Source organism: Sceloporus occidentalis, unplaced genomic scaffold, assembly GCF_023333645.1.
Source record: "Sceloporus occidentalis isolate IW3139 unplaced genomic scaffold, rSceOcc1.0.p SCAF_4, whole genome shotgun sequence".
Taxonomy (NCBI): Eukaryota; Metazoa; Chordata; class Lepidosauria; order Squamata; family Phrynosomatidae; genus Sceloporus; species Sceloporus occidentalis.
Genome location: NW_028316984.1, coordinates 38561084 through 39013638, shown reverse-complemented (window position 1 = coordinate 39013638; position 452555 = coordinate 38561084). Strand labels below are relative to the sequence as shown.

General features: G+C 40.7%; 3 protein-coding genes and 2 pseudogenes across 12 annotated transcripts; all 5 read left to right on the top strand.

Annotated features, from left to right (window-relative positions):
- Positions 1 to 1922: 1922 nt before the first annotated feature.
- Positions 1923 to 396993, top strand: MYO3B (myosin IIIB). 7 transcript variants are annotated; one of them, XM_089519777.1, is made up of 38 exons: positions 1941 to 1987; positions 12293 to 12360; positions 12617 to 12659; positions 59359 to 59542; positions 60631 to 60765; positions 68680 to 68784; positions 69076 to 69175; positions 76161 to 76237; positions 88578 to 88723; positions 113959 to 114024; positions 143340 to 143495; positions 167799 to 167895; positions 171979 to 172095; positions 173166 to 173270; positions 185166 to 185249; positions 186485 to 186687; positions 189429 to 189527; positions 193182 to 193296; positions 195482 to 195608; positions 195747 to 195957; positions 197284 to 197431; positions 198159 to 198312; positions 203396 to 203484; positions 204222 to 204351; positions 240083 to 240162; positions 249952 to 249972; positions 251609 to 251686; positions 252270 to 252475; positions 271206 to 271317; positions 276443 to 276605; positions 278469 to 278549; positions 304220 to 304334; positions 321280 to 321343; positions 322431 to 322566; positions 375253 to 375359; positions 375766 to 375812; positions 378780 to 378940; positions 396442 to 396993. In XM_089519777.1, exons 2-37 carry the CDS (start codon positions 12354 to 12356, stop codon positions 378904 to 378906), a joined length of 4035 nt encoding a protein of 1344 aa, XP_089375903.1. In that variant the 5' UTR covers positions 1941 to 1987; positions 12293 to 12353; the 3' UTR covers positions 378907 to 378940; positions 396442 to 396993. The 7 variants fall into 7 exon arrangements, with proteins under 7 accessions (XP_089375901.1, XP_089375902.1, XP_089375905.1 ...); XM_089519775.1 differs by lacking the exon at positions 12617 to 12659 and having other exon boundaries at positions 1923 to 2041; XM_089519776.1 differs by lacking the exons at positions 12617 to 12659; positions 396442 to 396993 and adding an exon at positions 387680 to 387747 and having other exon boundaries at positions 1923 to 2041.
- Positions 198701 to 200490, top strand: LOC149313775 (uncharacterized; annotated as a pseudogene).
- Positions 396994 to 404442: 7449 nt separating the features above from the next.
- SP5 (Sp5 transcription factor) lies at positions 404443 to 407996 on the top strand. Its single transcript, XM_089523030.1, has 2 exons — positions 404443 to 404496; positions 406872 to 407996. The coding sequence occupies exons 1-2, from the start codon at positions 404443 to 404445 to the stop codon at positions 407994 to 407996; spliced, it is 1179 nt and encodes a 392-aa protein (XP_089379156.1).
- Positions 407997 to 416606: 8610 nt separating this feature from the next.
- On the top strand, positions 416607 to 451219 carry ERICH2 (glutamate rich 2). 4 transcript variants are annotated; one of them, XM_089523289.1, is made up of 14 exons: positions 416607 to 416625; positions 420377 to 420425; positions 424424 to 424457; positions 427162 to 427198; positions 430999 to 431032; positions 431297 to 431345; positions 432941 to 432977; positions 436353 to 436430; positions 437915 to 437997; positions 440039 to 440131; positions 444497 to 444690; positions 447037 to 447094; positions 449406 to 449477; positions 450783 to 451219. In XM_089523289.1, the coding sequence occupies exons 2-14, from the start codon at positions 420384 to 420386 to the stop codon at positions 450917 to 450919; spliced, it is 948 nt and encodes a 315-aa protein (XP_089379415.1). In that variant the 5' UTR covers positions 416607 to 416625; positions 420377 to 420383; the 3' UTR covers positions 450920 to 451219. The 4 variants fall into 4 exon arrangements, with proteins under 4 accessions (XP_089379415.1, XP_089379414.1, XP_089379413.1 ...); XM_089523288.1 differs by lacking the exon at positions 416607 to 416625 and adding an exon at positions 418416 to 418469; XM_089523287.1 differs by lacking the exon at positions 416607 to 416625 and adding an exon at positions 420180 to 420256 and having other exon boundaries at positions 420376 to 420425.
- On the top strand, positions 441082 to 441574 carry LOC149313772 (transition zone microprotein 1 pseudogene; annotated as a pseudogene).
- Positions 451220 to 452555: the final 1336 nt, after the last annotated feature.

Sequence of the window (452555 nt, the reverse complement as noted above, 5' to 3'; positions counted from 1 at the left end):
TGTCTGGCCATTTAAGAGTCTGCCTAAGATGAGTGCTGGAAGCAGTTTGTCTGTTTCCAGGCCAGTATTCCTGTCCCTGATGCCTGTTTCCAGCTCCTGCACGTCATACCTTTGACTTCCTGGCTTCTTTGACCCTTGGACGGTGTTGACCTTGATTCTTGTTGCCTCCTTCGCCTGGGACTGCTTGATGAACGCCTTTCTCCTAAAGGACTACCACAGGTTAAGATGCTTTCTAGCTGCTGGTAATTTACTGCCTCTGCCTGCACAATCAGTTGATGGTTCCCTCCCAGCCAGCCTGTGTAGGTGTTTCGTGAATCAGGATGATGAAGGTTTGAATCCTCGCTCAACCACTAGGTGACTTTGGGCAAGTCACACTCTCTTATTAGTCCCAGCGGAAGGCATAGGCAAACCCCCTCTGAACAAATCTTGTCAAGAAAACTCCATAATAGGGTCACCATAAGTCAGAAACGACTTGAAGGCACATAACAATAAAAACACCCTTGGAGAAATGTTTCTGGGTGCAACAATGGATTGTTGTACTTGTGAGAATAATAAGGACTTTTTGTCTTTAGTTCTTTCCTTGAAGTATGGGTCCCACTCCTAGCTGTTCTGGCATATATTTTTGAGATGGGGACAGAGTGAGAAAGAGAACAGACCATTACTGTGAAATCTATTTAGTTTCACAGCAGAAGGATGTCCAAACAAAACTTGGAAGTAATTTGAAGTGGTGGGGAGACTGAAACTCGAAGAATACCAAAGACTATACATTAAAGTCCAAAAGTATTTGGCTGTTCTGGTTGAATGATAGTACCTATTAAGTAAAAGAACTTTCAAAGAAGACTTCAGGATAAAATATGACGGGATGAGTATCCAACTAGGAACCAATAAGAAGGGATGTGTTTCCATTATGAGGGGATGTGTATCCAATTGGTCTACTATAGTCTGTGACTGTGCTTCCCTACCCCCAAAGGCCCTGTCTTCTCCCTGCCTCAAGAACTCTTATGGATGCAAGAATCCCCTCTATTAGCTGCCTGAACAATCCTACAGGGCATCGAGGGGTGATAATGTCAAAATCTTAAATGTATGATAAAATCAGAGAGTCAACATGCATAGTGATTTGAGTGTTGGGGCTATGACTCTGGAGACCAGGGGTCAATCCTGCACTTGGTCATGAAATCCACTGGGTGATTTGGGCAAGTCACATTCAGGGGAAGGCAATGGCAAACCTCCTATGAACAAATCTTGCCAAGAAAAGCCCAGGTTAGGGGTGAGTTAGGGTTGCCATAAGTTCAAAATGACTTGAAGGCACAAAGCAACAATAAATGATAAAATCAATGCTTGGCAACTGTAGAATGACCAATCCCATATCTGCACATATCTCAGTGTCCTTGAAACACACTAATTTTTTCCACACTATTGGAGGAAATTACAGAATCTGGCTTGAAGGAGTGAGCAAATTATTTGTGGCCTAGCGCAAGCAAGCCCTGAAATGTCAGGAAAAGACGGAATGCTAATGACAGTGAAGCTGTGTTTGCTTAATTTGGTTAAAAGACAGCCCCCTTCGACACTGTTTGTCATTAGTGACATCAGAATTGGCCTCCAGTAACACAGTGAATGATTCATTTCTACCTACCTTCTAAAGGCATTTTCTCTGGTTCAGCACCTTTCACATACCTAATTACTCATCAGCTATAATCATGGACTGTGAGAGGCACTATTTGGATGGCTGACCTTCTTTGTTAACAATGTTAATATCTTTTCAGAAGACACTCTGTGGCTGCCTGAGTAAATGACGTGTTTTGTTTTTTTGTTTTTTTGAACTTTTTCCAAATGTAGATGGTAGAAGAAAAGCTCATTAGACAAATAATGATGACCATTCCCACCAAGTGGAATGCTTAGCTTTTAAGGAGGTTCTACAAAGACTTTCCTGCACTCCAGCACAGGGAACCAAAGCTATAATAGAAAATGGGATCAAAAAAGATGGAAGGTAGGAGTCACACTCAGAAAGACCATAGACAATGACTCTCCCAACCTGAGAATGGTAAGTGGTAGTTTTAAAAAGATGGCTTAAGGAAAGAAAACAGAAGACCTGAACCTGTTAAATACTGTCTTGTACTCTGGAGGCCTGTTCTCATCTAGGAAGACTGCTGGTCATCAGAAAGTAATTGATCCTTATTGATAAGTATGACTAAAATATGTTCAGCAGGAAAAGAACATTTAAACCAAAAATTATGAAAAGAAAAAAAAGAACAAGAAAGGAGTGAGAAGCATAGTGTAACTGTGTTAGCTTGCGTTCACAGTGATCAAGTATCTGCTTTTTAAATGAATATTTTCTTTATTCTTTTGATTATATTTATTTATTTATTTGATTATTATTTTTTTCACTTCCAAAAGACCTTTCCTGTCTTCATGATACATTTGAAGGATAAAGAGGAGCACAATTTGCACAGATCTCTTTGGACGTTTGAGAGAAAGCAGTTAATGATAAAGGAACAACTCTTCCATTTGCACATGTAGTATTTTTACTTTAAAAATTACTTTATTTCAAGACTTTGCACACCCTCACTGTACAATTCAAATTTAGGAACCATAATCTAGTTACTTCTGATTAATCACCATTGCAGTACCTAATGTATAACTAACTATGCAATAGTTACACCAGTAAGCGAGGGGCAATACAATTATTTTTAGAGCATAATCGTAGCCTTTAGTTACTTTTATAGTTACTCTCACTAAATGTTGGGGAGGAATATCACATAGTTCAGATATTGGTTTGTGTTATGCCTGACTCTGCTGTCTTGTGGATGCTGAGATGATAAGAAGGTGGGCTGACAGAAAGCATGTTTTATACCAGTAGCCTATGGCATGCAGATCAGGGATGCTGATGTCAACTGGGGCTGGTGGGACAGAAAGTAGAGTCAACAGAAGCAGAGCCTAACAGTCACTAGTGGTGAAGACAACTACTTGTAATTTGCTACCCAGTCTCCTCTCTTGTGAGTTATGCTGACCAACAGTGCTAGCTGAGAAGGGTTTTGTGATTTAGATAGTCAGTGTTCTATCTGATTAAATAGTAGGACCATATCTGGGTGTTTTAAAGTGGCTAAAGGTAGCTACTTTGAGAATAAAAAAATGTTCATTTTTCTAAATTGCAGCTCTAACAGCAATAAACAAGTTGGGGAGGGGTCAGAACTATAACTATACCCAATTACTTTTTCAAAAGTAACTCTCCAAGTTCTTCTAGGTATATTTAAAATAGTCTATGTTCCTTCCTCTCTTTGCAATACAACTCATTATGTGAGTCTCCTTGACTTTGGAGTTATGTAGCCCCACTGCTCAGCATCCAAATTCAGTACCAAAATGCTGCAGCATGAATACATTATGCAAAGTAAAACATCAAAACGTTTTTGGCTCATGTTGCATCACTCTTCTGCTTTGCATGGGGAAGCAGTCGGTAAGACAATCTGGATTATTTAAAACAATAGGTGAACATACAACCTCCCAGAACAGCCATTCGGTCTTTCCCTGAAAGGGAAAAAGAATAAAAATGGTCAATTTCTCCCCCAAGAACCATTCTGGAAGGCTGGGAATTGGCCATTTAAAAATTATTTTACACATACACAATCTAACTCCCTCAGAGTTGCCCACCCTTTTCCTCAGCTATGCTCAGAATCTATGAATCTACCAAGTTGTTTATTATCATCATTTCTAACACACCTATAATTTACTATGTAATTACCAGTACAAATGGAGAAAGTACACAATGGCAGCCGGTCTTTCAGTTGGTAAAATTTAATGTGTAAATTTAATGTGAATATTCATGAAAGTACAAGTGGCTGACATTGTCTCAGAGCATGGACATGATAAATAAGTAGTTTCCTGTAATTTTCTCCTCCTCCCAACAACTACATTACATTAGAATTGTAATTTAACAAGTGATAACTTTTGAAAGGCAAGTGTAACTTTTAAAATTACTTATTTATGTACAGGGTGTGGCTTCACAAAATGGTGGAGGGGAAAGGAGCATTATTTGGCACATGCTATATATTAGCCTGATGTCTTGTTCTTTGCTGTGGTGTTGAGGCAGCAGTGAGGTGGACAAAAGGAACTTTTAACACTCAAGTGCATTTCTTAAAGTAAGAAAAAAACAACCCAACTATTCAGGTTAATTTTAGAAATGTTTTATTTTTCAAAATAGCAAATGAATTATTTTCAAAATGGCAAATGAATTTCATTCATGTCCCTTCAAGCTACCTGTCGACTTATAGCAACCTCATGAATTCTTTAGGTTTTCCTTGGGCAAGGAATACTCAGAGGTGGTTTTGCTAGTTACTTCCTCTGAAATATAGCCTGTAAGCATTCCTTGGTGGTCTCCAATCCAAGTACTAAGTAGGGCTGACTTTGCTTAGCTTCCAAGATCAGCCAAGGATTGGTGCCTTTCATACGTAACTATTTTGAGGGCCCTGGAACTATAACTGCAACAAATACAGCAACTACAAAATAACTTCCCAAGCATCACATTTTCTTCAGAAAGCTACTCAGCTGCTCCCATCTTTTCTCTATTTCCACTACCTTTTCCTAATTTGGAAACACTTGAGTAGACAGAAATGAGCACTTCACATGGCAATTAAACTTGCAGCTTCCTATCACACTTCTTACCAACGTAAAGCCTAAATATAGCTAATGAGCAAATCTATTGCTTGATATTGGTAGATATCCTATAAAAGAATATAAAATAATCTCTCTGAATAGAACAGTATAATAGTTGGCATCAACAGCTTCTTGAAGTGAGGTAGGCAGATGGTTGTATACATGTATAGAGAAGGCTGTCTTTAATAAAAAGTTTGTTCCTTTTGCGAATGTATAACCTCTCTCTCTCTCTCTCAAACTCTCTCTCTCTCTCTCTCTCAAACACACACACACACACACACACACACACACAAGCTATCTTGTGCCAGATCACAGATGTAAAATTCCCAGAGATTTTGAAACCATGGGGATCCCACCTTCCATTTTCTTTGGGAAATATGGAAATAGTGAGGGAAATCAGGAGGGGGGAGGAAAGACAATGGGATATTAACATTGTTCACAAATTGAACATCACAGTATTACTGTAGGAACATAAAATATATATGTAATCTGTCACAATTACACAATTTTGTTTCACATAATATTAGCATGTGTTATACAGTGGACCCTTGGTATCTGCTGGGGTTTGGTTCCAGGACCCCCTGTGGAAACCAAGGCCCGTTATAAATGCACACCCTAGGACAGACTCAGTCCGTGCTAGGGTTAGAAAGGGGTGTCTCTTCCAGACGCCCCTAACCCTAGCACGGACTGAGTCCGTAACAAATGGCGGTGGCCGTTCCACACGGCCGCCGTCATCTTGACGTAACGGGCGCTCTGCGTCCGTACGTCGCACCCCGGAAATGACGCCGTGAGTGCACGACTAGCACCTTGCAGTGTCTCTTCCGGGGAGCAAGAAGGAGTGTGATTTTCGCGCTCCTTCTTGGCAGCGTCTGGGAACTGTGCCGTTTGACTGCTGTGGTTCCCGGACGCTGCAACCGGCGGCGCCGCAAGATGGCCCCTTCTGGGCCGTCTGTAACGCGCCCAAAACTGCAAAATTGAGGTTTCCTTTACAAAATTTAGTTGAATCCGTGGACACAGAGGAACAACTGTATATTAAAAAGTACAGTTTAGACAGAAAACTACTACAAACTAAACGTTTAAAAATGTTTAATTTTTGTTCCAAATGGAGCTACAAAGCCCTGAACTATAATGATCCATTTTTATTTTGCCTCTTCATTGGGAGCAGACAAAAACAATAAGAAGTAATGATCAACATGAATAAAAAGGAGAAGATTATTTTATCTCCTCGGTTTTCCATAGTGTACAGCAGACATAAAGCATTAATTCCCATACAAAGGGGAGCTGCCATCATCAAATACATGAAATATATAAATACTTGTCTTAAATGTTTTATTCATTATTTTAAGAGAAAATATTCCACAATCCTTGTTTTTAATTCTTTATCAATTGTCATTGCTCCCAATACTTCTGAGAAAAAAGAATTTGGGACAAAAAGTCCCCCCCCCCTGCCATTTCTTCCAGTGCCTTCACATTTCTAAACCAGGTCAGACCATTGGACCACGTATCCAACCAGCTCAATATTTTCTCTACAGTGATTATCATTAGAAATCCAGGATTTCAGGCAGAAGTCTTCCCCACTTTTTTCTGAAAACACTACAGGCTGCACATTTTGCTAGCAAAGTATTTATTGTACTCCATAACCCCTTTAAATTTCCTCATCTTCACAGAAATAGGAATAGAAATAATGTGTCATGATTGTTATTGCTTATCTCTGCATAAGACATTGCTTTTACTATTTCGTGTGCAGTAAGTTTTTTTTCTTTATTTCTTTTTCTTTTTTCCAAAGGGGACCATTCAGAAATGTTTCCTCCAGCTAGAAGTGGTGCAATCTGTTCTGTTACCACAGGATTTCATTTTGTGCGCACAGCTATGTTACAACGTTGGGCCCATTTTTCATGGCTCTGAGATTGCTTGGGGGTTCAAACAATGAGCATAAAGAGGAGGTGGAACTAATAGGGGTTCCCAGGCCTATGTTTAACACCAATTATTAGACCACTGCTAGTGGCAGCTATAGTTACCAACAATGAGTTAATTTAACAGCAACACAACTTTGTAAGGCCACTGTTTGAAATCAGATGAAGGCAGTTTTCCCCAAAGCCCTTTCTTTTCAATTAACAGCTTGCTTTGATGTTGATACATCATGGAAGGTCATGCTGACCTTCCTTATGGTGACAGCATTCAAGCAAAAACTGAAAACTGAGTCACTCGGCTCCTGCTAGCCTGGCACTACTTTAGGATAAGCCTATGATAATTTTACTGACAAGCTTTCCTTTTTAAAGATTTCAGTGTCTGATGGTGTTAATCTGAACTTGCTCCTGTGGTGAAGAAGAACAGTTGCTTACTGTTCTTCGGTTCTGCAGTTTCAGAGGAAGGCTGATCACAGTCAATATCAAGATGCTGATGATAGCTTGAGCAGCTTTCTGTTGACGGGGTGATGAAGGGAGGGGAGTACAAAGAGCACCATTTTGTGAAGAACTGTATAGAATCATTTACAAACACACAGCTCATTTCAGATTAATTAACCCACAATAAATACCACCCATTGAGTCTGTTCTAAGAATATAAGATGCTGGATCAGACCAAAGGCATAAAGATGATTTATTTTTATGTCCTGCTGGTGGACTTCCAAAAGACAACTGTTTGGGAAGTACATATAGGCAGGCCTTTGGTCTGATTCCACAGAGCTGGTTTTATTTGGTTTCACCTTTTTGTTCCACTCAGAGATGAGTAATAAAAAGCACCCTCCAAGAAATGTTTCCCAGCACCTGGTATACAGGGGCAGAGATTGCCTCTGATCTTGGGAGATACACACACTGAGAGATGCACACTACAACCATTGTGCTTAATAGGCATGTTTTCTGTGACTAATCTCCTCATCAGAGTGGCAACAATGTGATCTGTAAATGACAGAGCAAACAGGCAAAATTGTGTGGCTACATTTCTTTTCCCATGTCTTGTCTTGTGGCCTATTTTACTGCATTCAGGTGAATTTTAAAAAATCTTTCTTTCACTGCTTCTGCAAAACTACTAAACATCAAAATTCTTAGGTAACTGGTATGAAACGCATTGGGCGACGTTGAGCAAGTCACACTCTCTCAACCTCAAGGGAAGGCAACGTCAAACCTCCTCTGAAGAAACCTTGCTAAGAAAACCTCATGATAGGGTCTCCATAAGTCGGAAATGAAATAAGCCTTAGGGTTGCCATAAGTTGGAAATGATTTGAAGGCACACCACCACCACCACCACAATTTATTAACAGCATGTAAGAGACTATCAGATTCCAAATAACAGTTTAAAATTTACTACTAAGTATAATCACGTGTGATATATAAGGAGACAGGTTTGACAGGGAAAATTCATCAATGACTAATGCTACTATTAAAGACTTGGGAGTGCCAAAACATCTGATAGTCCTGATGAGGAATCTGTACTCAGGACAAGAGGCTACTATTAGAATAGAATACCGAGAATGTGAATGATTCCCAACTGGCAAAGGGGTAAGACAAGGCATAAATCTTATCACCCTACCTATTCAACTTAAATGCAGAACATATTATAAGAAAAGCAGGATTGGACATAGAAGAAGGAGGAATGGAAATAGGAGGAAGGAATATCAACGATCTACAATACTCGGATGGCACCATAATACTAGCAGACAACCTGAAAGACCTGGAACAATTACTAAGAAAGACCAAGAAAGAAAGTGCAAAGGCAGGCTTACTGTTGAACATAAAGAAAACAAAAGAAATGACCATGGATAATTTACACAAATTCAACCTAGACAATGAGGGGAAAAACAGTAAAAGAATTTTTGTACCTGGGATCAAACTTTGATAGCAACAGGGATTGCAGCCAGGAAATTGGAAGAAGATTAAGAATGGAGAGGGTGGCTATGAAAGAACTAGAAAAGATTCTTACATGCAAAGATATACAATTGAGCATAAATGTTAGAATAATGTAAGCCATTGTATTCATTGTTACCATATATAGATGTGAGAGCTGAAGTTAAGAAAGAAGATAGGAAGAAAATCAATTCATTTGAGATATGGAGCTGGAGAAGAGTGCTGAGGATTCCATGGACAACCAAAAAGACAAATGGGTCCTAGAGCAGATCAAGCCAGAAATCACCCGGGAAGCCAAGATGACAAAACTGGGACTGTCATACTTCAGACACATCATGAGAAGGCACGACTCATTGGAAAAAACAATAATGCTAGGAAACGTAGAGGGAAGTAGAAGGCTACACATTCTCCATCCCTGATCTAGAGCCTCTAAATCAGCATCCCATTGCATAACCTACAGAGCTCTATGCAGTAGGGGCATGTTGTTGTGCCTGCCATTTGGGCAACCAGAAATGATGACACATCACTTTGGCTAGCAGAAAGTATCGTGAAGCAGCATGTAAGAGCCCTGTAAAAAAGTTGTTGATCATTTGAATATGTTTCTCAGCCAAAAATGACATTTTGGGGCCTAAAATAATTGGTGTGTGTGGGGTTGGTAAGGTTCCTAAGGGCTGCTTGTGATTTATGGGATGGACCATTCCCATCCCTGACTTGGGCTGCATTTGCACTGCAGAAATAATCCAGTTTGACCCCACTTTAACTGCCATGGCTCAGTGCTATGGAATCCTAGGTTTTGTAGTTTGTCATGGCACTAGAGCTCTCTGACAGAGAAGATGAAATATCTCACAAAACTCCAGGTCCCAGAATTCCATAGCACTGAGCATTAAAGTGGTCTCAAACTGGATTATTTCTGAAGTGTGGTTACAGCCATTGATGTTCTGAATAATGTCTTAATTACTACACATCATTGATTCTAGAATATCATTCTAAAACTCAGGACAGAGCCACACAGAGCTACTCTACTCAAAGCCATCCAACTAATATTAATATTTTATGGGTGAAGAATACTGAGCCTGAGAGATGAGCAATTACCCCAGGGCTAGCCATGGCAGATTTTCAAAGGTTACAGTGCTAACAGTATGCATATATTTTAGGTATTTATAAACCACGCTTCAAAACACTTTTGCTGGGCAGCTAATCTTTGTTTGCTAATGTTAAAACATTGGAAGCCAGAAACCCTTCAAGATTTTCTGCAAAATACCTCTGTGATTTACCTGTAAACTTCAATCTACTTTGCATCCATCACTGTCCACTCATGAGAAATGTATAAATAGTAGGGATTTTCACAAATGAGGCTTAAATTGTCTTTGAATGTCTCTCTCCCTGTTTGGAACACCTGATAATTCTTAATGTGGAGAAGAAAGTAGCTAAGAGGCATCTGGTTAATGTAGGTTATATGCTTGCATTAAAAAGATTTCAGGAAGAACTGTTTTGAAAAACAGTTTGTCTGAAAACTGCTTGTGTTAAAATGCCCACTGATGCAGAGGAAAGGGTTGGAGTAACATATGGCGCTTCAGAAATTCCCATAATCCCTCACCATTTGCAATGTTGGTTGGAGCTGATGGGACCTGCAGCTGCAGTTCAACAACCTATGAAGGGCTGTCCATTTTTCTTTTGATCCTCTTTTGATATGGTTCAGCACTCTTCTGCTCCATGCCCACTGCTTACAGTTGCCATTTTTGTTATTTTTCCTACCTTCGCTTTTAATCTAATTTGTCCACACATCCATAGAGTTAAATTTGCTAAGGTAATGCACTTGATTTTAGTTCTGTGTCTATGTGCAAAATCATCACTTCAAATGTGACATCATTAACAATATCACAAAATTACTGCAGTCGATAGGATTAAACGATAGTGTGGACAAATTGTGGGGAGGAAAAAGAAAATATATGTTTTTGTATTAAAGGCAGCACTGAATCACAGGTTTTTTACCTTGCACTTTAAAAAAAGGCAATTTTTGAACAAAAAGGAACACCACAAAGTTACTTTCAGCTCATTCAGTTCTGGATAGTGGAAGCCACTGGAGTAATAATCTACAGCACATTTAGATGCTCCTGGCAGCAGAGATGAAATAGAAACACTTTCTAAATAGTAGAAAAGGGCAGGTTTGATCTGACAGCATGGCACTTTCACAACCCCATATCAATAAATCAGGAAGCAAAATGGTTTGGCTTCAGTAACACAAGATGTAATTCTGGAAGGACATTAGCTACTAATCAATGTAAAGAAGAGTGACGAGTGAAATAGAATCTTTTTTTTTTAAAAAAGAGAGAGTATAAAACTGAAACTGTCAAAATGATCTAGGTTATAAAAATAATCAAGTTTCTAATTGGCAAGCATGCAATATCACTCTCTCTCTCTGTGTGTGCATGACAGAGAGAGAGAAAGAGAGGCTGAATCTTCAGAAATAATGCAATTTGACACTGCTTTAATTGCCATAGCTCAGTGCTATGGAATCCTGAGATTTGTAGTTTGTTATGACAACAGAGCACTCTGACAGAGAAGGCTAAATTTCACAAAACTACAAATCCCAGAATTCCGTAGCAATGAGCCATGGCAGTTAAAACGGTGTCCAACTGTATTACTTCTGCAGTGCAGATGCAGCTAGAGAGAGGACTGATGTTGTAATTTGAAGGTATATAGTTGGCCCTCCTTATCCACACATTTTTTATCCATGGATTCAAGCATCTACGGCTTGAAAATATTCCAAAAAAGTAAAAATTCCAAAAAGCAAACCTTCATTTTGCCTTTTGATATAAAAGACACCATTTTGCTGTGCCATTATATTTAATGACACTTGAGCATCCACAGATTTTGTTATCCACGGGGAATCCTGGAACCAAACCCCAGCAGATAACAAGGTCACACTGTAATTTTAAATTTGCTAGTTTTTTATGTCACAACTATTAGTATTACACTCAGTGGTATATGGGAATTAGAATTTACAAGTAGCATCAATGAAAAAAAAAACACCATTACTAAGGATTCTGTACAGTGTGAACTGGGAGGAGGCCAATGGAGGGGGGGGGGTGACACCATGAGTTACCGCACCAGGTGACACCAACCCTAGGGATGCCACTGCTCCAAGGGAGCCATTTCTCTCCAAGCCAATGTCCTCCCAGCCTTGTCTGTTGAGGACATGGGAAATAGCCTTCTCAGTGGCTGTTAATTCCCTCTGGGAGTACTTCAATTTGCCCTCTCTCTGCTTCAGCCTTCAGTCTTAACTGAAAGATATGCAAATAGTTGTGCTATTTTCTAGTATGCAATATGCATTTCAAGAGTTTTTAAGTTAATATCTTAAAAGTAGTGTTTTAATTGGATATGTCATTTTAAATTTTTATGCTCTATGTTGTTTAGTTGTTCTATTTTAATTCATACTGTAAACCACTCTGAGCCCCATTTAGGAGAAAACTAAGATATAAATAAAATAAAATAAAAATGCTACAAGATTCAATCTGTACATCTACCTCTTCTCACTCACATCCCAATATTATTTTCCTCATGCAGTTGGGTCATTTAATGCTGTAAGCCTCTACACAGTTCCTTGGGAGAATGTCCCTTTGCATGGGATCAATCTGTGAACCATGTAATCATGATCGCGGGAAGTCTTTCTGAAGCTCCTGCACAATGGAACTGGAATTTCTTCTTCTTTTTAGTTTTATGTTTCTCCCATTCTTAACTGCACCACACACTCAAGTTCCTCCTCAGGTTCTTGTTAATTATTAAATCTTTATCTGTTCTAGGTTTGTTGCTTGGATGAGACAGTAGTTCTTCGCTTAGTGCAGCATTTGGCCAACATGAACTATGGCAGGTAGGAAGCATTATTTCCTAAAATTATCCATATATTTTCCCCTGCTAGGCTCTGCCTTAGATATGAATGGAAGTGTAATGTATCTGGGGTGGGGTAGGGTGCACTGCATCCATCAACAGCTGTTGGGCTGGACAGACGGTTGGAGCAATGCCAGAATGTCTCAGATGTCTTGACTTGAAGGCATTCACGTTCTTGGTTTTTCATCATTTCTCTCTCTCTCTCTCTCTCTCTTTCTCTCTTTTCTTGATTATTGCAGCCCTAGTTAAGAATGCTGCAAGTCCTGAAGCAAATCCGACTGGGTAAGACAGAATTGTGTGTGTGTTTTTAAAATTGTCTGACATTTGGAAAGGATGGAAGCTACAGAGGGTTTGGCCTTTCCAAAAAGTGCTATTCCGTCCTGACGTCTTGATTCAGGGACACAATGTGATGAGAGTAGGGATGTCCTTCAGGCACCAAATCTTAATGGCAACCCAAATGAATGATTAGGAGTTGGGGGAGTCTGCAAACTAGAATTTGCAAAGAGAGTCACCTTTCATTATTAAAACATTGCTATCCTATCCACACTTAATTGGTAATAGTGAAAACTAAAAGGGAGGATTATAATGCCCAGTAAAGTGAAAGGCAGTAGGAAAAGAGGAAACTCCACATTACAGGTGGATTGATTCAATCAAGGAAGCCACAGCTCTGAGTTTGCAGGATCTGAACAACACTGTAGGTGACAGGGTGTTTTAGAGGTTTCTCATTTAGAGGTTTCTTCATTCACTGAAGTCAGCATAAATAAGCTGGGCTGAAAGAATGGAAGCAATCCTATTTTGAGTGGAGACTACACAGGTTATAGAATTCACATCTTACATGGGATATGAATCTAATACATTGGATTCTCTGTCTTGTCTGTTTTATTTAAGATAGTAGTGTGGCAACATTTCTTAGCATTAATTCCAAGATCTGTCTCTTTCTGTTCTCACTGGTGAAAGGCTTGAATTTGTGTGACAGAATTTGAGATTCAAAGAGGTAGAATCACCATTCATTTTTCTAGCATTCCTTAGAGGCAGATCCTGAAATGATCAGTTCTCTCCTCCTCATGGTTCGAAGTTTCTGTAGAGTAATGGCAAATCAGTGATAAAGCTGCTCCTCCAACCTGAGCAAAATGCCCTTAGTTACAAGATGTATCATTTTCGAAACATTTGCGTTGATCTCATTTCTAGGTAATACTCCTGCTCTTCAGCTTTATTATTGCAGTTATGTGACAAACTGATTTCCTTCATAGGCTCTCTTAGGAAATGCTCAGATGGATTTTTAAAAATATATATCAACTGATATTTAGTAAGGATGGGAAATTCAGAAGTTAATGAGACTATAAGAGCTAAGCCACCTTAATGCAGGCAGGATTGCAGGTTCAGGTTTTCTGTAAGAACTTTGCGAATATAATATTTTTAGCTATATTTGTGGGTTTTTTTGGTTACATTTTCTGGATTTCTTGTTTCATTTTAATGGCTCTTCCAAGAACTAGTTTTATAGTTCTTCCAAAATGGCTATTCCAAGAACACAATTTCACATTCCTGCTTCATTTTAGATCTCTGGCTTGCTAATGGAATTGTACTGGTATTATCCTGGCAAAACTTAGAGACCCTCATCAAGCTAATTCAAAGTGAAAGAAATGCTTTTGCTCTTCTTAATTGGCTTTGTGAAGACTTCACATGGCCAAAGTGGTTCAGTACACAGTGGTGCCATGCAACTCTTTTTCCTTTCATGATGAATGGCCAAATACTTTTGCATCTGTTTGTAGCTGTTCTCTTTGAAAAATAATTAAAGGGTATGGGATATATTTCACGGACTGCATAGGTGTTTGTGGAAATGGCCTCTCCCTTTTTATCTCATCTGTACTTTCATGTTCTGGGTTCCTATTACCATCTGTGTCCAAACACTCATAGACAGAAGAAATCTGATTTGCTTTCTTCTTGAGCACATTGTACAGTGCACACTGTAAAATGTGTTGTTCTTGCTCAGTTGGCCACCAGTTCTGCACATGCCCCTGGCATTAAACACAATGGGCACTATGCCTGAGGACCAAGCAATCAGCACTTTGGTTTTTGTTTTGATCAGGGAACATTCTGTAAAGAACACAGCACTAACATTCTGCTTACAACAGGATTACTTCCAGTGCTTTAAAATCTGTGTGCCTGAGGTTGTGGTGGGTGGGTGGGTAAAGGCTCATTAACAGAAGAAGGCTAAATCAGTATCTACTGGAAGACATTAACTCAGCCAAACAACATGACAGTTGGGGCTGTTGCGCTAAAGTGAACTTCATTCTTGCAAAGCAAAATGTAGGTGAGATTAGCACATTTTTATATGGCTAGGCAAAGTTGTTCATCTGTGTAAAAGATCTAAGTTCCTGTCCAGGAGGAGATGCCTATGTCCTTGACAAAGTACCCTGTCTGAGATAAAGGCAGGTAGCAACTATGTGCTGTGGTTCACACAATGTTCTTCCATTTCACAACCAGTGGATGTTTATGCCAAAGGAAATTCTTAAAAACAAATTCCTTTTTTGTGAAGAGACTGTGGAATTCTCTGGTGGTTTTTTTTTTAAACTCCTGCCCTTCCTGGCATGACTTCCCAGGGCTGACCCCTCACATTTTGCTGTCTGAAGCATAGAACAAAAATGCTCAATTCTGTTTGAGGAAGCCAAATAAACGGACAGCTGAAACTTAATTCAACCCTGGCAGTAAGATAAGACTCAGAGCCTTATTGCACAAGAAAACAAAATGGAAATGGAGCTGGAGAGTAGCACCTTTCTCCATGGCTTACTGTGTGGCATTATACTGTTTCAGTTCTCTTCCTCTTGGAGATGGTTGTAAAATCATGTTTTTGTTGAATGGGTTTTTCCAGGTAGAAAAAAGATGCGCTTTTACAACCATCTCCTGTGGGAAGAAATCTGAAGCACTACAATATGATGTGATAAGGCTCTCAGCACTTTGGTCCTCTTGATTTTTTAGAATTCAGCTCCCAGAATCCCTAACCAGTAGTTATGCTGGCTGGGGTCCTGGGAATTGAAATCCAAAACACTGGAGGACCAAAACTAAAGAACTGTTGATCTAGAATAAAACTTAAAATGCTGTACTTGCTAGCAAATGAGGCCATTTCTACAAGGGTAAAGGATGTGCTGCTGTGAAATGAAAGGAGATGCAAATGATAACAGCCCCCTAAATACAAATAAGTTTTTTTTAAAAAAGGAAGAGACTGTGTCATTCCAAGAGATAACCACCACACACTGCATAATAACAAGAAAAATAATGTAGTATCAAGCAAAATGGTATTGTTGGCTAGAGACATTATAAATAAATAAATAAATAAATAAATAAACTTTATTTGTATACATCAGGGCGGTTCACAGCAGACATCCATACAATTATTAAAACAACATATTAAAACCATCAATACAGTAAAAATAGTCTGTGCCAAATCACAGATGACTCACCAATGGCTAACAGGGGAACTAACAAAGGGACTTAACAGGGACTTAACAGAGGGGGGAAGGGCTCACAAGGCAGAGGCTTAGGGATAAGCCTGCCTAAAGAGAAGCGTCTTTAGCTCCTTCTTGAATTGGGCCAGGGAGGTTGCTGAACGGAGCTCGGTAGGCAGCGCGTTCCAGAGGATGGGGGCCGAGGTCGAAAAGGCCCTTCTGGTGGTGTTGTTCAATCTAGCCTCTGGAACTTTTAGTAGCTGCTTATCCTCCTCTAGAGGGGCTGCACTATATAATCCAAGGAAGTATATTTTAGGAGATAATTGCAGCCTGTATGCAACCTGGGCTTCTCTGGGTTTGTCCCACATCTTTTCAAGAATGGGAAAATCCTGTTCTTGAAAAGCTGCAAGAGAAGCCCGGGTTGCGTGCGGGCTGGATACTGCCTGGTGATGGGTGAATGCAATAAGATCCACCTTAAGAAAGTTACATCCCAGGTCTATCCTGGCAGCGAAGTTAATGTGATAATCTTCTAAATACCCTCAGTTATTTAGCAGGACTTCCTGGGAAGCACCACTCAGGTTTTATGATGCTTATTTGGTGTTTCCAAAATTGTAGCCCAATCAACTGCTTAGGTTGCTTCTGCAGTCAGGTTTGTGAGATAAGGTTTGTGAGTTAGACTGTGGACACAGGCCTTCCCTAAGTGATAACCGCCCAGAACCGATTGCACCCGTCCTTCTTACTATATCCACTCATCATTCGCAGATTGTAGAATAACATTGTAGTATTGATATATATTTTAATCATGTTTTATTATGTCAATTTTATAGTTTGGGAGGGAGGGTTGGGTCATGGTTTTATGGGTTTTATTGTTTTTATATTGTGTACTGCATAAATTTTGTTGTTACCCACCTCAATCCCCAAATGGAAGAGGCGAGATGATGATGATGATGATGACGACGACGACGACGACGACGATGATGATGATGATAATAATAATAATAATGTGTGTGAATATTGGGTTCTGTGGGCTTAGCACCAGGAGTTGACAATATTGGCACAAATCCTATTGGTAACTGCTACTAAACACTTTAAATCAATTGTTGACAAGCTAGTCATCACTTATGTAAGTCCCATTAATTCAGTGAGTTTATTCTATTTGGGACTACCAATACAGTTCCAGTCTTGCTGTCTGTCTATCTGCAGTTTTTAAAGAGTTATACAAGAGTTCAGTAGGGCTAACCACACACATTTCATTTTTTGTTGTCCCTATTGTCTCTTACAGCATGTTCAAAAGCAAAGTGGACAGCTTCAAAGAGTCCACAGAACACCCCACACCCACTGTGGGCCATTTCACCTTTTTTGAACAAAAGCAGAATTCATTCAGGTCAGCAATTCATTTCTGGTGTCAACCATCCCTTATTGTTCCTTTTTTATTTTTATTTTTTCAGAAACAAAAAGAAGGCAATTTTGGGCTCTTCACCTTGGTTTTTTAGAGGAGAAGCACTCTTCCAGGAGTGCAGTCCTTGTTTTAACAACTGAGGTGTGTGTGTTTTGTAGGGCTCACAAAAAAGGGTGGGGCTATGCAGTGGTGTCATTAGAGTTGGTGTCACCCAGTGCGGAGGTGGGCAACTGCCATGCCCTCCCCATGATGCCTGGCCAAACAGGCCCCTCAAGGCATGGGACTCTGAAAGCACTGCTGTTCCCCAGCTGCTAGTGCCAATGATGGCGGCAGTGGTGCAGCCTTTGGAGGGCCCATTTAGGGTCCTGTGTGGCTGCTGGGCAAGCAGGAAAATGCCCTTTCTCACTTGCCCAGTAGCTGTGCTAGTCCCTCAGTGTTGTAGCCAAAATCTATGGCAGGATACAGACCGCCGCTTTGCGGCAGTCTCCCGCCGGTGCCATTTGCTCTGCGCAGGAGCTGCAGCAGCCAAACCGCGCGGCTCCCGCGTGGAGCAAAAAAGAAGCTCCATTTCGGAGCTTCTTTTTGCGGCGCCTTTATGACGTCGCAAGGCGCCGCTGGCGCATTCGCGACGTCATAGGCACCGCGACACGTCTGGACGCTATGCGTCCAGTACGTAAACATGGCGGCCCCCATGTGGAAGGGGCGCCGCCATGTTGTACGTATTCTATACGTACTAGGGTTAGGAGGGTGCGGAAGCACCGCCCCTTCCTAACCCTAGTACGTATAGAATACGTACTATATGGCGGTTTGTATCACGCCTATGTAGGGGAATTTTACTTAGCTCAAATTGAGAGGGGGTTGGCTACAAGGACCCTACAAAACCATTTCCCATCTGTATACCAAGGGGCCGATGGATCCAAGAAATGATGCAGAGGTGAAAATTTCCAATTAAAGTATTACACAGCAAGTCACTAACACACACACATTCATACAAGGCTCAGGAAATAAGGGAGGAGGTTTCAATAGATGGAGGCAGAACTAATGGAGATACTTATACAAACCAAGACTTGCATCAGGAACCAATTGGTTGAGGTGGCATGGGTCATTGAGTCTTGGTTATTGAGTGAAGGACCAGGCCAGAACTAATTCAGAGAGCATAGTGACAAAGTGTCCCCATGAACTCCAAACTAGCACACTGAGGGGAGATTTACACGGTTTTTTTAAGGGCTAAAATTAGCCACAGGGAAAAGGTGTTAGATTGTTTGAGATAAGGTAATCTGGTCTGGCAATATTCAAGGGAAATGGGAAGGGAGTTATGTCTTTAGCCATCTCATCAGGTGAGACATCTAGGCAATCATCACCCATTCTTCTGATTATGGAGGTGATGATGATCCCATTTACAACTCCCAAACTGCCTTCCTGCCTTGGGATGGGATTTTTCCAGGTGGCCTTGGTGTGACCTGCCTGTCATTGCCAGGTGGTGCTGGGGTCATCTACAGGGTACATCTGGGGTCATGTAGAATCACACACACACACACACACACACACACACACACACACACACCCCAAAATTCAGAAAAATGCACTTTGGCTAACATGCTCAGAGGGCAATGTCACCCAGTGGGGTGGTACACACTGTTAGCCAAAGTGCATTTTTGTTTTGGGATTTTCCAAATGTAAAAAGGAGTAACTTTTGTCTACTTTCTGCCCACTTTCCTTTCGGGTCAACACAAATTTAATATGACTTAGTGTGAAAATCAACAGGTTTTTTGCAGTTTTTTTTTAGTTTAAACCCCTGTTTTTGCATGGGATTTCCTACGCGTGATAAACTCCATAGGTGAACGCCAAAACCCATTTCTGCTAAGAAAACCCCCAGATGTTCTGGAAGCAGTAGTGTCACCTCCCCTTAAGTGTCATTTGGTGCAACCTGTACTCACTGCACCCCTCTTGTAATGCCCTTGAATCTTTTTAATATGGGACAAGGGGCAGAAACCCCAAATTGCCTCCAGGCATTGTGAAAAACCCTGATTCAGGTTTTGGGGTCCGTATAATGTAAGCAGCTTGCATGGTGTACTGGTTTCAGTGTTGGACTATGACTCTGGAGACCAGGGTTTAAATCCCTGCTGAGCCATGGAAGCCCACTGGGTGACCTTGGGCAAGTCACTCTCTCAGCCTCAGAGGATGGCAATGGCAAACCCCCTCTTTAGCAAACTGTCAAGAAAATCCCTTGGGTCATCCTACCTTTGGGTCACCATAAGTCAGAAACTACTAGAAGACACACAACAACAACAACAACAACAATGTAAAGAGTAGTTAATGAATCCTGAAATGCTAGCACTGGGGAAGATCCACTTTAGAAAGAAATAAAATAAAGATGCAGCAGCCACCTCCAAGCAGTCTTGGAAGAAATGGATTTTCTAGATCCATTTCAAATTGGATTTACAACAGGATAAGGAGTTGAGACTGCCATGGTCGCCTTAGTCAACGATCTCCATCTGGGCACTGACAGGGGAATTGTGACCCTGCTGGTGCTCTTGGACCTTTCAGTGGTCTTTGATACTATTGACCATGGTATCCTTCTGGAACGCCTGGGAGAATTGGGAATTGGAGGCACTGCCTTACAGTGGTTCCGTTCCTATCTCTCAGGCAGATTCCAGACAGTTTCTCTTCTAAAAGAGAGCTCAGATCTGGTGTCCCTCAGGGTGCCATCTGTCTCCCATGCTTTTCAACATTTACATGAAGCTGCTGGGCAAGATCATCTGGAGACATGGGGCAGAGTGTTATCAGTACGCTGATGACACCCAGATATGTTTCTCTATGTTTTCAACTGCTGCAGTGACTAAAGAAGGCATCTCTCCTCTGAATGACTGTCTTAGGGCAGTAATGGACTGGATGAGGAAAAATCGACTCAAGCTGAATGCAGATAAGACGGATGTACTTGCTATAGGGACCCCTAACCCGGGAATGGAGATACGCCCACCAGTGCTGGACGGGATCACACTTCCCTTGAAAGACTGTATTTGCAGCTTGGGGGTACTCCTTGACTCATCTCTTCAGTTGACAGCTTAGATAGATGCGACGGTCAGGAGTGCCTGTTATCAGCTTCCTGGTATCGGGTGACCTAGAGACAGTAGTACATGCACTGGTAACCTCTCGGCTCAACTCCTGCAATGCGTTCTACATGGGGCTACCCTTGTGCCAAGTTTGGAAACTTCAACTGGTACAGAACATGGCAGCCAGGTTAGTTGTGGGCACATCTATAGCCAACCACGTTACACCTGTTCTAAAATCTCTCCACTGGCTGCCTATTTGTTTCTGGGCAAGGTGCAAGGTGTTGGTTATAACCTTTAAAGCCCTACATGCAGGAGCTCCTTCTTCCACATAATCCATCCCGCACACTTAGGTTTCTTGGGAAGAACCTGCTGCAACCCAAGAAGACCAGACTGTCCACGGTGACCCAGAGCACCTTTTCATCTGCCGCTCCTAGATTCTGTAATGATCTGCCGGATGAGATCCGTCACATTACCATCCTAGAAGCCTTTAAAAAGGCCATTAAGACAAATCTCTTCCAGCAGGCCTTTCCAGATTAGTCTTTTTCAGTTAGCCTCCCCTCATTGATATAATTCACCCTGTTTTCCCCACTAGAAGAAGACATTTCTCTCACCCAAATCTACCTGTAATTTTAGCAAATTCCTAATTGGAATGTTCTTTTAATTTATTCTATTGTTCAATTCCCTTTTATGGTTTTGCTTAATGATTTTATGGTTGGGGGGAAGGTTGGGATATGGGGTTGTTCTTTTTAATTGTAATATTATTCTTGATGTTTTATTGTTATAATTGTTGTAATCTGCCTTGATTCCCCTGGGAAAAGGCGGAATATAAATAAATAAATAAATAAATAAATAAATAAATAAATAAGCCTGTTTTAGTTGTTATTGCACTTAACAAATCTTCCCATCTACAACCAATCTAAAGAGATAAATGGTTATTGATGAATTATGCTCTATTCTTAAGCAAGGTAAGTCTTTTCCATTTGAGCTTTGCAATATTTTCTTTAGCAGTAATAACACGTGAAGTTTGCACCTTTGTACAATCTGAGAAGTGGTGTAAAAAGAACTGTTAGATACGTTCTCTGTTTCCTTTTCCTTCAAATAGACAAAGCTTAATGTAAACTGTCACTTGATACATTACACACTGGGCACTCTTGTACTAATGGCTTTGTTATGAGACCAGACTAGAGGACAATCACAAAAGATTTGTTACGTGATTTAAACAAAATCTATGTGATCCTTGCATTTCTTTTAATAAGCTCCTTTGGTTGGTTATTTTTATTACAGTTATATCATTTAGATTTTAAAAAATCTGTACAACTCTGGGCATTTCTGAGATGGCAGCTATTGTAAAAGCTAATCTCTATTGTTTATGGATAGGAAAATAGCTGCATTATTGTTTACAGGCAAAAAAGTTTCACATTGCGAGACAAAATGATGTGAATGACACCTGCAAGTTTTTAAAATGATTGTTATCAGCACAAGTTCCCCCTCATAATGTTGTTGTTGTTATATTTATTCATATCCAGCCCTTCTCCCAAGACTGGGATTCAGGATAGCTTACAATATTAAAAAACAGTACAATTAAAAGCATACAAAAATAATATATTAAAACAGAATTAAATTACTACAATAATAAAACAAATTACATGTTAAAATAGACTCGTTTTATTACGAGTAAACCTTCAAAGCCAGCTGAAAACCATTGACCCTTGTCCATTTGGATTTCCTGCTTACTAAAAGTCTATTTTAAATTGGTTCTGATATAGCTACACCAATGGGGTAACTGCCCTCCATTTCATAGATCAAAACTGGGTCACGTGTGACCAAGCAACATCAGTGTGTGGTCAAGATGTCAAAAGTTATAAATGAGGGAGAACAGATAAGCTAGGAGAGGTTGTAGTAGTTTGTTTTAGCCTGAGCCTACTAGGAAGGCAAGATTTAATCCTCTCGTCTCCCCGTGCAGATTTAGCTGGTGCAAACTACTTTCCCACTTTGAACTCAGGCTGTATCTACACTGCAGAGTTAATGAAGTTTAGCATCGCTTTAATTGCCACCGCTCAGTGATATGGAATTTTAGAGATATTTAGCCTTCTCTGTCTGAGAGCTCTGGTACAACACAGTGGCATCACTAGGGTTTGCATCACCTGGTGTGGTAACTCATGATGTCATGCCCCTTATACAACATGCTACAGAATCCTTAGTAATGTTTTTTGTACTAATGTTACTTGTAAATTGTAATTCCCCTATTTCACTGAACGTAATGGTAATAGTTGTGATGTAAACAACTAGCAAAATTAAAATTATACTTTCAAATTACAGCATTATATGCACAATCTAAATGCATTTATATATACATAGTGAAGATTTGGCAAAATGTGATGTTTTAAAAGAAAATTTAAAAAGAATTAAAAATTAATTAAAATATTTTAATTTTTTTTTTTTACAATTTTGAAATATGAAATTTTAATTTTAAAAAAATCCTGGGGGTTCTCATTTATGCTTCCACTGAGCTTAGTCCTACTCCAACCATCTCTTAAAGCATTTTAAAGGGAAGCAAGTGAATCCTACAGCCTGTTTCTGCCAAAACACAGATATTTGAGGAGCAGTGGTGTCACCCCCCCTTAGGGTGTCACCTGGTGTGGGCCGCACCCCCTGAACCCCCCAGTGACACCACTGCTGCCACAACAAACTGCAAATCTCAGGTTTCCATAGGATGGCCCCATGACAATTAAAGCAGTGTCAAACTGCATTGATACTACAGTGTGGCAGCAGCCTCTGTCATCTTCTCAGAAACGTATACAAGGACAACTGGAAGAGGGACTCATACTTCCATGAGGACACTAAAGACAAAGTCCTCAGTATCTTCACAAATACTACAACCAAGTTTAGCATCCAGCAACATTTCTCCAAGGGAGTTTTTGTTGTTGTGTATCTTCAAGGATTCCATAGGATGAAGTCATGACAGTTAAAGTGGTGTCAAACTGCATTAAGGTCTACAGTGTGGCAGCAGCCTCAGTTTGCAATAACTGAAGTAAGCTGAGGACAAAGGGGAAATGTAGGAGGAGGAAAGAGAAAAAGTAGAATGATGGAGGATTAATTGGGACTGACAAATTGGGACAGTTGGAAGGTATGAGATCGCTAAGGATGCTGTTCTATAGAGGTGCATAATATGGGGCTACATTAGTGGCACCAAATGAATAGGAATCTTTATGAGATCCAAATAATTAACATTCAGGTTGCTACCAGCCTTGCCAGGATTTTCATTTCCTGGCATTACGTTGTTTGATGGTACAATACATAACATTCCAACAAATATGGTTGAATGCGGGTTCATTTTGTTAAAAAAAGAAATTATGTTCAGGGAGGATGTTGAAATATAAATGCAACTGCATTCCAAATAAACTAAGAAAAGAAAATGCTGAACTCCTTGAAAAGGAAGACAGAGATACAGCCCTGGAAGGAACGATGCTGCTGACAGTTTTGACTGCAAGCAAGAAGAGTGAAAGAACTGCCTGTATCTATTGACTTAGCTCCAGTGAGATTAGGAATCTCTTGGAAACAAGGGCTGGCAATCAGCACCGTGCTGTAAAAACAGCAGGGACATCACAAATGAAATTTATGAAAGCCAGGATCTTGGCAGGAGAGACTTCCAGCTGCTTTTGCAGCTGGAAAAATGAACCAGCAATCAGTGCCATATAATGGAGCGTTGGTGAATACTTGCTTTAAAAATAGTAATAAAAGAGGAGGAGTAAGAATTCTCTGTTGCTGTTCTGTTAGCCTGAAACATAGCACAGTATGAGTGGAAGTGAAGGTTGAAAAACTGATGCTCTGCTTTCCCTGCCGTTTCTTTTCAGAACTTAGTTGCTTATGACAAGTCCTAACCAATGAGAGCCAAACTTAACTCATTTGTGCCCCTTGATATTGGCTTTCCACTCTTCTCACTGCTATCTCCCATTACGCTCCATGGCAAGATTCTCACTGAGTTTAACGGATCTGGACTGTAGAATTGCACCCATTGATTGGCTGCTTAATGTCCCAGTCACTTCAAGGGGTTTTTTTGCTAGCAAAACACTACTATAGGGAATACTACTAAATTTCTTCCCCATCTCTACTAATTCTCCCAAAATTGTCTTGCTGATTAAAGCCACTTCTTTCTTTAGTCAGGATTCTTTATTATGAAAACAGAATACAATTATGTAATTTGGGAACATTAGCTTAATGGTCTTAACAGGAAACCCTTTTAGATGACATGTCCTATTCTTTCAGCAAGTACATTTCTTTTCTCGCTATCTACTACCATTTCAAGTTTTTCAGCTAAATCGGTGTTCCATTTAATCAAGGAAACCATGACCCTGACTTTGCAAGACCTCACTGTTGATGAGTGGGGCTCTTGCAGGTCTCTTATTTATAGGGTCATCATATGTCAAATCCCACCTGATCATACTAACAACAACTGCAGGGATAAAATGGAGTTTGCTTCTGCTGCCCTGACACTGGCTATGTTAATTGGGGAGGAAACCAGATTTGTTTGAGAAAAGGATTATTGTAAATAAGTGAGAACTGGACAGTGAAGAAACCCAACAGAAAGAAAATTAACTCATTGGAGACATGGTGCTGGAGAAGAGTGCTGAGGGGACCATGGACAGCCAAAAAGACAAATAAATGGGTCCTTGAACAGATTAACCCTGAACTCTCCCTGGATGTCAAGTTGATGAAACTAAAGCTATTGTACTTTGGCCACATCTTGAGAAAGCACAACTAGCTTTCCAACTGCCTGTCTGAAGAAGAAAAGCCCTCCCTTCAGCCACCATCTTGGGGGGAGAGAGGCAGGCAAGCTCCAACTGCCTGCCTGAAGAAGAAAAGCCCTCCCTTCAGCCACCATCTTGGGGGGAGAGAGGCAGGCTAGCTCCAACTGCCTGCCTGAAGAAGAAAAGCCCTCCCTTCAGCCACCATCTTGGGGGGAGAGAGGCAGGCAAGCTCCAACTGCCTGCCTGAAGAAGAAAAGCCCTCCCTTCAGCCACCATCTTGAGGGGGAGAGAGGCCTGTTATGTTTGTTTGTTTGTTTGTTTTTACTTTGTATTGTACTTCCTGTTGTACACCGCTTTGATCTACTTTGGAAAAGCGGTATATAAATAAACATTATTATTATTATTATTATTATTATTATTAGCTAGAAAAGGCAATATTGCTACGGAAGGTGGAAAGCAGTAGAAGGAGAGGAAGACCACATGCCAGAGAGGCCACAGGTCTGAATCTATAGGATCTAAGAGTAGCAGTGGAGGAAACTGGATCTTGGAGATGTTTCATCCACAGGGTTGCCATGAGTTGGGGCTGACCTGAGGGCAGTGAACAACAACATGTAATAAAATAGGTGCCTGCAAAAATGAATATGCCAGGCTTATGCAAAATGACCTGCTTTCAGCCTACTTTCAACCTATGATAGTTTGTATATGAAAATGTTTAATGTTTTATTTCAAAAATCAGTATTTCTAGTCTGTCACGCTCACCATGAGATAAAGCTTTCCAACCCTCAAATAGGAAAAATTCCTTACAACAAGAGACACCTAGCAACCCTAGCCTCAGCAGAACTTTAGGCTCAACTCCCCAAAGACCTTAACAAACCACATAGTACTATAAGCCTCTGGAAACAGACATATTTAAACAGGTCTATCACTCTGCAAAGGGTCTTAATATGCTAAAGGCACCAGATCTTGTCTTATCTTGGAAACTAAGCAGGGTCAGCTCTGGTTAGTACTTGAATGGGAGGCTGCCAACAAATACCAGGTTCTGTGCGTTCTATTTCAGAGGAAGGAACGGGCAAAACCACCTCTGAGTATTTCATGCTGAAAATCCTGTGAAATTCATGGGTCACCATAAATCAACAGGTGACTTGAAGTCAAATACATATGCACACACCTCCATGCAAGTGTGTATAATAGGGCAAGGTTGCTCAGATATTATACTATAGGCATATCTCTAGAAAAGCAATATGAAACTATGAATAGATTGATACAACAATATTCTCAGAATTTCTTCAGAAAAAACAGCTTTGATACGTATTAGAATTTCAGGAAATGCCTTACGTAATTGGCTTCAGTGAGTGAAATACATTTAACCTTGGTTAATATAAATTATGATTTACTGGAATATTTGTATTCCTGAGCACATTTCCTTAAATGGGTGCCCACATATTTGATAGTTTTGGATAATTTTGGCTAATACTTGTTCACCATAATTTAGCAATTACCTGAAGGCACACAAGAACAATCTGGAACTAGAAACAGTTGTAGTTCTATGAGCAGAATTTCAACATCTTCATAAAATTACATTTCCCAAAAGTCTTTGTAAAAACCTGTGATAAACATTTCAACGTTCTAACCGTATTAGTCTGGAAATTAGTACACAAAGGAATCTTGCAGCAACTTTGAGACTAGCTGAAAGAGAATAATTGGTAGCTTTTATAGACTTGAGCCTACTTACTCAGATGCATGTGGTGGAGTGGAAAGCCCAGGGACAGACTTATACAGCAATATTTGTGTCAGAAAAGTTCATGGGAACACCCTGTGGGTGTGCAGATGAGGTGACAAGTTCAGTTTTAATTGTGATTGTTGGGGAACAAGGCAGATGGGAGGATATTACCTAAAGTCAAGGTTAGTGGATAATCAAACAAATGACTATTGGGATGTAGTGTGGGCTCTAAAAAGATGATGTGATGAGCTGGTCAAGAGAGCCTCCATGAGGCTGGTGTGTTTGTGTTAGCTAATGTTATAATGTGTGTAGTATGCCAGGAAACCATTGCCTCTGTTCAACCCTCTGTTGTTGTACTGTAGTTTGTAGATATATTCGAGTTCTGTTGTTTCTCTTTGTAGTCTTTTTTATTCAAGGGCTACTGTCCTGAGATACGAGATGGAAATACCCTGGAAGATTGAAGTATTCTGCAACAGGTTTTTGTGTGTTCTCAGTTATAAAGTGTGATTTACATCCATTTTTCCTCTTGCACAGGGACCAGCCTATTTGCCCAATGTAGAATGTTGAATGGCATTGCTGATATAATATGGCATAAATCACATTGGAGGACGAACAAATGAAAGTCCCTAATATTGTGAATAATGTCATTAGATCCTGTGATGACACTTCTTGAATAGATAAGTGGGCAGAATTGGCATCTAGGTTGTGGCAGGTTGTGTTTTAGTCCAGATTATTTTCCTACTCTCTCGTGAGTGCTTCTGCAGAGTTACCTGTTCACTGCAAAAACGTTCAGCAAACCATGTTATTCCTGATGACAAATCAGTATGAATATTTTATCAGTCAGGCCCATATATTGTTACACTTCAGGCTTAGAACGATGAGCTTCTTATGAGCTGCCACTAAATATCGCTGTTGTTTTGTAATGTGAATGATTGTGGTTCCCAACACATGAACTGGAGAGGAGTTCCCTCATGGCTGCAAAATATTTCTTTAACGTAAATTTGAGCAAGTACAACTGAAAGGTAGGCTGGTGGGTTTCTTAATTTGGAATTCTAGTGAAATGACCCTTAACTCATCTTTTTAACTCATGTAAAAGATAGCATTCAGCATGTAAAATCGGAACTTGAAAAAGTAACTTTCCCAAACTGTAACTCCTCAAATTTCCCAGCATGGTAATGGGTGGCAGTAGGATGGGGAGGGACCAATTCCAAGGATTATAGTCCAGCAAAGATTGTAGTACTTTTTCCAGGTGTTGTGAAAAACTATTAGAAATGCTATCCAAAAGCAGTTAACAGCTGGACAGATCTCTCTATATGAGCAATAGTAAAATGGCTGCTGGGAAGAGTGGAGCATGTGTACATGCATACTTATGTGCTGTGGAAGGAGGGATGTTTTGCATGTTGTGACAATACAGTGTGTAACTGCATAACCATTAAGGGCTGGGGTGGTTTTGTGTTTTTGCCTTTTGTCACAATGCAGTATCATCTTCTGCATTGCTGCATTTCTAGAGTGAATGATAACTGCTCATCTACATAAGCAAATGTAAATGAATTTATTCTGGGACAGTCTTGTGACCACACCTAGTGACTCTACAACCACTGGGCATCGAGTCTGCTTCTATGTGCAAACTTAGGATGCCGCCGCCGCCCTTTTCCATCTGGGCTGGGCGGCCCAGAGGACTTTGTCTGCCGCCGCCGCAGCGTTTTTCCGGGGGGCGGGGCCGGTGGGAGCGGCTCCTACTAAAGCTGGCCCGCCGGCTCCCCCTGAAGAGGACGCCGCCACCTCCCTTTTCCATCTGGGCTGGGCGGCCCAGAGGACTTTGTCTGCCGCCGCTGTGGCGTTTTTCGGGGGCGGGGCCGGTGGGAGCGGCCCCTACTAAAGCCGGCCCGCCGGCTCCCCTGAAGAGGACGCCGCCGCGTTTTTCCGGAGGATGGACCCCCTGTTGAGCTTTTTGTCCACGCCTCTATACCATCAGGGCGGAGAGCCAAGGACTGTCGCCTGGTCCCGCCATCGTGGACTCTCCAGAGGGAGGGAGACAGAGGAGTGGGATGTAGTTAGTTTCTTTTGTTAGGGGTCGGTTGGGACATGGGTTGTAATGTATTTATTGTAATTTTAGATTGTCTTATTACTAGTTTGAATAAGGATGGATTTATAGTTGTATAATAGTACATGGGTTTTTAAGCTGTTGTATCCTGTATTGTGATGTATTTTATTTTGTTGTAAACCGCCGTGATCATTGGAACGGCGGTATATAAATAAAATTTCATTTCATTTTCATTTCATTTTCTGTCTTGAGTTCAATTTCTTGGCTGCTCTGGAGTGGGGCAGGTATTGGCTCATCGTCAAATAATGGATCCCATGGTTTGCAGCCTTCACTGATAGCAACGGATGTTCAGAGGACTGGCTTTGGTTGTGGTAGCATGTTGGCCTTCCAAATGTATAGCAGCAGAAAAAGATGAGCAAAAGGTTACCACCATTGCAATGAAAGATCAGGACGTGGGATGGGCCCACATACCATTTTGAGGAATGTGGGATGACAAGGAATGACTGTAGTTGGCAGGTTACTGCTATGCAATAGACATTTGTAATAATGTGCCTTTAACATCCACATTTATCTCAGAAAATGTCCTGAGTCAAGCTATTGTATATTTTTACTGCTAGGTTTACCTTTTCATCTGTGCAAAATTTTCTAGCTCCTGAAGCCTTCTTCCAGCTCATTTGCTCCTTTTTCTTACTAATCCTTTTACACCCCAAGTAGTGTAATGCATTCTGTTGTCACCTACATAATTGTTTGCGATGATATGGCTTTTTTTCTGAAGGAGGGACTAGTTTTTCTATAACACTGGGCATCCCTTTTAACTCTGCTCCACAGCTCTCATATACAAAACTATGGTCTTACAAAACTATCAAGTATCCTGCAATTGAAATTCGCCAATTTGAAAACTGTGAGAAGGCTGGATGCCCCAAGGAAACAGAAGAGTCATAAATGGAGGATACGTTCCTGTCAGCTGTATAGGTTGAGGATCAGTGCTGTAGTGGAGCCAGGATTTTCTGGGTTGAAATGTTGGCTCCAGCACACAGAAATCACTTTTTACTGCTCTTCAATGATAGCAAAATTCATCTATGGTCAATAAGGGAGGTAAACATACATACACACCCATTTAAATTTGTTACTGGCAGAGGTATAGATAAAAACTCCACTCAAGATATTTTGCTGCCTGACATAGATTAGGAAATGCCTCCCCTGCTCAACATCCACTGAAGTTTGGGTTGTGTGCCTTCAAGTCATTTTCAATGCATGGCAACCCCAAGACAGGGATTTCTTGGCAAGATTTGTTTGGGGGGTGGGTTGTCCTTGCTTTCCTCTGAGGCTGAGAGGGTGTAACTTGCTCAAGGTCATCCAGTGGGTTTACATGGCTCAGCAGGCATTTGAACACTAGTCTCCAGAGCTATAGGGTGCATCTGCACTGTTTGTAGATAATGCAGTTTAGCACTTTTTAAATAATGCAGTTTAACATCACTTTAAGTGCTGTAGCTCCATCCTCTGGACTCCTGGGATTTGTAGTTTTACAAGGTGCCAAAGAGCACTGGTTCCTCACAAAACTACAGATCCTAGGACTCTCTAGGAGGGAGCCATGGCAGTTAAAGCAATGCCAAAATGCATTATTTCTACTCATAGTCCAGTGCTTAAGCCACAACACCACGCTATCTCTGAAGTCAAGGTACACCTTAATTAAAGCCAGCCAAATTATTTTGGCTCCTGTGGAAGATAGCAACACAAGCCGCCATCTCTACCTGTCATTAAAAAAACACAACAAAACAGTGATAACAAAATAAATATCTAACATTTTGCTGCCCTTTCATGACACCTAAAATTTGCTACCAGAGGTGATTGCCTAATGGGCTATGACCGGACAAACATTGATATTTTGCCATCTGTGTGGTATTCAGGAAGTATAAAATTATTGTCATTTCAGTTCTTTCGTTTTATTTCTTTGTAATGAACATTTATTCAAGGTAAAACATCTAACTGTCCTGTCTGTGTCATATGGCTGATAGCAGGACTGTGTTCCAATTATTCTGAGCTTTTTCCCATTATATGTAAGAAAAGCAGACATTAGTATAAGCTATTAAAGTCTCTGAGGGAGCTTATCATTTTTAGAATCTGTTCACTTATCATTAGTGAATTAAATGGCTCTCTAAATATTTTAGAATATATCAAATGTCACAATAGCACAGAATATGAATAATTCATTGTAGAAAATTACCTTTCTGGTGTTTGATACAGCAGGAACAAAAAAATACAAAAGAAAAGTACTAAAATCATTCACTTAAGGCTGATCTATGAAGAAACACTACCAGTCAGAATATTAAATTTCTCTAATCTTGTAGGTGTGCAAGATGGTGATGCAATATTGCGAAGCTGTGAGCCTCCAAATTTTATTATGCCGAAAGACTGCAGAACAGAAACCCTTGATATTCAACCACTTTTGCATATATATTGCATCATCCATCTGAAGTAAATATTTAAAAATATATATATCAGAAGGTTTGCTTAGGGGAGGCAATTAAAACTATATACTGTATATTGTGAATTCTTTATTTTTTAATTGTTACTTTCTCTCATCTAGGAAGAATTGTGTTTATAGATGCCTTGTTTTTTTTTAAAAAAACGTCAGGCCAAATGTTTTATTTTGTATGAACTAGAATAAAACAACTGTATTGCATCCTGATGCTATACTATAACAGACTGTCCCAAAGAAGAGTTGACAGCTGGAAACATGCTGATTATCATAATTATATAATTGGCACTTTACATTTACCATACAAAGTGGATCCCACACTCTTGCTGTAGGTAGATTCCTTCTGCAGAAAAAGCACCCTTTCTTTTCACTCCCTTAACCACTGCTCCCAAACCACACACAATTTCAAGGTGTGGTCAAGATGGCAAAAATTACCAGTGAATAATAAATATTATTAATAACAAATAATAATAAATGCTTTATTTATATTTCCCGCCTCTCCCTGCGGATCAAGGCGGGATTACATCTGATAAACTAAATAAAAAATACAAATACAAAGGATTTGTATAAATTTGTATAAATAAAGGAGAGGCTGCAGCACAGAACCATAGAGCTTGAAGGGGCCCCACAGGCCATTGTGTTCAACTCCCTGCTTAATGCAGAAAATCCATCTAGAGCATCCCCAGCAGGCAGTGAATTGTCTAGTCTCTTTTTAAAGATGTTCAGAGAAAGAGATCCCACTGCCTCTCTAGGTAATTGGTTCCACTGTCAAACTGCTCTTATTGCCAAGAAGTTCCTTCTAATGTTCAATCAAAATCTGCCCTCCTGTAATTTAAAACCACTAAACCTGGTCCTGCAGAGAACAATCCATCTTGTTTTTGACAGTCCCTTAGAACTACATCTACAGCATTCCCACCATCTACTAAACTTGTGGCCTGAACAAAAAAAGATACAAAATTATTTTGGCAGGTTTTGTTTTTAACAGACTCATGTTGGTTCCTACCACATTGTCAACAAGATACTTGCCAACAGACTGCTTTATAATCTGTTCCAATATTTCCCCAGTATTGAGGTCAGACTGACTGGTCTATAATTTCCTGGGTCATATTTTTTGACCTTTTTGAAGAGAAGGGCAATGCTTGCTCTTCTCCAGTATTTTGGCAGCTCACCTCTTCTGCCACAATGTTGCTTAGTTTTACCCAGATGCTTTCAGCTGGCTCACTCTGTTCTCATGGATTTCTGAACAAGTGGGTTTGTCTTTGCCATGCAATGCAACTCCTCCTTTTCTACCATATTTATTATTTCTGAATATTCTTCAGTTGTTATATTTTAAACATGGGAGTTCTCTCATCAGGTCTCTGTTACACCTCTAAAGTCATGTTTACTTTCCTGCACTAGGGTTTCAAGCTCTTTTTTTTTTTTTTGTTTGTTTCACAAATTCTGTGAATTGGTGCATAGACATCTGAAGCCTTGTTTGTTCCCACCTATTAATTTACTGGCAGTATTACCGTGGGGTCACATTTTCTTCCTCAGCTTCTCCACTAGAATTTCCATCATTGTATTTAGAGCTTGTTTTTGGGTTGATGTCTGAGTGAGCATCTCCAACCCAATAAGGATTCAATTTAAAGTCCTGTTGATTGGACTTGCTACTGCCAAAGACAGTCATGAGGTGCAACCCATCTGTAACCAGTAGTCCTTGTCTAAGAAATAAAGACCATGGTCTCAAGCCAAATCTCTCCTGTCTACACCATATCTATCCCCATGTAGTCCCCTCTGCCCTTCACTAGGAAAATTGGCATGAATAACATGTGTGTCTTAAAACCCTTCAGCTTCTTGCCCAATGTTACTCACAGAGGTGGGAACTTGATAAACCCTACTAGCAATGACAGTATATCTTTAAAATGTTGGGGGAAAGATTTTGGGCAAAAAATGTAAGAGAAGGATAACTTTTACTAAGGATCTTTTAAGCCAGTTTTTACAGAGACAAATTACAAAGAACTTCAGTTTAATATAACTAGGAGGTTGTTTTTTTAAAAATTCAGAAGTGTGCTAAAATGCACAAACACACACACACCAGAGCATAACCATGCTCACAATATTCATTGAAGACCTCTAGAGAGAGATGTGGAAAATTTGGACAGAGGCAATTAAGGGGTTAATGGAAGAATAATGACCACTTAGCAGAGAGAGATATCTGTGGAAAACACAGCCTATTCAAACAAGGAGGCATCCACAAAGAAAGATGTTGAAGAAAAAAGTTAAAAAGGAAAAAACGCCTTCACCTAGCAACCAAAGACATACTGTAAGAAATTAATCTTGGAAGTAGTAAATATTCCAGAAAATATTGCATAGAGACTCAAAAGGCTAGCTGCAGATCAGTCTTGAAGGAAAACGAGGACAAAGAGAAAAGATGGGAATTTCAGTTCCCTCGGCTTGTGGTAGAGAGAGAAAGTGCCCAGAAAGTGAACTTAGGAAAAAGAAATAATGAAGTCTCAGCAGCAGAAGAAGGAATATTGTGAAGAGAAGCGAAAAAGCTAAAAGATGCTGGATACTCAGCCATAGCTGAGGGCACACTTCAAAGAGAAAGTGAACCATGGTATTTCAGATTAGAGAAGCATTTATACCCCAGAATCAAAGCATATGTTTGTGGACTCACAAAGGGTTTAAAAACATCTTTGATGTTATCCTAGGACCTGGGAATGGATGACCTAACAGTTATTTGCATCTAGGTGTTAAAGGTAAATGTTTTCCCTTGACGTGAATGCCTAGTCATAACCGACTGTAGTGGGCAGTGCTTATCTCAGTTACTAAGCCAAACGCCCGGCACTGCCTGAAGTTGACTCTGGTGGTCATATGGTCAGCATGACTGGACAGAAGGCTGTTTACCTTCCCATCGAAGCGCTACCTATTTATCTACTTGCATTTGCATGCTTTTGAATTGCAAGGTTGGCAACTTGGGCCTTGAACTGCCAATCTTCTGACCATCAGAACTATCATCTTAACCACTAAGCCACTGCATATCTTGCACCTAGCTGTTAGTCACTGATAAAACCTGAAACATCCCTTTTTATTTGAGGTTAGGAAGAGGGAGTATGGGAAAGAATTTCCCATTGGGGTACAATTGACTCTTTCTGTCATTTTTGACAGATTTCTTCTTATTTCTGTCTTTTTCCCATTGTAAATGCAAAATAAGCTGGTAGAGCGATCTTATGCCTTACCCCGACTGTTTCTCCTTGTGTTCTTAATGGTCAAGTGACCCCAACAGTTCTGTCTTTTAGCTTTCTTGGATCCCATGAGCTCCAAAAACACCTGTCAAGTCATCCTGACTTTCATTAATGTTCCTCATAGTTTTGATTATGTATCAGGAAGGTATGCACTGAAACGTAATGCCAAAACTTCATAGCCTGAGGTGATCTGCTGAAAGCTATGATTGGCAATGTCACTGGTGCCTATATGAATAAGGAGAAAATGGTACTGATCTAAGGTCTTGACGAGCCTTGGAAAGTTGTCAAATCACATCTTGGACACCTGCCAGGAAGACAGCACCCTTCCCGATTCATCTTGTCAGGCTGGCACACAGGTGCTTCTATACTCTTGAGCAACAAGCCCCCAACCACCAGCACCTTTCCTTTCTGCTTTTTATGGTTGGCAGATACATTAAATCCTTCCTTGGCATGCAAAGTTTCTTGTTGCTGGTTTCCTGTTTCAGTATTTTCACTGCTGATGTCCTAATGAAGATGCAGGAAGTGATTGCTTAGTTGGAGGAGTTTTGAATCCCTTCTATATGGGCCCCATTCTCACTAGCCCATTTGCACTGGATAGAACTGGGTAGATCCGGTTGCCCCCATACCAAATCAGCCCAGTTACCTTGATCAGGGCAATTTGCCCCTCTGAAGTTCACATTTGCAGTACCGCTTTAAAATGGAGGCTCCTTTGTTGTTAAGCAAATTCACTTCCGCTTTCATCAAAGGTGACATATCCTACAGCCATTGGCCAACCGAATGGGTGCTTTCCCCCCTCCTTTTAAAAAAAAACTGGCAGCAGTGTGCGCATATTCTGTCAACTTGTCAAATTTAAAAACCTCCAAGTGTGTTGTGTGTATTTGGGTCATTACAGATTATGGCAACCCTAAAACGACCCCATCCTGGGGTTTTCTTCCCTTCTCTTCCAGCCCAAAGCATTCGCATAATCTGTCATAATAATAATAATAATAATAAATGTCACTTTCAGGGGAGGCCACCTGAATGCCATCTCTGCATCTGCTTTCCCTCTGATTGCCACCCCAGAATGCCATCTCTCCTTACATACACACATGTAGCTCAAGCATTCACACATTGTATCAATTTGCCAAATTGAAAAGGAAACATTTGTAACATTTGCATTGTAGCATTCGCATATTCTGTCACACACACAAAAAAATAATTTTAAAAAAGCCACTTGCAAAGTGACTTGCCATGTCGGCAGCAAGCAAATGAAAGGGAAATGTAGCACAAGCAGGCACATTCTATCAATAGGTAAACTAGTCCCTCCCTCCTTCCCTTTAAATGTCTCTAGCCCATCTGGATCAGAGACAGGCTTTAGAAAATGAGGTCTCTCTAGTCTTGGGGGAAAAGAGCTTGCTTTTGTTATCCAAAGTTGCAGTTTTGTGGTCTGTGGTCTGTGCAAAGAGCAGAGCTGTTTTCTTCTTCTTTCCCCCCTTTTAAACAAAGCTATAAGTATATCAGCACATAGGGCAAAGGCTCAGCAATTATTGCAGGGTTTCTGGAAAAACGTAAGCTCTTTTTTTCTTGGCTTCTTGAGACATGAACTGCTTGTTCCCAGATGGAAAGGAGATGAGAGAAAACAAGACAGTGGATAGACAGGTGCATTGGCAGATAATCATAGAGGAAGGGTAGCTGTTTACCCTGGGTTTTATATTTCTTGTATGTAATTTCAAATAATAAACAAAGTTGTCCAGGAAGAATAATTCCACATTCCCTTCTCTTATGGTCTTTTGAATCTCTTACTCAAACATATTAACTCCTAATTTAAATAGGTATTAAAAGTAAATATGAGCAGTGGTGTCACTACGATGGGTGTGGGGTGTAAGGCCTCCACCAGATGACACCTCAGAAGAGGAGTGGCACCTGGTCAGGCCACCTTCCTGCTGTGGGGTGAGAAGGGCTGAGCGGTCTCCTGACCTCACTGCATGCCTGTTGTATGCCACTTTGATTGCTTGGCAAAAGCAGGATAATTTTTATTATTATTTATTGTTAGTAGTAGTATGTGTGTTCTTACACAAAGTAAAACACTCTCCACAGATGTTGCCGCAAAGAACAATTTGGTTTCTTGGATCATTGGCTGCAGATCAATGAAGGGGGACTTCTGGCAAGGGTTGGATTACACCTCACACCAGTTGGCAGAAATGTTTTTACCAATAGCCTTAAAAATTTGATCAGGTGGGCATTAAATTAAGTTATGTGGGGGAGGGAGACAGTATCTTGAAAGGCAGGAGTACATCATAGGCTGGAGATAATAGTCAAAGTGTTATAGAGGGATCAGGGCAAATAGTGCAATGACCCAACAGTGGGAGGGAAAAAAACTATACACCAGCAGCTAGTCGGGGACGACTCATGGTCTTAGATGTCTCTCCACTACTGCACAAAGCATGGGAAATAAACAAGATGAACTTGAACTCCTAGCATAACAAAGCAAGTATGATATAATAGGCATCACTGAAACCTCATGAGTGGAATGCATGAATAGAGGGGTACAGTGCGACCGTGGCATATGCGGGCGTGCCATATGTGGATTTCAGCTTATGCTGAAAGCCATGTGCCAGAAGAGAAAAAGGCGTACATGCCCGTGGTGTGTGTGCTGTGCTGTGGGCATGAAACCCATTGTTTTAAATGGGGCTCCACCATACACAATATTTCCCTTACATGGGGGGTGGGGTCCGGAACGGATCTCTCGTGTAAGAGAAGGGCACACTATATAACCTTTTAAAGAGAAATAGGCCAGACAGGAAAGGAAGAGGAATAACATTATATGTCAGGGATGTTTACACCTGTGAAGAGATCCAGGACTTAAATCCTGGAAATCAGGTGGAGAACATCTGGATAAAAATTAAAGGGAAGGAAACTACAAGGATGCTATAGTGGGAGTCTATTACAGATCCCCAAGTCAGACTGAGGAACTGGATGATGCCTTTCTAGAATAGATGACCACACATTTGCAAAGGAAAGAAGTAGTAGTGATGAGTGACTTCAACTATCCTGATATTTGCTGGAAGTCCATCTCACCAGAACCCCAAGGTCTAGCAAATTCCTCACTTGTCTTGAAGACAATTTCATTGTCCTAAAGGTGGAAGAGTGTGGGTGGGGCATTGCCTCCCTGGGACATGTTGCTCGGCCACGTGCTGCAAGTAAGGTTTTGATTTCCCTAATTACCACGCGGGACGCGAGAAGATGCTTGAAACTTTACTAGAGTCAACAAATGAACCCAACAGAAAATACAACTTGTACCTGGGTTATGTCACCATGGGACTCTTCGCCCCAGCTGCTCAGGCTTAAATTCCTGGGTCTGTGTTGAGCTCGGTGTTCTCACTCCTGGTCTCCGGGCCACCACTGCTGGCCTTCTTCTCTCCAGGTTCCCAGTCCGCCTTCTCCCTCAGGGTGGGCCCTGGCCTCTGCTCCCAGCGTTCCCCCTTTGGGTCCCACTACTCGCCCTCTAAGGGTTCAGGGGTCCACCGCCTCCACTCCCCTTCATGGCGGTACCTGAAGTCACCTTCACGATGGGCATCCGGCAGCGTCACGGTGGTATGAGGGCCTACCCATAACAAGCCATGTCTTCCCTCCAAGGTCACTGGGCGTCTTACCCAACCAGGGCTCCTCAGCACTCCTGCTCTCCCTCTCGTGACCGCCTCTGCCCGTCCAGCTCTTCCGCGTTCTCTTCCACCCCGAAACACCTGTCCCTCTCTCCTTAAGTACTCTCCAGGGCCACTCCACCTCACTTCCCTCCCCTGAGTCCTTCTGCCCCTCTTTTCCTAAGTCCGCTCTCTCAACTCTTACCTCCACCTACCCCACCTCACTACAAAGAGACAACAAGGGAATCAGTTATTTTAGATCTCAACCCAACCAACAGGGCTGACCTGGTTAATGTGGTGCAAGTGGTGGGAGTGATCATGTTATCCTGGAGTTTTTTATACAGTGGAAAGGAAAAGCCAGGCACAGTCAGACATGCATTCTAGACTTTAGGAGAGCTGACTTCAATAAACTTAGGGAAACACTGGGGGTGACCCCGTGGTCAGGATTATTAAAGGAGGAGGGAGTTCATGATGGATGGGAGTTTCTCAAAGGGAGATACTGAAGGCATAATCGCAAACTGTTCAAACATGGAGGAAAAATGGGAGATGTCTCAAGAAACTGGGTTGGATGACTAAAGAAATTTAAACTGAACTAGGTTTTAAAAAGGGGATGTATAAGAAATGGAAAAAAGGGGGGAAATCAAACAAATAGCTAGCATATGTAGGGGTAATGTCAGGAAAGCTAAAGCGTAGAATGAGCTCAGGCTAGCCAGAGATGTTAAGAACAATAAAAAGGCCTTTTTGGGGGTAAAAAACCCTTCCCCCAGAAGGCTGAAGTCCTGCTCCCAGCACCGGGGACAGGCACTTGGCCCCTAAAAGGTTCACCAGCACTGCTCAATTTCCTCTGAAAAAATAAGACCAAAAGCTAATTGTGACAGAAATAGGTTCAGAATCCTGAATGCAACAAGGAAGAGATCTCTGCCCAGGTGAGAGACGTGTGGTCGGCGGAGGTGGCCCGCCATTACCTTCGTGGACAGGGTGGACATGGGCGTGAGTGGGACTACCCCGCTGAAAGCTTCTTTGCTGGATGTGTCCACCCGCTGGCCCTAGAGGAAGGAGAAGGGCCTTTTCAGGCAAGACCTGTGATAGGCCCTGGGCCTAGATTGTTGTGGGACATTAGGGGAAGGTGCTGGCCCATGGACCGAGGACCTAGCGTGCAAAAGGGTACAGAGTCTAGCCTCGATGAGGACGAAGGCATACCCAAGCACTAAAGTAGTACTTAAGTTGTAAGGGTGGTGAAGTAACCAGCCCCATCTGTTTACCTGGTTGTGCATGGTTGAGAGTTGGAATAAAAAGAAGTTAATCAGCACTTCAGCATCTGGCTATCTTTCTGCTATGGACCTCCCAAAACCCCAAACTCCAACTGGAGTGGCTATGGGCCCGGCGACATGATGCTTAGGAGTTTACATCAAAGATTTTCACCATATATGTGTTTACTGTGTTTAATCCTTTTTTAAAACGGGGGGGGGGGGGGGTAGATATAGTATTGTACAGACTGTATGTAGTGTATATTGACTGTCTTTTAATCATGTAAGCTACTTTGATTGCTCCGTAACTTAAATACATTAATTCATTACTTCTTTTCTTTTTTATAATGTAATATTTTATGCTTATTTCTTTGTTTGCTTGTTTGTTTAATTGTTACTGACACAATTACACACACACACACACACACACACACAATTCAATAGAAGAGAATTTTTGTTGTCTGTGTTTCTTTTCTGGCCATTATTATTATTTCTTTCATGTAATAATTATTACTGAAAAAATTTGTTGGGAGATATTAAAAAATGATGTGCACATCAGATGTCAAATATGCTATGTATCCCACTGAGGAAGACAAATATTGCACCTACATTGTTACAGACAACTACAGATCCTTCTGTTTCTATCAGTCCAGTGATTTTTCACTCCTTCCTCCTTATATCTACATGGGATAAAACTGTGTGGGCCTCAATATGCAGTTTACTTTTGCTTTGTGTCTACAAGGAAGGCCATGATTCCATTCCCTCACCCTGCTCATTTAATTGAAAGCAAGCTACTTGTGCACTTTGAACTCACTTTGCAGCAATTGACATAAGCTCTAGACAAAGTACAAGGATGTGAGAGAAACTGGAACATTTTAAAGGCAGCTGAAAAAGTGGGGTGGCAGAAGATTAATTGGGACTATCCCTGCCAAGGGTATGTGACCTGACTGGTTTCTGTCATGTGTATTAATTCGTACAATCCATTCAAAATGTGTTTAAAGATGTAACCACCATGGCCACCTGCGATTGGGGGGGGGGGGGATGCAGCCTATGGAACATGTGTCTCCCCAGGTTGTGCAGGGGAAGGCTGCGCAGGTGCAGGGGAGCAGTATAGGAGTGGGTCCTACATGTGATCATGTAGGCAATTAGGGCAACCCCTCAACTCCCAGCCATTCCCCACTTGCGCCTTATGGTATGCTGCAATTGGCACCAGATCTCGTGGAATGGTTGTGATTGCTTGCTTACTTTATAGTTAGAATTTTATCCTGCCTTTCCTGCATTCAACTGAAAAAGGCATATGTTGTTCTCCTCCTCCATACTTCCTCACTTCGGACTTTATCGCACACACATTCTGGGGACCGAAGGAGGACGCTCGTGTGCGCGCGCGTGTGCTGCAGAAAACAGAGTTTATCGCACATGAATACGTCCTCCAAGAGGCCCCGTTCTGTCCCCCGGTGCGCACCTGTTCGCGTCCAGTCCTGACGGGCGTGATTTTTGCCTGACGGATTACTTTCCGTCAGCAAAAAATCACGTCCGTTAGGACTGGACGCGAACGGGTGCGCGCCGGGGGATGGAACAGGGCCTCTTGGAGGACGTATTCGTTTGCGATAAACTCTGTTTTCTGCAGCACACGCGCGCGCACGAGCGTCCTCCTTCAGTCCCCTGAACGTTTAAAATTGTGTGTGCGATAAGGTCCTTCCTCAGCCTCACATCAATTCTATGAGGTAGGTATGAGTCACTGTGCGAGAGTGACTGTCCTGTGGTTACTCAGTGAGTTCCATGGATCAGTGGGGAACTTGAACCTGGATCTTGCAAGTTCTAGTCCAGCATTCTAACCAATAAGCCACAGTGTCTTTAATTCTTCCCCCAAGCAACCAGTTATATTAAGAGAAGACTTTTGTTAGACTTCTCCAGCTCTCTTTGGACAGATCCTGGATCCCTGTGGGCAGTGAATCTAGCAACCCTCTCCAGAGGTTCATACTCTTTGACAGTAGTGCCCCAGATCTGGTGAGGAACCTTTCATTTCTCTTTCAAGCCACCCTGTTTGCCTAGTCAGCAGGACTGCTAATCCTCCCACCAACCCTTCCAAGGATTTCCTGTTTTCCTTCTTCTCCTCTGCCTCTCCTATAGATCCAAGACTCCTAATTCCTTTGGATGGCAAATCTTTTACCTGCTTTCCAGTCCTTCCTTTGCAGCTTTATACCATCAACTTCTTTATCCTTCCTTTATGACTATGCTGCAACAAAAATACTGCCCTAGGCAGCCATGAGTACCACTTAGTGCAGGGATGGGGAACATGTCACCCTCAAGCTGCTATTAAATTGCCACTTCCACCAGCCCTCACCATTGGCTGTGCTGCTAGGGCTAATGGGAACTGAAGTCAAAGGACACCTGGAAGGCTGTTCTCTACTGCTGGCTTAGTGCAAAGGGTAATTCTGATGCTCATGCCTGTCTGTTTTCCAGCTGATGAGCCACCCATTGCCCATTCAATACTGATTTAATTTAATTTTCCAATTCATTGCTGATGTAAGTAATTATTGGATGCTACTCTTCTCCTGCCATTTTATTTCAGACTCTCCCATGAGGGAAACCTGAAGCCCTTTCCTTCTGGGGTTGCCTTTGGTCTTTCTCTCTTCTGCATTAAACTTCAGTTCCAAAACAATCCAACTCCAATAACCCTGAAAATTATAATGCATTTATAATGTATGAATCTTAACGAGAAGTTCCTTTTGATAAGTCACTCACTAGCAAAAGCTGCCAAAGCAACTTTAAAATTAATCGATTCTATCTCGCATGCCTATTATTATTGTTGAAGCCTCTTAGAGAAGAGAAATTATGTAAATTGGTGTCATGCTAGGCTACTGCATGCATGCTGGGAATGCATAACAATGAGCCTGGTGAGGAAATATTTCATCCTGAGCAAGAATAATCATTGGCGTATAGGTGTATCACCCAGTCTATATTAACAGTTCATTTTAAACTTTTTTTTATGACCCAAGACTAATGACACTTTTTAAAAAAGGAGAGAGAGAGAGAGAGAGAGAGAGAGAGAGAGAGAGAGAGAGAGAAGAACTAGTTGAAAAGGAAAACCAATAAATCTGTCACTTAAACATTTTAAAAGGCAACCAATTGCCCTTCAAAGTGAAATGTGTGTTGGGAAGCCATTGTCAAATGCATTTTGAAATAAATGCAACACTCCTCCGTCAGTTAATAGCTAAGTGGCTTTCATTCTGTAGGCCAATACATGTAAAAGACTCGATAAATAGATCAGACTCAGGACCAATTAGTGTCACATTAATCTGTAGCAATAATGAAGCGCAGCTGCCGGAGGTTGCGCCAGTTTATCTGTCTCCTCCATGGCAAGGATCTTAAGTGTGCAGCACATGCTGTACCGTGTGGCACAGGACACGCTGGGAAGTGCTATGAAGAATCTGCTGTTCCTTGCGTCTCTGACCGTCAGTGAAGTCATGCTCCAGGGAAGAAACCCACCACCTTTGTCCTGAAGAAGTCTGATGTTCTCTTTGCGGGACAAAAGCCCACCATAATGTAAGCTGGCTTTTAAAAAAAATTAGGTCACTCCTGTTAAGTCTGCAATTACGTTCTTTCTGCATTGTCTCTTGTCTGTTTGGATACCTTTTCCCCATCTCTGCACACATCCTCTTGAACACCTCCACGTAGAAAGTGGCAAGAGACTGATATTCCCTGCCCAGGTCACTGTTCTGCTGTCGTCTGAGGTCCTCACATTGAACGCTCAATCGGCATGTGTTTCGTCCTTGCTGTTAAATTGCTGTCAAAAGAGGTGTAGCAATAGCCTTCTTGGCTATTGATTTTCACATACAGGGAGCGTTGCTCATACTCATTTGATTTGCCACCTGCAGTTTGTAACTGATCAGGCTCAGGAGATTATAAACTTCATTTCAACACCAAGCTCTAGGACACAGTTAAGGTCTACTGGCTAATGTCAACAATTATTTCCCTCCCCCACCCACATGTTTCTGTTCATTATTTAACTTAACAGACCTTTTAGTTTTGCTGCACAAAGAGCAGTATTGCTCAAGTGATACATCCTTTGTGGGCTTTTACAAGGGTTTGAGGCTGACTTCATGAAAATCTCATCTGCTTAATAAAATGGTTAGACAAGCAACTGTTATTTCCTACCCTTTATAATGGGTAATGGATTGCTCCCAGTATTGACCCCTGTCTTAGATACAAGGGTGAAGACAAATGATTGCATTGTTTGGTTTCAATATATTTCCCGCACTGCTTGTTCATAATGGCAGACAGTTGATTTCTCAGAATAATTTTGTGCTTTGGCCATTTGGCAGCTCATTTGTGATCTATGTTTGTCTGTGTCTGCTCAGCACATGGAATTGCTGATACTTCTAAATGTTCCTGGACTTTCAGGTTTTTTTACCACTGAGGCTGTTCCCACAACCTTTTTTCTTCATGAATTGATTTACTCCACAATAAACAATTTATGTGCCAGTTGACTACCATTTTGATCAATAGAAAATAATTACATTTTCCTCCCCGGCCTTATTTTTCACTGAGAGAAACAGTTGCTTAAATTAATGGCATAAATATGTAGAAGTAAAAATTTTTTTCCAATAAACTTAAAGGTAAAGACCACGACTATTTCACATTTGTTACTATTGCTTTTCTGTTAGTGATGAGAATGATTTACTGTATTTTCTGGAGTATAAGACTACTTTTTAACCCAGGAAAATCTTCTCAAAAGTCGGGGGTCATCTTATACGCCGGGTGTTGTCTTATAGGGCAGGTGCTGAAACTTCTGAGCCGCCGCATATGGTGGGAGGCAGCTCAAAAATGGCCGCGGCCACATTCCCACCATATGCGACGATCGTATGAAAGCAGCTACCACTCTGATAGTCTTGGAGACAGGGAGGGCTGGGCAGGCAGGGAGAGCTGACCAATCCAAGCAGGCTTTGTATACAACAAGGTTTCCTGCTAAGTACCTGCATGTCATAAGCATTTGAATTAAAATTACCATATTGAAATTAAATCTGATGGTTTTTTTTTATTTGGTGTGCGTTGGAAGAGGGGTAGTCTTATATGGTGAGTACATCCCAAACTCTATATTTTAACTGGAAAAGTTGGGGGTCGTCTTATACGCCGGAAAATACGGTACTTTGTGCATCCCTTTGCTCCATTTTGACAAATCTCCTAATTGTTTTGTTTTAAGTAGCTGAAAACATCATGCTGTATTTGTGTATTTGTGCCCTGATCCCACCAAGGAAGCCAGCAGACAGAAACAGGATTTTATGCAGGGGCCCTCATGCTGGATCAGAGGCCCATCCATACTACAGAATAATAATAATAATAATAATAATAATAATAATAATAATAATAATTTATATCCCACCTCTTCCTTATGGATTGAGGCAGGTTACAACAGCACAAGTACAATACTACAATACATCAATAGTACATCAATAAAACACATAATGCATACAAACCAACACTACACAATTCCCTATCCCCTTACCTTAAAACAAAAACAATAGCATTATAAAATACAGATTAAAATTAATTAAAAATAGACATAAATGAAGTGAGACATCTTGGGGCAAACTGGGGCTATCCATATCAGTGTAGCAGGGGGCCAGTCTGGAAAGACCTTTTCCCCCTCTTTAACTGCCAAGGCTCCATCCTACAGAATCCTGGGATTTATTGTTTGGTCAGAGATCCCACAGGATTTCTCTGGTTGAGAATTCTAAATACCCCTTCCTAAACTGCAACTCCCAGGTTTTCATAGGATCAGACCATGGAAGTTAAGGTGGAATAATAGCACTATAATTCTATAGTGTTGAATAGACCCAAGGTTTGATGGGGACACTCACCTGAAAAGCACATCTGAATACCTATGTGATTGTGAAGTCGAAGGCTTTCATGGCGGGCATCCATGAGGCCGGCCATCAGCACAAAACAATACACATGCAAATCACTCCTGCATTCCGAGGCTCACACAGTCTATATACACCCAACTTTTTCCAGGTGAAGCATTCTCTGAAGATGCCAGCCACAGATGCTGGTGAAACGTCAGGAAGAAAATTTTCTAGAACATGGCCACATAGCCTGAAAAACCCACAAAAAACCACCTATGTGATTCCTATATGAAATGGAGGGTATAGATGGGAATGTATGATATGATATCAGGGTTCAGAGTGGATGTGAATGCACAGTTACACCTCACAGCCTAGAATGCTAGTTATGTAGAAGTTTTGGTGAGGATTTCATTTTTTAGAAAATAAGAACTTTGCAAACTTTATAAAGCCCTTCATAGAGAAAACTAGAGAGACACAGAGAGAAATTTAGATTTATTTTTGTATGTATTTATTAAAAATCTTGAATATGGGAAAGGTGAAACTAACAGATTTGCCTATTCAAGCCTGGGGTTTTGAGTGTACTGTATAGCATTTAATATTTATTGAGCCTAATTGTGATGCTCAGTTGTACTTATTTGAACTGAATGCTTTCAGTTTTTTTATAATAACTTGTCAAAATGTACAAAGTCTTGATTAATTTGATGAAAAGAACTTGCCATTAAAAAAATGAATGTGTGTGAGAGAAATTGACAGATTTGTCTATCCACAGTTACATACAATGCAAAGGTGCTCATACCTAAGAACTTTATCACACCTGTTTTCCCCCCGTTATGGGCACAGGAAGGGGATGCTGAAAAAGAAAACAGATTTTATCGCGCACCAAAGCATCCCCCAAAAGGCCCCATTCTGGCGCCCAGCACCAGGCTGTCCCCGTTCAGTGCTGAGGAGCGCCATTTTTGTCTGGAAATAAGAAGCAAATGTGGAAGATTTTCTTTCCTAATTATTTTTTTACACATTGAGGCTTTCTAGCCCAAATTTCACAAATGTGAGGAAGGAAAACTGAACTGACCAGTGGGGTCATTTTGACTCAGCCTGAGCATGGTGCTAAGCAGAGGTAGCCAAATCTGACCTCTTGGGTTCAGGTCTGACCCTTAGGGATTCCCTATATGGCCACACCTCCTTCCCCATAATGCCACTGTTTGTTGGTTTCCCAGATTTTTATGGGGTTTTCCTCCATCCTGGATGGTTGAAATGCCTCTCCTAAGGCTTAGTTACTGGTAGTCAGAGCTTTGAGTGAAAATATTCAGGTGTTTGTCGTCGTTGTTGTTGTTCTTTTCTGCCTTTTGCTCTACCTATCACTTGAGAATTTAATCCCTGGGAATTTACCTGATATTAAATTTGGCCTTTGCATTGAAAAAGATTCCTTAATTTGGCATACATTAATACAGAAAGAAGGAAGGGGAAGACAATGAGGGAAAGATGAGGAAATGAAATATTTTTAACCTTCCTTGCTATGGGGAAAATACAGACAAAAATCTCCAATAAACCCTTTCTGGTGATCATCTGTGCATAGCTACATCATATTTGCTGAGTTCCATTGCACCTTTTATTTACCAGTATTGACATTCTCTTTGTTTTCTCTCCCCTGCCTCCCTAGTCAAGTCAGAGTAGCAGAAACAGCATTTTTGTTAATCGATTCTCCTTCTTTCCTTCTTTTATTTTTGAGGCTTAGATCCTCAATCAGATTCTTTTTGTTTTGCCATTGAATGGATGATAATGGCCTGTTACAGACTGCCAAAATAAAGCTGCTTCTGGTCTCTTTGGAGGTATGCTATTTAAATGATGCTAAGAGTCCAGAGGTTGCGCCAAAGCCACACTCCATTCCTAAGCACTGGAGTTCAGCTTTGGTGCAGCTTCCGGATTCTTAGGATGCATGCATCATTTAAACAGCATACCTCCAAAGAGACCCGAAGCAGCTTTATTTTGGCAGTCTGTAACAGGCCAATGAGAATTAAAACAGTGATGGCTAGGTTTATATTATTCTGTAAAACACCATTTGTACTGAAATAATACTAATAGCAATGCAATCTTCCAAGGACTGGTATTAATCCTTTTCTGGCCTCATATTACTATCTCTGATAGGGAGAATAGGTCAGCCTTATGCTGTTTATGCATCCATCTATCTCAATCTCTTATCTTAATGACACTTGGATGCTGATTTATATTACTAGATGTCTGCTGCTGATATCATATCAACAGGAAAAACATCATATCTGTACTTATTGTTTCTGATTTGGTCAGAAATTTAAGTCACTCCCACACATTCTTTTCTAAAGCAATCTTCTATGAATTGTTAAATTAAAAATTGAATGTGTAAGGTGCTTCTAAACAAAGCTGCTGTGCATTTGTCTATGGCTGGAATTCAATTAGGGACACATACACATGTAGGTCACATGATACATGTGGGGCCAAAAAGTCACCACTGTACAATTGACTTATTCTTCTCATAGCAGTGGAAGTAGAGTTGCATAGACAGCATGTCCATCTGTGCCTTTTCTTTGTAAGGCCCCATTCTCACTGGCGCATTTGCCCTGGGTAGATCCGGGTTGGATTTGCTAAGCCAGTATTGAATCTCTCTGGAAAGGTAAAAGGACCCCCAGAGCCCTCATTCCTTCTTTCCTTTTGCCAGGGCTCTTCAGAGGGATTTGGGGGCCAGACCCCTTGACTGACCGATCAGCCAAGGGCGAAGGGGGCCCTCGAGCAACCGTGAGACTATTCATCAGGAGCATTCACATAATCTGTCATAATTTTTTTAAAACAGCCACTTGCAAAGTGACTGGTGCCAGAGGGGAGGCATGTTTTGCCAACTGCCCACCCTCTGACCTATAACCCTCCCCCTGAACTTGACCCGATCGTGATCGGGGACACGTTCACATTTGCCGGCATCCTGCAAGAAGCGGGTTTTCCAAAAATAAACAGGGAAAACCCCACTTTTGGAAAACTCGCTCTGAGGGGGATTTGCCCCAGATCAGGTGTGCAAAACCCTGATCTGGGTGTGTTAAAACTGGAGCCAGTAGGAACTACCCACTTTTAATCTGGTTTGAGAATCGGGTAAAAGGTAGTGTGAATGACCCCTAAGTTGTGCACTATGTTTGTGACTATGCATCCTATACTTCGCATTGTACATTGCACCATGGCACTCATTTATGATATGTGTTATGCAATGTTCTTGTTCTGCATCAAGGTTGTGTGGTGCTGCTGTGGTGTATGTCTGCATGCAGTTAATAACACTTCTAAAAGGACTGAAGCCTTATTCATGGAATTTTGCAGGGCATTCCAACACCTGATGCTATTTTTCACTAATACTGCTCTCAGGTTTCCATCCTTTATCATACTAGGGAAAAAACTGTTCACAGGGAAAAGATGGAATACATACTTTATGACTATGAAACAGTAGTGCTAGGAGTTGTCCCAACTGGAAGCATCCATAGATCTTTTTTCCTTGCCTTTCTGGTCTGCCCTGTTATGTTCTCTATGTGTAGATTCAGAGAAATGTGCAGAAATACAGGCTTGTGTTTGCTTGCTGCCTGTGTGTAAATGCTTAGATCCACCCAAACATTCTTCCTTTAACTATGCTGAAGCACTGAAAAACTGCAATCAGTTATTCCACCAAAGCAGCTCATTTGCTCAGTTCCATGTGGTAGTGAAATAAGATGTGCCAGAGCTAATCATGCACATGCAGGCGCTCTTAACACCATGTGGAGTTGTGCATATGGAACAATTAAAAATATGTCTTTTCTGCCTCACTGCACCAGTGTGTCTGTTGAAAATGCTGTGTTTTTTTTCCACCAGCCCATTTTAGAATCCCACCAGAAAATGCTTAGCATTTTATTTCTGGACTCACTGATAATGCATCAATTTGGAGATCAGATTTGAACTAATCTGTGGGAGTGGGAGGGGTAGACCTGTCTAGAAGTCCTACTTTACTTAGGACTGGATTGGATAATGAATCTCTGCTGGAAGGCAGCTAGTGAGGATGAAAACTGTAAAACATATTTACAGTTTCAGAGGATGTGTGCTGGAAGTAATACAATCAGCCAGGAGGAGCGAATGTGGATCTATTATCTTTGCTCAGTGGGCTGACATATCCTGTCCTCTTCTATGTCACACAAACAATGAGAACTTGTGACACAAGATGTAAAGAACCTTGAATCCTCCCTTTGGAAACTGTTGCCATTTCTGGAACATTGATGTAATTATGCTCGTCATTGTTTTATTGACACAGTTGTTTACTACTTATTCTGTGATGCCTAAACCTGTTTTACTTTGTAGTAAGCTCTCTGTGCTTCAGTGGCAGTTATTTTTAGTGGATTGTTCAGAATTCCTCCTCCCTAGCAACTTTCTTCAAGCAGGCACACTCTTGATGAGTTGTAGTCCAAAAATCATGAACAAATATACTGGCTGGGGAGGATAGAGATTATAGTCAATACTCTTGGAGGGCTTTGGGTTGGGAAGGCTTTTATAGGGATTGATTTTACATAATTGTCTACCTCTTACCTTTTCTCCAGAATATAATCTTTTGATTATATCATTTGCTCCAATATTCATTGATGCACCTCACTGAATATCCATGTTGTTTTAATGTTGTTGTTAACTGCTGGCAAGTCACCTTGAACTTATGGTGACCCTATGAATGAAAGACTCCAAGTCATCCTGTCTTTAACCATCCTGCTCAGGTCTTGCAGACACAGGACTGTGCCTTCCTTGATTGAGTATATTCAGCTCAAATGTTGTCTTCCTCTTTTCATACTGCCTTCTACCTTGTCAAGCATTATTGTCTTTTCTAGTGAGTCATGTCTTCTCATGATATAATGGGACAGTTGCAGTTTAGTCATCTTGGCTTTTGGGGAGAGTTCAAGCTTGGTTTGCTCTAGGACCGTTTACTGTTGCTGTTGTTTTTTAGCAGTCCACGGTATCTGTAGAACTCTTCTCCAGCACTACATTTCAAATTACAGTGCACCCTTGGCTTATGCGGGGATCTGTTCTGCCCCCCCCCCCCCGAGTAAGGCAAATACCACGTATGCTCAAGCCCAATTCACTTGAATGGGGCTCGTGCACACGGCGGCGCAGCGGCGGTGTGGTGGTTCGGCAGCACGTGACGCCCCTTGAGCCCCACGTGCTCCTGTGGGGCTCTACACAGGTTTGAGCATATGCTCAAACCCGTGTATAGCGTGCCTGCATATGACATGGGTGCACTGTACAGTGGACCCTTGCCTTACACGGGGGATCCGTGCTGGACCCCCCGGCGTAAGGCGAATTCTGTCTATGCTTGAGCCCCTTTCATTTGAATGGGGCTCGTATGTGTGGTGGCACAGTGGTGTGTGCGCGCCATGGGTGCGTGCCCCATTCATCTGAATGAGACGTGCCGCCCCGCACTCCCTGTGTGCTCCCCGTGGCTTAAGCGTGTAAGCTAAAAGCTGCGTATAGCATGCCTGTGTATAACATGGGTGTACTGTAGTAAATTTTTTTCCTATCAGCTTTCTTCACTATCCAGCTTTCACAACCATACATACAAAATGGAAATATGATGGCATGGGCAATCCTAAGTTTAGCTTTTAATGATATACTTTTACACTTGTCTAGTTCCTTCATAGCTCTCCTTCTAGGACCTAGTCTTCTGATTTCTTGACTGCAATCTCCATTCTGATTAATGACGTAGCCAAGGTATGGAAAAAAATCTTCAGTGACATCATCATCCGATTTAAAATTATGTAAATCACCTGTGGTAATTATTGTTGTTTTCTTAATATAAACCCACCTTTGGGCTTTCTTCCTTTACTTGCTTCAGCCTTTTGCTCGTTAATGCTAGCTCTCTGATGTCATCTGCATATCTTAATTTGTTGATGTTCCTTCCTATAGTTTTCACGCTTCCTTCCTCCAAGTCTAATCATGCTTTACATAGGATATCTTCAGCACAGATGACCAGCCCTGGTGGCGCAGTGGTTAAACGCCTGTACTGCAGCCACTCACTCACAAATCATAAGGTTGTGAGTTCAATACTAGCAAAAGGGCTGAAGCTCAACTCAGGCTTGCATCTTTCCCAGGTCATTTAAATGAGTACCCATTTTGTTGGGGGCAATTAGCTTACACTTTGTAAACTGCTTAGGGAGTGCTTAAGTGCACTGATAAGCAGTATAGAAATGTACTTGCTATTGCTATTGCTATGTTAAACAGACAGGGTAATAAAATGCAGCCTTGCTTGCCCCTGGAAACCATTCCATTTCTCCATGTTTTGTCTCAGCAGTGGCCTCTTGTCCCGAGTAAGGTTAGACACCAGAGCATTAAAATCTTGTGGCAAACCATTTCTTTAAGAGTGATCCATAGTTTCTTTAAGAGTGATCCATTAATGAGACTGATTGATTCTCTCCCCCTCTTTCTGTCTTCACAATATGTTCAGTATGGGATTTTGGAGGTAGCTTCTGTTTACTGTATCAGTGGTGTCTCTGTCCAGGGTGTGTGTGGGCTTCTGGGGGCAGGGCCAAAAGGGCACCCCCATCTCACTCCCACATTGCTGTACTCATGAATAGGCGGTGTGAGGTGTGTGTGTGTGCTTTCTTCAGGGAGAAAGATCCTGCATGCACCCTTCCCAGGTGCTCCATCTTGGGGGTTTTCCCGGGGGAAGACGCCTGGTACTCAGGAGGAGTATGTGTGCATCCTTCCTGGCTGCGCTATCCCAGGCTTTTTCCCTGGAGAGGAAGCCCAGGACAGAGTAGCTGGGAAGGGTGCTTGTGTGCTCCTACTCTTCCTCTGCCCCAGGCATCCTGGAACAGCCAGGAAGGGAGAGGAGGGTCCAACCGAGTCTTAGCCCTCTTCTTGGTGTTACCCAGTGCTGACCACACCCCCCCCCCCAAACCCACCTGTGACCACTGGTTGTATGCTTGGATTCAGTATTACAGCAAGATTGGTTAAAATAGAATCACATTTCTCCCACCTCAAGCTTTTTTGCATTGTTTACTGCAGACACACTGCTGCAGCTTGACACAGAAGGCCTGTCTTTCTCCAGCCCTCCTTTGTTATCTTCCCACTGCTGATGGTGCTAAAAAATGCTTAGCTAGGCAGAATTGAGGAAAGGGGGTTGAGCAGGCGTAAAAAGAAACTTCCCTATCAGAGACTTTATGAATTGAGGTATGCCTGTATCTTTAATTAAAAAAGACTTTGCATTATACCAAAAAAATAAAAAGTAGCATTGCTCCTGCCTGTTATGCTACTTTTGAAATGTATCTTTGTTCTACCTCATTAACTAATGAAAGAAACTTGTTGCAAGTAACTGCATTACTTACAATGAGTTTATTTTATTAGCTAATAGAGGCTAGTCAGAATAATTGCTTTACTTGCAAGCTATTATTTTATTTCCAAGGTCTGTTCTCAAGTGCATTTCCCCTCCCATTGCTGCCAGAGGGAGAATCCCGATTATGTTAGATGGCTCCTTTCTCTAGGTTGTTTTGCTCTTATTGGGGAGTAAGTTATTACTTGTTACTGGGTCAAGATATCACAACAAACAGGACACAGGCCAAAGTTCTGTGGTTTGCTTTACTGCTGCTGGGAGCAATAGTGAAGCAGGAACCTGGACACGGTTTGCCCTTGATAAATTGGTGTTCCTGTAGTTCACTACCTTATTACATGCTCTCCAGTTGTCCTGGTTTGGCCTGTCTGTATGAATACCCTTCCTTACTATCTGAACTGAGAACAACAAGCACTACAAAATGCAGGCCTATGACTAACATCATCAGTTTTTCTTTCTTTCTGATTTTTAACAACTTTGTCTGATGAACAAGCCAGTGGAGCTTCGAAAGCTTGCAACATGTATATTGTGTATTTTGGTTGGTCCCATAAAGATACAGTCGGCCCTTCTTATACACGGATTTTTTATACACGGATTCAAGCATACACGGTTTGAAAATGTTCAAATAAAGTATAAATTTCAAATATCAAACCTTGATTTTCCATTTTTTTTTATAAGGGACACCATTTTGCTATGTCATTATATTTAATGGGATTTGAGCATACACGGATTTTGTTATTCATGGAGGATCTTGGAACCAAACCCCACAGTATAACAAGGGTCCAATGTATCACTATTTTGTGGATTTTGGATGTTATTGTACTTTGCTTATGATCAGCACAGCTACCCCTGGATACTTTTTTTTTTGTGGGCTTTTCGGGCTGTTCTAGAAGAGTTTATTCCTGACGTTTTGCCAGCATCTGTGGCTGGCATCTTCAGAGAAAATCCAATCAACAACTCCCATTCAAGAATAGCTTCTGTCAGTGGAACAAGGAAGGTGATTAATCTCCTCAAAATTTGTTTTGGAAGGTTGGATGGATGTCTGGAGCAAATGTGTGTGTGTGTGGGAATCCACAGAGAAGAAAGGACTAAGCAGCCCACACCACACAAGCAGAAATCTGCTGACGCCATATTGCTTTTTGCCCATTGAGATGTTCTTCATCACAACCTCAAGCAATGCTACAGGGGCCTGTAGGTTAGTTAGTGTCTCCACTTAGTGAAGTAGATCTAGATTTGCTACTGGCAAATCTAGGTCACTCAATGATGGATGTTTCAGGGGAACCCTGCTTTCAGTTTGCTGTATCTTTAACAGAAATATGGCTTCTGTAGAATGCTATTATCAAGATAATGCATTTGATTCCGGGAATATTGCCAGTTACACTCTTCATCAGGATGATGTCATTGAAGTTGGCACTATCTTACTTGCTTTATCTTTACTGTTCATTTTATGTATGATCCTCTACTGTCACTTTAGTATCTAGGATTATTAAGAATGTGAGATTCTCTTGAAGTTTCCTCTTTCTCTTAGCACAAAGGCAGGATATAAATAAAATAAATTAATGTTTTAAATTTTATTTTGTCAAGCATTTCTCTTTAATGGAAGAACAAAAATATTTTATAGAAATTTGTTATAGTATCCCCATATCTGGAAACTATGGTCTAAGCCAGGGGTAGAAAGCATGTGGCATTCCAGATATTGCCAGACTGCAGCCCCCAGCATCCCTAATCAACAGAACCAATGGTGAAGAATGCTAAAAGCTGGATTCCAACAACAGCAGGAGGCCCATGTAATTCACACCCCTGGACTGAATTCAATTGATTGATTGATTGATATATATATATATATATATATATATATATATATATATATATCTCACTGTTCTTAACTTGCTGCTCTTGGATGAGGTGGAGCATCTCTAGGAATTTTGATACACCTTTTTTTTAAAAAAAAATTAAATGTAACATGCTGCTAATCTTTATGTCCTTGTGATGCTAAATTATGGTTATTGTAGGGGTGCACAAAGGGTGCTCCAGAGCATTTTTGTTGTTCCCACTTCCCTTCAGGGATTGTTTTTTAAAAGAATTCTGAGTCACTTCCTATTGTAAAAAAAAGGGATGGTTTTTACCTAAAATGGCCTAGAGACCCCCAAATATAGCAAAAATACTCTCTATGCCCACAGAGGCAAACATTTTTGAGGTTTTTTTAAAGGGGTCTGTGCAGCCTCCTGAGATCTCCAGGAGAGCTAATGCTAAGCACCTCCAGCCTCTGACATTTGCCTACCCTCGACTCAAGGAAACTGATACTTCAAATTTTGTAGAATTTATACAGGGATTCATTCCTAAAGAAGGGAAGAAAATAATGAAAATTTACACTTCAAAAAAGGAACAACATATTTATCATCGGTTGCCCCACATGGTGAAGGCACAATGAAAAATGATGTTTTGCTGAATCCACAGAGTGTTGTGGATCACTTTTTGAGCATTCTAGCTGCTGTGATGACAGCCAGCAACTCATTCTAATATGTCTGGACTGAAACAGTTCAAGTTCTCTTCTTCTTGTTTGTTTGACCTTTCATGATAACATCTCTAAGGTAGCAAATAGGAACTGAAATAGTTAAACCTTTATGATTCAAGGTGCATACATGATTATAAAAGGCAAAAAACAAAGACGGAAGAGTCTCCAAAAAGAACCCCCAAAGAAAAGGATCCAAAAGAAAGAAGGAGATGCATGCCTCAAACAAAATAAACACACAAATTTAAATGTAAAAAGGGTGTAATAACATCATATATAAAGTACATGTAAGCACCAGAGAATACAGTACAGAGAATACAATACAACTCTGTGACTGGCTTTTTATACAGTAATTGGTAGCTCCCACACATCAACAGACTTGTCTACAAGATTAAAATACTTCTCATTCCAGTTGCATAGAATGTGAAGGGGCCATAGGCAATTCACAGGAGTTTGGGCTTTTTGCAGGACCCCTCCCCCCAAAACTCCTTAAACTCCACAGAAAAACATTACACAGTTTTTCCTGAAGTATCTGCAGGAATTATTATCGCATATATGGCTGTCTGGCTGCTTCACATGGATTTGAAGGGCTGCACATTTTCAGTGGCATAGTAGTGAATAGATTCAAATTTGCACAGGACAGAGAAGACAATTAACTGTCAATGCAAATGTGTAAAAGTAAGCAGCAATTCCCATAATACACTTACATGTAGACTAGCGCTAGTGCATTGAATTGAAAGTGCATTGAAAGCATCAGTACGTGATGCAATGTTCTCTAGGTTATAAATTTATCTTACATCCAGTCATGTTTGTCTTTTATTATTTTTCCAAATATTATTACATCTTACATGATTTAGAATTATTGGAGACCAGTATGTTTTTGCCTGTTGGTCACTGGAAAGTTGCTTGGAAATTGAAATTGCTCCTTCTTATTGACAAAGATTTCTTGAAATGACTTCATAATCCTGGGAGTAGTTTTCTCATATGGATATTAGTACTCTTGTGGTATACAGACTATTTGGGGATTGCAATTTTGTCTATACATCTAACCAGTTTGTGAATTAGAACTGATTGTGATATCTGTGGGGTTTCAACTTGATCATAGAGCCATTATATCTGGAAAGTTTGAGACTACATTCTTAATTTGAAGCTTTATTTATAACATTGTGTTATAAACAGAACTATGTTCCTATATGTTCTTATATGTATATAGCCTTACATTATGCATAGATTGTGTATAGATCGTTATAATTCAGTGTTCTGTAGTAATTATATGCATTTTTTATTTTAAGGAATCATAGAGTTGGAAGAGACCACAAGGGCCTGCCATGCAGGAACACACTATCAAAGCACTCCTGACAGATGGCCAGTCAGCCTCTGTTTAAAAACCTCCGAAGAAAGAGAATCCACCATACTCAGAAGCAATATATTCCACTGTCAAACAGCTCTTACCATCAGGAAGTCTTTCCTAATATTTAGGAGGAAACTTTTTCTGTAGCCTGATTCCATTGCTTCATGTTCTAGTTTCTGGAGCAGCAGAAATAGGCTTGCTACTTCTTCATTATGACATCCTTTCAATTATTTAAACACAGCTATCATGTCACCCCTTAACCTTCTCTTCTCCAGGCTAAACATACCCAGCTCTCTAAGATGCTCATCATAGGGCATGTTTTCTAGACCTTTCATCATTTTGATCACCCTCCTCTGGACACACTCTGGACTCCACTTTGTCCACATCCTTCTTGAATTGTGGGTGCCCAGACCTGGACACAGTATTCCAGGTGAGGTCTGACCAAAGCAGAATAGGGTGGTACTATTACCTCCCTTTGTCCACAGTATACTCCTATTAATTCAGCCTAGAATTGCATTGGCTGCATCACATTGCTGACTCATGTTCAACCTGTTGTCCACTAAGACTCCTAGATCCTTTACTGATGTACTGCCATTAAGCAAGGTGTCCCCCCATCCTGTGCATTTCATTTTTATTGCCCAAGTGTAGTATCCTATATTTCTCCCTGTTAAAATTCATTTTGTTAGTTCTGGCCCAGCTTTTTCATCTGTTAACATCATTTTGGATTCTGATCCAGTCCTCTGGAATATTTTCAACCCCTTTTAATTTAGTGTCATCTGCAAATTTGATAAACATGGTCTCTATTTCTCTTCAAGTCATTGGAGATTATCACACGGGGGACAGGACGTCATTGTCCCGTCTTTCCTGTGTTATTGCGGAAAGGACTTTCAGATGACATTGTGCTTATCCAGACATTGTCTCATCTGAAAAGCGCAGGTGACAGTGATTGCACGAAATACTTTCCTATGACATCGCACTGATCCTGTCATTGTCCTGCCATCATTGAAGTGGCATTGCCCGGCATTTTGCATAATTGGAGTTCGTGTTAATGCAATGCCACTTCAATGATAGGATAATGACAGGATCAGTGCCATGTTATGAAAGACTTTTGCGCGATTGCTGTCATGGATGCGATAAAGATGGGGGAGCAATCCCGTCCCTATCTTGTCTCTGTGTGATAATCTTTGATAAATGTGTTGAATAGCACTGGGCCCAGAACACAACCCCACTAGCCACTTCTCTCCAGGATGAGGGGGAACCATTTCTGAAGGCCTTTTGGGTTCAGTCAGTCAGCCAATTACATCTAAGAGTCTCATTGTCTAGCCTACATTTTACAAGCTTTTTTTTTTTTTTTTTTGCATTATGGGGGAGCTTGTCAAAGGTTGTACTGAAATCAAGATACGTTATTGATGGTATTACATATTTGTTGCATTTAAACGTTTTGTTAATTTTGTTTGTGTGTTTCCTTCTTTTTAGAGGTTCTTTTCTTTGGGGTGTATACACAGTTATGTCAGTGTCATACCACTATAATTGTCATGGCTCCATCCTAAACTTTTGGAGATAGGTGAGGTACTTAGAATGTACCTTGAAAAGAGAGTGTTTCATAATTTTATCAGTTTAGTAATTGAGGCAGGCACTCACAATACCTTGGGGAATGTAGTTTGAGGAGGGAGGATGGGCTAGAGGTCTGTAGCAGAGAATTTCAAGTACTTCATCAAACCAAACATCCTAGGATTCATTATGACGGAACCAAGGCAAATAGTATGAAACTATAAAACAGTTCTGCCTTAACAGGATATACTTATAACATTAGAAGAAAGTTGTATAAAAACACTATGTAGAAAGAAACCAACTTGTAGTTGAAGGAGATACCTAGGATGCTGTAGCATGGCTTAGTTCTCTTTTGATCCTGGGGAAGTAAAAAAGACATTAAAACAAGTAAAGTTATTCCTATGAAGCTGGGCAACTGAGAAAGAAACACAAATTAATCTGGAGGAATCTGACCACATGTTCTTCAAATGATCTTGCAAGCACTTAGTTAATGTTTGGCCAAATCATTAGAGTAGGAAGGGAAAGAAAGGAGATGGCAAAGAATAAGTTTGGAATATTTAGAAATGCAAATATTGGTGTCTATAAATGTCTGACCATGTTCTTTGCTAAAAGGCATACTCTATTAGGGAGAAGTTGTGTTCATCAAGAGAATCTCCAAATTAGCATCTTCTACAGGCACCCAAAGCTGCATTAATAGAAAAATACATGAATCAGTCCATTCCTGTCTTCCTGTAACAGGCAAAAGGCAGGTGTTGGAGCTGGATTTGGTATCAAATGATTATATTTTTACTCTTTGAGTGTTTTCCATTTCTGTGAGCAATGAAAAATCCATTATCAATGCTACAGGGTTCAGTTTTCTTTGAGAGAGAGAGAGCTATGCATGCATGCACATGACATTTATCTAGTATCTCCTTCCTTTACAAATGTACAAGCAGTGCTATTGAAAATAAGCAAGCTCCTACATACAGGTAGTAAAACCCCTGATCCTGCAACAGATTGGTCAAGAATCTGTGTTAACAGTTGGGATTTAAAGTGGTCAACTCCACCCCCAGGTGTTGGTGTTCATATTTAATTGAATGTTATTCATTTTTCACATTTAGGTAGGAAGTTGCTTGCATAAAGTACAGTAATGGAGAAAGGTTTGTTGGAAGTGAAAATGGCTTTAGAAGGAACTTTATTAAAAATTTAGAAGATTTCCACATGCCTGTGCTGTAGGATTTAGAAATGGAATCTGGATTGAACCTCCTTGGAGATGTCATCATGCATTAGTTTCCTGAGTCGCAAAAACCTGTTAAATTAACAGTTTATTTTCTGACAACTTTCAGTAAAGCCACTAAGATATCTTGATGGGATGAGATGGTTATGACTTGCCAAATAAACGTATTTCTTACCTTTCCCTTAGGAAGCCACTCTATGGATTGTTTCAGTATAATCAGAATATGATTGGACTGGAGTCTTTACCTGATCCCTCAGACACTTGGGAAATAATTGAGACTATTGGAAAAGGAACATATGGTAAAGTCTATAAAGTGACTAATAAAAAGGATGGGAGTCTAGCAGCAGTGAAGATTTTAGACCCTATCAATGTAAGTAAAGACAATGTTTTAAAAAGCTGCTTGTGCATTGCATGCACGAATGTGTATGAAGTTGATATTCAGGAATTAGACAACATGAAAGAGTTTTTGAGTGAACATTCAGGGATTGTATATCTGAATAAGGGAAAGAATAGTAGCAGTTTCAGTACTGTATTTGGCCCCAAGCTGCAATGGAACATTTATTCACATTGAGAAAAAACCTTTACAAATGCATCTGTTTCAAGGTTTGTGAAACTATTAACCAATTAATACAGGTATCTTTCTATGATCATAAGGTAAATATAAATATCAATTATTGTTGTTTTGCACTGTATGCAAGTAAATGCACCCAACTAAACATGTGAATATTTGAAAATGTGTGTAAGTGGAAGTATGAATTAAAAATGTGTGTATTAGTGAAATGTGTGCCAAAATAATGTATTGCAAATGAACACAGAACAAGGCCACAATTTAAATTTTGAGGAATTTCTGAGAAAGAAAAGCAAACAAAACCAAGAGTTTTGTATGTCTTTTAGCCCCAAATGAATGCCAATATACAGTCTTCGAACCACATAATTATAAGGCAGAGCTGTAGCCATAGACAACGTTCCTGTATCTTGTGCAAAGAGGCAAGATCTAGCTTGCTAGCTGAGATTTGGCAATTTGTTCAGTACAGAGAACTAAATGAAACATTATTTGCTTTTACAAATTGAAATGCATCTCTGTGATCAGAAGGGGCAAGAAGTTACTCAACAATAGCTAGCATCTGCAGGACTCCCCGTACTGCAATAAAAGTCCATGCATTTCACATCATCTGTCTATAATAAAAGGCCACAGGCTATCCCAGATCATGGAAATATGCTCTGTCATGCTCTGCCAGCTCACACAATCCTGCACAGTGTTTGACTTCAGTGAGATTTAAGTTGCCTCCCTGCAACCAAGATGACACTTGCTATGTTGTATATTTATTTTCTCTCTGAGTGAATCAGACTCTTTGATCTGAAAGCTTCAATACATCTTTCCCCACAGAAACTTGCAGTGATAAGGCTGTGATATTTATAAAAAAAAAAACCCCTGATATCAGTGTGTCTCCATTTTAGGACGTGGATGAGGAAATTGAAGCGGAATACAATATCTTACAATTTCTTCCTAACCATCCCAATGTTGTTAAATTTTATGGAATGTTTTACAAAGCAGATCAATATGTGGGTGGACAGCTCTGGCTTGTGCTTGAGGTAAGATACTTTGGATCACTAATTTTTCATTAATGGTGCCAACATTTGTGGGAGGGGACAGTGTATGTGTATGAGAGATCCAACAAATGTCCATTCTTATCACATGGATATTGGGTACAGGAAAGCAGGTATGTTATCAGAGACACCTGCTGCCCTGTAAATGCATGGCCCCCTGTCATGTATACATTGCATCAAGGGGACTTTAGTTAGAAGTAAATGTTTCTAGATCGAGTTGGTCTGTTAATCTGCCTATCTCTCCATCTGCCTGTTTCTGGATCCAGATAGTCTTCCTCCCTCTCTCTCTGGAGATTACCACATTAGTAATAAACCCTATTTACCTCTTCCAAGTTACATTCAAATTTGGGATGCAGCCAGGTATAATTGCATGGATTTTGCCACCATTTCTGCCTCCTGACTCCATCCAGGCAAAAATCCGGCTAAAATCAGTCCTCAGCTGGCCGATTTGCAAAGCTGCGAAGCTCCCAAAAGTGAAAAGCGGCTGGTTGAGGGCAGATTTTAACCAGATTTTAGCCTGGATGCAGTCAGGAGGTGACAATGTTGGCAAAATCCATGCAGTAATACCCTACTGCATCCCAAATTCAAATGTAGCTCAGAAGAGGTAAATCGGGTTTATTAGTAATGCGATAATGTCATAGAATCATAGAGTTGGAAGAGACCACAAGGGCCATCCAGTCCAACCCCATGCCATGCAGGAAATCACAATCAAAGCATCCCCGACAGTCAGCCTCTGTATAAAGACCCATCTCCCTCTCCAGTTGATCTCTCAGTCTTTCTCTGGATCCACTTGCTCTCTTGATCACCCTGTCTCTGGATCCAAGTTTTAAAATTATAACATTTCAACTAGCCCTAAACATATACAGAAAGATTTTCTATAGATAGCTTCCATATTGGTTGTAACATTCATCTGAAATGGTACTGTGTTGCATTTCACACAGAAAATTAAAAAATAAATTACCACTCCAAATTGTCAGTGCTCAGAATCTGGAAACAGTATTATTTCTGTGTATGTGTACTGTAAGGATTTACTGAATGAGAATCTAAAGAAAGACAGTAGGCTGTTTATGCTACACAATTACAGATGGCCTGCTGCATGCACAGATTTTGCATCCACAGGTTCAACCAACAACAGTTTGCATATATTCTCCCTCCCTCCCTCCCTCCCTCCCTCCCTCCCTCCCTCACACACACACACTCCAAAAAGCAAACCTTGATTTTGCTGTTTTATATACAGGATGCCATTTTACTATGCCACTGTATATAAGGTAATGGGGAGAAGGAGAGCAAATCTCAGTGGGCACTTAGTGGTAGGGAAAGGATTTTTAAAAGCCTTTTTTCTGGACCATTCCTCTGTTCCTAACTTTCCACTCAAAGCTCCTGTTTGACCTGTGAATAAATTCCTTTGTGGGGTAGATAGCAGCATTGGGGATTCAAATTAGCAGCAGGCAGGAGAGAGATTGCTGTGTGTGTGTGTTAAACTGTCTTTGAGTCAGCCTCGATTCATGGTGACCTTGTGGATGAGAGAGCTCCAAAAAACCCTGTCCTCTTTTGCTCTGTTTTGGTCCTGTAAATTTGGGCCCATAATCTTCCTGATTGAGTCTGTCCATCTGGCATGCAATCTTCCTTTCTTTGTGCTGCCTTCTACCTTTCCTACAGGTAAATATCTGGATGATTTGCAGATCTCTGCGCATTTTTATCCTAATTGTTTAAAAATAGCAACAACCTTCCCATACTAAGTGACACTGCTGGAATTACAACAGATTGAAATATTGGGGTTGTTATGTGCAAAGGATTGTGAATTCCATTCAGTTTTGTTCAGTTCCGTTCACTTCTCACAGATTTTGGGCTCAGAATAGCCAAATTATCAATTTACACTCGCCTTCCACATTTGCTGAGGTTAGGGGCACAGGACCCCTGTGAATGTGGAAAAAACGCAAATAACAAAAACACTATGTTTTTACCTGAGAGAACACCTCTCTAGGAATCTCTAGGTCCTCCAGTGCAACTCTGTGGTCAACATCTGCCAGACACTGACTATAGAATTGCGCTGGAGGAGCTACAAATGCTGAGTGGAGTGTTCTCTCTAAGAATCTCTAGGTCCTTCACTGCACCCTTTGGTTAAAGTTGACCATAGAGTTGCGCTGGAGGACCTAGATAGTCCTAGACAGAACATATTAATAAAATCTGTGAATAATCAAATCCTCAAAAGTCAAAGTCGCAAATGTGGAGGGACGAGTGTAGTTTTTAGTTCTTACAGATTTTGAGTTTTAGGCTCAGAACAACTAAATTATCAATTCACTTTTCAACTTTTCAACCAGGCTTCAGTTAGTGGTCTATAGAATTTTAGGAGGGAGGAAAAAATAAGAAACTAGACCCTGCAAACCTGAAGTCTACCCGCTTCTTTTAATTTAGAGCAGGAAAACATGGTAGAAGGGGAAGTATTAAATAAACATCCCAGCCTCTGGCAGCACTTCCTTGGTTGCCCTGGGGCTGCTTTGACCTTTTTAAAAAACCCTAACAACCAACCAAGTCTGCTCCTGTGTCCCCTGCATCACACCTGCTTTGACCTTGAGGAATACTCCTTTGTGGATTGCAGTCATCTAGCCAGAGGAAAAAAAGGGTAAAATGTTAGCATTATTAACCTATCTGAAATATCCTGTACTTCAGCATTTGCATAGCAGTTTTGTCCGCATGCAGCAGTTGCTATTTATAACTCTTAAATTCAATGAAAGAAATTCTATACAAAGGGCTCAAATGCTTTCATGACTGTTTCTTTGATGAAATCATATATTCTTTGTGATGTGGCTAACTTCTGGAATAATTAAAAGTTATTTTTTAAAAAGTGCTCATTTCCCTTCAGCATATATCTTCAGGCTTATTAATTATGAATGATATATTTCTCCTATTGATATATTTCTCACTTATAATCATAATGAATACTTGGGTCACCTACGACTGAGTTCCTGTTACCTAAACCTAGAATGGGCAACTTGTGGCCTGACAGATGGCGCTGGATTACAACTCCTATCTTTCCTCACTATTGTTCATATTAGATAGGAAATGCAGTCCAACATTATTTGGTGGGCTACCTGTTGCCACCTTAGTGTGTGTGTGTGTGTGCGTGGGCATGTGCCTTCTGTTTACCTATGGTGGCACCATGAATTCCACAGAGTTTTCTTTGGCAAGTAACACTCAGCGGTGGTTTTGTCAGTTCATTTCTCTGAAATGTAGCCAACAGTCCCAGATGTTCATTGACAGTCTCCCATTCAGGTACTAACTAGGGCTGACCTTGCTTAGTTTCCAAGATCAGGCAGGATTTGGTTTTTATTGTTAACCACCCTTGGGTCAATCTTAACTCATGGCGACCCTGTGGGAGTGACAATTCCAAGACTCCCTCTCCTCCACTGCTCTGCTTAATTCCTGTAAGTTCATACCTGTGGCCTCTTTAATAGAATCCATCCATCTAGCATGTGGCCTTCCTCTCTTTCTACTATTCTCCACCTTTCCTAGCATTATTGTTTTTTTCCCCATTGAGCCATGCCTTCTCATGATGTGACCAAAGTATGACAGTCTCAGTTTTGTCATCTTGGTTTACAGGGAGATTTCCTGCTTGATCTGTTCTAGGACCTATTTACTTGTCTTTTTGGTTGTTCACAGAATCCTCAGCACTTTTCTCCAGGTCCACATCTTGAATGAATTGATTTTCTTCCTATTTTCTCTCTTAACTGTCCAGCTCTCACATCCACACATGGTAACAGGCGATATAATGGTTTGTATGAGACTAATTTTTGTGCTCAGTTATACATTTTTGCTCTTTAGGATCGTTTCTAGTTCTTTCATAACTGCCCTCCCCATTCTTAGTCTTTTTCTGATTTCTTGACTGCAGTCCTTGTTCTGATCAATATTTGATCCCAGGTATGAGAACGCTTTTATTATTTTTATTTCCTAATTGTCTAGGATGATTTGTTTTTATGTTCAGCAGTAAGCATGCCTTTGCCCTTTCTTCCTTGACCTTCTTTAGTAATTGCTCTAGGTCTGTGATGCTTTGTGCTAGTAGTATGGTATCCTTAGGATATTCAGGAAGGCAAAATGAATTCCTGGAGCCTATTTTGATTATTAAGACATACCCCATAGTGGACATAACTGGAAACTGGAACACATCTGTTAAAGAACTGGATACTTATATGCTGTTGACTACCTGCAGCATCATTTGCCAACAATAAAATTTATCTCATAGTAAGTGAGGTGTATCTGTTTTTGATATCAGTCTTGTGGCGTCCTGAAATTGTAGCCAGTTCTTGCTCAGAGCAGAAGGTAGTGGGTAGAACAGGGAATTGTGCACTTTTATAAATGTTATTGTTCTCTTAGCATGCTGATAGCCTCCTCTAATTTCTGAGTATTCCCATTTTGCTTCCAGCTCTGTCAGTAGTCAGCATGACCCAAGTGTGCTATTAGATGGAGGAGTGCTGATGCCTCATCTTAAATGTGTCATTGTGGATCTAGTAGTGAACCATACTGTCAGAGGAGCTTTACAGAGCAGTACTGTTCAGTCTGAAACTAGGGGTTGTTATATCCCAAATGGTCCACTGATAAATATAATAAAGGATGAAAGAGAAATAGAAGGGCTATGGCACAATACCCGCCAGACATACAAGGGTGATGCACTAAAAATGCAGGTGAAAACTCATTTAGAAAGTTTTTGATTTTAATTGTTTTTTTCTTCCTTCATTTTAACTTCGGGAAAGTTGTTAGTGGGGAAAATGCAAGAAGCTGTGTTTTTCTAGATTAGAATATTTCTTCTCAGTTGTTGGCAGAATGAGCCATAAAACCTGAATACAGAGAGCTAGGTCTTCAGTCATTTTTATATATCTTGTTAGCAGAAGCACTGATAGAGCAAAGGTTTGAAAGAATTCCGATCTTTGCTGCCATTTATCATGTTCATTGGCCTGGTTCTCTCCCACCTCCACTTTCTTGCCCCAATGCCTGGATTTTCCCTCACATAAATCCAATTTTGGGAAAGCCAGACATTGCTGTTGCATGCCTTCAATTCTTTTCCAACTTATGATGACCCTAAGGCAAGCCTGTCATGGGGTTTTCTCGGGCTGAGAGTGTCTGACTTGCCCAAGGTCATCCAGTGGGTTTCCATGGCTAAGTGAAGATTTGATCCCTGTTCTCTAGAGTTTCCAGCATCAAAGTCCAATGCTCAAACCACTACACCATAGGCACACAAGAATTTAAAAACTTTGTATTTGTGCTATTAGATACAGATGTTTTAAAAAATAATTAAAAATAATAAAACTTTTCTGTTAAAAAACAGTTTTGTCTAGTTGAATTGTCTACTAAAATTCAGTGACAGAATTTGTTGGTTCAATTCCTTATTCCTCCTCTGGACCTCTGTCTGACACCTCAGTAAGTTGCTGCAAAGTTACAATATTGTAATGGTTTAGATGTAGAAATAGGAGATTATCGCACTGTGTTCTGAGAACGTTCCTATCATCACGTGATGAGAACGTTCCTGGAACAGATATTACTGCATTAGTAAACTAGAACGTGATCAGAACTGCATTTTACCGCACAGCGATTCCTGAAACCGTTCCGAGAACATATTCCACCAAGGCCGCCTCCGTCTCCTGATTGGCTGAAAGAATGACAGGCAGGGAGGCAGTGAAGCAGGCAGGCGAGCGACTGCAGTGAGGGAAGGGGTGTGTGTGAGAGAGAGAGGGGGGAAAGGAGGAGGGAGGGAAGGGAGGGAAGAAGGAGGGATCGGGAGGAAGGCAGGGAGAAAGAGAAATGGGGAGAGATGAGCCTTGCAAGTTACATCCCAAACCTCCTTTGCAAGGCTGGGAAGAAGGAGGAGCTCCATGCAGGTCTCTTCAAGCCGAAGAAAAGCAAGTTGCCAGGGAGGGGACTGGGCCAAGGGCAGAGCCCCGGCAGCCATAGCAGCTCTTTAAACCGGTTAGAAAAGAAGAGTCCTCTGCTGTCATCCCAATTCCCCATTTTGGCTGCTTGTCAGCCTTTTGCCTCCTGTGTGTGTGCGCATGTAATGTGTGCCTTCATAGAATCATAGAATCATAGAGTTGGAAGAGACCACAAGGGCCATCCAGTCCAACCCCATTCTGCCATGCAGGAAATCACAATCAAAGCATCCCCAACAGATGGCCATCCAGCCTCTGCTTAAAGACCTCCAAGGAAGGAGACTCCACTACACTCTGAGGAAAGAGTGTGTTCCACTGTCGAACAGCCCTTACTCTCAGGAAGTTCCTCCTAATATTGAAGTGGGATCTCTTTTCCTGGAGCTTGCATCCATTGCTCCGGGTCCTAGTCTCTGGAGCAGCAGAAAACAAGCTTGCTCCCTCATCAATGTGACATCCCTTCAAATATTTAAACAGGGCTATCATATCACCTCTTAATCTTCTCTTCTCCAGGCTAAACATCCCCAGCTCCCTAAGTCGTTTCTTGTAGGGCATGGTTTCCAGACCTTTCACCATTTTAGTCGCCCTCCTTTGGACATGCTCCTTTTTGAATTGTGGTGCCCAGAACTGGACACAATATTCCAGGTGGGGCCTGTGAGCTTCCCTCCCCGCTTTAATTCTTGTCTGGCTCTTTGCTATGGAATTCTGGGAGTTGTTTGCTTGCTTTTGTGTGTTGCTCCAAACAGAGGAGCTTTTGTGGGTTCCTTCCTGGAGGGAAGGAGGAGAAGGTCCTGGGCATCCCTGCCATCCTTGCCTCCTGCAGGCTGCCAGCACAGGAGCCCCGCTGGACATAACACTAGAGGCCCCCGCAGAAGCAGCCAGACCCTCTCCCTCTTGCTCTCTGCTCTGGCCCCCCCCGTTTCCCTCTCTCTTTCTCTCTCTTTCCCTTCTTTCCTCTTCTCTCACTTGTCCCAACTTTCCTCCCTTCCCTCCCTCCTTCTTTCCCCCCTCACACACACACACCTTCCCTCACTGCAGTCGCTCGCCTGCCTGCCTCCCTCCCTGCCTGTCATTCTTTCAGCCAATCAGGAGACGGAGGAATGAGAGAACGGATTTGAGAACAGATAAGAATATCGCACACACCTCTGTTGGAACGTTCTCATCACGTTTCAGCTCTCTGGGAACACATTCATATCTGTACCCTCCTGGAACACATTTGGAACACATTTAAACGTTCTGAGAACCCGATTGGAACACATACGTGCGGTATACTCAAATGCGTTCCGTTCTCATCACGTGATGAGAACGGTCTCAGAACGCAGTGCGATAATCTCCATAGTCTGATCTGATAGAAGGCACCTTTTTGTGTTCCTGACAGACACTGGAAACATTACTTTTCTGTCTACAGTTCCCAGAATGCCTTAGTCAGTATACGATAGCACTTAGTCAGTACACGATAGTATACTTAGTTTACGATAACAACGTGTGTGTGTGTGTGTGTGTCCTGGAGTGATTGGACATGACCTAGGAAAGATGTGGGCAGAATGTGGCCTTCAAATCTCTTTTGTGCCCACCACTTCTGCGAATGAAAAAAGACAGAACTCCACTCTAAAGAAAATAAGTGATGCGTGCAAACATCTTATTTTTAGCCAAATTATTGCCCTAGAAGGCCCCTAAGCTGTAGAAATGCAAGTTATTCTTACTCTCTTTCATGAAAAGAAATACTGTGTGCCGCATGCAGAGAGGAAAGCTTATATCTGTGTGACCTTTCTCCTTGCACAGATGAGCATGGAAAGCCTCTGAAGTTCACAACCTTCCAGATTGTTCTTGTTGGATATGGTTAAAGCTGAATTCTTCTGAATGTGCTTACTGTCCAGGTAGAACTGATAGATCCCTGCAGACGTTTGCAAACTGAACGATTTTGTTGAATAAAAGACTTTTTCCTTTTTTTTGCTTTATTCTTACTCTCCCACCCCTTTCACAGCTGTGTAATGGAGGATCTGTCACAGACCTTGTCAAAGGCCTACTGAAGTGTGGCCAACGGTTGGATGAAGCTATAATCTCATACATCTTATATGGTGCTCTCCTGGTAAGGATGTTCATTAAGCTTCTAATGACAGCAGAGGGTGCAATTCACTCACTGGATACATTTTCCGTTTATAAGCGATGGTGTTGCTGGCAGTAAAAGAGACAGGCTGTTATAGCAATGTGATGTCTGTCTGTGTGTGTGTTGCTCTGAAGATGCAATACAGTGGGCAGATGTTTCTGTAGTGTAAGTGCAGATTGTCTTGATTATTATCTCTAACATTAGGAGAATTATATTTAAATATGGAATTAAGCATCCTTATTACTCTCATCTCTTCTTATTGTTGACACTCAGGGTTTGCAACATTTGCACAACAATCGAATCATCCATCGAGATGTCAAAGGGAACAACATTCTCCTGACAACAGAAGGAGGAGTGAAGCTTGTTGACTTTGGTAATAATAGTTTGCTTCCTTCCTTCCTTCCTTCCTTCCTTCCTTCCTTCCTTCCTTCCTTCCTTCTTGTGCTCTTTAGCCCATGGTTTTTATTTTTGATAGCACGAAGAAGCAGAGACTTTTTGGTATCTGAGGACCAAGCTATCTAACATTTTTTATATTCCCCATGAGTGCAGGGCTGCTTTTTTTTTTTTTTTTAAAGGAATTACCTGTACAGAGGATTCAATCTAGAATGAGAACCTAGCATAGAGCCTTTAATGATTATTTGCCTCATTCAGGAGTCCTGATCTGAACTGAACCCACTGTTCCTATAATTTGTGAATTGTGTTAATTTTGTTCATATTTATTATGGAGGGCAAAAGGTTCAAGCTCACAATGCTAATCAGATGAGGGGCCAAGAAATAGCAATTTTGAAAAACAACTTTGCACTCAAGAACAGCGCTGTATGATTAAAGTTGTGATTAAAGCTGTATGATTAAAATGAAGGGTAATTTTGCCGTCAGAGCTAAAACTTTACATTACCTGTACTGCCAATGGGATCTTTTAAATTATTGCTCACAGTCAGGTTGGGGAGCCCCCCCTCCCTATTTTTGCAGGGGGAGGAGAATGATTGGGTAGGAAAACAATCACCCTACTCACATTATGTGGAAATAACTCCCTTTGTTGTCCTCCCTCTCCATCTTTAATTAATTTACCAAACATAGACACTAATGAGATAATCGCATGCCAAATTGCCACCAGGATAGACACGCATTGTAACCATCACTGATGGATCTTATCACACTGCCTCATAGCCAAGTAGTAGGCAGCCCATATCCAGCCTGGGCTTCTTCTGTAGTTTTGCAAGAACAGGATTTTCCCATTCTTGAAAAGCTGCAGGAGAAGCCCAGGTTGGATATGGGCTGCTTACTGCCTGGCTACAGGGCAGTGCAATAAGATCCATCGGTGACAGTTACAACACGTGTCTATCCCGGCAGGGAAATTGGTATGTGGAAATCTCCTTAGCATTACACCTACTTTACCTTTACTTTTTTCTTTAGGTGAAAATAGGAGTATGAGGGTTGGAATAATGCACAAAAGTGAACATGTAACTGAAGAAATAGTTTGGAGTCCAGGCAGGGAAAGTGTAATCCTGCTGATCCAGGGGAACGCAAGCCCAGCAGCTGTGGCTATGCATCCATGTCTTTTTGAATTAATAGGCAGTAATAAAGACCAGCCTTGGGAAGTGAGGGATAATTAAATCCAGCTTTGGCCTTCCCGTTCTGAATAGCTGATGGAAGGTAGAGCTTCCTCTTCACCCTATAACAAAAGTTTTACATTGTGATAATAACTAGCAGGTGGGGCAATACCTGCACACCTTTCATGGTGTAGCTATTTAACAGCTTTTTTTGTGGAGAGCTCACTGGGGAATCAAACTCACTCCTAGGAGTGATGAGTTTGATTCCCTGCATGGCCTTCCACAAAACAAGCTGATATAATTATGGGGGTTTTCCAACCCTGCTGAAGGCCAAAGCTGGCCTCATGACACTCCAGTGGCATGCTGCCAGAGTGTCATGAAGTTGCCCATGTGTAAATGTCCAGAGCGGCTTCTGGGAGGCTTCTGGACATGGGGCACCAAAATGTCATGCCCCAAAGCCACCCAAATGGTGGCATAAAAGGACCATCTGTTTGTCACCTATCTAAGTTATTTTTATAGTTACAGGAGTTGGGGAGAAGTACAAGATTTGGTTTGTGCTTGGTGCAAGATTTGGTTTGTGCTTGATTTGGGCTTTGAGGTGATGACAAGGCAGACTAGGAGGAGAGTGTGTTTTGCCTTGTATGTGCTGTCAAAAAATAACCACAGAACACCAACATGGGAGAAAGGCCACAACTTTATTAAACCATTGGTAGGGTTGGCACAAAGCATAAGGTCGGGATCTGTGCAATCAAACAACCCGTTGTTGTTTGATTATCCAAAGCCGGGTCCCTACCCGGTGCTTGGGATGACCTAGGGGCTAAGGAACACCGCTTGAGCGCAAACCATGCCTTGCGTTCCCCAATTCACAAAGCCCCTAGTCACCGGGAGGCGCACCTGCGTTCTGGTCCCCGCAATGGCCAAACGCCTTCGCTCATCACCCCCAGGTACCTTGTGACTCCCAAACCAGAACTCCATAGCCCTGGTACCACCAACGTTCAGATCCTGGCCTATGCTGCTGAACAGTTGTGACAAAAAACCACCTGAAACAGCGGTGGGCGGGCGGGAGAAGCTCAAGGCTACCTCCCTTCCAATGCTTCGCTCCATCCCTGTTCGGAGCCAAGCGCCGACTGAGGCGGAGAGGCCTCCGAACAGCAATTTATACTGTTCGGCCCCTCCCCTCTGTGTGAAATTGTGGGGCCCCGCCCCCAAGGCCGAGCCCACCAATGGGCAGCCTTGGAGGACCGGAAGCCCCGCACCAGCGAGTCCGGCTCCTAGAGTGTCCTGGACCAGAAGGGCCGCCCCTTCCGGCCCTTTAACCAATCGGGAGCTGGACAAGCCCCAGAGCACTCTGGGGCTTGTAGTTTTTTGCTGCTTGACAGCGGCAAAGCAGTCTGCCCCTGCATTGGGGCGACTGCTTTTTATACCAAGAGGCTAGGCATTAAAAAAAAGTAGCTATTTTAGGCGGGATACACACCTCCATTTTGTAGTGTGGTGGTGGCGGCAGTAGGGTTGGGAAGCGCACACCTTTCACACACTCCCTAACTTTAGTAAATACTGGGAGCGAAAAGTGGTGGCACCCTGTCTACATGGGCGCTGCCATTTTGACGTGATGGATGCCAAGCATCCGCACGTCCCAGTGTACTTGTGATTTGTCAACATGTCCCGGTGCACTTGTGACGCCATAAGTGTGCCATTGGTGCATTGTGGCGTCACAAGCACACTACAAGAATTAAAACAAAACAAAACAAACAAGCTTCATTTATATACCGCTTTATACCACCTAAGCAGTGTCTAAGCAGTTTACAACTGTAAGCTAATTTGCCCCCAACAATCTGGGTACTCATTTTAGCGACCTCAGAAGGATGCAAGCCTGAGTCAAGCTTGAGCCCTTTTGCTGGTCTTGAACTTGCAACCTTGTGGTTTTGGGTGAGTGGCTGCCGTACAGGCATTTAACCACTGCGCCACCAGGGCTCCTGGCTTTTTGCAGGTTCTTTTTGTTTCGCGACGGAGCCGTGTGGTTTGGCAGCTGCGGCTCCCTCGCGGTGCAAACCAGGGTGGCTGGAGACCGCCCTTTTTGGGTGGTCTGTATCCCACCTTAGTTACTTTCCAAAAAGTCAGACGGAATAACTGTTAAGCATTTTCAAATAATTGCAACTAAAAAAGTAATTAACCATTTGAGGAGAGGAATCTTGGAATGATGTGGCCAAAGTATGACAACCTCAATTTGATCATTTTGGCTTCCAGGGAGAGTTCAGGCTCGATCTGTTCAAGGACTCATTTGTTTGTTATTTGACAGTCAACAGTATCCTTAGCATTCTTCTCTAGCATCACATATCAAATGAGTCGATTCTCTTTTTAGCTGCTTTCTTCATTGTCCAGCTCTCATATCTGTACATGGTGATGTAGAATACAATGGCTTGGATGATTATAACTTTAGTGCTCTTTACTCTTTAAGTTCTAAAGAATAATTCCTTGTCCTAATTATTTCATAGCCACCCTTCCCATTCCTAATCATCTTATTTCTTGACTGCAGTCTCTGTTCTGATCAGTGTTTGATCCAAGGTAAGGGAGATTTTCCTCATTGTCTAGGCTGAATTTATGTAGCTCCTCCATGGTCATTATTTTTGTTTTCTTTATATTCAGCAGCAAGCCTGTCTTAGTACTTTTTTCTTTGACCTTCCTAATTAATTGTTCCAAGTCTATTCTGCTTTCTGCTAGTAGTATGACATCATCCTATGTTCACTCCTCCTCCAGAATCTAAACTTACTCTTCATATGATATTTTCTGTGTTCAAGTTGAATACGTAGGGTGTTAAAATGTAGTCTTGCTTGACCCCCTTGCCTATTGGGACAAAGAGAATTAGTATAATAATCAATGCAGAGAAAAAAAGATGACAACATAAAGGGTAGCATAAGAGACCTCTTTCACAAGATCTGAGAATTCAAAGGCAAATTGAAACCAAGAGTGGAGATGCTATATGGCTAGAAAGAGAATATGTTACATGATCAAGAAGTGGTAAAAAGATAATGGAAACAAGAACTGTATGCAAGAGATGCAAGGATAACAGATTCATTCAAAGAAGAACCATTTGAAGATGAAACAATAATTTTAGAAAGTGAAGTGGAAACTGCATTCTAAGCACTTTGGAGAAATATTTATTTATTTATTTATTTATGTTATTTATACCCCAACCTTCAGCCCAATTACCAGGAACAAATGGCATACTAGTAAAGTGGCTTCAAGCTACAGAGCTGTCAAGAAATATGAAAAATAAAACAATGGCCTACAGATTGCAAATGTTCAAGATACATTGGAATGTGGGATTAATCTTCCATGCAAACAAAGTGATGCTCAGAATTTTAAAACAAAGATTTTCATATACGAAACTAGAAATACCAGATAACCAAGTTGGATTTGGAAAAGTTAGAGGCACTGGGGTGCATATTACAAACATACAGCACATAAATTTCCCCGCCCTTTCTCCCAAAAATACATTAATATATTTTCCCCCCAAATACATTAAATGTAACAATCCATTACTTTTTTCTTTTCTCCCTACATCCACGCATTCCAGCAATTGGATCAGGAATCGCTGCTTCCTGCTCCTCCATGTATGCATCCTTAGTATGAGAGCATCTGTTCACAGAAATAATGCTGGGGATGCTTTTTGTATTGTAGTGAAGGTCGATTGGTTGCCTTTCTAATCTAGATTTTAAATATTATTTTTCACATATGAAAATAATGCATCCTTCTTTTTCAAATGGCTGTGAATAGCCTCCAGCACATTTATTCCCTCTCAGCAGAAGGCAAAGTGGTCCTCTGGGCCCAAAAACTAACAGATCCATTTAATTTGCAATTATAGCTGTTAGATATGAATGTGACTGAAATGAGAAGCCTCCATATAAGGATAAATAGAAGATAGAAATGGTGTGCTTTGCAGCAGGCATTATTTCTGAATTCATGCATTGGTTTCTTAATGAGGTCAAGTAATAATAATTTAAAGAAACATACATACCATAACATTTTGTCTGAGAATAAAACACAAAGAACGTAAAAATCCTATTTAGATTTACTTACAGGTCATCTTTGCTGAGGGTTGATCGGGAAGAGTTTACCGAACAAAATCAGAAGAATGAACAGCATCACCATAATCCATGAAATAAGCACTTTCAGTCATTGTGTCTTATTCAAAATAATTCTCTGAGTGAGCAACTCACCCCTCAAAATATAAAAAACCCTGCTTTGTATAAAAACAAATTTAACAGTGCATTACTGCTAATTCCCTGGTAGTTTAATACTAGTTTTATTTATTTTATTTTATTTTTTAAAAAGAAAATGGGTGTTATGGAGGGGGGGGGGGCTCTGTGATTACTTGTGTGATGGGTATGAGAACAGATGCCACTTTATCACCTGGAAGAGAGAAAACCTCCTTATTGATGAGTAGCTGAAACATTCAGTTTGAAGCACCAGTTGGACAAACACTTAGCCTAAAGCAATAGCTTCTTTAGCAACCTCTGGCATCAAACAGAAGGGGCTAGAAATCACTTTTCATCTGATGCTGTCTTCCTGGGACAATAATTAGCACCAGCTACTAGACTCAGAGCTGCAGAGATAATCCCATCAATGCCAAAAGAAAAGGACATGTCAGAGGGAGGAGGTTAGAGAACAATATTGGTTGAGTAGGATCTTCTTATAGTTTACACATAACTACCGTGTTGTGCTTTCCCAGTGGAACATAAAATCCAAAATCAAGGAAGGACAGGAAGCTATTTGAGTGCACAATTAGCTATGCTTCATTTAGATAAGAAGTAGATAGATAGGGACAGATCATGAAGGGTCGGTGTTCTGTTTATTTGTGTAGCTGACATTTCTGTCTTTTCATTTCTTGTTTTCAAAATATTCCACAGCACAAATTTGCCAAGAGTTTGCCAAAATGAAATCTGTTTACATTTCAAGCCAATTTTAAAACAGGAGCAAAATGCAGCAACCAGTTTACAACATCCACAACACTCTTGATTCAATTCATCAGATAATGATGGGGGAGGCGGTGTGTCAGATTTCAGTGTGGGTTTGTGTTTGCAGGGAGGACAGAAGTCACTTGAAGGTACAAAGGCTTGCCCTGGAATATAATTGACATTAGACTGCAAAACAACTACAACAGAATAAAAAACAATACCAAACTATGATATTTAATGATCATTTACTGTGGTTATATTTCATTTTTGTAGCTCCCTTTAGACTGCAAATGCACTGCTGAAATAAAACCCCTCTAAATGCCATGGTTCAATACTATGGGATTCTGGGATTTGTAGTTTTATGAAATATTTAGCCTTTGTCAGAGAGCTCTGGTGCCACAACAAACTACAAATCCCAGATTTCCATAGCATTGAGCCATAGCAGTTAAAGTGTTGACAAACTAGTTTATTTCTGCAATGCAGATGCAGCCTTAGAACCCTTGAATTGTTTGAAACAATGCTTGCAAAGGCTGCAGTCCTTTATTCCCTTAGGAGGAAGGTCCATTGACGGGGGCTTAGGGGCTGCATTGATCAGCAGATTGATGAAAATCAAGTGTGCTGCTCTGTGCAAACATGGTGGAGATACTGTCACATTGCCAAGTGCAGAATAAAGATCCAAATGCAAAGCTTTCACACATAGAATGGTAAATGGAACTATTTTGTCGTTCACCTCAGGCAACAAAATATCATGGGCCAGGTCCATTTACTAGCATGGAATATCTTGTAGGGACTTACTGAAAAGGAATATAAGAATGATGTTGGGTCAGTGTTTTGAACATATTTATTATTACAGGTGTTTCTGCGCAGCTCACCAGTACCAGGCTGAGGAGAAATACTTCAGTGGGAACTCCATTTTGGATGGCACCTGAGGTGAGCTATATAATTTGGCTCCTATGGTTTGTTCTTAGTTCTGTTAAAATCTATTTTTAAGACTTTAACGCTTCAAAAATGTGTTCCCTGAATTCTCTAACCACCAGTAAAAGATACTAGAGAGCTAATTTTAGAGCTTACTTGAAGTAACTGATGTTATGTGGCAAACATCAGAAGGGAAAATAACCCCCCATCCTTGGAAAATAGTCCAAAACACACTGCAGTTTGAGTGTATCCAAATAGTCAAGTTTGAGACTGCTTTAACTGTCCTGGTTCAATGCTAGGGAATTCTGGAAACTGTAGTTTTATGAGACACTTAGCCTTATCTGTCAGAGTGCTCTGGTGCCACAAAAGATACCAAGGGCCCACTGTATTACTGATGCACTTACTTACATTAAACAAAAAATGTAATTTTTATTTGAGGAATTTGTGGAATGCTAGAAGTTCCCATATGTAATTTGGCCCTCAGAATTATCTTCAGGCCACAGTTCTTTTAATAGTAGTGTCCATCTATTGTGGTAGATTCAAGATGACAGCTTTTGGTCATTCTAGGTATGACCTCTCATAATCTAGAGTTGTGGGTTGGGATCATGGGGGAAGGAATAGCTGGCTGCAACATCTTAGCTTGTATCTAGCTTGAGAAAATTCAAGTTTGCCCAGGACCTACTTTATATATCTCCTGCCACTTTGATACAAAGGATCTTCAGAAGAGAAATCCCTTCCTGAGAATTTAGATAATCAATCCACCAGAGAACATACTACTGAGTCAGATGGGCCAATGATCTTATTCAGTGTTCATTTGTAGACAGGCAACAGCTGCAAGCATTGGATGGCAGTGGCACTTTGTAAACTTGCATTTATGTACCACAGTTAGTGGCAAACCATGCAGGAGGCTTCCAGACAAGACTTTTATTGTGCAGTCACCTGCTTCATTCACAGGCTGTTATCAAGGATGGGTACCTGCATGATGTCTGCATCCTAAATTGATGCCTATGGGAATTGTTTTTCTACTAGTTTTCTTTATTAACCAAGAAATGGTGGGGCAGTGGTGATGGTGATGGATCCAGCATTCCTGTAGAAGACATTCCTGTTTAAAAGAAACACCATTTGCTGTTAATGACAGGAAGATGTCTATTATATGTTTGGCATACTGTTTAAATCAGGTCTCAAAAGTCAGAAGCACGATGCCTCACCTCTGTCTATTCCTTGGCATACATTTTTCCCTTCTTGCTTTTCAGCAAAGACAGAATAGGAATGCCATTCAGCATAAAGCTCCTCTATTGAACAGTGGGTAAACATATCTGGCATACAAAGGATTCACCTTTCATGCCTGGGACATCATAATGACCTCAGTACAGTACTATGAACTATATTTTGACCATTTTTTCTATATCTCCTCCAAGATATGATCTTGATTTCCCAGAATTTCCTGATACAAATACCTCAGGAAGAAATTCAAAGAAACCCAATAGTGTCTTTGTCAGTGAGGCTTAGCCCCAGGCTGTAAAAAAAAAAAGGTCTCAGGTGCATGTAATGTGCACAATGGGAAATGCTGACTCAGAGGAAGCTGATGAAAGCATGGAGCTGTGCCATAACAGTCCAAAACTGCACTGTAGACATGAGACAGGAAGCTGATGAAACACAAGCAGGGGCTTGGATCAGAATCCTAGCAAGTGTTTGTGTATATGAGGAGGAATGCTCCAGTACACTATGATGAGTTTTGTGGATGTCGGTTGGTGGTGGAACATTATGTCAGATGGTGTAAATATTGTTGTATCGTGCTTGTAAATATTTCTGCTGCTACTAAGATTAAAAGCCTCTTTGAAAGAACCTCAGTTGTGATACTTCCAGACTCAGCAGTGGCATTTGTTTTTTTGGGTGGCTATCTTCTGTGTTTTCCCCAGCACTAATAGTCTTGTCAAAAGCCTGGTGTTTTTCCTTCTGTATCCTGTTTGAAACAGAGTTATATACTCCTTAAAAATGCATTTTGAAGCGTGTGAGAAACAATAAATGAAATAACAGAAAGTATCGAAAATCTTGAGGAAATCATTGTGTTTTTCATTAACATGAATAGAAAAATAATACATTTTCAGGATTTTAAAAAATGTTCCAAGAAACAATGTATAATTTTCAGTGATGTCCCTGAAGTGTTCAGTTGAATAAAGCCTTTCAGCTAGAAGCTCTGATTTCTGCTAGAAAAGCACTGCCTCTTAACTAACTGCAACAGATTTCTTTTGATTGATCTATCAAAATGATAACTCATAATGCCCAACTTGCATTTAAAATTGGCTCGACTACAGAATTGGCCAGGGACCTTTAATTACAATGCCTTTAAATAACTCTTAATGAAAAAAATTAGCTCCCAGCATAAGTGATAGAGTTCTGTGTAACTGAAAATGGTAACTTCAGTTTTCATGTTGTTTTGGAAATAATTGGAAATAAGCATTGTCTAATGCACACACTAATCCAAAAAGGACCCTGTCTCTGTCCCTTTCTTCCCTTCAGTATTTTCTGTTCACCACTCACTGGCCCACACCATCAGGCTCAAGGTCAGATCCCAGTTAATAGCTGGAGGTTTCTTTACTTTCTATTGAGCTTTACTTTCCCCTTTCTTTGATCTAGATGGACATCCCATCCTGTACTTGAGCTCTTTGTTTAAATAAAGAGGAGAGTTTGTGCCTACTAAATTCTAGGAGAATGGTACAATTTAGAGAGAAGGCAAGATGTACAGAGCTATTTAATTTTTGATGCCTCGCAGGCATTTGAAACTAATCATGCATAGACAGATTTGTTTCAATGGGGTAATAGAAAACAAAATCTAACCAAGAGATTTGTGCAGTCTCCAGAAAAACAGAATTTACAGAGAATGTGCTTTTTCTAATGCATAAGAACTGATAATATAATTTTTCTGTTCATTATGAACTCGTTCTTACTGTAACTATAATTTTGTAAATTATTCTCCAGTTTGATTATATTTATGCTGTGCTCTGGCAGAAGTGTTATGGAGGGATGCTCCAGACAAAGAAATAAATGACTATTGAGAACGGGGGTCACATCCAGGAATGGCTTTTCCATGGATGGCAAAGCAACATTCACATGAAGTACCTCTGCCTATTAATTCTCCCTATTTCCACACCACATTTCATCCCATTCAGTACCCCCTCCCACTCCCCAAAGGGCTGGCAAGGCTGATGTGAGGAGGAGCAGATGTCAGATTCTTTTCCTACTATCCCACTTGCACTTGCCTCTGCCTGGATTCAGTTACATATACATTTAGGTGCACACAACACACTGAGTTAGTGAATACATCAAAGGGAGGGAGAGATCAGAGGATCCTGCCACCATATCTGTCTGAACAGAATGGTAGCCTCTTTGGCAGGAACCCTAATTCTATGGCAGGAGATTATGTGCATGTAGTATGAATGCATAGATGTCAGGAATGTGGAGAATGGGCATAATTCTAGCTCTCTATTTCCATGAGTCCACTTGCACTGTGGAAAGGATTTATATTTTCAGTTTACATGGATGTGAGGAGGGAAAGAAAGAGGCTTTGGGTTTTTTTTGCCCATGTCTTGCTTTGTGTGAGATTGGATCAGTGAGTGCTGCCTCTTCAGCCTTTACTTTCATTTCAAATTATGCCCCCTATTATAATGTTGCTGCTGGTCTGTTGGGGAATCATATGTTGTTGTTGTTGTTGTTGTTATTTGCCTTCAAGTCACTTCTAACTTATGCCAATCATAAGGCGACCCTATCATGTTTTTTTTTTGGGGGGGGGGGGCGAGATTTGTTCAAAAGAGATTTGCCATTGCCTTCCCCTGAGGCTGAGAGCTTGTGACTTGCCCAAGGTTACCCAGTGAGTTTCATGACTGGGCTGGGAACTGAACTCTAATCTCCGGAGTCCAACACTCAAACCACTATGCCATGCTGGCTCCGTGGAATCATATATCTGCTATGTATTGATAGCAATTCAGTATACTTAGATATGGGTCCTTGTATAGCCAAGAGAGGAATATGCACAAAGTGCTTAGTAGATCTGGAGGACCCAAATATTTGCAGAAGAAATAGGAAACCACTTAAAGAAAGCCTTAAAGAAAGAAAAAAACCTAAATAGCTCAAGCAAAGACTGAGCACATTCGTTGGCTACAGAACATTGACTCACTGTTTGGAGGAGATGGAACTATAGGTTATCATGGAAACACAGGCCCCTACAGAGTCAGAGCTTAAAAAACACTTTGAAGCCCACAGCTGCTTAGAGACATGTGGCTAGGAACAATACTAGCATACACCTTCATTATAATATCCATGAAGGACACTGTGTCCTATAATATCCTTAATTATGTTGATGTGTTCAGTATATTTTATAGCAAATTTTAGAAGCATAATAATTTTGCAAAGGTCAGGAAAGTTACAACAAAGAAGTTGGTTGGAACATCCCATAGCATGCTTCCCCCTTGCTTATACAGGATTTAACATTTGTATAGCATATTTCAGTGTTCAAAGCAGGTCACTACCATTTCCTCAGTACTGCAGATAGGAATCTAAAGCTGAGATTGTACCCATTTGCTGATTGGTTTGTTGTGCTGACTGTGGATGGTAGATGTTACAGCACAACATCTGGAGAGCCACATGTTCTCTACGATGAGCACCATGATATAAAATATCATAGTGGCTTTTGTGCTAATGTCCACATGGATGCAAGATGTTTGGAAAGGGGAACAGGACCACAGTGCTGTCCACCTGTGAATACACACACTATCAGCCACACTCCCTCAGCATATGTGGGTCTGCTAGAGAGTGTATATGTGTATTGTGGGTATCATGTTGCAGATGTTAAGTTGAACGCCTATATGTAAGAGATGCAGGCTCCCTTCTTCACAATAGAGATGTGGAGTGTACACATGTAGTGTACATGCAGAGAATGTCTAAAGAATGCTGTTGTTCAATCCTGATCTACATAACGTACAATTTGAAGTGAGTCTCACAAGTCACTTCATTAGGGATCCATTGATTAACCATAAATAAAGCAGTCAGACCTTTCTGTGATGGGATTGACTGAAGATCATCAAACAATCCTCATAGATAGTATTTTTGCTACATTATAACCATGGTGATGTCTGTTCTTTAATTTTTCAGAAGGGAAGAAAACAAAAGGCAGTTGATTTTTGGTAGGCATAGCAAAATTGATAGTGATATCTCTCCTTCAGAGTCACTAAAGAAGGAATTCATTTACATGATTTCAGTGAAGTAATATTATAGGAAACAGATGTTTTAGAGAAGTTGATAAAGAACTTAAATAAACTAGAAATGGCTTAATGTCTCTCATAGTGATCCTGCCTTTGCCCCATTTTACTGTCTGTTAACAATAAAAGAAAACATATGATGGGTACACAAGGAGGTCTTTGTATCTAAGATGTATGTATTAAAACATCACCCTAGCAGGATGCTTGAGGATCATAGGGCAAATGGTTGCCAATTGTCTCCAATCATTTCTTTCAGTGGGATGAACACAAAATAGCAAAATGTTTTTCTTTGTTTCAGTTTTCACCTCTTTTTAAATCTTATTTACTAGGCTTTTGATGGGGACCACACACTGCAAGAAACCTAGATGCTAAGTCTGTCCTCATATCTACTTTGGCAACACCATTAAAGGATCTAATGATGTCAGCCACTTCATGAAGGCTTCATTCTGTGGCTCATTTTATAATGTGATATTGCCATCTTTTGTCAGTAACAACTTTTTTCATTCTGCATAGAGCAGCCAGACCGGTATTACAAACTGGACATCAGAAATAGCAATTTTCATGGATTTGACAGCTCTGGTGGGCAGAAGAGGAATTAATAAATACTTTTTGAGATGTAAATAGATATTTAGAAACCTGTGAGGGAATGTACCAGTTTTGCAGGTTGACCTCAAATTAGCTGTTGTGAAGCAAAGGAATTTAAAAGGAAGATTAGAGAAGGAGACTGAAGGTTTCCAATTCAATGGGAAGTTCCAGTCTATCACCAAAGGTTTGAATCAAACAATGGATTACAGAATGAAGATTGCAGTTAAGAAATTAGAAGGTTTGAATTGGAAAGAGCTGCTATGAAAGAACTGGACAAGATCCTAAAATGTAAAGATGTAAGTTTGAATACTAAAGAAATGATTAACAATTATCATCCACTTAGTCTGACATCAATACCAGGAAAAATTCTAGAGCAGATCATTAAACAGAGAGTTTGTGAACATCTAGAAAGCAATGCCATAATCACAAAAAGTCAACATGGGTTTCAGAGAAAGAGGTCATGCCAGACAAATCTAATCTCTTTTTTTGATAAAATTACTAGCTTATTAGATGAAGGGAATGCTGTGGATATAGTATATCTTGATTTCAGTAAGGCTTTTGACAAAGTTCCCCATGACATTCTTGCAAACAAGCTAGCAAAATGTGGGCTAGACAAGGTAACTGTTATACGGATTTGTAATTGGTTGACTGGCCGAACCCAAAGGGTGCTCAACAATGGCTCCTTTTCATCCTAGGGAGAAGTGACCAGTGGGGTCCCACAGGGCTCTATCCTGGGCCCAGTGTTATTCAACATCTTTATCAATGACTTGGATGACAGAATTGGGAGCATACTTATCAAATTTGCAGATGACACCAAATTAGAAGGAGTAGCTAATACCCCAGAGGACAGGATCAAGATTCAAAATGATCTGAATAGACTAGAAAGCTGGGCCAAAGCTAACAAAATGAATTTCAACACAGAAAAATGTAAGGTACCGTACCGCACTTAGGGCGGAAAAATGAAATGCATAGATATAGGATGGGGGACACCTGACTGAACAAGACTACATGTGAAAGGGATCTGGGAGTCCAAGTAGATCATAAGTTGAACATGAATCAACAGTGCAATGCAGCAGCTAACAAGGCCAATGTGATTTTAGGCTGCATCAATAGAAGTATAATGTCTCCATCAAGAGAAGTAATAGTGCCACTCTATTCTGCTCTGGTCAGGGCCCACCTGGAATATTGTGTCCAGTTCTGGGCACCACAATTTAAAAAGATGTTGAGAAACTGGAGTGTGTCCAAAGGAGGGCGACTAAAATGGTGAAGGGTCTGGAAACCATGCCCTATGAGGAACGACTTAGGGAGCTGGGTATGTTTAGCCTGGAGAAGAGAAGGTTAAGGGGTGATAGGATAGCCCCGTTTAAATACCTGAAGGGATGTCATATTGAGGAGGGATCGAGCTTGTTTTCTGCTGCTCCAGAGACTAGGACCCGGAGCAATGGATGCAAGCTACAGAAAAAGAGATTCCACTTCAATATTAGGAAGAATTTCCTGACAGTAAGGGCTGTTTGACAGTGGAACAAACTCCCTCAGAGTATAGTGGAATCTCCTTCCTTGGCAGTTTTTAAACAGAGGCTGGATGGCCATCTGTTGAGGATGCTTTGATTTAGATTTCCTGCATGTCAGGGGGTTGGACTGGATGGCCCTTGTGGTTTCTTCCAACTCTGTGATTCTATAGTCCAAGCCATTGTACAGTGTGCCCACATTATACGCAGACGCACTATATGCCGCTTTCAGGGAGCCGCACGGGAACGCTCAGGGCAGCACGTCCCATTCAGATGAATGGGGCGTGCGCCCAAGGCACACGTGCACCACTGTGCCGCTGCCACATGCATGAGCCCCATTACTTTCAATGGGGCTCGAGCATACACATTTTTTTTATGTAGGGGGGTCCGGAACGGATCCCCCACATTAAAAAAAGGGCACACTGTATTCCCCATCACCATGTATGGATGCGAGAATTGGAAAGTGAAGAAAGCCGAGAGAAAGAAAATAAACTTTGAGATGTGGTGCAATTGAAACAATTTCTCTGGCATCAAATACCATCATCTTATTATTTTTTTCTCATATTATATGATGATAACTCTTTCAAGTCTAGTGTCCACATTTTCTCCCAATGTTCCATCTCAATGTTATAACCCAAATTCTGGGCCCAGTTTTTCACTTGTTTCATTCATATCCAGAGTGAATTTGCTGGCTGAAAACACGTACATTGCTGGCTTATTCAAGTGTTAAATATTACATTTAATGTCTACATCTGGAGAAGGAAGAGTAGAAGCAGTTAAAAAAAACACCACTGAAGGTCAGTATAAAATTATTTCAAATGAGTAAGTCAGACCCTTCTGCATGCCACCCTGTTCCCCGAGACCTAGAAATCTGAAGATAACTCTATTGGATGGTTGTTGTAGAATCTGTGCAGGTTTTCTGAAAAGTTGGATGCTACATTTTATTTGCAGAACTTGGCTAGTTTGTTTTGCCCTCTTTGGAGCACAGGTAATGGTAGAGAACCATATTCAGCGTTCTGTGTGGGCATGCACTGATTCATTTTTGGCATAATGTTGGCATACTTCATAATAAACTGCTTAGCTATTGCAAGGGTTGGTTTCATCCCCAGGGGGGTTCACCCCTTTTACACTCCAGCTTGGTAGATCAGCAGCACTAATTGTACAGTGCAAGTCTCCTGCTACCCTTGTGCCACAGTTGTAATCATTCCATGTTATACATTGTGTGCCTGGAGCTATGCTTTTTATGCATGTACTGTGCATTTGGAGACCAAAGCAGGGCAAAGAGTTGTTTTATGATTCATTACTGTGTGAGATCTTTAACAGGGTGCTTGTGCAATCATGTGGATTCTCTCCACTTAGAACTAGCCTTATTGCAATTTGAATCGTGCCCTCTGTACTTGTGTCCCTTTGTGGTGCTTACTTCTTCTTGATTTTATGTCAATTTATATGTTAACTTCTAATTTGTGCTCACATTCAGTTATCAGTCTGTGCAAACCATACAGTTACTGGAGCAGGTAAAGGATGAAATAGAAGTGCAAGCACACATATAGATTATATGTAGGTTAATACAGATTTTGGAAAAGTTTTGTCTTTGGAGTATGGCTCTCAGATCCTCCCCCCTCAATATGCTGGCCAACTTGCCTGAGGGAATTGGGAGATATAGCGCAAAATGTTTCCAAGCTCTTCTATTCTGGAGTTCCCATTTCACTGAAAGAAGCACCTCAAAGTGAAATTTTGGATTCTGTATCCAAACTGGTAGGCTTGCCATGTTTTGTGGATGTGGAATATATTTTTAAGTCTAATGTCTTATAAATTCATTTGAAAGAAGAATGAAATCCCATCCCATTAAAATTTTCCACTCAGTTTACCCCAGATAATCCTAACATAGGCACTCAACTAATCATGAAATATTTCCTCGCATATGTAATAACTCTTTCAGCAAAATACTGAAGACAGAGTGGGGTTCAGGCTAGGAAATTGTGCCATTTCATGGAGTGAAATGTTTGTTTGGGCCTTAAGTCTGAATGCACATGGTACATACTTCTGACTGATCCAGCCTTATTCCTGTTGCAATCAGCACTATTTTCAAACTCTGGGAATTTAAGATTGCTGTGATCTCTTTTCTCGGTGTGTTTTTAAGTCCCACGTGAATTTACATCTGTCTTAGAGGTAACATTTTTGGTATTGTTGTTGTGTGCCTTCCACACAGCGCTTTCCTCTGACTTCTTCAAATTTCTCCACCTTTCATCAGTTTGATTTCCAGTCTTTTTACAGGAATCACTGGATCACCACTCTTGGAGCAACTGACTACATAACATGTTAGAAGATGTGTGGCCATGTTGTCTCTTTTTTTGCAATGTTGCCATGGCATCATGGCAGCATTACCTCCCCTCCATTTTATGTTTTTACTTATGTACAATCCAGCTTTCTTCGGTCATTTCCTGATGGTAATCTCTCTAACTTTCCTGATGCAGTTCTCTAAATACAATAAGAAGTTTACTAAGAGGTGTGGAAAGCAAACAAGCTGTCAGATGTTGTTTTTCAACATATCTGGGGGGAAAGCCCCCAAATATGGTGTATTAGTGGTTAAGACACCAGTTCTAATGATCGGAAGATCAGAAGGTTGGCAGTTTGAGGCCCGAGTGTTGCATGATGCGGTGAGCTTCCATCACTAGTCCCAGCTTCTGCCAACCTAGCAGTTCGAAAGCACCTGAGCAGTTCTCAGACAATGCTGGCTCTGAGATCAGCACCATCGCCTACAGTTGGTTACGACTATAATAATAAAGTTTATTTTTATTTCCCTCCTCTCCCAAGGATCAAGGCAGGATTACATCAATAAAAATGATACAATAATACAATATATGATCAATAAAACACTAATACTGAATTAACTGACATTCCTATTAGTTCTCTAACAACTCATCAATTCATCAATAACCAGCAATCATAGTCAGGAGTGGAGCAATTGTCATAACCTTTTATATGGAGTCTGGTAGATAAGCCCGCCGGAAGAGATCCGTTTTGAGTTCCTTCTTCAAGTTCTCTAAGTTAGTGATAAGACGGATCTCTCCTGGAAGGCTATTCCATAATTTTGGAACCGCAGCAGTAAACGCCCTATGGGAAGTTGTCATTAACCTAGTGTTATGATGTTCCAATAAATACTTCCCAGATGTTCTGAGAGTGTGGGGCGGATTGTGTAGGGAGAGGGGTTCCCACAAGTAACTCAGGCCTGAGTCATGTAGGGCTTTAAAGGTAATAACCAACACCTTATACTGTGCCTGGAAGCTAATTGAGAGCCAGTGAAGAGGTTTTAACACAGGTGCTATATGGTCAAACCTAGATTTACTGGTGACCAATCTGGCTGCCCCATTTGAACCAACTGAAGTTTCTGAACTTGGTATGAGGATAGCCCCAAACAGAGCGCATCACAGAAATCTAAATGAGAGATTACAGTGCATGTACCACTGCTTCAAGGTCCTTTTGGTCCAGGTAGGGATGCAGTTGGCGTATCAACCAAAGCTGATACCAGGCACTCCTGGCCGTTGCATCTATTTGAGATGACAAGTGCAAAGACGCATCCAGGAGTACTTCCAAACTGCGAACCTCATCCTTTGGGGAAGTGTGACCCCGTCCAGGACTGGTTGACAAAACTCCATCTCTGGACTTGGGGTATCTATCACAAGTACCTCCATTTTCTCTGGATTCAACCTGAGTTTGTTTTCCCTCATCCAGCCCATTACCGACCCAAGGCAGGCATTGAGAGGAGAGATGCCATCCCTAGACACTGCAACAGTCGGAGACATAGAGAAATAGATTTGGGTGTCATCAGCATACTGATGACACCGTGCTCCTTGTTTCCGGATGATCTGACCCAGCGGCTTCATGTAAATGTTAAACAGCATGGGGGACAGAATGACGCCCTGAGGGACACCAGATGTCAACTCTCTTTTAGAAGAGCAGCTGTCCCTCAGTATTCATGTCGAGGGACTACCTTTACCTTTTTTTTTTTAACCTCTAGAGGGTATGGGGGCATTTTCACTATTTGGGGATTCCAAAAAAGGCCAGCCCTGGGCCTAAATTGTCCAGGGGGCAGAAAATGTCGTGGAAATGAACCACACACCCTGCTAGTGAAGACTTTGGGGCATTTCATGGCATTTTTCTTTAAAAAACATTTTTTTAAAAAAAATCAAAAATTTCCTTACACACCACCTAGAGTGCATTAGCCCAATTTTCAAAAAGACCTCTGAGGGTTCTGGGGGCCACAAAAAGAGCTTTGAGGGCCACATGTAGCCTGTGAAGTTTTCACATAGCCTTTCGTAGACTTGGTCTTATTTTTCAGATGCATGGAGAAAGGCAAATGACCCAGGAAATATCTACTCTATGCATCTGAGGAAGTAGACCAATTCTACAAAAGCTTATGCTACAAGTTCTTTCACACAGTTAGTCTCAAAGGGGCTGCAAGATCCCTTTGCATACTGATATTCCAGATGAACATGACTATGAAGATTTTCACATGGCATCGTTATATCGTTTCTTTATCGTCCCAAAAGTAGTGGAATTGTCTTAACAGATAGACGATTCCAAAAGATTTTCACATGAGGCTGTTAGTGTTCTTAAATCGTTGATATATCAGAATTCAGCAATAAATGATTACAAAACGATTTCAAAACAGTTACATTCACACACTGGTCACAGCAATGATTTAAGAATGATTTAGCAATGATTTAAGAACACTAACAGCCTCATGTGAAAATCTTTTGGAATCGTCTATCTGTTAAGATGATTCCACTACACTTTGGGACAATAAAGGAACGATATAACGATGCTGTGTGAAAATCTTCTATGTCTCTGAATCAGAAGGGCAGTAGAAGTGCTTGAGCTGAATTAGATAACAAAGAAAGCATGCTTTTGTATGGTCTACTTGGACAAGGGGGAAATTACTAACTTGTGTCAGTAATGTATATTAACTTGTGTTAATGTAGCATCTTCCATGTTTTTATCTGATAGGTCATTGCTTGTGAACAGCAGTATGACTACTCCTATGATGCCCGTTGCGATGTGTGGTCTCTTGGGATCACAGCTATTGAATTGGGTGATGGTGATCCACCTCTGTTTGACATGCATCCTGTGAAGACACTTTTTAAGATCCCAAGGTATGGCACTAGGTGGCTCTCTTGGCTTGCTAGTTCACAAAGGGAGCAGCGTGTCAATAGTGAAAATACATATTTGGTGCATCATTGCACTGTATGTTACCCTAATTGGGAAATGTGTGCAAAGAGATGTTCTTATTAAGAAAAGTCTCATTTACCCTGATTTACATATTTACAGTGAAATATTCTGTGTTACAAGGGCTCAGCATTTCAATAGGCACCCTTAATACATTGAATTTGCAGAGTATATGGGAAAGATGACTTGTTTCCCAAGAACTAAAGATCTTTATTATTTTTTTTAAAAAAATACGTTTTAAAGATATTTTTTCATTGAAGATAATGTTTGGGTTGTTGTGCAACAAATATAATTTTGAAACTGTTAAGTTTCTCTCCTCTAATACTATTTACGCTTCCACACCCAAGGTTTGTTTTTTTTTAGTTTTGGTGTTGTCTCCTAGCTGAAGGAGCCAGGTTTCCACAGGCCACTGTGAAATGTGAATTAATTACGGAGCAGTTGTGACAAAAGGGGTGTGTGTGTTGTGTGTGTGTGTGTGTGTGTGTGTGTGTAGGACTTCTCACAAGGGGTTGTCCTGGGTTGATTGCCAGTTGGGGTATGTCTGCTTTTCTTGATATTCCATTTTGCGAAAGGATAGCCACTGGCTATTAGCAATTTGAAAGCATAGATAATGAAAATATTTGACCTTTTGTTATCTGTACAATCACACAATTATCATGGGGCTTTTGACAACTTCCCCTGATTGCTATTTGCATTTCTGATTAGGTCTATTTATATGCAGATGAGGCTCTCCAACATTGTGCATCATATTATCTCTACTACGCAACCCAGACTAGAACCACCATTGCTCTTTCTAAAAATTATTCAAACTTAAGCAGCAATTCATCTCTATTTTCCCCCCTTGCACAGGTGTAGAACAGGCTGCAGCAATTAAGGCAGTGAGGGAGGCTTAACATTTTCAGACAAATGCCCATAAATTTTACTAGGCTGAGGCTGTAAACAGCTTTCATGAATAACAGTCATGATGGAGTCCTCTAAAATATCAGCAGGTGATGCGGAGACCTATGGAACAGGACGCAGTGATGTTTATCTTGCTGTGTATGATTTATCTCTTTCTAAACAGAATGTGGCTTGTAAGTCTGCATGATGAACGAATTATGGGGGATCTTTTTATAGGGGACAAATAGCAAATTTAATAAATAAGTCTCTTAATAGCCTGTCTCTTTTATGCCATTGCAACTTCACTACTAGTGCAGAGTACAAAAGGTTTGGTGTTATTATGTTAGCATTTGTGGACATCATGGGGGACTGCATGGAATATTTGTTTTTCATTTAGAAAGATGTGATAACTCCAGAATCTGGCATCAGACATGTTGATGGAGCATTATGTGCTACAGCATTATATTTCCATGTTCCTCTTTGGAGAGACTTACTGCTGAAATGGAAGAGAACTGAATGGAAACATTAATTTTCCAGTGTTTTAAAAAGGTGTCTTCAAGGTCAGGGGTATGTAGTAGCCTTACAATGCCCAAATGATTCTGTCTTCCGTCTCTCAACACCATACTCATACTGGTGCTATAGGAAAAGAAAGCAATAGGTAGAGAAACCAAAAAGTAACAACAATAATGTTAAAAAACCAGTACATTCATTCACTGCTGCCTAAGCATGAGGCAGTGGTAGCTGTAGGTATTGGCAGTTGCTTAGCAACATCCAGGTGCCTTCTTTATTTTTCACCAATGTAATAGTTTATACATAACTCAGACGTCTAAATAAAATAGAAAATGTACACTGAGCAGAAATGCTCCTTGCTTAGTCAGTATATTGGGAAATAAAGAAATGAGTCAGAAGAAACCATTTTTCTGTAGGTTTCTGTGTATCAGAGGATGTGTGACATTAATCATGTGTCCATGAATGCTGGATTTTTCACATGATTAACCAACATGTAGGGGGCAGTCTGGATTTGGACCCTGTAGTAGAGTCGTGTGAAAGGAGGGGTTTTTCACCCTTTGTACCCACTTTGGTCCCAATCCAGGTTGGCCCACCTGTTGCACATCTGCTGCTTGCATAGGGAGAGAGTTTCAAGGGAAGTTTCATTGCAAAATACTGTATATTAATTATAGCAACAGAGTAGAACAGAACAGCATTTAATCGGGAAATAGATGAAGACAGCTGAGTTCAGAAACAGGACAGGCAATGTTATGAAGTATTGATTTGCTGTACCTGACTCATTTTTGCAAAGCAATTTTCTTTCTCTTCCTATTATTTTGACTTCATTAATTCTGCATGGCCATTTTTGCTGACTGGATTGGTCTGCCTCCTAATTGAGGGGTTGTAAATGCCACTCACAAGACACAGCATGTGGCACCCTCATTTTTAGTAACCTGAAATGATTTCACCCCTATTACACTACAATCAAAGCTACTGATGAATTATATTTTTGCATTTCTAGCAGCTTTTGCAGGGTACATAACTTCCCCAGCTAGAAACAGAGGTAAAGCTGGGCATGAATGTCTATGCATGGTGTCCCCAGATAGAATTTGGTGAAGCACAGGAATATAATATGGTATATAATGGTAAGAGAACAAGAAGATCCCTTAGAACCTTGTGGCAGATACATCATAGGCATGTGCATGTGTGTATACACAGATGCACACACTTCACATGAGACTCGGAGGAAAAAAAATCACCCATCAACCATAACAGAATCTGACATGGTTGCTAAAGTAGTGTTTTGTGGTAACTGTTTCCCCCTTAATCCACATTCAGTAATACCTTTATGAAGTCAACCAAAAAGGCACAAAAATGTGTGTAAGCTTTTGAAATCTTCAGATCTCTTCATCAGAAAATATGTTACCAAAAGCAGGCAAGGGACAAACTTGTTCTTCAAGCTGCATAGTCTGAGTGTTGTCTTGAGACTGTCTTGAGAGGGAAGGATTTGCAAACTCTTTCATGTTAAGTGACCTTAGCTCCATAGCTTACATCTGGGCTATGTTGCAATTCTTGTCATATTCTAATGACCCCAGTTAATAAGGCTAGCAATGAAGAGAAAACCTTTGACTACAAATCTTATTCCATATTCATGGCTCCATCTGGATTTCAGGAACAACACCCAATTTATTGTGATAGGGATGATGAGCCTGTATGAGCCTCAGATTTGCACAGATTTGCCATTCCAATACCTTTCTGAGGAAAGGAGCAGTGGTTTTGAAATGGAATGGCTTGAAATGACTAGTGATAAGAACATTAACCTATCAGTCAGGGACGTAGCTAGGATTTTAGGAAGGGGGGGGGGTTCCAGACTAAGTGCCACCATTATAATGGGGCTTGGGTGCAGTGGCGCAGCAGCACACACCATTCATTTTTCTAATGGAAGGGGGGGTCCGGACCCCAAGATCCCCCCCCCCGGCTATATCCCTGTTTCAATTAATTTGCAACAGCTAATTTTAGCATTCTGTCCAAACCACTCATTTTCAATTTGCAACAGAATGATGCAAAACATTTCACTCTCCCATGTGTTTGTGTGCCTGTGTGTGTGTGTACATTGCATTACAAAGAGGTAATGCTGTAATAAATAGCATTATTGCTTGCATAATGCCTGGAATGGCAAGAAACATCATGGACAGCAGCACTACTGGTAATAGCTTCCTTTGGAAGATAGAGTGAACAGGAACTGGACACTTCAGCTGTCTTTGAAATTGTTGATTTCTTAACAAATATACTGTTGATGTACTCAAAATTCAGATGACATGCTTGGAAATGAGAATTTGGATTGTTTACCTTGTGGTGGCTTGATGTAATGAAATGCAATAATGGCACATGCAGACATTGTTTTTGGTGGTGGAGGGAGAAAGCTTGTTAAGGAAGAACTTAGAGAAGTTGTTTGGTGTGTCATTGCTGTTGTGTGCTTTCAAATCATTTTTGCTTTAAGGCAAAAACTATCACAGGGCTTTCTTGGCAAGATTTGATCAGAAGAAATTTGCCATTGCCTTCCTCTAAGGCTGAAAGAGTGTAACTTGCTCAAGATTACCCACTGGGTTTCCTTAGATGAGCAGGGATTTGAATCCAGGTCTTCTAGATCCTTGTCAAACATTCAAATCACCACACCATGCTGACTAGTAGCTCTCTAAATAGAAGCATGGCTAAATCCTTCCTACTTATATGAAATACACCCCCACTGATTTCAGCTTTAACTATCTTATATGTACAAAATTACATATAGGAAAGGGTACAGACTTTAATGTGTCTTTTAAGCATTGACTACTGAAATGCCTATCCATTCAGCTTTTGCTCCAGCCTGGTGATTACCAGATGCTCCTGGACTCCATAGCCTGACAGCCTGGCTCATGACCAGTGGTCAGGGATGTTGGGAGTTGTGCCCCAAAATGTCATCAGGAGGATGACAGATATGGCAGTGATGCCAAACTTTAGGCACAGGTCATGAGATCAGTGTCCAAGTCCTGGCAATGATAAAGTTGCTTGATTTGAAATATTAGTGACATTCAGCACTGCTTATTTATAACATATACTTTTTAGCTTATTTTCTCTAGATAACAATAATGATGTTATTTACTTGAGCCATCAACCATTTTCTCCAAGAAACACACACACACACACACACACACACACACACACACACACACACACACAGGGCTGAAAAGATGTTTGTCTTCATGGAATAATCATTTTTAGTAGATAAACACTGCTTGAAGAATTTATGGACCCAATTTTACTTTTAAAATGGTTTGTTCTAATGACAAGCCAGTATTGGATAATCTTTTGCTTCATGTTTATATGCCCAAGCGTACACACACAGATGGATGAGGTTAAAAATATATTCCAAATTACCAACTTTGCCAGACCCGATCACCTTCTATTCATAATTTAGACCCTTCTGTTGAAGATTTGAAAATATATTCTAGACAGATGACATGTTAACAGAATCATTTCATGGTTCAGTGTCTTCTCAGTATGATTTATCTTTATCTCTAGGCACTGGAGGTCCCTATTTGGGAGATTTATGAGCTAAGTCCCAAATCTATTTTGATGAAACAGAATGTGTGTGTTTATTGAAAAGTAAAATCTTAACATTTGGTTTAAGATGATGCTTCCTTTTCATGATCCATTTTGGAAGTCAGCCTGATTCATGCAACTTCTTGTTTCTGATTCATATAATTAAAAAGACTGTGTTGTTGTTGTTAAGTACGGACTCAATACAAGAAGCACTGTAGGTTTCAGCCTAAATTTAACATGGAGACCAAAATGAAATTGAATCAGTGTAGGAACAAATGGAATGAAAGTAACCACTGAGAATTCCTCTTTGCGCAGCCAAGCTCAGAACCCTGCATGTTTTCCCCATTTGCTGCTAAATAAGCTTTAAGCGCATCAGGGCAGCCCATTGGCTTCTTTCACTACAAATTGCCTGGGATAATGTGCAGTAGACCTAGGAAGAGCAAGACTGGCTCTGTGGGATCACAAAGCTCCCAGTTTCATGATGATTCTCTGGTATGATGATATTTGTGTCCTTTCTTGAACTGCCTGCATCTCCACCACTAATTCATTGTAAGAAGTTATGTTTAAGCCTCATGGAAGGAACAGGAGTCCTATTGTGCTGAGTGAAAGAAAAGGATTTGAGGCTTGGAGGAAAGAAGACTCATTCCCCCATTTTCCCCATGAGGTGACAATATAACTCTGTTTCAAGTACAGTATGTTAACTGGAGAAATGAATCTACTTGTAGTTAACATATACACAGCAGTGTGTTTAAGAGCAGTGCTCCTGACAGTGGTGACCTGTGGACTGGTTTTGTGGCCCATTGACTTCTAATATGTAAAAAATTTCCAGGAAAGAAAGATACATTTGTAACCAATGGGCACAAATATGGTACCAATGTCTGGTATATTGTTGGGGGGAATTTGCCTGTCCTTCACACCAGAGAGCCTAAGAAGCACTGTTTTCACAGTTAATTCTTCCTCATTTTAAACCCTGCAAATACTTGTGTAAAAAGAGTGAAATAGATTTGCCCCAATTTATATAATATTGTTTGGGAAGTATGTGTAGAAGCCACCCTGTTTTGCACCCATAGATGCTCAAACAAACAAATATATTATTTTAAATGCAAGTTCTGATCTGAGAAGGAAGGGAACTGCCTTATGACCATGTCTCATTATTTACCATCATGTTTTCCTTCTGTAGTTAATTGATAGGTACATTTGCACTCAAGTCTTAGAAATGGGCCTAGAATGTCCCATCCTATTCCTGCAAATTCAAAAATCCCTCCTTTTAGTCTGAGACTAATTTTGAACCTGTGTCATGCTGTCACTGGGAGCTGGGAAAAGTCCAGTCCTGCTTATCACCTTTCTTCCTCTCATCTATCGCCCACCTGGCATCCTGTCCCCCGCCCCCCAGCTTCTCTTATCGCTGCTCCAGAAGCAGGAGATCAGAGGGAGGGAGGGGAAAGATTTTCCTCCTTCCCTCCCACAATATCTGCAGTGACTAGGGCAATGAATGCTGAGAAATTATATAATCAACAATTGCTTCCCCTTTCATGACACCCCAGATCTGTTGCCTGGAGCATCCAGCTCATTCTGCCAAATAGTAAGGCCAGTTCATTTTTCTCTTGGTGCAGCCATACTGTATAAATAATTCAGTTTGACACCACTTTAATTATCAAAGCTACATCCTATGGAATCCTAGGATTTGTCATTTTGCAAGGTCTTTAGCCTTCTCTGCTGGTGCCTCACGCAACTACAAATCCCAGGATTATGTAGGATGGAGCCATGGCAGTTAGTGGGTTCAAACTACATTATTTCTATAGTATAGAAGCACCACCTGTTGGTATCCTTTTCTCTAGCACTTACACTAGGCATAAGTGACAATCCACGTGGTCTCCAGATGGGAAGCTGAAGCAATGGAATCCATTAAAAGGGTCTCACATTCAACTCCTGTCATCTCCATTTCAATACTTTCCTCTAGTACAACTGGAGGAAAAAAGGAGACAAAGAGCTTCTACCAGATCAAAGTGATTGTACTAGGCTAGGTGGACACTGGCCTGTCTGGGCACATGTCACTTTTGTATGTCCATTGTAACAATCTTGCAAAATGTCTAGAATTAATCTTTTCCTGGATTTTCTTTTTGTCCCCCCCACCCCCATAAACACAAAATGCATCATAGAATCATAGAATCATAGGGCTGGAAGAGAGTACAAGGGCCATCCAATCCAACCCCCTGCCATGCAGGAAACTATTTCTGTAACATCGGTCAGTACTTTTAAAAACAGTTTAGTAAATGTTAATTTTAATATTTTAAAAAAGCTCTATGGTGTGGTAGGGTACAGTACGATATGATGTGGTGTGGTTAAAAACTCCCCCCCCAAGAAACTTTGCAAACTTTTGCAAGATGATGATGATGATGATAATAATAATAATAATGAAACTTTCCTTAAATAGACATGCAAAAGATCTCTTGTTTCTTTTCAGATTTGTTGTGAGTGCTGCTTCCTAAAGCATTTAAGAAGCAATTTCACTTCTTTATTTCCCTTTAAATAAATCCATCAGTGCCTGTGCAGAAAGCATATCTGTGGGTAGGAAGAACAAGAGATCTTACTGCTCATGGAGTCACATCATTTACCATTTTGAATTGAAACTGAGTTGCCTGCTGGTATTGTTCTGGGAATCCATATGCAGCCCTTTTGCTGAATTATATACTCACATGCTATTTCAGACAGACAGCCCCTACATAAATTACAAGTATTCAGAAGCTGTTCTATAAATAAGTACAAGCTGCTGTGATACAGTAACTGCAATTTTATTTTGCTTTAGTGAAACTTTCCGTGCTGACAAGGTCAGGCCCTTGCAACATGAGTGCAGAAAGTGGTGAAGGACATCCAACACCCTGGAGTGGTAAAGGAACAGCCACTAGTTGAGGAGATTAGTGCACCATCTTTTAATTCCAGGCTAGGCACGGGAAGTAAATGCACAGGGTTGGATTCTATCGCACAGCTCTGTCCCTGGACAGTACTCATCCCATTCTTTAAAAGGTCCAGGAGAAGCCCAAGTCGGGTACGGGATGAGTACTGCCTGGGGATGGAGCTGTGCAAAAGAATCCATCCTTATGTATTTTCATCTCATTCCTAGTGTGGAAATAAAAGATGGTGTGCTAATCTTCTGAGCTGCATGCCTTCAGCTAGCCTGGCTATTCATCTTCTGTACTGTGAGATTCACAAGACTTGCCGGGGGAGATCATCCAGAGACATGGGTCCTCTCAGTATGCTGATGACAGCAAAAAGTATTTCTCTGTTGATATCATGTGCCTTCAATTCATTTCTGACTTGTAGCAATCCTAAGGCAAACAATCTATTACAAGGTTTTCTTGGTGCGTTTCTTCAGAGAGGGTTTGCCATTGCCATTGCCATTGCCATCTTCTGAGGCTGAGACAGTGTGACTTGCCCAAGTCACCCAGTGACTTTACATGGTTGAGCCAGGATTTGAACCTTGGTCCCGAGAGTTATGGAATGGTGCTCAAACCATTATGTCACACTGCCTCTTATAGTTCTCTGTGCCTTCAGTAATAACATCAGCTAAGGATAATATGTTTCTTCTGAATGCATGCTGGAGAAGGTAATGGGATGGATGAGGGGGGGAAAACTGAAATTGAGTCTAGCCCAGACAGAGGTTGTTACTGTCAAGTATCCTAACCTGGGTTTGAAAGTGTGTCAGCCAGTCCTGGATGGGGTTACACTACCCCTGAAAGATTGTATTTGCATCTTCAGAGTACTTCTGGATCCCTTACCCCAAATGACAACTCAGATAAACGTGATGGCTAGGATTGCTTATTATCAGCTTCATCTGTTACACCAGCTGTGCCCCTACCTAGAGTTGGAAGAACTAAACATTTTGGTAACCTCAAGACTGGGTTTTCGCAATGAGTCGTACGTTGGGCCATCACTGTACTAAGTTCAAAACTTAATTTAATTCAAAATATAGCAGCCAAATTGATTACTAGTACATCTTGGAGTGATCATATCATGCCAATACAGTCAGCCTTCCTTACCCACAGATTTTCTATCTGCGGATTCAAGCATCCACAGCTTGAAAATATTCCAAAAAAGTATAAATTCCAACCAACTTGATTTTGCCATTTTAGATAAGGGACACTATTTTACTATGCCTTTGTATTTAATGGGACTTGAGTATTCATAGATTTTGTTATCCACGGGGGTCCTGGAACCAAACCTCAGCAGATAACAAGGGCCCACTATATTAAATTCACTTTACTGGATGCATATTTAGATCTTCCAACTCTAGGAAGGGGCACAGATGGCGTAAGAGCTGAAGCTGATAAAAAGCACCCGCGGCTGTCACATCTATCTGAGGTGCTAGTTTGTTTTCAAGCAAGGTACAAAGTGTTGGTTATTACCTTTAAAGTCTTACATGGTTTGGGTTTAGGTGAAGGTTACCTTTGGGATCACCTCCTCCCATATAGTCCATCCTGTACAGTCAAGTCATCTGCGGGGTGTTTACTCCAGTTAGTCAGGACTTGGGTTGCAACTGTCAGCCAGAAGACTTTCTCCAGCTGCCCTAAACTATGGAACAACCTATCAGAAGAGATTTGACAGCTGAATATGCTGTCTGAATTTAAAACAGCACTAAAGGATAGTCTCTTCTGGCAGGCCTATCCAGATACTGTTAAATTATAAATTTTAAAGTATGGACTGGTATGTATTCATGGTCATTCAAACTGATGTTATGTGTTTTTAACTAGTGTATCTGTTGTATTTTGTATTTTAATCTGTTCTTCCCAGCCATGACCCATAGATATAGGTGGGATAATAATGATGATGATAATAATAATAATAATAATAATAATAATAATAATAATAAGTTATTTGGCATCACTGTATGTGCTGGCAGCTGTCCAGTTATTTTTTTTTATCTACCTCAGAATCTCCCAGCCAATCACTGTTTTAACATCCTCAGTCAATAGCACAATGGCTTAAGACTCAAGTGGTGAAAAAAGGGCTGGTAATGGCATTAAAGAGATGTAATTCCTCTTGACTAGGATGCTAGTTCACTTAGCTGAACCCTATAAATTATAATACAACAACAGAACAAGATAAATGGAAGACAATCATTGTGATAAAAACACCAATTCTTTGTCAGCACCGAATTCCCAACCTGAATGTCATTTGAAAAAATAATGCCCTCGTTTTTCAGAAGATTGCCCAGGGCAGTAGGGCTCTGTCTGAATGCAGGTTTTCCAAAACTGAGCATTTTTTTTAAAAAAAATGTGTGCATAATTTTACATTAGTATTTATTTCTTTATTTATTTGATTAATGTATACCCCTTTTTTGGCAAAAAAGGCAGTCTAGGCAGTCAACAAAAATATTAAAATAAATGTTAAAAGCAAAATTTTAATTATGGCATAAATGCAAAACCAGAAAGATAAAAACAAAATGACAGCATAAACAGACAGCACTCCAGTAGTTTCATTCTCAGACCAGCTTACATTTCCATGGCTGCCTGAATAAAAAAATGTCTTTGTCCACTGTCAGAAGGTCAGTAGATAGGACAGTGAACTGATCATCTCTGTCCTATGGTTCATGCTTCAGGGAAGTATTGGTCATTTTATAAATGCATACCCTCCAACATTTCACAGATGAAAATTGAGCTCTTTGGGGCTAAGTAACATCAGAATGTAGTCAAGATGGCAGAAAGTTTAATGAGGCGAAGTTGCAGCTGTATGGTTTTGCCTGAGCCTATGGGAAGGGCAAGATTTCACCTCCCCCTCTTCTCCCCTCTGCAGAGTCAACTAAGTGGAAAGCATTTTTGCATTTTGAACACAGTATGCAGCTATTGAACTAAGCTAGTTTGCAGCCATTGAAATAAGCTGAGGACAAAGGAGAAAAGTGGGAGGAGAAGATAGCAGGACATTTTAAAAGCAACTGAAAAAGTAGGACAAAAAATGAATAATCAGGACTGTCCCTGCCGAATCCAGATAGTTGGAGAGTATGTAAATAGTTCCTGTTTTTGGAGACATTTGCCATAACTATGCTTTCCCCTTTTAAACATTTAAAAAAGTCTTTACATTTACTTTGAAATCAGCAGCAAGAGCTTCCTTTGATTATTACGTGACTTATATTTTTGAAATATATAAAACTGCAACTGGTTTATGAGCACCAATTCTGCTTATGAGCATTGAGTTAGTGGTTATAGGACTCTCTCGCTCTCTCTCTGGTGTAATAGGTAGATTACAAATGAGTTAGCCTGGGAATCAGATTGCTCTGTACAATTTAGAAGCCCCGTTTTCAATTTATAAATTCACATCATTATCAAAGCTGGTTGAAGGGCTATGGATGCCTTATTAGTGAAGGTCTAGATTGATCATCTGCTCTTTGAAACAATTTACCTGGAGTAAAGGCGAAAAGCCTTCCAATATAGAACAGAAATACAACATCACAATTAATTGAGGTACTTTGTAGCCTTGGAAACAATGTGAGAGCTGTGAAGTGAGCAACAATTATGTGTAATTTTTAGCTTCATTTTTATCACCACGGTAACCAGAGCCCGTTTTCCACTCGGAATGTTTCAGAGTGTCTTGGGTAGAGAGACACCTAAAGCTAAAGAGGCTGGTAAAACATTTCCATTTTAGCCTGGCCTGTTGGTTGACTGCTTACGATGACTTGGCAGCTGAAGTGTGTGAACCGATTCCCTGAAAAGCACTGGAAAGAAAAATGACAGTTTTCTATGTGACATTTGATCCATGATGATTCATTAAAACTGGCAAGTCATCACTTGATTTTCCAGTTATGAACAAGCTTGTGTAAACTGGTTCATTTCTAAAAAAAACAACCCAGATGTTTTTTTTTTTAAGTCTTGTGTCACTGTAAAAACAGATTTATTATGGCAAAACCTGAACATAGTTAAAACTGAACCAGTCACTTCAGCACCACCACAAATTTTGCATTTCTATAGTTATTCATTTAGGCCCGTTACAGACCGCCCAAGAGGGGCAGTCTTGGGCCGCTGACGGTTGCAGCGCAGAGGAGTCACAGCAGCCAAACCGCGCAACTCCTCTGCGCTGCAAAAAAGGAGCGTGAAAATGGTGCTCCTTCCGGCAACCCGGAAGAGACGCCGCAAGTGCCAACATGCGCACTCGCGGCGTCTCTTCCAGGGTGCAACATCAGGACGCTGTGCGTCCGCGACATCAAAATGGTGGCGCCCATCTGTATAGGGCGCCACCATTTTGACGCACTTATTACGCACAAGGGGCAAGGCGCATCAGAAAGCACCGCCCCTCGTGCGTAATCACAGCGTGGCGATGACACCTCTTGGGCCCGTCTGTAACACGCCATCGTTTGATTATAAAGGCCTTTCCTGAGCACCAGTTCACTTTGTATATCTGAGGAAGTAGACCATGTCCATGAAAGCTTGTGCTACAACTTTGTTGGCATAGTTAGTCTGAAAGGTGCTATGATCCATTATAAGATGAATGTGTTAGTTTTTAAGATTCTTTTTGTGATTGCAGTAGACTAACACATTTACCCCCAGAAACATCTGAATAGAGTTCCTGAAGACAATTTTGAGTACCCAGATGGCTGTATAAATAAATGAAAACTTCTGGTTTAGTTCCAATGATCCAGTTGATACGTTAATTTCTGAGGTACCAAAATACACATGTGATCACATGGTTACAACTCACAAGAGTCCTCACAAGAGAGGAAATTACAGGTTCCACCAGGCAGAGAGTTCCTAGCATAGTTGGTCTTATCAATTGGACTACCATTTAGTTCTAGGAATGCCATGCAAATGGGATCTCTTCTCTCTTACTCCTTCACTTTTTTTGCTTATGGAAAAACACAAGAGAAATGGGAGTTAAAACTGAAAGACAACAACGCCTAGCCACCACTATCTAAGTAAAAGTCTGTGTGTCTCGCCACACAGGTCAAAAGGCCTGTGCCCCAGATGTTTCTGCGGGAAATTTACATGAAGCCACTGGGAGAGATCATCCAGAGGCATGGGGTGGAGTGTTATCAGTACGCTGATGACACCCAGATATATTTCTCCATGTCTTGGTCTTCAGCTGTGACTTCAGATGGCGTCTCGCCTCTCAATTACTGTCTTAAGGCAGTAATGGATTGGATGAGGGAAAACAAATTGAAGCTGAATCCAGACAAAACGGAGGTACTTATGGTATCGGCTCCAAACCCAGACATCGGGATACAACCTCCAGTCCTAGAAGGGGTCACACTCTCCTCAAAGGACTGTGTTCGCAGTCTGAGGGTGCTCCTAGATTCGTTGCTTCACATGACAAATCAGGTGAATGTGACGGTCAGGAGTGCCTGTTATCAGCTCCGGCTGATACGCCAGCTGCACCCTTTCCTGGAAGTCAGGGACCTTGAGACCGTAGTACATGCGCTGGTAACCTCACGTCTTGATTTTTGTAATGCACTCTACATGGGGCTACCCTCGTGCTTGGTCCGGAAACTTCAATTAGTTCAGAACATGGCAGCCAGATTGGTCTCTGGTACATCCAGAAGAGACCATATAACACTGATCTTAAGATCACTCCACTGGCTGCCCATCAGTTTCCGGGCCCAGTACAAGGTGTTGGTTATTAAAACTAGGCTGTCAACGACCTTCCAGAGGACCTTCTCAGCTGTTGCTCCCAGATTGTGGAATGGCCTGCCAGATGAGATCCATCATATTACCACCCTAAACAGCTTTAAAAAAGCAATAAAGATGGATTTCTTCTGGCAGGCCTTTCCTGAATAGTTCTCTGGCCATCAGAAGGAAAATCTAACTGCTGACCTCTGACTTCACCACAGTTATTGTATTGTTTTTTAAGTATGTTTTATGTTTTTAATTCCACACTGTTTAATTGTATTTTTTTTTGGGGGGGTTGAGGGTTTGGACTGTATATTTTAACTTTGTAAGCTGCCCCGATTGCTTTTTGTAGAGAGGCGGAATATAAATAAATTTTATTATTATTTATTTTGCCCCCCACCCCCCCCAACCTTGCATCATCCTGTCAGGAAAATGCAGGTCATTAGTCCCAGGCCAGGACCGGGCAAACCAGATGCAGATCTGGCCTGATCCCAGTCCAAAGTGACACTAACCTGGTCTAAAAAGACTGGTTGTTTGCTGTGGAGTTTCTAGGAAACTCCATGAGGACAGTCATCAGACCTGATAAGCCCATGTGTCCTGTACTTGCCTCCACTGTTGCATCTGCTGAGAAGACCTTGTCATGGCCTGTGATGTCAGATGGGGGCATCTGGCCACATGGGCATAGTCAGGTACCCCATTTCCACCCTTATAGGCCATGATGACAGTCTTTTCAGCAGATGCAATGGTGGAGGCAGGTAGGAGGTGCATGTCATTAGAGGGTCTGTGACCATGGCCCAGTAGCGTGTGTGCATGTAAACACCCATCCGTCACCATGCAGGCCTGGGGACTGATCTGGATCAGGACATGGGGCTTGGCCTGTGTTATCCTGCCTCCCTGCTTAGGGCCTATGCTTGAGGCAGGTAACTGCAGAATTGCTTCTTCCAACCAATGACATCCTCCTAGCGTATATATATCTCACATGTTGTCTGATACTTGACAATTTCTCTACCTGGTTTTGATAGAATGTTATGCATGCAAATGCCATCTTTGTAGGCAATTCATCATACTTGAAGAAAACAATGTCTGTCATTTCATTGTATCATAAAATTGTAGTAGTTTAATGTCTTAACTGCAAAACTATGTTGTCTAAGCAACTGTGTATTCTTTGCAGGGTCAGAAAAACACTTGGTCCATTTGTCATTCGTCATTATTTGCCAGTCTTGTATTTTGCATGCATGTCCATAGTATAAAAATGAAACATATTAATTTGTAATAAAGATGTAATTTGATGACAAGTGAGAAATCATTCATGTCACTTCCTTGCTGCTATGCTCTATGGAGGTTTTTTTTTTTAAAGATAGTTGTTCTTTGGAAAAAGTGGAATAACTTATGAGAAATCACAAAGTTAAATAGGTTAAATATGTATAGTGTTGCCTGACCACTAGAAATCCAGACTGGACTTATTTTTCTTCAGGTATTTGTCAAATGTGTTTCTTCTCTACCTACCCCCATCCACTCATTGAGAGGTAGTTAGGCACTAAAATTAAAAAGTGGTATAAAAATGACAGAAATAGATGGCAGCCTTTCAGTTTCTGCAAAACACACATACAACCTTGTAGCTGCCCAACCCTCCAGAATTCAGTGGTCTGTGGGTTGCAAAGAAAAATGCCAAAAGTAATCTAGCTGGTTTTTAAACAACATTATTTTTAAGTCTTATACCAGCTACTTTCATATGGTGGTTGAAACAGAACTACTTATAGTGAAATCCTGTGCATATTTATTTAGAGATAAGCCAGCATAGTGTAATGATTTGAGTGTTGGACTATGTAGATCAGGTTTCAAATCCCCTAACAGCCATGGGTGACCTGGGACTAGTTACACTCTCTCAGCCCATGATAGGTTTGCCTTAAGGCTTTACAGTTCATATTTTCTTGGGATGTTAAGTCCCACTGTATCCAATGTGGCTTACTCTATAGTAACCATTATACAGAGGAGTTTTGTAGCACCTTTGAGACTAACTGAAAGAAAGAATTGATAACATGAGATTTGGTTGACTTGAGGCTATTTTCTCAGATGCTTCTAAACATCTAAACGTACATATGAAAGTAGCCTCAAGTCTATAAAAGCTCATGCTACCAACTTCTTTCATTCAGTTAGTCTCCAAGGTTCTACAAGATCCCTTTGCATACTGATTTTCTAGACTAATACAGCTATATCTTTGAACTCTGTAGTAACCATGTTTAAGATTAACCTCAGTTGATTTAATATTTAGATATTTCTATGATTTATATCCTGCATTTCTCCCAACATTGGCCCAGCATTTTAAAATTATGTCAGTATGATTTTACTTTCATAACTAATGCAGGATCTTGAATACAACATGTACCTTACCATGGATTTTAAAGAGTCTTAGAGCCTGTAAACTAAATCCTATTTCAAGTGACTGAGTTTGGCTGTGTACAAAAATAAAAGTGTAATCTGTATAGCCTACCATAATGCTGCTAGCTTCTAATTTATTTTTTTAAAGGAAGTCATGCAGTGATTTATAAACTGTTTCTTGAAAACTCAGAGTGCTTCCTGCATAATTTTGCAACTGGATTATCTTTTGGAATGGTTTCTTGCTCATCAGAATGGCACCTGCCAAAAATTACTCAGTGTTGGAGACTTGCCAACAATTGCTGATTAAACATTTGTTTTTTAAAAATCTGTTTGTTATTTGTCCTTTCTCATTCTCTCTCACTCTCTCAGCTATTGTTTTGGAAAGATTTCGTTCTGCTTGTTTGTGACAGTTTTGCAAAAATTTAAGTTTTTCAAACTCATTGGCAAAGGTGACAGTAGGAAGAGGAACAATGCAAGCTGGGAGGGAAGTATTTGCCATTTATTTTAGGAAAGGCAAAAGAAAAGCCAGCATAATGGCCATGTGTTGTAATGTAATGAATGTATGATGTCTGACATGTAATATAGTGTAATGTGATTTGATGTATCTCAGCACCCAGACATTCAAGATTTTCACACCAGCACTTACTGTGGGGTAAGTGCTGGTAAAATGCTGGTAAAACATCAGAGAAGCTTGTGTGTGTGAAAACCTAACGCGTTTCTGAAATGTCAGGGAATCATCCCCTCACCTGTAGTGTCCTTGAATCATTTGTGGAGTAGCAATTTCCTATGAACTGAAACTTTGTGTTCATAGGAAATTGCTGCTCTGTAAACTATTCAAGGATACTAGAGGCGAGGAAATGATTTCCTGACGTTTCAAAAGCGCGTCAGGTTTCCACACATGTGCACTGCCTTAACATTTTGCCAGTGTTTAACCAGCGCTTACCCCACGGTAAGCGCTGGTGTGAAAATCTTTGTCATGTCTGTTTCTCCCTAAGGGGAATATATATGTTTGTATATCTATAAGTGCATATAATAAATAGCCTAATGAGTACCAAAAGTGTGCTCATTTCCCATGTAAATATCTTGAGATTACCATACTTAAGAATGCTTAAGTGGAATGTTAATGTTAACTGGCCTGTCTGGTTCAACCACCATCATGAATTGAGCACTCTTGTGGCCAGAAAATGATAATGGAACTCCAGACAAAATTCAAATTAGCTGACAAGCGGTGAGGACCCTCACTCCCCCAGGGGATTTTGGAATTTTTAATGCATTTCTCTTTTAATTGGATGATGATGATGATGATGATGATGATTAGTCTTAGGGGTAGGGAATCACACCTGTTTCAAGAAGAGCCAATGTGGTGTCCTTTTATTTCTGTACCTGAGAAATATCTGCCATCCTGATCCTATGTACATAACATGCAAGCATAGTTAGATTTTTGTTTACCTCTGGGCATTGCTTATAGATACCATATATATGTATCACCCAAAACTGCCTCTTGATCACCAGTCATCAAGATTTAAAATGATGTATAGGCACGAGCACTTAGATGAGCAAATTTAGATCATTATTTTTATTTACAGTAAACAGAGGTAAATTCTGAGGTACAGGTGGGTTCTTGTCTTGATGGTCCCCATACCCCCAAGAGGAATATGTAGATCTGTGCTGACAAACCATTTGTAGCAGTTTTCATCAACATCAAGAGCATGTCTCTTGCAAAGCTAATAGATCTTCTTTCATTAGCTGACCTTTCAAGAACAAGCCACTCCAGTAGATTTTGGGATGCAACAGGCATAGTTAACAACATTCTCCTTCCAGCTCCTGTGAGGATACCAGCTAAACTCCATAGGACCAGAGAAGTCTGAGAAGTTTGGCATATGATGACATCACCCTTGCTAATCAAAACATCCTGCAGCTTGAACCCTTCAAGCCCTGACTTTCTCTGAGAACATAGGGAATGAAAAATTACATTTAAGAATATGCATTACTTAATGCAAGCAATTAAGTAAGAATTGTATAAGAAATGAAAGGATGACAGATTCATTCAAGGCAGAACATTTGAAGATGAGCCTATAATTGGGATGCGGTGACTCAGCAGTTGAGATGCTGACTCTGACGATTGCAAGATTGAGAGGTTTGCTTTAAGAAACAAACAGGCATGAGAAGTTCAAACAGGATGAAATCTAGTAATTGTTGACATATGGGTTATCTCAGGTCATTTCATCCCTGATCCCTTTAAGCAAATTCACAGTAGGCTTCTACCTGGCCCTTCTGCTCCTAGTGGCAGGTGTTCACATTTAGCTGGTAATTTCTTCACACTGGAAACAAGGTGGCTGCCTCTGATAATGCATCTGTTCATTTGGAGGCCCAGTATGTTTATTTTTCCCTCTTAAGAAAAAAATATTGCTTAACTGATTAAAGAAATATCAAAGTATATTTTTATTTATCAAATATATTTCTCAAGATGGTTCCATCTAACCCTCACAACCAGATAAGTATTCAAACTCAATGCAGTGACTTCCCTCCTCCCTTCCACTGTTGCCCACTGTAAATCTATTAACTGTGATCTGTAATTAGGCCCACAGCTTAACGTAAAGGACAAATGGTGTCCGCTGAACCATAGCACTGGCCTTGGTGGTGAAAAAAGGTCCCATTTGGTTTCACCAGCTGTGACTTTGGAGGCACACTCAATGACAGAGAACACATAAAGCTCAATAGATTAAAAGCTTTCCAGCTCAGTACATACCCAAGGGGTGTAACAAGGCTTCCAAACTACCAAAATATAAGATACATTTCTTTGGTCAGAAGAGTTATATTGTTCTCCTTTCTGTTGCTTTGTTATTACTCATTGGAAATAAAGATATAGGGAACTTAGAGGGAAATTTTCTAGAGGCCTTCCTTCTCACGATCTGTATATTTCACTTTATTTCTCTAGGCACACAGATGTGCCTCCCTAAGCAGCAGTGTCTAGTGATTCAGTGGTTCTAAAGCTAATGCCATGGCTCTACTCACACTTCCAGTGGTGGCTCTCTTGCCATAGGTTTGTAGCATCCTTTTCTTCCCACAAAATGAGTAGCATTTGTACCCTACCACTACATCTTTTTTGCTAGTCAATAACAACAACAGTAATAGTAATACAGTAGTTATAAAAAACTGTCTCCTGTTCCTGGCGAGTTAAACCTTTTCATATTACCCTTTCAAATGAAAAAATCAAGTACTATGTTTCAAGTGCAGTGCAGATATGTGTAAAAATTTATGGTAGACTGTATGGCATAAAAGTGGTTAGTCTCCACTCAGTATCTTAATGTTCTATTCATGGCCATATTAAAGAACACGGGATCTTCTACTGAGCCAGGAAACGTCTATACAGTCTTCTTTTCTGCATGTGAGGAAGACAGGATATAATCAAGCAAGTAAACCTACATACAATATATGGGGCTTCTGAGATCAGGGATAGTGGGATTTCTCCCCACCTTCCTCATATGTGCCCCTGATCAGCAGAGATATAAGAGCAGAGGTAACAGAGAACAAGGGAAATATACATCAGATGGGGAGCAGATCCTGGGCAGTCCCCCACTGTTGTTTACATTTTCTACCTGCTGGTCTTAGGAAATAATCTAGCCCTGGAGTATGGTTTGTTCACAAAAACATCACCCCAGAAACCTGAAGTCACCACCCCCATTATATTGATGCTGGAGAGACTAGCTGTATTTGAAGTTTCTCCACACCTAGGAAGAGGTCCACTGGCCATATGTCATAGGACAAGGAAACAGCTACTGTATTCTAAGCACTAAGGAAGAAGAATGAGAAAAACATTCTGCCCTTGAAGGATTGGATAATTTCCTTGAAGGACTGTCACCATTTTGTGCTGATGTCAGACACCATAGCATTTTCAGAACAATCCATCCATCCATGGTGCCATATGTTTGTAAATAACCTGAAATTCTTCCCCTTCTAAGAGATCTATGAAAGACAGCACATATCAAATTTTTAAAAGACTACAATAGCTCTGTTCGGGCCTACTCTTTCTTCAGGTGATAAAAGAAAAGAAGGGGTATCCTGACATATGGCCCTCATGTGGCCAGCGGTCCACAGTTTCCCCACGTATCACAATATTCAGAGGCCTGGATGTAAGTCAGTATACAACTAAGCCGTGTCAGAGACAATTGCCTCTTTGTGCCAGATCAGAAGAGAACAATTTAATGTAATATTTTCATACAGGATCACAAGCATTTCCTGTGTATTTCCTGCATTTGTCCAAGATTCGATGTCTTGAAAAAAACCTTGCCCTGCTCTTGAAAGCTGGTTGACTGAAATGGTTATACAGCTGCTTGTCGTATTTATACTGGCTCTAAGATATAGATGGAGCTGTTGCTCCAAGGTGGCTTAAGGCTCCTCCTATCTTTTGACGACTTGCTTTCTGACAATTCACTCTTTTGACACTTGCAAATTACAGACAAGTTCCATTAATTTGACAAGTGATCTGCTTTTTCATCAGTTCTTCTTGCTGATGAGGTTCACTTGGGACAGCTTGTTGATACATACATGCATGCATGGTCCAGGGCTTGCCTATGGAAAGAGAGTACCCCTTCCTTGAGGTAACCTGGAGACCATGAAACCTACTGGCTGACCTTGAGCAAGTCACACTCTCTCAGTCTCAGGGGAAGGCAATGGCAAAGCTCCTCCAAAAATATCTTCCCAAGAAAACCTCATGATAGGCCTAAGGAGCTTCATAAGTTGGAAATGACTTGAAGGCTTACAACAACAATAGATGAGCATAAAGGATGCTGATGGAGCCAGTCACTAATAGTGTTGCTAGAAGGGCATGGCACCAATAGGCTGTCAATATTATAATAATTGTCATTGTTACCATTTTTAAATTCTGCTCATCAGCAAAAAAAACAACACCCTTCTATACTGGCTTTCAAAGATCAATAACAAGAAAGGTCCTGCCCTCAGGCTTACGATTTAAAAGATAGGACATGAAAAGGAAAGGTGAAGGAAAAGGAGAAACACAAATTTAGATACTAGTTATTAATTCCAAAGAAATATAGTTATATTGCATTATATTTAGTATTACAAGTGGTCTCGGGGCCTTGGGCTTATCCAGCCTGTCAGCCATCCAGACATCTTAGTCCTATTTGAATACTGCATTTACAGTAGAAACTATTTGTTTCAGGACAGTTTGAGTGTATATTTCCTTTCATTTTGGTTTCATGAGAACTGAAGTTATTAGTGAAGCACCATCAAACACACACACAAACTTTTGTACTGAAAATGAGGCATCAGCGATGTGACTGAGATGGTTGTGTGGCAATTTGTAAGGTGGTTTTGGACTGATGCTCCACACTCATTCCTGGCAGAGAAGTCTCTGGGCATAATCATAATTGTTGGAGGATACCTTTCGAGTTATCTTTGCAGGATCCACAGGGGTCTATTCTATTTTCTCCTTGCTCTTCTGTGAGTCTATGGAGCTGCTCAGTGAGAGCGTGATATCTGACCAAGCAGAAGTTTGTTGTTATTGTGTGCCTTCAAGTTGTTTCTGACTTATGGTGATCCAAGGGGTTTCCTTAGCAAGATTTGTTCAGAGGAGGTTTGCCATTGCCTTCCTGAGGCTCTCAGCATATGGCTTGCCCGCACTCACACAGTTGGTTTCATAGCTGAGTGGGGAATCAAACCCTGATCTCCAGAGTTGCAGTCCAACACTCAAACTACTATACCACACTGGCTCTCAGAAAGCTAGACATAAACTATCTAGTAGTAGAGATATGTGAATCTGTCAAGCCTGCACTCATCAAAGGTCTTCCTTCCTGCTCTCCAACGCTCTGATTTGGGTTTGCCTTGAATTTGTGAGCCCCTTTTCTCCCTTACAGAAATGTGCGCATATTTCTATAGCATTTTTCAAAATGGAGACATGTTTGTGTGGACTTTTTTTTTTAAAGATGTAAGCATTTTCCCCTGGACTAAAGTGTGTTTGTGCATGTTTTCTAAATTCACCTTCACATATGTGATTTGTATTCAGTGCAGCTGGCTCCCTGGTGCAGGTGGTGCTAAGAAGCTGCTTAATGGAACATGGGACTGAGCATTAATGTCAGTGAATATAACCTATCACATTACTTCCTAATAGTAAATGTGATAAATGATGCATATCCAGTGAGTATTTTGGATTTTTCTTTCTCATTTTATGCTAGTGTTATACCAAAAGAGAAAAGTAATAACACATTCAGTTCAGATAACATGACAAACGGTAACTGAATGAGATAGCTGAAATGCTTTTGAATAGATACAGATGAATGAAAATGGGCCATTTATTACAGAACCATAATATCTTTACTATGAGTTTTGATTTATTTTGTGTGTGTGTGTGTGTGTGTGTGAAAGAGAGAGAGAGTGTGCACACACAGAGATGTGTATGTCCACACACACACACACACACACACACACACAAAGAGAAATGAAAATCAAACTTCTCTTTGCTCCTTGATATTTCTCTAAATTATGCTATATTTATGGCTCTTATCCCCCTAAAGCTGTTTTAAGAGAGTATCTATATTTGTTATATATTGATATGAATTAAATGTGAGTTATATGCAAGCACAGAAGCTCTGATGGTGTCTTTGTTATGCAGTGCAGCTGTGTTACTTACTTTCTACCATGGCTGTCATCAGCTGTTTCCTCCTCTGTGTGGAATAAGGTCATAGCATTGCATATCCAAAATTTTCCTTTCTCTGGAAGAAGGCATCTTTCTTTTCTTTTCTTTTTGATCCTAGTTGTTGGATGCAGCCCTACACCTTGTTTACATGTTCTCTGATTGAGCTAACAGGACAAAAACAATGGCCATACAAAGTTGTGGAAGAACTCAAATGCCTCAAGGTCTGAGCAGACAGACAGGAAAAACTTGGCTGATGATACTGTTTTTTATGAAAGCAGGTGGATGGCCAGATCTGAAGGCGGGCTGAACACCCATGGGTTGTGTGTACCATGTGGTGTCAAGCCGTGCCACCCAGTTATTTTTTTTTCTGCCTCTCCACCGTGAATGTACACCATTCCATGATCACACTGCCTGTGACTTCCAATTTGCTTCCCCCCTTCTGCCCAGCTCCTATTTCATTGGACACCAGTGTGACCAGCCACAATGCCCATGCAATACACCATCTTTACAGTGCATTGGTGCATCACTGTGCCCAGTGACACATTGGCAAAACACAATCATGTAGCCCACCCCCCTACATGCCATTCCATCTCCCTTCACCCTATGCCCTCTGTTGGACTATCTGGTTTCTGTACATTGTGTCATTACATCAATTGCATTATTGATGACCTGCTCTATTTGTCATACTTTCATGTTTTTGCTTTCCTGCAGTCCTGTACTGGTGCTGTACTATTTATATGCATGTGTGATGATGCACATTTTCCACTTTAATGCAGAGCATCTTTTGTTCTGTTTTTTAACCCCAGAGTTTGGTTTCTTCTTGTATGTCAACTGCACAGCTTGGTTTTAAGTCCATTTGAAACTGCGTTATTTTGCCAGTGTGCACAACCCCTTTGTTTTCTGTATTATTTTTTAACTTGTGAGTCCTGGCAAAGTAGGCTTGCCAAGTTGGCAATATCCGAGTCCCTGAAATTCTAGGGTGAAACCCAGAAACCAGGGGGTGGGTTCCTGTGATGTCACTGGACAGGTCCTAATGATGTCACAGGGGCAGGGCAAGCAAAGGTGAACAGGTAGGCTAGATATGCTTCTAGAGCAGCTGATTGTGGAAATGGACAGGAGAGTAATGGAGGTAAATTGGACCAGATAATAGGACAGCCAAGAGCCAAAGAAAATAAAGGCACAAAGCATTTTTCAGCAGGTGACAAAATGCACACAGCAGAGCAACCAATGGGTCCACCACTGTGGAGCAAAGTGAAGATGCTCTTGATTTCTTTCTTTAAAAAAAATATTTATTTAAATATTATAATACAAATATCCATGCTTATTGAAATCAACAAAACAAAATGTGTCTTCTCTTCAGAAACTTTCAAATTGTTTAACATACTACATAAGATAGAACCTCTTGGTTAAATTATCCTCTACTACATACCTTTTAATATTTTCTTCAGTACAGAGTTTAATTTATATAATGTTCTGTATAAAAAATAAAAATATTTTCCCGCATTCTCCTTCATTATACTGTAAAGTAAATTAAATAAATATTTTTTTACATTTATTTCTCTCCTTGATTGTGTTTGTCTTCTATAAGAAATATTGTGTGTGTGTGTACAGTATATTTATATATTGTTTTTGTATTTCTTATGGGTTATTAATATAATAATAATCATCATAATACTCCTCTAATAATTTTGGAGAAGTGTTTTATTTATACCCCAATTTTCTTTTAAGGGGTGGAGCAGACGGCAATGATCAGGCCGGCACCACTGTAACTGCACAGCCTGCTCCCAAAGCAGGCTGCTGCTGCAGGTCCCATACCGTGCTGGCCAGGAGTCAGTTTAAAGTAACCAACTCCTTTTTGTGGAGGCATGAGACTCGTTTTTGTGGCACAGGAGCAGCTTCCAGCCACTTTGGAGGCACATGTCATCTAAATGTCACATTCCAAAGCCGCTTGAAGCTGCTTCTTTTGAGTTCTGGGCCTAAGATGCTCTTCATTTCATAGATACTTTTCCCACAGCTCCTCTGAGTGGTATTGGAGCTCTCCTTATGCCAGGCTGCCTTCAAACATTCAGCACTGGCAAGGGTTACATACAGCTCAATGCAACTGTAGGAAGAGTGGCAGTAAAATCAAGACTGGATCAGCTGTTTCCAGTCCCCAGGACAGAGCTGGAGAAGGAGCCCCATTCGTGCTTCATCTCTTATCCTCTGTAGACTTATTTACAGCATACATGACACGCGGGTAGTTTTTCCAGTATTTACATTTTACAGTGACAGCACTATTATTCCACACTATCTGCTATGGCAAAATCTCATGGAATTCTGCAATTTGCAGTTTAGGGAGTAGTATTAGAAGTCTTTGCCAGAGAGCTCCTTGAGTGCTACTTTCCCTGAGCTGAGAGTCATCTCCCTGCTTGGAGAGTAGGAGAAATGCAGAAATTTCCTGACACTTTAGCTGTCAGCCCTATACAGGATGGAGTAATCCATTAGTAATCTCTTTCTTTTAAAACATCTGGGAGAAGTTACCTTTGGACAGTTGAACAATTGGTTTGATTCAGTCTAGTTATTCTTACAAAATGTTTGCATTTTTCAGGAATCCCCCTCCAACATTGTTCCAACCGGGAAGCTGGTCCAGAGGATTCAATCACTTCATTTCCCAGTGAGTAGTGCGTCTTTCTGCTTTTATATGCTTACTCTGCAAAGTGCTCAGGATGATTTGTGAAAAACCTTGGAAGTAACATTTTTCCTTGCAAAGCAAGAATTGTTTTTTAGATTTCATTTACATTATAAAATATCCTTTCACAGATTGCCATCTTTCATAGTTTTGACAACTAAGCAAAAATTTGGTTTCTTCAAGCCATTTCATGTGTGTCATGATCTACATTTGAAATAAGTTTTCTGTCTATTGATGGGTACAGATCTCAACTCTCTTGTAATTATAATTTTACTTATTTGTTTATTTGTTAAATTCATTTTCTAGTTTTCCATCAAATGGAATTAGTATTCCTGAATCTGCCTTGCTCTGCCTCTGAACTGGAAACAAGATCTTTAGGAGAGAGACAGTAAATGAGAGTTATTGCTGCATCTCCCAACCTAGTATAGTATCACCCACACTTCCAACATCTTTGCTGCACATACATGAATATTACTGTATTGTGGGCTCAGGTGTGGTTCATATTTCAGACCATACTTTATGCTGAAGAGAAACAGCTGCAGAGGGGCTGGGTGTACGTGTCAATTTTTGGGCATATGTTCACATGTGATCTTTGGAACAGCGGTATAGAAATAAAATGTTATTATTATTATTATTATTATTATTATTATATTATTATTATTATTTTGGTAATGGAACCTGGGAAGTCATTTCTATTTCCCATGTTCTAATATCTGTCTTTTTTCTGGCAAATGAAAGAGGAAGGGTTGGGAGTGTTTTGTTTTTTTAATTAACAAAATAATGACATTTACATATACATAAATTTATCTTATATCTACAAATATATTCTTTTCAATTAAATTTCTTAACAACAACAACAAAACATCCTCCTCAACCATCTCACCTATATACTTCTCAGTATAATAATTCCTTCTCTTAATTTCTCTTGATCATCTCTTTCCTTTACCATATTTTCTATATGCCACATCTTTATCATGCATTTCCCTCGGGGCTGGGAGTGTTTTAAAACAATTTGGGAAGCATTTGGAGGTCTTTTTAAGGCATGTGGGGGAGGGGAGGGGCACTTTGGGAGGGTACAATTGGCTTGTAGGCCACACTTTTCCTCATGTGCGTGTTTGGCAATATGTGGCATAATATTTGGCTGGCTGAAGCAAAGAACAAGATACAGCCTCCTTTGGGCCACGATAAATCATTAGAGTGGTGATGAATCTTACTTCAACGCTGCTAAGAGGATAGGACCTCTGGAGCTTGATGTTTTACTTTGAAAGACTAATTAGTAACAGCTGAAGCCCCACGGCTGGCCAAAATAAGTACTGTAGTTGCTGTTATTGCAGTTTTAAAAAATAACTCTTTGCCTTCCTCTTTCTCAAAGTTTTTAGATTGTTACTTGGGGAGAAATTATAAAACAATTTTCTTTCAGAAGCAGGACACATAACACTAACCAAGACTTTGGCCATGTGATACCTTGGGTCCTTGGTATCCACTGGAGTTTGGTTCCAGGACACCCTGTGTATACCAAAATTTATGGATGCTGAGATCCCATTATATACAATAGCATAGTAAAATGGTGACCTTTTAAAAATGGCAAAATCAAAGTTTGGGTTTTGGTAGGGTGTGTGTGTGTGTGTGTGAATATTTCCAAGTTGTGGATGGTGGAATCCATGGGTGCAGAATCTGTGGATATGGAGGACCAACTGTGCTCTTCTTCCATAATTTAGCAAAAGTTATTGTTGCATCATAAAAGGAGTAATGCATTAATGTTAAGTTACAATAGCAATGCAATGTAGTTAGACTCCCCCTCCATAAAATTGCAACCAACTAGTCAGATATCTAGTGATTGATAGTTGAATGCTAGGTATTTGCATTGATGATCAATGGCCTTCACTTTCCTGCAGAAATTTGCGTCTGTTTGCATCTATAAATATAATAAATATAATAATAATATTTAAAGTGTATAGTTTTTAAGTGTTTTAATCATTTTCAATTGTATTCTATTTTAAAACAAATGATCTGTTATATAATTATAGTAATTTAATTCCTTTTTAAGTGTCATTTTTGTATGTTTTTAAAAGTATTATGTTTTTAGACTGTAAGCTAATTTGAATTACGATTAGGATGGTGGTGAAAATAAATATCATCATCATCATCATCATCATCATCATCATCATCATCAATCATCATCAATTCATCCTCCATACAAAAGCATGCAAAGGACACAGACGAACACACATGTGATAATGCATGTATAGATTTCAGTGGATAGTCTGGTAAAAAATGCAAAGCCTTTTTCAGAGGAGTTTAAGAGGTTTTTCAGAAGCCCCCTTGTAATAAGCTTGAACTCTAGTGAATCACATGCGGCCAGATCACATTCTATTCCACTGGAATGTGGAGTATTTTAAACATGTAGCTTAGTGCATAGTGCATAGTCAAGAGTTAGTGACAGTAAGCTCACTACCAGTGACGTTTATACAGGAAAGCCACAAAAGATTTGGAAAATTCTTGTGAGCAAGAAACGTGCAATATTCTGAGGTAAAGCAAGCAATATAGGTTGATTCGGGCAGTTCAAATAAATAAATAAATAAATAAATAAATAAATAAATAAATAAATGATTTTTAAATTTCTATCCCGCTTTTTACCAGGCAATCAAAGCGGCGTACAACATGTTAAAATGCATCCATATATACATAATATCCCCCCTTAAAACAAGATTAAACAGTATAAGATTAAAACTACATATTAAAATCTGCCTAATCCAAATAATAATCATCATGGACAGAGTTCAATAGATGGGAAATCTTATTCGTGGCCGAGTATTTTATTCCGGGAAGGCCTGCCGGAAGCGATTCGTCTTAATGGCTTTTTAAAGCTCTCTAGATTGGTAATTTGACAGATCTCGTCCGGCAGGCCATTCCATAACTTGGGAGCGGCTGCAGAAAATGTCCTCTGGGAGGTCACCATCAACCTGGTCTTTAAGGGCTGTAGTAAATTCCTCCCAGAGGACCTGAGTGTACAGGGTGGATTGTATGGAAGCAGACAATCCCTTAGATAGGTTGGGCCTAAGCCATTTAGGGCTTTAAAGGTGATAACCAACACCTTGTACTGTGCCTGGAATCTAATAGGCAGCCAGTGGAGTGACTTCAATATTGGTGTTATATGGTCACTCCTTGCTGTTACTGTGACCAACCTGTACTACAGTTTTGAGGTCACCCCGTTCCAGAAAAGGGCGCAGCTGGCGTATCAGCTGAAGCTGATAACAGGTGCTCTTGACCGTCGCATTCACCTGATTCCTCATCTGAAGCGGTGGGTGAAGAAGCACCCCCAGACTGTGAACACAGTCCTTCGAGGAGAGCCCCTCTAGGACTGGAGGTTGTAGCCCGATACCTCTGTTTTGTCTGGATTCAACTTGAGCTTGTTTTCCCTCATCCAATCCATTACTGCCTGAAGACACTGGTTGAGGAGAGAGATGCCATCTGTCGCTGTCACTGATGACCGGGACATGGAGAAATATATTTGGGTGTCATCAGCATACTGATAACACTCAGCCCCATATCCTTGGATGATTTCTCCCAGCGGCTTCATATAGATGTTAAATAGCATCAGGGACAGGATGGCGCCTTGAGGGACACCACAATTAAGCTCTGTTTTTGAAGAGCAACTGTCCCCGAGCATCACCCTCTGGACCCTGCAACGGAACCAGTGCAAAGCAGTGCCTCCAATTCCTAGCTCTCTCAGATGTTCCAAGAAGATGTCATGGTCTATTGTGTCAAATGCCGCTGAGAGGTCTAATAGCACAAACAGGGTCACACTCCCTCTGTCAATGGCTAGATGAAGGTCATCAGTTAAAGTGACCATGGCAGTCTCCACCCCATACCCGGTCCTGAAGCCAGTTTGAAATGGATCAAGAAAATCGGCTTAATTCAAGACCACTTGGAGCTGAAGAGCAACTGCCTTCTTGATCACCTTGCTCAAAAATGGCAGATGAGAAAAAGGCCTATGATTTTTCATGTCCAGGGTTTTTTTTTCAAGAGCGGTCTAATGATTGCTTCTTTCAAGGAGGATGGTATATGGCCCTCCCCAAGGGAAGCATTGATGATACGTCTAAGAAGTGCCATCAATACCTCACCCCCCTGGACAGCCAGCCATGATGGGCAGGGATCAAGAGGGCATATTCTTTAGAGGCCCAGTCTAGCACTATATGTGGAGGTGGTGATCTGGCCTTGTCTTTGCCAACCACAATGAGGATGGTTCATCCACATGGAATTTACAGATGTAGGTGTCCTACATACAAGCCAAACCCACTTTCTAATGAATTTACTGTGTGGTTTTGGTCTATGAATATAGTAATCTTTGTATATTGATCTCATTTGAACGGACTGTCCCATGTGTAGTACGATGGTGCCTGATACTGTGCTGGATCATATATCCTGAATGATTGCTCAAACCAGCCCTGTATATAAGAAAATAGCAAGAATTGTAACCCCCCCCCCAAAAAAAAAAAAAAAAAGCATATACATCAGTTTTCTACCAACACACATTATGATGAAAATTATAATCTTTTTAAAATGGAGTGTGCATCAGTTCTATGCTGGGGAAATCCAAACTCTTGTCAGCAACTGAAAACTCTTTTTTGGAGTCTGAGAAAAGCAGACTTCAAAAAAATAGACTCCAAAAACAGTAGTTCGAAGAACTATTGTGATTTGGGATGCAGGTATAGAATCATAGAATCATAGAGTTGGAAGAGACCGCAAGGGCCATCCAGTCCCACCCCCTGCCATGCAGGAAATCTAAATCAAAGCATCCCCAACAGATGGCCTTAATTTAAAAAGCCACCTAAATTTATTTAATAACAACCTTTTGGGGTTAACAATGTCCACCTCAAAGAGCTAGGAAATAGCCACTACAGGCTTTTTAAATTTAGGTGGCTGCTTTTTCTTCTTTTTCCATCTTTGCCTCTACAATACAAGAAGCAGTTTTCAAAATGTATGACAGGCACTGAACCATTGTTTATCGAGGGGTTGATTTCCACTTTGAAAGTTTAAAACAAAACAAAACAAAAAAATCAGGGGTTAATAAAAGCATCAGGCTGTATTGCATTGAACTGTTTGGCCATTAGTGATAATTGGCTCATTTATATGCATTAGTTATGCATTTGTCAGTGCCTGACTTGTGACAGCTTCGCTTTGATAAATTAAAGCCAATGATTGTAACACATCCATTCTGTCTTTTATCCACATGTTAGGACCTTGCCTGATGTTTCTGTCACCCTTGTGATGAGTAGTTGACTTTTCAATAATTCCCATTATCTGCCTCCTCCTGATGTGAATGTCATTTGCATAACAAGCATATCTGTGGTCCAGACCTCTGTTGTTACATAGGAAGGCATGTGCATCTTTCAGAAGAAACAATCATCCTCCCCCCCACCCCCACCCCAGACAGCATTACCAAACCTTTTGGTAATGATTCAGAGCAAGTGCTTTCCTCCAAATGCCTGTTTCCCTTCCCTTCTGCGGAAACACCTACCCTTGCTTTAAAATGTTGGCATATAGTATATAGGTTTGATTCAATAGATTCTATTTATGTATAGTTATAGAATACAGTTCTAGTCAGCAGCTATTTTTAATGGTTTGGTTTAGGAAAAGATGCCTTAACTTGCCTAATAGCATAGGCAAGGCTTTGGCTTCATTTGCTATATTAGAGGCCAAATCTAGAGTCTATAATCCATGTCCACAAGCTGCTAGCTTTCCTAGCCTAGGAGATCTGAAAAGGACCTTTTAGGAGAGCAGTGGGGAGGAAAAAATGTAACTACAATATATATTTATTAAAATATTATTTGGTGTATTTGATTAGAGCTCTGGGAGACCAGGGTTTGAATCCCCCGTCAGCCATGGAAACTCACTGGGTGGCCTTCAGCAAGTGACTATCTTAGTCTCCTCGGATTATTATTATTATTATTATTATTACATTTTATTTATAAAGTGCTGTAAATTTGCACATCTTGCCAGAAGACCTGTGGTAATGTCACCTAAGGGTTGCCATAGGTTGACAACTACTCAAACACATACAACAACAAATCCCAATTCTATGGTGAGCTCTCTGGGCTGCATACAATTAAAACATTATAAATAATTTACAGCAATCCTAGGAGGAAAAAACCCAAAATAATTTAAATGGAATAAAATCATATTAGAAAACCATCATATTAAAACAGCAGAAAAGGCTCGAATAGTTGAAATTATGTTTTTGTACACTTTAGAAAAGTAATTAAATTAGGCCCCAAAAACTTTAATAGTAGCCATGTTTTGACTTGCCATCTAAGAGAGTAATCTTGGTGCCAACTGGAGGGCATTACATAAATGGGGTTCAACAGCAGAAAAGGCCTTCTCCCATGTCCCTGTATTATCCCCACTAGAGGGACATGGAACAGGAAATGGAGTGGGACCCACCAGCAGATCTCAGTTCTTGGCTATACAGCATCCGCTTATAGCACGGGCACACTGTATATATGTGTGTGTGTGTGTGTGTGTGTGTGTGTGTATGGAGATGCGCTCTTTCAGAGCATCATTTTTTTAAATCATAAGACTGTTAAAGGCTCAAAAGCAGTGGATCTGCTACCTATAGTGATACATTTACTTTCAGTAGTACCAAGATCAATCCAAGATATTTTGGTGTCTGAGGCAGATCAGCAAATTGCCCCCCCCCCCCCCCCCCATCCCCAAGTCAAAGTGCCTAGTATCCAAGGCTGGTTGTGTGAATTGGGAAATCTCTCAGGTATCTCTCTCAGCAAGTGTAGAAACAAATAGCTACATCTTTAAACAATAACAACTGGTTATTCTTTGTGACAACTAAAATTTGCTGAGATTTTGATTTGGTTGCTCCACTCTTTCTAGACAGAGTACAATAACTTAGTTACTGTGATATCTTAAACAATTTTTTTTTAAAAAAATGTATAGTAACAAAGCATTTAAAGAATATTAGCATATTAGTTATTTTTAGGATATTTTTATTCAGGTTTCCAATCTATGTGAGTGTTGCTACAGTATTAATTTCAGATTATAGCAGGTTTTTGTTCATTTAATTTCAAATCTTGAAATGAAGATTAAGTTGCTAGAATTTGAGTTCTATCCCACATTCTTCATTGTCTAGGAAAAGAAGAAAACTCCCAAGCTAGCCTCTCTCAAGCCTCGCAGAATGGAGTCATTCAGTTAGCTGACAAGTGCTTTGAAGTTCAAAACTCTTTTAAAAGTTTGCTCACTTTGAAGTACTGAACTGATAAAAGGCTTTGCTAACTGAAACTGGACATTTCTTGATCAAATGTCACCACAAAGAAGCTGGCTGAGGGGGTGCATTTTAGCTTTTAACTATCCAACCTCTCCAAAGAATATTTCTTACACACTGAGACAAAGCCTTCATCATCATAGTTATGCTAGATTACATAGGCAGACTGAAAAAAGGGAGGGTTTTTCTTCCAACTACACAATCTTTTAAATGAATTTAGAGGGAAATTTAGAGGTACCACTACTAATAGACAACCATATAGTGTTTTCCAGAACACACCACCTGCTTCACCAGCGCACCTCCTGTGATGCCATCTCTTCTCACAATGAAATGATGATTGGCTGAAAGTGACTGATGTATCTGAAGCCATTTAGTGTGGAATATGAACTGGAGTCTTCCCAGTAGATTGCGGCCCGAACAGAAAGACCAAATGAAGCAGCTTTGGGGCGCTTTGGAGGTGTGGTGTTTAAACTGCACATGGCCTAAGAGGCTGAAAGCTCCAGTCCTTAGAACTGGAGTGTGCCTTTGGCACAGCTTCTGGCCTCTTAGGACACATGCACTGTTTAAACAGTTTAAACTCCAAAGTGGCCCGAAACTGCTTCCTTTGGCCTGTCTGTTTGGGCCCTTAGTTCATAAATGTAATAAAAATGTTGTTGATGATTCATGTGTAGAACTGGGATCTTTTCTGAGTGTAGTCCCTTTCTTGTTGTGAGTACAGCATTTCCCAGGACTTGATACTCTGTACTTTTGTGATACATTTTATAAATAATGCAGTTTGACACCATGCTATATTGTTTGTCACAATGACCACACTCTGATGTTGCTTAGCCACATAAGTCCTGGTTTTTGTCTCTGAACTGTTGGACGATATGGGAACCTGTGATTGTTTCTAATATTTTTATCTTGTTCTTCCTTCATTCTTTGACTATGTAGAGCATATGCATATACCTGGGAACTGTTTCTCTCATCACAAACCTGCTTATACTGTGAAGCCATCATTCAACCCCTTAGAGCACCTTGAAGGGTTGTGACAAAGGGGAAGGCCTCTTCATTTGTCCTCAGGCCTGGCTTATGAAATATTTTCTCCAGTGAGATGGTATGGCCAGGGTGAGATGTTTCTCTACCCACAGGCATTTTAATGTGACCTGATTGGCTAATTTTATAATAAATTAACTGATTATCTCTATAATTTGGTCTCAAAAAAAGAGATTGCTTTGTGCGTGTGAGTGTGGTATTATCTGTAAGACATGCAGAGGCATCCCAGATTCCTCCTCCTCCTCCTTCTGGTAGTTGTAAAAATAACAGTAATTTCCATACCCTGTAACCATATTGGTGTTCTGGGTGCCACATGAGTTGTTAGAGGAACATCCCCAATGGTATGGTTCTCAAATAAGCATTAGAACCCATATTATCAGTTATAACAATAAAGCAAATGCCTACAACCTTGAGATGATAATTCATATGCACTCTAATAATTTAAACTGTTACAAATTAAGAAAGCAGCAGAATGAATTTAGAAAATGTGCCAATTTCACTGTTAACATTCTTTGCCTTGCCATGTTTTCTGGAGGTGCAAATGAGTTAATATATTAGGGGAGAAGAAGGATACAATAATCTATATTTACATTACTTCACCAAACACTAATTTTAATTAACTGAACAATGATATCTCCAGGGACAGACACATATTTTAAATTTATTTAACTAGTCATTAGCCATCATGCATTCATGAATTAATTAGACTGTTCCAGCGTGGAGAAAAATAAAGGAATTAAAGTGTACAAAAATACCTGTAAGTAGGTTCAAATGAACTCAGTAGGACTTTTTTCCAGATAGATGAACACACAGTTGCACTGTCAGGTCAGAGTAAATTCCAAATACAAATGTCAAGATTTAGGCATACATTTATCACAGCAATGCTGCATGAATTATGACAATTTTAAAAAATGTTATTAGAAATTAGACTTTCTCAGAGTGTTAGCTCTTGTCTGAGAAAAAATATCAAAGCTAAAACTATTGGGAATCAGCTTTCTTTCAGTGCAGTAACGAAAAAACATGCCTCAATCTGACATTGGTTGCCTGAGCTGAAACTGGTTCAAAAAATAAACAAAACAAAAAATAAACAAGGCAGGCAGGCAGTTTCAGATTACAAATTTAGAAAAAAATGGTTAGTGGATTTTACATTTACATATGCATGTGGAAAGCTTACATCCTAACTACTAATAAAAGTCTAGATTAGAAAAGAGCTTCAGTTTTTGACTCACCATCTTGTTGATGGAGAAGTAAAGATGGGGAAGAGAATGAAAAAGAGAGTATTGGAGAAGAGAGGGACTGAGGGGTTATTCACATTGTGAACATAATTTGGGATGAATCTCTATTGCCACACGCATTCAAATGCATCCAATAATTGGAAGGGGCTGCCAAAAAACTCACTTAATCCAGGATAATCAACATCAAGTTTTACCTCATGTTTTTAGAAAAGATCCACATTGTTGGTAGGGTGTATAATCAATGCAAATAGACCTGAATAGACCTGGGACAAAACACTGCATACCAAAAAGGGGGTTCCTGAATGCATTCACATTGTTGGCTCCATTTTTATTTGAATGCTTGTATCTGTGAACAACCAAATTTGCAGAGATGCGGATTGATGCAGTTCCATAGTGTGAATAACAAACCTGGAATGCGTGAGTGAGATGATTTACATGGTTGCACTAAAAATACTGACGTGTGAATGACCCCTGAAAAGAGGGGAGTCTTTATATGACCCTAGGAGGTTTTCCAGGTCACATGGTTTAGTTTACTCAGATACTCAAAAGGTATTTATGACCATGTATTTCAAAAGACAAGAAGAACAAATGGGGAGGGGAAAAAAAGAAAAGGATTTCCTACACAGGAAATTCTGCCCTATCTAAACCCCCGTTACTCTACCAATTGAGAGAGTGAGAGAGAATGCTGAAATTTTCCAACAATTGTTACCTGCTCTTCGTGTATCCTTCCTTGAGTTCTGGTTTTGATGAAAAGGCAGTGATGAGGATGACTTGTAGGAGATGCCACATGCAGCCTGTAGTCCATGTGTTGTTCACCCCTGTTGTATATCATTATAGCTTCTGATAGTAGAAAGGGTGTGATTGTGCATAGAACCAGATAGTTCTCCAGGTTAATTCCCAAGTTTAGGAAATGAGATTTCTCATTTAAAGACACTTGCTAGGATATAATCCCAAAGAATATTGTGGGGTTTACTTTGAGATGAAATGCACAGAATTGCATGGTAATCTCAGAAGTCTTTGACACAAGGGCTTCCCTGTGAATGGTTTGTTGCTTGAGCATTACTGTTTCTTCCCAGGATAAATCCTCTCTCATTACAATGTGTCTGAAAATTTTTGCTGTGATCTGAAGACCATGCTGGGAAAATGCTTTTTTAATCCCAGTTTAAATCCTGGCTCCCCCCCCCCCCCCCCCCGGTGTGATAAAGTCCTGGGACTAGAAAAAAAAATTAGGACCATATAAGATAAATGTTTAAATCTAAGCACTCATCCAAATGCTGTCTGAATTTGACCACACTCCCAATTATACTTTTACAGCAGGTTCCCTATAAATAAGTAGGTTCCCGTTCAATAATCAGGGCATATTTGCTTGAAGGTATTTTTCAGGACTTGGCTATTAATATCTCTGCAACACACAACAAGCGAATCAGACTTTTGAGGCACATAAATATCAAGACATACAAATGATTAAGGAAATGTGAGAAAGTATCCAATGAGAATGAATCTCTGAAAGGTCTAAGAAAGAGAAAATACATAAAATATTATGAAGATTATTCTCCCAGGTGTGCATAACTAACTAAGAATTTATTGTAAACTTTATGCTTAAATTAATATGAGCCCAATTTAAAGCTGTGGTTATATGTGTGTGTATGTGTGTCTATGTGGAAGAAAGAAGGGTTTTTTAAGCCCCAATTTTTTTCCTGCGGGAAAATTTGTTGCAACTGACTTAGGTGGCATTCCCATAGTCAACTGTTTCTTTTTCTGTAGAGTTGATCAGAAATCTATTAAATTTGATTTCAGAAAGAGAGAAGGCAGAGACATAAATGCGTCCTATATACCAGGAGGTATATTATGCTCATGATAATTGAATACTGTGTAATGCATTAGAACCTATTGTGTAGAATGTGGGCATAACCAGAAAAAACGGAATTAAAAGGTATTGTTTAGCATGACATGCTGGTTTTGGACACATAAACTGTGTGTCATAGAGGGTGATTTTGCTGACGGGTTGCTGAAGATGATGTGGCTTTATAGACTGTGCTGCCTGGATACGTAATGAGGCCATGTGTCTGGTGGATTTATAATGGCGGGGGGGGGGGGGCAGATGTGGAAAAGGCCACTGTTTTCCTTCATCTTGTTTTCAAAACAGAACAAAACCCAGCAGTGTTGCATACCAGCTTGGAACAGGTGGGCAGATGCGAAGAGGCAAGCACATCACGGGATCATTATCACCCATTGAAGTCACAATATGCTCACACCTGTCTGCAGCATGTGATGTGACTGACTAGCATGAATCAGAGCTTTATCTGACAGAGGCTGGACTGAGCAATCTCAAGCAGATGCTTGCGTATGAAGTGGAAAGGGAGGCAGAAGGGCGAATTAACTATGTCAAGGAAGCTTTTCAAAGAGCTTGTTTTCCAGTGCTTGGTGTTGCAAATGTCACTCTTTCCTCCTCTCCCTGTGAACACTGAACTTGTGAAAGAGCTGGCTAAAATGAAAACATTTCTTAGGCTATGGTGCATGTTACATTGTCATACATTTAGATCTCTTTTCTCTGTCTCCTAACGAAATGGTCTAAACATCTCTAATGAAGTTATATGTCAGAGAAGGATACAAATTTTCTGTCCTTTCATTCTAGTGAGCAATGGTATCCTACCAGAGCCTTCATTGGCAATTAGTGCCTCTACCATTCCTATTTAAAAGCTGTTTCAGATGTGAGGATTTGGGAAAGAGCTTAGTAACCCTGGAAATGGGCATTCATGATTAGTTTCTCTATGTAAAAGAGAGAGAAAAAAACCCATCCAATCCTCCTCCTATCAATCGTCAGCACCAGGATTTCCCTCAAAGGAGCACCTAGTGACTCAGCTTCCTTGCCTGGAGAATCTTTGGTGGGCCTACTGAAGGGTTTAATGGAGGGGAAAATTAACATCTGTGTTGCAGCTGATCTGGTGAAATGCACCTGCCCCCCTGTGGATTGGATCTGTGCTGCTATAGCCTCTTGTTTAGACTACTGTAAAGGGTTGTATGTGGCCCTGCCTCTGAAATACATTTTAATTTTTTCTCTTTTAAATTGAAATCTAAACCAAACAGTATTGGATAACATGAAATACCATATTTAAAAGTGTGTTGTTATTTGTTGTTATATGCCTTCAAGTCATTTCTGACTTATGGTGACCCTAAGGTGGTCTTATCATGGGGGTTTTGTGGCAAGATTTGTTCAATTGAGGTTTGCCATTGCCTTCCCCTCAGGTTAAGAGCATGTGACTTGTCCATGATCACTGTTCAGTGGCTGAGCAGGGCATTGAACTCTGGTCTCCAGGGTCATAGTCCAACATTCAAATCAGTATGCCATGCTGGATCTCTCATATTTACAAATATTAAGCAATTATTTTAGGGTCTGGAAAATGTGGCAGCTCAGGCAAAAGTAGACTGTTACAGGCTCTCTTAGCTTGTTTGTTCTATTGCCATCTTGATGTTGCTTTTGCCAAGTCTATGTTGCTTGGTCACATATGTCCTGGTTTTAATCTGTGAAGTGTTGGAGTATATGTAAATGAAATCTACCCCTTCACATTTGAAGTAACTGCACTGGCTCTCAAAGCATTTCTTGATCTGATATAATGTGGTCCCACAAACTCAGGAAATTGTCCATCCATCACCTGAAGCTTCACCTTCTCATGCATGAATTTGCCAAGGTATAGCTGGTCCTCTGGATTGGTGTGCTAGCCATCTGCAGATGAAAGCATTTGTGGTTGGCCCTGCCCCATTATCATCAATGGTAGTGTGTGCACATGGTTATGCCAATACAGCTGAATGCAACTTGGCATCTGTTGACAATAGTTAGGGATGCCATATCCCGGCAGCCCCCGGGACAAACCCGCTTTTGGGGGGCTCCTGCCTGCCCAGGCCCGGTTCCCCCCCAATTGGGGCCTTTGTCCCGGGCCCAGCCTCCATTACCACGGCTGCTAATGTGGCTGGCCGGCCACCCACCTCCTCCTCCCCCATGGCTGCACCGTGCCGCCCTCCACCTCCACCGCTCCTCCTCCATCTCCCCCCCAGTGCAGCTGGGCCACGGCCGGCAGCAGCGCGCACTCACCCCTTTTGCACGCTCGCACGCGGGGCTTAAGGGGCAGCGCTCGCCTCCTAAGCCTTCTGGCCAATGGCAGACGAGCAGGGGCTGGCCTAGTTTCCAGCCCCAGTCTGCTATTGACCAGTGTCAGGAGCCTTGGAGTAGGAGGTGGAGGCAAAGGAGGAGGAAGAGGAGGAGGAGGAGGCAAAGGAGGAGGAGGTGGCGGCAGCAAAGGAGTAAGAGGAGGAGGAGGCAAAGGAGGAGAAAGAGGAGGCAAAGGAGGAGGAGGAGGCGGCGGCGGCGGTGGTGGCAAAGGAGTAAGAGGAGGAGGAGGAGGCAAAGGAGGAGGATAGGCCTCTGGGCCAGGGGGAGGGAAAGGGTTTTTTTTTTTTTAATTTTTAAAAATATACAACCCAGCCTTGGTTTTTTATTTTATTTTATTTTTGTTATTATATAATGAAGTATCCTCCATTTTGACCATGTCTAACAAACATGCATTTATATTAACATTTTCTAAAAAATCATTATTTTTTGGCGTGTCCTCCATTTTAAAAAAAAGTGTCCTACATTTGTAAATCTTGTCCTACATTTGTCCCGGTTTGGAGCTCCTGACTTATGGCAACCCTAACAATAGTGAGATGTGAGGTCTCACAATTTTTAGTATCTATGAGAGGGTCCAGAACCAAACTCTTACCAATACAGCTGGCCAATTGTATTAAGATAATCTGAGACCCTGTGTTTTAGCCTTGGAATAATTTATATAGTGAGCATCGATATGAAATAACTGATACATTGTATTGGTTTCAGTGTTGCACCTGGAACAAGAGGATCACAGTGCAAATCCCCTTGATCATGAAATTTACCTAGGACTCTTGACTAGTTTTTATCCTTTAGCACAGCCTACGTACAGGGTGGTTAATGGAATAAATGGAGAGGTGAAAACTGTCAGGAAAAAGCCACATGGGATATATAGTCACAAGAAATATAATATGTATATGAATGTATTTGAAAGTAACATGACACAGCAAAAGTTATTGAATTGTCACACAGGTGTTGTAAGTAATGTAATTAGAAGGTCCTGAAAGCCAAGGACATATGAGGCAATGACAAAGTGAAAAGGTGCAAATTGATATCACCTGAGAGTCATTGAGTAGACAGTAATGTATGATGCAATGTGAGGTCTAGATTGAGCCAAGTATGGTATGTCAATCATAATGTATGTACACGCCCAGGAGGTGGCAACTGTATAATGAATAGAGAGACAAATGTCTATATAAACAATAATGTATGGCAATACTTTTTGTGGGTATTGAGGAGTATAGTAGTGTGAGTATTGAGGAGTATAGTAGTGAGAGTTTTGTGAGTAGTGAATTGTTTTGTGCATAGTGTATATAGTAGAATAAAAGTAGATCTTTTCAAGAAGACTACTGTGTTGACTGGTGTCTTGAGAGCTGAACAAGAACCAGCAGACTCCAGAGAAGATTGGAAGACATCTTCAGCCAATTCTCAGAGCTACTGGTCAAACTGGTTGTTCTTCCGCTGACCAAGGGGGTGAGAGTGAAAGCCAGGAGAAGAGCTGCAACTCCCATCATTCCTAACAAGGGTTACGGGCCCAGAGCCAGTTACTGGAACACCCAGCATCCACAGAAACTGAACTTTCCTGGAAGAGAAAGAAAGTTTTGTGGACGACCGATCAGAGCAAGCTGTGTACGCTGCACTGGTAAGCTCGTGAGTGAAGTGTTTTGTGTTTTGGAAAAGCCCGAGACGAGGCAGCTGTGCAAACTCAGGAAGGACTTTGCCAAATTGAGTCACTGCACAAGATAAGATGGAAGTGTTGAAGTTTAGCAAGTTAAACTCCCACAATTACTCCACCTGGAAAGTTTATGCACAGTCACTACTGATTAAAGAAGGTTTATGGGCCACAGTCGAGACGGGGCTAACAGCCGATGCAAGTGCAGCCGCCAAAGAAAGAGATAGCAAGGCAAAAGCATGCTTGTATTTGATGCTCGAGGAGGACATGATAAACGATGTGAGAGATAAGGGCTCCGCAAAAGAAGTTTGGGAGACTCTTGAAAGGCTACATACTCCAACTACAGCTTTTGCCAAAATGCTTTGGTCTAAAAGAATCTATAGACAAAAGATGACTAAGGGACAGTGTGTGATTGAACATTTAAAAAAAATGCAAAACCTGTTTGTGGAGGCAGAATTAAGAGGTGTCCAAATAAACAAAGAACAGCAATGTTACATCCTAATAGAGTCTTTAGACAGTTCATGGGACTCCATCACTAACAGTCTTCAGAATCTGCCTGAGGCTGAACTAAGCAGAGACTTAATAGTAGCAAGAATTTTGGAGGAAAATCAGAGAAGATTGTCTGAAAAAGAAGACTCACAGAAATCGGCACCAAGACTGCACCAGGCTCCTGAGTTAAGAGAACACCAAGCAGCAGCTCCCGTGAGAGAAAAACGACGTTGTTACCACTGTGGAAAGGCAGGACATTTGCAAAGAAACTGTCAACAATTGGCTGCTGACCAGTACAGACAGAGAGATAACAGACCGCAGACGCGGAACTTTCAGCAACAGAGACAGAACAAGCCGACATTTTTCAGGGGCAGTTACAACAAGAAGGAACGTGCAACAATGATAAAAGAGAAACATAGAAAAGATTCTAAATGGTTAATAGATTCTGGTGCAACTAATAATATGTGTAATGACATTGAGTTGATTGAAAATAGGAAATCTGCCAATATTAATGCAGTAATTCTAGCTAATGGCAATGAAGTAAGTTCAGTAAAAGAAATGGGATCTGTTTACATTCCGGGGTTAAAACAAGAATTTAATAATGTGCTACATGTGAGAGAGTTGGAAAACAATTTATTATCAGTCAGTAGATTAACAGACCAGGACTACACTGTAATTTTTGAAAAGAATTTTTGCAAGATAAAGTTAAATGGTGAGCTTTGCGGAATAGGGCTAAAGAAAGATAAGCTTTATTTCCTAGAGGAAAATGTTGATCATTACAAAGTAGAGAATGTAAACAATGTTGATAATGTTCCGTTACACAAGGATTGTATACATGAGTTACATAGAAAATTTGGTCATGCAAGCTTTAAATGCTTAAAGAACCTAATCAGTATGTGCCCTGATCTGAGAGTGGCAGACTGTAAAAATCATTTGGATTGTACCATTTGTAGTCAAGTGAAAATTAAGTCATATCCTGTAGCAAAAAAGACAAAAAGAATTGCACGAAGACCTTTTGAATTTGTACATGCTGACGTTGCCCACGCAAACTGTTTATCTATAGGAGGATGCAAGTATTATTTGGTAATTGTGGACAGATACACTAGATTTACATTTGTCAGAATACTGAAAAATAAGTCAGACGCTGGGCAAAGCTTAAAATCTTGGATAAGAATGGTTGAAAGAAAATTTGATTTCAGAGTAGACACAATTATAACTGATAAAGGCGGGGAATTTTTATCTAATGAATTGTTTTATTGGTTTCAAAAGGTTGGCATAACACACCACACAACAAATCCTGCATGTCCTAGTGAGGATGGGCTTGCAGAGAGAAAGATTCAAGAAATCAAAAAGTTAACTGCTTGTATGATGGCTGACGCGGGTGTAAGTGATAATTTTTGGGGTGAAGCTGTTTTGACAGCTGTACACATAACCAATAGACTCTATCATTCAGTAATAGATGATATTCCTTATAGAGTTCTATATGGTAGAATTCCTAATTTTAAATACCTAAGAATCTTTGGTCAATATGCATATGTGTACACACCTGCATGCTTTAGAAACAAAGGTGAACCCAAGAGTAGAAGAATGATGTTTTTGGGGTATTCTGGAAACAGTTACAAATTCTATTTAGGAGGAAAAGAAGTGAGACATTCGAGATCTGCCAATTTTGAAAGATATGCTGGTTGGGAAAAACTCCATGCAAATAAGGAAGTGTTTGTGAAGTTAGGCAACTCAAGTGAGGCAGAGACTCAGACCCAAAGCCAAGCATCTCCAGGAAATGGAGGGGTTATAGTAAAACCAGAAGAACCATCCACGAGTAGCAGTGATAGCTCCTCAGATAGTGAAATGTCCAGACCAAAAACCACACGCATGACAGAGGACAAGAGATTCAGTAAGAAAGCCACAACTTCCAGTGTAGACAGAGATGAGGAAGAGAGAGGCAGAACAACAGAGTTAGTACCTAGACGTAGTCAAAGAACTAGAAAATCTCCTGACAGATTTGTGGTGACCAATGCAAAAGCTTGTTTGGTTTTTGAAGAACCAGAAAGTTTTGCTGAAATAGAAAATTTTCCTAAAGAGGAACAGGAGAAGTGGTGTGAAGCAATGGAGTGTGAATTTGATTGCTTAGAAAGGAAAGATGTTTTTGAAATAGTAGGAAGACCCAAGGATAAAAAAAGTCATTGGTTGCAAGTGGGTTTATAAAAGGAAAGACATGCCTGATGGTAGTGTGAAATATAAGGCAAGGTTGGTAGCAAAAGGCTTTTCACAGGAACAGTTTGAAAATTATGACAAAACTTTTTCTCCAACCGCAAAAGCAGAGAGTTTAAGAATGGTATTAGCAGTTGCAGGAAAGAGAGATCTGATTGTAGAGCATTTTGATTTTGAGACGGCTTATTTAAATGCCAATTTAGAAGAAGAAATTTTCATGGAGCAACTTCAAGGTTTTGAAGTAGGTGGTAGTCAGAATGTATACAGGTTGAAGAAAGCATTGTACGGTCTCAAGCAAAGTGCAAGAGCTTGGAATATATGCATCAATGATGAATTGGAGAAGTTAGGTTACAAGAGAAGTGTTGCAGATGCTTGTGTATACACAAAAGGAGATGTAATTTTGTTGATCTATGTGGATGATTTGTGCGTTGCAGCCAAATCAAAGAAAGAAATTGAGTTGGTGAAAAATGAATTGTCAAAGAAATTTGTGTTGAAAGATTTAGGTATGTTGAAGTCTTACTTAGGGATAAATGTAGAATGGACTGAAGAAGGGCATTGTTTGCTGAGTCAAAGCAAGAAAATTGAAAGGTTAATTGAGAAATGTGGTTTACATAGTGCAAAGGTTGTGAAAACTCCGATGACTACAAGTTTTGTGTCAGAGGAAGTTACAAGAGCTTTTGAGGATAAAAGATTGTTTAGAAGTGTTGTTGGATCTTTACAGTTTATTTCTAGCCATACCAGACCAGACATCTCGTACGCGGTTCATGTTTTGGCAAGAAGAGTAAACGACCCGAGAATTGAGGATTGGACAGCAGTGAAACATTTGATTAGGTATCTGAAAGGAACCATAGACAAGAGGTTGATAATTAGAAAAAGCAATGCTGATTTGGATTGTTATGTAGATAGTTCATTTGCTTCGGAATCAGGGGACAAAAAGTCAGTGACTGGAATGATTATAAGATACAGCGAAAGTCCCATTGTGTGGAGAAGTAGAAAACAGACAAACGTAGCATTGAGCACTAGTGAGGCTGAGTTCGCAGCTTTGAATGAAGTCACAAATGAGGTACAGTGGATAGAACAATTATTGATTGATTTGAATGAAAGCTTTAAAATTCCTGTAGAAATTCATGAAGATTCGCAGTCCTGTATAGCAATGGCAGAAACAGAAAGTCTGAAAAACAGAACAAAGTACGTAGGTGTAAGATACCAGAACGTAAGAGAAATGGTCCAGAAAGGAGAAATAGAGTTAAAGTACATAGAGACACAACACAACATAGCAGACATTTTTACAAAGGCTTTGACAGTTGAAAAACACGAGAGATTGTCTCAGTTGATTGGAATGACAATATAATTCACATACAATATTCTATTTCGGAGGGGATTGTCAGGAAAAAGCCACATGGGATATATAGTCACAAGAAATATAATATGTATATGAATGTATTTGAAAGTAACATGACACAGCAAAAGTTATTGAATTGTCACACAGGTGTTGTAAGTAATGTAATTAGAAGGTCCTGAAAGCCAAGGACATATGAGGCAATGACAAAGTGAAAAGGTGCAAATTGATATCACCTGAGAGTCATTGAGTAGACAGTAATGTATGATGCAATGTGAGGTCTAGATTGAGCCAAGTATGGTATGTCAATCATAATGTATGTACACGCCCAGGAGGTGGCAACTGTATAATGAATAGAGAGACAAATGTCTATATAAACAATAATGTATGGCAATACTTTTTGTGGGTATTGAGGAGTATAGTAGTGTGAGTATTGAGGAGTATAGTAGTGAGAGTTTTGTGAGTAGTGAATTGTTTTGTGCATAGTGTATATAGTAGAATAAAAGTAGATCTTTTCAAGAAGACTACTGTGTTGACTGGTGTCTTGAGAGCTGAACAAGAACCAGCAGACTCCAGAGAAGATTGGAAGACATCTTCAGCCAATTCTCAGAGCTACTGGTCAAACTGGTTGTTCTTCCGCTGACCAAGGGGGTGAGAGTGAAAGCCAGGAGAAGAGCTAATGGAATAAAAAGAGAGATGAGGTGGCCATGGTGGCATAGTGGTTAAATGGTTAAATGCCAGTACTGCAGCCAATTACCCTGATTTTGACTATGACCTTTTTGTCTTATGCCTGAATAGGAGCTCTTAGAAATTCTTGTCCTGAATTGAGACAACAGCACTATGTAACGAACTAATTTTCCTCTTTCTGACTGTAGCAGCATGGAAGTAACAACAGATAGAAAGATAAATGTCAGCAAATTCATTATCTATTAAAACCTGGGACAGAAGAATTTTGTCACTATCAGACCAAACAGACAGGCCAAAATAAAGCTGCTTCAGGTCATGTTTGAGGTATGCTGTTTAAATGACACATGCAACTTAAGAGGCCAGAAGCTGCATCAAAGCTGTGCTCCAGTCCTTAGGACTGGAGGATGGCTTTGGTGCGGCTTTCGGCCTTTTAGGACGCATGCATCATTTAAACAGCATACCTCCAAAGTATGTTCGGACCCTAACTTTAGTGGAGGGACTGATGCAGCAATTAAGAGATTACTAAACCCCAAACAAACAATTACAGTCAGCTTGGTTAAATATTATTTGAGACAAGCAGAGGCCCTGCCAAATGATCTTCTGGACCCTTAAGCAAGTGTGTACCTCTTTTGGCTAATATTGAACACCTTGTACTGCCAAAGTGATAGCAAAATAGCATTTCAAATATTTTTGTGTTTTTTTTAGTTTATTCTTATTTATAATGTTTTAGCTTTGTTATCCTTTTATCTGTATAAAGTATAGATATATATATTTTGCCACCAAAATGGAAACCATAAGAAAAGTGGAGGTGTTTGAGAGAAAAATAAAAATCCCAGGATGCATTTTGGAAGAAGCTTTTAAACGATCTCTAGAAAATTCAAAATGTTTTTGTTTATGCAAAGCTTGCCTGACCTAGGCATTTTATATGGGCATAGTGTTAGTTTTGAGTAAAAGGTTTGCTGAAACATGTTGAATGGCTCTTCTTTTTTTGCAGCATAGTAATCTATCCCTATTTTCCCATGTTATTTCTGTCTCTGGTACTACAGTTTTTGCTAAAGAAAAGCCCTGGTGATGCATTGGTTAAAGGCCTGTACTGCAGCCACTCACTCACAAACCATAAGGTTGTGAGTTCAATACCAGACAGGGGCTCTGGGTCAATTCAGCCTTTCATCCCTCCGTAGGCCGCTAAAATGAATAGCCAGCTTGTTGGGGGCAATTAGTGTAGACTTTGTAAACCACTTAGGGAGTGCTTAAGTGCACTGATAAGCAATATAGAAATGTACTTGCTTTTGCTACCTGTACCAGCGGTGGGATTCATGTAGCCATCCTGATATTGTTGGACTGCAAACTTTCTTCTGCATTGGCTATGCTGGCTAGGGCTGCTGGGAGTTGCAAATTCCATGTAATTCCCCTCCCCACTATAAGGCTCTGTGTCTCCATACATGGTAAATGCACATAGAGAAATACTTCAGCATCCTCAGCTTCCTAACGTAGGAAGCATTTCCAGAATGTACAAAGTTTGGAAACTACTAGCTGGCTTGATAGATAAGTTTTTCTCATCTTTTTCTCCAGTTGAAGAAATAAAATACAAACCACAAGCATATCAGTTCTGGACACCATAATGTTTTCTTTAGCAGTGGCAGGCTGTTTCTAACAAGATACACCACCATCTCTACTGCACGTGTAAAATCTATTTCCATCCATTTATTCATTTGTAAATATTTGCTCACACCAGGATGTTTGATGAATACTTTCCTGTTTTAGCCCTCTGGCTGCAAAATGACAGTTGACATTGTTAAGGCAGAGCTATCTGCACAATGTTATCATCTCAGTGCAAGCGGGCCTGTGGGTTTTCAGGAACTGTCTCTGAATTAGACTTGCTTGCTCCTTGTTCTTGTCCAATCAATTCTTTGTCTTTGCCTATAATTGTGGCAGACTGAAAATGGTATTTAGGAACCTGGATGCTAGATTTCGGTAACCTAACAAATGGTTGCAACCCATGTTTAAGGCAATAACACAAATGAATTCTGAGGATTAATTTTCAGCTAAAAAGGCATGATAGAAGGTGCTGCTGGAATTTAAAATTAGGGAGTGATCTGATTTTCATCAAGACCAACACATGCTGCATCTTTTGATATTTTAGTAGATTTTGCTTTTATTATGATTATTAATAAATAATAATAAATTTTATTTATATCTCCCGCTTCTCCCTTCAGATTGAAGCGGGATTACAACAGTAAAAACATCATAAAATACATACAAAATACATCAATCAAGAATAAAAAGGGGAAGAGTTGTTACAGTATTGCTCACAGTCATAAGAATCGATTCATCATATTCAGACGTTCAAAATCAAATTAGAGGAGATCCGTTGGATAGGGCCGCCGGAAGAGATCTGTCTTCAATGCCCTCTTGTAGGCTTCCAAAGAAGGTATAAGACAGCTCTCTTCTGATAGATTATTCCAAAGTCTAGGGGCCATACCAGAAAATGTTTTACAAGACGTGGTTTTCATCCGGGTTTTGGGGTGTTCTAATATTTTTGTGCCAGACGTCCTGAGAGTGCGGGGCGGATTATGTAGGGAGAGGCGTTCTCTTAAGTAACTCGGGCCCAGGCCATGTAGAGCTTTATAGGTAATAACCGACACTTTGTATTGTGCCCGGAAGCTAATCGGCAGCCAATGTAGAGATTTCAACACCGGTGTAATATGCTCTGATCTCAGTGTCCTGGTGATCAGTCTGGCTGTAGCATTCTGAATCAATTGGGGCTTCTGAACTTGGCACAAAGGTAGCCCCATGTAGAGCGCATTACAGAAATCTAAATGAGAGGTTACCAGTGCATGTACTACTGTTTCAAGGTCCCCCTGAGACAGGTAGGGACGTAGTTGGTGTATCAGTCAAAGTTGGCACCATGCATTCCTGCCTATCGCTTCCACCTGAGATGTCAACTGTAGAGACGAGTCCAGAAGTACTCCCAAACTGCGAACTTCATTCTTCAGGGGAAGTGTGACCCTGTCAAGGATGGGTTGGGAAATCTTCTTCCTCGGACCAGGGGCTCCTATCACGAGCACCTCCATTTTCTCTGGATTCAGCTTGAGTTTGTTTTTCCACATCCAACCCATTACTGACTCAAGGCAGGCATTCAGAGGAGAGATGCCACCCTTAGTCGCTGAAACAGTCGGAGACATAGAGAAGTGGATTTGGGTGTCATCGGCATATTGATAACACCAGGCCCCATGTCTTCGGATGATCTCTCCCAGCGGCTTCGTGTAAATGTTAAAAAGCATTTGCCTACAGAGTACGGACATGTAACATCAGGCTGAAATGATACCATATTATTTATTAGTCAGGGCATTTGTTAATATGACTTCATAAAAATATAGCATATTGTGTTGGCTTATAATTATTTCTAAAATGAAACACAAGGAATCATAGATAATGATAGAGCTGGAAGGGATCACAAGGGTCATTCATTCCAACCTCCTGCCATGCACAATTAAACACAATCAAAGCATTCCTGACAGATGACCAGCCATCCTCTGTTTAAAAACCTCCAAAGAAGGAGAATCTACCTCTCTCTGGGGAAGTGTGTTCCACACTGTCAGAAAGTTCTTCTTAGGCTGCATCAGTACTGCAGAAATAATCCAATCTGACACCACTTTAACTGTCATGGCTCAGTGCTATGAAATTCTGGGAACTATAGTTTTGTGAGACACACATAGCCTCTGTCAGAGAGATCTGGTGCCACAACAAACTACAGTTCCTAGAATTCCATAGCATTGAGCCATGACAGTTAAAATGGTGTCAAACTGGATTATTTCTGCAGTGTGGATGCAACCCTAATGTTTAGGTAAAATTTATTACAGCTTGAATTTTCTTTCTCATTAGATTATAAATATGATTCCCCAAATAGAATCAAAATTGATTCACACAACATATGTGAAGCATTAACATGAGTTTTGATGTCTGTGCAGTAACTCATGCCTATTTGCAATGTTCATTTGAGAACTAGCTGGAACTGGATCTTTACACTTCGATTCTATATTCCTGTATTTGGTTACACAATTAATTATCATATTACTGATTTCAGTATGTGTCCAGCACAAGACTGTGCAAGTTTCCTTGGCAAGTGAGTCCTACTATGTTCAGTAGGGCTTATTTCTAGGAAACTGTGCATAAGATCATATTAGAACAAAAAGGCCAGTTCAGTGGTTATATAAAAATGTGCCTTACTACTGTTAAATGGAAGCCAGCATGGTGGTGATTTGAGCATTGGACTACGACTCTGGCAATCAAGGTTCAATTCCCTGTTCGGTTACAGAAACCTACTGGGTGACCTTGGGAGATTCACATTTTCTCAGCCCCAGAAAACCCTCTGTTAGGTTCTCCTTAAGGTTACCATACATTGGGAATGACTTGAAGGCACACAACAACAAGTTGTTAGATCATTCCCAACAGTATATGGTAATTTCTAGTGTGTTTTACTACTCCATCTTTCATTTGGTAAGAGGTTCTGTATTTTCACCTGGAGATAATATCCTCTTACCAAATGTTGGATCAAAAAACAGTGTCTGTGTGTCAGACCAAACAGTGTGTGGGTGGTTTCCCCCAAATAGAGGCAGCACCAATACATGCTGGGAAGGTAAGCAAATGATGGCCACCTTAGTGTCTACTGTCTACTTCATGGGAAATAAACTTGGCCATGGCAAATGGATACTGTGGGCCAGCAAAAAGGCAATTAAACAAGTCCTAGCAAATAAAAGCCAAAATCCCACCAGAAGACAACATTAATAAACTGGGGCTATTGTACATTGGACCCATCACTGTAAAAAACTGGTAATCCTTGATAAAGTGGAAGATGTCAGGAAAAAAGGAGGAGTGCATTATAGGTGGACTGATTCAATCAGGGAAGCCACAGACCTGAGTTTATATGTTCTGAGCAGATCCATTGATGACGGAGGCTCTTAGAGGTCTGATTCATTGCGTCATTGTAAGCTGAAGCCAATTTAAAGGCAAATACTGACAACAACAAAATAGTAGAAGAGTGCAAGAGGAGTGCATGTCTATCTGGCCTCACCTATGTTTGATTCTCAGGAGATACGCCAAATAATGTTGTTTGCTATGGGCTTTTTTTTAAAGCTGTCCAAGACAAACACATATATACACATATCATAATGAATGGTGCCTTATGTGTTTAAGGCAAAATTCCTCCTTTAAAATACAGAACTGCTTCAGCCTCTGTTAGTATGTGTTTCTTTCCTCATTAATAACTTTGCTATCTTGACCACACTCTCATGTTGCTTGGACACATGTGTTGCTTAAACATATACTTGTGTCATTTCTCTGCTTCATCCATTGTTTCTTCATGATTTTTAAAAAGATTTAATTTAATCTCTGTAGAAGAAAAAGCTTTCTAATGATTATTCTATCTCTGTATGAATCTTCTGCCCCTTATTGTGCAGCTGCATCTCATAAACTAGCATGCCTTGTAACCTCAGCAACTTCTGATGGTGATGCCAGCTAGGTAGATTTGAGAATGGTCCATTAAATTAATCTCCCCTGAAGAAACTGGAAATTGAGTGCTAGATCAGTTTTAAGAAGGGAGAATGACAGCTGCTCACAAAAGTTCCCTTGAGTATTAACAGGGCAGTTCATCCTGGATCCTAGAGTCATCTGATTTTAAGTCTCTTCAGCAAGAAAGGAGAACCTACAAAACCACCATTTAGACCATGGAATGAAGTACTTATTAAACATACCTGAAATTTAGGACTAGCAAATCCCATAGAAAATATGCACAGATAAGAGAAAGGGAAATGCCAGTCCTCCAACTACTGATGAACTTCTACTCCTGGCTCAGTTCACCATGGGCCATGCTGCCTAGGGGTGATGGGAACTAGAGTTCAGCAACACCAACAGGGGCACAGATTCCCCGGTCCTGACTTAGATTTGAATAAGTCTAGGAAAGATCCAATCACTTGATGAGGCAAATCAGTGTACAGAAATGCCAGATCATGTCAATGTCACATAAAGGTCCTTGGACTCTGAGAGATGATGTAACAGGGAAAGGATGAAAACATGCAAGGATATAGCTGGTGGGGGGGGGGGGGAATGAGGGCATTGCCCCCTCAAAAAATAATTCTGCATCTCCATGAAATTTTCTTTCAGCTTCAACATTTCTAGAAAACCCCATGATGGGTTTGCCTCAAGGTCGCCATAAATCAGAAGTGACTTGAAGACACACAACAACAACAGCAACAACAACAGCACATCTTTGAACAGTAGAAATTAATAATAGTTTTATCCTCTACTAATTTATCCAGTCTTTAAAAAGAGCTACTGATTCCCACAATAACTGGTACCAAATCATTCAAATTAAGTTTTCTGTAAAGTAATTCTTTCCTTTGCCCTTTAAACTACTGTCAGTCAATTTCACTGCCTGACTCAAATTGTATAGTTATTTTTATACCAGCCTTCAGTCATATACTTCAGTGATTTCTAGTATTACAGAGTGTGAAAGCAAGAGAATATATTTCTGCTCAGAAATCATAATTAGAAAAACATTTGTTATATCCCACTGGGCCTTGCAATCCCAATTTAAAAATTGGCATTTTGTAGGGGATTAGGATTATGTACATGTATCTTCTGACATGAGAAATTTCCTGCTTTCTGAAGGTCCTTTTAGTGGAACTGCTCTCCTATCAGCAGAACTCCATTTTGCCAGCTGCTCAGAGATCCAGCTAAGATCTGCCAGCAGAAGAACCAACACAAAATTAGGCCAGTGCAAGAATAACTTCTAATTTTAAACATCTACAGTGGGAGGAATTTGGACTCAGCACAGATTCCAGGTCTATTAGCCCTTTATCATCTTGGTTAGTTAAGATTGGGCTCTTAGACATCTTCATTGCTGTTCTAAATATACATATAATGTACTGATCCTTTCTTTCTTAATAGGGCCAACTGATTTAGGTGTATATCTCTGATTATTTTGGACCTGTAGAATATGCACAAAAAAGCCCATGTTGGCTGGTCCAATGGTTGCTGTCACAAAGAAGTTTTAAAATAGGGTCTGAATGGGATACTGCACTGGTAGTAATTTATGCAAACAGAAGTAGATCCCTGTTTTTTTTAAACCTTCCATGTGAATTGCTGCCAGGAAGTTGCATGTTCCCATCAGATGCTACCTACTTCCTCTGTGTTACAGGATTGCTCCATAGGGATTTCAGCACATATGTAGTGATGGCTGATACTAAAGAGATGGCTACACATAAGATTAAAGAGGCTCTTTGCTCCTTTTTGGTTTCCAAAACTCAATGAACCCTTGTATTCCAAGTGTGCCAGTGGGAGCCATAGTTTTTCCAGGTTCACTTTTCACACTGAACTTTAATTTTACACATTTGCTCTAAATAACCAGTAGTGTGCCATTAAAAATCAACAATTTTGAAACAGCTTGCAGTTTTCCCTTGCTGTAGTGGTTTCTATTTTCTGATTATAACACCTTCTCCACAGGAGAGGATATAAACTTGTAGAGATTGACAAGTATAATATTTTATATCAGGACACACTGACTTTTTAAAAAATGATGGGCAACAAAACAAAGGAAACCAGAACCTATAAAAGCCCAGTGATGGATTTCTTCTCATGGGAGGGCGGGAGTGGTATTTATAACCTCTGCAGTAGGAGGATAGATATAAAGTAGGGTTTTTTGTGTGTTGTTGCTTTAGTTTTTATATCAGGAAGCTCCAGTTCAAACAGGTAAAGTCTCTAGATCAGTTGTTAGAGTGTTTCCTAAGCTATCATCAAAATATTCTGAAGATTTCTTGGTAAACAAGGATATGGAAGTTATTCCGGCAGGCTGATATCACTGGTGGATTCATTTAGGAATTGTGCGTTTATATTCTTAAGAAATAATAAAGGCTGAGTTTTGTGAGGTGAGTTTATTTTTGTCCTTTTGTTGTTCATGAAATATGTAATATAAATGATATATAAAGATGTAAATACATGAGAGAGACTACATTGAGTTTCATGCTAATCACTGATTTAATTTTAAAAATATGTTGTTGTTTGGTTGTGTAGAATGGCTCCTGTCTTTAAGTGCTTAAAATGTGTTTGTGAAATAAACATCACAGGAGGTTTTTAAATGTGAAATGTAGAATCAAACACGCAGCTCTGAAAATGTGTGGTCAATAAATTCAGTTTCAACTAGACGGATACGAAACTTCTTGAAATTATAGGGCATGGTGAAGAATAATCATCATGGTACATTAGAGCATCTATCTTTCTGTTTCTCAAATCATTCTTGAACAATATGCTGAATGAAAGCACGTTTAATAAACTAATTCAAACAGATATAATATAATAAGCATTTTAAAAGAAATTGTGTGGCCTTTCAGCACTTTCAGTATGTTTCTATATGTGGAGTACAATAATTTTGCTTCATTTGAAGCCAAACTGCCATTCCTTTAAATTTTGAATCCCCATGTTATGTCTTTCCATTTTTTGTTAACATTTTTTCTTAATATTTAAGATTGTACATGCAAACAGATGCCCCTAGTTTCCCTCAGTCATTTCTACCCATACTGGTTTACTTTCCCTTTTCCTCCCTCCCACATGTGTTGTATTAAAATAAAATAATATATACAAATAAATAAAAATAAAACCAGTCCTTTATATTGGTGAACTTAGAATTCTCCACTTTGAATCCCTTTCAAGTTAATTAGTAATTTCAATTAGAAGTACTGTATAACTCCTCAATTAATTGTGATTTACAAGTTACATTGGTTTCACCAGGTCAGGTCACATCACAACTATCTTGGGACCTGTCTTTATTACATGTAAGCACTCCAAGATGACTGTTTCCTTTCAAATAAATTTTGGTTGATATCTGCAGTAGTCATGATTTATTTAATTCAGTCCAATAACATGTAAAAAAGCTGAGGCTTTCCTGCAAAATTCAATTCTAATAGAAAATAAAAGGGCTGTTATATTTAAGGCCAGTGATTCACGGACCTTAGATCCCCAGATGTTTTTAGACTACTACTACTACCAGAAACCCCAGCCAACATAGCCAAGAGCCAGGGATTATGGGAGCTGCAGTCCAATATTTGGGAACCAAAGATTGAGATCCACTAATATAAATACCTATTTTGTGGTTTAAATGTTGTACTTTATATAATGTCAACCCATGTGTAGGTAACCTGAGAGATGCTTTCTTATTTCAGGTGTCTAATTAAGGACTTTGAAAAACGTCCCTCTGTCACTCATCTTTTAGAACATCCCTTCATAAGACAAGCCCATGGTAAAGACATGGCACTCCAGAAACAACTGGCAGATCTCATTCAAGCTCAACAACAATTAGGCTCAGTAGCCAAGACAAGGTACTGTAAAAATTCCTATTACCTTCTCCAGATTACTGAGGGTCAAATGGAATTTGCAGAGACATAGGTTTTCCCTATGATTTTCCCCTTCACAGTGGGATTTCCTCAGAGATCAAAGATCAGCAATAGAACCTACAAATGAATTTGTGCTCACTTTCCGAAGTCCTATTACAAAACAAAGTAAGCTAAATGTAAGCTATATGGGTGAGAAAATTCACACATTCAGGCAAACAATCTTTTACTATCTGAGTGAGCACGTTTGCAAAAAATGTTGTAAGTATAGCATCCAATTTGACTTTAAGATTCAGAAGTATACAGATGCCATATGCAGTAATAGAGGTCTCCCCCTGCCACAAGCATGAATGATCTGTGTACAAAGTTGATGTGTATGGAGAGCTACACTTTGAGGTATACTTCTACCTCATGATTCTCATCCTTGTTACACTGAAGTTAAAGCAATATTGGGGAATTCTTTAGCCGTGAAGGTGTTGTTGAACTGCAGCCCCCACTGAAGAGGGTTGATGGGAACTGTTGTTCAACAACAGCAACTAGAAAAACACACATCCCAGCTCCTGGGCTAGAGATATCTTGATGGACTCGGGGATACATCTTACCATCTGGAGTTATCTGTTATAATGCATGTGTGGCTGCCCATAGCTAGACCTGACTGCTCTAGTTATTACAGATCCTTATTCACACTCCTTATTACATCCCATATAAAGGGAGAGCTTCAAGACAGGGAGAAATAACATTCTCACTCATTCCTTGTAAATGCACTCAGCCATAACAGAAGCTTTGCATTTTAGTAGTTTCCTGGATTTATTGCTAATACCAGCAACTGCACACACTTGTTCATTAATCAGCAAGTGAACTTTTAACAGGGAAGATTTTCCTATTTTATCATATTTTTGCAGAAAAATCAAATGTGGGCAATAGAATATTATTCCCAAAATGTGGGTAATGTGCCATCAATTACTGTTGTTGTGTGTCTTTGAGTCACTTCTGAGTTGTGGCAACCCTAAGGTCAACCTATCACAGTGGTTTTCTTAGCAGTTTCTTGAGAGAGATTTTCCATTGCCATCTGTTGAGGCTGAGAGAGTGTGACTTGTCCAAGGTCACTCAGTAGGTTTCATGCCCATGCTGGGATTCTAACCCTGGCATCTAGAGTAATAGTTCAATGCTCAAACCACAATGCCGTGCTGTCCATCAATAGTGGTGGCATATTAAGGGGACAAAACAGTAAAGGTATTACAGTTTCATTAACCACTGCTTGCAAAGCTGAATTTGATTGCTTTTCTATGACTTAATATTGCCAATCTTCCTTTGTATAAGATTTGGTACTTAAATATTTGCCAGCAGAGTGTTCTTTCACATACAATCTGGAAGCCAGCTGCGCCAGACATCTCTTGGTTTCATGGCTGTCCAGAGGGTGGCAGAATTTCACTGTTTTCAAAGTGAATTTAAATGCAAATGAACACACTTCCTCTGCTCAACAATCATTCTGTAATATGAAATTTGCCTAGCGCCAGATAAGCTGTAAACCATTATTGTAAATAAATACCTGCTAATGCTGATGAAGAAAATTAAATGTCATGATTCAAAAGTCATAAAAATGTATGTGCTTACCCAGACACAGTTAATGGTTATTTGAAAATCAAAAGCCTCTCAGTAAAACTTTAAAAAGAAAGTAATAAATGTATGTTCAAGGTGAGGTTGACTTTCTTGATGTCACTACAAGGAGAATTATTCTGCACACCTTTTTAAAGTAAGAGTTCAAGTAGTTATATATACTTCACAAGGCCAATATTTTAGCCTGCCATGTATATATTCTCTCCCTCTTGACAGCTGCAATTTGTAGATAGTTAAAAAAAATAGCCATGTATATGAGAATCTGGGAGAAACATCAAATGGCCACATTGCTGTTCAAGTGTGAAAACCCTGGTTGTGTGAACCCACCCTCAGACCCAGAAAATGATAGATTCTGAATATACTATCAACACTTTTTTCATGAATGTGAAGTTGAAAGCTTTCATGGCTGGCATCCATGTTTTTTGTGGATTTTTTGGGCTATGTGGCCATGTTCTAGAAAAAAAAAATCCTGACTTTTGCCAGCATCTGTGGTTGGCACCTTCAGAGAATGCTTTGCCTGGAAAAAGTTGGGTGTAAATATACTGTGTGAGCCTGGGAATGCAGGAGGTTTTTTTTTTTTCATGAACTTCATCTTCAGTATATGGATCCCAAAAGCCTCATTTGCTCATTGTAAGAAAAGCTCTATAAACCTTATAAGAGTGCAAAGTTATACTGCAAAGTTATAGTGCTATTGCACAAAATTGTTCATTAATCAGCACCTGAATTTTTAACAGGGAAGATGCAACACCCTATGAAATACTAGTACTTGAAGTTTAAGGAGGGGCATTTAAAATTCTGAGCCAGAGAGCTCCTATGTTGCCTCTGACCAAATTACAAGGCCCATGATACCATAGATTACAGCCATATCAGCTAAAGCGGAATCATAGCAGTATAACTGTATAATGTGAATGAGCCCCTGTTCTGTACATACAGCCAAGTTAGGGTGAAGCCTGAAGTAGCAGAGTAGCCTGAATCATTTAAGGCTGCAAAATTCCATTTTAGTTGAATCTTTTTAACAACATTCACATAATTTAATATTCTGTGAATAAGACATCCAAGGGGGAAAAAAATAACTTAGTTCAGTCTTCTGGGGTTTGCAGAAGGGTTTTCCCATTTGGGACCATGCAAAAAATTGTGTTTCCCCGCATCCTTAGTCTGAAATGGTACTGATTACCATACTACCTCAAAACCTTATGTTTTATGCCCATCTCAACTTTGCAGCATGTGTAGACCCTGATAATATTTTTAAAAATAATGTTCACAACTGCTACCAGATGGTGCATTTTACTCCTCTAGAGTTACATTTTTTGCAGAATTCATACCGAACCAGGCCTACAAGTAGGCATTTTACAACATTGTCACATAAAGGTTTTACACAGTGTTTTCTGGTCTCAGCCATCTGTGCTGTACAGTTGGTTACATTTTTTGCAAACCATAGGAGAGAATGACAGCTAATCAAAACAACTTTTCTACTTCATATTAAGGTATGTTTTATGACTCTGGGCGCTTGGATATTGTGGAATAGCCTTAATTCTGCACCCATAAACACTCCTGTATTCTTAAATCCTGCTATGGAAAGGAATCTCACTGGGTTCAGAAATTGCACCAAATTAATGCACTTGATGGAACTTTTTTAAAAACCTGCCTCAATGTGTATAAAAGTATCACCAATTTTTCATTTTAGTCTGACCACTTGCAAGGTTTATAATCTGGGGAAGGGATATAGAGAGTGATATTGCCCCAGTTTGTGTGAAATAGTACTATAACTTTGTACTATGAAAAGGCCCTCTTATAAGGTTTATAAAGCTTTTCTTATAATGAGCAAATGGGGCTTCTGGGATCCCATTATAAGTGTTCATGAAATAATAAGTGTGGATAGTATATTCAGAGACTATGGCGGGTTACAGACCGCCCATTTGGGGCGGGCTGTACCTGCCCCTTTCCCCGGTGTATTTATTAAAAATCCCCATAATTGCTTGTTTTCATTATTTTGGAATGACATTGGCTTTGCCTGGGCATGTTTCTGTTTTTAAAGTTTTTTTTAAATGAAAAACATCAAGTTAGTAATGTGTAATGTGCAGTGTTAGCACAAATCATTGGGATAACATATTGATTAAAGTAATGCATTAACTCAATGGGTGATGCTAGCATTAACATGAATGATTTTAAGCTCTGTTAACCCGTGTGTGAAGTCACCTCCAGTATCAGTATCATCGTCAGTGTGTTCCCCCATATATCAGTTACTGGGGAACATGAGACAGCAGGTGTGCTTCTCACAGGCAACAGCATGGGCAGTGTACAAATGGAATATTGAACTCAGAAGTCTTTTATCTGATCCAATATGGCTGTTCTTATGAAGTTCTCTTGTTACTGAAGGGAAAAAAACCCCTAATAATACCAAGGTCCACTCTCTTCCAATCTTATTCAATCTGAGGAGATTACACTGGATAAGACTGAGAAACAGTGATATACAGTGCAGTGGAGCAAGATGAAGTGCAAAGACTTTTTGATTAGGAGGATATATAACATTGTTCTCTTCATGCTTCTGTATTTGCTCTGATGTTACCCACAATCCCAACAATAGCTGGAAAGAAAATGAATTTTCCCAGCAGCAATAAATTGTTGTGAGTTATTCCTGCTGTTATGCAAAAGTATTTTTTTATTTTACTTGGTTTGAATGTGGAGTGGAGATGCATTAACTTTACAAAAGACCTGCTCCAGGTGGCAGTGGAAACTGATGAACAGGTTTTTTTTATTGTAGATTGACATAACTCACTCTGTTGTTGAACACTTCTTGGAAGTATGACTATGAGAAAAATTGTTATGAGTGCCAGCACTTCAAAATTTACTAGTACACCACTGGTGACATCCCCAAGATGACATGTCCATGCTAGAACCAGGACCCAAGACTTTAAAACAACAGATCACACCACCCACTGGTCCATGCAGTGTGCTGTGTCTCATTAGACAGCTCTTTCAGAACAGCAGCCTGTCATTAGCAGGGAGGTCTTACAACTAGAGCCAGTTATTCTGCCAGTTCCAATTCCAGCTTGAAAGCAATTAGCTTTAAGAAACTAGCTTGTGCCCAGCTTGTAATTTCCTCTGTACACTATGCTAGCACTTGCAGATAACACCAGGCAAAGCCAAGAATAGCTCATGGATCATAAAATGATGGGCATGCAGAATTAAATGTGGTTTTAAAAAGGCTGTTTCTTCCAGACATTGTCTGGGTGAATACCAGGGGGAAATACTGCAAACCTGAAAACCTACTGTGGGCAAGAACAGCTCCCATTTTGCAGTGTGATTACATTGTAAATGCTAATGATTACACAGATTCTTATTATAGTCGTGCCATGTGTGATGTTGCAATTAAGGTGTTGTCATTGTGATGCCTACAAAAGGTACTCAGAGCAGAACTCTCAGGCATGATTATCATCCTGGACTGGACATTTAACATTTGAACTGTACCAGGCTCATGTAATTGAGGTCACCAGGTCTGTTTTTGGCTATTCCCACTTTCTTGACATTTTTCCTTACAAATACAACACATCCACCTCTTCTCTACCCCCCGTAGAGTAATGGAATGGAATACAGACTATATATAATGTTATTTCTATACATCTTAAAAATAGGGAGTGTTGCTTTTAAAAAGCTTCCTGGGGAACAGGAGAAGTGGGGTATGGGATGGAGAACATAGTGTGTACTACAAGTAGCTTCAAGGCAATAATTCAGTGTTCTGATAAAATGGGGATGAGAGTGTGTTTCCCATTGTTGGAAAAATGGATTATTCTGGTCTAGTTCTTTTTATCCCAGCAGTCTTGCTATTTAGTGTTCTAAATAGGGATTCAAGCTGTGCTGGAAAGGGTTACACTCCCTCAAATATGCAGGTTTACAGATTAAGTGCTCTCCTGGATTCAGTTCAGTTTTCTGCAGTGGCCAGAAATGTGTTTGTATAGTTGAAGTGTACCAGTTGTACCAGTTGCCATTCTTCCTGGTTGTGGTGACACATGCTTTAGTGACATTCTGTTTGGATTACTGTAACATGTGGACTTGTCTTTTACAAGTGCTCAGAAATTTCACTTGGCCCAAAGAGCTGCAGCCAAGCTGTTGATTTGGAACAGTTAACAGGGAAGATGTAACTTTTTTTGTTTCAGCAGCATTACAAGATTACCAGTCTGTTTCTGGGCACCGTGCTGGTTATGACCTATAAAGATTTTACACCGTTTGGGTATCTGAAAGGCCATATGGTCTGATATGAGAATGCCTGGGAATCTACACTCTCCAGAGGAGGCAGTTATCTTGGTCACACTACCGTCATAGGATGATGGGAGAGGGCCTTCTTTGTGGTAGCTCCCAGGCTTTGGAACTCCCTCCCTATGGAGACTAGAAAAGCCCAGTCTTTGCTGTCCTTTCATCAACAAGTGAATTTTTTTCCTATTCTGACAAGCTTTTAGGAGATGAATGCAAGAGCTTTTAACAGTGTTTAGTTACATCTTTGCAAGTGCTTTTAACTGTATTTGTTTTTTGCAAGCCAGTATTCAATTCCAGCTTTGGGGCAATGGCAGGACATAAATTAAATAATAATAGCAGTAAAAATAACAGACTGAAGTGGGGATTCAGGTGTACCAAATTAGGCATGCATTGACGGGGTTACACACCTAATTTGGTCCATGTAGCCAAGGGATGGATGCTGCCTAAATGCCCTAAAGGCCCCAGAACCCATCTGATCTTGAAAGCTAAGCAGGGTCAGCCCTGGTTAGTAGTTGGATGGGAGACCACCCATGAATACCAGTTGCTGTAGTGTAGGCTATACTTCAGGGGAAGGAACTGGCAAAACCATCTCTGAATAGTCCTTGCCTAAGAAGCCCCTATGAAATTTACTATGGAAAGGGATCTTGCAGCACCTTTGAACTAACTGAAAGATAGATGTTGGTAGCATGAGCTTTCATATAGACTTGAGACTACTTCCTCAGATGTTGCCACAGGTTGACAGATGATTTGAAGACATATACACATACAGTCAAGGGCTTCCCCACTCCTCTTTAAAACTAATAAGCACAATGACTGCAGGAGCCCAGAGGCTTGTAATGCACCTTACAGATCTCCAACCTCGATAGGTAAAATATATATTTGAAGAAGTTGTCAGCATGAGCTTTTGTAGAGTGATATGCATCTAAAGAAATAGACTTAAGTCTACAAAAGCTGATGCTGCCAACTTCTTTCTTTAGTTAGTCTCAAAGATGCTACAAGGTCTTTCTACATACTGATTCTACAGACTAACACAGCTATATATTTAAAGATACACATTGGACTCCACTATCCCCCGAACATATTTGAACCCCAACTGTCTTCAGATTTGAGAAAAGCTGCTTATTTAGAGTATAACTGCCATAATTACTCAACGAGCACAGCTATGAACAATTCTGGTTGGGTTTCTGGGTTGTAGTTTTAAAAATATTAACAATCTAACAATCCATGCAAATCACTCTTGAGTGTTCATGGCTGGCTTCTGTTGCCTTTCTTTGTCAGATCTTTGCAGTAATGACAATAGATGCATTGGGCTACAGGTACCATCATACCCACCTACTGGGGGAACTTGATATAGACCACTGCCAACCCCAGCCTATATAGATTTATCACTGTGTTTTATTCAGTGTTAAAGATTTGCTGGTTTCAAAACACCTACAGGACAAGGTTGAAAATGGAAGAGCAGTGGTGTTCTGCTTCCTCCCACTGGTGCCTTTCTGTGAAACAGAATTTGATTGCAGATAGATTTCTGCACTTTAGTGATATTTGACTATCAGGTTCTCTTAGCAGCATGTGCTTTTTAGGGTAACCTCACTAAAAAGTCTTAAGTTTAAAAACACATATACAACCCCGTCGTTTTCCATTGCCTAAGGGGAAAACACAGTGGGAGTTTTATATTTATTTAGAAAAGTAGTTCATTTGCAAACTGTCAGCAGTTAGAAATGGCTTAGTATAAAATGTCTGTGGGTATAAGGTGCCCCCAATTCCAAATAAAATGGTGATATAACCATCCATGCACCAAAATAAGATTACAAAAACATTTAGAGAGTCACTCTCAGAGGGCACTCTTCCAGTGCAGAATTGTTTTCTTCTGAAGATTTCATCAATGCTTGAAAATCATCCAGAAAATGCAAGGTCCTGTTATTTCAAGTGGTTAAGGAGAGGTTAGCTGAAAGCAGAGTTCTAACATTTTCTTTGCCCTGCTCATTTTTTTTTTTTACTGCTAACAACTTGCTATGATTTCACCAAATTATTCCCAGCCTGAGTCTAGTGTGAGGGCAGAGCAGAAATCCAATAAATAAACCAGACATTATTATTTGCATAATAAATTGTGCAGACAAAGACACACAATGCTCTTAATTTACATAGTGTAGTGAACATGGAAGATATTGTAAATTTTCGTTTTTAAATATAACCATCATAAAAACTGGTCGAGGAACTGGTTTGACACATTGTACAGATATATAGACGCTGCAGTGCTTGTACCTCACCCACCCGGGTTGCTATTCTTTATTCTTGCTTCTGCCTTCACATCTAGAGCAATTCCCCTGTGAGAAAAGATTGACGTTAGAATGTTTGAGACTTTATTTGAAGAAGAAAAAGGCAATTAGAGATATGACAGAATTTATGAAATTATGCATGATGTGAGAAAAGTGGACAGAAAGAAGTCCCTAACTTGTAAATGTTCTTACTCGGCATGGGCAGCCCAATTAATCTTCTGTCATCCCACTTTTCCAAGTTCTTTTAAAATGCCCCACTTACTCTCTCCTCCTTCCACTTTTCCCGTTTGTCTTCAGTTTACTTCAGTTTATGCAAACCAATTTCAAAGTGCAAAAGTAGTTTGTAGTCAGTAAACCTGGAAGGGGGTGGTGAAGAGAGAAAGTGGATTAATTGTTTCCTTCTCTCTATGCTCAGGCAAAAGCAAACTGCTGTATCCTCTCTTAGTTTGTATGTTCTTCCTCATTTATAACTTCTGCCATCCTGACCACTCTCTGATGTTGCTTGGTCACATGTCTCCCAGGTTTCATCTGTGAAACATTGGTAGATATGTCTCCAGTCTACGACTGAAGGCGGCTTACAAAAATGTAAACAGTACAACTAAAACATTTACATCATATAAAAGTTACAAATATAATTAAACTATCAATAAAAGTAAAAGCAATTATAATAAGAACAATTAATATAAACAACACCATACATTATAAAAGGCCCCTGAGCAGTCAACCCTCAAAAACCTGGCAAAGAAAAGGGTCTTTAGGATAGCAAGGAGTCTAACCTCTATAGGAAGAGAGTTCCCAAAGGATCTCTCTGTGTTCCTTCCAGATCTACCTGTGAGGGTGAAGGGACAGAGAGAAAGGCCTCCTCAGAAGATCTCAAGACATGGACAGGCTCATATAAAGAGACAAAACTATTCAGATAACCTGGTCCTCTGAAGCTGGATTGTGAAAGATTAAGAATGGATAAAAGGAAACACACAGTGTGTGGTTAAACTGTGATGTAGTGAAACCCACTGACTAGGGAAGTTTAGAGCTAATTATATACAGGCAAAACTGATTGTGAGAGTAGTGACTTTCTCTGTGCTGCTCTGCATGATGGAGGACGTTATCAGACAAGGGAAATTGGAAGTATAATCCAATGGCAATCCGAACGCAATCATGGGATTTAACGTTATTGCGTGATAGACTACCACACGCAATTTCGGGCAATGACAAGCTATTTTCTGGTAATGGGAAGTCAGTTCGAATGCAATTCGAATTCATGTAAATTCGCTGAACTAGCGAATTCACATAAATGCGTTCTGGCCCCACTTTCTTTTCATTTGAAATTAAGAGAAATTCCTCACATGTGATAAAGTCCGTTGTAGCGCTTCCATTGTCTTCCTGAGGAAAGATAGTTGTCAACGCATGTCTTTTGCTGAACAGGAAAAATTCATTCAGCAAAAGGTGTGCTTTGATTACCATCACCCCTTGGACAGAGAACAGAAGTGCTACAAGGGCATGTAGAGCAGCACAGAGAAAGCTGCTACTCTCCCAATCAGTTTTGCCTTTCTTTTCTCCTGCAGTATAGTCTGGATCAAATCAGACCCAGGAGCTTATCGCACAGCTTTTAAAATTGACTTACCACTCCCGAATTGAATTTGAATTTGGGCTGCATCCGGATCCTAGGAAAACCAAAGTGGCTATAACTTGTTTGTTTTTTAATATACATTTGCATAACATTTGGAGATATGGTAGACCCTAAAAAATGGTTTAACCCAGCAAAATTTCAGTCAGATAGCTTCAGCTGCTTTTGTGCTAGTCAGTGATAAATTTGCTGTTTTCTTCCACTGAATGTGTTTTTAGTTAAAAGGAACAGGTAATGGAGAAGATCTGTATGGGACCCTAGAAACTTGGTACTAGTCAGAGTAGACAGTACTACATTGGAAGGACCAGTAGTCTTCAGGGGTGGTATAAGGCAGTTTCCTATATTTCCTTTTATACCAATGCCCCAGTGGGAAGTTAACCTGGGAAAACTGAAGCAATCTCTGATGCCACCGAGTCCTTTTGACTCCTGAAATAGCCATTCCAGTGTTGAATCTGATTTGGCCACTGCCTCAGGTTGGCCCCAGTGCAGAAAAGCAGAAGACTCAAAAGCGTTTTTCCTCCACAAAGCTTTATCACCTACACATGGCTGCCTGAGGATAGAGGCTTGCTGGAGGGCCCTGTATCCCACCAGTGGGGCTAGCACTCTGCAGAAGAACATGACAGAGGGCCTTTTCTGCTGTGGCACCTTTAGAGGCTTGGTTAGCATCAACATTGAAGTAATTCTGGTGCCAAGTAAAAACATTATTTTTTTTTTACAAATGCCTTTGAGGCCTAATTTGCTTCATCCAAATCTGCATCTGTGTATATTTTTGCATTGTTTTTATTGTTTTAAATGGCTTTAGACTGTTTTGTTTGAATTTCTTGAATCATTTAGTATGTTTTTAGTTTTTTAAAATTATTTTGCCATTTTATATTGTTTAAAACCATTTAGACTGATGTTATTGTATACCACCCTGAGATCCTTGGATATAGGGCAGGATAAATAAATATCATCTGGTTTCAGTTACGCAGTGACACTGAATCAAACTATGTGAGAGTGACTTACTCACAGCTGAGAACCTGTGTGTGTGTGTCTTCAATTCGCCTGCCCACTTATGGCAACCTCATGGATTTCATAGGGTTTCTTTAGACAAGGATTCCTCAGAGGTGGTTTTGCCAGCTCCCTCCTCTGAAACATAGCCTACAGCACCTGTTTTTTTGTTTTTTGTTTTGGAGGGAGCAGTCTCCCATATAAGTATAACCAAAGCTTATCCTACTTAATTTCCAAGATCTGGTGCCTTGAGGGTATTTCAGCCAGGAGGCTGAGAATCTTAAGTATGGTAAACTCCAGAACAAAGAAGAAGAAAAGCTATACGGTGCTCAAGTTTATTTACCGAGATTGTTAATGAATTCACATATTCTTTATTGTGCTCACCAGTAAGTAGTCCCATTACGTTAAATGGATTCTGTACTCCTTCTTATCAGGCTCTTCCTTGTTAATGTACCTGTTCATAGCATTTGTAGGGGAGGAAGGATTTAAGGTGCAACAGACATCACTAAAACAAAACTCTTAGGGGCTTTTTCATTTTGTTGATTTAAAAACAAATCCACTAACACTTTTTATGTGAGCAATTGTGATCCAAATAGAGGGATTTAAAAAAATAATAATTGTTGCTATGCTAACAGGCACTTCAGGGGCCAAAAACAGACCTTGCATATGAATCAGGGTGACCAGACATCCTCCTTTTCCTGAACATGTCCTATATTTCAAACTTCTGTCCAAGAGAAATTCCAAAATGTCCTTCATTTTGAGCATCACTAAGAAGCATGAATTTACATTAGTGTTTTTAGCTTTTATTTTGCCAAGGTCTTACATTTTTCTTGAATGTTCTATATTTTACGGTGCCTTGTCCTCCTTTGTGGTTAGGACATCTGGTTACTCTGATATGGATACAATAGTAACCAAGATCTGTTAATATATCTACAGCGTTATATAAATACAGCAAATCTACAGTGCTATATAAATACTAATACTAATACTACTAATAATAATACCATAGGCCTGCCTGTAAAAGAATAACTCCAGTAAACATCTTTTTATTGTTCAAAGACAAATGCCAGTTTCTGACCAAGACAAATATTTGTGCCATATAGACTGCTCATTGTTTTTGAGATATAGCAAAGCACAACCCTTTGTGAAATGCAGTTTGGACAAGGTCATGTCTGGAATTATTTGGAGGAATACATGATCATTTGGGTAGATGATAATAGGGGCTGGGGATACTTAGATTCTCTAAGGAAAGACCAGCAGTAGACCTTCACTGTCATAATCCCTGTTTTCATCGGATAGCATCAGCTGATAGCAATAGAGCAAAGCATCAAATCAGAGACTTAATTTGCTGTCACTGTGGCAATATCCCTCAGATGTAAAAACTGGAAGCTGCCATATCAAATCAGACCACTGGGCCATCTAGCTCATGAGGGTCAGTACGGACTAGCAGGAGCTCTCTTTTTCAGAAATGAATCTTTCCCACTTCTACCTGGAGATTCTGTGGATTGAACCAGGGAACTTTTGCATGCAAAAGCATGTACACTACTACTGAGCTATAGCCATTAGCCTTTCCTCTACAAGCATTAAATGGACAGCAGCCTAGCAAGATCAGCCTATATTTTTCCATCACGTGATTATGAGTCATAGATTTTGATATCGTTTTGAACAGATTCATCATGGTTGCTTTGTGCAATTTTTTAAATTCATTAACAATCTTGAGCATGCCACTGGAATCACACACACACACACACACACACACACACACACACTGGCTTACCAAGCCAAGCCTAAAAAAGCAGAGTCCCCTTTCTGTCTGGGAAAGAGGTTGCTCTATTGTAGAGTCACGGAATACAAATACAGTGCTGGTCTTAACACTCGGAAAAGTGTTAGTATTGTTGTTCTGGCTTGCATGCTCTTGAATGACATTGGATTGGAATTTTCCTCTACACAGCAAGTCCTGCACAGGAGCAATCTGTCAGAGTGTCATTGAGGATCAATGCTAAATGTTACCCAGCAGGGTGCTGGTGTATCTCAGTGGGTGCATTCCTTTCTACTTTTTTGATTATGTTTGTTGCAGGGAATAATAAAGCTCTTGGGCTTTTGCATATACTATGGGGGGTGTACTGTACCAATGTTTCTATTACAAAAATATTTCTGACCCCAACATTCCTTTTAGAAACTGAGACTCCAAATTTAAAACAAAAGATGTTAATTGGTATTTTCAAAGATTCCTTCCATGTAATCAGATTATAGGGAGGTTCGGGAACAGTATGCCTCTCCCTCTAATTATATGAGCCTGTCAGTTAATCTGCAATGAGAAGCAGTCTTGAATACTCTGCAATTTTAGTATGCCGTAGCTACCATGGTTCAGAAATGTAGTCTTGGACCAATTCCAGGGGCATACAAGGAGAAACTTTCGCAAAGTTCAAGGTAAGGGCAAAGCCCATTGTTTTGGCTGCAACCCTGGCAAATAGTCAAATTAAGGCTATGTGGTGGGGAGTGAGTGAGAGGAGGAGCAGGGAAAGAGTGAAGGGAATGTGGAAGAGTTGTTATGACTCCAGTTGCATATAGAACCTGGGTCCTACCATTAGACTGTAGGAAATATTAACATTTACATAAAGCAGAGTGCAGCAGCATGCCCCAGCGAAACATGAGCTTCTGCTAAAAAAGAAAACTTGAAATCCATTAGAAATGGGAGAGTAGACTGACAAAAGAAAGTTGTATTTTGGTAAAAGAGTCCCTAATGTTAACTTTCATGTATGTGTGTATGAGCCATCCTGTGGTGGAAAAGACTCATGGATGCTTCCTTCATAGACAAACGGTTGTGAAACTTGAGCCTGTCACAGACTGCCAAAATAAAGCTGCTTCGGGTCTCTTTGGAGGTATGCTATTTAAATGATGCATGGGTCCTAAGAGTCCGGAGGTCGCGCCAAAGCCACACTCCATTCCTAAGCACTGGAGTGCAGCTTTGGTGCAGCTTCCGGATTCTTAGGATGCATGCATCATTTAAACAGCATACCTCCAAAGAGACCCGAAGCAGCTTTATTTTGGCAGTCTGTAACAGGCCATTGACTTTTGGAGAAAAGTGGAGGAGTAACCTGGAGGCAGGAAACAAAAAAAAAGGCTTGAGGTAGATTCAGGCATGAATCTATAGAGTTTTCATAAAGGTTGAAACAAGACGTGAAAACTAAGCACGGACTGCATGTCATAGATATGAAAACAAGACATGGAGTGCAAAGTTTCTCTCTAGCCCTAATTGCTTTTTTAAAAAAACAAGCACAGAGGCCTCTTTGTTTCCAACATAGACAATGGGCACTGGCTGCTAGAAGATGATGGGAAATCATGTGGTTGTTGGAGCGAAAGATACGTGGAGTTGTCAGGAAAGCAACATTCCTTTCTCTGAGATTTTAGAACCAAAATCCAAGACTGGGAATGGGGGAGTGTCCCTTGGGGATGTCATAGGCTTTTATCACACAGGGGAAATAGGGGGTTTAAAAAGGCATTTTCCCATGACATTCGCATGATTGCGGGAAAGATTTTCTCACGAAATCACAGTTAAAGAGGACTTAAACTGGGAATAACCAAGAATGTTCCAGCAACAAATCATTCATGGGGAAATCCCGCAAATGATTTGTTGCTGGAGCATCTTCCTGGGATAAGTCCTCTTTAATCGCAATGTGTGGAAAAATCTTTCCCGCGATTGTGCGAATGTCCCAGGAAAATGCTTTTTAAACCCCCGATTTTCCCCTGTGTGATAAAGTCCATAGGAATAGTTGGGTCTTTCTGGTGTCACAGAATTGGGGCAGGCAAAAATTAGGAATGGGTGAGATCCAGTGCTGGGGTCACCTGGTTATGGAAAAAAGACACAAGGCCAATGGACCCAGAGTTTGCTTAAAACCTCTGTGTGTGTGTGCACGCCTTCAAGCTACCTGTTGACTTACGGTGATCCCATGAATTTCATAGGGTTTTCTTAGGTAAGCACTCCTCAGAGGTGGTTTTGCTACTTCTTTATTTAGGCCAAAACCTAACTAACCAGGCAATATGGTCATCTGGAGCTAGGACAGGAAAACATTTCTTGATTATGCAGGTAGCAAAATGTGCCCAATAGCCTCAGAAGTCGGTTCCATTCCCTTTTGGGGTTGCATCCACATTGAGTGGAAAGGTTGTAGTGCTCTGGCTAAATTCTCAGAGCTTTTCTGAGTTTTCCTGGCTATGTTTCTCCAGGGTGGGGGACATATGCAGGGCAAGCAGGGGTAGAAGATAGACATAGTTTTGTAAAGCAGAGGGTGGGCAACTGCTGTGGGTCAGGGGACTATATTGCCCCCCCCAAGAGATCTTAGAGGGCTGTACTTCCACCACATCCCACCTGCAAAACAAAAAATTAAAAGACCTTTTGCCTCCAAAGGATCCTCATGCCCTCTAGAGCATGTGGCAGTCATTTTATGCCATATTTTTGCCTCCCTTGGGAGATTTTAACCACTTCTCATTCACTTCCTGATTTTTTAAAAAGTCCACTCCTGGACATAAAACAGCCTTCTCCCCTCATGTTGCAAAATTGCCTCCTGCACCCACAGAGGCCATATGGGAACAAACATTTTGCCTGCCACTGTTATAAATCCTTTGCATCAATCTCTAACTGTTTTCAGCTGGACCCAGACTGATTGGCTCAGTGCAAAAATACTGATATGTGTGCTGTATTTAAACAATGCCAGCATACCAAAAAGCCAAGAACGAGCTGATAGCATGAGAGAGAAGTTACGTAGAGAGAGCTGGGGCTCTTTCACATTACACAGCTGTAGCACTATGATTCCACTTTAACTGCCATGGCTGAATTCAGTGGAATTCTAGTATGTGCAGCTTAGGGTGGGCCATTGAGAATTCTTACCCAGAGGGCTCCTCTGGTGCCTCTGATCAGATTATGAACTCCATCAGTCCATAGGGCTCAGCCATGGCACTTAAAGTGGAATAATAGTGCTATGATTGTATAGTGTGGAAGGGTCCCTGATCAGTGCATATTCTTTGATCCTTGTGCCATTTCCTAGATCCCATGCTGCTGCTGAGTCTTCTGGAAGGCTTAACTCTTAGCCTTGGGCAGTTTTTAATCCAAACCCCATGCTGCTGGTGGTGGTTCTTGTGAAAGAAGAAGTATCATGAATTGTGAGGTTGGCTCTCCATTTTTGTCTTTCTCCAGATTGTACAATGAGCCAATGACTACACTTATCATTTCTCTCCTCCATATTTACTACTCTTACTAGCTTTTTGATGTCTGATATTGCACAAGCACAGCACACAGTATAATGTGTATAATCATAATAAATTCTCATAGAGTTAACTGGGATTGCTGTGCCCCCTCTTTTTATTTGTAGGGCTCAAGGTAGCCTAAAACAAGTCCAGCCTATATGCATCCTCTGAAAAAAATATATAAGAATATTGTACAGTGTTTCCACATTGGTACATTTTAACACCTTTTGAAAAATTGTTTTATAGTTCACCTTTTTAGTTCTGTCATTGTGCTTATTCACACTACAACTTTTGTAGCAGTCTAATTATTGCTTGTAAAACACTTAGGAGTTGTAGTTGTATGCCCTCCAACTATCCTTATTTGACAGGGACAATCCCAATTAATCCTTTGACATCCCATTTTTTCAGCTGCTTTTAAAACGACCAGGTTTGTCTTTCCTCCTTCCTTTCCCCCCTTTGTCCTCACTTTCCTTCAGCTGCTACAAACTTCAAAGTGCAAAAGTAGTTTGTAGTCAATGAACTCAGCGGAGGGGGGGGAGAAGACAAGAGGGGGGAGCTCTGCCCTTCCCAGTAGGCTCAGGCAAAAGCAAACCTTTTCTAACTTGTTTGTCCTTTCTCATTGGTAATTTTTGCCATCTTGACTGCTCTCTGATGTTGCTTGGCCACACGTGTCCTGGTTTTCATCTGTGAAATGTTGGAGATTATGTCTCAGAAGCCCAGGCAATCCCATATGTTTGTACCAATAACCAATGGACAATTGGTGGGTAAAGTTGTTTTAACTTCTTTTTAAACATGAAGATGGTCATTCTATCTTTTAAATGGTTAATATAGAGGTTAAGTCTGAACACCTTTGGTATTACATTAAATACTAATTCACTTACAGTTACAAGAGTGACACAAATGTTAATAGATTAGTCAAGATATCTCACAATGAATATAAACCTAAATGAAACAATGTACTAGTAGTTCATTGTACAGTTAACACAAATACAAAAGCATATCAAAATAGAAGCAAAACCAAGTCATCCTATCCAAGGATCAATGTGACCTGCAGCAAAAGCCCATCCTTCTGGCCTCTGGCACTTTCAGGCAGCAGCAACTACTGTCTCTGGAGCCATTGGAAGCCTGTCAAAGGGCTGCCCACCCAGGTCAAATAAAAATGAATCTGGCAGGTTTTGCATGGGCTGGGGTTTGCAGGACTCGTGGTTAGATAATCTTGCAGTGTGACGGATTCTGAATCAAGATGAGGGTTGCGTTATACAGCAGCCCCAACTAATACTTGTCTGGCCATTTGCCTTTATTTGGTTTTATTTATCCTGCCTTTCACCCAATATGGAACACAAGGCAGCTTACAATATCATCTGAAACAAAATATAGTTAAAACAATATAATACAAAATTACAAACCATCCAATTAAGACTTTGATTTGAATTGCTGAATAAATCTTTATTAATTTTACAAACATACAAACTTTATGCTCTTATCACAAAAAGCATAACCAAAATTATTATCCTATAGCGCAGATGTTCCACGTGTCCTTACTTCCTGTCTTTCCATGTCTTCTTTTGTGCTGCTTAACCCAAATTATTTGCATTCTTGCCATCAAGCATATACAACCCCTCAATTACCAAGCCAAACCTTTTAGCCTTTCTTATACCGTTACACAGTTATCAAGAAGCCAGTAAAATATATATATATAACTCTTTTCTATTTCCCTGGGTTGTATAGAACAAACCATATTCTCCAATAATTCCAGGTAACAATAACCTTGTTTTCGTTTAACATATCATCATTTCCTGGTTTAGCCCATCTTTATTCCTTTATATATTTATATAACCATCCCTACCAGTTTATCATCTAGACACCATCTCTTTTTTAGAAACAGCATTATTTGACCCCATTCCATTTCCAGTCTCTCTTTCTTCTTATTCTCCAATTTACATGAAAGTAAGTCTAACTGTTTAATGTCACTTAATTTACTTAGCCATTCATCGATCTGTAATTTTTGACTCTCTTTCCAATACTTCGCAATAATCAGCCTCGCAATAGTTATCATATAGAGTATGATTTTCCACACTCTTCTCTCATCTTCTGCCTTCAAAAAGGACGTCATATTTAATAGATAGATTTCGGGTCTTTTTTTATATCTTATATCGAATATTTGTTGAATTATATTGTGTACTTCATTCCAAAAAACCTTTACATTTCCACATTTCCACCACATGTGGATCATCGTCCCCTTCTGTTTCTTACAGTTCCAACAAACATCACTTTCAATTTTAAACCTCCTTTTTAATCTCGCAGGTGTATAGTACCATCTGGTACTGATCTTTATAAAATTCTCTTTCAGATCCTGACATCTAGTGAATGCATTTGTCTTCTTCCAAGCATTTTCCCATGCTTCAAATGATATTTCCCGTCCTAGATCTTTTGCCCAGTCAATCATATATTGTTTCACAGGTTCTCTTTCTAGCTCTCTTTCTCTTAATAAGCTATAATATTTTGCAATTTTTTTTCCTCGTTTTCCAATATTAACTTATCCAATTCCGATAGCTTTGTTTCAATCCCAGATGTCTTAATGTCTTCCTTAAATCTTTTCATTACTTGATAATAGCTATACCAATTTATTTCTTTACCCTCTTTAAATAATTCCTCTCTAGTTTTAATGCATACCCCCTGCCCAGCATTAATCTTTATTAAATCATAATATCTTAACCAATTTTCCTGCGTATCCCATCTGTTTGCAAAAGCCTCCTGGGTTGATACCCAACCCGGGATCTTAAAATAAAACTTTATCTTAATTATTTTCCATGTCTCAATTAATGCCCTCCGGATCGGATTATTGTAAAAATCCTTATGTATCCCGTCTTTATTGTACCAGAGGTAACCGTGCCAGCCAAAGCGGAGATTAGCTCCTTCCAAGTTCAAAGTGTTTTTATCCTTTAATCTAATCCAATCCTCCAACCAGGTCATATTGCATGCTTGTCTGTATAGTTTAATGTCTGGCATCGCACACCCTCCATTTTCTTTTCTTTCTTTTATATAATTCCATCTAATCCTAGCTTTCCCACCTTTCCATATAAATTTTTTAAGTTCCTTGTTCCACTGCTCAATTACCTTGTTATCAATACTGATTGGTAGGTTGGAAAAAAGAAACAAGAACCTGGGCAGAATGGACATCTTTATAGCACTTATCCTACCAAGTATAGAAAGGTTTAAATTCGTCCATCTGCCCAGGTCCTTTTTCATACTATTCCAATTAGTCTTGTAGTTATTATCAAATAAATTCATATTATTATTTGAGATAGTTATTTCCAAATATTTTACCTTATTTTGTATCTCACATCCCGTTTTAGCCCTCAATATTTCTTTTTCTGTACTATACATATTCTTAGTTATTATTATTGACTTCCCTTTATTTATCTTAAATCCAGATAATTTCCCAAATTGATTTAGTTCCGCCATCAACATTTCAATATTCTCTATCGGTTTTTCCAATATTACCACGAGATCATCCGCATACGCTTGGACCTTAAGTTCCTCTCCTTTTATTTTTATTCCTTTAATTTTCTGGTTTCTTCTTATGTTGTTCAATAAAAATTCCAGCACTATTATGAACAGCAAAGGGGACATAGGGCACCCCTGTCTTGTCCCTCTTTTTATACTGAATTCCCTTGTTAATTCTCCATTAATTATTAGCTGTGCCGTTTGATTCTTGTATATTTCCTCCACATTTTTAACAAAATTATTCCCCATGTCCATTATTCTTAACAAATTAAACATAAATTTCTAGCTTATGCTGTCAAAGGCTTTTTCCGCATCCACAAATAGCAGTGCTGCTTTCTTCTCATTGTGAGTGTTATAATAATCTAACACATTTATTACATTTCTTATGTTATTTTTGATTTTTCTTCCCGGTAAGAAGCCGTTTTGATCTTTCTTTATTATTTCATTTAAAATTATTTTAAGTCTATTTGCCATTATGAATGCGAAGATCTTGTAATCATTATTCATTAAAGAAATTGGTCTATAATTATTCATTATCATCTCATCTTTGCCCTCTTTCGGGATTAGTGATATCATTGTTCTTTCCCAGGAATCCAGTTTTCCTTCCTTCGGAACCAGGTTAAATACTTCTCTCATAGGAGCCCGCAATTCTGGTTCAAAAATTTTGTAATATATTGAAGTAAGTCCATCCATCCCTGGGGCTTTTGCATTTTTGAGCTTCCCTATAGCCTCCTTAATCTCCTCTAAAGATATTTCCGCGTTCAGCTTTGTTTTTTGTTCCAGGTTTAATTTTAATTCATTACATCTTAGTATCTCTGCTGTTTGTTCCTCCTCAACCAAACTTCCCTTTTCCTCAAATAAGTTTTCAAAATATGCTACAAAAGCACTTCTTATTTTCCCCAGTTCAGTTATTACTTTATTATTCTGATTAATTTTTGTTATTATCTTTTTCCCTCTTTCGTTCCTTAACCTATTAGCCATCCACTTACTAATTTTATTAGCATTTTCAAATTGATTCTGTTTTAATTTTTTAAGATTTACAGCTACTTCTTGAATTATTTTCACTTCCAGTTGTCCTTTTAGTATTTTTATTTCATTTTCCAGTTTCTTACTTTCCTTTATTTGTAACTCTTGTTCCTTTCTTTTAAGCTCTGCTCTGATTTTTTCCTCCTTTTGCCTTTCTTCTCTTCTTATTTGCACCATTCTCTGTATGAACAACCCTCTCACAAATGCTTTACTTGCATCCCACACTACCTTCATTTTATTTCCCTTGCCACTATTCTCTTCAAAAAATAATTTTAACTGTTCCCTGACCTTATTTACAAAAACCTCATCCTCCAAAATATCCTCATTTATTCTCCAACCTATATTCTCCTTCTTATAAGTATTTAATTCCAGTTCAATCATATGGTGGTCAGAGAATATTCTAGGCCATATTTCCATTTTTTTGACCTTTGTTATTATTGATTTTGATAACATAATTAGGTCTATTCTGGAGTGGGATTTATGCACTTCCGAATAGAAAGTATATCCTTCTCTATCCCTATTATGATGTGTCCATGCATCCAACAAATTGAATTCCTCTTTTAGATTAAAGAAACTCTTAGGGAGTTTCCCTTGAAATTTTTGTAGCTTCCTTTTTTGGGATTTTCTATCCTTAGCCGGGTTTAGTACCCCATTGAAGTCTCCAATTAGAATCAGATTCTCTTTTCCAAATTCTCTTATATTTTCGGCCAGTTTCTTATAAAATTCCTCTTTTCCCTCCAACGGACCATAAACATTACACACCAAATATTTAACATTGTCTATTGTGATTTCTACACACAACCATCTACCATCCTTATCTTTCCCAACAAAATTTGAATCATATCTTTTGCTCACAAAGGTAGCTACACCTCTTTTCCGTTTGTTTATTGTTGCACAGAATAAATTTCCAATTTTACTATTACGCAAATACTTGATGTCCCCATTTTTCATTTTAGTTTCTTGCAAGCATAATAAATCAAAGTTCTTTTTTTCCAAAAAATGCATTACCTGCCTTCTCTTCTTTTCTTGACTTATTCCCTTTATATTCCAAGAAATTAGTTTGAACCCCATTTCTTCTTCGTTCCTTTGTCTAAATCCAAATATAACCTATTGACTTCGTGCTTTAAAAGTAACCTAAGGGACTAACCAACACCTCCTACTGCTCCTTCCTCTCAATTATCACAATTTGTCTCCTCCGTCTCCTGATTTTCTTTTTTCTCCTGAATTTTTTTCTGGTAGCTTTCTTCCCTTTGTTTATTGGAACTTTCACCCTCCCTTTTATCTCTCTCCTCCCTTTTTTGTCTTTCTTTATCTTTTCCTTCTTGCTCCCTACTTTCCCTACTCAGTTTTTCAAAAAAGGATTTTGCCTGTTCCACCGAGTTTATCTTATATCTCTTCTGGCGATAATTAAAAATTATTCCCTCTATTTTATCCCATCTATAAAATATCTCATTTTTCTGTAACAGCACTGTCAAAAACTTATATTCTTGTCTTTTCCGGATTACCTGTAAAGGCAAGTCCTTGTATATCTCCACAATTTTATCCTCAACAATTAGTTTCTTCTCATAATTTCTTTGTAGGATCAGTTCTCTTATTCTAGAACTTGTAAAGCACACTGTAATATCTCTATCCAGTTTTCTCTCTTTCACTATTCGAGAACTAACCCTAAAGATTTTGTCCACCTGTGCCTCCAGCAGATCTTCATCAATCTCTATATAATTTGCTAATATTGGAATAACCTTGTCATATATTCTCTCATCCTGTTCTTCCTTTAAACCTCTTATCTTAATAGCCCTTTCCCTATAACGGACTTTTTGTAACAAGCCATTCTGTTGTTCTCTAATCTGAGCCCTTTCTAAATCTTCTGTTCGTTTCTCTAAATTTTCCGTCCTCTCTGACACCTCCTCAATTTCTAATTTAACTCCGGAAATTTCTTTAGTTAAGTTATCTATTTTCCTCCCCAATCCATCCAGATCTTTCTGAACGTCCTCCCTTATTTTTTGCATATCCTCCCTTAATTCATTCCTATTCTCCTTCAGTTCCTCACGAATTTCTTTCTTAAAATTTTTTTTTAATTCCCTCAGTTCCTGCAAGATTATAGAACTAACATCCGTTTGTCCCACTGATCCACGTCTCGCCGTCATACTTCTAGTATACATCCACTTTCTAATTTTTTAACTATATTAAAGTATATTAGACCCTCTGCCACTTCCTAATATGTTGTTAATCACACACTAGTCAATTCCCTTTGTTATTGTTATTATTACCCTCCCATCAACTAATTTTCTAATCCCCCCCAAACAACAGAAAGATTAAGTCCAAATTCAAGAGGTTTTCCAAACAAGTTTGTCTGACACAGCTGTGAAAAGTTCCAAAAAAGATGTCTCTTATCTAAAGTAAGAGTCCTCACAGCTGCACCTGTTTTTACAAGCTTTTGGTTTTGGTTCTTCACTACTACCGTCCTTCAAATCAACTGTTATGTCTTGATACTCTTTAAGCCTCAGCTGTTTCCAATTATTGCAGCTCCGTCCAATTATCGTAAGTTTTCACAGCAGACTCCCAAAGTTTAGTTTGTTATACTTCACAATACTTCCTTTTTGTTATTATTGTTTTTTGTTCCAAAGCCAGAAAAATAGGGAGAGAAAGACAGTAATAATCAAGGGTATTTGAGTTCTACAGTCAGTACACTAATAAAGAGTCTTTTAAAGTTCCAGACCCGCTAATCACCAAACATCACACACCACTTCCCTTTTTTCCTTTACTTTCTCCTCCGCTCTTCAGCTTCTCTCATCTCTTTGTCTCTCCTGATTCAAAGGTTTAGCATTTAGCATAGTCTCAAAAGTCAACAACAGAAGAGAGTCATGTCCTTAAGCAGATTCACTCGTAATCCATCCGTAGCTGCAAGAAGCGAAAATAACAATTTCCTGGCCTCCAGCAATGGGTTCTTTACAAAAAAGTCCAAATGCAGTGGTTTCCGAAGCCACTAATATTTAGCTTGAGACTCTGGCGTCTCCTGGCATTTGCCAGCCACTTCTCCCGCAAGAAAAGACAAAAGCCCTTTTGTTTCAAGGTTATCTCTTTTCGCTTTTAAATGAAAAGGAGATGTTGCTCAGAAGCCTCTCCCACACAAAGAGACTAACAAGTCTTCCCTTTCTTTCATCTTTTTCAAAGCCTTGAGTTTACCGCGTTGGCTGGTACCTTGCGGAAACAATAGCAGCAACGAATGCCCTCTGACTCCACTCCTCCTTCTCCTTTGATTTTCCCCCTCCGGGTCCTTCTCCAGGAAAGAGGTATAGGGTCTCCTACGGGCCTCGTACCCCAGGTCTTCCCCGACTCAGGGTATCCCCATAATTAACAGGCTTGCTGCTATTGAGAAAAGCAGTGCGGAGCCTCCGTCTCGTACCGCCAAGTGCCTCCGCGGCTAAACCGGAAGAGACCTTCCTGAACTCTATATGCCAATTAAGACTTTGATTTAAAATAGTTGAAAACATATTCAAAGCATAGTTTAAACAATATTAAATAAAAAATCCTTCTGCTTCAACTAGTTGAAAGCTGAAAATCCATTTAAATTAAAATGGCTTGCCTAAACTATGGGAGAGGGTTGGGAAGGGGGATACCCAGGCCTTGATTTCTTGCAGAAAATTGGCTAAGTGCTTCAAAAAAATTTCCATGGAAAAAGACAGAGCACACACTGAACTTTTATTCCCTTTAGCTGTCTGAGGAGCTTATTCTTACACAGAATCTCTGATACTTCTATAGGCATGAGCGAATACACACTCGAAGACCCTATCGAGTTGATGCATCTGACAAATATTCTCCGGATGATGATCTAGTAAACCTGGAAGTCCTGGATGAGGTAAGGTATGCCAAGATAATTAATTCCCAAAAAGTGATCTTGCCTCCTCCTCTTGTCTGCTTTGAGACATTCTTAGTACTGATAGTTTCACCATGCCACCAAGTTAATTGTTCATAGCTCTGATATGAAGAAGGAAAAAGCCCTGTGTCATATGATTATGATCTCTTGTCATAGCTTCATTTATATTCTGAGCATTTAGATTGCTCTGTTACAGAGGAGAACCAGGTGATGAATGGCAGTAGGTTGTTATTATTTCTGCTTGCTACAATGAGAAACCCAGTGTTTGAACCTCAATATTAGGATATGTGTATTTCAGAAATTCTTTTCTCATTGAAGGGTTAGGTAAGTAGTAGCATGTATTTAAAAAATTGTAAATATATGGTGCATATTCTTTTTTAGGTACATAGGCGGGATACAGACGGGCAAAAAGGGGTGTATTCATGACGTCATGAAGGTAGAGCCTTCAGACGGGCCTTACCTGAATGCCGCCATGAACACGCCCCCCGCACGCCCCAAGCGGGAAGAAGCGGCATTAAAAAGGTGCTGCTTTTCTCCGCTTCTTTTCCGTTTGATGCGCAGCTGCGCAGCTCTGTCTGTAAGCTGCTGCACCGGTACGCCAGAATTGCTACGCCGCTAATTTAAGTTGCCCATTTAAAAGCTCCGTGTCTGCTGCATCACATAATGAGTCGGGGTCCTGGAACATGCGCAGTTTGCAGTCAGGCTTTAATTGCAGCGTCAGCTGCCATGCAGGTGTGGAAGCTGCAGCACAGCTGCAGCGCATTTTAAGACTCGTAACCCTAACCCTAGAGCAACATGTACGCATGCGCTGCTTGGAAAGTTTGGACTTTAAAGTGAACCCCTACACACATTCCTGTGCCATTTTCACCTAACAATAAAAAACGCTAAAACTGTAAATATTTACATATATACAAGGGAGGTGATGGGGGATGGCAGGGGGACAGCGGTGGCAGCAGAGACAGCTGTAGCTGTGCATTGCAGATTCAGCAAGAGCGCGGGGACCAAAGGAGAGGAGGCATCTATGATGCTGGTGACACTGGCAAAGTGCAAGCGGACAAGGATGCCAACACCAGCTGATCACCAGCTGGCAGGAGACCACCATTGTTCTTGGGCAGAGCGGGGGGAAAAGTTTTAAAGGGGCTTGGGCACTTTAAATGTGCCCATAGGCTTTCTGCCGCCGCTGCTTAGCGCTGCAGCTGCGCAGCTGCGCATCCGCCAGCCGGCAAAGGAAAAAAAAGCCCCGTTTTTGGCCGCCCGTGAGGAAGCTGCCTCTCTCTTTGCAGCGTCCTCCAAGGCGGCGGTTTGGAAATTGCGGGTCCGAAACGGACCCAGGTGAGGCGTCTTCACTGCCCCCCATGTGGAAGCCCCATCTCCTGAGCCACGCCCCCGGGGCGGGCGGTCTGGAGGCTCCGTATTCAGCAGAATACACCTCCAAGACGTCTTCCCCTGCCCGTCTGTATCCCGCCATTGTCTTGTTAATTCTAGCTCCATTGATTTTGATAGATACATCAGATCACATGAGGTTGATCTACTTTTAGATATTGCTTTCAGTTTCTTGGGAGTGGGGGCAGATCCCTTCTTCAGCCTAGACCAGATTTCCCTGTACCCTCAAAACCTGCTCTAGATGGTTGAGTAATCCTGTGAATCGGGCTTCTGGATGGATGGAAAGAGGAGAGGAGAAGCAAAGAAAGCACCATCAAGCTAGTGAACAGGCAATACAGTGATGTTGGATTTAGGCCATGGAAATTGACCAGACAAGAGCATGCACTCCAGTTGTCCTGATTTGGCAAGGACTATCACAATTAATCCTCTGCTGTCCCAATTTTTCACCTGCTTTTAAAATGTTTCAGTTTCTTTCTTCTCCTCCTACTTTCCCCCTTTGTCTTCCGCTTACTTCAGTTGCTGCAATCTGAATTCAAAATGCAAAAGTGACTCAATCAACTTAGAAGTGGAAGAAGACAGGAGGGGTGGATTTTTATCCTTCCTTGTAGGTGCAGACAAAAGCAAACTGCTGCAGCCTCTTCTAGCTTGTCTGTTCTTCATGATTAGTAATTTGGGCCCTCTTGATCACAGTGTCATGCTGCCTGGGTGCACGTCTCCCAATTTTCATCTGTGCAATATTGCAGGGTAGGCGAGAGACAGACAGAAACTACTAGGGTGTCACTAGAATGCTCCCTCTGAGAAATTGGTGCCACTCCGTTTTAATGTCTTCCATTGTACTCATTCCTATTCAGATTAAGCAAGTCCTGTTGAGCTCAATGAGACTTACTACCGTATATTAAAATGCTAAGAAGCAATCTAATGCACCTTTAACAACCCACCTACACATACAGTGAGAGAGAGAAAGAGAAGGAAAATCACATGAGTAGCTAGGTGTGGCAGCAGTGGATGGAATCCCTCTCCAATACCTGTATGGTTTTTGTTCTGCATGGAATAGGGACCTGCAATCCCACTTCCTACCACTTGTTCCTCCCTTCAATGGCCTTCTGAGAAGTTACACCCTCAACCCTTGATACCTCCCTTCTTACTCCTCCAGGACACACACACACACTTTGGAGGAACTCAGCTTTGAAAGTATATCTTGGTGCTATACTTTGTCTTTAATTTCTCTGATTACATAGTATTCTGAATGTACAATGAAAGGAAGGTTCTATGACTTCAGTAACTAATACATTCTCTCTCTGTAAACTCAATATGTGAATAGTGTTGTTTCTGCCTATTACTATGTGACATACATAATTTTCCCAAAATCTGCTTTGTGCAGATTCCCCCTAGATTGTTGGTGTTTTTTTAAAGAAATGAAAATTTGTTAACTCGCATGGGAAATTTGGGAGGGGGATTATTGTTTCCACAGAATGTCTTTGATCTGTCAGGAACACAGAACTGAGCTGTTAGCAGGATATTTGTGGGTACTCATTGCATCCGTATAGGGCAACAGGTCTGCTTATCCTTTTTTCCCTTCTTCTTTAGATAATTTTGTGTGGCATTATATGGGTTCACTGATTTTAATATGCAGCTCTGCTGTTATTATCATTCATTTTTGGCCTTTAGATACCAGGATATGTGCAATGGGCTGGTGCTGAACCTATTGCATGTTGGAATGGAGCTATACTGCTAATCAATCTTTTTAGAATTTCTGTCTACACAAAATGTGAACTTGTCTGAGTTTTCTCATGCAGAAGAAAAAGTGATATCTATGGTCTTCCATATGAAGTGGATATCTCTGTTTTGCTTTATTGGGAAATAACTTCTCCAAAGAGCCCAAATCCATAGCACTCATATAAAGGATTTCTAGTTTGGAGCACCTTCATGCTCTTCCATATAAGATCCATTTCCTCCTATATATAAAAAAATATGTGGGATAATTTATTTTCACAATTTATCACTTCTTAAAAACAATGTTGTGAGGGTGTGTATTTGATGTGCTTAATGGTAGGAATGTTACATTTGGTAGATCTCTCTAGTCTCCCACACTATTTTTATTATTTTCACTGAAAAGAAAGCAGGGTCTCAGTCCTGCAAAATTTAAGCACATTTATATGACTGTAGATCTCAGTGGGCAATTGACTGAAATTAATGACATGTAAAAGTGCTTTACTTTAGCTGGATTTGAGCCTTAGCTAAAAAGCCACACTCGTAAGCAAAATCATTGTACATTTTATGTTTATAGCCAGCAATTTAGCTTAATGTTATGGGTATTATATGGACAGGCTTTTTAAAAAAAATAACAATGAGCCAAGAAAGTTAAATATATTTCATTGTGTTTTTCTGTTCCCACTATATATTTAGATATTAGCATATCTACAGTTTATTTCTCCAAGCCACACAATAAACCTAACAGACAGGCTTATTACTTTCAGCATGGCCTAGTTATAGATTTATCTTGGCAAGAGATATGAGACTATGAAAACAATGGTTTTATATAGAGAAGTCAATATTTGACGTAAGTGACAAATAACATTTCAGATTATCGCTTATTGCTTCATGCATTTGATGTACTTCCTTACAATGAGTTTCCTATCTGCAAAAAATACCGCTTGACTGTAAAACTTGTAATCTTTTCAGGAGACAATTATTCATCAGTTGCAGAAGCGCTTTTCAGACTTGCAGATTTATACTTATGTTGGAGATATCTTAATAGCCTTAAACCCCTTCCAGAACCTCAGCATATATTCTCCACAGGTAAGAGAAAGCCCAGAATCATCATCATTTTGTTTTTTTTTTAAATGCTGACTATTGGAGAATCACATTGTTTCTTATATAAGAAAGAGATCAAAACAAGGCATTTTAATTTTTTTTTTAATTATAAACACATATACATACAAAATAAAAAACAAAAATAAGGCAATTTTAAACAAAGGATCTCATGTTCTGATAATAAAATGCTCCAGTACTTCCCGTACCATGACATCTACTAATCTCTTTGTTTTAGTTGTGCTATCAAGTGTCTTATAATAGTAAGTGAAGGAAAGAAAGAGGAGGAAGGGAAGCTATTTGGGCAAGTACTGTATATACTCATGTATACATCTAGAAATTTTAGTCAAAAAATTGACCCCAAAAAACTGAGTCGACTTATCCACGGGTCCATAAGAGTTCTATATTTTAACTCATATTAAAAAAGGAACCATCCCCTTGTGAAACTCAAGAGTGTAATCTATTCTGGAAGCATTGACTCTCCCCATCTCTCTCATCTATCCAGCCTTTAGGGTGAGCACCAGCAATCATGCCTGCTGAAGTTTTTGGCATCATTTTCCTTTTTTTCCTCCTCCTTTAGATCCTTTGTTGCATGATCCCAAGTTTTACCTTCCACTTATCCATGGGCATAATTTTGGCCCCCAAACCTGCCCTCGACCTATATATGAAGCCGACTTAGTATAGTATATACAGTAAACACTTTCTACACTGAAGCCCCTCCATTCAGTCCCCAGCACTTTTGCCTAAAGGACTGGGAAGCAGGTGATGGAAAGACATTTCCCTGAGAGCCTGGAAAAGATGCTGTCAATCAAACTAGACAATATGGGGTGAGATCAGAGCTTTGAAAAGATATGCTTTGGACTAAGAACTCTCCTAGCCATCAGTTTTGGGCTAGATGGGCCTGTTTCTGTTCTAATATAAGGCACTTTCTAGAAAAACAAACACACATTGAAAGTAGATGCTGGGATAAATATTTTCCTTGTACATTCATATGACAAGAAGGGAACTACTTGCATGGTTGACATGTTGTGCTTTGACAACTCTTTTTTCTTGTTTAGTTTTCCAAGCTTTATCATGGTGTAAAGCGTTCTTCAAATCCACCCCACATATTTGCATCTGCAGATGCTGCTTACCAAGGCATGATTACTTTTAACAAAGACCAGGTAGGGAAACACTCACTTTTAAAAATACTTAATGTTGCTTGCATAATTTGGAAACAAACTGAAGTTTTTATATTTAAGATGTATTAATTTAGTTTGAGATTCATTAAATGTTACCAGTTGTTACTAGATCCTGCCTAATCTTACAAGCTAAGTAAGGTTAGCCTCAGTTAGTATTTGAATGGGAGACAGCCAGCAAATACAAGCTGCTGTAGTCTATATTTCTATGAAGGACTTGGCAAAATCACTTCTGAGTTTTGCTTGCCTAAGAAAACCCTATGAAATTCATGGAGTCATCATAAGTTGACAGGCAACTTGAAGGTACCACTGCACGCACATGTGGAACTTTGTGAGGTTGTGCTTAGCTAAAATTGAACCCTGAATTTCTTAATAGTCCTTAAACATTACTGTTTTTAAGGTGTTTTTTTTTAAAAAAATTACATCTAAAATGTGACAGTTTGGATACAGACTTAGCTATCCTTAGAGGAAGCCATTAGCTGAATTCAAGTTTACTTCTGCTAGCAGAACTGGGAGGGCAAAATCCCTCACCATTATGCATCTCCAAAACTCACTGTGGAAGGCTGGGAACCCCTCTCCCCCCCAGCACTGATTTCCAAGCAATGGGATGGACCTACAAATTGGAAGGGATGGAAGAACATTCTGTTGTGTTCATAAATGAGCAATAAAGGGATGTTGGCTCTGGACCCCTGAAATCCCTGGGACTTACATTAATCATGACTAAATTGATTTGAGTGGGTTTGCTATAGAGATAACAAAGGCTGGATCCATTCCAGTGTAAGAACTTTTAAAAATGCATTATTGGAAATATTTGTCATATAGACCCTCAGCTCTCTTGTCAGGAGTCAGTATTATTATTATTATTATTATTATTATTATTATTTTATTTTCCTCTATATACAAAATATTCCACATTGAGATTTGTCATGAAAATATAAAACATAAATATAGTTAAGTCACTGTCATAACACGTAGGACTGCTCTTAAAAATGTTCTTAAAAAGAAGAAAAACATCGTAAATTTCTTTTATATCTTGATCCCTGAGCATGTAGGGTTTGCCTCTTATGGCACATTACCTTCTTTTAAGAGGACCACCTTTCCCTAATTTTTCCCCATTTTTTTTTCATATGCTTGATTTGATTTTCCCACTGTAAGCATTGTAAGCTGATCCATTATGATAAGCTCCTGTACTTTACGCTTCCAGTCTAGTAGATCCGGTATAATACTTGTTTTCCAATATCTTGCAAGCACCATTCGGGCTGCTGTAATTATGTACAGTATTATACTGGTATAATCATTATTTAAGTTACCATGAATTATGTCAGTAATATTTAGTAAGAACAGTTCAGGGGATAGGGAGATATTGATCTCTAACGCTTCTTGTATTCCTTTATGAATTTTTTCCCAATATTTCTGTACTTCCCCACATTTCCACCACATATGGTACATTGTTCCAATTTTCCCTTTACACTTCCAGCAAAATGGACTACAATTTGAATTCATTTTTGATAAAGGGGAGGGGGTTAAGTACCATCTGTAAAATATTTTAAGGAAATTTTCTTTAAGAGTATTACACCTTGTAAATTTTTGAGTGTTTGACCAAGCCTTTTCCCACATTGTGATAAGAATTACCTTAAATTTTGCATCCATTTTATCATAGTTTCCTTGATAGATTCTTCTTTCATTTCAATATACAATAATACTCTGTATGTCTTTTTAACAAACCCCTTTTCTCCTCCTAAAATGATTTTATCAAATTCTGTCCATTTTGGTTCTATTCCATCCTTATTAACATTCTTATCAAAGTCCTTCCTTAATTGAGCATATTGAAACCAATTAATTTTTATTCCTTGCTGCTTTAATTGAGTTTGTGTCTTCATTTCTGTTTTTTCATTAACTGTTATCAAATAATCATTATATTTTAACCAACTGTAACCTCCCTTATAGTCATTTTTGTGAAAAGCTTCCTGCGGGGAATTCCACCTGGGAATTTTTGAATAGAGAAACTTCTTGTAATAGTTCCATGTTTTAATTATGACTTTCCTTATGTTGTGTATTTTAAAGGTTTTATCTGTCTGTTCTAGTCGTAAGTACATGTGCCATCCTGCCTTTAGATCTGCTCCCTCCAACTCCAACAATTTCGGATTTTCTAGAACCATCCATTCTCTTGCCCACAATAGTGTACATGCTTTATAATATAATTCTAGGTTGGGGAGTCCCATTCCCCCTTTTTCTTTTTTGTCTTGGAGTACCTTAAGTTTTATCCTAGCTTTTTTCCCTTTCCAAAGAAATTTACTTATGTCCTTATTCCAAGTTGTAAATACAGATTTATTTTCGATTATCGGAAGAGTCTGAAATAGAAATAGCATTCTAGGGAGAATGCACATTTGTACTGTTGCTACTCTACCAAGGAGTGTTAAATATTTGTTATTCCAATTGTTTAAATCAATCTTGATTTTGTCCCATACCTTCTCATAATTGTTTTTGTACAGATCTTTATTCTGATTAGTGATTGTAATTCCGAGATATTTTATCATGTCTACAATTTGAATTTCGGTACTTTGTTTTAATTTTACAATATCCTTGGATGTTAAATTCTTTGTTATGATTCCACATTTATTTTATTTGATTTGATTTTTCCAAATTCATCGATTACCACTTCCAGTTTCTTCAAACTACTTATAGGTTTTTCTAAAAAAATGACTATATCATCTGCGTAAGCCCTCAGAAAATATCGGAAATTTTTAATTTTTGGAACTTCGATCTCTCTTTCCATTTTTATTTTTTGGATCAGTGTTTCCATAACTGTAATAAAAAGTAAAGGGGAGAGAGGACAGCCCTGGCGTGTTCCTTTAGAGATTGTACATATACTAGTTCTTTGTCCGTTTACTATTATCTGAATTTCCTGAGATTTGTATATACATTTTATTCCCTGTAGGAATCTCCCTTTGATTCCACATTCCTCTAAGAGAGTCAGAAGTGTTTCCCAATTTATGCTATCAAAGGCTTTCTGTAGATCTAAAATATAGCTCCAAATTTGTTATTTTTATGCCAATCATAATATTCTATAATATTTAATAGGGTCCTGATGTTATTTTTTATATACCTTCCCGGTAGAAAACCCACTTGTTCCTCGGAGATCCAATTGCCTAAGAATTTTTTAAACCTGTCCGCCAAGATAGATGAATATATTTTATAATCGATATTCAGTAGGGTGATGGGACGGTAGTTAGCAATGTCCTCTGGGTTTTTACCCTCTTTCGGAATGAGAACTGTTAGAGATTGTTTCCAGGTTTCAGGGAAATTACCATTATCAATATCTTTAATTGTTTTGTGCAGCCAAGGGGATATTTCATTTTTAAATACTTTGTAATATTTTGGCGTGAGGCTGTCTAGGCCTGGAGCCTTATTATCTTTTAATTTGGAGATGGCTAGATCTACTTCTGCTAAAGCTATAGGTTGATATAGTTTATCTAGTTGAGTTTTGGATGTATTTGTTAGATTACAACTTTTTATATAATCAATTTTTTTAGCTAATTCTACTTTTGTTTTCGTATTTTCTGTAAAAAGATTTTTATAAAATGTCTCTGTTATTCTAATTATGTCTTCCTGTTGCATATATGCTTTTTTATTTTCTGTTAATTTCAGAATTGTTCTGTCTCCTTTCTCCTTTCTCAATTTATTAGCAAGCCATTTTCCAACTTTGTTCACATTTTCGAAGTGGAAGTATTTACAGTCTTGGTTTCTTTGCAAGATTTCTTTAGATATCTCATGTTCTAATTGATTTTTAATTAATTGGATTTGGTCACACAGTATTTTGTTCTGTGGGTTCATGATATGTTCCTGCTCTTTCGTCTTCAGTTTGTTCAACAAGTCTTTTTCTTTTTCTTTTCTTTTTCTTCTGTATCTTATTTCCTGTTGGATTAAATGTCCCCTTATTACTGCTTTAGATGCATCCCAGATTGTCCTCATTGGCGTCTCTTTTTGGCAGTTTTGTTGAAAGTAACTGTTTAATTCTTGTCTTATTTTATTAGTTATATTTTCATCACAAAGTAAGAAATCTTGAAATCTCTAAGAGAATTCTTTTTTCCCCTCAGGGTTAATTAACATTACAATTGGACTGTGGTCAGATATAAATCTCGGCATTATTTCTGTTTTGATTACTTTTTTGCATAAAGTTTTAGATATAAACATAATGTCGATTCTTGACCACGAGTTAAATTGCCCAGAATAGAAAGAAAAGTCTTTAATATATTTGTGATGTAGTCTCCATATATCTATCATGTCATTTTCCTGCACTAGTTTTAAAGCCGCTTTAGGAAGATCCCCTTGATTATTATGTTTGTTTAGTCCAGATAATCTATCAATTTCAGGGTTGATTACCCCATTCCAGTCACCAGTTATAATTAACTTATCATAGTTGTGATTTTGTAGTTTTTGTTTTAGATCATTCAAAAACTTTGCTCTTTTTATTAGCAGGGCATATATGTTAAGTATAAGTATTTTCCCTATTTGCAATTCTATTTTGGTTGCCACATACAAGCCGGTGTTATCTTTAAACACTTCTCTTGCTTTAATGTTATTTTTAATATAAGTTACAACCCCCTCTTTTCTTTCATGATCACAAGATGCTACATAAAAAGATCCCAACTGACTATTTTTTAATATGCTACTCTCTTTCTTTTTAATATGTGTTTCTTGTAAGCAAACTATACTTACATTTTGATTATAGAGAAAATGAAATACTTTGTTTCTTTTAATTGTGTTGTTTAAACCATTCATGTTCCATGACAGGATTTTAATTGACATTTTAATTGTTGTTTATAAATTTCCCTTCGTACTCCCCCTACCTTTTTCCCCCCTCCCCCCTTTCCCTCGGTCTTGATTTCCTCCTTTACCACTTTTTTGTTTTCTTCCCTTTTTTCTTACTTATTTTCTGGAGGTGGGTCTGTTGAGTGTTACTTGTCTGAGTTGGGTCTATTGGATTTTGTTTAGGTTGTAGTTTCATAGATCTTGTTGTTATATAGTCCTGTTTTTTGTACGTTTTCCTCCTTACTTGGGTATTTGTTAGGGCTCCTTCTTCTTCCAATATCTCTCCCTCCTCAGTTTTGTCTGCAGAGGAAGATTGTGGCGTGATGTTTTTCAAATCCTTCTGTTTGTCACTAGTTTCCTGTTTTGTGTTCTGTAACGTGTTTCTATTATTATTCTGCAGCTTTTTATTCTTTGATGAGGGTGTTGTTTTTCCCCCTGTTGGACTTGCATTGGAGGTGTCTTCTTCAGAGGATTCGCAACCCTTAAATTTTTTAAGGAAATTCTCAGCTTTATCTATGGTGTCAATATGGAATTTCTTCTTATCTATTGAGAAAATCACTCCTTCTATAATTCCCCATCTGTATTGTATGTTATTTTCTTTAAGAAAATCTGTTAATTGGGAATAATCTCTTCTTTTTCTCAAAATTTGCTGAGGGATATCTTTAAATATTTTTATTTCCTGTTGTTGATCCTCCATGAAAAATTTCTTTTGATAGTTCACATCTAATATAAGGTCCCGTACTCTGCTCCTCACGAAGTATATAATTATATCTCAGGGTAATTTTTTGTTAGTAGCCACCCAAGAGTTTTGTCTGTACAGTTTGTCTATTTCCAAATCAAGCTGCTCAGGTGCCCAATCGATATAGTACGCTAATGCAGGAATCAATCTGGTATTTAAGTTTTCATTATATTGTTCTTGTAATCCACGAATTTTTAATGTTTTATCTCTAAATCTTAATTCCATTTGGATTTTTAATTTTTCATCTTGTGTCCGTGTGCCTTCTAATTTGGATGTCATTGCCACCAGGTCGGCAGTTTGGTTATGCGTATTTTTCATCTCTTGTGATATATTGGAAATTGTATCTTTCAGTTCTTGTAATTCTTTCTGTAGTTCTATTTTTATTTCTGCTTTCCATTCTTTTATTTCTTGCCTTATTTCTGTCTGTATTTCCATTCTAATGTCTGCTCTTAATTTTTGAATTTCTTCCAGGATGCGACTGCTATAATCAAATTCCTTTGAATTTTCCCTTACAATTTCAGTTTCAGAGTTTTTTTTACTTCCATTCTTATTGTGGAAGTTTGCTCATCCGGCAGTGCAGTCATTATGGTTATATTGTCTGATTGAGCACAAGATATCTTCTGGGTTTGACCCTGTCTATCACTCCTTCTCTCTCTGTTATTGCCTATCTAGAATTAACCTTTACAGAAAAAAGAGGGTCTCAGAAATGCACAAAAAAAAAAAAATGGAATCCCACTTCTCCCCCTGTCCCACTTTCCTGTCCCCTATATATTTCTGTTTAGTCGATAAACTTAAGTTCTTCCATATATTTTCTTCTTACTTTCCTCCTCAATATCAGATTACAAGCATTCCTACTATATTACTTAAAATGGTAGGCGTCACTTTTGCCCATAGGCCTCAAGTATATAAGGAGCAGACCCTCCCCCAGCAATGAGGGTTTAGCTACAAATTGTTTCTAAATTACTGACAATTCCCCCTTTTTGTTTGTCTATTCACCTCTCTTTTGCCTGCTACTTATCATTTCAAAACTCTTTTTCTATATTTCAACAAACTGTAAAATCCCAAAGCATTTTTAGATTAATAAGAAACAAGAAAGTAAACAGCGTTGGCGTAATGTCCTTTGGTAAAATTGTCTGACCTTACTTGCCTGAATTGGGATTAATGACCCAATTCAGTATGTCGTTCCGCCAAAAACCACTAGCGGCAGAGGCGACAACCTTATGTATTTTTCCACAACTCCTATCCCCTTCGAGGATTTTACCCAGGAAATAGAAAAAAAAAGTTGTAAAAGGAATCCAGCCTCCTTTTTATAGCCCCGGCTGGGGTCTCTCTGTTTTCGGGTGGGAGGAGGGATGGTCCGGGGGGCGGCGGCTGCCACGGCCACACCTCACCACCGTGGAGATGGAGAGGAACGCTGGCTCCCTTTTTATAGCCCCGGCTGGGGCCTCTCTGCTTTTGGGTGGGAGGAGGGATGGTCCGGGGGGTGGCGGCTGCCACACCCATGCCTCACCGCCGCGCCGCTGAGGAGATGGAGAGGAACGCCGGCTCCCTTTTTATAGCCCCGGCTGGGGCCTCTCTGCTTTCAGGTGGGAGGAGGGATGGTCCGGGGGGAGTGGCGGCTGCCACGCCCACGCCTCACTGCCACGCCGCCGAGGAGGGGAGTCAGTATTAATTGTGGCAGCCCTTTACAAACATTGGCAAACTTGTGTTTATTCTGTACGTAGAGAGATCTTGTAGCACCTTTGATACTAACTGAAAGAAAGAAATTGGCAGCCTGAGCTTTCATAAACTTCAGTCTACTTCATCTGATGCATTTGGTGGAGTGGAAGCCAGGTACAGACATATATATGCCATTGGTTTGTGAGGATGCCAACTCAAATTACAAATCCTTTGTGTATGGAAATGAAGTTGCAGGTCCAGTTTTAAGGAAGGTCATTAGTGCATGAAGACATAGGAAACTGGTCTTTGGGCATGGAGATGAAGTGGAAGATCCAGTTTTGCAGTGCGACTAGCCTGTGGTGATGGGAATAGATGAATGTAGCACACCCCCATAAGGATGGGGTCAGACAGTGTTGAAGTGCATGTAGTGTGTCAAGAAACCATTGTCTTTGTTCAATCCATTGCTGAGGGACTGTAGTTTGTGGATGAATTCCAATTCTGCTGTTTCTCTTTCCAATCTACCTTTGTAGTTCTTTTGTTTAAGGACTACTGTTCTAAGGTCTGAGATGGAATGCCCAGGGAAACTGAAATGTTCTGCCACCGTTTTTTTGTGTATTCCCATTCATAATATCTGATTTATGTCCATTTATCCTCTAGCACATTCCTTGTATGAAAACCTGCCAGATTACGGTTTGAACCTAAATTCAACATTGGTTGCAAGATACAGTACCTGAGGTCAGCAGGCTGTCTTGGAGTGAGGAAGGGAATGAAGGGCAGGTCACATGGTATATGTTGCTCTGTCAGAACCCCACTTGAGGCAGCTGCCTCATATTCCTTAATGGTAGGGCCAGCTTTGCATCTCAGTCTCCAGAGTGTGTAACCATGTACCGCTGAGTCTCTCTTATCCAGAATTCCAAATTCCAAAATACTATAAAATCCAAAATAGTCCACGGGGTGGCTGAGATAGTGACACCTTTGCTTTTTTATGGTTCAATGTACATAAACCATATTTTATGCACAAAATTATTAAAAAATATTATGTATAAAAGTACCTGCAGTCTATGTGTATAAGCTGTATACGAAACATAACTGAATTTCATGTTTAGACTTGGGTCCATTCTCCAAGATATCCCATTATGTATATGCATATTTTCCAAAATCTGGGGGGAAACCCCTCCAAATCACTTCTGGTCTCAAGCAATTCGGATAACAGAGACTCGACCTGTATATTGTATTGCTAGCTAGGGGCAGCATTTGTGTCTGTTATTCACTCAGGTGTTCAGTACTGGAACTAGGGGCAATGAAGAATCAGGTTCCTGTAGCCATAAATTATAGAAAATAAGAGTAACACCATGATCACTCATTTTAATGGTACCATATAATCAGAATATTTCTAATATAAATGTAATAAGGATACAAATCCAATTATATGGCTGTAATTTTAATGAAAATAGAATATAGTGCTGCAGAAATAGGAGTCTGTATACCCTGGAGATTGTAATCTTACACTGCTTTGTTTCTGAAATAGGGCACATAGAGGTGGCTTTTATCTGTTAAAAAAGGCTTTTGTTTTAAACGAAAATTGGCCATTTCCTCTTTTGCATGGTTTGCTGCAAGATGTATAGTAAAGCTGGTTGAATGTTTTTTAAAGCAGTGCTGAAAAATAAACATAGGAATATATCAACCTCAAGAAATGACAAGCGAAACTTTCAGAAAGAGACTTTTTTATGTACACGAGAATATCAACAGGTATCAGTTATTGTGGCTGTTAGGAAGTTTGAACTGGTGAAAAGCAGCACAACATATAAATGCACTTCATGGTTTTTCTTCTTGTGATCCAGGAAGGCTAAACTAAGCATTACAGTAAATGCATGAATAGCAGCTGAAAGATGGCAACTATGAACTGGGCTCCTTTCTCCACAACGTAATATCTAATAGATGTGTTTGTTGATTGGTTTGATTGATTTCATTGATTCTGTCTAGTTCAGCAGGTTTCAATTGGTGGTTTGCCAAAAATTAAACATGAGAAATTTTGAAAAACATAAAACAAACCAAAGTGAACATCATAATGTTAGGAAGGATCGAATTAGGGGAAATTTAATTAGCTCAAATTTAGTCGAGAGGTGGCCCTAACAATACCACATGCCAGGATTGGGTCCCTATGTGTATACCAGAGGTCGCCAGTACACCCCAAGAGAAAGAGACTCTGATACCAATTAGGTGGAATTAATCTAATAGCATTTATTAAAGCACAAGTAAAACCACACAGCAAAAGGGGCACACACTCACACACACATACAATGCTATAGCAGGGGAGGGGTGAATTCGGGAGATAGGTTGAGAAGGAGAGGCACCAGTAGGATATACTACCTTAGTAGTCTTCTCCAAGATGTTCTGATGCAGCTTGGATGGACAGTGGATCACGGCTGCGGGAGCGGAAAGAAGGCCGCGGAGGCTTGAGAGCTGGGTTCAAGTTAGTGACAGTGAGAGCTCAGTGTAGCTCTGATTTCAGCGGAGCTTAATGCTCAAAGAACCCAGGCTCAGAAAACCCAAGGAGGGTCTGAAAACTCAGGGTTTATATAGTGCCAAATGTATCTCAAGGCTATGGGACTTGTTAGACAGAGGCGTTGATTGCCTGGGCATTGTTAAGCTGAGAGCAAGCAATGAGTTGCACAATGCATTAGGTCAGGACACCATTCGGAAGGGAAGCCGACTTGATTGCTGAGCCATTAAGCTGATTACTGGCTCATTAAGTGAGAAGCCAAGTCCATTGTCTTTATTTGGGCAGCAGAGGCGATTCTGGTTTGGCAACTCCAAGACTTCCTATGGAATTTTCCAATTTTAGTTTTTTCTCTAGGGTTCTGCCTGGGTCAGGTGAGCTGCCTACGTGGTTTCTCCACTTTTAGGTTAATGGCGGGTCCTCCATGGGGTCAGTCAGGGATCATAGCACAGATTGCATGTACCCAAAATTTTATATAAATCCAAACTTGGTAACAATAATATGAAAGAATGCATGTTGTGTTGTGATGACATTCTTATGTTCACTGTTCCCCTTGCCATAGAAGGAACATATACATTTTATTTGCAGTTTTAAAACAATGCACATTTCTTGAGTGCATTTCCTACCATTGAATAAATTTGACAAGTACACACTTTTCTATATACGCTTTATAAATGTGCACTTTTTCATCACACACATACATAGTCATCTATCAGTGTGAGGACTGAAGAGACCAAATAATTTGCAAATTATAGACAGTCCAGAACCTGTGGACCACACCTTGGCTTGCAATCAGTTTTCTCACACTTCCCTAGTTTTATTGTGATCTTCAGTTGGAACTTTTAAATTTCCATGTATCTAATGGAATGACTTTCTCTATGGCCCAGGTCCACTTGATTTCTTTGAATAGTTTGACCTGAGGTCAACCAGACACAGTACAAGTGTGGTGCTGTTGTGTCCAGCAATCTAACACAGTAGTTCTTATCAGATAGGTGTCACCCACTTGGATGTGATGGCCTGCACCAAAGTATCATACTTATTTGATTCTTTAATACTTCTTACTGTTTCTTCACTTGAAAGTTACCAGTGGACTTGATAAAACACTTTTACTTGTGACAGTTTACAGATAAGGTGAAGAGGTTTCTGTAGAACACAGAGGTGCCTAGCAATTATGAACCAGTTAAGGTGTTTTGTTACTTTGGAAAGGTACTATTCCACACATTGATTGATAATTAGTTGTAATTAGTTAAACCATCTTGCGTAAGTAATACAGCTAAACCAGGCATAGGCAAAATGTAACCTGAGGACTGCATGTGGCCCCCATGACCATCTTTGTGACCTCCAAAACTAAATGTTAAATTTTGACCCTCAATATTTTTTTTGAAATACACACACACACACACACACACACAGAGCCCCAAATGCCTCCAGATGTCCTCTCAGCAGCTAATTTAGGTCCAGAAGATGCATTTTAAAAAGAACAGAAAGTCAAAAGAAAGCTAATTTTGCTGATTTCCTGGTGTTAAACAGTTCCTCTCCTGGGCCTAAAATGACCCAGGGACCATTAAAGGCATGGAAAAAATGTCATTCTATAGGACATTTGGGGGCAAAAATATATATAATTTTTTGCTACGTGTGTGTGTGTGCATGGCCCTCCTAGGTCTCCTGCAAGCAGAGTAACCAGATGCCATAACCACAACGAGGACAAGACACTGCAAAATGTAGGACATTCAAGAAAAATATGGGACATTACAAAATAAAAACTAAAAACACTAATAGGAATGTAAATTCATGTTTCTTAGTCATGCTCAAAATGGAGGATATTTTGAAATTCCTCCTGGACTGTAGAACATGTTTTGGAAAAAGAGGACATCTGGTCACCCCGCCTGGGATCAAGCCCCCCCTAGTCTTTCAGAGTTGCTTACTCCTGGCAATGAATAGTTGGGCCGGCAAATTTGGGGTTTCTCTTATTTACACCAAGCTGAGTAAGTAAACTCTACAAAAACAGTCAAATTGAAGTGGATGGAATGTTTTCATAGTCTGTTGAAGCTGAAATTTATGAAGACTGAAGGTTATTCCCCTGAAATGGTAAACTATTCAGTCAATGAAAACTGAAGTATTCCTGCCTGGATTGTAAACTATTCATCTTCCTCTCTGTTTTGTGTGTCAGTGCATTATCATCAGCGGAGAAAGCGGTGCTGGGAAGACTGAAAGTGCCCATCTCATTGTGCAGCATTTGACCTTTCTGGGAAAGGTAAATATTAAGTGGCATATAGTGTAAATACAATGTTTCGAAGTACATCACACCTCAACTTTTACAGGTTTAACATTTGTGGATTTGATTATTCATGAATTTGGCTCTGGTGCCACAACAAACTGCAGAATTCCCAGAATTCCATAGCATGGAGTTAAAGTGGTATTAAACTGGATTATTTCTGCAGCATGGATACAGCCTCAGTCTAGAATCTTTCAATAAAAGGTCAAACAGAGGGTCTTCAAACCTGAATCTGAATGCCTGGCCAGTCTTCTACGGATAAAATCTCTCCCACTCACACACTTTCCCACAAGCCCCTTTGTCTTTTCTTTCTTCAGTATTCAGCCATTTCTTTGCTACTCTTCCTTACTTGGATGGGAGAAATAACAAGGAAAGGAGGAGAGTGAATAGACCCCAGAGATTTAGCAGTAGCTAAAGTGAGTTTTAAATACCCTGAAGGCACCAGATCCCATCTGATCTTGGAAGGTAAGCAGGGTCAGCCTTGCTTAGTACTGAACGTGAGACTGCCACTAAATACCAGGTGCTGTAGGCTGTATTTTAGAGGAATGAACTGGCAAAACCACTTCAGAGTATTCCTTGTCTAAAAAAACCCTATGAGATTCAAGGGGTCACCATAAATCTATAGGCAGCTTGAAGGTACATTCACAAAGTGCATAATATCATGCAAGATATACAGTTGCATAAGACAATCATATTTCTTATGATCTTCTACCATTTATGACAGTATTATTAACCCTTTCTGAGCATGTGAGATGTCAAGCAACTGCCAGTAGTTCATCCTGCCCAATACTGTCTCTTCATGGCAGTTTTTAGCAGAGTTTAGGAATAATTCATCCAAAATTAACTTGTTGCCTCTAATTTGTTAAAATTTTCACTGGTGAATTTAAAATTAAATATTTTAACTTAAATGTCAAGAACATTTGATCTGTGGAAAAGCGGTATACAAATAAAATTTATTATTATTATTATTATTATTATTATTTTACACTTTTAAAACTTTTGTGGATAATTTCAGGGATTTTATTGGTGATGATTCTGCTGTTGACCTTCTCTTGCTGCTGTTCTAGTTTGGGGTGGGGTTGACATTTTTCTTTTAAATCAATTATTTTACTGTAATCTGCATTTGCTTGCTGACTTGGTAGAGACGTAAAAATGCTTAAACAAGCAAATAATAAAGCAGCCTTTTTTTGCTGGAAACTATTCTGTCCCTAAAGGCGAGCAATCGTGCTCTGCGGGAGAAGATTCTCCAAGTGAATCCTCTAGTGGAAGCCTTTGGGAATGCCTGCACTGCAATCAATGACAACTCCAGTCGTTTTGGGAAATACCTGGAAATGATGTTTACACCAACAGGAGCTGTAATGGGAGCAAAAATTTCAGAATATCTGCTAGAGAAGTCCAGAGTTATAAAGCAAGCTGTGTAGGTACAAATATAAATAGTGTAAAAAGTATAATATACTTTGATATTATAGGTTTTTTTTAAAAAAAGTAACAGTTTTTAAAAGAAAATAATTATTGGTCCGGTACATGCCGCCTCGTCAGGGCGGGCTGGAGGGGTCAGGTTTTCCCCCAGAAGAAAGCCATAGCACCAAACTGTGCAGTGTCCCTCCACCCCAAAAAGAACCAGAAAAAACGGGTTCTTTTTTCTGATGCCACACGGATGTCACAAGTGTGCCATTGGCACACTCATGACGTAAGCGACACATAGCGACATCTGTATAATGCGCATCACTTACTTCATCATGGCGGCACTAGTGTGGATGGAGTGCTGCCATGATGCTGCTGCCATCCCGTGCTAGGGTTCTGGAGCATGCAGATGCTACTTGCTCTGGAACCTTAGTATCGGTGGCGACACGTCGCTTTTGGCCCATCTGTCCCATGCCATTAATTAATTAAGGCTCACATAAGAAAGACTTTACTTTGACTTTTATCAAAATATAAAAAAATTTCCTTTAAAAATACTTTCAAAATATTTTACTTTAAAAAATAAACATCTGATGGAGTAGAATGAAGCACAACGCACAGCCCAAGACATGAATTTAATCCTGGTTCTGCCATGGAAACCCACTGCGTGATCATGGACACATCACACTCACTTAGCCTCTGAAAAAAAATCTTGCCAAGAAAATTCTTGATAGTCTTGCCTTAGAGTCACTTTAAGTTGGAAATGACCTGAAGACACACAGCAGCAGCAGCAGCAACAGTAACAGCATTGCCTTAATATAACTACACATATTAAAGGGCTGGTTCTTGTAACAGTTTTTGAATATAGCCAGTATTTATAAGTCTTTAAGATGCAACAGACATTATGTGGTTTCAAAATAATAGGAAAACACAGACTTGAATCTGAAACAAGACTTTTGGTTGCTTTGCAATGTAAAGGAACTTCAAAGGTAGATCCTTGTGATAACCCACTGAGCTGATGTTTGTATTGGATAACAGATGCTTATCACACTACATGTGTTAAGTACCTTACTTATTCCCAGGATGCTTATGTTATCACTAATAGTTGTGTTGATGGCCAGCATTAATAATGTCATTGTCATTTGCAGTGCTTTTTGTATCTAACTTTGCTCTCATCTCATAGTCAGCAGCTCACCCCAGTAAACCTGAATCTTTGAGATTGAAGAAGTGGATCATAATCTGTAACAAACTTCTCAGTCTGGAAAGTGCCATCCAACTTGTAGTTGTTTTAGTTCCAAAACAGAATTAGTTGGGCATGTTCTTAAGGCATGCTGCACTATTCTCCCCCCCCCCCACACACACACACCAAGTTCAGAATAATGCCTGTAAATATGTATAGAGTTGTACAAATTTAAATGAGCACTGAGAACAAAACCACACAAGGGATTAACTTCTAGGGTCCTGTCTGCACTGGCAAGGATGCTCTGTGGGCAACCCACTGTATCCTGGTCCTGGAGCCGCCCCAATCTCTGTCCATTACCTTGGTCTTCTATTCTGACTTTAGCACCTGTTTGCATACACAGCCACTGCCACAGCACGGTGCTTCATTCTGAGGTCAGAACAAGGTGCCCAACAACAATCACATTGCTGATGCACCTCATTCTTACTTCAGAGTGAATGATATGTGTCAGTGGCAGCCGCTTGGCATCAGAATAGAGGGAAGATCCAGAGTAAAGGGGCCCTGGTGGTGCAGAGGTTAAATACCAGTTCTGCAGATACAATGTTGTGAGTTCAATTCCAGGGCTCTAGGTTGACTCAGCCTTCCATCCTTTCGTAGGTCAGTAAAATGGGTACCCAGCTTCTTGGGGACAATTAGTTAACTCATTGTAAATCGCTTAGAGAGTGCTTAGTTCACTATGAAGCAGTATAGAAATGTGACATGCCAAGTGCTAAATGGGAGTTATTTTAATGTGCTTTAAGAGGGGTATAACCCAGCTGTCATCTAGTCTGTTCATACTAGAACTGAGGTTTCGACTGTGTGTTGTCCAGTCTTCCTGACAAGAGGAAATGGGGAGTCTATTTTATTTGGCTTGTGTAGATAGGGTGTAGGAATTATTATTATTATTATTATTATTATTATTATTATTATTATTATTTTATATAGTGCTGTAGATTTGCACAGCGCTGTACATAAAACAATAAATATATAAGAGTAAACCTGCTTATGGCGTACAATCTAAGAAATAATAGGATAATACATATAAAATACATAGGAATACAGGAAATGGTATGATAAAACAGGCAACAAAAGAACATCAAATAGCAAATGATAATCACGCATTTGTAAAATATGAGATGCAGAACTATGAGATCTGAGTTCAAATCCCATCTCAGTCACTATAGTGGCTTACTTAGACACTTGTGTGAGAGTGAGCATGCAGAATATCAGCCTTCTCCAACCTGGACCTCTCCAGATGTTTTAGACTATAGTTCCACCTAGCCCTGAACACAGGAGGTGCTGGCTAAGGCTGGTGGGGCTTCTAGTGTAAAACATCTGGGCCTACTTTGCATGCACAATGGAAGTGCCATACACATGTGTATAATGCATATGTTTTGATGGGGTGTTTTTTGTTGTTGCTGTATACCTGAAATAACCACACTTGAGTGTGTTCCTCAGAGCAAGGTCACATCTTAAAGTTAGAACTATGTCTATATCCTTCATAATAACTTTTGTTGTTATTGTTGTTCCTGTAACAGAGGGGAGAAAAACTTCCATATATTTTATTATATTTACGCTGGCCTTTATCACCAGAAGAAACTCTTTGAATATAAGCTTCCTGAAAAAAAGCCTCCCAGGTAATTATAACTAATTTGTTTTTAGTGCCTGCCATAATTGGCTATTGATTAGCTCTTGCTTTCAGTGTGGTGTTTTAGAATCTGTCCTAATCCTTTCCTAACTCTTAAAGAGTCCTTCTGTAAACGTCCCAAGTACAAAAGCAGACAGGCAAAAAGAATTCTGTCACTTACATTGGGTTTAAAAATGAAACATCAGAACAAAAACATCTGTTATATTTTCTCCATTCCTTTGAATTTCATTGGTTTTCCCAAAAATTTAAAGTGAGGATTAATGCTATTGATTAGCATTATGAAAGCAGAAATCCAAATAAATTTTGTCTCTGGGTTTTCTAGTTTGTCATCTTTTAAGTTACTATGTCCTCTTTTCTCCATTTTAATTCTAAGGCAGGACTAAATATTGTCTGATGTTATTGTGTATAAATCTCTCTCTGAAAAACCACAGCATCAAAGACAGCTAGCAATCTTCTGGCTATGAATGTACAGTGGTGGTGGACAGAAGTCTTGGGGACAGAGAGACATTTTGAAATTGTAGTGGAGGTTGGTCCAGACAGTGTTAGAAGGTTAGATTGATGTGTTAGACTGATAGTTTCAATCTCACTCCCAAGTAGTTACTTTAAGTCTTTCATTGGAATGAAGAATATTCATTCACTTATATAAGAGTGGGAATAACTATCATTTGGAAGTACTGTTAGTCTGTGGTTAAATCATTTAATAATAATAATAATAATAATAATAATAATAATAAACATTTTATTTGTATACCGCCCTTCCGTAAGATCAGGGCGGTTTACAGCAGTTAAAATACACAATATTCAATTTAAAACCATACCAAAAATTACATAAATTACACAATAAACAAAATCAAAACAAAACAAAAAACAAAAGCAAAAGCCCCCAGGTTAGCCAATCCATTGCCTGTGCGGCCTGTGTGGCGGGGGGGCCTATAAGGACTTAATCGGGGAATGCTATTTGAAACAGGTAGGTTTTCAAGACCCGTTTGAATTGGGCCAGGGAGGTAGCTGAGCGGAGCTCTATGGGCAGCGTATTCCAAAGGGCCGGGGCGGCGATGGAAAAGGACCTCCTAGAGGTGGAGGATAATCTCGCCCCGGGAACCCTAAGTAGTAGCTGCCCAGATGTTCTGAGGGTGCGAGGCGGAATGTACGGGGAGAGGCGGTCCTTCAGGTATCCTGGGCCCAAGCCATTTAGGACTTTATAGGTCATCACCAACACCTTATATTGCGCCTGGAAGCGAATGGGCAGCCAATGGAGGTTTTTTAAAACCGGTGTTATATGGCTGGCCCTGGACGTACCAGTGACCAGCCTAGCTGCCATGTTCTGCACCATTTGAAGCTTCCGGGTTTGGTATAAGGGCTGTCCCATGTAGAGTCCATTGCAGAAATCCAGTCTCGAGGTTACCAGGGCATGTACCACAGTTTCAAGGTCCCTCTGGGCCAGGTATGGGCGCAGCTGGCGAATAAGCCGAAGCTGATAACAGGTGCTCTTGACCGTCGCATTCACCTGAGCAGTCAGGTGAAGGGACGAGTCAAGAAGCACCCCCAGACTGCGCACGGAGTCCTTCACAGAGAGCGTGACCCCGTTTAGGACAGGTGGAACCACCGTCATTCCTGGACCAGGGGAACCTATCACGAGTACCTCCGTTTTCTCTGGATTCAGCTTGAGTCGGTTTTCCCTCATCCAGCCCATTACTGACTCCAGACAGGCCACGAGAGGAGAGACGCCATCCTCAGTCACTGCATCAGTCGGAGACATAGAGAAAATAATCTGGGTGTCATCAGCGTACTGATAACCCCGCGCCCCATGTCTCCGGATGATCTCTCCCAGCGGTTTCATGTAAATGTTAAATAGCATGGGAGACAAAATGGCTACTTGAGGAACCCCAGTTTTAAGGGCCCTCTCGTCGGAGCACACGTCTCCCAGCTGCACCATCTGGGACCTCCCGGAGAGGTAGGACCGGAACCACTGGAGCGCATTGCCCCCGATTCCCACCTCTGCCAGGCGCCCCAGAAGGATACCATGGTCTATGGTATCGAAAGCCGCTGAGATGTCCAAGAGCACCAACAGGGACACGCTTCCCCTGTTGATGCCCAGACGGAGATCATCGACCAAGGCGACCATGGCCGACTCAACCCCATAACCCGCCCGAAAGCCAGTTTGAAATGGGTCCAGATAATCCGTTTCATCCAAGACCCCCTGAAGCTGGATTGCAACCGCCCTCTCGATCACCTTCCCCAAAAATGGCAGCAGTGAAACTGGCCGATAATTATTATACACCAGGGGGTCGAGGGAGGGCTTTTTTAATAAAGGTTTTACTAGGGCCAATTTAAGAACAGATGGAAATTGCCCTTCCCTCAGAGATGTATTAATTATCCGGCGTAACAATGAAGTTACAGCTGGTCCCCCCTGGGCTGCTAGCCACGAGGGACAGGGATCGAGAGAGCAGGTTGTCTTCCGAACACTTCCGAGGATCTTGTCCACATCCTCGGTACTTACCAACTCAAACCGATCCAGCTTAACTAAGTCCACGGAGGCCCTGGACGCCTCTACGCTAGGTTCTGCCTGAATGTCGGCGTTAAGACCTTCGCTTATCCGAGAAGTTTTATCCACGAAGAAGTCATTAAATAAGTCACAGCAGGCCTTAGAAGGTTCAAGGATCTGGTTCAGGGTAGGAGGGAGCTGAGTAAGCTCCCTAACTACCCTGAACAACTCTGCTGGACGCGACTCCGCGGACGCGATACGAGCACCATAGAACGAATTCTTTGCTGCTCGTATCGCCTCTCCGTAGTCCTCTAACAGTTGGGCTAGGAGAGTCTTGTCGTCTAAGCGAAGGTGTTTCCGCCAACGGTACTCTAGCCGTCGCAGTTCCCGCTTCCTCGCCCGGAGATCTTCCGTATACCAGGGCTTACGTTTGGAAGCGGGTCTGAGAGGGCGCTTGGGAGCGATGCTGTGTATAGCCCTCGAGAGACCGGTATTCCAGATACCAGTCAGGGCGTCAACAGAATCGCCGTCACTTCCAACCATGTGTCCCTCTAGGGCTGCCTGGAACCGGTCAGGTTCCATTAGATTTCCATGTCTAGGTTACAGTGGGGGACCAGGTTTTGTTCATCCTCCAGTCTGTTAAATGCAGCCTGTTTTCTTCATCCCATCACTCAAAGAAAACTGTGTTCCACCACTCAACCTTGCTATACCGTCTGGGTTGAAGCAATAGTTACCATTTGAAAGATACTGCATTATTATCTACCACTCTGTTTTGGTTAAAGGGTAGGTTTTCCTTTCAGTGGATTGTATGCTGTTGTGGGTTTCTAGTAATGGAAAACACTTGCAAAGTGAAGCACCCAGTTCTTGGCACACAACCCCAATACTGTATCTTCTACATCCCTGCCCTGCCCTGAAAGCCTCGATAAAGCAAAACTCTATATGGTCTGTGGAGCAGAGGAGTACAGTAGGCTGGGATGTTCAGTGAAAAATGGGTACTCCACTTACACAAACAGATGCACATTTGTTTTCACAAAATCTGGGCAACCATAGTCTTCCAAATGTTTTTGGACTGCAACTCCCATCATCCTTCACTATTAACTGTGTTTGGCTATGGCTTCTGGAATTAATCACTGATCTCAGTTATCACTTTTCATTTAGGTACATTGATAATGACACTGGAAAAGTCATGTATGATATTATTAGTAAAGAATCTTATGGGACCCAGTTTGAAGCAATCCAGCATTGTTTTAGGATCATAGGGTTTACTGATGAGGTAAGTAATGACCTCTTAATAGCCAGAAAGATATTATTTGTCTTGGTTTAAAACACGCAAACACAGCAATTTTCATTTTTGTGGGGCCAATTTAGTTCAGGGTGGACTTGTGTTTGTGAAGTCTTTGACATTGTGCATGCAAGTAAATGTCAGTCCCAAAAAAGAGGTGCCAGGCTGAAGTCCAATTCCATTCAGTCATATCTGTATTTGCATCTCAATCATTTTTCCCCTGTTGTTCTCTTCTTGGCTGAAAAAGGAGTTTGTTGTATCAAGGAGAAAATAAAATTAAGTTGGATAGTCAAGTGTCATTGCTTCTATGAGGGCAAAAGGTTGACTGGTGATGATTCAATGATTCTGGGGCTACATATATAATATATATAATTATATAATTCAGATTTATTCTATTGTTTTGTGAATTTTTATGTATTTCATTTTGTTCTTATTGTAACCCACCTTGACTCCTTTGGTGAAAGGCAGGAAACAAACAAACAAATAATACAAGGCTATAGAGGGAAGGGCTACCAGTCTATTTCTGGGCAGAATTCATAGGGATGGTTGTGTCCTTTAAAGCCTTATGTGGCTGGTGTCCCTCTATGAACCTGTAGAAATAATGCAATTTACCACCACTTAAAGTGCTGTAGCTTCATCCTATGGAATCCTGGGATTTATAATTTTACAAGATCTTTAGCGTTCTTGTCTGTTCTCTTTCTTCTGGCAGGCATGGATCTTTTTATTTAGCCAGGCCTTTGGCCTTTGACTTACTGTGGCAGAAGGTTTTTTGTTTTACCTTGGACAAATCACACACTTTTAGCCTTGGGGGAAGGCAATGGCAAACCTCTTCTGAACAAGTCTTGCCAAGAAAGCCTTGTGATAGGGTTGCCATAAGTCAGAAGCAACCTGAAAGCACAAAAACCACAACAATTATGTTTTTATCTTCTTACAATGCTTCATGTGGTTTTGAAACTTTTAATTTACTGTTTTAAACAGAATTATGTAATGGTTAAAAACTTTTGTATCAAATAGGTTTTCGATATATTTTGTTTTAGTTTGTTGTAAGCTGCCTTGGGTCCTGTGCCACAAGAAAGGTGGGATATAAATTAAATCAATACAGTCAATATAAATATAAATAAATACAGGCAGGCAGACATAGACTGGGCCAGAATCAAATAGTTAACTGTAAGGCCAGCAAGCCACAACTTTTCTTATAGATAAGCCCAAAACAAAGGGAGAGAGTGTAAGTCTTTTCAAGAATTCTTTAGTTCACATGGAGGAATTTACTGACTTGCGTTCAGGGAAAAGCCAAAATACTGATAAAGTAATTGATTTGAATAATCTTCCTCAGATACCAAAGATTGAGGTCTTGAGATAATGATAAACTCTGCTAGATTTCACTTGCAACCCAGTATGGTCAGGTGGCTAGAAGATTAGTTTGGAACTTGAGTGATTCAGGTTCTAGGTCACACTGAAAACTTCATGAAATTCACTCAATGGCATTGGTTCAGCCACACTCTCTCTCAGCCTGATCTACCTCACAGGGGTTTTGTGTGTGTAAAGTGGTGAGGAGGAGAGTCTTGAGCTAAAAAGATATAAATGTAGGTTGCTTATAACTCGTAAAAAGATTAATCGTCAGGTTCCATCTTGACTCCTCCTCTGAATTACCGGGAACCTGTTTCTGGTCTATAAAACTGCAGCAGGGAATTCCTGTGATCTGCCTTTACCTCTGCCACTGCTCAGGAATTTTTATTAAAAAATGTCAGTTTTAATTTAGCCCTGTAAGCTGGACAACTGTAGAAGTTACAGTCCAGAAAGTTACTTTTCCTAGTTCTTGTCTGAGCTAGTAGTGAAAAGGACTTAATAAAAATGAAAATGAAAGTAAAGAACAACAAAAAGGAACTAAATCTCTCAGGAAAGTAGGACCTTACTCTGTTGTGTAGCCACCTCTCCAACTCTTATAGTGCCCCCGAAAAAGAAGATAGTGACTGCAGACTGAGGTCATTTCAGAAGTTGGATGCATCCAATAGGAGCTGTTCAGCCTGATGCGCATGATGTCTCTGGCCCAGGTGTTATGTAGGAGACAGGACTGGAGACAGAGCAGTTATATCTTATTTTATGTGATGGGGGAAGTGGCAAGCCTGCTGACACTTACATTTATGACCTTAAACATTATTCTTTTTGTTGTTTGTAGGAAGTACATTCAGTATATCGAATTTTGGCTGGGATCCTAAACACAGGAAACATTGAATTTGCTGCCATTTCATCACAACACCAAACTGACAAAAGTGAAGTGCCCAATGCAGAGGCCTTAGATAATGGTAAATACATGCTAAAAAAAGTATTTGTGAATTATGTTGAAAGTATTTGTAGGATATGCAAAGAAAATTCAGTTTCATACAAGATGATTGCCATTGCCAACAGCTTTTGTCTCAAGACATGCCTGTGTCATCTTTCAGCTGCTGCACTGCTGAGTATTGGCTCAGAAGAACTTCAGGAAGCTCTTACCTCACATTGCGTAGTAACACGAGGCGAGACTATTATCCGGACAAACACTGTGGATAAAGCGGCTGATGTCCGTGATGCCATGTCAAAGGCACTTTATGGCCGATTGTTCAGCTGGATTGTAAATCGAATTAATACCCTGCTGCAGCCTGATAAAAATATATGGCAAGTTAACACATCAATAAACAGCATGTGTGCTGGTGGCATCTTCTGTGTCTATATTTCTTTTTTTGTTTTACAGGAGGAATTTACTGTTTGTTTTAGATAATGACTCTAAATGGCCTTCATGCTGTGATTGTGCATTTTTGTTTCCAGGACATTAACTTCAGTGTTTTCAAAGAATTGACTAGAATTTAACCAAGTAGGTCAACGGGATCAGTGTGGGGTTAAAATCCTATCAAGCCACCAAAAGATAAATTAGAATGTGAATTCATCACATTGTGTTTCTTCTCTTCTATTTTTTGCATTACCATCTTTGGAAGGCAGTAGATCTTGGGATTATATTGTGTTCACTTTCTCCTCATATGTGGCTTTGGCTGGTTGAACAACACAAGGCTCTCCTTGGTTTAAGGGGCTGATATTCATTTAGAACACAAAACTAGCTTCCCAGATCCACTAGCCCTCCACTAGCCAGGGGGGTATGTACTCATCCTGCCTGCCCCAGTAGACATGTGGAGGTGATTCAGAGGCAGCCTTGGATCCACATGGTCCATGACCCCTTCATTCTTCTGAAGAGGCTTCAGATTTGGGCCCCTCACCTATTCCAGCCTGAAGTTGGAGTACAAATTTCCCTCTCAGTGCATCTAATGAGAAAGATTTAGAAAACAAATCTGCTGGAGAAGAAAGAAGGTGTGACCACTTGCTGTAGCCAGAAGGAGCTAATATGGCTTGAGAAGTGGAGGACACAGATGGATGTTCATCTCTTCACCCTGCTTAGGATTTCACTGTTGGCTATTTAGCAGCCATAGGTAAAAATGTTTTGAAAATACTGGAAAAGAGAAGTCAAAGGTAATAATATCTGCTGGAAGTTTGCTTTCTCACATGTAGAAACTCGACCAATTATTCCAATATGTATGCAGAGTTGTAGTTATGTAATGGATTGCAAAATATGTTCTGCACATCTGCTCCAAAGTCTTATCTTTTTTGTATATTTTTAGATCTGACACTCAGCCCTAGAACAAATATTCATTTTATTTAGCATCTCATTTTTCAGTTGTTTTTAAAGGAACTAAATAAAATAATGATATATGATAATTATCATTAAGCATAAAATATTGTCATTAAGCATAAAATATTTATGATTCCAGGGCTGGAATCCAGATTTTAGGGCTGAGCTGACAGGTTACAAGACTGAGCCTTGGAGAGCCCTGGCTCAGATTAAAACCTGTTTGTTTTTGGTTTTTTTAACATTTATTCTGGATGACATTATTGCATTGTTCTAACAAGATGGATCATGTGTGTCTTTTGCTTGTTTTTCTTTCTGCCACTCAGCAATGTTGAAAGTGGAATGAATGTTGGGATACTGGATATTTTTGGATTTGAGAACTTCACAAGGAACTCATTTGAACAGCTGTGCATAAACATTGCAAATGAACAAATCCAGTTTTATTTCAATCAGCACATCTTTGCTCTTGAACAGGTAAACTCTCTTTTATTGGGATAGGTTGGCTCTGTAGTGGTGTCTTTCTGAACTGGGGATTGTGAAACAGGAGACAATTTTATAGTTTGGATGGCATGAAGGTTTGTTGACAATTTGTGCATTCATTTCTATGTAAATCTATCAGTTTTTGCCACAGGTTAGAAAATAAAATGTTTTCCCTGCATGTAATTTCATTAATTCATTAATTCATTCAGGGGCAGGGGGAACCTTATCTATGGACTCATCCAGATTGACCAGAAGCCTAGAGATTTGGCAAGAGTTGTTCCCTTGCTGACCTTTTCTGTGTTGTTTTTTTTAAAAAGTCAATTTTATTTTATTTTTTTTAAATGTCCAAACGTCATACCTGTTTCTAGTCTTTTGTGGGTGAATTCCTAGAATCAGCCATGACATTTTAAACTCAAAGTAGGGAGGTGGAGTTTTCAGGCTCCTGTAAGATTCTGACAGGGGTTAATTTTTACACCCTCTTCCACTGTCACAGTTCTTCTTTGGATATCTGGGTGGTTGCTTTGAAATATGAGAAGCATGGGGCAGTGCCTGAAAAGTTGGGGTTTCCTTCAGTTAAACTTTTGAGAATATGTGCTTTGCACTCCTTTGTATCACTCTGTTGTTACCTTTGCAGCTGTACCATAATGAGTCAGTTTAGACATCTGAGATGGAATAACATCAAGATAATATTTAAATCTTGCTGGCTTTTCTAATACTTTAGATGGAATACCAGAATGAAGGAATTGATGCTCCTATGGTTGACTATGAGGACAACAGGCCACTCCTTGATATGTTCCTTCAAAAACCAATGGGATTACTTTCTCTGCTTGATGAGGAAAGTCGATTTCCACAAGCCACAGATTTTACTTTAGTTGGTATGTCCTGTCCAGAAGCTCCAAACTGTGACTGCCTATATGCTCAGAACAAGAAAGCAAGAGAACCATGCATCTCTTTTCACGGTTTTAACTCAAGTTGTTGTTACTGTATGCCTTCAAGTTGTTTCCAACCTATGGTGACTCTAAGGCAAACCTATCATGGAGTTTTCTTGGCAGGATTTGTTCTGCCATTGCCTTCCTCTGAAGCTGAGAGCATGTGACTTGCTTAAGGTCACTCAGTGCTTCATGGATGAGCTGGGAATTGAAGACTGTATACTAAATCTCTGAGGGCTAGCCCTTGTGTTGTCTTTGTAAGTTTTGTTAACTGCAGTTTCCATACCCTTCAGTGTTTTGAGTTATTAGTAATGGATAGGGTCTGTTATCTACTATGAACACTGTGAGTGCTTGCTTGCTTTGCTGTGGTATAGGTACTTCTGATATTATTAGCTTGGATCCTGAGTGCTGTTCCATGAATAAAACAAAACAAGGTGATGAAATATGTCTTTTCCACTTCTCCCTTTCCTGTCTCTTCCTTCCAAAATTCCCATTATCCAGAGAGACAGGGCCTTGGGAAAGTATCTCCCAGCAGCCTGATTACAACATTTAGAAGAATATTAGAAAATTAGCATTTTCCATAGGTATTTTGTGTATGTATGTGTGTGTGTACGTACACACACACACTGTGCAAGCAACCTTGTTACCATTCCACAACTGAAGCAGTGTGTCACTTGTGGGGGACTTCTGTGGTTCAAGATTAGTTGTGCAACTTAATAATGGAATTGTGAGAGCAACAGAGAAAGTTGGGTCTGCTGTTTACTCTCTTGGCTTAGGCTGGCTCCCTACTGACTAAATACAAACTGTTTGTTGTTACTCATTTTGTGCCAGCTGGTCAAATACTGAGAATTTGCATAGCCCACCTTAGACATCTGCTAATATTTGAACCGTAGGATCAGCATTCTGCTTAGACAGATTTCCTGTTCCAGTGGTGATAACATGAAAACAGAATGTTGTGCTATTTCAGGTATTGGCCAAGCTGAAATCTTTTGTCTGTCTCTATATAAGCCAGTCTCAACTGTTAGTTTATGCCTATTTGCATATTTAAAATGGAATAAATACAGGAACATACTTGTAGAAAAGACAATGAGATTACAAAAGTTGGCAAAATTATTGTGCAGAGTTCATCTAAACACCCAGGAACCATAACTGGAATATAGATGGCCACAAAATTGAACAAGTCTCCTGCTTCAAATATCTTTCATGCTATAGGAAAGCACATGGGGAATATGCTGCTGGAAACACATAGAGGGGCTCAACAGCCATTCTCAAATTTCTTATGACAAGAGGAGGCCACTATATACCAGCAGCACTCAAACTTTTTGAAGCCAAATTGATGGCACAACTGCTTTATGGATCCCAACTGGGACCTCTCTCCAACTCTGCACCATGAGAACATGTGCAATCCAAATTTCTAAGATCAGTATTCTAAGCTCCAAAATATGTGTCTAATGCAGCACTGAGACCAGAATCGGGCTTTATGAAAATGGAGGCCAAAGTGTGGGGGACCATACTCACCTACTGGCTCAGACTATGCTTCTTTCCCACCAGCCTCACTCCACTTACCTTGACTGATGAATTCCAGCCTACATGGAAACAGACGGTGACGACTAAAATCTCTTCACTTGGCTCCTCTCCAGATCTTTTGCTCAGCATGGGATATTAAAAGGCTAAAGCAACCATCAAACAATGAGTGACAGATATATAGCGATAGCTAGACCTAGCTAGCTCCCCAACTTTTATTCTTAATGACACCATCAGATACTTGGCATCACCTACGCATACTTAACAAAACTTGAAGTTCCAAAACTCTGAAGAGCCTTTACTTTGGCATGAGACCATGCACTTCCCTCAGCTGTCCTTGAAGGCCAATACAAGAAGATCCTCTTGTCAGACAGATTACGCCCCTGTGACTCTGGATAAATAGAGACAACAGAGCACGTATTACTCCAGTGCTCATACTACAGAGACATCCACCTCAGCCTTATTTCACCTTTATTGTATAAACATCAAGGACACACCAATCAATTTTACACTTCTTTGTTGCTTTTGGACACCAACCCTGATATAACATATAATGTTGCCAGATTCTGTGCAGCTGCTGTAAAATCCGTCAGGCAATGACCTCCACAGTAGGCTAATACTAATCTTGCCCTGCCACACTGGATTTGAAAAGGATATTTAAAATATTTAAATATTTTAAATACTGTTTTTAACTGGTGTTTTTACCTTCTTTTATTCTGTATCCCCTTTTTACCTGTGCTGGTCTATGACCATAATAAAGATGAACATCTAAGCATATGCAGCTGCTATAGCATAGCGATTAAGAAATTGAACTGTGAACCAAGAAATTTCTAGTTTCATACTCTAGTTTTATATGGTCTGCAATTACAAGCACTTTAATGCTTCACAACTATAGCACTATAACAGGATGGCTGCATCTCGTGAAATCCTGTTGTTGTTTTGGTTGTTTTTGCTTTGGCTGTTGCACCAGGGGAGCTCTCTAGCTCAGAGTTCTAAGTTCAGCAAACTCTAGAATTCCATAAGATGTTGCCATGACAGTTAAAGTGGAGTCATAGTCCTATAACTGTTCAGTGTGAAAGGGCCCCCTGTTTCTCCTCCAACATATACAAAATTTTGTTAGGCACTCTGGGAAGATAACAATGCTGGTCTACCTTACAAAAGTTTGTAGTCTGGTGTATATTGCTATACTAAATATTAAAATGATCGTAATACAAATTGTACAAAACCAAATAAGACTTAATTATTTCTGAATGGAAATGATGTGAGGAATGCAAAAGTTAAAAGCTGAAAAATTCTGTGAAATCTCACAAGTTTTACAATATGGATTCTGGCTAATTACCAAAAACTAACTGGTTGATTTGTTACATTTGAAGCCAGAAAAACAAGTGGTAACACTGCTCTTCTTTACTGTCCTCTGTAGGCATCAGTCACTGCTGAACTATGATGGAGGGTTAAAATCCTTCTTCTTTCCTAGGCCATATGAATTCAAGTGTGGTGTAGTGGTTTGAGTTTCAGACTAGGACTCAGGGAGGCCAGGGTTTGCATCCACTTGGCCATGGAAACCCACTGGATGAACTTGGGCACATCAGGCTCTCTCAGCCTCAGAGGCAGGCAATGGCAACCTCCCATCTGAACAGTTCTTCCCAAGAAAAGCCTCTGATAGGGTTGCCATAAGTTGGAGTCAACTTGAAGGCACATATAGTAGACCCTTCGTATCTGCTGGGGTTTGATTCTAGGACCCCCTGTAGATACCAAAATCCATGGATATTCAAGCCCCATTAAATACAATTGCATAGTGAAATAGTGTCCCTTATACAAAATGGGGAAATCAAGATTTGCTTTTTGGATATTTAAAAAATATTTTCAAACTTTGTATGGTTGACTCCATGGATCAAGAGTCCATGGATATGGAGAGACAACTGTAATAACAACAAGGCTTATGGGAGGTCTGTTTGTACATTCCACTTGTGCATCACTCTAAAGCAAACAAGACCAAGACCAAAAACAACATGCCATCCCAGAAAAAGACAGAGGAGGATGATAGATTTTCATTAGCCTTGCATATGCTATTTTATAAGCACACTAAGTGCAGGCAGACTGAGGTTTTCTGGGTTCTTTTATTTATTTACTTACTTACTTACTTACTTACTTACTTACTAGAGTGCCAAGATGCATCCCCTCTCTCTGTGCATCTGGCAACTTTCTTCCATCCCTATAAACTAATTTAGAAATGGGCAGGGAAAGCATTTTTGTTCTTTCTTCTGTGAAAATCAGAAATCTTTGGTGATCAACTGCAATCACCCAGAGCTATACCACTGAACCTACTTTATATGCACCCCCCAATAAATTTCACCATAGCGGGGAATCCTGTGACTGTACTATGTCCTTGCTCAGTCCATTGTCGAGAGGCTGGGTGTTGAGGGGCAGCTTCGATGTTCCTGCTCACCTCTTATGATGAGTATCTTTGAACTGGAAAGCTCTTCATTCTTTTAATTAATTAATTTATTGAAAGTATTTATACCTTGCTCTTCAGCCACAAAGGCTCCCAGAGCAGTTTACAAATTGTTAATTTGACAGTTCCCCACCCTTAGGCTTCAGACTAAATAAGACATAAAGAAAAGTGGATGGCAGTATGGGAGAGGATTAAACCCAGCAGATACTGCTTCTTCTCTCTTTCAAAGGCCAGGGCAGTGGCAGCTGGGATGGAGGGAGGGCCTTTCTTCTGCTTCAGGCCTAGGCATAATGAAGCTGTGGCTACGTCTTCTCTCCCTCTGGGGCCAGGGCAGTGCCAGTTAGGCATGATGAAACTGCGGCTGCTTCTACATCTCTCTCTCTCTCTCTCCAAAGCAGGGTAGTGGCAATTGGGATGGATGGAGGACCTTTCATCTATTTCTGGGCCTAGACAAGATGAAGCTCTGGTTCTTGACTTTTAGTCTTTCAGTTCTTTGGGATGTTATTTCCCAGCACTTTTGGCCATTGGCCATACTAACTGAAGCTTTGGGGTGTTGAAATTGAAGCCTGGAGGATGAAATCACTGAGATCAAGGGTGTCCTCTGGCAGCCTTTAAAAGAGAGGACTTCCCTCTATGATGTAGGGCATGTGGCTGCCTTAGCAGTAGAGTTATAAGTAGTTTTGGACATGTATCCTTAATGTTATTTGAAAGTATGGCAAAATAAGATAAATAGTTTGAAATCCCTGCTGGCAATCTTCCTTTGGTGTCTCATAAATAGCTGAGAAGTGAATGGTAAGAGGCTGACAGAAATGCAAGGTAAAAGTGACTTACCTATTATTCTGTTGGGTGAATTCCCTTTTAAGTAAATGGGAAGAAAGAACAAAAGAGTCATGAGACTTATCAAAGAACTAATGTAAGAGGCCATCCCACGGTAGGGAAAGCAGCACTATCAGTTCTGATTATGTAGTCAGGAAGCACCTATAATGGGTAGGAGGGGGATGTGCAGTTCAGGGAATGAGCCATTAATTATGTTTTCTCTTTTGGAATGATTAGATAAATTTGAAGATAATTTACGATGCAAATACTTCTGGAGACCCAAACGAGTGGAGCTGTGTTTTGGCATTCAGCACTATGCTGGAAAGGTAAAGGCTATACAACTTGCATTAAATCCAAATGTAGGAAGTAATCCAGCTCTTATGTGTCTGTTAAATTGCTTTCAGATATTCTTTCTCTATTCAGTGTTTCAAATGTGTTTGCATTTCAAAACTTAGATCCTATCTTTTAAAATGCACAGTACAACATTTCAAATTTTGAATTGTCTCATCAAAATTTGATGCAGTATGTCGTACTGTGCATTTTAAAAACATTTCAAATATTTTAATCCTTGCAGATTGATGAGGTGACATGAGTTGAAAGGCAAATTACAGATATTTCTCTTGCATGATATTTAAATCAGTTTACCTCAATCCGGTTTAACCCTTAATTCATGCAGTGTCCTGATATTATCACAAGGTTTTTGGCTCCAATTTTGCCACCCTAATACATCCCATGTCCATCCTCACTTCCAGAGCCACTCCTCGTGGCTCTTTTTGGATCTGAGAGTTTTCCAGCTTGAAAAAATGGCTGCCGGAGCCCTCCTGGAAGTGGGGATGGGCCCGGGATGTATTCGGGCAGCAAAATTGGAGCCAAAAACCCTGTAATAATATCAGGATGCTGCCCAAATTAAGGGTTAAACCAGATTGAGGTAAATTGATTTAAATATCCTTGTGATAAGCTCCCCTGTTTCATAGTCACAGCTAGCCCAGAAGGGCCTAAGACTTGAACATAAAGGTATAGCTGCCCTTCGTAATAGCCACTCTTATTCTTATTCATCATGTAGGTTCTGTATGATGCTTATGGCTTTCTTGAGAAGAACAGAGACACCCTTCCTGCTGACATAGTGGTGGTCCTGAGGACCTCAGAGAATAAACTTCTGCAGCAGCTTTTCTCAAGCCCTTTAACCAAAACAGGTACTCCACAACTGTGAAGGATGATTTATACTGACCCATCACTATGGCTTAGCTAAGCTTGCTTGTTAAGTTCAGAAAATTTACCTGGAATTTACCTGGAATTTAAAAACTTTTTCAGAGAAACTACCTTTTACCTTTTATTGTATTTTACTGAATGTCCTTACGCATAAAAACACATATTTTACAATGATAAAAAACAAACAAAAATGATATTACCCATTTTATATCCTGCCCCCACATTCTATATGGAGAACAAATTATGAGGAAGAACATTTACTGATTCTCTGTTCATTATGCCCTCCCCACAGCCTATTAGGCCCGTGTTTCTGTCAATATTTCAACCATGGGTATAGAACCTAACACTGAAAATACACTTAAAGCAGACTTTATGAGTAAATGGCTAGAACTTTGGGTGTCTTTAAACATGTGTAGGTTCCTCAACAGAAATGGTTGGGCATTACTGTTCTGCTTTCAGTTCAAGGTTGTGGGAGGATGAGGAAGGTAGCAGTACTCTTGGTTGCATAGTGTTGCTATTCCATGCCAGGGCTTGTTTAACATAATTAATGTGTAACGCTACATGTGGAGATTCACTCTGCAATCTCATTGTAGAATCTCGACCACTATATTCCACTTATAGAAGAGAAATACAGAAAGAAAATGGTAGTCATAGTTTTTTACCCTGGAACTGAGGGGAAAACATGGAATGGTTATAGTATTGAGAAGACTGTAGTACAAATGGGGATTTGTTGTGTGCTTCAAGTCCTTTTTTACTTATGGTGGCCCTAAGACAAACCTATCATGGGGTTTTCTTGGCAAGATTTTTCAGAGGAGGCTTGCCATTGCCTTCCCTTGAGGCTGAGAGCAAGTGACCGACCCAGTGGTTTCATGGCCGAGGGAGGAATCAAACTGTGGCCTCCAGAATCATACTCCAACATTTAAGCACTATGCCACACTGGCTTTTAATGCAAAGATTCAGTTGTTAAATAGCTGCTAGGGAAGGAAAGACTATTGAAAAATATTTTTAAATGGTTGAAAAATGTGGTTTTTGTGTGTCAAGGAATCCTGATCAGAAGAATCCTGGACTGAAAAAAATGTTTGCGGTTTGAAATTTATTATGTGAAAAATTTTCCCATGATGCAGGAAACAACCTTTTCCATGCAGAAATTAATATTTCTATGTGGCAATGTTGTTTTCTTTGCAAAAATTATGTTTCATCACTAGAAAATAACAGTTTCTGTGCAAAACAACCACATGGTGTTTTTTTCACAGAATAAGTTCTTGCTTGCAAATAGGCTTCAAAAACTGTGTGGTTTTCAAATATCTTCTTGTGGTGGGAAGAAAATTGCTAAAATTGCTTGTTTTCTTTGAGAAGAAACTTAGTGATGAATCACATCCCTAATACCTTCATACAAACAAATGTGGCTGTAGGATAAACTCATTTTGGTGAACAAAGCATTACTGCAGGCTTAGTTCATGATTCACTTACTTACGTGAGTAGACAGCAGCTTCCAGCAATAGCCTTGCCTGTCCTGAACAGGCTGAACGAGACACAATAGAGTAACATATTTTGCCAGGAATTGTGCCAGCTTTCTAACCCACTGGTTTGTTCAGCTGCTATGTACGACTGTTTGGACATTTTCATGTTAAAACCAGTAGTTTGAAAAACATTTAGAAACAGCATCACAATTAGATTTCATATAAAGCCAAGTAAAATGGATGCCTCGAAAGTAGGCCTCCCTTCATGACTCCTGAGCCACTCTGGAGAAAAGTTCCATTAATTTAGAGCTGATGTAGCCCTGGGGATGAGAAACTGAGCTATGACTCAGGAAGGCCCAGTTTACATCTCAGCTCTGCTATATAGTGGCAGCTGGTGGCTCCTGTCAGCAGGAGGACAAGTACACTTTGGTTCTTAATCTGAATTTTAAAGAAACTATTCAAGGGTGCTGAAACCTACCCTTCAAAATAGGTTCAGTTGTTTGATAGCTCCCCTGAAAGTTCAGTTTAAAATCCAAAGTGGATTCCTTGCTTCACTGAAATGGGAAGCACCAGCTGCCATTGCTACCATGAACTTACATGGCAAACTCCATTCTGTTAGCCTTGGGATCTGCAATATGGGAGTTAATAATAATCACTTACCTTACAAGGTTGTAAGTATTACAATAACAACCCAATGCTGGATAATGCATGTGAAGCACTTTGAAATCTTGAAAGAAACAGCAGCTATAATGACTGGGTTCTCCCCCCCTCCTTTGATGTTATTAAATGAAGCACCATGTCTGGAAAACAGCTTATTTCTAGTCACATATTATTTAACTTCAAATGGTGACAGTTTGTGGAGCTTCTCTTCTGTTGATCAATCTCAGTACTATGCTGAGCACTATGCTGTCCTAAGATATCCTGGCCCAGCCAGAACTAGCATCCTGCATTTAGTCCAGAAACAATTAGGCATACAGTGAAGCACACAAATGATTGATGTCAGATGTTTCTGAATATGAGCATCTAACAAAAACTGTGCTCCCACATTCTGGACCATCTGATGTTTTCTGGCTGTTTTCAAGAAGAAAAACATGGCAGTCATTTCCTAGCAGCAAATCTAGGCTTGTTAGATGTTGATTTCTCTGATGGCATGTCTGTATATTCATGATTCTATTCTTCTCCATTTGTAATGGAGATACTTTACTAGGCACAACACATCTCATTGGTCTGCTCTTAGGGATATTTTGGGGAAAGGGCAACTAAATGAATAGGTTGTTGGAGAAAGAAAATAGCCTCCTGTAGTTTATTGACCTTTGGATTCTTCATGTATGAATGTCCCTGTGAAGAAATTGGAAAAATCTTGTTAAATCCATTTTGTGAAGAAAAATTAACCTGCTAAGACAAGTGTTCATTGATATGAGTGCTGGCACATGGGTTGGGAATTTTCTATTGATTTCTCAACATTTGCCATGGAAACGTGCTTTCCTCCTTTGCGTCCCTGAACCGTTCCTGGGGGGAGGAATTCTCTGAACGCAAAATTTATGTTCAGAGGAAATCTGCTCCCTGTGAGGTGATTCAGGGATGCTAGAAGGAGCCATATTTCCATGGCGATTCAGGAAGCGCTCCTGGCATTCAGACACAGGCTCTTTCCCCACCTTTCAGGGTCGTTTGGAGGACGTTTCAGCAGTGCTGAGCCAGGTGTGAAAATCTTCTAAGCAGAATGAAAAAGTATAGCATGGGCTACAGACTAAATGTGCAAGATCACATTTTAAGGATGTTCCCCTGTGCTAAAATTTCCTGTGAACAGCAAACAAGCATAACAGCAAACAAGCATGGTAAAAGAAAGGGCTAGAGTCATTTTTGTGTGTGTGCGAGGTTTCTTTTCAAGTCTAAAAAATGTCCATCAAGGGAGTTATAAAAATTATGACTTCTCACCTCACTTTTATTCTAAAGTACAGTAGTATACTCCATTCTGCTACCTTGGTATTCTCCTACCTCAGTCTGCTCCAAGCCAGTGGTAAAGAAATCAGGCAAGACTGGTGAACAGATAGGTCAGTTCTTTAATAAATAATAATAATAATAATAATAATAATAATAATAATAATAAAAACTTTTATTTGTATCCCGCTTTTCTGCTGCAGGACAATCAAAGCGGCTTACATAGTGAAGGAGGTTGGTTATGATAACCCTTTAGTTTCCTTCAAGTCTGTTCACTACAGTAGTGGTGGGAAGCACATAGTCATCCAGATATTTTGAACTTTTAATTTTCAGAAATCACCAGACAGGATGGGCAGTGGAAAAGTGTTACTGTAGTTGTAGTCCAAAACATCTGGAGCAGAAGATCTTGGGCAAGTTGGCTCACAGAGGAAGGGAATGGCAACCCCCCCCCCACCAAATCTTGCCAATAAAACCCCATGATAAGTTCACTTTAGAGTCTTCATAAGTTGGAAACCACTTGAAGGACTTTTTCACATGGGAGGGATATATCACCATCCTGAAAGAAGGACAAAGTGAGGCCAATGAGAAAATGCACGAAATTATGTACTAACTCATCACACGTGATGCAGAACACAGCATCCATCCAAAAGAGCGGTGCCAATGCAAATGAATTCATCAGATCAGTATGTACCCATCAGCTTCTTCCTTGCGAATTAGCGTGTTTGCATGTGCACAGGGAGGATAGAATTGCATCTAGATTTTAATGTTCTGGACGAAGGACACTTCCCCACCCTCCCGCCCCCCGAGTGGCAAGTAGAAAGAAATAAGGAGCAGGCAGCAGGCATGCTTCGGCTCCACATTTTTACTCCCCCCCCCCCCCTTTTCCTAATGCCTCTAATGACTGCGAATTCAGAATGGAAAAGGATTTACAAATTCAATAGTTTTCTGAATGCAGCTATTTTTGGGATGACTCGTGATTGCATTTGGATAGCCTTTCAGTTGCCTCCAACATGGTTTGATATTTTCTTTTGAAATAATGTGAAACTCCATGGATGAGCCCCAGATTGGCATTCGGATAGTCTTCCAGTTTTCATCATGTGAAAAACTCCTTCACACAACAACAATAATCCTATCCTTCATCTTCTGGATTTCTGATTCTGCTGTTCTCTCCATTTCCAAGCATTTCAGATGTACGTATATGCAGAGGACATGCAAGAATAATCATTTGCCAGTTCGTTTCTCTATCAAGAACTGTATGATATCAGATGCATCCATGGAGCTGTTCCAGACATGGAAGCAAATTGGAAGCTCTTTTTGTGGGTATGCCAAAAAACCCTGTGGAGCTTTGGACCAGGCAGTGTGATTCTATAAAACACACCACATAAAAGATAACCTGTACATATGTTCACAGCAGGATGCAAAAGGAGGCTGTCAGTAGCCACAGCCTGAAAGAAAAATAGTTTGTTTGTGAGAAAAAATCCTATCAAAAGCATGATAGCTCTTAGAAGTGATGTGACTGCTTCTGGTTAAAGAACTGAAACTCAAGGAAGCCCTATTGCATACTGAAAAAAAGTTTGTGACTATGCGAGATTGCATCTTCTGTGTTTGATGTTGAATCCCAGGATTATGGTTCAGAAAAACACCATAAGTGACAAGCTGATGACAATGGCAAATTAGGTATTTCCTATGCCTATTTTGATTATGCTTCCCATAATCTTTTCTCTGTGCATCTTTGGGGAGTCCGACAATACCTCTTATTTCTTGGACATTCCCAGATATTCATTTGTCATGGATTGTTGTTGTTTTTGTTGTATGCCTTCAAGTTGTTTCTGATTTATAGTGACCCTAAGGCAAACCAATCACGGGGTTTTCTTAGCAAGATTTGTTCAGAGAGGGATTTGCTTTTGCCTTCCTCTGAGCTTGAGAGAGTGTGATTTGTAAAAGGTCATTCATTTGGTTTCCATGGCTGAGCAGGGATTCAAACTCTGGTCTCCAGAGTCCTATTCCAGTGCTCAAACCACTACACCACCCTGGCTTTCATTAGTCATGGGTACAATATTTAAATTGTGGTCTCTTCCAACTCTATGATTCTATGATTCTGAATAGAGGCTACACACAATCCAGAGAGTATGAGTCCCAAAAGTATGGGATATTCACCCCACAAAATACAGGTCAAATTTGGGTTTCCACCTATTGCTGAACCATAAATGAACTTTATGCCACTCTGTGGAGATCCAGAGGTACACAATCAAGACAGGTGCACTTGGTCAGTGGAACAAATACATGCAATTTCACTTCCCTGCTGTGCATACAAAAAAGGTAGAGTGAAGCAGATGCCTTAGACAGCAGTTGCTCTGGGCTGTGAAGTAGCTGTGAGATGTTGAGAAGACAGAGCAATGTCCATGGTGGCGCATCCTGCACCTTCTAAGTTGCCTGCTACCCTCAAGTAAAATGCAGGAATTGCAATCATAATCTTCAGCTGCTGGTTTAGTTTGTGTATTTATGTGGAATGGCAGGATTGCTACCTTGACTTTCATATCAAACCATCAAAATAGCTTGGAAGAGTTCTAGAGATGATAGGGGAGAACATTGACCAAACAAAGTCCTAGATTTCTCAAGAAAAACTTATGTGTCATGGATGAAAGCTTCGAGGTGGAATTGTCGGTGTGAATAGGACAGATTTTGGATGGTTCTTATAATGACACTGCTAGAATAATACATTTACATTTTATTCATGGCTTAAAGATATTTTTTTAAGTGACCAAATGTTTTATAATGCATTAATATGAAGAGCTTCCTGTGGTGTGGAGCCTATAAAGGACTGTCAGTCACTAAATGCAAAGCACTAGTGTTGCAGAAAAATTGTAGAGAAAAATGGAATAAAAATGAACAAGAGAGTCCCACCAGTTCCAGTTACATTATGACATGTACATTAAAACTCTGAGAAAACAATGGAGGTGTTGGAGCTATGCATTATTTGTAATTGCAGTAATCATTCAAGTCTTGTTTCTTTGTTTAGATTCAGTTTTTCCCCAACTGGGCATCGCCTGGAAGATGTTGGGCTTGTCACTATCTCTTTTTACAATAAATCTTCTTCCTTGCATATAGATTGTTGATTTTTCTGCTTTGTACAACCTGGGGTTGATTGCCTTGCTAGCGAACTCTTGCTTGCCATCTTGTTGTATTTTTTCAAATGCTGAAAAGCATGCTCACTTCAACAAAGCACATAGATTCCCATTCTGAGAATATTTAGGATATTTTGCAATTGGTCAACTACTAGGCCTAATTACCCTAAAGGCACCAGATCCCATCTGATCTTGAAAGCTAAGTAGAGCCAGTTCTGGTTAGCACTTGGATGGGAGACTGCCAAGGAATACCAGGTACTGTGGGCTATATTTCAGAGGAAGGAACTGGCAAAATGACCTCTGAGCATTTCTTGCCTAAGAAAATGTTGTGAAATTCATGGCATTCCCATAAGTCTACAGGTGACTTAGAGGCACGCACACACACATAATTGGTCACAAATAATTAACTAAAATACAGAATGGGGATGCTATAAGGCAGGGGTAGGCAACCTGCGGCCCGTGGGCCAGATGTGGCCCGGAGAGGCCTTGGGACCGGCCCCAGCCCAGTCCTGCCGCCGATTGCCGCTGGGGCCTTTGGGGGGCAATTGTCTATAGAAGCCTCAGAAACATGCATTTATATTAATATTTTTTTAAAAATCAGCAAATTTTTTCACGTGTCCTCCATTTTTTTTAAAAAAAGTGTCTTCCATTTGAAAATTTTGTCCTACATTTGTCCTGGTTTATTTATATATTTAATTTTTTAAAAAATTATTTAATTATTTATTTTTTGGCTTCGGCCCCCCAGTTGTCTGAGGGACAGCAACCCGGCTCCCGGCTCAAAAAGATTGCCTACCCCTGCTATAAGGGAAAAAGGAAAGTCTGCAGGGGAAATTTTGGGGATAATTTTTACAGTTGGCCCTCCACATCCATGGCATTCTTTATTCACGGATACAACCATCCACGGCTTGAAAATATTTTTAAAAGTACACATTCCAAAAAGCAAACTTGGATTTTGCCATTTTATATAAGGGATACCATTTTACTATGCCATTAAATATCACGGGACATAAATATCCACAGATTTTGCTATGGAATCAAATCCCAGTGGATACCAAAGGTCCAGAGCACTTGACATTTCTTCATAGTGCCTGGTAGTGCATCTCTGTGGTAGTGCTGTCTGAATTAGAGACAGAGCTTGGAAATGTGCTTTTTTTCTTTTGGTCTACAGTTTCAGAATCAATTTCAAGGTGTACCATCCTTGTTAGGTCCAAGTAGAACTGGGAAAGACTCTGAAATGCTGGAGAGTTGTTACCTGTCAGTGTGGACAGCACTGGGCTGAAAATTACTTTGTATAAAGTAATTTTTAGTGTCCTCATGTTCCCCTTCTGCACCAGAGGTATGGTGGACATGCACTAGAAAGACAGCCTTTTTGAAATGGTGTCTGAGGGGTGAAGCAGACGGCTGCAATTGGCAAGCAATTGGCCTGGGACTGTAGTTACTGCTTCCAAAGCAGGCCACTGCTGCAATCCCAAATGGGCTGCCAGCAGAAATGGATTAAATCTGCTTCTTTTTGAGGTGGCCTTCCCCCCCATTGGCCCAGCCTCAGAGCAGCTTCCAGCTGCTTTGGGGGCATGTGTCATGTGAACGCCACACCCCCAAAGCACCAAAGCAGCTGGAAGCAGCTTTATTTAGCCTGTCTATTTCAGGCCTGTGTTCTCAAATAGCCTTCAGTGTCTCTACTGAAGCTCTTTGGTACATATACAGTAAATATGATTTTACCATATATACTTGACTATAAGTCGACCTCATGTAAAAGTCGAGGTCAGGTTTCGGGGCAAAAATTATGGCTTTTGATCTGACCCATGGATAAGTTGAGGGTAAAATTTGTGGGCATGTAACAAAGGATCTAAAAGATGAAGCAAAGGTAAACAATGCCAAAGAACCTACAAAATTCCCACAGGCATAACTGTTTGTGCTCAGCCTAAAGGCTGGCTGTATAAGATAATAGAGAGAGGTCAGTGCTCCCAGGACAGATTCAGAAAGTAGTACGATCTCATATTAAGTTTTGTTCTTTTTTGCTCTTGCTCTTTACCAGGGGATGGCTCATGTTTAAATAAGAGCTAAAGAACAGTACTTACATTGGTTCGTGGATTAGTCAACTCAGTTTTTTTGGAGTCAATTTTTAACTAAAATTTCTTCTTATACATGAGTATATACAGTATTTCAGCATCTTTTCTGGAATATTATTTTCTTGAAGATGCTGCTGCCGCTGCCACCACCACCACCACCACCACCACCACCACCACCACCACACATTTAGCTATGGAACCTTGTTTCAGGTTTTGGCTTCATTGGTTGTTACTTCATTGTTACTGATGGCTGCATTAGACATCTAGAATTGGAATGGGTCTTATTATCTAGCCTAACCCCAGCTCAGCACAGGATTTGCAATACAAGAAGCAACCCCCTCAATTATATATATGTAACAGAGAAAAATGGGATAGATATAGTATAAAATTAATTAAATTCATAATAAATCTGGTATGTGGTACAGTTAACTGTACCAGTTGTTCTTGGAGTTCATGCAGAGTACCAGCTTTGAAACCAAACAGTGGGCTTTATAAATGAAAATTGCAATACAAAAGCATACACAGTATTGTGTGTATGTGTATTGTGTACCTTCAAGTCATTTCTGACTTATGGGAACCCTAAGACAACCTTATCATGGGGTTTTCTTGGCAAGATTTGTTCAGAGCAGATTTGCCATTGCATTCCCCTGAGGCTGAGAGGAGGTGACTTGCCCGAGATCACCCAAGGGCTTTCATGGCTGAGTTAAGAATTGAGCCCAAGTCTAGAGTCCAACACTCTAACCACTATGCCACGTTGGCTTTCTTACCCCCTTGGAATAATATTGTTCTATTCCTGATTGTTGAGCTAATACATATATAGGGTCTCTCACCGTAATTTTATCCTTTGCAAGCAAGTTCCACTAGGTGGTGGTATCACAGAGCAAAGAATGATTTTTAAAAGGGACAACTACAAGATGGTTTCTACAAAATTTGTTTTTAAAATATTGCCCTGGGTATTTTTTAAAAAGTATTTTTCGACACTACTATCTCAGCAGAAAATATCTACTTGTTCCTATATGATTTACTGAACAAATTTATCTATGCCTACTCAGATGTCAGGCTAATTGAGTTCATTGGCTTATTCCTGGAAAAGTGCAAATCGGGTTGCAAAATGGGAAGAACTGAAGCAGCAATAAACAGTATTTTTTCAAAAAAGAACAAAACTTAATATGAGGTCGTACTACTTTCTGAACCTGTTGTTTATTTGTATTGCTAGATCCTACAGGTAGTGTGGAAGGAGGTGGTTCTTCAGATTAAATGAAGGGATATGTCTTCTATTTTTGACCTTTTCACAAATGTGTAGTAACAGCCTCCTAAAAAAAGGCATAATCTGTATAAAACATTAATATTTCTTACTGTATCTGAAAAAGAATGTCTGTTCTAAGGTATTCTATTCTGTTGCTGTACTTATACAGCACCTTCCTCCTGAAAGCTGGCCACAAATCAATTTACAAAATAAAAAGAATAGCTGATAAAGAATTTGCCTTTCACCTTTTGTTGTTTTATTTTTTTTAATTATTTTATTGTATCCCAGCATGGGACCAAAGATGGCTCATAATACATTCAAATCAAGATAGAGCAAAAAGGCACACAATAAAAAAGGTAAAACACGGTTAAAAAGTTATCCTATAAAAACACAATTAATTTTTAAAGTATCAGATCCTTCCAAAACATAACAATAAGAATAAAAATACTGTACTTTCCCCTCACAAAAGATCCTTCTGTAAATAATCATCAAATCGTTGTTTAAACAAAAAGCTCATTACCTGCAGGCGAAAGGAGAGCAGAAAGGGGGCCAGCTTAGCTTCGTGTGGAAGGAAATTCCACCTTATTGTGCTCTTGTTGTTCTTAATTTTTTTCTATCCCCCCTCACTCTTGACTTATTATTATTATTATTATTATTATTATTATTATTATTATTAACCTTTATTTGGTCCCAAAAACACCTCAAGAGAAGAAGACCATTGCTCAGTGATCAAGCACATTCATTGCCTGTAGAAGGTGCCAGATCCAGTTAGGGATGCCATATCCTGGTGGCCCCCGGGACAAATCCACTTTTGAGGGGCCCCTCCCGGTCCCGGTCCGGTTTGGCCCCCAGCCCCCGGTTTGGGGCCTGCGCGGCACCAACCCACCTTCCCCCGCCTCCCCGCGTGGCCGCGCCACCCACTTCCTCCTCCTCCTCTGTTCCAGGCCACAGAGGAAGCAAAGGAGGAGGCGGTGTGCCTCCTGCGCACGGCCGCGTGGCCTGGAACAGAGGAGGAGGAGGTGGGTGGTGCGGCCGTGTGGGGAGGTGGGGGAAGGTGGCAGGGAGGCAGGGAGGGGACGCGGGCGCGCGCAGGAGGCACACCTCCTCCTCCTCCTCTGTTCCAGGCCACGCAGCCACGTGGAGGAGGTGAAGGAGGAGGCAGTGCACCTCCTGCACGCGCCCACGCCCCCCTCCCCGCCTCCCTGCACGGCCGCACCACCCACCTCCTCCTCCTCCTCCTCCTCCTCCTCTGTTCCAGGCCACGCGGCCGCATGGAGGAGGCAAAGGAGGAAGCAGTGTGCCTCCTGCATGCACCAACGCCCCGCTCCCCGCCTTGCACGCGCCCGCGCCCCCTACCACCTCCTCCTCCTCCTCCTCCTCCTCCTCCTCCTCCTCCGTTCTTTCCAGGCCACCCAGCAAATGCAGGGGGAGAAGGAGGAGGAGGAAAAGGAGGAGGGGGGAGGAAGAGGAGGAGGAGTAAGAAGAAGGAGAAGGAGAAGAAGAGGAGGAGGAGGAGGTGGTGAGTGAGTGGCCAGAGGCCTCAAGGTGGCTTTTTTTGGGGGGGTCTTTTAATGCTAACAAGTCTTCCTTATTTTGACAATGATAGTGTGAGGATAATGATATGAGTCACCTTCAGAGACATGCAGGCACTGTTTCTGAAGCCGAGAGAGTGTCACCTTCCAAAGTGCATTTTCTGTGTGTTTTTGGTTCTTTAATGGTGATACTGATATCAGCAAGCCTCTGAGGCACGGCCAATGTAAGTTGCTCTCATTTTTACAAACTCATGCGCAGTGAAAAAAGTCCCTTGACCAAGTACACACTTCTGAGAAGTACAGTTGAATCTGAGGGCAAATCCACTTCTTGTTAAACCACCTTGACATATTCAGTATGCACAGCATGTTCAGTGTGAAACCCAAAGAGTTTGGTTATACAATAAGCCTCTGAAATACGCAAGAGGCCATGTTAAGTAAAGCCATGTTCAATGCCCAAATGCGCTGTTTGGAATGGGGGGAGGGGTTTGGCCAGAATGGGAAGTACATTTCTGCCATCTGTCTAGGAATAATGCCCAAATGTCCTCCATTTTGATCATGCCTAAGAAGGACAGGTTGCTTACCTGTAACTGTATTTCTTCGAGTGATCATCTGCGAATACATACAAATGGGTTTCACTGCGCCTGCGCAGTGCTGTTCGGAAACTTCTAGAATCACTGGGCAAAGTTTACTTTGCAACATATAGAAACTTTTTGGCGGTAACCCCGCCCACCCGTTATAAGGCCCCTGCCTTCCCACTCTTTCCCCAGTTCCGCAATTTTTTCCGCCCAGCAGGCGATGGAAGAGCCAATAAGAGCAGGACACTGAGGGGATGGACGGGTGGGATTTGTATGTATTCGCAGATGACCACTCGAAGAAATACAGTTACAGGTAAGCAACCTGTCCTTCTTCTTCGTGGTCTCTGCGAATCATACAAATGGGTTTAGACTGACAAGCTTAGGTATGCGGCGGAGGGAGTGTCCTGAGACCAAAGCTATGGTAAACCAAAGGTACATTTATTCCAACAATAAACACCTTGAACCATAAAAGGAGTCAGTCTTTTGTTCTTGCACAAACCAAACGTAGCAACAACATTGGCAAGGCACAGAGTTCGCCCGCACGGCGGGCAGAAGTGATGGCCACAAGAAAGGCGGTTTTCCAAGTCAGTAGTCTCAAGTCCGCTGTGGCCATCGGTTCAAAGGGTTTGGATTGGAGTGCGGACAGTACCGCCTCCAAGCTCCAAGCCGGCGCCGGTACCGACACAGGAGGATGCAAGTTGGCACATCTCTTAAGGAACCCTTTCACCAAAGGATCCCTAAAAAAGGAAGCCCTCCCCCCGAACTGGTACTTAGCACAAATGGCAGACAAATAGCACTTGATGGATGCGAGGCACAGCCCCTCATCCAAGAGCGCCATCAAAAATTCCAGCACCACCGGAGTGGACACTTGAGCAGGAGACAAGCCCTTTCCATCAAGGAAGAGGTTAAACCGTTTCCATTTCAGGGCATAGGACCGCTGAGTAGAAGGTTTTCTTGCAGCCAGGATCACCGTCCTCACTGACTCCGGCAGGGCGGTTAGGGCTGTATCTTCCAGGCCACCAGCGGCAGGTTCACGATGTCCGGGTGCAAGATCTGGCCGTCCTGGGTCGACAGCAGGTCGGGACGGATGTCGAGGCGGAGGAAGCATCTCCTGGAGAGGTGGAGAAGGGATGCGAACCACGGCTGTCTGGGCCACCACGGGGTGATCAGGATCGCATGCGAACGGTCCGCTGTCATCTTGGACACCACCCTGGTGATGAGAGGGAAGGGAGGAAAGGCGTACAGCAGCTCTCCCGTCCAGAGGAAGGCGAACGCGTCTCCGAGGGATCCGTCCATTAGCCTTCTGGAGCAGAACTGGGGACAGTGGCTGTTCCACTCGGTCGCGAAGAGGTTGATCCGGGGGGTTCCCCACCGCTCGAACAGGTCGCTGACCGTTTCCGGATGGAGCCTCCACTCGTGGCACACCGAAGAGGATCTGCTTAGACGATCTGCCAGTTCGTTGTCCTCTCCTGGGAGGTGAATCGCCTGGAGGAGCACGCGTCTCTGGATGCACCAGTCCCAGATGCGAAGAGTGATTTCGAGCAGAGTCTTGGACTTGGTGCCTCCCTGCTTGTTGATGTAATACATCACGGTAGTATTGTCCGTCCTGAGGAGGACCACCTTGCCTGTGACCGTGAGCTCGAATGCCCTCAGAGCCTTTTCGACTGCGAGCATCTCCAAAGCATTGATGTGGAGATGTTTGTCCTGGGCCGCCCACTTGTCCTTGACAACCAGGTCGAGTAGGTGGGCGCCCCAGCCTTCCAGAGAGGCGTCGGTCGTCAGAGTCAATTGAGGTTGAGGCTGATGGAAGGGCATCCCGATACAGACGTTGCGATCGTCCAACCACCATCTTAGGGAGGTGGCCACCGGCCTCGGTACCGTGAGCCACTTTGACGGAGAGTCCTCCATAGGGGAGAAGACTGAGAGGAACCAGGACTGCAGGGGGCGCAGGCGAAGTCGTGCCCATGGAGTCACGAAGGTCGTTGACGCCATGTGTCCCAGAGCAACTTGGACGTCCCTGGCCCTCACCCTTCTGTGGGAAATGCAAGGCTTCAGTGATGCTACTAACGCCTGGAAGCGGTCCACGGGAAGGAAGGCGGAGCATCTTTCGGAGTCGAGGATGGCTCCGATGAACTTGGCCTGCCTGGCCGGAGTGAAGTGGGACTTCTCTTTGTTGACGACCAGACCGAGAGAGTCCAACAGACGCAAGGCGAATGAGATTGCCTCTCGGAGATCCTGTTGCGAGTCGGCGACAAACAGCCAGTCGTCCAGATAAGGGAAGACCCTGTAGCCTTTCTGGTGGAGGTATGCTACCACCGGAGCCATGCACTTTGTAAAGACCCGTGGAGCCGTGGCAAGGCCGAAGGGAAGCACGTTGTAGTGGTATGCGGTGGAGCCGACGGCGAAGGCGAGGAATCTCCTGTGGGACTCCCGAATTCCGATGTGGAAGTAGGCGTCCTTCAAGTCGACCGTTGCAAACCACAGGCCCTGGTATAGGAGAGGCAAAATAGAAGCCAAGGTTACCATCCGGAACCGGCGATATTCAAGGAAGACGTTCAACTGTCTTAAGTCCAAAATGGGTCTGATGCCGCCGTCTGCCTTCGGTACCGTGAAGTACCTGGAGAAAAATGCCCTGGAACAGTGTTCGGGGGGTAACGGAGAGATTGCCCCTTTGAGGAGCAAAGCGCGCACTTCGTCGAGAAGAGTGTCCGAGGGGGGGGGGGTGGAAATAAAAGCTCCGGTGGGCAGGAGCTCTTCGAACTCGAGGGAATAACCCCTACAGACAATGTCTAGTACCCAGGAGTCGGAAGAAATAGAGGCCCAAACGTTGGCAAAGGGCCTAAGGATGTCCAGGAAGCACAGAGGGGAGGCGAAGTGCGCGGGAAGTTTTCATGCCCTCTTCTTGCCTTGGTCGGGGTCTTGCCGGCGGTTTTTACGGTACCGGGAAGACTGGTTACGGCGGCCAGAAGATGAAGAGGATTGGGACGGGTACCTCTGGCGCTGGGAGCCCTGCTGATGAAACTGGCGGTCCTGATAGGAGGACCTATGGAATTGACCTTGCTGCTGCTGCCAAGGGCGAAATCGCTTGCGGAAAGGGGATGGAACGGGGGCCGACATACCATGTTTCCTCGCCGCTGCCTTCATCCTGAACTTACGATTAAGCCTATCGTCCGTCTCGGCATGGAACAGGCCCGAGTCATCGATGGGCATGTTTTCAATCGTGGCTCTGACACTAGAATTGAGGTCCGAGCCCCTTAGCCAGGCGTGCCTCCTCAGGGCGAGGGATGCTGCCATAGCCCTGCCCGAACACTCCACGACATTCCTGGACGCCGTGATGAGCCAGGCGCCAATGGAATGGGCCTCATCCCTGATTTCAGTCAGAGTCCGTTGCACCCCATCCGGGACGTCCGGCACGATCGGGGAGATGCCCTCCATCAGGGTTTGGACATAGGCGCCCATACAGGCAGTGTAGTTGGTCGCCTTCACCGCCAACGCAGCTGCTGCATAAGCTTTTCTAGCCAAGGCATCAATCTTCCTGGCCTCCTTATCCATTGGTGACGCCGCCTGACGCTGCGTGGAGACCTGCTGGGAGCCCTCGACGATAGCCGAATTCTGGCGAGGGTGTGAGGTCAGCCATGGTGAGTTCGGAGCCGAAACCCTGTAGAGGGACTCGATCTTACGTGGCGGGCCAAGGAGTGAAGAAGGAGCATCCCAGGAGTGCTTGACCAAAGTCTCCAGAGACGGCAGGAACGGCACGGAGGGTGTCGCGTGGACTCGACCCCGCACCCTGCGCTCAACCGGGTCCTTGGCTTCCTCTTCAGGGTACGAGAGCTCGATGTCCAGAGCCCTGGACATCTTAATAACATGCTCCGCAAAAGATCTGACGTCATCCGTCGGGGAGGCTACCTCCGGGTGGTGAAGGAATTGAGGGGAATCCCGAGCAAGTTCCTCTTCACCCGAGGCGACATCAGAGCCGATGGGGTCCGGTTCCAAATCAGAAGAGAGCAGCTCAACAGCAGCCACAGGTCTGGTGCGTTCAGTCGGCCGGGTCACGGGCAGCAAGGAGGTGGCTGAAGACGGCCCTGGTCGGTCGGCCCGTTCCTCGGGTCGGTGTCGATCCTGGCCATGAGCATGGTCCTGCTCACGAGTGCGGTCCCGCACCGAAGTGGGCTTAGCCAAGGCGACCTCTCTCGGGACTGGCAAAAAGAACTGGTCAGTTTCCGAGTCGTAGAAATACGTAACATCATCGGGCTCCCGAGCCGGTGAACGCGGAGCAGGTGAAGGAGACCTCGCTGGAAGGTCACATGGGTCCTCATCCTCTGAGAGAAGAAAAGGAAGAGCTGTCGAAGTCGACGGATCTTGAATTGAGGATGATTGGACGGCGGCCACACGGTCACGATCCCTTACAGGAGAGTGGACCTCGAGAGACGGTGTGGCGAGGGAAGCAACCATCACCGGGGAGTCGGGACGAGGGCGCTCTCGATGATGGGCCTTGCGGGACCGAGAAGTCTCCTTGGGCGCGGCCAGTCTCTTGGATGGAGACCCTGACTGAGAACTTGGGTGACCACTAGACGACTTGGCCTTTTTAGCAGCAGAAGATGTTGAGGCCGGGGCCGATGATTGCCTCTTCTTGCCCGACTTAGGGCGAGCAGGTGCATCCAGGGGAAAGAAGAGGATCGGTGACTCCGAGATTCTAGCCACCTGTCCGGCTCCATCCTTCTTCCCGGAGGTGGGCTCCTTCGGGCCCGAGGCATCGGGTTCGGAGGCGGCCCGTTTCGAAATGGAGTCATCCGGTTTGGAGGGCTTGGAATGGTCCGACGATCCCGACTTGGCCTTGGACTTCTTGGAGCTGGACGAAGTCGCCGAAGCCGCCTTATGGGACCTCTGGTCGGAGGCCGCTCGGTGGGATGACCCCGATGCCTCAGAGGGGGCTCCCTCTTCGCGAGGTGGAGCAGAGGTGGCAGCAGAACCCAATGACCCAGATTTATGAGGGTGCTTAGCGGGTTTGGAGGTGGCACTGGGCTTAGTGGAGCCGTGGGCCACAGGGGGTGCGGCGTCAGAAACCCCCGAATCCAGCACCAGCGAGGTAGAGGGAGGTGCGCTGGCCGGGCCATCACGGGCCGGGAGAGAAGGAGCCACAGCAGAAGCCGAGGGGGCCGAGGCAGGGCGAGGATCCCCCTCCCGAATCTTGCCCTGGGCTATTGCGGAAGTCAGCCGCGATTCCTGGTTCTTTCGGGCTTGGGAAGACATAGACTTACAGAGGCTGCAAGCCCTGGGGTCGTGGTCCTGGCCGAGACACAGCAGGCAAGAGGAATGCGGGTCTTGTACAGGAACTTTTCCTCCACAGACGTCACATTTCTTGAACGGAGGAGACATCGTTTGTCGAAGTTGACAAGCCAAAACGAGATCCGAAATCCAAATCGAAGTACACGGTCCGAGGTCAAAAAGCACGGGGGAAGAAGAGAAGCCAAAGCCCAGAAAAACAGTCCGAGTCAAATAGAACCAGTGATCCAACAAACTAGCAAGAGCGAAGTTCCAAACAGCAACCAGCACGGCGGAAAAAAGGAACTGGGGAAAGAGCGGGAAGGCAGGGGCCTTATAACGGGTGGGCGGGGTTACCGCCAAAAAGTTTCTATATGTTGCAAAGTAAACTTTGCCCAGTGATTCTAGAAGTTTCCGAACAGCACTGCGCAGGCGCAGTGAAACCCATTTGTATGATTCGCAGAGACCACGAAGAAGAAACATGAATTTATATTAACATTTTTTTAAAACCATCAATTTTTTTTCATGTGTCCTCCATTTTTAAAAAATGTGACCTACATTTGAAAATTTTGTCCTACTTTTGTCCTGGTTTGGAGGTCCAGACTTATGGCAACCCTAGATCCAGTCCCCCACATCTCCAGATAAGACTGAGGAAAGACTTCAGGCTGAAACCTGAGGGAGCCACTGCGGCCAGTCAGTGTTAACAGTACCGAGTTAGTTGGACCAGTGCTCTGATTCAGTCTCCATCGGCTTCCTGTGTTTCTGTACTCATTCGGGCCTGATCTTTTCTCATGGTTTTTGCAGCCAGCATGGCTCTCCAGAGAACACATCTGCCTGATCTCTCATTTTGATGAGTTCCTAGCAAACCTGTTTATATCATAACAGCTGTTATTTTGCTGTTCCAGTGGACCCTTGTTATATGCTGGGGCTTGGTTCCAAGATCCCCCGTGGATAACAAAATCTGTGTATGCTCAAGTTCCATTAAATATAATGACATAGCAAAATGGTGTCCCTTGCAAAAAAAATGGAAAAGCAAGGTTTGATATTTGAAATTTATACTTTTTTAAACATTTTTAAACCGTGGATGTTTGAATCCGTGTATAAAAAATCCATGTATAAGAAGGGCCGACTGTAATTTTAACAGCATCTTCTTCCACTAACGTGTGCTTCCAGAAAGACTTTTTCCCTAGGCCTCTTGGATTTCAGTATCACTGTGACTGATGTATGTCTGATATGTATCATATTTATTCATATTTATTCATTTAAATGTAATATGCTTCCAGTTAAGTTTATGCTCTTTCCCCCATCCCTTTTATTTCCACGAATAATCAAAGGGAAAAGACTCCAAAGCTATTTACAATTTTAGAATTCACCTCATAATAAAATGGAATGGAGGTTTTGGGAGGTTGCATGCTTGCCCCTACTAAAAGATAACTAGAGATGACCTCTTTTTTCAGAATAACAGATCAGTAACAAAAGCTATTACAATGATAACGTCTCCATTAACAGATAAATCAAAATATGCATTTCCCAAGAATTGAGCAAAGTTAATTGAAAGGCTAAAGTGCTTGCCTTAGAAATCAAAAGGGCTTTTTCTTGCTTCTACATATCTGCCCCATATGATAAAAGCTTGTAAAAAACTAATTGTGTTTTGCCATGTTGCCAATACTTTGTGCACAAAGAGCAGCCCTAAAACACAGATGGGCAAAGAAACAGTTGTGAACTTTACTGGCCTACAGATGTGGGACATCAGTGAACTTGATTAAATATAATTTAATGTAAATCTAGGATTATATCTGGGTTTTTCTTTATTATTATAGTTCATTGGCTTTCAAATGGCCTCTGCACAAGCTCAGGATTGATTTGCGTGACTAGTTCTTTCCCTTCATGTACTTTTCCCTGATCTGACTCCCTCCAGATGTTTTTTGGCCTAAAATGCCAATCAGCCCAAGCAAGCATAGTCAGTAGACAAGGATAATGGGAACTGCACTATTTGGAGGGACTTTGATAAGAGAAAGATGATGTAGTGATTTTTTTCTCGTGTTTTGTGCAGCCAGTATGGCTCTCCAGAGCCATAAAGTCACTACACGCTCTGTAGCCATAAAGTCACTGATGTAGTTACTTTATCAGTTACCTCACAGTGAGCGGATATTGTTCATATGATCTCAGATGGCTGTGATCTGTACAGTTAAGAGCTGTGGCACATAATAGAGGAAATAGACCCATAGCTATGTTGGGCCCAAGCTGTAGGGAGGGCTTTTATAGGTCAGACCCAGGTTTCTTTTCAGTTAAGTGCAAAAGGGACCAACAAGTCATTGTTCATATTGTTATACTGTGAAACATATTGCTAGTATGCCATTGGTGATAGCAGACTATTTGGTCTTCAGTGACTTTCACCTATTTCATTGTGAAACACTCCCTACAGTTCAAATGATGACTTCTTAACATGGTGGCTCACCCTTTCTAATCAATATGTTTTAAGATACATGATTTATTATCTTTTAGTGCTATGCAAAGATTAATGGTGTGGTTTTTTAAAAAGCAGTTTCAAGCAGTTTTTTTAAAAATGCTTTTAACTGCTCATTTCCACTGTGATTTGTTTTTGTTCGTTTGGTTATACTGATTTTGCTGTTTTGTAATTTTGGTGTCAATCTCTGTTAGACTGAAGAGCAGCATATGACAATGCTGTTTTATATATTTAGAAGTCTGACTGAATTTGGTGAAATTACTCCCCAGAAAGAGCATAATAGTTCTGTCTTCTCTGTGTCTACTCAGAGGTAAATCCCATCAAATTCAGTGGGCTTACTTCATTACTACATCCTTACTACATAGGATTCCAATCTGGGGGTTAAAGTCAATTTTGCATTAGAGCAGTTGTATTAAAAGTGGTGATCTGTGGACTGTGCCGATATATGGTCCTTGGTGTGTTCCCAGGAAAGAAAAGGTTGTAGCCAATGGGCACAAATGTGGCACTGATCTCTGGCCTGAATATGTCAGTGCCACACAGTGGATAGCATGAGAAACATTGTGTCAGAGGACACTTTTGCTAGGAGCAGGGCTTTTGCTAGGAGCAGAACTACCTGGGTTTATGAATGAATGAATTGAAGGTTTTTTTCTGTCAAAGATACAAAATAATTCATCTAAGCTGTTCATTCGACGATGAATACAGTATATTAAATTTTTGCAACATTAAAGCTGCAAAATATGGACATTAGGCATTGCAATTTTTAGACTGAGAATCACATTTACTTCTTAGTAAGTCACTGAAACCATAAAGTGTTGTGATAGCATGCATTTATTGAATTAAAAATGATTTTATTACAAAGCCTATCCTAAAAACTGTAAAGTGTCTTAAAAATTCAGGAGCCACCTCCAACAGAATAATTAATAATTAATTAATAATATTTTTTCTGTCATATATGTGTGTTCTGTGTGTGTGTGTGTGTGGCTTGATACTGAAGTGTTAAATTACTGTAGTGTATCAGGCTGGACAAGATATTCAGTAAGCACCTTTGTTTTTGTGACCTCTTCCACAGGCACACATTTTCTTTTTGCCTCACTTTCAAGTGTTTATTTCAATAAACAATAGTCAGGTGTTTTCCTTCTGGAAACAGCAACCCCAGCCAAATGCTGGCAGCTCCGCATTTCTGCTGAGTGACTTTTGTATGTGTTTCCTGGGAGCTTATCATATGAAACTGTTATAATACAATAGCACTCTGTTAGTCTCATCTTTGTCTGGACCGTATCACATGATGTCACGGCTCTCCTGCTGAGGTCCCATGCGGTACCACTTTGGACTCATTTGGAATTTGATTCTGTTCCTACTTGAAATAATCTCCTAATGACCCTCCTCCATCCTGCTTTGATCTGGCAACCATTAATGATGTGAAACTCTGTTGTGATTTGGGGGGAATGTGGGTGTGGCTTCATTGCTCCTCCCTGGGTATTTCCTTGGGATTTCCAGCAGGGAAACTCCCGCAATACAGGTGCTTGGGCTGGGAGGCCAGAGGGAATACCAAGACTTTCCAAAGGGACCACTCTATGCTTGTTCTCTGGCATGTTGTTTTTTTTTAAACCATTATTTTAAATTAGAGAGACAGAGAGAGAGAGATGGAGAAACTGCAATAATCCCTATTATGTACCTTTTAGAATGGTACTTATAGTACTCAGTAGTACAACATGGGGCTCACATGATTCCCACCCACATTTTGAAAGAATGAAGGGAGATGTTTCATAGTCCTGTCTTTTCACTCCCTCTTTGTGTTCAGAGTAGGTCTGAGTGAGAATTTTGTTTCAAACTGGGTTGATCAAAATTTTCCAGAATTCGAATGTGCAGGTAAAATAAATAAAACATAGATTTGGCCACCCATAATTTGAATGCAGCAGAAATTAGTCTAGTCATAGAACATGGGACATGTGAGAAACTCTCCCAGCCCAAGCAGGGTCATTGCCATGTGGAGGCAGTCAGTACAGATACATTGACATGCATACAGCAACTCTTCTGGTGTATGCTGAGGGTGTGGCCGTAGGTCATGTTTTTAATGGGGAGCGTGGCTGTCAGGGGTGGCAACAAAGGTATGAGGCTAGTTCTGCCACCACTCAATGCTGCCTCCTGCATTCTTTCACTACAGGGGGAGGGGAGTTGTCTGAAACTCTCTTTTATCATGGGTCCTTTCACACTATACAGTTATAGCACTACAATTCTACTTGAACTGGTATGGTGACATCCTATACAATCCTGGGATTGGCAGTTTGGTCAGAGGCCCCATAAGAGTCCCCTGGCTGGGGATTCCAAAGGCCCATTAAACTGCAAGTCCTAGGATTCCACAGAATGGAACTTTGACTGTCCAAGTGGGATAATAGCACTGTGTTTGTGTAGTGCCAAATGCCCCCATGTCTGAAATATTAACCTCCACACTTGTTTTATATTTTAATCTCTCATTGTAGAGTTTTGCATGAAGACAAAGGTGATAGTGTAGCGCTCTGATTTTGTACTTTGTTTTGACAAGGTCCACCTTCAGTGCCCCTTCACCATACAGCAAGCGCCAAAGGTCAGTGCTCTTCACAATGCTCACTGTCTGTTTTCCTGCTAGTGGGTCTAGTTTTTTTCTTCTTCTTTTTGAACTTTTACAAAAGCATAAACTGAGCAGCACCAGCAGTGAATTGTATGAAATCTTCCAGGCTGGGCACTTTCTAGCAGAGCTTTGAAATGTCACTTAAAACAAAAACCTTCTAGTGTTGACCATTGCTATTGGATAAAGTAACTTTATTTTTCTTACTTTATTATTTATTACATTTTAACAACAACAAAAAGCACCATTTAAAATGGATTAAAATCTCCAAAAAAATCTCCCCCCAAAATCCCCAACACTTTAGAAGTAGGAAGTAACCATTTCTCAAAACACTTAATGCCATTTTGTTGTTAACTACCATCAAGTTGACTTACACCTCTCTGTTCAGGTCTTGCAGACTCAGAGCCATGGTTTCCTTGATTGAGTCAATCCATCTTCTCATGGACAGTAGGGCAGTTTAATCATCTTGGCTCCTAGAGAGAGTTTAGGTTTGATTTGCTCTAGGACCCTCTTATTTATCCTTTTAGCAGTCCACGGTATCTGTAGAACTTTTCTTCAGCACCATGTTTCAAATGAGTTGATTTTCTTCCTGTCAGCTTTCTTCACTGTCCAATTTTCACAACCATACCTAGAAATGGGAAATATGATTGCATGGACAATCGTAACTTCGGTATATTCTGTGATATATCTTTATACTCAAGGGTCATGTCTACTTCCTTCATAGCTGCCCTTCAAAGATCTAGTTTTCTTTTGATTTCTTGACTGTAGTCTTTGTTCTGATTGAGCCAAGCTATAAAAAATCTTGAACTATTTCAATGTTTTTATTATCTTCTTTAAAGTTATGTAAATAATCTGTGATCATTATTTTTGTTTTCTTATTGTTCCACTCTAAACCTGCCTTTGCATTTTCATCTTTGACTTTCTTTAATAATTATTCAAAGTCTTTGTTATTTTCTGCTAGTGGTAGGGTGTCGTCTACATACCTTAAATTATTGTTCCTTCTGCCAATTTTCACACCTCCTTCTTCCATGACTTATCCTTCTTTTTGTATGATATGTTCAACATACAAGTTAAACACATAGAGTGATAAAATACCCCTTGCCAATTGAAAACCATCCGGTTTCTCTATATTCTGTCCTAACAGTAGCCTCTTGTCCTGAGTACAGGTTATAAATCAAGACATTCAAATGTTGTGGCACACGCACACCCATTTCTTTAAGAGCCATCCATGGTTTTTCATGTTCTAGACAATCAAAGTCTTTGCTGTATAATCTACAGTTGGCCCTCCATATCCATGGACCCCTCCCCCCATGGATTCAGCCACCCACAGTTTGAAAATATTTTTAAAATATATAAATTCCAAAAAGAAAACTCTGATTTTGCCATTTTATATAAGGAATGCCATTTTACTCTGCCATTGTAATGGGACTTGTGCATTCGTGAATTTTTGTATCCATGGGAGTCTTGGAACCAAACCCCAGTGGATACCAAGGGCTTACAGTATAAATCACAGGTAGATTTGATTCTGAAATTCTTAGGAGAGCTCCATTATTCAGCATATGTTTGCAATATGATTCCTAATGCCTCTTCCTTTTCTGAACACAGCTTTAACATCTGGCATTGCTTGCTCCATATATGGTAAAAGTCTTGGTTGGTAGAGTTTTGAGTGCTAGTTTGCTTGCATGGGAGATTAATGCAATGATGCTGTGGCTACTGCAATCCCTGGTGTCCTTTTTCTTGAGACTGGGATGTATATGGAGTGTTTCAAGTCTGTGGGCCATTCTTTTGTGTTCCATAATTGTTGACAGGTTTTAGAGTAGATTCTGGCTCTGTCACTTGAAACCGCTCTATTGATATGCCATCCATTCCTGGTGATTTATTTCTCCCAAGTACTCTAAATGCATCTTCCACTTCCCTTTTTAAGATTTAGCTTCTTCATATTGTTCTTCCTTGAATAAATCTGTTCTTGAATTAATCTGTCTTTTCATCTCTTTTATATAGTTCTTCTGTGTATTGTTTTCACCATCTTTTTATTTGTATTTGGTCATGTAATGTATTCCTGCTGACTGTTTAGCTTTTCCACTCTTGGGGCTCGTTCATACTAGGAAATAACCCAGTGTGGAAACCAGGTTATTTCCATGGCATTCACATTGCCCCCATCTGCACTCTGTGTAGTTTGTGCAGTGGTGGTGGGAAACAGACTTGACCCGGTACATTTTGCTGCGTCTTTTTTGCGGTGCCTCAGAGAACTCACTACTGGAGATGTCTGGATCACGTGGGAAATTGTTTTCAAAATGGAGGCACCTCCATTTTCATAACAATCTGGTGCCCCAGGAAAGTCTGCTGCTTCTTCCTCCTCCTCCTCCCCGCTCCCGTACCTGCTGTGCTGTGTCATCCTTGTTCCCCTCCTCTTCCTCCCCCCACACCTGCCATGTCCTCTTTGTCCTCCCTCCTCTTCCTCCCTTCTCTTCCTTCCCCCCTTGCCACAATCAGATTTTATCCCTATTGCCATTCCCCGAGTGTGAACAGAAATAGGGACAAAATGCCACAGAGAGATTTAATCATGGCAAATATACGGAAATAACCTGGTTTCCACACCCAGTTATTTCCTAGTGGGAATGGTGTTAATTTCCCTTTGATTTTTTAGATCTTGAGGAAGAGGTCTCTTCTCCTCCCCCCCCCCCTTTTTTTTTTTTTTTTGGTCATCTTCTATTTCTCTGCATTGATTATTACTGTAGTTCTGTTTGTTCCTGCACACAAGTCACTGAACAGTTGTATTCACGGTCCTGGCCCTATTTCTGTCACCTTTTACTTTTGCTTCTCGTCTCTCCTTAATGGCTTGAAGAGTTTCATCCACCATCCATGGAAGTTTCTCTTTCTTTTTGGCTGCAAACTGTTCTTCATTTTGGCACAATTTTTGCTTAGTATTCTTCTTTAGCTTTACTCTAATTTTAATATTAGCAATTTATGGTCTGTGTCACAATTTTCTCCTGATCTTGTTTTTCCAAAGATAATGGAGCTACTCCATCTTTTGCTTCCATTTGTATTTGATTTCTATACTGGCCATCAGTATATAGTTGCCTCTTTGGTTGCTTGAAGAATATGTTCCCAGTGAACAAAACATTGGTCTTGCAAAATTCAACCATTTACGCTTTTGTTTCATTTCTTGATCTTAGGGCAAATTTTCCTGCAATCTTTCATTCTGCTTTGTTTCCTACTTTTGCATTCCAATTGCATATGATAAACAAGTTCTGTTTCAGTGTGTGATCAATTTGATTTGTCATGTCTCCTTCTGGGCACTGCCATTGTCTCTCACTAACAGGCAAATGGGATTTAAATGAGAGTTAAACTAGAGAAAACCAGGAAATTCCTGAAGTTTATCACACATTTCCTGGTTTTCTGTAGTTTAACTCTCGTTTAAATCCCATTTGCCCACTAGTGTGATAAAGCTCTTGCCAGGGTCATCCCCCACGACTGCTACTCCTCAGTAGCTGTTTGGAACATTTGGCACTAAAAGCCTCTCTGACCTGGGCAACCCTACTGGTAGCACTGCTGCTCTCTTGTCTCACAGGAGCATGCAATCCCACCACCATGGTACCATGCTGAGAGTTATATATCACATCACAAGTCTAAGCACATATCCCTTGTTAGTCCCTAAAAATAACGTGTTACAGGTAACTGCTTGTAACAAATTACTTCCAAAGCTCTGCTTTTGAGTGCTGGGGTGGGGTTAATTCCTCTGAAGACTATTTCCTTTCAGAACTGAAAATTTTCTTTATCTGTTAGCTAATTTAGATCTATAAAAGGGGGAAAAACATACCAATGTGAACCTAAATTCTGCTTCAGAAAGAAGAACTATTACCCAATGCCAGTAGTTTCTGTTAGATAACTGGTGAACACTTTGTTTGGGAGTGGCTTATATTAAGAAAGCCAGTGTGGTGTAGTGCTGGACTCGAATTAAGGAACCCTAGGTTCAGATCCCCACTCAGTCATTAAGTTTACTTGGTGATCTTGGGACAGTAACTGTCTCTTGCTGTAACTCATCTCACAGGGGTATAAAAGGGGTGCGAGAGATTCTTTGGTTATGTTAGAAACTCCAAGAGCACTTGTGCCATAAGACAAATTAAAAATTACTTAAATAAACTGCAGCAAGGGAGGCCCAAATCAAACTAGGGTATAAATAAAACTTATATAAAGTGTTGAATTATCGAGTTCCCATTGATTTAGTGGGTTTACTCTATAGTTGGATATGGATCTATAAACCTTTCTTAATAAAACTTCAATTTAAAAAAGAGGATGCAAGTTAATATAGATGTTTACTATGTAACCTGGGGGCCCTCTACAGGAGTCAGCTGCCTATCCTTCTGCATCTTAGGGCAGCTGGAGAAGAATCTCTGAGGAAGAATGCAATTGGTAGGCAGATTAATGCAGGAATGCCTCCCACCAGCCAGTAGTGTCACTAGCTCAGGTGTCACCCACCCAGTGTGGAGGGTGTCACCCAGGAAGGGCACATGTTCACCCATCCTCCTCCTCCGTCATTGGGCTCCCTCTTCAGAGACAAAGCCTGGTGATGGAGCAGCTGGGAAGCACATTATTATTATTATTATTATTATTATTATTGTTGTTGTTGTTGTTGTTGTTGTTATTATTATTATTATTATTATTATTATTTTCCAACCGGATTTCACCTCTCCTCTGGGGTGTCACCCGGTGCAGTTTGTGCCCACACCCATCCCAGTGACACCTTGCCCCCAGCTGGTGCCAACTACAGGGGCAGTGATCTTCTGGGAGTTGTAGTTCAACATTCTTGGTTGTAGTCCAATATGATTGACGCTTCAGAAGGCTGATGAAGGAGAGAATGTATCTTTTTACAATAAAGTAGAATCTGAGAGAAAGAAGCATTTGTGCAAAATATAGTATAGTAATATAGATACTTGTATACATGGCACTGCAGTCTCTTTAATTAAGAATAGTTAAGTCATATTTTAAATAAGCCTTTAAAATGTCCTGGTGTTTCCAGCCCCAACTCTCCTCTCTTCCAGCAGCAACACTTAGCCTTGCATGATGGGCAAAATAGCAAGCTATATACAAAAACTAGCAGCTATGTCAGTCATAGGAGAAACACAGCTGTTCTTCTAGCATCACTGACCTGCTAGGAAAGAGAGCTTCCATGTTCATGGCTGTTATTAAACACAAGTGCTGAGAGATCTGGTCACTTCAGGTTCATTTCACCTCTCATGCAATCTTTTCCCATTATCTATTCAGTCATAGATTTGCCTGGAACCCCAGTGAAGTAGTCCATTTGTGAACCAGCTAAATAATACTATCCCATATGTGTCTCCTCTGATGTAAGTTCCAGTCATTTTAGTTGAGCTTGCTCCCAAATTAAATGGGTAAAGCAATGCATCCTAAGTATGATATAGGCTGGACCTCAAATAATTATACTTATTTGAGGTGCAGAAAGACAAATGTGGCCCACTGGATGGCAACATGAAGGGGCTGTCCTGATGCACCACCCAGGCCCATCAGTGGCTGTTTGGGCCAAAGACAAAGCAGCACCAAGCAGCATGACAAAACTATTGTGCAAGGAGGTACTAAATATCCTTTTGTGCAATTTTGGAAGCACTAGTTATAGTAGCATACTCCCTAGTTATTGTAACATAAAACTCCAAGGGGATTCCTGCTATAGGACCATCCAGAGTACACAGTGAAAATGGGGAAAGAGGAAGATGTACCAAGAATGTGAAGGAAGAAACGGGTAGCTGATGATGTGGGAAATCTTAAAATGAAAACAAAACACATGGTTTCCAGCAAATGTGCAAGGGTGAATTTCTATTTATTTATTACTTTTATATCCTCACCTTTCTTCCAAGGAGTTCAAGGTGGCACAAAGGGTTCTCTTTTCCACCACTTTTTTTTACTTTACAACAACCTTGCAGAATAGGTTAGGTTGTAAGATCCTGAATGGCCCAAGGCCTCACAGTCAGCTCCATGGGGATTTGTACTCTCTTAGTCTAGCAGTCTAACTATGCCACACTGGTTCTCTAGACATGTGTACCAAACAGTAAGTCCCATGGAGTTCAGTGAGCTTACCTCCACTGAAGTGTACATAGAGTGGACATAATTCTGCTCTATGGGAAGTATATAGTAGGCTTACTTCCACTGTACACACAAGTATCTGTAGAAGTGTCCACGTGTGCTTTTTGCTTCACCCAGATGCCTTCCCTAAAGCAAGTCGCTCAAGCCATTCCTGGAATGTGAAGTTGAAGGCTTTCATGGCCAGCATCCATAATTTTTTGTGGGTTTTTTTGGGCTGTGAGGCTGTGTTCTAGAAGAGTTTATTCCTGATGTTTCGCCAGCAGCTGTGGCTGGCAACTTCAGAAAATACTGGTATGGAAGAGAGAGGAGTATATAAATACTGTGTGACCCTTGGTTGAGAGGAAGTGATTTACATGTAATCCATTGTCTGCTGGCAAACCTCCCTGATCCTGGGTGGTTTTCATTTGCATTTGCTGGGTCTTGATTTTGGTGTTTTTCAGGTCTGGTGGCCAAACTTTGTTTACTTTAAGTTTTTTTCCCTTTCCTGTTGAAGTTGTCCAGGTATTAATGGATTTCAATGGCTTCCCTGTGCATCTGACCTGATAGTTGTTGGCATGGTCCAGAATTTCAGTGTTTTCAAACAGCATTTTATGCCCAGGATGGTTTATAACATGCTCTGCTACTGCTGATTTTTCTGACTGACCCAGTCTGCAGTGTCTCTTGTGTTCCTTGATTCGTGTTTGAACACTGTGTTTGGTGGTCTCTATTAATTAAATAGACAGCCTGAGTCTCTGCCATTCAGCAACAGAACAATACACAGATTAACATGCAAATTGCTTCCTCTCAACCAACAGTATATATACCGCACTCTCTTCCATGCTAGCATTCTCTGAAGATGCCTGTTGATGCAAACGTGAGTGCACAGAGTAAACTTGGAAGCTTGTGTGAAGACAAACAACTGTTAAGCGGCTGGAGCATGCCAGGAAAACAGCTACCAGAAGAAAGGCACACCGACGCCTGGCTTATCTCTGAAGAAGCACTTTGTTTATTTGTTGCAAAGACACATGCAAGAACAATCACCAACACCATCCACCAACTACAAACCCCACAAACTGTACAAATGGACATCTGGGCTTATATACACATTTGCCATGCAGCTACCTTGTCCTGCCCCTTCCTGCACAAGTTCCTGTGCATCTTGGAATATCTTCTCCCTTGCAGAGATGACACAGTACATATTGCTACGTGCTTCTGGCACACACTGTGACCTTGGACATCACCTGCTGGTTTGAGTCCCAGCTGCAGCCAATTCCAGGCTTCTGCAAAGTGAAGAACCATTTCCAATATGTTACATCTGAACATTTTCATACACTCTATACTTTAACAATGCCAGCCATAGGTGCTGGTGAAACTCCAGGAATAAACTCTTCTAGAACACAGACTCATAGCTCAAAAAACCCACAAAAAAACTACTGGATTATTGGAATCCTGGTGACTCATAAATTTGAAGCCAATGACCTGTGAGCCCAACAGAACACAAAACCTAGCATGATAGCATTTGAGGGAAATGGGTCCATTGGTGGTTCTCCCTAGTGGCTTGGAGGACTGGTTTTAAGACAAGGATTATAAAGGGAGGTCAGGTGGTTTATTGGGGAACAAAGGGGAGGTCCTTCCAGGCAAAGTGAACAGGATGACAATAGAGCTTTGGAACAGAGGATGCAAAAGAGAAACAGGAGATTTTGTCATAATCATGCTGTTCTCTTGATCAACAAGAAGAACAACTTGCCATCCCTCCAGGAATTTGTCTAAATAGTTGGCTCTCTCTGCTCAGTTAGCATTGTTGGATTATGGATAAATTAATGGGGTTAGTCCCTTTTCTTTTGGGAAAGATGAAGAGTCCTTCTCTTTCATCAGAGTTCACAGCTAAATCTCTAGCATAGGACATCGGGTTGAGATTGGTGTTGGGAGTAGCAGTGTTACATATATTCTGTGGTTTGTTTTGCCTTGTTTTATCTTCTAAGCACCCTACCGAGTGCTAATTAGGCAGTAGTCAGGCTTTTCTTAGTAAAGTTAAACATTGTAAGAATTTGTTTAAACTTTTAAACTCATCTCTGTGACTCCCTGCACTGTATCTCATGTGGTCCTGATAATGTGTGTGAAATTCCACTACAGAAGGTCTGATTGGATTTTAGAAAACTTTTAGGTGGGAAACTTTATATTTACTTTTGAAAATATTGTAGAGTACGGTTATTTAATTTTAACTGTTTTACATTTTTCTCTTTTTTAATCAATAGTAAACTATTTAGTAATTTGTTAATATTTGAAAACACTTCAAAATTAATTCTCTTGCTCAAAATCAATGTGTGGAGGATCCATGTTGTCCATATTTGTTCCTTTGGAATATATTGTCTGCACCAGAGATCTTTGAGTTCAAGGAATCTCTAGCATATCCCTCTGAGACTGACTCTATCAAAGGCCTGGTACACACAGGCACTTTGTGGCGTGGCGGTGGCGATTTTAGGGTTCAGGAGTGTGCAGCAAGTAAGAGTAAATGGGAGAAGGTGGTGTACATTTTTTATTAGTATACAGAAACTTGATTCAAAAAGAAAATATGTCTCAACTGTGCTGACTGGACTTGTAGTTATTGGACTTGTGCTAACTTGACTGTTCCTCACTTGTGAAATATATTTGTTGGTTGCCTTTGACAAGGTTCTGGTCCTAAAACTGGACAGTTTTACTTCTGGATTAGTATTTTGCTAATCTGCACTAACCCAGATGTCAGTATTTACTGATACATGTGTACAACTCTCCCAGTGGTTGATTCTTTTTTCCCCTGTTCCAACTGTTTTGCTTGTAGATTATCCTCACCTCAGTGTACAGAGCCTAGCTCAATTTAGTAGACCTTGGAATCCAAATTAAAATATATAACAGATCTTCCAAATCTCAGGTCTAGCCACCTTTGCTGAATACTATTTTTCTGTGCACCAGCTATATGTATGCAGTTTGTTTATAATATAAATCCTAAGCTAAATAGTGCTATCTGCTCATGAAAACATATGCACTTCCCATCATTTTGAAATAAATTATTATATATTCTAATGCCTTTGTTTCTCATCTTATTTGTGGTTGGCATGCATATAATTTTTTTTAATTTATTTCAAGGATTTATCTCCCACTTTTCTCCCACAACAGGGTTCAGGTGGGTGAACTATCTTGCAAGGAACTTGTAACTCCAGGGCTGGCGTTTAATGTTTTGCTCCTGTCTCAGTAACGATTTCATTTATTATTGTATTAAGTCTTAGCAACTAAGTGAGGAAGTATTTTATATATAAGATGCAGCAAATGGACATAAACTCTTGAGCTCCATGAATCCTTTATCCATATGCAAAAAATGTAGGTGGGGTGGATGAAACTTTCACTCCAATTATGCACAGTTTGTGGCCTCTGTTCTCAAGTTTTGGCTGACATTTCCATAGATTCTTTCTTTTCATCTTTCAGTCACTTGAATCACTTTTTGGAGTTTATCACATATTAAAGAGAGATTAAAGGGCATTTAAAGCATTCTGCAAACCAGGAAGATTCTGAAGTGGGATTTATGTTTCTTCCTTTTAAACATGTCCTGACAATAAAGTGCAAAAGTTTTCTGATAAACTTTTAGTGGGGCTACTGACTATCTAAATCTGTTGAAAAAAGTAGTAGTTCCCAGGTGGTGAAACAAAAAGTACTTTCTGAGTCCATTTTTCTTCATCACCTAATAACCTGTTAAACCTTTGTGATCTCTCCTTCTCTTGCTCCTGCCCCCTCAAACATGAACGATGGATGACCTATTACTGTGTCTATATATAAAATATCTATATATATTTTTTAAATGCCACCTCCCACAGCGATTTTAAAAGAAAATGCTAGAAGGGGAAGTGAGAGCACTGAATTCAGAGATTCCTTTTGGTGTAACATGGAGACTGTATTAATTGCATTTTGCTTTCTACTCATTGAATTGTACTTCAGGAAATGGGCTATGGTTTTGTTGATTTAATATTGCCTATTCAAAGTCTCAGCTATAATTTGAGGATAAAGAAAGCTGCTCAGAATTAACATGCTTTCTGCAAAGCAGTGGGCAAAAACAGTGGAGTTACTGCAAACAAGGCACTTTAACATCTGAGAGAAGTGTTAACATTTTATTTACATTTAAATTAAAATGGAAACTTATTTATGTGTTATGCTTCTGAAAGGTGTGTGGCACATCTGCAGTGGCCTATTGTTTATTCATGCTGTAAATCCTTTGAAATGTGTTAAAATGCTTCCCACTCATTATAAAAATCCTGCCACCCATGGATTAGGACTTTGATGTCACCAATCCTGCTTCAAAGGGTTCTTTCAATGCTATTAATCACAGTTTAGCCTCTGAAGATATGTAGCCAGAGAAAACATTTGGACATCTTGTGCTCCACTCACTACTTAAAACTTTGAAATGTATCTGGAATGGCTTGCACATGCATGGTCCACATCACTTCCTTTCTTCCTCTCAAAGCTTTTTTTAAATCCTTTTTTTTAAAAAAAAAAAATCTTTGTCTGCAAAAATAAAAACAGAAAAACCTAAAATCACTGGTTGTGAATAACCTTCCACTCAGTAGATTCCCAATGCCTAACCATGAGAGGCACAACCCAAGAAGAAATGTGCAGTTTTCGAAACATTTGGGTTTGACGGGAGAGAGATTAGCATGTGCTTAATATTCCTTTGGAAACCAGTGGTATTTAAATGTGCTCAGTTTTGATCAGATCATGTTCATTATTTTTGATCAATTAATTTGGATCATCTTTTAAAGGTTAAAAAGTTCAAATTCTTATCCCACTCTAAGGTCAATGAGGATTAGTGCCCTGGGGCTTAATCTTCAGTTGTTGACTTTCTAACAATAAAATGTTGCTTACTTTTCTACTGTGAATGGCTCTGTCATTGTGACACATTCTAATCTGGATGATATAGATTCTACATCAGAAACTAGAAAGTGTCAGGAAGTCAACAGTTCTTTTATCTTGTTGCCATTATCTTTCAGTCTCTGAAGATCTGAAAGAGTATTAGATTTCAGGAGAATTCATACTCAGTAGCTTTAATTGTGCATCTGAATTCCTTTTACCAACTGTTCATTAACTGGGCTTCTTGGCATTTTCTCATATTCACTTCATATTCTCCAATGGTTTCTCTATGAGGTAGAGGTAGGGGTGTGGGTGTGTATCTATATATAAGAAACTGCCTGTTTGTAATAAGCTACCTCACTGAAGAAGGATCTGCTTGAAACCACTATGTTGTAGTTTAATAAACACATAAAGAGGGGTTTGGGGTTGTTGTTTTTAAGAAAAACAATGTAGTACCTGCAGTTTAAAGAACTCTGTCAAGGACTTTTTCACCATGTGTGTGTCTGTGCCTGTGTGTTTTGTGTGCCTTCAAGTCATTTCCTACTTATGTCAACCTGAAAACGAGTCTATCATGTGACTGATGTAGACAGTATGTGAACCATGAAAAAATCAGGATAAACATACCATGTGCACATAGTCCTTATACTCAGATATAAGTTCAGTTACGTTTAATGGCTGTTCAATACATTTAGGACTGGGCCTGCAAACACACTTATCCCTAGTGCTGGTCTATTCAAATGTATGATCTGTGGATGCAAAGTAGGCATACTAAAATCACATGCAAATCTGCCAGGGCATGTATTAGGTTTAAATGTGCCTAGACATAGGTCGAACACTTAGCTAAATGATGGCTTTATACATGCCTCGTTGTCTTACATAATTCAGGTCTTCAAAACAATTTCCAGAAGGGACTTCTCTACCACTGACTGCTTTGGATCCCATTTTGGGAGAAAGATGGGATATAAGTTAAATAAATAAATGAAATAGAGATGATAGAAAAGTTAACTTATTTACCTCTAACTCAAACGTGGGAAAAGTGTGACTCTCCAGGTGTTGTTGGGCTGCATCTCTATGGTTGTACTAGCTAGACTGATGAGAGGTGAAGTCCAACAACATCTGGAGTCCTTTCACATTATGAAGTTATAGCACTGTGATTTTGCTTTAACTGCCATAGATGCTTCCTATAGAATTCTAGGCCTTATAGTTTGGTCAGAGGCCCCAGAGGAGTTCCCTGGCTGAGGAGTCTAAGGGCCCCATCTTAATCTGCAAATCTCATAATTCTATAGGATGAAATCATAGCAGTTAAAATGGAATTGTGGTGCTATAACTGTATAGTGTGAAAGGGCCTCTGGAGGGACACACATTCCTTATCCCAGCTCTGACTGAGGAGGAGTTCACATTACCACATTTTGGGATACTCTTGTCTCAGGGTTGATCAGCTGTGGTGTAAATCACAGGGAATTTAGTTATTTAATTTATATGCCACTTTTCTCCCAACATGGGGTCCAAGGCTCTTAATACAAAAGGCTCTGTTGTTGTACATCTCTGTTCACATCTAGGCTCAAAGAGGGCTTTGGCTTAAGCAAACACAGGCTGCATCTGCACTTCAGAAATAATCCAGGGTGGCACCACTTTAATTGCCATGGCACAGTAATATGGAATCCTAGGATTTATAGTTTTGTGAGGCATTTCACCATTTCTGTCAGAGAGCTCTGGTGCTATATCAAACTAAAGTTCCCAGAATTCTATAGCATTGAGCCATAGCAGTTAATGTGGTTCAGCCTGGGTTATTTCTGCAGTGCAGATGCAGCCACAATCAAATTCCTGATCTGCTTAGATGAAGAGCGATGATTCTCACCTTAGATAATAAAGCCTTCACCAGATATTTTCACACATATTCAAATAAATATGTGGAGAGGACTGGGGCAGCGCCTGCTGCTCTCCCTTTACTTCCCTGCAATTCAAGGTGTCCTTTACACAGGGTCTGCTCTCAGAATGATCTGGGGTGGTAGGAAATAAACAAGTTATTAATGATCCCTGGGGACTTCATGTGTATTTGGGTATCTTTGCATAGGCTCTTGTCCAAATGGGATTAAGATGGGCAGAGATGGGGGTCAGAGGATGGATTATTTATTTATTTATTTATTTATATCCCATTTCCCCTCCAAAATTGGGACATTAAGTGGCTTAGAATTTAAAAGATCAGTACAATTAAAAACATACAAAAGGGAGTGGTAGTCTTCACCTCCACCTGCATTTATGGGCAAAAAATGTCTTTAGTTGCCAAAACCCTCACTAGAGCAAATTCATAGATGTGACAGTTTCCTTAGTCACCTTTGTGTTTCTTAATTGCCCTAGACAACCTGGTAGCACTCATGGTATTGTTGCTCAGACTACTTTCCCATCTTCCTGATTTTACTTTTCTACCATCTTTTTGATCGAATGGCTAAATATTTTCTTCCCTCTCAACATTTCTCTCTTAACAGGTAACTTAGCTCAGGCAAGAGCAAGAGTGACAGCGGCATCCAGGTCTTTGCCTCCACAGCTCAATGCTGGTCGTATCAAGGTCAGTACACTAATGCCATGGCTTGTGCATCTGAAAAGAGATTGGTAACATATTGCAGTTGAGACCAGTGTTAGATCCTTAACTCAAGCAAGCCCACTTGGTTTCCATTAGCTGAATATCAGGGATTGGTTTGTTTGATTTTACAGTGCAACAGCTATTATCCAGATGTGATTGCTAAAGTATGGAAATCCACATTTTATTCAAACTAAGCGAGGGTGCAATGTTTTTCTTCTTGTCCAGTGCTCTCTTTTAATTCCTTTGTTCATTTGTTAAAACTGTTTCACCAATTCACATTTTTCCAAAATCTAAAACAAGAACAACAACAATTGTAATAACAAATGGGACAAGGAAAAGTTGTCTTTTGATCATCATAATCTTTTTTCCCTACCATATTTGTGCCTTGTCTCATCCCTCTTGAGAATGATTCATTACTCCATTGCCAGTCAACACACAGGCCTTTAATTTCCCCATCCCACTGCCCACAAAATAGCCTCCCCAAAAAAAGTGTTGGGGAGGAAGCTAGTTTCCCCCCAAACTATCTGGATCTGTTTTTTGTTTGTTTGTTTGTTTGTTTTTTGCCATTAAGTTTCATTTACAATTTTAAAAACCATAGATTACTTACGTTTACATTTAAAATGTATGTTTATTACATTTACTTCTAAGTTGGTATTTGTTCACATTACATTACTACATAAAAATTCTTGCCAGAATGAAGGTGAAAAACAGTATCACCAATACACTGTATGGTATGGTATGGAGGAGGAGAGGGAACAGCTATCGCATGTGCTTTTGGCTCTGAATTTTCTAAAACATCTATTTCCATCCTCAGAAAAACCATACTGTTTCTTTCCACCCTCCCTGAAACAATTCTGAACTTGAATTGGCATCTGAATCCACACATATAGATCAGAATTTGGAAATAAAATGCAGTCGCCCCGTTCGCGGGGCAGACTGCTTTGCCGCCGTATAGCGGCAAAACTACAAGCCCCAGAGTGCTCTGGGGCTTGCCCGGCTCCCGATTGGATATTGGGGCCGGAAGGGGTGGCCCTTCCGGCCTGGGGATGCTCTGGGAGCCGGGCTTGCTGGTGCGGGGCTTCCGGTCCTCCAAGGCTGCCCATTGGTGGGTTCAGCCTTGGGGGCGGGGCCCCGCAAATGACGCAGAGGGGAGGGGCCGAGCAGTATTTATTGCTGCTTGGAGGCCTCTCCTCTTCAGTTGGCGCTTGGCTTCGAGCAGTGCGGAGCCAAGCTTGGAGGGGAGATAGCCTTGAGCTTCTCCCTTCCATTGGGGCCGACTGGGCCAAGGTTGGTGGGGTGGTGTGGTTCGGGGAGGCTCCCTCCCCGGATCCCCCATCCCATCGGGCGCATCTGCCTTGGTCCGTGGCCCCCTTTTGCCGGCTTCCCCGCGGCCCGGCGGCCATTGGGGTAAGTTGCCCCCACCCCCTGGGGTGCTTGTTGGGGGCTGGAGGCGCCATATAAGGGGAGGCTACTGGTGCCAGGCCTCTTTTTCAGGCCCCAGTTTGGGCGGGAGCCGCCATTTTAGCCCCTAATTTGGCAGGAGCGCCATTTTGTTTGCCCCATTTTTGGCGGGAGCGCCATTTTGAAATTCTAATTTTGGCGGGAATCGCCATTTTGCTATCCCAAGGGGCCTGAGTCTTGCACTTCCCCTATTATTAACCCTTTGGGTTAATTCTTTGGCGCTTGGACACTGTTCTCTAGTGGTTTATTAATTTTGCCTGGACATTTGCTGTCTTAGTAAGTTTGTGGAAGCTTCCACATTTTTGTCCTGTTTTTGCTTTGCCAGTGCTTTTCCTGTGAACTGACTTTACTTAGCAGTTGCTTGTCCTCAATTTAACTGAGATGCCTCCAAAAAGGTCTAAGAGGATTGAGGCTCGTAAGGCTCGGTCGGTCATAAATCCTTTTGTTTTGCCGAGTCGGTCCCAGGCCTCCAGCCATGGGTCTCCCATTATTGCATCTGCAAATGTGGGCCCGCACAGTGTTGGCAATCCTCCTGAGGCAGACTTTGCACAGCCGGCTGTTTCTGCTGGGATGAATCCCGATGCTATTGCCAACTTATCCAGATCCATCACTGAATTCATTCAGCATGCAGTTGATGCTGGTCGGATGCCCAACACGTCGACGCCTGCGGTTACGGTGCTTCAGCCAAGACAACAGGGTGCCAGGGTGTCTGCACAGCCATCCACTTCTTCAGCTATTCAAGACCCCCAGTCGTCCGGCGCAGGGTCCCGTCGTCAAGAGGTGCAGCTTTCCAGCTCGTCCAGCTCTTCTAGTTCCAGCTCGTCATCGTCGTCATCGGATGAGGATGACCTTTCTGGTGTTTCAGCGGCAGAACGGCGCCGAGAGAGAAAGAGAAAGCACAAGGCCAAGAAGAAACGACAGAGAGCGCGGAAGGCTGGTTCTGCACAATCAGCTTCTGCAGGTGGTTTTCAACCTGATGTGCCAGTGGGGAGGGATGGTTTTTGGGTCGACCATGCCATGGTCCCGGGTTTGCCGCGGTGGGCCATTAAGAAGCGAGCTTGGCGACCCGGGGTGCAAGGAGTTTGGGTTGATCCTCTTGCAGCCGAGTTCCCGGTTTGCTCTCCTGGAGAGCGTCCTCCTGGAGCCCATCTGTCTAAGAAGATACGTAACAACATTCTTAGAGGTTGCTACGTAGATGTTTTCACCCTGCTGCAACCTAAAGGAAAGGAGGCGGTTGCTGTCACTTCAACCAAAAAGAACAGACATGAGCCCAAGGTGGCTCCGGCTGAGCCTACTTTTTCTAATTGGTTGGAGGGCTACACTATCTTTTCGGCTGTAGTCTCTATGGCGTTCCCTGAGTGTGCTTGGCATTTGCTTAGCCATCTTTTGAACGTCCAGCGTGCTAGGGCTTTCGCTGGAGATGCAGCTGCTATTGCCTATGATGCTGCATTTCGCCAACATGCCTCCCAGAACTCTCGTGAACGTTGGGACCTGCTCCATCACGAGATTTGGCTCTTGGAAGTGGGCACGTCTGCGAGGCTCAAGGGCTCTCAAAAAGGGCCCGTAAAGAAGGACTCTAAGTTTCTGTCTTGTTGGGATTACAATTCTAGTCGTTGTACCCGTGTTCACTGTAAATATGAGCATTGTTGTTTAAACTGTAGAGGGTCTCACCCTAAAACTTCCTGTTCCCGTCCTGCTCAAGCATCCCAGCCCTTTCGAACGGGGCGCCCTGCTTCTTCAACCACCGGAAAAGGCGATGGGGCCGGGGGGTCAGTTGCCGGTCAAGCAGGGAGCCAAAAATGATTTGGTTGTTACTGCTCAGGATTTTTCGTTAGCCTTTTCTCCGGTATGTCCCAAGGCTCTTATTCCACTGTTAGAAGCTTACCCTGATAAGCAAGCTGCTTCTTATTTGGCCAATGGTTTTTTATTTGGATTCAGGATTCCTGTTTCAGGTCAATTGTCACATCAGTTCCCCAAGAACTTGTTATCTGCCAGATCCATGCCTGATGTACTCCGTTTAAAGATCAATAAGGAGATCCAGGCAGGGCGGGTTGCTGGCCCATTCCCTTCCCCTCCTTTTGATAATTTTCATATCTCTCCTTTGGGTGTCGTACCCAAAAAAGCTCCTGGGGAGTTCAGGATAATACATCACCTTTCTCACCCTCCGGGGTCATCTGTTAATGATGCCATCCCAGATGAGCTTTGCTCAGTAAAATATGCTTCCTTTGATCATGCAGTCCGCTTGATCAGGTCCTGTGGCACCGGTGCACTCATGGCCAAGTGCGACATTCAGTCAGCCTTTAGACTCCTTCCGGTTCATCCGGATGATTTTCATTTCCTTGGTTTCCAATTTGAAGGTCAATTTTATTTTGACAAGGCTATGCCTATGGGCTGCTCCATTAGCTGCTCAGCATTTGAGACTTTTAGCACCTTTTTGGAGTGGGAACTGAAGCAAAGGGCTTCTTCATCTTTGGTTACACATTATCTGGATGATTTTATGTTTGTTGGCCCTGCTAATTCTAATATGTGTCTGGATTTATTAACTGCCTTTTCTTCCCTAGCTGCGGAAATTGGGGTTCCGCTTGCTGCTGACAAGACTGAGGGTCCAGCCACTGCTATGTCCTTCCTAGGCATACAGTTAGATTCGGTCAAGGGTTTTTCTTCCTTACCGCAATCAAAAATTGTTGTGTTATGCGAGCTTTTGGAGCATGCCCTCCAGGCTTCTAAGCTTACTCTAAGGCAGGTTCAGTCCTTGTTGGGACATCTTAATTTTGCCTGCAAGGTGGTGGCTCCTGGTAGAGCCTTTTGCGCCAGATTAGCCAGATCTTTAACAGGTCCTCGGCTGCCGCACCATCACATTAGGATTACAAAAGGTGTTAAGGATGACCTTCGCATTTGGCTCCATTTTCTCAAGAGTTTCAACGGTATTGCCATTTGGCAGAGAACCTGGCACATTAATGATTCTTTGCAGGTTCAGTCTGATGCAGCTGGGAGCATCGGTTTTGGATTATTTTTCAAAGGACATTGGTGTGCCGAGCGCTGGCCTGAGGCCTGGCAAGGGTCAGACATTCTCAGGGATCTGACATTCTTGGAATTTTTTCCCATTGTTGTGGCCATTCACATTTGGTGCACTGAATTTTCAAACAAGAGAGTCCTTTTCTGGTGCGACAACCAAGCTGTGGTGTCAATTATCAACAAGCAGTCAGCCAAATCCCCGAGGGTCATGGGTTTGTTAAGGAAGTTTGTGTTGTGTTGTCTGATTAACAATATTTCCTTCCTAGCTAAACATGTTCCTGGTTTAGATAACGGCATTGCTGACGCAATTTCTCGTTTTCAGTTTCAGCGATTTCGACAATTAGCCCCAGAGGCAGACCTTCAACCTACCCTATGTCCTGCTTCCATGTGGGAGGTTGGCTGTCTGAAATAATGGATGGGATTTTGGGATCCATTGCTCCTTCCACGTTAAAGACTTACAAAAATGCCATAAGAAAGCTGGCAGATTATTTTAATGTCTCTAGAACTCAGCATGTTTGGCCTTTGACCACCGAGGTGGTTTTGCGTTTTTTAGTTTGGCTACGCCACAATAATGTGGCTCCTAAGACAATGTCCATCCATTTGGCTGGTATTTCTTTTTTCTCTAAGGCTGGGGGATTTGCCGATCCATAAATAATAATAATAAATAAAATTTTTATTTGTATACCGCCCTTCCATCGGATCAGGGCGGTTCACAGCAATTAAAACACAATAAAACATACACTTTAAAATCATACATCATTACAAAAACATAAAAACAAAAGGCCCCAGGTTAGCCAAGCCCGTTGTCAGTGCGGCGGGGGGAGGCCTATAGGACCTCATTCGGGGAATGCAGTCTTGAACAGGAAGGTCTTAAGATCCCGTCTGAATTGGGCCAGGGAGGTAGTTGAGTGGAGCTCTGTGGGCAGCGTGTTCCAAAGGGCCGGGGCGGCGATGGAAAAAGTCCTCCTGGTGGTAGAGACAAGCCTCGCCCCGGGAACCCTAAGTAGTTGCTGCCCAGATGTTCTGAGGGTGCGGGACGGAATATATGGGGAGAGGCGGTCCTTCAGGTATCCTGGGCCCAAGCCATTTAGGGCTTTATAGGTCAACACCAACACCTTATATTGCGCCCGGAAGCGAATGGGCCTCCTTTTTGGTAAAAAGGGCTGTTGAAGGTTGGAAGCGTGCTTATGCTTATAATAAGGACACAAGATGCCCTATATGTTTACAATTGCTCTGTAAAATTTGTGCTACTCTTCCTGTTATTTGTTCTTCCAAATACGAAGTTCAGCTGTTTTGTGCTGCATTTTCAGTGGCCTTTTTTGGCGCCTTTCGTTTAGGCGAATTAGTTGCTGGGTCCAAGAGCGATTTATCCAGCAGGGCACTGTGTGCTTCTGACTTAACATTTATAAAGCATGGTGTCTCTTTAACTTTGCGTTGCTCCAAGTGCGACCAGTTAGGGGTTGGTCAGAATGTGGTGCTACGTCGCTTTCGTGGCTCCCCTGTTTGTCCAGTTAAAGCTCTTCGACTCTTTTGGGATGTTAGGCCTTTGTTGGCCGATTTTCTTTTCATACATGTGGATGGTTCTCCCCTTACAAGATACCAATTCGTTTCTGTGCTCAGAATGGTCATTTCAAGTCTGGGTCTCCCAGCCAGGGAATTTGGTGGCCATTCTTTCCGTATTGGTGCGGCCACTGCTGCTTCTGGGGCTGGCATGCCTGCCAGAGATATCAAGCAAGTGGGACGCTGGAGATCCAAGGCCTTCGTTGGCTATGTTCGCCCACATTTAGATCAATGTGGCGGACATTAAATCGCTCTTGGCAGGGTTGGCGGCAGGCCTCCTGTGTAGGCCTTTTGTGGCGGCAGCATAGGCCAGGATCTGAACGTTGGTGGTACCAGGGCTATGGAGTTCTGGTTTGGGAGTCACAAGGTACCCGGGGGCGATGAGCGAAGGCGTCTGGCCATTGCAGGGGCCAGAACGCAGGTGCGCCTCCCGGTGACTAGGGACTTTGTGAATTGGGGAACGCAAGGCATGGTTTGCGCTCAAGCGGTGTTCCTTAGCCCCTAGGTCATCCCAAGCACCGGGTAGGGACCCGGCTTTGGATAATCAAACAACAACGGGTTGTTTGATTGCACAGATCCTGACCTTATGCTTTGTGCCAACCCTACCAATGATTTAATAAAGTTGTGGCCTTTCTACCATATCGGTGTTCTGTGGTTATTTTGACAAGCACATACAAGGCAAAATGCAGTCGCCCCGTTCGCGGGGCAGACTGCTTTGCCGCCGTATAGCGGCAAAACTACAAGCCCCAGAGTGCTCTGGGGCTTGCCCGGCTCCCGATTGGATATTGGGGCCGGAAGGGGCGGCCCTTCCGGCCTGGGGACGCTCTGGGAGCTGGGCTTGCTGGTGCGGGGCTTCCGGTCCTCCAAGGCTGCCCATTGGTGGGTTCAGCCTTGGGGGCGGGGCCCCGCAAATGACGCAGAGGGGAGGGGCCGAGCAGTATTTATTGCTGCTTGGAGGCCTCTCCTCTTCAGTCGGCGCTTGGCTTCGAGCAGTGCGGAGCCAAGCTTGGAGGGGAGATAGCCTTGAGCTTCTCCCGCCCGCCCACCGCTGTTTCAGGTGGTTTTTTTGTCACAACTGTTCGGCAGCATAGGCCAGGATCTGAACGTTGGTGGTACCAGGGCTATGGAGTTCTGGTTTGGGAGTCACAAGGTACCCGGGGGCGATGAGCGAAGGCGTCTGGCCATTGCGGGGGCCAGAACGCAGGTGCGCCTCCCGGTGACTAGGGGCTTTGTGAATTGGGGAACGCAAGGCATGGTTTGCGCTCAAGCGGTGTTCCTTAGCCCCTAGGTCATCCCAAGCACCGGGTAGGGACCCGGCTTTGGATAATCAAACAACAACAGGTTGTTTGATTGCACAGATCCTGACCTTATGCTTTGTGCCAACCCTACCAATGGTTTAATAAAGTTGTGGCCTTTCTCCCATATCGGTGTTCTGTGGTTATTTTGACAAACACATACAAGGCAATGAGTCACAATCTTGAGAGGGAAATCAGAATAGCAGTAGTTCTGGAATTCAGTAAGGTAGTTAAAATGCATAACCCAGAGTTAAACATTTGTTACTATTTTGTATTCTTGATCTCTCTGTGTTACCTAGTTTAGAGGATGTGTAAAAAAATGATAAAGGTTTCCCCTTGACATGAATGTCTAGTCCTAACCGACTGTAGGCGGCAGTGCTCATCTCCGTTACTAAGCTGAAGAGCCAGCTGCACAGGACGCTGTTACCTTCCTCCCAAAGTGGTATCTATTTATCTACTTGTACTTTTCATACTTTCGAACTGCTAGGTTGGCAGAAGCTGGGACTAGTGACAGAAGCCCATTCCGTCTAGCAGCGCTTGGGCCTCAAATTGTAACCTTTTGACCTTATGATCATCAAAATTGGCATCTTAACCCACTGTGCCCCATAGAGGATGTGTAGGGGATGTGAAAGTCCCTCAGCCCATTTATCAGGCAGCAACTTCTGCAATCAATGAAGATCTGTTCTCATGTCCATTGGGAAGCAGCTGACTGATATTACCCACACTCACATGACCGATCTCTGGTGTAAGGAGTAACTGAGACAGCAGGGATCCCACTTCTGGATGTTGCACCAAAGATCATCCACAGGAGGGTGTGGGAACATCAGCCATCTTCTTCCTGATTGACTAGGCAACAGACCCCCATCAATCGCAGTGACTGCTGTCCATTGAGTGCCGATTGTCAGGGTCAGGTCGAGAGACACTATGTAGTTACATAACTAAAGTGGCTATGCTTTCATAATTGCTTTTGTTAATTCCAGCCAATAATAATGTTGCCAACAGTAGCTATTTTCCTTAGTGATAATGAGAGCATAACATGTATGAGCAATGTTAATTTGTTGAGGTAGCATATAGCAGTTTCTAGTTATTTTCAAACATTACATTGAACAGAATTTTAACAGGCGTTTCAACAGGAAGTTTTCAAGTTTTATGCCATTCTCTTGTAAATCATAAGTTTCCTCCCTCAAAAAGTGAGAGAAGATCATGGGAAGGTGTACTAAACAAGTCATGTAACAAATCAAGCCCTCATATCATCATAAAGAGTAACAAGAACATATGGCTTTTTAAAAACAAATTGCTTTTGAAAAAGTAACTTTCCAATGTCTGAGATAAATATGTAGGTTGTGAGTGTGACAAGACAGAAGCTGCATAACAGTAAGAATAAATATACAGAAAACCCTTGTGATACATTTGAATCTGCATCCTCTTTTGGCTACTCAGCCTTAGTACAAGACACAAGGGTTGCAAATGGATGGAGATGTTTCATTTTCAGAAGAGGTTTGATCTGTCAGGGAGTTCTGCTAATGGAAGTGGAGTGGAGGTAATATTTTGTCTATTTTTCTTTCGGTGGTCTATAGTTCTTTCCACACTGTTCTGGAGGATCCCCCAACACTTGAGAGGAAGTGGGGATGCAGGAGAGAAGTGGTAGTAGTAAATATCTTCTCCATTAGCAGAAGTGGTCACTGGATCAAAAAGCTCTTTGATAAATGGAATTAGATATATTGAATTTATAGTCCGAAGGTATTTTAAAAAAGCAAAGGAAGGAAAAGATGTATCCTTCACATTCTTTGAAGAATGAAAGAGGAAAAATCATGGTTGCTGGCATCTGGGGAAGAAAGGGTTATAACAGGCTGATGTTCTTTGCTGAAATATTATTAATAATAATTCAGTGAAGAACCTCAGCATCTCAAATCCTCCCCTCCCAAGCTGTCAGTAAGAAGGATTCAGCCTTAGAATTCTTTTTCCTTTCTATGCTGAAGAGAAAATTAGCTAGCAAGATGAAGAATTTCTGCGTGCTAAGACAGTCCTGAAATTCCTCTCTCGCAGCCTTCCTGTGGACATCCCTGCAATTTAAAGCAGAAGATTGATATTTGCTTGGTCATGTGATGTGGTGAAATGTTTGAAGTTATCTGTGCTGATTCAGCATTTTCCTCTTGTGCTACATAGGGCTTTCATTTTGCTATTTTTCCCCCAGTGTTAAAAGTCCTGTATGTTTCTTTTAATTTATTCAGCCAAAGTGCATTGTAATACCCTTTTCCTGGTTTGGGCAAAAAACTGCAGCTATTATGGGTTATGAAAGCAAGACTTTCTGTTTGTAACACTCCTTCTCCCCAACCTCTCTGTCTGATCTTAAAATCCATTCCCCACATCACCCCAGTCCCTCAGTGTTTGATTTAATGCTGCTTAGCAGTTCTTTCTTCTCCTTTCTCTTTTTTGCATGCAGTCTCCTAAGTACCTTCTCAAGGTAAGGCAAAGCATTACAATCCTGGGAACAGTCCCTTTCTGCCTCTGTTTTGCAGCCCCTTTGAAAAATATTAGCCTTGATCAGATGAGATTTAGGAAACATTGCAGGATGTGGAGACTGCTGCGTAGAACGCAGGTGCTGAAAGGCACTATTCTCTGGTTCCAGTGTTCTTAGTATAATACACAAATGCCACCTGTTCACAGCAGATGGTAAACTGCCACAGTGTGTGTGTGAGTATGAGTGTGTGAGGAGTGTTTGAGTGTGTGTGTGAGAGAGAGAGAGAGGGGGGGGTTAAAATGTTTCTAATGCACTTTGTCAACAGGGGCAGATTGTTTTCTTTAATTTTGCTGAATTGTGTGATGCAGCGAAACAAAGCTGCTTTTGATTGCTAACAAGGAAGATTTTTTTAAGTTCTCAAAGTCAGCTTTAATGTGTGTGTGTGTGTTTATACATATTTATAAAGAACAGCTGTAGTGAGAACATAATTAAGATGTGTAATGAACAATATACTTGCTACTCTTTATGTATGTTGAAACACTAAGAAGGGTTTGTTTTGTTTTTTACGTTACACAGTTACAGTTTGGCAGCATGAACCAGCTAGTGATAGAGTAATGGGGAAAAACCTACTCTAAATAAATAAAAGGGAAAGTGTTTTGTGCTCTGTGACAAGGGTGATGCAGTGAGGGTATTGATATCAATCTGTCTGACTTATTTATAGTGGAGCAAGAGCTTACCGTGGCCTTCTGTGGGGCGGTTATACTGTCAGGATGCATATGGGTGGCAGAAGCATCCTTTTAAATGGGGCTACAGGATGTGAAGTAACACACCACCCACAATGCCCAGTGTTCAGGTTTTGAATCAATCAAGGCTAGTCCGTTCAGACAAATGAGGCACTGCTTCGTCCCAGGCTCACTCCCCACCCCACCCTATGTCAGCACCTATCTGTCTCTTGAGAGTCAGTGCTTTCCTCTTTTTTTGTGAATGGGAGTTATGAGATAGGGAAAAATGAGAGAATGAATATGATTGAATAAGCCAACTAGCCAGCTTTGAGACCATGCACAGAACAGGGGAGCAGCAGCAGCAGGTGGGGACATTTTGACCTTGGAGATCATGTTACATTTTTCTACGCCTTAGTTGGTTTGTGGAGTGAATGAATGGCTGGAGGTGACTAAATAAATGTGTGTGTGCCTGTGTCTGTGTATATGTGTGAACCCTCTTTTGCCCCTGCCTTCACCCACTGTTAGCTTCTGTGCCTTCCAACTATAATGGGCGTCAGCTGCCTCTGTTTCGAATGTCATTGCTTTTGTAACCAAAACAGTGCTACCCATGCACACATACAAAAAAATTGGTATAGCAAATACTACTTTCTTGATCTACAACTCTCAAAGTCTGCCAGATAGTTGTTTTCCAAATGGCCTCCCCTTGATATTGGTTTCATTCTGGCATCATGTTAAAATTGGTTTTTTTTTTAAATGAAAGTCTTTGGGACTTAATTATTTCATCCATGTCTGTCCAGCCAGCAAGCCAGCCAACCATTATTCCACTGTTTTGACTTTTTAAATTCAACTTTTTAAATTATTCAGTTGTTTAGTATGTTTTAGAATATTTATATTATTTTTGTTGTTTACATGTCCAGGTGGATACCATGGAGATTATGAGGCACCCTGATGAAACGACCAACATGAAGAGGCAAACAGTGGCTTCCTATTTCAGGGTATGCTATCTCAATTGTAGAAATGCTCTGTAGTTTATATGTGTGTCACACATATAGTGCTGACAGCACGTCAGGCCTTGTGCATAGTACATAGAATTCCTGTCTGAAGGGATTCCCCTTAGGTGGATGAGACAGGGATGAATGGACAGGTCAGGAAATTATTTAATCATTTTACTGGAGTTGATGCAATGTGGGAGTGCATCTAAAAAGCAGCCAAAGTGGGGCTAGACTAGAGATGAGAGTGCCTTGGGAAAGATTCTGCTGGAACGCTGTTCTGCAGAAGAGACTTAAAAGAATAATCTTTAAAATATAACTTTTTTAAGGAAGATTTTTATTCACTAGGTGATGAGAGTGAGGAAATATGGGACTGATTTTAAAAGGAGTACATTAATTTATCTTAGACACCTGAGTTTTACAGTTTTATGCATCTGCTCCATCTAACATGTTCAAGCCTGTTAGTTACTGTTAGATATTTCATTTTGGATGGGATGAGATAGGTATGAGTAGAGGCCCTGGAATTTTATTCCATTAAAAGAAAATTGCACTGTTCAGCTTGATTTTATTTTGATTTGCTCTTTCGTAGTATTCACTGATGGATCTGTTGTCCAAAATGGTGGTTGGACAGCCTCATTTTGTTCGCTGCATTAAGCCCAATGATGACCGAGAGGCACTGAAATTTTCTCAGGAAAGAGTTTTAGTGCAGTTACGCTATACTGGTATTCTAGAGACCATCAACATACGACGGCAAGGATATTCTCACCGCATTCTCTTTGATGAGTTTGTAAAAAGGTAGGTCATTTTATGTGGAACTTCAGAATGAGTGAGACTTCAGAATTCGATTTGGTGGAATTGCAATAAATCTACAGCCAGAGACTTGCTACATATGGCTTTTAAACTGATGATACTGATACTGATCGCACAACGACTCCCAGCCATGATAAGGGTGCCCCTTTTCACTGACAGAGAAAACCTGTGAAAGAGGTCTCAATACCATGTCCCTAGGTTTGAAACACCACTCCCAAGACAGTTGCGTTATCAGCAGTCACAATGTATTAGTGTCACCTCCTCTTGCTCTGCCCCCCTCTAGTCCCAAGCAGCCCAATTGCCTTTATTTTCCCCCTTATTTTTACATCACTGTAGCAGAACTCCAGAATTGTGGGAGTTAAAAAATAAAAAAATACTGAAAGCCATGCTGGATGGGCATAAGGCAGGGGTGGGGTTAAAGGAGACTCAGGAAGAGACTGGAATGGCAGCAGCCACCCCAGTTGGGTGGTTCTGAAGGCGTGTGATCTTGAGGTTCTGAATGCAGTATGTTTCCTTTTTATTTATTTTTTTACTGATGCAATTGCTGTGAGAATGGGGCGTATGCAGCAAAGCCCTAAGTCCCATCTAGATAAGATCCAGTGAATCATAAGGTTTGACATTCCAAGTTTCCATTGATCAAATGGGTCTACTCTGGTTGGACTAACAATTTCATTTAGGGCAGAGAAACTGCATATTTCCTTAAGCTCTGCCATTTTAGAAGACAGGACAGCATTGCATATTTGAATGAATCCCCCTTGTAAACAAGGTACTTGCAGCACACAGAAAATTTTCATATAAGAAAGAAAAACTATAGCTTAAGTTGCTCTCTGACATGGTGCTTTCCTACATGCAGACTTTTTGAAAAAGATAATGGAGCAATCAAATATAAAATACCAGATCTAGAGTTATAGAAATAGGCACAGTTTCTCCAGATAGGCTATAAAATGTGAATCGTTGGTATGTGCAGAATGCCCCGTGCTTCTGAGTAAACTTGTTTAAAATTACAATATTGTATGGAAGATCCACACCTTTGTAGGTTTAGGAGAAAGTCAGAAAACCGCTTGAAAAACATATTTATTTTACCATAGATTCTGCTAAAATCAGTAGATTTATTGCAGACAGGGAGAGCACAGTTTTTAAATAAGGCCCTTCTCTTTAACTTTGTGATGTTAAAATTCTGTCATTTTAAGACACTGTAGTATGTTTTAATTTACAACACTTGCCAATTATTTACACTTGCCAATATGCCAGCTGCATCCTTTCCTAGAACAGAAGGATCTATAAAACGTAGTACATGCACTGGTAATCTCACGACTCAACTTCTGTAATGCACTCTACATAGGGCTATCCTTGTGCCTAGTCTGGAAACTTCAATTAGTCCAAAATATGGCAGCCAGAATGGTCACCAGGACAGCTAGAGGCAACCACATTACTCCTACCTTAAAATCTCTTCACTGGCTGCCTATTAGTTTCCAGGCACAGTACAAGGTGTTGGTTATGACCTTTAAAGTCCTACATGGCATGGGTCCAACCTATTTGCAGGATTGCCTCCTTCCATACAATCCACCCCACACATTTAGGTCCTCTGGGAAAAACCTTCTTCAATCAATAAAGACCAGGTTGACAGCGGTTACCCAGAAGGCCTTCACATGCTGCTCCCAAATTGTGGAATGGCCTGTCAAAGGAGATCCGGAACATTACCAATCGTGGCTTTAACAGGGCTGTCAAAACGGATCACTTCCGACAGGCCTTCCCTGAATAACCTACCCAGTCTTCCATGAACAAAGACTAGAGATTACCTAAATTGCCCACCCCCTTGTCTCTGACTGGCTTGACTGTTGATTATTTTAATGGTTTTAATGGTTTATGATATTTTATTATAGTATAGATGGGGTAAGGGAAGCAGTAGAATGCATTTTAATATACGTATTTTATATTGTATTTTATTTGATATTGTAAGCCGCCTTGATCCTGCAGGAGAGATGGCATATAAATAAAATGTTATTTATTATTATTATTATTATTATTATTATTAATTCTCTAAGGTGGATGATTGGAAAGCACTAACAGGAGAATTTGTCAGAGAGAGGGAGGGTGTATATGGTCTAGGAATCTGAGTGGCATACTAGGACTGGGGAGATTTCACAGATTCCTGTAGTTACTGCTAACCATGGACCAATTCCTGTCTTTCAGCCTGACATTCTTAATAGGGGATAAACTCTGAAGCTTCCTTGGATGAAAGATTGAATATTTGTATCTATATTTCTACCTTTTTTATGTATCATATAAAAACCTCCAGCATTTCACAGATAAAAACTGGGACAGGTGTGGACAACCATCAACAGATTATGATCAAAAGAATGTAGCCAGGTGACAAGAGGGCAAACTTATTAATGGAGAAGAACATACAAAACTACTGTTTTAAGCAGAGAAGCCCTGTGATTTATGTACTGAATTTAGGAAAACCTGAAAAACAAAACCATTTGAGTGTACCAAGGATGGCAAGACTCTGCCACCTCTTCTACTTTTCCTCCTGTGGAATTAACTGAGAACAAACTACTTTTATATTTTGAAGTCACTTAACAGCAGTTGAATTGAGCTGAGAATGAAAGAGAAAAGTAGGAGGATAAGAGAGAAACTGGGACATTTTAAAATGTCCCAGTTAAGCTGAGAAAATAACTGGGACTTTCTCTGCCAAACTAGGATAGTTGGAGGGTATGTTGTATAAAGTGCAAGAGAAAAATTTACTGTCCCCATTCTGTCCTCTCAAGAACCCCATGAAATAGGCTCTGAAACAGAGTGAATATCCCAAGGCTACCAGCAACTTGAGTCTCTCTGGTCCTACTTTGACTTTTCATTGTGCTGCACTGGCTTTCCTCCTTGACTAGCTGGCCGTTGCACTATATGTGCTTTTTTAAAATAGTGTTAAAATTTGTTGTCTGTGACTGTGTTGAACTTTATCAAAATCATATTTTGATTGTGAACTACCTTGTAGAATCTAAATAAAATAATATAAAATTGGAAGCAGTTGTATATTACACATTAATCTTTAATTTTTTTTTTGCCTGGATGAGGTATTTCTAGGCATTAAGTAGCTGAATACGTTTTTTAAAATAACGAAAAACAGGTCAAATGCTAAAGAGATTGGCACTTCTTTGTTCCTAATCAAAAAAGCCATTAGGCAAGTATGAACAAGAGTTTTGAAATGTCAGTAAATCTGAGGATATCAAAGATTTTTCTAAGCCAGCAAGTTAATTGGTATTTTGATCCTTTTGAGCAACTTAACAACAAAATAGATGAACCAGCAGTTTTTCTCCCCTTGATGTTATTAAACAAATAGGTACACTTCTTATCTTCCTGTTCAATAGCTGCTGTTTTGTAAACTCTTAGCAGTAAAGATGAGAACAAAGCAATCAAAGGCAGGAAACAAGGTTTATCAAGTTGAGGTAAAGAGAAGCTAAAATCTTGCTTAATACTTTGGCGCTCTTTTGTTTCTATGTGGCATGGACCTGCATTAAGTGGCAGACCTGAAAGGTATTTTATTGCATAGAAACAGTTTGCTACCAGTTTGCTTACTGATACTATTTGCTTTAGTCTGTGATTCTCAGAAAAGCATTCAACACAAGTTTAATCCTTGGAAATTGGTTTCAATGCCAGGTTTCACTTTGTGTGCAAGGGTACATTTTTGAAAAGATACTATGTATGTTCAGGGTGAGTATTTCTTACCACTCAGTAATTATGACATCTGGGATTATATCTGAGACCTTTCCAGTTGCAGAGTTTGATTCCCAGGCTTTATTGTGCCCCATTGATCCATCTAAGCACACATCCAAACTCATTAAAAAGAGCAGAAAGTCCCAGCTTTGGAGATCCATACATGTTATCCCAGGATATTTTCTGTCAGCTCCCTGTATAATCAGAGACTTTTTAAATGAGCACTCCCCCCCACCCCCGGTCTATTTATTTTAACCCAGCATAAAATAAAAAAGAACAGGAACAAAATGTGGGACTTTTCTATGGGTCTGGATTCTTCCAAACACCAGATATACAAGCCTAGAAAAAAAGTTTTAAAAATTTGAGTTAGAAACTTGTAATGCAATATATCATAAAAGAAACATAAATTATTTTAGTTACATTTTCCTCAGCTGTAACAACAGTTTTTCTGATGCATTTTTATGGAATCATAGGACAAATACACTGTCCCTGCAAATACTCCAGGATATCATGAAGTTCTCTTTTGTGGACCAGGAATAACCAAGAAAAACCAAAGCATTCAGTTAAATACAAACAGTCCTGTATCATTTAAGTTAATAGATTTATTCTGGGATAAACCTCCATAGATTACATTGTTGTTGTTGTTGTTGTTGCTGCTGCTGCTGCTGCTGCTGTTGTGTGCCTTAAAGACATTTCTGACTTATAGTGACCCTAAAGCCAACTTAAAATGGAGTTTTGTTGTGAAGATTTGTTGAGAGGGATTTTTGCCTTTCCTTCCTCTGAGACAGTATGACTTCCCCAAGGTCACTCAGTGAGTTTCCATGGCTGAGTGGGGATTCAAACCCTGGTCTCAAGAGTAGAAGTCCAGTGCTCAAACCACTGTGGAAAATGAAAGGTTCACATCTTGCATAATCTGTTTTTCAGTGCTTAGAGTACACCTGCTATTGTGACATTTGATGGACAATGGTAACAGAATCACTGCTTTTTAATATGTAAAGATGGGGACACATGCCTTGTTCATAAATATAATCATACTGCCTGGAAAGATTCAGGGAGAGTTCTTCTACTTAATAACAAGTTGTGGTGACCTTGCACATCTTATTTAAATTAAAGAAATGTTGGTATCATTGCAGCAATAGAAGCATTAGTTAAATTTGGTGACAGGGGCATAGTGTTCCTGATGTGTTCTGGGGTTTCCCCAGTCCTCAGAAGTTGCCAACCACTGAATTAGAGTTTATTTCATCAGATTTATAATTATCAAAAGTTAGAAGTTAACATTATTATTATTATTATTATTATTATTATTATTATTATTATTATTGTAGTAGTAGTAGTAGTAGCCGTAGCCATAGTAGTAGCAGTAGTAGTGTAGATTAAGAAGATCAGAAGTAGATCAAGATAATGTTCCTTCCCCACTGGTAAGCAGCAGTAACCGTTCCTGAGTCTTTGCAGCTGCCAAGGGGGAGGAGATTGGACATGATGCAAATACTAAAGAATAACTCCTTCCATTGTATCCAAAAAGAGACATATACACATAAGGCACACTTATATACAGACACATGTCACTCACAGGATGCCACTATCTGTGCAACTGGACCAGTCAGAGATGGCATGATACTGCCATGTTCCTTTATGACATAAAGAGAGAACAGGAAGGAGAGGTGATGTTCAAGTAAAAGAAGGAGAAAGAGATCTTTTCATTTCTCCCACAACTGTGTAGCTTCTCTTTCTTACTTTTTTCTATCTGGGGAAGTTGTCAAAGCTTTTGATGCAGAGACTCACAAAAGGAGGTGGTGGTCCTGGGGAGTGTGATTTCCACACATCAAAAAGAAGAACAATTGCCTTGTTCTGACTTTACACAAAGAGGGGGATGTGGTCTAAACTCTGGGTGGAACTTAAAACACTTGTTATAAAGGGATGCTTGAAGTCTCAAGTCTCAGCATAGCCAGTCAATAGGTGATACACACTGTTGCTTTAATCAGATACAGAGGAATCTAATTAAAGAAGAGAGAGCATCTACTCATAGAGGAAAAGAGAGCATCTAATAATTTCAGGAGCATAGTGTACATAGCAGGTGTGCATGTTCCTGTTTGAAACAGGGTTTAATTTATAACACACAATTTTTAAATGAATCATAATCCATTTGCATTATTAGTTGGAATCATAACAATAAGTTTGGAATGGGAGATCTGATCTTGGAAGCTAAGCAAGGTCGGCTCTGGTTAGTACTTGGATGAGAGACTGCTAATGAATACCAGGTGCCCTAGGCTATATTTCAGAGGAAGGAAGTGACAAACCAACTTTTAAGTACAGTGGACCATTCCCCTCTGCAAGAGATCAGTTCAGGCACCATCCATCCATGGATGAGAAAAAAAAGTGGACACTCAACCAGATAATGGGTGGCAATATGTGCGTGGCCACATCAGTGTGCCCACACAGGTGTTGCCATTGACTGATATGGGGCAGGGCAATCTGCAAAAGTTAGCTCGCTGATATGGTTTACTGTATTCCTTGCCTAAGAAACCGATATGAAATTCATGGGGTCACTCTTAGTCCACACACACGGTGGGTTAAAGTTAAGAGAGCCAAATTGTGCTTGATTCTGTATTTTTCATTTGTCCCCCACTGTGATAATCATATCTGTAGTGCTTTCTGAGTGATTAAACAATGATGTAAATAAAGAGTGTTTAAATTTGCTGACTAACAAACAAGACCTATAGACACCAAAGGACTTATTTCCAATTTTTCCCCCTTCTGTCTGATACTATCTACATAAATTCGGCATAATTTTTATAGTTTTGTCTGAGAGCATCCCACATGTCTAGGAGAGGTTCAGCTGAGCATAGCTGTATAATGCAAATGCAACAGTGGTTCTTTTCTTCTTGCTTGCCTTTCTTTCCTCCATCCTTCTCTCTCTCCCTCTATCTCATCTTCCCATCTCCAAGAGATCATATCTAGATGATAATCTTTAATCTTTAATCCTTTAATCTCTGTTCAGCATTCAGCTGCACGCATTATCACTTCCACCCACTGCGCTGACCACATCTCTCCTGTGTTGGCATCACTTCACTGGCTCCCCCTCCCTTTCCGCATTCAGTATAAGCTCCTGCTGTCGACATTTAAAGCCTTCCATGGACTGGCCCTTCCTTACTTATCAGACCTTCTTTCTCCTCACCTTCCCACCAGGGCCCTCCGTTCTGGTAGTCAAGGTCTGCTGTCCCAGCCCAGGATTTCCTCTGCCCCATCCCGGATTCGCCCCTTTTCACTTGCTGCCCCTTACTTCTGGAACCTTCTTCCCGCACAAGCAAGAGCCATCACTTCTTTAACCAGCTTCAAAACGGAGTTGAAAACCATCCTGTTCAGAGAAGCCTTCCCAGGCATTGCATAATTGTTGCTTACTATTTGATGTTCTTTTGGTGCCTGTTTATCAAACCATTTCCTGTATTGCTATGTACTGTATATGCATTATCCTACTTGAGAGTATGTATTTTCCCTGGAAGATTAACCATCCATTATGAAACCAAGCCCTCCCTCCAGTCCATCTGCCTTGGTCCAGGCTTCAGAGGTAGAGAAGAACTGCTGGACCTCTTACCCTTTCCCTCCACCACTCCCTTCTCCTTCTGTGTCATGTCTTTTTAGATTGTAAGCCCGAGGGCAGGGATCCGTCTAGCTAAAAAGATTGCATGTACAGCGCTGTGTAAATTTACAGCGCTTCATAAATAAAGGTTAATAATAATAATAATAATAATAAGCACATGAATAGGACTTTGCAAAATGGGAGCAGGAAATAGAGGGGAGGAAAAGTCCAGTTTGTATCCTGTTATCAGAAGCCATTAGTTTGTTACTCATTTGTTCCCTATTCCCTATTTCATTCTGACAAAAGTGGTGGCACTCAGATTTGCATTCCCTCCCCCCATTATTTGTTAATACTAATGGGGCTCAGACAAGTGCATCAAGAAAAGACCCATAGCTTTGATCTTGGCTTAAATTTTCCTGGCTCCTGAAATAGCTCAGAAGGTCCATTTGTTACAGAAGAGAGTGCGTACAATCCACTGAATCACACTATTCATATGCAAGCAACTGTGTTAAAGAGGACATTTACATGACATGTAAAGGGAAACAGGACAACTGAGGGCAGCTCTGTCATCCTCAGAATTTGTGGAGATGGAGAGAAAAGGCACACAGAATGGCATTCGTAGGCATGCTTGCAGCATTAAAATCATTATTTAAAATCATTATAAGATGTATATTTGCTGTGGCATTCCCTTACTCCTGTATGATTATCCTTGGTTAATCTGAATTATTAGTTTCTTCATCCTTATTTATTAGTTTATATATTCCATTATTCTACAGTTGTTGTGTTGTGTACCTTCAAATTGTTTCCGATATATGGCAACCCTAAGGTGATCCTATCATCGGGTTTTCTTGGCAAGATTTGCTTAGAGGAAATTTACCATTGCCTTCCCCTGAAGTTGAGAGAGTATGACTTGCCTAAGGTCACCCAGTAGGTTTCCATGGCTGACTGGGGATTCAAATCCTTCGTCTCCAGAGTCATAGTCCAGCACTCAAATCATTATACTACACTGGCTCTCAGTGTTGTTTATTTCTTTAAAAAGTGCCTATGTTTTATTTTTAAAAAGGAAAGAAAGGGTTGTTGTGGTGTTTCAGTATAAGTTCTTAAGAGGGCTTTGGCACTGGTGTGACAGGAAATAAAGAGCATTCTTGCATTCTACGTAGTTGTGCTGGGATAGAGTCACCTTAGGGTTGCCAAAACTGGAAATGACTTCAACTCACACAACAACAGTCCTTCACTGGTGGAGATGCTGTTGCTGGATGCCAAATAATAAGGCAACTACTTCTGTGTCCAAAGTTTGTATACATGAATCTCAAGTGATACTCATAACAGCCCTATATGAGCAGTCTTTATTACTGGTATTACACTTGAGTACTATAGATAAGAGGCTAAGGCTGAGAGATACAGCAAATTGCCTTAGTCCCTTTGGAGGAATCAGGGCTTTCAACCTATCCGAAAGACCCTATCTCTCCCATACAAACCTGCAAGCATTCTAAGATCTACGGGGAAGGCTTTCTTTCAGTTCTGCAACCATCACAGTCTCACTTAGTGAGGACATGAGAGAGGGCCTTCTTGGTGGCTGCTCCCATCCTCTGGAACTCCCTTCCAGAGGAGGCTAAGCTGGCTCGCCCCCTGCTTTTCTTTCACTGACAGGCAAAGACATTTTTATTCAAGCAGGTATTTAATATATAATCAAGTCATGGTGGCTTTTATATGGGGTGTGTGCTCTAGTTGTACAGTTGGCCCTTCTTATACACGGATTTTTTTATACACGGATTCAAGCATACACGGTTTGAAAAGGTTCCAAAAAAGTATAAATTTAATTAATTAATTAATTTGTTTTATTTATATACCGCTATTCCAAAGATCATAGCGGTGAACAGCAAGTAAGCTAATTTACCTTGATTTTCCATTTTTATAAGGGACACCATTTTGCTATGTCATTATATTTAATGGGACTTGAGCATACACGGATTTTGTTATACACGGGGGATCTTGGAACCAAACTCCAGCGTATAACAAGGGTCCACTGTATTTTTTTTTTAACTTTTGTGTGTTTTATGTACTTCTATACTGTTTTAGCAAGATAATTTTAATTGTGTTTAATCTTCATTGTATTATCTTAAACACTATTTTATCTTTGAACCACCTTGAATCCCTTTCTTGGAGAAAGATGGCATTGAAATGAAATAAAATAAATAAATGAGAGTTAACTGACTGCTTTCCAGATTATTGATCGAAGTACTGGCTACCAGGTGTCTATAGGTATCTATTAGGCTATTATAGACTCTCCTGTGTGTTCACCATTCTTGCCTAGATGCAGAAAGTTGTGTTTGATCACTTCAGTTGTTTAAGGCCCTCACACCTTTATTTCATAAAATTGCTGACTCTTTACATTCTGCTTGAGGGAGTATTACTTGCATGGGGTGGGTGGGAGAGGTTTGTGGCTTTTGTGAGGAACATGTGGAGGAAGGATGCCTCTTCAGATAGTGTGGTGCCAAGTACTACTATGCAAATCCCACTACTGAAACCAATGTATTTACCTGAAAAATAAAGATGCTTTGAGTAAGTAACAATAAGCTCTTAATGCAGCATCAGACACAGTGCTAGCCTAAACATTTGGAAGAATGGGGCAGCTGCCTCAGTCAGCAGATTTGGGGTGTCATGAAAGGGCAACAGATTCTTAGTGATTTAATTTGTTATTGCTGTGTTTTCACTGCCAAGGTTGGGGAGAGGTACTTATGAGCTTTTGCTGTATGGTCATGTGCCTCCCAACCACATCATGGCTGGCTTTGGACACCAAGCACCTTGACTTGAGTAAGCTTTCCACTTCAGACACCAAACTGTCTTGGTCTAGCCTTGATCTGACACAGAATGGGCTCTTCCTCCTATAGCTGTAGAAGCAAGAAGTGGGATTCAGATTCATTGAAAAGCAAGTGATGCCATGTGGGATCTAATTTGTGCTGCCTTCACTGAGTAGAGTGAAAGGCTACAGATCACTTTCTTTTCCAAAGCCTGTAAAGAGGCTGATGGCAAGCCTGGCTTTTTCTTAGAGTCTGGAAAAGTTGTTTTAGACTAGAGACTACAACTCCCAGAATGTCTACATAGAATCACAGAATCATAGAGTTGGAAGAGACCGCAAGGGCCATCCAGTCCAACCCCCTGCCATGCAGGAAATCCAAATCAAAGCATCCCTGACAGATGGCCATCCAGCCTCCGTTTGAAGACTTCCAAGGAGGGAGACTCCACTACACTCTGAGGAAGTTTGTTCCACTGTCGAACAGCCCTTACTGTCAGGAAGTTCCTCCTAATGTTGAGGTGGAATCTCTTTTCCTGCAGCTTGCATCCATTGCTCCGGGTCCTAGTCTCTGGAGCAGCAGAAAGCAAGCTTGCTCCCTCCTCAATATGACATCCCTTTCAAATATTTAAACAGGGCTATCATATCACCTCTTAACCTTCTTTTCTCCAGGCTAAACATCCCCAGCTCCCTAAGTCGTTCCTCATAGGGCATGGTTTCCAGACCCTTCACCATTTTAGTTGCCCTCCTTTGGACACGCTCATTTCTCAATGTCCTTTTTGAATTGTGGCACCCAGAAATGGACACAATATTCCAGGTGGGGCCTGACCAGAGCAGAATATAGTGGCACTATTACTTCCCTTGATCTAGACACTAACATAGACACTAGACATAGTGAAGGCTATTAAGACGGATCTCTTCCGGCAGGCCTTTCCAGACTAGGTCCACCTATTTTCCTGCCTCCCCACCCTCCACTTCTCTCCCCTTTTCTCCATCCCTTTTTCCATCCTGTCTGGTCCCCACTATACATTTCTTTTTTACAAATCTTCCACTGATTTTAACTGTGATTTTATACTATTGTTTTAATATCTGTCTGGTTTAATCTCTTTTTAGTATTACTATGTTTTTATACTGGGGGGAGGGATAGGGGTTTTAGAATTTTAATTGTATCCTCTTTTATTGTTGTAATCGGCTTAGATTCCAAGTGATTAAGTGGAATAATAATAATAATAATAATAATAATAATAATAATAATAATAATTAGTGATGGGGAGATGAGGTTGTAAGTTTTTGGAGTTGTATATTCCCAGGATCTGATTCTTACCTCCCCTCTCTCCACAGTATAGATGAGGGTTCATGATAGACCACCCTGGCTAAGCTGTGACTAGTTTCAGCAGGGATATTTGTGGAGTGAAGGTGCAAGCACTCTTCTGCTCCAGTCCATGAGAAATACTGCCTTCTGCATGATGTATTCCTTGGCTGAAAGTAATTTAGGATATGTTACCTTTGACTCTGTGGGATTTGTAGTTAATTAAATCCACATAGGATCTTATTATAATGTGTTCTCTTTCTCATAGTTGAATTCTTACTCTGAAAAGCACCCAGTAAGTTGTTATTAGTTTAGTTTGTGTGTGTGCGCGCATGTGTATGTGTATGTTTTTTTTTAAAAAAAAGAAAGATCCTTTTGCTTTCTTACAGGGGATTTCCTCTTTCATGTTACCTTGTACAAAACCATGCTAATCCTATGACTGATGTGCAAGCCTGATGCTAACCAATTAGTTCTATGTTTTTGGTGAATCATTTTAAATTTGATTGTTCTTCTACCAAATCAGATGTCTTCTAGATTATAGTATATATGCATAGAACGAACTGGGAGGAGGGTGGAATCGCAGCTGTAGGACAAAGATGCAATATGCCAGTCACATTCAAATGTCACAGTAAGCCAAGATACTGTAGGCACGACTCCTCATAGAGGGAGCAACTAAACAAGCAGGGGCCTTTCATCTCTGGCTTCTTAGAATGACACGTGAGCCCAGCAGACTCTGGTGCTCTGGTTAGCTTTCTCCACAATGAATGAGAGAAACAAATTGTAGAGCAATTTTCTATGGCTTGTAGAGTTCCAGTAGCTACCACTTTTGAAAACCACAGTTTAGTTTTGGTGCCCCCAAACATCTAAACAAATATATTATTTAGGACCAGTGTGCTGCTTATCCTCAATAAGCTAGGTTTGGTATGGTCCCATGGCTTATCATGGCTTTCCAATGCAGCAAGTGGTTAACAGTTAAATATCATTGTGTTGCAAAAATAATTAAGCCTTGTGACATATTCAAGGCTGATAGATTAATTGTGGCATTAGCTGTCATGCACTAGTGACCATTTCATCAAATGTATAATGACAAGGACACTTCTCTGATGGAAGATTGCAGAAGATGAGGGTGAGTGGAGAGATGCCAATAATGATGGCGCCAAAAAGTCATAAAATTTCAAAAGGTAAAACCATTTCATGTTATTTGTATGAAGGTGTAACCCACAACCCTGCTCCTGATAATCTGAGGGTCTTCCCAGCTCTGGTGTTCATGCACCTAGATATGTGACGGAAATAGGAAAGCTGCAGGGGAAGACTTCTGGGCAGCTTTGCTATGTCACAGAACCTTTGCATGATCAAGGTGCCCAAAGTCTCCATATGAACAGAGAGGAGATCCCATGGCTGGGGGTGGTATTACAGACCCAGCCCTGCAGTCTGTAAATTGCTATATGTGCAGGTTTGTGCAGCTGGTGACATTTCTAAGCAAAGCTTAAGTGGTGTTTTTACTCGGGTAAGATAGATGGCCTAGAAAGTGATGGCGAACCTATGGCACGCGTGCCAGAGGTGGCACTCAGAGCCCTCTCTGTGGGCACATGTGCCGTTGCCCCAGCACAGCGTTTGCCAGAGTTTGTTACTAGAAAGCCAGAGGGACATGGCACTTTGCAATAAATAAGTGGGTTTTGGGTTGCAGTTTGGGCACTCAGCCTCTAAAAGGTTCACCATCACTGGCCTAGAACTTTTCTTATTGCAGCTGTATATCACTACATGAAATTATTAAATATTTAGGATCTTTAATGTACTATGCAGACATCGAAATTGTACTTATATGTACAAACAGAAATTATTTCATTCCAGAAATTAGATGATTTTTTAAAAATTTTTTTTACTATTTGCTAACAATATAGTCAAGTAATCGGCCACCTCTTACACCGCTGTGGGCAGATTCTGTCCAAGGTGGCTTTTAATCTGTAATTACCCCTGGAAACAAAGAAACTTTGGCAATATTTACTGCATGCTGCTTCCTCTGACCCATAGCTACTCTGTCCCCCAAGCCCAGTTAGGGCATCCTTTTCACTGATGGGTGAAACCTGTTAATGAGTGGTTGGTAGCACAAATGCCCATGGGGTGAAATGTTGCTCCTCCTCCTGCCCTGTCCCCCTCACTATTCCCAAGCAGCCCAATTATCTTTTATTTTTTCCTATTTCTTTATTTTTTTCGTTTTGAAACTTTTTTTTACTGAGTGTTATAGCAGAGCTCTGGAGTTGTGTGAGTTAAAAAATAATAATTTACAAAAATACCAAAATGAGGTATGAGACAGGAAGGTGGGGTTAAAGGAGACACATGAAGAGATTGTGATGACAGCAGCAGCCCCAGGTCCAAAACACACTGTAGAAATAATCCAGTTTGAGACCACTTTAACTGCCCTGGCTCGATGCTAGGGAATTCTGGGAACTATAGTTTTGAGAGATGTATAGCCTTCACTGAGCCAGGGCACCTCAAAGTGGATTATTTCCGTAGTGTGTTTTGGACCGCAACTATGCAATTTTGAAGACGTGTAATATCAAGGCTCTGAATATGGTATGTTTCCATCCCACCCCCCACCCCCCATGTGATTGCTGTGAGAATGGGGCTGATGTGGTAAAGCCCCAGGTTAAACACTGAAGAGTTTGATTCTATACATGTTTATACAAAAATAAGTTTCACTGTTTGGGACTTGAGGCTGCAAATGTGTTTAGGATTGTACTTCCTGTGTTAGGTTTGCAGGCTTAAGTTTCTTTCATTTAGTGGAGAGAATTAAACATGTATTTGAACTCTCTGATTGATGTCAGTAGGACTCAAATATTCTTAACTTTATCATTTTGATAAGTTTTGCCATGGAAAACAAAGTACTGTAGATACCTGGACATGGAGCATAAAGCCACCTCAATATTAAATTTTAAAAGGCTATCATTATGAAATGATGTATTTTCATCCCCATTCCCATAATCAGTACAGCCAAATGATGACTTTTAGCAAGCCTTGGTTGTACATACTTGAAGCAGGCTTTATGGCTTAAATAAATTTGACATTTAATTGGAAGGCAACCATGTGCAAAAGAGCCAGTGTAGTATATTTTGAGTGTCGGACTATGACTCTGGAAATCAGGGTTTGATTTCCCGCTTTGCCATGGAAAACCACTGGGTGACCTTGGGTAAGTCACACACTCTCAGCCCCAGAAAACCCTATTAGGAGTTTCTCTCAACCTTGTGGTCTCCCTAAATCAGAAATGACTTAAAGGCACATAACAACCACTAACTATGCACGTTTCCTCGATAATAAAGCATAATTCTCATGCTCTGTTGTGTTCTTGTAAAAGGATTGCCTTTCCCACACCATGTGCAGAAGTCAGAGATAGTTTATGCTGCCCCAGTGGTTTCTCCTATGTCCTCCGTGTTCATCCTTGCCACTGTCCAATTACCTCACCTATCAGGATCTCTGCTATGTGTTTGCATACTCTCAGTTTCTTCCTTACAGATCAGTGTGTGTATGAGTAGTAGTAACACAGTGGATGAAAAAAGTAGGGATGAGCCATAAAGGAATCTGTCTGAGGATGACCCTGTAGGGGAGATTGGTTAGCCAAAAGTACATGAAATTCTTATTTGAGTCTGAGCTAAGCCATACACAGAAGTTGACTAGACTGAAACTTGAATCTTACCACAGCACTAGTGATATGACAATGTTCTTAGATGCATTTGAAGACAGAAAACTAGTTTAGGGATAGGGATAGACTGTGTAGCACACAGACCTCTGTCTTCAACATCTGGAACAGACAGCACATTTCAGAAGAATAGCTGGGAGGCTAGCATGCTGCACCCCACCATTTACTGCTAGTGCTCACCTCCTTTGCCTAAGGGTAGGGCTTGCCCTGGTTGTCCCTGCCACAAGCAAATATGATTAAAGGGTGTTTCTATACGAGACAACTGTATAATCACTTTCACTGTCACGGTTCCATTCTGTGAAATCCTGGGATCTAGTTTCACAAGGTAGAGTTGCCTAAAGTCATTCCCTGCCTTCTGTATCATAATCTGGTTCCAAGGAAGCACTCTTCTATAGGAGTCCCCCTCTCTGATGAGTATAGCCATCCTGCAGAGGGAGAGATCTTTAGTTGGGGTCTCCTGGCTACAGGAAGTCACACCCCCACAGACCAAGTGTATGGGGGGAATTCCCACAGCAGCTGGGAATTTTCTGGGATGTATACAATCCCAAAGTATGCAGGACTGCCCCTATTGAGAGAACATTTTAATGGTTTGATGAACATAGTCAATTGCCTTTAATGTTGCAGTTCTTCTTAATTTCTAGTGCCGGTCTAAAGATGCAGAACTTCCTTTTGCCTATGATTGCATTCTCTCCTCCTTTTGTAATGAAGATGGATATGGGAGTCATTTTTATTATAAACTAATTGCAGCCTTGACACATGCTGACAGAGGTTGAGTCTCAACCATCTTTCAGTGTCAGCATGCGCTACAGAGACTGCTAACAATTAACCACTGGATACAGATGGAAGAAATCTGGAGGTGGGGGCAGGAGGGTTCAGCCGCAAGCAAGTTCTCCCCACTTGAGAAAATATCATAAATTCATGACAAAATAGCTTGAAAAGGCTTGGGGGCATTGCTTTATTAACTCTGAAGAAGAAGCTATTTCAAAAACCATCAACAGATAAGTGTGTTGAGAAACGGACATTATTTATTGTGTTTTAAAAGAGGGATGGGGAGGTTTTACCCCTGCTCCCAAATATTTTGGACCAGTTCCCAGGACTTTTATCACACCAGGCCTGAAAAGTGGAATTAAACCAGGATAGTTCTACCTTATTGCATTATTATTATGTGGCTGTACATTACTACATGAAGCAGTGTTTGTCCAGAAGCTGGTCTGTTCCTGCAGTGCTGCTTTTCATTGATGGGCAAAACTCATCAGTGCCCCCCCCCCCCCCCCCCAGTCATGCTGCTTTTTCACTACTGAGTGAGTGTGACAAGTTCCTCCCAATATTCAGGCAACTATGTGGTGCAAGTGTTCATAATTCTTCTCTGTAACAGAAATTTCAGGAAACTTAAATTTCTAGGATTGGCAGAGCAATAGGATTGGCAAGAGGACCTAGTAATTGAAAATCCATAAGTTTATTTCCAATTGTCGACAAAGGAAAACAATGAACTCAGTGGAATTCAAGTTCCAAAAGCTGAGACCCCGAACAAGACAAAATGGCTCTTTTTATATTATTCAAGACAAAGAAGCTTCTTCAATACACCTGGTTGGCTAATTACAATTTAAACATACAGAATTCTTACAATCAGAACAGAAATACATGCATACATTAAAACTGCATCATCACTCCTTACCCTCTCCTGTAGGAATTCAGTAGCTTTCCTCCTAACCTTGCTTCTGAATGTCCTTATCTCAGTAGTTTATGTTATGTCTTTTTACTGGTGCCAGCTTCCATCCAGGTCAAGACGCACTCATTATTCCTTTGCTCTAGTTTTTCTAAACTCCAAGCCTTTATTTCAAAAACCATCTCTCTGGCTGACAAAGGTGACTCCATCTTTCTATAGCTTTTTTTATTTCAACAAGGAATATTTCCACCACACTCCTCTCCTTCCTCCCCCTTGCTATTCTCAAGCAGGCTGTTCTCCTTTTCTTCAAGGAGCTCAGATGAATTTACAAGTGTATAGATTATTTATTACAAATTAAAAGTTTAAAAGTTTAAAGGTTATTTAAAAGTATATGGGCTACCCCACTGTATCTTCCTGACACTGACTTTGGCCCGGTACAGATGGGCATGTTGTGGTGATATTAGGGCTTGATAGGGCTGGGCGTCCAGATGCACCTAGCCATAGTGAACCAGCGTCATAGGACTGTGTTGCAGCCCTTATGACAGTACAAAAAAGGAGCTGCCTAGAGTGGCTCCTTTTTGAGTGCGCATCTGTGCTGCCACATGTGGATGCTGATGCACAGCTGTACAGCTATGAAGGGTGGCATTTTACCGCCCATGTGTACCGGGCCTTTATGGGGTGGACTGAACCTGGGTGCTTCATGTTTGAGCATAGGTTTGAGCTTGCCTGGCAAAAGTCAGAGTCTACATCTAGAACAACTTTCTGGTTCCCTTCGAGCTATTTTGGGGCATGTTTACACTGAAAGTATTCAACTTACCTTTGGGGTGCCCTGATCCACAGCGAATGCAGGTTTGTCTACACAAACTAAGGCAAGTTTGGGAGAACTGTTAACACAATTCTTTCAAATGTGCAATGGTCTGATAAATCTCATATGTGCAGGGGGTTTTTCCCCCTCTCCCCTCCTATGCATGTAAATGTATGTGTTTCTGAACTCCTCCCACCACCACCAATGTAGCTCTCACCAATGTTGCTATGGAGCACAGACCATACATGTATGCATATATCTAAATTTCCTGCTCAAACCCAGGACAAATTCCCACATTTTCCCTCTGGATTAAAGCCCTGAGGCAATGAAAAGTCCAAAAATTGACCTTAATCATCCTGTATGTTGTTTGGACAGCTCATTTCAAAACTAGGTGAGACTGTTTTATTAGCCTGTTTGCCCCTGCCCACCAGCTACTACCCTCATCCTTCAGACTGAATACGTAATGAAGTAGCATCTGAAATTCATGAATGGGAGATCTCAATGGCGGGGTACAGACCGCCGCTTTGCGGCGGTCTGCCGCCGCCGCCAGTAGGTCCGCGGGGGAGCCGGAGCCTTCAGACAGCCCGACTCCCGCGCGGACCGAAAAAGAAGCTCCAAAATGGAGCTTCTTTTACCGTCGCGTTTGCGACGTAGCGAGGCGCCAGGGGCGCGCTCGCTACATCACAAGCGGCGCGACGCGTACGGACGCTCAGCGTCCGATACGCAAAGATGGCGGCGCCCATGTGGAAGGGGCGCCGCCATCTTGTACGTATAGGATACGTACTAGGGTTAGGGGGGTGCGGAAGCACCGCCCCTTCCTAACCCTAGTACGTATTCTATACGTACTAAATGGCGGTATGTATCCCGCCAATGCTTCCAACCAAGCTGGTCATTTATAAAGGCTTCCACATGCTTCTTAAACCTTGCTTGAGGCAAGCCTTGTGTGTGGCAGCAAATGCATCCAACCACACTTGGCATGCACAGGAAGAGAATGTGTAAGACAATTTAGATAGTGCCTTTTCTCCAGCTTCTTGACCACAAAGTTATAGCCTAGAAAACCTGCAGGACTTTCTAAAACTGCATCCTAATTCTGTACAATAACAGACAGATTAGTTTATCCTAACCTGCACTTTTCCTGTCTCTTCTGTTTCTAAAGGTATTATTACATTGCTTTCAAGGCTCATGAGACACCTCTTCCTAGCAAAGAAAGCTGCATTGCTATTCTACAAAAAGCCAAGTTAGACAAGTGGGCTCTTGGTAAAACAAAGGTAAGATGAATTCTGTTCCACATCTCTCAGAGCATGAACAGGTACCATCAATATGCCAACCCTGTAATATGCAATATCTAACTGTAAAGAAGGTGAAATGTGCGTGTATTGGAGAGGGCAGATAATCTGTAGAAAACCATTCTGGGTTGGAAAGCTGACTAATTCTTCTCAGAAAACAGATTCCCACAATTTGAGAAGCTATTCCCTTGCCAGCCACCAGCATTGCCTTTGAGAAGATGTAGACATAGCCCTTTGCACAAAAACTTTTATGTTGTGGTCTCTCAGATCATTTGGGGCCATACCAGACTTGAGGAATTCCACTTCCTGTTCCTTTTATTATAGATTTTTGAGAGGCAAGGCATTTTCTGGGGCAGCTGCCTTTGAAACAAGGGGCATTCCAGCAAGAGACTGGTAATGTGGAATGAGGATCAGTATTTAAAACAGAGAGCCAGTTAGTATTCTCAGAGGGAACTTCATGTCAAAGTTAAGGGCTAATTTGAAGAGTGATCTTGAAATGTTGCCCAGCTCTGATGGTATTATACAATCTCAAATGCTATGCAAGAAAATAATATTTTAATGAGTTCCAGCATGGGGGCTGGGAGGGAGACAAGCACTCAAGTACCTCAGGAAGAGGTTCCCTAGCCTGGCCTTCTCCCTAACCTACTACTTTTCTATGTGCAGGGAGGAATTGATAAGAAAAGAGGAGAATATTTTTCAACAAATGATTATCTTTCATGGACAAGTATCTAGTAAAACACAGCACTGCAGGACTGAGCTTTCTATAAGGCGTAATGAGGTGGATGCCTCAGGCAGCAGACTCTGACTGTCATGAAAAGGCAGCATATAGTTAGTTATTAAGCTTATTTATGTTATATTTTTATAGCCAGGAAGTGAGAGATCATCTTTGACTGGCCTAAGTTGTAAGGTGCCTTTCCTTGGTGCGTATGTGTATGTGTGGAGTGAGTGGGCACAATTTGTTACAGGCAGCAAAATGCCTTAGACCAGCTCTGGTACAAACTGTACCATGTACCCATCAGAACATCTGCATGATATCTATGATATAGTACAAACATGCAAGGGAAAGAATAATGTAGCACAACAATTAGTGCAGAGAAATATATGTCAATAATAAAAAGGAAGAAAAAGAGACCTCTTCCACAAGATCCAAGATTCAAAAAGAAACTTAAACCAAGGGTGGGAATGCTCCACGATCAGAAAAGGAACACAATACACAACCATGTTGAAATTTTTAAAAATTTGAAAAGTAGAATGACACATGCAAAGAAAAACCTATGAAAATGAACCCCAAATTTTGTGAAGTAAAAGCTGCACTCAAAGCAATTGGAAAGAATACATCATCAGGAACAGATATTATACCAATAGAACTACTACAACCCACAGAAAGGAGTCAAGCTTAGTTTTAACTAAAATCTGTCAATAAATGTGGAAAACAAAGCACTGGCCCATAGACTGGAAGTGACTCATACACATCCCCATCCACAGACAAGGAGATATAAAATATTTCAGTAATTACAGAACCATGCACTATTTCTCATGCAAGTAAAGTCATGCTCAAAGTTTTGCTGATAAGAATGCTGCCATATATTGAGTGAGACATTCTTGAGGTATAAGCTGAATTCAGGAAAGGAAGATGCACTAGGGATCATATTGTAAACATATATTGGAGTGCACTAGGGAATTCCAAAAGAAAATCTGCATGTGCCTTATTGACTACAGAAAACCCTTCAATTGCATAGATAATGGAAAGTTATGACTTGTGTTTAGAGACATGGGAGTGCCACAACATCTGATTGTCCTTATGTGTAACCTATACTGAAGACAAGTGGCAGCCATCAGAACAGAATACAGAGAAACAGAATGGTTCCCAATCAGCAAAGGTATCAGGCAAGGCTACATACCATCACCCTATTTATTCAGTCTAAATGCAAAAAATATTCTATGCAGAATGGGCATGGACTCAGAGGCAAAAGGAGTGAAGATAGGAGGAAGGAACATTAACAAGCTAAGATATGTGGATGACACAATGCTACTCGCAGAAACAAAGTAAGACCTGGAGCAATTACTGAAAAAGGTCAAGGAAGAAAGTACCAAGGCTGGGTTAATGCTGAACATCCAAAATAAAAAAAATACCACAGCAGTTCTACAAGAATTAATCCTAGACAATGAGAAAACTGAAACAGTCAAAGAGTCCCCATAACTTGGTTCAAATATAGACCAGAATGGACTGCAGTCAAGAAGAAGACTAGGATTGGCAAGGGCCACTGTGAAAGAACTAGACAAGATCATAAAATGCAAAGATATATAAAGAACACTAACATGAGGATCATCCAAACCATTGTATTTCCCATCACCATGTACAGGATCAAGAGCTGGAGAGTTAAAAAAAAACATTAGGAAGAAAATCAACTTATTTGAGATATACTGCTGGAGAAGAGTATTGAGAATTCCATGGATGGCCAAGAAGAGAAACAAATGGGTTCTAGAACAGATCGAGCTTAAACTCTCCCTGGAAGCTGAGGTGACTAAATTGAGGCTTTTGTCAAGAAGAAAAATGAATCATTACAAAAGATGATGTTAGGAAAAGTGGAAAGCAGCAGAAAGAGAGGAAGACTGCATGCTAGGTGGATAGATTCAATCAGAGGGGACATGGGCCTGAGACTGCAGGCCCTGAGCAGAAAGGCTGAGGACAGGTGGTCTTGGAGATATCTTATCCACAGGTTCATCATGAGTTGAGGATGGCTTGAGGGCAGCTAACAACAAATGCCAGACAATAGATTTGAGGGGGGTGGGGAGGTGGACACCATGCATGCTTGGTTGCTCCCTAACTGTGAAAATGATGTCTCCTCATGAAAACAAGAGGCTCCAATTTGATTTGTCTGAAGGTCCATCCAGTCCAACATCCTGTTTCCTACCATGTTGAATCAGAGGCCTCAAGGAAGCAGGGCATGGGGACAAAAAGCTTTCCCATACTGTTTCTTCCCCCTGCCGCCTGGCCAGAAACCACAACAGAGTTTAGAAAGGTTGCTTTTTTGGACTATAGTTGTTAGACTCTTCCAGCCAGAATTGTAGTCCAGACAAGTATTTTTTCTGAGCTCTGATTGAAAAGAATACTCCTAAACAAGGAGCTCCATGTGACTATAATGATCAATACCCACTGAGCCCATGGTGAATTTGTCTAATCCCCTTCTAAAATCATTTAAGCTGTGCCTGTGGCTTCTCTCACTGGGGTTTTAAATAGCTTCCAAAGAATCTTCTGACTCTGCTTTTGTCTTCCTTTTAAGCAATCCTCTTATCTTTGAGTTGCTTCCTATTTTGAAGGTTAATGTCCAAGACCTTCTGGTTATATCTGTTAATTATATACACAGCACAACAGTCATTCTCCCTAATTTGACATTCACCAGAGTGTTACCATCATGTAGAGGTATAGCATGCCACTGAGATGGCTGGACCATCCTACTGTGGTTTTAATGCTGACTAGGACTAGGACTAGTAATTTTGTTGCAAAGAGCTATTTTATTGTGGTAGAATATTCAGTAGTGCAATTTTCCTATCTGCCATCTAGTTTACATAGTGGGTTATATTTTGTTGCTATGTGCCACAAATCTGATTTATGGCAAGATTTATTCAGAGAAGGCTTCCTACTGCCTTTCTCTGAGGCGGAGAGATTGTGACTTGCTCAAGGTCACCCAGTTTGTTTCCAGGGTTGAGCAGGAATTTGAAGCCTGGTCTTACAGAGTTCTAGTCTAACACTCAAGCATGTAGTCACCAAGCTAGCCCCTTGTTTGTTTGTCCATTGTGATAAATGACCAGTTTGTAGAGAGGAATTGCCATCCCATAGAACCAATCTGGCCTGTAGAAATGCCTCAACCCAGGCCTACCCTGAAAGAAATCCCTGTTATCTCCAATCACATATTGAAGATAGTACTGATTCTCCTTCTGGCTTTGCTCCTTTTTCTGTTCCCCACATGGGGTAGTGGAAGGAGGAACAAAGCCAGCTATTCTTAGCTAGATACTAAGGAACTATTTTGCTGCTACCACAGGATTTTCAGGAGATACCCTCACAGCTGGCTAGTACAAAGGCCTCAGAGGATTTAGGGGCCACTTAGGAGAGACAGTTGGATGCAATTATTCTTTCAATTATATCATTGGGTGGGGAAGTGATGGACTCTAGGCTGAGAAAGAGAAGGATTTTCTATGTTGGCAAGTGTGGGATCTGTTTGTCAAACCTAATTATGAATGGATCTTGTGAGCAATGATTTCAGGACCAGTTCACCAATAGCCTCCGGGATTTCCTTGGGTGGTGGGACACTGGTTAGTGTTCTGCTCCTTCCCCTGTCCTCATCAGATCCTTGCTTGTCTGGAGATCAGCCCCTTCTGCTCTTGCACAGCTCTTCAGAGCTGGCATTTGGCAGCGTGGGGACTAAGGCTGACAGCTACTTCTGCCTCCTCCTTCAGGGGTGCTGTCATCACATTCACCATCTTTTCTGTTGGCACCATCTCTTCCTTTGCATGCAGGCAGGTGCATTGTAGGGGCACAGTGTCTCAGTGGGCAGGTGGAGTCATACATTGCAATGATGTGTCCTTCACCTTTTAATGATGTCTGTGCATGGGTGCTATCACTATGATGGCTTTCTTGGGGAATTTGGGGGAAGATATGAGCTGCCACCTCATCCTTCATCTCCTTCTCAGATTGCAGGGCAGGCACAAGCTATTGCCTTCACTTTTTGTACTGGGGTGGAGAGGTCACACTCACTGAAGTGTGGTGATGGAGAAGGTTGGTGTTTTGCTTCTTGCTTTAGTGAGAGAGTTTGGGCTAGCTGTAAAAGCTTGGGATATGGCAGTCACTGACTATGTTGGCTGTGGAATTTTAAGGGTAATAGTCCCAAAAGGAGCTCATTCAGGCTCTACCAGGGAATAGTGCAGTCCTCATGACTAAAAATAATACTACTATATTAAACATTCATGTGCAAAGCAACATACTGCCATTCTTTGAAATTTAGCCCAAATGTTCAACCTACATTGCCCTTTTTGCCATCCGCCTTTCTGGAATTATTTTCTTGCACCAACTTCTGCTATAATCTTTAATGCCAATGTTTCATTTCAGGTTTTTCTGAAGTATTACCATGTTGAACAGCTGAACTTGTTTCTGCGTGAAGTTATAGGCCGGGTGGTCATAATGCAAGCTTATACCAAAGGGTGGCTTGGAGCTCGGCGGTACAAGAAACTCAAAGAGAAAAGAAGAAACAGTGCCATTGCCATTCAAACAGGTAAGGAATTCTGAGTTCCCCTCCAGCTTTTGAAACTGCAAACAAATTGCCTATCCATTCTCTTAATAGCTGGATATAGAATCCAAAATAACATGTGGCAAGCTCTTTCTGTTGGGATAACTAGTACCAGTGTTACATGGAATAATTTCTAATGTATCAGTTTTGTAATTGCTAGTGTCTTTGCCTGCACATTTTTATAGGTTTTGCCTGTAAATAAACAGAGTTGTAAAATGTCTCCATGAGGCTATGAAGCAATGTAAAAATTGACTTTTTAAAGAATTAAAAAATATGCACATCTGCATCCCAAATGGTTTCGGTATCTGTTAGGCTCATAACTAGAACTTCATATTCTCTTTTGAAGGCAAAATAGTGTTGGTTAAGTCTAATTGGCCCCAAAATTACATAAATAGTATTATGGTATCAACCTAGGCCTATATATTAAGTTTGGTTTAATTAACATTCTAGAGCAGGGAAAAAACAGAAATCCAAAGTGTACCCAACCTAGTTGATAGATGAGGCTTAAAATGTTCATTGAGAGCTTCTGTATGGTTCCATTATATAACATACTATGTCTGCTGATTCTGTGATCAAGCATGTGGATCTGTAGAGCATGAGAGAGAGCACAACTTTAACTTATAGCCTAGAATGGTATGCAAGATATTCTGTCTGCGTGAAAGAGACACCAGGGAGGAGTCTGGGGAATCTTTTATTTCCTGATTGATACTTGTGGAGATGCTATTAGAAAAGTATATCACTCTTTTCCTGGTTAATATTAATAAGTGGTACAATCTGAGTAGGGTTGGTCCTTCCACAAGCCAGAATGAGGTGATCATCTGAGGTGGGAGATGCTGGTGGGCAGAAGTTGAAGCCTCTTACTTGCCAACAATTGCTGTCCTACATGGAATGTGAACTATCTTGTCTTTCATTTCAGACAGCAACATTCCCCAAATGTAGGACAAAAACAGCACATGAGGAGCTTCTTCTGATCTGGGAGGCATCTCTCTCTTCCTTAACTGCCACTCCCTCCAGAGATGACTCTCCCTTTGCACTGTAGGGGTTGAAAGCAATGAGCAAGGCCTTGCATCTCTTCCTAACTAATGAGAGGGAGGGCTGGGTTGCAGAGCATCTGCTAGCCAATCCTATCTTAGCCTGCCTCAGCATTGCACATTTGTCCTCTTCTTGCTTCATCTGAAGATGGAAATAATGTTTTGGAGGCAAAAGCATTCCTGCTTAAACAGGAACAGAGCAGCCCACTACAACTCAGAGTGCTCCTGCATACTTTTCATCACATGAACACCACATTTGAGCTAAAGTGTAGTGCAGACAGATGTGGGTCAAGTTCAGGGCTCAGTGCATAGACTGGAAGTATATTAGAGAACATATGAAATAGTACTGACATGGGAGTTGCCCTGCCCCTTGTTGCCTCAGAATAGAGTTGACCTGTTTCTGATATTGAAACGATGTGTTTTGTGTGGTTTGGTGGCACTACACCTTTGTCCCTAAGCTGTCTATCTTTTAATGATGCAATGTGGGTAGGGTGTTCAGAATTATTTGTATATATGCAAACCGCTAAATCCATGCAAACGAGCAACAACCATGGTTTCTTTTCCCCATGAGGGAGGTGGCAAACCTAATCCAAAGAGCACACAATGTGAAAGAAGATAGAAGAAACTGTTTGAAGTTTAGGAATCGTGTTCCCCAAATTTTGGCCCTGGCTTGTGTTTGATAGACGCTGAACTGGAGAGATAGTACTTGGGTGGGATGTGTAACAGTGGTGTGGCTCAAACTGTGGTACACATTTCTGACTCTGTAGCCTTTCCTTTAACTGAATATAATTCACAACACATGGCTTTGTATTTTTAGCCTGGAGAGGATATGATGCACGCAGGAAGTTCAAGGATATAAAGAACAGAAGAACCGATGCTGCTATTCATATTCAAGCAGGTAATTAAAACAATATTTTCACAGCTGACACCTATTTTACTGAGGGTAACTTCCCATGTCAGTGTTTGCGTCTGACAGACATAATGTGCAGCCAAAACAAAAAGCTCTTAAATATGGGTCTTTCTGATCACTGATTTCACTTTGCCTTATTTTTGGGTCCATTCTGACATCTGGTGAAAGAACTCTGTCTGATCACAGTCCAAATAACCCAGCTATTGTCTTTTTACTGTGATTGAATCAATTTCTATACTGCTTCCTATGTCTGTTGGTATCCTAAAGACTTGTTGCTCTTGAAGATGCCCCCAAAGGCTAGGTTTTTTCCACCAAAGCTTGTTCTTGTTATGTAGCTTCAAGTTGACTTATGGTGACCCCATCCTAGAGTTTTCTTGGCAAGATTTGTTCAGCGGAAGTTTGCCATTGCTGCCTTCTGAGTCTGAAAGGCTGTACAGACCGGCATTATATGCCAGCCTCGGGGCAAAGTGTGTGTGTGGGGGGTGTAGCATCCAGATGATGCATGCCCCAATGCTGCTGTCATGCCATACGCCCAACTACATGGAGAGAGGCATCACGGCACTCCTTTGGCACTGCGTCCACAGCAGCAAAGGCACCTTCTCGCCAGTGCAAAGACAAGCAGCATTCTATTGTTTCTTTTAGGGTTGAGGAAAGGCTGGATCGAGGCCACAGCATGTAGTTGCTGCTGCCCCAATCTGGTGCTGAAAGGAGTGGCAGCAGGCCGCTCCAGAGGGGCGATCTGTTTAGTCCCCTAAGAGAGACTGGTTTGCTCATCACCCAATGGGTATCCAGGGCTTGGAGGGATTCAAATTCTGGTTTCCTGGAGATCTAAGCCAACATCCACACCATTACACTGATCTGACTCTCACTGATCTCTTTGGAAAACCCTATCTAATATTGATGGCTATTGCCAGTTAAGGAGGGGTGTGTGTGTGTGTGTGTGTGTGTGTGTGTCTGTGTCTGTGTCTGTGTCTGTGTCTGTGTCTGTGTGGTTTGTGACTTTAGGATCAGATTGACCTCCTAAAATCATCAGAGGCTGTACCCTCTTTATTCCCCAAGCTCCTCAAGGGTCTTCTACTTCTCTCACTAATAAAAGTGGGGGCAGGAACACTATTGTCCTCTAAAGACAGTACTTTTATTTTAGAACAAGCAGTTCTAAAATAACACTTCTAAGGGGCTTCTGGAAGTATTAATTTGCTTCTAAAGAAAACCCTGTGAAATTAATGGGTCACCATACATCAACAGATGACTTAAAGGCACATACACATACAAAGAAGGCATACAGGATGTGTGTACCTTGTTGTAAAAAGGGAAAGGCTAAATGAGAACACACTTTTGTGTGTGAGAGAGAGTGAGAGAGTGAGTAACTGTAGAGGTGGCAGGGGCCCAGGGTGGGGTACTCCAGAAGGCAGTGGACCATCCTGTGGACCGTGTTATCTATTTCACTTCAGCCCTGTTCAATCCAGTTATTCTAAATCACGATTAAACACTTTTTAAAAGTCTTAATAGCATTAAATGGTAAAAGATTTTAGGTTACTGACAGAGGACCTATTTTGCATTTAAAAAGTCCTAGGATGAGTCCCAGGGATGATCTGTTAAATGATCTCAATAGAATAGTCTCAGTTTCATTTCTTGAGGGGGAGGCACATGATTTGCATATAGAAGGTCCCAGATTCAGATTGTGGTGTCTCCAGTTAAAAAGCCCAGGTAGCAAGACATTTGACTGTGGAGAAGAGCTGAAAAATCATGAAGAAACTGTAGCTGATCTAACTGGAGACTAACTATTGTCTAGCTGGTATAAGACAGTTTCCAATGTTCCTAATCTGAGATTCCCTCCCCCACAGTCTTCATTCAGTGTTGGCATGGACACAGGGAAGTTTATTTATTTAAATATTTATTTAGCACCTCCTAGGCTACCAATCCCTCCAAGGGGATGCTTAAGAGAGGAAAATAATTTTCTTTTTTTAAAAAATTGAAGCAATCTTTTAAAAATCAGCTTCAAAATGCACACATAAAATTAAAAGAGTACCAAAGGCTACCCCTGGTTGTAAGATCCAAAGCCAAAGGAACAAAAATGCAGTCTTGGGAACACTGGAAGCACAAATGAGATGGACCCTTCCCTTGGGATGAATTCCACAACTAAAGTGCTGCTACAGAGAAAGACCAGTTGTGTGAGTGCTTGCTTTCAAGTTGCCTGTTAACGTATAGCATCGCCATGAATTTCATAGGTTTTCTTAGGCAAAGAATCATCAGAGGTGGTTTTTCCAGTGTACTTTCAACAAAGCCTCTTTGTAGGAGGACAGGGAATGAACAGTCTCCATTGAGTATCTCAGTTTCTGGGCCTGTCCATATAGGAGAAGGTAGTTTTTCAGATATCCTAACTGCAAGCCTTTTAAAGCTTTGTAAATCATAACCGACATTGAACTGCACTCTGAAGCAAACTGAAAGTCTGAAGAGTTGACATAAGACTGTAAATATATGGAAACTAAAGCAGACACCAGGTAACAATCTAGTCACTGCATTTTCCACTAGCTCCAGTTTCTGAAACACTCAGGGACTGAGTACATATTGGTTTGAGCCTGAATCTGAGAAATGTATGTCTGAGTAAGTGTTAAACCAAACAGATATCATAAAGCTCAACTGTCTTTTATTTTGAGGTAAGATCTGCTTTGAGCAGGGTTGATGCAGAACAGCAAAGCATTGGGAGGGGCATGTTGAACTCTTTACTTCTCCTCTAGTCTAAGCTATACAGAGAGGGGGAGGGGGGAGTTTATCAGACAAGGGAAATTGGAAGTATAATCCAATGACAATCCGAATGCAATCATGGGGTTTAACGTTATTGCGTGATAGACTAACACACGCAATTTCGGGCAATGGGAAGTCAGTCTGAACACAATCATGGGGTTTAACGTTATTGTGTGATAGACTACCACACGCAATTTTGGGCAATGGGAAGTCAGTTCGCACGCAATTCGAATTCACGTAAATTCGCTGAACTAGTGAATTCACGTGAATGCATTCTGGCTCCACTTTCTTTTCATTTGAAATTAAGAGAAAATCCTCCCGTGTGATAAACTCCAGAGCAGCATTTAAGCATGTCTTTTTGCTTGCAAACACACTGAAGGGGAAGATGTGCAATTTGAAGGAGGGAAATGGATAAGCACTTTCTTTTCCCTTGTCACTTTTCCATACTAAACCATTCCCACGAAAAGCAGTGTAGAGAAAGAAAAAAATCCTGTAGGGATTTTGTTGTGTGCATTTTACAAATAGTTATTCAATCAGCCCAGTCTTTATGTAAGTGTTGAACTGTACTTTTGTTGTCATAATAAAAACCAACAACATCAGCAGTGGTATACAAGAAAGCAGTTCCCACTTCCACCTTGCTCTGCGAGAGTTCAACAGAATAGTAACATTTTCCAAACTTTTGGTAGAACACACTTCATGGCAATACCCTCAAACATCAATGTTTAGAATAAATAAGAACTAGAAAAACTATTCATAGGGGAAGCTTGACCCACTCATTTCATTGGGAATAGGGAGCAGGCATAATTGTGCAAAGTGTGACTTCAGTTTGGAAGGAAACAAACCCACAGAAGCAGCAGCTCATGAGAAGAGTAACTAGTGATCTGCCTCCGGGGGCAAGCCTTTGGGTACTGTGTCTCTGTAGTACAGGTGTGAATAGTTGCCAAGGGTTGCAAGACTGACTGGCCCACAATGGGACATCACAGGGAATTGGTTATTATAGGCTAGCCATAGTATTTTGCCAATTTCAGGCACTCTAATTAGGTATTGAAAACCAAATATGTTATTATGGAAGTGATTATGTACTGTATTGTTGGTGGTGGATCTGTAAGATTAAGAGAATTAATTCTGTTTAGAGAAACCATATACCACAGCTGTCTGAACATAGTGCCTATTAATTATAAATATTAATTAATATTTATAAAAACAGAGGCCCAGTGTGCTGTAGAAAAAAAGAACCCATGTAAATGTAATCCATAATCAAGAGGAGATTTAGTCACGTGTGATGACAAATAGACAGATCTAGCAGAGGTAGTACTTTTAATTGTGACTATGTGATGAGAAGCAATAAACACATTCTCATAGTGGCTGATGATCAGATTAGGAGGTACCAGTGGCAGCTATAAAACTGACCTCAGGTCAGACAAAGGCAAATAGACCAATGACAATTTCCAGCAGTTTCTTCATACAGCTGCTCCCCTTGCTGTTTTCTAGGCTGAGAAATATATTCTGAAATGCTGCTTGGTGGAGAGCACCCCATCCCCCCAGACAGTTACATATTTGTCTTATATTATACAAGAGATAAGCCTACATTATGTAATGATATATGCTATACTCCTATGCTGCTATATGCAATGGAGAATGTGCCTAGACAGTGTAGGGTTTGTGTGATATGACAGTCCTTCTCTTGGAGTGTGCAGATGTATACACTGATTTGTTTTGTGCCAATAAATACCAAGAAAGCCACCTGCTTATTCTCCCATAATAAAATACCTTGAAATTCCAAATCTTAAGAGATTCATATGAGAACTGTTGATGTTAATCTGCCTACTGGACAATACTGCCAGAGTGACCAAAATGGTAAACAAGAAGGATCTCTAGCTAGATGTAGGTTGGCAGACAAAAAGCAAAGAACCTCCAATATCTCAACAAAGACATATGAATGGGGGACCACGTCTGTTTCATGGTTTCCTCATGGAACCAGAATGTTGCTTGCCCCCATTTTTTTCTTCTTAGAAAAATTAAACTCAAAATGCTTCTGCATGCTTCTTAGACATCTGGTTTCCTTCCTGGTTTAATAAAGGCCTCTCTTGGTTCTAATGCCCTTCTGAGGTGAGCCCTAGAGTGTGCATTGAGGCATCTGTAATTGAAAAAAAAAATCCAAACAAACAAACAAACAAGTGGAGCTGCTGGGGGACTCTTGCCCAGTCTTTAGTGGGAGTAGGGACATGTAGCCCTCGGTATCAGGAGAGATTGGATGTTCCTGTTGGAGTATAGCATCATTAATTATTGTGCCTATAGAGTTAAGAGAAAAGTGGGGGCTACTTTCCTCATAGCTACATTGATTGTCACTATGGTCATTTGGTTGGTGTGACTGTGAAGAGGTCATTTCCTATGTCCTCTCACTCTACTAAAGTTAAGAGTTTTACAACTCTTTGTTCTTTCCCCTTTCTACCATCATCCAAGATGGATGCAGCTACAAGGCTGTTCCTCTGGGGATGTTTTTCTTTTTTATCTGCATGCCTGACGATCAGCTCTAGGGAACCCTGTATTAAGTATACCTTTCTCTACTGACTACTTATTTTTATAGAACCTGTGATGCATTCTTGTTTCCTATGTATCCTATTTATTTAACAAAAGCTCAGATTAATAATAATAATAATAATAATAATAATAAATTTTATTTATGTTTCCTTGCCTTTCCCAGTGCATTGAAGTGGGGTTACAGACTAAATATACTGTTGGGGCATATGCTGCTGCCACTGCACTTAATATATGAATATCAAATTTTATCCACTACCATATTTCTATATAATATCCAACAGTTCCTAATGCAGAAGAAATGAAGAAGTGTCCACACATACCTTTAGGCACAGTCAAGTGTTTTTCTGAGGCAGTAGGAGCCAAGTGATACCAGGGGGCAGAGGTATGTCTTCCAAGTGGTCTGTCCCACACTCTCTTGGCTAGCCTCAGGTATGGTGCAGGAGGCTGTTCTGTTTTCAGCTGTGGTGGTTGGTGGTCCTCATGTTAGTAGGGCAGTGAGTTTGCTCTGGGTTTTGTCTGAACAGTAAAGGGAATAGCCAAGGTGCTGAACCTATTTTAGGGATTGGGTCTGGTACCTTGGATTTTTGGTTTAAAGTTCCTACTAAAAACCAAGGCAGGTTCACCAAACACTAAAATGGAAGCCACCAGCCCCTACTGGTTGCCAGTGCAAAAGTAAGACTCAGCTGCTTGTCTGTTCAGTTTCTGTAGATGGAAGAAGATAATAATCTTTTTCTTTTACAAAATGTCTTGGGACAGACCTGATAAAATCAAGTTCAAGAATTTTTAAAAAATTATGGGCCAATTCACACACTGCTGGGTGCATGTGATTCTCTGACTTCCTATTTTGATTTACTGTGAGAGGGAAGTGACTCTTCTATACTAACCTAAAGGAATTGCAAAGACTGGCACATTTATCACTTCCTAGCTATCTGCATTGAAAAACATACTATGCTGCTCCTAAAGCTGATTTTACAGTTTGGATAATTACCTGTCAGACATTCCCTCAGAATGTGCTTTGTTTCTTTGTTTGGACAACAACTGCTCCTGTTAGTCCTCCTCTTCCTGCTCAGCACTGGATGTGTGTCTGTGTCTGTGCCTTTAAGTTGTCTGTTAACTTATGGTGACCCCATGAATTTCATAGGATTTTCTTAGGCAAGGAATACTCAGAAGTGGTTTTGCCAGTTCCTTCCTCTGAAATATAACAGAAGAACATACTGAATCAATCTCTGTGAGTTTTTCCTGCCCCCCTTCCAGTTCTACTAGGCATTGGTGGATTCCCCAGAATGCAACACAAACACAAGCTCAGAGATTACATGATATATAGTGAAGGGGAGGCACTTCTCTCCATCCCACCGTCTTCACAAGAATGGTTGGAATGCAGGAGAAAGCCTTCTTTGTAGCAGTTCCAACTCTTTGGAATTTCCCTAGGAAAGTTAGGATGGCACCTTCTTTGTTTTCCTTTCCACTGAAGATTAAGATCTTTCTTTTGATTTTAACAAAACAAAATAAGGCCTTTTATGGTGCTGTACTGTTTTAAAGTAAGATTTTAAACTGGGACCTTAGTATCTGCAGGGGGTCCGATCTGGACCCCTCCCCCCTGGGCAAATACTAAAATCCACGGATGCTCAAGTCCCATTGTCTCCAATGGTGGCAGACACATGCAGCCACACCACCATTAGGGACAACGGGACTTCAAATGAAGTCCCATTGTCCCTAATGACAGAGGGAGGGATGACGTCAGCCACACTGCAGTTAGGGACAATGGGACTTGAGCATCCATGGATTTTGGTATGGGGGGGGGGGGTCTGAAACGGATCTCCTGTGGATACAGAGGGCTGACTGTATTCTTTGTGTGACAAATCACTAGGTGGACTTGATTTTCCAACAGTCAATCCTGGTTCAGGATGGCTGGAGGGAATGATCGCTGTGGGAGGAGTGGCTATGCAGGGGAGGAGACAGTGAGGGCTGAAACAGTCAGCCCAGTTAAGCTGTCTTCATGCCAGCTTGAGGGCATGGTGTTTAGACTGCCACGCACCCAAGCTGGACAAAAACCACGCCAGCTATTACATACCAGGTGGCTTCTATTGAGCTTGGGGATGTGGCGTTTAGACACCACTCACCCTGGAGCTGGCAAAAAGCCAGCTCTAGAGGCAAAGGGGCAGCTTTTTTCCACCCTAAATAGGAGTGGATTTTCCCACACCTATTTGGGTCAGAAGCTGGCTATTTGCTGTGACCCCAATCCAACCTAAAAAGGGCAGCTCCAAGCCACCCTTTTTTGGCCATCTCTTTCGGCCCTAAGTTAGTCAGCAGTCAATGAATGAGAGTTTTCAGAGAGAGAGAGAGAGAGAGAGATGAAGGGGTTGTTCTCACTAGGTGAAACCCCGCGTTCTGAATCGAATCCAAGGAGTGGCGTTCCTATTAGGATCCGATTTAAACCTAGAACGGTTCTAGAGCAACCCGCAATCGTCTCCACTACAAATCGAATTGTAGAGCGGAATAAAATTTTGATTCGAGTTTTCCTCATTTAACACGTGTTAAAAAAACACTAGGGTCTGACCTACGTTTTTCCATTGATTCGATTTAGGAACCGGAGCATTTAAATAGGAACGACAGCCTTTGAAAGCGTTAGATGAATGGGAGGAGCGGAGTGCGATGGGGCTGTCCTTGGGGGAGTTGCCCTTTCTGTCCCCATCTGTCTGGCTGTCGCCATTTTTGCTTCCCTCACCCCTTTGTCCGCTGTGGTCTTTCAATAAGAGATAAGGATTATTTTTATTTTTTATTTTAATGGTTTACAGGCGCTTAATCTCTTCAGCGCTTTAAACACCTGAAGTCCCGGCTGCTCAAGGCTTCCCCCGGTGGATTGCAACCTCCCCTCTGTGTGGGGAGAGCCCATTTCTAACGGAGGAGAGGCAGGGAAGGGATGGCTCCTCGCGAGGAGACATTCCCTGCCCGCTTGGGCACTGATCTCACCCAGACAGGGAAGGGAAGGCTCCTCGCGAGGAGGCATCTGATCTCACCCAGGCAGGGAAGGGAAAGCTCCTCGCGAGGAGGCATCTGATCTCGCCCAGGCAAGGAAGGGCTCTGATCAATGGGGGGGGGGGGAATAGAGCCTTTCTCCCTCCATTTCTCAAATGGAATCTGCCTTCTCCTCCAACCCTGGAAAGAGAATCTTTGGGAAGAGTGCTCCCTCCCTGCTTTTCCAGCAGCCTCCTTCATTGATCTCTGTGCTCTCTGAAGGGATTCTCCCTGGCTGTCTTGGGAGACAGGATGCTGCCCTCCAAAACCTATCCCATAGTTCCTCTGGAAAGAGCTTCGCTTTTTGCCAGAAGCCTCCTTCATTGATCTCTGTGCTCTCTGAAGGGATTCTCCCTGGCTGTCAATGAAATGGAAACGATGCCAAAAGATAAATCGCTTCCAAATATTCCGGATTAACGTTACGTCATTCTGACGTACTATTGATTGACAGCTCCAAATAAGGTATGGAGGAGAAGAATCGCTTTATTTAAACACCGATTTCATGCCAAGTAGGAACGCTTGCAGGTAAAAACTTCGATTTAAACAAACAGATGGGAACGATGAACAAAGCGATTCGGATAGCGGGATAAGAACAGTGTTATTTTGAATCGATTTTATTAAAAACGTTGTATTTTAAATCGTTTCAAATCTTAAGTGGGAACAACCCGGAAGAGAGATGAGCTTTAGCTGATGTTTCAGTGTAGAGTCCTTTCGCGGAATTCAGAATTCTGTTAAAGGAATAAAGAGTTAATAAGCAGAAGAGATTAGTGTAGAAGCAGAAAAGAACAGTTTAAGTTTTAGAAGAGTTCAGGAAAAGGAACTGAATAAAGAAGTACTTGCAACTGATAATGTATTGTCACTATTGTAACATACCATCTACTAAACTATACTTGTTGTTGTTGTTGAAGGACACTGGGGACCCTAATCCTTAAACACATTTGGGGAAGGTGTGTTAAGGGTGGATGTTGGGCCAGTGTCATTCACAAGGAGTCTTCGAATGTTTCTGAGGTAAAAGGTGGCCAAAAAGCATTGACAGGAAGGGCCTTGTGACACTCTGCCTTTTTTTGTAAACCACATTAAATAAATAAATAAATAAATAAATAAATAAATAAATAAATAAATAAATAAATAAAGGGATGGATGGATGGATGGCCCAAAGCAATAGCTGCTTTGGAGCAAACTGATGGTTCAGAGAAAGTGGCTTGTTATGCAAACAATATCAAAGTTTGTTGGGAGCCAACATGGTTTAGTGGTTTGAGCATTGGATTACTACTCTGGAGACCAGAACTCAAATCCTCACTCAGCTACAGAAACTCTCTGGGTGACCTTGGGCAAGTCAAACTCTCTCAACCTCAGAGGAAGGCAAAGGCAAACTGTCTCTGAACAAATCTTGCCAAGAAAGTCTTGTGATAGGTCTGCCTTGGAGTGACCGTAAATCAGAAACAACCTGAAGGCACACTGAGAACAAATAAAGTTTGAGATAAGTTGTTTTAGACAGGTTGATTATAAAATCAACATGCCACACTGAAGATACCTAACCTTGTCTGATTTGAAAGGCTAAACAAAATCAAGCTTGTTTAGTCCTTGGATGGAAGATGATTGTCTGGGAATATCAGGGGTCTCCAGATTGGACTAGAAAGAATCCTTCCTGAAACCCTGGAGAGCCATTGCTGCCAGTCAGAGTTGGCAGTATTAGGCTTGGTGGACCAGTGGCCTGACTCAGTATAAGGCAGCTCTCTGTGTTCCTTGAATCTCTCCACTAGCATGGCTCCTGACCATGCTGGAAAGGACTGTGGAAACTATAATCCAAAAATGTAACTCTCCCCAGAGCTGATGAAGTGGCTTGTTAAAAGTAATTTTTTCTACGACTCATTGAAGTGCTTAAAGAGTAACTTCTTGTTGTTCCTTGTTGCTACATAAAAGAGAGCTACATATGCTTGAATTTATACATTTTAGATTGCACTCAGCTGTTATGCTAAAACTGAGTAGAACTATAGAATCAATGGGAGTTTGGTACATCAATATTTGTGTGAGTATCTTTCATTGGTTCCTAACAACTGGATTGAGCCCTATTTGTTCTATTTGCATGTGTATCTTCTTGTTTTTCCTCCTTGTAAGCCATCTAGAGTCCCATTCATGGGAGAAAAACAGGTTATAAATCAATCAATCAATCAATCAATCAATCAATCAACCAACCAACCAATAACATGTGAAATGATCTTGTTCTGGTGTGTGTAGCCACATTGTATTTTATTCCCAGCAGGTCCAGTGCATAATGCTTACTGTACATACTTCCTTCAGTGTCATTCCATGTCAAATAAAGGGTAGCCCAAGCTAAGAAACACCAAGTTATTTCAAGAGTGGAATTAAATATGTACTTACATTTCTCCCATTGAAATCAAGTTGACTGAAAGTTGCTCAGCTTTGTTTGGGTCATGCCCACATTAATCTCTACAATCATATTTCTGTGTTTGCAAAGTACAGTATAAGCAGTGTTTGGAATCACTGAAATGGCAATTTCCCTACCAGGTGTATTGGACTAACATTGTTTGGTGTTGTAGAAACCACTACAGCCAAATGCTTACTCTGGGCAGCATGTCATTTGTAAGAAATGCAATCACCATCACATTCAAAGTCTGAAGAATTTTATTTTTATAAAGTACATCTGTTGGATTTGTTTACCAAGGAATTCCTCTAATTAAAATATATGTCTCTTTTAAAAGCAAACAAACGAAGGGAGGGAGGGAGGTGGTCTTGAAATTTAGGAGGCGCTTGGCTTACATGATTCCACAGCACAGCTCATATTGAAATTTGTTTTCCTTTCATCTCCTTCCCAGTAAAAGCAGCAGTGCGGCTTATCCCTTTAGCTTCCTCAGAACTTCCTTTCAGAATTCCCGATCTATTACAGCACATTCACATACCAGAAACAAGATGCCTTTTCATGCTGTCAACCTTTTTCATCTGAAATGTAAATTAATTCTTGCCTTGACAGAGATCAAAGTGGGGGTATTAACCTTATTGGACCCTTCCCTCATCCGAATCTGTTCCAAAGACTGGGAGGGGGGTGGCGTATGGGGAGGGCCCAGTCTTCAGTGTTATCTGTGGCCCTCCTCCAGCCTCTCCCCCTGACTACAAGCCACAATTTCAAAGGCTGTGGTTTCTTTTGCAAATGACTTTATCATTGCTTCAAAGTCTGTTGTGTCTATGTATGTATGCGTGCATGTGCAGGGAGAGGGAAGTACCCACCCTGATTTGCCCAAATTAATCCTAGCAGGATAAGCCTGCCCATTTCAGTTGTTGGGTGGAGGGGGACTTCGCTCAGATTCAAGGATATTCTTTCAGTGGTTTTGACAATAAGAGGTCTTGGCTTGATAGAAAGTAGGTATGTAGGGCTTCTTGGTAAGGAGGAGAATGGCAAGGTGCCAGGAGATGCCCCTTCCCCATTTGTTTCAGGTTGTTCATTTCCCTAGCAAGGCCCTCTTTTGAGGTAGATTACATTTGCATTTTGAAAATAAACAGATGCCTTTCAAATACATGACTGGTTGGGTTGGGCATCCTCTGCGGGACTCCACAGTACAGCAGCCTTTGAAAGATAAAATGTGTGTGTGTGTGGGGGGGGGGAATTAAGAGTGTTTCTTTTTAAAAATTATAGTTCCTGAGAGTCTTGTTAATTGCCTTGAGGGCTCCATTGTAGTGTAGAAAGATGAGTTATAAATATTGCAATAAATAGGAAAATGTTAAAAACCCCAGTGTGTGAGAAAATACATTCCCTAAGAGTAAAGTACGGAGGTGAAGTATCTCTACAGAGGTGAGGGTGGGAAGCTGATAACTAGAATTTGAAATCTGGTTGGGCTTATTTAAACTGCTGTGAAAATAGAGTTGGAAGTGGGGCTTATGTCTACTCCTCTTTGCTTTAAAGAGGTGATCCAGGTTGAGAAGATCCTTTATGGAGAATTGGCTTCTCTTCTTTTCTTTTTTTAAAATAAATTTTATTAGTTTAAAAAACAGTCTTACAACAAAAATACATCGACATTACAATGACATTAACAAACCAACACATAACATATATAAACTATAAATAAACTAACACATTAAAAAAAGATACTTCCTGAACTTTCATATAGGCTCCATTTTTTTTACATTGGAGTTAATTCCTTTAAATATTATTAAACTGAAGCTTTCTTGTCTCTTTATCTACCAATTTTGTTTTATTTATTTACTCTGCTATATATTACCGAATCTAAAAGAAAACTCATCCACCACATTAGTGTGTGTGTGTGTGTGTGTGTGTGTGTGTGTGTGTGTGTATATATATTCCTATCCATATTCTGTTCTTTATTGTATACTTAAATTAATTTCCCTTATAGTTTGAAGAAATTTCATCAATGGTTCCCAGTCCTTTTTACATTTCTCCCCAGTTTTTTCCTGTAATTAAATTTGTGAGTTTATCTATTTCCATGTAATCCAAAAATCTTCATTAACCATTCTTCACAATTAGCTTGTTTGTTACTTTTCCATTTTGACGCATAAATTATACAAACTGCTGTAATCATATAAAATAAAATTCAAAGATATAGCAGTGTTAGTCTGTAGAATCAGTACATAGAGAGATCTTGTACCACCTTTGGGACTTAAAAGGTGCTACAAGATCTCTCTACATATAAAATAAAAGTTTGCAAAATTTATTCTCTAATTTTTCATAATTATCTCCAATAGATACCATTTTGGGTCAGTTTTTTCTTTGCAATTTAATATTTTTTTAATCTTATGAATTTGACTCCATTTTCCACAATACAATAGATACTATATCATACATCATAAACACTTTTCCTTAAAGAAATTATAATAAAGCCCCACAACCCTTCTTTTCATTTCATGTTTAAATTTAAATCTTTATCGTTTCTTTAACACACTTCCTTTCCCATTAGTAACTGGAATTTTTTTTTTTTTTTCCTCTAATACCTGTTTCAACTTTTTGTGCTTCATGTGACTCTTATATTCCATTTAGAATTTTTTATATTATAGTTTCCTCCCACACTATAATACGCTTATTATTGCATACTAATCTATAGATTTAGAGAGAGATCTACTTCTATAATCAGAAATCTTAATATTCTCCCTCCTTTGTATCAACCTAATTCTTAAATGAAAATAAAACAAACGGAGTTTCTCCTTACAACAGTATTCTTAATACTTGTACTTGTTATCCAGATCCCTCCTTAAATTTGATCCGTCCATTTTACAAGCTCTAAACAATTTCTTACTGTCTTGTTAATTCGTATTGTATTGAGGTCTTATAAAATCACATTGTTACATCAGTGTCAATTTAACAATACCAAAATATTTACACATTAAATCAATATATCTCTATTAGAAAACATGTTTGCTATTTTTCCCCATTTCGTCTCCATATATATCATGGTTTTTTCCCATTCTTTCTTCCATTTAGTATTATCCTCATTTTTCAGTTTGGATGATAACAGATCAGTTTCCATCATTTCATATATTTTTACACGCCAATCATCTATATATATTTCTTTATCACTTTTCCAAAATCTAGCGTAAATTAATCTGGCGGCAGTCAACATGTAAAAAATGATTTTTCCATATTTTGCTTCTACATCATCATTCAACATACACAATAACCAAATTTCAGGTTTCAACTCTAACTTAATCCCCAAAATGTTATAAACTTCTTCTTTCATTTGTTTCCAGAACAATTTAGCTTTGTCACACGTCCACCATAAGTGGAAGTAAGTTCCTATCTCTCTGTGGCATTTCCAACAGTTCCTTTTACCCGTTTTGTAGATTTTGGCTATTTTTTCTGGGGATAAGTGCCACCTATATAAGATCTTGTAGTAATTTTCTTTAATATATTGTGATTGTGAGTATCTTAATCTTTTGTTCCATGCTCTCTCCCATTGGTCCAATTGAATTGTTTTACCACAGTTCTGTGCCCATTTAATCATAGCTTCTTTTACTACCTCATCCTCAGTGTGCCATTCTAGTAGCTTATTATATATTTTAGATAGTGTTTTCTGTTCAGATTTACATATGATCTCCTCCATTTCCGTGTTAGAACTCGAGAACCCATGTTCCTTTTTATCTATATGGTAACGCTGATATAATTGTCTGTATAGGAACCATCCTATGTTCCAGTTTTTTTCCTTCAACTTCTCATACGTCTTAATATTACCCTTTTCATCTATTAAGTCTCTATATTTTATCCAAATATTTTCTCTTTTAGGGTCCACATTATAAAGGGCCTCGTGTGGTGAAAGCCACATTGGAACTTTGGGAGAGATTCTATTTTTATATTTATTCCAAATGCGGATAATTGAAGCTCGGATGTAATGATTGTTAAAATTTCTATTTACATTTAATTTGTTGTAAAACAAATATCCATGCCATCCGAACCTCATATCCGTACTTTCTAATTTTAATAATTTTTCATCCTGTAAATTCAGCCAGGCTTTTAACCACATTAGTACACTAGCCTCGTAATATAAGCTCAATTTAGGAAAAGCGAAACCACCCCTTTCCTTGGCATCATGAAGTATTTTGAGTTTGATTCTCGGTTTTTTCCCTGCCCAAACAAAATCTGCCAGTTGTTTCTGCCATTCTTTGAAAATCTTTTCATATTTAATTATTGGTATGCCCTGAAACAGAAATAACATCTTTGGTAAAGTTGACATTTTAACTGCGGCAATTCTGCCCAGTAAAGAAAGTTTCAGTTCTTGCCACTTTTTTAAATCTTTCCTGATTTCTAACCATTTTGTTTGGTAGTTGTTCTTAAATAGATTTGAGTTTTTATTTGTCAGAGTGATCCCCAAGTATCTAACCTTATCTTTTATAGTAAAACCTGAGATCTTCATCAAGTTTTCCTGTTCTTCTTTGTTCATATTCTTTGTTATCATGGCCGATTTCTCTATATTTATTTTTAGGCCTGAAAACTTTTCAAATTCTTTTAATTGTTTCAGCAGCTTTTGTATACTGGCTATTGGGTCCTGTAGGGTAATTACGATGTCATCTGCGTATGCTCTTATCTTCAAGAAATCTCCTTTAAATTTTACCCCTTTTATGTCATTATCATATCTCAAATTAATCAATAACATTTCTAGAACCAAAATGAATAACAATGGTGACAACGGACAGCCTTGTCTGGTACCACGGTAGAGAGGGATAGATTTTGTTCTTTGTTGGTTAATTATAACCCTAGCCGATTGTTTAGAATAAATTGCTCTTACCCAATTTGTGAATCTGTTACCCGCTTTGATAGACTCTAATGTTTTAATTATCGTGGACCATTCAAGGCTGTCAAATGCCTTCTCCAGATCGAGGAAGATCAGTGCCAATTTTCTTTCATTGTTACAATCAAAATGCTCAATGACATCCAAAATGATTCGTAGGTTAATAAAATAATAATAATAAAAAAAAAAAAAAAAAAAAAAAGAATTTGACTCCATTTTTTGGGGGGGGGGGGCTAATTCACAATTGCCCCACCTGTGAAAGGACGAATCGGGTCCTTTGGCACATTTCCAACATTTGTTATTAAGATTTTAATATATCTTTGTTCCACTGTTTAAACAGAATTTCATTTACAATTATTGGAATTGTTTGGGGAAAAAAATAATTTCCAGTAAGATGTTCATTTTGGCCAAAGAAATTTTACCTAACCAAGAAAGATTGACCTTGTTCTTGATCTCTTGCCATATCTTGATCTCTTGCCAAATCTTGACATAATTGGTTTTTAAAAGGTCAACATTCTTTGTTGTTATCATTATTCCTAGATATCTAATTTTTTCTTTAAATTGATAATTTGAGCTCTGTACTCATTCATCTTTTCCCATTTTACTTAGAATCATAGTTAACATAGATGTTTTTCCTTGTTAACTAAGAAAAAAGATACCTGGCCAAACTGTACTAGTAACTTATTTGTTTGTTGTATATTATCAATTGGATGAGCTAACGTAAGGACCAAGTCATCGGCGTATGCTCTTAACTTAAATTCATTTTCTTTAATTTTAGCACCTTTAATGTTAGTTTCCTTTCCAATGGTATTATTTAATATTTCTAAGGTTGTAATAAACAGAAGTGGCGACAAAGGGCACCTTGTTTGGTGCCTTTTTGTATTTTGATGCTCTTTGTTTTTTCTCTGTTAACCAATATTTTAGCATTTTGTTCATGATACATCTGATTTTTCTTTTAAAATTTGATTTTTCAATTTTTCAGTTTTCTTGCCTATAGTCATTTTCTTAAATACCTCTTTTATAAAGGTCTAATTGACACTATCAAAGGCTTTTTCAAAGTCTAGGAATATCTTAGCAAGTTGTTTATCAGTTCTTTTTTCGTGATATTCAATTACATTTCAAAAATGATGAATATTGTCTTTTAATTTCCTGCAAGGTAAAAAGTTGCTCTGATCCATATTTATCCAGTCTTTGAGAATCGTTTTTAATCTTGATGCCAATATGGAAGCAAAAATTTTATAGTTGGCATTTAATAATGCAATTGGCCTGTAATTTTTAGAATCTAGGCTATCTGTATCTTGTTTCTGAATTAATGTTAAAGGAATTTCTCTTTTTATTATATTATTCATTGTGACATGCAAAGGTGTTATCAACTCTTCTATAAATATTTTATAATATTCTGATGGGAAACCATCTGCACCTGTTGCTTTCCTGGTTTTACTTTTTTGTATTACTTCCCTGATTTCCTGTAATGAGAGCTCTTTGTTTAATATTTCTCTTTGTTCATCAGAGATAATCTGAATATCTTTGTCTGCTAAATAGTTTACAATTTGACCTGCTTGGATATTATCCTCTTGAAATAATGTAGACTAATATTTGAAAAGGTTTTATTTTATTTTACTTGTTTAGAATGTATCTTATCATCCTCTCTCAGATTTATGATGGATTTTTTCTCAAGTTCTTTCCTTAATTTATAGGCTAAAAATTTGCCTGATTTATTAGCCGATTCAATAATCTGAGCATATTTTAGTTTCTTATTTACTTTTCGACTAAGAGTAGTGATGTCTGTTTCTGAATAATTTCAGTTTCCTCTAATATTGATATCATTTTTAAGTGTTCTAGGTAATGAAAGACTTCTTTGCGTTTTAGTAATCTGTTTATTCCTTTAACATGCCATGACAAGATTTTTATAGCTTTATTCATAATCAGTGTTAAGAACTTTTCCTTCTGGGTCTAGGTCTATAGCAAAGTACAATAATATCCAAAATTCATAGAACAGTGATACCTTTATTGGACCAACCAAAATGCACTAAATACATGTCTCAGGCTTTCAAAGCTCTACAGGCTTACAAATCATATGGGAGAGAAAAAAAATATTATGATGTTAGTCACAGGCTTGCGGCTTGCAACATGTATTTTATGCATTGGGTTTGATCCACTAAATTTTGTGGATTTTAGCTTTCTCTTGGTTTCCAGAAAGCTGAATTACACACCAAGTGACTGCCAAGCCTATGTTCCAAATGGAGGGAGGGGTCTGATAAGAGAAAATGACCTGTCCATGGTAGGTATCCCACCTGTGTTTCCAAAGCTGAGGGTACCCAGTGCAGAGGCTCTTGTTACAAACATACTTATGTAGTGCGGTTTCATTTTTAAGATGCAATACAGATGAAGAGGAAATGCAGGCTGCTTTGGGGATAGATTACATAGCTTCTTTAAAGTTTGGACTGAAATCTGTAGCAGATTCACTGTCCCGCTGATATGGAAGCCACCAGCCACACCTGGATTACATGGACTTGATATAAGCCAGGGCATCATAGGCAGGTGCAGGCTGCACCAGGTGATACCCTAAGGGAGGGTGACACCACTGCTCCCCAAACATCTGCCTTTTGTCAGAAACAAGCTATAACACTGCGTCTGTAGACCAATGAAGAATTAGATTGATATTCAATTCTAAGGAAGATGCTTTAAAAACCAAAACACATATGCATTGTTATTATATACAGTTCACCATTTATAGTGGAAACACTAAGTGTGTACCAATATGTCTTGTATGTTTGGGATGGGCCAAGTGGTACCTTCCAGGGAGTATTGGGCCACAACTCCCATCAGCCTCAATGATGAGAATACTGAGAGTTGCAGTCCAGCATTATCTGGAAGTCCTCGCTTTGCCCACCCATGCTATATGTGCTAATGATAGTCATCTGTCTTCATAATTTTCTTGACACATAAAATTTAACAATAACATGTCTCTGTTTTATTACATTTGAAACCTGCAACTTGCAGAACTGCTAATAAAGCAGGGAATGTTGGAAACATGTATTGAGTTTCCATTTGCCTTGATTCAACCATTTTATTGCCTTTTGTAAGGTTATTGTTTGAGAATGTTTTATTATGTCTGTAAGGAAGAATGGAAGCACTGTTTTTAATGCTTATTTATTATGTGGAGTAAAAAATCTCATTATCACTCATTTTTTTGCATTGATTCCTCTTTTCTTCTACTAACTTACTTTTTTAAAATATCTGTCATAGATTCATGCGAAAATGGGGCTCAAGGTGGCTACCAATAATAACATTCAAATATAAACAAAGTATAATTGTTCCCTCAATAAAAATAGTGGGTCTGCAATGGAGGGAGGGACAAGCTCCAGGGATCTCAGGAGCAATTTTCTGCCTCTGGACTCACAACAGGCCCTACCAGCCCAAAGAATGAAGCCAAAAATGGCCAAAAGTTCATTTTCATTTTTTAAAAAAGATTTTTAGGAAGTGTTTTGGCAAAGCAAGATGTGGACTGTGCATACATGCCTTGTTCGGCAAGGATGAAAAACATAAAAAATGAGGTGCATACAGTATGACCTGTCAGCTACAAGTTGTATACCTCTCTAGGGAGGTCAGGATGGTTCCATCCCTGCTGTCCTTCTGGCAACAGATAAAAATGTTTTTATGCCGCCAGGCTTTCGGAAGATATGGATGCTGGTTGTTGTTTTTTTTAAGTTTTAAACTTTAAATTTTAATAGCGTAATGTTTTTAATTGTTTGAATTGTTTAATTGTTTTTTTAAACTTCTATTTTGCATGTTTTATAGTGTTTTAACCTGGACTGTTTTAGATTTGTTAGGTGCCTTGAGTCCCTATACTAAGAGGAAGGCAGGATATAAATAAACATAATAATAATAATAATAATAATAATAATAATAATAATAATACCCTGGTCTACAGTGTTATGGCCTGGGGCTCATTGGCGTATCATTTTCTCCTAGAAGAATGAGAAGATAGGAGCTTTTTTGTCTGTCCAACCTGAACCATGGTTTGGATAACTTGTACATCTCAGCACATTTTAAAAGCGTGCAGCCATCAGAGCTTCTGCGGGTAACCATATTCTTGTTATGCAACAGATTTGTTTTCTGTGAACAACAGTATTGAAAATAGGCAATGGGCATGTAACTTTTAACCCCAAGTGACTAACAATATAAGAATGATGTCCATTTCAGATGTGCCCATTTGTCTCTTCATTAGAAAGCTGAAGAGCAGAATCTAATGCATTATTGCTGTGGATCTAAGAATATTACTGAATGCGTGTGGTGAAAATAAAGTGGCAGCTGGTGATCATTCTTCACTGATGTGAGGATTGTTACTGGAGGCACTAGCAAGCATGTCTGCTAATTTCACACTCCTTGAGCCAAGCGCTTGGTGTCAAAATCAGGCCTAGTCAACAAGGCAGATAGCTGTGATACACAATCCACCTGAGTCCAGCAGGGTGACCAGATGTCCTCACTGCAAAGGAGGACAGAGCACCACAAAATGAAGAAAAATGGAGGACATGACAAACAAAAAGCTAAAAACACTTATGTAAATGTAAATTCACGTCTGTTTGCCCTAGACTCCACCCTCCTTCCTCCCCTCCAACATTCTCCTCTCTTCTCTTCTCTTCTCTTCTCTTTTCATTGTTTTCATTACATACAATCATTTAAAAACTGCCTGCCACGTATCTGTTAAAGCCTGTAATCTGGAGTCTTTCAGGGGTTGGGGAGATATGCCAGCCCTAATTCCACACCACAAACATCATTGAAAATAGAGTGATTAAAAGCTGGATTATTAAGTCTAAGCACTCAAAGCTTGAATGGATGAATGTGTCAATTTTGTTTTTTATACTTTCATTTCTTTTAAAAAAAATCAAATTCTATTGAATTTGTAAATTTTGCAGAGTTCTTAGCAAAAGCCAAGCTGAAAGAAATTTTCACCTATTTCTATTTTGTGGGAATCTTCATTGGGAAATGCATCATATCTCTCTGATTCTACATTGAACAAAGTAATCCTGTATGCTGTGTTTCAGACACATGCCTATTTGCATGGCTTTGCTGCTGGCATTATTTGTTCAGTAAAATGAGGAGGAAGGAGCATGGAACTCCTTTTTTTCCCCTTCAGCAACCAGTTTTCCCAGTGGGCTGCTTTGAGAAAGGAGTGGGGGTGCTGGGAAAGGGCTTGAATCCTTGGCAAGTTCTAGTGCTGCCAGCTGCTGCAACGTCCCTCGACGGGTGGGTGAATCTGTTTACTCTCTTCCATATTTTAGTCCTTTTTAAAAGCTGTTCTAACTTTTCTGTTTACTGTATATAGTTCGTACCTGTCTGTTTATGTAGGAATCTGCTAATATTATATCTTCCTATAAAAATTTCCAATGTAACAAAAAATTTCTCCATCCTTGTTTCTTCCACTTCTGTCTCAGTGTTTCTGGATTCAGAAATATGAGGAGGGAATAGTTCTGTTCATGCCAGCCAATTTCTTTTTATCATAAATACAAAAGTTTGCCTTGTAAGACCCAAAGTATCCTTTTAAAATCTGTATTATGTCTATTTATAACAGGGGTGGGCAATTGTGGGAAGCTAGCCCCCTAGCAGACCCAAGTGGGCTATACCCCTCCACCTCAACTCGCATCACAAAGCAATCCAATTTTGTCCCCAATGCCCTCTAGGGGCTGTGTGGGCCATTTTTACCATCCTGGGCCATTTTAGCCAAGGAGAAGGCTTTTTCAAAACCAGAGATGACTTAATGTCACTTCCAGTTTATTCCCAGGTTGTTGATTTGGGGGGGGGGGGAGCTTTTCTGTGCATATAATAAAGCAGGGGGGTTCCAAGATCTGGTGAAAATGACCCTTTGAGTTGCTTGAGAGAAGTACTGCATGGATCAGTGGGAGCAGAGTATAAATGGTGATGATTTTTATTCCACTGGTACTCCATGTAGCCACCAAGATTAAAGAAAGTGCTGTGAAATGTAGTCATGTACTGCTGATCTGCCTAGAGTGTTTCTCCATGTGGTTGTATCCACAATTCTAAAACTTGCCAATAATGTCAGAATGAACTACTCTTTAGGCTGAAAGTGGATAATAGGTATTTCTTTATAACCAGATGGGTAGAAACTCCTTTTATTAGGAGAGTAATATGCTGCAGATGTTACATGTATAGTTAGTAGTGCAGGCAAGATTTATATGTTACATTATAAATGGCACAGTCCAAAGTCAACATATCCATCTAAGCTAAAGGAGCTGGTTGCCTCAGGCAGCTGTTTTGGGGAAATCATAAAAGGACAGCAAAATAGTTTATTATGAAATATAATAAGTTAATGTGAATAATATTATTTAGTATGCATTACCCATTATTATCCATTTTTACTACCAGGGAAATGAAAGAGTTTTCTTTAGCTATGAAAATATCCTAACTGGCACTGGTTATATTGTAATATTGGGCTTATCTACACCAGTGGAAAATGCTGTACTCACCCGAGTACACTCCTGATGACATACTTCCAGGAAGGTTCCGTGTTCTTAATAATAATAATAATAATAATAATAATAATATTTATTTGTATACCGCCCTCTGGCAAACCAATCCGGGCGGTTAACAACAGTAAAATATAAAATATGACAATTAAAAACACTTTATCCCTCCCCCCCTTAAGACAGTATTAAACAGTATAACATATTAAAACACAATATCAATGCATAAAAACAATTAAAAACTAAACTAAAAACCCTGATATCCCTCTGTTGATCCTCAACCATCATTAAGATGGGGCCACGGGAGGAATGAGGGAATCAGGGAACCTGGGCCAGGATGGTTAATCTGGAAAGGCCTGTCGGAAGAGATCCGTCTTGACCGCTTTTTTAAAGCTGTCTAATGATGTTATCTGACGGATCTCATTCGGCAGATCGTTCCAGAGTTTAGGGGTGACAGCAGAGAACGCCCTCTGGTAGGTCGACGCAAGCCTAGATTTTAGAGGCTGCAGTAAGTTCCTCCCAGAGGATTGGAGAGCGCGGGGAGGATTGTACGGGAGGAGGCGGTCCCTGAGATAGCTTGGACCCAAGCCATTTAGGGCTTTAAAGGTGATAACCAACACCTTGTACTGGGCCCGGAAGCTGATAGGCAGCCAGTGGAGGGACCTCAAAACCGGAGTAATGTGGTCCCTCCTAGATGTTCCTGAGACAAGCCTGGCTGCCATATTTTGAACCAGCTGTAATTTCCGAGTCAAGCACAGGGGTAGCCCCATGTAGAGTGCATTACAGAAGTCAAGGCGTGAGGTTACCAGCGCGTGCACAACCGTCTCGAGATCCCTTACTTCCAGAAAAGGGCGCAGCTGGCGTATCAGCCGAAGCTGATAACAGGCACTCCTGACCGTCGCATTTACCTGATTTGTCATCAGGAGCGACTAGTCAAGGAGCACCCCCAGACTGCGAACACAGTCATTGGAGGAGAGTGTGACCCCATCCAGGACTGGAGGTTGCAACCCAATTCTTGGTTTCGGGGCCGCTACCATGAGCACCTCTGTCTTGTCTGGATTCAGTTTCAATCTGTTTTTCCTCATCCAGCCCATTACCGCCTGAAGACATTCATTGAGAGAAGAGATGCCATCGGAATTCGAGGCCGACGAACAAGATACAGAGAAATAGATTTGGGTGTCATCAGCGTACTGATAACACCCAGCACCATGACTCCATATTATCTCACCCAGCGGCTTCATATAGATGTTAAATAACAACAGGGACAAAATAGCCCCCTGAGGAACCCCACAAGTGAGGTACCTCTTACTGGAGCTACAGTCCCCAAGTAGCACCCTCTGAGACCTGCCAGAGAGGAAGGACCGGAACCACTGCAAAGCAGTGCCCCCGATACCTAACCCCCTCAGGCGGTCCAAGAGGATGCCGTGATCTATAGTATCAAAAGCCGCTGAGAGGTCTAAGAGCACCAACAGGGTCACACTCCCCCTGTCAATGCTCAGACGCAGATCGTCGGTCAAGGCAACCATGGCAGTCTCAACCCCAAAGCCTGTCCTAAAGCCAGTTTGAAATGGGTCTAGATAATCAGTTTCATCCAAGACAGCTTGGAGCTGAAGGGCAACCGCCCTCTCGATCACCTTGCTCAAAAATGGCAGCAATGACACCGGCCTATAATTCCTCATATCCAGGGGGTCTAGGGAAGGTTTTTTCAGGAGTGGCCTAACCGCCGCTTCCTTTAAACAAGATGGAACATGTCCTTCCCTGAAGGATGCACCGATGATATCCGTGAGGAATCTCATCAATGCATCCCCCCCCCTGGACGGCCAGCCATGATGGGCAAGGGTCGAGAGGGCAAGTTGTCTTCCTCACCTTACCAAGCAGCTTGTCCACGTCATCAGTACTCACAGATTGGAGCTGATCCAGTATGACTACATCGGCGGAGTCACTGGACGCCTCACCTGTCGACTCTGTTTCAACGGTGGCATCTAAGTCGGCTCTTATCTGAGAGATTTTGTCTGCAAAGAAGTTGTTAAACGTGTCACAGCAGGCCGTCGTCGGGTTAAGTAAGGGATTTGGCGCAGGGGGCACCTGCGTCATTTCCCTCACCACCTTAAACAGCTCTGCTGGACGGGACTCTGCAGATGCAATATGTGCAGAGGAGAAGGCTCTCTTCGCTGCACGTATTGCCTCCCTATAGGAACAAAGAAAGTTCCTATGGTGCGTTCTGTCGGATAAGAGTCGAGTCTTCCGCCACCTGCGCTCTAGCCGTCGTCCAAACCGCTTCATCTTCCTCAGCTCTGGCGTGAACCAGGGCCTCCGATTTGGGGCGGGATGGCAAGGGCGCTTGGGAGCAATCGTGTCGATAGCCCTTCTTCTGCCCTTAACTCGACTTTGCTCCAAACAAAACAAAGTTGGGGAAAATCCTGGTGTTTCCTGGAAACTCCAGAATCACCTTGAGTTCTTTTGACATCTGGACTGCTGGATCAGATCTTATTCAGCCTGATCCAGTTGTCCACATTCCAAGAGCCATGCCATCCCCCTTCCCAACACTGAGCAGTACTGGGAAAGAGAATGGTCTGTTTTCAAGACTGCTGCTGTTGCTACCTCCTGATAGGCAGGATTTCCATGTAAAGTCTTCCCAAATCTGGATAGAATTTCTGACCTCAGCAAAAGTGGCGGCACACTGGGCAGACTTTACACAGAGCTCATGCCCATGAGGAAGTGGCCATAGCTCTGAAAAAAGGGAATGGGCCAGCAGCGCTGATGCACTGTTGGCTCACTTTGTCCCCATGCACAATGACACGCCATTGCATTGGATTTGGCCTGGTGTGTATGGTCGCCATCATGGTCGATCTGGGACCAGTCCAGGACATAAAGCTCTGACCTGGGCCTGGATTAAGCAGCCAGTGTGACAGCCAATTAAGTGTTCCATTGTCTTCCTTAGATATCAAAATAACTTAACTGGCACTGGGCCGCTCGACTTAGGGATGGGAATGGTGTTTGCTGCTCTGCCAGGCAACAAAATATCTTGAGCTACCATTGATTTGTGCCAGTTCTCAAGTTTCTTGCACACTCTACCATGATGAACAGCCAGAATCTAAAAAGATAGAGCTTTTTATGAAAGACCAGGCTTAATTCTGAATGGGTGGAGTCATCAAAACAAGGGAGCAGGTTTACCTCTCACCAAGATAGTTAACCCCCCCCCCCCCAGTAATTTGAGTGCTATACTTGGAGACATTGTTGTTGTTGCGGGGATAAGGGCTGGTGGTCCCACAAAGAAGTGAAATGTGTAGTAAACTGAGAGTACATGGGATGCTTATCATATCTGAATTTTCCCACTACCCATCCCAAATATTTTGTTAGTACTGAGGATAAGTGGTTCTATTTAGTCCACAGCCATTCTGGTTGGCCCAGTCCTTCTGCCACCACTCCCAGAGTAGGCCTTGTTGAGAGATTTCATTTGTGATAGTAAACCAAGTAGGCTGTAGAGGCTACAGAATTGAAATTAATTAACAGAAATGATCTTTGTTTCACCAGACTTAAACAAAAAATAATAATCCCGTGCTGCAGAAAATCAGGGATTCTTAGTTCACACCTAATCATATTTTTCTTAATGTTTACTTAGCTTTCAGGGGATATTTAGCTTGCAAAACCTACACAAGAATGAAGAACAGCACTGGCTATTCAACTGATACAGAGTCAATGAGCTTTGCTTCCAATATGAGTAGTGAAGAAAACTGGTAAGTGTTATTTATTTTATATAAAGAATGATGAGAGAAAAAGACTGAGACCATTATTGTGGTTGTACTAGAACACATTTTGGGGTGGTTGAGGAGCCACAGGGGAAATCTCATTTCATCCACAGTGGACAAACTGACCGCCACACTTAATACTAACCAAAGTGTATGGAAACAGTCATCTTTTCCACTAATGCCAATTGCCTCACTGGGATGTTTGCCACCTTAAATGACAGCAAATGCACAAACAGAGTGGGAAGCTGTAGCTCGTCCTACCACCTGATAGATGTGTTGCTAGTACGTGTTTGCAAATTTTTAATGTTTTCTTTAAAAGGTAATATTTGAAGCAGCCTCTTATAGGTCCTTCATTCTGTGAGTGCTAGAAGATGCATTGAGTTCCCAGGAAAAGGAGTAATAACTGAAAATTAGACACAGTGAGAGTAATGTAGTGGTTTGAGCATTGGACTACAACCTTGGGCAAGTCACACACTCTCAAGCTCAGAGAACAGCAAAGGGAAATCACCTCTGAAGAATCTTGCCAAGAAAACTCTTTAATAGAAGCACCTTATGGTTGTCATAAGATGAAAATGGTTTGAAGGTACACAACAACCACTGCTTTGGTCAATAAGGTTCGAACTCTGCTGAAAGAGAAGAATCTGACTGGAAGTTGATATAGTTGATTAAGACCTTGTGCAGATCCCTGGCTGACACCTTCTCACATATAGCAAAGGGAACTGAAGTGAGAGCTTCAGCAGGTTGAAAAGGCCTTTGGAGACCTAATGAAGGCTGGTAGCATTGGATGACAGGGCTGCACTGGAAGAAAGTCCTCTGGGTTTGATGGATCTGTTAAATGTATAATCTAATCTGAAAGAAAGAGCCAGCACTGCTTAGTGGTTTGAGTTTTGGACTATCATTCTCTAGACCAGAGTTTGAATCCCAAGTCAGCTATGGAAACCCACAGGGTAATGAGCAGGTCACTCTCTCTCAGCCTCAGAGGAAAGCAGAGACAAACCCCATTTTATTAAGAAAACCCCATGATAGATTTGCCATAGGGTTGCCATAAATTGGAAATGACTTTTAGACAGGCAACAGGGCTCTGTCCTGGGCCCAGTGCTATTCAACATCTTTATCAATGACCTGGATGACAGAATTGGGAGCATACTTATCAAATTTGCAGATGACACCAAATTAGGGGGAATAGCTAATACCCCAGAGGACAGGATTAAGATTCAAAATGACCTGAATAGACTAGAAAGCTGGGCCAAAGCTAACAAAATGAAATTCAACACAGAGAAATGTAAGGTACTGCACTTAGGGCGGAAAAATAAAATGCACAGATATAAGATGGGTGACACCTGGCTGAATGAAACTACGTGTGAAAGGGATCTAGGAGTCCAAGTAGACAACAAGTTGAACATGAGTGAACAGTGTGATGCGGCAGCTAAAAAGGCCAATGCTATTTTAGGCTGCATCAATAGAAGTATAGTGTCTAGATCAAGAGAAGTAATAGTGCCACTGTATTCTGCTTTGGTCAGGCCCCACCTAGAATATTGTGTCCAGTTCTGGGCGCCACAATTCAAAAAGGACATTGAGAAACTGGAGCGTGTCCAAAGGAGGGCGACAAAAATGGTGAAGGGTCTGGAGACCATGCCCTATGAGGAACGACTTAGGGAGCTGGGGATGTTTAGCCTGGAGAAAAGAAGGTTAAGAGGTGATATGATAGCCCTGTTTAAATATTTGAAAGGATGTCATATTGAGGAGGGAGCAAGCTTGTTTTCTGCTGCTCCAGAGAACATGACCCGGAACAATGGATGCAAGCTACAGGAAAAGAGATTCCACCTGAACATTAGGAGGAACTTCCTGACAGTAAGGGCTGTTCGGCAGTGGAATGCACTTCCTCGGAAGGTGATAGAGTCTCCTTCCTTGGAGGTCTTTAAACAGAGGCTGGATGGCCATCTGTCAGGGATGCTTTGATCTGGATTTCCTGCATGGCAGGGGGTTGGACTGGATGGCCCTAGTGGTCTCTTCCAACTCTACGATTCTATGATTCTATGAACAGCAACAAATCTGAAAGGAGCTGATAAGCGAGATACAGACTCTTACTCCAAGCATCCTTTGAGACTGACAGGCTACTGAAAAATACACCACATGAAAAGGCCATGTTCTTGTGACTAATTAATGCCCCGTCACTGGTATGATTACACAGAGCAAGGCAAGGTGTGGACTCAAGGTTGGGGGAGTTTCATAGGAACAACAACAACAACAACATATTTATTTCTTACCCGCCTCTCCCTATGGATTGAAGTGGGGAACAACAACAATTAACAGATATATGACATCAGTTAAAGCACATCAGTTAAAGCACACATCAGTTTAACAGGACAAATGTTGATTCACTTGCACTCATAAGACAAAAATGGCTCTTATAGTGAATCTTGTAATGAATCAGATGACTGGCATATTTAGCTAACAATGTATACCTTCACTTACTTTGTTCTTATGTACAAGAATGAAAAAAAAATTGAAGTCTTATTGTAATGAGAGTATTTATACATTCTTCTGTTATTGTTAACATTTTAGGACTTTTTTGCAAAATATTTCATAAGGGTATTTTTGCACCTCAAAATAATGTTTCTGTACAAAACAAACATGTTCTTTTGTGTGTGTGTGGGGGGGGGGGCTGTTGCTGCTGCTGCTCCTGAAGAAAAAACACAGCCATTATGTTCTTTTCTTCCAGAAGAAAATATCTTGCAGCAGTTGTGATTTTTCCACGAAGTGTCTTGACGTATTGAGACACCCTCTTTCATTCAGGGTGGGAACATTTGTGAATATTTTTCTATTCATACATCAAACTTAGTATTGTCTGAAATGATTTCCAACATTGGGTTACCAAGTGTTGTTAAACTATAATTTCCATCCTCCAGTTCCACCATAGCCAATTATCAAAGGTGTTGGGAGTTGTTATCTGGCCCTGTCATGAACTACTAGTTTACACTTTCTAGCAGTGGCCCTTCAGGACAGCTGAAGATGCCAGGAATTGAACCTGGAACCTCTTGCATGCAAAGCATATGCTCTAACAGTCATGGGTCTTCCCCTAAATTTCTTATAGATCAAGGTGATTCCTAAGATACTGCTGTCCTAGACTGTTAGAGATTAAAGATCAAAAACAGTACTTTGAACTGTGCTCTGAAACAAGTAGGCCAACGGGGCAGATGGTATAATATCTAAGTGATGTGTTTCAATCTGCCAGCTTTCTGGCAGCCATTGCCTAAACTAACTGAAGCTTCTGAACCCATTGATCTTCAGAAGCAGCCCCATAGAGTGTGCATTACTGTTGTTGACATTGAAATATGTATTCTTTCTGTCTCTGTTGCTGTGAGAGTGGAGATACTTCATTAATTTCTAAGCAGAGCTCCCATCAAATGTTAGGGCATGTGAGAGTTATCAGCTGTTGTTGTATTCAAGATGGATGAATCTGTGAATGCTATTTTCATACAAGTGAAAGACCAGCTGTTTCCATGACTAAGCTTCATTTATGTTAGTACATCTGATCTGATGAAGGTGGGGCTGTCTCTATCATTTTTACTATGACAAACATAGCTATGCTTTAAACAAGACACTGATCCTATGTTGAAATGTTTATTTCTATGGTAAAAATATTTGAAGTGTTACAAAATGAATCACAGAGCAATACTAGTGTAACTGTATAAGCAGTAGTGTTTAGATCCTGAGATAATTTAAGAATATTGCCTTTGGTTTCAAGCCTAATTTGAGATATTTCTTCATTCTTTCGGAAGATTACTCATGCCATCCCACATAGTTCAGAATCCCACCACCACCACCTTCCAGAGAGGCTTTCAGGAAGGGCAAGGGTGGTTGTAAGGGGGAATAGAAGAGTGAATGTTTTCTCCCATAAACTTATATTCTCACATTGGGATCTTGGTTGTACCTACTCAGGATGATTTTTCCATTGTATAGTTGTACTCAAGGATGCAAAAGACCAGAATCTCCTTCCTTCCTTCCTTCCTTCCTTCCTTCCTTCCTTCCTTCCTCTCTTTGTTTCATCAACCTAACTTTTTGGCTTGAATACATATTCTAGACTAGAGTTAGCCAAAGAAGTAATTTTACCTGACATCAGGCAGCCCTACCAGTCTCAAATGAAATGTAGTCAAAAGTTTGCTTATAGTTTCAATGGCCATTATCACATGACGAAAACTTCTAGTCTATTCCAAAGTCATCCCAGAGTCAGTTATGGTTATTCACGCTAATGCACAAGAGATTATCATACACAATTGCTGTCATTGTGCAGTCGTTATGAGCCCAATCCAAAGTGAACCCCGGAATAGCTAAATCTGGTGAACTACCAAATTCTCCCAGGCTGATTTGCATTGAGTTCGAAGTTGTGTTGGTGTGGAATGCATGTTTGCTTCTGTCCTGGTAGTCCCCCCCAACCTAGAAAGCTACTACAATTCCCATGAAGCTTCGCTACAATCTTGCTTCTATTTTGCTTCTGGTAGTCCTTCCACTTCTAGTGGAAAAGCAGATGTTTCCAATGGTATGGGTGTGTATACATGCACATATATATGTATATACATATACATATATACATGTGTGTGTGTGTGTGTGTGTGTGTGTGTGTGTGTGTGTAAGCATACATACATACACACACACACACACACGGGGGAAGTAATGTGTGTATATATGTATATATGTATATAAGTGTGTGTGTTGTGTGTGTGTGTGTGTGTGTGTGTGTGTGTCTGCGCCTTGAGGAGCTGAAACACACACATTCTATTTACAACTACATGTGCTTAGAGCATATAGTGGCATACCTGCTGACACTTTTCCTGGTGGCACATCTGTGCATATAGATGGATGCACCTATATATATACACACACACATATGCATAGGTGCGTCCATCTATATGTACAGATATACATGTATAAAGTGCACTTATAATGTGCATAGACCAAGTGCCTGTACCCACAGATATATATATATATATATATATATATATATATATATACACACACACACACACACACACACCCCTACATCTATATTTCACGTAGCACCTTCATTCACGTGAAACAGGACACAAGAAACAGGGGAAGTGGCTCCCTTCTTCACGACGCGTTCAGAGCCCCACTGGGCATGCACAAGGATCCCAGTTCAAATTGGAGAATCCGCATGGTATGTACTTTTGTGATCATTTATTTTGCACTCGCTCCGCTTTGCATTTGGAACGACTGCAGTGTCGCTCTTCACATGTGGTAATTACATAATTGGGCTTATTTTCGAATTGGCCCTGCTTGGCATCTCCTTCGGGATGGGGGCACATATCCCATGTATGATAATGGCCATTCAGAAGAGAAATACAGTTATTTTCAAAAGCTGTGGGTATTAGAAGGATAATACCCTACATTCAGTATTTCTTTAGGTTTTGTAGGAAATGCCTGATACTGCCTAAAGCTGCTCCTGTCAATGGAGTGCTGTTGTACAGCAAAATATATCTCTAGCTTCCAGCTTACCAGCAATGACAAATTGGTGGTCTTGATTCCGAACAATGGACTTCATCACATAGGGAATATTGGGGAATTTAAACACTGACTATCCCGTGAAAATCGTGCAATCGTGATTAACATTTTCTCACACATTGCAATTAAATTGCCATTATCCTGGGAATAAACAGGCAGTAAACAGCAACAAATCATTCACAGGCTTTCCTCGTGGCAATTTAATCACAATGTCATGTGAAAATGCTAATTGCGATTGCACAATTTTCATAGAACGATCTATGTTTAAACCCCAATTTTCCCTATATGATAATGTTCAATGCTGAACTTCATTGTTCAGCCAGTGGAAGCACAGAAGTGCAAACTGAAGAGCAGAAATCAATGAGCCAATGACTGAATGACTGAAACTTGCCAATGAACAAAGGACTGTGGATATACCGTAAACAATAGTCTAATTTGTCAGTCTTTATTGCAGGCTGCATAGCTTTGAGGAGTACCCTGTGGGAAGTTATAAGGAGCAGATGAGTGTCTTGAAGGCTATTTGAAATTTTTGAAAGGCACAAAGATCCTCAAAGATAAGTTGGGAGTGCCAAGAAAAGGTTGATGTCTAAACAGAAGCAGTAGGTGAATGGTTGGGATAGATCAGAGCAAATAGCTTAAGTGGCACAAATCTGTACATATTAATTTGTCTGTCTGTTTAGTTTTCTGTCATGCCTCACATATGCTATACATAAATCTTGATATGTGAGAGAAAAACAAAAAGAAGGATAAATTAGTTGCTAAACTAAACCTGCAATCTATTGTGGTCAAACAGAAAACTGTAAAAAAGTTTTGGACCTGACCAGTCAATTAGTTCTGGCACCATCTGAACAATTTAGATTTCTGTTTTTTTGCTCTATAATTTTATGCAAAATTATGAACTAAATTATGAACTAATGTTGATGTTTAGGCTTAGATTTGTTCTAAAATGCACATTTATGAACTGATCTAGACCAAACCTGATAGTGAGATTGACATCCTGAACATTGTTGTGCTGGTTTGAGACTAATCAGACAACTTCACCTACTTTTTTTTTTAAAAAAATGCTGATTTTGTGTCATTTCCCTTGGAGCCTGATATAAAGGACAGCAGACTCTACCAATCAGACTTTTGTTTCATTCATACGTATAACCATCAACTGGGTGACTTTCATAGTATGTTTATGGTTGTTGTTGTTGTTGTAATAGTAGTAATTGTTGTTTACTAGTAGTAGTAGTTACAATTACATTTACTTTCTTGGTAGAAATTCAAAGATATAGCTGTGTAAGTCTGTAGACAGAATCAGTATGTAGAGAGATCTTGTACCACTTTTGACACTAACTGAAAGAAAGATGTTGGCAGCATGTGTTTTCCTAGTCTTAAATCTACTTCCTCCAAATGCATCTGAGGAAGCACACTGAAGTCTATGAAAGCTCATGCTGCCAACTTCTTTCTTTCAGTTAGTTTGAAAGATGCGACCAGATCTCTTTACACATTTACTTTCTTGTAATGTTATGGGCTGGGGGAATAAGTTCTAAGGTGCAGATTTTGTAAATGATTTATAAAAATTAAAAATCCTTTGTTTGCAGGAAACATGGCCTTTCTGAAACGAATTCATAATTTCTTCAAAGATTTCAGTCATTTTCTGTTCTAGTTGTCAAAATCTATGCTAGAGGTTGTGTTACTAGTGGTTATTTCACTTTCGTGTTTATAAAGAAAATGTTGCAACATGTCTTCTGAACATGTTTGGAGAAGGAGCTACAGCTCAGTGAGCAGAGTATATGCTTTGTATGCCAATGATCTCAGGTTCAATCTTGGGGATCTCTTAGAAGTGTTGAGGAAGTCCTCTAGTCTAGATAGCTGCTATGAATCAGTGCTTTCCACAATATAATGCTGTCTAGACATATCAGATGCTCATTCCCACCTTCTGCCTGGTGATTGTAAGAGTTGTAGTCCAGTATATTGCTGTGACTAAACCTTACTACAAAATAGCCGACATATCTCAGTGCATTCTCTATACTTACTATATTTCAGTTAATAAAACATCAATTCCTTCACTGCTATGTCTTAGTAAGAAATAATCACTGTATGGAATATGTGCAGTTTTTTTGTTCTACGCCTCTCTGAGGTGTCTGGAATTTGCTAGGAGCTGTCTGTAAAGCATATTTATATATACACTATTACACAGTGTATGTATGTATGTGTGTATGCACACAGAGAGAGAGAGAGAGAGAGAGAGGGAGAGGGAGAGAGAGAGAGAGAGAATACACCTTTCTATGAGTACCCACTGATTTTGCTGATAAATGGGATAACATATTCCAATCTTCTCTGATTATGATCCAGTGGCATCACTAGATTTGGTGTCACCCCACTGTGGTAACACATGCTGCCACTCCCAGGCTGCCTGGCATGCCCTCAGCTGTTCCCTTCTGCCAGCTAGGACATGGTAGGGTAATGTTGCTGCTTCCTTTTCACAATGTCATTCAAAGTCTTTTATGCAGGTGTAACTGAAAGTTACATTGGTGTATATCATCAACATGATCCTAGCTGATAAAATGCTGAAACCATCCATAAATGAGCAGTTGTAGGTTGATGACGCCCACTGCCCCAAAACATCATCCTACCATTGCGTGGTTATGGATGACTTCAGTATGTCATTATATGTTCTTATTAAAAGTGAATGTTCATTCTGCAGAGGGAATCCCCACTATCTAGCAGGAGGAATCTCTCTGTTGCTGAAGATCTGATTGGTTTCTTCCAACTGATTTGCTGTTTGCAGTGGCAAGAAAAGACTCTCTTTCCCTTTAGTTCAGTTTTGTCTTGAGTGGCATTTCAAAAGCAAAGCAGATAATTTACATTCATATGATGGTAGCATTTATCATTTCAACTTACTCTACAATACCTCTAAACAAAGTATTACAATACGTCTCACTGTACCTGTCAAGATCTAATAGGTGTTTCAAAGAACATGATACATTCAGCACATGCAAAACCTTTCCCACACCAGATCAAAGGAAGCAGCGGCACTTGCATTTTAACAATGGTACAGTTGAAAGGATTGATGGTTTTTAAAAAATCAGAAGTAGTAGATTGCACAATGTTTCTGGTAGCTAAAAACAGTGTAGTAATGCTAAATAAAATTATGCATCAGTCAGTCATTGATATTCCTTTGTAAATATACCTACAGAAACAGGACAAGACATTAAATGAGAATTATTTCTTACACAGGATTTCATGTATCTCAGTCCTGTGCATGTTTATTTACAAGTAAGTTCCACTATGTTCAGTAGGGCTTCTAAGAAAGTGTGCATAGAATTTCAGGCCTTGGCTGTATCTACACTGCAGAAATAATCCAGTTTGACCCCACTTTAACTGCCATGGCTCAATGCTATGAAATTCTAGAAATTATAGTTTAGTGAAATATTTAGTCTTCTATATCAGAGAGCTCTGAGGCCGCAAGAAACTAATATTCCCAGAATTCCGTAGCATTGAGCCGTGGCAGTTAAAGTGGTTTCAAACTGGATTATTTCTACAATGTGGAAGCAGCCTTAGACTAAGTTTTGACTACTACTTTCTAAAGTCAAGATCAAAATGTAGGATCATACAACTACATTTGGGGAGATGTGTAGGGGTCATGAAATGTGACTGACATTATTTCTTTCTGTTTTAAACAAAACTTAAAACAAACTTTACATTTAAAAAATGCAGAATGGTTATTATATGTTCTCTGAATGTTCCTTCCTACTGCACCTTCACACACTGTTTCACAGGCTCAAACACAGAATAAGGGTGGGGGAAGGCAGAACGATATGGATGAAAAACACCTTCCAACTTCCAGGAGTGGCATCCAAGCTATAGATATGTAAGAGGGAGAGGGAACTCAGGCCTGGTCCAAGACATTTTGCTACCTCAGGTGGAGGAGTAAATGGTGGAGTTCTTCTCTCTGCCCCAAGTTATAGTCAGTAGATAGTACATAAAGGTATTTCTATCATTCTGGCACCAGAGAGAAAACTGCATAAATACCACACACTTTCCTGGCAGTAAAAATATAATTATAGCACATGAAATCACTAACAGTTTGCTGCCCATTCATGGAAATCTGTTGCCTCAGGCACCACTCTACCAAATAGTTGGGCTGGGCCAGAGTTTTAACAGCTGGTTGTTCATGATATACTAAGCTGGGTTGGGCACACATACTACCAGAGTTTTGGCTCCCCTTGAAGCCCACAAGTGTGTCATCAGAACTGTCACTGGAGAAGCTAGGAGTGCTGACTTGTCACTGACAGTGGCTCTCTGAGGGGGAAGATGGTTGTTTAGGTGAAGCACCCCAGAAAAGCACGAAATAGCCCTGCAAATGTTTTTAAAATGTTTGTGTGTTTCAGACAAAAAAAACTTTTTTTCGACCACAAAAATTTGAGGTGGGCTTGCCAGGACCTTTGGGTGGTCAATAGAGGTCTAGAGGCTAATGGTTACTCCAGCTCAGACATCAGAAGGGCAGCCAGGCCCAGAAAAACCCAGATGAGGGAAGACATACAACCACCCAAAGGGAAGGTATTTTTACCATACATCAAAGGAGTCACAAACAGAATAGGGAAACTGGTGAGGAAACACAACCTTCAAATGGTTTACAAACCTACAAAGAAAATCCAACAAATGCTTTGCTCAGCCAAGAACCAGAGAGACCCTCTCACAGCCACAGAAGTTTACCGCATACCATGCAGCTGCGAACAAGTCTACATAGGGACCACCAAACACAGTGTGCAAACAAGAATCAAGGAACATGAAAGACACTGCAGACTGGGTCAGCTGGAAAAATTAGCAGTAGCAGAACATATTATAAACCATCCTGGACATAAAATGTTGTTTGAAAACACTGAAATTCTGGACCATGCCAACAACTACGATTTCAGGATGCACAGGGAAGCCATTGAAATCCACAAACACCTGAACAGTTCCAACAGGAAAGAGGAAACCCTGAAAGTAAACAAGATTTGGCTTCCAGTCCTGAAAAACAGCAAACTGAAGACTAAACAAATGCAAATGAGAAATGGGTCAGGGAATTCCCAGCAGACAATGAGCACTAATCAAGCAGATATTAATCCTCCTTTGCATATCCTCCCACCCTGAGGCCTGTCATTGGCAACAAAATAATATACATGCAAATCACTCCTCCTTTCCCAGGGTGACACAGTATATATATATACTCAACTCTTTCCAGGCAAGCATTCACTGAAGATGCCAGCCACAGATGCTGGCTAAACATCAGGAAGAAAACTCTTCTAGAACATGGCCACATAGCCCGAAAAACCCACAAACAACTATGGATGCCAGCCATGAAAGCCTTCGACTCCACAGAGGTCCCACTGACTGCCTGATTACCAAATTTCATAATTTCCTGTTTCTCTTCCCTTTGACTTCACTTTTTACAATTCACCTTTCCTCCCCAAACCCTCCACCACAGAGATTTTTTCCTGTAACTCAGGATAAGACCTCATGCATCTAATGAAGTGCACTGTAGTGCCTGAAAGCCATAATAAACATGTTAGTATCTTTAAGGTACCACAAAGCTTGTTCTTCATTCCCATCACCTTAGAGTAACACAACTACCTCTCTGGAAATACACACATAAGACTTATGTAATTTGTAATTTATCCATTTGAATATCTCTCTCTTCCGTTTGCATATGCATGATCCTTGAAAGATCCATGTGAGCTAATTCCTGTGACAGTGAAGTGGCCCATTTGTTTCAAGAGTCCCTGCTGGGTGGATGGTTTGGGTTTTATGAATACATCCATTCATAGGCTATGAATACACCCATTGACTTCAGCAGCAGGATTCAGCCTTAAGTTACGTCATGTAATATGCTGAAACAGAGAGGGAATGCAATATTTTCAGCTATAATCCAGCACACTGGTAAATATGTACAGTCGACCCTTGTATCCGCAAGGATTTGGTTCCAGGATCCCCCATGGATACCAAAACCTATGGATGTTCAAGTCCTATTAAAAACAATGGTGTGGTAAAATGGTTTCCCTTATATAAAATGGCAAAATCAAGGTTTATTTTTTGGAATGTGTGTGTGTGAGTGTGTATGTATTTAAGCAGTTTCAAAACTGAGTTGAAGATTATATTATTCAGGGAAGCATTCCCAGGCATTGTGTGATTGTTTATCTGATTCTTATCTGATATTTTATTTGATAGTTGATATTTGATGTTTTTAATTTCTTTTAATACTTTCTGACCTCAGGTTCTCGAACTCCGTTCTTGGCTGGTTTAAATCTTATTTGTCAGATAGATCTTTTGCAGTGGTCACCATGGTCAGACCTCATCCTCTGTTCCCTTATCTGTTGGAGTTCCCCAGGGCTCTATTTTGGGTCCCCTACTGTTCTGTCTTTACACATTGTCCCTAGGAAAACTTATCAGTTATCAGCGGCATGCATCATTACATCTGCTCACTGCTTTGACCATGTTTCTCCTTTATTATCATCCCTTCACTGGCTCCCCTTTCCCTTCCATATCCAGTATAAGCTTCTGTTGTTAACTTTTAAAGCCCTGCATGGACTGGCCCCTCTTTATTTATCTGAACTTCTTTCTCCGTACATTCCCACTCGTACCCTCCATTCTAGTAGTCAAGGTCTGCTGTCCCAGACTAGGGCCCCATTCATACTGGTCTAAAAGACCTGGAAGGAACTGGGCTGATCCGGATGCCCCTCCCCCGAATCGCTCCGTTAGCAAGTGCCCACTACAAATTTGAAATCGAATGCATTTTGACCTGCAAATTAGAAATCGAATGCATTCTGTGTCTGCTGGCGAGGTGGCTGCTGCCAATCAAGCTATCGTCATGGTGACGTTTGCAGGGCATCGGGGAAAGTGTCCTCCCTTTTTAAAGAGCCAGGCACAGGGGTTTCAGCGGCTGAAGCAGGGAGAGAGATGCCTCTCTCTCTCTCTTTTATTTTATTAACCTGTGGGCTTTGGGGTCAGATCTGCCCCTGTCCCAGGCAAAGGATGGGATTGCCATGCATTTTTTTTATGCTTTTAAAAGCAACATTAGCTTTCCTTTTGCTTCCCTTGCTGTATCTGCTCAAGAAGACAAACCATGCGCATATTTGCTCCAAAAAAATTGTTAAAAATGTAACATTGATTGTTTGCAACATTTGTAGCTTCCCCCTCTGCAGAAGGCAAGGAGATCCAAGGATATAAAGTGCAAGCTCAGCTCCATGTGCCTCTGGAATACAAACATAATGTATTCAATGCGCATATTTGCTCCAAAAAAAATTGTTTGAATTTGAAAAGGGGGGGGTTGCCTGACGTGAGCTCCGTTCGTGACCTGAATTTTTTCCTCCTGCAAGGGAAGGAATGCCCAGCGACAGAGGGCTTTGGGCAGGGGATGCAGGGAAAAGAGGCTCCTAAAGAATGCCTTCCCTTGCTCCCTTCTTCCCAGGGCTCTTTCCTCCTCCCCCTCCCCTCCGATGAGGGGAGGAAATGCCTTGCCCTTTGCCCACCCTCTGACCTAAATCCCTCCCTCAATTTGCCTCGATCGTGATCGAGGCCAAGTTCTCATTCCCAGGACCCGGGGTTTTCCAAAAGAAACGGTATTTGCGCCGATTTCAAAAACAGCACGCTAGGGGCCATTTACCACGGAACGGGTGTGCAAGCCCCGGATTCGCTTGTGTGAGATTCGGGGTGAGTAGGAACTTCACGTGATTGAATCGGTTTCAGAACCGATTTTTTTTGTAATGTGAATGGGCCCTAGGATCTCTGCTGCTCCGTCCCGGATTTGTCCCTTCTCACTTGCTGCCCCTCACTCCTGGAACCTTCTTCCCCCAACGAACATGGCTCATCACTTCATTTATGACTTTTAAATTTGAGCTGAAGACCACCCTGTTCAGGAAAGCACTGTGTGAATATTTATCTGATATTTGATTAGATAGTGGATGTTGATGTTTTAATTGTTGCCTGTTTTTTTTTAACTAATTCTATTTTATATTACTACTTACTGTTTATATGTATTTTGTAGATTGTACGCCATTGGCAGGTTTTATATTTTTATTGCTTGATTATCTGTATATACAACACTGTGTACGTGTACAGTGCTATAGAAATAAACTATAATAATAATTTAATTTGTTGCCCATTTATTTTTATCTAATTCTATTTTGTATTATTATTTCCTGTTTTATATGTATTTTGTAGAATGAACACCATTGGCAGGTTTCATTTTTATTGATTTTATTGTTTGCATGTACAGTACTGTGTAAATCTACAGTGCTATATAAATGAATAATAATAATAATAATAATAATAATAATAATAATTTAAAGCTATGGATGCTTGAATCAGTGGATATGGTGGACCAACTGTACTTCACTGATAACTACTGTCTCCTTACTCCATAGTAGATTGGGAAACTGTGGGAAAACTGTGGGGAGTTTGTCAGTTTTTTCCCTTACACCCCTGGTGGGATGCATTGGCACACCAAATCTGCCAGACTCCTTAATTTAATTTTAAAAAAATCAGGGCAATTTTTCACCCACCCCAACAACTCAGAAATTCTGCAAAATGCAGGAGTTTTGCTTTCCAGTGCCTCCCACGTTCCTTAAAAACCTGCCAGAATCCCTCCATCAGATGAAAGTAAGGATAACAGGTTTAATTATCTATATTATTTACTTCCTACAGCATTTAAGTCATTATGGATGGGAGATGGGTGGAAAATTAATTAAATTATTTTACAGGGTTTGGGGGATCAGATGCCCTACTTTGACACCCCAGGAGTTGTATGTAGCCTGTGTGGCCCACTTTTGACTTATGATTTGTCTTTTTTTTTTCTTTTTTTTTTTCTTTTTTTTTTTTTTTTTTTTTTGGTAACTGTCTTTAAATAAACCAGGCTTTTAGAAAATTGTAACTTGCCTTCTTTGGTGCAGTAAATAAACCAGACTTTTAGAAAATTGTGATTTGCCTTCTTGAGCCACCCCAGTGTAGTAGTTTGAGTGTTGGACTGGGAGTCTGGGAGACCAGCATTTGATTCCCCTCTGCCAAACTATGGAAACCCACTATGTGACACATTGTGAGTTACACAATCTTAGCCTCAGAGAAGGGCAAAGGCAAACGTCATCAGAACAAATCTTAAGAGCCAGTGTGGTGTAGGGGTTCATATTTTGGACTGAGAGTCCACAAAATAGGGTTTGAATTTCTGCTCAGCTGTGGAAGCCCACTGAATGACTTTGGGCAACTCACACACTCTCAGCCTCAGGGGGAAGGCAACAACACACTTCCACTGGACAAATCTTGTCAAGAAACCCATGGGATAGGTCACCTTAGAGCAGTGGTTCTCAACCTTCTGCGACCCTTTAACACAGTTCCTCATGTTGTGGTGACCAAGGACATAGCCAAGGGGAGGTTCTTGGGGTCCAGCCCCCCCCTTCCATTAGAAAAATGAATGGTGTGTGCTGATGCGCCACCGCACCCAAGCCCCATTATAAATGGAAGACACTTTTTTTAAAAAAATGGAGGACATGCAAAAAAATTTGCTGATTTTTTAAAAAATGTTAATATAAATGCATGTTTCTGAGGCTTCTATAGACAATTGCCCCCCAAAGGCCCCGGCGGCAGGACCAGGCTGGGGCCGGTCCCAAGGCCTCACCGGGCCACATCCGGCCCGCGGGCCGCAGGTTGCCTACCCCTGGTCTTATGTGACCCCTGTGAAAGGGTTGTTCGACCCCCAAAGGCGTCATGACCCACAGGTTGATAACTGCTGCCTTAGAGTGACCGTAAGTTGGAAATGACATGAAGGCATAAAATAACAACAAATTTGTCTTCTTATATGCCATCTTCTGTTTGATTCCTAAAGTGACCAAATTTGTGTTTGGACTCAGCCTCAACTAGGGTTTCAGTTTTTATAACCAGATATTCCAACTGCACAAATTCCCTCTCACTAAACAAAGCAAGCACCAATCATGCTTTGTTATTTATTTGCACCCTGTGTCCCTGGCAGTTTCTCCACAGGAACCAATAACTCTTAACTATTATACAGCAACAGTTAATTTATAATTTAAAATATTTTTCCATTTGGTGCCCAACTATACATTGAAAAATGAAGTGACCCCAGCATCTGATTTTAATACCAGGGCCTAAACATGGAATATGTGAAGACAATTTTAAAATGCTCTATGCACCTGTTCAGAAAGTATTTTCCACACTTGCACACAGACACAGATGGCACAAATACATCAGGAATTCAAGAAAAGGCTTTCTGCCTGTGTTTCTAGATAGGCTTAAGCCCCAGAATCTTTTCCTGGAAACTAAGCACTGGAGTCCTGTGGCTCAATTTTAAGTACAAATATCTTTTCTACTCATTCTGACAATCTCACTCTCTTTCTTAGGAATGTATCAGAATTTGGAAGTAATACATTAAAATTGACATGTTGCCTGTTAAGACTTTTTCCTTTCCTTTCCTTTTCCTTAATAATAAGGGGAAGGAATATCAGCTTTAAAGGTTAATGTTATTAGGTTCTTGTTCCAATGAGAAGTAGTTACCACTTGGTACCCACTAGGTACTTATTACAGCCAGCATGGTATAGTGGTTTGAGTGTAGGACTATGACTCTGGAAACCAGGGTTCTATTCACTGTTCAACCATGGGAACCCACTGGGTGACCTTTGACAAGTTACACACTCTCAGCCTGTGACAAGGTCCCCTTAAGATTGTCAAGTCAGAAGGCACACAACAGCAAAACCACTTACTGTACATATACAAAGTGATGGGGAAATTCCATTCTTGTGTGTGTGTGTGTGTGTGTGTGTGTGTGTGTTTTCTTACTGCAAAAGAGTGGTTCCATACCCCTAAGAGCAATGCAGGATTCCATCTGCTGCTTCACTAAGAGAAACCTACTGCAGGACTTCTTAAGCTAAATGGGGACCTGCATGTTTCCTCCAGTTGGCCAGGAACATTTGTGCCCATTGATTACAATTGGCTTTTTTTAACCTTCCTGGAAGCTTGCCATAGACTAGCAGCTGATAGCTTGCAGACCAGCACTGGTGCGTGGACCACCACTATGAATAGCCCCCACCTACCAGACTTTACTCAACAACAGATAAATCTTTAGCCAGCCACACATCCTGAACTGGCTAGGTTCATTCTGGGGAAGCACAGGCCATTAAGCAATATTTATTATAATATTTTTAAAAAATTAAAAAATGTAAATATTTTAAATATTTTTTAAATATTATAATGCCTTTTTAAAAATGTAAACCAATAAGTGGGAAATCTACAGTTATTTTGCCCTAGTAATTAAATTGTCTTGTGACTAATGAGCAGATTTGATAACAAGCTGGGAAATGTCAGTACAAACAACAGTAACTGTAATGATGATGATGATAACAACAACAACATATAACAATAACAATTTGTGTTTTAGGCAGCAAAGGAGCAGCCCAACTTCTCCTGCAGACCTGGATTTTCTTGACAAACAAACAAACAAGGTAGCATGAAGTTTAGACTCTAAAATGACATAAAATTCCTGAATCCACAGTTCTGAAGTGTGTTCACGGCTGCTTGGCATAACCATCAGAACATGAAACTGTTAGGGGTGTTTTGAAGTCTTTGAGACAAAAGTCTGCTTGCTAAGAACTTTAGTTCTGTAGAAAGACAGGGAGGTACAGTGAATAAGGGAATCAAAAGGCTGGAAATCTGCTGCTGAGAATAAATGCTAGCTGCTCCCTGAGGTGATTTGTCTGTGCACTTCACTTTCTACAGATGTTAGAGCCTCTTTTTTTGTAAGGACCTGAGGTTCTTTGGTAGCACTTTGATATCCTGCTCGAATTCAATATGTGAAATGGAGGAGTCGCTCTGTGACTGGGAGCACAGCGCAGGCTTTGAAGTCTGATCCAATTTTTGCTGCTTACCATTTGATGTTGAAAGGATGAAATGAAGAAAATGTACAGTTTTTGCCAGTAACTCTGCTGAGCATATGTAAGATTAAAAAAACAAAATCCCTTGGATGATGTACTTAGAAATGTTAAGCAGATTAATACCTTCCTATTGCTTTTTTTTCTGCCCCTTCTAAAGATACAAATTAACTTTGAGAGGAAAATCAGCATACAGTGTATGCCATTATTACTAGTTGCCTCTCTGCCAGGGGTGAAGAAGGGAACGGGTGGCAGCCGGGAAACAAACGCTCACCTCCCAGGTGCACAAACTCTTTTGTCCAAGAAACACACAGGGCTCTGTCCAGTCGGTTGTGGGTGCTGTGTGAACATTATGTGGAGGGGTCCCACATGACGCAACACAACTGGATCAGGCTGGATCAAATTCTAAATTATTCTCATCCAGCCTTCTCCAACCTGGCATGATCTAAACTAGTCATGTTGGCTGGAGGCGATTGGAGTTTTAGGTTTAGGGAAATACTGTTTTGTTCTAATATAGGGCATGTGCACAAGCTTGGCCAGGTGTCTAAATCTGATTTTTTAATAAAACTGTATCTGTGTGTATGTGTGCATATCCATGTTTCCCTATCTTGATAGAAACAAAATTTATGTTTTTGTTTCCTTTTTCTTTTTTTAAAAAAAGAGTTCAGATAATACTACAGCTTCTCTGGTGATTCATAGGCATCCAGATCATACAACAGGTCTGCAGAGTCACAGCCAGTCCAACAGTGCTTCAAATCACCAGTTCTCTTTTGCACTGAGATCACATGAAATGCAAGGTAAGAAATATGACAATCTATGAAAGTGCTCCTTTCTTTAATTTTAAGAATATCTTCTCTTTTGGGAAAATTCCTCACTTATGTACAGCAGTGTCTTACCATGTTCCCTGTAAAGCTGGGCAATGGATAGCAGATTGAGCAGGGGCTGAGTTAACCTGTGGATCTTCTCTCCTATCCTAGGATCAGATGCCCACTGTGATGGGCAAACTATCTCCTACTACCACTCCTACATTTGTTTCTTGGACAAATACTATACATATTTTGGCATTACAGGTGTGTGAGGCAGTTGTAGTTCCCTTTCAACAATATGTTAACAATACAATATATCGAATATCTGAAAAACCATTTACTTCCACATGAATGTCTTTGTGGATTTGAGGTCACATAGTGGGACTATTCTATGCCACCTTCTGAGGTGAGATGAGTGCTGACTAGCACAAACTGCAGCCCCTAGTCTGTAGTACATTCTCCTCAGAGATGGCATGTTTAGCACCAAGTGTCTTATCCATTTGGCTCAGGGGTCAGACAAAGGTCCTTCTTTTACTGATACATTTTTCTTATTTACTTCTTCTCTTTTAGCCCCTTGTGGGAGTGCTTTAATATGACTAGTTTATTGCTTTGCTGTGCATTTTTTGTGAACTGTATAGAGAAGGCAATGGGAGCAGAGAAGCCAGAAATGCTGGTGTCCTTCATATTTGGCACCCCCTGCAACTAACTGGGCAGCTAACATAGGGCTTCCCCTAACTAGGAAAAGCCCAGGCAGAGAGATGCTAGTTTCTGGCCAAAGCAGTGGCTGAGGGAGCACTTCTATAGGCAGTGCACTGATGAGCTTCCCCATAGGAAAAGCCTACTTCACTTAAAACCAAGCACAGGCTAAAGGAGCTACAGGTGATGTTTCAGGAAAGAGCCACATCATGTCAGGGGATATGCCCACCCAGTCTGACATCATGTGGCCTGCCCCTACAAAGGTTGAACCAGAAGAATCAAACTGAAAGGGATTCCCTACCCCTGTTCTAAAAACTACACACACCAATTCTCAGTATGGCTAAGTTCTCGGTGTTCGCAAGTTTTCAAGATCCTAGAGCCCAGGTAGAACAAAATCAGGAACAGTTCAGCGAGGATATTGACAACCAAGACACAAATTGCAGATACCAAAGTAGGAGATAGAGTTTCGTTGTGATGGACAAATTAAGCTCAAAGCACCGTGTACAAGCAGGAGAGGATAGGGATAATACAGGATCTTTAATTGAACATTTAGGCGGGATACAGATGGGCAAAAAGGGGTGTATTCATGACGTCATGAAGGTAGAGCCTTCAGACGGGCCTTACCTGAATGCCACCATGAACACGCCCCCTGCACGCCCCAAGCGGGAAGAAGCGGCATTAAAAAGGTGCTGCTTTTCTCCGCTTCTTTTCCGTTTGATGCGCAGCTGCGCAGCTCCATCTGTAAGCTGCTGCACCGGTACGCCAGAATTGCTACGCCGCTAATTTAAGTTGCCCATTTAAAAGCTCCGTGTCTGCTGCGTCACATAATGAGTCGGGGTCCTGGAACATGCGCAGTTTGCAGTCAGGCTTTAATTGCAGCGTCAGCTGCCATGCAGGTGTGGAAGCTGCAGCACAGCTGCAGTGCATTTTAAGACTCGTAACCCTAACCCTAACCCTAACCCTAGAGCAACATGTACGCATGCGCTGCTTGGAAAGTTTGGACTTTAAAGTGAGCCCCTAGACACATTCCTGTGCCATTTTCACCTAACAATAAAAACCGCTAAAACTGTAAATATTTACATATATACAAGGGAGGTGATGGGGGATGGCAGGGGGACAGTGGTGGCAGCGGCGACAGCTGTGGCTGTGCATTGCAGATTCAGCAGGAGCGCGGGGACCAAAGGAGAGGAGGCATCTATGATGCTGGTGACACTGGCAAAGTGCAAGCGGACAAGGATGCCAACACCAGCTGATCACCAGCTGGCAGGAGACCACCATTGTTCTTGGGCAGAGCGGGAGAAAAAGTTTTAAAGGGGCTTGGGCACTTTAAATGTGCACATAGGCTTTCTGCCGCCGCTGCTTAGCGCTGCAGCTGCGCAGCTGCGCATCCGCCAGCCGGCAAAGGAAAAAAAAAGCCCCGTTTTTGGCCGCCTGTGAGGAAGCTGCCTCTCTCTTTGCAGTGTCCTCCGAGGCGGCGGTTTGGAAACTGCGGGTCAGAAACGGCCCCAGGTGAGGCGTCTTCACTGCCCCCCATGTGGAAGCCCCATCTCCTGAGCCACGCCCCCGGGGCGGGCGGTCTGGAGGCTCCGTATTCAGCAGAATACACCTCCAAGACGTCTTCCCCTGCCCGTTTGTATCCCGCCTTAGTTCTGATGAAATGAGTGGAGAAACCAAAAGCAGGACCTGGGCCACATAAAGGGACATCTACATACAGCAGAACAAGCATAGTATGCAGAGGTAGATTGTAGACACATGGTGGTAAGGCAAAGAAATCCAGGTGGCCCTACAAGTACCTACACTCAGTGGTGGTGAGTAGGGACCATTCACTTACTTCTGATCTAGGTTGGGGTGGACAGACTTCAGGCCTTTGGTCTTTCCCTAGAACCTGAAGATCCACCAACCAGACTATGATAGAAAATATATAGGCTTAGAATTAAGGGCTAAGACATTTGTTTTGAGTACCTTAAGTGAGTGGAACTCATCCTTTCCACACAAAAATCTGTCCTGGTTGCCCAAAGTGTTTGTCACATTAACAGTACATATGAGGTTAAATGGGAAGTCATTTTGTTGCTTCTGTAGTTAAACAATACATCATTGCTGAGCTACTGCACGTTACCCAAAGATAGTATCAGAGATGTGGATCCAAATCACCTTCTGCCAATCCATGTTCTAAGTGGGAGTCTTGAAACATCCTGAACTCTGTGCTAATTCAGATATGTAGCAAGAGGGGAATGGTGCAGCCTGTAACAGTCTGTGGGAAAACAGCCTTCATGGATTGAGACTAGAGGGCCCTGACACCTTGCTGTAGACCTGGAAAGTGTGTTGATACAGACATTGTATAAATTCTAATCTAGGGCATTATATAGCAACATGTCAGTTAAGACACAAACCTAGTAAACAAATCAAATAAATCAACTAACGCCACAGGGGCATGTATAAAAAGCAACATACAGGCATATATCTTCTATTGTGTGCCTCATGTAGATTAATCTTGTGGATACTATTAATGTTCTAATCAAATATTAAATGAAAACTGATATTAAGGAGGAGAAAGCTAGGGGAGAGGAAGGGGAGGAGGATTCATAGTCAAGGTATAGGCTATAAAATTGGTTAGAATAGAGTCAGCTCTCCTTATCCACAGATTTTTTTATCCATGGATTCAAGTATCCACAGCTTGAAAATGCTTTGAAAATATATAAATTCCAGAAAGCAAACCTTGAAACTGCCATTTTATATATTTTCTATGCAATTGTAGTGAATGGGATTTGAGCATCCACAGATGTTGTTATCCACGGGGGGAGGGGGGGTGTCCTAGAACCAAACCCCAGCAGATAACAAGGGCCCACTGTATTTCCAGAACCTTAAATATAGTAGATGGGGAAATCATTATATAGTTATTATTGGCGCGTTACAGACTGCCTAAAAGCGGCGGTCTGCTGCCGCCGCCGGTTGCTGCATCTGGGAACCGCAGCAGCCAAACTGCACAGTTCCTGGGCGCAGCCAGAAAGAAGCGCCAAAATGGCGCTTCTTTCTGGGCCCCAGAAGTGGCACCACGAGGCGCTAGTTGCACACTCGCGTCATCACTTCCGCCACATGACGTCCGGACGCTATGCGTCCGTGACGTCAAAATGGTGGCCCCCATGTGGATGGGCGCCGCCATTTTGTACGGACTCAGTCCGTACTAGGATTGAGGGGTGTCAGGAAGTGACGCTCCTTCTCAACCCTAACACGCCCCTTCCTAACCCTAGCACGCCCCTTCAGCGCGTCTGTAACACGCCATAGTTTTCAATCCACATAGATTCAACAAACAGGACTTTTAAGAATGTGTGCATTACACTGGAACACTTTAAAGGGATTCCACATTAAACAATAAATCTACCAGATGAAACTATTACTTCTCAGCCTACATATAATATGTGACTATTACATTCTTGGTTTTCTCTTTCACGCTGAATAATACCTTACTATTCCAATAGCCCAACAGAACTGACTAATATGTTGTCTGAATAAACTCTTTCTCATCCTGAGATAAAGTGAAAGCTCTAGGCTTTCTACAAGTGGGGGTAATAGAGTCTGTTGTAAGCAAATTCAAAAGACCTTTGTAACAAACACTGTGTGCCCAAAGAGCACCAATTAAAATTTCATTTTGATGGAGGGGGGGGACAGCTACACCATTGACCTGATCTATGAATGAAATAGGTAGGTAGAAAGAACAAGCATACAAGTCACAGAATCTCTTGGTAATGTATTTAAAGCACTTAAGAGAGGCAGTGAGTATCAATCACTCTTAAATGAGTGAGTGTTAAAGAAATAAACCCGTTGAAGACTAATAGGCTATTCCAGTGCTTTTGAAAGCGTACCTCTTCGGCTGCAAATTCAAATGCTTTCACACCCCAGTAAGCCTGAATTGCTCTTGGTGCCTGATGTGTAGTTTTAAGTGTACAGTGCTTGAGCCAGAATGAAATGGCAAATACAGCACCTTGCTCTTGGAATAAATGTCACAGTTAGAGTACACAGACAACAGACAGACATTTTCATAAACCCTGTAACCCAATCCTATGCAGATTTTTGCACCCAGTAAACCTATTGAGCTTAGTGCCAAGTAACTGCTTAGCTATGCAGACTTAGAATGATATTTACTCTGAGCATGGAAAAGTAACTTTTTTGGACTACAGTCTCCAGCATTATAGTCTAAAGAGAATATGTTTTTTCAAGTTGTAATTAAGAATGACTTTAAGCTTCCAGTGGAAAGGTAAAGCACTCTCAATCTAAGTGGGAAACCCCTTGCTAGATCCTTTTCAGCAGAAGGCGCTTTGAAGCCTTAAAGCAAAGTCTAGGAGGGTTATGGGGGTTTGTGGGTTTTTCGGCCTATGTGGCCATGTTCTAGAAAATTTTCTTCCTGACGTTTCGCCAGCATCTGTGGCTGGCATCTTCAGATAATGCTTTGTCTGGAAAAAGATGGGTGTATATATACTGTGTGAGCCTGGGAAAGCAGGAGTGATTTGCATGCCAGCCACAGATGCTGGCGAAACGTCAGGAAGAAAATTTTCTAGAACATGGCCACATAGCTCGAAAAACCCACAAAAAACCATGGATGCCATGAAAGCCTTCAACTTCTAGGAGGGCTACTTCTGTTGTTGCTAATTCTATCTCCTTTATGTCTCAGTTCTTTCTAGCTATGCCTGATCAATTCAGGAAATATTTTTCTTGTGTCATTAACTATAAGTGCTGAATACAAATCCCTCCTCACCTTAGAAATGTGTGTGTATGCGCATGTGCGCATGCCACATACCCTCCAACTGTTCTGATTTGGCAGGGACAGTCCGAATTAATCCTCTGATGGCCTACTTTTTCAGTTACTTTTAAAATATTCCAGTTTCCTTCTCCTCCTCCTCCTTTCCCCCTTTGTCCTCCACTTCAGTTGCTGCAAACTGAGTTCAAAGTGAAAAAGTAGCTTCTACTCCATTAACTCAGCAAGAAAGGGAGGAGAGGAACTGGATGAAACTTGCTCTTCTCAGTAGATGCTAGCAGTTCAGAGTGCTATGGCCTCCCTGAGCTTATATGTTTTTCCTCATTAATAACTTTTGTCATCTTGATCACACTCTGATGTTGCTTGGCCATATGTGTCCCAGTTTGTATCTATGGAATATTGAACAGTTTGATATTGCATGCATCATAAACTTTTGTTTCACAGGTGGGTAAAAGTGGAAAGAAGTAGTCACATAGCCGCTATGTACCTATCAGTTCTATAGACCTGGGCTGGAAAGTAGAGAGAAGCATTTTTATTTTCATACTATTTGCTTAGATGCTTTCAAAAGGTGGTCATTTGTCATCAAACATTCACATTTCAGCTTAAATGTGTGCAGGGAAAGAATCAGATCTATATTTACAAGTCATTTTTCTACTCTAGAGTAACCTGTGAGCTATACTTTTGTGATGGTGTAGAGAAAAAAGACTTTATCACTCAAAGCTAAAAAGTGGAATTTTAACAGAATAAAAGTGTTTTTGGTCAGTACTTATCACACAGCATCGTGTCCATTCTACTGCTGCCTTGCATTCTATTAGTTACTGTAGTGCACTTTTCATTGACAGGCAAAACCTGTCATTATGCTCACAATCTCACCGTTGTTACACAGCTGCCTTGGTGCAGTAGCTCCCTTCAGGGGCATTTCCGCTTCCCAGGCAGACGTGGGGTGGGAGTGGGTGTGATGCTTTCCTCTGCCCTCCCCCTCAAAGTGACTGCAGCAGCCAACACTGTCCCCATGCTGGCTGTTCCATGTTAATGTGCTTCAGGAGAGGGGAGGAGGAGGAGCTCTGGCTGACTTCAGGCAGTGGTTGCCTGCTGCAAGTGCTTGTCCCCCTCCTCCCAAAGTATGTTCACATGCAGCAGCCAACTTCAAGAAGATAATGGCAGCAGGGATCGCTTGTCCTGTCACTTTCTCCCAAAGCGCAGGGCTGTGAAATGGAGGACTGACAGCACCAACAGCGGCAGCAGAGCCAAATGTGTGAGCCCAAAGTGAATCACCCATGCTGGCTGCTTGTGCAACTGCCCCTCTTCCAGCCACCCTGAAGTAACAAAGGGCCCACACCCACCCACCCACCACCAGTCATGCCCACTGAGCTGCTGCTGTCATTACTACCTCCACCCACCCCCTGGGCCCCTTGCTGCAGCTCCTGTTCCTCCTCTTCTCCCTGTTGTGAACCCCCCCCCCAGCCCAGATAGACAATGAGTATGGGGACCCTAAAAGCACCCTCAGGTTTGACAGTGAGGAAAATTGATTGTGTGATCAAGTCATAATGCCAAAACACACTCTAAAGCAGTAGTCCCCAAAATGTGCCCTTTAAGAGATTTTGGACATTAGCTCCCAGAAGCCTCAGCTATGTTGGGCAATAGTCTGGGATTCTGGGAGCTGAAGTACAAAATCCCTTAAAGAGCACAATTTGAGAACCACTGCTCTAAAGAATATGCTTATCAAATTTAAAGGATATGTGAAGAACAGAATTGTTCTATTGAGCCAAATCAACTGTGGCCAAATCTAGGGACATTATCAGGGAATAATGTGAAAAGGCTGTTTGTAGTCAAAATGAAAGAAGACCTTCATTGCATAACTGATTAAACTCTTCAAAGTATTAAGTGAAAAGCAAAAGTAAAAACTAATAAAACAGAGTTGGAATCATGCATGCATGTAACTCTTCCATGATTTACATACAGGAAAAAAGACAAGTATTATAATATTAAGTGCAAACAAGTAGAAATCAACAAGACATTAGAACAAGATACCTTTTCCACAAGATCTAAGAAAGCAAAGGAAATGTGAACCAAGAGTAGGATGCTTGATGGTCAATATGGGAAAGACAATATGATCAAGACAAAAGAAAACTGAAGAACTGAACAAAAAGAGAATAGAAATTAATGAACTGTGCAAAAGAGATTACGGCCCCATACAGACAGGCCAAAATAAAGCTGTTTCAGGTCACTTTGGAGATATGCTGTTTCAATGATGCATGTATCCTAAGAGTCCTGAAGCTGCACCAAAGCTGTGCTCCAGTCCTTAGGACTGGATCATGGCTTTGGCGCTGCTTTCTCTGTCAGAGAGCTCTGGAGCCACAATATACTACAATTCCCAGGATTCCCTAACACTGAGCCAGAGCAGTTAAAGCAGCCTCAAACTGGATTATTTCTTGCAGTGTGTTTTGGATTATTTCTTGCAATGTGTTTTGGACATAAGACTTTGATGGCCAACTATGAAAGAACTAGAGAAGATCCTAAGTGCAAAGATGTGCAATTGAATACCAAAGTCAGGATCCTATTTGCTATAGTATTTCTGTTTCTGTGTATGAAAGATGGACAGTTAATAAAACTAATAGGAAGAAAGTCAACTCATTTGAAATGTGCTGGAGCAATAGAGAAACCATGCATTTCCAAAAAACAAATAAATGGGTCAGATTGAATGTTGAAAATTGAACTTTCACTGGAAGCTAAAATGACTAAAGTGAAGCTATTGTCATTTTGAGCATATCATGAGGTCACATGATACATTGGCAAAGACAACAATACTCAGTAGAATTAAAAGACAGAAGAAAAAGAAAAAGACTACATTACAGATTAATAGACTGAAGAGATTTTCGCACAGCTAAAAAAAATCTCGCTTACCTTTACTGGTTTGAATCCTCTTCCGGGATGTAGCCGGGTTTTATTGCTCACATTTTGCCACCAATGTCACCTCCAGCATAAAACTCGTCTAAAACCTGGCTCCCAGCCACACCCAACCAGCCAGTTTGCAAATCTGGGAAGCTCCCGACTTTGCAAATCGGCCAGCTGAGTGCAGCTGCATCCCGGACAAGGATTCAAACCTGGAAAGGCAAGCCAGATTTTTTTAACTATGCAAAAAATTCCTCAGTCAAGAAAGCCACAGCCCTGCATTGGTAAGATCTGAATACTGCTGTTAATAACAGGGTTTCCTAGATGTCTGTCATTCATATAGTTGGCAAATAAATGTTCTCTTAGTTATCCTCAGTATTCTTTTGTGGTTCTCTTAAATAGTAGACCAGAAAGAAAGAAAGAAAGAAAGAAAGAGAAGAAAGGAAGGTGTATGTGTGTACACAATCACACATAGTGTCATTATACCAGTTACTATTTGTATAAGGCTATTCTCTACATTACAGTAAACCACAGTAGATGTGGTAAGTGGGTAGTGGCTTACCAATTGAAATTTAATTGAATCTTAAGGGAGAGTTTGGAAACTAGATAGAAGGGGTTTTTTTAATTGGATTGAAAAGAAGAAATTGATTTATTGATTACAACATGAGCCTTTCTGAACATGATTATATTTTTGTTTATTATTAGGTTATCAATATATTTGTAGAATCATATAATAAATGAACAATATTATACACTTGCATGAAACTATTGTATAGTTTAACCTTAAAACAAATACAAAATGGAATCATGTTCAGAAAAAACTCATGCATGTATTATCAATCATATTATATCAAAAAATGACTTCTCACATTTCAAATTAAATATCTAGCAATTTGTTTCTGACCATTCTTTCAAGCATATGTGGTTTTCCTTGTCTCTTTCATTTTCTATCCCTGACACAGAGCTTTGGCTAAGTACTTCTTTTTCTTTACCATGTCTTTGTTGAAGGCTAAGCTTTTTATCATACTGTACCTCACTGTGCTGTTATTATTGCTCAAAGTTTTCCTAAATATCCTCTGTGAATCCCTTTGACAGCTTTTCTGATGATCCTTAGCCACTGCTGTGAATACTCCAAAGCTGCAGCATACGTCTCTGATGATGGTCTTCTCACTGAAATATTGCACTCCCAATTAATTTCATTTCTCTCTCATAGCTTGCTAAAGCTTGTGTATTGATGCTAGAATTATTAAAATTGTAGGATGGTTTTCTTTCTGTGCTCTTTTTGTCTGCTGTCACCTTAGATCTGAGCTTCCTTTAATCATGTCCCTTTATGATTAGAGATAAGAGAGTGCCATTTTTGTATTTGTTTCCCAGTCTTCCATATGGAGAATATTGTCTCTTGAGGTTTCCTTAAGACCAGTAAATATAACTACATTTGGTTGCAATCACATTCATAAATTTAAAGGATACATAAAAATTCAAGATTTACTTTATGGCACTTGGCATAAAAGTACACCATTAGGCATCAAAAGCAGAGCAGGTTTTTACAATGTATGTATCTTTAAACCCTCAGCAAAATGAATGTATAGGTACATGTGTGTTTGTGTGTGAGTATGCAGATAGATAGGGAACACTGATAGTGGCATTTCCATAGAGTAATTGCACAGGGTTTTTCATGCCCCTAGCTTCTCCCAATTTGAGTGAACTGATTCAGCTGGTTTCTTGCTGTTGTTGTTGTTGTTGTTGTTGTTGTTGTGTGCCTTCAAGTCATTTCTGACTTATGGTGACCTTCAGGCAAAACTATCATGGCGTTTTCTTGGCACATTTCTTTAGAGGAGTTTTTCCATTGCCATCCTCTAAGGCTGAGAGAATGTGACTTGCCCAAGGTCACCCAATGATTTACAGGGTAGAGCATGTGAAAGATTAGAAGTCATATATCACAGAAACAAAGGGATATTTCCTATAAGTAATACATCTATTTTACACAAAACAGGACAAATGCACTCCTCTGAAGCAATTGCAACTATGAGAAGTATATCTGTCTGTGGATTTGTCTTTTCTGAGCTAAGTACACTGAAACACCATATTTAAATAGAAATGCATTGATACTGAAATTCTAGAACTGTTTATTTTATTTTTGCTGTGTTATTCACACATTTAATTCACAATTTTATTCAACCATAATCCAGGAACGCACATATATCAATCACCCAGTGGTGGTAGGAGATAGCATCATGCTATCTAAAGTCTGGGCCAGCCCACTTGTTCTGCAATGCATACTTACTAAGAACTAAGTATACTTCCATACTTATTTACCAAGAAGCAACCCTTATTGAATTCAGTATGTATTTGTTGTTGTTATTTGTCCACAAGTCAGTGAACCTATGAATGAGAGACCTACAAGAGCCCTGGTCATTAAAAACCCTGCTCAGGTCTTGCAGACTCTGGGATGTGGCTTCCTTGATTGAATCAAGCCATCTATGATGTAGTCTGTCTTCCTCTTGTCCTACTGCCTTTTAACTTTACCAAGCATCGTTGTCTTTTCCAGTGAGTCACGTTGTGTCCAAACTGTGATAGCCTCAATTTAGGCATATTGGCTTCTGAAGAAAGTTCAGGCTTGATTTGCTCTCATGCTATTCAGAATGTCTCTAGACGCAGTGGTTCCCAAACTCTGGTTGTCCGGGTCTTTGGACTTCAACTCCCAGAAGCCCCACTAGTCTTGGCTAATGATCGGGAATTCTGGAAGTTGAAGTCCAAAACATCTGGAGGACCAAAGTTTGGGAATCTCTGCTCTAGAGCCACATCTGTACCATAAACACTGGGCCCAGTCACACTTTGTGATTATGACACTACTATTCTACTTTAACGACCATGGCTGCATCCATTCATAGTTTGGGCAAAGGCGCCAGAGTAGCTACCTGTTGGGAATTCAAATGCCCTCCTCCAGACTGCCTGTCCCAGGATTTCACAAGATGCAGCCATGGCAATTAGACTGGAATAATAGCACTATAGTTATGTAGTGTGAATTCATTTATTTCTCTGAATAGAATTAAAACATGAAGAGGAATAAGAACAAACTCCCCCTAGCTCCAGTCTACAGATTGCCATCCTTTGTTGCTCTCCTTGAGAGTAAAAATCTGCTGCGGGTGGAAGCCCTTTCTAGTCACATCATCTCCCTGCCTGAGATAAAAGCCTGGCTTTCCATGTTTTGTGGCGAAATTGCGAGTAGAGAAAGTGCCCATTTCAGATACTATGGCAAGTGATAAGGACAGGGAAAGTCCCGGAAGGCAGAGCTAGCCTGCCCATCCTCACTCTCCCCCTTGCATGTTAATTGTACTTGGAAGGGGAATGCCTGAAAAGAGACAGAGTTTCAGTTCTCTTTAGCATTATGCTGAATTTTGTTTCTGTAAACATTTCAGAACTTAATGCTTTTAAGAGATCAAAATGATTTGATTTAAAATAAAAACACCCTTTATGCTTTGTCTTTTTTTAAAGCATGTTTTGTCATCATTTCCTTTAGCTGCTTTTTATCCTCTGCTGTGTACTCCCTGAACCCAGCTGGCCAGGGGCTAGGAACACATTCACATTCTACAATTGTGGTGCTACATTTCACTTTCAGAGCATCATTCCATGGTATCCTGGGATTGGGGGGGGGGGGGGGGGGGGCTTTTAGAATTCTCGGCCAAAGAGCTTCTCTCGTTTCTCACCATACTACAAATCCCAGGATTCTCTAGGATGGAACATTGGAAGACAAAGTGGAATCATGGTGCTATAATTCCACAGTATGAATCGGCCCTGGTAATGAGAGCCAGCATGGTTTAGTGTTGAACTGAATTCTGGAAGACCAGGATTCAAATTTCTGCTCAGCCTTGGGCAAGTCACAGTCTCTCAGCCTAAGAGGAAGGCAGTGGCAAGCCTCTAGATAAATCTTGCCAAGAAAATCTCATGATAGGTTTGTCTTAGGGTCACCATAAACTAGAAGCAACCTAAAGTCATACAACAACAGTGAAGGTGATAATACTGCAAAGTTAGGGTGAGGGCAATGTCTTTCCCTTGTTACAGAGATGGTTCTGATTTACTATAATTTGTTTTACTTATATCCTACTTTTCTCCCAGTGTTGGATCTACAGCAGTTCACAATTTAAGTTAAAAACCAAATGCAGATAAAACTGTGGCTAATACAAAAATTAAAAAGCAATTAAACAATCATATTAATAACATTCCTTTAAAATAGTTTAAAATGCAATTAAAACATGCTAAAAATGATAAAAATTCAGCATTGTTGTTGTTGTTGAGTGCCTTCAAGTCATTTCTAACTGATGGTGACCCTGGCTGATGGTGTATGACTTGTCCAAGGTCACCCAGTGGGTTTCCACAGCTAAGTAGGGAATCAGACCCTGGTCTCCAGATATCGCATTCCAATGCTCAAACTACTACACCATGGTGTACAACACATCCCACTTAAGATATTTTCTGCAGTGTCCAATTAATAGTCAAAGGCCTGGATTAATAAGTTCTTTGGTGGCTGATGGAGAGACTGGGGGGGGGGGGGGGGCAACCTAATTTCTTGTAGGAGGAAGTTCCGTAGCCTGGGAACAACCAGAGGAGTCTCCCTCTCCTGTATCCTCATCAACCATACCTGTGATGGTGGTTAGACTGAGAGAAAGCCAGCCCCAGAGGATCTCAAAATCTAAACAAGTTCATATTAGAATATATGATCTTTCAGCTGTATAGTATTTTATAGGACACAATGAGCACTTTGAATGGGTTCTAAGCCATCAGTAACACCTTGTTTCTGTATCCAGGCCAAATGCTCACAAAATGTTTCACAGCCACCTGCTAGTTTGGTGAAACAGACTGCCCTGAGGGGCAGCTTGAAGCCACCCCTGAGAAAGCCAGCTTGGGGCCACAGCATGCACATGCTGCAGCCCCAATCTGCCTTTTTGTGCCGGCAAAAAGCTGGCTTTTCCCAGCTCGCCACAGCTTTGCGGCACTCCTGCGGCATCTAAGCGCCAGGCCACCTGAGTGCCTGAAAGCCAGCCTATGTGTGGGCAACCGGGTGGCGTGAAGTCGACTTCCAGGGGGCTTCAGAATGTGTGGTGTCAAAACACAGAGCTCTGAAGCCACCCAGATGGGGGGACAAAGGAAAGGTTTGTTTTGCTCCAGAATCTGATTTTGATGACTGCAGATGCCTTCTCCTCTATTTCATCTTAAGACTCTGACCGTGCAGATATTAAGACTTCAACATCAAATCAGTGTTCTGCCTACTCCCCTCCATCTTATAAGTTCTTCATTGATGAAAAGATCTAGAATTGGGTTTAGTGGTCTTAAGCTTGTTTAGTACTGTGATAGACTGTCACCTTTCACTTTAAATAATATAAGTATTTCCTACTACATCCAAATGCTGGTTGAATTCCTTAGCACTGATAGCCCAACATTTATTGCTGCTTTTTTTGACTGCTGCTTTTGTAAATTCAAAAAGGTTTTTTACTGAAGCATATTTTATTCTTTTTATTATTTTAAAATGTTTATTTATTTAGCATTTATGTCCACTGTAGAATTTGTTTATACAGTGGACATAAATGCTAAATAAATAAACATTTTAGAATTTGTTTATAAGGTCATGTACCTAGCTAGTGTTTTACAAAAAAACAAGAATGGCAAGTTTCTAAGACTAGAGGTTTCTAGTCTGAAAGAGAAACAGAGAAAAGACAGTAGAAGGGAGAAAAAGTGGCAAAGATAAACATGGGAAGAATATATTATTATTTCAACTGCATGTGCTTCAGCTTAGTTACAGTAAGGTAAAGCAAGTCCTATTATATACAGTGATGTAATAAAATAACATCCTTTATACAAAATAGCTCAAGTGGGGTTTGCATTTCGGCATTTATATATTTTAAAAATATTTGCAAGCTGTGAATGATTGAATCTGAGGATAATGAATATGTGGATACGAAAGGTTGGGTGTATTCAAAAGTACTTTCTCTTACATAAATTTCAGGGAGGAACCCAACAAATGAACCCCAATCCCTAGGCTGCCTATGACAATGCATACACCTAAGCCCTATCCGTGACAAAGAAGTGATGTCTTTGTAAGGTCAAGATGACACAATTTTTGTGTGACATTATGGAGGTGTGACCTTTGGCCTGCCCTATTTCAAGTGTAGCAAGTTGTAAAATCAATTTAGAATACCAAAATAATCAGCTAAACTTGTTTGAAAATGGGGAAGCTATTATCCTCTTGCCATGCATCTGTCAGTTGCCAATTGACAGTCACATCTAATGTTACAACTTGGGTACTACTACATATGAATGAGTGCATTGTAGTTGGTTATTATTTGTGGAGACATATCATTTGAATGCTTGGTTTTCAGGATTTTCTGTTGGGTTTTGGAATGTTAGCAATTCAGATATTTTCCTGTAGCCCAAGGCAATAATGGATGTGGTAAGCAAACACTTCTTTAAAGAGGGTGTCTGCTGATTTACATATTTTAAAAAGTATTAAGATCAAAAGTAATGAGAATTAAATCCATATGGCATGTAAAAGATAAATAGGAATATTAATAATGTATCAAATACTAATTAAAGGAAATACAAGTTTCATTTTTAAAGAATCATGCACAGATAATAGAAAGAAGTTACTTAAAACATTTAAAAACTGGGCTTTTTCAGAGTATGCCACTTGTCATGATGAAAGATCCATGTTGACAAAAGTTGACATATTTAATCCAAAACTGAAGTGTGAGATACAGTGAATTCAGATAGTAGAAAAATTTGGCTGCCAGACAGTACCCATTTTGTGGTATTACAGCATTTCAGAAAATATCAGTACAGTAATGTAAACAATAATGTCCAGGTTGCACAGAAAAAAGAAAAGCAAATTAATACATTAATTTATATGACTCTGTTCCTCTTGCTTCTTTTTTTTTAATTTCCTTTCCCCTTTTAATGGCTCTCTTAACCTTTCCTTTAATTAGTATATTAGTTTAAAACTTTTTGTGTCTTTCTTGTATTCGGCTTGCTCTTCACATACACCAGAAAGACAGAGTAGAATCCTGAAGCAGCAGAGCTGGGTATTCTGGTTAAGAAGCATTTGGGGTATGAGGAAAGAATACTCAAATGTGCCATCTCCCATCTGGAGCTCTTATAATGTGCTCATGTGTTATCTAGTGGCTGTGAACCAAGTACATCCAGCTGACAAGGATTTAATGGACCACTTAGGATGGCAGAGGTTTACATGATATCTGGGGAGATTTGTTATTGTTATTAACCACTCTCCAGTCAATCTCAACTCTTGGTGAACCTGCACTATTATTTTAAGCTCTTGCAGATTCATACTCATGACCTCCTTAATTGAGACCATAAATCTAGCATGTGATCTTCCTTTCTTTCTACTTCTCTCCACCTTTCCTAACATTATTGTCTTCTCTTTTTTCTTTTTGTAATGTTTATTGAGTTTTTTACATGACATACAAAAAATACAACATAAATTACATACATGAAAAACGAGACAAAGAAAAAAAAGAAGAGATAGAAAAAAATACGACATATAGAACTTACAAATATAGAAATCCTTAAAAACACTAAGACATAATATCTTGATTACATGTAATTATTGTCTTTTCTAATGATTCATGCCTTCTCACGATGTGGCCAAAGTATGAGAGCCTCAGTTTTGTCATCCTTGCCTCCAGGAAAAATTCAGGCTTGATCTGTTCTAGGGCCTGTTTATTTGTTCTTTTTGCTGTCCACAGTATCCTCGGCACTCTTTTCCAGCACCACATCTCAAATGAATTTATTCTCTTTTTGTCCATTTTCTTAATTGTCTAGCTCTTGCATCCATACATTGTAAAGGGGGATACAATGGCTGGTACAATTCTACTTAGCTGTATATCTTTGCGCTTTAGGAGCTTTTCTAGTTGTTTCATAGCTACCCTCCCCGTTCTTAGGCCCGGTACAGACCGGTGCCATAGCACATCATAAAGATGTGCTAGGGTTGCCTCAGGGCATCTCTTACAGATGCCCCGCAACCCTAGCACGTCTTTCGTACCTCAAAATGGTGGCGCCCTGTGCAGATGGGCACTGCCATTTTGACACAACAGATGCCTAGTGTCTGCATGTTGCGGCACCATAATGATGTCGTGAGTACATCATTAGCACACTCTGGTGTCGTGGCACCATTATGGCACCGCAAAAAGAAGCCACTTTTCATGGGTTCTTTTTGCTCCGCGAGGAAGCTGCGCGGTTTGTCCGCTGCGGCTTCCTCGCGGAGCAAACCAGGGCGCCGGCAGACCACCCTTTTTGGGCAGTCTGTACCGGGCTAAGTTTTCTTCTGATTTCTTGACTGCAAGATTTCAGAATATCTCAGGGGAGATACCCTGCCAATCAAGTTTCCTGTGAGTATAAAGATGCTAACACATCTGGAAGCCTTGGAAGTCAGGGGTATAAAAGTTTTACTGCCTTTGTTCCCAGGGGACTGTTGCTTTGTTTTTTCAGGCTCTCCTTGGGATGCTGACCATCTGTGTGAGGAAGGCAGGGAGAAGCTGATCTCCCAAGGGTCAGATTCCCTCTTCCTTAGCCATGGGAAAACTTGAGAATAGAAGGGCTAGTGGCAAGGGACCCTTTTAGTTAGAGAGCATAGGTGTTTCTCTAGCTGATTATAGGTTCCAAGGTGTCTTTCTAAGCTATGCCTAAGAAGAATGTTCCAAGATATGATACCCAGAAGCCTGATGTTGTCCTCCTTGTTAGAATAAAATTTTCTTAAAGTCTCTATTAAGACTCAGAGTGCTTTTGGCTACTCAGCACAAACAGAGGTTCCTATCTTCTCCAGGAAGGGAAAAGTGGTTTTACTTTGAGTTATTCATATCTATGCTTTCTACTGAGAAAGGTAGAGACGAAAGCGCTGGGAAACTCGTGGATAGGAGCAGAAAGTTCCTGTTAGCTAGTCCTTTCTTCTTTGCCCAAGGACTTAGGACAAAGGAAACGCTATATCTACAGTCTGAAATGGTATAGTCATTGTACCCATTGACAGCCCACAGTCCAAAGGCAGGGCACAGTTACCTCAAAGTAGCAGGGGAGACATGGCCACTGTTCAGACCAGTATCCATCAGTAATTCTGTCATCTCGGCACTCTTTCACCTTATGTCTTGTTCCTGATTTTCTATTTTTGGCAATTGCGACACATGGGAGTTCTTAATATTGCTGTGTACTCTTTTGTGTTGTTCTGTATGAAGCTCTTTTACATAGTTCTTTAAAATTATACTCCAGCAGGAAAAATTAAAACATAGAGACACTTCATCAAATCTTTACTCCAGTCCTCAAGCAATTCTGAAATGTTGACTGAAGCAATCTAACTGCCCTGAAGCACTTTTACAACATCAAACATTTTAATAAAAATGTTTTCCTCAAACCCTAGAGCATTTCCAAATATTAAATGTAGAAAAAGAGATGGTTTTCCCCCTTCAACCCCAAAGCTAAGGCAAAAATTCTAAAACATCTCATGTTGATGGGGGAATATGTTTATATAGGTGACAATAAACTGCAGTGATTAGTACTTTAGTGAGCCCTGGTCAATTGGTTTTCACTTTTTGATAGTATACCGAAAAGCTGCTAGGGTGTATTTGTGGCTTCCAAGGGAAGATGTGGCAGGCTATAGGCCCTATATTTCAGCAACTCTTTATCTCAAGAAAGAAATATGCTATAACATGTGAGGTTATGAAAATGCAGAATATTAGACCAGAAAGACATTTTCCCAACCCTGACAATTTATGAAGAAAGTTACAATATTGTTATTACACTCCTGTGAGAAATGCAACCTTTCTTGCAACATTTTCATTGAACTATGCACTCAGAAAGGCACAATCAGCAAATTATGAGAAGGTTGTCCCTCATTACCCTGCTTTAACAACAAATGCAAAAATTTGGTAACTTTTACAGAGCAGGATAAAAAATGAGAGGTAGGATTTTCTGAAGCATCAAAATTCCATTAAATTCCACCACAGTTAGCATGGTGGTTAAGGTTAGTAGTGGGGTTCACTTTTTGTATTTCCTGAATCCACTGCGGATTCCAGCAACCTGGCAAATGGATACAACCTATTGACAATGAGAGTATGTCATTTACTGTGTTCTCAGCTTCATGAGTCTCAAAGAAAGAAAGAAAAGAAAGAAAGAAATGCCACAGCCCCCACTTTTTTTGTTGTTCCAGTATATTACATTGGCTAGCCTTAAAAAGCATTCCAATGGCAAAAGCAATAGATTTTTAGGAGAGTTTTTATCTCAGCCATTTTCCTGCCCCTGACCTGCATTTGTAGGTGTCATTCAGTATGGGAAGGCCAGAGTATTTTCATTTGTAATACTTTGCTGTTCTGTTGCTTGGGCCACCATAATAAGAAGTTTTCCAATTCAGTCTCCCTCTCTCCATATATGTATAAGTACGTGTAGATTTATGTATATGTGTTCATGTATATGTGTATATGCATATGTATTTGTCATATCTGTATCTCACTATTTATTCAAGGAGTTCTAGAGATTAATATATCACATTTTACTCTCAAAACAATGCTGTGAGGTAGATTTGGATAGTGATATATTGACTGGCCCAGGGTTACCCAATGAATTTTGTGCCTGATTTGAACTATTTTCTTTTTAACACACACCCAATACTTTAATTCAGTTTTTGCTGACCTAATATCTTCTGTGTGCCTCAGACTGAAACTCCTATTATCTCAAATCAGCATGGCCACTGGTCGTGTTGACTGAAAGTCATGGAAGTTTTAGTCCATTTCCATAGTGCCGAGTTGAAGGAGACGTAGAGAGAGAAAGCTTCTTGGTTGCTGCTAAGCCAGCTGCTCAGTTGCTGTTCCCAAGACGACCAGGTGCAAAGGGAGCAGCAACCAAGATTGGTTGTTTTGAATTTGCAGTAGAACAATAGATCTAATATCAAGAAATAGGCATTATGGGGCACTAGGGTTATTGCCCAAGATAAAAGGAAGTGGTAGCTCTCCCCCCCCCCCCCAAAGAAAATTGGAGACCGCTTTAAATTTGAATACTCTTGGTTGTTCTGGACGTAGAAGTGTGTTTAGAATCATATTCGGAAGAAAGCATGAAGGACAGCAAGAAGGAAGAAAAATCTGGGAATTTTATGCTGTTAAGGCCATGGGTAGATGAATAATGAACTTATGTTTATAACCATCATCATTGAGCTCAAAGTATTTTGGGCTGGTAAGAGAAACCTTTTTCTTCCTTGAATGTGGCACATCTGACAGAATCTGAGCAACAGTCTCCAAAATGATGTGCACAAGGAGTTACTATGACTTGCTTTATGGATTGTATCTTCTTAATCTCTCCCACTGGTGGCTATCCATTTCCAAGGCGGCTGTCACTTTAATAGCAGCATCCGCTTCTTTATGAACGCTTGCTTCTCAGGTCATTTTTCAGTCTGCCATTGCTGGCTTAATCTATTTGTGATTTATTCCTTCAACGGGTGCTGCGTAAGATTGTGAAAATGGTTTTCAAAAATAAAATACCATGCTTTCACTGCTTATGGGCAGTGCCAGTCTGAGACGTTTTGCTAGAGAAGCAAAATGCAGGCCTCACCCAAAGTAAAGTGAAAGAGTATCCAAAGCCAGCCAAATTACTCTAGGGCATGGAGGCAGGAAATCACACAAGTGCCTGTTGCCATCCCTAGCAATAAAATCACACTCGTCCCTCCACATTCGCTGGGGTTAGAGGCACAGGACCTCCCTGAATGTGGGAAAACTGCAAATGACAAAAACACTATGCTTTTACCTGAGAGAACACCTCTCTAGGAATCTCTAGGTTCTCCATTGCAACTCTGTGGTCAGCATCTGCCATACATTGAGCATAGAATTGCACTGGAGGAAGTACAAATGTCTAGAGAAAGATTCTTTTTAGGAATCGCTAGGTCCTTCAGGCAACTTTGGATTAAGGTTGGCCTAGAGTTGCGCTGGAGGACCTAGATATTCCTTTTTTTATTATTTTTAATTTTTTAATTATTGTTTACAAAAGGTAAAACACAATTACATTAGCATTCTACTTTAGAAACATGAGCTAAAATACAGATTTACAGAACTGAGGTCTCATTCAAAACTCCAGACCAAACTCTCCTGTGGTGCTGTGGTGGAACATGAGCGTGAGAATTGGAATTAACATATTCTATAAGAGGTAACCACTTTCTCTTGAACTGGTTGCAGTTCCTTGCCTCAGAGGTTCTCCTGGCATTGTCTGCAAGCTTCTCCATTAACCATCCTTCCCAGAACTTTGTCCACCATCAATCCATGGACAGAGGACCTGTTTTCCAGTTTCTGGCAATGATTATCTAGCTATAGAGACTGAAAAGGATATAATTTCTTTATGAAGGAGAAATTTATTGTCAAGTTGAAATATTGACAAGAGCTAGACATTCCTTGAGAAAACATGCTAATAAAATCTGTGAACAATCAAATCTGTAAATGTGGAGGGATGAGTGTACTAACAAACCATCTGCTGCCTTTTCATAATATCGAAAATCTGATGCCTGGGTTGGTTGTCTCATCCTACCTCATGGCATAACCAAAAGGGATACAAGATCTTTAAGCATTTTGAAATCATCAAGTCACATATACAAAGGCTAAAAAATGTGTAATGTCATTTTGGCAATTATTTAATAGCATGAGCCAGTGGATTTAATGATCTTTGTGTGATTTATGCATAACATTTATTTGTTGCATCAGTGGGAATAGAAATAAAGCCAAATGTCTCTTCCATACTTTTCTCAACAAGTAAACAAGGCTGCCTGATTTGCTTCCTTTCCTTTCCATACCTCATCTTCTTCTTTTTTCTCTCTCATTTCCAAAACTACTCTTCATTCCTTAGTTCTGTAGTTCAATATGCATTGTGTGTCCTGGAGGCCCACCTACACATTAACAAGATATGCAAAGACTCCAGGAATAAACCAATCAAGGAACCTGATGCTTTTAGGTTTTGTAAGGGCCACATTCCCTTGAGAGTAATTTACTGGGGACTGCATGCTGGCTGTGGGCAGGTCCAAAGGCAGTGGTGGACAGGTTAGGCTATAAACCCCCTATTTCTACCACCCCCTTCTTTCTCCTTCTCACTCTCTTATATCTCCTTTTTGTCTCTTTTTCCCATTTACTCACTAGTTACTAGCTGCCTGGTTGGGAAAAAGCAGATTACTCTTGCCAAACTTAATTAAGGGATTTTATTGGTTTGCATGTTTGTTTGTTTGTTCAATATGTACTCCATCTTTTTGCCCAAACAGACATTCAAGACAGCTTGAAATCAGGTATTTTCTGAAATTAGGCCCTCTCTGTCATTGCTTTGCTTTCACAAAAGCAACATGTTTATAAAGGAAAGAACCATCTACAGGTGGAGATTCTCAGCATATGCACACAAGGATATCTGGATTTTTGCTTGCATGATGGGCCTTCACAGCTACAAGGTACTCTCCTCTTCAGATAAATTGCTTTCATAGGATCAATGTGGTAAGACACAGATATGGAACTAGTGTGCTTCCCTCCTCCAATGTTTAAACAGTAATGCCTGAACGATGTTTCAATTACATTCATAATTAACAGAATGTATAATTAATTTCTGGCCATTCAGACACAGAAATAAACAAAAGTGTTTGGGCCAAATCTCACCAAAATCAAAGGCTCCTTTCACACTGCACTTTTTCCCTGGGTAGATCTGGGCAGATCCGGCAATCCTAATACTGAATCTTTCCGGAATGATGTTCCCACTACCTTTACGCTGATCAAACCTCCTTGATGCAATTTACCCCACTGATGTTCACACTTCACAAAATAGCGATTTCAGATGGAGCCTCCTTGTTGTCAGTCAAATGACTTGCATATTGACTTCCACTGTCATCAGTGGTGACATGCCATGCCGTCATTTGCCAATGTTCCCCTCTCCTTTTTTTTTAAAAGCTAGCAACAATGTTAGCATATTCTGTCAACTTGACAAATAAAAAAAAAATCCGCCTGAGTTTAACATTTCTATGAGGATGAACAGAGGTGCTTCATTCCAACTTTATGCCCAGGTTACTTTATGCCCCCTTCCTTTCGTCTTTCCCTCCCTCTTTTCTCCCTTCACACTCTCCCCACCCAGGGCTGCCTTCTCCCCCCTGCCCCCTTCAATCCTGCCGTGGCTTCCCTTTCCCTCGCTGGCCCTGGCTGGCGGTAGTGGGAAAGGCATCCGCATCGAGCCTTGCTGAGGGAGACAAAGGGGAGAGAGGGGGAGGAAGAGAAGAGAAGGGGATGGCCAGGGAATGGCTTCCAGTCCCCACTTTCCGAAAACCCGCGCTGAGGGGGCTTTGCCCCAGTTCAGGTGTGCAAAACCCTGATCCGGGTATGCAAAAACCGGAGCCAGTGGGAACAACCCACTTATAATCCGGTTTGAAATTTGGTCTAAAAGGTAGTGTGAATGACTAAGTCCCACTGGTTTCAATGGGAGAGTTAATTTTGTATTTAACTTCTTACCCAATACAGTCAATGAAATATAAGTGCTTAACAGAGTTTTAAAATCCTAAATGAGGATTTTACTGATTCCCAGCTTAGTTTCTGATCATTTCTCACATGTCACATAACAATATTCTAACAAGATCACTATATCAAAAAACATACCAAGATATTCATCTCTTGTGCTGTTACTAGCCAGGTTAAGAATAAGAGTAAGAATAATACAGATCTCCTTACTAATACTGTTAAACAACAGAACTACATAACTGCCACTGTTCTGTTCTCAAGCTTCAATTAGTAGCTGTTGCAGTAAACAAATAATTTATGCCAAGACTGTTGAATAGTTACTAATGTAATGTAATACAATACAGTACAAACAATATAAATACAATTCCTTTTCCTTTTGTGTTGTATCTTTAAATTATAAGCCTGTGGGCAGGGACTGTCTCATTTCTGGCGTTTGTAAACTATAATGGAGGCCTTTGAAGGTGAAGACCAAATTAAAAATTGATTGAATGAATAAACAAACAAATAAATAATTATTTTTAAAAATAGTAGAAAAAATGTAAGTATAGGGTTTGGAAGAGGTTAAATTCCACATACCTCACAGGTCTCAAAATCTTACTGTACTTAAGGATATAATGTACTTAGAAATTTGAAAGAGATAATTAAGAATTAAGTTGGAACGGCTTACAGGTGGGCAAGCATTCACAAATGGAAATAATTAAATATGCTTCTTAGATGGAGCAGGTAAAGCTGCATTTGGAAAGAAAAAAGCACAGTACTGGGGAAAATATGCCTCTAGGGATCCATTTTGCCCTCCTGGCTGGCTTCCCATAGGCAGTCAAGTGACTGGCTACTCCATGAGCTGCGCACTGGATTAGACAGGCCTTTAGTCTCATGCCGCAGGGCTTTCCTTAGGCTCCTATGTTCTTATAAGTATAGTTTAGAGTATGGCATAGCAATAAACTCCAGAAATATTTTTAAAAGATCGTAACAGTACTTAAAGAATATCAGTTTAATTTTCCAGTGCCCCAGGGGGGAAAACTTATAAGACCCTATTATGGAAGCTCCATCGAGGTTTCTGAAGATAACAGGAACAGCTAAAGACAGTGTAATTGAGCAGAAATTGAAACAAAACCTGGAAACTTTGGGGAAACTCACTGATTCTTTCTAAGGAACAATCTGGTCCTGCATTGAAAGACAGAACTGCAGCAAGTGGCTTCTATCTCTTGGTTCAACTGGATAAGACAGGGACCCAGGAAGTGTTTTTAAGGTGGCAGGGGGAATCAACCATTGCAAGCAGGTTGTAATGAATTTTGCCTCTTGTGTGTACTTTCAGAGGGAAGTCAAAGTATTTTTCCATTATCATTTATGCAACCTTATATATGGAGATTTTTACAAGCATGTCTCTGTTAAGTGCCCTCCATGTGTTCAGTATACAGTATTCCCACACAAGTGTTCATAGAAAAGATTGCAAGCAGCCTGGGGCAGCTCAGTGACAATCACTGTGTTAATGTTTCTTAGTGCTTGATCGATGTAGTATACATCTGATTAATAATTCCTGTGAAAGCTCAACTGCATAGGAGGTTTTCAGGTTCAATTTTTCCAGATCATTTCAGGAGTAGTTCAGCCCCCCAGCATAGTCTTAAGGGGTCACAACCCCCCCCCCCCAATACACTTTGAGGTCCATGGGATAAGATGAAGTAGAAATAGTGGCACTTCCTAAGATGATTTCTTAAAATTTCTAATTAAATCAATCAGAAACCCTTTAGCACCGGGGTGGGCAATATTTAGATGCATTAGCACCCTCCACTCCCAAGACCCCCCCTCTGATTCCCCTTTGCCCTCAACACACACACACACACAATTTTGGAGAGCTCCCAATGGCCTCTAACTGCCAACAGTATTCTACCCTTGGCCATTTTGCCACATTCTATTCCTCATTCTCAATTTAGACCTTTAAATAAAACCAGAAGTGCCTAAATGTTTACTTCTGGTTTCGAATAAAGGTTCCCCCCCCCCCCACACACACACACACACTTTCCTGGCTGAAAACAGGCTGGAGGGCATTGAAGTGAGACAAATTATACTGTTGCATAATTTGAAGTGGGGCATACTGACCTTTCCTCCCTCCAAAAAAAGATTGTTTTAGTCTGTGTGGGGAACAAGGGGAGGGAGGGATTGACTATAGAGCACATTCTGGCAGATCCAGGAAGGGGGCTCATACAGACGGCATATCACACATTTTCCCACCCCTCCTGAAACACAAATGTGTAATGTGAGTGGTGATTTCTTGCTACTTTACCCTATAGAAGGCTACTTCGCCTTTCTTTTTGTTTCACTGCTACTGCAAAGTTTATAGAAAAGTGACATCTTACTGGGACCCTTCAAAGTGACTTACACTTGTTGGTGCAGTATTTGTGTGTTTTGACAGTTTCCTTCACTGTGCACACCACCAATCTACCAGCCCTGTGTTCATATAATTTAGAGGAGTTGCATGTGGAAATATTTTTTTTATGAAAGCACGAATTATTGCTCTGTGTTCTTTAGTGAAAAGCAACTGCCGTGGTGTTTCCTTAGGTATCTACCTCATAACTCAGTTCCCTGCCTCTCTAGATCAAGTTTCATGGACAGTCCTCTCATTTACACTGAACTAGAAGTTGGATTCTAGGGAGAAGGCTCTCTTTTCCTGAAGAAAGGCACCAAATGCGTATCTCTCTCTGCCTCTTGTTTTTATAGCCTTTTAATAGTTAAACACCTCTTTCAGAGGAAATATTGTTAAATTCCTTCAAGCTTCCAAAACAATTCTACTCATATTGTTATGAATCATGCTATCTCGGTGTGCCAAGAAAGAAATTAAAACTTTGTTTATGTAGTTTTGAGCTCAGTTGTGGTGCAAAAGGGGGCAAGGGGTGCACTCCACCCTTGTGCAACAAGTAAAGGGGTGCAACGGCACCTCCACACTTTGCCTTCCTCACTATGGAGATTATCACATGGGAGGCACAGCATCCTTCTCCCGTCCTTAAACTCTGCTAATCCTGTGATCAGAGGCCGAAGATTATCACACCCACACCCACACATGCTTCTCCCATCCTTCTCCCGTGTGTAAAGTGTAATGGAGCCATCCCCACGTGCTTGTCCCATCGGTAAAGTGTAATGGAACTATCATTTGGTATTAACGGGAGTTCCCACTTAACCCACTTCATATTCACATTTCATTTGGAACTGACTCAAAATTACGATAGGATAGGAGCCGGGATTTTTTAAAACTGTCAATCAAGTGAAGCACATCTGCATCACTGTGATGTATTACAGATCTTGTTCAACAATAAGCAGTCATGAATCCATGCATGCCAGGGTAGAATCCCCCCAGGGCACCCATGAATCTATGCATGCCAAGGTAGAATCCCCCCATGGCACTCACGAACCCCCACCCCCATGAAGCCACGCAAATGCAATGGTGCGCAGCAGCTGTAAAGGTTTTTTTTATTATTATTATTAATTATTTTCATTTTATTTTACATTGTAATAAAACGGAAAGAAGAGAAAAAAAGAAAAAAAAAGAGAAAAATCATCCAATGAAAAAACATATCTAAAGAACGTATTCTATTCAATCCCTTTCCCCCATATTCATGTTCTATTCATATATACGCTCATTCCCAAAGTTTGTCTGTTTACAGATTACAACAGATAATCTTCCTTAACTTTCAATATCTTGCAGCAAAACTGTTGTACCGGGTACCATTCTTCGTTTAAAGAATCTTCAGATATATTATTTAAAAGTCTAGTGAGTCTGTCCATTTCTTTCAGTTCTTGTACCTTCAATATCCATTCTACTATTGTCAGTTCCTTATTGTTTTTCCAATATTTTGCTATCAGTAGTCTTGCTGCTGTAGCTAAATATAGCAATATTCTCCAAAATCTTTTTTCCATTTTTTTCTCCATATTTGGCAACATATTTAACAAATAAAAACTTGGCGTTATTTCAAATTTAAAGGCAAACATATTTTCTATTGTTGAATGAATTTTAAACCAAAACTTTTTTACCTTTTTGCATACCCACCACATATGATATAGGGTACCCTCTCCTTTACCACACCTCCAACATTTCAGATTTTGCATTTTGTAGATTCTCTTAATTTTTGCTGGGGTGAGGTACCATCTATTTGAAATTTTTAGGTGGTTTTCTTTCAGAGTTTGAGATGCCGTAAAAGTGTTAGTTCTTAACCATGATTTCTGCCATACTTCATACTCTATATTGTGACCCAAGTCCTGTGCCCATTTTATCATGTTTTCTCTTATTGTTTCTTTTTCCAGTTCTCTTTTTAATAATATCTTATAATACTTTGCCATTTCTTTTTTCTGAGGTTTCAACCAAATTACATCTAATTCGTCCACTACCATTTCTATACCTCTGTATTTAAGATCTTCCTTGAACTTACTTTTTATTTGTAAATGTTCAAGCCAGTTCAAATTAAAACCTTCCCTGGAGAGTATATCTATTTCTTTTAGAGTCACATTCCCTTTTTTATCTACATACAATAAATCTTTATATGTTAACCATCTCTTCTTGTTACATTTTTTGTTGAAGAAAGCCTCCTGTAATGAAGACCATAATGGTATTTTACTGTAAAATTTTTGTTTTATCTTTATCCATGTTATCATTAAAGTATTTCTCAAATAATGATTTCGAAATTCTTTACATGACTTTGGATCTTTATATAACAGGTACGCATGCCAGCCAGAAGTTAAATCATGACCTTCTAGATTCAATAAATCCTGGTCTTGCAATCTTATCCATTCCTGAATCCATAGCAGTTTACCAGCTTGCATGTATAATTTTAAATCTGGTACAGCGTAGCCACCGCGTTCTTTCCTATCTTTTAATGTTTCCCACCTTATTCTAGGTTTCTTTCCCTGCCAGATGAATTTCTTGATTTCTTTAGTCCATAATTTTATTGAATCTTCTTTATTGAGAATTGGTAGGTTAAGAAATAAAAACAGAAGTTTGGGAAGGAAAGACATTTTGATCAGGGAGATTCTCCCTAAAATTGAGAGGTTTAGTTTATTCCATTTTAACATATCTTTTTGTAGCTCTCTCCATTTATCTTTATAATTGTTTTCATATAAGTCTCTATTGTCGTTAGTCAACCAGATTCCAAGATATTTCAGTCTCTTTGTTATTTTACAGCTAGTTTTTTTAATTAGTTTATCTTCTTCTTGTTTCTCCAGGTTTTTAGTGAGAAAGAGAGATTTTTCTTTATTTATCTGCAGGCCTGCATATCTTCCAAAATCCTTAAACTCTCTCATCAGGTGATCTATACTTTTTAGAGGATCTTCCATTATAGCCACCATATCATCGGCGTATGCTAAAAGTTTTCTTTCTTTACCTTTTATTTTATTTCCCTTGATTTTTTCATTGCAATTTATTGTATTGATTAATACTTCCAGTGTACTTATGAACAATAATGGCGAGAGGGGGCATCCCTGTCTAACTCCTTTCTTAATTTGTATCATCTCGGATTTTTTCCCATTTATTTTTATTTGGGCGAATTGTTTAGAATAAATCTGTTTGATGTTATTTATAAAGTTGTCTCCCAATTCCATTCTTTTTAAAGTTTCTACCATAAATGTCCATCTCACATTATCGAAGGCTTTTTCAGCATCGACAAAAAGTAGAGCTAGCTTTTTTTGTTTTTTTGTCTTACAATATTCCAAGATGTTAAGGAGTGTTCTGATGTTATATTTTATTTGTCTTCCAGGGAGGAAACCACTTTGGTCTTTAGAGATTTTATTCTGGGGGGTATCTTTTAGTCTTTCAGTTAATATCATTGTGAAAATTTTGTAGTCTACATTTAAGAGCGATATTGGTCTATAGTTCTTAACCTGCAGTTTATCTTTACCTTCTTTTGGCAAGAGAACAATTGTTGCATTCTGCCATGTTGATGGTATTCCCTGTTTCGTTATCAAATTCAAAAGCTTATGTAAAGGTTCTATTAATTCATCTTTAAATATTTTGTAGTACTTGGCTGTGTAGCCATCAGGACCGGGAGATTTTCCCTCTTTTAGTTTCTTAATTGCTGTCATAATCTCTTCGTTGCTAATTGGTCTATTTAAATTATCTCTTTGTTTTTTAGTTATTTGTTCTATTTTTCTTTTATTCAGATATTTGCCCATTTCTTTAGCTTCTTCTTGTGAAAGATCCTCTTCCTCATAGAGATTTTGAAAGTACTCTTTGAAAGCTTTAATTATTATCTCTTGCTTGTTGGTTACTTGATCTTTATATTTGATTTCCTCTATTGTCTTAAGTTTTTTTTTCATTCCTTATTTTCATAGCTAACCATCTTCCTATTTTATTAGCTGCTTTGAAATGTTTCTGTTTAGCTTTTTTCAGATCGTTAGCTATTTCATTTGTGATTTTTGTTTGCAGTTGTTGCTGAAGTAGCCTAATTTTATTTCTTAGCTCTTTATTTTTTGGGTGTAATTTGGCTTCCTCTTCTAGTTTTTTTAATTCATTTATTACCAAATCGGTTTTCTTTTGTTTTTTTCTCTTTATTTCACTTGCTCTCTGAATTAGAAGACCTCTCATTTTTGCTTTTCCTGCATCCCAGATAGTTTTAATTGGCATATTGGCTGTATCATTTTCTTTAAAGAAAAAAATTATTTCCTTCCTCATTTTGAATTTCTGATCTGACAGTAGGTCTTCTCTTAATTTCCATTCAAAGCTAATTCTAGACATCTCTTGTAAATGTATTTCTATAAGATTGTGATCTGAAAGAAGTCTAGGGAAGATCTCCATTTTATGTATTCTGTTTGATAGGTTTCTGGCAACTAAAAACATATCTATTCTGGAATATGATAAATGACAGTGTGAGTAAAAAGTGAAGCCATGCTTATCCCCATTCAATTTTATCCATACATCTGTCAAGTCTTGTTCTTCTACCATATCTTTAGCACTTTGAGGAAGTTTCCCCTGATTCAGACCTATGTTTTTGAATGATTTTCTGTCTCTTTTAGGTTTAAAAACCCCGTTAAAGTCCCCCGCAATAATGATATTGTCTTTGTTTATTTTGCACAATTCTTTATTCAGTTTTTGAAAGAAAATCTCTTTTTTCTCCAAAGGTGCATAAATATTGGCTACTATTATTTTTTTCCTCCATGATTGATATTTCTGTTATCAAAATTCTTCCCTCTATGTCTTTAAACAATGTTTTAGCTTGGTATTTTTTGTTTACAAATGTTGCAACTCCCCTTTTTGTTTTCTTAAAGTTTGAACAAAAAACATTACCTAGTCTAGCATCTTTCAACAAATATTCATCTTTTCCTTTTATCCTAATTTCTTGTAGGCACAAAATATCAAAAGCATTCTTTGTTAATAACTTAAATATTTGGCTTCTTTTGCTTTTAAGATTTAGACCTTTCACGTTCCATGATCCTATCTTTATGGTCATAGTTTGGTTTATTTATAGGGTTTTTTTAATGTTTATTTTCAGGGCAAAAAGAAGGAAAGAAAAAGAAAGAGAAAGGGCTAGCTTTATTCGTGAGGTTCTTTTTAATTAGTTTATGTCTCGTTAAGATTAGTTCTATCTTTTGTGTCTTTTTTGGTTTTTTCTTCTGAAATTAAAGATCTGTAGAACACTCTTGCTTTCTCTGTTGTGTTAAGCACATGTTTTTTCTGATTATGAAACACGACAACACCCTCCACCTTATCCCATTTGTAGTTGATATTTTTTTCCAATAGTAGGTTTGTCAAGAATTTATACTCTTGTCTTTTCTTTAAAGTGTATCTTGGTAGATCTTTGTATATTTCAATAATGTTGTCGTCAATAATCAGCTTTTCTTTATAATTTTGATGTATTATTTCCTCTTTAATCCTAACATTTGTGAAACATATCAGAATATCTCTCGGGACTTTCCTTTCTTTGGCTATCTTAGAGTTTATTCAAAAGATCTTTTCTATCTGAGTGTCTACATAGTCTTCTGCCACATCTATAAATTTTGCCAAGTGGGATACAATTTTTTCTAACAGTTTTTCTTCTGCTTCTTCAGCAACATTCCTTAATTTCATACATTTTTCTCTGTATTTGTTTTCAAAAAAGAAAGTGATTTGTTCATTCTGTCTTAGTTTCTCCTCCAATGTCTCTATTTTCTCTTGTAAGTCATTTGTCTTATTAGAAATCCCTGCAACATCTGATTTTACTAATTCTACTTCTTTCGAGACTTTCTCAATTTTTCCAACCAATGTTTCTAATTCTTTATGTAAAACTTTTTGTATTTCTGTTCTGTTGTCTTTCAATTCTTCTTTTATTTCAGTTTTAAAAGATTGTTTAAATTCTCTTAATTCTTGAAGAATTATAGCGCTTATCTCAGATTGTGAGTTAGATAGTTCAGATGTGTCACTTTGGGGACTATCTAATCTTTGTGACTTAGCTAAGTTCTTTTTTTTTTTGGCATTCTTAGTTTTAGGCTTAACAAATCAAGGTTTCTTTTTTATTTGTCTGTTTATAGATCTACTACAAAGATGCAGGGAAAGAAAGGGAGAGAAAAGGGGAAAGAGAGAAACAAACAAACAAACAAACAAAAAGACCCCGAGTTGTTGCTAAAAAGCGTATTAAAAGAAAAGCAAAAGAGGATAGAAATTAGAGTCGAGTTGGGACAAGGGACAAACTCCTTGGAGGAGTGCCCGGGGAAAAAAACAACAACAAAGCGCTGGTGGGCTGTTCCGACAAAGGAAAATGTCCTGAGCCCCCCAAAGGACTACACCTAATGATGAAAGTCACGTCCCCCTAAGCCTATAGGTTTCGGGAGAAAACAGCGCTAGGGATGATGTGGAGGTTCCGAAAGGAGCCTCAACACACCCTGTCCCCCCAACCCGAGTTACTAAATGAAAGCAAAAAGAGGAAAAAAAAGAGAGATAGGCTGTGGTGTCGCCGCTGTTGTTGCTGCTGCTATGCTGCCGCCGCCCAGGATAAGCCAGAGGTGTTGTTGGGGCTTTATAGCCCTGGCCTTGCCTCTCTCGGAGTTTGCTGCTGCGCCGCCACTGTTGCTGCTGCTGCGCTGCCGCCGCCCAGCTAAAGGTTTTTTTTAAACCACGCCACATCATGCCTCCCCAAGGAACTCCCCCCCCCCCCAATTTCTCGAACCTCTGGCCAACAGGGAAAAGAGAACAAATTCACTGACAGAAGTGGAAAACAGCTATGTGGTGATTTAAAGGGACCACTTAACAGTGTGGGAAATTTGAATTCACAAAAAGCCAGTATCTTTGTCCACTGAATGCCGAGAGGAGGAAAACAATGGCGGTTTGCCAAGACCTGTGGAATGGGTATGTTCTGCCCATCTGCCCACCCTCTGCCCATTGCCGCTCCCTCCTGGGTGCCCCGAATGGCATTGACAATGCATTCCCTTTGGTGGCTCCCTAAAGCAACCCAATTCTTTTGAAAAGACACAGCAAATGCTTCAGTTTCAAAAGAACTGGGTTAAGGGGGATTTGCACCACATCCCTCTGAAATTCGGTTTGGGAAAAACTGGAACAAGTGTAAAACATCCCTTTTAAACCGGTTTCCAAACTGGGTCAAAATGTAGTGTGAATGAGGCCTCAGAATACAGAAAAACAGAACTGTTTGCCATTGACAGGGGAGTCAGCTGAGGCTGCATTTTATCATCCTGCCTAATTTATACACTAAACATATCATGCAGAAAGCTGGATTAGACTTGTAGGAAGGAGATATGAAAAATGGAAGAGGAAACGTCAAGATATACAGATGACACCATACTACTAGCAAAATCTAGCAAAGGCCTGAAACACTATTGAAGGAAGTCAAGGAAGAAAATGCAAAGGCAGGCTTACAGTTAATTATTTTTACTTGCACCACCACTCATGAATTATTAAACAAAGTTCACTAGAAGAGCATTTTCACTGTTTGCATTTCTTTTCTTGCAGTTATTATTTGTTTCATTTCACGATTATTAGTGAAAATAATTTGGTTGTAGAGAGGAAGAGGTGTTAAAAAATAATCCACATGGGTGTCAAACATACTAGGTACGCCATTGCCATACCCAGTCTTTGTTCCCTAACAAGTACATACATACAATGCATGTGTTTTGTTTTATTTATTTTATGTTTTTAGATCAATTTTTATTGATTAAAAAAACAAAATCCAAACATTTAATCAAATACAACAACAACATTCTACAAACAATATAACTTAAACATAAGAGATCACTATCTTATAACAAATAAGACAGGAAAAAAAACCCGGACAAATGACCACAGCTACAACCTCAAAAGAGAGAGGAGGAGAGACCGAAGATAAACAACAACACAAAGACAAAAAAAAAATTCCTAGGAATTCCACACCAACTTCATTATACTGTTCAATAGTCATTAATACAATGACATCTAACTAATCTACTTGCCATTTATAATCACTTGACATATACATTTTTTTATCTCGTTTCTTATTTCATAATAATTTGTATATTACCATCAATTTTCTATCACCTTCTCCTTTAACCAAATTTTATGATTCACTAAAGTAAGAACCAAGTCATCGGCATAAGCTCTGAGCTTAATTTCTTTCCTTTTAATTTTAATGCCTTCATTGTTAAGGAAAATGCAACATGGGACATACAGTAATAGAAATAAAATATGTATGTGAAAGTCACAATGACTAAGCAAGAGCAATTAAGAAGCTACACAGGTGAAAAAGCTAATGTAATTTAGAAGTCTTGAAAGTCAAGGACAGAATTATAGAATGTACAATTGGAAACACCTGAGATTCATTAAGTGTACAAGGTAAAATGATGAAATACTTGGGTTGGTCTTAAGTGTGGATTGAACTATGTGAACCAATCAAAATGAATGTACACACCCATTGGGTGGAAACTGACTAGTGGGTGGTGATTAACAATGGCTATAATAATTGCAGTGTTTGCCAGTGTTTTTTGTTGGGTAGTTGGAGTGGTTTGGAGATATTGTGGAGTATTGGAGATTGTAGAGATTGTGATTTGTAGGGCATATAGTTTTTGTATATAGTAGAATAAAGTAGATCTTTTATATAAGACTACTGAGTTGTCTGGTGTCTTGAGTGAAGATACAAGAGCCAGCAGAATCCTGGAGAAGTCTGGAGACATCTGAGGAAGAAGAGTGAGAAGGCTGGGAGAGTTTGTCAGGGTCTTCAGCCTATTCTCTGAAACTCTGCTGCTTGGAAGAAAAGCATTAACCACTGACCAAAGCTGGTCAGCTCTGCTGCATAACAAGGTGGTGAGTTTAGAGCCAGAGGTGAAGAGCTACAATTCCCATCATCCCTGACATTCAATACTAAAATAGTCCCTAAGAACATCAAGCACAAAGATAAACAAAAGAGGTGATAGCGGGCATACCTGCCTTGTGCCCTTGAAAATCTTTATGCTTCTGTTTGGTCCCTATTTACCATACATTTAGTGCTTTGTTCTTGGTATATCTGGTCTATCCATAGCTCAAAGTTAACTCCCAATTCCATTTTTTTACACGTTTCTTTAGAAACGACCAACTAACCCGGTCAAAAGCTTTCTCAGAATCTAGAAAGACCAAAGCCATTTTTTTTTTCATTTCTTTTTTCATGGTATTTCATTAGATTTAAGAGATAACGCACATTATCTTAAATTTTTCCATCTGGCAGAAATCCACACTGATCATATTTAATACACTCTTTAAGAACTTTTTTCAATCTTGCTGCTAAAATTGCAGCAAAGATTTTATAATCTGCATTTATCAGGCCAATAGATATTCAAAATGATGAGGAGAATGGCCCTCCTTTAGGGGAAGATGAACTGTCAAAGAAAAGCTTCAATTCAGATCAAGAACCAGAAGGAGAGACATTAGATATTGATGAGTAAGTTTATAAAATTTATTTCTTGGAATGTTAAAGGTATTAACAGATTAACAAAATGTAAACAAATTCCATTATTTAGAAGGTTTGAGAGGTGATATAATTTGTTTACAAGCCTCTCATATCAAGAGAGGGGAATTCATTATCTAAGGAACCCTAAGTTAGGACAATGCATGTGCTTTAAATTAGCTGGTGCATGCATTCACCTTTTATGTTTTTTGGCAAATATTGTGAAAATGTTGAGAGGGAAGTATTTTGTGGCACCTTAAAAATGAACAGATTTAAATTGGAACTCAGTATGTTACATTTTGTTTAGCCACATGTGTGTCTATGTGCTAAAAAAAATCTATACCCACCTCATAGTCACATGATATTCTGAACAAATGTTTATGGAATTTGCATGGAATCCACAGGGAATGAGTCCAATTAAAAAAAACTAACCTTTTAATTCAAACTTTCCCCCAAAATCAGGATAATCATGCGTATAGCTGGACACTTTGAGATGGCTTCAGTATGGAGCCAAGGATGGGAAAAGTTTTTGATGGGTGGGGCTGGTTGGTTCCAGCAAACTTGGTGTATGTTGCCATGTTTTATGTTCACTCATGAGATTACCTGTGTGGGAGTAGATTGGGTTACTCCCTCGCTCTTCCTCCTCAACACCAGTGAGTGGGAAAAGTGATCAGATGTAATGGGTATGTGGAGAAAAAAATCAGATAAAACCAGGAAACTGTGAGATGAGACTGGATTTTTTTCCAAAGCAATGTGCATATAACTGTAGCCCTGTTGTGGTAATGTCTGTAACAACAACAGTTAGTGGATTAGTCCATTTGTATTGCACTTTCAACTGTTCAAAGTGTTTTTACATACATTAACACATAATTCTTACAAGGCACTTGTGAGATAGGGAAGCCTTAGCATTTTCATATTGCAAATGGGGGAAAGAGTTTGGACAGAGTTAGTGACAAGACTAAGGCTGCTGAACAAATCCATGACAGAGGGTGAAATTTAAACTGGAGATGACCTGACATAATCTATTAGCCACCGTGCCATCAGATAGGGAACTTCAGGCTTGTGGCCACATGTGGCCCGTGGTACTCTCCTATATGATTCTCAACTTTACCTCTTCACCCCACCTGCTTGGCAGTAATTGAGAGTTGGGTAAGGGCTTGCATTGGCTTCAATGGAAGAATTTCTACGTGCCTAATTGCAGTGGAGTAGGGGGAACTAAGTAGCTGATAGAGTCCCTAGCTACAATTCCCCTTCCAAATCACTGGCAATGTTCTTGATGATAATTGCCTTCAACTCAGTTTTAACATATTGGCTACACTGTGAATGAGAGACCTGCAAGAGTCACCATTCATGAGCAACTCTGCTCAGATCTTGCAGACTCAGATATGTAGTTTCCTTGATTGAGTCAAACCATCTTTAGTATTGTCTTTCTATTTTCCTATTGCATTCTATTTTATTGAGCACTACTGTCTTTTCTAATGAGTCATGTCATCTCATGATACATGCTCATGATAACCACAGTTTGGTTATTTTGGCTTTTAGTGAAAGTTCAAACTTGATTTGCTCTAAGGTTCATCATTTGTACCTTTTTGACATATAATTTTTCTCTAGCACCACATTTCAAATTAGTTGATTCTCTTCCTGTCAGCTACTTTGATGTCTTCATTGACCACTTTAAAATTATATAAATGATCTGTAGTCATAGCGAACTGTAACCTTTTTTTTAAATGTTCAACTGTAACTCTGCTTTTCCACATTTTTCTTGACTTTTATCAGCAGTTGTTCTAAATCATCTTTCCTAATTTTTTGCCAGTAATATTGTGTCATCTGAGTATTTTAACTTGATGTGGTTTCCCCAATTTTCACACCTTCCACTGAGTCTAATCCTGTTTTCCGCATGATATGTTTTACATATAAATTGAATGGATAGGGTGATAAAATGCAGCCTTGCCTGACCCCCTTGCCAATTGGAAACCATTCTGTTTCTCAATATTCTGTCTTGACAGTACCCTTTTATCTTGAATATAGGCTATACATAAGGATACCCATTTCTTTTAAAGTGATCAATAGCTTTTGATGACCTATGGAATCAAAGACATTGCTATATTCTATAAAGGACAGGCTGATCTTCTTCTGACATTTTTCTGTGTGTATCATTATCTAGCATAAGTTCGCAATACGATCTCTAGTGCCTCTCCCTTTTCTGAATCCTACACAAATTCCTGGCATTTGTTGCTTAATAAATGTATAGGAGTGGGTTATGTGTTGGAATTTGTGTGTATGTTTGTGTATGTGTGCTACTTTCATTTATTAAAGACTTTTAATTTTGATTCCTTTTAAGCAATAGATCTGCAAAAGTTGTGTGCACAATAAAAATCTACAAAAATTTAACAAAAGTGGAAAGAGATCAAATATGCATGAGTATGGATGCAACAACTGATTCTCATTAACAGTAATTAAATATAGAGCAAAACAAAAATCTCTACGATTCATTAGCATCATATGGTGATTAAGACACACAGTAGGGATTCAGGGCTTGTCTACACAAACGAAATAAAGCAGTCTCATCCCACTTCTACAGTGGACTGTCAACACAATGCACAGCATGATCTGGACTAAATATGGGCATTCCCAGCACCTCCTGACTTTAATCTGGGGCGGGCGGGGAGAGAGATTTCCTCAGGATTTCAGTGAAAACCCTGATATTTGCATGTGTGTGGGTGTGGACTCCACTTTACAGTGATGTCTGTGTGGGACCAGGGTGGAAGAAATGGTAGATGGAAAGGACTGGTTGGTTCCAGCAAGCCTGGTAAGTGTCACCATGTTTTATGTTCAACCATGAGATTAGCAGTGAGAGACTCAATCAAGCTGCCCCCTCTCTTCTTCTCCACCAGTGAGTGGGGAAAGTAAACTGGTGTGTGTGTGGATATAGCAATCAGATGAGTGGGTGTGTGTGGATACAATAACCGTTTATAGACACAGCAATCAGATGAAAGTGTGTGTGTGGACACAGTGATCAGATGAAGGGAATGAGTGGATAAAGCAATCAGATGAAAGAGGGTGAGGGGGGAAAGTGATCAAATGAAGGGGGTGAGGGGGAAGCAAATGCTGAATAATGGGGATCGGAAAGAGAATCACTGCCTTATTCCCTCACTCTCTTGCTCGTATGGAGATCGCCATCCCTACATTTGCTTCCCCTCCCACTTTTCATCTGATCACTGTATCCATACACCCCCTTTCATTGGACACATTAGCCACACACACCCTTCATCTGATTGCTTTATCCACTCATGGGTAGTGGGAAGAGGGAGGGGGTAGTCCGATCTACCCCCTCACTGCTGATTTCATGGTTGAACATTTTAACAAATAAAAGATAAATAAAATAAAACTTTATTTTGTGTGCTCACTTAAAGTTCCTTCACTTGTTCACTGTGGAATGAAGGGGGAAAAGGGATTGGGTGCGTGAGGCATCCAATCACAGTGAATCCCATAGTTCAGCAGTCAAACAATAACAGCTGTTGGTTGATAAGATTTATGCATGTTGGGAAGGGGGAAAACAGCCAGTTTGTTGTTCATATGGGAGGAGGCAGTCTTTGTGATGATCTAGGCCTTGATCCATTTAGAACTTATAGGTAAGAATTGGGTCCAAAAACCCAAAATTGACTCAACTACAGCTGGTATATAACAATGATGCATTGAGTCCTGTAATAATGGAATCTGGACAATAGTCTGACGGAAGCATTTTGCACCAGCCAAAGTTTCCAAACATTCTTCAGAGGCTCCTTACTGTTGTTATGTGTGATCTGTATGACTCCATGCATGCAAGACTGTTCATGTATGTATAGTTCCCCACCACACTCACATCCACAAGTATGGAAGAAAAGTTATAGAGAGAGTGGGAACAACAACAAAACATTTTGTGGCACCTTAAAGGCTCCTGAAACACATAGTTTATGAAGCAGAATGCATTCAAAACAAAGTAGGTCAGCATTACACAAGATGTGGGAAAATGTGTGATCAGCTGAAGTGTTCTTTGTAATTAAAAATGTATAGTTCCACACAGGAGGGCAGGGTCCAAAATGAAGCTATAAGTCATGAAACCATTAGAGGGGGATGCCTAGATCCTGTTACAAGTCCTTTCAGAGAGCATGTGTATTCAAATAGTTCTGTTTAGAAGTTATAAACAAAAGGCAGCTTCTCCAGTTGTTGTAGAGTGGCACTTCAGATTCTGGGATGCACATGACATCAAAGTAGTTACTCTAATGAATTTCCGCAGCATTCTTTGGCTCAATGAACGTGCTCCATCTGAGTAAACAGTACTCAATTTGGCTGGTGTTTCAGGAAATCTGAAGTGATTAAAAAGTTGGAACGTTAAAAAAAAAGAAAAACCCTTCCATCAGTTGTTATCAGATATACTACAATGGATGAGGTTGTAGTTTATGTTAAAAGGGAACACACAGTTTAACCAAGCTAAACTGTGTGTACCCAAGATGCTAATCCCTGAGCCTTGCTCTTATTCTAGATCAAATTTGAAAGCATGCTTCACACTTATACAGAGTTAAAGAAGATGAAAAATAAGAACGATTTACCTTTAGATGAGCTCATAATCTGTGTTTCTTTGGGAGTCACGGATTTGCTGAATTAGAAGGAGGTGAGCCCAGAAAAGTGACACATGTGAAGTTGCAATAAGCATGTCCACCTCTCAAGGTGTTCATGAAATAATTTGTATAATTTCACTACAACTCTCTATAGGAAGATGTCAAAGCGTTACTTGCTTTCAGCTCCTTGGAAGGAATCACAGCCAGAACAGTACACTAATGGAGCCAGGATTCACAAAAGCAAAGAACCAGAACAGTTTGGCTATCAAGAACAATTATGATCTCTCCTTCTCTCTTCTCATGAGCTTCCCTGTTCCCTCTGAGTTTAACTGCATTTTTCATACTACCAGAGTGTAGAAAGAGTGGAATGAATTTGCCCTTCTATGGTAGGAAAAAGAGAATGACCACACTACAGATGGAATGATTCAATTAAGGGAAGCCACAATCCTGAGTGTGCAAGACCTCAGCAGTGCTACTGATAACTAGGGCTGTTGGAGGACTCTCTTTCATAGAGTTATCAAAAGAAATAAAGCAAATTTATAGTACAAAGTATTTTAAATGGCTTGGTCTTAAAAGTACAGTTGCAAACTATTTACTTTTTTAAAAAGACCTGTTTCCACTGGAGATGAATATGGGTAGAACTACCTTGCTGAAATGGATCAACACACCTGCCATTACTTTTTGGACTCTCATTTGTTGTGATGGCTACCTATATTTCCAAAACTGCTGTGGTCTTCGCCTGTGTCCATTTAAAATGCTGAAGAGATGGGATGAGTGAGGTGAGACTTAGTGGGAGGAGAAAAGAGAGGCCCCAATTTTTTTAAAGCATTTTTAAATTCTTTAAAAACATCACATTTTACCAAATTTTCACTTCAACCATATGGAACTATGTATATTTAACTGCATTACTAAGGATTCTGTATGGTGGTGGTGTGGGAGGAGGTACCATGCATATCCTCAGTGGGTGATTAATTCTGGTTCTCAGGAAAGTAACAAGTCTCTAATCCACTCCCTGCTCAACAACTGAGACAAAAAAAAATCATACCAGTTCACCTGTAAAGCTTGCAGCATTGGCCTGCATGGGCATTTTTAGTATTTGTTGTTCTTTTATTAAGGAGAAATGGGAAAGCATCAGGGGCCATTTTTCAAACAGAATGTGTGTGAGTTACTCTGATCCAATCCAGGAGCACGGTTTTTCCTGGCTTAATATTTATTTTTGTCAATTTTATTTGTTAAAAAATTCTACAAAGTCTGCCCATTTCCTTTATGCCACACCTGTCACACAGCTGGCCCACTAGAAATATGGCCCCCAGCCCTGTGGAAGTTACCCATCCCTGCAGTATTCAAAGAGAACACTAGGAGCACTAGCCTGTGTTTTTCCTCCTGTGGTACAACAGAAAAGATGGCTTCTTACATCACCAAGATCCTCATAAGGTAATGTTTGCCATGTTGTTTCATGCACTGGTCACTTGTCCAGCCATGTACAGTCTGAGAGCATTAGTTCTGGGCTGTGGTTGTTTCTAGTCTTCGCAGATATTTAAAAAATCTTTCATTTGTATCTATTACAAACAGTTTTGAGAGGAATATTTAGGGTGTGTTATGAAATTAGACCAAGACGTTCTTCAAAGTTGTCCCAGGCTGTGCTCTGTGTATGAAATGCTGACTGTGCATTACTGGTTGGTTCTTGGGACCAATATTTTTGCCTGAAATCTAGCCTTAAGTGGTGGGCTATCTTGTAATGTAACAAAGGCTGGATATACTTTCCCAGAACTTAACAGTGGGATTCTGGACTGAATGGTGGCTTTAATTTTGTGTGACAAAATCAGCAATTGGATCAGGATACCTCCAAGATGGATGGACAGGTAAATTTGGCAGGAAACACAACAGAGGGTAAGCAGAAAGACTGGTTTACTGGAGTGCAAAGAGATCCTTTATCTCAAGGCAGAAGCGGAAATGCAGATGACTTGGGAAAAGCAAGGAGCAATTAGCAGCTTTAACTGTATTATTACCTGGAAGGTTCACATGACCCAGGTCTCACTCCTTTTCTCCTGGAAACCTGACCTAGTGTTCCTAAAGGTCATCATGACCTCTCAAGAACATACCCACTCCAGATATGGAATATGAAAATGTGGAAACCCCAAATACAGTGAAAGATATGCAGGGTGTTCTAAGACCAGTGCCTTGCCAGCTTGATAAACCCTTTGGAAGCCTGTACTCCACTGGCATAGCCTTTGAGAGGCTAGGGTCACCTCTGTGTGACAAGGATCAATTATCAAAGTTGGAATCTTCATCAAAAGCTTTATTATAGACAGGGTGAGTGAACAACCATCAAAGGTTGGATGGTTATATTCCTTTAGGGAATCTTTTAGGGTGCACCCCATTATGCCTCTACCCTCCAGCTGTCCCCGTTTGGTATGGACAGTTCTGATTAATACTCTGTCATCCCACATTTTCAGTTTCTTTAAAATGCTCCAGTTTCTCCCTGCTCCTCCCACTTTCCACCTTGTTCTTCTGCATACGCCTGTTGCTACAAACTGAGTTCAAAGTGCAAAAGTAGCTTGCACTCAATGAACTCAGCAGGAAGAAAGTGAGAGGAATGGGTAGATTCTTGCCTTTCCCTGTTGTTGTTGTTGTTGTTGTTGTTAACTGCCCTTGTCACTTTTGATTCATGGCGGCCCTGTGGATGAGGCATCCCCAAGACCCCCTGTCCTCTGTTCTGATCAAAATTTGAGCCAAGGCATGAGAACTCTTTGACTCTTTGACTATTTCAATTTTGTTATTATGTAGGATGAATTTTTGTAGATCTTCTGTGGCCATTATTCTTGTTTTCTTCATGTTCAGCATTAAGCCTACCTTAGCACTTTCCTCCTTGATCTTTTTCAGTAATTGCTCTAGGTCTTAGTTGGTTTCTGCTTATAGTATTGTGTCATCTGCTTATCTTAGATGGAAGAAACATTAGCAACCAGGCGGAAGGAACATTAACAAATGGGTTGGTGGCTATCTTCACTCGTGCCTCTGAGTATAAACCAACTTTGCATACAATATTTTCTGCATACGGGTTGAATAAATAGTATGATAGTGTACAGCCTTGCCTGACCCCTTTGCTGATTGGAAACCATTCTGTTTTTCCATATTCAGTTCTGATGGCAACTTCCTGTCCTCAGTATAGGTTACACATCAGGATAATCAAATGTAATAGCATTCCCATTTTCTTCAGAGCTTTTCCTAGCCTTTTGTGATCTATATAGTCAAAGGCTTTGCTGGAGTCAATAAAGCACATGCAGATTTTCTTTTGAAATTCCCTGATGCACTCAATTATCCATTGTATGTCTACAATGTGGTCCCTAGTGCTCCTTCCTTTCCTCAGTCCAGCTTGAACCTCAGGGATTTCTCACTCCACGTATGATAGGAGTCTTTGCTGTAGAACTTGGTGCATCACTATGCTAACATGTGAAATTAGTGCAGTGGTCCTGTAGTTACTGCAATATTTTGTGTCTCCTTTTTTGTGGATGGGAATATATATTGATCACCTCCAATCTGTGGGCCACTGCATTGTTTTGTCCGCAGACTCAGGCGAAAATTAACTGCTGCAGCCTCTCCTAGCTTGTATGTTCTTCCTCATTAATAGCTTTGGCCAACGTGACCACACTCAGATGTTACTTGGCCACATGTGTCATGGTTTTCATCTGTGAAATGTTGGTGGCATATGCCCCCGAGAGCTGTAGGGTGGCAATGTTGCCATGTTTTTGTCCACAGGGTAATTTTGCACCTAGGAGAAGCCATATTTTTTTTAAAAAAGGAGGGGGGAAAAGTGACTTTACATTTCCAGTTGACACTGTTTCTAAAGGCCTGTCCTGGGGCCAAGGAGGTGACAACAAAGCAAAATAGTTTCCCACCTTCACTATTTGCTGGCAATTGGCAAACATAGTTTTCAAAGAAATTCTTAGCATTTTTTCAATCACTGGAGCCCTCAAAAACAGCCTTTGGGAGAGGGGGATGCAGCCCACAGGCCACACTTTCCCTATCCCTGCTATATAGGGATCTCCAAATAATTGCCTCTAATTGGGGTTATGAAAACCACAGTCACAGGTCATTAATTTGACTTTTTAAACAGCTTTTAACTGTTTTTCAGACAACTTGATTCTAAATGAAGCATCCATGGAGTTTATGCCCATAAAAATTGAGCCCCTGCTATCAAATTCCTTATTTATTATTCTACCACACTTAAGGACTATTGAGGAAATGTTCCGCCTCCCCCTTTGGAATCAACATCATGGGCCAATTCCCCCTCAATCTGGTAGTATTCAGAAGATGTACACTATCAGAGTTTGTGAGTTTTATCTACTCGTTTCCCAGAGACTTCAAGAGGGAAAAATGAAACCTTGAAAGAAGAGATGCAATCCAAAGGGAAACTGGAAATTCTCAAAAGCATCAAAATACATATAAATTATCAAAGGAGAACAAAGACATGTTTTATTTCTCCCTCACACACAAAAAAATCTTCTCCCCAGGCTATTACAATGCATTACATAGGCACAATCAATATATCTGAGCTTGAGAACCAAAGTACTTTCGAATAAATTAGATGAATAGGAGAAGAAACAAAGAACAAATTAACATGATTTTAAACATTGCTTAAATTTTCATGAACTTGGACCTTGAAATGTTATGATGAGCTCCCAGGAGCCTGTGCTAATATTTGCCAATAATTAAGGGTTGCACTTTCATGTTCTGTCTGACATTAAAGGTTGGAAACCAGCAGCGCATTTGCTGTCTTTAGGGTCATACTGATATACTGTATCTTTTTTTTACTTGTTTATTTTCTTAATTATTAATGAAAGCCTTTAAATGGCTCTATTACATTTTATTTGTTGGCTTGTTCCTCCACCTCTTGCTGCTAATTTTCTTAATGCTTGAATATTTCAAAGTGGTATCCTCTCCTCAGCCCTATTTCCCTCCCAGTTTTATATTAGTTGAGATCATTCAGGAGGAATGGCAAGTCTAAACTCTGAAGCACAAAGAGATCTTTTGTAGATTTTCCAATAGCAACCTTGAAAGGCATTTAAGGATTAAAGAACAAAAACAAGCCACAACAATTTTCCCACTTAAAGGAGGCATCATGCCCTTAAAGAGGCAGTGTGGTGTAGTGCTTTGAGTGTGGAATTATGTCTCTGAAGATCATTCAGCCATGAAAACCTATTGGGTGGCCTTGGGCAAGTCACACTCTTTCAGAGCAAGGCAATGCCAAACCCTCCGAGCAAATCTCACCAAGAAAATCTTGTGTTAGGTTCACTTTAGGGTCCCATACACTGGAAACAACTTGAAGGTATACACCAACAATTTACCCTTAAATCAGAGATGGGGAACTGTGTGTCTCTCCAGATATTGCTGGACAGAAACTCCTATTATCTCTGATTTGTATTGGCTATAGCTCTTGCAGTCTAAAGTCATCTGGAGGATTAAATGTTTTCTCACCACTACCTCAAAAGATAGCCCATTTGTAAATTAGAAAACGGTAGTTTTCTAACATCTGTGGATACCCAGTGAGAGATTATCAGGTCTCTTTTGGTTTGTTGGTTTTAATCATGCCCTCAAGCCGTTTTAGAAGCCCTGTCAGAGGAGGTCAAGTCACTTCCTAGATTGCAGGAAACAACAGCCCCCACACTACTGAACATTGTGTGACACTGTGTTTATTTCAAAGTGCCTGCTTTCAAAAAAAGCGGGGGGGGGGAGTGGGGCACAGATGAGGACCGTGAGTACCAGGGGCAATCTTTTTAAAGTGTGCAGCACTAACATCCACCCACTGGTTGCTTTGTAGGCCCTTAGCTACTGGAAGGAGCAGAGTATGACATGAGTATGTAAAATACAATGTCTGCTTGGCTGCTGTGACAATGGAGTCCACCTGCTTTATGAGTGCATAATTTGTTCAGAAGGATTGCTTTCAGGACTTGGATTTTATCTGAACTAAATCTTTGCAAAACAATGTGCTGTAAAGATGGAAAATAGGCTACATAATAGAAGACTATCCTTCTTTCCTTCCTGTTTCCACTGAAGTGGAGCTATGTTTTTCTTTTTGAACAGAGGACTAAATCCAATTGTTAATTCCAACTAGAGTAGATCCATTGAATTAATGGAATGCAAGTTAGTAGTTTTGTGAAATCTATTGATTTAATGGGTCTGTAGACTGAACATCCTCATTTTCTGAACTGTCTTCTCAATCTAAATCAAGGTTTCTCAGCCAGGGCTCCCTGGAAACCTACAGTTTTTCAAAGGGTTGCTAGAAGTTCCATGAGAAATTATAATGGGGGGAGGGTAAGTTTTTTGGACTGTATGACTGAGACTCAAAATTTCTTTCAAGTGTTCCTTCAAGGTAAAAAGGTTGAGAAAGCCTGGTCTAAATCCTGTCATTAACAGCTTTGTTAAGATCTTGCAACGGCTGCCTGTGGCTTCCTTGATTGCATAAGTCCACCTGTAATGTGATATTCCTCTTTTTTTTACTACCTTCCACTTTGCTGAGCATTATTTTCTTTTCTAATGAGTCATGTTCTCTCATGATATGTCCAAAATATAATAGCCTCAGTTTGATCATTAATTTGGCTTCTAGGGGGTGTCAGCAACTCATTTGCTCCACACTATCTGTAGAAATCTTCTCCAGCATCACTTTTCCAATTAATTGATTTTTCTTCCTGTCAGTCTTTACTGTCCAGCTATTAAAAATATACATAGAAATATGGACTGGATGAGCTGCACTTGACTTCGTGATTTGGCTGTGTGGCTGGCTCTGGAGCAAAAGTCAGAATGAGAGGAATGCTTTTCACCATTACTCTGCAATCTTGTGGGTTACAAAAATAGCATCAGGGAACACCATTGTTGCTTCTAGGAACATAGAACAGGGATGGCAATAAACAAAGCACCCACTGCTTTCTTTTGCAGCCAAAGTTGGCAGCCAGCTTTTTGGCCTAGCCTTGCATATCTTTTCCCAGCCAGAAAGACCCTTGCAATTAGGAGGATTGCCTTAGGCTTAGAGTGATACTGCCTATGTGTCAGAGGCAGAGCTGAGAAGTAACAAGTTACATTAACATAGTTACCTGTGATGGGTTTATGGGGCTAATGGGACCATAGGAAAAGGACAATTTAAAAGATAACAAGCAGTAAAGAATCAGTGTGGGGTAGTAATGAGAAGAAAAAGTAACAATGAGAACAAGTGAACCAAGGATTTACAACCCAGGTACTCTTACAAATAAACATCCCATGTTCTAAATCTGACATCAGGTATCAAGCATTCTAAAAAGTCTAGAAGTGGATTAAAATCCAGAAAAGCTCATGCTAAAATAAATCAGTCTTAAAGGTGCTATTAGATTCCTCTTTCATCCCACGGCAAGTCCAGTCTCCATCCACAATGTATGATCTGAATAAAGAGCAACACTTTATTGTAGATATATTTGTTGTATTTCTAAAATTGGACCTAGCTGGTACATCTTAATACATCATTGTATTGTACAATATACAATAAAACCACCAGAATTTCACTATAATAAAAGAAAAATACACCAAGATCTTTCAGAAGGAATTCAAAATAAAGAACACAAGGTGATATAAACATCAAAAGCCTAAAGGAAAAAGAGCCCAACGCAAAATATTTTGTTGCCTGAAGCAGATCAGCAGATAGTATACCTCGATTACCAAAGTAAAAATTCAGTAGTACCATATCCTCCCACTGTCCCAAATTGGCAAGAGACAGTTCTGATCGCTCCTCTGTTGTCCCACTTTTTCAGCTGCTTTTTAAATGTCCTAGTTTTTCTCTCTTCCTCCCACTTTCCCCCATTGTCCTCATCTTATTTCAGTTGTTATTATCTGAGTGCAAAGTGCAAAACTAGTTTTACTCAGTATTCTCACAATGGAGGAAAAGAGAGGGGAGAAGTTGTTTTGTCCTTCTCTGTAGAGTTAAGGCAAATCAAACTGCTGCAGCTTTTTCTAGCTTGTGTGTTCTTCTTTATTAACAGCTTTTACCATCTTGGCCACACTCTCATATTTCTTGGCCATACATGTCCCAGTTTTCATCTGTGAAAATTTGGAGGGTATAATACATTTTCTGTATGACTTGAAATAAAAATTAGTAAATACATAAGCAAGTTGACCTATCCATAACCTTAATTTTGTTAGCAGATGGAAACGTATGAAAATGCTTTCCCATATCAGCTTATTGACAGAGCAGAGAGCACATGTTAATATGGTTTCCTCTAGATATGGTTGCTTGTGATAAATGTTCCCAGATTTTCCCTCTTTAGTAGTCATATTTTTAGGCCACTTACACAAGGAAGACAAATGGGCTCAGTAAAAGGGCATTTCCTCTGGAGGATACAAGCCACAGACCACCCAGGCACTATGCAGAAGTGATTGTATCAAGTTAGAGAGTTAGCACAAAACTTCATTAAATTAGAATGCAGTTAGCTGAGAATACTAGAGGAAAGTTGTGTCCACAGTGCATGAACTGTTGGTAGGAAATAGATTGCGTTCAGTTCCAAAATAGCAAAAGAACAATTAACTTAGCATTTATGTATGTATTATACCATCTCCTGTTACTACATTATCAATGCAGCAAAATACAATAACATGCAAAAACCCACAAAACAGTGACCCCCTCCCCCCTTAACGGCCTAACAAAATGCAAAAACCATGCACGCTCTTGGAACTTCACTGGCTTCTTCATCAGGCAAAGATATTAAAAATCAAACAGGAGAAGAAAAGTGATGATGTTAGAGTCACAGGCTTACATTTTGTCTCAGATTTTATTTCTTTATCAGTTAAAATTGTCTGGAAAGATCTCAATGCAGGCAGAGACCACTCTCTTTCTTGATCATGTGGAGATTTAGGGATAAAGGGCAATAAAATTTCAATTCCATTAGCAACAAAAAAGTAACTTCCCAAAGTTTATTACCTGCTTTGGTTGACCAATAAAGGTATCACTGTTTTGTGGAATTATTATTATTATTATTATTATTATTATTATTATTATTATTGGTATGTTACTTCATTGAAATCCTTTTAAGTTTACAATCACACAGATTGGCCTTTCTGTTATAACTGTTTGGCATCTTGTCACCTATGGAACCTTAAAAGCATATATCCTTCGAAGTGTTAGGAAGACAACATGCTCTCTTGATCCCTGTCCCTCTTGGCTAGCGGCTTAGGGGGGGCGCGTCTGTAACCACTATGTTAGGCTGCATAATCAATTCATCTTTTAGGGAGGGGCGATTTCCATCCAGCTTGAAATTGGCCATTGTAAAACCGCTGTTAAAAAAGCCCTCCCTAGACCCCCTGATTCGAAGTAATTATCAGCCTGTTTCGCTGCTGCCTTTTTGGGAGAAGGTGATCGAGAAGGCGGTTGCCATTCAGCTTCAATCGGTCTTGGATGATACTGATTTTCTAGACCCATTTCAAACTGGCTTCTGGGCGGGCTATGGAGTTGAGACTGCCATGGTCGCCTTGGTCGATGATCTCCGTCTGGGCATGGACAGGGGTAGCGTGTCCCTGTTAGTGCTCTTAGACATCTCAGCGGCTTTCGATACCATTGACTATGGTATCCTTCTGGAACGCCTGAGGGAGTTGGGTATCGGGGGCACTGCACTCCAGTGGTTCCGTTCCTACCTCTCGGGTAGATTCCAGATGGTGCAGCTGGGGGACATGCGCTCCGATAAGAGGGCCCTTACATCTGGTGTCCCTCAAGGAGCCATTCTGTCCCCCATGCTATTTAACATTTACATGAAACCGCTGGGAGAGATCATCCGGAGACACGGGGCGCGGTGTTATCAGTACGCTGATGACACCCAAATATGTTTCTCTGTGTCTCCGACTGATGCAGTGACCAGGGATGGCATCTCTCGTCTAGATGCCTGTCTGGAGTCAGTAATGGGCTGGATGAGGGAAAACAGACTCAGTTTGAATCCAGAGAAAATGGAAGTACTCGTGATAGGTTCCCCGGGCCCAGGGATGGAAATTTGTCCACCTGTCCTGAATGGGGTCACGCTCCCCCGAAGGACTCCGTTCGCAGTCTGGGGGTGCTCCTGGACTCGTCGCTCCACCTGACATCTCAGGTGGATGCGACAGTCAGGAGCACCTGTTATCAGCTTCGGCTGATACGCCAGCTGCGACCCTACCTGGGCCGGGGGGACCTTGAAACGGTGGTACATGCTCTGGTAACCTCTCAGTTGGATTTCTGTAACGCGCTCTACATGGGGCAACCCTTGTACCAAAGCCGGAAGCTTCAATTAGTGCAGAACATGGCAGCTAGACTGGTCACTGGATGCCCCAGGACCAGCCATATAACACCTGTTCTACAAGATCTATATTGGCTGCCCATTCGCTTCCAGGCACAATACAAGGTGTTGGTTATCACCTACAAAGCCCTAAATGGCTTGGGCCCAGGGTACTTGGAGGACCGCCTCTCCCCATATAATCCGCCCCGCACCCTCAGGTCGGCCGGCAAGCAACTGTTAAGGGTTCCAGATACTATATATTCTGCGACTGCACAAAGGGCATTTTCCAGCTTGGCCCCGCAGCTCTGGAACTCTCTTCCCGGTGAGCTCCGCTCGGTTACCTCCCTTGACTTATTTAGGAAGAGGTTAAAAACCTTCCTCTTCCAACAGGCTTTCCCCCAGACAATGTAATACCTGCTCTCTCCCCGTTGCATCATTGCACCTGCACTTTGTGCTAGCTATTGTTGTGATTTTAATCTGTAAGCTTTTTATCTTATTTTTAATCTGTATTATTGTATTGTTCGGGTTTTTTATGGATACTGTTTGCAAAATTGTACATTTGTTGTACTTCTGTGTAACCCGCTTTGATCTGCAAGGGAAAAGTGGGCTATAAATAAACAGTTTATTATTATATTATATATTTCATAATTTTATTAATATTATCCATAGGCTACTGTACAGTTGTGTCCTCTATTCAGCACAGGTGTGTATAAAATGATCACCAGTCTGAGGAGAAGAGAGGAAATAGAAATGTTTCCACAAAATATTGAAAACCATTTTCAAGGGAGTTCTCAGACCTGGTGGCTTTGGCTGGAATCCAGTGCTGTGTTTTCATTGGATCCAACTAATTTCAATTGAAGCAGTAGCCCACTTGTTCTGTTCTGCATCCCTCCCCCATTGTAACCTTAAAAGAATACTGCTCTGGTGGACTGAGAAATTTTCAGGAGCATGTTTTTGGCACAACAGAGGTTTACAGGGAGGAGAAGAAAAGTCCCAATTCTGGTATTGTTAGATATCAAAGTAAACCATCAGATTTTGGCTGTAGTTTTTGTTTTATACATGGTGATTTTTTTATGTAGATGCTTCATCATGTGATAATAATGTTAATTCACAAGAAAATGAACTATGGACCACAATAACGATATGTGTTCAAAAGTAGTAGAACTGTGAGGACAAACAACAGAATGGTGAATATTTCTGCATCCTGGGTATGCATTCAGAATTCCAGACCACGAAGACCTTGCTTTGGTCCAGCAAGGCAGTTCCTAATGTACAGTTCTTATGAGTTGTCATTTACTGAGGTATACCACAAAATCGTGGCTTAGTGGTTTGAGTGTTGGACTGCAACTCTCAAGGCCAGGGTTCGATTCCCACTCAGTCATGGAAACACACTGAGTGACCTTGGGCAAATTGCATGCTCTCAGTTTCAGGAGAAAGCAATGGCAAACTTCCTCTGAACAAAACTTGCCACAAAAAGCCCATGATAGATTTGCCTTAGGGCAGTGATGGTGAACCTTTTCAAGGCCGAGTGCCCAAACTGCAACCCAAAACCCACTTATTTATTGCAAAGTGCCATGTCCCTCTGGCTTTCTAGTAACAAACTCTGGCAGACTCTGTGCTGGGACGATGGCACACATGCCAACAGAGAGGGCTCTGAGTGCCACCTCTGGCACACGTGCCATAGGTTCGCCATCACTGCAGGGTTACCATAAGTTGGAAACAAGTTAAAGGCTCACAACAACAACCACAAAGTCTTCCACTCCCCTAATTTACCATTATTCTGCTCCAAGTGTTACCTTTTTATAGATTTTTTTAAAAAATGCAACAATAAAACAAATTGATTGACAAAATGTAGTTATTCCTTTGGCTGGTAGCTCAAGGTGTGCATAGTGTGACTCTTCAAGTGAACTAACACCAGGTTGTAAGAATAGCAAGTCTCTGAGGTTTCTCACAGATGTTTTTCCAGGATGAGCTTATTTGGAGGTTCTAGCAGAAGAGTGCAGCTATCGTATACCCTTGACCAAAGAACAGTACACTCCTTCTATCTGGGATGGTTATCCTCTTCCACCGAGCGCGCAGCGTCAGGAGAGATACACATGGAGCGGTGAGGGAGGAAGGGGACACCCGCCTAGCCAACCAGATCAGCCGAATCAACCCTAGCGATCAATGGGGTGACTGATGAATACATTTGTGAGTGCAGGAAAAAAACAGTCCTAGAAAGTTGGAGGCTTGATGCATCTTTGTATGTTTTATACTGGGTGGTAGCAATAATGACAGTTACTTTTTCACAAACTAGCAATAACATTTCTATGTATTCAAGGATGTGTGCACGCAAAAATTATATAGATCTGGGGTGGGGAATTTCAAGCAATTGACCGAAATCCAGTACTTTATCAGTCCCAGTTTGTTTGTCTGGGGTTCCCTATGATGCTTTCATTCAGTGATTGTTCAGCTTTTATACAGGTTTTTCCCATTCTAAAAGTTTGAAAGCCTGTCCTAAGGTATTCCATTACTAGCAAGAAGAACACTGAGCTAAAATATAATTATATGCTTTCAAATTGTTTCCCTCCTATGGCAACCATGAGGCTGTCGCAGGATTTTCTTGGCAAGATTTGTTCATAGGGGACTTGCCTGTGCCTTCTTCTGAGGCTGAGCGGGTGTGAGCAAGGTCATCCAGTGGGTTCCTATGGTGGAGTTGAAATTCAAACCCTGGTCTCCAGAGTCCTAATCCAACACTCAAACCACTACACCATGATGGCTTTATCAAAGTAAAATATGCTGTCTCTTCCCCAACCCCATCCCCCACTTTTATCCCAGTTCTGCTATTTCAATCCTGCTCACTACAGAAATGCTGCCTCTGAGAAATTCTCTGAAATTTAACTTTATTCCCACCTATGATACAGCTTGACTAGAAAAGGATGTGGGAAATGAGTGCTAACTTTTAACGCAGTTTTATTCCTAGCGCACGACTTTTCTAAGTGCCTGGTGAGAATGGTTCAGGTTAGCTGATAAATCCAGGAATTAGTAGCACAGAAGAGAGAATCCTTTTGATTTTTAAAATATGCTAAGACGTTTACAGCACCTGGCGCGGCTGAGATCTCAAATGGTGTTATCTTCTTGCAGGTTCAGAAAACTGTCTGGAACAGAAGCTGAAAATGCCCCGTCGAAGATGTCAGCAGCCCAAAGTGCTGAATAGCCCCGAGGACAACATGTATTATAACCAGTTAAATGTGAGTTCAAAGTGGCAATAAAGCTGTTTTACTGGCTTTGTCTCCAGTTAATAATTTTGTTATTAATACCTGTTCCAAACCCCCCCAGCCCCTCCCCCACCCCATTGCTCCCCCCATCCACCCCTCCCCATGTTCTTCAGCTCTCGTCTTGAACATGTGCTTATGCTCTTTATCTGTTGCTTTCATGTCAGGATGTCTGCCTTCACGGTGAATAATTGATGTGGTTTATCAAAGACGAGCAAGATGCATGCTTCATCAGGCTCGCTTGAGCCCTTTGATCAAAAAAATTATGCTGTGACTTCTGATATTATCAGCATCTGCTTGCATTCAACACAAAATCACTTTGAATTAAAAATTAACGACTTGCTGCTTTGCTTTGACTGTGTGTTCTTGCCCCTCTCCACAGGGAACTCTAGAATATCAAGGGAGCAAGAGGAAGCCAAGAAAACTTGGGTAAATAGCTATCTTCTTAGTTCTAAGCAACTGTAAACAGAAGAAGTCCTTTGTGATATTACAGAAAACGCGCAAACTTTCTAGAGAGATTTCTCAAAATAAACAGCAAGCCTGTCTCCACATGGGCATTCCACTACAGAAGCAAATGGGAAGCCTGCACCCTAATATTGCCTGTATAAGCATGAGTACTGGATTTTGCAAGGGACTGGGGGGAAAGTTTTCTCAGCAGACTTTGGGCAATTTGTTTATTTTCTCTGTTTTTACAATATATTTGATATAAGCATTGAACAGTGTGCGATAGTAGTTTGAGTGTTGGACTACGATGCTGAGTACCAGGGTTTGATTCCCAGTTCAGTCATCAATCCTACTGGGTGACTTTAGGCAAGTCACATACTCTCAACCTCAGGAGAAGGCAATGGCAAACCTCTGAACAAATCTTGCCAATAAAATCCCATGATAGGTTCGGCTTAGGGTTGCCATAAGTCGGAAATGACTTGAAGGCACACAAGAACTACAACACAACTGAGAATTTGGTGGAGACAAATACCATCTCTGAGTACAACATGAGAAACAGGAATTTAAATATCCTTCTCATCCATAGCCTGAACCAGCTGAAGTGATATGAAAGACAAGGCAGAAAGTCATCTTTCATGCCAGTTCATTCTTTGCTATGGACTGCTTTCTATGTACTCCCTTCCCCACACACAGGATTTTTGAGAGAGAGAGAGAGAGGGAGGAGGTGTTTCCCTTGAAGGAAAAATTGCTATGGGCTGCTATAGCGCTATCTTTTATGAAGTGTGGCTTGCTTGTTTTCCAGCAAATCACTAGATCAGACTAGAAAGCAAGTTAAAAGGTGCTGTTGTTGACGATGATGTTCATAATGAGCCCTCAAAGCCTAATCCAAATAACATACTTTGAGTGTTTTTGAAGTATGGTTCAAGCTTATTCTATGTAAGTGGCTAATGTTGGGTAGGGGGAACCTGGACATTTCTTTATGATTTCTTTATTGGTTTACGGTGTGTGGGATTATGTGTGTGTGTGTTTTGAACAATGTTTAAAAAGAAGCGAAGGCATTTTCTTCCTATCTAGAAAACAGAAAAATGGTTCTATACAACCATAGTTACCTCCATGTACTATATCAAAATAGTTCTTGATGTTGCAACAGAAATGTTAAATAGGATGTCTTGTGTGAGTGGAAGCTAATTTTACTTACACAAGGCCAAAATATCTCCAATCTCTATTAATTCTGACACCCGCAATTTTTCCTGGCCCCTTCCCCAGTAGCATCCAGTTCCATTGGGTCTCTGAACAGCCTGGGAAAGCATAACCAGCTGCGCGCGCATGCACACACACACACACACACACACACACAGAGGAAGCAAGAAACGTTCACTGCATGAACCAAACTCCCTTTGCAGTTTTCCAGGTCCTGTCCATAAAAGTTTAAAAGTAGTATTTGGATCTGTGCTTAAGGCTTTAGCTTAACTACTTACCACTATGTTCTATCAGTTACAAATACTGTAGAATGTTTCAACTATGTCAGGTCTTAATGTACTTCTAGAGGTTATTCAGATTTCATTTTTCTGACCACTCTCTGAGTGGCTGAACATTTACAGTAGAGGTGGCCAACCGTGGCCTTCCAAATGCTTTTGAACTGTAACCTCCAGCATCCCTCACCACTGGCTATGCTGGCTTGGGATGTTCTGGAAGAGCATGGTTGCCCACACTTAACTTAAAAGAAAAGAGATTAGGAAAGAGAGGAAGAAATCCAGGGCTGTTTTGACTGCATGGTGAATGGCTTATAGGAATTGTGTGTCAGAAGCAGAGGTTATGATTGTGTTCATGATATAAACACTATATAACATTTTAAAAATAGACTTTCAGTTAATGATTCAGTTAATGAATCATTAACTGAAGGCACCCTGCAACCCACTGAGTGACTTGGGCAAGTCACACTTTCTCAGCTTCTGTGGACTTCTCTGAACAAATCTTGCCAAGAAAACCCTGTGATAGGTTCACCATAAATCAGAAACTACTTGACGGCACACAACAACAATCCATGCTAGCAGAGTAGGAAAATAACTCCTGAAACAGGAAGTAATATGTCATGTTCTCAGGATTTTGAGCTGCAATTGCTCTTTTTGGCTTAGTGATAGCACTTATTCCCTTTGCTTGTCAGACTAATCCATGGCTTCAAAGTAGGGGTTCCCTTAGTTCAATTTATGCCCTGTATAGAACTAGGAAAAGTTACTTTTTGAAACTCAGACTAGTTTGCCTTTGGTCATGTTGACTGGGGGAAACTGGGGACGGTAATCCAAAAAATAATTTCCCAAAGTTTCTGGGCCTGTGAATGATCAGACTTCAGTTGAGATAACCCATCTCCTGACACCTTGGGCCCGTTCTCACTTACTGGAAAATCCATTTCTTGAACCGATTCTTGAAACCGGTTGTGAAAAAACATAGTTCCCACTATGTTTGCTCTGGTTTCAGGAATCAATTCAGGAATTGGCAAGTGGCGGGGGCAGCTTGATTGCCCGGTTCGTCTCTGGCCTCTCCTGCCCCTAAAATCCCCGGCCCATCCTCCTTACTGGCTTCTTTGGCCACTGACCAGTTTCCCTGTGGCTTTTTAAATTTCACATGGCCGGGGAGGCCGGAAGGAGGTCACAGAGAAGCCAGGGGAAAGCCGGAAAAGAGGTCGCAAGGCTTCCAGCTTCTCTGCGACCTCCTTCCAGCCTCCCCGGCCACAGGAAAATTTTAAAAAAGGTGCAGGAAAGCTGGTCAGCAGCCAAATAAGCCAGTAAGGAGGCTGGGGCCTGGAGAGGCTGGGCCATGCCAGCTGCCCCTCCAAGCTGGGCTGCCAGTGGGAACCAGGGCAGATTCGAATCTGATTCGAATCCGCTGGTTCCCACTTGGGCTGAAAAAAGGTGAATAGCCATTCAGTGACTTGTTTTTCCTTTTCCTCCTTAGGCAAATAAAAGTGCTTGATTGGGAGGACGAGTATTACAAAGCATTATCAGGTGCAGATTCCATCTCTGAGGAAGATAATGCATTCCCAGTTCTTCCTTCCTCCAGAGGAGTGTCCTTTCAGAGCTGAGCTTTTACCACTTACCTCCTTTGGTGCAATACTGGTAAGAAATCTTAACACATGTTTTATATTTCTGGTTCACGTATATATGTGTATGTGTGTGCCCATCTGTACACTAACACTGACTCAGATGTGTGCCCCCCCACCCCGTTAAGCAGGTACGTATATACATTACATTACATTTATGTACCTAGCAGAGACACATCCAGCCACTGCTGGTGTCTGCTATATTACTCTGGCAGAGTGTCAGGAAGAGGACAAACAAATTTAATCTGTCTAAAATATTTGGAACCCTCGATCTCAAACTTGCGATTTTAGGATAACATCTATCTCCTGATTACAATCCAGTGCAAGTTCTGGTAGTAATCTTAATTCTAAAAACTTTTGCTTCATAATCAAAATATGACACAGCATTGTGAAGGGTGGGATACAGCATTACAAGGGCCCTGAAAAGTTGAATTGATTTACAAAGCTAACAAGAATTAGCACACTGAGGAAAAAGAAATATAATAACCCTTGAATATGCTGAATTTGTGATTTTTTGCTTTATCTTGCAAAAGAGTTTTTTTATGATAGAACATGTTGCTCTTTTTTCCCCAGAGGAAAAAAGGGGGAGGGGACCCACACATCAAAAGCCTAAATTGTAAAATAGTTAATAGGGTATTACTAAATCACTTAACTTAGCATTTTATAATGTCCTTCTGACTGTTGGAAATAATAAGAGCAAGGCCAGTATTGTGGATAACCTGTGGGGGGAAGGGACACCCTGTAGTGTTCTGTATGCCATTCATGTATGGCATTCAGTGTTCCGTATGCCATTCGGTATACCATTCATATGAAAAGAACCCTGTTGGATCAGACCAAAGGCCTGAAACAGCACCCTGTTTCCCTCACTGGACAACCAGATGACACAATGGGAATTACATAAGCAGAACATGAGGGTAATAGCCCTATCCTGCTGCTACTTGCCCAGTGACTGCTTTCCAGAGACTTATTGCCTCTAATTCTACAGGTAATCAATAGCAATTGTGACTAGTAGCCATTGATATTAATTTGCTCAAACCTCTTTTTAAAACCATGCTACTCAATGGCTAAAGGGTGTTAAGAAATTTCATGATTTAACTATGTGTTCGTGACACTCTTAACCAGTTTCCTCACAGCGTACAAAATGTATACCTTTCTGTCATGTCCCCACTTGAAGAAGTGTGTTGCCCTTATGTAGCTCAATTAAGTCAGTGGTTCCCAACTTTTGGTCTCCAATTGTCGTTGAACTATACTCCAACAACAATTGGAGCAATAGTTGGAGTCCAGCAACTTCTGTGGAATCAAGGTTGAGAACCATTGAGTCTAGTTCAATTTATGAAAATCATAATAGACACCACAAAGTCTACAGGTACTGTATGGTTACCAGTCCCTATTCAGCATTCATGGACTACTCTGTAGACTGTGACTCCCAGAACCCCACAGTTAGCATGGTCATTGGTTGAGGGTTTATGGGAATTGTACTGTACTTTTGTTAAAAAAGTAATTTTTTCCAGCTCTAACAGCAATGTGTTGTTGTTGGGAAAATCCACACCTTTCCACTTCCCAGCTAATGTAAGGGCTGCAGCTAAGCTCAGAGGGAACAAAAAAGCTGGGTGAGTAGCAGATGGTATCTTTGTCCCTGCCAATCAAAAGGTCCTGAGGCTTCACCCTATGAAAATCCTGGCTCCTTTACACCATGAGTGACTTGTTTCTCTTAAAAGGCTCTTTTCTATTCCAGGATGTTATCCTAATAACTTGGAAACACAGTTAAGGGTAGCTGTGTTGGCCATGCAGCAAAATACAACAAAATTCACAAAACAGTGATACCTTTATGGGCCAGCTAAAAAGTACAAAATACAACATTCAAGCTTTTGAAGCTTCACTGGCTCTTCATCAGGCAAAGTTGTTTAAAATCATACAGGAGAAGAAAAATGATGATGTTAGAGTCACAACCCTGTGATGATGTTTTGTCAGTTAAGATAGCAGAGGGATATCAGTGCAAGCAGAGGCCACTTGTCTTTGTGCTTTTTAGTTGGACTAGTATAGGTATCACTGTTTTGTACATTTTGGATTTTGTGTGTCCTGATAGCCTGGTTGTACCAATGTTTACCGAAATGTAAGTCTTATTCATTTCTCAGCTGCAATACTTGGGAATGCTGCCTAAAGATCTTTTCATGTAAATCATTTGATGATTTGATGACTCATCACTGAGCATGTGAACTGGCTCTCCCAAAAGCTTTCTGTTTGATGGATTGTAAAGTGAGATCAAAATTCTTTAGGGGCTGGGGGTTGTCTGAACTTTATTGGTTTATTCACACATCAGCCAATTTTTTGGTGGTTCACTTGTCAAGTGATAGATATGCAAGCATGACATTGGCCTTAGAGAAACAGCTAACTATGCTGTGCCTGCTCTAATGGAGACATAAAACACAATTTTAGAGGAAGAAAGATATTGCTCATAATGCAAAACAGAGGTGTATCTGTGTTTAATCCATTTCATTTAGGGATGGACAAACTGTTGAAACTGGAGGAGGGCATTTGGTAGAAACTGTTGTGATCTGTATGGTGGAGGTGGGTGCAATTGTGAGCAGTCTAGAAAAGTAGTGAAATTTTGTTCTAAATCCACACATTTTTATGCTTCACTGAATGGTATGTGAGAAAACCAGTGATCATGGCATTCCATACAGAATTGTAGAATTGGAGGAGACCACAATGACCATCCAATCCAACCCCCTGCCATACAGGAGTTAGCTAGAGTTAGACAATGCTAATATGGTTAAAGATTGAAAGTTGCTACTGTCCATGCCTGCCATAAAATTAAGTGAAGATTTATACGAGAGCATGCAAAAGCTAGCTGGCAGAAAGCATGTTCCCCTACCCCACAAGCCCCTTCCAGGTTGCCATATTCCAGACCCTCAAATCCAGGCATCTAATTTGCATATTATGCAAATAATTATAATTGTCATTACCACAACTGCACACATAGACATGCTCCAGAGAGGGAAGGGAAATGGGGAGGAAAATCTTCTTTGCTCCAGAAGCTGTTTCAGAGGAAGAAAGGCAGAGATCCCTTTGCAAACTCCCATAAAACCACACACAAACACACACACACTAGAGAAAAAGAAGAGGTGGCTGGTCCATAAACTTGCCTGATTCCAGTGAGGGCTGAAACTCGCAGATGCCCTCCCTTTCCAAGACATATCCTCCATTTCTCCCTCCTATACAGGAGGAATCCCAAAACGTCCTCTATCTTGCTCTCCCACCAGCTGTTTCTTGCTTCAGGAAGAGGAGAGCAGCCACCCAAGGGAAAGAGGGGTTTGTGTGTGTATATATCCCTTTAAAAACAAGGCTGTCTCCCTCTCCTTGGCACAGCAAAGAACCCTGGGGAATCTGGAAACAGAGAGAATCCGGGACATGGTTTTCAGACGGCTGCTATTACATAAAGAGAGTGAATTCGTGAATGAACTGGACATGCAAACACAGTATTTTTGCAAAAATGGTTATTCCCACATTCACCTCACTTTCTGTCTGGATTCTGACCCATTTGTGCACAACATCATCTGAAAAGCAATTGTGAAATTGTCCTTAATGCCCTGGATGACCCTGTATTGTGACCAGTTTAACCTTCCAGTTTTCCCTGTGTGAAAAAGTCCTTACACTGTTGCATGTACCTTCCACCTTTCCTTTCCCTGCTTTGTTGCACCCCTCTTTCATTACTCCAATGCTCCATTCCTTTTTGTACAGTTGCCACAAGGAACTGAAAAGTCAGACTCCAGCTAGACTGTCTCCACAAAGGTTATACACTTTCCTCTAGAGTACTAACTTTGACCCAGGGAATTGGACAATGGAATTGAGAAATGATGTTTACACTTATGACTCGGTTGTAATACTCTTGCAAATGCCAATCTTAGATGTCAGACTTCACTCATTTAGGCTGGGGTAGGTTTGTTTCTCACAAAACAATTGAAAAGAAAGATGACTGCAAAAAAAAAAAAAGTTTAACTCCTGTCACCAAAAGGTAACCTACAGGTACAGTTGCCAGATTAGGTCCAGGTCAGCACTTCTGTAACTTTAATCTGTGACAGATCCTGGAACAAGACAAGGTACCATAATGCTCCATCAATAAGGATGAAGCTACCTGTCCTCCCTCCTCTTCCAAATTCCAATTTTCAGGGACAGCTGTTCTCTCTCAACAGGCTATATTGCCGTGCCAATGGAGAGCAGAAGAGCAGGTAAGGAGTAATGCCCAGATCTGTTCTTGTCTCCAAGAACAGGGCACTCCTGGACACTCCTCTGTGCCCCCTCCACCTACCTCGACTGGTATGGCAATAGCTGTGTTGGGAGGATATGAAAATTGGTATTTTGAAGGTAAAGGAGGTGTCTTCATTCCACTTGACAGAGCTTTGTAGTAACCTCATTCTGCTGTAAAATCTGTTGAGGACTGAAATTACAGAAGCTCCATCCAAGTTCCAGTCTGGCAATCCTGTCAAAAGGTAACAAGCTACCTGACTCCATCTGATGGACAGGGTAGCCATGTGAAATATGAGAGGATGCAGCCTGGAAGGAGTTCAAATTTTGCCCTGAAGGTCTTCCTTTGAGTCATGGGCTGGAACTTCCCTATCATTGACATAAACTCATTTAGAAGCACTTTGAATGATACTTTGACCAGGGACGTAGCCGGGGGGGGGGAGTTCTTGGGGTCTGGACCCCCCCCCCCTTCCATTAGAAAAATGAATGGTGTGTGCTGCTGCGCCGCCGCACCCAAGCCCCATTATAATGGAGGTACTTAGTCTGGAACCCCCCCCCCTTCCTAAAATCCTAGCTACGTCCCTGCTTTGACACATTCACTTCACTTAGTATGTTGGAAGGAAACAGGCATCACAGGATATAGAGCAATTCATCTAGACCAGGCATGGCAAATGTATGGCCCTTCAGATGTTGTTGGCTTGCTGCTCTTGGTATTCCTCACCATTGATAATGCTGACTATAGAGCTGCTGGGAGTTGGAGTCCAACAATATCTGAAGAACGACATGGTTCCCAGCCCTGATTTAATGCCTACTAACTAGTGGCTATCAAATGTGGACTAGAAGAAACATCTTTTTGCTCAAAGTGAAATGTTATTCACCAGGCTCCATTGTGAGAGCACTTTTTAATCCAAGAAGGCATCGATCTAATGTGTTTGCAACATTTGCAATTAGTTTTCCTTAATGAGTGCAAGGAAAACACAATACAGTATAAATATCCTCAGAGCTGCTGAATCAGAAGCATGACTTTGGTTAGAGTCAAGTTAATCCCCAAGATCTGGTATAGGAAGCTAACCCTTATTAAAATAACATTAGGTGTTGTTGTTTTTATTGATCTGATTCTTGGGCTTAATGATTAGAACATTCTGATGTTTTAATAATAACCTTACACACTTTCTCTCATTTTACTTGGTTGAGGTATCTAAAGGTGTGGTTGAAGCTAACTTGCCACAAGCATTTTGAAGAAGCCTTATGAGGCTGGAAGGCAGAGTAAAGATTCTGTTGTGCTGCATGTTAAAGGGAGTGGGGCTTCCCAGAATCCCACCCTACCAGATAAAAGGAAGGCTGGAGTGTGAACATCAAAGAATTGTTAATGACAAGAGATACCACTAAGGGTTAGCATCCCTTTTGTTTCAGGACTCTCGCACCTGCAGTGCATTGCAGACACTGTCTTTGTTGGTCCATCTGAATTACCTCTATTAACATTTACAGAAAAAGTCCTTGGCAAAACCCCTGATATTGCTCCTGGCCCTCTTTGCCTCTCTTTTAAAGGAAAAGTCAGATATTAGTTCTCTGTGGGTTTCCTTTATTATACAGTATTTGCAGCAAAAGGGAACTCCAAAAGCCAGGATTCTGTTGATTGCAAATGAGCTGGGCTGAAAGGGAGAGGAGAGCTTTTGTTCCTGGAGAGGGGGGGGAAGAGTGATATCTTTAACTCCACAAGAAAGTGCACATAAGAGGCTCACACATTAGCAAGAGCAAAACCAGAGCGTGAAATTCAGATTAGGCCACCACAGGCTGTCAGAAAAAGCAGTGGGGGGGGGGGGGGTTGAGGCGGGAGAAGTATTGGGAAAACTTGGCATGGCTGAAGGTGTAACCTGTTTCATTTGGCCCCTGAAAAACAGTTTAACAGATGGTGGAACCAGCTGTCTTTTTCAGCCATTTAATAAACTCTTTGGTGGTAGCAGTTTGGGAAGGAAGTGACTGAATGTTTTTAGGCTGGAGGGGGAAAGAAAGAGAAAAAACAAGAAATCTGTCCCAGTTATGTTTGCCAAGCAGCAGAGTTGGAGACCTTTCGGTTTTTTTAAAAAAAATGCAAAGGAGAAAAAAATCTAATTGAGGTTATTTTGTCCTGATGATCTGGGTTTTATCTCTCCAAATGCCTATTTTCCAATGACAAATAAATACCAAGCATGCCAGCATATGGAAACGCTTAATACCTTGTTATCTTTCTCTGTCATTTCAGTTCTAGCCTTTGCAAAGGAGGCCCCTAATTAGAAATCTTAAATGAGCTGTAGAAGGAGAAATTGACTTGGGTTTCAAAGGTATGAGCCTATGACAAAATAATAGACAAAATGACCTATTTTTATCCTTGGGAAAGCCATGCTTTAAGGTGCAAGAGACCAACCAAGATAAATAGATCAGCCAATGAACTTGTAAAACCTGATGGTATAAAATGCCACTCGAGCAACATTTCTGAAGCACATCTACACTAAGGAGAGTTTTGCTACCAGCCTTTGTAACCTGTGACCTCTTCACATCTGATAACACAAGATTTTTGTTTGTGCTATCAGATGTTCTTTGCTTTTTCTTCAGTGGGGTTTCATTATTTAAAAATTAATATTCTCAATGCAACAGTTAAGTGGCAAGTCCCAATTATGTGAGGGATGTTTCATTTAAAAACCATGTCTGGTGTCTTTGAAGGGAACTGTTCTTTTGGCGCATTTACATGCTCCCCAGCTGAGCGGCCACCCCTTTCATTTGACAAGAGCTTTGTTCTGTCTACAGGCCTATTATAAAGCCTAGATGTTTTGCCCTTAATAAACTGCAACAGTTGGAAGGCAAATAAACTCCTTTTCAAGTTAGGAGTGCAATACAATGCACACACTCCCCCGCCCCCGAAACATACACCTCAGTTTGTTGAGAGACTCAACACTGAACAGTGATGACAGAAACAAATCTTGCAAGTTTCTTTTCCATATCGCTAACGTTATAGTGCGAGTCAGTGTGGTGTGTGGTTTGAGCATTGTACTATGACTCTGGAGACAAGGGTTGGGCATCCCTGCTCAGCCATGGAAAACCTTGGGGTGACCTTGGACAAGTCACACTCTCTCAGCTTCAGTGGAAGGCAAAGGCAAACCCCCTCTGAAGAAACCTTGCCAAGAAAAGCCAATGACAGGTTCGCCTTAGTGTCACCATGTCAGAAACAACATAGTTATAATCTAGGAAAGGACCATATTCATTTTTTTCTTCCAGTAATTCCTATGAAAGAACTACCAAAGACAATGATTTATGCAATGGACTACATCATGGATAACCACATAGTATTGTAGTTTTTGAGCAAAGCACATAAATCCGTTTACTGGAGTGATTCACTAGATCATTTCACTGCAGATTAATACTGAGGGCTGTAAATTAAATGGAGCTGTTACTTCATCGGGAAGGCTGGTCATCACTCTGTAGCTTCTTCTTTTGCACATACTTTTCTCATCAAATCTTTGCCTTTTCTATATTGTTTATGCAAGACAAAGTGGTTGTATTGAATTATCACCTACATTATACTGAAATCTTAGAGACACAGAATAAATAACTTGAAGGAGACTGAGCACATTATGCAGTTAGGTTTGCCACTTTAGGATTGCCTTGAACTTTCTGAGCCAAAACCTGAAACCTGGCGATGCCACCTGGTGATGTTATTAAGCATTATGCATTAACTTCCAATCGCAGTTGCTTATAGCTTGCCATGCAAACATACACACACACACATACAAGAGAGAGAGAAGAGAGAACATATTTTCCTATTTAGAGATTAAAAGAGAAACCATAGCTAAAAGGGCCATTCCCAGATCAAGGTGAAATGAAGGGGTTGTGCCTCCTCACCTACTTAGGGAGTTGGGATAAGGAACATTAATTCTAGCCTACTTGCTGCTAGCCAGAAGGTGGGTACAGAGCAGAACAGAGGGTGAGCTTTGGTACAACAGACACTGGGAAACAAAGAGAAAGCTAACTTAGTAAATACATAAACCCACTGGAGAGTCTTTGAAAGTTGTAGTTAAGCTGTGTAATTGTAGCAAGTGGCTGCTATGTCAGCTGAGATTTACTCATAGCTCTTTCCTCTCATTTGGTGATGAGCCCCACAAAAACTTGAGAATTTGCACACTTTGCCTGGCAATACCCCATGAAAACTGAGACTCAGGGCCAGGCTCTGATATTTGAAAACCCTACATATTATTCTGAGACCTCTGCAGAAATGTTCCAGAGAAACATTTGTCCACTATGTACGACATATTATAGCAATGCATTTATGTATATGAATAATAATTTGCACCAAATTTTGGTCAATCACTGAAATAATTTGACATTCTGTAATACAGTAGGTTCTTTGTATCCATTGGAGCTTGATTCCAGGATCTCTCATAGATACCAAAGTCCATAGATGCTATAATGGTGTAGTAAATTTGTATGCCTCATATAAAATGGCAAAATAAAGGTTTGCTTTTTGGAATTTTTGCAGGGGATATTTTCAAACCATGGTTTAACCTGTGAGGGAAAGCAGAGAGACAAAGTGAGTTCATAGACAGCCATGGTCGCCTTAGTCGATGATCTCCATCTGAGCGCCGACAGGGGAAGTGTGACCTTGTTGATACTCTTGGACATCTCAGTGGCTTTCGATACCATTGATCACAGTATCCTTCTGGAACGCCTGAAAGAGTTAGGAATCGGAGGCACTGCGCTCCAGTGGTTCTGTTCCTACCTCTCGGGTAGATTCCAGATGGTGAAGCTGGAGGACGCTTGCTCCTCTAGGAGGGAACTGACATCTGGTGTCCCTCAAGGAGCTATTCTGACCCCCATGCTGTATAACATTTACATGAAACCGCTGGGAGAGATCATCCAGAGATATGGTGTGAGGTGTTATCAGTATGCTGATGACACTCAAATATGGTTCTCTATATCTCCGACTGACGCAGTGTCTAAGGATGGCATCTCTCCTCTGAATGCCTGCTTGAAGGCAGTAAAGGGCTGGATGAGGGAAAACAAACAGACTGAATCCTGCGAAAACGGAAGTACTAGTGATAAGCCCCCAAGGTTCAAGGAAGAAAATTTGTCAACCCATCCTTGACGGGGTCGCACTGCCCCTGAAGGACGAAGTTCGCAGTCTAGGAGTCCTTCTGGATTCATCCCTTCAGTTGACATCTCAAGTAGATGCGGCGGCCAGAAATGCTTGCTATCAGCGTCAGTTGATACGCCGACTGCGACCCAACCTGGACTGAAGGTACCTTGAAATAGTGGTACACGCACTGGTAACCTCTCGTCTAGACTTCTGTAATGCGCTCTACATGGGGCTACCCTTGTACCAAGTTTGGAAGCTTCAATTAGTACAAAATATGGCAGCCAGACTGGTCACCGGTTCTTCAAGGTTTGACCATATAACACCTATTTTGAAAGATCTTCACTGGCTCCCTATTAGCTTCTGGGCACAATACAAGGTGTTGGTTATGACCTATAAAGCCCTATATGGCTTGGGTCCGAGTTACTTGCGGGACCGCCTCTCCCCATACACACCCTTAGATCATTGGGCAAGAAGTTATTGGAAACCCAAATATGCTTCCACTTCACGAAGAGCCTTTTCAGTAAGGGCTCCGAGATTGTGGAACAGCCTTCCTGAGGACATCCGATTGGCGCCCTCACTAGAGATATTCAGGAAAGCAGTGAAAACCGAACTATTTCGCCAAGCATATCCAGATATGTTATAAGATAATGACTGACATGCCCCTGAATTGAGATGCTGCTTGATTCCCAATTGCACTGTATTATGTATTGTATGGTTATTCTTAACCATTAGTTAATATGTTGGTTTTAATCTTTATAATGGGTTAGAGAATTTTAATTATATGTACTGTGATTTTATTAGTCTGTAACCCCACTTCGATCCAGTTGGGAGAGGCAGGGAAACACAAATAAGTTGTTTATTATTTATTATTATTATAGCTTAGCGGTGACATGAACCTGGATTTCCTAAGATCCAGTCTAATGTTCCCACTATTACACTACTAGTGAAGATGCTTGGATATTACTCACTCCTGGATGTATTATAATCTGTAAGTTATTCCCACCAAGAGACAATAAATTGAAATCTGTTAAAACAAGCTGAAAGCATTTATTTATCATTTATTTGCCTGTTTTTCCTTTTGGTCAAATGTACAGCCTGCCTTTCTTACCAACATAGCTAGTAGCAGGAAACAAAAATATACTATAACAATATTCTGATACAATATTCTACAATATTTGTGTATCAATTTACAGACCATTTGCATCTCAACAAGGCCTGCAAAAGATGCCCTCCCCATACCATCTTAATTAAGGACAGAAACAACAGAATGCAGGCACCTTACTAGCATCTCTAGTTTTTCTCCTGTTTGGTTTATAACATCTTGCCTGATGACAAAGCCAGTAGAGTTTTGAAAGCTTGCAACAAGTATATTGTGCATTTTGGTTGGTCAATAAAGGTATCACTGTTTGGTGGATTTTTGTTTAAATTTGCTAAATGGCCAACACAGCTACCCCTGCGTGTTTTCTGATTTGACAAATTTAAGACTAGCAGATTGTGGGTCTGATCTGGTCCTATAGCATTTAGCTGCTGATTCCTAGCCTAGAGATTTGGATGTTTTAATCTGATAAAGATGACTCACTGTGCAGGTGACATTTGTAAGCCTGTGATTTACAAATTGCTTGACACTTATAAATGAATCACATGCCTTTTCAATTTGTCCTGCTAGGGATACTTTCTGTGTATATGCTGTATATTGATTTGCCACATGCTGTCCCATATTTTTATCACTCTTCTTGTTTCTCAGTAAATAATTCTCATATCTAGCCTAGGCAGTGGTGGTGAGGGATAAGAGAAGCATTCTGCACTGGTGCTCCTTCTGCTTTGTGGTAAACCACACTTCTCCGCTGGAATGAATTATCTTCCTGTGGGATTTACCACACTGCACAAAATGGTTTGTGTTTTATAACAAATTACATTGAAAATGAGACTGGCTTGGATAAAGTCTAAAATATGGTTCTGTGGTTTTTTTTACCAACTAAAGGTAAAAGGTAGAAGTATGACTTAATGTGCCACTGAGATGAAAACTGATATAGCAGCCAGAATATCAGTAACTCATTTTCGTCTTTTAACAGGCATTGGTATTTGGATGCAGAACCTGGGGGAAAGTTTACTTTTTTGGACTGCTGCTCCTAAATTTCCCCAGCGACCATATAAATCGGGGTGAGCAAAGTGCAGCCCATAGGCCACACGCCACCCTTGAGAACCCTAAGTGCAGTATTCAGAAGCCTCTCAAAGCCCCAAGAAGCTGATTTTAGGGTGATATATTTGCCCCCAAACCATCCCAAATCTTCCAGATCTGCCTAGATAGGCAACAGTTATCTAAAAGGTCGAAGGCCAGACCATAAGCACAGACATCACTTCCCACTGGATGACATCTAGGGAACTGCACCAGAACAGTTAGTATTGAGGCTCTCCATCCGTTAAGGACTGATACAGTGAAGATGTATTAAGGGCTACATTAAGAGAACCAGCTTGGTGTAATGATTTGAGTGTTGGACTATGACTCTGGAGACCAGGATTCGATTCCCCACCGAGTCATGTAATGCAGTGGGTGACCCTGGGTAAGTCATACTCTCTCAGCCTCAGAGGAATGCAATGAGAAATCTCCTCTGAACAAATCTTGCCAAGAAAACCCCATGACAGCGTCACCTCAGAATTGGCATAAGTTGGAAACAATTTGAAGGCACACAACAACAACAACAACAACAGACATTAAGAGATCATATAATGCAACACTTCAGATTACAAATGGAGAGAAGATTCACACTCAGAAAAATCAATTCACATTCGTACCACATGCACATACAAAACAGCAATCAGAAGTGGTGACTGATGGCTTCTCTGTGAATGGAGAAATGAATTGGCTCAAAATTGTAGTCTGGACATTAAAAGGCCTCTCCATAAAGCTAAACAAATGTGGGAATCAGATTCAGCGCCTTGGACAGCTCCCTTAAAGTTCAGAGTAAAACCTAGAGTAAATTTCATATCCCGCTTCAGCTACCAGCTGCCACCTGACTAAGAGTTGTGCAAAACTTGCTGAACTCTCAAACTTTTTCTGAAATATCCTGGTATGAGATAAACACCAGGATCTTTTGCATGCATGAACTTGTACAATTGGTCTCAGTTCCCTGAACATTTTAATAAGAGTGATCATGCTATAGTCCAGGCTAGGGAAACTTTGGACCTCTAGATATTTTGGGATCCAACTCCAACTGCAATTCCCCCTGCTGGCTAGGAATTCTGGGATCTCAAGTTCAAAGCACCTGGAGACCAAAATGGTCCCCTATTATAGCTCCAATAAAAAATTGGAAATTTTAGCAATTTGTGCTGATTTTATTACTTGTGTTTTCTCATCTTTGCAAAAAAGTGTTTCTACCATACCAAGTATACATATTATTTTATTTCATTATTGAAATATATTTTATTGTGACCTACCTTGAATATTTCAGTAAATGCAAGGGTGGTATAGAAAAGTGTCCAATCAAATAAAGAATAACTATAGTATAGTGCTCTTCCTGGAAATATGATGATAGAATGTGAGCTTCTATTAATGTTATATAGATGTGGTTCTCGAAGGCCCTTCTGATTAGCTACATCTAGATTAATTGGTTAGTTCTTATGGTTTAGCTATAAAATTGACTCAATCTTTTGGCTAAATGCAGTTATTAATTTCAACTAGATTATGGATGAATAGGAATTTGTTAATTCAAAGATTATGTCACTCCAATTGATTCAATGGGTCTATTGTAGCTGGAGCTAACAGTTGGATTTAATCATTAGCTGAAATCCTAGACATGCTTGTCTGGGAATAAGATCAACTGAATACAATAGAGTTATTCAGTACTGTCTAGTGGCTGCCATATCAGTTGTGCAGTGAATCAACATTGGGTTTTATTGCCTTTAAAGGAACTATCCAAGGCGTTGAACCTATTTGAGGTACACTTCAGTACCCCAAAAAACTCTTTTAAAGTTCTGCCCAATATCCAAAGCACATTCACTGACATGGGCTGGCTTTTTAGTAAGTATACATTGGGTTACTTTATGCTTTGGGGCAGTTAGATACTCTGCTATCAGAAATTAGGCCAATCCTTTCTTTATTCTGAGAATTGATGATCTCTACAATTTCATTTCAAAATGTATCAGATGCAAATTCCTGCTACAATTTTCCATTTGTTTTGTGAAGGTGTGCATTACTGTGTTGTGAATGTTTGATGTGGTAATGAGAATGCTGACTTTAAAGGTAACCACATTCGGGCAGATCGATGCTGCTTTGCTCTCTTTAACTAAGAGCTACTGTGCTTTGAAACAAAATATCTGAGATGCTGACTGAAAAAGAAAAATCCCTGGATTTAACCAAGTTCCAATACTGGCTTCCCCCCTGTAGAGGGATGGCAGAAGGAAGAAATTGCTATAAATAAAATAAAATAAAATAAATCGTTTATTTATAGCCCGCCTTTCCTTGAGATCAAGGCGGGTTACAACATCATGGCAACAACAAACGACAAACAAAAACAATACAATATTAAACATTAAAACCAAAGAGTTAAAAACACAGATTAAAAACCGTACAAAAACTAGCCAAAGTGCAGGTGCAAGAGGGGGGGGGGGGGGAAGAAGCGTTACAACATCTGGGGGAAAGCTTGTTTGAAGAGAAAGGTTTTGAGTCTCTTCCTAAATTGGTCGAGGGAGGGAGTCGAGCGGAGCTCTTCGGGAAGCGAGTTCCATAACTGCGGGGCTGAGGTTGAAAACGCCCTCTGTGCAGTCGCAGAGTGTTTCGAAGGAGAAACCCTCAGAAGTTGCTTCCCGGCTGACCTGAGTGTGCGAGGCGGATTATATGGGGAGAGGCGGTCCTCCAAGTACCCTGGGCTCAAGCCATTTAGGGCTTTATAGGTTATAACCAACACCTTGTATTGCGCCCGGAAGCGAATAGGCAGCCAATGTAGATCTTGCAGAACAGGTGTTATATGGCTGGACCTGGAACATCCAGTGACCAGTCTGGCTGCCATGTTCTGCACTAATTGAAGCTTCTGGGTTTGGTACAAGGGTTGCCCCATGTAGAGCGCGTTACAGAAATCCAACCAAGAGGTTACCAGAGCATGTACCACTGTTTCAAGGTCCCCTCAGTCCAGGCAGGGTCGCAGCTGGCGTATCAACCGAAGCTGATAACAGGTGCTCCTGACTGTCGCATCCACCTGAGATGTAAGGTGGAGCGACGAGTCCAGGAGCACCCCCAGACTGCGAACAGAATCCTTCAGGGGAAGCGTGACCCCATTTAGAACAGGTGGACAAATCTCCAAACCAGGACCCGGGGATCCTATCACAGGTACTTCCGTTTTCTCTGGATTCAGTCTGAGTCTGTTTTCCCTCATCCAGCCCATTACTGACTCCAGACAGGCGTCTAGAGGAGAGATGCCATCCCTGGTCACTGCATCAGTCGGAGACACAGAGAAACATATTTGGGTGTCATCAGCGTACTGATAATACCGCGCCCCGTGTCTCCGGATGATCTCTCCCAGCGGTTTCATGTAAATGTTAAATAGCATGGGGGACAGAATGGCTCCTTGAGGGACGCCAGATGTAAGGGCCCTCTTATCGGAGCGCACGTCCCCCAGCTGCACCATCTGGAATCTACCCGAGACGTAGGAATGGAACCACTGGAGCTCAGTGCCCCCGATTCCCAACTCTCTCAGGCATTCCAGAAGATTACCATGGTCAATGGTATTGAAAGCCGCTGAGATGTCTAAGAGCACTAACAGGGACACGCTACCCCTGTCCATGCCCAGACAGAGATCATCGACCAAGGCGACCATGGCAGTCTCAACTCCATAACCCGCCCAAAAGCCAGTTTGAAATGGGTCTAGAAAATCAGTAACATCCAAGACCGATTGAAGCTGAATGGCAACCGCCCTCTCAATCACCTTCCCCAAGAATGGCAGCAGAGAGATAGGCCGATAATTATTGTGAATCAGGGGGTCTAGGGAGGGCTTTTTTATCAGCGGTTTTACAATGGCCAATTTTAAGCTGGATGGAAAGCGCCCGTCCCTAAAAGATTAATTAATTATGTGGCGCAACATAGTAGTTACAGCCGCACCCCCCTGAGCTGCTAGCCAAGAGGGACAGGGATCGAGAGAGCAGGTTGTCTTCCTAACACTTCTAAGGATCTTGTCCACTTCCTCAGTACTCACATGGGTGGGGAGTAGGATCAGTATATATACTATGGTGTTATAAGAACACCTAATGATTCAGTGTGACAGTTTTATTTTTGCATTTTCATACCCATAACAGGATACTCTAGTTTATTAGCAATCAGTTTGTTTGAAGTTCATATTGAATCTGATTAATTCAGAATCACTTGGCTGACAGTGGAGTCACCAAAGTATGGCTGTGTATAAAACCATCTGACTCTTATTTTAGCCTTTGGCCTGTTTTTAGTTTTGATACCTGTCCAGTTTAGGTCTGAGTTTTATTGTTAGCTCCAGCTAGATAAGAACCATTTACCGTATATATTCATCTATAAATCGAAAAATCTATGCCCAAAATTGACCCCAAAATCCCAGGTCGACTTATTTACAGATCAGTATGATAATGTGATAGCATCTCTTTCAGATTCCCCCCATGCAGTGGGGAGAACAGTTTCTTTCTCTCTTAAGCCAAGCAGAAAGGGTTCTAGGTGATTGATTGCAGTTAAACAGAGTCCTTCCCAGCAGCACTGCCATGGTCTGGAGAATGAAAGCTGAAATGAAGGCTGAAACGCTGAAGCAAAAAGCCTCAATTAGAGCCCTTCTTGCACATGCACATACATATACACACTGAAGGAACCTCAAAATTTTGCCCTCGACTTATCCATGGGTCTTGGCAAAATCCATAATTTTGGCCCCAAAACCTGCCCTTGAACGTATACATGAAGTCGACTTATAGTCAAGTATATATGGTATTCAATTGGATTTACTTACATGTAGATGAGCATTTGACAGTAGAGCCAATGGGTCTACTCTGGCTGTGACTAATCAAAGAGACTGAGTTTTTAACATACTGCCCTGTACTTAGTTACTTGGGAGTAAGCCCTACTGAACCCAGTGAGACTGAGTCCTGAGTAGACTTACAGATGGTAATCCTCATAATGAGGATGATTTTAATGAACTCTTCAGCCAAAAAAATACTACCAGTGTCTTATGAAAATCAATAATGAGACAAACTCTGCCTCAGGTTTAAAATCTAAACCTGAGAATTCCCCCACTTTCCCATTTGTTTTTTAAAAGATTAATACCTGTGAAAATCTAATGTCATCTTATGTTCGGTTTTGGGTTTACAGTCTGTGTACACTTAATTTACGTTGGGCATTCAGAGAACAATGACCCTTCCCCCACCCAAACAAGATTTAAGTGTGTTCATGTGCCTTCAAGTCACCTGTCAACTTATGGTGACCTCATGAATTCCATAGGGTTTTCTTAGACAAGGAATATTCAGAGGTGGTTTTGCTTGTTCCTTGCTCTAACGTATTTAAGTATGACTGATTTAAAAGCCCCACTGATTTGCAATATAACATTTGCTTGGATTGTGCCCTCAGTGATATATAATGTCCCACTCATCTTCACAACAGCATGAAACGTGGCACCTTTTCTGTCCTCTTGTATTGTTTAGAGATTGAACAAGTTACTCTTAGTAGCTGAAGAGGAGAGGGGCATAAAGAATTCCCACCTCTCCACTTGCACCATCAATCTAGGTCTAGGAAATTATCGGATGCAGGGAGAAGGATGGAAGCAAAGCGGATTGTTCCCGTCCCATTTGTGCAATTGGGGCAAAGATGATCACACACAGCTCACTTCTCCCATCCTTCTGCCATCCGTGAAGTGTAATGGCCCTGTCATTTGGTATTAACAGGAACTCCCATTATGAGAGGGGTGATACTTGAAAACTTTGATGCCGTGATGGTTGGGACTGATTGTGCAAAGCATTTTGAATTCTGAGCAAAGTCTAGTTTTGTGTGTAAATTCACACACACATGTACATACAGATACAAAGTACCGTTTGATCAGTGTGTGTGTGTGTGTGTGTGTACAAAAACCTTACAAGTTCCCTTTACAGAGTGGTCTGGAGTGTTGCCTACCCCTTCCCAGAAGGGAAAATTAACCATCCTGTTGCTCTTTGTCTCTCCATCTCTTCAGGTTGCCTTTGTCCCAGCTTCCCTGTGGGGTAAGTAAGGAGAACAAAGAGGGGAGGACAAGGAAGGGAATACTGCCAAGAAGCCTGAATCAGCTGCCGCTGCCTCCATCACATTCACAGCCCCCAGCTCCGACTGCTGCTGCTGCTGCTGCTGCTGCTGCTACTGCCTCCAGAGTGGCAGATCTGTGGCTTTGCCTTGCCACTGCCCTCCTACCCTGCTCCAGTTGGGACCATTAGACTCTGGGCTTCTAGCAAACTTTTCTTGCCTCTCTGTGGCCAAATATGGAGGAGGGATATTGATCCTCTTCCGCTGTTTACCGTAGGCCAGAGCATAGTGTATTGAGATTAATCCCAGGCCCCTCCTATTTTTAGTTGCCCAAACATTCCTTTGGCTAAAAGACTCCTGATGCCTCTCTTTTTAATGGAAATTAATTTTTTAAGCTTCTGGGTCTTTGCTGTGTCTTTTTCCTGCTTTTCTGTAATGCCTGATGTGATATTTGGCTTTTATGTACCTAAGTAACACCTAAGAATCCAAAAGCAGTTTGTGAAATAAAGATAGCCCTGTGATCTATTATGTGGTTTTTTTCTTTCTCTCTCTCTCCTTTTTTAATAGCCATTCTCTTGACCCTCACTGCATTATGACAGTAGTAGAAACTAAATAAAACTAATTAAGTTATAAATTAAGTTGGAAATTTGCCGACAAAAAAGGAACAACTCGATTATATTTAGGTTATAACTAAAGTGGTTGACTGAAGTTGGAATTTCAGCATAAATATTTTTCCAAAATTAATTTATTAATTTATTTAATAAGCTACAATGCTAAAGAACCAACACATTTTACATTACCCAGTTGATTCTTTACTCACAGCCTAATTCTCTTAGATTTTTGCAAAATGGTGTCTTGCTTTTTTTAAGTCATTCAGGGTAGATGTAAGATTTAGGTCACAAGATATAGACCACTTATGCAAGAGTAATTTCAGTAGAATGGATTCAGCAGGGAGGCTTCTACAGAAATAATCTAATTTGAGACCGCTTTAGATGTCCTGGCTCAATGCTAGGAAGTTCTGGGAACTGTAGTTTTGTGAAACATTTAACCTTCTCTATCAAGAGAGCTCTGATGTCACAACAAACTACAATTCCTAGGATTCCCTAGAACTGAACCAAGGCAGCTAATGCAGTCTCACACTGGATTATTTCTGCAATGTGCTTTGGACCTAACTGATCATCCCCATCCCTAGAAATAATAATGGATCTATATTACTGAAACCAATCATTTATTTATATCTATAAAGTTGGGAAGATTTCAAAAACTGTAGAAACACTTGAAATCCATTTGGAGTAAAAAAAAAAACCAAGAAAAATCAATGTTTTAAGAATATAATTTCAAACAACTTTTTCTTTTGCTCTTTGTAACACTTTTTGCGCTAAATCCACCTGCTAGTCCCAACTACAGTTAACCCAATCAATTTGAATGATAAACCAATGCTTAAATAAACTCTACTGATTCGTTGGGTGTATGCTAGATGTATGCTGTCTCAAGGACAGATCTACCCAAACATCTTGGATCACTAATACGTACTCAGTTCTATAAATTCTAACTTTTACTAAAGATGAGGTAAATATTCACCAAAAACGTTTGCATAAACATATTAAAAACTGCTAATTTTGATTATCCTGCAAAACTGCAATGTGGCATCACCACAAATTCTATTAAACAATGAGACAAATGATTGTGAACTCACAAAAATAGGATGCGTTACAAACTTGATTTTGAAATGTATTTATTTGGTTGTAAAATATAGTTAGAGTGATGGAATGTGGGCTATAAGTGAAAATAGTATTTTTCTCCAAATAAGTATTTTGCTCACCCAAAGCAATATTAGTGCTGTATTACAGTAGTTGCAAATATAGCCTACTCTGTCCAAACTGAGGTTTAAAATACTGCATACACAGTTAAGAAATCATACATGCATGTGAGTATGTGCCTGCCATAAATATTAATTTCAGTTAGTTTAATTAGTGCAAATAGCTGTAGGGATCTCTGATTATTTTAGTTCACCATGTATAAGAATTCAGTTAATCCCAGGGTTAAAAGATTTTAAAATAGCAAGTGGTACTGGCAGCTTGAAAGGGAGTGGTTCTCCTGTGTTTGATATTTCATCACACATAAAAGCTTCATGACTGTCCCAGGAAATTTTGAAGCTTTTAACCCTGGGACTTGTGCAGAGATTCAGATGAGAAACAGTAAAGTAAAGAATGAGGAAATGAGATTATGATGGAGGGAAAATGGAAGGCAGGAGAAGGGGTTTTGGTGGGAGAGTAAGATATGTGGCTTTGAAAAAACCTCAAGCAGTTGTCTCCTTTTTTCTCAAACTCAAAAAGGGTATCAGGGAAGAGGAACAGTAATATCATGCATAGTATTTTTCATGTTAAAGCTTTTGGTATAGTTATGTAATATGAATTCAATGTGATTTAAATTTAATTTAACTGTTTAAAGTATTCCCCTTTCAATGTAGAGGTAATTGAATAAGATGGATACGAAATACCCAGGTTACGAAATTTTCAGGATACGAAAAAAACCCATAGGAAATTATTGTTCCGGGTTGCGAAAGTTTTTTCGGGTTACGAAAAAACTTTTGGTGCTTTTCTGCGCGATTTCACACGGAATCGCGGCTTTTCCCCATTAGCGCCTATGGGAATTCGGCTTGCGAAAGCCTTTCGGGTTACGAAATTGACAGCGGAACGAATTAATTTCGTAACCCGAGGCACCACTGTATTACTAATTAACTCAGGAGTTTCTCACACAGGAGGAATTTCTCTTAATTTCGAATGAAAAGGAAGTGGGGCCAGAATGCATTCACGTGAATTTGCTAGTTCAGTGAATTTACGTGAATTTGAATTGCATTCAAACTGACTTCCCATTGCCCAAAAATAGCTTGCCATTGCCCGAAATTGCGTGTGATCACCTCTCATGCAATAATGTGAAACCCCATGATTGTGTTCAGACTGACTTCCCATTGCCCGAAATTGCGTGTGGTAGTCTATCACGCAATAACGTTAAACCCCATGATTGCGTTCGGATTGCCATTGGATTATACTTCCAATTTCCCTTGTCTGATAACGTCCTCATATGTTCATCACTTCTTACTAACTTTCCCACTTTTGTATTAAGAATCTGCTTCCAGCAGAAAGGAATCTACTTCTTTTCCAGTACAGGTAGCAAATGATAGTTCTCCTGCTGTAGTTTTGTGTTTTTTCAAAAGAGAGAATGAGTTTGTCGCATCTCAATACGTTCTAGTTCATCCAGTTTTAGTTTTTGACCTCTTACACAGCTGGGAGTAAATCCTAACAAACTCCCTGGGACTTACTTCTAAGTAGGAATGCATAGGATTATACTGTAAGGCTAATACCTGTTTATTTGGCATCTCATTGATACTGGTAGTCTTACTTCTGTAGAAAACTGTACTAGTCCATCCCATCTGAATCACTGCATTAAAAACATGGTGCTGGAGGAAAGTTTTGAAGATACTGTAGAGTACCAAAATGAACAATAAATAGCGCCCCAAGAAAATCAAATCTGCACTCTTCCTAGAAGACAAAATGACCAAAGTGAGTCTCATGCATTTTGGACATAACATAGGATGATGACATGACACATTAGAAATTACAGTGTTGTTGTTATTATTGTGTGCTTTCAAGTCATTTCCGACTTATGATGACCCTAAGGCAAACCTGCCCTGGGGGTTTCCTTGACAAGGTTTGTTCAGAGGAGGTTTGCTGAGGCTGAGAGAGTCTGACTTGCCCAAGAGAGTTTCATGGCCAAGCAGACAATCGAACCCTGGTCTCCAGAGTCATAGTCCAACACTCAAACCACTGTGCCATGCAGGCTCTCAGAAATTGCAATACTGTTTGGTAAAGTGGGAGGCAGCAGGGAAAGGGGGAAATCGTGTTACAGCTGGATAAAAAAGAGGAAGGGATGGGGGAAAGGTGTGTAACAGCACCTGTAGGAATAACTGCATTTTTGCATGAACTTTTGTGGATATAAACTCACTACTTCTGATGCAAGGTCATGCTTTGCATCTCTCTGGACAGTATTACATTCCATCCCACTTCCACAACTGTGTATATATGCTTTACACCTGAACATTTATGATCACTTTGTACTGAATCCAAGAACGGGAGGGGGTTATATCCATGAAAGCATACGCAAAAATAGAAACCAGTTAGTCTTACAGGTCTGGCACAGCCCCTCCCCCTACGTTCCTCCTTTTTATGCTGTGAGAGGCTAACATGGCTACTTCTTTGAAAAAACATTGCAGCTGGGATAGATTCAGTCAAGAAAGCCAGGAACCTAAGTCACAGGAGTGTTAGTAACAGGGAGTCTCTCTTTCATAGGCTGCCATAGTCTAAAGCCAATTTGAGGGCACTTATTAACAACAAGCTTCTCCATGGCTGTGTTCCTGAGTCTTGACCCCTCCGCCTTTAAAAACTTCATCCATGTTCTTCCAGAGGTAACCTGACAGGGAAGATGTAGTCCGGGTAACTTTATATGAAAGTTGGGATTCATTGAATCACAAAGCTGTTCTTTCATGATAGAGGTGTAAGTTTTGATTTTTAAAACCAGTAGCATCCCGCAATAGTGGCCCTTCTTTGTGTTCCTTAGGAAGATTGGAAGCTTGTTTGCCAGCCTCCTAAGAGAGAAAAGTAAGGCACCTGTAGACAGCAGATACAAGCAACAACAACATTAATGTGGTGGTAAGGACAGAAGATATGCACAGAGCTTGGAAACGTTGGGCTTTGGACTCTGTTACTGTGTGCCTTTGAGAAAGAAAGGGACCAGTGTGGAAGGTTGTGTTTGTGTCTGTGTCATTAACTCTCCTGTTGACTTGTGGTGACCCTGTGAATTTCACAGGGTTTTCTTGGGATCTGGTGTCTTGCAGGGGTTCCCAAACTTCATCTTTCCAGATGCTTTGGACTCCAACTCCCTGAAGCCTGAGCCACCTTGGGCAACAGTCAGGAATTCTGGGAACTGATGTCCAAAACATCTCTCTCTCTCTATTGTAGGTTAATGGTTGCACATACAGCTTCTACATGGTTAGATCTGCCTCCTGTATTATATTGCACTACATTGAATTTCATTGCATACCATTTGGTTTTTCCTCTTGTTACCGTTCCATTTCTTTCTTTCACTTCTTTCCTTTTACCCCGTCTTACTTCTCGATACAGCTGTCCTCCCTCTCGATTATTCCATCTGAAGATGACATGTTAGTTTATCATCCATGGAAGTACATGTCTGAAACTTCTGGAGGGTCAAAGTTTGGGACCCAAAGCTTTAGAGCGTTTAGACTGAAGGGATTACAGTCCTAGACCACTTCGTCATGTCTAGATCCACCTCCTTTTGTGTGGTTTGAGCGCTGGACGATATGACTCTGGAGACCAGGGTTCAAATCCTGTCTGGTCCATGAAACCCATTGGGTGACCTTGGGCAAGGCACACTCTCTCAGCCCCAGAGGAAGGCAAAAGCAGACAAATCTTGCTTTGCGGCAGGATCACCAGAAGTAGGGAACGACTTGAAAGCACCTAGTAACAAAATCCAAAGCACAACGTTGGCGTTTCTTGCTTTGGCTCTTTGGAGTTGGGGGGCATCGGGAATGATTTGTCCTCCAAAATGCCCGGGTTGCCCGTTGTTGTGAGCCTTCAAGTCCTTTCCCACTGGGGGCGACCCTAAAACGGACCTATCCTGGGGTTTTCTTGGCAAGATTTATTCCAAAGGGCTTGGCCATTGCCTTCCCCTGAGGCTGAGAGTGTGTGACCTGCCCGGGGTCCCCCTGGGGTTGTTATGGGGAGGATTCAGGGCGAGCGGGCTTGGTCCTCCTTTTCCCGGACCTGTCCTCCACCTGCGCCTTGTGTCCAGGAGGAATGCCCAAACCTCCTCCCTTTGGAGAGGGCTGAGGAGCAGGGGCTTGACGTTTCTAGGAGGGTTTGGAGGCTTTTCCTCTGGAGAAGTCCTCCCTAGTTCTGAGCCTGAGGGAGGAGCAGGGCTTGGCCTTGGCAGCTTGCCTTTGGCCCCCTCTTCCCTTCTCCTGCCGGCTTTCCCTGCCTCCTGAGCCCCACCCAGGAGCCCGGGGGGGGCTCTCTGCCTTGGAGGAGGGGCTGGGAGAGGGCCCCTGAAGGACGTCCAAGGGGAGCCCCCCCGAAGCCAGGACACCCCCCCCCCGCCTCTGGCTCCAGGAGGAAGGAGGCAAGGGCCCCGCGGGGCAAGGGACAGCCAGGAAGCCCCACAAACACCCTGCGCTTCCCTTGCAGAGGGAGGACTATCACCCTCCTCCTCCTCCTCTTCCTCCTCTTCCTCTTCTTTTTCCTGTTTTTCCTCTTCTGCTTTCTCTTCCTCCTTTTCCTCTTCTTCTTCCTCTTCCGCCTCCTCTTCTTCTTCTCCTTTCCCCCCTTTCTCTTCCTCTTCTTCTTTTTCTTCCTTCTCTTCCTCTTCCTCTTCCTCCTCCTGTTCTTCTTCCTCCTCCTCTTCTTCCTCTTTTTCTTCTTCCTCGTCCTCCTTCCCTTCTTCTTCTTCTTCTTCCTTCTCCTCCTCCTCTTTTTCCTGTTCTGTCTCTTCCTCCTCCTCTTCTTCCTCTTTCGCCTCCTTTTCCTGCCTCTACCTCTTCGTCCTTCTCCTCTTCTTCTTCCTCTTCCTCTTCCTCCTGGCTTTGTAGGAGACCTGGGGGAGGGGGGGGGACTAACTCTCCCTTGGCACATGTCCAAACATCCTCTCCAAAGTGGGTGGGATTCAGGGGTAGGAAAGGGGGGGGTTAGAGGATCCCGTTTAGACGACCGTCTCTAAAGACCCAGCGCGCCTTAGTTTCAGCGCTGGACTCTGGAGACCAGGGTTCGAATCCCGACTCAGCCAAAGAAACCAACTCGGGCGAGAAGTCACACTCTCTCAGCCTCAGAGGATGGCCGCGGCAAACCCCCTCTGAACAAATCTGGCCAAGAAAACCCTAGAATGGGGCTGTCATACATCGGAAACGACTTGAGGACACAACAACGAGGACAACAACACCCCCATAAAACCGAGAAGTCTTCAGATTCATATTCTGGAGGAAGGGCGATTCATATGTCACCATGCTCCGTAATAATTATGGCTGCATCCACACTGGAGAAATAACCCGGTTTGGCCCCGCTTTAACTCTTTGTCTGGCTCTTTGCTATGGAATTCTGGGAGTTGGAGTTTGTTGAGGCCCCAGAGCGGAGCGGAGCTTCGCTCTGGGCCCCGCAACAAACTCCAACTCCCAGAATTCCATAGCAAAGAGCCAGACAACAAAAGCGGGGCCAAACCGATTTATTTCTCCAGTGTGGATGCAGCCTGGAAGGGGCAAAGCCAACTTTTGAGAGTGCCCCTCTCTCTCCTGCCGAGGATCCGGAGGCAGATTTCCCCGGGAGGGATAACAAAGACGTCGCCTAGGCAGCCCCCAACCCTCCCTTTCGCCCTCCCCCTCCTTCGCCTTCGCCTTTGCCTTGTGAGCCCAGGGAAGGCGGCGTCCGTCGAGGGGCGCGGGGTCTCCAGGGGGAGGAGGAGGGGGCTGCCTTTGATCAGGGAAATCCAATTATGGGTGCCTCCTCTCCCCTCCCCCTCCCTGATTACTTCATTAATTGTCCCGCCCCCCTCCCTCCCCCTCCCCCTCCTCCTGCTTTTATCCGGACCCCTTCCTCCTTTGAGGAGCTTCGGGGGGATTCAAAGGCTTTGCTTCGGCTTCTGAAAGAGCCGCCCGGCTTTGATGATTGGGCGGCGGCGGACTTCAAAGCCCCCCCGAGCTTCCTCCTGAGTGGCTGCCGGAGCGGATCAAAGTCGGGCCGAGGCAGAAGCCACTGCGCGCCCGACGGGACGGACGGACGGAGGGAGAAGGAGAGCCCGAGGAAGGAAGGAAGGAAGGAAGGAAGGAAGGAAGGAAGGAAGGAAGGAAGGAGCAGCCCATGCCTCCTCCAGGCCCCCTCCGGAGCCGGTAGCCCCCATGGCCGCCGCGGTGGCCCTCCTCCGGAACGACACCCTCCAGGCCTTCCTCCAGGTCAGTCCGGGGCCGGGATTGGGAAATGGAGGACTTTCCAGGGAGAGGGAGGAGGGGACCCAAGGAAGAAGGAGCTCCAAACCCTCCCAGGACTGAAAGGGCATGCTGTTCTGCTGTTGCTGCTGCAAAGGGAGGGCAGGACCAGACACAAAGCTCAAAAGACTATAAATGCAGGTTTCTTCGGGCCAAAACACAGTGCAGAACCAATCCAGTTCGAGACCGCTTTAACTGCCCTGACTCAGCGCTAGGGAATCCCCCTGTGAGTTTATTGTGGCACCAGAGCGCAGGAAGGCTCTCACAAAACAACAGTTCCCAGAATCCCCTACCCTTGAAAGTGGTCTCCAAGGGGAGGATTTCAGCCCAGTGTTTGGGACCTGCGTCCTGCTTGAAAGGGAAGACCTTCCGGGAAAAGGGAGGACAGGCCCCCACCAAAAGCGGAGGAGGCGCCTAGAAGGGTTACGTTCGGACCTCCTGATCCGGCCCAAAAAGGAGGACAGGAGCAAAGCTCCAAGGACTGACTGTTAGTGTAAATGCCTTCTTCTGCAAAAAGGAGGGCATGCCAGAAGAAGGGAGGACAGACGGGGCCAAAGAAAAGCTCCAAACCTCTGACTAGAAATGTCAGTGGCAGCCTTCTTAAAGGGAGGACATTGGAGGGGAAAGGAGGAGCTCGAAGGGCTCTAAATGCAAAGGCGCAGGCTTCAAAGGGACATGGAGGACAGGGCCCAAAGCCAAGCCAGAGGCAAGAGCCCAGTCCCTGCCTCTTAGTGGCCCCGCTCAGCCAGGAGGGCCTGGGCCAAAGGGAGGAGCGGCGCCCCAGAAGAAGCACCCCAGGCCCCTCGAGAGATCAGGGCTCGGCGGGCTTCCTTGGAGTGATGCCGCCAAGGGAGGACAGGCCCTGGGCCCGGAGGAGGGCTGCTGGCCTTTGGGGAGGGCGGGCTGGGAAGGGGCCCAGGACTCAGCCCAGCAGGTGGGACTCCAGGCCCTGCGCCGGCAGGAAGGCAGCGGGACAGACAGAGGAGAACAGCTCCAACAAGCCCCCGAAGTCATCAGAGAAGTTGGCCCTCCTCCTCCCTCGTCTCTCTCCTGATGCCTTCTTTGAATCACTGCATTTGGAAAGGCTTTTAAACTGGGAGGAAGGAAGGAAGGAAGGAAGGAAGCAATCTCCCCAGCTGCCCCTTCCAGGGTCGGTCTGTCTGTCCAGCAGCCGGGAGGACCTGGCCCCCCTGGCAGACTCCTCTCTCTCTCTCTCCTACACCCCCAAAAGAGCTCCCCAGAAGAAGCGGCCCACTTGGCGGGCTCCTCTTCAACCAGGAGGCTGTCCCCCTCGGGCATCCCTCAGGCTTTGCTTGCTTCCTTGGGGCAGAGGAGGGAGTCCTGAGGAGGGCGTCCTTGGGGTGACACATAGCATACATCATCCTGTCGGAGACTCCTTTCACTCAGTGCGAAGGAAACCCGGGGACCTGGACTTCGTTGGTGGCCTCAGGCTCAATGTCTGGCAAAAGAACCCTTCCCAGGATTCCCTAGCACCCAGCCAGGGCAGGGAGAGCCATCTCCAACTGGAGGGTTTCTGCGGTGCCTTTGGACTTCGGAGACAGCTCCGGAGGGGAAGGGAAGGGAAGGGGCGGCGGGTCCTTCCTGGCAGCGACGAACCCCGAGGGCCCGGGGCAGGGGTCCCCCTCTTTGGGGGCTGTGGCGGTGGTGGGTCTTCAAGCGTCCTTTCCGGCTGAGGGGAACCTGAGCTGGCTTTCCACGGGGTCTGAAGCCTGCTCCCCAGAGTCTCCAGGGGCATTATTATTACCATGATCATTCCTTATATTCCTTTCAACGCCCCCCCCTTCTCTGGCGAAAGGTCAGGAAGCAGCTCTTGCAGAACATGGGCCACATACTTAGCCCGAAAAGCCCCCAGGAAAGCCTTCGGCTTCCCCCTGTGATCCCTTTCGGGGGGCAACCCAAATGCCCCAGAAGAAGGAGCCCTCTCCAGCTTTCCAAAAGGTGACACTGGCTTCCTCTTGTTCCTCCTCAGGCAAAGGGGGAAAGGGGCAGAAGGTCGTAGTCCTGGGGGCCTGCTGCATTTCCTGCTTCTGGCCTCAGGGCCTGTCCCCGTCGAGGGAGCCGCCTTGTCTGGATGTTACAACCGAGAAAGCCTGGCTTGAGTGGGAAGGCAGTCAGTCCTTCTGGCCCCGCTTCCTCCTCTCGGCCCTTTGGCTTCATTAGGGCGGGTTGGTGATGAGGTTTGAAGGCAGGGCAAGAATTGGGATTTGTTTTGTTTTGTATTATAAGCCGCCTCGATCCTAATGGAGAGTTATTATCACCATTTATAGCGATGCTTCTCTCTCTCTCTCTCTCTCTCTCTCTCTCTCTCTCTCTCTCTCCAGGACCGGACCCCCAGCGCCTCCCCGGACTCTCCCTCCTGCTCCTCCTCCTCCTTGTCCCACTCTCCGCTGGCGCTGCTGGCCGCCACTTGCAGCCGGATCGGGCAGCCGGGGCCCCCCTCGGACTTCCTCGCCTTCGAGCCTCCTCCTCCGCCTGCTGCTGCTGCTTCCTCCGGGGGGCGCCTCTTCCACCCGTGGGGCAGCGAGATGCCTGCCCACTCCCCGGGGCCGCCTCCCAGCCTGGGCCTGGCCCCCCACTTCGGGCCCGCTGGGCACGAGCTGCCCCTGACGCCGCCGGCCGAGCCCTCCTACCCGCCTTACGACTTCAAGATGCTCCCTCCTCCTCCTCCTCCTCCTCCTCCTCCGCCGCCGCCTCCCTCCTTCGTGCCCTTCCCCTCGGGCTACTCCAACCTGCTGGGCCCCCCTCCGCCCCCGCCTCCGCCTCCGGTCCCGGAGGAGCTGCCCTGGTGGAGCATCCAGCAGGCGGCCGCCTCGACGCCGGGCCCCCCGTCCTCCTGCGCCCACCGCCTTCCCCGGGGCCTGATGCTGGCCCCCTCGGAGCTGGCCCAGTACCAGAGCCAGCTGGCCGCCCTGCTCCACCCGAAGGCCGCCCTGGCCGCCGCCGCCTCCTCCTCCTCCGCCCGCCGCTGCCGGCGCTGCCGGTGCCCCAACTGCCAGGCGGCGGCGGCCGGAGGAGGAGGAGGCTTAGGGGGGAGCACGGGTCCGTCGGAGGGCCCCTCGGGGAAGAAGAAGCAGCACGTGTGCCACCTGCCGGGCTGCGGGAAGGTCTACGGCAAGACCTCGCACCTGAAGGCCCACCTGCGCTGGCACAGCGGGGAGCGGCCCTTCGTCTGCCCCTGGCTCTTCTGCGGCAAGAGCTTCACCCGCTCCGACGAGCTCCAGCGCCACCTCCGCACCCACACCGGCGAGAAGCGCTTCGGATGCGGACAGTGTGGCAAGCGCTTCATGCGCAGCGACCACCTCAGCAAGCACCTCAAGACCCACCTCCACAAGAGAAGCAACAACAGCAGCAAGGCAGCGGCCCAGCCCCACAGGCAACACGCAGCCCCCCTCGTCAAGAAGGAGGAGGAGGAGGAGGAGGAGGAGGAAGCCCCCCGGCTGTTCTGACTCTGAAGACACACTCCTCCTCCCCCTCCTCCCCACAAGGCCTGGACCTTAGGCGAGGCTTAGCCTCTGGACCTTCTGGGACAAACGGGGAGGAGGAGGAGGAGGAGGGCATCTCCTCCAAGCCACACTACAACTCCCTGGATTGGACGGCTTGCATACTTTGGACCTGGACATGACTCCCCTCGGAAGAGGCTTAGCCTCAGGACCTCCTGGGAGCAACCGGGAGGAGGACAAGCAGGAGGATGACATCTCCTCCAGCCCATACTACAGCTCCCAAGCAGCCTGGCAGGTCTCAGGCCATGTTGGACAGCTTACACAAGGTGGGCCTGGACAAGACTCCCCTTGGGCAAGGCTTAGCCTCAGGATCTTCTGAGAGGAGGTTTGCTTTCCAACCGGTCTGCACTACAACTTCCAAGCAGCCTGGAAGGTCTGGGGCCATGTTGGAGGGCTTACACAGTGTGGACCTGGACAAGATTACTCTCAAGGCTTTGCCTCAGGACCTTCTGGAGGGAGGTTTGTTCTTCATCTGGTCCACACTACAACTCCCAAGCAGCCTGGAAGCTCTCAGGCAAAATGGCTAGCCATGTTGGAGGGCTTGGAACAAGCTCCCCTTGCAGAGTGTGGACCTGGAGAAGGGTAATGCTTAGCCTCAGGACTGTCTGGGAGAGGCTTGCATCTCATCATTTCTAGCACTAGAACTCCCAAGCTGCCTGGGGAAAAACAGTCTCAAGACAAAATGGCTGAGCATGGTGGAAGGCTTGGAACAGCAGCCGTACTGGAAGGCCAGATGAGAGACCCTCCACGGACACTTGGCTGTAACTGCTCTGGGTCTGGAGCCTCCAGCTGCCAGGCCCTCGACCTCCAGGCTTTGCGCGTCCAGGAAGTTTGGCCGGTTGGGGAAGACTGTTCTGCAAACTGGAGGCGTGTGCGGACTGGAAAAAACTGCCTTTCTTTGGATTTTTGCTTTTGGAGATTTCTTTCTTCTCCAGAGTATATTCTGGAATCCTATTGCATATCAGACTATACTACACACACGCACATACACATACTCACACAGAAGAGATGATCGTGCCATTTGATTGTTTGTTTCACCTCCCTTCCCTGGACTGAAGGGTTTGGTCTCAGTCCCTACTCTGTGTGGAAACATCAGGTCAGACTGGGCTGGAATACAGGTTGTCAGTAGAAACCGCAGCAGTGACAGCATTTGCCCTGTTATGGAGGGTCTGGTTTATTGTCATTTTTAGTTGTCTTGAGGGGGAGAGTCCGCCTTTTGTGTACCACTTATTTAATAGCTTTGTTTGAATAAAAACGTTTCCCTCACCCCATCCTTGGCTCTGGGTCGGGGTCCAGCATGAGATGTGTTTCTGTAAAGCCATGCACCGCAACTGCAGCGTGAAAATAAATACATTAGCACTGGGGTCCTGGTGGGGAGATCCCACTGAGTCGCTTTCATTTGATCTTTTCTTTCTTCTGAAGGCTTCACAAAATACTCTGGGGTGAAGGCGGTCCATTTTTCTTTGCTTGTTCAGCCCAAAGAAACAAATCCCCCTCCTCCCCATTTACTGGGTACGCACCCTGTTCATTTGAACTGCAACCTGCATGCCATATACCATTTTCTCAGCCTTGCCCCAACATCCTAAGTTTCCCATTGTGGAAAGTATTGTGTCCCATTGGTATCTGTCTCTCTCTGTGTGCATCAAATGCAATGGCTTTGCTCATTATTTCTGGAAGAAGTGGCTGGTCTGTGTGATAACATTCAACCATAGCAAGGTTGTTCTTAGTTGTATAAAATGTTTTTAGACAACCCTTTGCAGCTTAAACAAAATGCAAAAGAAGGCTTCTATCAGGATCTCAGTCCAAAAGAGAGAAAAGTCTTTGATGAAGAAGAAATGCTAACTTAGGAATGGGAACTGTCGAGCCCAAGTTTAATGTATTTCTAATCAGTTATTTCATCTGGAGCTGCAAAAAAAGCTTAACTTCAGCTGCATTGTGGTTAATGTTTAAAATCTACATGTGGCTCTTGCATTAGAAGAAGAAATGAAAAACTCACATCCGTGGCAGTTTGATGCAATATGTGTGTGTGTGTTGTGTGCCTTTTCTGACTTATGGCAACCCTAAGGCAACCCTATCACAGGGTTTTCTTGGCAAGATTTGTTCAGAGGAGATTTGCCATTGCCTTCCCCTGAGGCTGAGAGTATGACTTGCCCAAACTTTCACAGCTGAGCAGGGAATAGACCTGCTTTATCCATTTTCTCAGAGTTAAATTAAGCAAGTGATATATAGAAAGAGAAGAGAGGAATGGACGAGGGCAAAAGGATTAGGAGTGGAGTGAAGAAGAGGATGGAAGTAAGAGGGTGAGTTCCAATGAGCACAGGCCCATTGGATGAATGGGACTTGAGTCAACACCCAGATAAATCCGATCCATTCAGTGGGACATCTCTAGCTGAGGCTAACAATTGAATGTAGTCCTTTATTTTCAAGCTACCACAGTGCCAAAATTGCTTAACATTTCAACCAATAATTTCCCCAACTTTAAAAAGAAAGATGAGAATGAATCCTTTGTTCTGATGCCAGAATTAGGTTACAATCCTATTCAGTTTTACAGCAGAATTAATCCCCTTGAGTTTCACAGGATGTGCTGCTGAGTAGGTATACATAGGACTGAACTCTTTCCAAGACAGTAGATATATATCTTCTGCATTCCAAACATTGTCAAAGATGTAACATCACACAAATGCATGTCTGGTACAGCATGTGTTTGCACAATAGCAGAACTACACTCTAAACTGGCACAAATACAAATGCATTGCAAAGATAAAATGCCATATTCTTGGGGGGAGGGGGAGGAATATGAACTACAGTTTGCAGGAAAGAATTTGCTGCAAATTTACTACATTAGTATTTAGTCATTTAAAGTGGGGAGAAATGGTTGTTGTTTTTAAACTAGACTAAATTAAGGTTTGCGTTTAATTCACCATTCATATTACACCATTGAAAGGAAGTTATGCTGGCATCTCCTTCAAGGTTTGGGGTGTTAGTAGAAATATGCGCTTGAACTAATTTTGTGTTTGGAATGTTATTTATTCATTTGTTTATTGAAAAATAAGCATTTTGCAAAACCTTTAATAATTAATATGGTGCTAGATTTGTCTACTGCTTCAGATTAAAGCTTGGAAATAGTTGTAGACTAATTTAAACAGGACTCTCTGTACCTGAATTTGTTCTCAGTTGTACCATACATACAAAGGATACATATATAGTTGCACCATACATATACAATATACAATATACATGTACTAGTCATAGCTTTTACAGAGATATTTCCAAGTATTAATTATTAAATAATTGCATCACAGTTGTACAGTTTATACACTGCATGGGATAACATCTTAGGGGTTGTAATATATTGTTAGATTTAATGGGATTTTGAAAATGTAGTTATTTTTAAGATTATGGTATTCATCCTTGAGGGAAATTTGATTTAAATATGCCATGGAAATGCCTGTAGAAAGTGGTGTTACTCTTGGTCTATGTCAGTGAACTACTTTTAATACTTAGATTAACTCAGCTATTTGGATTTGAAATGATTTTGTAATGAGGGCCTTAGATGGTTTTGTAACATTGCCCACTAAGGAACAATAGCAATCTCAAATGCAAGTATTTAAAGATTAAATTATTTGTGCCCAAGTTTCTATTCAAATTTCTATGGCACCATTTCCTTTTGTGCTGACTTGAACTTCCCAGTTACAGGGAACTTCCCAATTACTGGGAGTTACTGGTCTTTCAGTCCCAAGTGAGCCAGTGAGAAAGCCATTTTCAAGCAGAGGACACTCTGCCTTTCTCTTGTTTTCATGAGAGGAGTTTGGGATGGTTTAGTAAACGTAATATTAAAATACATAGGGAAAATAGTCTGAATTTTAAATCATTAGTTCTAGGTACAGTATGGCAATCTGCACAGGGGAAATGATGCCTCGTTGTTGCAGTTAAACAAGAACCACTTAAAGAATTTATATAGTGCCTGCCTTTGGCAAAAAGACAAAGATCAAGAGAAGTATGTACAGAGGCTCAGCCTAAGTATTTCTGACTTGGTGGTAGAAATTTCATGGGATTAGCTGCATTGCTGGGCTTGTTATCCATTACCCTTTTTGCCGCTGGTAACTTGATCCAGTTCTATTGTGCTGAATAAAGCAAAGGCCGGTGTCAGTGACACCCAGGACAAGGCTCTTTCTAACTGCGCCATAAAATAAAGGGCAAGTTGGAACAGGGTTATAACATTGGTTTGTTCCATTGTCTATTCAAGCACTATCAAGAGTAAATGCATGTTGACAGATTTTACTGGGTTTTTAAAAAGTCAAGAACTACTCTATGAGTAGCTCACTGGTCATTTTTCAGAGTAGGCAGGGGGACATATTCATTCTGTATAAAACATACTAATTAGGGTACTCTATATTGGTCCAGTTTTTATTGCACTTTTTGCAGTTGTATGCATATATACTAGGGAGTAAACTTCTGAGAACAGTCAAATTTTCTTCTGAATATTTACACATAATTACTTAACTTTCATATGTTATTAAATCAAATCTTTACAACAGCAATAACAAAAGAAATGAAGTCTTAGGTCTGCCTCACATGTCATGATTATAATGGATCCATACCATAGAAATCAGGATTATGTGCCAATCTGGAGGGGGTGAGAGGGGAGTTCACTATAGCAATAGGCAAATTTCAGCTAAAGTTCATGATGACTCATATCTTTCAAAGCAATGGAACCAGCTACTAATACTAAGATTCAGTCGTATTGCTGTCAATGGGACAGTCATTGTTAGCTGAGGTCTATAATGTTTGAAGTATATACATGCCTCACCCCATGCTGGAGTCTTCCAGATATTTGAAGCTTCAGCTCCAATGAGGGCTGATGAGAGTTATAGTCCAAAACATCAAGTTGGGCATCAAGTTGGGGAAGGATGCTGTACAGCATGGAGGCATTAGTGCTAAGTCCTTGGCAAGTACATGCACTTTAAACTATAGAGTAGTGATGGGCATACAGTGTGTGTGTGTGTGTGTGTGTGTGTGTGTGTGTGTGCGCGCCTTCGAGTCACCTGTCTAATTGTGGCAAACTCATTAATCTTGTAGAGTTTTCTTAGGCAAGGAAGACAGGTGGTTTTGCCAATTCCTTCCTCTGAAATATAGCCCTCTTACAATACAGATCGATAAATAATACCCAGTAAAACTGCTATGTGAAGGGAAGTCTTACAGTAACAGAGTTGAAATACATTTAAAAAAATATGTACTTATTTTCCCAAATCTTGGGCACAAAGTCTAAGAAGTTGCATAATTCTAGTAAACATTTAAAGTTGTGATCCTATGCATACTTTTCAAGAAGTAGTTTATTTCAGTGGGAAATCAGTACCACTGAGTGTATTGGTACTTATTTCTGCCAACCCATTGATTTAGTAGGACTGGATGTGCCTAAATGACTTGGAGAGACATTCACTTTTTAAAAAACTGACTTTATACTCAGATCATGGCAGTCTTGCTTCAGCTAGATCTGACGGAAGAAATACACATACATCATTCTGCACAGATACAAGAGCTTTAGGCAGACACCTTATTTACAGCATCGTCTGGTGTTTGCTACCCAAAAGTAAGGCCTAATTTCAACATGAATACTTGTTTCCAAATGTGAATGGGAGAGGAAATGTGCATGAGAGAGGGAGGGAGCAATGGGATAACTTTTGTCTTTGGTAATTTTTTTATTTGAAACTTTTATTATTTGAGATGAAAAATACATGAAAAATGAATTATATTTGTAAAAATTGCTACAGTGATTTTCCTAAAGTAAGTAAACAGTAATATTGCTTAAGTAGAATAAGTACTTCACTTACTGTTCAAAAAGCAGTGAGGGCAATGGAAATGATGCAAAAGACTCTGATATACTAATATCGTAAATGATTAAGTGCTTTTATTGGTGATCATGGGTTCATTTTTTATAAAATATTTTGGAGGGATATAGAGCTCTCTGCACTTTAGTTATTTCATGAGGTGGTTTTAGTATTTTATATGCTCTGCCTCCTGAGGATTCACTTGTCACTGTTCTGGCGTTCCTTTTTGTCAGAGCAACATTTCCATTACTCTCTTGAAATGATCCATTTTGCACATTTGATATTTCAACTGTCGACATGGCACACTTTTACTGAGATAGATGTGTTGCTGCAGGCAATTCTTTTATTTTTCAGATTAGCTCAGTGATAGAAATCTTGGTGCACAAAAACTCTTATCCTAATTGCTTAAAAAGCAAGTGATAGACATCATACATATGTTGTTGCGTGCCTTCAAGTTTTTTCCAGCGTATGGTGACGCTAAGGCAACTCTATCACAGGGTTTTCTTGGCATGTTTCTTCAGAGGTGTTTTGTCTTTGCCTTCCTCTGAGGCTGAGAGAGTGTGACTTGCCCAAGGTCACCCAGTGGGTTTCCATGATCAAGAAGGGATGATAACTCTGTTCTGTAGAGTCATAGTCAAACTTTCATGCCGAGTCTCACACTGTATGTTGTACTTTCAGCATTTCATATAATTCTTATTAATGCCTGTGAATGGATGCATTTTCATGTCTGTATTTTTAAGTGGGAACTTGCCCATTAGAGAGCAGAATTTGTAATTTTGCTTCAGTTTATGCATGATGTGAACATAGCACCTGATAGCTAATGTACAATCTCTCGTAGGCTGGATCCAGATTGGCAGCACAATCCTAAATCAAAGCTCTGCAGATCTTGGAGATTATGACATTCTTTGGGAATTGCCTTGGGTCCCGTTCTGGGAGAAAGAGCCATACAAATGAAAGAAATAAATAGGAATAGGCAGGGATTTTCTTGGACTAGGTGAAATGGCTTTCTACTGTCCCATGCTGACATAACCCCATTCTGCCAGTTGATTACAGAGATCAGATGGCAGAGGGATCTTCACAACTTCTCTGCTGTTTGATCAGTTGGCAGAAGAACCCAAAAGTGGGGGGAGCAAGGAAGGTGGCAAATTACACCTGTTCAAAACTTTGCCCAGCCTAAAGATACAGACAGTATGCAGGTACAAAATTAGGCCAGGACGAGGATGCTTCTAAATGATTTCCAGCACACCCAGGATGGAAACCGTTTTGATTCAGGACATTACTGGCCTAGCATTCTGTCAGAGTAAGATTGTAATCTTTGTATCTACATTGCAGAATGAAAGCATACTGACATCACTTTAACTGCCATGACTCTATCCTGGGATTTGTAGCTTGGTAAGGTATTCAGCCTGGTCTGTCAGAGACTTCTGGTGCCTCACCAAACTACACATCCCAGGATTCTGTAAGATAGAGTCATGGCAGTTACAGCGGTGTCCAACTGCTTTAATTTTGCAAGATGGATACAACCTTAGTCTGAATCAAACCCAGTTTTGCTGCCAGAACATTTTCTCCACTACCAGAGAGGTCAGTTGTCATGCCAAAGCTGTTTCTATTAATCTGTAGCTGATAAACTTAACAAACCAATTACTGCATATTGTCATGGGCCTGTGCTCTGTTGAGACATTTAAAAAACTGAGAGTTCAGATTGCTTTGAAACAAAGAAACTATTGTTAATTCTTATGGAGCTTTTTAATTTGCAAAGTCATTGGTTGTGTCTTCTGAAATACACCTCGGAGATGGAACACCTACATTTTTTTGTATGTCAGAAACTGAGGTGGGAGTGATGTATTCAAAGGCATCATGTGACAGCTTGCTGAAATTGTTAATACATTGTATGTGTATGTGTCTTCAAGTAGCCTGTCTATGTATGGAGACGCCATGAATTTCATAGGTTTTTCTTAGGCAAGGAATACTCAAGAGCCAGTTCCTTCCTCTGAAATAGAGCCTACAGCACCTAGTATTTGTTGAACACCCCCCCATTCAAGTAATAACCAGGGCTGACCCTGCTTAGCTTCTAGGATCAAACAGGATCTGGTGCCTTCTAAGGGTATTAAGGTCCATTAATACATTACTGCTGCTTTAAGAGACATTAGATTAGAACTCTGGGGAAGGAAAGGAACAAATCAGATCCCTGGGTTCTTGTGTTGGGTTTCTCAGCAACTGCAGCAGCAGAGATTACATAACACTCTCTCAAACTTCAGGAGTAGCTTTTATTGAATACAGCTAAATGTATTTGAATCTTCAGGGACTGAAATGTGTAACACCAGGGCTGAGTCATGTCATGGAGTTACATTCCTGTCTGGTCCATGTGCCAGCATCCTTCTCAATGCTCACACACACACACTTTCCCGTTGCCTTTTCTCATACTATCATGCTCTATTGGTCCTTTTCCCCTGTATTTTTAACCCCACCTTACTATTTCAGTCAGCCTTTCCACTCACTGCTCACCTGAGATGCTGGACTACAGCTCCCATCTTCTTGAAGCGTTGGTCATGTTGGCTGGGAGAGACATCAGGCTGTAAACGCCTGCTTCAGTAATAAGAACACAAGATCTTCTTGTTCCCGGCAGTATTTTAAACATTTTTCTGCATTGGACCCATGGTCTTACTTCCTTCAAACACTAAGTAGGAAAACACCGTTTAGGCCTGAGCAGAACGTGTGAAGAATTACAGAGATTATTGGAGACTAAGGTAAAGACACATACATACAAATGGACACATCACTCCTAAGTAATTATGTTACATCAAGAAAATATATCTTTGAGGCTTTACTAATCTGTAGTGTTCTTCAGCAAAGGTAGGACTTGCAAGGTTAATCTGCTGTAATTTATTCATATTTATCACCCAAACCACTACTAACCCTCTTTAGCATTGAACTTAGTTTGAAAAGAAGCACCCAAACTGACCAGTCTGTATGGTAAGAATACTTTCTTTTCTTTTACAGTAAAGAATCAAACAAGTTCATTAATTCTGATTACAGGTTGCCTCCCTTATATGAAATGCTTGGGACCAGAGGTTTTTTGGGTTTCGGGTTTTTTTAAAATTTTGGAACACCTGTATTTGCTCATATGTACCCAGGTCTACACACAAAATTCATTTGTGTTTCATATACACTTTATACATATAGACTGAAAATAATTTTAAACAATGTTTTAAATAATTCTTTGCCTGAAACCACATTTTAGTACATTGAACGATCAGAAAGGAAACATGTCAGTATTTCAGCCATCCATGAAAATGTTTTGATGTTTGGAATATTTTGGATTTCAGAATTCTGGATAAGGCAAACTCAACCTGTATAGTATTTTAGTCAGGTGTATGTTACACTATAATGCTAGACATACAAAGTATAAGAAAGCAAATATAAAAACTTTTCAAAGGTATAGCTATGGGGGCGTCTGAAAGAGACGCCCCCGGGCAACCCTAGTACGTACACAGTACGTACTAAAAGGCCCATCAGTAAAGCAGGGACGTAGCCGGGGGGGGGGGGTTCTTGGGGTCCGGACCCCCCCCTTCCATTAGAAAAATGAATGGTGTGTGCTGCTGTGCCACCGCACCCAAGCCCCATTATAATGGTGGCACTTAGTCTGGACCCCCCCCCCTTCCTAAAATCCTAGCTACGTCCCTGTGTAAAGGGCCTATGTTAGTCTGGAAAATCAGTATGTAAAAGGATCTTGCAGCACCTTTTAGACTAAAAGAAAATTAAGAAACTGGTAGCATGAGCATGACTTCAGCCTACTTCCTCAGATGCATGTTTCCGCATGCATTTCATAGGCTGAAGTCTACAAAAGCTCATGCTACCAATTTCTTTCTTTCAGATAATCTCAAAGGTACTGCAAGATCCCTTTACATAACCTTTTCCCTAACATACTGCATTTTGAAATTCACCTTTCCAAAATTATTTTCTGTACCAACCATCAAGTAGTGGCTCTTTCATACCCACTGTCCCATTTCATAAGTAGTTATTTATGTAATTTAAAAAGAAGTATATGAATTGTTAGCAGGTAGTTGGCAGCATAAGGGTATTATATATCATATTATTAAGAATGCACCCAAATGTTATACATACCTTCCTGTGTCTAAACTGACCATTAGAATGAGAGTTAAAAATAGATTCCCTTTCACATTGATGGTTCAAAACACACTTCAGAAATAATCCAGTTTCAGACCGCTCTAACTGCCCTGTCCCAGTGCTAGGGAATCCTGGGAATTGTAGTTTATTGTGGTACCAGAGCTCTCTGGCAGAGAAGGCTAAACGTCTCACAAAACTATATTTTCTAGAATTCCCCAGCGTTAATCCAGGGCAGTTAAAATGGTCTCAAACTGGATTACTTCTGCAGTGTGTTTTGGACCACTGACATAACATCTACTATCTGCCCCAGGACTAAACCCTCTGACTGGAAGCATCCTTGTCTTGTAGTTCCCCTGATCTTACATGAGATGCAAAGGGTGCTCCAGCAGTCTTTCAAAAAGCTCTGAATGAAGAAAATCCTTTGTCAAAAAGACTGATTTTCTGGAAACACCTGAGGATAGAGGTATTTGTGCAGCCTTCTTTTGGGTATTCAAATATTTTCACATATCTACTTCTGATGCATGTGTTCCACAATAAGCTGCCCCCCTCACTGCACGACTGAGGGAGGGTTTCTCTAAACATCTTTTTAACTATCAACTGGTCAGGTCCAGTGTTTCGTTTTTCTGGTGACTGGGGCTAACCCCACCTGATCTTCTTTGTGCTTTGTTTTGTAGCAAGAAGCTCGCATTTCCAAATACAGCTCTAGAAAATACAGCTCCTAAATACATCTAAATAAAGATCAATGCTTTTGTCATCATTGGATATAATCTTATGTTCTGAAAAAAATCACCTTCTGAAGTCCCCTGTGAGACTCACTCAAAGAAAGGGCGTCTAGGGGCACCCCTGTGGGCCATATAGCAAATGCAGTAACGTCCACGCAGTGATACCTTTATTGAGCCAACCCAAATGCACAGTAATGACATGTGGAAAGCTTTCAAAGTCACACTGCCTTCTTCTTCATCAGGAAAACAGGAAAAAGGAATGGACGATGTTAGCCATAGGCCTGCATTTTGTTGTTTCTGTTCTTAGTTCCAGGGAAACGTCTTTGAATTGCAAATGGACATTAAATTTCATTGACTTTTAAAGTCTACCAGTCATCTGATGGCCAAAAAGAGAGGGGGTCAAGGGGGGAGGACATGAACATGACAGCCTGTGGATAGCCCTACCTACCATCTGAACTAAGACCAGAAACAGAAAAGGCAGGCCCGCTGTGGGGAGGGCTGCTTCATCTCCAAAACAGCTCCAGAAGTACTTGGAGAGAAAAGCCCCCCACACCAGATCCTGGAGGGAGGGAGGGAGGGAGGGAGGGCGGACTTTGGTGCCGTTCTTTTAACTTTTGGAGCATCCCCCTCCCCTCCCCTCTAGGCAACACAATTGCCTTCACAGCAGCACAGGAGAGAAAACTGCAGCATCTTGGATTCTAGAGGATCTCCAAAAGTTCTTCAAATCACAAGAAAATTTGCAATGGTTGCCAAGAGTGGGAGGCTTTAAAAGGAGACTGGAATTGATGGAGGTTTAGGGTCATCCATTGCTTCTAGTTCAGACAACTATATATTACTTCTGGTATCAGAGGCAGTGTCTCCCTCTGTTTATCATTTGTTAGAGAGCAGAAGAAGGGTGCATTCCTGGTAGCAGGCTTCTCATAGGCAAATGCCTGGCCACTGCATGAAATGACTGTCAGACCAGCATGGTTCTTCTGTAAATAAGATAGATGTAAGAGAGCCAGCCATGACATAGTGGTTTGAGCATTGTACTAGGACTAGGGTTCGAACCTCACACTGCCTCCCTCCCTCCCTCCTTCTCTCAGCCCTTTCTGGCTCTTTCCCTTTGCAAACTCGTCCATTCCTTTCTCCTGTTTTTCTGATGAAGAAGAAGGCAGTGTGACTTTGAAAGCTTTTACTGTGCATTTGGGTTGTCCCAATAAAGGTATCATTGCGTGGACGCTACTGCATTTGCTCTATGGCCCACATGGCTGCCCCTAGACGCCCTTTCTTTGAGTGAGTCTCACAGGGGACTACAAAAATCTGCGCACTCAGCCTCTCCGAGGCGCGCTCCGGAACCTTTCCTCCCCGGAACCTTTCTGCTCAGGCCCAGCGTTGCAGGGCGGCCTTCTTTTCTTGACGGCCCCGAAGGGAGCTTGCTGTTGCCATGGAGACGCTGCGGCTCCCTCCTCTCCCCCCCCCCCCAGCGACACTCTAAGGCTCTGTGAGGAAAGCTCTGAGGAGGAGCCCAAGGGCGGCGCCATGAAGAAGAGGTGCGTCTCTCTCTATGGGGAGAAGAATAACAGTCCTTGAGGCTGAGCAGTTGGGGGGGGGGGGTGGATGGGGGGACACAGGGAACACTCTGACCCTCCTTCCTTTTTGCTTGCAGGGTGAACATGGTCGTGGGGCAAGGGATTGCCCGGGCAGCGGCGCCCAAGGTAGGAAAGCGCCTCCATCCTCAGCAATGGCATGCAGCAGGGAGACCTTGTGGCCCCTTTGGGACTCACTCAAAGGAAGAAGTTGACAGCAGGAGCTTCCCTAGACTTCAGCCTACTTCCTCAGATGCATTTGGTGGAGTGGAAGCCAGGCACACACACACACACGCCATTGGTATGTGAGGTTGTCACATATCAATAAGGATCCACACGTACCAATGGCACACACACACACCCTGGCTTCCACTCCACCAAATGCATCTGAGGAAGTAAGACTGAAGTCCAGGAAAGTTCATGCTGCCGACTTCTTCTTTTCAGTGAGTCTCAAAGGGGCTACAAGGGCTCTCTATGTACTGATTCCACAGACTAACATGGCTATATCTTTGGATTTTAAGAAAAGGTAGCTTTTAAGAAAAACTGTAGTTCCCTAGTAGACGCTGGACTGAAATTCCTATCATTCCTTTATTTGGGTCTGCTAGTGCTAGCAAGGGCTGGTGGGAGATGCAGTCCAGCAACTCAGGAAGATTGATTGATTGATTGATTGGCTATATTATTTTATGCCATTCCATAGCAGGCCTGATTGGAGTCTGTTTCCCAGTCCCCCTTCTTTCAAGGGAGGGCACATGAGTGAGTAATCAGATGCTGTTGTGATCTACAAAGCATTTAAGTTGGCTTATTCCCATTTGAACTCCAGCCAGACCTGCTGAATTCAGTTTACTAACTTAAATGAATTTGAGATCATGTGTAAGATGATTAGCAGAGGTTCTAGTGTCCTGTAGAAATAACAGCTGCTGCGCATGTGGGAGAGAGATTGAACAGATAGCGTTTTTAAATATTAAATCTCACTAGTTTGTACTGAGAGATGAAAACTTATAACTAAGAGTTCGGATCCTGTGTCTTACTCACTGATGTAACAATAGACTTGCAAGAGGTCACATAGCAACTATAAATGAGATTATCCCATAATTGTATGGAATTCCAGAACTTAACTGATGTCAGTGAGTGCATATGTTTTCATACCAATCCCAGTGCTGAATTTCTAACTATGATATATTTTAAGAAGGATAAATTTAATGAAACTAGTTGTTGAACTACTCACACTGTTATTTGAAATCCAAACAAAAATCCATCAGTGATACCTTTATTGGCCAAACAAAATCACAATATACTTGTTGCAAGCTTTCGAAGCTCCATGGGCTTCTTCTTCAGGCAAGATGTTACAAACCAAACAGGAGGGGAAAAATCAATTTGGGCTGTTAGATGCCTGCATGTTGTTTCAGTCCTTAGTAAAGATGTTATGCTGGGGAGGATATCTTTTGTAGGCAGGCTCCTCCTCCTTCTGGCCACAAGGCAATAGGGAGATTGTCAAAGTCCAGGAAATTTAAAGTCCATTTGCATCTAAACAGGGACCCCTCTTTTGCAATCCAATATGTCTCCATTCCAGTGAGGTCACAGGCCTCTTTGTAGGCAGAGAACAATTCCTCAAGAAGTCTCTTTGTCTTCTGTGGGTCAATAAAAGTATCACTGATTTTTGTTTGGATTTTTTAAATGGGCAACACAGCTACTCCTGCATGTTTGTTGACTGAAATGTTAAGGATACCATTTAGAGTTTCAAACTGAGCCTTTTTCATACTTTACAGAGAGTACCCTGAGCAGCTTATAGAGTCGAGAAATAGATACAAATAGAAAGAGAGATAGGAAGGAAGGAAGGTTAAATAGGAAGAATCTGCAATCATTTCAGTTTCATATAATGAATTTATTTCTCCTTGGGTGTGAAGATTAGGCAGTTATGCCAAGCAGGGATCATTTATTGTTTTCCCCACCAACAGAGAACCTCAACCATGAACATGATATAAGTATGTCCCACTTCACTTCTGTTGCATACAGTCACTTGTTTGGTGGGCAGTCAACTAATTTCCATTACTGTCTTGCCTACATATACATCACTCTGTCTCTTCCTGACTGCTATAGGCTGGACCATCAAAACAAAGCCTGAAAGAATACCAGGCCATATGTGATTCCCCTGCTTTGCTTTGATGGGCTTTCCATTCATTCAAGACACTGCTTTTCACATAATTTGTTTATTAATGTAGATTTTAAAATCCAGCCAATCCCAGTTTGCTGCATTTTGAGACCTCCCAAGTGTTTGCACAGTGTGTCTAAATGACTTTAAGTTACTCATTCTTTGAGGATGGCCAAAGCTCAGGGACACTTGCTTGCAGGGCTGAACCGAAGAGTAGAGCAAGTAAGTACACACCACCCCTTTGAAAGAACTAAGTCAAAAAAGTAGAGCATGTTCATTCAGACTTTGCTGAGTGTGAATGTGGGGGGAAGGGTTATGTTATGTCAGTGTATGGTGGGGCAGAGGCTAGTCTGAGACAGAAGTCTGCTAGGACAACAGCCTATCAGATAATAGAATACTGAACCAGAAGCAGTATACACCAGATACGTTGCACTGCCCTTTTTGAATTAAAAAAAAATAAAGTAACTTTTTAAAAACAAAATAACTTGGGAGGCACTGTAACCCACTAATCTTTTATAAAAGATTTTCTTCTATTTTTTTCCCTTTAACATGGCTTTTGAAATGTGGAAATGATCCAGCTTTAAAAATCAGTTTTTAACCCTAAAATGACTTTGCCTTTCTGAGAAATGGGTCACTTGTGGCACGGAAAAATATTGGTTCAGAGGAGTGTTTTTTGGTGTTGCTGTTTAGAGGTCTTTAAACAGAGGCTGGATGGCCATCTGTTGGGGATGCTTTGATTTAGATTTCCTGCATGGCAGGGGGTTGGACTGGATGGTCCTTGTGGTCTCTTCCAACTCTATGATTCTATGTGTCAATCAAAGTTGCACCCCAATTCTGTTTTGCAGTGACATTCTTGGTGTTATTTTCCTGTTGAAATTACTCTGCTTATTATAATCCTTTGTTTTGTCTTTGTTTGGCTTTGCCAATAGTTCACTCTGCTTTCTGTGCATAAGTCCCAGTGGGTACTATTGATGTCAAGCCTTCAAGGGCAAAGTAGGTTTTGAGGAGGGATTTGAAGAATGAGAGAGAGGTGGCATCATAGAGGCATGAAGAGCAGCAAAGGAGAAAGTACAAAATCATTTGATGGAGCAAGAAATGTAGAGAGTACTAAGAGTGATTAAACTGGTGAGCACCGGCAAGGATTTGACAGATGATAAAAGTGAAAGGGACAAAGCCTAAAAGGACAAGGAAGAGAAATACAGGATTCAGGAGAAGCCAGGAAACCAATGTGGGGATTAAGGAAACAAAATAAACAGATTATTTTGGTGAACAGATGTGCAGAGCCAATTACCACAGTGAAAAAGGTCCAGGTGAGAGATGGCTATACGTAAATGAGAGTGCTTGCCAAGCAGACAAATGGAAGGGCTATGCTTCTGAAATGTTGTAAACAGAGAAGTGGCATGTCTTGGTGATAAACTGAAGTTTTGTTAGGGTGGGCAGAGCAGAGGAGTCAAAGATAAGCTAAGGCTTTATAATGCTATTTGTAGACTTGGGATGCTTCACATATTTTTAGTTACATCTTTTTCTCTTTAGCTTTTAAGGTGAGATAAAATTTAGCTGTATGTTTGAGCGTTAATGTCATTTTATAGTTTAAATTCTATTATTTCATTAGTATCAATTATGTATTATATTATTTCAGAATTTTATAATTCTGTGATGCCACGTTATGCTGACCACAGACCCACTGAGACAGAGACACAAATAAAAAAGTCATAATAATGCTGTAGTAGAGAAACATTGCTATGTCCAAAAAAGAAGGCAGGATGAAGAATGATACCTTTGTTTTGTTCTGTGGTCACCTGAAAAACGTGTGATGTATAGAAAATAGTTGCTACTATTTCATTGGTTTTGTATAATTCAATCTTTCTAATGGCCTCCTTTCTAGACAGGAAATGCATATGATACATTTCCTGATTTGCTCCCACTAAACAGCTTTTAAGCCTTACCATTTGGATTTTTTTAATTTGCATTCTTTTAGGTTTCTGGAATGATGGAAGTGATTCCTCCTGAAGGTATAGTATTTGTTCTTAATAACTTTATGTATTTTATAATATTTTATTTATTGATCTTTACATAGGTCTTTATAGGTCTTTACATTTATTTAAAAAATACATCCATGTCACATCATAAAAGAGCAAACATCTACATTTAAAATTCGTAGAAGAGTGTTTCATTGATTTTGTTTTATTCTGATTATTTTGTCATTCCACAGCTTAGAATGCATATTTAAGTCTGTCTACCCAGTTGTAGACAATAGACTGGCACCCTACATCCTCTTTTTTGGAGCAAGCACTGTTGAACAGAAAGAGATGTATTTCTGAGTATGTTTTTATAGGATTATGCTGTAAGAGGCATTATTGGCACCAACATGTCAATGTTAACTTGGTAGCTGTGGAGGTGACATACCTGCTCTCTGGACAGTACTGTAGTGCTGTTCAAGGAAATCATTTGCACGGCAAATACCCAAGCCTTTTTCTTCTTTTAATCAAGAGATGCGTATCCTGTTTGTGTTTTAAATTACCGAAGTCACCTTTGTACTATAGCCAAGGTTGTATACATTGTTTCTAATTTTTTTTCCCACAGGGATGTTGTCTCATGGTCAAAGTGTAATGAAGGAAGGATCTATAATAATTTCTCCTTTTGAGGTGGACACACACACACACACACACATATATACACACACATATACACATGTATATATATCACCCAAGCTGTCCTAAGTATGGAAGCATCTGGAGCTGAAATTGGGATTATAGAACATGGCCCAATGACACAAACCTCCATCTTGTTTCTTCCTTCCAAAATATCCCATCTTTCTCTCAACACTGACTGCTAGCGATGCCTGTACTTATTACCCACCAAGCTACTGGAGGCTTTCCATTTTTTAAAAAGGTTAGCAAATGAATATGCTTTGGAATAGGTGAGGAATCTCAAAGAAGCTACTACTCTTTTGTTACCAGACTGGACCACAAAATGAAATGGTGGCTGACAACAAAATGTTGCAGTATATCCTCAACCTCTAACAGGAAAGCTTCTGCACAGGTCTCCAGGCAGCCAGAAGAAACCCTGCTGGGGCCTGTGGATGTGGGGAATTTTCAAGAGGAGTATCAGTGATGCCTCTCTTTGTATCCATCTGAAACCTGTTTCACAGTCCTGTATAGTGCTAAAGGGTTTAGATTCAGGGCTTGCCATATCACATTATATAGAAATTTTCTGGATATTGAGAAAGGAAACAGTACAGGAGAAAGAGTTTTTAACTTTGTCCTATACATTTCCCTGACCCTGATGTCCATTTCCAGCATATTGTAAATTGTTGAAGAATCAGGCCAGACCAATTCCCTCTATTATGCCAGATTGGTCACCGGCACATCTAGGTTTGACCATATAACACAAGTATTAAAATCTGTTCACTGGCTGCCAATTACCTTCCTGGCGCAATACAAGGCGTTGGTCATTAATAATAATAATAATAATAATAATAATAATAATAATAATAATTTGTTTTATTTATATACCGCTATTCCAAAGATCATAGCGGTGAACAGCAAATAAGCTAATTAGCAAGTAAGCTAATTTGCCCCCAACAGTCTGGGTACTCATTTTAGCGACCTCGGAAGGATGCAAGCCTGAGTCGAGCTTGGGCCTTTTTGCTGGTCTTGAACTCGCAACCTTGTGGTTTCGAGTGAATGGCTGCAGTACAGGCATTTAACCACTGCGCCACCAGGGATCCATTACCTTTAAAGCTCTACATGGCTCGGGCCTGAGTTACTTGTGGGAACGCCTCTCCCTACACAATCCACCCTGCACTTTCAGAACATCAAGGAAGTATTTACTGGAACACCATAGTACCAGGTTAATGACAACTCCCCATAGGGTGTTTACAGCAGCGACCCCAAAATTATAGAATAGCCTACAGGAAGAGATCCGTTGTATTACTACCTTAGAGACCTTCAAGAAGGCACTCAAAACGGATTTCTTCCGGTGGGCTTATCCATTAGATTCTATATAGAAGTTGATGATAATATCCTACTCTCAACTGTGATCACTGACTACTGACAAATTAATTTTAGAGTAATAATAGGAAGTGGTAAATTCAATATTAGTGTTTTATTGTTCATATTAATGTTTTGTACCATTTGTATTACCTTGTATTATTTTATTGCTGTAATCCCACCTCGATCTTTGGAGAGGCGGGAAATATAAATAAACTCTATTATTATTATTATTATTATTATTATTATTACCATCCTTGTCAATGAAAAAAATCAAAGATCCCTCTCAGTTCTTAACATTCCAAAGGTCTTGAGAATCCCCTGAACATGTACCATTAGCAGGTTATTTGATCATAGATTTTCTTTAAATTTACCAGCAAGTACACTTTTTCAATATAGCTGAGAAGCCACTAGCTTATAGCTTACAAAACTAATGCCTTATTATGAGATGGCCCTGTTTCACTGCTCAACTGACCAGTTCTCCCAAGTTCAGTAGTAAAAGGAATGGTGCTAATTTAATAACATGCATGTTTTTTTCACTCACCTTGCTTTTTGTTATATGATTCCTTAGATGTCTAGTACGAAATTTCATTTAGTTAGTTTAAAATATATTTTGAAATTCTGTCAGTTTAAAGTTATATGTTCTTTTGCTGACCTTTGTATAAATTGAAAAAAATACAGATTAATTTTGAGGACATAATATATGTTTTCTCTTTTTTAAAAGATGGATTTGTCCTAGAAACACGATTGCCTTTATCAAGGTAAGGAAGATAAAATAAGTTCTTGCCCTTGGTTAGTTTAGGAGCCTTGAGAGTAGCTGATATTGGTCTCTTCCTCTTTTTCTTGTTGGTGAGATGCTATCAGCACTGTATTAATTACCTGTACTTGGAAGTAATTCTAACTAATTAATTGGGATTTACTTACACAGAAGTGTTACTGCAACATAAAGGTTGAAGTGTAAATTGTACACATATGTTATAAACCCTAACCACAACTTTTTCAATAGAAAAATGGATTTTAGAGTTGGTATTCTGCAGCAAAAGAGCAGCAGATTGTGCTTCATTCTCTTTCCACCACTGTTCTGTCCTCTTTGCCTCATTCCAAACACATCTTTTTTTTTAGCCATATCAAATGTAAGTTAACCATGGAGTTTATCACATGGGAGGGAATTAACCAAATCCTGTGAAGAAATGGGATTTAAATCCACAAAAGCAGGATCATTTTCAGACGCACTGAGCATTATTCCAAAATTAACCCACACAGAAAGTGGACAAATCCCACAAAAGCCTGATTGTTTCCAGACATATCGGGGGCATTGAGCATTAATCCGATATTAACCCGAAAGTAAAAAGCAGCCAATTTTGTCCACTTCCTGTGTAGGTTAATGTCGTATCAATGCTCAATGCCCTTGTCTGAAAATGATCCCGCTTTTGTGGGATATTTGCGGAATTTAAATCCAGTTTCTGCACAGGATTTGGGCACTTAGTCTCCAGTGTGATAAACACCCATGTTAGTCATAAGAAAATTTTCCAAATTATGTGACCTGTAAACCTAATTCAGAGTCTCAGTAAAATCTCAACAAATATCCTGCAAGAAGCAAACTCAAATTAAAAGGTGAGGGGAGAGGAGTGGACAGGATTAGATTTGGGCATACTGTCATGTAGAGTCATCTCTGGCTATGTCTTTATCCTTAGGTGAACAACATAGTTTGTTGGTAGGTAGAAAGCATTTAATATACATATATAGTCATACCTCTGTTATCAAGCCTCTGACAAAGAAACTCATTTTTATACACACCCAGCTTCTTGTATTTTCTTCCTTGCCCTGTATCTAACTGTAAGTTTTTTAGTAGTATCAGCATTTACAGGGTGGTGAAGGAGATGGCTGGAAAAACAGTTTCAATACTGAGTTGCAGCAGCATATCTGCAGTAGACAACACAATAAAAGCTTGAGGTAGGAAAGACTGGGATCCTACTGTAACTGTGAGTGCCTGCCTACAACAGGCAAGGTAAACAGCAGCTTTCTCCAGAATTCCTTACTTAGCATGTGAGAACAGCCAAAGAAAGAAAAGGAGGGGAAGCAGATAAGCCTGCCTCACCAAAAATCATACATCTGTAAGCTGGGTTACCAAAATTGAAATCATGTGAAAAATGGAGACTGGTAAAAGGGAGAAAAAATCATCCCTGGATGCATTTTTGGAAGAAGCGCTCAGGGATTTTCGGTTCAAAATGTTTTTGCTTACTTACTTTGTCTGACTTGCTTACATCATTTCACATGTACATATTGTTTAGTTTTGGGAGGAAAATTATTGAAACATGTTAAAATGGTCTTCTTTTTATGATACATGAACCTATCCCCAGAGACACCACAAGGGGTGTGTGGGGAATGCAGACCACACCAGGTGACACCTTAGTAAGGAGGTGAACATCTGGTGAGGTGGTCACTCCTGTCACTGCACCCCTTCGCCAGCCAGGGCACCTCTGCTGTCTATAGACTATGGCTGCTGGTGGGGTGCTGCTGCCACCTGGAAGTTTCTTCCAGGTCTGTTGGGATGAATGAGAAAAGGCTGCCCCATGAAGACTTCATCATTTACTGCTGCTGCTCCACTGGGGCTGCCACTTCACAGAGACATGCATGAGTCTAGCCACTGCCACTGCCTCTGCTGTGCTTTGGCCTAGAGCCACTCCTCTCTACCTTCTGCTACTTCTTTTGCCTCCTGTGTCCATATGACAGTGGTTCAGGGCAGAAGCATCTCCATGAAAGTAGCAACCAAGGGCAAGGCTCCACCACCACAGCCTCCTCATCCTCATCCTGCAGCTTCTTCACTGGGGCTGCTGCTGCTCTGGCAAAAGAGGAAACTGAGCATGCTCCTTGGACCTGCCCCTGTCACCCCACACACCAGAGCTGGCATCTTTGCATTGCTGCTGCCACTTGCCCAGGCCAAGAGAAGCAGGAACACACATGGCATGAAGGAGGAGGACTCTACTCACTGCCTTAGCTGCCCCACTGCTTGCCTGTTTGAATTTTCCAAGGAAGGGCAAAGAAAAACTTTGGGGCAAAATGGAGGTAGTCACCAAGAAGAAAAATGGGGGAAAGAAGAGCACTGAGAGAGAAACTCAGGCAGAAAGGGCTGGTCTGATCCAGGATGGAGACCCTTGCAAGAATACAACTTCTGCTGCCACCGCATCTCCTCCCCCTCCACTGAGCTTTCTCACCCACCCAGCAGCCCACCCTCACCACAGCAGAGGTGGCTTGGCTGGTGGAGGATGGGTAGCTGGGGAGGTGACACCAGTCCTAGTAATGCCACTGCCTATCCCTATTATTTCCATGTTATTCTGCTTCTGGTACCAAATTTTCTGTAGAAGAAATAATGGCCAGGAATACATCTACTTCATTAACTGAGGTATATCTGTATGTAACAAAATTGGAAATAGTTTTAGCAGGTATTCTAGATGTTGAAAATGTCAATAGAAGACAAAAGGCAGCTTTCTCCTGTGTAGGATCTCTTCATTGAGGGATGGACCAAGACTTTTGTTGCCAGAGGGAAAGGACAAGATGGTGATCCTAGTTCTTAAAGTGTAGAGGATAAGCTGTGGAGCACAAATGGGTCTGTTTTCTCTTGGGAATATTTCCCTCTCTTGAAAATGGCCAGGTTCTCAGGGGTATAGTTGGCGAGAGCCTGCCACTGCTAATCCCCAGTAATTGCCATCTGAAGCAGTTGCCTTATTAGTCTTAGACCTGGCCCTGCCATGCTTCAGTCAGTAACTTCAGTATTCCTTGGAAAAGTCATTGGAGAATAGCATTCTGCTGTATACCAGTGGCTGGCTGTTGCCATCATCTCCTCTTTGCAGGCTTCCTATTGAGGCTTCCTGTTGGCTACAGTAAGTTGGAGCTGATAGGCCTTTGGTCTGCTCTGTCAGGTTTTTTCTTATATTGGGTTAGTCTTACCAAATAATTGGTGAGCAATACAAGATAAACTATGAGTCAAAAGGTAAAAGATTTATTTCTCATAACAAATGATTTATGTAATCTACATATTTTGTGTTTAGGTTTGTTTTCTGATTGGTCATTGAAAGGGAAACATGGCCTTAATTTGCAAGTCTGGTTGTTGAGGCATGCATCTCTGAGGAAATACACTTTAAGAAGAAAATTTTATTAATTGCATGTGTGCTGTTCACATGCTGTATGACAGTTATTGCATGTGGCAGGAGCACTATTCCAGTTGCCTATGGGCAATATTACAGCTGAATAGTGCTGCAGTAATATGAAAAGTCATTCAAGCAGCCCTTTCGTACGTTTGCTGTAAGATATAAAATATGATGGCCTGCAGAAAACACACAAACTAGTGTGGTGGCTTACAGCAGAAGGGTGTTTAAAAATTTCTGGACTTTCAAGATGTTTAATTGTGATATATTCTTAAAACTGGAATCTTTGAAGGGGTAATGGACATGAAAAATACATTATATGTATCAGTATTTTAAGATACAAATTTATTTTGATCATTATTTCCACTTTAATAAAATTTACTATACACTTACACAACTTATTTTATCTATATTAGGCATAATGGCTTAGGAAGGACAGATGCAATGAAGGTAAAATATTCCTCTTGAATTCTGCTATATATTTATCTTTAAAGGGAATGTATATCTTTGCATTTAATATTTTTTATTTGGGAAACAATTTAGTTTTAATCTGTTGAATACACCTTCTGTGTGACCCAGGTCTATATTTTGTATTTATGTTACGGTGTTTTACTCCAGTGTGTAGTAATTCTCACTTGTAAGAAATATGATGAATAATTTGATAATAGAATTGGATGGCAGCTCATATTGTTGGTTCTTATGTCTATATTGTAGGAACAAAAAAATAGGCAAAATGGAAGATTGCATGTCTTTGGGCCAAAAGGTAAATAGTTCATAAGCTCTCATGTTACACAGGCCTCTTCCAGCCAAAACAATTTCCTTTCCCCAAAATAAATCAGCTTCACTCTTTTAATCCATTTTTACTTATAAGGTATTTACAAAAACCAATATGCCAACTTTTAGGAATTTACTTGGTAATTCCACATTACTAAGTCCTTTGTCTACCAAAAATTCATTTTCATTTCCTCACAAATTTATTAAACTTTCTGACTTAAGTCTGCAGTCTTAAAACTTCTTAGCAGGAATCCTCAAGATCTCATATAATATTATGAAAAGCAGAGCACTCACCCAGGTATTGATGACAACAATTAGATCAAAGATTTCTTTTCATTCTATAAATTCCATTGCTGTTACAAAGATAGTTAAAGAAAGACTGCTGACTTAGGCCTGAAGCGATGGGCCAAACAAAGCGGCTTCCAGCCACTTTGGGGGTATGACTTTAGATGATGCATGCCCCCAAACCGCCCAGAAGCCATGTGGAGAGCACGCTGAGCCAGGAAAAGCCGTCACAGAAAGGGGCGGTGAAAAGTAACTCCTGCTGATGTCCCATTCGGGACCATGGCAGTGGCTCGCTTTGAGAGTGAGCTGTGCAGTCACTGTGGTCTCCACTCTACTACCTGACTGTGGCTGGAGCAGCCTCTGGTCGCTTCTTTTGGCCAGTCTGCTTGTTACTTATATGTCCATAAAGGCTTCCATGCAGTGAATGAGCTGGTTGAATTTGTCCATCCCCCACTTCAATTGACTTCAACTGCCACAGGGACCACAAGCCTGGTGAGGTTTTTAGTCCTTTGTGGGAAATTTCCTTGTTTGGGAAGATAAATCACTAGTTGGAGCCTGACTCCAGACTGGTGATAGCTTTGCTGCTGCTCTCTCACAGTGCCCCGTAAAAGGTGTCAGTCTGTTATTGCCATACGCAGAAGTCCCTTCTGCTCACACGCTTCTAATACTAAGTTCTTCCCCTGATAAGCTATGAGGGACCTGCATACCTTTGCTTGGCACTGAGAAGATGGGTGACCTTGAGAGCATTGTATGGTATTTGTGCACACTTTGAAGCTTTGTGTTGTAAAAAAGGGAAAAGGCCTAGAGCAGGAGGAAGTTGTGTGGGCCAAGGGCCCCATGATGCCATTAATTCACCACTACCACCACTACCCCCCCCAAAAAAAAATAGGCAAAAATCTCATTTTTCTGCCTATAAAACCCCACAGTCGCCATACTTTCCCCTAAAATTGCAGCTGAAATAAGAAAATTCCAGTTCTGGTCTGCAGTGGCATCTACAGTGGGACACTCCAGTTTCACTCCTGTGAAACTCCCAGGAACCCCCAGTGTGTGACCTTTAGGCCTCAGAGAGTGCTCACCCCTGGTCTAGAGTAAAGTCTTGAAACAAAGCCCAAGGCGTCCCTGTTTCCCAAAAAGTAATGTTGTGTTATGTTAGAAATGCTTATTAAACCAATGTTTGCAATAATTTCTTAAAATTTAAAATGATCATTTTTAATGCTGTTTTTTCCAAGAAAAATTACATTTAATGAACTGAGAGTGTTTTGAATTGACCAAATCTCCTCCCCCCCCATTGTTTTTTAGAAGAAGTAATTATTGAACCAGTTCAAACAATGCAACGGTAAGATGTCATTTATTGTGCAGCTAGATATAGATGGCATAATCCTATACATATTTACTTGAAAGAAAGTCTCACAGAGGTCATTGGGGCTATTTCCTAAGTAAGTACAAATTGTATTTCAGCTTCAGGTGCTTTTGAAGAATTGTAAATATATGTATTATTACTTTTAACTCTTGGCATAGTTATCATGGATTTTAACATGCATATTTTCTGGAATTTTTCTTTTGGACAATATGGCTACCTTTTGCTTTTCATGTAACCTTGCTGTACTCATGAGATCATACCTTGTCAGAAGTTTTTCTTCCCCTTCTCCTCTTCCTTCACTGTTTTAGTGTTCTCAACCCAATGTTTTATATGCATATTCTGGTTATAAATGTGAAATCAGGCATCTAGTAAATACTTTGACAGTAGCTCTCAGCTCTCCCTCCCAACTTCCACTTTCTTGCCTCAATGTTTGTGTGAAATGTGTAGGAAAATGTGGATTATAGCCATTTTAAACCCCAGCACTTTATAGTGTATTGGAAGGACTTTCTAGTAGTAAATAGTCTACTATTCTTTGAAAACTAGGCAATTGTTGTTTCTCAGGGTTGTTTTTTTTAATGATTATACAGATCAGCCATTACTACCAAATGTTGCTACTTTCCATTCTCTTTTTCTTATAGCATTTTAACAATGCACAGAGATGCTTTGTAAACTATCAGCACTATGTTGCTGGTAGCAAAGGTCTCTTGTCCCTGCCTCAATGTAGTATGGTCACATAGGAGACTGCAAGAGTTTGGGTAGCCGCAGCTTTACTCAGTCTCTGGTTGACTTAAGGGCTCATTTAAAGCATACCACAACTCTTTGCTTGTTTCCTCTACCAAGGCACAAGGGACTTGTGACTGTTCAGACCCTATTGGATTCAAGTTATGCTGGAGGATAAATATGTATTATCGTTATATTGGTAGGGTTTCCATGCAGTCTTATTGATATTATTGAGTCAGACTTTTCATTATATCCTTTGACTACTTTTGTTGCCACTCTTTCTTGCCACTCTTTCTTCTCAGATTGTGATTTCCAGAGTAAAGCGCTAAGTAAATTTCCAATTGAAATGTCCCATACCTGCCCCCTTTCATTCACTGCCACCAAGTATTGAAGTATTTACACTTTCCGTTTCTTGTTTTACAATTTTTAGTTTCCTCTGGATTCATGCCTCTCCCATTCCACCTTCCTATTATATGCATTGTGCAGCTTCAGACTTTCCTTTCACTTCTGAGTATACCAGCAGTTTAATGTTCATTCAGCTTAAGTCCAGTTGTGTCATTAGATAACAACACTCTTCTTTTTTGTCCTTTGCTCTCCCCCTGTGGCAGACACCCTGTGGGTGTCTTCCAGCCTTGAGTTTTCATCTTTCAGCACTATCTCTTGTTTCATTTTGGATTGTCTCATCATAGGGTTTTCAAAGTAAAAAAACATTTAGAAGTGGTTTGCCCGTGCTATTTTCTGCACAGTATCAATGAGAGTTAGCTCAGGTGCCACTGCCATTGTCTCTAGAAGATGCTCCACCAGTGTTGCCTCCCATTAATCCAGCCATGCAGTAGCTTTCCTTCTAGAGTTTCTCTCCTGACATCATCACTGGAACTATCAGTGCCAACGAAATATCAGTATTCCTACCTTAGTCACTAGAGAGGGTAGTAGGGGTGGACCAGACAGGCAGGAAAAACCTGTGTTTTCCAGAAGTGGGGCAAACTTCCACTGCCTGCACCAGCTGCTCCCAAGGCAGACTGAACATGCATAGCTCAACCATACTGCACAATGTCAAGCTGCACTGCTGGGTAATTATTTCTTGTCGCCTCCCCACCATGCATGCTCAATGTCTCACAGACACACTGCTGGCGACCGTTAGGGTATACCAGCTTCGTCCTTTTAAAATGCGCACCTGCCCCAGTGCATTTATATGCAGCTTTAGGGTCAGGGTTAGGATGAATAGCTCCTTCAAAACCACTCTCGTGTTGGGACATTTATACGATGGTCGAAGGTGCGCATTTTCTGGGCTAAATCGGAATATCCTGGCTTTTTTTATTCTGTTTTTTAGCCCTAGAGCACAGCTTCAGTGCAGGTTCCCCCCACTATGGAGGTGTGCATCATCAAAGCAGGTGGAAACCATTTTATTTGGCCCGTCTTTTTCACCCCCCAATCTAAGGTTTCCAGTTTGATCATTCAAATAGAGTAGAAAATAGAGCCTGGTCTCCCAGAGCTATTAGTCTCAGCCCCCTGACACTGAAACACTTCACTGTGTTAAGGTGTATGTCTGAAAGGGGATGAAAATATATAAATAGAATTTTAAAAGTAAATAGCACCTGCCAGTTAAAAACTGAAATCAGCTTAAACACCTGCCTGAATAGAAATGGCTTCACCTAACAATAGAAGCACATTTGGAATGAAATTAGTCTGGCCTGGGAGCTCCTACTGTATAAACTTATGGAAATCTTTCTGAAAGTGTGTTGTTGTTTTTAAATCTCAAAATGTTGTTAAAGAATTGTAAATACAAACAGTGAGTAAGGGAGGGAAAATGAAACAGCTGAAAACTTTATTACTGTGGGTTAATTTCTAATGCAAACTTTTCCTTCCATTAATTCTAAAATTAACAAGTAATGTAAGCTAGTACATAGTATACATTATGGTAATTTCATTCCAATTGGGCTTCATTTCTAAAGATATATATTTTTCAGTTTGAGTGTTGGACTATGATTTTGGTGACCAGGGTTCAATTCTCCACATAGCCATGAAACCTGCTGGGTAACCATGGGCAAATTACATGCTCTCAGCCTCAGTGGAAGACAGTATCAAACCTCTGAACAAATCTTGCCAAGGAAACCCCATGATAGGGTTGCCCTAAGTCTGAAATGATCTGAACGCACATAACAACAACAAAAACAATTGTCATTGCTGCCTAAGTAGAAAAGATAAGCAAAGTTTGGATTGGGCATTTTATATTACAGATCATTGTGCTGATTATGGCTTGTTAAGTAAACTAAGTTTTTTTTCATTTTGAGCCTCAATGTTAGATCAACTGAAATTCCAGAGAGATATAATCTTTGCTGTATAGTCTTGTATAATGAAAATAGTAACATTTTCAAAAATATATTGATTGTACCACAGTTTGGATAATTTAGTTTATGCACATATTACATACTCTGTTTGATTGGCTGCTAAACCAAAAGCAGCCTTTGATCTTGATACCTCAGTGCAGAATTTAAGAAAAGAAGAAATAAATGGAAGGCCCAAGTAGTTGGTAAGAATTTTTGTATATCAGTGGAATTATTATTCTGCAGTTGATGTCAAAACTTTTTTATGGCTGTTCTCCCCCCCACACTTTTTTTTATACCAAGGCAGTATGGGATGTGGAAATGAATTTGCAAGCAGACCTCCATCAAAGCAAATCTTGTTATGTTCAGCCAAATCATTAGAAAAGTAAGTCTCACTTCAGTAGAGTTCTTAATTAATTCTGTTATTAGAACAAATTGCTGACGTTGAACTTTTTCAGTAGTTAACTGTAATCCCTTTGTAGAACACTGTTGATCTCAACCAGCTCTTAAGGCTTGCTCTTGAAACAGTGTTGGACTAATCTTTATATTATGCTCACCAGTGGGATGCTGGCAAAAGGACAGCATCATGAATGCTTCTTGTCCCAGATGTGATGTCTAGCATAGCATCATGATCTTATTGAGGATTTCCACATCTTCACTGGATGTTCCTTGTAGCTGCTGGAGAGCCAGCATTGTATGGTGGTTATTATGTAGGGCTGGGAGATTTAGGAGATCCAGGATCAGATCCCCACTCAGCCATGAAATTAAATGGCTTGGGCCAATTGTGCTCAACCTAACCTACTTCACAGGGCTGTTGTAAGGATAAAGTGGGGGGGGGGGAGAGCTGCCTTGAGCTCAGCTTAAAGGCACATACATACATGGAAGTGCTTGCTATGGTAATGGGATTCTGCATGATGAGAGTTTCTTACAGCAATACTTAGGTGTCACTTGCCACAAAGAAGATGCTTTATTTTGCCTCCATGGCAGATGTAATATGGACAGCAGCCTTCAGTCGGAAATGTAGGGAGCAATTTGGAAAATATAACATTAGTTATTTTTTTTTCAAATATTCTTTATTGGTTATTTACAAATAAAAACAAATATTTACATATTTTTAAGTTCTATTCACAAATTTTCTTTCACTCCTCCCCTCCCTCTCTCATATTGCTATATTTGGTCTTCTCCAAATTATTTTGTGTCCCTCTGTCCGATCCTCTTCTCTCCCGGTGCTACGATATTTGCAAAGGATCTAGAATGTGTTTACCTCTTCCTTGTTGTTTAAAGATCTTCTTATTAAAAGTGGCTTTCGGTGGGGCTCAAGTCAATCTTAAACTCCCTTTCCGCAGCAGTGGTCTGCTCGCATCCTCTATAGGAGTACAAGTCTCAGCTTTCTCATGTGATTTCCCCCCTTTGAGAGACCGGACTTGACTCAAAAAAGAGAACACCGTGGGCCCATCCGAGTCCCCTTTATCGAGGTGATCTCTTTGACTCAAAACCGGGTCATTTTCACCTTGGAAGGTGCCACTTACCACAAACTATTGTGGTTTGCGGCTTTTCACCCTGCCATCTTCACCGGAAGTCCAGAAAATATAACATTAATTCTAAGTTGCATTTCTTCCATGTCAAGATTGAATAGCAGCAAATGTACCTATAAGGCTTTTAAAACTTTTAAATATGTGTGTGTTACATAAAAAAGATGTATTTAATGCCTTGTCTAGTTGGCCTCTCAGAAAAATATTTTAACTTGATGCCACTTTAATTTTGTAGAATCATAATTGTAATCAAAGCACAATATCTCTTCAGTTCCGGTTTGCATTTCTTAAAACATAAATTTTTTGTCTTCCCTTGGAAAACCTTTGTGATACTTAGAGAGAATGCTTTAACAAGGATTGCAAAAAATAAAAATCTGAAGATGAGTGTAAGACTGCAAGAAAGCATAGAAGAAGAAACAGGTAAGACTTATGGTTCCATTAAATTGTTAAACTGGAGCCTGAAAGAATGGAGCTCAGATTATCCCTCTTAGCATATACACATATTATGAGTGAACTCACATTCTTTATATAATAAAAGTTACCTTGTTCAAAGTAATTAGAGAAATGAAAGATAGTGGTTAAAAAGGGCATTAAAATGCTATGCACACTTTCTTTTCTATAATGTTTGTGCAAGATCCATTCTTTGATCCAGGCCATGTTTTTTAGAATGACCTGAACTAAGGATAGAAAATTCAGCTCAGGTTCTTCTTTGTAGATCTGGAAAGGTTAAAACAGTTAGACTGTGGCTTTAGAGAGAGAAGCCACAGAACAGTAAGGCTTGCACCCTGTAAGCATCTGATGAATTTGTATTATTACTCTGAAAAACTCCAAGCCTCTAAACTCACTACTTCCCCTTGTGTGTCCTTGCACAAAGGTTCGCCAAAGAAGTTGATGATGTGCTCATTTCTCACTTCACCCCACCCCATGCAGCAGTTTGTTACAGCCTTCCCTTTTTGTTTTGTCAAATCACATAAGTTAAGTTTCGTAAATACTTTCCTGAAAGTAAGATACTGTGCAGTATATGTGTTTGCACAGAAAACTGATTCATACAGAGATACCTAAAAGGTGTCTCCAACTTCTCTGGCTTTGTTCACTCCCTCCTTCCCCCAGTAAAAACATTTGCTGAACTACTTGAAACAATGGTCTGGCTTGGTGTATAAGGATAGAGATAAGCTGAGCATTTTGGCTGAGCAGTTCAAAGCCATAGTGGAAAGGAATATAGCAGTAAAAAGAAGGTGCCCCAGAATGACAGCATTAAGAAAACTTTGACGAAGTTTTTAGAAATGGGATGTGGTGCTTATCTTACTGTTAATTTTAGAAGATGTCTGGGGTTTTCCCCTTACTTTTGAAATATTTTTTTATCAGTGTTGTGCCCTGTTATAGATATATGAGGTGTCTCCATGGTTTTCTGAGGGTTTCTTTCATATTTTAAAAGCAAGGGGGGAAATCACAGTCACCACAAGTTGAACAGTAAGCTAAATTAATCAACAATCTTTTAGCAAGGCATTTGTTTTTGTTTTGGCAGTCCTTAAATATACTCTGCGTGCCCTCAATACCGACTGATAATTACTTAACAACAGCACTTCCTCATACTGTTTTTCTCTGATACCAGAAATCGACTGTCTCCTAAAGAATGCTAATGTGTTCTTAATTTCTGGAGCTTACATCAGTAGAAAAATGCTGTTGTAGACATACTGCATTTTATTAAAGCATGTTCCTGCTCCACACACATCATAGCAGCAGACATGTATTAGGCTTTAAATTAGGCTTAAAAACTCCTTGATTACAGTGCTATGAAAACATGCATATTACAATATGTGATGTTAAATGTTTGTTTCTGAATTTCTTTCACACTAAGCAAGTACCATAGATAGTAGCATTCAACCCAACAAGTGATTCTCCTTCCTCTGAAATGAAAGGAGAAGAAGACTGAATAAGGTCTCTGATTGTAAAATACACTGATTTTACGGCAATGTATTTACATAGGTTTGTATAACTGTATGCTGGTCTTATTAGTACATGCTGAGTATCCTTTATCCGAAATGCCCCCAATCCAAAACTTGGCTAATAATGATACCTTTGCTTTCTGATGGTACACAAACTTTGTTAAAAATATTGTATAAAATTTCCTTCAGGCTATGTGTATATGGTGCACATGAAACCTATGTTTCATATGTGTATAAGGTTGTATGAAACACAAACGAATATTGTGTTTAGACTTGGTTCCCATCCTGAAGATATCTCATTATGCATATGCAAATATTGCAAAAATTAAAAAAAACTGAAACACATTTAATCCAAACTATTTCGGATAAGGGATACTCAATCTGTATATCAGACATACAACTGATAAATGGAATAGTCTGGATTTGTCTACTCTGAAAGAATAACACACCAGAGGATGAGGGTATTATTTATTTGCTATGTGTTTCTATCCGATTTTTCTTTTTCTCCTCCCCAGAAATTCATAATGATCAACAATTAAACCCTGATTTGCAGAGACTGAATCATGAAACTAAAATAATTGAAGCTAAGACAGAACCAGAAGTCAATGGTTGGTTCACCTTTCACCTTTACATATTATGTTAAGCATGGCTTCAGTAGCAAAGTTGTTTCACCTGTGATGGCACGGCACTAATATATGCTTTTTCATCTTGATTTTAAGCTTGTTAATATAGTGCACACTTTAAAAAAGGTAATAATAATCTAAAAGATTATACAGGGCAATAGTCTAACAATCTATTTACATCTACTGAAATACCATTCTGGTAATGCCAATAGTAACCACTTAATCCTGGCTGGTAAGAAATTCTGCTACATAACATTCTTGGTTTGCTGTAACAGCAATGTTGTATTTGAGGTTTTTGGTTTTAATATCATAGATGGAGATAACTGGAGGGATTCTTTGTCTTCATTTCTGGTTTTCTTATTAATTTGAAAACATGAACCAAAGAGAAACTGAGCATGTGCAACAAAGAAGTACAATCTTAGAAGAGACATGCTCTCCTATGTTTTGGGCGAAGGGATTACCTATTCTAGGATGACATTTGCCCCCTGTGGTTTAGATTTCAATTTTTATTGAAATTCATATCTGTTGCCAATTATTCAGGATAAATTTTAAATAATTAATAAAACAAATGATTGATTGATTAACACTTTAAATTCTACATATTTTCTTTTAACAAGTAAGCTTGGGCATGTTTGGGACAAGTGAAAAAGGAAATGGGAAAGCAGGCCATCATCATCTAATTTCTTTGCTCCACTGTTTCTTTTTAGTAGTAAATAACAGTATCTGTAACTGAAAGATAAATTTCATAAATAACTCTGAAGAAAATCTTGATCTCAATTGTTGAAATGCTTGGTGTACCTAGCCCTTTTATTTCTTTCTGTTACCTTTTTATGATGTCATAGTTGACTTAACCCTACTTAATAAACAGTTAGGCTGAGGTAGAATTTTAAACTGAAAAAGCTGCCCTGAAGGGTCTAACTGACCATTGGTGAGCAATGGAAGATAAGATACTTGGTAAGTGAACATCATCATCAAATATGTGGAAAAAGGCTGCAAGCCAGGTGAGATAGGTCCATATGGAAGTAGTAAGAGGAAACTTGTATAAACTTGTAGTAGACTCTGGTAAGTCACCAAAAATACATCGGGAAATTTATTTATTTTTTAATGTATTTCTTAACCACCTTCATCTAGGGTAGTTTGAGATGCTGTACCAAAATGTTATGAAGCTATTCATGAAATAGTTTCACAGAAACAAACATTGATCAGATATGGACATTGCTACCAGATTCTGAAGCAAAATAAAAAGGTAGTGCTGGCACAAACCTAAGTGGTGGGCTCCAAGTGAACCAGACAACGCTGTAATGGATATACTCGCTATTACTTCTCACCATTGTGTTGCTTTCATGGAAAAATGTTATTTATGCAACACAGATAGCAACCACATGCCAACTAAAGGATGACTAACCAATGCAAACACAGAATCTTTGAGATATTCTACAGCCAAGCACAAGTGTCAGGGCATTTAGGATGGTTTCAGCCACAGTGTATAATTCAAAGTTTGAAAAAAAAATTACAGAACTGCGGTAACAGTGCTGAGATTTCACAGCAAGAACCCAACATAAAATTAATACTGTTCTTGGAATTAGCATCTTCTTTGAAGAAAACTTCAATAGATTTAATCCCATTTGCACCAACTGTTATGCTGATAATTTAGAGAAAGGATAACCAAGTCTGGCATCCTAAAGGAACTACTCTTAAGAAAACTATACCAATCTTACACATCTAATATAAATGACAGTCATAAATGCAAAGGTGGCCTATTAGTTCTATCTTTAAAGACCACATGATGTTATCATATTACTGTTAAAGTAAGGAATTCTAAGTCAACAACCATGCAACTATAATTTCAGCTGAATTTGTTGCAAGAAAACTACATGCATATAAAGGATTTAATGGTTACAGTCTGCCCTTTTCATAAAATGGAAGATTGGCTATAATCCCTGCTAAATCAAGCATGGTAAAAATTGAACTGAACAGGCCAAATCTCACCATCACAGTGGACACCTTGGACAATGGGATTTGGTGCTGCCTTAACAAAATCTCATTCCTTGGTGGGTCTGTTCTGGCCCAGGACAAGAACTGGTTTTGCCTTTAAAAACTGCATTGGCACAATATCCCCTGCCCCTCTCTCATGTCTTTCTTTCAGTGAAGCAGGTGGTTGAGCTATTAAAATTGTCTTTCATTTCCAAAAAAAAAAGTAGTACTACACTAACAAGTAAAAACAATGAGCATTAGGAAATCCATAATTGAATATAGTGAGTGGAATCCAGTATTAGATTTATCTAATGTAGGTACAGTATTTATAAAACTCAGAAATCTCAATGCATGGGTAAGGAGGCTGGAGAATTAGGCATTTGTTTCACCGAAGCATATCTCAGACAAACCTGTAATATAAGATTCTAATTAGTCCTTTGCAAACTCCCCCTCTTAAAGTATTTTAAAATATTACTTGTTGAATGGTGTTGAAAAGGTTTGTGAATAAAGGTAACTTGTATGCAGCTGATCCATGACAATGCACAATATGAAAAGAAGCAGCACAGCTGGATGTGTTTTGTTCACCATTTGGCCAACATGGCTACTCTTGGATGTGTTTTATTGAAAAGTTTGACAGCCAAAATTCATTAAATAATGTGGAGAATTTAACACAAGCTTGGAAATGGCTGCTGTGCTGCCCACCAGTGGTTCCCTTTCTGTTTATCTTGGATATAAAAGGAACTGGGCTTTCTTTAATTTTGCTAATAAAATAACATTTATCATTTTCTTTTATTTATTTTGATTGGGATCCAGTGGAACAGCTGCAAACAGCGCATTGTACAGGTTAAGTTAGATTGTAGTGGTTCAGGATAACTGTAAATCTAATGTTACACTTGTTTAGAACATTAACTGAAAAGGGAGCCTCTTACAAGCCCTTTACAGCACTCAATACTCTCCAGGTGTTTTGGATTTAACTGCAGATCCTGAATGTATCTACACTGCAGAAATAAAGTAGCTTGACACCAATTTAGCTGTCATGGCTCCTTCCTGTGGTATCCTGGTGTTTGTGGTAAGGTATTCAGCCTGGTCTCTCAGAGAGTTTTGGTGCCTCACAAAACTACAAATCCAAGGATTCTTTAGGATAGAGTCATAGCAGTTAAAGTGGTGTCAAATTGCTTTATTTCTGCAGTGTGAATACACCTGTTGTTGCCTGGGTCTTAAAGGAGCCCAAAACATCTGGAGGGCACTATGAGGAAAGGTAGGTTAAATTCAGCTAGCACATAACATTTATACTATCATTCCCAAACACTTCTGTTAATCTCAAAGCTCATACAAAGAAATCCCTCCAGGAAATTCCATTGCTGTCAGGCAGAGGGTATTTTTGTTGTTGTGATAACAAGCTTTTCATTATGCTGTGTGGTGCTTTAAGTTCAAGGTAAGGCCACTTTCTGTGGTTCTGGATAGAACATTTGCCTTAGGAATAGAATCTTAAAGCTATAAATATTCAAATAAGCATTCTCTATAAATGAGATTGTTAAATGCTGTATTTAAAAGCAAGCAAGAAATTTTGTTCCAAAACAAAAATACAATTCAACTGAAGTTAAGTCCTGTTTATTACATAAGAATGTTAGAAAAGTCCATCTGGATGAAACTATGTGATGATTTAGTTTAGCATTCTTTTCCCTATAGTTCTCAATTAATTTATCTAATTTCATTTTAAAACATATGTCTGCCCATGGCTGTCACTCATCCTTTAGTAGTAACTTCTCTAAATTTAACTCGGTTTTATATAAAGAACCGCCATCTTTTCTATGTCTAGCTAATTTTCTTGGGTGAGTCTATTGTAATAATATGAAAGAAAGAGGAAAAGAAACATGTCATTATCCACTCTTTCCACACCACAAATGCTTTTATGACTATCTTATCCTAACTAACTTACCAATTTTTAAATAAGAATAACCTGTTTAATTGGCTTAAACTGTTCTAAGGACATGACTCTTTTCTTCAAAGAGGAAATGCTGCAATCCTATACTTTTTCCTGGCTTTTTCTAGAAGAGAGCTGGGGCGCTAGTTAGAATGTGAAACTGGACTAAAAAGACATGAATTTGAATTGAAGCCTAGGGTTGTTAAAATGCTTTATATTGTTAATCTTATTTGTGTTTATTATTTAGCACCTTAAACAATAGAAATCATTTTAGAATATGTAATACAATCAATCACAAAGTGATTGTGTTTAAATTAACATTTGTTAATATTCATGTATTATTAAAAAGTTTGTATAGTATTGTATGGTATTCTCAGTATTGTGAAAACTCCATTTACTTGCTGCCACTCTCTCTTTGTTCTCTTTGTATATAACACTTTCTTTGACTGTAGATGAAAAAATGAAAAATTCTAGTAATGTGGAAAAGATTATGAGCAATGAGATCAGGGCAGAAATTCAAAAGGACAGTGTGGATAAACAAACTGCTGATGAGAAGCCATCAGATAGTTCAGATGATGATGAGATAAACGGACAAAGTGAAAATGAAGCTAAAAAGAGAATTGCACCACTGCAGTTAATGGGAGAGGTACCAGTTCTTCTTAAACTTATAGACATTCTAGCAAAATGATCCTTTCATGCAATGGAATTAAGCTGCAGAGCATTTCTCATTATGTTATAGTACACTCATCCCTCCACATTTGCGGCTTTGACGTTTGCATATTTGATTATTCATTGATTTTATTAATATGTTCTCTCTAGAAATATCCTAGTGCAACTCTACAGTCAACTTTAACCAAAGGTCACACTGAAGGACCTAGAGAGTCCTAGAGAGAACACTCCACTAGACATTTGTATTATTATTATTATTATTATTATTATTATTATTATTATTATGGTATTTATATCCCACCCTTCAGCCCTAGTTCCTCCAGTGCAGTTCTGTGGTTAGTGTCTAGAAATTCCTAGAGAGGTGTTCTCTCAGGTAAAAACATAGTGTTTTTGTTATTTTCAGTTTTTCCACATTCACAGGGGTTCTGTGCCTCTAACCCCAGTGAATGTGGAAGGACAAGTATATATATTTCTTAAAATATTTTATAAAATAAGCCTGTAGAATGAAATGAAATTAGAAACAATGTTGTATTCATCTAAATCAGGGATGGACAACTCTTGCACCCATGTTATTGGCCTGCAAATCCCATGGCTTTACCCAGCATAGCCAGTTTTAGGGATGATGAGAATTATAGTCCTGCAACAGGAAGGCTACCTGTTCCCATCTGATCAGAGCATAATAATTGTGTAACTATTTAGATGTGGAAATCTGTATATATAATGTGAATATTACTATATTTTGTAATTGTGTGTAAAAGTAAACTGTTTTAACTGAATTCTAATAATGCCTATCTACCTGCAATGAAAATAAACATGACTATCTCCATGCAGATTTGTGATTCTGTAACTGTTAACTTTGTCCATTGGCAATATGCATTTTTCTTAATTAGCTGTGCAAATATTATGACTACAGCATTTTTAGTTATAATATAATAGCTCTTGACTGTATGTATAGTCTGGCACCCATTTAGGTCATATTGGCCTGTCTTTCGTAAAATTATTCTTTGTATTGCGAATGTATAGTATAAAATATTAGAAGTCTCCTTACACACAATATAATAATAATAAATATTTATTTATATCCCGCTTCTTCCGCTTTGAGGATCGAGGTGGGTAACAACAAAGTGAATACAATATACAACAATAAAAACAAAAAGCCCCACAAGACCCCAACCCAACCCTCCCTCCCAACTATAAAATTAAACAGTAAAAAATGTTTTAAAAGTACATAACAATACATCAAAGTTAAAAAACAAATCACAAATAAGAAAAATAAGAAAACGAGGGAGATTCAATTGGTTCTGGACATTATCAATCAGGGAAGGCCTGCCAGAAGAGACTCCTAAGCAGTGATATTGTTACTTGGGGGGGGGGGGGGATACAGATGGGGAGAAAGGAGTGCCAAGATGCCCCCGATGGAGACCGCAGCAACCAAACAGTGCGGCCTCCGGGAGCCCTAAAAAACCTTTTTAGGGTGCGTTCCGGGCACCATTGTGTGCAACTGTGACATCGCACCATTTGGATGCTGCACCACACATACGTCATCAGCCCCTGTGTGGATGAGGGCAAGCCATTATGGCACGGTAGGGCTCGGGAGCATGCGGATGCTCCACTCTCACAAGCCCACAAGCATAATATTTGTATATTTAAGTCATTTTTTCCTGCCTTTAAATACTTTACTACTCAAAGCAGCTTCTTTAAATACAGTAATCTGTATTAAAGCAGATTATTAAATCAGTTAAAAATAATTTCTAGATTGTAGATAGAACTGTCTTTTTGTGCAAATAAAAAGCAAAAGCAAGAAGATTCGTTCTATAATAAATAAACAAAGCAAAGGTTTTTCTCTTAAATGTACTAAGAACTGCATGCCAGTATGCAAGCCTTCCTGAGGAGAGATGGGCCATCTTACACAACCAAATAAGTCCTCCCGCCTAACAACTCCATCCACTATCTGCTTGACTGCAATTAAAGGCTCTGAAAGAGAGCATCTTATTCTAAGATCTTTTAGCATGTAACAGTAGAAGGTCCATTTGGTAATGGGTGGGTATCTTCTGCCAGCTTCAGTAGACAACCTAGAATATTGTTTACTAGAAAAAGAAGTGGGGGAAAATTGGACATTGGACAGCAGACATACAGTGCACTGCTAGAATTTATCTAAAACATTACCAGATTCCTGGAACCAAACAGAGCTTGTGCTCTGCCCAGGGTCACTGCCATGCCATGATGAAGTGATAAAATAGGAGTTTGATGGCATGTTCATTGTATAGATAAGGAAAGGAGGATTCCCTATACTAATCTGCATATTTTAAAATATCCTCTGTAGTTTCTGAAAGCAATAATGGAGCGGAAATACAGTCTTGCAAAAAAACTTTGTCAGATGAGTAAGTATATAATTTATATGACTTGTATTTTTTCTTTATTTTTCCCCAAGTTTCAGTTAAGTAACCATTCACATAGTAAATGAATTCAGTTTACTTATTAGAAGTTGTACTATACTTAATTTCTTAATCTTTATGGTGTCACAAAAGTCAATGTTTCTACTATGGCAGCAAGTTTGCTTAGCAGCTCAGAAAATGAGAATCTCCAGTGTTCTTTATTGAATAGCTTCATTTAAAGACCCTTTGACAGCAACATTCCCCATATATCCAAACATATGTTGCTTGTATGCCATTTTAATTGTAAAAGTTCTGGCACTGTAATTACTTTCACTGAGCAAAGATACCAAAGGAAGCAGGGTGATCTCTAGTGGCACTCTTCAAAAGAGCATGGCTTTGTTTAAAAACAATTCTGTAAAGCAGCTGGAACAGATTCTTTCTTCTGTCCCTTAATGCTGTGTTGATATTGCAAATATGTATCAGGTGTTCAAATATGTATCAGGTCTTCAGTAGGAGAATGAAGAATTGGTCCCTCAGTTTTCTTAATTTCAGCCATTGCCTATTCAAGTGGTAATTTGCTAAAATGGACAATAAATACATTGTCAAATTAGTCAATTAGACAAATCAAGTTTTTTGAGTCAATTTTTTTACTGAAATTTCTAGATATGTGCCTATATACAGTTTTTGTTGTAGCACTGGAGATTAAGTATACATATTTGTCACCATTCCCTATTGTGGATTCTTTAAAATAGGTGGTCAAATAACCAATTTTTTATCAATGTTTTTTCACTACCCCTCTATGGCAATTAATATCAGCTGCACAGAATCTAGCAACTTTGATGTTATCTGCTCATTTAGATCTGAGAGAAGATACTCTACATAGAATTTATCTCATCTGTCCCAGAATCTTTGACTAAGAGGAGTTATTCTCTACTTCACCTAACCACAAGGGCAAATCTGTTTTGAGTATGGATCTTTTTATAGCTGCCATCCAATACAGCAGAAGGGTGAACATTCAAACTGGCTAGCATGAAGGCTCTTCTTAGTTTAGGAATGTTCAAGTTTTCAGATAATTGGCAGGTATAAATAATCATCTGTTGTCTTTGAGTATAAGATATGAAGCTTTTTATGAATTTGAAAATTAATGTCTTTGATACGTTGGGTGATTACTGTCATATCCTAACATTAGGATATAAGATAATGAAAATCCTATAGCTGACAGTTTTTTTAATTATAGATTTCTTCCATTTTGTTTGACAAATATCAGTTAATATTAACAGGGATGATTCTACCAGGTTGAAAAGCATCTTTTGCCAAAGATTAAATTTACGCTGCCAGATACTAGCCTCAGTTGACATTAGCCCTGCTTCTCGTCATAGACTTGCATTGAGAACATGGCTAGGGATCCCAAGGATCATTCTTAGAGATTTAGTTTGAACAGCCTTAAGCGGGGCGATATTTCCGAATGAGCAAACTTCTGAACTGTACAGTTAGTGGGCCAACACTACAAATACCTGCATGGCTGAGAGAATTTATTGCCTCAGCCTTGTTGTAAAAAGAAACAGAGGCCTTTGATACTTCTCTGTATACTCATTAAAGCATTATTCTGTTTTGTAAAATAGGTGGAATGGAAAAAGTTACTGAATTGGTTCATTGATGCTATACTGTTAATAATGTAAAACCTTTTGTGTTTTAAGGCTCTAACAAAAATAGGAATTTGTCCATATGAACTTGTACATATCATTCACTTATATTTTTTTTTAAGCTTGGTGTACTGGTACAAACAAGAGAGCACTTACATGGGAAATACAGTTGGCCCTCCATTTTCTTGGAGGATCCATTCTGGACCTCCTCCCCCTGTAAAAACAGAGGCTCGCGCATATTCAAGCCCCATAGGCTTGAATCAGGTGTGCCCCTGTGCATATGGTCTGGGTGCATGCACCATTGAAAATAACGGAGGTCAACCCCTCTGTGGATATTCAAGGACGCAGTTCTCAGATCCGTGAGTTAGGAGGGGCGACTGTACAGTGCGCCTGTGTCATACGCCAGGAGAAGAGCTGGGAGAAGGGGCAGCGCGTCCCATAGGGAATAATGGGGTGTGTGCGTGCGCCGCCACTGCATGCACAAGCCTCATTAATTTAAATGGGGCTTGAGCATAGGCAGAATTCGCTTTATGCAGGGGAGTCCAGAACAGATCCCCCATGTAAAGAAAGGACGCACTGTATATGTGTTCTTCTGGGAACCAAAACTGGATTTTTGCAGATATTCCATTTTCTGTTACATTAATAATGCTCTCTCCTCTCTTGTCAAATTCCAGTTCTAATTTATGAACCAGAAAACCCTGAGGCCAAGCAGTTTCTTCCACTCATTGAGAAAAAACTACTGTTGGGTAAGTGTGAAAACTGCAGTTACTGCATTTCTACAAACATATGTATCTTCTAACTGTAGAGAGCTTTAGGACTTCTTGCATTTGCATAGCATCTCAAGAGAAAACATCAAGAAGTTAAGAGTCATGTTCAGTTTTCTAAAACTGATGAATGATCCAACAGTCACATTTCTGGAAAAAAACACCTTAATAATGTTTATAATAAATGTGAAGTTTGCTCATTATTTTTATAGCACTGCTCATACTTTTTCTCACAATGAACTTACAAATTATTAAAGTTGTGAATTAACTTACAGTCCAATCCTATGTATGTTTTTTCCAAAGTAAATTCCACTGGATTCCATGGAATTCTCAAACTATGCATAGAACTTCACCATTAAATGCAAATTTTTTGTGTGTAACTTTTGTGTAACACTCACACTTTGGTATCACTGGTGTTTAATGTAAAATTAATGTAAGTGTGAAGCAGTGCATCTTCAGAACCTTCTACAATAGCTAAGCAAGTTTTACATGATAACTCCACCCAATTTTAGCTCTGTCCCTCGCTGTTCCTGCCTATTTACCTCAGTTCCCAAGGATACCGCATAGCAGCATCCCAAGGACCAAAGATGCAGGACACAGTGAGGGGAGAATGAGCTGGGTTGTGTGAGTTCACAGAAAACCACTCAAAGAACTACAGTTACAAGTATACAACTTGTCTTTTCCACGTTCTTCACCCCCTCACAAGCCTTCCAGAACAGATTTTAAGGAGCAGCATAAGAAAATGAGATGTGGGGAGGGAAGGGCAGGGAGAATCAAACTGAAGCACTGCTTATTAAGTTATACATTTCCTATAATGAAAAGCTAAGAAGGAGGGTGTCCAGGTGAAGAGCCCAAAGGACCTAGTCTCTCAGCAAAGCTGGGTAGTGTTGTGGTAAAAGGAAAGCTAGAAATGGTTTTCTCAATGATTTGAGGCAGGTAAAAATATTTAACACATAAAAGTTCTTTCCAGAAAATGCTTGTACACCACAGATGTTTCTCCAAGCTTTGACACCAGCAGTGCTGTTCTTAGTGCTTGACAGAATTTCACAGAATGACTTTAGCCCTATTCTTTGCCTGAGCTTTGGGGCAGGTATCCATTGTTCATGGCTAGTTCCTCAGGTGGCTGCTGTCAGCACTGTGGCAGTTCCATATGTGGAGGGGTTAGCCCAAACTCTATGGATAATCATTTCAATGCTGTCTCAAATCTAATATGAGGAAGGGAAGAGCAGGAGGAGCAATAACCTAACCAATGACATAAGGTTTGTTTCTTTTGAACCTCCATGTTAGAAAGTGAACGTGCTGCTACAGAAGGTGAAGAAACTGGTGAAGAGAGCAGCGATGACAGTGAAGAGGATACCAGCAATACAGATAATAGTGACACTGAAAGTGAAGGAAGTTCTGAAAATTCTGATAAAAATACCTAGAAATTTTGAAATTACTGAATTTGTGTCTTTATTACTTTTTCTTTGAAATACATGCTCTTTAGTTCACTTGAACTAGTTAAATAGCCCATTACACTGTTATCATTACACTGCTTTTAGGGCTCTTCTGTTTCTAATAGTTGTTGTTACATACAAATTTGCTGGCCATAGACCTCTCCTAAAATGTATTATTCGATGAGAAATTTGTGAGATGAAAAGTTCTAAGGACTAATATAGGAATTGCCCATGGGATAAATTCATTTGGTTTTTGTAGCTCTTCAGAGCTCATATTGTTCCTGGGAATGGGAACTGTGGCAGGTCCTCTGATCCCTAGAATCTAGCTATTTGGTGCTCTTGAAACTATGGTGATAGGGGTTTAAGCACAACACATTGCTGTAATTTTAAATCCCTCCATCTTTCAAGGATCAAACACAGGACTTGTTGCCATGTGCATTCTTCTTCCTTGACCTCTTCTCTGTCCCAGTCTTTTAAACCACTGGTATTCACATAGGCCTGTTACAGACTGCCAAATTAAAGCTGCTTCGGGTCTCTTTGGAGGTATGCTATTTAAATGATGCATGGGTCCTAAGAGTCCGGAGGTCGCGCCAAAGCCATACTCCATTCCTAAGCACTGGAGTGCAACTTTGGTGCAGCTTCCGGATTTTTAGGATGCATGCATCATTTAAATAGCATACCTCCAAAGAGACCCGAAGCAGCTTTATTTTGGCAGTCTGTAACAGGCCATAGTCATTTGTGCTAGCAGAAGGTGAACATTTCTGTGTACATATTTTTATACAGTAGTCAAGGAGTTGTGAGGATTACAGAACTTTGTGAAATATTCATTTTCACCTTATTCTCCAACAAAGCTTGGGAAATCGCTTGGATTATTGTGTGGGAGGGTCAAGTAGTAACTCATAGTTAATTGATTAATTGGCCCATTTAATTGATCCCATATGATAAAATAGATTAAACATTTCTTCCAGTTAAACAGCAGACCCCTACTAACAGATACTGGAGTTTTTGTTGGGTGGGAGGGGAGTCTGTAAAAGAGGTCCTGTCAAGATTATCAGAGGACCACTAAATTACACATCTCTTTCCAGTCATTGTCCTCTAGAATGACACTTGTAGGCATTATATAGTATCCTTTCCATTACACTGTGTGAGTACTTTGTAAAGTACTATGTAATGTATTTTGTTTCTCAAAATGCTGATAAACCTTGAGAACTATAGCTTTTTCTTTATTCTCATTATTATTTGTACTATGCTGCTGAAGTTAGTTCAGTCATTCCAAAGTAGGTCTGTTCTCCATTTTTTCAGCTCCAACTAGATTCTCAACCTCTAAACATTTTATACAGTATGTTGCTGTGGAAATGGCAGATGGAAAGCTAGGAGAAAGCTTTTGATAGTAGGCTCAGTGCTAAATGACATTGTGACCCCTAAGAATGCACCTGACAGCTAAAATACAAAGGTAGAAACCTCATCCAGTCATAGAATGATTTTACTGACAGGAGCCACACCCTACACAGATAAGACACTTGTCAATGGCAAGAAATTGTTATCTTTTCCAAATGTGTGCATATTTAGCAAACAAGTGTGCTTACATTCAAGGCATACAAGTACTTAATGTCAAATTGTAAAC

Bases quoted from the DNA above. Each gene is read 5' to 3' on its own strand.
- SP5 (XM_089523030.1), top strand. From the start codon at position 404,443: ATGGCCGCCGCGGTGGCCCTCCTCCGGAACGACACCCTCCAGGCCTTC. The intron at 404,497-406,871 runs GTCAGTCCGGGG...CTCTCTCTCCAG, and splicing joins CCCTCCAGGCCTTCCTCCAG to GACCGGACCCCCAGCGCCTC.
- MYO3B (XM_089519775.1), top strand. The intron at 12,361-59,358 runs GTAGGAAGCATT...CCTTTCCCTTAG, and splicing joins GCCAACATGAACTATGGCAG to GAAGCCACTCTATGGATTGT. The intron at 195,958-197,283 runs GCAAGTTAACAC...TCTGCCACTCAG, and splicing joins CAGCCTGATAAAAATATATG to CAATGTTGAAAGTGGAATGA.
- ERICH2 (XM_089523286.1), top strand. The intron at 431,346-432,940 runs GTAAATAGTTCA...ATTGTTTTTTAG, and splicing joins GCATGTCTTTGGGCCAAAAG to AAGAAGTAATTATTGAACCA. The intron at 432,978-436,352 runs GTAAGATGTCAT...ATACCAAGGCAG, and splicing joins CCAGTTCAAACAATGCAACG to TATGGGATGTGGAAATGAAT.